The 576,716-nt window shown below is 42.1% G+C and overlaps 1 protein-coding gene and 1 pseudogene across 1 annotated transcript; both read right to left on the bottom strand.

The window, feature by feature from the left end:
• Positions 1-20,572: 20,572 nt before the first annotated feature.
• luzp2 (leucine zipper protein 2) lies at positions 20,573-409,533 on the bottom strand. The gene is made up of 12 exons (XM_072592734.1): positions 409,262-409,533; positions 240,200-240,317; positions 223,770-223,840; positions 208,489-208,570; positions 208,267-208,329; positions 170,743-170,805; positions 170,568-170,630; positions 135,529-135,603; positions 116,775-116,939; positions 58,626-58,736; positions 37,705-37,786; positions 20,573-29,965 (listed from the first exon to the last, which is right to left on the bottom strand). Exons 1-11 carry the CDS (start codon positions 409,321-409,323, stop codon positions 37,736-37,738), a joined length of 924 nt encoding a protein of 307 aa, XP_072448835.1. The 5' UTR covers positions 409,324-409,533; the 3' UTR covers positions 20,573-29,965; positions 37,705-37,735.
• A 127,518-nt stretch (positions 409,534-537,051) lies between these two features.
• Positions 537,052-537,170, bottom strand: LOC140493892 (5S ribosomal RNA; annotated as a pseudogene).
• Between the last annotated feature and the right edge of the window lie 39,546 nt (positions 537,171-576,716).

The raw sequence follows: 576,716 nt of genomic DNA on the forward strand, positions 1-576,716 counted from the left end.
AGCGATTCTCCAGGCAGCCTGCAGATGTCATTGGTGTGGCAGTTCTCATCCCAACTGTTCAACTTTCCCCTGTCTTATACCCCCAAAGTATTGGATTGTGTCATTGGCTTTTAAGACTGTCAATATATTAAATTCAAACTGGATTGGAGTTTTATATTTTTTGGGAGTATCATTTAGACTGATTGGCCAAATTCGAATCTGTTTTGTCATTTCCAGGCAACCCAGCTAATTTAGCCTCTGACCAAATGTTACATTGATACCTTATTCAGAATACTTGGCGCTGTCAGGTAGTTCTACTAGCTTTTAACTCTCTTAAAGATACAGTACACCCACATCTTTATAACACATGGACCTAACTGTGGAGTCAACTTCTTTGGCTGAATAGAGAGTTGAGTTTGAGAAAGTGAGGACTGCAGATCAGAGTCAAAAGTGTAGTGCTGGAAAAGCACAGCAGGTCAGGCAGCATCTGTGGAGCAGGTGAATCAATGTTTTGGGCATAAGCCCTTCATCAGAAATCAGAATTGAGTTTTCAACTTGCTTCCCATCAACAATTTTAATAGCAGGAAGCCACATTTGAGTGAAGTGGACCAGTGATTTAATTAATGCTGTGTAAAAATCAGCATTTTTCTTCATCTGGTTCTGACATTCAGCCTCCCCAATTAACTATCAACATCTCAGTCAGCTGGTTACTAATTCTGTCGAATTTCAATGCTGCTTTAAAATCTTTCCCATGTCAATTCTTAATTGTTCAATACAGGAAAGGTGTTTTATTTTCCTCATTTTGAAAGCTTTTAAATTGTAGAAAGCAATTCAAAATCTCTGTCCTGCTTCCTGGGGGTTTTCCTGCATTTTCTCAACCAAAGTTGAGGTCTTTCCATTTCTGTTGGGAGAAGGTGCGGACTGCAGATGCTGGAGATCAGAGTCGAGAGTGCAGTGCTGGAAAAGCACAGCAGGTCAGGCAGCATCCGAGGAGCAGGAGAATCGATGTTTTGGGCATAAGTCCTTCATCAGGCTTGTGCCCAAAACCGTGACTCTCCTGCTCCTTGGATGCTGCCTGACCTGCTGTGCTTTTCCAGCACCACAGTCTCGACTCTCCATTTCTGCAGTCAAACCAGATGATTCCCAGGTTTCTTTTTGTGAACACGCGGGCAATTTTCCACTTTTCCCAGCTTAATAAACAATGACTGCCCTTTTCTATGACTTTCCTGAATAAAGACTGTTGCTTGTGACCTATGTATAATCTTTGTCCTTTGACTACAGTTTAAGTTCTGGATTACCTGCTCTTATGACTGTCACATAGATGATCTATGGGAGGGTGAGTGGTGAGGAGGATGTGATTGTGCTCCAGTGCGATTTGGAAAAGTTGAGTGAATGGGCAAATTCATGACAGATTAAGTATAATGTGGATAAGTGTGAGGTTGGCCACTTTGCTTGCTTAAATGAGGAAGGCAGATCATTATCTGGATGGTGATAGATTGGGGAAGGGGTGTTGTAATGAGACCTGAGTGTCCATGTATACCAGTCAATGGAAGTAAGCATCGTAGGTGCAGCAAGTGGTGAAGGCGACAATGGTAGGTTGACCTTCATAGCGAGAGGATTCGAGTACAGGACCAGGCCTTGGTAAGACTCAGCTTAAAAGACACAAGCCCAACAAGTCCACACTGACCCTCCGAAGAGCAACCCACCCAGACCCATTCCCCTATATTTACCCCTACACCTAACACTACGGGCAATTTAGCATTGCCAATTCACCTAACCTGCACATCTTTGGATTGTGGGCCCAGTGGAGACCTCGAGGTGGTGGTGAGTAGGCCCAGTGAGTAGGCACCTACTTTCCTTTCTGGGGTGAGTACAGGGAATGTCGGTGAGGCAGGACCAGTGGAGAGAGATGGTCACCATTGGTTAGGCCCAGTACTGGTGGAGGCAAAGAGGTGGTGGAAGGGCAGCATGGTGACATTGACGAGGTCGGCCCAACTGCAAGAGTTGGAACTCGGACATTGTTTGGGTCCGATAGAAATGGTGGTGAAGTAGTGGCGGAGGACAATCGACCCAATGGTGAAAGATGGCACCTGAAGAGTGGCATCTTCAAAGTTGGTTGGGTCTGGTGTTAATGATGGCAAGGCGCTGGAGAAGGGATGGGAGCATAGGCATCATTGATGATGAGTTGGTAAGCTACATTTTTGTATTTATTTTCTTATTCTTAAACTATTCAAAACGTATTGTTTCTCTCACTGTAAAATATACATGACAACAAATCATTCATTCAAATATCATTGGGGCAGTATTGTAACTGTTCTGGAACAGCTTGGCTAGGGTGTAGCAATTTTAGGAATACACATCTTCAGTGCTTTTACCAGAATGTGGTCAGGCCCCATTGCCTTCGCAGTATCAACAGCCTTCAATATTTTCTTGGTATCACATACTTTGAATTGATTTGGCTGAAGACTGGCATGTGGGATGCTGGGGATCTCTGGACGATGCCGAGATGAATCATCCACTCTGTACCTCTGGCTGAAGATCGTTGCGGATGCTCCAGCTGTATCTTTTGCCCTGATATGTGGATATGAGAAAATCTGTGGAGCCTCCTCTTCTGGTGAGTTGTTTAATTGTCCACCACCATTCATGACTAGATCTGGCAGCACTGTAGAGCTTAGCTTTGATCTGTTGTTTGTGAGATTGTTTGGCTCTGTCTATCACTTGCTGCTGAGGTTGATTGACATGTTTGTAGTCCATTCCTGATGAAGGGCTTGGGCCCAAACATCGATTCTCCCTGACCTCCTTTGCTTTTCCGGTGCCACACTTTTCTACTCTGATCTCCATTATCTGTAGTCCTCATTTTCTTATGCTTGTAGTCCAGTTTGGTAACTTCTTCAGGCCGACACCTCATCTTCAGGTATGCCTGTTGCAGCTCCTTGCATGCCTCCTGCACTCTCAATTGATCCAGGGTTGATCCCCTGGCTTGTTAGTCATGGTGAAATGAAGTATATGCTGGGCCATGAAGTTACAGCTTGTGTTTGAGTACAATTAAGCTACTGCTAATGGCTCATAGCCCCTAATGGATGCCCATTCTTCGGTTGCTTGATCTACTTGAAATCTATTGTATTTAGCACAACAATAGTGCCACACAACACAATAGAGGGTAATCTCAATGGGAAGACATGACTTCATCTCCCCAAGGATTGTGCGGTGGTCATTGGGGCAGCACTGTGGCTCAGTGGTTCACACTGCTACCTCACAGTGCCAAGGACCCAGGTTTGATTCCACCCTCGGGTTACTGTGTTGAGTTTGCACATTCTGTCCGTGTCTGCGTGGATTTCCTCCAGGTGCTCCGGTTTCCTCACGTAATCCAAAAATGTGCAGATTAGGTGGATTGGCCATGCTAAATTACCCATAGTGTTCAGGGATGTGCATTCATCAGAGGTAAATATAAGATAAAAGGGGAGGGGAATGGGTCTGGGTGTGTTACTCTTTGGAGTGTCGGTATGGACTTGTTGGGTCGAAGAGCCTGTTTCCACACTGTAGGGATTCTATGATCAGTCTTACAGACATTGCCATGAACAGATACATCAGCAGCAGCTAAGTTCGTAAGGATAAGGTCAAGGATGTTTTCCCTCACTACCTACCACAGACCTAGTCTAGGATCGATGTCCTTTAGGACATGGTGAGTTTAGTCAGTCATGATGCTGCTAGGCTACCCTTGATGTGGACCTTGAAGTCTCCTACCTTCTGCACTATTCCCACCCTCAAAGCTTCCTTCCACATCTTTTCTACCTGGAGGAAAACTGATTCATGCTGGCGAAAGATTTCTTCTGTCAGAGGCATTAGTGAGCCAGATGGGTTGTGACAACAATGCTTCTAGACATTACCCCACTTTGAAATTTAGGATTTTATAGAATTTTAATTCTATCATCTGGCCCAGTGGGATTTGAACCCAGACCCCAGAACTTTATCAAGCCTCGAGACTACTAGCACAGTGACCCTCTCTTTACACCACTGCCTCATCAAGGGGCTGGCATGCTTATTCTGAAAGTTTTTACTGTTTTCTGGTATTGGATAAACCCCTGTAGCATAATCCACCAAAGGAATCATTGGCTATGTATCATTTACATAGAATATTGTCTGCTGTGTGTGATCTATTCCTTTCCTATATGTTGTTCAAATGTCACTCCTACATAATCCTTCCCCAGTGTTATCAGAAGTTCATGCTAATCAACTCTTCCAGATTGTTCCTCTCCTTTGAAACCAGCGTCACACACAACTCAGTGTGCAGCGAGGAAAGTACATAATAACCTGCTAGAATTTGCTGGGTATTCCTGTAAATAACATAAAATCTCTACTGTTATTTTTAACTTTCCTAAATATCTTTCTTTTGCATCATTGTGCAGTTAAACATAGAGAAAGTGAGGACTGCAGATGCTGGAGATCAGAGCTGAAAAATGTGTTGCTGGAAAAGCGCAGCAGGTCAGGCAGCATCCAAGGAGCAGGAGAATCGACGCTTCGGGCATAAGCCCTTCTTCCTGAAGAAGGGCTTATGCCTGAAATGTCAATTCTCCTGCTCCTTGGATGCTGCCTGACCTGCTGCGCTTTTCTAGCATTTAAACATAGATCCTATTTGTAACCCTTTCGAAATCTGACTTACTTTTAAATCTAGAATTCTACCTCTTTCTATGGGAAAAAATGGTCAGAAACCTTTAAACCATAACAACTAAATGTTAAAGAAGTCAAAAATAATTAGTCGCAATGCAGATCATATTCTTGGGCAGAAAGATTTATCAACATTACACTGCTGCCTCACAGCGCCAAGTGTCCTGGGTTCAATTCTACCTCAGGTGACTGTCTGTTTGGAGTTTGCACATTCTCCCAGTGTCTGGGGTGGATTTCCTCTGGGTGCTCCAGTTTCCTCCCACAATCCAAAGATGTGCAGGTTCAGTAGATTGGCTATGCTCAGTTACCCATAGAGTCTGGGGTGTGTAGGCTAGGTGGGTTAGTCATGGTAAGTGCAGGGATACAGGGAAAGGTTTGGGGAGTGGGTTTGGGTGGGATGGTCTTCAGAGGGCTGGTGCAGAGTTGGTGGGTCTCTATCTGCACTGGAGGGATTCTATGATTACTCTAGTCACACAGGAGTTGATTTTGAATGAAAATTTGAAGTTGTTTTTGTGCTGTTCTTGTTTTACAGGCTGAAGAATTTGTACAATCATTAGCAACATTAAACCTATACTAGTGGATTTTTCAAAACTTTTGGCACTCTAAATTGCTACCAGTCTACTAGCTCTAGTTAAGATGGTAAGAAATTGTTTAGAATTTCATGACAACATGGAGCTATATCATCATTCCTCCAATATCACTGGATCTAATTCCTGAAAATCCCTTCCCTGTAGCACTGTGGCTGTATCTACACCAAACAGACTGCAGTAATTCATGAGGTTGGCTCAGTAAATCTCGCAGTAAGTTTACCTACCTCAAAACATAGAAGAAAATTGAACGATTGAACGTGACAACCACGATTTTCTCAAAGACAACTAGATATGGACAACAAATGCTCCATAGGCTCACAATGCCCACATCCTAATGACGAAAATAATTAATATGAGACTAAAATCTTCTTTCAAAATACTGACCCAACTAGTTAAATTGTAATCATGTACTTTTTTAAAAATGTGTGATCCAAAAAAACAAAAGAAAAGAACATTTACATTCAGGGATTAATTCAAACTGTAATCTTCTACCCACCTTCCCAATAGAGTTTAAATATATTCACAAACAATAACCCAAAACCAAAGTTTATGGAGAGGTTTTTATCTCTAAGAACATTTTACCACTGCTTTTCCTATCAGCTGATGCCCAGACATTCCTCCTAGCTGAAGCAATGATTTCCTCGCATTTTTTTTCAATGTAGGCTACTGTGTTCTCTTGTGGTTTCCTGTACCCCGGGGATATTAAACCATTGCAGATCACTTTGATGATCCATAGCTGATCAGTCCACAAGTGAATCCCCAAGCTTCTAGTTACTCATCACCTTGTTCTCATTTCTGTCCCCGACCAGCTGTGTTACTTAGTGGAGTGCAACTGTTTGAGAAACAATATCTCAGTTTCCTATCACATATTTGCTAACCCATTTGGATCCAAAATTGAGATCAACAGTGAGTTAACCCTGTTCCAATTCTGATTCATTGACATGTGCTGGTTTGCATTTATTTCTCATACTTTCAATTTTGGATGTAACTGTTCGTTATTCTGCCATTCACACACAATCTGGGCCATTGCTTCGTCACTTCACTAGGACATGACTGCTCCTATTGCCTTTTGCCCATGATCTTTGTGTGATTTAATCTTTCCTGCCCTCTACCATATCCCAGACCTCCTGTATAGATCTTCCTCCTCTCCATCCTTTAACATCATAGAATCCTTCTTCATTGGATGAGAAACATTAACTCTGATTTCTCTTCATAGATGCTGCCAGACTTGCTGAGCTTTTCCAGCAATTTCAGCTTTTGTTCCCGACTTTCAGCATCCACAGTTCCTTCCGTTTTTATTTCCATTACATTGCAACGTTCTTTCAGTTCTACATGAATCACAACCCACTCAAAATGTTAACCCTATTTCTCTCTTTATAGTCAAGATAGTGAGGACTGCAAATGTTGGAGAGTCACAGTGGATAAACTGTGGAGCTGGAAAAAGCACAGCAGTTCAGGCAGCATCCGAGGAGCAGCGAAATCGACATTTCGGGCAAAAGCCCTTCATCAGGAATAAAGGCAGTGAGCCTGAAGCATGGAGAGATAAGCAAGAGGAGGGTGGGGGTGGGGAGAAAGTAGCATAGAGTACAATGGGTGAGTGGGGGAGGGGATGAAGGTGATAGGTCAGGGAGGAGAGGGTGGAGTGGATAGGTGGAAAAGGAGATAGGCAGGTAGGACAAGTCCGGACAAGTCATGGGGACAGTGCTGAGCTGGAAGTTTAGAACTAGGGTGAGGTGGGGGAAGGAAAATGAGGAAACTGTTTAAGCCCACATGGATGCCCTGGGGTTGTAGTGTTCCGAGGCGGTGGTAAGGGAGCGGCGGTAAAGGAGGCCCAGGACCTCCATGTCCTCAGCAGAGTGGGAGGGGGAGTTGAAATGTTGGGCCACAGGGCGGTGTGGTTGAGTGGTGTGGGTGTCCCGGAGATGTTCCCTAAAGCGCTCTGCTAGGAGGCATCCAGTCTCCCCAATGTAGAGGAGACTGCATCGGGAGCAACGGATACAATAAATGATATTAGGGGATGTGCAAGTAAAACTTTGATGGATGTGGAAGGCTCCTTGAGGGCCTTGGATAGAGGTGAGGGAGGAGGTGTGGGCACAGGTTTTACAGTTCCTGCGGTGGAAAGGGAAAGTGCCAGGATGGGAGGGTGGGTCGTAGGGGAGTGTGGACCTGACCAGGTAGTCACAGAGGGAACGGTCTTTGCGGAAGGCGGAAAGGGGCGGGGAGGGAAATATATCCCTGGTGGTGGGGTCTGTTTGGAGGTGGCGGAAATGTCGGCGGATGATTTGGTTTATGCGAAGGTTGGTAGGGTGGAAGGTGAGCACCAGGGGTGTTCTGTCCTTGTTATGGTTGGAGGGGTGGGGTCTGAGGGCGGAGGTGTGGGATGTAGACGAGATGCGTTGGAGGGCATCTTTAACCATGTGGGAAGGGAAATTGTGGTCTCTAAAGAAGGAGGCCATCTGGTGTGTTCTGTGGTGGAACTGGTCCTCATGGGAGCAGATCCGGCGGAGGTGGAGGAATTGGGAAAACGGGATGGCATTTTTGCAAGAGGTAGGGTGGGAAGAGGTGTAATCCAGGTAGCTGTGGGAGTCGGTGGGTTTGTAAAAAATGTCAGTGTCAAGTCAGTCATCATTAATGGAGATGAAGAGGTCCAGGAAGGGGAGGGAGGTGTTAGAGATGGTCCAGGTAAATTTAAAGTCAGGGTGGAATGTGTTGGTGAAGTTGATGAATTGCTCAACCTCCTCGCGGGAGCATGAGGTGGCGCCAATGCAGTCATCAATGTAGCTGAGGAAGAGGTGGGGATTGGTGCCGGTGTAATTACGGAAGATCAACTGCTCTACATAGCCAACAAAGAGACAGGCATAGCTGGGGCCCATACGTGTGCCCATGGCTACCCCTTTGGTCTGGAGGAAATGGGAGGATTCAAAGGAGGAATTGTTAAGGGTGAGGACCAGTTTGGCCAAACGAATGAGAGTGTCGGTGGAAGGGTACTGTTGGGGATGTCTGGAGAGGAAAAAACGGAGGGCTTGGAGGCCCTGGTCATGGCGGATGGAGGTGTAGAGGGATTGGATATCCATGGTGAAGATGAGGCGTTGGGGGCTGGGGAAACGGAAGTGGTCTGGGAGATGATGGTTTGGTGATGGGGGGTGGGGTCATGGTCGAAGGGGCAGTAGGAAGAGGTGTCCTCGAGTTGACGTTTGGCTTCAGCGGTGTAGAGGTCAGTGTGCCAGACTACCACTGCGCCCCCTTTCTCCGCTGGCTTGATGGTGAGGTTGGGATTGGAGCAGAGGGATTGGAGGGCTGCGTGTTGTGAGTGTGAGAGGTTGGAGTGGGGGAGGGAGGTAGACAGGTTGAGGCGGTTAATGTCCCGGCGGCAGTTGGAAATGAAGAGGTCGAGGGCGGGTAATAGGCCAACACAGGGTGTCCAGGTGGATGCAGTGTGTTGGAGGTGGGCGAAGGGGTCCTCGGAAGGTGGGCGGGAGTCCTGATTGTGAAAATAAGCTTGGAGGCGGAGGCGACGGAAGAATTGTTCGACGTCACAGCGTGTATTAAATTCATTGATGCGTGGACGGAGGGGGATGAAGGTGAGTCCTTTGCTGAGGACTGATCGTTCGTCCTCAGTGAGGGGGAGATCTGACAGGTTGAGTAATATCTTGCAAACCCTAGCCAAACATCACACTCATGACAGGCAGTAAGAGAGGGAAAGATTCCTAGTCAGCCCATGGGATGGAAGTTGAAAATCACACAACACCAGGTTATGGTCCAACAGGTGTATTTGGAAGCACTAGCTTTCGGAGCGTTGCTCCTTTATCAGATGATTGACAACCACCTGATGAAGAAGCAGTGCTCTGAAAGCGAGTGCTTCCAAATAAACCTGTTGGACCATAACCTGGTGTTGTGTGATTTTTTAACTTCGTACACCCCAGTCCAACACCAGCACGTCCAATTCATATGATGGAAAGGAGGTTGGAATCTCTGTCATCGCATCACATCCATCGCTCCAGATATGTGCTTGATCATCTGGGCCAGCATTTATTGCCTGTGCCTAGTTACTCTTGAGAAGGTGGTGTTAAGATGACCTCTTAAACCTCTGCAGCCCATCAGCTGTGGATAGGCCTACAATGGCCTTAGGAAGGGAATTCCAGGATTTTGACCCAGAAACAGTGAAGGAACAGTGATATATTTCCAAGTCAGGGTGATGAGTGGGCTTGCAGGGGAACTTGGGGTTGGTGGTATTCCCACATAACTGCTGGCATTGTCATTCTCGAAGAAAATGGTTTTTGGTTTGGAAGGTGCTGTCTGAGGATCTTTGGTGATTTCTTGCAGTGCATCCTGTAAATAATATTAACTGCTGCTATTGAGCATTAGTGGTGGAGGGAGGAGATGCTTATGGATGTGGTGACAATGAAGTGGGCTGCCTTGTCTTGAATAATGTCAAACTTCTTGAGTGTTGTTGGAGCTGCACCCAACCAGGCAAGTGGAGAGTATTCCATCACACTCCTGACTTGTGCCTTGTAGAAGGTGTGCATTCTTGGGGAGTCAGGAGGTGAGTTATTCACCACAGTATTCCTAGCCTCTGACCTGCTGTTTTAGGAACTATGGTGAGTCCAGTTGAGTTTCTGGTCAATAATAATTTCCAGGATGTTAATAATGGGGAATCAGTGATGTTAACACCATTGAGTGCCAAGGGGCAGTGGTTAGATTGTCTCTTATTGGTGATGGTCATAGCCTGGCATTTATGTGGCATGAATGTTACTTGCCACTTGTCACGCCATGCCGAAATATTGTCAGGAATTGTTACATATGAACACGGACTACTTCAGTATGTGAGGAGACACAGATGATGCTGAATATTGTGCAAACATTGGCAAACATCTCTACTCTTGACGTTATGATGGAGGGAACATTGTTGATGACGCAGCTGAAGATGGTTGTAACAGCTACAAGATGAAAATAAAACTGCCATGGCACCACATCATGCTGGGATCCTTGAGAGGTCTCAGATATTTAGGCTTAATTGTTTGGGTCTTTGATGTAGATCAGATTCATGCCATCAGTATGGGGTTTGTTCCGGCTGGCCCCTGCCTCCTTGCCCTATCCACAATGGAGATTGGGCCAGTGCAGATTTGAGGAGCCTTTGTGTTCACGAAATTTCCATCCAAGCTGAAGGAACTTTAGGAAGCAATATGACATTGAGCTGGAAGGAAAAGATGAATTAACCATCTCAAATTAGATCGAAATCCTTGAGAATAGAAAGAACATTAGTTATTGTAATAAAAACACTCTTTGAGAAACTGTTTGTAAATCTAGCTGCAAACAGCTTAAGATGATCGCTGCCTGTGATGGTATCAAAGTTATGACTCAGCATTCATCTTCGAGTCATAGAGATGTATAGCACAGACACAGACCCCTCAGTCCAACTTGTCCATGCTGACCAGATATCTTAAACTAATCTCATTCCACTTCCCAGCACTTGACCCATATCCCTCTAAATTCTTCCTATTCATATATCCATCCAGATGCCTTTTAAATGTTGCAAATATACTAGCGAGCACAACTTCATCTGGCAGCATATTCCATACACGGACCACCCTCTGTGTGAAAAGGTTGCCTCTTAGGTCCCTTTAAAATCTTTTTCCTCTCACTTTACACCTATGCCCTCTAGTTCTGGACTCCCCCACCCCAGCAAAAAGACCTTGTCTATTTACCCTATTCATGCCCCTCAAGATTTTATAAACCTCTATAAGGTCAACCCTCAGCCTCTGACACTCCAGGGAATATAACCCCAGCCTATTCGGTGTGGACTCAATTAAATAAATCAATTGAATTATTTTGTTTTCTTTATTAGATTCTTCTTTCATAGTTTTGCACTAACAAGGCAATTTCCTCACAATCTGCATTGACACACATTCTGAGCATCATGATGTGCTTAACAACTGGGTTGTTTATGTCTGTTTATTATATTCCATCCTGCAGTTATAGCAATGACAGCCTTTGTTTGAATGGAAAGCTTCCTTTCAGGAGGAACCACGTCATGTGTTATCTTTCCAAAGACTAAAGAGATTTGATTTGGTTTTCGGAAAAATTCAGAATGCTATACCAAGCTGTACAGTTTTGCATAACTTATTACTTTGGTTAGACCCTTGGTATGCAATCCCTATATCATGTCATTCCAGCTATTTGACAGAACCTTATTTTTATTTTTGTCCAATTATCGCTCTGCCTTGATTAGTTGGTTCATAGATCATCCCTTCACTTGCTTTTCAGCTGTTGACAGCTTACACACACCGTCTGACACTTTTAATCACCTGCAAAGACTTGTTACTGTCAACACTCCACTCACATCATTTGTGCTATCTTTTGATCTCTTCGCCTAAGAGTTCTGTACCTGTGTGCTTCCCTCCATTTCAACTGATAAAGGGGTGGCATGGGGTTTGTTCTGCCTGGCACCTGCCTCCTTGCTCTATCCACAATGGAGAAGCTTGTGATTTCAAATAAACCTTTTGGAATGTAACCTGGTGTCATGTGACTTCTGATAATGTGAGCTGGTAAACTGAGGTGCTTTCATTGTAGGAATTGTCAGTTACGTATTGCCACCTTTTGTCTCCTTGAGATGGCTGTGTAATCTCTTAAAGTAGTTGAAAACCGATTATCCAGATTATGAAATGTGTTCAATGCTCCACGTCTTTATTGGTCAGTGTCACTCTGGTTCTTCATTGGTTTCTCTGTTACTTCCAGCGAATGCAGCAGCCAGGGTTAGTAAAATTAAAAGATAAAACATGAATTTCCCTTCCACTCTGAATTGCCCAGTAGTTACTTTCATTGCAACTGTCGGATAACCTAGCTGTGATATTTCAAGAGAAGCACATAGCTCTGCTGTGCATACACAGATACGAGAATAATTTTGTTTTGGTTGTTTTTAATCAAATCAAGATGAATTCCACAACCAGAACTCTTTCAATTGTGTAGAGATCATTGTCATAGAGTCACAGAGATGTACAAAGCACAGAAACAGACCCTTCAGTCCAACACGTCCATGCCGACCAGATATCCTAAATTAATCTAGTCCCATTTGCCAGCACTTGGCCCACATCCCTCTAAACCCTTCCTATTCACATACCCATCCAGATGCCTTTTAAATGCTGTAATGTACCAGCTCATTTCAAACACGCACCACCTTCTGTGTGAAAAGGTTGCCCCTTAGGTCCCTTTGAAATCCTTCCCCTCTCACCTTCAACCTCTACCCTCTAGTTTGGACTCTCCTACCCTGGGGGAAAAACAACCTTGGCTATTCACTCTGGTTATGATTTTATGAACCTCTATAAGGTCACCCCTCAGCCTCTGATGTTCCAGGGAAAACAGCGTCAGCCTATTCAGCCTCTCCCTGTAGCTCAAGCCTTCCAACCCTGGCAGCATCCTTGTAAATCCTTTTTGAATGTTTGGGTGAGTCTGACATAAAAAGTTTTTACTCAATACCATTAAATGGAAAATGTGCTGTGTGAAAACATTCTGCATGACTGGGCTTCCCCCTTTTTAATGCTTGACAGAGGATAAATTTTTATCTTCTATTTCCTGAGAAAAAATGTACTTTTAAAAATAGGTTTCATGATAAATGGCCAACTTTACTGTGCTTCCTCCAAAAATCTTTTTTTTTCATTTCATAAGTACACGTGTGGTGATTAAATATGTACACAGGTATTATTTAAATTCAGCTCCATCAGTCCAGAGACACTATCAGCACAAATGCAGTTTGGTTCTGACATTTATTTGTCTGCCAGGACAATCATTGGGAAAGTCATCCGAAGGTATAGATTAATAGGAACAGTATTTTATCTGATTGTGATTGAAACTTTGGATTGTACAGTCAGGTTGATCAGCTCTGTGATGCAGAGATATCTGGGTGTCCAGGAGCATGAATTGCAGAAGATTAGACCATAAGACTATCAGAGCAGAAAATAGGCCCAACGAGTCTGCTCCACCATTCGATCATGTCTGATAGGTTTTTAACCCCCATTTTCATGCTTTCTCCCTATAATTTTTGATCCCCTTGGCAATCAAGAACTTAGTTTGCAGGTACAACAAGTATTCTGTAAAGCTGACACAATGTGATAGTTTATTGCGAGAGTTAGGAGTAAATGCTTCAGGTCTACAGGGCATTGGCAAGACTGCATTCTTTAGTACTCAAAGTTTGTGGGAAGATTTGTAGCTCGGGCGCTCGTTGTTGTGGTTCTGTTCGTCGAGCTGGGAATTTGTGTTGCAGACGTTTTGTCCCCTGTCTAGGTGACATCTTCAGTGCTTGGGAGCCTCCTGTGAAGCGCCTCTGTGATGTTTCCTCCAGCATTTATAATGGTTTGTCTCTGCCACTTCTGGTTGTCAGTTCCAGCTGTCTGTTGCAGTGGTCGATATATTGGGTCCAGGTCGATGTGCTTATTGATTGAATCTGTGGATGAGTGCCATGCCTCTAGGAATTCCCTGGCTGTTCTCTATTTGGCTTGTCCTATAATAGTAGTGTTGTCCCAGTTGAATTCATGTTACTCGTCATCTGCGTGTGTGGCTAACAGAGAAACAGAGAACAGCCAGGGAATTCCTAGAGGCATGGCACTCATCCACAGATTCAATCAATAAGCACATCGACCTGGACCCAATATACCGACCACTGCAACGGACAGCTGGAACTGACAACCGGAAGCGGCAAATTCAAACCACTATAAATGCTGGAGGAAACATCACAGAAGCGCTTCACAGGAGGCTCCCAAGCACTGAGGATGTCACCTAGACAGGGGACGAAACGTCTGCAACACAAATTCCCAGCTCGGCGAACAGAACCACAACATTCTTTAGTACTGGTTACCATACATCCAGAAGAATGTTAGTGCATTGGAAATAGTTCAGAGGTTTACTAGAGTAATATCTCAACTGAGCAGATAAGGAATGGCTAGACAGACTGGATTTGAAGTTTAGAAGTGTAAATTAAGAAACTTAAGAGACCTGAGTGGTTGGATGTTGAATACTTCCATTTTGTGGGGAAATCCAGAATTAGGGGTGATAGTTTAAAAATTTGGTTACCCTTGTAAGACAGAGATGAGGAAACATTTTATTTTGTCTCAGAAAATTGAGAGTCTTTGGAATTCCTTCCACAAATGAGACTGGATGCAGACCTTTAATTATTTTTAAGGCAACCATAAATAGGTACTTCGTTGACAAAGGGATGAAAGAGAATCGGGGAGACACAGAAGTGTAGAGTTAAAATCTGATCGACTAGGATCTCATTAAATGGTGGAGCAGGCTCGAATGCCTGAGTGGCCTACTCTTCCTCCTCATTTGTATGTTCATATGTTCGATTCTGATCTGAAGTAGTTGTACCCACACTTTGACGCCAATGGTTGTCTTGCCCGTTTTCCTCCCCAGTCCTCACCCATTCTCAAAGAGGCCCTCGACCAGGTTGGATGGGCTGCTTGCTGGAAAATGGCAGTGAGCCAATTATTGGCAAATTGATTCAATCAAGGAGCATGTCAAGTCTTGATCTGCACTCCTGGGATTTCCACTCAGCTATGCAGGATACCCAACCAAATATGGTGGGCTGAGAGAAAAATTAATTAGACTCAGTTTACTCAGTTACAAAGAGGACAGTTCAGTTCTGAACTGAAACCAACATGGTCAGTCTAAAAGATGAGAAACTTAACAGACAATCCAGGTCTTTTTCAATGTATAATTTCAGTTACATCACACTGTAAACTTTTGCCATAAATTCTGTGTCTTATAATCTTATACTCCACAACCACCTGATGAAGGAGCAGCGCTCCGAAAGCTAGTGCTTCCAAATAAACCTGTTGGACTATAACCTGGTGTTGTGTAATTTTTAACTTTAACCTCATGCCCCATTTGCTCTTGATCCTTTTGTGAGTGATCACATCTTTGTCCCTACCTACTCTACCCAGCTCTGTCAAGATTGTCAAAACTTGAATCAGAATTCATTTGTTCTTCAAGCAGAAAAATTCCAACCTCTCCAATTTATTCTCCCATCCTGGAACCGTTCTAGTAAATCTCAATGTCCAGTAGATATGACATAGCACTGCTAGGATGGGGATGAGGATAATAAGTAAGGGCTACAGGGTGTAACAAACATAATAACTGGCCTAATGACACAGTGAATGACACAGCCTCTCTAATCTGCTGTCCTGGTCATCTCTTCATCTCTCCATCTCTGAGATTGCCAGGGATCTGGTTCCAAAATGTTGACTCTTCCTCCAGCGTATGCCCGCTTCACTTGTGTGAAAGCAGGGCAAGTGTAGCCCTGAAGGGTGAGACTGGACTGTGGATTTGGGAAAAATCCGAAGCTTCCTAACACCATCTCCTTGACGTGAATCCAGCCCAAACTTCCCTTCATCTATTTCACATTTGCTTGAGTTTATTCAAAGTTGACAGCTGAATTCTATGTGGTAGTCTGGAAAATCACCTCAGTCACATATTGTCGTTAGCATGGTGAGTCCAAAAACTCAAACACTTTTTCAAATTGTAGGCTTAAAGTATGTAAAATCCAAATGCTACAGAATACATTTTTTTGCCATTGATTTACGCTCAGATTTATTAAAAGCCAGAATACCATTGTATTTTTCTATTTTGTCATGAATTAGATTTACATTTAGCATGCATGATGAAAATTTGGCCGTATATTGCTTTTCATAATCAAAATGTCTGAGTAGTTGGCATTTCATGTATGGCCAGTGTATAGTAATTGTTACAGAGTCACAGGATTATTACAGCACTGAAGAAGGCCATTCTCTCCATTGTCTGTACTAGCTCTTCAAGTAATTATCTCATCGAATGTCATCTTCCTGCCTTCTCAATACAACCTTCCCCATTCTTCCTTATAATTCCCTATGGAATGCCTCAATTAAATCAGCCGACAGCACACACTCAGTCTATACTTGGATAACTAATTATAACAACTTTGCATCTTTGAAATTTCCTCACAAATTTGTTTTTCCATATTCTTTCCACTATGCAGAGCGTGGAGGCTGTTAAAATGATAACATTTAAAAGGCATCTGAATGAGCATATGAATAAGAAGGGTTAAGAGGGATATGGGCCAAATGCTGGCAAATTGGACTAGATCAGTTTAGGGTATCTGGTATGGATGAGTTGGATGAAAGGGTCTATTTCCATGCTGCAGACCTCTGTGACTTGGTGGTCTATAGGCAACACCACGGAATAGCACTGTATCTTTTTATTCCTTAGCTCTAACAAAACTGATTCAGTTTTCTGGGACATCCTCTTAACGCCAACCTGTCTCCTCCTTCCTGACTTTTCTTGAACATTTTCCATTCAGGAATAATTAACACCTAATTAGAGGCCTTCCTTTAGTCATGTCTCTGTTATGGTCACAGTATGTTATTGTGAGATAGTAATCTATGCCTGTAATTTATCAATCTTATGCACCACACTTCATCTGCTCATGCGCATATGCAGTGACCCTGATTTAGGCTTTATTACCTCCTTCCTTACTTTTTTCATTACTTTAGATAGTTTAAGTGAGTGGGCACAGGTCTGTTCGATGGAGTACAATGTTAATAAATATGAAGTCATCCATTATGGTAGGACCAACAGTAAAAAAGACTATTACTTGAAGGGTAAGACATTGCAGCACACTACTGTGCAGAGGGACCTGGGTATTCTTGTGCATGAATCACAGAAGGTTGGTCTGCAGGTACAACAGGTAATTGAGAAGACAAATGGAAGTTTGTCTTTCATTGCTAAAGAGATTGAGTTTAAAAGCAGGGAGGTTATGTTGCAGCTGTACAGGTTACTGGTGAGGCCACACCTGGAATATTGTGTACAGTTTGGGTCTCCTTACTTGAAAAAGGATGTACTGGCAGTGGAGGGGATGCAGAGGAGGTTCACTGGGTTGATTCCTTGGCTTATGAGGAGAGACTGAGTAGACTAGGATTATATTCATTGGAATTTACAAGAATGAGGGAGAATCTTGTAGAAACGTTTAAAATTATGAATAGAATAGATAAGGTAAATGTAGAGAGGATGTTTCCACTGGTGGGTGAAACTAGGACAAGAGGGCAAAATTAGGCAGACCAGACTTCTGACTGAATTGAGAAGGAACTTCTTCACCCAGAGGGTTGTGAATCTGTGAAATTCCCTGCCTAGTGAAGTGTTTGAGGCTTCCTCAGTAAATAATTTTAAAGCTAAGATAGATAATTCTTTGAACAGTAAAGGAATTAAGGGTTACGGTGAGAGGGCAGGTGCGTGGAGTTGAGGCCACAAAAAGATCAGCCATGATCTTGCTGAATGGCGGTGAAGACCTCAAAGGGTCAGATGGTCTACTCCTGATCCTAGTTCTCATGTTCTTCCTTAGTTTGACCCCACCCATCCTTGGATACTGCCTGACCTGCTGTGCTTTTCCAATACCACACTCTCGACTCTGATCTCCAGCATCTGCGGCTCTCCCTTTCTCCCTGCTACTACCTACTATTCTCTACTGTCGTGCTATCAATCTCTCATAGAATTTGTGTGCTTCAGTATTCTTCGTTAATATAATCTCCTTATTCCCAGTCCTAACACCCAAGTTAATAGCATCAGAAATAGCAAGGATTCCATCCCAGATCTGTTCAGGTCCAGATCATACAGTCTATACAAAAGTCCCATCTCCCCAGGAGCTAATCTCAATGTCACAAGACTTGAAAACCATCCCTCCTCCAGCAACTTTCCAACCACATATTCATCCGTCTTATCCCCCTATTCCTATGTTCACTTGTACGTGGATAATTATTCGTACTGTGACACATTTAATTATTTCTGGATGACAGTTTTGATTGTTATAAAGTTGCTCCACTTGTGGTAACTGTCTTTTTGGATCAGACATATTCCAAAAAAAAAAGGAAAAATAACGGTCCAAATTGTTACAGCATTCATGTGAAACTGGTAAATGCTTCAAGACACAATGATCGTTTCCGTTTCTCACATTTCAAATTAATTGCCTAAAGCGAGATTTGAACATGACACTATTCATTAACTAATAGACCAGAGTCATTCTATCAATTGAAATGAATTCAGTTCCATCCATCTCCTTGGCAACAGTGTGAGAATAAGCTCGCCTGTTTACAACTTTAATGTCACATTTGGTCCTGAGGGGAGTTTCTGCCCTTATGTTTGTTCCAAGACATCTATTTAGATCTGTTATATTTCTAGGCAACACCTCTAGCTTGGGTCTTCTGCTACTAGAATGTTCTGCCTTTGTAACCTCTAGCCTTTTAACTATTCCAAAGCATGCACAGCTGGCCTCCTATGCTCTATCCACAGTAAACCTGAGGTTATCAAAAACAGTGCTACACATGTCTTAAAAAGCAATTTGTTTCCCATATCACCTTTGCATTTGCTGAACTCTTGACATTAGCTTCTGGGCGAGAAATGTCTTAACTTTAACATTTGCATCATTATTTTCAAACCTATCCATAACCCTACCTATGAGATCTCATCAATCCCCATAATGTGTCAAGATATCTGCATTCCTCCAATTCCATAGACATTTACAAAATTATGAGGGGCATGGATAGGGTAAATAGGCAAAGTCTTTTACCTGGGGTTGAGGAATCCAGAACTAGAGGGCATAGGCTTAGGGTGAGAGGGGAAAGATATAAAAGAGACCTAAGGGGCAATGTTTTCACACAGAGGGTGATACATGTATGCAATGAGCTGCCAGTGGAAGTGGTGGAGGCTGATACAGTTGCAACATTTAAGATGCATTTTGATGGGTATATGAATAGGAAGAATTTGGAGGGATATGGGCCAGGTGCTGGCAAGTGGGGCTAGATTGGGTTGGGATATCTGGTCAGCATGGACAGGTTGGATCGAAGTGTCTGTTTCCATGTTGTACATCTCTACGACTCTGTGACTACAATTCTTGTTCATTCCCAATTTTAATTGCTCCATGATTGATTTCAAGACACAAAATGCTAGTATTCTCATCTCATACCTCACCACTACTTTATTCTTTCACAGGATGGGGGTATTGCTGGATGGGCTGGCATCAAATGTCCATCCTTAACTGCCCTTGAGAAGGTGGAGCTGAGCTGCCTTCTCAAAATATCTGCAGTCCATGTGGAACAAATCTAGAGTTTTCTGGAGAAACTCAGCAGATCTGGCAGCATGAGTGGAAAGAAAGCAGAGTTAATGTTTCGAGTTCAGTACGACCTTGCTTCAGAACTGTGCCAGTGTTTGTTTGGTAAACCCACACAAATGGAGCTCCAGCAATTTGAACTTGAAATTCCAGCGATCACTGACAGGGAAAGAACAGTGATGTAGCTACAAGTCAGCTTAGAGGGGAACTTGTGCCCTTAGCCTTCTAGATTGTATAGGACATGCATTGGAAAGATTCTGTTGAAGGATTTAGATAGGTCACTACAGTGCATCATATACATAGCATGGATGGCTGCTACTATCACCACTCAGTGGCAAAGAAAATGAATGTTGGATATTGAATGTGAATGGGATCCCAATTAAGGACGTTGCTTTGTAAATGATGGCAAACCTCTTGAAAGCAAACATTTCAAATCTTATTAAAGGGGCTTTCTTCTTTCAAAGTTAAAAATCACAACACCAGGTTATAGTCCAACAGATTTATTTGGAAGCACTAGCTTTCAGAGCGCTGCTCCTTCATCAGGTGGTTCCGAAAGCTAGTGCTTCCAAATAAACCTGTCAAATTATAACCTGGTGTTGTGTGATTTTTAATTTTGTCCAACCCAGTCCAACACCGGCATCTCCAAATCATTCTTCTTCCAAGACATTTCTTAAAGCTTATCGCTAATGAAGCATTTGGCTATCTAACCTAATACCACCTTATCGATAACAATAAAAACAGAAGTTGCTGGAAAAGCTCTGTGGGTCAGGCACCATCTATGAAGAGAAATCACATTTCTGGTTTGGTAACCTTTCTCAGAACTGTGATTTCTCTTCACAGATGCTGCCAGACCTACTGAGCTTTTCCAGCAACTTCTGTTTTTGTTCCCAATTTACAGCATCTGCAGTTCTTTTGGTTTTCATATAATATCACTTTGTGTAGATTGGTATCGTACTTGGGTTTACAACATTATTGTGAAATGCCTTGTGACATTTCCTTAAAGGTGCTACACAAATATAACTTATTGTTGTTACTAAAATATTGTGAAAAAATAACTACTTTTATCAAAACATTGTTTATGCTGTAGCTGTTAGATATTTGCCAGATAACGAAAGTGCCTGAGGCACGAAAGGTATAACATCTGTTTTTATTGAAGGCACAGTTAGGATCTGACGGTTAAATAAAAGGAACAATGAATAACATTGCAAAGTGCTTTCTTAAATAATTAATTTAATAGTATAATAAATGCTTATTTGCTAGACACCTCTAAACTATGCTTTGATACACAGAAGAAACGGTTTATAATACAACAAACATACATTCCAGCTGAAGATCTTCTCATACAACTGAAGTTAATATTATACAGTGACAAATTAATACAAAAGGAAGTTTTGTCAGAAAAGTAACCAAAAATAAACATAACTAGACATATCTACATACAAATTAATTATGTGATGTTAACTTTTATTTGTGCTATTTATTTCCTATTTACCACAAGAAATGGAAAGTTCAGATTTAAACACTGAACTGAATAAAACCATACAGTATGTATGTGTAGCAACGCACTTGCCATGAAACCTCACTCAGTGTGTCAATGTTTGCAGTTTCAGGCATTTGCAATTTTTTGCAAGTTTTCTTTTTGTCATAAAACCCTAACAGCTCACTAACCCATTTGCAGTTTTAGAAAGAAGAGGCCACTGATGTCACAAATGTTAAGCAAGAGAGGTCTAGTCCTTAATAATTGAGTCTGAAGTCACATGACACCAGGTTATAGCCCAACAGGTTTGTTCAAAGTCACAGGCTCTCAGAGCGCTGCTCCTTCATCAGGTTCACAGTAGCGCTCCAAAAGCTTGTGATTTTGAATAAACCTGTTAGACTATAACCAGGTGTCGTATGACTTTTGACTTTTTTCACCCCAGTCCAAAACTGGCACCTCCACATCTGAATAAATGACCCTGAGTTCCTGGGGTTGTAACTGAATTAAACGTGACAAACACCATACCAGTCTGATGTACTCCTTGAAGGGAATAAAAACCTTCTATGTAAATTACTGGAATGTTTATCAGGAGAATTCATTTCATTTGTTTATTATGTTCAGTTCATTGGCTTCTAATGAATGTGATGTATAATTGAGTATACCTAAACTTAACTATGAAATAAGCAAATACTTTGGAAATTTGTGTCATAATTGGTCTTGACCCATAGTCTAGGCAGTATTAAGAAACAATCAAGGGAATACAAGGATGAAAAGAAAGAACGAGGAATTTATATTTATTTAAGTAGCTGCTGTGTAAGTGTTCAATATAATCAATGCCCATTCTAACCATTTCCTTGTACTTCTTTCCAATTTCCACTTGAAATTCATCAGCTTATTATTGACAACATACATAAATACAAGAACCCTGATTGCCATTCTTTAAACTTTGTGTACTTTGTTGGGATAATGGAAAAAAAACTCTGTTCTTGCACGTCATAAAAAAGTTGCTTTGTTTAAAATCGCATTCATTCACAGCACGGGTCTCCTCCACAAACACAAGCCAGTCACTCAATCTGGAATCATGCCTTCTGTTGAAACTTTGCTAAATCAAAGGCAGTGTCTGTGATTTTGGAGGTACTATTACGTGTTTAGTATTTGCAATAATTCCAATTCTGAGGCTTCCCTTCAATATCCAAAGCGTTTGACCCCATTTTAAATGTCTGCGTTACTTGAAGCTTGCCAGAAATAAGTAAATGGACGTACTATAGAGATTTCTAAAATCACTCTGATACCATGTTTTTGAGCAAAAATACAATCCAGGTATTACACTGGCCTTGATTAAGAGAGCATTAAATGAATCAATGATTGGTCAGTAACTCTCCCCTGATATCATCAATCACACAGTTGAGTCTGCAAGCAGTTGATGATCCAAGATTGCAAATCTGGCAACCATTCTTCTTATTTTCTTGACAAAACATGTCCTGTATACAATAAGATTTCCTGTCTATCTGTTTTGCCACTTGCTCCCTATTTCAGATGTATATGCCTTTGTGTTCGCATGTACGTGTGTTCTTGTATGTTGTAAAACAGCATTACTGTTTCCTCTCCAAAAAGATTTTACTTGCTGTTGTCTGCAACAAGGCACCTTATCCTTGTTCTTTTTTTAATGAATCCAGCTCTGCCTTTAGCTCTTGCCTCATTACCAACACCCACCCCAGCAGGACTCGTGTGTTCTCTGTGTCTCCATCTCGCTGTCTCTATATCTCCCCCTCATACCCAGCCAGGACTCTAATTTATTCTTGTCCCCCCACCAAAACATCTGCCTTACTCTTACCCTCACTTTTTACTTCCCAATTCTCCTGTGTATGTTACATTACTGTTCAAACAATCAGGAGTTTGTTTTCATTTTCTGGGAATTATAGTCTGGAATTTTATAGCAGACAAACATCATAACCGTTCTTCATCTTTCTCATTATAAGTCCCACATTAAAATTTATTACAGGGAGACAACATATTACATTTCAGACATAAATGAAAATCTTGCCTGACACCACGTCTGTTGCATTATGCAGTTGCACAAACAATTCATTTCACAAACTTATGGTGAAATAAATAGGACTGATCTCAGTGAACAATCTTGACATTGCCATAGTCTCCTTGATGACAAATAAGTATGAATTAGCCGACGCACCAGTATATACACACACACACAGACACACACACACACGTCCAGTATGCAGCAATTAGATGAAATAAGCTTGAAGGAGATTGGGTGCATTGGTGAAGGTGGTGGGAATCATAAACTACTGTCAATTACTTTAACCAGGTTCTGCATGGTAGATTGGTTAGCAAGGTTAGATCACGCAGAATACAGAGGGAGGTAGCCCATTGGATACAAAATTGGCTTGAAGGTGGGAGACAGCGGGAGGTGCTGGAGGATTGTTTTTCAAACTGGAGGCTTGTGACCAGTGGTGTGCCGCAAGGATCAGTACTGGGTCCACTGCTTTTTGCTTTTATATAAATGATTTGGATGTGGATATGGGATGTATGGTTAGTAAGTTTTGACACCAAAATTAGTGGTGAGGCCACTTTTGGAATACTGCATTCAATTCTGGTCTCCCTGCTATAGAAAAGATGTTGTTAAAATTGAAAGGGTGCAGAAATGATTTACATGATGTTGCCAGGGTTGGAGGGTTGGAGTTATAGGGATAAGCTGAATAGGATGGGGCCTTTTTCCCTGAAGCATTGTAGGCTGAGGGGTGACCTTCTTGAGGTTTATAAAATCATGAAGGGCACAGCTAGGGTGACTTGCCAAGGTATTTCTCCAAGGGTAGTGGAGTCCAAGGGCAGTAGAGGGCATAGGTTTACGATGAGAGGGGAAAGATTTCAAAAGACCTGAAGGGCAATGTTTTCATGCACAGGGTGGCGCGTGTATGGAACAAGCTGTCAATGGAAGTGGTGGAGGCTTGTACAATCACAACATTTAAAAGGCATCTGGATGGGTATATGAATAAGAAGGGTTTAGAGAGTTTTGAACCAAGTGCTGGCAAATGGGACTAGATTAATTTAAGATATCTGGTCAGCATGGATGGGTCAGACCGAAGGGTCTGTTTCCTTACTGTATAACTCTTTGACTACCACCTTGAGATAAGGTGCAAATTATTAAACCCATGAAATATTAATTGGAAGCAGAAATGGAGGATTCAGGCATGTGCCTTATTGTCTCCTAATTAACGTTATCAGGAAATAGCCATATCTTTGAATAAAAGAACTTGCATTGTTGTTTCACTAACCTTTGTGTGTGATTAGTTACGTTTGCACCTGAGAGAAGAATGCATAGTGATGGCATCTTGACGTGTGTGAGGATATTTGATTTTTAAGTACACTATCCATTCTTGCAACATGATTCTGAAGATCTAACTGAACAGAATGCAAGCTGCATCTCTTCACACCCTGTAAAGGGCTGGCGTGAAAGTAAAGCATACATCGAGACTGTCTGTGTGTAGTGAAAGAGACACCACACACTGCATTTTCATTCTGGGATTATACCTCTTTGCAGCTGACAGCGGAGCCCAGTAAGAATGTACATGTACAAATTTCAGAGATCTTATGAAGTAAAACTCTGATTATGGATTTTTTTTTAAAAACAGGGACAGAAATTAAATTGCAGGTTCTGGAATAACTTAAGCAAAACTGTACAGACAAGATAATTTCTGATTGCTAAAGCTGAATAATGCAAACAGACCTGAGGAGAAAAATCAATGCAGTAATTAGATTAGATTCCCTACAGTGTGGAAACAGGCCCTTTGGACTGTGGGAGGAAACGGGAGCTCCCAGAGGAAACCCACACAGACACAGGGAGAATGTGCGGACTCCACACTGACAATCGCCCAAGGCTGGAATTGAACCTGGGACCGTGAAGCAGCAGTGCTAACCACTGTGCCACCATGCAACTCGCGATAGCTTGTAACATCTGTAAGAAGCCAGTAAATTTTCTTGTTTCAATGTTTGCTTTCCTTTTTGTAGTCTGCAGTCCTTTTTTCTTCAAAAGTTCAATTTCATAGGATGAGTTTACAGCTAAACTAAAAAAAAGGCAAGAAAGAGCTCAACAGCACCACCATTGCGGTTAAGCAAGAACCTATGTCCACCTATAGCAGTGGCCACCAACAACATTGCAATGCAGAACTCAGTGAACAGCAAGTCGCTTGAATAGATGTTAAAAGGTCCAAATCGCATTAAAAATTGCGCAAACATTAGCCCAGAGTTTCCACTATCCAATTGGCAGGCAATAGTTCACCCATTGGAATTTACTTTGTTCTGACAAAACATCAAGCTGTGTTTTATGATGCACAATTATTCTAAACCAGGTACAGAAGCCACTAAAATTTAAAATGCTTGAGGCAACTAAGGCCTCCACAGGCTAAAGACATCAGGTCTGGTCAACAATCGAAGATCAGTTATAAGTAGTACTCAACTTCAGAAGACACCATCCAGAATTCATGTCCTTTAAACAGCAAACGGAAGAGAACATTGACCAATTTGTAGGTAGCTTCAGATGGAAAGGGTGTGATTGCAAATTTGTGGCAGCAAAACTAATTGACAAAATAGTATTTATCCCAGTGGAAGTGTTCAAAAAGACATCCTGGACCAACTCAAACGTCACACTGTGAGAATGCTACCACAAAGCTGATACAAGTACAAAGCCGATACAAGTACAAAGCCATATTAATCAGTAGACAGAGTCCATATGTAATGATTAATCTGTTCACTGCGATTTTTGAGAAGATTTGTAGCTCAGGTTGAGGTTCAGGTCATAGGTTTGCTCGCTGAGATGGCAGGTCTGTTTTCAGACGCTTCGTCACCATGATAGATATCATCATCAGGGAGCCTCCGGCAAAGTTTCACCAGAGGCTCATTGATGTGACCAAGCATGGTGATGAAACATCTGAAAATAAACCTGCCAGCTCACCGAGCAAACTTAAAACCTGAATTTGTTCAGTATTGGCATGATAGCCAGTGCAGGCAAGCCGAGTAAGCAATGCAGGTGTTACGGTTTCATCACCAGAAAAGACCCAGCTTCTACAATGTAGGCAGGGCAGCTGGCAACAGAAGACATTGAAGGCTGCTGTGCAGTAAACAAACACAAAAGGTTCAACACCATGGGGAGGCACATTCAAGACTCAGGGAGAAACAGCCATTCCAGAGCACGCATCAAACAGTGGGAAGACAAGATTCACAAAATGTTCCACCAAGCTACAGAATTAGATCAAAAGAATGAACATGATCACTGAGGCACAAAGTGAACTGCAATTCAGCTGGAGGAGGTGGGACTCTAGTGTTAATGTCACTGGTCTTGTGATGCAGAGTTCCATACTTATGTTCGAGGGAAAGTGTTTGAATCCCACTATGGCAATTAGAATTCAATTTAAAAAAAACTAATTAAAAGCTAACCTCATGACAACTATGCAACCACTATTGACTGCTGGAAAATTCCAACTGGTTCATTCATGCCCTTTAGGGAAGGAAAGTGCCATCCTTACCCAGTCTTGCCTACATGAGACTCCAGACCCACAGCAATGCGGTTGACTCTTACCTGCCCTCTGGGCAATTAACAATGGGCAATAAATGTTGGCACACTTGTCAAGAATGAAAATAAAACAACATTTTGGCATAATGGTCCCAGCAGAAGCTTTTGCTATTGTTCTAGAGTCAAAGAATTACACAGTACCTGGTTACATGCCCATTGTTGTGCAAGTTGGCACAATCTGTCGACATATTGAAAACTTGTACACGCAACACTGTCCACTTTGCACACCGACATGTATGCATCCACACAATTGGCAAGAAATCATTTGACAAGCTGACAGCAAACCCACTGACTGCTATGACTTAAGGCTTCTATTCCTGGGATTCATTAAACTTGAGTGCCTCTGAATAAACTCACCACAATCACCCCAAAGTGTGGACACCAGGGGTCCAATGATCATTTGTGTGCCAGCATGCAGGGCTCTGTCCTTTGACACCAATCATGGGCGTATTGCCAAGACAGTGATGAGGACCACAGACCCACAGGGACCACTATTGGTAATGCAATGCTTACAGTGGTGAAAAGATCACCTTGCTCTACTGGTCAATGGGCTACAGGACACAATGTGACATGAATCGGTATAACTGCACATCCTCATCTCACTGTGGACAAAATATCTCTACCTGGCATTTCAAAAATGTATCACAGCCTCCAGCAACCACCATAACTGAGATTAAATAGTTCAGAGAAATGCTGGTGGTAACTTTCAGAGGCATGTACATTTATTGCTTGTTGTTAAAGTACATTCAGTAACAAAGAAATATAAACAGTCTGATTCAGTATGGGTAAACCTGGAGTTAGCAAAATGGAGAATGTTGTAATATGATGATATATACTTTTAAGGGGGTACACCTTAACCTATTGTCAATTACTAAAGCCTGAAGACAGGATGTGGCATATTAGTCCCTTGGCTTTGAGTCAGTGGAAATAGCAGAGGTCAAGGTCAGACATGTGTTTCGCAGCCTCCCAAGACAGGATTATTTGTTTATAGTCTAATCTTCAAATAAGAAAGCCACAGTTATTTATGTACTAATTCTTGTGTGTTATTGTTACATCTACATCTAAGAGAATAACATAACACTATCCATCCTGGAAGATCGGATTTGTAACTCAATCTTTTCAGAAGCTGTCCCTGTGTTCTACATAAAGTGGTGATCACTACATAAATTAAGTGCTGCATCACATGGTGTTCCTTGTTGACTGCTTTTCAGTGGACCCTGATCCCCGAGACAGCAAATACTCTACAACTGGCCTGTTGTAACCCCAGCTTCCCTTCAGCTGTACAGGACAGTCAGGGTAAGATAGTGCATGCATCTGGGAGTCAAAATCAATTGATTGTATGCCTTACTTAAAAGCAAAACACTGCAAATTATGGAGATCTGAAATAAACAGAAACTCAGCAGGTCTGGCAGCATCTGTGGAGAGAGAAACAGAGATAACTTGTCAAGTCTGATAAGCCTCAACAGCAGAATTTCTGCTTTAATCTTTCAGCAAGTTCTGAAGACTGGAGTCAAAATGTTAACCTTATTTCTCTTACTGCAGGTGCTGCTTGACTCCAGCACTTTCTTTGAAAGTGTGTGATGATGAGCAGCCCATTTTCCAGAATTGTTGAATGTCCCACACTTCCTTTGCTAAGTGCAGGAACATCAGAACATAAATGAAAGTGTAACAACTTTGCCAGGCAACAGCAGATCCATTGAGGTGGTACAAATGAAGGAGTGTGTGAAGTATAAAAGAAAGTAAACTGGAGCAAGGGAGGAAAAAGGCAAAAGGGAAACAAGGAGAGGAGAATGAACAGGGACTCTGGAAAGGAGCAAAGGAACAAACTTCGAAGGAATGATTTAAAAATATTAATCTGAGCTAAATGCAAGGGAACAGCTCATTCTTTTTACCTGACTTCCATTTATTGGGATGAAAGCAAAACACTACAAATGTAGCAAATCTGAAAAAAACAGAAATTGCTGAGTAAAGCTCAGCAGGTCAACTTAGCTTCTGGAGAGAGAAAGAGAGTTCATCTTTTGCATCTGATATGACTCTTGTTAAGAGCATATTGGACCTTGCGTCAGTGTGAGGGGTTATCTTCTGCTTTACTTACCTTTTAGGTCAGTGAGCACTTTATGAGGAGATCTATAGTGTGCAGATACTTAAGTAGTTTTCTTTGTATGTGTAGCAATAGAAGATACTCTGTTGTAGAAAAGGGAAAGTTTATAGTGATAGCACAGCAATTGGTGTGATAGCTTCAGATCGGAAGAAAATAAACTTTTACTGATATTTTGTGTCTTTCATGACTACAGCACAACTTAATTGAAGTAACTGAAATGGATTCATTATTGTACTGTTGGAAACATGACAACCAATTTGCACACAACAATCTCCCACAGGCAGCAATGTGATCATGTCCTGATGCCTGATCTTCATTGAGGGAGGCTATTTTGCTAGAACAGCAGCGGTGATTTCTGTGGACTTCTTGGAGAAAGTGCCTTGAGTTCTTAAGTCTACCAGCAAGGACAGGCAGGACCTGATTTAATATCAAAACTGAAAGCCATCACCCCCAGCGGAGCGAGCACTTCTCCCATTGAAGTGTTAACCTCGAAGTTCATGCGCAAGTCCAGGAGTGGAACTTGAACTCATTCTTGCTCTGACCCACAACATGACTATTACACACTGAGACATGGCTACAAGGCAAACTGGCTGTCATATGAAGAATCACATATACTCATAACATAGAGGAAATAACTTTTCTTTAAACTAACACGATTGTTTCTTTATTCAGTTTTCTAAAAAAAAAACCTTTCATTATTGCTTTTTTTTAAAATAAAAAATCTGCTCGGGAAAGATCACTTTGGCAACAGAAGTATCTTTTTGGCGAACAGTTAATTAGGAGGAGGCTATTATTTCTTGTAATGATTTCAATCAGCTCCTTGAATGATCATGTACTCTCTTACTAATGACATAATGTTTCATGGTTGAATTTCTGCTCCTAATTTTAAACTGGTTATCAAACTATAGCAAGATTCCTGCTTGTTGACTTCAGTGACTAATCAGCTTTTCCACTATTTCCTGTGAACTAGAGATCACAAAAATCACAACAGCATCAGTATAGAGCATACACTAAGTACTTCATTGTCAAATCGATTATGTTAGTACAAATCAGTCTCTTAAGAAAAATGGTTTATTGCAGTCTTCTTCCACTATTGCCATTAATTCTAATGAAAAACAAGCTCTAATTAGCCTCCTATGCACTTCTAATCACTTTAGTTTTAGTCTAGTTATCTAAAAAAAGATTAATGTGTTTGTAGTAAAACGCATCATGCTTCAGCTTAGAATACACCACCTGTACTGTCTTTGAACAAAAATTGCTGAAGTGATTGCAAAGGGAATCATTTTTAAACGCAATACTGTTCTACTGTCGTATATGTTGCACTTCTGCAACAGACAACTTTGCATTTTTATGACTAGTAACCACAGTCTCTAATTTTTTTTTCGTTTTGTTCTGGTTTTTGTGATCTGCTTCTCCACCTTGAAGATTCGTAGGCTTTCTCCTGCAAAATAAAGATAGTGAAGAATTTAGATATTGTCCTTTTTGAAAAGGCATCATCTTCACAAAAGACGTGTCAGAACATTTTCTATCCCTGCTTTGTACGCTGAAATGAAGCCGAGATTACAGTAAAAAGAGAACTGGTGTTCAGATGATGCCTTTAACCTCACAAAACATCTCAGGTTGTTTCAAACAAAGCATAATCAGACAAAATTTAAAGCTGAGCTATATAAAGAGATTCCAAGGTTGTTTAATAGAAGCTTGGATAAAGATGCAAGTTTGAAAGAATGACTTAAAGGAGAATAGAAATCAGAGCAGCAGGCACTTGGAGAGTTTCAGGGCCGACTTGAAACATAGCTGCAATTCAAATTGCAATTCAAGGCAATTCAAATCAGTACTGCACTAAGAGGTCAGAATTAGAGAGATCTGAATATTTTAAAGCCTTGGGCTGGAGGATTCTACAAAGACAGGAAAGGAGGGGTGACATGAATGTATTTTAAAAACAGAATGAAAATTTTGAATTTGCTGTATTGCCAGATCAGAAGTCAACGTAAGTCAGTGAGGCCATCACAACATTGCAACATGCACTGAACAGAAACAATCCATTGCTTATGTATGAGCAAGGCAAATGTCTCCGAGCTATTCCACCGCTTTTATTTCTTCACGACTGAAACATTCCTCAAAAGGGTTATTTTCACGTCCCTTTGGTCTTTCTGTTTTCTTTTCAAGATTGTACAGAATACATAAACCAAGTGGGTTTTTGGTTACCCTACACAATAGAGAATGCTTTTTTTTATTCAAATGGAATGCAGCACGATCTATCCCCTTAATGATCAGCCCTGCCTCTCTGTTTTGAAGGTGCTAGTCAACGCTGGAGCACAGGCATCAGCAGCCGGCTTCACCATAACACCAGAGACGTGATTCTGAGAGGGAGCTGGTCATTTCCAGATACAGACTCAGTCCTCAATCTGCATGCACAGACTCTACAGTGCGAGTTGTTGCATGCTGACGCTTAATAGAACCATAGTGTATTTTACTCTTGTCCTCAGCTGAATAATACAAAACACAAGTTTGGTATGTCTCGCTCCTGTGGCTGAGTTCAGGTAATCTGGAAACTTCGGTCCTGTAATGTACAGCATCATTATCTAGTAAGTCAATGGGGGAGCATTTTGAAATGATTTTATAACTAGTACAAGATGGCAGGACGATGGAGGGAAGTAGGGGTCACCTCAGTAGCCTAGATGACCAGAGTAGTACAGGATAAAGCCAGGAGTGCTCATTCCCTAGACCAGCCTGTTATAGATCATGGAAGCTACATCACCTCACCTACCTCTTGCTTGTGCAGTGGTATCTCTCATGTTGCACAGAACTAATTGCCTTTTACCTATGAATAAAAATGCCTTTGGTTCTTTGACACTTTAGGTTTCACAATTACATCCATGTTTCAAAGAAATTTCTCACCTAATCTCCTTTGGTATTGATCCCTTACTATTGAGAATAACCTTGGCAAGTGCAAGTTGCACTTCTTAACAATGTTTACTTATGGAATATCCTTTCCGTAAATAGATTTCACTACAAGCAATACCACACTGAGTAACATTGGTTAAAATGCCAAGAGTGTTCGGAGTTGTAATATGAAATAAGCTGCAGGGACAGAAACACTGTTAGGAGTGTACCTGTTACATATCTGAAACCAGATGGTTTGAGCTCCCTAACAAATTAGGTACTAATGTTGATAGAAAAATTATGTACTTGCTATTTTAGTATACTGTTAAAAACAGATTTAAAGTGTTGCTTGTTCTGTGCATATGTTATCTTATGATTTAATCTCACTTTTTAGAATTATTTTCATTTGATATTTACAGTTGTTACTATTTAGTGCTTGAGCATTATTTAATTTTATAATTAGCGTCAGTGTTGCTCATAATCCACTAACCAGGGCAGGAGGATAAATAGTCAGCCCTTGCACTTGTATTATTTCTGGGCCTCTTATAGCTCAGGGGAGTGGGCGAGGATTATGGCACTTATCACATGGGGCCCGTGTTCTCATGGCAGCCCAGACTCAGCCAGCAACAACCCTCTCTCAAGTGGCAACTGATCAATGCAATTTCACCCCCGCAAGTGAGGAAGTCCGAATCAGTGTGGAGAAGCTCCTTGTACCCCAGGCTGCCTCTCCCCATTGTTACCACATTGGAAAGAGCCAAAAACACTGGAATCCAAGGTAGACAAACAGACGGCTGGAAGAACACAGCAAGCCAGGCAGCATTAGGAAGTGGAGAAATCAACCAAGAGGTTACAACCGAAACGTTGACTTCTCCACTTCCTGATGCTGCCTGGCTTGCTGTGTTCTTCCAGCCTCCTGTCTGTCTACCTTGGAAAGAGACAGCAACTGATTTGGAAGGTAGGAAGGTAAAGGTCTAAACCCCAGTCGGTCTGCGGAGACAGAGTTAATGTTTCAAGTCCATTACAAGCCTTCAGCAGAGCTTATTTATGGCAAATAATTAGAAAATCATAGAATTGTAGAATCCCTATAATGTGGAAACAGGCCATTCAGCCCAACAACTCCAAAGAGCAACCCACTCAGACTCACCCCCCACTCCCCACCTTATCCCTACAACCCTACTTTTCCCATGGCTAACCCACCTAGCCTGCACATCTCAAAACACTACGGCAATTTAGCATGGCCAATCCATCCTAACCTGCACATCCTTGGACTGTGGGAAGAAACCAGAGCACCCAGAGAAAACCCACGCAGACATGGGGAGCATGTGCAAACTCCACACAGATAGTCACCCACAGCTGGAATTAAATCTGGGTCTCTGGCGCTGTGAGGCAGCACTGCTGTTGTGTATTATCAGGAGAATTGAATACAAAAGTAGTGAGGTTATGTTTCGGTTAAACAGGCACTAGTTTAATGATATCTGGAGTTCTATGTACTGTATAGGTCACCTTATTTATGGAACTATGTTAATGCATTGGAAACAATTTACAGGATATTTGCCAGAGTTGTTGGAAGTTTGAAGAGCAACAGGCAACTTGGACTAAAACATTTAACATCCTGAGGGTCTTGAGTGTGGAGAGGACGGCCCCTTTTATGGGAGGATCTTGAACGGGGGCTCAATGTGTCTAAGTCAGCAGTCACCCATCGAAAGCCGGGATGTGAAAATGTTTTTCTCCTGAAGGCCCATGAATATTTGGAACTCTTCCTGAAAATATGGAAGCAGAGCCCTTGAATATTTTTTCAAGATGGAGGTTGATGGCTTGTTGTGAAGCAAGTGGCTGAAATATTCACGGGGGTAGGTGGGATGGCAGATACACCAGTGATTGCACTGAATAGTTGAGCAGACCTGAGGGGCTGAATGGCCAACGTTTGCCCCACCAACCCTCCCCCCACCCCCCCCATTCTTAAGTCTGTAAATAATAAATGCTTTCATTGGCTGAAGGATTGCTAATCACACAGTCTGACTTAACTTCAGTTACAACGGGTTGGCAGTAAAACCTGAGGCAACACGGGAAAGGAAAATATGGACACAAAGAGTGGTTAGGATCCTACATTGTGGTGAATACTGAAAAACAACAGTGTTCAAAAGAAAGTTGGATAAATACTTGGAGAAAAGAAAGGGGAAAAAATGATGCGGAGTGGGGATGATAAGACAGAGTGAATTCCTCGTCAAAGGAGCTGGTTTAGACTAGATGGGCAGAGCATTACAAAGGCACTCAACAGAGTGCTCAATGTGGGATTCTCTGTCAATGCACACAGCTCTCAGAAAAAATGTTCACAAGGTCAGATGAGATGCATCAGGGTCCACATTCTAATGCTGTGTCACATTGTATCATGAGAAACTTCAGTGCTAGTCATCTTCGATTGATTTTTAGGACTCGTCCCCTCAAGGACCTGAGCCACTTTTCTTGGCTTATTGCTGATGTAATAAAAAGACAAATTATGTTGTTTGGCACGCTGACTACACCACCAGACCTATCTCTACATCAAAACTGTGTGGTGGCCAGGCATGTAAGCCTGTTAATGGCCATAATTGGTGAAGCAAATGCTTTCTGTGTACAAAGGCTGTCTACATCCTGTGCATTTAAATGCTGCTTTCTGATCTATGGGACAAGTATGAGCAACATAAAAGGAAAATTATTTGGCACTGACAATTTCCTGCAAATGATGCTATAGGGAGGCAAGCAAACTAAGTGGAGCAGTGGACTCACTCCATAAGAAAAGATTACAGATTGGGCTCAGCAACAATTGTCAGAGTTTTACAAAGGGATAACAGGGATAGACCAATGGGAATGTCAGACAGCAGAGAAATACCTTTGTTTCTATGTTAATATGCAGCAGTGCCCATTTGTCCAGGATTAATAGTTTAACACATCACAGAATTTTCAATGTCAAAATATTCAATAATAGCTAATGTTACTTCAAACTATTTAAAATGAGGTGGTCTCTACATACTCAGGGTTAAAGGTGCATCACCAGCCCAAATTTCTTGAATAGATGTTCCAATTGTTTCAGAATTTTGACAAGATAAGCTGCCAACATTTTTAAGAAGTGGTTAAATCAGACTAATTACATTAGCATATGTAAGATATTGACTCCATTTCTTACAGTGATCATGTCAATGAAAGCAGGGCTATTAGCATCCTTTGAATATACTTTTAAGTAATTCTGAAAACCCTTTAATGTCTTTTCGATGGATGCTTCCTGTTTAATTTGCCCACAATTGAGCTTAACTAAATCTAATTTGGATGATTTGTTAGTAAATGGACAGAAGTGAAATTTTCAGATTTCCCATCGGGCAGAGGTAAGGGAGTAGCCAAGGGGAAATGATGGACAAAAACCTACTCCCCCTACTCCCCTGCCAACGTGGCCTTGGCTGTGTTTCCCTTGAGCTCCCAATAGACGGCATTCAGTGCAGCCCTGTGAGTAGTAGGGTCAGATTAAACCAGCGTCCTATCACATGGATGTTGGAACACTAAGTCTCTGGGCACCAGCCACATCCTGTTTAATGTCAGAGGGCAGGTCCAGCCAGAATGGAAGCCAAAAGCTGACCACTTTTGTGGGGCAGGGCGGATTGAGAGTACTTCCAAAAACCCAGACTGCGCCAATGTGGCTTCAGTTCCCTTCCTTCTCCCACAGACCAGAGCTTTCATCATTGCTTCCATCTGGAATGGGAGTCAGACTCAGTCTCCTGTTTTGATGGAACATCAGATTTCATTCTGGAGGGAGAGATAGCGTTCTGCATTCAATCCTCATTCTTTTTTAATCACATGCTGGGTTTGCCCCTCTGAATCTCCTCTATCCTCCTCCAAGATCTCTGCATTCAATTAATTCTGACCTTCAGTACAATTCCTATCTTAATCATTTCACTGTTGTTAGCAGTGCCTTCAATTGTGCCTAGACCTATGATTAAGTTCTGCTGATTAGAATTCCTTCCTTCAACCTGCCGGCCTCCTCATCCTCACCCTTCCTCCAGTAGGAATCTCCATAGAATTTCCCTATTTGATAATACTTTTGATCTTGGTGTAGTGTAGTGGCAATGTCACTGGACTGGTAACCAGAGAGCTCAGCTCGTACTCTGGGAATATGGGTTCAAATCCTACCATAGTAATTGGTGGAATTTAAATCCAGTCAATAAACCTGGAATAAATATAAAGATAGTCTCAACAAGAAATTACCACTGAGTGTTTTGAGGACCCATTTGGTTCATTGCCGTCTTTCAGGGAGGGAAGTCTGCCCAGTCCAGCCTACACATGACTCCAGACACCCCAGTAATGTGGTTGGCTCTCTCTGAAATCAGTTAAAGGGGTTGGCCTTGCTAGTGCTGCCCAGATCCCTTGAAGGAATTTTAAAAAGTGGGTTGGTTTTTAACATTGCTGGATAACAAACCCCACTTTGATGTGTTTTATTGTATTATAATACTATATAACAACGTTCTTACTCCCAATCAACCACAAGCCATTCTGTGTGCACGATTAGCTTACACCACATTCACCAGCACGTGCATGAGCTCCCCCACTGCTGATTTCAAGGAAGTTGTTGTTGTGGTGGTGGTCTGAAATTCACCCTTCAGTAACTGGTTTCTAAGTGATTGCAACCGAATGTCGTAACTGTCCTGTTTATAAAGAAAGCTCATTTTAAGTGGAACCTCATTGGAAATTAAAACCAGGCAGGCAGAAAAATGAACAGTTCGATAATTTCCTGCTGGATATGTTGGGTAAACTTGCCCCAGTGGTCTGACATTGCTCATGAGTCATGTTCCTCCCCTACATATTGCTGACTGATCTGTATATTATTCTATTTTGTCTGTCATATTAACTCATCAGTTCTCAACACTACACTGTCCTCCTATTGTGAATTTGGGAAAATAAATAGTAATGAATTGAAAGAGTCCACATTACAGAAGAGAAGGCAATGAGGATCGTAAAACGTATAAAGGAAAACTGAAAGCTAAGAGATTTTCTGAAAGGAGTGAGCACATTCTTCTGTTACCTTTTTCTTTCAGTGTTTTGCTTTTTCACAGTTGGAACATTCCAGTGAGCCTGGAAACAACAATCAGCTACTGCCCACCAGGGCCACTATTAATTCAGACCTAACATCAGTATCGGTTGGTATTTTGTGTGGAATTTTAGGACGTTATGATGTGTGACCCCTTTAGCCATTTAAGCAGAGACAAGAATCTGTGCTGAGCTTACATGAGCTAAACATATCACATTTAACACTTTCTCTCAGTACCTTGTAATTCATGACCTTATTAAAGATCTAACTTTTTTGCTTCCCTTTAGCAAAATTGAATAATTATAAAAATAAGCTCTCGGATTGTTCAACAAATTCTTTATCAAAATCTGGACAAAACATCAGAGAGAAGAGAAGAGATGTCTTTTACGGTGATTCATGGATTCATAAAGCACAGAAAAGGTCCTTCAGCCCATCAAGGCCTGCACTGCCATAACTACCACTAAAGGTGCACTAATCCCAATTCCCTGCACTTATTCCATATTGTTGAATGATGTCTGACAGGTTGCAGGTTATTCCTGATTTAAAGTGATGGTGTGAAATGATGTTTTTACACTTTATGTGACCAGTCAAAAACTTTGGTAACAAGGTCACATATCTCACAAAATCAATTGTTGTGAATGCACATATTCCCTGACTCTTGAGGGTCATTAAACCAAACTTCTGTCCACATGCCTATTGATCCTGTGTTTACTGCACCGTATGACGTAGGTTTGTTTTGTGCAACTGTGCCTGCCTTCCAAATCATATTGTCGTTGTGCCCCCCCCCCCCACTCAATAATTTGCAAAGTCACAGTACGTTTCAATAACTTAATTGACATCCTCAGAGAAGAGACAGCAATCTCCACATCCCATGTGAGTTTTGTGGATTTCAGAATGTCAGTATCACTACTTAACTGGCCACAAAACAGCAGATGATCATGGCAGATTGTGACCTTTCATTTGACAGTCATAGCCGGCTTAGTGGTTTTGTGAGACATGCATTGAAGAAAAGCAAAATTCTCCAAATGATAGAGTACTGAAATTTTAGTTAAACATCAACATGCAAAACAAGATCTGTAAAGTGCTGCTACTTAAAAAAAAACAGATAGATATTTTTCATTCCCAATGTCAATTACCACCTCTTGAACAACTCTCAGCAGTCAGCAAAGTGGGTAAGCCATCATTCAATGTCAGCCTTGTTTTTCTAGATGTTTGTTTTCTGCATGAGGTGTGACAAATTATACCTGCAGAGATGAACTTGCATCAGTTGAATTCCTACTTAGGGGGAGGATTCTCGTCTTGACTTGTAGAACAATTCTTGTTGGCCTGCAGATGTATATGTAGATATGGAAATAATGATTAACACACCTAGCAACATCATACAAAGAAATTTTTTTGCATATGTTGTATATGGAGTACAGGAAAATATAAATAAATCTGTCATGTATATCAAAGGAGAGATGTAACAATCTCTATGAGAAATTATATCAGCTGCCGGATATTTTGTCTCTTAAATATCTATCACCATCCAATTAGACTGTGCTTGATTGTTTCCCTCAAGTCCACATTGATTGACAATTAAACATTTCTTCTTTCCTTTTAACCATCAGCTTCTCTTTTCTTTTGTAGTCAACATTCAATTTATTCAGTTTACATCATCAGGCATTTGCTGTTAAACCATACACACTCAAAATGATCAGATGATTGCCACTCATTGATGTATTAAGCTAGAACATCTGATTTTATTAATGGCAATAACTCCATCATATTTGGACAATGATTCTGTCTCCTTGTCTTCATTCTCTTCAAACTGATATCAAGTCTTCACAGATTCCATATGGCTTTGTTCTCGAAATGAAGTCACTTATTCTGCACTTTCATGACCCTGGTGGGAATACTGCACTGAAAATCCAGTCCCACTATCTCGTTAGCTGTCACAAGTATGAAGTATGACCAACTTAAACTATAGGATGGTTAATGGCTGACAGTGACCATTATATAAGACATATACAACAGGTCTCATCAATAAAAAAGAAAGTGAAAAAATAATTTTTATCACAAATCTATCTTCTAAAATGTGACAAAAGCAGATTATTACTTACAACTGCAAACTTAAACAATACCCCCTTTTAAATCTAAGCACACCCATTCCTTCATGCAGAGGATGGACAGGTGGATGAGGCAGACAATCTTTGCAAGAATATCATGTGTGGAAAATATAAGTTAAGCAAATCATAAAGACTGATGATCACAGTCCAATTCAAAGTAGGAAATGATGTGACTTTCTCACAATATTTTTGGCTATTGGCAATGATATCACACTATCATCAACTGCAGCGATATTCACGTTGATAGCCAATCAGTTGGACCTAGGTCTTGGCTCAACTTAGACATCCTCTTTCTTTTTACAAAGCCTTTGAATGTTATTTATTTTCCAATTAAAGAGTGAGAGAGAGAAGGATATCAGTTGGCTTTTGAAAGTTTGTCTCCACCTGTTCTTCAGGTCTGGGATCAACTATACGTAACCCAATCTAAACCCTGTTGCTGAGCAGTTTCTTTTAAAAACAAATGAAATCTGAAATCACACAACACCAGGTTATAGTCCAACAGGTTTATCTGACATCGCCTGACAAAGGGGCTGCACTCCAAAAACTTGTGATTTCAAATAAATCTGTTGGACTGTAACCTGGTATCATTGTGACTTCTGACTTTATCCAACACTGGCACCTCCACATCAAAAAATAAAATGAGGCAGGAGACCCGAAAACAGAAGGTTTTGAAAGTATCAAAAGTATCGAATCTATTTTACTGTACAGTTTCATTTTCCTTCGATTTACATAGAAAAATCAATAATCCAACTTTCCCTTTACTGGTTCGTATTTCTAATAAAATAAAATCAATCCTTACAATAATCATTATTCCAGCAATTTAAGGTAGTGTCCAACAAGCCAAACTGCGTTAGATCTCATCTGACTGTATCAGCTACAGTCTTCAATTGCTCCTTTCAGATTTGCACGGATGTTTAATCTTTCCCAAATCCCTGTTGAATCCTTCCTGCACTTTCTCCAACAATTCTGGGCAAACCAGAATTGTGCACCATTCTCTAAAATGCATCCTGCATAGGATCATGTGCACATTTTGAACTAAATTTGGCATGCATGTTTGATCAAAGTATTTGTTACTTTTGAATTATGAAATAAAATCTCAATGCACTGTAAGCATCTCAACTGTGATGCTGCTTATAATAATTTGTTATATGTCCATGTCTGTCCCTCAAACAGGAGGGATACTCAGTATCAGACGTTTGTACCACATGTCTTCATGTGACTGGATAGACTCTCTCTCTCAACACACAGGTCTTTGGTTACACAGTGCAGAACACCCCATGAAGTGGTGGATCTTGATTACAGGATATTAATATAAGAGCAAGGATCAGGAGTAGACCATCTAACACTATGAACCTGCTCCACCATTCAATAAGGCCATGGCTGATCGTTTTGTGGACTCATATCCACATACCCTTGCTCTCACTGTATCCCTTAATTTCTTTACTGTTCAAAAAAAACTTTCTTAGCTTTAAAAATATTTACTAAAGTAGCGTCAACTACTTCATTGGGCAGGAAATTCCATAGATTCACAACCCTCTGGGTGAAGAGGCTCCTTCTCAATTCAGTCCTAAATCTGCTGTCCTAGTTTCACCCACCAATGGAAATATCCTCTCTGTGTCTATCTTATCTATTCCCTTCAAAATTTTATGTTTCTGTAAGATCACGCCTCCTTCTTCTAACTTCCTATGAATATAACCCCAGTTTACTTATTATCTCCTCATAAGCCAATTCCAGAATCAACCTGGTGAACCTCCGCTGCACCGCCTCTAGTGCCAGTACATAGAACATAGAACATACAAAAATACAGTGCAGTACAGGCCCTTCGGCCCTCGATGTTGCGCTGACTGAAGCCTACCTAACCTACACTAGCCCAATAACCTCCATATGCTTGTCCAATGCCCGCTTAAATGACCATAAAGAGGGAGAGTCCACCACTGCTACTGGCAGGGCATTCCATGAACTGACAACCTGCTGAGTAAAAAATCTACCCCTAACATCTGTCCTATACCTACCACCCCTTAATTTAAAGCTGTGTCCCCTAGTAACAGCTGACTTCATTAGCGGAAAAAGGTTCTCACTGTCAACCCTATCTAAACCCCTAATCATCTTGTACACCTCTATCAAATCTCCCCTAAACCTTCTTTTCTCCAATGAGAAAAGCCCCAAGTGCGTCAGCCTTTCCTCATACGATCTTCCTACCATGCCAGGCAACATCCTGGTAAACCTCCTCTGCACTCGTTCCAATGCCTCCACACCCTTCCTATTGTATGGCGACCAAAACTGCACACAATACTCCAGATGAGGCCGCACCAGAGTCTTATACAACTGCAACATGACCTCAGGACTCCGGAACTCAATTCCTCTACCAATAAAGCCCAGTACACCATATGCCTTCTTCACAGCACTATTTACCTGGGTGGCAACTTTCAAAGATTATTCTTTCTCAAGTAAGGAGACCATATCTGCATGCAATCCTCCAGATGTGGCCTCACTAGCACCTTGTACAGCTGCAACATTACCTCTCTGCTTTAAAACTCAATCCATTTAGCAATGAAGGACAAAATTCCATTAGCCTTCTCAATTACCTGCTTTACCTGCAGACCAACCTTCTGTGAGTCATGCACAAGGACACCCAGGTCCCTCTGCACAGCACCATGCTGCAGCTTTTTACCGTTCAAGGAATTGTCCGTATTATTATTACTCCTAGCAAAATGGATGCCTTCTTCCCTTTCCTTCCTTCTCTGCCACTGCTTGGCCTCAACAGGAAGGCATGTTTACACTGGTTCTGGTTCTTTTTGTTTTATCCCATTTTTAAAATTTCTGTGCTTTTCATAGTTTTCTACAAAACTGCTTCATCTTACACTAATCATTGTTAATGTTCATTTGTCACTTAACTGTCCAGTCAGCAAGTTTTCATAAAATCTCAACGGTGCAGAAAAGGCCATTTGGCCCATCGAGTCTTCACACAACATCCCCCACCCTATTCCCACAACCCTGCATGTCCCATGACTAATCCACTCAACCTACACATCCCTGGACACGACAAAGCAATTGAGCATGGCCAATCCAACTAACCTGCACATCTTTAGAGGAATCCAGGGCTTCCAGCAGAAACCCACACAGACAGGGAGAATGTGCAAACTCCACTCAGTCAGCCACCTAAGACTAGAATCAAACCTGGGTCCCTGGTGATGTAGAGTTTCCAAGCGGAAAATGAGGTGCGGTTCTTCCAGCATGTGCTAAGCTTTGCTGGAGCACTGCAGCAAGCCTGAGACAGAGATGTTGGCAAGGGAACAGGGTGGGGTATTAAAGTGGCAGGCCAATGGAAACTCAGGGTATTTTTTTATGGTCAGAACATAGATATCCTATGAAGTGGTCACCCAGTCTACGCTACATTTCCCTGATGTAGAGGAGACCACACTGTGAGCAGTGAATGCAGTAGACTAGACTAATTGAAGTGTAGATAAACCCTTGGATACTGAGGATGGAGGAGACAATGGATGGGTGTTAAACTTTCTGTAATTGCAGGGGAAGGTGACATGGGGTGTTCAGAGTGAAGGAGGAGTGGATCAAGGTGTCCTGGAGGGAACAGTCCCTGCGGGAGGTGGACAAGAGAAGAGAGCGGAATATGTGTCTGGTGTTGACATATTTCTGGAGGTGGCGGAAATGGTGGTTAACGCTCCCCTGGATGTGAATGCTAGAGGGACTGCAGGTGAGGACAAAAAGGATCCTATTGCTGCTGTGAGAGTGAAGAGAAGGCGTGAGGGCTAAAGTGGGGGAGATGAGTCGGACCCGGCTGAGGACCCTTCAACTATGGTGCTTGGAAGTCCTTGGTGAGGAAGAAGATGGACATTTTGGATGCTCCCTTGTCGAAGCTGACACCATCACAATGGAGACGGAGGAACTGGGAGGATGGAAGAGTCTTTGCAGGATGCATAGTCACTGTAACTGTGAGAGATGGTCGCCATGACTTGGAGGAGCCAGTGTTGGGCTAGGATGGACAAAGTTAAAAATCACACAACACCAGGTTATAAGTCCAACAAGTTTATGTGGAAGCACTAGCTTTCGGAGCACTGCTCCAATGGTGGTTGTGTAGTGGATATCAGAGGCCAGCCTACCCTCAGAAATAAAAACAGAGACATTGAGGATGGGAAGGGAGGAGTCAGAGATGGACCAGGTTGAGATAAGAGCAGGATGTAAATTAAAAGCAAAATTGTAAACATGTCTAATTGTGGACGAGAGAGAGAAGGATGAAATACCGGAGAAAAAGAGTTATGGGTGGGGGCCGGAATAGGATTGTAACAAGGAATGTTCCATGCACCCTGCAAGGAGACTGGCATAATTGGAGTCCATGTGGATATCTGTGGCAAATCCTTCTGACCTGAATGTATGTACAACATCGCTCTGGAGATGCAGTGTACTGGTGCGTTGCTTTTCCCCACATGTTTTCTCCCAGACACAGGCATCTTTGTCTCTGGAGCTGGAGTAATTGGAAATTGAACAGAATAATCAGCCAGGAGCTGTAGACCTAAGCTGGAAGACTGCAAAGGCTCATGCTTGAGTCTCTGTGCGTAAGTTCTGAGGTGGGTAGGGTGAGTTTGAGGATTACCTGGAATGGTGGTGTAAGGATCCCAGGTAATTTTATACCTTGGAGAACACAGCATCACTAAGGAGAATTAACGTGAATCCTGAGAACCATCGTCTTTCTTTTGCTGCTGGGGGAGTGCACTGACCAGCCAGAGCATTGAAAATACAGGGGAATTCTTGAGTGTAATTAATACACAGAATGGGAAGCAGTCTGTTCAGATTTTTGGGCTTAAAAACACAAGGATTTATGGAAAATTGTGTAAAATTAACAAAGGGTGCTTTGTTTAATTCTGGCACAGTCAAAGATTTTGCTTGAAACATAAAAACCATCTGGCATAATTTATTTCAGTTAATAATGGGGAATTCAAATTTCTTTTTAAATGCTAATGGTCTCTCTGGAGATCATCACAGCGGAGAAAGCATTTAAAATGAGACGTGATAATTGATAATTGTGGAAATATTTCAGGAACACTGTCAACATTGCCAAGACATTGCTTTGTTTTAAAAATTCATTCACGGGATGAGGGAATTGCTAGTTGACATTTAACGCCCATCTTAGAGGGCAGTTCAGAGTCCATGATGCTGTGGGTCAGGAGTCACATGTACGCCAGACCAGGTAAGGGTGGTAGTTTCCTTCCCGAAAGGACTGATTCAGGATAGTCAACATGGCTTTGTGTGTGGGAAATCATGTCTCACTAACTTGATTGAGTTTTTTGAAGTAACAAAGAAGATTGATGAGGAAAGAGCAGTAGATGTGATCTATAAGGACTTCAGTAAGGTGTTCGACAAGGTTCCCCATAGGAGACTGATTAGCAAGGTTAGATCTCTTGGAATACAGGGAGAACTAGCCACTTGGATACAGAACTGGCTCAAAGGTAGAAGGCAGAGGGTGGTGGTGGAGGGTTGCTTTTCAGACTGGAGGCCTGTGACCAGTGGAGTGCCACAGGGATCGGTGCTGGGCCCTCTACTTTTTGTCATTTACATAAATGATTTGGATGTGAGCATAAGAGGTACAGTTAGTAAGTTTGCAGATGACACCAAAATTGGAGGTGTAGTGGACAGCGAAGAGGGTTACCTCAGATTACAACAGGAACTGGACCAGATGGGCCAATGGACTGAGAAGTGGCAGATGGAGTTTAATTCAGATAAATGCATGGTGCTGTATTTTGGGAAAGCAAATCTTAGCAGGACTTATACACTTAATGGTAAGGTCCTAGGGAGTGTTGCTGAACAAAGAGACCTTGGAGTGCAGGTTCATAGCTCCTTGAAAGTGGAGTTGGAGGTACATAGGATAATGAAGAAGGCATTTGGTATGCTTTCCTTTATTGGTCAGAGTATTGAGTACAGGAGTTGGGAGGTCATGTTGCAGCTGTACAGGACATTGGTTAGGCCACTGTTGGAATGTTGCGTGCAATTCTGGTCTCCTTCCTATCGGAAAGACGTTGTGAAACTTGAAAGGGTTGAGAAAAGATTTACAAGGATGTTGCCAGGGTTGGAGGATCTGAGCTACAGGGAGAGGCTGAACAGGCTGGGGCTGTTTTCCCTGAAGCGTCAGAAGCTGATGGGTGACCTTATAGAGGTTTACAAAATTATGAGGGGCATGGATAGGGTAAATAGACAAAGTCTTTTCTCCGGTATTGGGGAGTCCAGAATAGATGACATAGGTTTAGGGTGAGAGGGGAAAGATATAAAAGAGACCTAAAGGGCAACTTGTTCATGCAGAGTGTGGTACGTGTATGGAATGAGCTGTCAGAGGATGTGGTGGAGGCTGGTACAATTGCAACATTTAAGAGGCATTTGGATGGGTATATGAATAGGAAGGATTTGGAGGGATATGGGCCGGGTGCTGTCAGGTGGGACTAGATTGGGTTGGGATATCTGGTCAGCATGGACAGGTTGGACCGAATGGTCTGTTTCCATGCTGTACATCTCTATGACTCTAACATTCGTGAACCTTTCTTTCTTGGTTATGTGCCAAGTACTGGAAAACGGAATTAGAATAGTTAGGTGTTTGTTTATTACCAGCAATGGGCCGAAGGGCTTTTTTCCCTCTGCTATAGATCTCTAGGACTTGATGCCTCGATAATGACTCCTCAAAGGTGATTGTAATGTCAGAAAATAATTAAATCTTTCAGTCCAGATTCATGTCTCACATTGCGAGAGGCAAATGCCTCTATGACACTAACATCTTGAAAACAGGTTTTTACTTTTTTCGTTTATCCTTTTATGAAGGCCTCTGACAAGACAAGTGATTCTTGTCTATCCCTAATTGCCCTTCAGAAGATGGTGCCAAGGTGCCCTCTGGAACTACTGCTGTACGTGTGATGCTCGTAAGGAGCAATATTGTTACCAAGAGGGGCCAAATATCTTGGCCAAGTGACATTTATGTGACAGCAATACAGTTCTCAGTAAGAATGGTGAATGGGTCAGAGAGGAACATGCTTGTGGTGGCATTCTTATGCACCTGCTATTTTTGCCTTTCGAGGTGGCAGAGGCTGTAGGCGGAAGATAATGAAGTGGCTATCAACATCAATTGAATTTAATCCATCTTTCTTTGTAATGCTAACTGGAATTGTTGGATGCGTTTAAGATATAGTAGAGTAGACATCCATTGAGTGTAAATTGCTGGAGAAACTCAGCAGATCTGGCAGCATCTGTGGAGAGAAAACAGAGTCAAATCCAACTCTGAAGAAGAGTCAAAGTGTTCACTGTCCACTGATGCTGCCAGACCTGTTGAGATGCACCAGCAATTTCTTCTAAACCTTCAGAATCTACAGATCTGTGTTTAATTTTAGATACCCATTGAACCCAGCTGTCAAACTAGAGTGTCAGGTCAGGGTTTTGTAAAATGCTGGGGACAAGTTGAATATTTACCAGCCTGCTTAGCACTTAGAAATTGGGCTAAATTATATCATCTTGAGCAAATCTTATAGCTGCAGCTTATCTTTACCAGAACTGAAACAAATGCTGGAGATCACAGCGGGTCAGACAGCAGCCACAGAGAGAGAGGAAGCTAACATTTCCAGTCTAGATGATTCTTCATCAGAGCTGCTGTGAAGTGTGGAGGGAGGGGGGTTGGACGTGGGGTGCGGGTGGGGAGTGGATGCTGAGGGAGAAAGGGTGTTGATAGTTCAGAGTAAGCGAATCACAGGCAAACTGGAGGAACAACATCTCATCTCCACATGAGGCACTTTACAAACGTTTGGATTTAGTACTGAGTTCAACACCTTCAGATTGTGAACCTAACCCCATTCCTTCCCTCTCTTTTAGCTTCACCTGTTACATTCCCTATCACCATGTCCTCTCTCCTCTCCCTCCACCCCAGTGGGACTGTCTGTTCTTTCCAGTCAATGGGTGGACATACCATTGTTCTGCCACTCTCACATTCTGACCAGTTAATCTGAACTATCAAACCCTTTCTCCCCCAGCACACCAAACCCTTCCCCGCTTACCCCTCATTACATAAATGCTTCTCCCCTACACTTCACGTCAGCTTTGATGAAAAGACATCCAGACTCTAAATGTTAGCTTGCTCTCTCTCCATGGATACTGAGTGACCCACTGTGATCTCCAGCATCTTTTTGTTTTCAGTACAGATTCCTACATTATCTGTCGACCACATCTGCATTCACTCTTTGAATGTTATTTCATGAAACGTTTCGTTTTGAAGGAAAGCAGCATCGTTATAAACAATGCGCTCCAGCAGTCAAGCGGCTGCAAACCCGATAGCCTCGATTTTAGTCTTAACGCTGGGGGAAAATTTCTTCTGCTCATCCCAAGTGGCTAACATTATGATCGCAGCCAAAGGATTTTCGATGGGCATTAGATTCAACAACATAACTCTTTTCTTATTTTATCCGAACTAGTGACCATGTAAAGATCTTGTCAAAATGTTGACAAGTGACCTGATAAGATTGCTGCCTCTCAGGAGTGATGGTCAGACCTCTCGGTGCTCACTGAATGAGTTTTGTCAATCCAGACTCAGAACACTGACTGTAGTGCTGCATGTCATGTCCAAAACATAAAAGCCAGATCTTACTGAAATGTCTTGGTTACTTAGTTCATCACCTCTCCTCTTTTGTATTTTGTAGGTAAGTGGTGATATAAACACAAAGTGATAACGTCATAGAGCCATAGAGCACAGAAACAGACCCTTTGGTCTATCCAGTCTGTACCCAACATAATCCCAAACTAAACTTGCCCCACCTCCAGGCGCTTGGACCATATCCCTCCAAACATTTCCGATTCATGTACTTACCCAAAATATCTTTTAAATGTTGTAATTGTGCCCAACTTCCTCAGGAAGTTCATTCCATGCTTGAACCACCCTCTGTGTAAGAAAGTTACCCATCGTGACTTTTTAAAATCTCTCTCATCTCACCTTAAAAATGTGCCATGAGCCTTGAAATCCCCCATCCTAAGGAAAAGATACCTTATTAATTATAAGATACCCCTTATAATTTTATAAACTCCTTTAAGGTACACAATATTATTTTCCTGGACTAATTAGTTAAAATGGCCTTCATTTTTTAAAAAAAGTACTATTCCTTGTTGTACTTTGATACAAGATGCACTGTAGAGATTCACCGAAGGTTCTTAGATGCATCTTTTCAAATCCACAGCCCACTATCATCGAGATGGGCAAGGGCAGCACAGACATGGGAACATCACCAGCTGCAAGTCCCTGTCTAAGCCACTTTCCATCCTGACTTGGAAATATATCGCCAGCCATTCACTATCGCTGGGTCAAAGTTCAGGAATTCCCTCCCTAACAGCATTGTGGGTGTACGTACATTCAATGGACTGCAGCGATCCAAGAAGTCAGCTCACCACACCTTCTCAAGGGCAACTGGGGATGGGCAATAAATGCTGGCACATGATGATGCCCACATCCCCTGAATGAATTAAAAAATAGTATATTGATCTGTAACCAGATTGATTAGTTGGCAGGATTTAAGTAATTCTGACAGTGATGCTTATATATATATATATATATGACAGAATATTCAGGAAATGATACTTGTTAAAGCTGCTCCCTTCAAGTAGATGGCTATGAGTTCAAGCCTTACTTCTGCCACATACACTACAATGCAATATTGAGAGAGTGTTGCACTGTTGGGGATACTGACTAACAAGTGCAATGTTAAAACTATGATGAAGGGGATCATAAAATATTTCACAGCATAATTTGGAGAGGAGCAGCAGAGTTTACCTGGTCAACATTTATTTCTCAATTAGCATCTACTCTATCTGGTCACTCATTCACAGTATTGGTCTTGGGATCTTGTTGTGCACAAGATTGCCTACCGTGCTTTCCATGTTACAACAATGACTACAATCCAAAAAAAAATCCCTGCCTGTGAAATACTTTGAAACAAACTCATGATGCAGAAAGTGAGAAAACTGTACATTTTTATTGTCCGAATTATTTTTACACTCTCTTTGCTCTTGAAATCTGGTTTAAATTATTGATAGCATTTCCTTTCTCCTGACTCACTCCAGTTCAGAATACAGAGTTGAAAGATCAGTGCAACAATGTAAACACAATGGTTAGTTCATTATAAATCAATCTCTTCTGTTCAGTGAGAGAGTCAGGCCATCGCCTTCACTAAAAATAATATGCAGATTGGGATGAGTTGATTTTGTGTTCTATCTAATTTCATAAAATATCTGTCCTTTAAATGTCCCTTTTCAATCCGTACTCTGCTTGCGATATGTTAATTTACATTAAACCAAACACTGAAAACAGAACAGAAATGAGAACAACGTCATCAGTGGCCCAGACAATTAAAAATCAGTTATTTTTAGTTGGGTTAATCCTACTGACAGTACTGAGACAGTGTAAAGTGCTCAGGAAAGCCAAGTAGGCAATAAGCAACAAGACATCACCAAAACAGCAAGTTTAAAATGTTAGTATTCGTTACTTATTTAAACATGGAACCAGGAGATGCAAGACTGCTCTTTCTGACTTCACTGTGACCCCACGCTCAGTCACAGATACCTGGTATCTCTTTTCTAATCATCATCTTCATGAATGCCCTCCCTCTCAATTTCTCACTCTCTATTGGCCTACCCTCATGATTGCCCTCTTAGAATCACAGAATTCATACAGTGAGGAAAGAGGCCATTCAGCCCATTAAGTCTGCACCCTCCAAAAAGTCTACATTTCCCTACACGTCATGGATAATGTAAGCATGACCAATCCACCTAACCTGCATATCTTTGGACTGTGGGAGCACCAAGCAGAAACCCACACAGACACGGGCTGAACATACAAATTCTACAGACAAGGCTGGAATCGAACCAGAATCCCTGGCACTGTGAGGCAGCAGTGCTAACCACTGAGACATTGTGCTGCCCAGTTAGCCCTCATTGAATATTACCTTATCTTGATGTCCTTCCATTCTAATTGTCCCACTCTTGATCACCATCCTTTTTGGTTGTATTTTGCTTAATCAAACTCCCCTTCCCTCTTAGCTCCCTCCGAATCCTTTATAGGCTCATCTCTGCGGGATCACTGTCAGGCACACAAGAGGCTAACATTTCAAGCTTCCTCAGTGAGAGAGAGAGAGAGAGAGAGGTTACACAAAATATTCTTCTATTGTTGCAATCTGCAGCTACCAACCTCAATGAAACTCAGTAAAATTTACAGAACACTGAGAGCCCGGATAAAGTGGATGTGGAGAAGATGTTCCCGTCAGTAGGAAAGACTAGGACCTGAGGGCACAGCCTCAGAGTGGAGGAAGGATCCTTTAGAACTGAGATGAGGAGGAATTTCTCCAGTCAGAGGGTGGTGAATTGGTGGAATCATTGCCACAGAAAGGCTGTGGAGGTCAAGTCATTGAGTGTCTTTGAGGCAGAGATAGATCGGGTCTGGATTAGCAAGACGATCAAGGGTTGCAGAGAGAATGCAGAAAGATGGGGATGAGAAACATATCAGCCATGATCGAATGGTGCAGTAGAGTCAATGGGCTGAATGGCCTAATGCTTCCCCTGTATTGTATGGAAAGAAGCTTATCATATCAGCACACTCAGGACCACACTTCCCATTATCCATTATTATTGAATTACCAGTCAAATGGTCCTTATCTTTATATGAGAACACTTGTAACAAAGTCCTTAACTCTTTTCGTAGCTTACTCAATGCAGAGGCTTTGTCTCTTTGTCATTTTTTGAGATCATAAAGACAAAAGCAATAATTTTATTTATTCTTTTAGATTTTGTATTGCAGCTATCTGACTGTGCTTTCAATCTATTTTTACTTGTTCTTTGTGCTTTCGGAGTTGGCATTAAATTCTTGAGTCATACATAATGACCTTACTGTTGTGGTTCTGTAAATTAGGTATGAAGTTTATAACCACATTATACTCATGCTGTTATTTCCTCACGGTGGGTAACGCTGCGAGCTTTAACCTGGGCCTCAGCTGCAATTTCCTCCCTATATCCATTCTGACTTTTCTCCATTTTAAATTATCACCTTTGCCTCTCCTCTACTGCTGCCAAAAAATCTAATCCAAGGAGCTTTGTTGATTGTTCTTTCATGCTCCCCGAGATGAAATGCTTCCTCAGAGCTTCAATTGAACCGTGTTTCATTCTCAAAAGCTACATGATACTTCAAGAAAGTTCTATAAGCATTTTACATACTTTTGATTCAAGCAGTTTTATTGTGAAATAGTAAGATGAGCTTTTGCATGCCTGTAATTTTCCCTGGAGAATGACAAAGACTAGGGAGATTTACCTTGTTAGCTCAAAGTCTACATCAAAGCTCTTCCATACGAGAGGTTCTACAAAACATACTTCTGTAAGACAGCTATTCTTCCAACCTAGATTATTCATTTTACGATCAAGCTGTTCACTAATCTTATTCACTAATCCTAAGATTTTCTCCAAATTGATGTTCAGTACTTGATTAGGCAAATGTACTCAACTGAGTTTTGAAGAAAATAGGAGTTTCCATTAACCTATTTCACTTGACCAGCTGGAATCAAGCTACAATTGTAAAACTACTCAGGCGGCACGGTGGCTCAGTGGTTAGCACTGCTGCCTCAGAGCACCAGGGTCCTGGGTTCAATTCTAGCCTCGGGCGACTGTCTGTGTGGAATTTGCACGTTCTCCCAGTGTCTGCATGGGTTTGCTCCGGTTTCCTCCCACAATCACAAAGATGTGCAGGCCAGGCGAATTGGCCATGCTAAATATCTCATAGTGTTAAGGTGCTTTAGTCAGAGTGAAATGGGTCTGGGTGGGTTACTCTTCGGAGGGTCGATGTGGACTTGTTGGGCTGAAAGGCCTGTTTCCGCACTGTAAGGAATCGAATCTACTCACCCAATGAAGTTCTGAACAACATTGAAATGTGGATAGAGGCTCCTGAAACAGCACCTTCCAAACCCATCCCCAGGTGTTCAAAAGACAAGGGCAGCAGATACATGTGAACACTTTCAAGTGCCCCTGCAAATCACTCACCATCCCAACTTGGAGATGTATCACCGTTCCTCAGTGTTGCTGGGTCAAAATCCTGAAATTTCTTCCTTAATGGTATTATACTTCCATCAACACCAAGTAGACCATAGCAGTTCAAGAGGCAAGTTCTTAAGATACCTATGGACATTAAAAGCTGCCCCAGCCAATAACGCTCACACCCTATGAATGACTTGAAAATAAAAATTCTTGTGTTTTCTGATAAGATGTACCAGTGCTTAATGTATTAAACCAGGATGGTGAGGTAATTGCCTAGTGGTATTGGTGCTAGACTATTTATCCTGGTAATATTCTCGAGACCTGAGTTCCAATCCAGCCATAGCAGATGGTGGAATTTGAATTCAATTACAATCTGGAAGTAATGGTGTCCACTGGTGACCAAGAAAACCCATCAAGTTCATTAATGGGAAACTGATGCACTTACCTGGTCTGGCCTACATGTGACTTCAGACCTAGTTGACTCTTAACTTTCCTCTGGGCAATTAGGGATTGGCAATCAATGCTGGCCTGGCCAGTGATGCCAACATCCTGTACGTAAATATTAAAAATGTGGTTCTTCAATGTCAAACCCACTCAATGGATAAGTCTCAATGAGAACCAAGTAACAAGGCCAAACTGTATCTGCAGAGTACCTTTCAGACTTATGAGAGTCACAGGGTGGGGAAAAGGAAGAACAGACAGAAAGTTGTTTGGAGGTGGCGTCAAAAATACAGAGAAGGATATATGGGGAGGCAAGGCCTAGTGGTATTATTGCTGGACTGCTAATCCAGAAACACCGGGAATGTTCTGGAGACCTAGTTTTGAATGCTGCCGCGGCTGATGGTGGAATATGAATTTTAAAAAAAACTGGAATTGAAGAGTCTAATTTTGACAATGAATCCATTGTTGATTGTTGGAAAAACCCATCTGGTTCACTAATGTCCTTTAGGGAAGGAAACTGCCATCCGTACCTGGTCTGGCCTACATGTGACTTCAGACCCATGACAATGTGGTTGACCCATAACTGCCCTCTGGGCAATTAGGGATGTGCAATCAATGCAACACCTTCATCACAAGAACGAATAAATAAAAATAAATTCCTGTAAACCTTCTAAAAGCAGGAAATGAGAAGGGCAGAGGAAACTCAAAGGGGAGTTGCAAAACATAGGGTCAGGGCCTCTGCAATAGCAGTTGCTAATGGTGCAAAAAAAAGAGGATAATGAGTGAACAGTGGACGTATCACAGAGGACTAAAGGGTACGAGGCTTAAGGGGGCTGAAGCAACATAGACCAAATGCTTGACTAGAGGAAGACAAGACTGATCACATATTGAATTAGTTGCAACTCGATTGAGGTTCAAAGTAGGAATGTTAGCTCAGGGAGTGCAGTGATTGGAACAAGGGCCAGGTGGATCTCAGTGGCTATGAGATCCACAGTTGGGTTTGTTCACCTGGGCTCATCAGGAAGCTCTGGCTGATGGAATTGAACAGGAGAATCAGAGAATCTCCTTTGTCTCGGGACTGGCTCTGAGCTGGTCGGAGAGAGCCCATGTACTGTGCACATGTAGAAAAAGGTGACTTGTTAATGGGATACTGACACTCTGTGCAGTTATTTCATGGAGTATAAGGAAAATAAGTGTAAAGCGGTTAGGATTAAATTCTTGGTAACAGTACAGGAGAGGCAAATTTAAGATAATTTAAAGCAGAGAACAACCACAATGGATGTTGGGGGGAAATTGCAACTTAGACCCGTGTTGAAACTTAGCACACTGCACACAGTTAGGGGACTAACAGAGTGAATGTAATGTGGTTATGAACTTCATGCCTAATTTACAGAGCCATACTGCAAAGTCTTTACACATGACTCACAAATTAAATGCCAGTACTGAGTGCACAATGAATAAACGTGAATACATTGAAAGTACCATCAGGTATCTGTAAAACAAAATCTACTAAAAGCATGAAGAAAATTATTGCTTTCTTCTTTATGTTCAAGACAAGTGCTGGGGAGTGCAATAATTACATTTTTTAAGATGTTGGAAGTCATACAGAAATATGACAGCCAGGATGAACATTTTTTTTGGGAAAGAAAGACAATTTGATGCAAGAATCTATTTGAAACCACTTATAATTATTGCCAACTATAGTAAAACTGAGAAGCTTTTATGTGCATGTCAGTACTTACCACAAAGCATGCAGATAAATGATGCTTGTAGAACAGCCTACATATTATTCCCGTTCTTAATAAATGCTTGCAGATCAAATTGTAATTCTTTTACTACTGTGTACATTTGTAAATATTGTGCTAGGGTTCATTACATAGACTGCATTTATTTGTAATTGTTCAATCTATTTTATTCCTTATGCCCACAATTAAATATGTTGTCAAGAGCTTTTCTGAAAATGTAGCTTGCATGTACATTGCTAAACAACTGCACAAAGGTCAGTTCTTTTTATTTATGAAGAGATAATTTCATAGCATTCTTCATTTTAAAGGTGATAAAATCCCATCTTTAATGGTGTGATCCCTCTGGATGCTGTTCAATGACACAAAGAAAGATATGTTTCTGGAAAACTCACTCAGAAAGTGGTTTCATTTCCCACAATTGTGACTATTCTGTTCTGGCATGGATTCAATTGTTCTGATACTACAGCTCTAGAACTCTGATCATATTTGGCAGTGTAAATATGGCTAATTTGATTGGCAGGTAGGAAGATTGGCAGCTAAATTATTTGAAGGGGCAGAGGTATTAATAGTTCTGAATAGAAGCACGTACTTATTACAGTCCAAATCCCACTGGAAAACACTGATTTATTTTTAAAAACTGACTTGGCATTGCACCCCTGCACAGGATAGATGCATAGAGGTTGTTTCTCTTTATTGGATAGTCTGAGGCTAGAGGGTATTATTTTACAATAAGGTGTCTCCCAGTTGAGGAGGAATTTATTCTCTCAGATATCAGTCAATCTGTAGACTTCTTTACCACAGCGGGCTGTACAGGATGCATAGTCAGGATTTAGATAGGAAGTGAAGGTGCTGGTATTGGACTGGGGTGGACAAGGTCAGAATTCAGAGAACACCAGGTTAGACTTTGACAGATTTACTTAAAATCACAAGCTTGCGGAGCACTGCTCCTTCATCGAGTAACGTTCACCTGCCAAAAGGTTGTGATTTCAAATAAACCTGCCGGACTCTAACCTGGTGTCACCTGAATTCTGCCCAAGGTTTAGATAGACAGATATTTAATCATGAAGGGAATCAAGGGTGGAGGGGAAAGGCAGGATAATGGAATTGAAGTTTAACAGATCAGCTACAATCTCATTAAATTTGTTTTTTAATTGAATTGAGTTGGCTAGCATTTTTTTGAACATAGAAACATCTAAACAAGGAACAAGAGGAGGTCACTTGGCCCTTCCAGTCTACTCTGTCATACAATAAGGTCACGGCTGATCTGATTTTAGCTTCAGCTCGAAACCTGCATGTTGCGATAATCTTTCATCCCTTTGGTAATCAAGAATCTATCTCTGCCTAAAAAATACTTAAAGATTCAGCATCTACTGCCTTTTGAGAAATTCCAAAGATTCGAGAGAAAAAACATGTTTCCTCATTTCTATTTTAAAGGGCAGTCCCTTATTTTTAAACTGTGACCCCTCATGTAGTTTCCCCCACAAGAGGCCACATCCTTTCAGCCTTCAACTAATTAAGTCCTCTCAAGATTCTGTACATTTTAATAAGTCTCCTCTAACTCTTCTAAACTCCAGAGGATACAGGCCTAATCTTTCTTCATAAGGCAATCTGTTCATTCCAGTACTTCTGATGCATTAACATCTTTCTGTAAGTACGGTGACACAGCACCCCAGTTACAATCTCACAAAAGCTCTCTATAACTAAAACATAACCTCCCTGCTCTTGCATTCAACTCCCCTCACAATAAACTATATCTTACTATTAGCTTTCCTGATTACTTGCTGTGCATGTATACTAACCTGTTCACTAACTTGTAAAAGTTACAATAACAGAGGGGTTGGATATAAAGTGAGTTGCAAAAAAACCAAGTGCAGTAAGAAGAAAAAAAAAGATATTCACACAATAAATACAATATAGAACAGTACAGCACAGGAACAGGCCCTTCAGCCTACTGTGTCTGTGCTAACCATGATGCTATTCGAAACTAATCCCATCTGCCTACACATGGTATTAATATCTCTATTCTCTGCCTTTTCATGTGTCTATCAAAATGCTTCTTAAATTATGTTTTCATATCTATTTCTACCACTTCCCTAGCAGTGTGTTCCTGGCTGAGAGTGTGGTGCTGGAAAAGCACAGCAGGTCAGGCAGCATCCAAGGAGCAGGAGAATCAACATTTCAGGCATAAGCTCTTAATCAGGCATACCTGAAGGGCCTATGCCCAAAACATCGATTTTCCAGCTCCTCGGATACTGCCTGACCTGCTGTGCTTTTCCAGCACACACTCTCGACTCTGACCTCCAGCATCTGCAGTCCTCACTTTCCCCAAGCATGTTCCTGACACCTGCCACCCTCTGTGTAAAAAACATATCTCACAAAGCTCCTTTAAACTTTCCCACTTTCATCTTAAACTATGGCCTTTCATATTTGACATTTCCACATTGGGAAAATAACCTGACTATCCAGCCTATGCATACATCTCAAAATTTTATATATTTCTATCAGGTCCCCCATCAACCTCTGACACTCAAGCGAAAACTCAGCAAATCCAAGTTTGTCCAACCACTCCTTAAGTTAAAACACTTCAATGCAGACAACATTTTGGTAAACCTCTTTTGCTTCCTCTCTAAAGCCTCCAGCTCCTTCCTATAGTTTGACAATGAGAACTGCACATAATAGTCTAAATGTGGCCTAACTGAAGTCTTACATAACTACTACATAAGTAGTTGCCAACTACTTATCGACTTGCCCTTGCCAACTTTTATCCTCAATGACCCAACCAATGAAGGCAAGCATGCCATACGCCTTCTTTACCACCCTGTCCATTTGTGTTGGCACTTTCATCCTGCCCCTGGTTGCCCTTGAAACATTGGTGGGGAGCTGACCTCTTGAACTGTTGCGATTCATGCACTAAATTCAAATTCCATTAGGCACCATGACAGGTTCGAAACCAGATCTTCACAGCATATTATAGAATCTCTGGATTGATAGCATGATAATACCACTGGGTCATCACCTCCCAAAAGAGGAGGGGGAAGCTTGATGGGCTAAATGGCCTACTTTTGCTCCTACATCTTACAGTCCTGCAGCCTTCACTTACGCGTTGATTTGTCACGACGTTATTATGCACAATTATACCTAAGCATCTTATTTTGTTTCATTTTATGCTAATTATAGGTGAGGAGAGATGAACAAGATGCCTACAAGTGAGATTTCAGTCGATGATTCCATCATTGACAGATGAGTATTTTATGCTAATTGCTTTGAGGCAAATGACATGTCTTTGGTTGACATTTACAAATGTAAAGTAATGGCCTACAGATCATGCAGTGGAAGGAAGACAATGTGTCAATTTCCTATTTGCGTCTGTAGCTCCTGACTTTGTATAATGTGTGTTAATCAGTCTGTAGGCACTCCACTGTTCATGCCTTGAACAGTCAGCAGAAAATGATCACAGCTCCCACAACATGGACAAAGCAATCAAATCTATTACACAACTGAGGCAGCTTGTGAGAACCAAAGTGGCTTATGTTGCAGCAGGTTTTTTTGCAAAGTATTTCTTATTATGTCTCAAAGAGAGCTTACATTGCAAGAAACCTGCAACACCTCACCCGCACCCCCCACTTTTTGTTTATTGAGAATATAAACAATGGGAGAGCTGATGACAGGTCGTTTGACCTATCAGACCTCCTGTCTGGAGAACATTAATTCACCTACCATAGTGTCCAGTTGTATATTCTTTATCCAAGCTTGCTGGCTCATCAGCTTGTTAGAGTTTTTCTCTTAAGAGAGCCTGGCAATAACTGGACTCAGAATGTGAGAGAAAGGTTTGGTTCTGTGTTAGAATTGGGATAATGTTTTAAATTAGGAGAAAGTGGGGACTGCAGATGCTGGAGAGTCAGAGTCGAAAAGTGTGGTGCGAGACAAGCACAGAAGGTCAGGCAGCATCCGTGGAGCAGGAGAGTTGACATTTCAGGCATAAGGGATGTGAACTGTCTGAAAGAGTGGAGGATGAGGATGGGATAGTGTATGGGGATGAGCTTAGAATAGTTCACAGGTTGGTGTAACATTGAGGGCCGAAGGGCCTGTTCTGCGCTGTATTGTTCTATGTTCTAAACAGGCTCAATTGAGGTAGTCAAGGGGGAATTAGATGTTAATTGGGAAAAGAAGAATGTGTGGGATACTGGGGAGAAGGTAAATGATTAGCACTGGGTGCAATGCTTACTCGGGGAGCCAGAGTAGACGTGATGGTCTGAATGGCTTTATTCTATACTTAGACATTCTGCCTTTCTGTGATCGTTACTTGGTCAAACCTGAAATCGAGTCAAGTTTAGAATGGTGCTGGAAAAGCACAGCCAGTCAGGCAGCATCCGTGGAGCAGGAAAATCGACGTTTCAGGATTCCTGATGAAGGGCTCCTGCCTGAAACATCGATTTTCCTGCTCCTTGGATGCTGCCTGACCTGCTGTGCATTTCCAGCAACACTCTAATCTTGACCCTGATCTCCAGCATCTGCAGGCCTCACTTTCACCAAACCTGAAGTCAGCTCACCTTTTGTGTACAATCTAGAGTTGTCATTTGAAGATCATTTACTGGTCTTTGAAAGCAGATCCATAGACTTGATACAGATTCACTTTCTCCCCAGTCCACAGTTCTGTCTGCACAGAATAAGCACTTGAATAGGTAATATAATGTTGAGATGGATAGAAATAATTTCACATTGCTGATGCCTTATTTGCCTACTCAGTGAGCAACTTAAAAAAAAAGTCATCTGTTAAATTATGTTTCCAATCACAAATTGACATTGGATCCCATGTTGTGTTGATCTTACATTGTGAGAGCTGCAGTCCATTAAGTCTTGATCATCGCTCTTCATGGCCACATTGGGAAACACCCCTTTGCTTGGTGAGCTGGTATTTTCAATCTGGGAGATATCTGGGAGCTAGAAGAGATGGTGAGAAGAAAAAGGAAACAAATTCAATGATGGTCTTTTCTTCATCATTTGAATGTTTCTGGGGAGACAGAAAATTAAAATAAGCTGCACAGTGGGCAGGAGGTCATTTTATTTATTATTCTTAGACATTAGTGCATTTTTCACTATGCCAACAAATATAACCATCTATTTTACATCTAAGATATCAGTAAGGAAACACTTCCTTTGGATCAGTAAATTAAACAAAAACAACGAGAACAGTAACTTATCAGGGTTGATTTATTCCATTGATAGTCATGGAGATGGAACTCACATTTAATGAGAGATCTAGAGAAAATGTTTACAACCTTGTAGCCAATGCATTTTCAACCCCTGAAATATTAATTTGAAAATCATGAACTCTGACCAGATTATATTATTGGTGGTTGCCACACAATTTTCCTGAATAGGTCACTTTTTAATAAAATACTTGACAGGTTTCAAAATATGATACTGGGAGTGTGGTAATTTTTTTTTCGGTTAAAGGGCGACAGTCTTCCTTTCTACTGACCTGACTAATGTAAAGGGAAACACAATCAAATAATCAAAGACACAAGACAGATTATTCCTATTAAAGCCCAATATTTGAGCTCGACAACACATTATGCCTATCTACCCTCAGACATCTCTCGAGATAAAATAACCAAAAGCAGTCAATGCTTCTTTTGCGCGTAAACGTTGACAGGAACACAGAAACTAATATCCATTAATATAATAGAGCATTGTGAGGGGTTTGCACATACGATTATGTGGAGTTGATTAAAAGTAGATTTAATTAATTTCAGCATAATGTGCTCATCTTGATGTACTTGGTTTACTCACACTGTCTGCATGATTTGCATGTTTAAATGAAATATTGCTGGCTGTGGTTCAAGTGACTTGGGATGGATGTTATCTTTGGATGAAGTTGGTTGCTATTATTGCTATTTAAAGTGTTGGAGATAAGGTGATGTTTCTCTAACCAATACTTATATGCTAACCTAACTTTATATGAAATACAGTTGGAAGGGTACGTAAGGGAGAAATCCATGGACATACTGCTGCATTAATGGCATTACATGGATACGTTAATTCCCAGGGAAAATAGTACTGCATACTACTACCTGCCTGCTAATCTTGTTGTTCAATGCTATCAATACCAAATTTCAACCTGCCCTGGAAATCATTATAACAGCATGAAAATCATGAATTTCACAAATGTTGCTGGTTTACTTGCTATTTAATTAACCACAACTGGTGGCATATATAGAATCATAATATCCAGCGTGGAAGCCGGCCATTCGGCCCATCAAACCGGCAAAAGATTGAAAGCTTCTGAGTCAGAAGGATTGCATTGGAGGGGGAAGAAATGAAGGAAGAAATTAATGATCTTCTTCTGGATATGAATAAGTAGTTTCCAGACATACTGGAACAGTTGTTTGAGAACTGTAAAAAAAAACTCTGATTCCAATGTTGCTAACTCTATCTCCTACCTTGTAAAGAACTAAAAGAATAATAGGGTGATTGCAGGTTTTATTGAATTGAGTTGTAAAGATAGAGAATGGCAATTCAACTTATTTTTGCAGGGAAAAGATAGATTGAGACAAAACTCATTTCACTAAACTTAAGGCTATAACTGAAATGTTGCACGACACTTTTGCTATAAATTCTGTGTCTTACTGTCCTGCTGCCTGATGAAGGATCAGCGCTCCGAAAGCTAGTGCTTCCAAATAAACCTGTTGGACTATAACCTGGGGTTGTGTGATTAGAAAATTTGTCCACCCCAGTCCAACCCCTCCACATCATCGATGACTGTTGACCAAGCAGCTTGGAAGTCATTGAAATGTTAATAGATCTAGTTTCACATGTGAGTTAGTAAGAGGATGAAGAGATTATTGCTTGGCTGGAACAATCCATAATTGATGTGGTTATGCATGGAGTGTGAAGAGAATAGGTTTGATAAGTGAAATAGCTTAATTTGTTCACTTCCTTATGTGAGTTCACACAGCATTTTATAAACTCACCCATATTTTCACTTTCAGTAAATCTATAAATCTTGCTTTAGTTCTAAACTTTTCCTTCCTGGTTATTCAGAAATGTTGCCAACTCTATGATATAATGTCATTCTTGACATTTGAATTCCATATACAGTTCTGGCGATCAGATGAAAATAAAATTATTGATTAAATGTTAAGAAGACTTCTCCCATATTCTCTTCTCTATAAATTGAATTCTTCTACATGTCCATGCCTTAACTCACACTGAGTCCCATTCACCAATCGTCCCTCTCTTTGCTGATTTATTGGCTCCTGGTGAAGCTAATTTTAAATTTTCACAATATCTGTGCCCTGTTAACTCAGAACTCCTTAGTACCCTGAACTTAACTGATCCACCAGTATTTTCAGCTGGACATTTTAAAGTATTTAAAAAAAATACACCCAGTTTTAATGTATATTTTTGGTAGTGTGTGGAGTTTCTGTTTTTTGACTAAGTGTAGGAAATCTACCATCCTTGTCTGGTCTGGCCTACTTATAACTCCAGACACACGGGAATGTGGTTGACTCTTAACTGCCCTCTGGACAATTTGGGATGGGCAATAAATGCTGCCCTCAGCCGGAGATGCCCACGTTGCATGAAAAAAAAATTTTAAAATGATGGAGTAGAGATCTTAATAAAAGGCAGGGGCCATTATATTCATAACAGAGGATTGTAGACTCAAAGAACAAGGTGTAGAATCTGTTTGGGTGAAGCTAATTATTCAAGGAACTAATGAGAATGAGGAATTGATGGAAATAAGCATAAAAATTGCATGGAAGAGCTCAGCAGGTCTGGCAGCATCTGTAGAGAGAAATCAAAGTTAATGTTTCAGGTCAAGTGACTCTTCATCAGAATGATATAAAAGTGATATTGGATGAATTGAGACTAAAAGTCAATGAATCCATGGGACCTGATGAGCTTTGTAAGAGGCAGTGACAGAGATAGTGGATCAACTTCCAAAATTTCACAGATTATGGAATGGTGCTTGCAGATTGGAAGATGACCAACCTAACAGATATGTTTAAGATAGAAGGGAGAGAGAAAATGGAGCACTGTTAGCCTGATATCAGCATTAGGGAAAATATTAGAATCTATTTTAAACAATATGATAACAACACATAGGAAATAATGATCTGATTGGGTAGATGAATGGAAAATTATGTTTCACAAACTATTAATTTTTTTCCAGGATGTTACTGGCAGAGTAAATAAAGGGAAGAAGGGAATGTGATGTACTTGGATTTTTGGAATATTTTGATGAAGTCCCACACAAATGGCTAGTTGGAAAAACACGTGGAGCACGTTTCTAAGTTTTAGGGTGGTGAGATATGAGGCTATAAGGGCTGCAATGGAGTTCTCATCGAGTAGACAACTACAAGACAGCTTTAGAGCTTCACATTTTGCTCCAAAGTGTGGACTGACCTAATCAGATTAACCTAATGGCCTGACTCCTCTAACAGTAAAAATGGTGGGGTTATACATACATTTCAAAAGTAATGAAGTCTTCTCATCATCTCTCTCTCTCTCTCTCATCTCTGATCTGGAAGAGGGCATTGTGGGTCTGATCAGTAAGTTTGCAGAAGACACGAAGATTGGTGGAGTAGCAGAAAGCATAGAGGACTGTCAAAGAATATAGAAGAATATAGATAGACTGGAGAGTTGGGCGGAGAAGTGGCAGATAGAGTTCAATCCAGGCAAATGTGAGGTTATGCATTTTGGAAAGTCTAATTCTAGAGTGAACTATACTGTAAAAGGAAGACGCTTGGGAAAAGTTGATGAGCAGAGAGATCTGAGAGTTCAGGTCTATTGTACCCTGAAAGTGAATGCACAGGTGGATAGAGTGGTCAAGAAGGCATATGGTATGCTTGTCTTCATTGGACGTGGTATTCAGTATAAGAGCTGGCAGGTCTTATAAAATTATGTCAAAATTGTACAAGACTTTGGTTCACCACATTTAGAATACTGTGTACAGTTCTAGTCACCACATTACCAAAAGGATGTGGACACTTTGGAGAAGGTGCAGAGAAGGTTTATGCAGATGTTGCCTGATATGGAAGGTGCCAGTTATGAAGAGAGGTTGAGTAGGTTAGGATTGTTTTCATTAAAGGAGATTGAGGGGGCACCTGATTGAGGTCTACAAAATCATGAAAGGTATAGACAGGGTAGATAGAGATAAGCTTTTTCCCAGGGTGAGGGTTTCAATAACAAGATGTCATGCGTTCAAGGTGAGAGGTAAAAAGGTTAAGGGGGATACACACCGAAAATACTTTACACAGAGGGTAGTAGGTGCCTGAAGCACATTGCAGCCGAGGTAGTAGAGATAGGCACGGTAGATTCATTTAAGGAGTGTCAGGACAAATGCATGAGCAAGGGGGGGGTGCGGAGGGATACAGATACTTAGGAATTGGGTGATAGGTTTAGACAGTAGATTTGGATCAGCTCAGCCTTGGAGGACCGAAAGGCCTGTTCGTGGGTTGTAAATTTTTTTTGTTCTTTGTTCTCTTCCTTTTTCAGGTCAGTAACTTTCACCAATCATATATAACAAGAGTCAGTACTTGGGATTCAGCTCTTCACAATCTATGTCAATGATTTGGATGTGGAGGTAAATTGCAGCATTTCCGGATTTGCAGATGATACAAAACTGGGTGGGAATGTGAACTGTGGGGATGATGCAAAAAGGCTTCTAGGAGACTTAGGAAGGCTTAGTGGAAGATGGAAGATGGGATATAATGTGGATGAGGGCAATCCAGTTTGGTTGATGGAACAGAGGTACAGAGTATTTCTAAAATAATGAGAGATTGGTAAATGTTCATGTCCAAAAGGTTTTAGGAGTTCGCATTTGCTGAAAACTTAAGGAACTTTTATTATAAAACAACTTGAGCACAGAGTTGAAGATGGCTTGCTTCTTATGTTGAACTTTGGGGAGATTACACCTGAAAATCTTTGTGCAGTTTTGGTCTATTAAAGAGGATATACTTTCCAGCAAGGGACTGTAACAATTCGAGGGACTGATTCCTAAGATGGCACTGGATTGGAGTGGTGCTGGAAAAGCACAGCAGGTCAGGCAGCATCCGAGGAACAGGAAAATCGACATTTCAGGCAAAAGCCCTTCATCAGGAAAGGCTTTTCTTGCTCTTTGGATGCTGCCTGACCTGCTGTGCTTTTCCAGTACCAACTCTGCTCTAGACTCTGATCTCCAGCATCTGCACTCATCATTTTTTACCTCAGGTGGCACGACTGTCTTATGAAGGGAGAGTGAGGATACTAGCCCTGGATTCCCTAGAGTAATAGAGTCATAGATTGCATAGCATGGAAAGAGACCCTTCAGTTCAAATTGTCCATGTATACAAAATAAATCTAGTCACATTTGCTAGCATCTGGCCCATATCCCTCTAAACCCTTCCAAATCATATCCCCATCCAGATGCCATTTAAACGTGTAATTATCAAGCATAGAAAGAATTAGAGATAATCCCATCAAAACAAAACACAGTAAATGCAGAAAGGATGTTCCCATTGTTAAAATTGCTGAAAGCCAAGTGTCACAGTCTCAGAAATAAAGTACAATGACAGCTAGGGATGTATCCTCTTGTAAGAATGCCTGCCTTGAAGAAGTTTTCCTCCTCTCTCTACAAGAATCTCAGAGAGTCCCTCTCCCACTGCAACTCCCAGGTCATTTCCTCTGCCCTGAAGCTCTTCAACCATGTTGTGAAACAAACTCGCTACCACAGCCACATTCGCTTACTCTATGCTGCTTTCTCCCCACCCCCACCCTCCTCTAGCTTATCTCTCCACACTTCAGGCTTACTACCTTTATTCCTGATGAAGGGCTTTTGCCCGAAACGTCGATTTCGAAGCTACTTGGATGCTGCCTGAACTGCTGTGCTCTTCCAGCACCACTAATCCAGAAGCTAGGGATGTAAGGACAATGCAGGAAAATGGTATTGGGATAGGATTGAACAGATATATGTTTGCAGAAATTACTATGAACTTAGATTAATTACCTATGCATTTCATTGTAATGCGATTAAGAATCAGCGAAAAAAAATGAAGCCATCTTTTCAATATGATGGTTTACTGTTTTTCTTAAGCAGGGAGGTATTATGAAGTTAAAGGCGTGTACTGTATCTTTAAGAGAGAGTGAACGCTGTTCTGCACTGAGAGCTTACAAGACCAGTCTCAGAGTGTACTGGAAAATTGAAAATATGTAACATTTGGTTGTGAAATAGATCCCTGAGTTGGTTGCTGTTTTGACAATGATTTGAATTTAACCAATTATTTCAAATTATGCCCCAGGATAGTAAAACCCAATTGAGTTTGAATTTATTGTTTTGTTAACATCAAACCAATGAGACAATCTGATATTGGGGATATAAACAAGGCAGGCATTTTCAAAATTAGACAAAGTAAGTGCCATCAAGAGAGACTCAAGACATTGAAGCACGCTCTTTCAAAGATACCTTTTCATGTGAAACATATTCACAGTTAAAGAAAGAAGATGACCCAGGAAGAAGAAAGACACTGACGACAACAGCTGCTGTATGGTTTTGAAATGAAGTCAATGTAATTTTAATTAGTCTTTCATTGGAACAGTGTATTGTTATAGAGTTAGAGGCAGGTAATAAGCAGTTAAGAGAAAGGAGGGCTTAGAGTTGTGAATAGTTGTTGTTTAATGTTCACTTCTAGAGTTAACGAATAAACTGATATTATTGCCTTTAAATCAATCATTATCTAGAATAATGGAACAGAGAAAAGACTTTGTCTATTTATCCTATCCATGCCCTTCAATTTTGTAAACCTCTATAAGGTCACCCCTCAGCCTCCGACGCTCCAGGGAAAACAGCCCCAGCCTGTTCAGCCTCTCCCTATAGCTCAAATCCTCCAACCCTGGCAACATCCTTGTAAATCTTTTCTCAACCCTTTCAAGTTTCACAACATCTTTCCGATAGGAAGGATATCAGAATTGCATACAATATTCCAACAGTGGCCTAAACAATGTCCTGTACAGCCGCAACATGACCTCCCAACTCCTGTACTCAATACTCTGACCAATAAAGGAAAGCATACCAAACGCCTTCTTCACTATCCTATCTACCTGCAACTCCACTTTCAAGGAGCTATGAACCTGCACTCTTTGTTCAGCAACACTCCCTAACTAACCTTCTTTGATTCATACACTTTAACACCCAAGTTCCATCTACCATGGAATTCTACCCCATGTCCTCAGAATATTAGAAACAAAAACAGAGATTGCTGGAAAAAGTCAGGAGGTCTGGCACCAGCAGTGGAGAGAAAGCAAAGTTAATGTTTTCAGTCCAGTTATCCTTCTGAGGTTTCTCCTGAAATTTCTGTTTGTTTTCTGATTTCCAGCATCTGCAACTCCTTATTTCTTTTTTTCCTCAGAATATTAGCCTTGAGTTCCAGATTAACAGCTCAGTGAAGTTGTCATTACACTGCTATCTCCTCAACTGAACTACATGTCCACAACATTGAACTCAATTCATCGAGACTAGATAAGGATGAACTAACCCTATAAACCTTTCCTTTAACTTGTATGGATTACAAAAAATCAATACATCTATCCTCTTATCCTACAGTCTGCGCGGGAGTGACTGATTGACTGAAAGTGAGTCTGTGCAGGGTTCCTAGACAATCACATGTGACTGTCTAAATGATGTTGCATTTAGATTAGATTCGATTTCCTACAGTGTGGAAGCAGGCCCTTCAACCCAACAAGTCCACATCGACCCTCCGAAGAGCAACCCACCCAGACCCACTCCCCTGTACCTAACACTATGGACAATTTAGCATGGCCAATTCACCGAACCTGCACATCTTTGGACTGTGGGAGGAAACCGGAGCACCCGGAGGAAACCCACGCAGACACGGGGAGAATGTGCAAACTCCACACAGACAGTTGCCTGTGGCGGGAATTGAACCCGGGTCTCTGGTGCTGTGAGACAGCAGTGCTAACCACTGAGCCACTATGCCAATAGTCCAGAAAACACAGTTTCAACAATTTTTTTTTTGTTTAACCTAAGGGAACCAGTTGGTGTAAATTCTTCATGGCCTTCAAAGTGTTATTTGTGGGACACTAACAGAATTGCCAATATCCTCTCTGCATTGTAAAGTAAAAACCTGTTATGGTTTAACAAACAGTGGAAGAATTAGGAGGGGGGTATACTTTACCCTTCACCTGGTTGTAACACAAAAAAAAAGAAAAATAATGATAGTGAGACCAATAAACTGGGACAAGTAGCATGGCCAATAAGCTCAACCTCGTTAATAGCCCTATTTAGATGGAATAAATGATTTGGCAAGATACTTTGCAACACCCCATTTACCTTACAATGATCATTAGTATTAACGAGGTAGTACACATGTTTTCAGAGGCATGTACACAGTACAACTCTGTGTGATATTGATCCTTACTCAGGCAGAGTGCTGATGAAAAGGGTGAATGCTCACTTCTGGCAGCACATGTCGCTATTAGGGATAATCAAAAACAGAAGTTGCTGGAAAAGCTCAGTAGGTCTGGCAGCATCGGTGAAGAGAAATCAGAATTAACGTTTTGGACCTGGTTTTGATCCTGATTTACACAGCATTCATAGTTCTTTTGATTTTTTATTTAGCTGTTAGGACTTCTTTTGAGATTGCAAACCTGCTGGATTTTCAGCTCAAGTATCAGGTGTACCCTAGAACTCTGTGGGAAGTTGGAAAAGTGAATGCTGGGCCTCTTGCTGAGATATTTGTATCATCAACATCCACAGGAGAGGTGCCAGAAGACTGGAGGATGGCAAACGTGGTGCCACTGTTTAAGAAAGGTGGTAAGGACAAGCCAGGGAACTTATGGTGGTGGGCAAATTATTCGAGGAAATCCTGAAGGACAGGATGTATATGATTTGGAAAGGCAAGGACTGATTAGGGATAGGCAACATGGCTTTGTGTGTGGCAAATCATGTCTCACAAACTTGATTGAGTTTTTTGAAGAAGAAACAAAGAGGGTTGATGAGAACAGAGCAGTAGACATGATCTATATGGACTTTAGTAAGGCTTCAACAAGGTTCCCCATGGGAGACTCATCAGCAAGGTTAGATCTCATGGATTACAGGGAGAACTAGCCATTTGGATACAGAACTGTCTCAAAGGTAGAAGACAGAGGGTGGTGGTGGAGAGTTGTTTTTCAGACTGGAGGCCTGTGACCAGTGGAGTGCCACAAGGATCAGTGATGGGTTCACTACTTTTCATCATTTATATAAATGACTTGGATGTGAGCATAAGAGGTATAGTTATTAAGCTTGCAGATGACACCAAAATTGGAGGTGTAGTGGATAGCGAAGGAGGTTACCTCAGATTACAGCTGGATCTTAATCAGGTGGACACATGGGCTGAGGAGTGGCAGATGGAGTTTAGAACAAAGAAGATTTACAGCCCTCAAAGCCTGAGCTGATCCAATCTACTGTCTAAACCTCTCACCCAATTCCTAAGCATCTGTATCCCTCTGCTCCCCACCGACTCATACATCTGTCCAGACGCATCTTAAATGAATCAACCATGCCTGCCTCTACCACCTCTGCTGGCAACACTTTCCAGTTGCCTACCACCCTCTTTGTGAAGTACTTGCCGCGTGCATCCCCCTTAAACTTTCCACCTTTCACCTTGAAAGCGTGACCTCTCGTTATTGAATCCTTCACCCTGGGAAAAAGCTTGTCTCTATCCACCCTGTCTATACCCTTCATGATTTTGTAAACCTCAGTGAGGATCCCCCCTCAAACTCCTTTTTTCTAATGAAAATAAACCTAACCTACTCAACCTCTCTTCATTACTAGCACCTTCCATACCAGGCAACATCCTCATAAACCTTCTCTGCACCTTCTCCAAAGTGTCCACATCCTTTTGGTAATGTGGCGACCAGAACTGTACACAGTATTCTAAATGCGGCCGAACCAATGTCTTGCACAATTTTAATATGACTTGCCTGCTCTTATACTCAATGCCCCATCCAATGAAGGCAAGCATACTATGTGCCTTCTTGACCACTCTATCCATCTATGCAGCAACCTTCAGGGTACAATGGACCTGCACTCCTAGATCTCTCTGGCCATCAACTTTTCCCAAGGCTCTTCCATTCATTGTATAATTTGCTCTAGAATTAGTCTTGCCTAAATGCATCACCTCACATTTGTCTGGACTGAAATCCATCTGCCACTTTTCTGCCCAACTCTCCAGACTATCTATGTCCTCATGTATTCTCTGACAGTCCCTTATGCTTTCTGTTACTCCACCAATCTTCATGTCATCTGCAAACTTACTGATCATACCAACAGTGCCCTCTTCCAGATCATTTATGTATATCACAAACCAACCGTGGCCCCAACACTGACCCCTGTGGAGCACGACTGGTCACCTTTCTCCATTTTGAGAAACTCCCTTCAACTACTCTCTATCTCCTGATGCTTAACCAGTTCTTTATCCACCTAGCTAGAACACCCTGTGCACCATGTGACTTCACTTTCTCCATTGGTCTACCATGGGGAACCATATCAAATGCCTTACTAAAGTCCATGTATATGACATCAACAACCCTTCCTTCATCTATAAACTTGGTCACTTCCTTGAAGAACTCTATTATGTTGGTAAGGCACGATGTCCCCCACACAAAATCATGTTGTCTATCACTGATACACCAAAATATAAATATAAATATAAATAGATCCTAATAGATAGATAGATCCTACATAGGTAGATTCTAAATATAAATAGATCCTATCCCTCAGTACCTTCTCCAGCAACCTTCCCACTACCGACGTCAGGCTCACTGGTCTGTAGTTACCCAGAATATCCCTACTACCCATTTTGTACAGGGGGACAACATGAGCAACCTTCCAGTCCTCCGGCACCTTACCTGTATTTAAGGATGCCACAAAGATATCTGTCAAGGCCCCAGCTATTTCCTCTCTCACCTCCCTCAGCAACCTGGGATAGATCCCATCCAGTCCTGGATATTTGTCCACCTTAATAACCTCTAATATTTCCAACATATCTTCTCTACTTAAGTCAACGTGATCCAGACTAATCAAACTTCTTTCTCTCATCTCAACATTTATCATGTTCCTCTCCTCCGTGAACACTGATGCTAAGTAATCATTCAGAATCTCACCCATTCTCTCAGGTTCGACACATAGCTTCCTTCAGTATCCTTTAGTGGACCAATCCTTTCTCTAATTACCTGCTTGCTTCTTTTAAGAATAAAATGCTTTGGGATTCTCCTTAATTCTTCTTGCTAAAGCTACTTCATGACCCCTTTTTGCCCGCTTGATTCCTCTTTTTAGACTTGTCCTACTCTTCTGATACTCCTCCAGGGCCTTTTCTGTTCTTAGTTGTCTAGACCTTCTGTATACTTCCCTTTTCCTCTTGTCTAGTCATATAATTTCTCCAGTCATCCACGGTTCGTGAATCTTGCCATTCCTATCCTTTGCCTTCAATGGGACATGCTTATCCTGCACTATTTTTAACCTATCTTTGAAAGCCGCCCACATCCCAAATGTGGACATCCCTTCAAATAGCTGTGTCTAATCCACATTTCTGAGCTCCTGCCTAATTTTGATATAATTGGCCTTGGCCCAGTTTAGTACCCTTCCCTTAGGACCACTCTCTTCTTTATCTAAGAGTATTCTAAAACTTACAGAATTGAGATCACTGTTCCCAAAGAAATCCCCCACCGCAACTTCTACCACCTTGTCCTGGCTCGTTCCCCCAGTACCAGGTCCAATATGGCCCCTCCCCTCGTCAGACTATTGACATACTGCTCTAGAAAACTCTCCTGGACGCTTCTTACAAATTCTACCCCATCCAGCCCTCTGAAGCTAAGTGTACCCCAGTCAACGTTGGGAAAATTAAAACCTCCCATCACCTCTACATCTTTCCATAATCTGTTTATCTATTTGTTCTTCTACCTCATGCTCACTGTTGGGAGGCCTGTAATAAAGCCCCAACAAATGCACCCTTCTTATTTCTCAGCTCCACTCAAAACCTCCATAGTGCGCTCCTTTAGCACAGCTGTGATATCGTCCCTGACCAGCAATGTAACTTCACCCCCCTCTTTTACTTCCCTCCCTGTCCTGTCTGAAGGGTCTATATCCTGGAACATTTAGTTGCCAATCATCATGCTCTTCCTTCAACCAAGTCTCTGTGATGGCAATAATGTCATACTCCCAGGCACTAATCCAAGCTCTAAGTTCATCTGCCTTACACACTATACTCCTTGCATTAATGTTGATACATTTCAGGCCACCAGTTTTTTTGCGCTCACCTGCTCTCTGCCTACTCTTCCCTTTATTAATGTTATCTTCATAATCCTTACAGTCTCCAGTCTCCACCTCGCTGCCTACCTGTTTTCTCTTCTGGTTCCCAGCCCCCTGCCACATTAGTTTAAAACCTCCCCAACAGCAGTTGCAAAAACTCCACCAAGGACATTGGTTCCAGTCTGGTTCAGATGTAGACCGTTCATTTTGTAATACTCCCACCTTCCCCAGAACTGGTCCCAATGTCCAACAAATCTGAACCCTCCCTCCTACACCATCTCTCAAGCCACCTTTCTGCCTATTTTTTTCAATTTCTACGCTGGTTAGCACATGGCACTGGTAGTAATCCCAAGATCACAACCTTTGAGGTCCTCCTCTTTAACATCTCTCCTAGCTCCCTGAATTCTTCTTTCAGGACCTCATCTCGTTTTCTACTTATATCGTTGGTGCCTATATGCACCAAGACAACTTGCTCTTTTAAATAAATGTAAGGTGCTGCATTTTGGGAAAGCAAAATCTTAGCAGGACTTATACACTTAATGGTAAGGTCCTAGGGAGTGTTGCTGAACAAAGAGACATTGGAGTGCAGGTTCATAGCACTTTGAAAGTAGAGTTGCAGGTAGATAGGATAGTGAAGGCATCATTTGGTATGCTTTTCGTTATTGGTCAGAGTACTGAGTAGGGAGGTCATGTTGCGGCTGTACGCGATATTGGTTAGGCCACTGTTGGAACATTGCGTCCAATTTTGGTCTCCTTCCTATCGGAAGGATGCTGTGAAACTTGAAAGGACTCAGAAAAGATTTACAAGGATGTTGCCAGGGTTGGAGGATTTGAGCTAGAGGGAGAGGTTGAATAGGCTGGGGCTGTTTTCCCTGGAGCATCGGAGGCTGAGGGATGACCTTATAGAGGTTTATAAAATCATGAGGACATGAATAGGGTAAATAGAAAAGGTCTTTTCCCTGGGGTGGGGAAGTCCAGAAGTAGAGGACATAGGCTTAGGGTGAAAGGGGAAAGATATAAAGGAGACCTAAGGGGCAACATTTTCACACAGAGGGTGGTATGGGATGGGCTGCAAGAGGAAGTGATAGAGGCTGGTACAATTGCAACATTTAAAAGGCATCTGGATGGATAGATGAATAGGAAGGGTTTGCAAGGCCATGGGCCAGGTGCTGGCAAATGGGACTAGATTAGGTTGGGATATCTGGTCAGCATGGACAAGTTGAACCGAAAGGTCTGTTTCCCTGCTGTACATCTCTATGACTCCCAGTCTTATAGAATCCAGCAGTGGCACTGTGGAATGGCTGTAGCATAAAAGATAACTGCCCAACCCACTGTGTCCTTTTTGCTTCCCTGCAAGACCAACCTAGGACCATTACCCTGCAATTGGCCCAATGACTTACAAATGTATTTCTTTCAGAGAATTTTGGAAAGGCAGGTCTTATACACTGAATGATAAAGTCCTGGGGAGTATTGGTGAATAAAGAGCTCTCGGAAAGTGGCGAGTCTTTGGAATTCCCTGTAACAGAAAGCAGTTGAGGCCAAAACACAACTTTAAGAAGTTAAGTATCTTTCTTAGGATTAAAGGGGTCAAAGAGTACGTTGAGAAAGCAGGAATTGGATACTGTGTTGGATGATCAACCATGAAAATATTGAGCAGTGGAGCAGGCATAATGGACTGACTATCTGAATCCTGTTCCTGGTTTTCTATGTTTCTGTATGCGTGCGGGATTTTTGATGCGTACAAATTACCAACAAGATTTGACTACATTACAATCAATGTTGACCAAAATTAAACAACATTTAACTGAGTTTTGCAACAATCTGTAGCTGTGAAAAGCTCAAGATAAGTGCAAGTTTCTTCCATTTATTTTCTCAAGGGTAATATGCAGAGTACAAGACACGCGTGACAATTTGTAAACTGCAGTCAAGCAGTGTTCTGAAAGATTGGAAGCTGTTTTTTGGTTGATAAAATAAAAACTGTTCAAATACACAGATTACTGAAATTTGTGAACTGTATTGGAACTGTATTCCATGCCTGAACCATACCCAAGATTCACACGAGTTTAAGTTTTGCCTGTCTTTTGCGTTTGTTTCATGAAGATATGTTCAAACAACTTCTTGGAATTTTTTTTAAGTGCAGTTCTGAAGCAATTCTTTCAACTTGGACCATACATTTCCAGTATCTTTGATGTAATGAGATATTGCTCCATGCTCACAATAGTGTTTTGAATCAAAATTAAGCACTGAAACATGTAAGGAGAAATGAGTCTTTTTACTGATTATCATACATTGTCAATGTGGAGTCCTAACGAGATCTCAGTTTTTGACAATTTATGTCAAAGACTTAATTAAAAGTGTGTCAGGTGACACAAAGATAGATAGGAATGTGTGATGTGACAATGATAAAAGGAGAATGCAGATGAATTTGGATAGTTTATGTGCGTGGGTATAAATCTGGCAGATGGAATATAATGTGACGAAATGTGAAGTTGTTCAATTTTGCAAAAAATATTGATTAAACAGAGAATGGCTTCAGAATTCTGAGGTCAAAGCAATCTAGGTGCTCTAATGCATCAGGCACAACATGTTTGCACAGCAAACGTTATATTAACCAGCAGCTTTAGCACCAGGAGTGTGCTAATTGATCAAAGGATTCAGATAATGAAAAGATCCTCATAATCAATGTAAAAATACGAGGTAATGGAAACATAATGTGGGTGGTATACACATCCCTGTAATACTTTACTTACAACATAAAACACTTAAAGAATAATGCAACTTTGATATAAACATAATTTACCAACTCTCAGCCTTCTCACTTGCACCCTCAACTGACTACTCAGACATCATGGAGATTGCGGTATTTGAGGAGAAATTGACTCACATAGAATCAACTGTTCATATTTTGTGTGACCATTTGGTTTGACAAGTATATTTACATGGAGGCAAATAATTTAAAAAATATATAATAATTGGTTAGAATAATCCAGTAAACTTCACAGTATTTGACATATATAATGTTTGCCTGTTTATCAAGAGTGCTGGTTCATAACGTACCAGCCAATTCAACGCTTGCTGCTGTGATCATTCTGTGATTTTAAGAGGTATACTTTTATGCTGGTTTTTATTTTGAGACAAAGGTGTTGAGTTTGTGTCTTCCAAGCCAATAAAATAAACAGCATGTGAGGCCCTACATTTTGTTTTAACTTAGAACAATAAAAGCAGCATGAATGGGTGGAGTCAGGCTCCCACAGAACCAGGGTTTTAGCTTAATTATCAGTAGTTGGGATTTTGAACTTGGCTGTGGAAACTGGACAATCTCTCTTCCAGAATTTTCTCTTGGCGTTCTTTCCTTCTAGACTGGAGACACATCAAATGTGAGACAATCTATTTTACTATGTTTGCCTTTGACAAAGGTGTGTTCATGGGATGTTATTATATCAGAACAGTTGCTGTTTAGTAATTAAGTAATCGATTATTCTGTTAAGTTTTCCAACAGAGTCAAGTTATACCAATTCTTCTTTCTTTTGTTTGTATTTTAACTGTAATCTCAGATAAAGTGTGGTTTACTTAAAGTAGTGTGACCAACTGAATCACATCTGGAAAACAGCACTTTACACTTGTCTTTTAATAAGATAAAAGTTAGGGTCTAGGCTACCTCCTTGATATATTTTGAAGATTTGGTGCAGCCTATAACACTGTATATAGGTACAACATGTAATTATGAATGTTAATGGAATGTATCTGGAAGATAAGACGACTTTGGGTGGTTCATACAGAAATTTCTAAAATTCTAATAGAGCTACATAGGGTAAACACAGGAAAGATGTTACCAGTGCCTGGGGTGGCAGAATTGAACATAAATGGATGATATGCATTTGTAATACAGGGCATTGGTGAGACCACATGTTGTATCTTAATTTGATTACCATATTTAAGGAAGGTGTTAGAGAAAGTGCAGAGGGTACGTAGAGGAAATGGACGATCTTATAAAGAAAGTTTGAACAGGCTGGGCTTGTTCCTTAGGAGTTTAGAAGAGTGGCAGGTGACCTGACTGAAGTAAATAAGACGTTGAAGGCTCCAGACAGAGTGGACTTGGAATAGATGCAATTTTTTTTAATGTGGGCCACTTCAAGTCTACTGGACATTGTTCAAAATTAGAGGCCACCTTATGAGGACAGAAATGAGGAGAAATGTTTTCTATTAGAGGGTTGAGAGACTTTGGAATGCTCTACCTCAGAAGGTGGTGGAGGAAGGTTATTTTATATTATTAGGGCAGAGGTAGATAGATTCTTATTAGGCAGTGGAATCAAGGGTCACTATTAGTAGGTCAGAATGTGGAACTCAAAACACAAACAGATCAGTCACAATCCTATTTAATGAAACAGCATACTCAAAGGGACCAAACGGTTTATTTCTGCTCCTAATATATTTGTATATGAGTTAAAAGTTGGTCAAAGTGATAGATTTTAAACATCTTCTTAAAAAACTTAAAAAGGCAAAACCTTTCAAAGAGAGGACTCCACATCTTCAGTTTCAGGCAGCTGAATAAATATAGGCCAATAGTGTACTGTTTAAAATAATGTAAGGCCCAGAGAGCAACATTGAAAGAATGTAGAAATCTATAAGAGTTAAAGAGCTGGAGGAGGTCAGAGACAATGAGGCCACGGAGGAATGTGAAAATGAGAATAATCCTTTTTTAAATGACCCAGGAACCAATGTAGAGAAATGATGGCGGGATCAGAGTTGGTGCAGGTGAGGAAATGAGCAGCATGGTTTTTGATGAATTCAAGATGAGTCTCAGATGAGCAACTGACCACAGTAGGAAGATGATTCCCCTATTCCAGAGATGAGACAGCATGGATGAGTAAGCTGAGGTAAGGACAGAGTTCGACAATGTTACAGAGGTAGAAATAAGCTGTCCCTGTGACAGACAGGATTAAGAATTAGAAATCAAGTGCAGGAGAGAAGAGTTCTAAGATGAGAGGAGAAATATGTAAAGGGGAACAGAGGGATGATTTTTCACACAGAGGGTGGTGCATGTATGGAATGTGCTGTCAGAGTGGTTGAGGCTGGTACAGCATTTGGAGGGGTATATGAATAGGAAGGGTTTAGAGGGTTATGGGCCAAATTCTGGTAAATGGGACTAAATTAATTTGGGACATCTGGTCGGCATGGTTGGACTGAATGGTCAGTTTCTGTGCTGCATGACTCTATGACTCCAATGTTTCAACTAGTCTTTTTCAGCTTGACAGGGCAGGTAAGGACAGGGATAAAACTGGCAACAAATGTACAGAGTTAAGGAAGGATTTGAAGAGTATGGACTTGATATTTCCACTTCTTATTTATTTGTAGGGAATTTGGGCTCACCCAGGATAGGACATCAGCCAAATATTGTGGAGCATAAAAAATAGGAAACAATGACATATAACTAGGATTATTAGCGCAAATGTCAAACCTGATATCATAGATTGGATTGCCCCTTCCCAGTTGCTGTGCAAAACCCCCAGTGTGGGGTCCAAACTACAGACACGCAGAGTCACTATTTTATATTTAACATCATTTTTCTAACTTATGCTATTTTCTCTCGGGTGGGAGATGAGACAGATCCTAATCTGACACTCAGTGACATCAGGATTATATTTCCAATAACTGCTCTCAATTCCTTCTCCTTGACATTGACATTTTCATTGAGGTGTTGAGTCCCTGACAGCTGTGTGCATGAAAGTTTGTGAATTTTGGAGAAAGTTTGCTGTGGATATAACAGATTTCTAACAGAAGTCCCTAAATTAGAATCATAGAATCCTAGAATTATACAATCCCTACAGTGTTGAAACAAGTCCACACCGACCCTCCAAAGAGTTACCCACCCAGACCCATTCCCCTATATTTACCCCTGACTAATGCACCTAACCTACACATTCCTGAACAATATAGACAATTTAGCATGGCCAATTCACCTAACTTACACATTTTTGGACTGTGGGAGGAAACTGGAGCACCTGGAGGAAACCCACGCACTCACAGGGAGAACGTGCAAATTCCACTCAGACAGTCACCGGAGGCTGGAATCGAACCTGTTCCCAGGTGCTGTGAGGCAGCAGTGCTAACAACTGAGCCACCATGCCATACCTTGATCCTGCTATTTTAGATGTCATAACTATATGATGTTGAAAGAGGATTTTTATGCTTAAATCCAGTGATTGTACACAAGTTCTGTTACTACAAGGTATTATCAGAATTATATGAGCATTCACATTCATTAGAGTACTTCATCCAGTTGAGAAAGTTCTTGCACTTTCAGCAGCATTGAGGTTCTGAATTAATTGAGTCACCTGGACATTATGCTTTGACATTTTTTCTTGAATTAAAAGCCAGACAATCACAGATTCCTACAACACAGAAATAGACCCTTCAGTCCAACCAGTCTATGCTGAAATTAACCCCAACCTAAACTAGCCCCATCTGCCTGACCCTGGCCCATATCCATTCAAACCTTTCCTATTCATGTACTTATCTAAACCTTTTAAACATTGTAACTGTGGCTGCATCCACCACTTCCTCAGGAAGCTTTTTTCACATGCGAATGACCCTCTGTTTAAAAGATATAGCCCTCACATAATTATTGAAAAATGAATGAGTAGAAGGGCAATACTTAGGCATATTTGAGAGAGAATGGATCAGTGCAGCTGAAAACAAGGGAACACTGATGAAGTTTCTGCTGCCAACAGTTTAGTAAGTATAGGATTGATGGAGACAGAGTGTGACTCACTGACACGTTGAACTTGCTGAGGGATTTAAAAAGCAAGGAAAGAAATGGAGTGCATTGCAAATCAAAATATGCTTTATCTCTTGCATTTTTGCATTTTATTATTTTTGCATAAACTATATCCACAAATCAGGGTAGCTTACGTTTCAGGGAGATGCAGCAACTGCAGCTGCGAATTTTCAAAATTTCAATTCAACACAGCATCATAGAGATGTGCAACACGGAAACACACCCATTGGTCAAACTCACCCATGCCGACCAGATATCCGAAATTAATCTAGTCCCATTTGCCAGCATTTAGCCCATATCCCTCTAAACCCTTTCTATTCTTAAGCCCATTTAGATGCCTTTTAAATGTTGCAATTGTACCAGCCTCGACCACTTCCTCTGGCAGCTCATTCTATACATGCACTACACTCTGCGTGAAAAAGTTGTCCCTTAAATCTTTCCCCTCTTACCTTGAACCTATGCCCTCTGGTTCTGGATTCCCCCAGCTCAGGGAAAAGACCTTGACCATTTACCCCATCAACATGTTTTATTTAATATTCATTACAGAACAGGTTCAATTACAACTTCTAATAATATTTCAAGTTTTCATTAAGCCAAAGTTTTTTTTAAATAAAAGTGTACTTCTTCTTAAGAAGCTTAATAATCTTTTTTTATTTGGCCAGAAGTGTGTTTCACCTGTGATAATCTCTCGGTGCACTCTCCCAATGACATGTGACTTGTGTCTGTCAGATATCTGTTTTCATCAATGTGTTTAAATTGTGATACATATGGAGAGGAATGTGGAAAAAATGCCACATAAATATATCCTAAATATTTCCCTGTCTGTTTTTGACATAGGCTTGATTCACTTCAAGAGTTCTCTGTATCTTTGTCTTCAGCTGTCAGTCCTCTGATTTATAGAGAAAAAAAAATTACTTTGCAATATCAGAGCCAGGCACAGTGCCGTGGGATACAATATATGAAATAATCACGGTCATAGCATTAATCTACTCTGTGCTTTGTTTCCTGTGTCATGTGGACTTCAGCCAAAATGAATATGAAGTTCATTATTAAGTCTCATTAATGAGCTTTTTGAAAGTACATGAATCTAATTCCTTTGTTTGGTTCAACCCCAACTGAATCTGTCCCACGACGAAAGAGCAGAGCCAAGGGCTCATCAGTTAGGAAATCAAAGGCCTGAATCTTCACCCTATAATCTATTGAGCGACATTCTTCTGTAAGTGTGGTTATGTTTTTGTGCATGGGTACAATTTTGACAGGCAATTATAATCTCTGATGAAGAGTCCTACCAGGCTTGAAACAGTCAAGAAAAACAAAGGACTGCAGATGCTCAAGATTAGAGACAAAAAGAGAAACTGCTGGAGAAACTCAGCAGGTCTGGTGTCTCCTATGGGAAGGAAGCAGAGTTGATGTTGAGTCCCATAACTCTTACACAGACCTGCTAGCAGCTAAGAAAACATGGTATTTGTGCTGAAGCTGGGATGTTTGAAGGGTGGAGGCACAGGTTAGGAGCGGTGAAGATGGAGCCCAGAGAGAGAGATACGAGGCGGGGGTGGGGGGGGCGGGGGGGGGGGGGGGGGGGTGATGGTGGTGGGGGGAAAGGGAAACACGGAGATTATGGATAGCAGGCCAGTACAGAAGAAAAGCTGAATAAGCAATGATAACAGCTCAGAGTAGGAGAAAATGAGTAAGATGTACGGAATATGTTAATGGACCTTCGCATACGTGGGATTAAGTGACTGCGCTCAAAGCAACCCATGTCATACAGAACCAAGTGTGGGGGCTGGGAAAAAACATGGAAGCATGGAATCAGGCTGAAAAGTTACTGAACTCAATGTTGAGTCCAAGAGGCTGCCACAAGTGGAAAATGAGGTGTTGTTCTGTGCTGAGTTGTGCTGAGTTTCACTGGAACACTGCAGCAAGCCTGAGACACACATGTTGGCCAGGAAACAGGGTGGTGTGTTGAAGTGGCAGGCAACTGGAAACTCAGTGTCATTTTTGCAGACAGAACATAAATCCTCAGTTGAGGGAAAAGGTAAATATTTCTGAGGTACTCCTACTTCGGAAGTCAGCACTGTCAGAAAAGATGTGATGGATGAAACATTAACTGTGCTTCTCTCTCTCGACAGATGCTTCCAGACCTGGGTCTGGGTGGGATGCTCTTCAGAGAGTTGGGGTGGGCTTAGTGGACCAAACGCTCAACTCCCACAGCATAATGATTCTGTGTTGGGAAGAACTTCTACACACAGAAGGGTGGTAGAGGTCTGGAACTCTCCTTTACCAAAGGCAGTTGATGCTAGTTAATTTTAAATTGCTCAGTTTAAATCTGAATGGTCAGATTTTCGTTAAGCAAAGGTATTAAGGGATATGATCCAAAGGTAGATATATGAAATTGGCCACAGATCAGCCATGATCTCATTCGATGGCGGAACAGGCTCGATGGGCTGAATGACCTACTCCTGTGCCTATGTTGCTAAATCCGAGTGGTTTTAAGCTCTGGACTCTTATACAATGGTAATACTGACTCAACTAAAACTGCTGCAATTTATTTCCACTTATGGTTCTTCATAGATGGCATTGTGGAGAGTCTCAGCTAATTAACTGTAATTTTGGCACCAGCAATGTTTAATTGTGTGGAGACAGTTCACACAGCTTGAGAGATGGAAAAATAAATGAATGATGGTGCCCCTGTGTCTGAGGGAATGACTAATTTGCAGTCTAGTAACATCTTAGGTCCCTTCACAGCTAACAATTCTATTTATTCGAATATTTATAAGAAATTTCTTAATGGATTGGTATGATTTTGACATCTTTCCTGACATTTAAATACGCCGGTCTAAAATTGAAGTTAAAATTAAAATACTGATGCGAGTGAAAACTCGGTAAACTGTACATTTACTCTTTCAGTGGGATTCTTTAGAGATAGGATGCAGAGGAAATTTAGCAGGATGTTACCCGGGCTGGAGAGTGTTAATTATGAAGAGAGATTAGACAAACTGGGGTTAATTTCCTTGGGGAGTGATGGGGGACATGTTTGAGATGTATAAACTTATGAGGGGCACAGACAGAGTAGACAGGGAGGAAACTTTCCCATGGTTGAGGGATTGATTTAAAAGATAAGGGAGCAGGAGATTTGTGGGGGGGGGGGGGAATGTGAGGGAAAGGTTTTTCATCCAGAGGATGGTGGGAATCTGGAACTCACTGCCTGTAAAAGTGGGAGAGGCAGAAACCCTCATGACATTCAAGAAATATTGTGATACCAAAGCATACGAGGCTACGGCCCAATTGCTGGAGAGTGGGGTGAGAATAGGTAGCTAATTTTTTTCCACAGTGTGGACACAATGAGCCGAAGGGACTATTTCTGAGCGATAGATCTCTGTTTTCCAAATGTTATGATTAGACATTGTTCAACTCTTTTGTGTAATAGCCTTGGGTTTAATTGGATAAGATATCATACAACATGGCAGATAGTACATCCATATATTATGAGCTGGAGCTGCACCAACCATCATATTAATAAAGGCTTCTATGTGGACATTGAGTGACCGTGGCAATGCAGGTGTTAGTCACTTTGCATGTGACACAAGGAAGTCTAATGTCTGTTTCAGGCATATATTCATGTTTGTAGCAATGAGCTGGATGTAATGTTTATGTAGGCAAAAGTGAGGACTGCAGATGGAGACTAGAGTCGAGAGTGTGGTGCTGGAAAAGCACAGCAGATCAGGCAGCATCCGAGGAGCAGGAGTGTCAACGTTTCGAACAAAAGCCCTTCATCAGGAATGAGGCTGTGAGCCGAGAGGGTGGTGAGATAAACGGGAGGGGGGTGGGACTGGGAGAAGGAAAGGTAGCTGAGAATGGATAGGTAGATGGAGATGGGGGCAATGGCGATAGGTCGGAGAGGAGGGTGGAGTGTATAGGTGGGAAGGAAGATGGACAGGTAGGAATGTTACTGAGTTGGAAAAATAGATCTGCAATAAGGTGAGGGACAGGCAGAAACCCTCATAACATTCAAGGAATATTGCGATGCCAAAGCATACAAGGCTAGGACCCGTTGCTAGGAAGTAGGATGAGAATAGTTAGCTAGTTGTTTTTTTTTACCAGTGCAGACACAATGGGCCGAAGGGACTTTTTCTGAGTGATAGATTTCTACTTTCCAGGTATTATGATTACACATTGTTCAACTTTTTTGTGTAATACCCTTGTGGTTAATTGGATAAAATGTCAAACAACATGGCAGATAGTACATCTATACATTATGTGCTAGAGCTACATCTTATCTCAATTCCTAGCCTTGTATGCTCTGGCATCGCAATATTTCTTGAATGTTATGAGGGTTTCTGCCTGTCCCTCGCCTTATTGCAGATCTATTTTTCCAACTCAGCAACATTCCTACCTGTCCATCTTCCTTCATACCTATCCACTCTACCCTCCTTTCTGACCTATCACTATTACCCCCACCTCCATCCACCTATCACATTCCCAGCTACCTTACCCCCAGTCCCAACACCCTCCTGTTTACCTCACCACCCCCTCGGCTCTCAGCCTCATTGCTGATGAAGGGCTTTTGCCTGAAACAACGACTCTCCTGCTGCTTGGATGCTGACTGACCTGTATGTTTATGTACTCTAGTAATCAAGTCAGAGGGACACCTGTTACAAAGCAGTGAAAACCTTTCTTTACGTATACACTTTGGATGTTAATGTTATCACTGAGGCTTGATTACTGGTTCCCTGCTTGTCCAATCCAACAGAAGGCTTGTGTACACCAAAAGCAGCATAGCAAGGCAAGACTGACAAAAAATAGAAATCAACCTGCTGAGATATGTCACGACACACCTCTTGAACCCAGGCTTCCTGGCTCAGGGAAAAGGGCACTACCACTGCACCACCAGAAGCTTGTCTTTAATTTGATAACTTAGGAAGGAAGCATTAGAAGGATGTTTCTGATTGCATTCCTTCCTGGTTATTTCTTTATTGAGAAACAAAATAATTGGTTGTGAAGATTTTAAAACTTGAATTAAAATTTGGTAATTGTGGTTTCTAAGATTTATTTGTTTATTCAAACTATATTGTTCTAATTAAATCAAGTTAACAAATTTCTCTTAAATAGCATAAGGTATTCAAGGTCAAGCATTATCACGAAAACAAGAAGGTTTTTGAGGTAATTAGAAGGCCCAGGAAAATTTTCAAGCATTGATGGATGTTTAAGAATGTAACATTGGAAGGTCAAGTTGTTTTGGAGAAAAGTAGTAACAAATAATACAATGCATCTTCCAAATGTTAATAGTTAAGCTATTTAAGTGGAATAAGAGAGTACATATAATAGGCAATTAGCAAAATATAACAGCTGTAATGTCAATGAAAGTTCAGTAGAGAGCGACGAGAGATGACGACGACTATGGATTAGGATTAATGTGAAACATATCCCAGAGGTATAACAAGTTTCACTAATGAAGATAAAGCTGCCTAATGCTGCAGCCAGCACATAACTTAGCAGATGCGATTTTATGCTCACATTACCAGAGGGATAGCCTTTGAAAAACTGAAATTCTCTCAGTGAGCTGATGAAGGTAGCCTATGAACTTAACCTTGTAGTTTCAGATATGTAGTCAAATAAGTGAGTGCTTGATACCGATGGGATTGATTCAATCCCTGATTTTTCAAGCAAGTAAGCACAGGCTAGCTCTTCCAACATTACTATCCTGTCGTCATGCTGTTATCAAACTTATTGTCCAGAAATTTATGGGGATACATTCTACTGGGACAAATGCAATTTGCCAAAAGGCTATGTTAACGTCTATGATTAGTATCTATGGTGAGGGTAATTCAGCAGTACCCAAGATGCTGGCTGGAAGGTGGCCAAATTTGTATTTGATATGCTGATAAGCCTTCCTGGATGCAAAAGCATCCGGAAGATTCTTTATTCCCCCACAGCATAAGGTAATGAGTCTGAGATGAGATTGTTTATTTTAGCTGATAAGGAGTTGGAGCTTCATGAAAGACTGCATTCGGGCTCAGCCAGTATGAACGGCCTCGGGATGGGCTGAGAGCATGGCGCTATTTTCCCAGATGACTGTTACTAAATGGATGCTCCCTGCCTCATTCCTGATGAAGGGCTTTTGCGTGAAACATCGATTTTCCAGCTCCTCAGATACTGCCTGACCTGCTGTGTTTTTCCAGCATCACTCTAATCTTGACTCTGATCTCCAGCACCTGCAGTCCTCACTCTTGCCTTGTGGTATTTGCCTCATCTACCTGTTGGCAATACAGGGTAGGGGTGAGACCATAAGACCATAAGACCATAAGACCATAAGACATAGGAGTGGAAGTAAGGCCATTTGGCCCATCGAGTCCACTCCGCCATTCAATCATGGCTGATGGGCATTTCAACTCCACTTACCCGCATTCTCCCCATAGCCCTTAATTTCTTGTGACATCAAGAATTTATCAATCTCTGCCTTGAAGACATTTAGCGTCCCAGCCTCCACTGCACTCTGCGGCAATGAATTCCACAGGCCCACCACTCTCTGGCTGAAGAAATGTCTCCACATTTCTGTTCTGAATTTACCCCCTCTAATTCTAAGGCTGTGTCCACGGGTCCTAATCTCCTCACCTTAATGGAAACAATTTCCTAGTGTCCACCCTTTCCAAGCCATGTATTATCTTGTAAGATTCTATTAGATCTCCCCTTAATTTTCTAAACTCCAATAAATACAATCCCAGGATCCTCAGCCGTTCCTCGCATGTTAGACCTACCATTCCAGGGATCATCCGTGTGAATCTCCGCTGGACACGCTCCAGTGCCAGTATGTCCTTCCTGAGATGTGGGGACCAAAACTGGACACAGTACTCCAAATGGGGCCTAACCAGAGCTTTATAAAGTCTCAGTAGCACAACGGTGCTTTTATATTCCAACCCTCTTGAGATAAATGACAACATTGCATTCGCTTTCTTAATCACAGACTCAACCTACATGTTTACCTTTAGAGAATCCTCAGCTCGCACTCCCAGATCCCTTTGTACTTTGGCTTTACGAATTTTCTCACCGTTTAGAAAGTAGTCCATGCTTGTATTCTTTTTTCCAAAGTGCAAGACCTCGCATTTGCTCACATTGAATTCCATCAGCCATTTCCTGGACCACTCTCCCAAACTGTCTAGATCCTTCTGCAGCCTCCCCATTTCCTCAGTACTACCAGCCTGTCCACCTAACTTTGCATCATCGACAAACTTCGCTAGAAAGCCCCCAATCCCTTCATCCAGATCATTAATATATAATGTGAACAGCTGCGGCCCCAACATTGAACCCTACGGGACACCGCTTGTCACCGGCTGCCATTCAGAAAAAGAACCTTTTATCCCAACTCTCTGCCTTCTGTCAGACAGCCAATCCTCAATCCATACCAGTAGCTCACCTCGAACACCATGGGCCCTCACCTTTCTCAGCAGCCTCCCGTGTGGCACCTTATCAAAGGCCTTTTGGAAGTCTAGGTAGACCACATCCACTGGGTTTCCCTGGTCTAACCTACTTGTCACCTCTTCAAAGATTTCCAACAGGTTTGTCAGGCATGACCTCCCCTTACTAAATCCATGTTGACTTGTTCTAATCCAACCCTGCACTTCCAAGAATTTAGAAACCTCATCCTTAATGATGGATTCTAGAATTTTACCAACAACCGAGCTTAGGCTAATTGGCCTATAATTTTCCATCTTTTGTCTTGATCCTTTCTTGAACAAGGGGGTTACAACAGCAATCTTTCAATCATCCGAGACTTTCCCTGACTCCAGTGACTTTTGAAAGATCTCAACCAACGCCTCTGCTATTTCCTCAGCCACCTCCCTCAGAACTCTAGGATGTAGCCCATCGGGGCCAGGAGATTTATCAATTTTAAGATCTTTTAGCTTTTCTAGCACTTTCTCTTTTGTAATGGCAACCATACTCAACTCAGCCCCCTGACTCCCTTTAATTACTCATGTCTTCCACTGTGAAGTCTGATACAAAGTACTTATTAAGTTCTCCTGCTATTTCCTTATCGCCCATCACTCGGCTTCCAGCATCAGTTTGAAGTGGCCCAATGTCTACTTTTGCCTGTCATTTGTTTCTTATGTATTGAAAGAAACTTTTACTATCATTTCTAATATTACAGGCTAGCCTCCCTTCATATTTGATCCTCTCCTTCCTTATTTCTCTCTTTGTTATCCTCTGTTTGTTTTTGTAGCCTTCCCAATCTTCTGATTTCCCAGTGCTCTTGGCCACTTTATAGGATCTCTCTTTTCCTTTAATACATTTCCTGACTTCCTTTGTCAGCCATGGCTGTCTAATCCCTTCCCGGATAATCTTTCTTTTCTTGGGGATGAACCTCTGTACAGTGTCCTCAATTATACCCACATACTCCTGCCATTTTTGCTCTACTGTCTTCCCCGCTAGGCTCTGCTTCCAGTCTATTGTCGTCAGTTCCTCTCTCATGCCCTCATAATTACCTTTATTTAACTGTAACACCATTACATCCAATTTTGCCTTCGCTCTTTCAAACTGCAGACTGAACTCTACCACATTAGGATCAATGCTTCCTAAGTGTTCCCTTACTTTAAAATCTTTTATAAAGTCTGGTTCATTACATAGCACTAGGTCCAGAATAGCCTGCTCCCTTGTGGGCTCCATCACAAGCTGTTCCAAAAAGCCATCCTGTAAGCATTCCATGAATTCCCTTTCTTTGGATCCACTGGCAACATTATTTACCCAGTCCACCTGCATATTGAAGTCTCCCATGATCACCATGACCTTGCCTTTCTGACATGCCTTCTCTATTTCCCGGTAGATGTTGTGCCCCTGGTCCTGACCACTGTTAGAAGGTCTGTACATAAGTCCCACTATGGTTTTTTTTGCCTTTGTGGTTCCTCAATTCCACCCACACAGACTCCACATCATCCGACGCTATGTCATTCAGTGCCATAGATTTAATTTTGTTCTTAACTAACAAGGCAACCCCACCCCCTCTGCCCACCTCCCTGTCTTTTCGATAATTTGAAAATCCTTGGATGTTTAACTGCCAGTCCTGACTCCCCTGTAACCACGTCTCTGTGATGCCTACCACATCATAATCATTCACAATGATCTGTCCCATTAGTTCGTCTGCTTTGTTACGAATGCTACGAGCATTCAGGCAAAGTACCTTAATGCTAACTGTCTTATCATTAGGGATATTGGAAGTCATAAGATGTCCTAAGTTATCCTTCCTTTTTGCTGCATTCCCAATCTGTCTCAAGTTTAAATCTGCCTGCACATATGCTATCCTGCTGCTTATCTTTCCATTTAACTCCATACTCCCTGTAGCTTTCACTTTCCCTTCCCCCCAACTCAGAAGTTTAAAGTCCTACTGACCACCCTATTTATCCTCTTCGCTAGAACATTGGTACCTGATCGGTTCAGGTGGAGACCGTCCCAACGGTACAGATTCCCCCGGTTCCAAAACTTATGCCATTGCCCCATGAAGTGGAATCCCTCTTTCCCACACCAATCCCTTAGCTACGTGTTTACTTCCCTAATTTTCTTATCCCTATGCCAATTGGCATGTGGCTCGGGCAGTAATCCGGAGATTATGACCCTTGAGGACCTGTACTTCAATTTCCTTCCTAGTGCTCGATAATCCCCAAACAGGTCCTCCACCCTAGCTTTGCCTATGTTGTTAGTCCCAACATGGACCACAACAACTGGATCCTCCCCCTCCCCCTCCAATATCCTTTCAAGCCGGTCGGAGATGTCCCGCACCCTGGCACCGGGCAGGCAACACACCATGCGAGACTCCCGATCCGGCTTGCAAAGGATACTATCTGTCCCCCTAATTATAGAATCCCCTATAACAACTACTTGTCTTTTTGCTCCCCCCTCTTGAGTGGCCTTCTGCACCATGGTGCCATGGTCAGCTGGCTCATCCTGTCCAGAGCCCTTTTCCTCATCCGAACAGGGAGCAAGAATCTCATACCTATGGACAAGGTCATTTAAGATAGCTCCTGTCACCTATGTCTTTGCTTTATCTTAAGCCTATCGTGGGAGGCAATGGCCTCGTGGGTTTATCACTGGACAATTAATCTAGAGATCATGGTAATGTTCTAAAAACCTGGGTTTGAATTTCACCATAGTGGAATTTGAATAAAATCAAATCTGGAATAAAGCATCCAATGATGGCGACCATTGTTGATGGTTGGAAAAGAACATCTGCTTCACGAATGTCTTTGGGGGGGGGAAGGATACTGCTATCCTGACCAAGACTGGTCTCGACCTGACTCCAGACCCACAGCAGTGTGGTTGACCCTTAACGTCCCTCTGGATCTTTCAGAATGGGCAATAAACTGACTGAGAAGAGTATTTGAAGACCGGGTTCTCACACCAAGACACAGATAATATTTTAATGGGTGATACATTGCTCCTATACGTTTTGAAGACTTGGACAACCCACAGAATAACATTAAAGTATTACAGGATGATCACCAGCACTGCCTTTGCATGATCATCAAATTCTCGTCGCAAGGAAGATGGTCCAGCTTCGATATCCATTCCCCAAGTCAAGTTAAACAATTAAACATTCAAACTCAGTTGTGTTGGACAGGCTTGGTCATTTGTATGCCTGATATCAAACCTCCAAAGCTCTAACTGAAACTTGCTCAGGGCAGGAGCCTCCCAGGAGAACAGCAGAAATCCTTTAGATATGTCCTCACAGGCCCACTAAAGTCAAGCATTCTGCTGGCATCTCATAGTAGTCCCTGATATGTGACTGAGCAAAATGTGGAAGGTCATTTAGGAAAGTATCAAACTCATTGAGAGAAATTAATGACAGTCCACAGTGCTCTGTCTCTAATACATTGAGGTATTAGAGACAGAGCACCAAGCACCATACATTTCACACATCTTACCCAAGTCGGTAGTAACCACAACATTTTCCCTGGGTGCAGGGGTCAATTATTAGGGGACACAAAATTCAAGGTGCGTGGAGTGGGAAGCTTAAAAGAGCTGTGTGAGGCAAACTTTTCACCAAAGGAAGTGGTGGAAGCAGACACTATAACATCATTCAAGAAACACCTGGTTGAATACATGAATAGGAAGGGAATTGAGGGATACGGATCTTGCAAGTGAAGAGAGCTTTAATACAGAAGGACAAAATGTGTCGATGCAGGTTTGGAGGGCCGAAGAACCTGTTCCTGTGCTGTACTGTTCTTTGTTTGCTTGTTCTTTATAAATTTACTGGGTTAGCAAAATGAGAAAAATAAAACATATGAAGCCTATTCTATTGAAAGGTTAATTTGCTGCAAGGTGAATGTGGTTTCTGACAGGATGCGTGTGTTTATAACTCAGTATGAGATGGACTGCACTGATGACACTGTGTGTCGGCTGAAGTGCTAATTTAAAACAGAAGCAGTGCACTCGATGTGATGCACCATTTCATTAAAACTGGGTGTAGCTGAAAAGAGTTATGCTGTGTAAATATCACACGGTGAATTGGACAACAAAAAGCTGCATAAGCCATGGCCTCGGGGCGTGGCCTGAGCAAGCTGGCCTAGGGTCAAGGTTTGTTAAAACAGAGGAACAAGTCTCTTCCCAGAGAAAACAAGCAGTTTCTTTAAAGAGTGACAGGTCAAACTGACCGTAATCAATGACACATTGGTGATGCTTGCCATTGGGCAAACTGATCAATCGCTGAAGACTAGACAGCGTCAGGGTTTGATCTCTCAATGTGTGTGTACAGATCTCACAGGCTGTGACCACAGACAGAAGTATAAGAAAACATGCCTCAAAGCAATAGTTAGCTGGCTCAAAAACAGGAGTCATCTGATCAGCAAGTGGAGGTTGGGATGGAGCAGGCTGGTCACCTGTTTTGATCTGATCCTCGGACATGTCCATTTAAACCATTTGCGATTATGAGTATTGTACAGGTGAGCTTGTGATGTCTCACTATTATTGCATTTCTTTACCTTGTACCTTGCTTCAATAAGGAACAATTGGTTACATCCCGTTGCTGGGACTACCTTGGGTTATCAATATCCACAATAAAGTTAATGGACCAGGGAAAGTAGGAGTTAAAGTCCAAACCCTTCAAGTAAAGGGCTACCCTGGATGCGGCAGAGTCTGCAGGTTGATGTCTTACACATCAGGCATCTCAGAACCCATTGAACTGTGTGGAAGGAACAGCCTTTGATACTGTATAAGGAGTACATTAAAATCCATCACAGGTGCTCTTGACACATGCCACCACTGTCACGGATTGCAAGGAGGTAGAGAGAATAACCAATTTCACAGATTGAGGCACCAATTGAAATAAGTAAAAGGGACCATGGCATTTATTAAGATTCCATTTCACAGTATTGAAGAATTACTGGTTACATTGCAAATGAAGATATGAGACTTGATCAAAGAACTCAACAGTGAGTTCTGCTGAGTTCCGTAACTAGATTCATTCTTGATGTGCACAGTTTTATGAGACATGTAAAACCATTTTGTACTGTGGGAAAGATCACTGCTGAAAATTGGAGTCAATTTGACCTGTATTAACCTTATCTCATAAAACCAGGGTCTAGACTGAGACAGTAAAATTGTCAACAGGACAGATGAAATATTGGTTAGCCTTCAGCCTTTTCATGACTTGTGGGTTTGCTTTCATGAAGCACTGGAGAAAACTGGTTCCTTGCAAGAATTCCCAGCCAAGGTGCTTAAAGTTTAGGTGTTTCATGCACCACACACTGGCTGAACTTCTTCATCTAAGACTTCCCTCATTGCACAGGGAGCTCTCTTCACTGAGTTTCTATCATCAGGATATGTTTATGGATTGAATAATGAATTGTTTCTTTTTGTAATTTAAAAAATACACATGGATGACTGATAAAGGAGATTAAAATACAAGCTCAGAATGTGTAAATTCCAATGATATATCAAAATTGAACACTTGCTGCTGCCTCAAGTTTGTTTTAGAAACTAATTGCCCTGTTGCAGAAAGGTTATGATTAATATTAGAATGAAATTAATGCAAAGCGTACACCGTAATAATTTATAAGGGTGGGATGGCGTTGGGAGAATGGTGGGTAAATGGTGATACAGCAGTAATGTCAACCAGACTAGGAATCCTGAGGCCTAAACTAATGCTCCAGGGATATAGGATCATGATTCACTCTGGTGACTGATAAACTTAAATTCACGACATAACACCTGGAACTGAAAGTCAATCTCAGTTACTGTTACCATGACCATTATCTTCGATTGTTGTAAACAAAATTCAACTGGTTCACTCGTGCCCTTTAGAAACATAGAACTATAGAAGATAGGAGCAGGAGGAGGCCATTCGGCCCTCTGAGCCTGCTCTGCCATTCATCACGATCATGGCTGATCATCCAAATCGAAAGCCTAATTCTGCTTTCCCCCCATAACCTTTGATCCCATTCACCCCAAGTGTTATATCTAGCTGTCTCTTGAATACATTCATTGTTTTGGCATCAACTACTTCCTGTGGTGATGAATTCCACAGGCTCACCATGCTTTGGGTGAAGAAATGTCTCTTCATCTTTGTTCTAAGTGGTCTTCAGACTGTGACCTCTGGTTCTGGATGCACCCACCATCGGGAACATCCATCTCTAGAATTTTATAAATCTCTCTGAGATCCCCCCCCCACCTCCCCCATTCATCTGAACTCCAGCACAAACAACCTAACCGAGTCACGCTTACCTCGTACATCAGTCCCACCATCCCCAGAACCAAGATGATCAGAGGAATAGATAGAGTAGACAGTCAGAAACTTTTTCCCCGGGTACAACAGAGTGTTACAAGGGGACATAAATTTAAGGTGAAGGGTGGAAGGTATAGGGGAGATGTCAGGGGTGGGTTCTTCACCCAGAGAGTGGTGGGGGCATGGAATGCGCTGCCCGTGGGAGTGGTAGAGTCAGATTCATTGGCGACCTTTAAGCGGCATTTGGATAGGTACATGGATGGGTGCTTAATCTAGGATAGAAGTTCGGCACAACATCGTGGGCCGAAGGGCCTGTTCTGTGCTGTATTGTTCTATGTTCTATGTTCTATGTAACCTGGTAAACCTTCGCTGCACTCCCTCAAGAGCATCTTTCCTTAGAAAAGGAGACCAAAACTGCATACAGTATTAGGGAAGGAAATCTGCCATCTTTAGCTGGTCTGGCCTACATGTAACTCGAGACTCACAACAATATGGTCGATTCTTAACTGCCCTCCAAAGTGAATTAAAGGCCCAATCTGTTCAAGGGCAATTATGGATGAACAACACATGCTGACTGTCTGTGATGCCCACACTAAGAGAAGGTAAGTGTGCAAGGTAAGTGAGGGGTAGTTTGGGAGGGGGGTGCGAGGAGGGGGATAGGGTGCCAGGTGGTGAGATAGTAGGTAGCAGGTGGTTGAGAAGCACTGGTGCTGGGTGAGTGGTTGAGGGCTAGTTGATTGATTCAGGTGCTTGGTGAACCATAGGGTGGTAGGTAAGTGGGTGGCTACATCATGAGGGCATATGATTGTCGTATATATGGTCTGCTCCTTATCAGATTGGGTTGGGTGAAGGGGTGAGTCCGTTGAAGGCTAGGTTTGCTGGAGGCTGGTGTCTGGGGATGTAGGGGAGAAATTGAGGACCTGGGTGACACTGAGGAATCAATGAATGGGGCAGAGATTGGTCTGAAATTTGAGGGATTATGGGGGTTGTGGTTTGCTCTGGGGGATGGTTTGGGGAGGCATGAGTTTGGGAGAGGGGAACAGCAAGTCTGGAGGGTATGGAGAGTGTTGGGGACAGGATGGTTGGGGAAGGGGCCATTGGGTCCGTTTGAAGTTAAAGCTGGTCGGGTCTGGAGCAGGAATGGTGGATGGAGGGGTAGGGAGTTGGGGGAGGTGGGGTCAATGGTGAGTCAGGTAGATGTGTCAGTTTTATAGTCCAGTTAAAATAATCAGTTTTATAGTCAGCCAGGAGTTATGAATAACTCTGACTTGTCCAAGTTGATTATAAAGGTAAGAAAGTTGGAACCATCCAAAGTTTCTGACGCCAACTCAAGTTTGGGAACATATTTGGAGCATTCCTGAGATGGGTGATCAAAATTCCTGCATGTTAACTGCATCAGGCCATTCACAAAGTTCCAAAGTGTAACTCCGATCTGGTCTGTGACAAAGGTCGGTTTCCTATTAGAGGATCTGAGCCACTTACCTCTCGATACATCATGATAACAAAGTTTACCCCATACTGTTCCACCTGAAAAAAACTTAGAGCTATTTAATGGACAAAAGATACTTGAAAGTTCCTGATTGTTGGTGTGTCTTTTGGTTGTCAAGCCCATTTTTACACTTGGAATATCAAAAAGCAGCTACATAAATACATTCCAATTGAGTTAAGTCTGTCAATTCCCTCAAGACCCGGCCAAAATAATGTACACGCAAACGTTCAGTAGTCTACCGCAGAGGAAAGATAAATCCTATTGGTTAGTTAATCCCATTATGTATTACCATGTGGCACATCACTGAAAATAACAATGTTTCAGAGACAGTGCTTTATAGGTGACAAGGTAAAATGCAAAGCCAGGAAGGTACCAATCCATTGAGACTAAAAGAGCTGGGGGAGGATATTAACTCTCTTCAACACATAACTGTGAAGATGGGATTCAACCTGTGAACCTCCTGTACATGCCCTGTGTGCTGGCACAGTTTCCTCACCTTCAGGTAATGACCTCCAGAATCCTGCCAGCGTGTGTAAAAACCCAGTGCAAACAGATCCCATTAAAACTGCATCTCCATTTTGCCAAACAACCCTCAACTCAATTATCACCGCTCTCGCGCCATGGGGTCAGGATCCTTCTGGATCCTGAGTACACAGCCAGCAAGTGCTCGGAGCCAGAGAATTAATCTACAAACTCATAAGGGCAAAAAAAACAAAACGACAAAGAAAATGAACATTGGCCAATCGATACTGATCCCATTTCCCAGTACAATATTGTGCAGCACCTTTCCCAATTGTCAGCATTTCTAATTCACAGAGAAGGCCAAAGAGCAAAGCAAAACCATCTCCGTCAAATTCCAGAACGTCTCCTTCGGGAGACTCAATACAGAATAAAGCTTTTGTCGGGAAACCAGGGTTACTGGGTGCAATAAACCGAGCTCTGCACATCAGCCTTTTGAGATATTGATCTGTATGGATATTAAAGCAGAAAAGGCTGGAAAAAGTGAGGAAATACGAGGGGTGTTTTGGTTGGGGGGGTGGGGGGGAATGTCAAGAGAATCAGGATTCTTGATTTATCTGCATCTATTTGTATAAAAGCAGTCAGCATGCAAACGTTATGCTGCCTGTTCATTTAAAACGATGGTACCATTAATTGTGCTGTTGAGTGACTGCAATGCTCAGCAGGAAGCCAAAATTTATGCAAGGCTTGCACCACTTATAACTAGCCTGCACAACTTAAAGACAGCCTGCACCTCTTAAAGGGAAGTGGATTTCAGCTGGAGCTGACATTTGGAAAGAGCAATGTCACAATTTGTGAATTCTGTCCTGAAACATAAGAGCAGGGACTATGCAAGTCAGGTCCTCAAGCCTGGTCTGCCATTTAATATGATTAGGACTGATTTCATCTCAGCCTCAAGTCCATTCTCCTGCTCACTCCCTGTAACCCTTGAGCCCATTCGACACATTTTTAATTAGTATCTCCTCCTTAAATCTTTCCAGTGTCTCAGTTAGGGTTTTATCAAAATGCGAAGCAGCGCAGGGAAATTTGGTACATCATGTTTCTCAGATTATCATTAAAGTGGTTTAATTGAAGGTGTATCGTGGAGCATTTACAATTAAGGGGCCTGGCATTCAGACTTCACCGCACTCTGGGCTGGTGAATTCCATGGAAGAATGACACTTTGAGAGAAGTAATTCCTCCTCATCTCAGTTTTAAACCTGCTGCCTTTTGTCCTAAAACTATGACCTCTCATTGCTCCACAAGGGGAAACAGTCTCTCTATGTCTACTTTGTCAATTCCTTTTACCATCTTATATACCTCAATCAGATCTTAGATTTTTCTAAACTTGAGTGAGCATGAGCCTAAACTGCTGAATCTCTTTTCATAAGGTGAGGCTTTCATCTCTGGAAATGATTACATGAAAATCACATGATTAATCACATGAAAAGTACAATCTCAGAGTTTTGTTGTCATACCCATAAATTTATCTTGCTTTCCCTCAAGTGCATTATTTTATTTGTCATGTGGTGAGCAGAAATGTCTACAGCCTTCTAGATGTTTTCTCTGCATCATTTGGTACTTATTTAGGTTTACTTCTCTATTTTTCAAACCTCTTCCTCTAAAATTAAACTTGTACTTGGTTTGTCAGAGCAAATTACTGGAATCTGTACTGAAAAAAAACAAACGCTGAATATCACAAAGCCATTTCTGAAAGTTTATAAATGCCTCCATGAAATTCAATCCTTCCTCAATTTGAGCACACTCTAATGCACTACCCTAATGCAATCCCTCACCCCACATCTCCCAATCTGATCTAAACGTAGATCATGTTGTTTATTTATTTATTTCAAAGTCTAAATCATTAGAACATTGATCTAATCTTTTTCTAGGAAACATTAGCTTGTTCTCTCTCTGTGGATACAGTCTGATCTGTTGTGGTCTTTAGTACTTAGTTTGCTTGTGTTCTGCATCATGTTGCAACATTTAGCGTTTTATCTATTTATACTCTCAGGTCCCAGTGATTCCCTGCCTGATTCTCATTCTTATTTTCTAAATAATTAGCAATGTTTCCTCATTTTCTACTGACTATCTCTAACACCATCGAACAACTTTTGAACTCCAATGCAACTATACGTGTTAAAATTGGCTCTTAACAGGGTAGTGCCAGTTCCTCAACACTCTGACCAACGCTGCATAACAATAACGTTCAGTTCTGCAAAAAAGGTCACCCTGGACCTGAAATGTTAACTCTGCTTTCTCTCCACAGACACTGCCAGACCTGCTGAGTTTCCCCAGCAATTTCCATCTTTGTTTTTGATTTCCCACATTTATAGTTCTTTCGTTTATTTTTTTCTGTTCATTATTGAACCTGCTGAACTGGGATCTCTGAGGAACTCTCAAATGTCCAACTGATAAATGACCCCCCTCATAACTTTTCACTTTTCAAATATTTATGAACATTTAAGGAAGAGAATGGAATGCTTCAGACTTTTCTATGCTGAATTTGCAAAATGGCCAATACAAAGCCATTTCTGAACATTTAAATAATTCCTCCTTGTATTTCAGTTCTTTCTCAATTTGAGTATACTATCTGCACTACCCCAGTGCAATCCCTCATCCCACATTCCCCAATCTGATCTATATGTGGAAACGTTGTTTAGTTATTTCAAAGTCTAAATCATTAGAACATTGATCTAACTATTTTCTAAATCAGGATTCATTCTAAATGTCAGCTTTACTCTCAGTGACATTTCAAGAAGGTGTTTTCCAAAGAGATGGGCAAAAATAGAACTCAAAAGGGTCAAAGTCACTAGAAGCTGGAGTCCCACTGAGTTACGGCAAGGCCTTTGATCTAATCTGACCATCTACATAGCAATACTGAGGAGTAATGGATATTTGGGTGGATAGGAGGGAAATTTGTTAAGAGTGCATCACATGTAACTGGGAAAGCAGCAGCAAGCAATGGATCCACTGGGGTGAATGAATGATATCCTAATCAGGCAGGTGATGCCATGATAAGCTTCACTCACCCGAATTTTCTATGAATTCAGGCAGGATATCTAATATACATTTTACTTCCATCTTTTTCAGAGGCTTTTTGAATGTCAAAAGGGCCTTTCAATGGTTCAGGTTAGAAAATCTATCCACCTTGTGCTTGAATGTGTCTTTAACTCCTGTGGGAGACAACCAGAGAATTGTTCCAAATGGAACAATACTCTGCCATGGAAGAAATTCAGTAATAACATTCCATAGCATTTAGCCCTGGAGAATGGTTTGCGATGTTCCAGCCAAAACATATTGTGGTTGATGTGAAAGAAGCTACCAGAATGTTAGTAGGATGAAACTCAAGAGCTCCATGCTTTGATAAAATAAAACTATGATCTCAGAATGGATTTTTACATTGAAATATATAAAACATACTGCACAGAAACATCGTTCAGCCTAACCAGTCCATCCTGGGATTTATGATTCATTTACTGCCTCCTTCCATTCCCTTGTCTGTCTCTTCACCCACTCTCATTTCTGATGGTTGAACCATAGACTCTCACTAGATTTGTACACACATGTAGGCAAAGTAATACAGTAGTTTACCATTGCTTCTGCAGAATGGAGACTCTCCAGTACTTACTCTCTCTGTCTTCAGGGATATTGGAAGAGTTAGTAGATGTCTGAATGGACATCTCAAATTTCAAATTTAATCTTGGCTCACTCTTTACGCACCGTAACATTGTATTCCTTGCTCTGTTCTATTACCCTAATGCACTTTCTCTGATAAGATCTGCCCGTACTGCACGCAAAGCAAATCTTTTCATTGCACCTAGGTACTTGACAATAACAAATCAAATCAAAGTTAACAAGCTGACAATGGACTTGTTTGGCCTTGGTGCAAATGTACCTTCCATGGTCAATAAATCCCGGCATTGGAATTAGACCCTGGCCTCCTGGTTCAGAGGCATGGGCATGACCATTATGCCATGAGACCTCGTCATTTGTCCATTAATTGAATCAAACTGAATCTTGCTCATACGCTTACTTAGCTTCTCCTTAAATATATAAAGGAAATAAACTACTTAACTCAACTACTTCTCACAGTAGTGAGTTCAAAATTTTCAGAGCAAGGATGCTTCTGCTAAACTTTCTCTCTGATTTCTTGAATAATATTCTTTATGGGAGGTGTCTAGTTTTGCTTTTCTCCACAAGTTATAGGATAGTATCAAAATATTTCATTCTTTTGAGCACGTTTCCAAAGTTACCTATTAATCATTCACTTCTTTTCCCTGACAGCTATTCGATAATAGTTAGGTCATTACCGCTATGCCTATCTCTGGGCCATGATACTTCGCTTGAACTTCTATCTGCTGCAGAGGTGTGTCATAACATATCTGAACAGGTTGATATAAAAAATATCTTTAATCTCACAGTTGTAATATCATCCTTATAAATCTCTTTTTTATTATAGAACATAGAGAAGTACAGCACAGCACAGGCCCTTCAACCCAGGATTGTGCCGAGGATTAGTCCTAATCGAAAATAAAATAACCTAACCTATGCTCCCCTCAACTTACTGCTGTCTATGTGCATGTCCAGAGACGCTTAAATGTCCCTAATTAGATTAGATTATTTACAGTGTGGAAACAGGCCCTTCGGGCCACCAAGTCCACACCGCCCCGCCGAAGCGCAACCCACCCATACCCCTACATCTACCCCTTACCTAACACTATGGGCAATTCAGCATGGCCAATCCACCTGACCTGCACATCTTTGGACTGTGGGAGGAAACCCACGCAGACACGGGGAGAACGTGCAAACTCCACACAGTCAGTCGCCTGAGGCGGGAATTGAACCCGGGTCTCTGGCGCTGTGAGGCAGCAGTGCTAACCACTGTGCCACCGTGCCGCCCACAATGACTCTGCTTCCACCAGCACCACTGGCAATGCATTCCAAGCATTCTCAACTCTCTCTGTGTAAGAACCTACCTCTGACATCATCTCCATAACTTCCCCCTAACACCTTGAAACCATGATGCCTCATGTCAGTCAATCCTGCCCTGGGGAAAGGTTTCTGGCCATCAACTCTATCCATGCCTCTCATTAACTTATACACCTCGATCATGTCACCTCTCTTTCTCCTTCCCTCCAGAGAAAAAAGTCCGATATCAGTCAACTTCTACTCTTAAGACAAGCCCTCCAGTTCAGGCCACACCCTGGTAAACCTTATTTGCTCTGTCTATAAAGCCTCCATATCTTTCCTATAATAGGGCGACCAGAACTGGACACAATATTCCAAGTGTGGTCTCACCAGGGACTTGTAAAGCTGCAGCAAACCCTCGCTGCTCTTAAACTCGATGGCCCTGTTAATGAAAGCCAAAACACCATATACTTTTTTAACAATCCTATCAACTTGGGTAGCAACTCTGAGGAATCTTTGCACTTGATCAAGATCCTGCTGTTCCTCCACACTGCCAAGAATCCTGTCTTTAATCCTATATTCAGTATTCAAGTTTGACCTTCCAAAATGCATCACTTTGCATTTATTCAGGTTGAACTCCATCTGCCATTTCTCAGCCCAGCCCTGCACACTGTCAATGTCATGTTGCAACCTGCAATAGCCCTTAATACTATCAATGGCACCTCCAACCTTTGCGTCATTGGCAAAACTTACTAACCCACTCCTCAACCTCCTCATCCAAGTCATTTATAAAAACTATAAAGTGCAGAGGCCCAAGTACAGAGCCCTGTCGGATGCAACTCCCCACTGACCTCTAGGCAGAATACTTTCCATCTATAACCACTCTGCCTTCTGTCAGTCAACCAATTCTGAATCCAGACAGATCCCTGAATCCCATACCTTCTGACTTTATGAATGAGCCTATCATGGGGAACCTGATCATATGCCTTGCTGAAGTCCATGTACACCACATTCACTGCTCAACCTTCATCAACCTGTCTTGTCACCTCCCCAAAGAACTCAGTAAGATTTGTGAGGCATGATCTGCCCATCACAAAGCCATGCTGACTACCTTTAATCATGCTATGTGTTTCTGAATAGTCATAAATCCTACCCCTCAGGATTCTTCCCAAAACCTTGCTGACCACAGACGTAAGGATATGAAAGATACAGACTGTAGGGAAATAGATGGTCACATCTTGCAAAATGTCCAGATTACAGAGGAAGGAAGGGCTGGATGCCCTGAAACAGTTAAAAGTGGATAAATCCCCAGGACCTGATCAGGTGTACCCGAGAACTCTGTGGGAAGCTAGAGAAGTGATTGCTGCGCCTCTTGCTGAGATATTTGTATCATCGATAGTCACAGGTGAGGTGCCAGAAGACTGGAGGTTGGCAAATGTGGTGCCACTGTTTAAGAAGGGTGGTAAGTACAAGCCAGGGAACTATAGACCGGTGAGCCTGACCTCGGTGGTGGGCAAGTTGTTGGAGGGAATCCTGAGGGACAGGATGTACATGTATTTGGAAAGGCAAGGACTGACTCAGGATAGTCAAGATGGCTTTGTGTGTGGGAAATCATGCCTCACAAACTTGATTGAGTTTTTTGAAGAAGTAACAAAGAAGATTGATGAGGGCAGAGCAGTGGATGTGATCTATATGGGCTTCAGTAAGGCATTTGACAAGGCTCCCCATAGGAGACTGATAAGCAAGATTAGATCTCTTGGAATACAGGGAGAGCTAGCCATTTGGATACAGAACTGGCTCAAAGGTAGAAGACAGAGGGTGGTGGTGGATTGTATTTCAGACTGGAGGCCTGTGACCAGTGGAGTGCCACTAGGATCGGTGCTGGGCCCTCTACTTTTTGTCATTTACATAAATAATTTGGATGCAAGTATAAGAGGTACAGTTAGTAAGTTTGCAGATGACACCAAAATTGGAGGTGTCATGGACAGCGAAGAGAGTTACTTCAGATTACAACAGGATCTGGACCAGATGGGCCAATGGACTGAGAAATGGCAGATGGAGTTTAATTCAGATAAATGCGAGGTGCTGTATTTTGGGAAAGCAAATCTTAGCAGGACTTATACACTTGATGGTAAGGTCCTAGGGAGTGATGCTGAAGAAAGAAATCTTGGAGTGCAGGTCCATAGCTCCTTGAAAGTGGAGTCACAGGTAGATAGGATCGTAAAGGTATGCTTTCCTTTATTGGTCAGAGTATTGAGTACAGAAGGTCATGTTGCAGCTGTACAGGACATTGGTTAGGCAACTGTTGAAATATTGTGTGCAATTCTGGTCTCCTTCCTATCGGAAAGATGTTGTGAAACTTGAAAGGGTTCAGAAAAGATTTACAAGGATTTTGCCAGGGTTGGATGATCTGAGCGACTGGGAGAGGCTGAACAGGCTGAGGCTGTTTTCCCTGGAGCGTTGAAGGCTGAGGGGTGACCTTATAAAGGTTTACAGAATTATGAGGGGCATGGATAGGATAAATAGACAAAGTCTTTTCCCTGGGGTCGGGGAGTCCAGAACTAGAAGGCATAGGCTTAGGGTAAGAGGGGAAGGATATAAAAGAGACCTAAGGGGCAATTTTTTCACGCAGAGGGTGGTATGTGTGTGGAATGAGCTGCCAGAGGGTGTGATGGAGGCTGGTACAATTGCAATGTTTAAGAGGCATTTGGACGGGTATATGAATAGGAAGGGTTTGGAGGGATATGGGCCCGGTACTGGCAGGTGGGACTAGATTGGGTTGGGATATCTGGTCAGCATGGACGGGTTGGACTGAAGGGTCTGGTTCCACGCTGTACATCTCTATGACTCTATGACGGACAGGTCTGTAATTGCCAAGGATTTTCCTATTTCTCTTCTTGAAAAGAGGAACAACATTCACCTCCCTCTAATCCTCTGATACGATTCCCATGGAGAGTGAAGAAACAAAGATCTTAGCCAACAGCATATCAAACCTCCTTTCTCACTTCCCAGAGCAACCTAGGATAAATCTGGTCTGGCTCTGGGGACTTATCAATCTTATGTTTGCCAAAGTTTCCTGCACATCAACTTCCTCAATCTTGATCTGTTCCAGCCGGTCTCCCAGCTCCTCAAAGTTCTCATTCACGTCGAGGTCCCTTCCCTTAGTGAAAACAAAAGCAAAAAAAAATTTAGGGCTTCCCCTATCTGCTCAGACTCTATGCATAAGTTCCTTATGCTATCCCTGGCCGGCCCTACCTTCTCCTGATCATTCTCTTATTCCTCACATATGAGTAAAATGCTTTTGGGTTCTCCCTAATCCTTCTTGCCAAACCTTTCTCGTGCCCTCTCCTGGCTCTTCTCAGTCCATTTCTGAGCTCCTTTCTAGCAAGCCTGTAATCCTCTAAAGTTGTGCTAGATCCTTGCTTCCTCCACCTTACATAAGCTGCCTTCTTCCATTTGATGAGAAGCTCCTCTGTTCTTGTCACCCAAGGCTCCTTAATCTTACCCCTTCTTGCCTGTCTCAGAGGAACAAGTTTGTGCATCACTCGCAACAACTCCTTAACCAGTCTCCACATGGCTGCTGTACCCTTTCTGTGGAACAATTGCTCCCAATTTATACTTCCCAATTCCTGTTTGACACTGTCATAGTTTCGTTTTCCCCAATTAAATATTTTCCCATGGCAACTGCTCCTTTCTCTCTCCATGGCTATGGTAGATGTGAGGCAGTTGTGGTCACTGTCACCAAAGTGTTCTCCCACCGCGAGACCTGGCACCTGTCCTGGCTCATTGCTGAGCACCAAGTCCAAAATGGCCTCTCCCCTTGTCGGCCTGTTTACATACTGAGTAAGGAAACCCTCCTGAACACACCTGACAAAAACGGCTCCATCTAAACCATCTGCACTAATCAATATTTGGAAAGAAGAAGCTACCTGTAACAACCACCCTGCTACGTCTGCACTTTTCCAAAATCTGCCGGGCTATGAGTTCTTTGATCTTCCTACTGGTATTAGGGGGTCTGCAGAAAACCTCCAGTGAGGTGGCTGCTCCCTTGCTGTTCCTAACTTCCACCCATACTGACTCAGTAGATAAACCTTCCTCGACAACCTTCATTTCCAAAGCTGTGATGCACTCCCTGATTAGCAATGCTACACCCCCTCCTCTTCTTTCCCCCCCACCCTGATCATTTTAAATACTCTAAACCCTGGAACATCTAGCAACTATTCCTTTTCCCGGGAAACCCACATCTCCAACATCATAGTCCTAAGTACTGATCCATGCTTTAAGTTCATCACTCTTATTTCTGATACTCCCTGCATTAAAGCAGACACTTTAACTGATTCCTTTGTTCTATCACATAAAATACCTTCTCGATAGATTTGTTACATCCTGTCACTGCCTCATCTACAACTAGCTTAACCCCCCCCCACCTCCCCCAAGATATGTAACTCTGGTTTGCAACCTCCTGCCAAACGAGTTTCAACCCTCCTGAACCAGGGCGGCACAGTGGTTTAGTGGTTAGCACTACTGCCTCGGGTTTGATCCCTGCCTCGAGCGACTGTGTGGAGTTGGCACATTCTCCTTGTCTGCGTGGGTTTCCTCTGGATGCTCCAGTCTCCTCCCACAATCCAAAGATGTGCAGGTCAGGTGAATTAGCCATGCTAAATTGCCCATACTAAATTGCCCATAATGTTAGGTGCATTAGTCAGGGGTAAATACGGGGAATGGGTCTGGGTGGGTTACTCTGTGGAGGGTCCGTGTGGACTTGTTGGGCCGAAGGGTCTGTTTCCATATTGTAGGGAATCTAATCTAAAAAAAACACTCGAGTGGTTAGCACTGCTGCCTCACAGCGCCAGAGACCCGGGTTCAATTCCCGCCTCAGGCAACTGTCTGTGTGGAGTTTGCACGTTCTCCCAGTGTCTGCGTGGGTTTCCTCCGGGTGCTCCGGTTTCCTCCCACAGTCCAAAGATGTGCAGGTCAGGTGAATTGGCCATGTTAAATTGCCCGTAGTGTTAGGTAAGGGGTAGATGTAGGGGTATGGGTGGGTTGCGCTTCGGCGGGTCGGTGTGGACTTGTTGGGCCGAAGGGCCTGTTTCCACACTGTAAGTAATCTAATCTAATCTAATCTAAAAATCTCCCACCCAGGACATTCAGGTGCAACCCGTCCTTCATACACAAATCTGATCATCCCCATCTTCATATGGCAAGCAGAACTGCACATAATAGTACAGGTGTACTCTAGTCAAACCAAAATGTAATAGTGAATTAACTCCTCTTCGTTTCAGTTCTATCATTCCAGAAAAGTTACAAAGAGCTCTGATACATGAATGGGTTTGTTTCGGTCTTATTGAGATTCGTCACAACTTGCAGCAACTTGTGGAGTTTTATGTTCAGTTCCCTTTGTACCTCTGGTCTATTTCGATTCTTGTTTTCCAGGTAGTATGTGACCTCATTTTATTTAACACAACGTAATCGCTAACATTTATCTTTATTGACATTTTGATTCCCCACATCGGATCTAGTCAGACATTATATTATACAGTGTAAAGAGTCATTTTGTAAATTGATCCAAAATTGATATAAAGATTTACATTATGTTGAGATGTCAAATTATTAACATGAAACCAAATAGGAAGCATAGTAGAGGAAGACTTGTGAAAAAGCTACTTGGCTCATGTTACTCGGTGGAATATATACAATTTGCTCAGAAATATAATCTATTCAAGTAATAACCACAGATGGATCTGCTTAGAAAATAAAAACATTTTGAAGGTTCCTTGATTTCAGAAGTTAATTAAATACACCAGGAGACCAATCTAGCATAATAATTTACAGGATGCAGCCTGAGAAATGTGAGAAGGGAAATATTTCCTCAGGATTTCACCTGATGCTCTAGTGTTATCTTGGTAAGACTCTAATTGGCTGGGGAAACTCTAGGTGGGAGCTTTTATTGTCTCAGTAGGACAGGATTCAGAGTATTCGGCACATCTGTAAATATAATTTACATTTTAACCAACCATGTTGCTGTGGGTTGAGAGTCATACATAAGTCAGAGCAGGTGAGGATGGCAGTTTTTATTCCTTAACAAGGTTGTTACTTTTTGGTCAATTGGCAATGGTTATGTGGGCATTTATTAATTCCAGATTTTTATGGAATTCAAATGTTGGTACATATCCTGGTGGAGTTTGAACCTATTCGCCAGAACATTAGTCTGGAGCTCTGGATTAGAACAGTATCATTCCCACAATTACCACATTACTTATCTCTAACGAGAGTCTGTGGTAATGATATGTTGCAATTACATCACAAAATCAAAGGGATGAATGGCCTATTCCTCATCCTTTGGTAATAAGTTATTGAAACATTAAAGCTGAGCCGAACTTTGATCCTACCACCATCGAAGCAAATGATCTTTCACTCTGGGGATACTGAACTGTGATCTTTCACCATTTATTAGTCAAACTTCTCCCTAGACCAGAAGAACAAAGGCCAATTGTGGCACTAGAGTCATAGATTCATAGAGATGTACAGCAGGGAAACAGACCCTTTGGTCCAACTCGTCCATACCGACCAGATATCCCAACCCAATCTAATCCCACCTGCCGTCACCCAGCCCATATCCCTCCAAATCCTTCCCTATTCATATACCCACCCAGATGCTTTTTAAATGTTGCAATTGTACTAGCCTCCACCACTTCCTCTGGCAGCTCATTCCATACAGATGCCACCCTCTGCATGCAAAAGATACCCTTCAGGTCTCTTTTATATCTTTCCCCCCTCACTCTAAGCCCATGCCCTCTAGTTCTGGACTCCCCCACTCCAGGAAAAATACCTTATCTATACACCATCTCCCTGCCTCTCATGATTTTATAAATCTCAGCCTCCGATGCTCCTGGGAAAACAACCCCAGCCTATTCAGCCTCTCCTACAGCTCAAATCCTCCAACCTTGGCAACATCCTTGTAAATCTTTTCTGAACCTTTTCAAGTTTCACAACATCTTTCCGATAGGAAGGACACCAGAATTGCACGCAATATTCCAAAAGTGGCCTAACTAATGGCTTGTACAGCCACAATATGATCTCCCAACTCGTGTACTCAATACTCTGACCAATAAAGGAAAGCATACTAAACACCACCTTCACTATCCTATCTACCTGCGACTTAACTTTCAAGGACCTTGCACTCCAAGGTCTCTTTGTTCAGCAACACTCCCCAGGATCTTACCATTAAACATATAAGTCCTGCTAAGATTTGCTTTCCCAAAATACAGCATCTCGCATTTATCTAAATTAAACTCCATCTGCCACTCCTCAGCCCTTTGGCCATTTCTAATCAAGATCCTGTTGTAATCCGAGGTAACCTTCTTCGCTGTCCATTTCAGCTGAAAGCAACTGAACTGTGATATTCTACTGATCTGTATATCTTTAGTGAACCCCCAAAGCATTAGAGAGCTAACTGCAGATGAAAACAACTTCTGGTTTGCATTGTCATTATTAATCTTCTGATGCATTTGAAATCAATACATTCTTTCAATATCCATTCTTCTCCTTCCGGAGTTGTCCGCTGAAAAGCCGATCCAACTCACAGCAGGATGGTCTCTACCATGAATAGGACTAGTTCCTGAATCCACCCTAGCCAGAACATTGATCAATCCCATGAGATTAGCGCTAATCCGTCTCACATTGGCCATGTGGCCAACTTGATGAACCAATCTTTGCCCCAAAGGGGTTGTACATGCATGTTGTAGCTGAGGCATATGGAGTATGCTGGAAGAGGCACCACATGGCTAACCAGGAATATCTCCCCCTCTTAACCACCTGCTATTGCCACATGTTGGAAGAGTTTGCAAATTGACAGTCAACTGGTGTGGCTGCGCTATGAGCACGTCTTCCTTGGCCATCAAATCCTGGAGTGGGATGGTCAGAGCTTCTAGCTCAGATGCAGGGATATAAAACCATAGAAAATAGGAACAGGAGCCATTCAGCCCCTTGAACAATGCTAACCAAAAAATCCTCTTTCAGCAAGTACTATGCTAATCAAAATATACACAGTGGTATGGAATACTCTATACCTTAGAGGTTTGAGGCCTAGATTGTTGTTATCTTAAGAGTATAAACATTGTACGCAATGGGATTGATAGTCAAGACACTCATTTCTGAAAATAATGTTTCCTAAATTTTATTCATTGTGGTCACAGTCTTGGTATTCTTCCTATTTTTGCTGACATTAATCTGAATTTTATTTCTTAACAAGTTAATCATAAATAATAAAAGGAGTAACCCCTCAAGTTTTTTCTAGAATTCAATAGATGCTTTGCTTCTACTTAGAATCCCCACAGTGCTGAAAGTGGCCATTCAGCCCATCAAGTTTGCACTGACCCTTGGAAGGACATCCCAACCTCACCCACCACATCCTCCTAGTCCCCCAGATGTTTTTTACCATGGCTAACGCACCTACCCACTGTGGGGCAATTTTGTTTAGTATAGCCAATCCGCCTCACCTGTATACCTTTGGACCATGGAAGAAAACCAAAGCACCTGGGAGGAAACTCACACAGACACAGGGCGAATGTGCAAACTCCACACAGACAGTCACCCGAGGCTGGAATTGAACCCAGGTCCCTGGCGCCATGAGGCAGTAGTACTAACCACTCAGCCACCATGCCATCCAAACCTTTCACCATTTCTTTAGATTCCTAAATGTACAAAACCCTATCTGGTTCAGTCTTGAATACGCTCACTGACTGGCTGTCTTCAGCTCTCTCGCTTTGGAATTTCAAAAGATATACAAATCCCTGAATAGAGAAATGTTTCTTCACCTCACTTACAACTAATCAATTCTTACCCTGAGTCTATGGCACCTAATTGTGGACAATAAGGAAAATCCCTCTGAAAACCTTATGTATTTCGATGAGACGAACTCCAATTCTAGCCTCCCTATTTTCTTAATTTCTCCTCATAGGGCAAACATCTCTTTCCAGAAATCAATCGAAAATCACACCTTGAAGCAAGGCTATCCTACAGGTGAGAAGTCCAAAAACATGCATAGCACTGAGAAAATTAAACGCAGGGAGGGGAACAAGTTCTGCCTGCTGTGCAATGGAAGTGTAACCCACTGAGCACAAGAAACTACACATGGTGTGAAAAATTGTCATCAGTCATAAAGATTAGTCACTTTGCTGTGAAGCAATTTTAAGAGAGTGCCAGGCCATCTGTTTACATTCCGGAATTAACTGCCAGATTTCTGAAAGTAATACATATCCATCTTGCAAGACTTCTTATATAATGCTAACTCTTTGTATTTGGGAGTTTAACCATATGGTCTTCAGCTATCCAATGGCCGATCTATTTAAGCTCTCAAAAATAATTGCATTGAACTCTGTATAATTAGCGCCAATCATATTGAACATTCCTAATGACTGATCCAGATTGATGCTAAAACCTGTTCCTTCCCAGCAATATAGTGTCATTTTAAGCAACATTACATGTACGAATAAGGGAAGTGTCCTGATGAAGGTTACTGAATTTTTTTGTCTCAAATTGTCTTCCCTAAAGATGTTTTTACTCAATGGCCACTGCTACGTTTATCCGGACCCAAATTCAGCTCATCACAAATGCTCTCATTCAGATCATCAAGAGGCAGTAAGAGATTATGCAATTTTAATCGATCCAAACCATTGGGAAACCATCAGAAACAAAAGCAGAGGTTGCTGGAAAGGGTCAATCTTGTAGCATCTGTGCAGAGAAATCAGAGTTAATGTTTTGTGTTCAGTGACCCTTCCTTGGAATTAGGTAGCTAGGAAATGATTGTTTTTTTATGCAGGGGATGGATTGAGGAATGGGGGGAGGAGTAAACAATAGTGGGGATAGGGCCCAAAGAGAGCAATTTCTTTTTTTTTGTTTTCAATTTACAGCATCCGCAGTTCTTTCTGGAAACCATTAGAATTGGGTCATACCCAATTTTCTCCTTCAGTGAATTCAAAGAAGGATATTATACAGTGGTAAAGTTAATATTTCACTGAAATGCAGCAAGTTAGATCATCTAGTGAGATAATACATTGTACAGAAACTTACTGTGTCTCAAAGCAATATATTTTTGTTTTCAGATGAATGAGGAAGTTTAACAAAAATTTCCATCGAACTGACAGTCTACAGAAAAGTAACGTGGAGAAAGTCAGGACTGCCAATGCTAGAGATTAGAGTCGAAGAGTGTGGTGCTGGAAAAGCACAGCAGGTCAGGCAGCAACTGAGGAGCAGGAAAATCGACGTTTTGGTCATAAGCCCTTCATCAGGAATTATGTGCCTTATTACAGAAAACACAACAATGCAGTGCAAACAGAAAAAACAATTAGAGCATAGTTTCAGTCAGAAGATCGAAAAAGGTCTTTTTGCACTGATTGGCAAAGGTTATACAGCAGCCGATTTGGCACTCCACATTAAATTTTTGTTCTGAAGATGAAGGAGCTCTGTTTTCATTCTCTTGTATCTGAGTATAAATGCTTTGATCTTTTAGATGAGAGACGGAGTGTAATGGCGATTTCCCACTCAATGCTTTGTTCTAGGCTTGCCATGTTTAATCCTGTGATCAAGTTTCAGAGATAAAGAGTACAGGGATCCAGATCAATTCAACATTCATACTACATCGTACGGGGAAACACAAAACATTCAAACACTCTCAGTGGACATTGGTAAACAATGGCAAAATATTATGTAGTTGTTTATTGGTTGCCCTTTGGAGGGAAACCAGAAGAGGTTTACAAGAATGATTCCAAGGATGGAGGGCTGGTCATAAGAGGAGCAAGTGAGGACTCTGGGTCTGTATTCAATGGAGTTCAGAATGACGAGGGGGGGATCTGATTGGAACTTACAGCACACGGTAAGACCTCAATAGAGAGAACGTGGAGAAAATGTGTCAACTAGTAGGAGACACGACAACCCGAGGGCACAACCTTAGTATGAAGGGATGATCCATTAGAACTCAGATGAGGAAGAACCTTTTCAGACAGAGGGTGGCTAACCTATGGAACACATTTCTGCAGAGGGCTGTGGAGGCCAAGAATGTCTTTACGACAACGATAGATAGGCTCTTGCTTCCTAAGGGGATCAAGGGTTCTGGAGAGAAGACAGGAGAATGGGGTTGAAAAACATGTCAGCCAAAATCAAATGACAGAGCAGACCTGATGGGCCAAATGGCCTAATTCTGCTCCTATGTCTGATGGTGTATCACCTTATAATTGTAAGTCTCTTTTCTCTCTGAAGATGTGCACAACTGAGTGTCAAATCTGAAAAATCCGGCCCAACATAGTCCAGTGAATTCTTTCAAAATAGCTGGCTGGAGGTGAGAGTAGAAAGGGTAGTGAGTTGGCCTGGGGACAGAGGCTGGATTACAAACTGCGATACTGTCAGGTACAGAGCTGGACTTGCCTGTAGGACCAACTTGGGACCCTGGCATTATGTCTGACATTTAAGAAAAGAAAAGAAATGATGAAAGACCCTTTCATACCTTATTGTTCATCCACCGCTCATTTCAAACACTCCCCATGTCCGTTTCATGTCACTTCATGCCCTCTATTCATACCCCTCCCTGCCCCTCAAACCCTCATGCCAAGCTATGCCCCATTCCATAACTCCCATATCCCTTAACGTCAACTTCATGCCAAATCATCTCAAACAAGCCTCCATCCATTACTCTCTATCCTTACCCGGCAAATTCATTTTGTATCTACCACAGACAGACCTCAGGACTCGTGCAGAGAGAAAATAAAGATCATACTATACTGAGAAAAACATTCCTTGTCAGAAGATTTCATTTATTGCACTTGTATTCCCTGAACAACAAAACTTCTTAGACAACAAACACTGAATGCTGAAACAGAAATTGCTGGTGAAACTAAGCAGGCCAGGCAGCAAAGTCTGTGGGAAGCAACAGAGTTAACATTTTACATTCAGTGACCCTCCATTCGAACATTTAATGCAATTGCAACAAACTTTGAAATTCATTGCTCCACATCAAAGTGTCAAAAACCCATTTGGTTGCCATTCAAACTCAAAAGTGGAAACAACACTTACTGTGGTGTTGGACTGTTGTACAGAGGGAAGCAGTTAATAAAAACCTCTTGGCTTAAGTCAACAGACAGAGTAAAATAGCTAGCAATTTTTTTTTAAACACTCCATTCATTCTTTTCAAAGATCTAAAGGGAAGCATTTGCAAATGCCTGGTCAGTTTTGCCAGTTCTCTTTTCCAGGTCTCTAAGTGCCTGTGAACATTATCTTTAATAACTTTAATAGCTCTCTCTGACAGGTTTGGCAGTTGGTTTTGTCAAGCCTGTTGACTGTTCCAATCAGTTTGACATTATTGAGTTCATGAACTTTTTGCACATAATTATACCCACTTTTAGCAATCCAAAAGATTACCCAAACTCTCCCAAGGAGCAGGTTACGTCCACAAATGGCATCTAATCTGGCCCAAAGGTGTCTTGGGGGAATCATACCTGCAAGGGCACCTTCCCCCTTCAAAGGGATACCTTGATTTTTCAAGTGAATTCATAGAGTTCACACCTGCTCTGAGCAGACCAAATCTGCACACACTGAGTTTCACACTAAAGTGATGCCAAAATGCAATGGGAGGCAGCTACTGATGTAAGTGGACAGCTGCCTTTGCAAACTGCCATGCTTGTGTCTTGGCCTGTCTCCAAAGACACCCTCGTGAAACATGTTTGGGAGCGACGCAGGAGGGGTAATTTTGAGCTACCACCATTCATTTCAGCCGTTTTTACTGCTCCAACCGGGGACCCCAATTAAAAATTTCATCACACATACAGTTGACAAACACAACATGGAGTCATAGAATTGCTAACAGTACAGAAGGCAGCCATTTGGCCCCATTGTGTCTTTCCTGTTTTTAAATCAACAGCTACTCACCTGCTGACCACTCTCCATAACCCTGTAAAACTTTCCTGTGAGATGACTCAGAAATCACCATTTTTCCATTCTTAAAACTCTGGGCTGATTTTGCTGTTTATTTATTTCATCAGTCCTGCCTGCCAACACATATAATTATCGACCTGGAATTTGCTTACATAGCAGACCGGCGTGGGATGTAGGACATACTTAACCTCAATTAACTTGCTAAAGAAAATGGTTTTTTCTTCAATAAGTTTCCACTCAAAGATGCTTTTGGGTGAGGTGTACAGAATTGATCACAAAAGGTTGAGACAATTCAATGCCACAATGACAAAGTTCCAATTTCTATCATGCCTACAGACTGACTCTAGTTATTATTATTTTTTTAAAAGACTTCTGAATTATTCCAGCAATCCATTAAGTTTTAATCAGTCACTCATTTCTGCGGATGCTTCACATTATTATTACTGAACTCGATCTTGAGTCCTGAAGGCTGCAGGGACCTTCAGTGGAAAAGGAGTTGCTGTCTTCCAGCTTGCACTGTACCTCATTGGAGCACTGCAGCAAGCCCAAGGCAGTGATGCTGACCAGGGAACATTGGCATATGTCGAAGTAGCAGGCAGCAGGACCTTTCATACTCAATATCGAGTTCAATAATTTTAAGGCCCGAGCACCTTCTCCTGTGTCTTTACTCCAACCCCCACACACCAGGCCCTGTCATCACATATCATCATTCCTGATGAAGAGCTCCTGCCCGAAACGTTGATTTTCCTTCTCATCGGATGCTGCCTGACCTGCTGTGTGTTTCCTGCACCACTGCAGTCCTCACCTTTGCCTGCCATCACATGGGCTGCTACCACAAGCAACCCATTGCCAGCCACTAATGGTCACCATTAGCAGCTATTCATAGCCCCAGGTCGACCTCCCCCCAACCAGATGTCCATCCAACTGTTGAGCCCTCTCTGGTTTCCGTCTCCACCTATCATTTACTCTACCTCTTGTCCACCTGCTATTCAGCATATGAGTTGCTGTTCTTCCAACTTGCACTAAGCCTCACTGGAGCACTGCAGCAAGCCCAAGACAGAGATGTTCACATGGCAAGCCCAACACACTCTGTGCCTTCCAGTCTTATAGAGTTAGATAAGCTCTCTATGGTCAAAGAGATCAAAGGTTATGGGGAGAAAACGGGAGAATGGGGTTGAAAGTCTTATCAGCCATGATTGAATTATGATGCAGACTTGAGGGGCCAAATGGCCTCATGTCTGTTCCTATGTCTTATGGTCTTATATATTTACAACCTTCTACTAGCTATAATCAAATCTGAAGAAGGGTCACATCACCCTAAACATTAACTTTGTTTTCTCTCCACAAACGCTACCAGACCTGTTAAGTTTTTCCAGCAACTTCTGTTATTGTTCCTGATTTCCAGCATCCACCATCCATGTTTTTCTTTTGTTTTGCAGGTTTGGAGCTCATGTTTGGATGCATAGTTGTGGTGAATTTAGCAAGTAACCTGTTGGCCTTCTTTAAGATTTACAAGACAACTTCTCTAGAGCAACCTGTGTCTTCCAAGATTCCAGAGACATCTGCCTATCTTGGTGACATTTGCTATGACATGCCAGAGTGCTAGATTGGTAGCCATTTGTACATAGGCATGCCATTTTTCTGTCTAAAGCCAAGATTTATTGGCCAAAGCTGTTCTTTTCTTTTCCCAAAGCGAATCAATACAGAGAGAATTAATTTTTCTTTTCCTCTACTTGGTATGTGTGGTTTCAGATTATGGGGCGGGATAAACAGTCATGTTTTTGCATTACAAACCAAGTGCGTTAACTGGTCTCCCATCTTTATTCAATGAGTTTTGTTTCTCAATCAATCAATAGTTTAGTGTTTATTAAAGAATCCTGATTGATGGATCTATATTTTTTAACTCTCATATGAGAAAAGTGAACAGTTAGCCTTATCAGATCTGGGTATATAACAATTGAATTCATGTTGCGACTCATGGGGTAATGGGTCTGGAGAGAAACAGTTCACTCTTCCTATCTTGGCCATAACATGAAAGATCGACATACAAAGAAAGAGCAAGTCAAATATAGCACAATTTACCGTATAAATTTTCATCTGCAATTTTGGAAATCTGAATTCAATTCTAATCTCCCTGTTATTGGAAAGACGTTGTGAAAGTTGAAAGGGTTCGGAAAAGATTCAAAGATAATGCCAGAGTTGGAGGGTCTGAGCTACAGGGAGAGACTGAATAGGTTGGGGCTATTTTCCCTGGAGCTTTGGAGGCTGAGGTGTGACTTTATAGAGGTTTATAAAATCATGAGGGTCATGGATAGGGTGAATAGGCAAAGCCTTTTCCCTGGGGTGGGGAAGCCAAATCGAGATGAGTGCTGTTTCATTGCAAACATACAAGTGAATTCTGACAAGGTCAAACTACAAAGAAGGGCTTATGCCCGAAGCGTCGATTCTCCTGCTCCTTTGATGCTGCCTGACCTGCTACGCTTTTCCAGCAACATATTTTTCAGCTCTGATCTCCAGCATCTGCTGTCCTCACTTTCTCCTACAAAGAGTATTCCCTGAGTGTTCATCCCCATCTCTGTAATTTCCACCAGACTCACAACATAGTGAGTTCCTCTAATTCTGTCACCCACTCCCCCTCCCAATCCTTTATTTTAACTGATCCATTCCTGATGCTTTTGCTTGCCTAGATTCTAGACTTTGATCAAATAACTTTTATGGCTCACTACATTCACATTTCTCTTTTGGAACATTCCTTAGCACTTATCGCTTAGGAACATAGGAGCAAGAATAGGCCATTCAGCTCATCAAGACTAACCCGCCATTTAATATGTTTCATAGCTGGTCCATCAGTGCAATGCCTTTTACCCATTCCATCCCCATAACCCTGTATATTACTGGTAAACGTGAATCCATCAATCTCGATCTCGACCTAAAAGAATGAGCTTCTAACAGCCTTCTGTGCAGAGAATTGCAAAGGTTCACCACCCTCTGAGTAAAAAAACATTATTGGATCTAAATGTCATTCCCATATTTTTAAACAGTTTCTACTTGTTCTAGATTCTCCAACTAGGAGAAATATCTTACCTGCGTCTACCAAATCTAACTCCTCCAATATTTGTAAGTTTCAATGAGATCCTAACCCATCCTTTGAATCTTAAGAGTTGCAAAGCTAGCAAGGACGGACAAAGCACAGAGAGTCCTGAACAAAGTAAAAACATGACACTTGGTCAAAACAAATAGCTGCAGATGAGTTGCCATGAAACAAAAAACAAATTCAAATTTGGCCAGTTTAAATTGTGCCCCAAGATATCAGAATCTAATCAAATTTAAATTTAGTATTTTGACAACATCAAAACCAATGAAATGATCCAATGTTTTTGAATCATTTTGAATAGTTAGGAGAAGAACTGCCAAGGACATCCACAAATATAGACTGCTAACTGAAGAGCTCTCTGAAAGGTACCTGTCTGTAAGAAGTGTGCGCAGCAGAACATCGAAACCAACCTAGAGAAAATCTACAGAAGAAAATCTATAAAGGAGAATTGAAAAGCTGATTGGGTTTTGAAACATGATTTTTTTTGTAACTCTTAATCGGGATTTTTCATAGGACCAGCATTATGGAGTGGGAGGTAAAAGATAGGTTCAAGAGAAAGGAGTTGTAAATAGTTGTTGGTTTTAATATTCTCTGTTGAACTGAAAGAACAAAGTTGTTAATGCTTACTTTAAATAATGACCTCTGGCATAATTCTTTGCCATTCAACTTTTAACAGATTACAGCGCGAGGTGAATTGAAGTTTGTTTTTGTTTCATGGCAACTTACCTGCAGCTATTTGTTTTGACCAAGTGTTATGTTTTTACTTTGTTCAGAACTCTGTGCTTTGTCGGTCCTCTGCCAGCTTTTCAACTCTCTTAAATATACATTGTCAGGTTTAAATTAGCAGAGGGGTTTAACATGTCATAACAATGACACACTGTGAAATATTGAATTTTTTTTAATGCACCCATCCTGGGGTAACTTATTACATGACAGGCACAATATCAATTCAAGTTGAGACTGACATAACACTGTACCAATTCCTTGCAAGGAGAGAGAACACACTGTTCATAATCCAAATTAGCAAGAACGATCATTTTGACTACTCTCAAAAGAATGGAACATATTACAGCTGTTCAAAACTTTAGTTAGGCCACATATGGAATATTGAGTGCCACGATAGTTCTAGTCACCACACTACTGGAAGGATGCTTCAGAGGGAGTGCAGAGATGGTTTACCAGGATGTCGCCTGGTCTGGAGGGTTTTATTTAGGAGGAAAGTTTGGGTAAACTAGGATTGCTCTCACCAGAAAGACAGAGGTGGAGATGCAACTGGATAGAGGTCTACAAAATGAGGAGAGGACTAGATGAATTAGACAGCCAGAAGCTTTTTCCCTGGGTGGGAAGGTCAACTACAAGAGAGCACAGATTCAAGGTGAGACGGGCTAAGTTCAGGGGAGAAGTACGGGAAAAATGTTTCACAAAGATGGTGGTGCGTGCCGAGAATGCACTGCCAGTGGAGCTGGTGAAAACAGTTACGATAGGAAGGTTTAAGGCATATTAGACAGACACATGGACAGGAGGCAAACAGAGGGATAGAAACAGTGCATGGGCAATATATTGTGGGTCTAAATAAGGATTAGAATTGGTGCAGGCTCATCAGGCTGGAGGGTCTGTTCCTGTGCTGTATCGAACTGAACTGTGTTGTATTGAATTATATTGAACTGTGTTGAATTGCATATTGAATTGCATATTGAATTGCATTGAGTGATCAGCCATTTTTGTTTAAGGCCTAAAAAGCTGTTTTATTGCAAACCTTCCTCACAAATCCATTTTAGGGTGGAACAGTGGCTCAGTGGTTAACACTGCTGCCTCACAGTGCCAGGGACTGGGTTTGATTCCAGCTTTGAATGACTCCGTGACTCCAAACTCCGTGTGGAGTTTGCACATTCTCCCAGTGTCTGCCTGGGTTTCTTCCTGGTGCTCCGGTTTCCTCCCACAGTCCAAAGATGTTAAGGTTAGGTGGGTTGGCCATATTAAAATGCCCCATAGTTGTCAAGGATGTATAGGTTAGGTGCATTAGTCAGGGGTAAATGTAGAGTATTAGGGTAGGGGAATGGGTCTGGGTGGCTTACTCTTCAGAGGGTCAGTGTGGACTTGTTAAGCCGAAGGGCCTGTTTCCACATTGTAGTGATTCTATTCTATTCTATAAGTAACCTGATTCATTATATAGAGCTAACGTGGTGCAGCCTTCAATTAACACTACAGTGGGATAAAATGATTGCTTCACACAGATCAATTGAGTCAAACTCTGCCAATTGCTTCAGTCACAAGCACACTTTGAAGTTACCTTCCTGTTGGCCTGGTGAAACGGATGTCGGGAGCTGTTTTTACTTGATAGCATTCCATTCTCTGTAGTTCTGGGAGGATTCATGCCAATAAACGGAGGCTGGTTCTTTAGAACTCCAGATACACAGAGCTGTGCCACCTCCTTCAAAGCCTTCAGCTGCGATTCCTGAGACAACAAAGATCACAAACTAATTAAATCCCATCAAACCATTAACTCGTGACTGTTTTTAGCTTTTTGCTATTGATTACAGGAAAAACCAAATGCTGCAGACCCACGGCCAGGACCGACTTCACGCTTGTGGATTATTTGTCAATTGGTTTGCTTCTCCTTGATCAGAAGATAATGTGCGCATTTGCTTTTGATTCAGGCTGCTCGATAATTTAACCTCAACTTCCAATAAAAATAACTGATTAACAGATGCGCATGATAGAATCTTTGGGAAGCACACTTTGGCGTTGTGGGTTCTGAGAGGATTTGGGGGTTTTGGATCAGCCTTTGACCTTTTCTCCACTTCCAAAAGGCCTTTGATAAGGTGCCACACGGGAGGCTGCTGAGCAAGGTGAGGGGCCCATGGTGTTAGAGGTGAGCTACTGGTACGGATTGAGGATTGGCTGTCTGACAGAAGGCAGAGAGTTGGGATAAAAGGTTCTTTTTCTGAATGGCAGCCGGTGACAAGCAGTGTCCCGCAGGGTTCAGTGTTGGGGCCGCAGCTGTTCACGTTATATATTAATGATCTTGATGAAGGGACTGGGGGCATTCTAGCGATGTGTGCCGATGATGCAAAGTTAGGGGGACAGGCAGGTAGTACTGAGAAAGTGGGGAGGCTGCAGAAGGATCTAGACAGTTTGGGAGAGTGGTCCAGGAAATGGCTGATGGAATTCAATGTGAGCAAATGCGAGGTCTTGCACTTTGGAAAAAAGAATACAAGCATGGACTACTTTCTAAACGGTGAGAAAATTTGTAAAGCCAAAGTACAAAGGGATCTGGGAGTGCTAGTCGAGGATTCTCTAAAGGTAAACATGCAGGTTGAGTCCGTGATTAAGAAAGCAAATGCAATGTTGTCATTTATCTCAAGAGGATTGGAATATAAAAGCACCGTTGTGCTACTGAGACTTTATAAAGCTCTGGTTAGGCCCCATTTGGAGTACCGTGTCCAGTTTTGGTCCCAACACCTCAGGAAGGACATACTGGCACTGGAGCATGTCCAGCGGAGATTCACACGGATGATCCCTAGAATGGTAGGTCTAACATACGAGGAACAGCTGAGGATCCTGGGATTGTATTCATTGGAATTTAGAAGATTAAGGGGAGATCTAATAGAAACTTACAAGATAATACATGGCTTGGAAAGGGTGGACACTAGGAAATTGTTTCCTTTAGGCGAGGAGACTAGGACCCGTGGACACAGACTTAGAATTAGAGGGGGTAAATTCAGAACAGAAATGTGGAGACATTTCTTCAGCCAGAGAGTAGTGGGCCTGTGGAATTCATTGCCGCAGAGTGCGGTGAAGGCCGGGATGCTAAATGTCTTCAAGGCAGAGATTGATAAGTTCTTGATGTCACAAGGAATTAAGGGCTATGGGTAGAATGCGGGTAAGTGGAGTTGAAATGCCCATCAGCCATGATTTAATGGCGGAGTGGACTTGATGGGCCGAATGGCCTTACTTCCACTCCTTTGTCTTATGGTCTAATGGCCTTTTCCCAATATCAATAACAATATCCTACATGGGGCTTGAGAAACTTCCTTTACTCATCACCAGCTCAGCAAGTGGAGTTAAGAGGTCATGTTGCAGCTGTAAAGGACATTAATGAGACCCTTCATGAATGCTGCATTCAATTCTGCTCTCTCTACCATAGGAAAGATATTGTTAAATCCGAAAGAGTGCAGAAAAGATTGACAAGGATGTTGCCAACTTTGGAGGGTTTGAGCTATGGGAGAGGTTGAATAGGCTGGAGCTGTTTGCCCTGGAGCTTCAGACGCTGAGGTATGGCATTATAGAGGTTTTTTAAAATCATGAGGGGCATAGATAGGATAAAAAGCCAAGGTTTGTTTGCCAGGGTAGGGGAATCCAAAAATAGAGGGAAGATGTTTCAGGTGAAAGGGGAAATATTTAAAAGGGGCAACATTTTCACACCCATTATGGAATAAGTTGCCATAGGAGGTGGTGAAGGCTGGTACAATTATAACGTTTAAAAGGCATCTGGATGGGTATATAAATAGGAAGGGTGTGGAGGGATATGGGCCAAGTGCTGGCAAACAGGACGAGATTAATTTCGGATATCTAGTCAGAATCGACGAGTTGGACTGAAGGGTCTGTTTCCATGCTGTACATCTCTTTGACTTTAACTAGATCTGCTGTGAGACATTGCCAGAAACCTTGCAGTTCCACCTTTAACCTGAGCAGTAATGAGATTCATAGGGAGCAAGCAGTGGCCTGAGGAGCTCGATATAGAATTAGAAGCATGAAATTGCTAGACAATATGCAGTAAGATGAGGCCAACATGAAGGTAACAGTTCGGATAAATTTGCACTCAAAATACCTGAAAGGAAAATTAAATTATCTCATCAGCAAGCAGCAGCAGAAACACTTAAACTATGATAAAAGTAACATGCACAATGCATGGTTCCTAAGTTTTGTTGCAAGATGGTAGTTAACCATAGAAATAATGAAAAAGAAAAATCTCGAATGTGGTAGCTAATAGTGTGGGATTTTCTCCTTCTGGGGTATACTCATTTTGACCACTGCATGTCACACACTGTCTCACTAAGGCTCTTGGAACCAGAAATGTGATGAGTTGCACATGCTTTTTGGTTCCCCATTTCTTCAGCCGGAGGGTCAGTTAGTTCTGTTGGCTGAATGGTTGGTTTGCACAATGATGCCAACAGCGTGGGCCCAATTCCTGTACCAGCTGGGCTTACCCTGAAAGTTGTGTTTTCTCAACCTTGCCCCTCGTGAGGTGCGGTGACCCTCTGGCTAAACTCACCACTTTTCATCTTCCCTCTCAGAAGAGAGCAGTCCTACCCCTCCTCTGGTGACTTTACCTTCACTAATCTAATGAAGCAGGTAGATACATGCAATATTAGGGGGAAGTGACTGCCACACTCTGCCTTGTGCTAGCCCCTTTGGAAAAGCTGGATGCTGGGGCTGATTTGGGTTTTCAGCTCTCAACAATTGTGGGGTGAGGGAGTGGGACTGTGACGTCAGTTGGAGAGAGGCCTGTGCTAGTTCTTTTAGGAGTGTGACTTTATATGGGCCTTAGAGCATCCTGCAGAAATCAAGAGGCAGCTTCCTGTGCCCTTCTCCTGCTGCAGGCACTGAACCAGACCACAATCATCAATCAACAGCATCTCATTGGTACTTAGGTCACATACCAAAAGTTTCTGAATCAAAAGCCAGGAAGGTGTGGTGACTGGTTGCTGCCACTGGTCACCCTTGGTTACATGCCTCCCTGGTGTAGAAGAAGCAAGTGGAAGGAACTCTCCATTTTAATTTTTGTTTCCTCATTTTGCAGGAAAATGCACAGCCTTTCAGCTTTGACCTTTTTCCAAGAATGTGGGAGATCAGCAGGTGGACGCTTGAAGGCAGCAGGGAATCAGATTATCCTGAGGGGATGTATTATGGTAATGTCACTGGTCGAGTGATGCAGAGCCCCAGGCTAAAGTTCTGGGGACACAAATTTGTATCTCATGACAGCAGATGGTGAAGTTTGAATCCAGTAAGATCGCGCATTTAAAGCGATTTGATGCCAGCCACGTAACTACTACAGATTGTTGTAAGAAGCCACCTGGTTTCTCTGGAGGGAAATCTTCCCTTTTGTCAGGAAGTAAACCTGGTCGACATGCCGATGCCAGACTCACTGTAATGTAGCTGACTCTTAAACGCCCTCTGAAATGGACCGGAATGCCACTCAGTTCCAAGGTAATTAGGGATGGCCAATAAATGCCAGCAATGCCAAGAACACCATAAGACATAGGAGCAGAGATTAGGCCATTCAGCCCATTAAGTCTGCTCTGCCCTTCAATCGTGGCTGGTAGGTTTTTCAACACCATTTTCTCACTTTCTCCCCATAGTCTTTGATCCCCTTGACAATCAAGAACTTATCTACCTCCCATGAATGAATGAATCTCCCAATGCAGCAACAGTTAATATGCTGAATTTGCAGAATAAGTTAACACTGCACAAATCATAAGACCATCATGGAGCTCAAATTCTTTTGGTTGTCGACTAGAAGCATTTTACGTTCTTCAGGAATTGCCTCTTACCCCAAAGTATTTATTATAATAATTCAGCAAACAACGTCTCAGGCGACTGACTGTGTGGAGTTTGCACATTCTCCCAGTGTTTGCGTGGGTTTCCTCTGCGTGCTCCGGTTTCCTCCCACAGTCCAAAGATGTGCAGGTTAGGTGAATTGGCCATGCTAAATTGCCCATTGTGTGAGGTGAAGGGGTAAATGTAGGGGAATGGGTCTGGGTGGGTTGTGGATCGGCGTGGACTTGTTGGGCCGAAGGGCCTGTTTCCACACTGTAAGTAATCTAATCTAATCTAATCTAAATTATCTCATATCACAAGCAAACTGTGAAGAGTTGATCTATAATAGAGTCCATCAATGTTGTACATTTGTTGTTCGTATATTGTAAGGATGTTGTTGCAACAGGCAACACAGTCATGGGAAACTGATTGAAGAACACTCCTTTCACATATTTTCACAGCGTCAGGAAACTAGCAAAAAATCCAGGGGAGGAACGTATTGGATTCAATATGAAAAATGTAAGCACATAACATAAGAACATAAGTACTAGGAGCAGGAGTAGGCCATCTGACCCTTTGAGCTGCTCCGCCATTGAATAAGATTATAGCTGATCTTTATGTGGTTCAGCTCCACTTACCCGCTCTGTCACCATAACCATTAATTCTTCTATTGTTCAAAAAAAAAATCAGTCTTAGCTTTAACAACATTCATTGAAGTAGCGTCAACTATTTTAATGGGCAGGGAGTCCACAGATTCACAACCCTTTGGGTGAAGAGGTTCCTCCTCAATTTGGTCGTAACTCTGCTCCCCCTAATTTTGAAGCTATACCCTCTTGTCTAGTTTCACCTGGCAGTGGAAACATCCTCTCGACAGCTACCTTATCTATTCCCTTCATTATTTATATTTTTTTATAAGATCCCGCCTCATTCTTCTAAATCCCAATGAATATAACCCTAGTTTACTTAGTATCTCCCCATAAGCCAACCCCCTCAACCCCAGAATCAACCAAGTGAACCTCCTCTGCATCCCCTCTAGTGCCTGTACATCCTTTCTCAAGTGAGGAGAGTCAAAGCTGCACACAGTACTCCAGGTGTGGCCTCACCAGCACCCTGTACAGATGCAGCATTATCTCTATGCTTTTAAACTCAATCCCTTCAGTAATGAAGGACAAACTTCCATTCGCCAAAACAGTAATGGTAAAATTAATAGGAGTTAAAATAATGAGACTAAAATGAGTTGCAGGACTTTAATGAGGATATTGTAGAAGAATTTCTCATAAATAAGATTGCTTTATTTCATTCAAAGATCTCCTTATTTGGGAAATATATTGTTCGACTGGAGATTTATTCATGCCGCTATCAGTTCAGAAGGACAGAGGAGAGAATCCGGAGCAGAATCTTGTTGAGGGGTGAACTGCTGACCAGAGAGCTGGCTAGAGACACTCACTAGATGAAAGGAAGGACTGCAGATTATAGTCGAGAGAGTGGTGTTGGGAAAGCACAGCCAATAAGGCAGCATCTGACAAGCAGGAAAATCAATATTTCAGACAAAAGCCCGTCATCAGAGACACTCTCTGCCTATTTTCTAGAAGGCCACTTGGAAAATACACCAGTCAGCACTGCTACAGAGGTGAGTATTTCTGAAGGAAGAACATTGTGCGTTGTTTTTTATTCAATGGATATGGATATCACTGGCTTTTGCTCTTCTCGAGCTTCACTGAATAAGGTCGTGGTGAGCTGCCTTCTTGAAGTGCTATTATGTGTGGGTTGTAGGTCAACCATAGTGCTGTTTCAGAAGGGAGTTCCATGATGCTGAACCATCCACAGAGTAGGAATGGTGATCTATCTCCAACTCAGTTTGGTGGGCCATTTAGATGGGAACTTTCAGGAATTGGTGCTTCCACATATCTGCTGCCCTTGTCTTTTTAGATGGAAGAGGTTGTGGCTTAGGAAGGAGCTGTTGAAGGAGCTCTGAATGAACTGTTGCAGTTGGTCTTATAGATGAATCATACTGGTTCTATTTTGCATTGGTTGTGGAGGGAGTGCATGTTGAAAATGATGGTTGGAGTGCCAGTCAAGCCGATTTCTTTGTCCTGATGACAAACAGTGTCTTCCAGTGTTATTGAAGCTACACTCATCCATGTAAGTGGAAAGTATTCCATTGTATTCCTGACTTGTGTCTTTCGATGATGGATTTGTGGAATGAGCACTTGTGTTACCTGCCACAGAAACCCCAATCTCTGACTTTTTCTTCAGAATAATGGAGCAAGACTAAGTAATTCAGCCAATCAACCCTGCCTTGTCATTCATTTTGATCATGGCTGATCAAACACTTCAATATTCTTCACCCAAACCATTCATATAACCCTATATGCCATGGTAATCAGAAATCTAAATATCTTTACTTTAAACATACTCAGAGACTGAAGTGTCACAGCCTAAAGATTCACAACCCTCTCTGAGTAAACAAAATCCTAATCTTGGATCTAAGTGGCAATACCCTTATTTTCAAATTATGGCCCATTGTTCTAGACTACTTAACCAGGAGAAACATCTTACCTACGTCTACCCTACCTATCCCTTTAAGAATTTTGAAATCTTCAATGAGATCACTTCTCATTCTTTGAAACTCTGGAGAACACTGGTCAGGTTTGCACAATTTCTCTTTATAAAACCAATCCACCATACTCAAAATAAGACTAGTATTCTTCATTTCACTCCCTTCAATGGCAATTGACATTTGTGCATCTCTACGTCCAACCTCACACCACTTAAGAACCATTCTGCAGTTCTCCTACCAAGTGGGTAACCTCACATCTTTCCATATTATATCCCATCTGCAATGTGCTTGCCCATTTATTAAAGCTGCCCAAATCCTCCTGAATCCACTCTACATCTTCCTCACAACACAACTTCCTATGTAGCTTTGTATCACCTACAAATCTGAAAATATTACAATACCTCCAAATCAATGATATATGTTGTGAATAGCTGGACACGAAATACTGATCCTTATGGTTACCATCTAGTCATAACCTGCCAATATAAGAATTACTCATTTAGTCCTATTGTCTGTTTTGTATCTTGTAGCAACAGTGTTTATGTGGCTGGTCTACTTCAGTTTCTGATCAATGGATATTGGTATTTGGAGATTCAGTGATGGCAATGTCAAGGGATAATGGTTGGACTGTCTTTTGTGAGAGAGGATCAGTTTCTAGGACTTTTGTTGTGAGAATTTTATTTTCTAATTTTTAGCCCAAGCATGGATATTGGGACAGGGACTGCTTCAGTACCTGAGGAGTTATAAATGCACAATTTTCAAAACCAACTGGCGAACATCCCTATTTCTGACCTTATGATGGAGGGAAGATCATCAATAAAGCAGCTGAAATTGGTTGGGCCTAGGATTCTACCCTGAGGAACTCCTCCAGTGATCACTAGTGGCTGAGAAATGATTGATCTTCAACAATTCCAACCATCTTTCTGTTTCCCAAGCGGGGCTCCAACAAGCAGAGAGCTCTCCCACTGACTCCTGTTTTGATGAACCATCTTGATAGCACATCTAATCAAATATTATCTTGATATCGATAGAATTACTTTCACCTCCACTTGACAGCCAGGCTTTCAGGTAAGTAACAATGGGACAAGGGTACTTCACTGGGTGGGAGAACAAGGGAAAAAGCAGGTTAAACAGGTCAGAAATAAGGCCTGTGGGCTTTGTCTGACTCGATATCTAGTCCCTTGCTACTCCATTCCTCCCCACAACTTAAGATGAAGGAAAGAAGATAGTAGAATAATTAGATGCCCTTTTTGCATCAAAGTTTGCCATCAGCAAGAGCAGAAGATTAACTACAGGCCATTCAGTTTAACATTGGGTGTAGGTTAGCTCCTGGAATTCGTACTGAGTGAGAAACCATTTCTTCTGGTGGGAGTATCAAGAACCAAGGGATATAACTTAACATCATCATAGAGTTAATATAATTTAGCATCGACATTCAGAGGGTTCTGGGCATACGGGTCCACAGATCCCTGGAGGAAGCAATGCTGGAGGATAAGGTGGTCAAAAAGGCATACAGCACACTTGCCTTCACCACCCAGGGCATTGAATATAAAAATTGGCAATTTGTGTTACAGTTTTATAAAATTTTGCTTGGCCACTTATGAAATATTATGTGTAGTTCACATTGCTACATTACCAGAAAGGCCGGATGCTTTGGAAAGGGTGCAAAGAAGGATGTTAAAAAGGTAAAAACAATGACTGCAGATGCTGGAAACCAGATTCTGGATTAGTGGTGATGGAAGAGCACAGCAGTTCAGGCAGCTACTTGGATGCTGCCTGAACTGCTGTGCTCTTCCAGCACCACTAATCCACAAAGAAGGATGTTGCCTGGTCTGGAGGGTTTTAGTTACAAGGAGAGGTTGCATAAGCTTAGATTGATTTCTTTGGAAAGGTAGAGGCTGAGCGGGCAACTTGATAGAGGTCTATAAACTTAGGAAAGGTACAGATAGAGTAAATAGTCAGACACTTTTTCCCAGGTGGAAAGGACAACTACAAGGCACCGGTTCAAGGTGAGAAAGGGAGTGTTTAGGGAGCAACATTTAAGGTTTATCTTGATAGACACGTGAACGGGATGAAGGAGCAGGGGTGGGGGTGGGGGTGGGGGGGCAGGGACAAACAGAGGGATAGAAACCATGCATGAGCAATAAGCAGCAGCTCTAAATAAGGACTAGAATCGGTGCAGGCTTTGTGGGCCGTAGGGCCCGTTCTTGTGTTGTATTGAATTGCATTGCATAATATTACAATCACCTTGCCAGTCTGGAGAGATATTGGGATGCTCTTTCCCATACAAGAATGAACAAAGTTTTCACTGTTGTTCTGCAAAAAAAACTTTTAAGTGCCAGCATAATTGAAGCTGCCAAATGTAAGATTGATCAACGCAACACCAAAGCATGTGGTGTAAAGACAGGCAAATGAACTTGAGGTGTAGATTTGCCAAGACATGATTACATTGAAGAGCAGGCAGATTACATTGGGTATACCTGTCTTATTCCTGCTTCTTAAATTCCAATGTTCCAAATTGTGCTTTCATTGACATTATGAAACTGCAGTGGGCAATTTCATTTTAAACATGGTTGTGTTCAGTGCCATGTTTGTGCGTTTCCATTTCACAGCCCAGTGGCAGGCACCATTAATTACAAGAGAGTTGGGTTGGTCATTAGATTATCAAAAAGACAGGAATGAATTATCTGCCAAAACATCGCTGGCTCAGAGGGGCTGTGGAAATGTTTTACGTCTGCAGGCCATATCTTGGTTGACGTGTCATTGTGTTTTATCTTGCTTTGTTTGGCTTAATGTTGTTTTCCTACTCTTAAACAAAACCTGAAACGAGGCGATGTCAGTCTTGTGCTTGAAGTAAGCAATAGAACAGAAGTATTCGCCTCCAGATAACATTAGCATTGTAGTTCATTGCCAGGCTGAACAAATGCTTTCCAATGTAGCAGATAGTTTAGAGAATTGTTAAGCTCACAACAATAGGAAAACTAATTGCCAAAGTACTTAGTATTGTCTGACACTTGAGAGCGATGTCATGCAGTTTATCACTTCAGGACCATAAGACACGGAGAGTCAGGTTGATTCTCGATTTATACAATAAAGAACACAGAAAAAAAATCTACTGAATTCAGAAATTTTTCAAATATGGTTTACGAATGTGCAAGACATTTAGAAAATGTAGGAAATGATTATTTGGGTAAAAGGCAAATTTAACTGGGAGGTGAAGGTCTAGTGATATTATCACTAGATTATGAATCCAGAGACGCAGGTAGTGTTCTTGGGACCTGGGTTCAAATGCTAGGTTCCAGCGCATGCTGGAGTTTGAATGCAATGAAAACCTGGAATTAAGATTCGAATAGTGATCATGAATCTACTGCCAATTGTTGGGGAAAAAAAACCTATCAGGTTCACTAATGTCCTTTAGGTAAGGAAACTGCTGCCTTACATGGTCTGGCCTACATGTGACTCCAGACCCAAGGTAGTGTGAGTGACTTCTAATGACCCTCTGGAATGGGCAATAAATGTTGACCTAGAGGTACCAGTGATGCCCTCATCCAGTGAATGAATGAAAAAAAAACCTCAGTCATATTTTATGATTGGCAAGAATGACAGGAAGATTAGGATTTTGTTTACTTTTGGATTGGATTGAGGGAGGTATATCTTTTACTTGGTCCTAGGTCAAAAGGATCTGCTTTGGGAGCTTCTCTACTTGCTGAACAAGTGGCTATTGAATGGCCTTAGCAAAACCAATATCAGTCAAAACATTCCACTTTATCCTAAAGATTTCTAACCTTCAGAGAAATTAAGGTACCAGCCATTGATGTTGAGTGGTAACCATGTAGTGTAGCTCACATCGTGTAAAGGGTTAACATCAAATATCGACTGCATCATCAGTAATGTAAATGATCACATAACAACAGTGCGATGGTTCTGTGTTAAGCTTCATGTTACCCTGATGTACAAGAGTGTTTTACTAGTGGCAAATTTGCAAACAGTATAGTGTCAACAATTTCTATTGATACTGATCAAGAAGTTAACCTCCCCAAAGTTGCAGTGTGATGATAACAGCATTGGCAAGACTTACAAAGAATTTTTCAAAATAATTGTTCACCCCATTTAGACCACTGAAGAATTCCAATTTACCTAACAATGTCAGATTGACTTGGGCTGGGTACGAACTGCTGATGTAATCTTTCACACACAAGAACATAAAGAACTTTGGAGCAGGAGGAAGTCATTCAGCCCCTCAAGAGCACTACTGTTCAATGAATCACAAAGATCTGCATCTGAACTCCAAATATTCATCTTTGTCTCATATTATTTTCATATTTTTGGCATCAAACTTAGAATTACAGAATCAAGCATCATTTGTGAAAGTGTGTTTCGAATTTCCAGTACCCATTGAGTGTTGAAACACTTCAGACCTGAATTCCTGAAAATCCTGAATTGAACTTTTTGACTAATTAGTCAAAGATTTGAGCTGAATTTCAACTCCACAATCAAAACAAAGAACTGCTTCTCATCTACTCTATCAGCTTCCCTTATAATCTCATAAATGTTGATCTCTGCATTCCAGAGAGTACAACATTAGTGTGTGTTATTCTCCTTGACAATTGACTCTTGGATTATTCTGGCAAGTCTTTGCTACACTCCCTTCCAGGCCAGAAAATCCTCCCTAAAAGTTCCCAGAGCTGCTCAGAACACCAAAGGTATAATCAAAACAAAGAGTTGAGTGGCTGTTGCAAGCTTCCACCTCTTGTATTCTAGCACTCCAGATCTCAAACCAACATTCCAACTGCATTTTTGAATATCTTTTTACACCAGTCCATTTTAATGATATATGTTCACAAACCCCTAAAAGTGTCTTTGACTGTTAGTCTTCTGTTTCTTTCCTATTTAAAAGGTACTGTCTTAGATTGAAAGCACATGAATTCAAACTTGCCATAGTGAAATCCACTTACCATATTTTCTCATTCAATTGACAGAGTCAGAGAGTTGTACAGCACAGAAACAGACCCTTTAGTCCAACTCATCCATGCCGATCAGATATTCAAAACTAAGCTAGTCCCATTTGCTAGAATTTGGCCCATTACCCTCTAAACCCTTGCTATTCTATACTCATCCAGATGCCTTTTAAATGTTGTAATTATAGCAGCCTCCACCACTTCCTCTGGCAACTCATTCCATGCACACTCCCACCCTCTGAAAAGATTGCCCGTTAGGTCCCTTTCATAGCTTTCCCCTCTCAACTTAAACCTATAGCCTCTAGCCTTGGAGTCCCCTAACCTGTGAAAAAGACCCTGGCTATTCACCCTATCCATGTCCCTCATGTTTTCATTAACCTCGTCAAGGTCAGCATTCAGCCTCTGATGATCCAGGGAAAATAGCTCCAGCATAGTCAGCCTCTCCCTATTGCACAAGCCCTCCAAAAACAGCAACATCCTTGTAAATCTTTTCTGAACCCTTTCAAGTTTAACAACATCTTTCCTATAGTAGTGAGACCAGAACTGGAGGCATTACTCTAATGTCCTGTGCAGCCACAGAATGATCTCCCAACGCCTATACTCAATGCACTGACAAATAAAGGTAAGTGTACCCAACACCTCCTTCACTATCTTGTCTACTTGGCACTTCACCTTCAAGGAACTGTGAGCCTGCACTCTACCATCTCTTTGTTCAGGAATATTCCGCAGGAACCTTCCATCTAGTGTACAAGAGACAAAAGCAGAAATTGCTGGAAAAGCTCAGCAGGTTAAACAGCATCTGTGGAGAGAAATCAGAGCTAATGTTTCGAGTCCAGTGGCCCTTCCTCAGAACTCAATAAACTGTTCAGAGGATGGGTCACTCGACCCAAAACATTAACTCTGATTTCTCTCCATAGATGCTGCCAGACTTGCTGAGCTTTTCCAGCAATTTCTGCTTTTGTTTCTCATTTACAGCATCAACAATTCCTTTGACCATAAGACCATAAGACCATAAGACATAGGAGTGGAAGTAAGGCCATTCGGCCCATCGAGTCCACTCCGCCATTCAATCATGGCTGATGCGCATTTCAGCTCCACTTGCCAGCGTTCTCCCCGTAGCCCTTAATTCCTCTAGACAACAAGAACCTATCAATCTCGGCCTTGAAGACATTTAGCGTCCCGGCTTCCACTGCACTCCGTGGCAATGAATTCCACAGGCCCACCACTCTCTGGCTGAAGAAATGTCTCCGCATTTCCGTTCTGAAATGACCCCCTCTAATTCTAAGGCTGTGTCCACGGGTCCTAGTCTCCTCGCCTAACAGAAACAATTTTCTAGCATCCACCTTTTCAAAGCCATGTATTATTTTGTACGTCTCTATTAGATCTCCCCTTAATCTTCTAAACTCCAACGAATACAATCCCAGTATCCTCAGCCGTTCCTCATATGCTAGACCTGTCATTCCAGGGATCATCCGTGTGAATCTCCGCTGGACACGTTCCAGTGCCAGTATGTCCTTCCTGAGGTGTGGGGACCAAAACTGGACACAGTACTCCAAATGGGGCCTAACCAGAGCTTTATAAAGTCTTAGTAGTACATCTCTGCTTTTATATTCCAACCCTCTTGAGATAAGAGACAACATTGCATTCGCTTTCTTAATCACAGACTCAACCTGCATGTTTACCTTTAGAGAATCCTCGACTAGCACTCCCAGATCCCTTTGTGCTTTGGCTTTATTAAGTTTCTCACCATTTAGAAAGTAGTCCATTCCTATATTCTTTTTGCCAAAGTGCAAGACCTCGCACTTGCTCACGTTAAATTCCATCAGCCATTTCCTGGACCACTCTCCCAACCTGTCTAGATCCTTCTGTAGCCTCCCCACTTCCTCAGTACTACCTGCCTGTCTACCTAACTTTGTATCATCGGCAAACTTCGCTAGAATGCCCCCGGTTCCCTCATCCAAATCATTAATATATAATGCGAACAGCTGTGGCCCCAGCACCGAACCCTGCGGGACACCGCTCGTCACCGGCTGCCATTCTGAAAAAGAACCTTTTATCCCAACTCTCTGCCTTCTGTTAGATAGCCAATCCTCAATCCATCCCAGCAGCTCACCTCGAACACCATGGGCCCTCACCTTGCTCAGCAGTCTCCCGTGTGGCACCTTATCAAAGGCCTTTTGAAAGTCCAGATAGACCACATCCACTGGGTTCCCCTGGTCTAACCTACTTGTTACCTCTTCAAAAAATTCCAACAGGTTTGTCAGGCATGACCTCCCTTTACTAAATCCATGTTGACTTGTTCTAATCAGACTCTGCTCTTCCAAGAATTTAGAAACCTCATCCTTAATGATGGATTCTAGAATTTTACCAACAACCGAGGTTAAGCTGATTGGCCTATAATTTTCCATCTTTTGCCTTGATCCTTTCTTGAACAAGGGGGTTACTACAGCCATCTTCCAATCATCCGGGACCTTTCCTGACTCCAGTGACTCTTGAAAGATCTCAACCAATGCCTCTGCTATTTCCTCAGCAACCTCTCTCAGAACTCTAGGGTGTATCCCATTGGGGCCAGGAGATTTATCAATTTTAAGACTTTTTAACTTTTCTAGCACTATCTCTTTCGTAATGGCAACCATACTCAACTCAGCCCCGTGACACCCTTTAATTTTTGGGATATTACTCATGTCTTCCACTGTGAAAACTGACGCAAAGTACTTGTTAAGTTCTCCTGCTATTTCCTTATCTCCCATCACTAGGCTCCCTGCATCAGTTTGAAGTGGCCCAATGTCTACTTTTGCCTGTCGTTTGTTTCTTATGTACTGAAAGAAACTTTTACTATTATTTCTATGGTTTTTATTAAGCTTATAATTCCTCTCCTGATTTGCCTTATCAAATGTTAACATGGAAGCATTCTGCAACCATCCACAGTGACCTTTTGAAAGGTCATTCATAAATATGATGAATACTTCCAGCCTTTCCGGACTTGACTGGTGGCATTCTACCGATTAGAGTGCCCTCTTTATTACTTCAACTGCCACACAGCTAGACTTCTAACCAGACCAACAAGTTGCCTTCAATTTCATTTGCCTCAGATTTGGCTAATAACATCACCTGTCACCTGTAGCTTTGTCAAATTCTTTCATCAGTCCAGAAAAACAACACCAATGAGCTTTTCCATCTCCACTAGTTTTAGTTCCTTCTCAATCAGATTTGCCAAGCATGTCTACTGTGTACAAATCCCAACCAGAACACTCGCTGACCAGTTGAAAATGTTTAAGCTCACAAAATAAGTCACAATCAATGATTTGGCTTATTTTATGCACACCAAGTAGTACTTGAGTGGGTATGCCTCTTATTTTAAATAGTTGATGTGATAGTCTTTGTAACAACTGAAATGTCATTCGGGAGCAGCCATCTGTTGTCCTCCAACAAATTATAGACAATTACCCGCAGCGGATGATCTTGTTTTATTCCATACGAGTATGGTTTTCAGCAGCTCATCTTCTGCCTTGGGAGCTGACCACCTTATGACCTTAACATACAATTCACCAGCTTCCAAATCTCCCCACCCCCGCCCCCAGCCTCATCCCAGGTCCAGCCTTCCCTCTCCATCCCATCTCTTTGACCTCATCGCATACGTCCATCTTCCTTCCCACCCATCCACTCCAGACTTCCCACTGACCACTCACAATCACCTCCTACCTGCATCCACCTATTGCCATCCCATCTGCCTTTCCCCCAGCCCCAATCTCCTCCTCCTTATTTATTTCTCAGCCCACTTCCCCCTCCCCAGTCCTGATGAAAGGTCCCAACTTAAAAGGTTGACTCTCCTGCTCCTCTGATGCTGCTTAACTTGTTGTGCTTTTCCCAGCTCCACATTTTATCGAATCTTATTCCATTTTAATTACTTTGTAATGCATTTCTATCACATTTGAAAAGGTTCTGGCTGATTAATGGGCTTGACATCTGAAACAATATTGAGAATGTTGGTACTTGGGAGGAGTTGATGAGCGTAGTTTCAACAATGTTCAAGAAACGTGACGTCATCCAACTCAAAACTTGATTGGCACCCAATCTGTCATCTTCAACATTCACTCCCTCACCACGGATGGCACAGTGTGTGACATTTACAAGCTGCACAGCAGAAATTCATAAAGAATCCACCAGCACCTTCCAATTCCACACACCCATCAGTAGACAGAAGGTCAGGGACAGCTCATATGTGGGAGCACCAGCATTTGCAAGTTCCCCTCTAGGGGACACACCACTCTGATTTCCAAACATCCCTTTAGTGTCACTGGGTGGGAATCCTGGGACTCCCTTTCTAACAGCACCTGCAGATGCTTCTGCTACCTAAGAAATGTTGCTATTCAAGGAGGAAGTTCATCACCACCTTGTGCAGAGCAATAAGGAATGGGAAATAAATGTTGGCCCAGCCAGTGGTGCACATATTTCACGGATAATAACAAAACCAACTGAAAGAAAAACTGAAAGAACTGTGGATGCTGTAAGTCAGAAACAAAAACAGAAGTTGCTGGAAAAGTTCAGCAGATCTGGCAGCATCTGTGGAGAGAAATCAAAGTTAACATTTCAGGTCCAGTTATTCTTTGTCAAAACAGAGGAAGGGTCACCAGACCTGAAACATTAACTTTGATTTCTCTCCACAGATGCTGCCAGACTTGCTAAGCTTTTCCAGCAACTTCTGTTTTTGTAACAAAAAAAGCAGAACGGCTGCTTTCTGTCTCTATTTGAGCATTGAGTCCAATATTTAATTTATACTTGCGCATGGGTTGCAGACAAAAATTTCATGAGTATCAACCTACTATTGTGACTGATCAAAACCCATTCACAATGTATTATTTTGTCAAAATAAGAACTGGTGATGTTTTCTTTCAATGCAATTACTGTCAGAGAAGATTGAAAGCAATAAAGTTTGTGCTGGGACGTGAAATATTTTGGCTTGGCAGTAGTACTCTTTGGGCCATATCGAGTTTCCGTCAGTAACATCAACAAGCAATTGTGCCTTGGCACATTTCCGAACAATTAGAGTTGAAGTCTAAAAGTGTTGTGACAGACCGTTCTGACAGTAACCAATAATTGCAAGGAAGAGGGCATCAAGTCAGATAAAGCAGTAAGAGTGATCCAATTGTTATTGAACCTATGATGGATGATTTTCTGCTCTGTACTAGTCTATTTATGTCTGATACAGAAGAATGCGTAAAATGAAATTTAAAAAATAGCGGGGAGGAGACTAAAGTAGTTTTAGAGCAGCCTTCGTAATTCTATGGTATGAGTAAGAGAGCTGGTGAACCACTGATAGTTATGTTTATAAGACGGGTTCAGTTAGTTCAGTTGGGTGGATGATGTGGAGTTTGAGATGTGGAGTGATGCTAACCATTCAATTCTCTCACTGGCTGAGGTTACCATGATGACCCTGCCTTCACAAACTTACCCCTCACCCGAGATCCAGCGAAAGCCAGATTCAACTCAGTTGCCTCTCTCTAATGAGAGAGTAGCCCTACAATCCTCTGGAACTAGGGTGACTTTACCTATACCAGTAATGTTCGGTACCTGGACAGTATAGGGAAACGATGTGGTAGGGAGGTGATCAGGAAGAAAAGGATAACATCCATTTTCAAACAACTACAGAGTTATTGCTCATAACTAGCTAACAATATCTCAGAAATTTTTTTTTACACCATCAAGTACTTTGTTTTTAGCTGCCATTGCATTACAGACAATGTAGAGTCATAAAGATGTACAGCATGGAAACAGTCCTTCAGTCCAACCCGTCTATGTTGACCAGATATCCCAACCCAAACTAGTCCCACCTGCCAGCACCCGGCCCATATCCCTCCAAACCCATCCTATTCATATACCCATCCAAATGCCTTTTAAATGTTGCAATTGTACCAGCCTCCACCACTTCCTCTGGCAGCTCATTCCATACACGTACCACCCTCTCCATGAAAAAGTTGCCTCTTAGGTCTCTTTTATATTTTGCCTCTCTTACCCTAACCTATGCCCTCTAGTTCTGGACTCCCCGACCCCAGGGAAAAGACTTTGTCTATTTATCCTATCCATGCCCCTCATAATTTTGTAAACCTCATAAGGTCACCCCTCAGCCTCCGACGCTCCAGGGAAAACAGCCCTAGCCTGTTCAGCCTCTCTCTGTAGCTCAGATCATCCAACTCTGTCAACATCCTTGTAAATCTTTTCTGAACCCTTTCAAGTTTCACAACATCTTTCCAATAGGAAGGAGACCAGAATTGCACGCAATATTCCAACGGTGGCCTAACCAATGTCCTGTACAGCCACAACATGACCTCCCAACTCATGTACTCAATACTCTGACCAATAAAGGAAAGCATACCAAACGCCTTCTTCACTATGCTATCTACCTGCGACTCCACTTTCAAGGAGCTATGAACCTGCACTCCAAGGTCTCTTTGTTCAGCAGCACTCCCTAGGACCTTACCATTAAGTGTATAAGTCCTACTAAGATTTGCTTTCTTAAAATGCAGCACCTCGATAGGAAATAGGTGCACTAGTAGGCCATTCGGCCCTTCAATCGTGCTCTGCCATTGAGGATCATGCAACTCAAAACACTGTTCCCATTTTCTCCCCATATCCTTTGACCCCTTTTGCTCTTAAGAATCATATCTGATATGGGAACTGACTTCACAACCTACTCTTGACAGAGACAAGAGCTCTGCAAGGCAGGAACAGACCTCAGTCCTTTTCCCGGTGCACAGCATCGAAAAACTGAGACTTTACCACAACAGCTTGGTAGCAACCTTCCTCTCTTCTCCAGCCTGTCCTGAGTGTTGGCGTTTTCGTAATTGCAAGGAAACCAGGCTCAAACAATTTCATATTTGCAATTACATCTCAAAGGGAGCAGAAATGTTGCAGAGAAATAATAACGTACACAGTGGCCCGATATTGAAACGAGAATCCAATGCCCTGATTTATAAAATTCTTGTCACCTTATCACCTGCTGTCTTTTCCAATTCCTGTTTAGCTGCTAATAGTTTGCGTTCCAGATCAGTCAGCTGTTGTGCCTAAGGAGAGAAGGATACAAGAAATTGTAACATGCAATAGCAGATAAACATAATTGTGCTTTTAAAATCTGTCTCAGTACAACGTAGGATAAGACCAAGACCATAATGCCACAAGAACAGCAACAGGAGTAAGCCATTCAGCCAGTTGAAGCTGCTCCACCATTCAATAGGATCATGGCTGATCTGACACTCCTCATGTCCAGTTTTCTGCCTTTTCCCGGTAACCCTTGATTCCTGGAGCTTAGAACATCGAACAGAAGAACTTGGAGCAGGAGAAGGCCGTCTGGCCCTTTGAGCCTCTTCCACCATTCAATATGATCATGGCTGATCTTTAACTTACACATCCGAGAGGTGTTGCATTTTGGCAAGACAAACAAGGGGCAGGACTTACATAGCTAATTATGGGGCCTTGGGTAGTGTTGTCGAACAGAGAGACCTCGAGATTCTAGTAGCTAAGTCCTTGAAAGTTGCAAAGGCATAATATGGAGGTGCCAGTGTTGGTCTGGAGTGTACAAAGTTAAAACTCACACAACACTAGGTTATAGTCCAACAGGTTTAATTGGAAGCTCTAGCTTCATCAGGAGTAGCGCTCCGAAAGCTAGTGCTTCCAATTAAACCTGTGTTGGTGTTGCATCACAGGCAGACAGTGTGGTTAAGACGATATTTGGCATGCTTGCCTTCATAGCTCAGGCCATTGAGTAAAGGAGTCGGGAGGCCATGTTGTGGCTGTACAGGCTGTTGGTGAGGCCAGTTTTGGAATACTGCATACAGTTCTGGTCACTCTGCCAAAGGAAGGATATTATTAAATTGGAGAGGGCGCAAAAAGATTTACAAGGATGTTACTGGGACTGGAAGTTTTGAGTTTTAGAATTTATAGAGATGTACAGCATGGAAACAGACCCTTCGGTCCAACTCGTCCATGCTGACCAGATATCCCAACCCAATCTAGTCCCACCTGCCCTCACCTGGCCCATATCCCTCCAAACCCTTCCTATTCATATACCCATCCAAATGCCTCTTAAATGTTGCAATTGTACCAGCCTCCACCACTTCCTCTGGCAGCTCATTCCACACACATACCATCCTCTGTGTGAAAAAGTTGCTCCTTAGGTCTCTTTTATGTCTTTGCCTTCTCACCCTAAAACTATGCCCTCGAGGCTAGGAATCTTTTCACTGGAGCATAGGTGGTTGAGGGGTGACCTTGTAGAGGTTTATAAAGTCATGAGGGACATAGATAAGGTAAATAGCAAAGGTCCTTTCCCTGGGGTAGGCAAGGTCAAAGCTAGAGGGCATAATTTTAAAGGGAGAGGGGAAAGACTTAAAAGGGGCAAGAGGGTGGTGCACGTTTGGAATGAACTTCCACTGGAAGTGGCAGACGCAGGTACAACTACAAAATTTATAAGACATTTTGGACAGGTACATGAATAGAAAAGGTTTAAAAGGGATATGGACCAAATGCAGGCAAATGGAACTAGTTTAGTTTAGCTAGCGTGGATGAGTTGGACCAAAAGGTCTGTTTCCATGCCGGATGACTCAATGACCTCTTTGACTCTATGACTCTATTGATCAAGAACCTACCTTTCCCAGCCAGACATATTCACAAGGACTCTGCCCTCATAGCTCTCTGTGGCAAGGAGTCCCAAAAATCCACAACCCTTAGAGGAGAAAGTCCTCCTTATCTCAGTCTTCATTCTGAGAGCATTGCTTCTGATCCTTCACCATCCCACAAGGGGAGACATCCTCTCAGCACCTACCCTATCAAACTCCTTAAGAATTCTCCGCATTTCAATGAGATCACTGCTCATTTTTTTGTATATCCAATGAGTTTAATGTCTGCTCCTAACACAATCCCTGCACGCTGGGAGTCATTCTAGTGAATCTTCGTCAACTGCCTCCAATGAAATAATGCTTTTTCTTAAAATAAGGGATACAAAATTGTTCATAATGCTCCAAATGTGGTGTCATCAGCACCTTCACTTGTAGTAAGCTTCCCTACTCTTATACAATAGCATTATTTCACCAAATTATTAAAAAGCCACAGTGAGATTAGTAAACATTGCTAACTAGACAGATACAAGTCTGCTCTTGTGGTACCATGGTAGCGGCCTTACTTTTGGGCCAGGTTCAAGTTCCATCTGTTTCCTGGAGGCGTGAGAGTCATAACATGTGTGAATCAGATTGATTAAAAATAATATTTGTAAAAAATGGGCTATTCTGACACAGTGGTAGTGCCCTAACCTCTGGGTCAGATAGTCCAGGTTTAAATTTCACTAAGTTTAGAGGTCTTTTATGGGGTTAGGGTCCAAACAGCATTATTTAAATAAAACAAATATTCAACTGACTATATGTATTTGACTGAATACAGGTCTAACTTTAGAAGATGTCATGATTGGCTCTGAGCAAAGCCAACTGGACATATTAAGTTCACAAATCTTGAAATCTACTTACATCTTACCATTGGTCCCTTAGCTTAAGAGAACAATGTACGACCTTCACAATGGACACTAGCATCTAGAATGAGAAAACTCTGAGGTTTACACCAGTGGGTGACTTCCCTTGTGCTGAGGGAAGTGTATAGTAACATTACGCAGCTACATGAAGAGCATGTTGCATAGCCCTGATCAGAACTAGATACTCCAGGATCAAATCCCAACTCAGAAATTAATGACCAAAGAAAGGGTGCTCATAACACATCCTGTGTATCATCCTGGAAATTCCTTCTCAATGACATAGATGGCACAAAGTAAAAGCAAGAGAGATTCATGGTCAGTCATGTGATAGAAAGGAAGTTAGAGGCTTCAACATTATGATCCATAGGTCCAGATTACAACATAATAGTTTAAAAAAAACACATATTGCCACTGTACACAGAATTTTAACTCATTAGTGAATTTTAACTCACGAACATCGCCAATTTGACCAAATAGGAAATTTTTCATCTTAATTACTTTGCAATTTAGCCTTCAGTCTGAAAACCATTTTCTTGGATTAACACCATTGTACTTAAAATTCCATTATAGTTTGTACTTGGAATTGTCACATCTATTTGCAAAATTACCAAGCGAAAAATGACTATTTGGTGTTTCCGTTCCACCTATTTTGGTTAATTACATCTCACACTCCACCTCCCCCACTTCCAACTTCACTATACTCACTACTTCAGAGAGTACAATAATTTTTAAACAATAATTTCTTTTTGACCAAAATTTATAAGAAAAAAAATGTATAAATTGAGTTAAGGTTTCATGATTTGTAATTTGGTTGTAATCACATTAATTAAAATTAATCAATCGAGAAGGCTTGCTAATTATCCTAATATGGGGCTATTAAACCATAAACGTAATCACATTTTGTTAATGATGCATCTTCTAAACTGGTGAACAAATACAGCAATAATACTGGTTTGGTTGGACCTTTTCGAATAAGCTGTTGAAGATTCTTTATTTTTAAGATTAGATTCCCTACAGTGCAGAAACAGGCCCTACGGCCCAACAAGTCCACACCGACCCTCCGAACAGTAACCCACCCAGACCCATTTCCCTCTGACTAATGCACCTAGCACTATAGGCAATTTACCACGGCCAATTCACCTGACCTGCACATCTTTGGACTGTGGGAGGAAACTGGAGCACCTGGAGGAAACCCACGCAGACACGGGGAGAATGTGAAAACTCCACACAGAGAGTCACCCAAGGCTGAGAATCGAACCTGGGACCCTGGTGCTGTGAGGCAGCAGTGCTAACCACTGAGCCACCATGCCACCCCAAACTTGCTTAACATTCTATTTGTTTTCTGGTTTGACAATTAAATCAGGAGTAAGTGCATTTAAAAGTCAATAATTTGAATACAAGAAACTAAAAAGAAGTTGTGCAGCACAACTGCCCTTCTTCAGAATATCTCCGTCTGAGTCCAGCTGAGATTACTGGCATCGAACCCTAGCTTTTTTGCTGATTACAACTGTTTTACATGGATTCATTTGGCATCATCCTTGAATGATTTTTAGGAATTAATCCATGAAGCAAAACTAAATTTAATGTTGTGTTAATTGGACCTCAGTTGCCAATGATCAGGGTTTGGAATTCAAAATAGAATTGAGGAAGTATCTTCCCTCACCCAATTTAATTAAAATGCGGTTAATCGATTAGGTGGTGCAATCACCAAGCTTTTGCAAAGGATGTAAATTTGATCCTTGTGCGTTTTATATTTGTAAAATAAAGCGATGTGGTCTTTCTTCCATCAAATCTATATGACATATGCTCATCTTGGGACTGATACCTGCTGCAAAGGTATTGCATTCTGCCAGCACAGCTGCTTCAACTTAATGAAGACAGACATTTATCTCAGATATATTTGCACTCACTGCAGTCCTTTGCTATATTAGACAAACTAAAGGCCTGAGGGTATTGCTCAGAAATAGAATCCTCGGTAGCAGCATATCAAGTCGTAGAGTTATACAGCACAGAAACAGACCTTTCAGTCTAACCAGTCCATGCTGAACGTAATCCCAAACTAAACAAGTTTCCACCTGCCTGCGCTTGGCCTATATCCCTCCAAAGCTTTCCTATTCATGTACTTATCCAAATGTCTTTTAAACATTGAAACTGTACCCGAATCCACCACTTCCTCTGGAAGTTCATTCCATACACAAACCACTATGTAAAAAAAATTGCCCCTCATGTCTTTTGAAGTCCTCCTCTCACCTTAAAAATATGTCACCGAGTCTTGAGATCTTGGGTGAAAAGACACCCGCCATTCACCTTATCTGTGCCCTTCATGATTTTATAAACCTTTATAAGGTCACCCTCAACCTCCTACACTTCAGTGAAAAACAGACCATCTTATATCTTCGTTATATCTCAAACTCTCCAATCCTTTTAAGGAAAGTTGATGGCTCAATGGTATTATCATGAGATTATTAATCCAAAGACCCAGGTAATATTCTGGGAACCCAGGTTTGAGTCCCACCATGGAAGATGGTGAAATTTGATTCAGTGAAAAAAAAATCTGGAATTAAGTATCTACTGATGACCACAAAATCATTGTCAATTGTTGGAAAAACCCATCTGATTCACTAATGTCTTCCATCCTCACCTGGCCTCACCTACATGTGACTCTACCCCATTGCAATTTGGTTAACTCTCAGTTGCCCTCTGAAATGGTCTCGCAAGCCATTCAATTGTACTAAATGCTACAAAGTCTCAAAGAAATGAAACCAGACTTATCTTCTGGCATCGACCTAGGCACCGGAAAACACAATGCAGAAACAGCTCTGTTGGCCCTGTAAAGTCCTCCTCACTAACATCTGGGGGCTCGTGCCAAAATTGGGAGAGCTCTCTCATGGACTAGTCAAGCAACAGCCTGACACTGTCTGAAAGGTATGATTCCACGTGTATGACAATGTCCCAAACACCACCATTACCATCCCTGGATATGAGCTGAAAATGTGTTGCTGGAAAAGCACAGCAGGTCAGGCAGCATCCAAGGAACAGGAGAATCGACGTTTCGGGCATCAGCCCTTCCCGTCGATTCTCCTGTTCCTTGGATGCTGCCTGACCTGCTGCGCTTTTCCAGCAACACATTTTCAGCTTTGATCTCCAGCATCTGCAGTCCTCACTTTCTCCATCCCTGGATATGCTCTGTCTCACCAGCAGAGGTGACGGCACAGTGAGATACAGTCAGGAGGGAGTTGCCCTGGGAGTCCTCAACATTCTCATGGCTTCAGGTTGAACATGGGCAAGGAAACCTCCTGCGGATTACCATGCACCGTCCTCCCTCAGCTGATGAGGTACTCCTTCATGTTGAACATTACTTAAAGGAAGCACTAAGGATGACAAGAGCACAAAACGTACTCTGGGTGGGGGATTTCAAGAGTGGCTCAGCAGCAGTACTACTGATCGAGCTGATCGGGTTCTTAAGGACATTGCTGCTAAGCTGGGTCTGCATCGGGTGGTGAGAGAACCAACAAGAGGGAAAAACATACCTGACCTTATCCTGACTATTTCTGGCTGCAGATGCATCTGTCCATGACAGTATTGGTAAGAGCGACCACCGCACAGTCCATGTGGAGACAAAGTTCCACCTTCACATTGAGTATACCCTCCATTGTGTTGTGTGGCACTATCACTTTGCTAAATGGAACAGACTGCAAACAGATCTAGCAAACCAAGACTGGGCATCCATGAGGTGCTGTGAGTCATCGACAGCAGAACTGTACTCCAGGATATCCCTGGTTCAGTGGTGAGTGGAGGAAGGCATGCCAGGAGCACCACCAGTCATACCTGAAGATGAGGTGTCAACCTGGTGAAGCCTCCAAACAGGATTACTTGCATGCCAAACAGCATAAACAGCAAGTGATAAGCAGAGTTAAGCAATTCCACATCCATCAGATCAGATCTAAGCTCTGCAGTCCTGCCACATCCAGTGGAGGACAATTAAACAATTCACTGGAGGGGGTGGCTCCACAAATAACCCCATCCTCAATGATGGAAGAGCCCAGCACATCAGTGCAAAAGATAAGGCTGAAGCTTTCACAGCAATCTTCACCCAGGAGTGACAAGTGAATGATCAATCTCTACCTTCTCCAATGGTCCCCAGCATTACAGACACCAGTCTTCAGGCAATTCGATTCACTCCACGTGATATTAAGATATGGTTGGAGGCACTAGATACTGCAAAGGCAATGGGCCTTGATAACATTCTGGTAAAAGTACAGAAGAAGTGTGCTCCAGAACTTGTTGCTCCCCTAGCCAAGCTATTCCAGTACAGTTACAACACTGGCATCTACCTAACAATGTGGAAAATTGCCCAGACGTGTCTTGTACATAAAGAGTAGGACAAATCCAACCCGACCAATTACTGCTCCAATGTTCCAGTCTTGATCATCAGTAAAGTGACAGAAGATGTCATCAATAGTGCTATCAAGAAGCACCTGATCAGCAAAAACCTGCTCAGTGATACCCAGATAGGGTTCCACCAGCTCCTGACCTCATTATAGTCTTGGTTCAAACAAAAGAGCTAAATTCCAGAGGGTAGGTGAGAGTGACAGCATTTGACATCATGGCTATACTCAACTGATTGCGGCATCAAGGAGCCCTAGCAAAACTGGAATCAATGGGTATCAGGGGTCAAACTCTCCAGTTTGTAGAGCCATACCTGGCACAAAGGAAGATGGTTGTGGCTGTTGGAAGTCAGCCATCTCAGCTTCAGGACACCTCTGCAGGAACTGTCCAGGGCAATGTCTTCGGCCTAACCATCGTCAGCTGCTTCATTAATGACTTTCCCTCCATCATAAGGTCAGAAGTGGGGATGTTCGCCATTGGTTGCACCATTCAGAACTCCTCAGATACAGAAGCAGTCCATGTTCAAATGCAACAAGATCTGGGCAATATCCAGGCTTGGAGAAAGTGAGGTCTGCAGATGCTGGAGATCAGAGTCAAAAGGTGTGCAGCTGGAAAAGCACAGCAGGTCAGGCAGCATCCGAGGAGCAGGAGATTTGAAGTTTCAGGCATAAGCCCTTCATTCCTGATTCACAATTCTCCTGCTCCTTGGATGCTGCCTGACCAGCTGTGATTTTCCAATATCCAGGCTTGGGCTGATAAATGGCAAGTAACATTCACGCCACACAAATGTCAGGCTATGGCCATCACCAGTAAGAGACAATCTGACCACCACCTCTTGACATTGAATGGTGTTAGCGTCACTGAGTACCCCACTATAAACATCCTTGGAGAGACTATTGATCAGAAACTTAACTGAACTCATCACATAATAGCAGTGGCTGCAAGAACAGGTCAGAGGCTAGGAATACTGAAGCGAGTAACTTACCTCCTGACTTCGACTATCTACAAGGCACGAGTCAGGAATGTGATGGAACACTACTCACTTGCCTGATGGGTGCAGCCCCAATAACACTCAAGAAACTTGACACCATCCAGGACAAAGCAGCCCGCTTGATTGGCACCACATCCACAAACATTCATTCCCTCCACCGCCAACACTCAGGAGCAGCAGTGTGTACTATCTACAAGATGTCCTGCAGAATTCACCAAAGATCCTCGGACAGCATCTTCTGAATCCTTGAACACCTCCATCTAGAAGGACAAGAGCAGCAGACACATGGGAACACCACCACCTTCAGGTTCCCCTCCAAGCCACTCACCATCCTGACTTGGAAAAAGATCATCATTTCTTCGCTGTCGCTGAGTCAAAATCCTGCAAGTCTCTCCCTAAGGACATTGTGGGTCAACTCACAGCAGGTGGACTGCAGCGGTTAAAGAAGGCAGCTCACCACCACCTTCTCAGGAAAACTACGGACAGGCAAGAAATGCTGGGCCCAGCCAGGGACCACCACACCCCAAATGACTTTTTAAAAACTGGTGAATTGTTTCTGAACCCTCTCCAGCTTAATAATATTCTTCCTATAACTGGGCATACAGTACTGGACACGGTAGTCCAGAAGCGACCTCACTAATATCCTGAACAACTTTAACATGCCACTACTCCTATACTCAAAGATCTGAGCAATGAAGGCAAGCATGCTAAAGGCTCTTTTAACTACCCTGCCTCCACGTGAAGCAAATTTCAAAGAATTATGTACCTGTAACCCGTAGGTCTCTCTATTCTACAACACTACCCCAGACTCTACTTTTAATTGTTATAGTCCTGCCCTTGTTTGTTTTACCAAAATGCAATATCTTGCCTTTCTCCAAATTAAATACCATCTGCTACGCTTCAGCCCATTGACCCAACTTTCAAGATCTCTTTGTAATCTTAGATAACCTTCTTCACTGTTCACTATACCACCAAGTTTGATGTTATCTGCAAATTTACTAATTGCAACATGTGAAGTTCCTTCAGTTTCTTTGCCAAATACACAAGTTAAATGGAATTCAGATGTAATAGATTAAACCTGGGAGTAGACGATTGTGCTCTAAGACGATGTGAGAAGAGTGATGAGCATGAGAAATTAATTGACTGAGATCCTGAAAATCAGATTCTCGGCCTCAGAATAAAGTGGAGACAAATGCAGACACAAGGGGCTGAATGGCCTCGCTCTGGGCTGTAATAGTTCTGCAATTCTCCGCTTTTGTGATCTAAGCCCTCCCTCCTCAGAACATGAGATGATCTTCTGGCATCAGTGGTCGAGAGTCTCATAACACAGGAACTGGCATCTCATTAACTACGTAATTCACTGGAATTAACTTTTAACACTTTAGATTCCCAATCAATGCAGCAATCATGCATCTAGTGTCCCATGATCCACCTCTTAACCCTTTCCAAAACTTTCATGATGATTCAGAGTTGGTTGATGGGCCGGGTTGGATTTATCCATCTTTTGGTGTACCTCAGGAGATTCCTCAGCAATTTTCCAAATTGTGGCATTAATGCCTTTGTTGCCTGCATACTTAAGAGAATGTATGCAAGTTCTGGAACACAGGTTCTCAGTACTCTTTCCAGAGCATTTTCGGGGTACTAAGCTGTTATAGTATCCAGTATGTCCAGACATGTTTTTTAGAAATCACATGGTGTAAATTGAATTGGCTAAAAGACAGCTCCAAGAGGTGGCTGAGTTGGATCTCCCAGACAAAACTTCTGGCTGAAGATTATGACAAATGCTTCAGCCTTATCTTTTGCCCTCAGTATGCCCACTGGGGATATATGTGAATCTGCTACTTCTAGCAGGTTATTCATCGGGACTAGATGTGGCAGGATTAGAGCCAGGGTCACAACGATTGGTTGTGGGATCACTGGGCTCGGCCTGTCACTTGCTGCTTATGCTGTTTGGCACGCAAGTATTCCTGAGTTGTGGCTTCACCAAGTTGACACCTCATTTTCAGGTATGGCTGGTGCTGCTCCTGGTATGTCCTCCTGCACTCTCCATTGAACCAAGGTTGATCCCCCGGCTTAGTGGCAATGGTAGAGTGGGGATAAGCCTGGCCATGAGTTTGCAAATTATGTTGGGAGTACAATTCAGCTGCAGCTAATAGCCTATAGGCCCTCACGGATTCCTAATTTTGGAGTTACTTGATCTGTTTGATGACGACTCCCACTAAACACAATGGCAGTGTCACAGAACACCATGTCAGGTATTCTCAGTGTGAAGACAGAATATCATCTCTTCCACACGGTGCGTTGTTCACTCCAAGTGATACTGCATGGAGCATTTGGAGACAGAGAGACAGAGAGACAGAGAGAGAGAGAGACAGAGAGACAGAGAGAGAGAGAGACAGACAGACAGAGAGAGAGACAGAGAGAGAGAGAGGAAAAGAGGTGAAACAAAAAGTGACGGACAGAGACAGCGCGAGCGAGGGACAGAGACAGCGAGGGACAGAGCGAGCGAGATGGGTTTTTATGACAGTGCAGAGTTGAAAAATGTGATGCTGGAAAAACACAGCAGGCCAAGCAGCATCCGAGGAGCAGGAGAATCGATGCTTCGGGCATGAGCCCTTCTTCAGGAAGAAGGGCTTCCTGAAGAAGAGCTTATGCCCGAAGCGTCGATTCTCCTGCTCCTCGGATGCTGCCTGGCCTGCTGTGTTTTTCCAGCATCACATTTTTCAACTCTGGTCTCCAGCATCTGCAGTCCTCACTTTCTCCTTTTATGACAGTGCATTCAAGGTCATTGTTAGACTTGATTTTGTTTCTCAGATCTTTTCATTAACATCAAATTCCATCATCTGCCATGGTAGGATTTGAACCTGGTCCCCCAGAGCATTATCTAGATCCTGGGATTACTAAACATTGCCTCCCATCAATCTTTACCTCCTGGAGTATGTAGCTACAGGACACACTTTAACATTGCTCCCCTTCAGGGGAAATTGCAGGGCACAGCAATTCCAGATCCCAGGTGTTTGTCCCTCCCCAAATATGATCAATAACATCTGTGCTCCCAAGAGTAATCTGTAGTGTCTTGACTTCAGTCCCAATCTACTTGGCAACCCCCTCTCTTGGCCAGCAGTACCTTCCAAATAGGCTGGAAAATAAAAGAAATCAGAAGAGCCTAACAGTGATAATCTTTTGAAATCTTAATCTACACATAGAATGGAAAAATCAGTTGGTCAAGGCAGCCTGGATTAGGAGATCAACGAATGTTTTTAGGATTACTTCATAATACAGCATGTTTGGGAGCCAACCAAAGAGCAGATTATATTAGACCCGGTATTATGCAATGAGGTAGGATTAATGACCGCAGAGTGGAGGTGTCTGTGTGGAGCACTCAATTTAGTATGGTTTAGTTTTACATTGACTTTGAGAGAGAGAAAAATGGGTTCAAGACTAGCAGTTTAAACTGAAATAAGGGTAATTATGAGGACATGAACATGGAGCTTGTTGATGTGAATTTGAAAATGAGGTTAAGGTTTGGGTTAACAGAGATGCAGTGGCAGTCATTTCAGGGGATATTTCAAAATACCAAAACAGTTCAAGGGGAAACAAAAATTCCAAGGGGAGGATTTGCCGTGCGACCCGAGTTCACAAATGAAGAATGTTAATTTGGGTGAGATAATGGAAGGCTGTTAAACTCAGAATAAGGTTAAAATCTTCAAGGTGATAATGATTGGTGATGAATAGATACTTCATATGAAGTTGCGCCGCAATGATTTAAAAAAAAATTCTGTGTGGGATCTGAGCGTTGCTGTCTATGTCAGCATTTATTGCCTGCACCTATCTGTCCTTGAGATGGGGCAATGAGATATTTTCTTAAATTACTGCAGTTCACAGGCTGTAGGTTGACCACAATGCCCTTAGAAAGGGAACTACAAGATTTTGATCCAGTGACACTGAAGGAATGGTGATATATTTCCTGTTCCCACTAGGGAAGAAATTCCAGGAATGTGATCCAAAAGTACAGAATGAAGCCCTGACTTGATTCAAGCCTGTGCTTATGATCAGTATGAGATCTTTGATACTTTATTTTGGTGAGGTTGAGTTGAAGACTATGCAGTTTTTTTAAAATGAAATGAAAAGACTTATTAGGCCACGCAGTATCCAATATATTATTGCGAAGGCTAGCATTAACCAGAATACATGAAATTGAATTTTGATTAAATGCTGTAGCTGCATATTTATTTAAAATTTGCAGACGGAATTGTCTAATGCTGTACATATTTTAATTAAAAATGAAATTAGTAATGCTGATTAATATATCATTTTGCATTTTCATATGGTATATACAAGTGGTTCAACAGATTGATTAATTAGAGGCAGTCAGTTGCAGTCAGAGTTTGTCAATTATGTGGATGTTGGCATTATTTATGTACTGAAAGGACTTGTTGGAATAGCAGCATTCAATTAAACATTTATCTATCCACGAACATTATATTTCGCTTTCATTTTAAAAGGAGACTAAAGCAAACTAATAAATTAATTTGAAAGTCAGATTCAGGAGAATTTGAACATTTGTTATGGATTAAGTTGCTGTTGAAAATGGCAGCACTCATTATATTTACGAATGGATAGCGGTAAAAAACTAAAATACCCTCATTGCGGCTTGCAGGATATCTTTAAGTATGGTGGATAGGGAAGGAACCAAAAGCTCTGGGCTCAAATCACACCCAGGGATTGATGATCAAAGAAAGCAATGATAGGTATTAGTGACAATTGTGTGATTGAATTTTGCATTCAGCTTGAGGGAGAGAAGACTAAGTCCAGGATGAGCACTTTAAATTGAAATAAGGACCATTATGAGGTTGCTACAGTCATAATGTAACTAAACAAGTTGTGGACCAAAGGATTAACTGAACCATTATTCTGAAAACAGTTACTGAGCATGTGAGGGTTAAGTATATTTAAGAAATGCTGGGGGTCAAGCAGGGAGACCTCTTGCACTTGTGGGGGGAGGTGAGAGGGTGCAGTGGCCCCATGAAAGCAGCAGAGACTTGGACGCCATGTTCATAGGCAGCGGTGTCCATGAGCCACAGAGTGTCCATAAAGTGACACCTCTCTCCATTTACTCAAAAATGATCCTTCCCTACGGCGGGTCACTCTCCAATAGTGGACAAAATGCCCACAGAGTCAGGAAGTCACCCGTAATTGTCTAATCTGCCAGCTGGCAAAATTACATTTTGCAAGGAATACGTTTCGCAACTCCCAAGATCTTTCTCCTGCCTTTCTGCCAAAGAGACTGGTTAATTTCATCATGTTACTATATATTAATATGCCTTCTGAAGGTGTTAAAGGTGGTTGGACTGAGGTAAGCAACATTCCAAGCACCAAACATCTTTGAAAATATGATTTTCCCTGTGGACACTTACCTCCACAACAATCTTTGCTAACCTTCAATTGCTATCACTAAAATACATTATCTGATCATTGCTATAGTGAAGCATAGTGGAATTTGCTTCATGAAGTTTCAAAGCTGCACTTCCTACACTACAATTAAGAGCATACTTCAAAAGTACTCTCATTGATGGTAATATGGTTTGGGAAGCCCTGAGATCACATATAAAGCACTGGAGAGCCCACAATTTGGAGTACCGCACATAGATCTGGTCACCGCATGATAGGAAGGATGTGATTTCACTAGAATAGGTGTAAAGGAGATTCACCAGGTTGCTGCTGGGCTGGAGGCTCAGAGCTCCAAGGAAAGATCAGATAAAATCATGGAAACATAGAAAGTAGGTGCAGGAGTAGGCCATCCGGCCTTTGAGCCTACACCACCATTCAATATGACCATGGCTCATCATGCAATCTCAGGCTCTCATTCCTGCTTTCTCTCCATACACCCTGATCCCTTTAGCCGCAAGGGCTACATCCAGCTCCTTCTTGAATATATCTAACAAGTGGGAGAGAATTCCACAGGTTCACAACTCTGAGTGAAGAAATTCTTCCTCCTCTCATCCCGGATGCCTTACCCCTTATTCTTAGAGTATAGCCCCCTAGTTCTGGGCTTTTTCCACCAGAGAGAACATTCTTCCTACATCTAGTTTGTCCAGTCCCATATGGACAGCCTCACACAGGGCACCTCACACCTTCAATGCATTATCTGAGCTGACATGGCACTTATTGTTAAAGTGCACTTCAGAATGTAACTTTAAACAAAGGTTCTGGGATTTTCATATGAAGGAACTGAAACCAACATGGTCATTCTAAAAGATAAAAGACTTAACAAACAATCCTTGTCTTTTTCAATATATAATTTCAGTTGCATCACACTGTAAACTTTTGCTATAAATTTGGTCTTACGATCTTATATTTCACAACCGCCTGAAGGTGCAGCGCTCCGAAAGCTAGTGTTGGACTATAACCTGGTATTGTGTGATTTTTAACCTTGTCTACCCCAGTCCAACACCAGCATCTCCAAATCAGTCCCATCAGGGTTTTATTTATTTCCATTAGATTCCACCCCCCCCCCCTCCCCCCCACACCCCTCATTCTTCTAAAATCCAGCGAGTCCAAGCCCAGACGATCCAGGCTTTCCTAGTGTGTCAGATAGGCTGGGTTATTTTCCTTGGGGCAGTCAAGGTTGAGAGAAGATCTGACAGACATGCATCGGACTATGAAAGACATAGACACATATAATAAGGCACATTTCCCAGCAGTTAAGGGTCAAGAAACAAGGCCCATAGATCTCAGGGAAGCTGTAGAAGGCTAAGGGGAAAATTGAAGAGAAATTGTTTCACCCAAAGGGTAATAAAGATCTGGAACACATTCGCTGAAAGGATGGTTGAGCCAAAAACTCTTACAACATTTAAGCATTCACCTGCATTGCCATAGCCTCCAAAGCTATGGGCCAGGAGGTAGAAAATGGGATTCATGCAGTTAGAACTTTGTTAGTGGGTGTGGTTAGGATGAGCTGAATGACTTCCTTCCGTGCTGATGTTTATGAGGCCAGGGGAGTGGTAGATAATTGATTTCAGTGATGCTTTTCAAAAGCATATCAGGGAGCATAGACCAGTCAGTTTCTATAATAGGAAAAAATGGATTCCTTACTAACAGAGAGAACAGAAAAAAACTTTTAGAAATAAGCATAGTATCAGAGAGCATGGCTTTCTTGAACTGGCTTGGGTAATTTTTGAGGAGCCAGCAGTGAGAGTGGACAATGGTAAAGCAGTAGATATAACTTATTTAAATTTTCCAAATTTTTGGATCAGGTTCCTCTTATTAGTTTAATGAATAAGGGCAGAAAATGTGCAATCAGGGGACCGCATCCACCAGCGCCCACTCACTCCACCTCCAACACAGAGTACACACTGCTGTAACTATCTACAAGATGCACTGCAGATATTCACCAAAGGTCCTCAGACAGCACCTTCCAAATGCACGCCACTTCCATCTAGTAGGGCAAGGACAGCAGATACATGAGAACACCACTCCCTGCAAATTCCCCTCCAAGCCACTTACCATCCTGATTTGGAAGTATATCACCATTCCTTCACTGTCACTGGGTCAAAATCCTGGAATTCCTCCCCTAAGGGCATTGTGGGTCAACCCATGGCAGGTGGTTCAAGAAGGCAGCTCACGACCACCTTCTCAAGGGCAACTAGGGATGGCTAACAAATACTGGCCCAGCCAGTGACACCCAGATCCCAGAAATGCTTTTAATTTTTTATTAAAAGAAGTGACAGAATGGATTGCTAGTTGACTTCAAGGTACAAAGCAGAGAGAGGGATTAGTGACAGGAGGTGGGAAGTGGATTAGCACTAGGACCACCACTGGTCACAATTGACATGAATCATTCGAACTAAAAACACAACTTCTAAATTCATAGGATGATATAAATGGGGAGGACTGACAAGACAAAGAGGAGGAAGTGAGGACTGCAGATACTGGCAAGTCAGAATCGAAAACAAAGAGGACTCCAACAATATAAGACCATAAGGCCACTAGACCAGAAGGAAATAGGAACAGGGGACCATTTGGCCCCTCGAGCCTGCTTCACCATTGATAGGATCGTGGCTAATCCCAAATTCCTCATATCCCTTTCCTGCATTTTCCCCATAACCCTTGACTCTTGGACTGATCAAGAATCTCTGTCTACTCCTACACTACAAACCATTTGAAATAAAGGAGCCAATATTCCATTTTCAAGAGCACATTAATAAACTTGCAGAATGAGCAAATAATTGACAAATTAAGTTTAATGCAGATAAATGTGAAGGTGTGGATTTAATTTAGAAAGAATAGGCAGGTAATTTATTATTTGGAAAGTGCAAGTCTTAGTGGATAGAGGAGCGAGGGAATCTCAGCACAAATACATCAATCATTAAAAATGAAATTGCAGATGCGCAATGTAGTTTAAATAAAACAAGCAGACTTTATTTCAAGGGTAGTTGTAGAAACTTGGAAGGTTATGCTGAACATGCTTGATCGACATTGCTGGTGTCTTTGTTGTCACCCTCACTGCACTCATTCTCGTGCCTCGTTATCCTTTTAAATTAGGACAACCAGAATCACACTCAGTAGCCAAAATGAAATCAGAAGTCATATGATGCTAGGTTCTAGTCCAACAGGTTTATTTGAAATCACAACCTTTCGGAGTGCTGTCCTCTCATCAGGACTTCATCTGATGAAGAGGCAGCGCTTTGAGAGCTTGTGATTTCAAATAAACCTGCTGGACTATAGCCTGGTGCCGCGTGACTTCTGATTCTGCTCACCCCAGTCCAACACTGGCACCTCCACATCATGGCTACTTTCAATGATGACACATCACGGCATTCCATGTTGCTTAAACGCAGTAGCTGAGGAAGGCAGTTCACCACCACCTTGTCCTGGGCAAGTAACTGTAGGCAATAAATGTGGCCCAGCCAGCAACATCACATGAATGCTTTATTTTTAAAAACATAATTGACTTCAGAGAGTTTATTCCCTCCTTCTAGGCTCATTTCAAAAAAGTAGTATTGGACTAACCTACTTTACTATCTAGAGTATCCAGTGTTTGAAAAATCAAAAAATAGAAAGATAATTAATTATTTTCCAGTTGAAGGTGTTACTTACCTGGAGATTAATGAGGTGAAGTAACATGCAGCACACAAAACTGTTCCATTGTAGCTGGGATAACATTAGCTTTCAAGGTATCTCTGAATTCCTGCTCAGAGTTGCTTTCCTTATGCAAAGTTTTGTCATTTACACTAATTTTAAAACCAACTGCTTTGCCATTAGATCAATGAACCAATTGAATTTTAAGACACAATTACAGATTTTGAAGCTTTTGTTATTTCAGGCTCAAACAACAGCCTCAATGCTGGGGGCTTTGCGGTTGCTGGCTTCAGCAAATATTCACTGACTGCTGGGGAGGTAGCTCCTTTCTTGAAAATAAAATGTTACTTTGTCATCTGTATGTTCAAACGTGAAACCAAAGAGCTTCAAAAGCCTTCAGGGTGAGTGATCACAGCAGCTGCTGATGCGAGAGATTTATGCAGCAAATGAGAGAGGAGGAAAATATTGAGCATTTTGTGGCAACATTGTGAAAGTGCTCACATCAGTTGTAAGGAAATAAAAATTTCGGTGGTACAAGTTTTCATTCATGGGTTGTGATGTTGCTGGCTGGGCCACATTTATTGCCTACAGTTACTTGCCCAGGACAAGGTGGTGGTGAACTGCCTTCCTCAGCCACTGCATTTAAGCAACATTGAATGCCGTGATGTGTCATCATTGAAAGTAGCCATGATGTGGAGGTGCCAGTGTTGGACTGGGGTGAGCAGAATCAGAAGTCACATGGCACCAGGCTATAGTCCAGCAGGTTTATTTGAAATCACAAGCTCTCAAAGCGCTGCCTCTTCGTCAGATGAAGTCCTGATGAGCTAAAATAACTGCACAGAGGCCGGTATCCCATCACCAAATCACCCTTTACTCCCACGTGCACAGTACACTGGCTGTGGCCAGCCAGCTCAGATTCAGTCCCCAAATTGAGGAGAGTCTAAATCTCCTGTTTTTTTTATTCATAGTTATACAAAATACAATACAACAGTAACAATACACAAAAGAAGTAGGGACGCAATCAGAAGGTCCTGAAATCTTACAAAACAACAACACTAACAAAACATTGAGTTTTCAGCAAGTTTTGAGAAGAATTGTAGCTCAGGTTGAGGTTCCGTTTATAAAAGTTTGCTTGCTGAGCTGGAAGCTCTACACAACACTACATTGGATAAACAGACAGAAAACTAGCCACCAGGATACATGAACACCAACTAGCCACAAAACGACATGACCCTCTCTCACTAGTATCCTTACATACAGATAAGGAAGGATACCACTTTGACTGAGACAACACATCCATCCTCGGACAAGCCAAATAAAGACATGCACGAGAATTCCTAGAAGCATGGCATTCCAACCGGAACGCTATCAATAAACACAGCGAGTTAGACCCCATCTACCACCCCCTGAGAAAAAGAACAGAAAGTGACTTCACCACAGGAAATTACATCACCAACCCAAAGAAACCCAACATATAAATAGAAAGCAGGAAATATCAGCAGTAGCCTGAGGCTCACTGAAGGTGTTACCTAGTATGGTGACGAAACGTCGGGAAATGAACCTTCCAACTTAGCGAGCAAACCTACAGCAATATTCAGTTTTCACACAGCTTACTGTTCTTTTAATGACAGAATTCCATAAGAGAGCCCGTTTCAGCCCCAAAGGGCAACGTTTATAGCAGGAAAAAGCCAAATCTCCTGGTTATATATTCAAAAAATTTTATTAAACAGTATAGCTTACAAACAATTAACATTAACAGCTGTGTACAGAGAAACAGCAAGGGGAGGGGAGGGGCAAAGCTAATCCCCAAATCCCACTGTTCAACCAGTTTTCAAGGAAAGGAGGACAAACCTCAAAACCCTCTCCTGGTTATACCTGTCAGCCAGGGCTCCCTGATTGGCCCAGGTTAACAACCCCTATCAAGTATTTCATAGTCAACAAGATCTACTTGGGTCCAATCACAACATCCGTGTTGATCTTTATCTAATAGATGATGCAAATAACTATCTTACATTCAGTTAGTTAAAGGTGACAGCTGGCGATTTGGGCTACATGAGAGGTAGCCCACTTTATAGTCTTCCCTTTAATCAAAGTCTTCTCACGTTAAATTATTTGGTATTTGTTAATTCTAGGAATCGGGAGAATAAACCGTAATTGGCCTTTAAAAACCATTCAAAGCCTAACCTTCTGATTTTTCACCCCACTTGATTAGAATTTTTCAGGGCAGACCACAACTGGAATACTGTGAACGGTTTTGTGACCCAATGAAAGGGGCATTGAAGGCAGTCCAGAGAAGGTTGACTAGGCTGTTACCAAGTATAGGGGGACTACCTTAGAGATTTCCTAATCAACATGTTTCAAAAGATGTTATTGCACACCTGTGGAGCAGATGAGACTTGAACCAGGTCTACTGGCTCAGAGACACGGACATCAACACTGTGGGAGGGACTATCTTATGAGGAGAGATTGAATATGTCATGCATTAATTTATTTGAATATGGAAGAATGAGAAGCAACCTTATTGAAACACATAAGATTCGAAGGAGACTTGACAGGGTAGAGTCCAGGACCAGGGGCATAATCTCAGAATAAGGGATTGCACATTTGATACGTAGATGAGGAGGAGTGTTTTCCCTCAGGAGGTTGTGAATCCATGGAACTCTTTACTGCAGAGGTCTATTGAGGTTGGGTTATTAAGAGTAACAAAGGCTGAGACTGACAGATTTTTAATCAGTAAAGGATTCAGGGCTCTGCATAAAGTGAATGCTAGAAAAAAAATTCAACAGGTTTGGCAGTGTCTATGGAGAGAGACAAAGCTTCGAGTCTGGTCTTACTCTTCTGCAAAATGTATCCTACCTTTACTTGAGGAATCAAAGAATATGGACAACGGGCAGGAAAGTCAGGTTGAGGATTATCAGACCAGCCCTTGCTTTCACTGAATGGGGGAAGAAGTGGGCTCGATGGACTGAATGAGTCAAAAAGTGTGACGCTGGAAAAGCACAGCAGGTCAGGCAGCAGCCAAGGAATATAAGCCCTTCATCAGGAATTCTCCTGCTCCTCAGACGCTACCTGACCTGTTGTGCTTTTCCAGCACCACATGTTCAACTTGCACTTCCATGTTTCAGTCAACAAAAATCCCATGTGAAATATATTTTGAAGTTATTTTTCTTCTGAAACTTCAGCTGAGCTGAAAGATGTCAACACTGAGGAATCTTGGCTGTTCCTATTTTCAGTACCTCGTGTTAGTACAAAGCTTTCTTTGCTCAAAGTTTGGATGGTTCCCATATCTTCCATATGTATCAAACCATGAGGAATTTACTTAGTATGGGGCAAAATTAAGCCTTGCTCAGCAATATTAGTCATCCCTCATTTGGCAGGTCCTCTTTCGGGCTCCAGGTGGATGTTTTTAATCAGACAGCTTCCAAGTTGAAGCAGGGTCTGTTCCCAGTAAGAACCGTGACTGTAAATCTAGAGGGAAGGAGAGTAGCAATGGGCCAGGCTGGACTTCTATAGCATGGATGGACAGTGAAGAGGAAGTTGTCGTGGTAACCTACTCAGATTGGGCTGCACACAGCCCACACCTTCTACCCAACTTAGAAATGCTGTAGAACCCCAGTCACCATTCTAAATGAGATGACCTCCTGACTCAGGGCAATTCCAGCAATACAGTCAAGAGTGTGTTGCTGGGAAAACACAGCAGGTCAGGCAGCATCCAAGGAGCAGGAGAATTGACGCTTTGGGCATAAGCCCTTCATCAGGGCCAGTCCAGCAAATGGCCTAGGGAAACCTTGGTACGGAGTATATTATTATTACTATGTTACTATATTTTGTATATCATTTAAATGGAGAGATATCACAGAGACTAGAGGTACAGAGGGATCTGCATGTCCTAGTACTTTAATCACAAAACATATGCATGTATGGCACGTTCGATCAGGAAGGCAAATAGATTATTTATTAAAAGGCTAATGAAATAGAAATGGGGGTTTTTGGTCAAATTGAAACAGGCTTAAGTGGCCTGTGTTTCCATAACCCTGACACTGGCAATGGACCAATCGATAATTGTCCAAAAATTCAAGGGGGAGGCTAGTATGTTATTTCAATTGGCTGTTGGGAATGGGATATGGTGGGATGGATTGAGAAAAGACCATAAATTTACCCTATACTTTATGACTGTTGTTTGAATTGATTGGTAACGAACAAAGTCAATGACCTTTATCAATATTAGAAAGAGAGATAGACTGTTATATAGTTTGAGAACCAGCTCTCCACATTAATCATATGATGTAAGGCAAGATCCCTGTGCTGTACTGTTCAACTTGCACTTCCATGTTTCAGTCAACAAATAGATCCCATGTGAGAGGATCGGTCTCATTGGGTCACTGTGCACCACACTCCGCCAAATGAGCTGACTGAATCTCCAAAACAATTTAATTAAAATGCTTTACCTTTGACAACATGTCTTACATTTTCAAAACGATTGTGTCAATATGACTAGATTCGGTCTGATCCATGCATCCTTCTGTGGGTGAAATGCATTGGAGGTTCAAGATGGATGAGAGAGAGTTCGCTTCAGGAACTGATGGTCTGTAGATAAAAGACTGCCACATCCCCTCTCTGCCAGAGAGGTTAATTAGTGGAAGGAGGGCACAGGGAAGGTTTCTGTTTTGGGACTCTGACACTGTTCTGTTCTACTGACAAGCAAGAAGTTCTCATTCAAGTTGGTATTGTTGTCCGTTAGTTTTGCCAACTTCTTTTGAATATCAACGAGGCTAACATTCACTACCACAGAAGACTGAAACAGCCAGGGGTCACTGAATGTATTTAAGACAGAGATCGACATGTTCTTGATTATAAAGGGGATCAAGGGTGACTGGGAGAAAGCGGGAGAATGGGGTTAAGAAACTTATCAGCCACGATTGAGTGGTGGTAGACAGGCAAGAAGCTGGAAGAATGCAGCAAGCCAGGCAGCAATAGATGGTTGAGAAGTCAACGTTTCAGGTATAACCCTTCTTCAGCACTTGTAACCCATTCTGAAGAAATGTTACACCTGAAACGATGACTTCTTCACCTTCAGATGCTGCCTGGCTTGCTGTGTTCTTCCAGCCTCCTACTTGTCTACCTTGGAATCCAACATCTTCAGTTCGTGTCTCTCTCTAACTATGTTTGAATGGCGGAGCAGTTTTTTTTTAAAAGATTAGATTCCCTACAGTGTGGAAACAGGCCCTTCAGCCCAACAAGTCCACACCAACCCTCCAAACAGTAACCCACCTAGACCCATTCCCTTACCCTATACTTATCCTGACTAATGCACCTAATACTATGGGCAATTTAGCATGGCCAATTCACCAGAGCAGCACATCTTTGGACTGTGGGATGAAACTGGAGCATCCGGAGGAAGCCCACGCTAACATGGGGAGAATGTCTGTGTGCAGTTTGCACAGTCACCTGAGGCGGGAATCAAACCCGGGTCCCTGGCACTGTGAGGCAGCAGTTCTAACCACTGAGATGGGCTGAATAGACTAATTTCTGCTCCTATGATCTTATGGTCAATTGAACATAGTCAATAAATATTCCTGATGATTCCACTAAACTATGATGTACCACAGAGCTGGTCGCTTCTTATTTTTTGCAACTTCACAGGAAGAAAAGTGCAAGCAATTATGCCTGAGACAAATAGTTGAATTGCCCCAGCTCTCTCTAATGTTTCTTTCTGGTGAACAACTTCTGTCTAGTGTGAACAGCAATAGTAAAAGGTCATGGTTATGTGTACAAATCTTCCCCTGGCTGCTCCCACTGCAGGGAATGCTTCATTTGTAGAATCATACGCTACAACCTTGCACTCCCCTGAGTGTTGACATGGCATGGGCCAGGGTAGGATCGATGAGGGCTGGCAGTGTGCAAACTTGGTGCAGGGACATTGATGCTCTGTATCTACTTACTCCCCCTATCCCCAAAGTGGGAAGGGCATTAGGTGGTCAGCTTGCCCATGGGCTAATTGAGGCCATTAATTAGCCACTTCATCACCTCCTCCCATGCCAGTCTTGTGACTGTACTAGCAGCAGTGGAGGCCAATGTCCAAGCCACCCAATGAAAGCCAGCGATCCCTTAGTAGTAGGCATGGTAGTATGGGTGGTGAAGTCCCACTCCAAAGTGGTTTTCCCCTCTCATGCATCTCGTCAAAACTAAGGAACATAGAAATTAAAAGCAGGAGTAGGCCATATGGCCCTTCAAACCTGCTTTGCCATTCATTATGATCATAGCTGATCATCCAGCTCAATAGTCTGTTCCCACTCTGCCCCATGACTTTTGATCCCAACTCCTTCTTGAAATCACAATGTTTCGGCCTCAACTGCTTTCCATGGTGGTGAATTCCACAGGCTCGTTACTCTCTGGCTGAAGACATTTCTCCCCATCGCACCATGTTGTTGACCTGAAACCCATTTGTCAGGGCCTAACTGCTTTCCTCTTCTTCAGGGTTCTTCTTGTAGTCCCAGCAGTGCCCACTACTCCCAGTGACGCTGCTGGGACGAAGGAGCTGTTGGCCATTTGATGGGGTTGCCAAACCTCAAATGGTGGAACTGTCTCTCTATTGGGAGTGGAAAGGTTTGCTTCAAAAAACAAATCAATGGCATGATGACAGTTGGTAGATAATCACAGACGATGGCTGTGATGTGAGCTAGCCAAATGTAATGGGCTGTCCCTTGGCTTTTATCACCAAAGTAGGGAGGGGAAAGGGGATAGGGGTGGGGATAATCACATCCCTTGTTAAATTCAGCCCATGGAATTATACTCACAGAAGGTGGCTATTGTCTCACTGATGGAACTTTCAAGCAGCTATTGAATATTTTTGATTATTTTGAGCATCTACTTTAAACCCTTCCTTCTGCTTTCTGAAGACCAACCCCGGTTTGTCTGATCTCTCCGCAGAATTGAAATCTCTGATACTGTTCCACAGAAGCACCTCAGGCCCTTATCCAACAATAACTTCCCATTTCTATTCTCGTCCCCTTGCCTCAGTCTCCATGTAAAAGAGTGCTTCACATTTCAAAAAAAAAAGTGCACACAGACACAGAGTTAAAACAATCGGTGTCTGTTGTCTTTTACAATTCGCTGAACCATAAAAAGTAAGAGAAACTATCATTCCTGAGCCATCAACTCGAATGAATCCAAGCAGCTAAATTGTTCATTTGAAACCAACATATATCAACAAAGCAAATCTAGTGCATTATTTAAACTTTTGCTTGAACTGTTTTTGCCTGCTATTTTTCTTACTTATTCAGGCTAATGTATAGAGTGGAAGCAACATTGATATCATTACCAGCAGAAAGAAAATCATACAATTCTACACATGCCAATAAAATCATTTATTAAGAAATCATTTCATGCCACAAATACTTGTATTGATGATTCCCCGACAGCAAAAAGGAAATAGCAACAAAAGTTAATAAATCCAAAGTAGAGAGATAGTGGTGCAATGATAAAGTCACTGGACTAGCAATCCAGAGTTTAGGCTAGTTTGGAGTCTGCTGGTCGAATCTGAACTCAATTCATAAATCTACTCATTAAACTTGTCTCAGTAATGGGGACCATGAGACTGTAATCAAATTGTCATTTGAGAAAAAAGACTAACGCACTGTTGGGAAGGGAATCTGCTGGTCTGACCTGCATCAGCCTGCATGTGGCTCCACATCCACAGCAATATGATCAACACTTAACTGCCCTCTGGAACAGCTTAGCAAGGGCAATTAGGGATGCTGGCCTTGTCAGAGAGAACCACAACCCATGAAAGGAGGAAACAAAAACAATTCCTGGAACTTTGCACTTCACTGATGTTAAATCACTTTTATTGCAGTAAGTGTGGACTATTACAAAATCAAATATTTTTGCAATGATATAGTGCCATTAATTTTGTAAAAAAAAAATCAAAAGATGCTCTATTGCCATAATGCCTAATTTGAAGTGGTTCAAGGTGGGACTTGATGGAAAAAGGGAGCAGCTACAGATTAGATCTGACACACTTACAAAATGGGAACTGAAAGGGACTAATCACAGAAAAATCTCAGATGCTGAATTTTCTAACATGCTTTTTACAACTTGCCTTATGTCATACGATCACATGGTAAATATGAATCATTTGTCCCATCTTAGCTTATTTGTGCCTAAAATTCAGTATTCCTTGCTACTACCTAATGTTTACAGGCATGAATCACTCTTAACGTCAGTAAGAAATTCTTGACATTGGTTGTGGATTTGCTTTTTCTCAGTTTTAACTTATGTCCTTTTGTCCGGTGTTCATTACTAACCTTGAACATGTGATTAGGATTCCTATGCTATAAACCATCTTATGAATGTCAGCAGGACTCTCCCCTCAGTCACTTCATTTCAAGGTTAAAGCTTCACAATGACTCCTCCTAAATAATCATCTGACAGTATTTTGAAATATCTCAGAATCACTTCCAATGCTTCATAAGTTCATAAGATATAGGAGCAGAATTAGGCCATTCGCCCCATCGAGTCTGCTCCGCCATTCGACCATGGCTGATATGCCCCACACCCCCATTTTCCTGCCTTCTCTCCATATTTCTTCAACCATTACCAATTAAAAATCTGCCTTTCCCCTCCTTAAATTTACTCACTGTCCCATCATCCACCGCACTTTGGAGTAGCAAATTTCACAGATTCACAACCCTGTGGGAGAAGTAATTTCTCCTCAACTCTGTTTTAAATTTGCTACCCATTATCCTTAGACTGTGACCTCGTCCTCGAATGCCCCACAAAAGGAAGCATCCGCTGCACATCTATTTTATCCACACCTTTGATCACCTTGAATACGTCAATTTGATTTCCCCTCATTCTTTCCTTTATGCCTGTCTGATGAATAACTGAATGCAGTGCTGCACTCTTTAAGCTGAGGAATGACAGAAATCCTGTGTAGTTTTGTTATGATATCGGATAGTTTCCAGTATATTGACCCTATTGATTCCCACTGAGCAGCATTCATCCTTTGATTCCATTACTTTCTCAATGAATGTGAATATTTTCTGAGACGTTAGGGTAGGTCAAGTGCTTCAGCAGGACGGGCGCTCTTTGAAGGAGACGTGAACAGGAAGATTGGCACTGCATTAATGTGGCCCAACTTCTGCCCTTCAGTCCCTTCAACAACATCTGGCAAGTTTGGAGGGACAAATTTACAGTATAATCGCTGGATTATAAAATTGTCATTACGTTTCTGCTTTTATTTCAGATCTCCATCATCTGAAATGTTTTGCTGTTAGGTGATTTGCAATTACATTGACAATAACTACAACTACAACATGCAGCGTAGAACAGTACAGAACAGGTACGGGGCTTTCAGCCCACAATGTTGTGCCAAACATGACGCCAAATTAAACCAATCCCTCTGCCTGCCCTTGGTCCATATCCCTCCATTCCTTGCACATTCACGTGTTTACCCAAAGATCCCTTAAATGCTCCTATCATACCTGCCTCCCCTGGCAATGCATTCCAGACTCCTACAACACACTGTGGAAAAACGTATCCCTCACATCTCCTTTGAACTTTCCCCCTCTCACCTTAAATGCATACCCCCCTAGTATTAGATATTTCGACTCTGGGGAAAAAAGGTTCTGACTGTCAACTCTATCTATGCATCTCAATTTTATAGACTTCTATCAAGTCTCCCTTTAGCCTCTGCCAATCTAGATAAAATAACTCGAGATTTTCTAGCAGCTCTTTGTAGCTCATACCCTCTAATCAGGCAGCATCCTGGCAAACCTCTTCTGCACCGTCTTCAAAGATTCCTGTAAAATGATAACCAGAACTGAACACAAATCTTTAAGTGTGACCCAGTCAAAGTTTTATAAAGCTGCAACATGACATCCTGACTCTTGTACTCAATAAAGGCAAGCATGCCATATATCTTCTTTACCACCCTGTGTGGCCACTTTCAAGGAGCTATGGTCTTCAACTCCAAGATCCCCTATTAATACTAACACAGCCTTGTGATTATTGAACATGTGATTTTTTTTTTTAGTTCTCATCGATGTAATGATAACGTATTTTTATTTTTATGCCTTGTTAAAAAACAGGGACTGAAATAAGAAAGAATTGTCTTATACCAGGGATTTACAAGCTCAGCTACATATTTTAGCAAGTAGACAATTTGATATATATTGTGAACACAGTGTAGCTGTGGGTTCCAGTAACTCAGACTCATAAAGTTGCAGATTCATAGACTCAAACAGCACATAAACAGACCCTTCGGCCCAACTCATCCATGCTGACCAGGTTTCCTAAACTGAACTATCCCATTTGCCTGCATTTGGCCCATTTACTAAGAAATCATTTCATGCTGCAAATAGTTGTACTGTCCTAATAATTCCCCTACAAGAAAAGGACAATATCAAAAAAAAATAACAAACTAAACCTTTTCTACTCACTGGAGCGAAGGGGTTATTTACAAGTGAAGCTGATTAATTTGTGAACTGGGGATCAATTATCAATCATAAGGGTCTACTGCCCACCAACAGTACAGTGGTTGACCATCTTGGGCGGAGATTAGCTAGTCAGACCAGAAGATAAACCAGATTTGCAGCAGCTCTTTCAGTTGTCTGCAATACAGGTCATTCTGCTATAATGCTGGTGAGTGGAAAAGGTTATGTTTATTAGTTTATATTGGTATTGCCCTTCATGTATTTTGAGAAGATTTGTAGCTCAGATTGAGGTTCTGGGTGTAGGTTTGCTCGCTGAGCTGGAAGGTTCATTTTCAGATGTTCGTCACCATACTAGGTAACATAATCTGTGACCCACCGGACGAAGTACTGCTAAAGATTCCTGCTTTCTATTTATATGTTGGAGTTTCTTTGGGTTGGTGAGACATGACATCAAGATGAGGTGATGTCATTTCCTATGGTTATGTCATTTCCTTTTACTCAGGGTGTGGTAAATGGGTTCCAACTCAATGTGTTTGTTGAGTGTTCCGGTTGGACTGTCATGCTTCTAGGAATTCTCATGTGTGTCTCTGTTTGGCTTGGCCTCAGGTGGATGTGTTGTCCCAGTCAAAATGGTGTCCTTCCTTATCTGTATGTAAGGATACCAGTGAGAGAGGGTCATGCTATTTTGTGGCTAGTTGATGTTCATGTTGGCTAGTTTTCTGCCTGTTTGTCCAATGTAGTGTTTGTTACCGTTCTTGCATGGTATTTTGTAAATGACGTTAGTTTTGCTTGTTGTCTGTATAGGATCTTTCTAGTTCATGACCTGCTGTTTTAGTGTGTTGGTGGGTTTGTGGGCTACCAAGATGCCAAAGAGTCTGAGTAGTCTGGCAGTCATTTCTGAGATGTCTTTGATGTAGGGGAGAGTGGCTAGGGTTTCTGGATGTGTTTTTTTCTGCTTGTTTGTACAGCGAACAGCCAATGGGGAACTTCAAACCAGCATCTACAGGAAAACAACACATACAGACCAAATATTGAACTACAGAAACAATCATCCCAACATCCACAAAAAAAGCTTCAACAGGACATTATTTCAATGAGCCAACACACTCTGCAGCATGGAGGAACTACACAGAACAGAGGAAAATTACCAATACCTTGTATTCAAAAAGACTGGGTACCCAATGAACACAGTCTGCCGATTTCTCAGCAACAGACCCAAACAAGCAGACAAAACACGTGCAGAAACCCTAGCCATTCCCTCCATATCAAAGACATCTCCGAAACGACTGCCAGGCTACTCAGACCCCTTGGCACCATGGTAGCCCACAAACCTACCAACACTCTAAAACAACAGCTAATTAACTTGAAAGACCCTATACAGACAACAAGCAAAACTAATGTCATTTACAAAATACTGTACAAGAACTGTAACAAACACTACATTGGACAAACAGGCAGAAAACAAGCAACCAGGATCCATGAACATCCACTAGCCACAAAACAGCATGACCCTCTCTCACTAGTATCCTTACATACAGATAAGGAAGGACACCACTTCGACTGTGACAACACATTCATCCCAGGATAAGCCAAACAGAGACATGCACGAGAATTCTGAGAAGAATGGCATTCCAACTGGAACTCTATCAACAAACACATCGAGTTGGACCCCATTTACCACCCCCGAGAAAAAGAATGGAAAATGACATAACCATAGGAAATGACATCACCTTACCTTGATGTCATGTCTCACCAACCCAAAGAAACTCCAACGTAGAAGTAGAAAGCAGGAATCATTAGCAGTGGTTCAAACAGAGGATCACTGAAGATGTTACCTAGTAAGGTGGCAAAATATCTGAAAATGTACCTTCCAGCTCAGCGAGCAAACCTACATCCTGATATTGCCCTTATCTGTAGGGAATCATGAGTACAGTACAACCAATTGTGGCATGAAATTGCACGATGGAATACCACAATGGAAAAGAGTGATGTAGAAGATTGCTATAGAAATCACTGTTTCCGTTCAGCAGAAAGTTTGCATTATCTGAACAGCATCCACAATTCATCAGTTCATTATAGCCAATTTGCGTTGATGAAACACGCATTACACCAGAACTTTAAGTCACTTTAAACAAGAAGAAAATCAACTGTTCTATGCTTTAGCAGATGCTGCAAACAGATTCTTGCAAGCTGCAAGAATTGAATAAATCAGACACTGTTCATAAATGGAACAGGCATCCTGTGCTTTTTGCAAACCAATGGGAACATTTGGAAAAACAACTACAAAGGAGAAGCCTTCAGATCAGCAAGGTCCAATAGAATATATTTTCTGAACACAGACAATAGAACTATTCTCTCTGTTTTCCCTCCGCCCATGTGTGTCATTCATGATTATCTATCTGTGCGTAAGGGAAGTTTATAACAGGTTAGGAGTTTATTTGTAGAGTTTATTTAATTGAGTTTGTTTGCCTATGGCTAGAATATAATGATCTGTAATAAATAGTGATTCTTGTTAAATACAGTTCCATCGACTTGGGGCTGTTTAGGAATTCTGTGCATTTATTTTAAAGCTTTGAAAATTTGTGATGAATCCAGAAATAATGAGGTTTATCCAGTCAGACATGACATCAAGGTGAGGGATGTCAGTGCCACTTCCTTACTTCAAACGCTCAATGTCAGTATCAAATCCCCTCAGACCAGGGTGTAACACAAGCTATAAGCAATGTAAAGCACCCAAATATTTCACCCCAAGATGTATCACATGCACGAGAAGAATATCCATTATAACCATTTCCCAGATCGACTACAGTAGAGCCATCTCAGTGACATTTCACTCGAGTGAACTTTAAGGCACTTTTGTAGCCATTGTCCAGAAGTCACTAAGTCAGAAGTCGCCAAATGCCAGGTTATGGTCCAACAGGCTTATTTAAAATCACAAGCTCCTTCGTCAGGTGAATGAACTTAGACTTCATCTGATGAAGGAGCCGTGCTCTGTAAGTTTGTGACCTCAAATAAACCTTTTGGACTATAACCTGGTGTAATGCGACTTCTGACTTTGTCCACCCCAGTCCAACACCTGCACCTCCACATTAGAAGTAACTAGACAGAGATAGATTAGAGCTACTTATCGCAGAGAAAATAATAATCTATCATTCTGGGTTGAATTTGTAGTGTTAAAAAAGACCCAGAGTCTACCCTGTTCAATTCTCCTCTAAAATGATTACTGCTGTCATCCTTTAAACTAACATTCAAAAGTTTTCACATATTAAAATCATAGTTAAAAATCTTGTGAATGCTGAAAATCTGAAACAAACACAGAATTCTGGAGAAACTCAGCAAGTCGCTTAGCACTTTTGGAGACAAATGCAGTTTTTTTTTGAGTCTGGTATGAATTCTTCAGAACACTGGACTTTCAGTTAACCACTCATTGCACTTTTGATCATTGAGGTACAATGAACCAAACCTGCAGCCCTTAAATAAAAGTCATTTAACTTCACTTTTCTTAGAAATATTAATTATTTCTGTGCCACATTTTGTCATGTACCTGAAGGATTCAGATGTGCGTCCCATCTGGTTTAAATATCCCACTAATGGTTATTTCCTTAAGGTTTTAATAACACCTGCTTTATTGACCTCCATCTTTGTTAGATATTCTTGTGCAAACTTGATTGTGCTTAAAACTGTTACTTTGCAAAAACTGTGAAATCAAGGTCAAAAAGCTCTTCACACAATCTTCATTTCCTGATTTTCGGTGCATTTCTAAGGTAGAACAATTAATACGTCTCATTCCGTATTTCAGGTTTTGAACTTTCCTATGCTTTATTAGAAAATAGAAACAGCATTTTATTGAAACAGAAGCAAAATACTGCAAATGATGAAATTCTAAAATAAAACCAGCAAGTGCTGACAATACTTAACAGGTCAGGAAGTAATATTTTGTCAAAAAGTCCCTGGCTTATTGTTGCTACGACTAATCTTACCACGATGAACATTTAGACTCCAAAAGAATTACACTCATATAGAATATGCTTTGTTAGTCATGGTGGGCTTTGTAATGTTTGAGCAGTAACTAGATTATTAAAATATCACAAAAAGGTGCAGAAGCTAATGGAACAGTGGCCTTCATATCTCTGGACTGGAGCACAAAGATGGAGAAACTGTGCAACAGTTGTACAAAATCCTGGTTCGACCCCACTAGGACTACTGACAGCAGATCTGGGCACCACACCTTAAGAAGGATATATTGACCTTGGAGGGAGTACAATGCAGGTTTACAAGAATGAAACCTAGACTTCAACGGCTAAGGTATGAGCTGCAATAATATATAATGGCCTGTTTTCTCTAGAATTTAATGTGATCTGGTCAAAGTCTTCAAGATATTAACAGGAAAGGACAGGGTAGATAAAGATAAACTGTTTCTGGAGCTAGGGGCATAGTCTGAGAATTAGGGCCATAGCATTCAGGAGAGATGTTAGGAAGCACTTCCACACACAGAGGGTGGGAGATGTTTGGATGGCAGTGGATGATGGATCAGTTGTTAATTTTAAATCTGGGATAGTTGTTTTTCGTTATTCAAAGATATTAAGAGATTTGGGCCAAATACAGGTATATGGCATTTGGCTATAGATCAGCCATAATCTCATTGAATGATTGAGCTTCCCCAAAGGCTGAATGGCGTACTCCTGTTCCTATGTTCCAATGATTACTTATAAATAACCACATGCAGCTAAACAAAGGGATGACCAACTCATTTTTAAGCCATATGCATCTGTCTTTTTCTCTTTAAGTCACACTCTTTTACATTAATTCCAAATTTTAATACTTTGAAACCCTTAAAACACAAGATGTACATTTGGATACAGCACCTTAGTAGATTATTAGAGTCATACAGCATGAAAACAGGCCTTTTGGCCTAACTTGTCCATGCAGACCAGGTCTTCTGGACAGAGGAAATCCCATTTCCTTGCCTTTGGCACATATCCCTCTAAATGTTTCCTATCCATGTATCTGTCCAAATGTCTTTTAAAATGTTGTGATTGTACCCGCTTCTATCACTTCCTCTGGCAGCCTGTTCCATTCATGCACCACCCTCTGTGGGGAAAAAGCTGCCCCTCAGGTCCCTTTTAAATCTTTCCCCTCTCACCCTAATCCTATTCCCCCTTGTTTTGGACTCCCCTCACCTGGGGAAAAGCCAATAGACAATAGACAATAGACAATAGATGCAGGAGTAGGCCATTCTGCCCTTCGAGCCTGCACCGCCATTCAATATGATCATGGCTGATCATTCCTAATTAGTATCCTGTTCCAGCCTTATCTCCATACCCCTTGACTCCACTATCTTTAAGAGCTCTATCCAATTCTTTCTTAAATGAATCCAGAGACTGGGCCTCCACTGCCCTCTGGGGCAGAGCATTCCACACAGCCACCACTCTCTGGGTGAAGTAGTTTCTCCTCATCTCTGTCCTAAATGGTCTACCCCATATTTTTAAGTTGTGTCCTCTGGTTTGGCATTCCCCCATCAACGGAAATATGTTCCCTCCTGCCAGAGTGTCCAGTCCTTTCATAATCCTATACGTTTCAATCAGATCCCCTCTCAGTCTTCCAGACTCAAGGGTATACAAGCCCAGTCGCTTCAGTCTTTCCATGTAAGGCAATCCTGCCATTCCAGGAATTGACCTCGTGAACCTATGCTGCACTCCCTCAATAGCCAGAATGTCTTTCCTCAAATTTGGAGACCAGAACTGTACACAGTACTCCAGGTGTGGTCTCACCAGGGCCCTGTACAGCTGCAGAAGCACGTCTTTGCTTCTATACTCAATCCCTCTTGTTATGAAGGCCAGCATGCTATTAGCCTTCTTCACGACCTGCTGTACCTGCATGCTTGCCTTCATTGACTGGTGGACAAGAACACCCAGATCTCTCTGAACAGCCCCTTTACCTAATTTGATACCATTGAGGTAGTAATCTGCCTTCCTGTTCTTGCCACCAAAGTGGATAACCAGACATTTATCCACATTAAACTGCATCTGCCATGCATCTGCCCACTCACCTAACTTGTCCAGGTCACCCTGTAATCCCCTAACATCCTCATCACATTTCACCCTACCACCTAGCTTTGTGTCATCAGCAAATTTGCTAATGTTATTGCTGATACCATCTTCTATATCATTTACATATATTGTAAAAAGCTGCGGTCCCAGCACGGATCCCTGCGGTACCCACTGGTCACTGCCTGCCATTCCGAAATGGAGCCGTTAATCACTACCCTTTGTTTCCTATTAGCCAACCAATTCTCTATCCAATCTAGTACTTTGCCCCCAATACCGTGCGCCCTAATTTTACTCACTAACCTCTTGTGTGGGACTTTATCAAAAGCTTTCTGAAAGTCCAGGTACACTACATCCACTGGATCTCCCTCGTCCATCTTCCGAGTTACATCCTCAAAAAATTCAAGAAGATTAGTCAAGCATGATTTCCCCTTCATAAATCCATGCTGACTCTGTCCTATCCTGTTACTATTATCCAGATGTGCCGTAATTTCTGCCATGGCTATTAAGCCCTTGGCTATTCACCATTTCTATGGCCCTTGTGATTTTATGGACCTGTGGAAAGGTCACCCCTCAGCCTATCGAGCCTCTGCTTATAACTCAAACCTTCCAGATGCAGTAACATCCTTGTAAATCTTTTCTGCACTCTGTCCGATTTAATAATGTCCTTCCTGTAGCAAGGCAACCAGAATTGTACACAATGCTCCAGGAGTCGCCTCTTCAAATGTTTTGTACAGCTGTAAAAGACATCCACACTCCCACACACAGTAATCTGACTGATGAAGGCAACCATGCCAAGTGCTTACACATAAAAAATTACATTCTGAAATATGCCATCGTGCACAGTCATACACAGTGTAATGTTTGAACTTTCAGCTTTATTTCTTATTTTATGCTTAAAACTAAGAAAGTCTGCAATGTATAACTTTTAGTCTTATTTGCTAGGTTTACTACAATGTTTAACTTCTAACTTTGTTCTTTCGTTCTACCTTGTTCCTCAGAATCTGTACCTATTTACTTGCACCTAAGATGGTTGCCTTGTGTGGCAATATTATACACTTTTTGCTGTACGCCAATGTTTTTGTAGTTGCATAAACGTGACAATAAAATTAAAAATTAAAAAAAATCAAAGCAGTCTTTCCATTGGCATCACCAAATATTTGTTTTCCATCACATTATAATTGCACCTCCCCGGTGTGTTGTCTATTTCAACAATTCTTCAACCAGTACTGAAAATAAATCAGACTTTACAAAATTTACAAATTTTTAACTTTGAGTGCATGCATGCACAGAGAGTCTTTTCTAAAGAAATTTCAATTTCAAATAGTCGGTTGCTCAGATGTTAACAACCCAACAAACCTTCTCTGGAGAAAATGACTGTTTCCTTATGATCAGCTCTGATTTTGCTAATCTCACATAGAGGTTTTCACTTACTTTGTACCTTGCTCAGAACCTTAGAATCCTGCAACTTCAGTACCTTCTCTGAAGTCAGCACAGGAGCATAAGTCCTTATCAAAATGTTGCACATTACGTATGCAAATCACGCAGTCTCAAATAATCATTGCCTCACCTTAAAAATCAAATCCTTCTTCCCATAGCGTAGCTCCTTAAGCTGTGACTGGATTCTTTTGGACTGCAGAAGCAAGATAAGAAGGGATGGAAAATATCAGCCATAATTTAAGTGCTGAAAAAATGCTTTCAGCTTATTCAAATGTGCTCGCCATATCGTTGTGAATTGAACATACCTGTTCTGCATGAATGCCACACTGCTTGCTTCCAGACAGAAGTTTGTTTTTCAGACTTTTATTCTGCGTAAGAGAATTACTTTATTAGTTAAAATTTCTTAAATTATTAAGCCATGCAAGTAGGATAAATATTTCATCACCCCTTTGTCGGTCTTATTCTATGTGTCCTGTGCTTTACAAATAAGGCAGGAAATTATAGTTGTTTCATTAATATGTCCTTCGAAGTTTCAAAAAATAAATAAGGTTAACTGCACGCTTCCCCCCCCGCCCCCCCCAATTTCAGTTCAAGGAATAATGTTTTCTCTATCTCTTTGATCGACCTGAAGATATCTTTTCTGTCTGATTAGAGTCAATACTCATCATTTATAAAAATATGCCTGAATCTATATATGTTCTCACCATACTAAATAGATGAACATTCACCTTTGAATGATTTTTAAATAGAACTATCATTGAGAAATTCTTAGCTTCCCAATTGTATGGATTTTAACACTATGATCAATTCAAACTGACGATGAGTAAGAATCATTCGTTTTGATTTGCCGGAGCAGAGGATGGATCATTAAGGAATCCCTATGGTAGAAAGAGAGGTCTACAATGAATTAATTGAATTCAAAGCTAAAACTTCATCCTGTTGTTCTCTCTGCTGCTAGTGTACACTTAGTCACATTTTTCAATTGCTGACTTAAGCCTGACACAGAGTCCAATCTGAATTCTGTGAAGACACCTTGATTGTGCGGTGATGACACTTGACATCTCCTGCTCTGATACTCTTCAAAATGTCTCTTCTCGTACATAATCATATTGCTGTTTCGCACATGTGCTTACGATAATATTACTATGGTAACAAAAATGCATTATTCCAGGAGAGGTATCTAGTTGATTCTTAATTTGCTCCAGCAGTGAATGTACCCTTGGGGTGATGTTCCTTCATGACTAGATGACTTTGAAGAGCAAACTCATGTAATTAAAACAATGCAAGAAAAACCTTTTTTTACTTCAATTTTGCCATCAAACATATGTATTGTGAATAAGAAAACCACAAATTAGCAATACAGATGAGAGTGGTCATATCAAATAATGAACTTTGAACTTCTGTTCAATTAACTGCTGTTAATTAGTTGATTGGTCCAAATTGTAAACGCAAGGGAAAACCATTTATTAATGAGATTGTCTGGATTTCACTGAATTATCTTACACTGCTGTGTATAGATTAAACAGGAGTATATGACAAACCCACTTTCAAGGTGCCAAAGATCATGTTCCTACTTATACTCGCATACAAGTCAATCCCTCTACCTTTCAGATATAAAATGTTTTATCAATGTGTAGTCATCGGCAATTTTTCACTCTACAGAAGCATCTTTTACTTACCTTAATCCGTCAGTTGATGCATTTGATTTGATTCACATGTACCTAAGTACAATGAAAAGTTTTGTTTTGCGAGTACAGGCAAAACATAACATACAAGGACATTCAGATCACAGGGTGTTTAGACAGAGCGAGGTATACAGGGTTACAGCTGCACAGGGGGTGAACAAAGCAAGGCCAACATTAGCAAGATCAACATATTTGAAATTTGAGAAGTCCATTCAGCAGTCTAACAATAGCAGGGAAGAAGCAGTTCTCTAACCTGTTGGCGTGTATGTTCAAGTTACTGTATCTTCTGCCTGATGGAAGAGGTTGTAGAGGAGTCATGCCAGAATGGAGGGGTCTTATATGGGATCATGCAGGAATAAGGACTGTGTTGCAAACAACATGAGCAATTGTTTAAGACACACCCACACTGGTGCACATGCAGACTATACATAACGTGTTGGGTAAAAACAAGCAGGAAGATTTCCAGAAATAAATGCAATTTGAAGCTGCTTTCAAGCGAAAAGTCATAATGTTAGTTAACTCAAACAGCTGTGCTGCAGTGAGGTTAAAAAAAACAATGCATAGAATGGAAAGAGGGAGAGCTTTCTCTGAAGAGACTGCCTCAGGGTAAATGGACCTTCGGAACAGAGTCACCTGGGCTCTTCAAAGCTGGACCAGCTGCATCCATTTCCAAATATGAATCTATCTCGAATGATAATCAAATGCTTTAGATATGCCTAATACTAAAAGAATGTACTGCATTGTGAAGTAGAAATAGCAACAAACAAATGCATTTTGAAGCAAAGTGTGAATTCTTTGGGATAATATCCTGAATATGTGCTTCCAACTTGGAGTTTTGCTCATTGAGAATATACATCAAGAATTTGAGAACATTCCTGGTACTAGTTATTTTCATTTAAAGCAGAGATTACAGTGATTTGTGATAAATTCACCAAGATTCTCCTGGTGAGAGTTTGTCTTTTTCTCAATGGATGAGAGACTTCCCTTTTCTGATTCCAATTGTGCTGCACAATCTCTTGTGAGCACTTACACCGGTGGGCGAGATCTCTATGTAATGTATAATCATCAGGCTGTCATTTCCAATCAAACAGCACTCCCTCACCGATGCACATGATAGTCAACCTAGATCATACAGCTGGCTTGTTTCAACCTTATTACATGCCATTAAACAGAATCCCCTGGAAAAGCGATGATCAGACTACTGAGTGCTGTATTAAACTGTTCCTGATCATTTTTGAATCCTGAACTGAAAAGGTCCTTGCAGTTAAGGGAATGTGAGCTAACAATGCTCCTTCTGGCAGGTGGACTAAGGCTAATGCTATCAGAAGGACTGTCATCTTTTGTTTTAAAAATGACTGCATCCGATTGTAATGTTAGGTGCACTTTGTTTTCGGTTTTCCAGTCTGTGATAGGATGCACAGAGTCTTCCAGTCTCTTATGCATGGTTCTGGAATTTTCATTGTTTTCCCAAGCACAAAAAGATCAAAATCCTTCTACAGTGAACCAGAACACTGAAGAATCCAGCCAGAATCTGGGTAGCAAGAGGCATGGTGCTGCTCAGGGTCACACCTCTGACCAGCTCAAACGTATCCCCAAGTATTGGAGCAGGCAAGACAGATGGGGGCAATCTCAGTTACTCGTTTAGGATCCAAGTTTGACTCGGATGTGAATTGTTGAAGAACTCTGGCATATGTTAGGGTTGCAGACAAAAACCATCTGGCTATATAAAAACTGAAAGAACTGCTGTAAATCAAAAAAGAGAACAAGAATTGCTGGAAAAGCTCAGCAGATCTGGTAGCATTTGCAAAGAGAAATCAACGTTAACATTTCAGGTCCGGTGACCCTTCCTCTCAGAACATTTTGAGGAAGGGTCGTCAGACCCAAAACGTTAACGCTGATTTCTCTTTGCAAATGCTGCCAGATCTGCTGAGCTTTTCCAGCAATTCCTGTTCTTGTTTCTAAAAAACTAATCTGGCTATAAATGTACAAGCAAGACCACAAATGACACTCCAGTATTGGCTGGTAAAAATCACAAGAGACATTTACATCACATGTGCGCCCAGCAATGACTACCTTCAGTCCGAAGAATCTAACCATCTCCCTGTGACATTCAACAACATCACCAGCACAGTCTCCCTCATTATCAACATTCTGGGGACCTTAGTATGCCCAGTAACCAACTGTACCATCTGTACAAACATTGTGACCACAAGACCAATCAGAGATGGAAATTCTAAACTAAATAATTCACCTCCTGCCTCCCCAAAGCCTATCATCTACAAAGCACACTCCACTTGCCCACAGCTCCAATAACACTCAAAATGATTCAAGCTCCATACTTCACATGCACCTGCTTAAACAATGATTGCCTCCATTTAGAAGCACAGTGACAGCATACAAGATGCATCATAGCACCTCTAAGGTTCCTTTGACAGCATCTTCCAAGCCCACAACATTAGCCACCTGGCAGGATAATGGCAGAAGATACATTGGAACACTGCCATGGGAACAATCCCTTCTAAATCACCCACAAGCCGGGCTTGGAACTACAATGATTGGTCTTTCACCATTACGGTGTCAAAATCCTGGAATACCCTCAACAGCACTGTCCCTACACCACACAGAGTAGAACAGTTCAAGAGGGCAACTCACTTCCATCGTTTCAAGATCATTTGGAAATGGGCAATAATCTACATGGAACAGGAAGAGATAGAAAATATGTCAAGGTAGTCAACAACAAGGGCTTTCAATCAGCATATCCCACTATTTATTTTGGGTCCTGTTTTGTTAAGTGACAGGATTTTTTAAAGCAGCTTGACTGTGATTACTGTGAGATGTAATTCTGATTAATTAGTTCCATTCAGGTGGCTGAAAGCCATCTGGCTCAGGACAGCCTTAGTAATAAAGAGGTGCTCAAAGTGTTGATTTGAAGAATAGTCAGAGCGTATTTGATTAGATTACCCATCTGGATCTGATCATTTATTTAATGCATCAGTAAAGAATGGGCACAGGGAGAAACACCTTAACGTTTTGCCAAAAAAAAATGCCCTACAGCTCCAATAAATATCCTGCAATTTTCATGCAACGTAACAATTATTTAGTGCTTAGATACAATTGCCAACAAGAATATTACTTCACATCCTAGTCACTTTCCAGAATTTTATTTTGAAGTTTTAACATTTAACCTTTCTTAAATGGGTCATTAACATCAAGTATAAGCAATTAATGTAAAAATATCGAAATCTGAATTCTGAAATTACAGATTATTACGAGCATTGGTTTATACAGTACTGTGATAGATAAGTGCAAGTCTAAAATGATAGGCCTTCCCTAAAGGTGAATGCTTTCTAATTAATTTTAAGCACATAAGTATATTGAAAGTTGGTGAGAGAAAAGGTAGTGAGGTTTAGCGACGTGTGTTTAATAGATAACTGATAAGTGCATCAAACGACTGAGTTGATGAAATGCATGGCAATGATCACTGGGTAAATGGAAAATTAATCAGGAATGAAACGGATTCAAGGAAAGTAGTACCAGTCTAGCAATCCAGACAATTTGACAAACGAGTGGAAGACAGGACAAAATTCACTCATGACCACCTGGGGAATTTCAATTCATATAAACCCTTACAGTGTGGAAGCAGGCCATTCAGTCTATCGAATCCACACTGACTCTCTGAAAAGCATCCCACTTGGACTCATCCAATAACACAGGCTTCCCAAAGTGGAGCTTCCCTAGTGGTGACATGAGCTGAAATCTCAGGATCCTGAGCTCAAAGGCACAATGGCTACCTTGGACTTCCAACCAAATGATAACTAAGCAAGCTTCCTACACACTAACTGGTCCACTATCAGACTACCATCTTTTTATAATTCTCACATGGAATGTGATCTGGGCCAACGTTTATTACTAATCCCAGTTGTCGTCAGATACATCTGAGTGGTTTGCGAAGCCATGTCAGGGGAGCAGTGAGGTGTCCAACCATATTGCCGAAAGTCTGGAGTCAGATGAAGATGGCAGATTTCCTTCACAGAAGGATATTAGTGAACCAGATGAGTTTCTGCTCAACTCTGAAAGTTCTCACTGAGGGATTACAACAGTTTTTATTCTTGAGATGGGGTTACAATGGGAAAGGTCTTGGTGGGTGCAGATTAACATAGAACATAAAACAGTACAGCACAGTAGAGGCCTTTAGGCCCTCAATGTTGTGCTGGCCTTTTATCCTACTAAATTCAGACTAGCCTACATACCTTTCATTGGACTATCTTCCATGTGCCTATCCAAGAGTCGCTTAAATGTCCCTAATGTATCTGATTCTACTACCACCGTTAGCAGTGCATTCCACACACCCACCACTCTCTGTGTAAAGAACCTACCTCTGACATCTCCCCTATACCTTCCACCAATCGCCTTAAAATTATGCCAGCTTGTGATAACCATTTCTGTCATGGGAAATGTCTCTGGCTATCCACTCTATCTATGCCTCTCAGCATCTTGTGCACCTCTTTCAAGTCACCTCTCATCCTTCTTCACTCCAATGAGAAAATCCCTAGCTCCCTCAACCTTTCTTCATACCACATGCCCACGGTTCAGGTAGCATCCTGGTAAATCTCCTCTGCACCCTCTCTAAAGCTTCCACATCATTCCTATAATGAGACGAGTTCCAAATGTGGCAAAAGTGAGGACTGCAGATGCTGGAAACCAGAGTTTAGAGTGGTGCTGGAAAAGCACAGCAGGTCAGGCAGCATCCGAGGAGCAGGAAAATCTATGTTTCGGGCAAAAGTCCTTCATCAGGAATAGAGGGAGCTTCCAGGGTGGAGAGATAAATTTGGTGGGGGGGGGGGGAGGGGGGGGGGGGGTAGAATGCTGGGGAGAAAGTAGCAAAGAATACAATAGGTGAATGGGGGTGGGGTTGGAGGTGATAGCTCAGAGGGAAGGGTGGAGCAGATAAGCAGGAAGGGAAATTGGCAGGTAGGACAGGTCATGGGGACAGTGCTGAGCTGGAAGGTTGGAACTGGGGTAAGGTGGGGGGAGGGGAAATGAGGAAACTGGTGAAGTCCACATTGATGCCCTGGGGTTGAAGAGTTCCAAATCTGGTCTAACCAGGACTCTTATAGAGCTGCAGCATACCTCATGTCTCTTAATCTCAATCCTCCTGCTAATAAAAGTCAACACCATACGCCTTCTTAACAACCCTGTCAACCTCGTTGGCAACTCTAAGGGATCTACGAACATGGACTTCAAGATCCCTCTGTTCCTCCACACTGCCAAGAATGCTGCCTTTAACCCTATATTCCGCATCGAAATTAGACCTTCCAAAGTGAATCACTTCACACTTTTCAAGGTTGAATTCCATCTGCAACTTATCAGCCCAGTTCTGCATCCTGTCAAGTCCCGTGCAACCTACAACAGTCCTCCATACTATCCACAACTCCACCTACCTTCATGTCATCAGCAAACTTACTAATGTACCTTTCCAGTTCCTCACCAAGTCATTTATAAAAATCACAGTAGCGGTCCCAGAACACCATTGGTCTCCAAGCTCCAGGCTGAATACTTTCCATCTACGTCCACCCTGTCTTCTATGGGCCTGTCAATTCTGCATCCAGACAGCCAGATTTCCCTGTATCCCATGCCTTCTTACTTTCTCAAAGAGCCTACCATGGGGAAACCTTGTCAAATGCTTTGCTAAAATCCATGTATACCACATTTACTGCTCTATGTTCATCAATGTGTTGTGTCACATTTTTTAAAAGATTGGATTCTCTACAGTATGTAAACAGGCCCTTCAGCCCAACAAGTCCACAACGACCCTCTGAAGAGTAACCCACCCAGACCCAGTCCCCTACATTTACCTCTGAATAATGCACCTAACACTATGGGCAATTTAGCATGGCCAATTCACCTAACCTGCACATTTTTGGATTGCAGGAGGAAACCGGAGCATCCGGAGGAAACCCACGCAGACACGGGGAGAATGTGCAAACTCCACACAGACAGTTGCCCCAGGAGGGAATTGAACCAGGTCTCTGGTGATGTGAGGCATCAGTGCTAACCACTGATCCACCGTGCTGCCCCTCCTCAAAGAATTCAATAAGGTTTGAGAGGCATTACCTGCCCCTCACAAAGCCATGCTAACTATCTCTAATCAAACTATGCTTTTCCAAGTAATCATATATCCTCTCTCTCAGAATGCACTCCAATACGTTGCCCACCAGTGACGCAAGACTGACTAGTCTGTAATTCCCAGGATTATCCCTATTCCCCTTCTTGTACAAGGGAATAACATTTGCCACCCTCCAATCATCTGGCACTACTTCAGTGGACATTGAGGACACAAAGATTAGCGCCAAAGGTGCAGCAATCTCTTCCTTCATTTCGTGTAGTTATCTTGGGTATATCCCATCTGACCCAGGGGACTTACCTATCCTTAAGTTTTCCAAAATTTTCAGCACATCCTCCTTCCTAACATCAACCTGTTCGAGCATATCAGTCTGTTTCATGCTGTCCTCACAAACATCAAGGTGCCTCTCAGTAGTGAATACTGAAGCAATGTATTCATTAGGGACCTCCCCTATCTCCTCCGACTCCTGGCGCAAGTTGCCTCTACTATCCCCGATCGGCCCTACCCTCACTCTGGCCATTACCTTGTTCCTCAACACAAGTGTAGAATGCCTTAGGGTTTTCCTTAATCCTACCTGCTAAAGCTTTTTAATGTCCCCTTCTAACTCTCCTAAGTCCATTCTTCAGTTCCTTCCTGGCTACTGTGTAATCCTCTAAAGCCCTGTCTGATCCTTGCCTCCTCAACCTTAAGTAAGCTTCCTTCTTCCTCTTGACTAGATGTTCCACATTACTTGACATCCAAGGTTCCTTCATCCTACCATCCCCTCCTTGCCTCAGTGGGACAACCCTGTTCAGCACTATCAGCAAGTGCTTCCCAAACAACCTCCACATTTCTGTTGTGCATTTTCTTGAGAACATCTGCTCCCAATTTAGGCATCCCAGTTCCTGCCTAATACCATTGTAATTACCTCTCCCCGAGCTAAATACTTTGCCATACCGTTTGCTCCTTTTCCTCTCCATGAGGATAGTAAAGGTCAGGGAATTGTGATCACTATCACCGAAATACTCTCCCACCGAGAGATCTGACACCTGACCTGGTTCGTTGTCAAGCACGAGATCCAATATGGCCTCCACCCAGTCGACCTATTTATATATTGAGTCAGGAAACTTTCCTTGACAAAAACTGCGCCGTCCAAACTATTTGAACTAAGGAGGTTCCAATCAATATGAGGGAAGTTGAAGTCGCCCATGACAACAACCCTGTTACTCCTGCACCTTTCTAAAATCTGCCTCCCAATCTGCTCCTCCATGCCTCTGCTGCTATTGGGGGCTGGGATCTGTAGAAAATTCCCAATAAAGTGACAGTTCCTTTCCTCTTTCTGACTTCTACCCAGACTGAATCTGTAGACAAACCTTCCTCGACAATTTCTCTTTCTGCAACTGTGATACTATCCCTGGTTAGCAATGAAATAGCAAAAGCCTGGAACATCCAACAACCATTCCTGCCACTGTGATATTCAACTCTCTGTAATGGCCATATTATCATCATCATAGTTTCAAGTATTGATCCATGCTCGGAGTTTGTCACCCTTATTCCTGATATTTGTTGCATTAAAATAGACACACTTCAATCCATCACACTGAGTACACCTTTGCCTTACCAAATGCCTATCCCTCCTCACAGACTCTCTGCATACTGTTCCTGGCTGTTCACTACCTACGCCATCATCTGATCCATAGCTCAGGTTCCCACCCCTTGCCAATCTAGTTTAAACCCTTCTGAAGAGCTCTAGCAAACCTCCCACCCAGGATATTGGTGCCCCTCCAGTTCAAATGCAACCCGTCCTTCTTGTACATGTCCCACCTTCCCCAATGATCCACATATCTGAAGCCCTCCCTCCTCCACTAGCCCTGTAGCCACGTGCTCATCTGCACTTACTCTCTATTCCTAGCCTCACCAGCACGTGGCACCAGTAGCAATTGAAAGAGTACTACTCTGTTTGTTCTGCCTTCTAGCTTCCAAACGAACTCCCTATATTCTCTTTTCATCCCTTCCCCTACCTATGCCATTGGTACTGATGTGTATCATGACTTCTGCCACAAAAAAACCATATTCACTTATGCATTTCAGAAAGACTGTCACTCCTATATATTCCAATTTATAATTGACTTCAGACTAATGTGGTTTATTCTCTATCTTCCAAAATGGCCCAGCAAGCAACCCAGTTCAAGATAATTAGGGGTGGGGAGTAAGTGTTGATCATGCCAACAATGTCTGCCAGATCCTTCATGCACACTCGATCTCTGTGCGCCACCGCACACTGCCCTTGAAGTGGCTGCACTGGTGAAGAGACAGTCACACATCACCTTCTGCAACGCGCCTTAGGAAAGGAGATCTGGAGAGAGATGCACTGGTTTTGGTCAAGATCCATCCGGAGCAGCTCCGTAATGCAGGACTAAGTGCTCTATGGGCTGTTCGCCAGGACATACACTGAGACAAATATCGACTGTGCCTGGAGGACCGCCAACCCACTGAAAGGTACTCTTTGGTTTGCCTGAAACTTGGTCTGCCAGTACAAAAAGTTGACATTTTGCTGCAGGCTGGAATGTTCCAAGGACCAGGACTACGTGCTGAAGAATGCACTAAAGCTTGGGGCAGCTGCTGCCAAGGCGCACTGTGGAAAATCCACCATTTAAGGTCTTTCTGCCAAAATTTAATGACGACCTGTTCAGCTATCAGACAGTCTCATTGCCCCAGTGTATGTAAATACTCTCTTACATGAGGAAGAAATGCCTTTGGTTTTTGCAACTGCAAGGAATTTCAAATTCCAGTGTTTCTTTTTCTTGAACATGGAAAGAATGTACAGAGCTGCTTTAGTACCTATAAATGTAGGTAAAGACTTTTTTATGAATAAAGTATGGTTGAATGAATAAAGTATAAGAAAAAAGACTCACCAGCGATGTCCACATGAAAGAAATAAAGCATCCCTGACCACTTGTAAACGACACACATGACTCAGATATAAATGTTCATGGGGACGTGCTGGCCTTGAGTATTATTGCTACACCTTTAATCCAAAGACCCACTTAATGTTCTGGGTAGTAGATTCAAATAAAACAATGGCAGATGGAAATGTTTGAATTCAATAAAAATCTGGAATTAAGAGTCTAATCATGAAAACAAAGCCATTGCTGATAGCCTGAAAAAAAAAGTTCATGAATGTCCATTTTGGAAGGTAACTGTTCTTCTTACCTGGTCTGGCCTACATGTGACTCCAGACCCACAGCAGCGGGGTTGACTCTAAACTGCCCGCTGGGTAATTAGGGATGGGCAATAAATGGCACCTACCCTCCATGAACAAGTTTTCATCCACATTAATTGAAATGTATCAACTATCGCAGGCAGAGAGTATAAGAAATATAGAAACATATAGTAGGAAAGAGGCCATTCAATCCATCAAGTCTGTCCCCCAAAAATAACTCTAAACTTTCCCACTTTCCCACACTGGACATATTGCCTTGAATGTTATGATTGTTCAGGTGCTCATCCAAGTAGCTTTTAAAAAAAAATTGTGAGGTTTCCCACCTCAACTACCCACCCAGACAGTGCATTCCAAACACCCACCACCCAATGGGTGAAAAAGGTTTCCTCAAATCCTCTCCATAATCTCCTACTGACCCTTCAACCAAGGAGAACAGCTGCTGTCTATTCACCCTGTCCACACCCCTCAATTTTAAACCCCTCTATCAGCCATTATGTGGCTTAGTGGTAGTGTCCCTACCCCTGGACTGAGGGGTGTAGGTTCAGGTACCCCAATTCCAGAGGTGCGTGGTAACATCTCTGAACAGGTTGATTAGACCAATAGGTAAACACCTCTATCAGACACCCCTTTAACCTTCTCTGCTTCAAAGAAAACAGCATTAACCTTTCTAGCCTCCTTTAGATTAGATTAGCTTACTTACAGTGTGGAAACAGGTGCTTTGGCCCAACAAGTCCACACCGCCCCACTAAAGCATAACCCACCCATACCCCTACATCTACCCCTTACCTAACACTACAGCTAATTTTAGCATGGCCAATTCACCTGACCTGCACATCTTTGGACTGTGGGAGGAAACCGGAGCACCCGGAGGAAACCCACGCAGACACGGGGAGAACTCCACACAGTCAGTCGCCTGAGGCGGGAAATGAACCCGGGTCTCTGGTGCTGTGAGGCAGCAGTGCTAACCACTGTGCCACCGTGCCGCCCACGATCCCAGTGCATCCTACTCTGTAGCCCCTCCAGTGCAATCACAATCCTTCCTATACTATGGAGACCAGAACTGCACACGATACTCCAACTGTGACCTGACCAAAATCTTGTACCGCTCCAACACCACCTCCCGCTCTGATGATCTTTATCTTGGCAGATAAAGGCCTGAGTGCTTTGGCTACATAAATACAGACACATTTATATTCAAAAGGACTAACTTAAAGTGTGTTAATCCTGGACTCAGTGTTACCAGTGTGTTTGAAAGGATGTGAAACCAATAAAACTTGATTGAATGGAGTAAGTACCACCTACTGTGAAGATGTCATGAGAACTTGGGGACATTCAAGAAGGAACTGGTGGGTTACAGACCTGAGACTATTGTGCTTCTAACAGTCTTGGTGGTAATGGAATTTATATTCAATTAAATTCCTATTGTTTGCTCAACAGGACTCTTATAATTCAACCAGAAAGGTGGCTTTCCTCATCTATTTTGGATTTAAAGGGTGCCCCAGACACAACATTGGGCACATAAAGATAAGTAAAATCCTGTGATCACTGCACATCCAAAGCAAAAACAGGAAACCTTGGAAAAAAGTAATTAAAGCAATTAAAGAAATTTTTAAAAAGATGTCATCAAATGATGACCATGTAATTAATGTTTATTGGTGTAAAAACAAATTAAGTTGGTTTACTAATGTCCTTAAGGGAAGGAAATTTGTGGTCCTTTCCTGGTTTGATGTACATAGGACTCCTGATCTATGGCATTTTAAATACCCCCTTGGCAATAAGGGATGAGCAATAAATTCTGGTCCAGCCATTCCTTCCCGTGAATGAATATTAAAAACATCAAACAATTGTAAAGTTATAGCAGTGAAGGAGACAAAAGCCCTTATTGCAACCACATGCTGTAAAGTTTAAGTATAGGTTGCTGTGGTTACAGTGTTCCTCATTTGTAATTATGTGTGTGATCATTGCCATTCATCCAACATCAGTTCTGTAAAATCTAATTCAAACTTATCATGATTCAAGAGGTACCCATCCCACTAAATATCTCCCTCTTTCCCCAGCCTAGTGACAGTCCCCCACTCATTTGAAACAATTTCTGCCGCACCAATCTTTGAGCCATGTGTTTGCCTCTTTATGCTTGTTGTTCCTGTGCGAATTAGCTTGTTGCTTAGATAGTAATCTGCAGGTCATTACTTTTTTGTTTCTGCTTTTAATTTAGCCCCGAGCTCCTCATACTCCCTCAGCAGAACTCTTTCTCTTTACATTATTGGTACCTATGTGGACCACAACAACTTTCTAGATTAGAGTGATGCTGGAAAAGCAAAGCAGGTCAGGCAGCATTCGAGGAGCAGGAAAATCACCGTTTCAAGCAAAAGCCCTTCATTCGGTCCTGATGAAGGGTATTTGCCCGAAACGTCGATTTTTCCAGCACCACTCTAATCTCGACTCTGATTTCCAGCATCTGCAGTCCTCACTTTTGCCACAACTGCAGTTCCTCTGCAGCCCAGATGAGATATCTCGAACCCAGCACCAGGCAGGTAACACAGTCTTTGGGACTTTTGATCCTGGCTACAAAGAACAGTGTCCATTCCCTGACTATACCATCCCGATTACAACTACAGTTCTCTTTTTGCCCCCGCCTGGAATGGCTCCCTGTACCACGCTGCTATGGTTAGTTTGCTCATCCTCCCTACAGCCCCCACGATCACCCACACAGGGAAAAAGAAATCTCAAACCTGTTAGAAATGTTCAAGGGATGATGCTCCTTCAGCACTACCTCCTGGATCCCTGTATTTGCCTCAGTCATTGTCACTGACCACTGACTGAATTCGTGGTAGTTAATCAAAGGGGTGTAAACTGCCTCCTGAAACACAGCATCCAGGTAATTCTTATCCCCCTCCCTAATGTGTCGCACTGATAGAAACTCAGACTCCAGCTCATTCGCTCTTAGCCAGAGCTCTCAAGCGATCAGCACTGGCTACAGATGTAGTCACTATGAACCGCAAAGGGGTCCACCAATCCCACATCATGCAGGTACCATGCCCTGATATTATCTCCTGCACCTCTATTAGATTTACTTACTACTTAATTTGCTTAAAAAGATTTCTACTTGTCTTTTCATTTGTATCTCTAAATATTCACCTGAAAGTAGCCTATGATGGTCAAATTAGCAGCTATTAAAAATCAGTGAATTTATGGTTTTCTGTGATGTCACTCTTTTGTGCTGGGCCTCCAACTCTGGTCATTAATTTATCCTTTTACAAAGTCTTTCCAAAACTACCTCTCCCTCTTTGTACCAAATTCCCTAAAATAGATACTGATTCGGGCTGTCTCTCTTCCAGATGTGACCTCTCCGTCCTGGCCAGGCAAAACTTCACGAGTATATTTGGAGCTGACATAGAAAGGGAGACAAAGGGATAGCGCGTGAGTGAGAGGTAACAGACAGCGAGTGAGAAGTGACAGAGAGCAAGATCAACAGAGAGCGAGAGAGAGCACGAGAGAGAGTGATGGGTTTGTACAGAGAGTGACAAAGGAAGAGAGAGAGAGAGAGAGAGAGAGAGTGTGTGTGTGTGTGTGTGTGTGTGTGTGTGTGTGTGAGGGGTGAGGAGAGGGAGAGAGAAGGAGGGAGTAAGAGAGAGAGGATCAAGAGAGTGAGCAAGACTGAGAATGAGGGAGAGATGGCCACTATAAAAGGTTCTTTCCCTCCAAAAGAGCCTTCAATGAACTTAACATTGACTTACGATACATTTTACTTTCCTGCCAAGTAGCCATCATTGCCAATGCTTAAGCTAGAGGTATCTGGTAACTTGCACTCCTGTGCTTTAAAGGAAATGGTGTAGTCAAGATTCAGGATTCCAGATTTCCTAATGGAGAGAAGGGGTAGGAGAAACAATTCTAAATGCTCTGAGCAGCAGGGATCCATTCAGTAGCTTGCCTCCCTATTTACAGTTCTCTTTTTCTGCCACTGTTGTCTTTTACTTAAACTGTGATCCTTTGAGTGATGTAAAAAGTCACCAATAGCTGTGGTCATGTTTGCAAGGTTAAGCTTCATCATAGTTTAGTAAAATTAGTTTGACTGGTGATAAATGTGTGAAATGATGAAACTTTCCTAAACTGTGCTCACAATATGCAGTCTCATTAACACTTCCAGCTGGTGTCAATAGTATGTGTCAGCGATTAACTGGGGAATAAAGTACGCTAATAAGAGATTAGCTGTTCTGGCACAGTCTGACACAAGTTGCACCTTACATTAAGCCTACTGTTGGAAATAGATAGTTCTTTAAAATAACAATGTGAAGAGTATTGGAAGAGATGAAAGTATCTGGACAATTTCTGGATTGAAGAGGGTTTTCTATGTGACCTCAAAAGAAATTAAAACCCAAAGTCAGTATGCTGCAATTTACCTACTGGTTGTATAAAGTCATGTGACTTAATAGACAGCAGGCAAGCAAAGCTTTTAAGAGAAAAAAAGATGAGATTTTATGACTTTTATTTTTGGACAAACTGTTTTGAGACAGATTCATTGCTGAGGGTCATCTAGCAACAGCCTCTGGGTTGAAGTCATTTTCTCTAGACCTGTGTATGTCAGTTGAAGTTGACTTAATCTGGGAAGCAAGACTCCGCCTCTCCTAAAAATAAGGGGAAAAGCCAAAAGCAGAATCAGTTGCAAGGATCCCTCTCCCTTTCTTGGCTGAGTTATTGTTTGAACCTGATAAAGTCAAACATCAGGATGGCTCAGTGAACCTTGTCTGAATTCACATCTTATTTGGAGATTCTGTCAGATTCTGCAATTCAATCTCGTCAATTGGAAATTAACCGGACTGTGAGAGGTATTCCCATTCTATCTGAAAAGAATATGGACTCTTGGCCCTCTGAAATCTAGGTGTTTAAATTTCACTTAAAGGGTATATTCAATAATCCTGTGTTCCCAGCCTTGAACTGGCCTCAGAACAGGGACAAGTTGAAACACTAATACCCCAGAATAGAAGCATGCTGGAGATGCATAATCCACTGCACAGCATTGTAGCACTAGTGATAATTTATAAGGAGAACAAACTCAAGCAGCTGAATAGCTGACTCACGGTCCTTGAGTGTGCAAGACATGGAACTTGCCCTTTATTTAAAGCAAATAATTACTGTATTGCTTCTGCATCTAGGACAATGCTTAATTGTGCGATGTAAACTCAGAAGGCATGAATACATTTAATGTTGTTAATCACTTAGGCAAATGGCTTTCCTCTGCACTGCAACACTGCTGTGATCTTATTTAGTTCTGAGTTTTTCATCGACAATAAAAGATAATTCAGCCTCAACATTATACTGAAGCATTTCCATTTTTATAACTCGATGGTATCAGAAAATTACCATGCAGACTTTGAACATTAATTCAAAGGTATTATTCATAATGTATTTAGCAGATGGCAAAATGCTGCTTCTTAGCATTCAGAAGATATATTTTCCAAGATGTCCTTTGAATTTTTTTAATGCTGTGCAGAGTATAAGAAACAGTTGAGTCACCCCCTAATAACAAAGTCAGCTATTAGCAAACATCCTAAATATTACATTTCTAGACATCTTCTTTGCTATTATTGCAGGCAAGTTGAAAGCTTGAATCTGAATGGTAATTATATTCAAATCCAGTCAAGATAGAGATTGCCCCACTCCCTCCAATAACATTTAAAGGATCTTGAGTGAAAATACTTTAGATAATCAAAATTCTCCCAGTTCTCAACAGAGACACCAGTAAGTCCCAAACCGCCTGTAATTCAACACTGATTGAATGATTCCATTTGGAATGATCTTGAAGACAGGCTCCAGAGAAAATTTATAAGTGACATTAAGCTGCCTGGATTTTTCCAGTTGGTAAGTTTTGTTCAATAGCTTCAGTGTCTTCTGCTCTCTGCCTAAACACATGTCCATGATGATTATTCACTAAGCCATGGTTAACTGGGATTTTAAAAAAGTTATAAGTAAGACTATAAGAAATAGGGGCAGGAGTAGGGTGGCATGGTGGCTCAGTGGTTAGCACTGCTACTTCACAACATCAGGGTTTGATTCCACACTCGGGCGACTGTTTGTATGGAGTTTGTACATTCTCCCTGTGACTGTACGGGTTTCCTCCAGGTGCTCCAGTTTCCTCTCTCAATCCAAAAGTGCGCAGGTTAGGTGAAATGGTAATGCTAAATTGCCCATAGTGTCCAGGGGTGTGTAGGTTAGGTGCTTAAGTCAGAGGTAAATGTAGAGTAATAGGATAGGGGAATGAGTCGGGTAGGATACCTTCAGGGAGTCATTGTGGACTTGTAGGGCTGAAGGGCCAGTTTCCACACTGTATGGATTCTACGAGTCGGCCATTCGGTCCCTGTAGCCTCCATCATTCATTGGTTTAAGGCTGATCTGACATGTGACATCCACTTACCTTTCCCCACAATCCTGGATTCCCTGACTGATCAAGAACCCATCTGTCCCAGCCTTAAATATGCACAAATCTGTCCCCACTGCTCTTTGTCGCAAAGTGTTCCAAAAGCTCACAACTCTCAGAGAAGAAATTTCTTCTTATTTGAGTCTTAGATTGGTGCCCTTAAACTCTTCTTCTCGGCTCTACCATGAGGGGAAACATCCTCTCAGTATTTACCCTGTTAAGCTCCTTAACCATCCTATGCATTTCAATGAGGATTTTCAATCTTATAAATTCCAATGAGTAAAGTCCCATCTTGGCTTATAAAGACAACCGCTCCATACTGGGGATCACCTTAGCGTACCTTCTTTAAACTACCAGCATGTTGCCAGGTATGGAGGATTTGAGTTATAAAGAAAGGCCGGATAGGCTGGGACATTTTTCACTGGAGCGTTAAGGTTATAAGGCAACCTAATAGAAGTATATAAAATTATGAGGGGTACAGTCAGAGTTAATGATAGTTGCCTTTTCCCTAGGATGGGGGTTTTCAAGACTATTTCAAGGCATATTTTTAAGGTGAAAGGAGGGAGAGACTTAAAAAAAGACAGGAGGGCAATTTTCTTTACATAGAGTGGTTCACGGAAGGAGTGAACCTCCAGAGGAAGTGATGGATACAGGTACAGTTACAACGTTTAAAAGACATTTGGATAAGTACATGAATAGGGAAGGTTTGGAAGGATATGGGCCAGAAGCAGGTAGGGGGAGCTAGTTCAGTTTGGGATTATAGTCAGCATGGATTGGCTGGACTGAAAGGTCTGTTTCCATGCTGTATAACTCTACAACTTTCTATGCTGCTACCAAGAATTTTATTTCTGAGCAATATGAAATGAGGGAAAGGAGGAAACTGGTGAAGTCCACATTGATGCCCTGGGGTTGAATGAGGCATTCTTCCTCCAGGCGTCGGGTGGTGGGGGAGCAGCGGTGGAGGAGGCCCAGGACTTGCATGCCCTCGGTAGAGTGGGAGGGGGAGTTGAAATGTCAGGCCACGGGGTGGTGTGGTTGATTGGTACAGGTGTACCGGAGATGTTCCCTAAAGCACTCTGCTAGGATGCGTCCAGTCTCCCCAATGTAGAGGAGACCACATCGGGAGCAACAGATAAAGTAAGTGACATTGGTCAAGGTGCAGGTGAAACTTTGATGGATGTGGAAGGCTCCTTTGGGGCCTTGGATAGAGGTGAGGGAGGGGGTGTGCGTGCAGGTTTTACAATTCCTGCGGTGGCACAGGACAGTGCCAGGAGGGAAGGGTGGGTTGTTGGGGGTGGGGTGGGGGTGGTGTGTGTGGACCTGACCAGGTAGTCATGGAGGGAGCTGTCTTTGCAGAAAGAAACACCTCACAGTTTACTGGTCATTGTGTATCAGCGAGGATACTGAGGCTTGCTTTTTAAAGCTTCCTCGTGGACTGGGATGCCTGTATGCACACCACATTGCATGTGTCACATGTAAAGCTCAATGTAGCAATAGTTCAGGTGAATAGAGACATGCAAGCGCAAATGAAATACACGCATGAGAGCAAGAAACAGAAGGGTCACTTGACCCAAATATGTAACTCTGCTTTCTCTCCACAGATTATGCCAGACCTGTTGAGTTGCTTTAGTAATTTTTGATTTTGTTTGAAGATTGAGCATCTGTAGTTCTTCATTTTATATAAGAAATGGAATTGTTTATTGTTCAGTTGAGAGGAAGTAAGTTGGGAAAGATCTCAACATCCAACAGCTGCATAAGGATGGAGCTACTTGCAACTCATAACTACGTGCACGTTTTCTCAAAATAAAGCTCTAGTACATTAGTCAAACATGACTTTCCTTTGTCAAAAACTGTGTTGACGCTGCCTGATTGCAACAAGACTTTATAAATGCCCCAATTTCTCTTCACTAAAAAATTATTGCAGCATTTTCCAGATTTCAAGAACAGGAGCAATTGTGGTGCCTACATTCTGCAGCCAGCCACAATGTCAAAACTGCAGCAAACTAAACAAAGGGTGACAATTTGACTGATGATTACGATGCACAAGCTACACATACAGCGAAAGCCAGGCTGTTACGTGATGTGGGATATAGCAGGCAGTCCTACTGCATTATTTACTCTCAGGCACCCTGCTTGGTAGAGCGTGGGGACAAGGTTTGTTCTGATTGCTGGCTTGGTGCACAAGCTCTCTGTCTTAAGGGAACAGAACTTTTCACCTGCAACAGAAAGAAAACAATAGGCAGAGGAATGGAGGAGGAAACTTTTCGTTGTTTCAATCCCAGTGCTGGCTATCGAATCAACAAAATCCTTCACAACGATGGCCTGTATCATTCTCACTATTGGGTGTTCACGTATGTTCTTGTCATCCCATAATGCGCTCCTACAATCTCTTACAACAAAAGAGGGAAGTGTATCAGTGGGTGCTGTGCAATTTGTTAGGATCATATAGAACATAGAACATAGAAAAATACAGTGCAGTACAGGCCCTTTGGCCCTCGATGTTGCGCCGATCCAAGCCCACCTAACCTACACTAGCCCACTATCCTCCATATGCCTATCCAATGCCTGTTTAAATGCCCATAAAGAGGGAGAGTCCACCACTGCTACTGGCAGGGCATTCCATGAACTCACGACTCGCTGAGTAAAGAATCTACCCCTAACATCTGTCCTATACCTACCACCCCTTAATTTAAAGCTATGCCCCCTCGTAATAGCTGACTCCATACGTGGAAAAAGGTTCTCGTGGTCAACCCTATCTAAACCCCTAATCATCTTGTACACCTCTATCAAGTCACCCCTAAACCTTCTTTTCTCCAATGAAAACAGCCCCAAGTGCCTCAGCCTTTCCTCATAGAATCTTCCTACCATACCAGGCAACATCCTGGTAAACCTCCTCTGCACCCGTTCCAGTGCCTCCACATCCTTCCTATAGTATGGCAACCAAAAACTGCACACAATACTCCAGATGCAGCCGCACCAGAGTCTTATACAACTGCAACATGACCTCAGGACTCCGGAACTCAATTCCTCTACCAAGAAAAGCCAGTACGCCATATGCCTTCTTCACAGCACTATTTACCTTTCAGAGATCTGTGTACAAGGACACCAAGATCCCTCTGCTCATCCACACTACCAAGTATCCAACCATTAGCCCAGTACCCCATCTTCTTGTTACTCTTACCAAAGTGAATCACTTCACACTTACCTACATTGAACTCCATTTGCCACCTTTCTGCCCAGCTCTGCAGCTTATCTATATCCCCCTGTAATCTGCCACATCCTTCCTCATGGTCAACAACTCCACCGACTTTCGTATCATCTGCAAACTTGCTCACCCAACCTTCTAGCCCCTCCTCCAGGTCATTTGTAAAAATGACAAACAGTAATGGTCCCAAAACAGATCCTTGCGGAACACCGCTGGCACAGTTGAATAGCTGACTGTGGGCTGTGTTAAGTGTGTGAGGGTGGTTGTGAATGCGGGACTGGAGTTTGCATTGATTTAAATATATTTGGAGGGCGATGAGTCAAAGGTGCAGAGAGCGTTGAGCAGGAGCTGAACTGAGCCATATATTTTAATCTCTTTTCTCATTAGTGGGGATGCTGAGAGTTTCATGAACAAGGCCATTCCCAATTTCCATTGAATAAATATTGCAGAGGCTGGAGATCTAAAACAAACACAGAGTGAGCGCAGCAGATCTGTCTCAAAGTCATACCAAACTCAAAAACATCAATGCTCTTTCGCTCTCTTTACAGACGTTGCCAGACCTGCTTAGTTTCTCCAGCATTCTCTGTGCTTGTTCCTAATTACTATAGAGCTGAGTGGCTTGTTCAGTCATTTCCAAGGACAGTTAAGAGTCAACCACGTTGCTGTTGACCTGGAGTCATGTGTAGGCCAGACCATGGAAAAGTGGCAGATTTCCATCCCTTTTTGCAAATATCGGATCCGCGGTCACCATTATGGAGACTTAAAAAAGACAGATTTATTATTCAAATTTTCATTCATCCATGGGATGTGAGCATCATTTATCGCCCATCCCAGATGGCAGTTAAGACATAACCACATTGTTGGAGTCACATGTAGTCCAGACCAGGTAAGGATGGTAGATTTCCTTCCCTGAAGCACATTAGTGAACCAGATGGATTTTTCATCATAATCATCAACGGTTTCATGATCATCATTAAACTCATATTTCCAGATTATTACTGAATTCAAATTCCACTGTCTACCATGACAGGACTCAAACCCAGGTCCCCAGACCATTACCTTGGTCTCTGGATTAACAATCTAGTGATGATACCACTAGGCTATTGACTATTCTCATTTAAAATTACTGAAATACCACACAGTGCAAGCTGAATACAAGTACCAGAGCATTAGTCTGGGTTTCTGGATTACTAATCCAATGATATAACCATATGGTCACCCACCCCCCCCCCCCCCCCCCCCCTCCTATTCATTGACATGAATAGTCTCATGAAATCACTGACAGCACTGCACCTAGTTTCTCAAGGGATGCACTTCTGGCACACAAGTGATGTTGTGCAAATTGCTCCCACTGCCTTGCGAACACCGATTTGGAGATCCTCCTGGTATGGACCTCTCTCCACATTTTCAACTGCTCAACCAAAACCTCCAGGGCGGCGCCTGAGTATCCTAGAACCTGTCCATTTCCACGTTGGGCCTTTCTTGTCTGATTCCGAGGTCCAATACACTTCTCACAGTCAGTACTGGTATCTGCTCTGGCCACTGTTCCCCTGTCTGGAGGTGCAGGCTGAACTCTCGGTTGATGGCAGCTCAAAGAAACCCGTGAGTGAAGCCTGGTGTTTTGGGGGAGAGAGGAGATGTGGTGACTTTGATGGAGAGACTAGTTGGAAAGGAACCTCTATGAGGAGCAGACCTTGGCAGAGCAGAAGTGGAGGGTGAGTACAGTTCTTCTGCTGTTCTACTCCTTGTGACCTCTGTGTTTTTTGGAGAGATACTGAGGCACAACATAAGGTGTAAGGCCCAAATCTACATCAGCCATGTCCATAATCGAACACCACATTCTTCTCATAAATGGGGCCGATAAGGGGGGAGCCACCTGCCCCACCACCTCTACCCCCAAGCACAGCAACTTGCCAGGCTTCTCATACCTGGAAACTGAATCCGGGCATTAAGCGACCCTTAAACAGACAATAATTGGATCACTCTGGGTCCTTATATAATGGTGGACAGGCTAGGCATGAAGCCATGGGGAGAAACTCACACTGGGAAGTCAGTGGGTCACCTCTCCCTGACCTTCCAACCTGCAAAGGAACATAAAATTCTTTCCTTGAGATTTTAGGTTATGTTTACCCAAACACCATCTCCGTTTAATGTCTGACACACAGCAGAGCACTGAAGTTAACCTAAATATTTGTGATCACTGTTTTGCAGTGCAATTTGCACCCATAAACCAGCAACTCAGAGATGAGTTACCAACCAGACCACCATCTCCAACATAGACACTCAGTACACACTGATGCTACTATCTACATGATGCATTGCAAGAATTCACCAAAAGATCCTCAGACAGCACCTTCCAAACCCACGACCACTTCCATCTTGAAGGACAAGGGCAGCAGGTACTTGGGAACACCACCACCTTCAAGTTCCCCTCCAAGCTACTCACCATCCTTACTTAGAAACATATCACCATTCCTTCACTGTCTCTAGGCCAAAATCCTGGAATTCGCTCCCGAAGGGAATTGTGGATCAACCCACAGCAGGTGGACTGCAATAATTCAAGGCGGCAGCTCATAACCACCTTCTCAAGGGGCATCTATGGATGGGTAATAAATGCTGGCCCAGCCAACGACGCCCACATCCCACACATTAAGAATAAACTTCAAAAGGTCAGGCCAACTGAGAGTCCCAGATCAGTGAAATATTACAAACTAGGGATATTGTGGCAAGTAACTCACCTTCTGACACCCCAAAGTCTATCCACCATCCACAATGCACAAGTCAGGAGTGCGATAGAATACTCCCCACTTGCCTGAACGGGTGCAACTCCAACAACACAAGAAGCTTGACAACCAGCCAGACAAAGCAACACCCTTGGATTGTTTGTAGATGTGGTGCCAATCAATCCCTCCAACACCAGCGCTCAGTAGCAGCAATGTGTACGATCTACAAGATGCACTGCACAAATTCACCAAAGATCCTCAGACATCACCTTCCAAACCCATGACCACTTCCATCTAAAAGGACATGGGAAGAAGTTCCTTGGGAACACCACCCCCTACAAGTTCCCCTCCAAGCCACTCATCACCCTGCCTTGGAAACATACCGCCATTCCTTCATAGTCATTGGGTCAAAATCCTGGAAATCCCTCCCTACCAGCAAGTGGATTGCAGTGATTCAAGAAGACAGCTCACCATCACCTTCTCAAGGGCAAATAGCCCATCCCTGGCCAACCAGTGATGTCCAAGTCCCACAGATGAAGAAAAATAAGTAGTCATTTGGCCTATTGTGCCTGCACCAGCTCTACTATTATTTGGCATCAATCTCCTACCTTTTCCCCATATCCCTGCACATCATTTTTATATCCAAAGGAACTATCCGATGATAACCTGAATGTTCGATTGAGTCTGCCTCCACATTTCCAGATGATGCATTGCAGACTCAACCACTCTTTTTCTGAAAAAGTGTTTTGTTCTCACATCACCCCTGCTTCATTGGCACATCGCAGAAGAGACAGAAATTATATTGGTTTTCTTGAGCAGAATACGTTTATTTCCCCTCTGTCAGCAACATTTCATCATCAACACCTGATGATTCTTACAACACCCCCACTATTTCAAAAGGTAGAATAATGGAGATAGATGGGGAACCTTCAAAGAGAGAGTGGGAAAGGGTTTGAATTAACCATCTCTGGACCCCCCTGAAGCACCTTTGAGTCAATGAGACAATCTTGGGACGTGGCTGCTTTTGCAATGTAGGAAAAGGGTGAAATGCCAGGGTTCAGATGTCGAGATCCATAGAAGTGAAAAGGTAATTGGACAAGCTGTGAAATAGAGCAGAATTGATGCTGGGTTTTACAAATTCAGGCATTAGATTTCTTTTAAATGCAGCTGCTCAGCCTTGCCATTACTTTCTCAGCTCCATCAGTTGGTCACTGCAGGATTTATAGTGAACAACATGCATTGGAAAGGTAGCATGGAGTACCAATCCTATTTAATTTTCACACAAACTTTGCGCAACCTGTAAGTAATAAGGAAAATTAATTCCCTCCTGTCTCAGAAATAAAGTTTTTTTTTAAGAACGAGGTATAATTTTTCTTTGGGGAAGGGGGATCGTTGACTGGAATTAGCTCTTCCCTTTTTAACCTTCTATTGCCCACATTAAGGGTTTCCTTTTAGCACACAGCTATTAAGCTTGGAATGCGCTGCCCGAGGGAGTGGTAGAGTCAGATTCATTGGCGACCTTTAAGCGGCATTTGGATAGGTACATGGATGGGTGCTTAATCTAGGATAGAAGTTCGGCACAACATCGTGGGCTGAAGGGCCTGTTCTGTGCTGTATTGTTCTATGTTCTATGTTCTATGTTAAGCTTCAATTAAAACTTCTTGTTTGGAAAACGAAGGCACTAACGATGATAGTATTCATGTTAGAGTCATGGAGATACACGTCCTGCAGCCCATCACATCCACACCAAAATATTCTAACCTCATTGTCAGCACTCAGTCCATAACCTTTGCAAGTACACAACTAAATCTTTCTTCAATGTTTGATGGTTTCTGACTCTGCTACCCTTGGAGGCAGGGAGTTCTAGATTCCCACCACCCTGTGGGTGACTAAACGGAAGACAATTAATACTTACTGAAATGAAAAGAACAAGCACGGACACACACATGATGCCTTCCACAGGGAGTGTGCGCTGTACAAATTGGCAAATAAATGGTACACTTTTTTTTTCACATCCTTAGTCTGGAGATGTTGGATTCTTGAAAAAACTGCACAAAGTATCCCATCACCCTTTACTTACATGTGCACTGATCAACCAGCTCAGAGCCAATTCTTTTGAATCTCCTATTTGCTTTTGTTTGGAGATACCACCAGTGAATTCCGCCCCCCACCAGAGTCTTAGTCAGACAAAGGTCAAACCTAAACCGCATACAGACCACCTCGTCAAAGGAGCTAACTGACCCTTGGTGTTCTGATGGACATTAATGATAATCAACATTAGTTTAAGAATTTGCTGGTGAAAGCATTTTGCAAGGATTTATTTTGAGAGAGAGGAGGAGAACATAATAGGAACAGGAGTCGGCAAATCACCACTCTGAGTCTGATCCACTGATCACAAAGATTGGAGTTGATCTTTCAAGCCTCCTGTGCTATTCTCATATGCCCCATTTCCCACAGTGTACAAAGAATTGTCAAATTGTCTGAATATATTCAGCAGCTGAACATACTCAGTTCTCTGGGGTTGGGAATTCTAAAAGGTTTACAATTTTTTGAGTGAATACAACTTTCTTCATTCGGAGATTGGGACCATGAGCCACACTTACCCAGTTCTAGACCAATATGTTGTATGCTTTATTGGGATCACCTCTGAATTATATCTTCTCTAGGATATATAGGTCTGGGCTAAGTAATCTCTCCTCTGAGAAGAGCTGCACCCAGCCCTTCCCCAACACCAAATCTAGGAAACAGTCGAATGAACCTTTTTGCTTTCTGTCCAAAGCAAGTATACCTTTCTTGAAGTAAGGAAACTACTCAGTACTCATGAGGACTCTATGTAATTACAGTGAGACGTTGTTACTATTATACAGTATGAGGAGCTAGATGCCAAATTGAACAGTAGAACCTTAAGAGAAACAAGCTTTCAATTATTACCTGAGCCAGATACTATATGACAGAGGGAACTAAAGATTAAAGAAATGAAGGCATGACATAAAATCCAGTGTTGGAGAAGTGAGTTCCAATTTGTGGAGTGCTTCCATCAGTACTGGGGGGAAGGTGGGGGAGGGGTTGTACTATTGGCACAGTCTGGACCGAGGACCAGTACTCCAAGAAATTGTACAAAGAGAGAGGACCGGAAACTAAACAATGGGGGTGAAGGATCAAATTTGGTGAGATGTCACAGTCCTGCCCAAAATATTGACTCTTCCTCCTTGGATGTTGCCTGAGCTGCTGCGTATTTTCCAGTGTCACTGTGGCACAGTGGTTAGCACCGCTGCCTCAGCACCAGAGACCCGCCTCAGGCGACTGACTGTTTGCACATTCTCTCCATATCTGTGTGGGTTTCCTCCGGGTGCTCCGGTTTCCTTTCACAGTCCAAAAATGTGCAGGTTAGGTCAATTGGCCATGCTAAATTGCCCGTTTTGTTAGGGGCAGGGGTAAATGTAGGGGAATGGGTCCGTGTGGGTTGCACTTCGGCCGGTCGGTGTGGACTTGTTGGGCCGAAGAGCCAGTTTCCACACTGCAAGTAATCTAATCTAATCAACTCTCACTCTCCAGTATCTGCTCATCTCCCTACCTCCTGAGATGTAGCAAATCAAATCAAGGCAGGAAAGAAAACCATGATGTGAAAATGGAGGGGAGGAAACAGCAGGAAGGGACACAGGGAATAAACCAGAGAGCAAACTAACATTACATAACAATAAACAAAACTAAAGACTCTCTGTCTGAACACTCACAACTTAAGTAAATAAAACTGATTCAATGGAGATTCAGGATGAAGATTTGGCTGAGATGGAGATAGTAGGAGAAAGAAGTTACTATTGGGAGTGGTCTTAAGGTTCCCAAACTTTAACCAAGTATAGAACGAAGTATACAGAAATATAAGGTGCTTATGATAAAGGGACAGTGATAACCAAGATGTTTTAATCTACACATGCACTGGAAAATCAGAGGCCCGATGGCAGACAGGATGAGTAATTCATACAGATTGTGCTGCTTTACGAAACTTTCTGGAGTCAACCAGACAGCAGGTTATATTAGATACTGGATTAGTGGTGCTGGAAAAGCACAGCAGTTCAGGCAGCATCCAACGAGCAGCGAAATCAACGTTTCGGGCAAAAGCCCTTCCTGATGAAGGGCTTTTGCCCGAAACGTTGATTTCGCTGCTCGTTGGATGCTGCCTGAACTGCTGTGCTCTTCCAGCACCACTAATCCAGTATTTGATTTTCAGCATCTGCAGTCATTGTTTTTACCTAGCAGGTTATATTAGACTTGGTATTGTGTAATGTTACAGGGGTAACTATTTATCTCAAAGTAAAGGCATCCCTAGGTAGCAGCAATCACAATACAATTGAATTCCATGTTTAACAGACCAATATCCATTTGTTAAATTAGGCTGCAAAAGACTTTGATTTGATTTGATTTATTATTGTCATACCTCTCAAGATACAGTGAAAAATACTGTTTTGCGTGCTATCCATACAAATCATACCTTACAGACCTATATCAGGGTAAGAGAACAGAATGCAGAATGTGGTATTACAGCTACAGAGAAGGCGCTGAGAAAGGTCAGGTCTAATAGATGTAAGGTCCACTCCCAAGTCAAACAACAGTGGGGAAGAAGCTGTTCTTGAATCTGTTGGTTCATGTCTTCAAGCATTCGTATTCATCTGCCCAATGGTCTGGTGAAAGAGAGTATAACCGGGTTGGGAGGTGTCTTTGATTATTTAGGCTGCTTTTCTGAGACAATGGGAAGTATAGACAGAGTCAATGGCTGGAAGGCTGGTTTGCATGATGGAACGGGCTGCGTTCACAACTTTCTGTAATTACTTGTGGCAGAGCAGTTGCCCTCCCAAGCTTTGATGTATCTGGATAGGATGCTTCCTGTGGTGCACCCATTTCTTGTAAATCTACAGAAGGCAAGACCTCCCTGGGAAAGCACCCAGCTCTGAAATACAAAGTTGAATGAACAAGATGTGCTCTCAGTCAACTCTGGAGACATTTTAGTTGATTTTTGGAGGAACCTATATTTCATTCCGCAATCTTACATTTAATTGAAAAGGGAGGAATAGGGTCAAGCATTTTAAACTTAAATAAGGGCAAATATGTTGGCCAGTAAGCTAGAATACTAGCTTGGAGGATAGACCAATAAACAGGCAAAGGCAGGTATTTAAGAGAATATATCAAAACACCAAGAATACTCCAAAAAAAAACTGAAGAGAAGACCAATGAGTTAACGAAAGAAGTTAGGGAAAGCATCAATGTTAAGGAAAAAGCATATCATTCCACGAAGATGAACAGCAGTTCAGATGATTGAACAGAAGATAAAGAATGGCAGAGATTAATTTTAATATTCAGGAGAAAGAATATTATAAGAAGCTAGGTAGAAATGTTTAAAGAATGGATTTCAAGAGATTCTAGAGGTATTTAAAATGGAAATGAGTAAGTAAAGTGTGCATTGTTCCTCTGGACAGAGTGAATGAGGAGTTAATGGCAGATAAGGAGGAGATCATGGAAGGAATTAACAAATATTTTTCTTCTGTCTTCACTTCGGAAGGTACAAAAATTTATCCAGTATCAGCTGTAAATTAAGAGGTGGCAGGGAACTTAGTGAAATTACATCACCCGTGAAACAGTGCACAGCAACTCGATTGAGCCCTCAGACTTACAAGCTCCTGGATCCTGATATCTTTAATAAAAGGTAGTAAAAGCATTGCTGTTAGCTTTTCAAAATCTGTTAGATTCTGAAAAGGTTCCATCAGAATGGAAAGTGACAAATACCACCCCTTTATTCAAGGATAAGGGAGGCGGGAAACAAGAAACTCTAGGCCTGGTAGTTTAGCGTCTGTCATGGGAAAGATCATGAATTAATCATGAAGGAGGTTACAGTAGGGCAAATTGGTAAATCACATGCTAATTTGGAAGAGTCAGCATGGTCTTGTCAAAGGGAAATCATGTTTAACCAATTTATGGCAGTTATTTGAAGGAATAACACTCCCTGTGCTTAATGGGGAGTTGTAGGCTTAGACTTGGATTTCCAGAACCATTTGATAAGGTGCAACACAAAAAGGTCATTTCAGAAGATAAAAGCACGTGACATAGGCAGTGACATATTAGTATGGATATAAATTGACTGACTGGCAGAAAACAGATGGTATACACAATAGGTCTGTGTCTGATTGTCAGAATATGACAAGTGAGCTCTGCAGGGGTGTGTACTCAGACCTACTCTTTTCATAATTTACATCAATGACTTAGACAAGAGAAGGGAAGGCACAGTAACTAAACCACTGACAAGACAGGTAGTAAAGTACACTGTGAGGAAGACATAGGGAGTTTTCAGATGGATACAGCTGAGTAACAGGTTTGGCAGATGGAAAACAATATGGGAAAATGTGACATTGTTCATTTTAGCAGGAAGAATAACAAACCAGGTTATTTAACTGGAGAATGACATCAGAGTTCCAAGGGTTTAGGGATTGTAGGCATTTTGGTGTATGAGTTAACAAAGAGGTACAGCATGTAATTAAGGTGGTTAATGGGATTCTTCCCTTAATTATCAAAATTACTGAATACAAAAGGAAGGATGTCATGCTTCAGTTAGACAGAACTGAAAATGTGTTGCTGGAAAAGCGCAGCAGGTCAGGCAGCATCCGGGGAGCAGGAGAATCGGCGTTTTGGGCATGAGCCCCACAGCAAGACATCGAACCCCCTCACGCCAAACCCCGCCCCCATTCCCAGCTCCAGCCCCACACCAGGTCCTAGTTCCCAGCCCTGCCGTGTTTTCACCATCCCTCCAGAACTACCCCTCTCCGAGGATGAAAGATCAGTCCTCGGCAGAGGCCTCACCTTTGTTCCCCTACGCTCTCGGATTAATGAGTTCAACACGCGGCGAGACATCGAACATGTCGATTCTCCTGCTCCCTGGATGCTGCCTGACCTGCTGCGCTTTTCCAGCAACACATTTTCAGTTCTGATCTCCAGCATCTGCAGTCCTCACTTTCAGTTAGACAGATCCATTTTGAGAGCACATCTTGAATAGCATGTAGAGTTTTAGTTTCCTCATTTGAGGAAGGATATCCAAGATCTTGAGGTTTGGCAAATAAGGTTGTTGAAGGATGAATGCTTTCGCTTGTGGATCGGTCCAGAACTAGGAAACATTTTTAAAACTTGATGTTGCCCAATCAAAATTTGATGTTTCCAAATCTAAATGTAGAGAACTCCTCTCTCAGTGGGCTGTGAAATTTTGCAAGCTTCCACCTGAGAAGATGGAGGAAGTAGCAGATTTAAGGAGGGAGGGGACAGTGAATATCGGTAAGACAAAGGTGGATAGATTCTTGATTGGTGGGGAAATCAGCAGTCGATGACAATGTGAATTTGAAACACAAAAGGGATCAGGCATTATCTTAGTGAAAGATGGAGCAGGGTCAAGAGGCTGAATGGCCTGCTGCTCCTATCTTGTATGGTTGTGTATGTGTTCAACCTTGGACCTTGGGGAGCATAACATTACTTTCTCAATGGCAGAACCTCAGGCGATCTTATCATTCAATAGCACCTTCCTCTCCTGTGGTATACATTGTTGTGGGTATTTGAAATTTGGCATTTGTCCTGAAAATCTTTAACATCTCATATAACTTTTCAACAATATTAACATTCTGTCTGACCAAGCAACTGTATACTTTCTATTGTTAAAGATCTAAAACAACTGAGCCTCTGTTTTGGCACGAAGTAATCTCCTTTCATCTTTCAAACTTCTTCCCAAGGCTTTTAACTACCTTAGAAAAGGATTTGGCTGAACGTGTCTGACCTTAAATGATCATAATCACAGAGAACTTCATTTTAACTTGGCAATCCAGGTTATTAATTCATTTAAGTGAATCATCTTTGCCAAACTCCAAGCATCGAAAACTGTAATCATCAGATTTCAAAGGAAAACTCACATCAAATAATTTTGTCCTTATTTGGTGTAGGTTCCAGTATTAGGATTTATAAAGGTGTAGTCTGAAACTGTGCAGAGCTTGCATCCCACTACAATGCTGCATGTGAACAGATGACACAGAGATGGAGGGGGAGGAAGATCATGATTTTAGCACTGTAAGACTTAGTCATGCCGAGCTGCATGTAGTTTCTTACTAAATCAGAAACCGATTGCTGATGAATATGCTAATGACTCAGTAATTGGTCTGAAGTGAGACTAATCAATATACAATATTACTACAGAGCCTTTATATAATCAGTTGGGTGCATCAATTTTGCTTTGTTGTTTTTACTTTCAATATTACCTTATCACATTCTTATGGAAGTGAGGGGACACTCAATATGGACAAATCAGAATTTTTACCTGCAGGCCATTTGCTTTAATGCGCGTTTCGTCAATGCAAATTCACCATTGTGCAATTTATAAATTGGGAACGCTGCTTCTAAAGTGCAAACTTATAAAACAGGTGTTGGCTGTAATGCAATTATATTGATACCACTGTTTCTAAAGTGGGATCTTTCAACAACAAGAACGCAACTATCGTGCTATAGAAGAACTGACTGTTTATCAAAAAAAATCACTTGGTTACATGAACATCAAAGAGTGCTCTCTCGCAGCCCGGGAAAGGTCAGAGGTGTGGTTATGGAAGTCCATGGTCAATTCAGTGGACATCAGTAAAGCCATCCTTACCAATGTATTCTCACCGTAGTAAAAGGGAGTAATTTTCACTTCTTGCAGCGAGTTCAGCTGACAGTCACAGGTCAACACTCTGCTGTACACCTTACCCAATTCTTAATTGAGGAATGTACAAACAGCGTGTACAATGAACAGCCAATTTGTATCTGATAGATTCTGGTCTAAGGGAAAATTACTCATCCTCCTGAGTATTCTAACTGGGGAGGTTATGTCCTCTACTTCACAACAGGCTCAACCTGCAGCCAGAAAACCTGTGCTCAGAAACAGACTGGCTTTTGGCAGCATTGGGTTGGATCCACTGCAGATACATGGTCAGCTTCTGCCTCCAGTGCTGACTTGTTGGTGTACAGACAACAGCTTTACTTGTGAACATAACCTGCTTGAATTTCACTCAGCAACTATGGTAGTAGCAGGGGCTGGTCCTTTCTTCCCCACTAATATTCTACTTTTGAACTATCCTCATCCTTTTAGTTTTGCCTACTCTTCCTAAGATTCTGCCATTTCAGTATCTACTGAGTTTTTTTTATATGCATACATGGGGTACGGGCATCACTGACTAGGCCAGCATTTATTGTCCATTCCTAATTGCTCAGAGAGCAGTTAACAGTTAATCGTTAACAGTTAACAGTTAATATTGGTTGACTTTGATGATACTACCATTGGATCTGGAGTCACACTAAGGCCAGTAAGGATGTCAAATCCCCTTCCCTAAAGAAGGCAAGTAACTCAGATGGGATTTTCCTGAAAATTGACAATGATTTCATTGTCATAATGAGGCTCTCAATTCCAGACTTTTAATGATTTGAAATTCCACTATCTGCCATGGAAGGATTTAAACTTGGGTCCCCAAAACATTACATCAGCTTCAAGGTTAATGGTCTAGAAATAATGACAACGAAGCCAAACAGAGAACAGCCAGGGAATTCCTAGAGGCATAGCACTCATCCACAGATTCTATTAATAAACACATCGACCTGGACCCAATATACCGGCCACTGTAGTGGACAGCTGGAACTGACAACCGGAAGCGGCAGAGACAAGCCACTATAAATACCGGAGGAAACAACACCGAAGCTCTTCACGGGTGGGTCCCAAGCACTGAGGATGTCACCCAGACAGGGGATGAAATGTTTGCAACACAAATTCCCAGCTCGGCAAACAGAACCACAACAACGAGCACCCGAGCTACAAATCTTCTCACAAACTTTGATCATCACCTCCACCATTTACCTCATGTCTCGTCTACAGAAACTGAATATAAGATCTATGCACAGGGAATGCTTCAGGAGCTCAGCAAGGTCTGGCAACATCTGTGGAGAGAAATCTAGAGTCTACATTTTGAGTTCTTTCTGACTCTTCTTCAGATTCAGACTCTTCAGGGGTGGCAAGGTGACTCACAGCGCCAGGGACCCAGGTTCAATTCCAACCTCGGGCGACTGTCTGTGTGGAGTTTGCACATTCTCACTGCGTCTGCGTGGGTCTCCTCTGGGTGCTCCGGTTTCCTCCCACAGTGTTAGGTCCACTGGTCAGAGGGAAATGAGTCTGGGTGGGTTACTCTTCTGAGGGTTGATGTGGTCTTATTGGGCCGGAGGGCCTATTTCCACACTGTAGGGGAATCTAGTCTAATGTTCTGAAGAAATGTCAGATTGGAGTCAAAACATTAACTCCATTTCTGTTTGCACATATACTCCAGACCTGCTGAGTTTCTCCAACATTCTCTGTCATTGTTCCAGATTTCCAGCACCTGCAGCACTTTGCTTTTACTTGAATGTAAGATCAGCTGAAATTAAATTAATTAAATATTGGGAAGGTCAAAACCATTGTTTTCAATCCCCACCATGATCTTGGTTTCCTTGTAATTGACTTTTGCCCTTTTCCTCACTGCTGCTGAAGTTTAATCCAGATTGGTCCAGGCAGTGCCCTATTTCATCAGAGATGTGCTTCTGACCCTTACCCTCTGACCCTTACCCTCTGAGGTATTAAAAGCACATGTTACTGCCTCAGAAAAATCACTCGAACTGGTCACCTTTGTACTTCTGATTACAGCCTCCTACATCTTTGGCGGCTATATTATTAAGCAACTCTGAAATCTCCTTGCTGTATATTTTTGCCTCTCTATTAACTGCATGCTAAATCCAAGCAGCAGCAAGAGGAAGCCTAACTGAACAGCTATATAGCCATTCCTCCCAGGATGGTGGCAGAGTAGAATTCCTGAGCTGGAGCTCGTCTGCTCAATCCAATCCTTTTGCTTTTTTCCCTTTTTATCTCCCACCCTCAGGCAGCATTGGCAACGTCCAGGGTGAAAGGCAATGCAGACTCCCGGCCTCAGTGTGGACATAGCCTCAAGGTGAAACCCAGTGCGGTCTGGGTTGGAAGGACTGTCATTCTGAACTCTTCCTTTTCTTATTTTTGTTTTTGCTGGACTTGGAATTTCTGTTCCTCTTAAGAATTGGTACTTAAGAATATGTACCTAGGTACCTAACAAAGCGATGGCTTGTAAGACTTTTCACTCGAGTCATGAGTACATGTGACAACAAAGCTAATTCTAATTCTCTCTCCCCTCCCTGAAGACATTTGTCAAAATATCGCCTTTTGCTCCAACATCAAGTTTTGTAGCTCAATATCAAAATCCATTTTGAAAGAACTCCTGAAGCACTTTGAGATGTTTTATTATCCTAAAGTAGCTGTGTGAATAGGAGTTATTACATTTAGCAAAGGGTTCTCCAAAAGCTGTGTTTTTGCTAGTACTCACACATTCAGATCACAGTTGTAATTTATATAAATGATTTGGGTGAAAATATGGATTGTCCAATTAGTACATTTACAGGCCATTTGAAAAATAGTGGAGTAGTGGATAGTAAGGAAGGTTGTCAAAGGATACAGCAGAGTATAGATCTGTTGAAAAACTGGGTGGAGAAATGGCAGGTGAAGTTTAATCTGGACAAGTGTGAAATGATGCATTTTGGGAAGCCAAATGCAAAGGATGTAGACAGTCAAGGACAGGACCTTTAGGAGCATTCACATACTGAGGGACGTTGGGATGCAAGAGCATAGCTCCCTGAAAGTTGCAACACAAGTGGGGTATAGTTTTAAAGGTGGCATACAGTATGCTTGTCCTCTAAGGGCACTGAGTATAAAAGTTGTCAAGTCATGTCAAGCATATAAAACTTTAGTGAGGCCACATTTAGAGTACTGTGTACAGTACTGATCACCACACTCTAAGCAGCTTATGGAGACTTTGAAGATAGTGCAAAGAGGTTTACCAGGATGGTGCCGGGACTGGAGTCTTTTTTAGCGCTAAGGAGAAGTTGAACAATCATAGGTTATTTTCATTAGAGCATCAGAGGCTGATGGAGTGGGCGACCTGCTAGAAATATATACAATTATTAGAGGCATGGATAGAATGAAGTATTTTTCTCAGAGTGGAAAGGTCAAATACTTGGAGGCATAGGTTCAATGTGAGAGGGGGAAAAGTTAAAGTAGATGGCAAGGCAAGTTTTCTTTTATTTTTACACAGAGGGTGGTAGATGCCTGGAACACATTGCTGGGTAGGTGGTCAAAGCAACTGTGGTAGCAAAGTTTAAGAGGCAGTTAGACAGACACACAGACAGGCAAGGAATATGGGGATGTAGACCATGTGTAGGCAGATGGGATTGGTTTAGAATGGCAACATGATCAGCACAGCCATGGTGGGCTGAAGGGCTTGTTCCTGTGCTGTACTAGTCTATGCTTATTCAAATGTTTTTATTCTTCCACAGGTTTCTCTTGAGATCAATTGCAACAGAACCTGTTGCTGTGAATAATTATGTAAATAAATTTACTCCAGAGAACTGTGCACTGTTACTACTTGACTTTTCAAGCACGTTTCATATCAATTACAGGAAAATAACGGAATAGAAATGAAGAAGTAGTTTAGACATTTATGCGCTGCTGAAACCTTGGAGTGCCTGGCGTGCTCTATTTCTAGGAGTCTTTTAAAGTCATCCCTAAGTGTTTCCACTATTTCAGCAATACCAAAACCAGCAAAAGGACCAAATTAAGCTTTTAAACCACAGTGCTTTGAGGGATACCAGTATAACATAGCAAGGGAGCACCAGAAGCAGTGCCCCACACTTTAGTAATATTAAACATTAGCCTGATCCCACTTCAACTTTCAGAACATTTTAATTCAGTTATGCCTGAGTTACAAGGGTCTGGGTTCAAGTCCGACTTAGCTCTGTGCAAAACTGAGGCCATGTGTTCAATCCAGTGCAGAGGAATTGCTGTGTTTCAGGAAACACAACCTTAGAAGCATAGCATGGCCAATCCATCGAACCTCCACATCTCTGTGGGAGGAAATCAGAGCAAGACACGGGGAGAATGGATAAACTCCACACAGTCAGGCACCCAATGCTGGAATCAGACCTGGGTCCCTGGCGTTGTGGGGCAGCAGTGCTAACCAGTGAGTTACCATGTCAGATTGAATAGGGACCTGGTTTACCTGTTGGTTGGATGTAAAAGATCCCATGACACTACTTTGAAGAACAACATGGGACTTTATTCCTAGTGTCTTGGATCATATTGGTTGGACGTCAAAATCCAAAGAAAGCTTGCCGTGTCATTATTGCATGGCAGTTTGTGGGAGCTTGCTGTGCATAAATTAGCTGCCATGTTTCCTAAATGACATGGTGACGAAATATCAAAAAAGTATTTCATTGGGTCGAAAACATTTCAAGGTGGGAAAAGTTCTAGATTAATGCAAGTCCCTTTCTTTGCACTCCACCTAAGATCTGCATTCTGACTGGAGCGATTTTTCTGCAATTTTCTCGCAGCCTGACTCTCCTCCTGCTTACCCAGCTCCATTCAGTCCAGTGACAGCAGGCTTGGCTACCGGCTAAGAACGTTGCCGGCTGAAACTTGCCAAATAAACAGTTTCCATCTTTGGACTCTGGCCAAATAAGAGCATGGCTCAACCACAATACTTGAATTACATTGACAATAATGGCACTTTGCAATGTGCATTGAATGAAGGTTATAATTTGACATGCTTAAACTTTGATTGCTTCTGACATTTTACTACTGAAACAAGCAATAACACTGCCAACAGCTAGTACAGCAACATGAACCTGTTAAGCCTAAAGCATATCAGAACCTTCGTGCTCAGTTTGGGACAAAGCAGAATCCAAGCAGTAAACAATCATTTGCCATATTGCTGGCTGCTATCACATATAGAATAATATTCTTAACTTCTTATCCAAACAAATAGAGCAAGATTTCTTCTTGTTATTTTACTGTATAAGCTGTAGGGCCTGAAATTGAGCATTGGCGTCTCCAAGCATGAAAATTACTCAAGCCCAAACTTCATACTAATGTGAAACAAATGAGAGAAACATGAAGCGTGAAATTAAATTCTTCCAGAACTAAATATTTCCCTGTATGTTTTGTCTATAAACAAATCAGAATCCATTAAAAAAGGTAATATTGACACCCATCAACCTGTCAGTTATATTGACAAATTAATTGGAATATAGATCTTCATCAAACCAAAAATTAAAGTGACCCTTTTACGATAATAGTGACTCGTATTTTTTTTTAATTGAGCAGAGTATCAAAAATGTATTTATGGGTTAATGTTGTTCAGTAGGTTGCACATTTTTAACAGTTAAGCCAAGGCCACACAGAGCAATGGAATTACTGTATTGCTAACCAGTGGGATGGAAATTCAGTATTCATTCATGACATTGCAAAGATCATTCTGGCAAGTTGTTTTCCTTCTCCTTAAGCTTGTACCCCAGGAAGCCACACATGGATAAACAGATGCTTACCTCTTGCTGTAAGTCTCTAATCAGTTTGCTCTTCCTTTCCACTTCAGCCTTTAAGAAGTTAATCTGTAACGGCAGCAGGTCTGTAATATTAAGTCACAGAGCACCAGAAACTACAACACTGCACAGAACAAATTTCTTTCATACAGTATGCAGCATTGTCACATATTTTTTAGTGCAAGAACCAGAAAACAAACAGGAAGTGTTCGGTCTAAGACAGCTTACCCCAGCCTGCTGCTTTTCTGCTTTCACTGCAGCCTCAGTGATCTGCTTTTGAAGTGTTTCCTGAAGGGATTTCATTTCATCGCTAATTAAAAAGAAAGAAGTGATGTTTTTAAATACTGTTGGCACTGAAAAATCTTAGGAGTCACTTTTTGGGTACGGAGCAGTTTTTTTTAACTTCAAGCTATAGTTTCAAAAAAATTGGCAACAGGTTTTTTAAAAATTCTTTCATGGGATGAGGACACCACTATCTAGGCAGCATTTATTATCCATCCAGAATTACCCAAAGGGCAGTTAAGAGTCAACTACATTGCTCTGTGTCTAGAGTCACATGTAGGCCAGACCAGGTAAGGTTGGCAATTTCCTTCCTTAAAGGACATTAGTGAGCCCAATGGGATTTTTTTTTCCCAACAATCAACAATGGATTCATGAACATCATTAAACTCTTAATTCCAGATTTTTATTGAATTCAAATTCCACCAACTGCCTTGGTTGGATTTGAACATGTATGCCTTAGTAATAATAGCACTAGGCCATTGTCTTCCCTATGTCACTCTCTCATTATTCAGTATGTTTTGCACTCTTGCTGAATGTTCTCAGCTTTTCTTGAAGGTTTTGGGACACTGCATTTGCAATAGGAGGAAATGATTGCTCAGCACAGGTTATGCAATCTGCTATCCAATGCAGTAGTATGATGCCACTGATAAGTAAAGAGAGGATTTTACACAAGCAACTCAACATTGAGAGACTGAAGGACATGGACTGAATGCAGAATGTAAAGATAAGTTGGAGATGTTGTGAAAATAAGAACAAGTCATCATTTCTGCACTTGAAATGGGTTTTAACCAGAACGCTTTAAAATTTCAGTTCCATGCTTACAGCTCTGGTAACTTCTACAGTTCATTCATTTCTCTGCCATCACTCCCTCATCCAGTCCCAGCTAATCAATCAATTACAGTGAGCATCAATAATAAACAGATTCACAGAGACACTGTGAATGAGACACTGAAAGCTTTCATTCTTTGCTGTAAATGTATACAAACGGTAAACAAAAACAGACAGCATTTTAGAAGACAATGTAATTGTTTTAATGTAGGAGATAATTCAAGATTTTGCTTGATACCTGCTGAATTATAATAGGCTGTTTGAATATATTAAATATTGAAACATGGGGTGGTGACACGGTGGGTCAATGGTTAGCACTGCTGTTTCACAGCAGCAGGGACCCAGATTTGATTCCAGCCTTGGGCGGCTGTGCAAACTCCACCTAGACAGTCTCCCAGTGTCTGTGTGGGTTTCCTCCAGGTGCTCCCACAGTCCAAAGATGTGCAGGTTAGGTGGATTGGCCATGCTAAATGCAGGGTTATAGGGATTGGGTGGGTCTGGGTCGAATGCTCTTCAGAGGGTCGGTGTGGACTCAATGGGCTGAATAACCGACTGTACGGACTCTATCTGAAAGGTTCTTACCATGGCAGCAAAAGATCCAATTTTCCCATTTTCATTTTATCCAAGTGATCTAGTGCACCTTGGCACAGATCAAGAAAATAAATCTTTCTTTGGGATATTCTATGTGCAAATTTGACATTCAGTAGTTTTGGACTGAATGGATATAGCAACTTCATGTTCTGTCAATTTATTGTACAAATATTGCAGTAGTAAAATAGTATAACTTTTCATTTGGTCCATTTGAATATTGTGAAGCTGGTTTGGTCAGTTGCAACAGTAACAGCAGATATAGATGGAGATAAATACAAGATTCAGACAGTTCAATATTTGACAAGTTTTGGCCAAATACTATTTGCTATCAAGAACATGTTAACAACTTATATTGAATTTAGTGCACTGATGCTAAACTAAGCAATTTTTATGCTTCAATGCAAAACATTTGAAGGAAATAATGAACTTATTTTCCAAGAGTTTCGGCATTGGCAAAGTAATGATCAGCAGTCAGCAACAATGCAGGGATCAGGCCAAAGTCTTGTGAGCGACAGTGAAGCGTGGTGTGCCCAGGCGGGTCTGAGCCCAATGTTTTGGAGGAGAGCGAGCCCTCTTGGGGAAGCTCAGCTTGGGACATCTTTAGGCCCATGGCTCAAGAAAGGACTGTAATGTTTGACATTTGAACTTTAGTTTTCTATTTTAATGCTAAGAGGACTGTGCTGAACTTTTTAATTTACAGTGGGTTCTACCACAAAACACACGTTTCTTCAACGCAAATTGGCTGTAACGCAATTGAAGAATTTAGATCATTATTTGTAGAACGTGAACTTTCCTTACCCATATTGTCTATAACGGGATGCTGGTCCCATTAGTTTAAATGGTGCTGCAATTACACAATTTTCTCACTATCAAGGATTGCAATGGAACTACCGAGTTAAATCAGCACAGACTGTATTTCTTTATTTTTCTATGTAACAAAAATTTTGTACCTAGCTATTTTGTACCGAAGATGGCACCATGCTTGGCAACATTGTCCAGTTCTCACTGTGCTCCTGTACACCGTACTTGAGCACGCGAGACAATAAAACCGAAATCTAAATCGTAAATCTCGAAAAAGTTTACTTCATAAATGACTTTGATGCCAAACACAATAAGTGACAAAGCTTGAACTTGCTGCAAGTAGGATTTAAGAACAAAGAAATGAGAGCAGGAAAAGCCAATAAAATCATTAAACTTTCCAACTCGATTCAACTTCCCTCCCAGTTTTTATAATGGAGCAGAGAATAGATCAGGGAATAACCTCAGAACCTGAACATTCACAGAAACAGTGAAGATTGCACTGGGGTTTGGGCCACTTGATACCAAACAGGCAGGGGTTCAAAATCATTTTTTGAGTAGAGTGATATCATGAAGAAATCAATATGCCTTTGTACTACTCGAGTCAGGCCTATCAAAAGTCCTGTACGTGATATGTTATCAAAAGACAGGCACCAATCCAAATACAGCTCTTCAAAAGCTTTAACCATGCAATTGTGCAAGAAGTCTTCCTTCGCTGCTGGAAATGACTTGATCAGGCTCTTCTATATTTTATGTCTGGGAGAGATCACTCTGGCAAGGAGTTTGGGCCACACACTTCTGCAACTTTCCTTGCGTTTCTGCACCAACTGGAAGTCTGATTTGCCGAAAGGTGGGAGAAAATGAATACGATGATTTTGGATAAATCCCAAACCAGAGAAAAAAACCAGTAAAAGAAAAATAATGGTAGTACTTGGAGCTAAACGTCCCGTAGCACTGCTCTGAGATACACAGGACAGGTCAGAGTGTCACACGCAAGGCTAGAATCAGAGCTTGTTTTTACCAAGTTGATTTTAACCCTACTGCAAATTCTCTTGCAAGGATGCCTGCCTTGAAGTAGTTTTCCTCCTCTCTCTTCAAGAATCTCAGAGTCTCTCTCTCACTGCAACCCCCAGGTCATCATCTCTGCCCTGAAGCTCTTTAACCATGTCCTGAAACAGACTCTACTCTTTGCTACCTTCCCCCACCCTCCTCTCTGACCTATCACCTCCATCCCCACCCCCATTCATCTATTGTACTCTATGCTACTTTCTCCCCACCCCCACCTTCCTCTCATTTATCTCTCCACTCTGCAGACACCCTGCCTCTGTTCCTGATGAAGGGCTTTTGCCCAAAACATCGGTTTTCCTGCTCCTCGGATGCTGCTGTGCTTTTCTAGCTCCATTCTGATCTAGAATCAGAGGGGGGTCAGGGTGTAAATTCTCTCAACCTCCTAACTTCATATTCGGGAAAAACAAAATATATCCTGAAGAGCTGCTTTTTAGAGGGATGGTGTCAGGCAATTCACCAATAACCAACCTCCAGATTAAATAGTGCACGGGCAGTTGTTTGAAAAGACACTACAGTTCTGAACATTTGAGTGTCTGGCACCTTACAAGCTTCTACAAGGGACATCAATCACAGCTGACAAACAGCAATCCATGCAGAGTATAAAGCAGGTAACTGACTTGTTCACTGCAGCAAACACTCATTCTCCCTGTGGACATCCAGATACAAGAGAAGGCACTGGGCATTGTGATAGTTGTAAGATTTCCTGCTGTTCAACACATTACAGCATGCACATATGTGGCCCTGGGCAAAATGGTAACCCCAGGACATCTACTCCCCATGTTGGTCACCATCCACAGAATAAACAGTTAAGTTGCCATAGTCCCAGAGGACCTGAGGGTTGCCCTTTCATGAGGGATGTCAGACTTCAGCTGTGGTGATGCGCTCAGCCTGAAATCTGTCCTCCTCGCAGCAATGGGAGTGGCGATGGGGTTGTGGGGCCAGTGTGCGACACTGGAGGGTGATGGAAGTGGTGATGGGGTGGTAGAACCGCCTCACTGTACTGCCTCACAGCACCAGGGACCCAGGTCCGATTCCAGCATCGTGCGACTGTCTATGTGGAGTTTGCACATTCTCCCAGTGTCTGTGTGGATTTCCTCCAGGTTTTCTAGTTTCCTCCCACAGACCAAAGATGTGCAGGTTAGGTGAACTGGCCATGCTAAATTTACCATAGTGTTCAATGGTGTGCTGGCTAGGCAGGATGGCCATGGAAAATGAAGGGTTACAGATGTAGGTTGGTATGGACTAGATAGGCTGAATGGTCTGCTTCCAAAATGTAGGGATTCTATGTGAGCGATGTGGGGCCTTTGTTGGTCCAGAGCCCATTACAGTGAGAGCCTGAAGACCATTGTGGAGACCCCACTGTAGCCAATATCCAGTGAAGCACAAGGAGGGAGGAAAGAGAATTCCGTCTTTAGTAATATCTTAATGCCTTCTGTAATTCAAAATGTTGCTGAAGGCGACATATTACACTTTTCACTACTTACTTATTAAATACAAGTGACCATAAATTATTCAATTCATGAGGGTTACTACACCTCAGGCAAGGGGCAAGGTTGAGAAAGTGTGACCTTCATGTTGACCTCAGCTGATGTGGGAACGGAACCCAAATGGTTGGTGTCATTGAGCATCACAAACCAGCTGTCCAGACAACTGAGCTAATCTACACCCTCCATAACGGAGTTTAACGTTGGTAAATGCCCATTTTCCTCCCCTCTGCATTCTTCTGCCACTTCCCCATCATCCATTTGCCCCAGGCAAGCCCAAACAATTGCTGCTGCACATCTCAGGTCCTCTTCAGGTTTGCCAACTGGGCACTACCACCCTGACTGAGACAACCCTGTCAGAAGTTGCAGTGCTGTCCACCCCAACCCCAACTCTTTCAAACCCTTCTCTAATGAGGCTCCTGTCAGGATTAACCATGCAAGCAAGGGTCAGAAGTAGGCCATACAGCCCCTGACACCTGCTCCACCATTCAATAAGTTCATGAGTTCTTTATTCCACATTTGGGATGTGCAGGTCATTGACTAATCTAGCATTAATTGACTGCCTCTAGTTTACCCTTGAGAAAGGGGTGGTGAGCTGCCTTCTTGACCCCTTGCAATCCATTTGGTGCAGGTAGAAGCACAATGCCATGAGGGAAGGAATTCCTTCACTATTGCTGTGACAGTGAAGGAACAGTGATATAGTTCCAAGTCAGGACGGTGAATGCCTTGGAGGGGAACTTGCAGGTTGCTTTGTTCCCTTGTATCTGCTGCCCTTGTCCTTCGAGATAGCATTGATCATAGTTTTGAAGATGTTGTCTAAGAAACCTTGGTGAATTTCTGCAATGTTTCTCATAGTTATCGTGTTACACACTGCAGCCACAGAGTGTCGATGCTGGAAGGAGTGGATGTTTATGGGTGTGGTATCAACAAGCGGGCTGCTTTGTCCTGGATGATATTAAGCTTCTTGAGTGTTGTTCGGGCTGCACCCATCCAGGCAAGTGGAGAGGATTCCATCACACTTTAGGGAGTCCCTCAGCGCAAGGTTCTGACCCTCTGACTTGATATCATTACCACAGCATTTATATTACTTGTCCAGTTCAGTTTCTGGTCAACAGTAACTCCAGTTGATAGAGCAATTCAAGTTATTGTGATCTTATTGAATATCAAGGTGTCAATGGATAGAGTCTGTCTTGCTGAAAGTGGTGATCACCTGGCATTTGTGTGGTACACGTTATTTGCCTGGACATTGTTAAGGTCATGTTTCTTTTGGGTATGATCTGTTTCAGTATCTGACGAGTTGCAATAGTGCTTAACACAGAGATCATTGTGCTGATCTGATTGCAACCTCAAATCCACATTCCTTCCTAACCCTGCTGATCTTTCACCCTGATTTTGCAAAATTCTCTCTATCTCTGCCTTACAAATATCCAAGGTGGCTGCTTCGACCATTTATTTCAGGAATAGAGTCCCACAGACTCTCAACTCAACAAAGTAACACCAACTCCATGTCAATAACAGCTCAGCTCCTTCCATTCCCATTGTTTCTATATGCAGCACCAGGATCAACTGCCATTCCCACAATTTAAAGTCTTTAAATCATTGGTTAAGAGGCAGTCGTAGATGCAGATACAGTTACAACATTTAAAAGACATTTGGGCAGATACATGACTAGGAAAGGTTCAGAGGGATATGGGTCAAAAGCAGGCTGGCAGGACTAGTTTAGTTTGGGTAACTTGGTCAACATAGATGAGTTGGGCAGAAGGATCTACTTCAATGTGATTACTCTAATTGCTTAACAGACACATCGGGTTAAAAAAAGTATAAGTTCTTAACCCTCCAAATAACCCCAGTAGACACCAGGAAAAGAAAAAAAATGGATTTCTTTGCAGACATTAATTTTCTGAAAACAAATCTTTTGTCGATGAATTATTGTGAAGTTGAACCAATATTTGATGGTAACCTTTGCTCGGGACAATCACCCTTCTCCTAGGATTATCCTAGGATTATGTGGGAAGCAAGAGAGGAAATTGCAGTACCGTTGGCAATGATCTTCTCGTCTTCACTGGCAACGGGGGTGGTACCGGGGGACTGGAGAGTAGCGAATGTTGTGCCCTTGTTCAAAAAAGGGAATAGGGATAACCCCGGGAATTACAGGCCAGTTAGTCTTACTTCTGTGGTAGGCAAAGTAATGGAAAGGGTACTGAGGGATAGGATTTACGAGTATCTGGAAAGACACTGCTTGATTAGGGACAGCCAGCACGGATTTGTGAAGGGTAGGTCTTGCCTTACAAGTCTTATTGAATTCTTCGAGGAGGTGACCAAGCATGTGGATGAGGGTAGAGCAGTGGATGTAGTGTACATGGATTTTAGTCAGGCATTTGATAAGGTTCCCCATGGTAGGCTTATGCGGAAAGTCAGGAGGCATGGGATAGAGGGAAATTTGGCCAATTGGATAGAAAACTGGCTAACCGGTCGAAGGCAGAGAGTGGTGGTAGATGGTAAATATTCAGCCTGGAGCCCAGTTACAAGTGGAGTTCTGCAGGGTTCAGTTCTGGGTCCTCTGCTGTTTGTAATTTTTATTAATGACTTAGATGAGGGAGTCGAAGGGTGGGTCAGTAAATTTGCAGATGATACGAAGATAGGTGGAGTTGTGGACAGTGAGGAGGGCTGTTGTCGGCTGCAGAGGGACTTAGATATGATGCAGAGCTGGGCTGAGGAGTGGCAGATGGAGTTCAACCCTGCCAAGTGTGAGGTTGTCCATTTTGGAAGAACAAATAAGAATGCGGAATACAGGGTTAATGGTAGGGCTCTTAGTCAGGTGGAGGAACAGAGGGATCTTGGGGATTTTGTACATAGATCTTTGAAGGTTGCCACTCAGGTGGATAGAGTTTGTAAGAAGGCCTATGGAGTATTATCATTCATTAGCAGAGGGATTGAATTCAAGAGTCGTGAAGTGATGTTGCAGCTGTACAGGACTTTGGTTAGGCCACAGTTGGAGTACTGTGTGCAGTTCTGGTCGCCTCACTTTAGGAAAGATGTGGAAGCTTTGGAGAGGGTGCAGAGAAGATTTACCAGGATGTTGCCTGGAATGGAGAGTAGGCCGTACGAGGATAGGTTGAGAGTTCTCGGCCTTTTCTCGTTGGAACGGCGAAGGATGAGGGGTGACTTGATAGAGGTTTATAAGATGATCAGAGGAATAGATAGAGTAGACAGTCAGAAACTTTTTCCCCGGGTACAACAGAGTGTTACAAGGAGACATAAATTTAAGGTGAAGGGTGGAAGGTATAGGGGAGATGTCAGGGGTGGGTTCTTTACCCAGAGAGTGGTGGGGGCATGGAATGCGCTGCCCGTGGGAGTGGTAGAGTCAGAATCATTGGCGACCTTTAAGCGGCATTTGGATAGGTACATGGATGGGTGCTTAATCTAGGTTAGAAGTTCGGCACAACATCGTGGGCCGAAGGGCCTGTTCTGTGCTGTATTGTTCTATGTTCTATGTTCTATGTTCTCCCCATAATATGCCGTCCTCTATTGTAAGCTGGTCTCTCCAGGTCCAAAATGGTTTCAATTGTAGTTGTGACATCCCTTTGGTTTCCCCCATCAATATCAGGGGTTGCAGTTTGGAAATGATTGAACCGGTATGTCCAAAATCTGATATCATTACCTGCAACTGGGACAGTGTCCACAAAATTGAATATCATTACAAACTCTTCCAATGGGGATACCACCAGTGGCGGGTCTGCCAATGGGAGGCAGTTCAATGCACCTGCATTTGCTACTTGGCCTCTTGGTCGTTGGTCTCGCTTACAATTATAACTAGAAATATTAGAACACACTGCTGATTGTGTGCTATTGGTGGTACTGACTTGTCCTCTTTCAGCATGCCAAGTAGAGGTTTGTGATCTTTGATTTTCACGAATTTTCACCCATAAAGATAGAAGTGGAATTCCCCCAACTTCAAATATGATCACCAATTCTTCTTTCTCCAACTGGGCGTACTTACGCTTTGTGTTAGCCAAAGTCCTGGACACATAAGCTATTGTGTGTTCCTCTTCATTTGGTCACCTATGAGCTAATACCACCCTGTGCTGAGTGGTGTGACAATGCACGTCCTGACCAGATCTTTCTTGAGATCATGGTGTGCCAACACCTCAGAGGGTGGTAGTTGTTCAGTTACTTCATTGAAAGCTGGGTTTGTCTATGAGACCATTTCCAACACCAGCAACAACTTCAACGGCTTGCCAGCTAGGATCCTGAAGAAAATTTCTAATTGCTTAGTCAAGACTTGGCTTGGTTTTGGGGTTTTGCTATGGGCTGACTAGAGTTTCTCTGACCACGATATGTCCTGAGTGAAGCTATGCAATTGTCTTAAGTGGTGTTCTCCAAGCTCAGTCAGACTGGAGAGCATGACCACTTCCGTTGGAACACCCTGCAACTCATCTGCCCCACTTGCTGCATTCTGTAATGATTAAACAGGTGGTACAACTGACTAAGTCCAGCGGAGCTTCAGCTAGCAGGCATTTTTGAATAGTCAAATCATTGCACTCACATACCAGACATTCTATAAGCATCTTATTAAAGACTAAACCAAATTCATAGACTACTGCCAGTTGTCCTTGACCTGGTCCAAAAACCTCAATGCATAAACAAACAGAGAGGTGGCTCAGTGGTTAGCACTGCTGCCTCACAGCACTAGGGACCCAGGTTCAATCCCAGCCTTGAGTGACTGAATGTGTGGAGTTTGCACATTCTCCCTGGGTCTGTGTGGGTTTCCTCCCACAGTCCAAAGATGTGCAGGTCAGGTGATTTGGCCATTCTAAGTTGCCCATAGTGTTAGGTGCTTTCGTCAGAGGAAAATGTGTTTGGGTGGGTATCTCTTCGGAGGGTTGGTGTGGACTTCTTGGGCTGAAGGGCCTGTTTCCACACTGTAGAGAATCTAATTTAATATTCCCCTGGCTCCCGAATTGCCAAGTGAAAGGAAGAGAATGTTTGGAGTTGCAATGTTCCTTACTCTGTCAGTCAATCCTTGAAAAGTTCTTATTATGTGGTGCCTCAGGGAGAGTCATGCTCCTAATGACAGTAAAAACAACAATTCCACAAGAAAATTATTCATTTTTCCTCTGCCACCATGTTGTTTGCCTGGAAAAGGTAATGCACATTTTCCACGTACTGGGCATTATCCTCAACAGCAAGGTCAACCAAGTCAAACTTCACAAACAAAGGCATAGTGCAGGAAAATGTTTATTCCAACTCAAAGATTAATGTTGTGAACAGGTTTATTCAGCATGATGCTTTACTCTTGTTCTCACTGAAATAACTCTACAAAGGCTAGTACCCAGGCAACAAGTCATCCTTTATTTATACACGAACAGTCCTTGACTATAATACTGCCTCAGAGTCAGGCACCAGAGTCAGTATCTCTGATATTCATCCTTTTGTTTTAATCAGCCAGGGCTCCCTGATTGGGATTGTTAATCTGGTCCCATCAGGGAACTCTTATTCAATGACACCCCAGTGACCAACCTTGTTACAATCACTACAAACTCCTGATTAGTTTTAAGAGTGAAATATTTGGAGTTTATATCTAGAATCTTAATCTCAAACAGGAGGAAAGTTATTTACAGTTGATCAGGCAACTGGATTGAAAGGTTTAGCAGTGAATAGATAATGGGAAGAAGTTAAAGAAATTATTTCAAATTTTCACTGAAAATATGTTTTTATTAAAAAGTCAAACCTCCGTAAGAAACTTCATCTGTGGCTTACTAGGGAAGTTATGAATAGTATTAGATTAAAAGACACTTATCATAAAATGAAAAATGAACAATTGGCCCATAGCCCTGAGGATAGGGAGAATTGTAGGTATCAGCAAACGCGATCAGAAAGTTGATAAAATGGAAAAAAAATAGAATATTAAAAAAAACTAACCAGGAATATAAAAACAGACTATCAGAGCTTTTACAAACATATTAAAAAAAGAGAATCGAAAGAACTTACCACCTTCTCATTTCCCATGAAAAAAAAACAAAACAAATATGTTGTATCCCTCTTCACGATAAAAAAAACAAATTATATCTCAGAAATAAAGGGTAACTAAGCTGCTAATATATTTGTGGAAATTATGACAATTCACTGACACAGAAAATTGGAACAGGCGTAGATCTTTCAGTCCATTGAGTTTGCTCTGCCATTCATGATAATCATCCAAATCAATGTCATGCTCTCATTCTCTCTCCATACCCCTCGATACTTTTAGCCTTGGAAATCTATTTATTTCTGAAAGTATATCGAGAGACTTGGCTTCCACAGCCTTTGATTGTACAGAATTCCACAGGTTCACCAGACTGAGTGAAGAAATGTCTCCTTATCTCAGTGCAAAATGGCCTACACATGTATTCTAAGACCATGACCCCTTGTTTTGAAACCTCATCATCATCCCTGCACCACTCTGTCCAGCCCTGTCACAGCTTTGTGCATTTCAATGAGATCCCTTCTCATTCTTCCAGTGAGCACAACGAATAGAAACCACCGCCTTCTCAAGGGCAAATGGGGAAAGCAATAAATACTGGCCAGCCAGAGATGAATATCTCCCATGGACGAATAAAGGACAATATCCATGACGTGTGCAGTGGTAATGTTAGAATAAGCGTCAAGTGGAAGAGCAAAAGGGCATGATGGCACTTACTGAGGTGGAGTGTAAAAGATCTTTGAATTTTCCTGCATTTGGTGCCCATTCCATCTGACCCTGGTGACAACATTGACCTGGGTCACTAACAGTGTCCCAGGCAAGCTACTCCTTGGCCTCCTCTGCTGGTTCACCAGGTAGAGAATGGCCCTCCCTACTACCATCCCATTCACCAGTACCTCCATTTCAGTTTCCAAAGAGGATAGCGTGCGATTGTGTTCCTGTGTTGTCGCAGTAGTGTCCAGCTCAACAATGGGAGCAATGGCTATGATCTTCCAAAATTCCCTATATTCTAGAATGATCCCAAAGGACTGAAAATTACAAAGTGTAAAATGTTTATTCAAGGAAGGAGGGAGAGAGGTAAAACAGAGGAACTGCAGGAGGTTTAGCTTTGAGGACAGTCATCAAAACAAAGATGGAATCTATGACTCAGAAAACTTGAACAATTGATTTTGAAAATCAATCATTGTCTGATCAGAAGAGTCAATTTGGTTTTGTAGAATGATAGAAAGGTTTATTACATGCAGAGATCATTTGGAACACTATGTTTTTCTGGTATGAAAGAGAAATCCAGTTTCACTAACTTCTTGCAGTTTTTCTTTGAGGATGTAACGATTAGAGTAGATGAAGGGAAACCAATACATGTAATGCACTGAGATTTCCAAAAGGTATTTGATAAAATCTCACTTGCAAATGTTATGAAGTTGAAGGCATATACTGTACCTTTAAGAGAGAGAATGATGTTCTGAACAGAGATTATAAACACATCTGCACATGATTAGAAAATAGTCCCAGAGTGTACTAGAAAATTGAAAACATGCAACTTTGGCTGTGAAATGAATATCAGTTTTGGTTGCTGTTTTGACCACAAATTGAATTTAACCATTTTAAATTATGCCCCATGATACTAAAATCCAAATTAAATTTGAATTTATTGCTTTGCCAACATTTAAACAATGATTTGATCTGATGTTGGGGGTGTATAAGAATGCGGACATTTTGAAAATTGGTCAGAGAGCAATGGCCATGGAGAGAGAAACTGCTGGTGCGCTAATTGCCCATCTAACAGTTTACTCTTAAAGAAATTAGAAAACACTATCAAAAGTACCTTTTCATGTGAGACATACTTATAGTAAAAAGAAGGACGATGACCCAGGGAGATTAGCAGCTGGATTATGCGAATGTAATTTTTTTTTAAGTGTCTTATGGAACAACATATTGTGATACAGCTTGAGTCAGAGAGTAAGCAGTTAAGAGAAAGGGGACTTAGGTTTGTGAATAGTAATTTTTTGTTTAATGTCCACTTTTAGACTAAGAAAATAAATTGATGTTATTTTCTTAAAGTAGTGGAACTTAAGTGTTCCTTGTCACTCGTATTTTAACAGATTATGAGGCGAGCTTTTCTGGGTGGTTGGTTTCATTAACAGAAAAGGTTCGCCTCTATGTCATAAGACAAGACAAGGATAATTTACTTGCACAAATGGAGGATTGGTTAAGGGACAGAAAGCAGAGTTGGGATAACACCACAGGATGTTTTTAAGTTAGCGTGCTACAATTGGTAATATTATGCATCTTCAGTGCTGGAACCTCAGCTATTTATGATCTATATTAGTAATATAGATGAGACAGAGCAATGCATCCAAGCTTGCTGATGATACAAAGCTTGGTGAAAACGCAGGTCGGAAGGTGATACAAAAAGTCTATAAAGAAATATAGACAAGTTAAGTGAGTGGACAACAAGGTGACAGATGAACATGATGTGAGTATGTGCGACAGTAAGAATGAAAGATCAAATGTTTTTTTAAAAGACAGAAACTTGTAGAATTTAATGCTCAAAAGGGCCTGGATGTTGTAAAATAGAAGTTCAAAAAGTGAACATGCAGAAACAGCAAGCAATTCTGAAGGAAAATAGTACACCAATCGTTATTGCAAAAAGACAACAGCAAGGACATTTTGCTATAATTGAAATGGAATTTGGTTAGAGCATCAAAATACTTTAGATAGTTTTGGTCAGCATCTCTAATGAAGGAAACATCTGCCATGGGAGATGTTATTGAAATTCAACTAGTTTGGTTCTTGAGAGGAGAGGTTTATATTTTAATGAGAGGTGGAGTAAATGGATCTTGTAATTCCAGGAATTTAGCAGAGATTGAGTGGACGGGGTGGGGGGTGGGGGGGGGGGGGGGGGGAAACACTGTCAAAGCATACGAGATTCAGAAGGAGCCCTGTGAGGTACATAGAGGTTTTACTCCCCTCACTCTCACTGCCTGCACTAAGGCTGAGAAAGAGAGAAATTGCTTCATTAAAAGCCTTGTGAACCTTTGAAAATCTATACTCTACCTTCACCATTAGTTATAGGAGGGCGGACATAGGCAGATTTGTGATCTTATGGGGAAATTAATATTCATGGGGAGCAGGTGGAATGTGCCATAGAGACAGATTATCAACCGTTAGTATCTTGACTGGCTTGTACAGTCACATAGTTTATTCCATTTCCTCCTATGTTTGTAAGGATGGAGCCAAAACAGTGTGCTGCATCTCTTAATATTATATTCACTTGGTCCAGAAGAATAAAATGTTATTGACACATCTGTTTTGGCTTCTCCAGCCTTATGTGTTAAATGCTGTCTAAACATCAAGATATAACATTTAGAAGGGTGCAATGGTAATGTCCCTACTTCTGGGCGAGAACACCCCAGATTCAAGCCCTGTATGCTCCAGATAGGAGTCATAGCATGTCTAAACAACTCGCTTTAAAATGTCTAAGCGCCAGCTGCATTGAAATAATTCAGGGGCACTTGAGGCATGGTGGTATTGTCCCTACTCTGGGCCAGAAGTTTCAGGTTCGAGTCCCATTTGCTTCAGAGGCATGACATAACATCTCTGAGCAGGTTGAAGAAGAGACATCTACAACATTTAAACCATTAATGAAGAAAGGTTGCAAGGTAGAAATTCTTGTGGGCCCTTGACAGAGACCCAACATATACACAAACAAATATTGCAACTGAAATTATTGCAATATGATGTTAGAAATCCAAAGGAAAGGTCCAGAATGGAGTGTTCAGTGTCCTAACGTTGCATCAATTCCTGTTAGATTGATTCATTTACAGATTCTGCATAATGAGATAAATGTACGTACAATATCAAACATCACATTTTCATGCTGCTCCCAGTTATATACAAAGAGGTTTATTTATTCATCAGTTTATGTAACTAGGGGCCTGAGGCCAAAAAGGAAATGGCTTAACAATAAAGTGGCATAAAGACACATTTGTTAAGTTCAGTTGAGACATGGAAGCTGAATTCAATTTAGTTATAATGTTTTCAGTGTTACGACAAAATATTCTTAAGTATTTTGGAAATAAGAGATCAATCCAATTGGATAAAATGTCCTTTTTGTTCTGGTGATTGTATTAATGGGCTGTGCCAAAAAGTAAAAGGAAACAGAATTAATCAGAATTCAGTCTGAGAATGTCTACACATAAAACTGAATATAGTTTCAAAACCTTTCAAAGAAAAGGATTGGCAAGTCTACCAGGGCAAATGATCACGGCGACAGACTCAAAAGATTACTTTATGGCTAGTCAAGACTCATACTGAAATCTTCCATGGCTAATGCACTTCCAACATAGGTTTGCTCAGTGGTCTTTGAGCATACATCCAATCACACCAAAAATACCGCGATAAGTTAAAAAAAGTGTGCCAATACATTTAACTGCATTAGTTACAAAATGAATTGTTAAATAACATAGTCGTAAAAGACAAAAAAAAATGCTCACGTTTGTTTCTGGCTGATCTCCAAAAGTTTCTGCACATCATTTTTAGCAAATGTCTCATCAGTTTTCAAGTTCTGGTAGAGATTTGTGGAAGTAAAAATAGCACAATGAGAAAGGACTTTAGCAATGAAAAATCACAACTGAGTTATTTCAGCATTAAGAATGGTTAACATCTGTACAATGAGGATTAACAAATAGATTATTGTGTCATGGTGACAGCTGGTTTGCAACAGAGTGATGCCAACTAGTGCCAGTTTAATCCATGTACCAGTTGAGTTCGCCATGAAATTCCCACCTTCTCAACTTTACCCCTTTGTCAGAGGCACCATGACCCTTAGGTTAGACTCATCTCTGTCTTCAGGGACTTTCACTTCATTTCAATGTTTTAAAACAAAACATTTGTCATCAAACAATGGCTCCATGTTTAAAGGAAAGAGCTTTACTTTTAAAAGCACAATTCACTTGTGAATATAACATGAATCGAAAGATCATTTGAAAGTAGAATAAAGTAGAATAAAGGCTCAGAATATGGGCAGTTTATGGGCGGCACGGTGGCACAGTGGTTAGCACTGCTGCCTCACAGCGCCAGAGACCCGGGTTCAATTCCCGCCTCAGGCGACTCTCTGTGTGGAGTTTGCACGTTCTCCCCGTGTCTGCGTGGGTTTCCTCCGGGTGCTCCGGTTTCCTCCCACACTCCAAAGATGTGCAGGTCAGGTGAATTGGCCATGCTAAATTGCCCGTAGTGTTAGGTAAGGGGTAGATGTAGATGTAGGGGTATGGGTGGGTTACGCTTTGGCGGGGCGGTGTGGACTTGTTGGGCCGAAGGGCCTGTTTCCACACTGTAAGTAATCTAATATACTCTGTGAATAGCACAATCAAATAAAAAATACTGTCATTAGAGTGTTATGGTTTGATTAAAAGGCTTCTGCAGTATTCTTTATGAATATAAGATGATTTGAACCCTGTTACCGCACAGAAGGCCGATTGAGTTTATGCTGCATCATCAAAGAAGCGATTCAAATCGGGATAACTTCCAGTCTTATCCAATAATTTGATCCATTGTTTACTTTCAGATAATAAACAAATTTTTCGATTGAATCTGCCCCCATCACAGCCTCAAGCAGTGGAGTCCAGTTTCTTCTCATGCTGCTATTGCCTCTTTGCCAATCACATTAAATCCATGCCCGATGATGTTTGACCCTTACACCAATGGGAACAGTTTGGCTCATCGATTCTGTCCTGACCTCTCATGATTGTGACCTTTCCATCGCCAAGGGGAACTGTCGTTATTTCTCTCATCTACTAATATAACTGAAGCGCCTCATCCCTAAAAGCATTCTGTGAATCTTTTCAACATCCTGTATGTCATTTCAACATCTTGTGTAATGCCTTCACATCCATCCTGAAGTGAACTGCACAGTACTGGATGTAATACTCCAGTGGAAGACAAATCACTGTTCTTATAAAGGTTAAACACTTGTACAAGAGGCCCCTATTGACAAAGCTGAGGACATTGTATGCTTTATTACCCATGCTCTCAACCTCTCCTACAGTGATTATGTCCTCTTGCTCACATGTTTTCTGCACCTGCACCCTCTTTAGAAATTGCCCTTTACAGCATATTGTCTTTTCATGTATATCTCATTTACTTTAATGAATTTATTTTCTGTATCATTTGCTGTTCTTTTGACAAAGCATTGACTAAGTTGGGATACTTGATTTTCCACATTGCACTCTTTTCTTTTTCCCCCACAGATTGGACAAATGCTATTGTAGGTATCAAATCCCCGCAGTCCAAAGGCTCCCGACTTGTCACCATAGAACCTATTGCTAAGAAAAAGACACATTCTGTACAAGCTTTTTGTCTTGATGCTTCACTTAGGTCAGGATATTTCACAAAAATGCAATTTTGAGGTGGACGTCAACATAAATACTGCACAACAGCAGTGTGTTGCATGGATGGCAAGTAGACCAATCAGCCAATTCTGAAGAAGATGTTGCCACCTTGCTGAGTTTCTCCAGCAATTTCTGTTTCTGTTTCTTACAAGTCTCCAGTACCGACAGGTTTTTTTTTTGCTTTATTAACTTATATTCAGTGTTCAGATTAGAAAGGCATGTATCCCATTTACCAATATTTTGTTTCCAATCCAGCCACTGTTAGGAATCTGCATACAGACTCCAAAGTTTCAATGTCTCCCTGGTTTTTCTATAGTTCATACCATCTTGCCATTCTTTTTTTTAATGTAACTCAGTGTTGTGTTTGCCATTCTCAAAATTAATTAGGATACACTCCTCAGGACTGAGCTCCACTTTTAATGAATCTGCCCAGTCCATTACTATCTTCCAGCAGTGTTTGAGAATGGGACATCTGTGTCCTTCTACACTTCCAGCTGCTTTGTTTGGATTGTCTGGTGATCACCCATTCCCTCTGTCTGCTCGTCCATAACTTGCAGTGAGAATAACCTTCTGAATGTGCCATGCATATAGTTCTCTGCCTCACAGATACATCTCAGTGATCTTTAACACTACTCACTAGTGTGGATAGCCAGAGACTTTTTTTTCCCAGGGCGGAAATGTCTATTAAAGGGGGCATAATTTTAAGGTGATTGGAGGAAGGTTTAGGGGAGATGTCAGAGGTGGGTTCTTTATTCAATGGTGGGTGCATGGAATGCACTGCCAGCTGTGGTATTAGAGTTGAAGACATTAGGAACATTTAAGTAAGTCTTGGATAGTACAATGAAGGGTATTACAGGTTAGTCTGATCTTAGAGTAGATTAAAAGGCTGGCACAACAGAAAGGGCTGAAGGGCCAGTTCCATTCTATGTTCTACATTCTATGTTTAAGATCTGATATCCAGAGCTCAAAGTTTTGGAACTAGCAACATTTCATGCATATGGGCTAGATCAGGGCAGTGTCCATGTCTCCCCATATGCCACAAGACAGGAATTCAACTTGGCTGACTTTCCTGCTAAACCTTAACCTTGTGCACTTAAGTCACTTTAATGAGCTTAACTATTTTTTTCTTACTTTAATCTTACTCTTGCACTATTAATTATAAACTGAAAAAATTGAACAAAATAGAAACTCCTCACCATTTACAAATCAGCTCCCTCTCCTGTGCTGATAAATTGTTAAGTTTTCCTGTGCTGGTTTAGAAATTGATGCTTTTTCAAAATTACTGGAGTTGAAATACCAACTGCTCAAAAGAAAATCTCAATTTTCCTCTAACTTCACACTTAGGTGGTTTCCTTTTTGTTTTCCACATTTTTATCTGGCGTCACTCTTCGGTAATGATGAAATCCACACTGACACCAGCGTCAGGTAGGAACAGCTCTCCAAAAGCTTGTACTATCTAATAAAGCTGTTGGACTATAACCTAGCGTCGTGTGATTTTCAACTTTGCCCACCCTTGTCCAACACTGGCACCTCCACATCATTTCAGCAATGATGTGTTTGTGCCTCAAATCAGTGAGAGTATTGAGCCCTCAGACTCTCACTGGAAGTAACCTTCCTGCCATCGAAATAAAAAGGTAATACATTATAGTTTGTTTCTTGCCTTGGAGTCAATTATGGATCCAACTTTGGATTCAATGGATTTTTAATTTGATGAGCAATTTGCTTTGTGGGATCTTATCAAAAGCAAAACTAAAATCCAAATAGATGGCGTCAAATACATAGGACATTAGAAAGTGAAACAAAAACAAATTGCTAGAAAAGCTCAGCAGGTCTGGCAGCATCTGTGAAGAGAAATCAGAGTTAATGTTTCAGGTCCAGTGATCCTTCCTCAGAACATAGGATATTGACCTGGTTTACCCCCTCCAATTGCCAAATCTGCATGCCTCCCACTGGAGTGTGTAAAATGCAGCTAATTGAGTACTGAGTTCTATTTGCAATTTATTTTTGATAAATGCATTATTTAAAACTCATGGCTGACTGATATGTGCAAATAAACACTTAAATGCCAAAATTGATAAACATGTCAACTCCTTTAGTAACTGTTGAAAATAGCGTTTGGCAAGTAGTGCAATAAAAAGTAATCATTATCACTTTGCTGATGAAATAGAAGCATTACATAAAAGAAATCTCTTTGCAAAAGTAATACTCAAGTCCCTCCAGACTGCTTACACACCCAAGCAACAATAGCTACGCTTAGGAGAGTCAGAAAGAACCAAGACATTTAATAATAAATTATTCATACATTGCATCTCTCATAATGATTGAAATCCCTTTACAGAGAGTATTCCAAAGTGTACTGACTGACATGAGACCACTTTGATATTACCAGCTAAATGGCTTACCGCTACGCTTTCAATGCTGAAACAAATAAAAGGCAAAATTGCATTCAGTTTTCAGTATTTTACTTGTGTTGAAAATTAAAATCAAGTTACAATGATTCTGCTTCATGTTTTCCTTGAGAGTTTGTTCCTTTTGACTGTCGCTAGCTTAAGCTGTTGGTTTTTTTCTAAAGTAAGTCTGTGCATCTAATGATGTAATTCTAGTTACCGGTCAGAAATACAACTCCCAAGGTAACACCCATTCCGTTTGCAAGACAAAGTCATAGATTTTACTACAGTATGTCCTATTGATACATATTTCTTTTTGCCTACGTAGTTTCTGTAATTGTGAACTGGTAATGAGTCAGTGAGGGCAACAGGATATCTGGATCTCCAGTGAACAGTAGAACAAGCCACAAGTCTGTCCTTCAAGGTGCTGAATAGATCAGAAATTAAGCTGAGGATGGACTGATGATAAAGGCGCACAAGGGAGCAGTGGACTCAATCAGATTTACAAAAGAATAAACAAAGAAAGGTTACAATAAGAGAAAGGGTAAAGTTACATTTTTGTCAAAGTAACACTTTTAACATATCCAAAAGCAATTCATAACCCAACAAAATAAGACTCCAACTAAATTTTGTTTCTTTTCTGGGCAAGAGGTGCTACTTGGCCCACATTCTTAATTATCACATCGATAAAAAATGTCCTTACATTATTACTTGCTGGACTTATCTATCTGCTTTGTGTTTATTGAGCAAATATTGTGACATGCTGCAATTTCATAAAAATCTATAAACTGACTGAGGAGTGAAGCACATCAACTGGGAACTTGCAGTGATTCACAACTCACAGGATAGCACTTTCTCATCATGAGTTGCTCACCGATAGGTGCATAATTTAAATTATTTTGGATTTTCAGCAAAATCTGGACTATAATAGTCTGAAAAGGACATTGACATATCTTCCTATTGTTATAATAATGCAGAGTGCGATAGTAATGTTTATGTAGAATAGCATTCCGTTACAATAAAACTTAATTCAGAACTTGATCCCCATAGCCCACTGTGGGAAGGAGACTTTGTGTATATTTAAGGCGGAGATAAATAGGTTCTTGATCAGTCAAGGAATCTAGGGTTATGGGGAAAAGGGCAGGAATGTGGACGGTCGAACATACTTGAGGGGATTAACAACCTATTTCTTATGGTCAGAATTAAGTTTAATCCATTATACACAACTGTCAGAAAACGATGTTGGAAAATTTGGAAAGACAATGGAGCTAAGGTTAAAGGAGCAGGTGTAGCAAACAGCTTTAATGGCACTCTTTTTCAGAATATGTCCAAAGGGTTATATGGAAACCATCACATCACTGGAGGAAGTAATAAATGAGACAAACTGGTTGTTTCAGTTTTCATTTCACAGCCCAGATTTTATCACAAATTCAGTTTTTTGTAATATTGGTTCAAACAAAACTGAAAAAAGATTAGTTTGATGGCCAATATACAATCGGCTTGCCTCAATCCACTGGCAACCAACACGACAAAATAGTTTCATTTCAGGCTTTTGGATTTTACTATGTTATTCATTTTGGAAGAATGCTCAGATTGAATTTGGTCATGTTTTCTGAAGCTTCAATTTAAGTTACATTCTTTGTACCAGTTTGTTCACCATTTCTGCTTCTCTCTGCTAAGCTTCTCTACTTGCTTGTAGCTAAGTCTCTGAAGCATTCTCACAGTGAGGAACATAAGCAGCAATATCTTTGACTGAACTGGGGAGATGTTGGCTGACTAGCATTACACAAAGAACAACAAAGAACAATACAGCACAGGAAGAGGCCCTTCGGCCCTCCAAGACTGTGCTGACACATTCCGCCCTCCCATACTAAAGCTGTCTTCACTTACAAGATCTGTATCCCTCTATTCCCTTCTTATTCGTGGACTTATCCAGATGTTTCTTGAAATCTGCTATTGTGTCTGCTTCTGCCATCTCCTCTGGCAGCTTTCTCATCATGAGTTGCTCCCTGATAGGTGTATAATATAAATTCTATTGGATTTTCAGTAAAATCAGGACTATAGTAGTCTTTATGTGAAAAACGTGCCTCACATATATCTCTTCTAAACTCCACCATCACCATCACCACCACCTCCACCATCCTACCACCACCCCCAACCTCCACACCTTGAACCTTTGTAATTGAACAAGGGAAGTCAAGAAAGACAACTGTATCAATGAAACAGAAAACTCAAAAAGGGATCATGCTGTAAGGTTGAGTTAAATAGAAATTGATGGGAAAGGTGAGGGCAGTAACAAATTAAAAATACTATATATGAATGCACGAAGCATTAGAAATAAGATGGATGAGCTAGAGGCTCTTTTGGAAACTGGCAGATACGATATTGTGGGGACAACTGAGACATGGCTTCAAGTGGACAGGGCCTGGGAAATGAATAGCCAAGGCTACACGTACTATCGTAAGGACAGACTGACGGGCAGAGGGAGTGGGGTGGCCATGTTGGTAAGGGGTGATATTCAGTCCCTTGTGTGGGGGGACCTAGAATTAGGGGATGTGGAGTCAGTGTGGATAGAGCTGAGAAATACTAAGGATAAAAAGACCTCTTGGGAGTCATCTACAGGCCCCCAAACAGTAGTCTGGATGTCGGATGGAAGTTGAATCAGGAGCTGAAATTGGCCTGTCGCAAAGATGTTACTACAGTTGTTATGGGGGATTTCAACATGCAGGTGGACTGGGAGAATCAGGATGGTATTGGACCTCAAGAAAGAGACTTTGTGGAGTACCTCCGAGATGGATTCTTAGAACAGCTGGTGCTGGAGCTGACCAGGGAGAAAGCAATTCTGGATCTGGTGTTGTGCAACGAACTAGAATTGATCAGGGACCTCAAAGTGAAGGAGCCATTAGGAAGTAGTGATCATAATACAATAAGCTTCAATCTGCAATTTGAGGGGGAGAGGGTACAATCGGAAGTGACAATATTTCAGTTGAATAAAAGGGAACTATGGAGCTGTGAGGGAGGAGCTGGCCAAAGTTCAATGGTGCAATACCTTAGCAGGGATGACAGTGGAGGAACAATAGCAGATATTTCTGTGTATAATGCAGAACATGCAGGATCAGTTCATTCCAAAAAGTAAGAAAGATCCTAGGAAGAGGCATGGGCTGCCATGGCTGACGAGGGAATAAACATATAAAGTTAAAAGAGAAAAAGTATAACATAGCAAAGATAAGTTGGAAAACAGAGTAGTGGGAAGCTTTTAAAGAACAATAGAGGATTACTAAGAAGGAAATACGCAGAGAAAAAATTAGGTACGAAGGTAAACTGGCCAAAAATATAAAGGAGGATAGTAAAAGCTTTTTTTAGGTATGTGAAAGGCAAAAAAATGGTTAAGACTAAAATTGCGCCCTTGAAGACAGAAACAGGGAAATATATTACGGGGAACAAAGAAATGGCAGAAGCATTGAATTGGTACTTCAGATCTGTGTTCACTGGGGAAGACACAAGCAATCTCCCTGAAGTAACAGTGGCTGAAGGACGTGAACTGAAGGGAATTTATATTTGCCAGGAATTGGTGTTGGAGAGACTGTTAGGTCTGAAGGTTGATAAGTCCCTGGGGCCTGATGGTCTACATCCCAGGGTACTGAAGGAGGTGGCTCGAGAAATCGTGGATGTGTTGGTGATTATTTTCCAGAGTTCGATAGATTCGGGATCAGTTCCTGCGGATTGGAGGGTGGCTAATGTTGTACCACATTTTAAGAAAGGTGGGAGAGAGAAAGCAGGAAATTATGGACCAGTTAGTCTGACCTCAGTGGTGGGAAAGATGCTGGAGTCTATTATAAAGGATGAAATTACGACACATCTGGATAGTAGTAACAGGATAGGTCAGAGTCAGCATGGATTTATGAAGGGGAAATCATGCTTGACTAATCTTCTGGAATATTTGAGGATGTAACTCTGAAGATGGATGAGGGAGATCCAGTAGATGTAGTGTGCCTGGACTTTCAGAAAGCTTTTGATAAAGTCCCACATAGGAGGTTAGTGAGCAAAATTAGGGCGCATGATATTGGGAGCAAAGTACTAACTTGGATTGAAAGTTGGTTGGCTGACAGGAAACAAAGAGTAGTTATAACTGGCTCCATTTCGGAATGGCAGGCAGTGACCAGTGGGGTACTGCAGGGATCAGTGCTGGGACTGCAGCTTTTTACAATATATATTAATGATATAGAAGATGGTATTAGTAATAACATTAGCAAATTTGCTTATGATGCTAAGCTGGGTGGCAGGGTGAAAGGTGAGGAGGATGTTAGCAGATTACAGGGTGACCTGGACAGGTTAGGTGAGTGGTCAGATGCATGGCAGATGCAGTTTAATGTGGACAAATGTGTGGTTATCCACTTTGGTGGCAAGAACAGAAAAGCAGATTACTACCTAAATGGAATCAATTTAGGGAAAGGGGCAGTACAAAGACATCTGGGTATTCTTGTACACCAGTTAATGAAGGTAAGCATGCAGGTACAGCAGGTAGTGAAGAAGGCTAATAGCATGCTGGCCTTCATAACAAGAGGGATTGGAGTATAGAAGCAAAGAAGTTCTCCTGTAGCTGTACAGGGCCCTGGTGAGACCACACCTGGAGTATTGTGTGCAGTTCTGGTCTCCAAATTTGAGGAAATACATTCTGGCTATTGAGGGAGTGCAGCGTAGGTTCACGAGGTCAATTCCTGGAATGGCAGGACTACCTTACGCTGAAAGACTGGAGCGTTTAGGCTTGTATACCCTTGAGTTTAGAAGACTGAGAGGGGATCTGATTGAGACATTTAAGATTATTAAAGGATTGGACACTCTGGAGGCAGGAAACATGTTTCCGCTGATGGGTGAGTGCCGAACAAGAGGACACAGCTTAAAAATATAGGGTAGACCATTTAGGATAGAGATGAGGAGAAACTTCTTCACCCAGAGAGTGGTGGCTGTGTGGAATGCTCTGCCCCAGAGGGCAGTGGAGGCCCAGTCTCTGGATGCTTTTTAAAAAAAAGAGTTGGATAGAGCTCTCAAGGATATTGGAATCAAGGGTTATGGAGATAAGGCAGGAACAGGATACTGATTAAGGATGATCAGCCATGATCATATTGAATGGTGGTGCAGGCTCGAAGGGTAGAATGGCCTACTCCTGCACCTATTGTCTATTGTCAATTGACCCCTCTACCCTCGGAAAAAACCTCATGCTTTCCACTCTGTCCGTGCCATTCACAATCTTATAAATTTCTATCAGGTCACCCCTCAACCTCTCGCTTTCCAGTAAAAACAGAACCAGTCTATCAAACCTTTCTTCATAGTTAAAATCCCCCATATCAGAGATCATCCCTGGTAAACCTTTTCTATCCCCACTCCAAAGCATCTACATCCTTCTAGTAGTGTGGTGACCAGAACTGTACACAATATTCCATGTGTGGCCTAACTAAAGTTCTATAAAGCTGCAGCATAACTTGTCTATCCTTCTACTCAATGCCCCTTCCAATGAAGGCAAACATGGCATAGGCCTTTTTTAACTATCTTATCTACCTGCACTGCCACCTTCAATGACCTATGGACCAGCACACCCAGATCCCTCTACATATCAATACTCCCAATGGCTCTGCCATTCACTGTATAATTTCCACCTGTTCTTGACCTTCCAAAATGCATCGCCGCACATTTGTCTGAATTAAACTCAATCTGCCATTTTTCTGCCCATGCCATCAACTGATCTATATTCTGCTATATCCTCTGACAGTCCCCCTCACTATCCACAACTCCACCAACCTCTGCATCATTCGCAAACTTACTAATTCAACCAGCCACATTTTCCTCCAAATAATTTATGTAGATCTGTAGTGGACAACTAGTCTGGAGGCAATGGCCAAGCAGTACCATCATTGGACGATTAATGTAGAGATTTAGGTAGCATTCTGGGGATCTGGGTTCGAATTCCACTTTGGAACATTAAACCTCTTCTACCAGAAGCTATTCCGGTTCATTATTCACTACTTTATCCAAGTATGTCTCAAAGTCAAGAATTACGAGAAGTGTTATTGGCAGGAAATCACCTAAGAAGAATCCTCCAAACAGAAATAGGTACAGGCAGCAAGTATCTCTTACAATGCGCTGGCAAACATTGAAGGCATAGCTATCACTTACAACACAGAATTTCTTGTGAAGCACATAATGTATTATATATGTTACAGAGACACAGAATGTGCCACATTTTCCACTGAGTGGCAATCACGTGGAGATTGATACTTTGCCCCTTTTTTTTTTAAAATGCAGTGAAAGAACTCTGCATTGCTGACAGGACATTCTGATCGGAGGTCCTTCAGAAATGCTGAGATTCCATTCTCACAGGTCCTTCATAATGTAGAACACTCAGGAGAAGACTATTCATGGAGATGGTGGGGAGGCTGGTACAATTACAACATTTAAGAGGTATATGAATAGGAAGGGTTTAAGAGGGGTATGGGTCAAATATTGGCAAATGGGACTAGATTAATTCAGGATATTTGGTTGGCATGGACAAGTTGGATCAAAGGATCTGTATCTGTGCTGTACAGCTCTGACTCTATGCCCTCTTTCTTACGGTAATCAGCTGCCAAATTCTGTGAATTAAAGATTCAGCATCAAACAGAACTCTTGTGGAAGAGTAAGTATGTAAATTAAATGTGACGCAAGGGTGCCAAGAGGGTAGGATCCCAGGGGACTGGTTTGTCAGGTGGGTCAGGGGCAGAGTACCAAATTGGTGGGAGAAAGATGCCAGGCAAGTGGGCTGCTCAGGTGGGCAGGTGTCAGATGAGTACGAGGTAGCATGTCAGCACATATGATACCAAATGGAGAGGCTGCCAAGTGGATAGTGGTTAGAGTAAAAGGTGGGTCAGATGTTTGGTAATGGCACGAGGTAGCAAGGTGATCTGGTAAGCATAGGAGTATTTGGGACAGGTCAGTCCATGCAGGAGATATCTGGTTGAGCAGAGGGAAGGTTTGGAAGTCTCAGGTTTGTGGAGCAGGGGTTAGACTAAGTATTTTTCTATCTTCAATTTCCATTACAATGTGCATGCTGCAGGGTCCCCATGCCCAACTCCGATCGATATAATTGTCCAGATATAGGAAAGCCGAGAAATATAATTTAAATTTTACCCTTTGGCCACTGATGGGATCCTAATTGAAGTGAACTTGGACATTTTTGTGAATCCTAAATCAATTGAGCTCAGAGTACCTAATTACACAGACATTGTAGAGCTCATCAGTCAATATAATTCAGCGGTGTACAGGCATGGGGAAGGAATAATGTTCTGAGTTTGAGATTAATGGATTTAAATGGACACAATAACAATGTTGTAAAGTACATCCAGACTACATTTGGACTGTGCTGTTGCTCAAAAAGAACAAGTTTAAAAGAAGTAGCTAAGAAACTCAGCAAGTCTGGAAGCACCTGTAGACAAAGAAATTGAATTAATGATTTGAGTCTGGTGGTGTGTCTTCTTCAGACCTTTCTGCCTTTGCCTGCACAGCAATAGGACTCACAACTTGGCCTCATCAAAACGTGGTGAAACCACTCAAGCGATCTTGTGAACACTACTAGCCTTTATATCTTTAACACAACATGTTGAAACTGGAAAAGGGTCAACTTATTCCAATTCACAAGGTAAAGGTACAATACCAGAGGACCACAGGACTGCTCTCTCATTAGAAAGAGATAATTGGTGGTGACTTAACCTGACGGTCACCACCCCTTTGGCAAGGGGCAAGTTTGAGAAGGTGGGTTTTCCATGGTAACTTCAAGTGGTACAGGTATTGTCAATGCCAGTTACTCAGAATTAGAATCGGAGTAAACACACTCTGTTGACTCAGAATTTGCAACATGACCAGTGTTGAGTTGAGGATTTACAACAATGTAATCATCCTCATCTTCGTCATTGTGGTAGGCATCAACCTGTCCACAGATGGTAGGCTGTTCTGGAAGGTTAGATCAGGGGAGGTGGCAAATTGGATACAAAATTGGCTTGATGGTAGGAAGCAGAGGGTAATAGTGGAAGGATGCTTGTTGGACAGGAGGTCTGCGACTTGTGGAGTGCCTCAGGGATCAGTGCTGGGCCCACTGCTGTTTGTTATCTATAGCAATGATTTGGGTGAGAATGTACATGGCATGATCAGTAAGTTTGCAGATGACACTAAAATAGGTGGCATTGTGGACAGTGAGGAAAGTTATCAGAAATTGATCAGCTTGGGGACGTGGGCTGAAGAAATGGCAAATGAAGTTTAATGTAGACAAGTGGGAGGTCTTGCGTTTTGGAAAATCAAATCAAGGTAGGAGTTTCATGGTGAATGGTAGGGCCTTAAGGAGTGTAGTGGAATAGAGAGACCTTGGAGTTCAGGTTCACAGTTCTTTGAACATGGAGTCACAGGTAGACAGGGCAGTGAAGGCGGCTTTTGGCACACTGGCCTTCCTCAGTCAGGGCACGGAGTACAAAAGTTGGGAAGTTATGTTGCAGTTGTACAGGACGTTAGTGACACCACACTTGGAGTATGGTGTTCAGTTTTGGTCACCTTACTATAGGAAGGATGTTATTAAACTGGAACAAGTGTGAAATGTACAAGGAAGTTGCCTGGATTCAAGGTCCGAGTTATAGGGGGAGGTTGGATAAGTTTCTTTAGAGCATAGGAGACTGAGTGGACATCTTACAGAAGTGTGTAAGATCATGAGAGGTATGAACAGGGTGAATGCACTCAGTCTTTTTTCCCAGGGTTGGAGAATCGAGAACTGGAGAGCATCAGTTTAAGGTTAGAGGGGAAAGAATAAAAGGGAACCTGAGGGGCAACTTTATTTACACAGAGGATGGTATGCATATGGAATGAACTGCCAGCAGAAGTGGTTGAGATGGGTACATTAAAAACATTTAAAAGGCATTTGGACAAATACATGGATAGGAAAGTTTTAGAATGAAATGGGCCAAGTACAGGGAAGTGGGGTTAATATGGACAGACATTTTGGTTGGCATGGACCAGTTTGGGTCAAAGAGCCTGTCTCCATGCTGTAGGACTCTATGACAATGAAATGTTATTACATACCTCTGGAGCAGGTGGGACCTGAACCAGGCCTCCTGGCTCAGAGGTAGGGACAGAGAAAAAAAAGAACAGTACAGCACAGGAACAGGCCCTTCAGCCCACCAACATGACGCCTTTCTGAACTAAAAGCCTTTTGCCTCCACACAGTCGATATCCCTCTATTCCCAGCTGATTTGTGTACCTTAAGCTAACTCTTAAACATTGCTATTGTTCCACCGCCACACCCCTTCTGGCAGCACATTCCAGGCACTTACCACCCGCTTTGTAAAAAAGAACTTGCCTCTCATGTCCTTTAAACTCTCCCCCTTTTACCTTAAACCTTTGATCACTAGTTTCTGATATTTCTACCCTGAGATAAAACTTGGACTATCCATTCTATCCATACCTCCCAATTTTGTAAATTTATAACAGGTCACTCTTCACCTTTCAATGTTAAAGTTAAATCAGACCAAGTTTGTCCAATCTTTTCCCTCAGATAAATCACTCCAAATCAGGCAACATCCTGGTAAAACATTTTTGTATCCTCTCTAAAGCCTTCATATCCTTCCGGTAGTGTGGCAACCAGAACTGTACACAATATTCTAAATGTGGCCTAACTAACATTCAATGCAACTGCAACATGATTGACCAATTTCAATACTCTATGCTCCAACAAATGAAGAACAATGTGCCATACGCCTTCATAACCACATTATTCACTTGTGCTGCCATTTTCAAGGAACTGTGGACCTGTATGCCTAGATCCCTCTGTATGTTGATGCTATTAAGGGTTCTGACATTTATTGTATACTTTCTCCTGCATTAGATCTCCCAAAATGCATCACCTCACATTTGTCTGGATTAAACTCCATCTGCCATTTATTGGTCCAAGGTTCCAGCCGATCTATAACTTGTTGTATTCTCTGACAATCCTCCTCACTGTCCGCAGCTCCCCCATATCTTTGTGCCACCTGTTAACTGACTAATCAGACCGCCTATATTTTCATCCAAATCACTGACCTTTGTAATATAGGTTAGCGGCCCCAGCACTGATCACTGTGGAACATCACTGGTTTTCCAGTTAGAAAAACACCCTTCTACCGCCACTCTCTATCTTCTATGATTAAGATGGTAGCCATAATGTGGAGGTGCCGGTTTTGGACTAGGGTGGACAAAGTTAAAAATCACACAACACCAGGTTATAGTTCAACAGGTTTGTTTGGAAGTGCTAGCTTTTGGAGCACTACTCCTTCATCAAGTAACAGTTACTTGACAAAGGAGCAGTGCTCTGAAAGCTTGTACTTCCAAACAAACCTGTTGGACTATAACCTGGTGTTGTGTGATTTGGGACTTGGACATTGATAGCCCTCCCCTATTTGCCCTTGAGAAGGTGATGGTGAGCTGCCTTCTTGAATCACTGCAGTCCACCTGCTATGGGTTGACCACAATGCCGGTAGGGAGGGAATTCCAGAATTTTGACCCAACGACTGTGAAGGAATGGCAGTACATTTCCAAGTCAGGGTGATGAGTGGCCTGGAGGGGAACCTGCAGGTGGTGGCATTCCGAAGTATCTGCTGCCCTTGTTCTACCTCCATCTTACCAGCTAACTGTGGATCTCTTGTATCAGTCTGCCATGAGAGATCTTGTCGAACACCTTGCTGTAGTCCTGTTCGACTACATTTATCACCCTGCCCTCAAACATCTTTGTCACTTCCTCAAAAAGACTCAATTATGTTGGTGAGACATAATCACTCCCACACAAAGTCACATTGTCTATTGCCAGTAAGTCCTTTTTATTCCAAATCTGAGTAAATCCTAGGAATCTTCTCCAATAATATCCCTACGACTGGTGTAAGGCTGGTGTAATTGCCTAGATTGTTCCTTTGTTTAAGAAGGGCAACAGGGATAATATTGGTTATGCTCCAGTCCTCTGGGACCTCTCCTGTGACGAAAGAGAATGCAAAGCTTTTGAACAAAGGCCTAAGAAATTTCCTCTCCTGCCTCCCTTAACATTCTGGGATAGATCCCATCAGGTCCTGGGGACTTGTCTACCTTAAAGCTTTTTAAAACACCCAACACCACCAGCTTCTTTTAAAAAAAAAACTTGACATGCCCTAGAATTTCAACATACCCCTCCCGAGAGTCGTCATGCACCACAATCTTCTACTTTATGAATAGTAATGCATTTCGTCTGGTACAATTGACATAAATTCTTTGTCCTTGAGTGCACCTACCTCCTCCTTAGCTGTCCTCTCTCTCCTTACATGTTTATGAAATGCTTTGGGATTTTCCTTCATCCTGTTTGCCAAAGATTTTGCAAGGTCCCTCCTAATTCCTTGTGTGGGTTCTTCCCCTGTCTGCCTTCCATTTCCTAAACCTTACCCTGCCCTTACACCACCTTTCTCTTTATGATTAAACTCTCAATTTCTCTCATCATGTGCAATTCCCAAAACTTGTCATCCATACCCTTCATTTTCACAGGAGCCATGCTGGTCCTGAACTCTGACCCTCTCTGATCCTTTAAATGATTCCCAGTTGCCAGATGTGCATTTACCCACAAACTATGACCCTCAATCTACATTCCCAAGTTCCTGCCTAATATTGATTACTACGTCACAAGAGGCCTCTCATAGTTGCCTGATCCAAATGCGTGTATCAGTAGGCAGGAAGAAGTCTAGTGGTAAAGTCCCTGCCTCGGGGCCAGGAGGCCTAGGTTCAAGTCCCATTTGCCCCAGAGATGTGTAACAGCATCGCTGATTGAGTTGATGAGAAAATATTTATCACTGAGTGGAAGTCCATTACTTCCACACAGTTGTGCTTATTGCTTCAAATTTCACAGAAGCTCAAAGTGTCTAGGTTCAACAATTTCCTAAAATTCTCATCTATAATTGGAATGAGTGTAACTAACACAAGTTTCCATGCTTTGATAATTCTGTTTATCAATGCCTGCTCTGCTGTATTGATTTTCATCAGTTTGGTCCTCATAATTATTTCTGCAGTGTGAAAGCCTACTTCTGGCCCAGAGATACGCCTGAATGAATTGAAAATCTTGGAGGTGGTGGCCGAGGGAAATTGTCTAACCTGAAGGTTTCCTTTCATTCCGTGCAACTCTGTGCCTGACTTTGAGAGCTGCTGAAGAAGGCTACTTTTCTCTGAGGAAATCTGTTTCAGCTTTCTTTCCAGTTCTTCATAACTCTGTCTGAAACAGAAAACATTAAAGAGATTAATCACCAACAAATTCCCAACTGGACTTAATCAATTAAAATCAAGAGCATTGATTGAAAAAAAAAGCAAACACTTATCGAGCTAACAACACAAGGTCATTGTTTATTACCTTTTTAAAATTTGTTAGAACCCTGAACTGATCTTCCATTATGTTTTTTTAAATCATTTTTGGTTTGGAGCTGGGAGCTGAGAGCTAAGAGCCGTAGGTGACCTTTGGACTGTAAGTAGCAACTTGTTTATGAAAGAAGCAGCTAAAGGAAGTGTTATTTGTTTATGAGAACAGACATAGAAGTTATTTGCAGGTTGTTTATTGTTTAAAACGCTTGCTGTAGCTGTTTCACACCAAAGACATCCTATACTCAAACAGTTGATGAATTTTGAATGTTACCTCATGGAGAGAGTACCAGGTTAAGAAAAGAAACCAAAACTTGAAATGGTTTTTGAACTGTGTTTAAAATCAGGAGAATTGTGTCTGTGAAAACTACAGAGCGAAGGTTTGATTACTCTCAAGTTATCTTCCCATTATTAATTTATTGAGAGTTCACGGAATAGAATCAGAGTTACCAATATTAAGTAAATATTCTTCAAAGTCTACTGGAAGCTGCTTCCATGCATTAATATCTTCAGGAAACCAAGCAAGATACAATTCCATGCGGCGTTATGGATCATGGAGTCTGCTTAAGTCAACTGGTCAATTATATCTCATTGTCTTTTCCCTTTTGACTTATCCCTTAACCATGTCTGTTTATCTCTCTGTCTTTGTGACAGGGGGTGGGTAGAATTAAATAAGTTACAAATCTGATGTCTGGTTTGATTATTCAAAAAGTCTCATTAGGAACCATTCCAGTCAATTTTGAGAGTTTGAGTATTTGAATTTTATTGCACTGTGAATACAGGGAAATGGAAGGCTGATTTGATCTAGCTGTCTGTTCCCGTGTGGTAACAGATTTCATTGTAAAATCGGTAGATGAGCATTTAAAGATTATCAATGCTCATTCATTCTGAACTGTAGCTCAGTTAGCATTAGGATTGCTGAGATTACAGATTCAAAGCACAGTCCAATAAATCTGACCACAAAAGTCTAGGTTGAAATGATGGCACAGCCTGGGAGGAGGAGTGGGTGTGAAAAATCAGGTAGGACAGTGGGGGGGTACGTTGTTTGTCTGCGTCCTCAGAACATCCTGTGCTGCCACCACGTCCACCACTGCTCCATCACCAAGAAACATCCCGGATGGACCTCCCATCAAAAGGTGACATTACAAGTTTTTCACTGCACTCACAAATGCATGTAACAATAAAGACTATCCTCTTCTATTTTCTCAAGGGCAACTAGAGACTGGCAATAAATGCTGGCCCAGCCAACAATGCTCAGGTCCCATGAATACATTTTTAAATAAATCTTGCTAGAACCTCCTTGTAAGATGATGGATATGGAGCTCACTGAACAGGGATTCCAGTCGCCATCCCAATGGAAATACTTTTATCCCTGGAAACCAAATCCCACTGGTGACAATGAGGAGCTGCTGGTCTCTGATGGGCCAGCAGCTGACCGTGGGCATGACAATCACTCCTGGGGACCCAGTACATTGGAGGCCTCAACAGCGGCTACTTAAGTGCCTGCTTGTTCAATGACTCTTCACCATCCTCCACCAAAAATCACAGAACTCTCCTGTAAGTAGGGGAGATTCCTCACCGGCCTGACAGAATCCCAGTTATTGTCAGTGTTCAGATTTTACCTCAGGTCATGAGGACCAGGCACCTCTGAGTGATTACTGGCTGATGTGAGAGCTTGCACAATTGGACTGTACACAGCTTGCTAGGCGTATTGGAAGGATTGGAGTGAGCGGGGAGAGTGATGGTCTCCGTAGAGTACAAAATCGGTCTGTTTCTCTCAGAGTGACAGTCACCAGCACTGCTGCCACATATTCATGGCCTTGGCTGATGTCTTTCAGCCAACCAGCTCAGACTACTGCCACTGTGCCCAGGTGGCGCTACAGAGCCCACTTTCACAGCCAAAATACACTGCTGTTCTGGTTGGAGTGTGTCCTAATGATATACTCAGTAAACATTTAATCATCTCAGATAGACAATAACATTGTCACTCTGCTTAAAAGCACCAGCTAGCCAAAAACAGTGTGTTTCAAACTGGGGACATTTGAAAACAAAATCACACATTTCGAATCTGGCTGATGAACCACTGCACTTACAGATTATGGACATTTAAATCAATGCACTACAGACAAAATGTCATCAGTATAGTTGCTGGCAGTGTATTGCCATGATCACTTTGATCTGTAGCAGTGATTTCAATGTTCACAACTAATCAGATTAAATATATTGTATCAGGATTTCCTAAAGGCTATTGATAAAATGCCACATGATAGACAGATGTATAAGGTCCGAGCATGTAGCTTCAGGGATAAGTAACAGAATAGACAGCTAGCCACTGTAAGACAAAATGTAAGTATGAGAGATAACTATTCAGAATGGCAAAGGTGGGAGCCCATAGGATGAGTGTGGCAGCCATTATTCTTCAGATGTACATAGTTATAAAACCACATCTTACATCTCTCTGGCAGAGAAAACACTGATCCAGGTTTTAAATTAGTGAAACTGCACCTTGGTGAATTGAAGCTGCAATTTCTAAAATGGTTAAACATTTGCCTGACTCTACCTGACACATTTCATTAAATGGAGTCAACTGCTTCCACAATCCCAAGACAATTATCTTCGGGAAAGTCTGAATGGGATCGCCTCCTCACTCATTCACAAAGCATCCTCACCATTATCCAATGTAAGCAAGGACCATACATTCAATGCAATCAAATCAGACAATAAACTCTGGTTGAGGAAATAACTTACCCAGCCAATGCTACAGGGGAAGAGGCAAGTAATTCAGATGCTTTTAAAGGCACATGGAATATAAAGTTGCACTGATTACGTTAGAAGAGAAAGATGAGGCAGTTCAACTGGAGCATTAACATTAGAGTCAATTATTTGGACAGAATGGCCTGTTTCTGTACAGGATGGTCCACACAATTCTATTTGATGTAAAAGCTCAATAGTCACATTTATTTCATTCCATTCTGTGCTGTGTGCAGTTATTCCAATGTTAATTGGAGGAGGATAATATGAAATATAAGATACATACAGTATAAAAGAATACAGACTCCAAGGCAGTGTGCATTAAAAAAGTACACCAAAACACCTCATTCTTGAAAGGGGACTTTAGAAGCAAGCTGTAGGAAGGTATTGCAGATCACAGCAGTACTACTGGTCCTGCAAGAAATAACTTATAATCGCAGGTCTGATTCTTTGTGTAAGAGTGTTAGATTTCCCTGGTTACAGTTATTCCTTGATCAGTTTTGAAAGGCTTTTTTTCTCATTGAGAGTCACATCAGTGTGCCAAACCCTCTAGATTTTATGTGGAACTTCAGGAATAACCTATTCAGTGTGGTGGTGGCTCTTTTCGAGAGGAATTAATGTGCTCCCTGTCTTGTTTTTTGATTATGTCTATGCGAAAAACCAACACTGAAAAGATGACAGGCTTTTTGTAGTACCTTCAGAACTGGAGAACACTCTTGGAGCACTTAAGGAAATGTTGAGGACAGTTCTTCCAGTCTCTCTCTCTCTTTCTCCTTCTTGCATAACCCACACTCCACCCCTAAACATGGGCAAGTCTTCAGCAGGTTACAACTGGTCTCATCCATCAGCAGCCAGAACCATTTTCTGTGCTTCATTACAAGTTCTGGTATAATGACACTAACAGGTGTCCTGATAGAGGACAACCTCAGTTTGTTCAAGCCAGTCCTGGTGAACAGAGTCGCAATGTCAACACTTCCTGCTGAATAGGAATTCAAAGTAATACAAACCAAGAGAACTGCAGATGTTACAAATCAATAACAAAAATGTTAACTCTGCTTTCTCTCCACAGATACTGCCAGACCCTGCTTAGCTTTTCCAGCAACTTCTCTTTTTGATTTAAAACAAAAATCTGGTCTTCACTTTGAAAAAGGTGGGAATGTTACTGGATTAACAAAACAAAAAGGGAGAAGAGTTCAAAACCCATCATACCAGATGGTGCAATTACAATTCAGTAAAAATGTGGAATAGGAAAAGCTAGTCTTAATGGTGACAGTGTAACTGCTGTTAGTTGTCATTAAAAAAAAACCTGGCTCACTAATGCTTTTCAGGGAAGGAGACTTTATATCAGAACTGGGAAAAGTTTAATGCAAGGGCTGATTGGAACAAGGCCAAAACAGTGGTCTGTGCTAGGATGAAGGACAGAAATATTATTGCTTTCCAGAAACAAAGAACTGATGATGTGACAACAGCAGGCGTGCTCCTGAGTGAAAGGAGGGAAATATAAAACAAGAAAAGGAAACAAAATGGACACAGACTATAGCCTAAACTTATTGAGTCCAGCAGCTTATAAAAGTATCTCATCAAGGTGGAACATTTACTGGAACAATGTCACCCAGGACAGCAACGCTAGAATGAGAGCTCAGCTCCAAATTAAAACAATCAAGATTCCCAGTTCCTCTGTCTCTATTATATTTATTCTGATGATTCAATCTATCACAACAACATAATGAGTATTGTCACATTTCTGTAATCCCTCATATTCATTACCAGGGCCCCCAACTGTGTTCACCAAATTTCTCATATTTCCACTCTAATTCCAATCTACTGTCTCCCAGAGCCACAAGAATATTCAGTTAGCCCTCCCCTTCCATGCCACCCAACTCCATCTTCAATGGGTCATTTTCCTCTATTTCCATCACACTTCCTCTTTCAGCATTCCAAGGTGTGGACTGAGGACATACATTCCACAAAGCAGTTGCCCAATTGACATTTGATCTCTCCAAGGTGATGATAGCACATGCAGAAAATACAATCAACTAAATTATAGAGTCATACAACATGAAAACAGACCCTTTTTGTTCCCATGTCTGCTCCTCCCTCCAAACCTCTCCTATTCATGTACTTATCTAAGTGCCTCTTAAATATTGTCACTGTGCCCACATCCACCACTTCCTTAGGAAGTTCATTCCACACATAAACCACCCTGTGTAAAAGAATTGCCCCTCGCGTCTTTTTTAAAATCTCTGGCCTCTCACCTTAAAAATGTGCCCCCCTAGTCTTGAAATTTCACACCCTAGGGAAAAGATACCTACCATTCACCCGATCTATACCTCTCATGATTTTAATCATCCCTATCCTGATCCCTGTCTAAATGTTTCACCTGGCACCGGTAGACCAGTATTGAGGGAGAGCAGAGGTTTGGATGGGAGCCGATGGAATGGACTCTTCCACTGTTTGCCTAGGCTGAGAGTGAGTGAGAGCAAAGCAATCGCCCTCTGGGCAATAAATGTTGGCCAAGCCCAAGAATGAATTTTAAGAAAATGGTGGTAGGGATGGATGCCCTCAAACCCCAGCCCAAGAGATCAAACCACCTGGGTTCTAGTGAAAAGTCCATCTGAGTGTATTCCCCTTTCTCCCCCCCCCCCCCCCACCAAAAAAAAGGGTGGTTGGAACCTTGAAAGGTGGCAAGAGGGGTCATGACTGATTTCCTGATTCTACAGAAAGTGGAAGGAGTGTTGAGGGTAACTTAAGAATGGACCACGGTGTCATAGAGGAAGTGGTTCTTTTGGAATGCTGAAAGAGGAAGTGTGATGGAAATAGAGGAAAACGACCCATTGAAGATGGAGCTGGGTGGCATGGAAGGGAAGGGGAGGGCTAACTGAATATTCTTGTGGCTCTGGGAGACAGTAGATTGGAATTAGAGTGGAAGTATGAGAAATTTGGTGAACACAGTTGGGGGCCCTGGTAATGAATATGAGGGATTACAGAAATGTGACAATACTCATTATGTTGTTGTGATAGATTGAATCATCAGAATAAATATAATAGAGACAGAGGAACTGGGAGAATGGAATGGAGTCTCATAGTAATAGGTAGGGTGTGGGGAAGTGTAGCAAGATTGTTTTGGAGGTCAGTGAGATTAGAATAAATGTGCATTAAAGGACTTTTACCATGAATGAAGACATGGAAGTCAAGGAAAGGATTCAATAGAGATGCACCATATGCAAGTCAGAGAAAGATTAAAACTGGAAGCAATGCTGAAGCTTTAAAAGTGATTATGCTACCTACTGAGCCATAACTTATAGACTAAGCCAGACTTTTATGGACTCCAAAACATTCTTAAGTAGGCAGCCCAGACCATAACTCTGCAATTTGTTTTGTTAAGTGTACAGTGAAAATTACCCAGAGTAAGTTAGCAAGGTTGACTACCAGGTTTTAAAAACAGAAACAATTTATTCACAAAATTATAGAAACACCAAAAATAGAATAAAGAATACCTACTGACCTCAATCTATCCAAACTAGACTCAATTATGCTGTTTCAAATATGCACAACAGTCCCAACAAACAAACCGGTTAAACACAGAAGTGAAACAAAGGCTTATAGGTTGAAGTGAGAAGGGCAGAAGGAGAAAGAGTTTAGCAGCCTGTTTCCGCACATCCCACTGCTGAACTGACTAACTGATTCCTGAGGAAGAGCTTTTGCCCAAAACATCGATTTTCCTGCTCCTCAGATGCTGCCAGACCTGCTGTGCTTCTCCAGCACCACTCTGATATTAACTCTAACTTAACTCCAGGTTTCAGGACTGACCACTCCTTTTTCATCTCTGTACAAAAACAGTTGTTTCAGAGCCCGGAATGTTTTATAACCCCTCTGGAAAAAACGGTATCCTTGAGAAAAGGAACAACTTTTAGAAAAAGGACCACCTTTGTGACAACTGATCCAAAGCACATTTTATCTTATAAGCAAGCATCATATTGCCCAGTTTACTGCTGTGACTTGTGCATTTAATAACAATAGTGCATTTACAAGTTGCCTCATACCTGGTAGAGCTTTCAATATACAAATGCATCTATCAGCTGTGTACAGTAACCTTCACATCAAATCAATGGTAACCAAAGCATGGCAATGTTTATCAATGACTGGAGATAACTCAAATAACATGACCACCAGTGAACTGGCAATATTTAACAGAAATTCTGGAAAGGCATTAACTTTACAATGTTGGTAGTAATTAAAATATTCTGTCATACTTTAACAAAAATTTTATCAGTCAATGAGCAATTATTTTCAATACCATCCAGAAAATTAAGATGCATAACTTTTTGCAATAATGGAGGTTTCTACATAAGAAAGATTCTTGTGCCCAGTGTTCCAGGTAAAGCAAAAGCTCTGTATTTTTTAATAAGTTGCAAAGTGTGTCCTGCATACACAAGCATTTTGGGGTCTTAATTGGAAAGTAAAAACAAATCTATTTATACTGCGGGAAGCAAATAGGATGCTGGTGTGGCAAATGGGCAGATCGGTAAAAGTAGTCTGAGCACTGTGTCTCTGTGTTAAAGTGAAGATATCGTTTATCTGCATTACATCAGGTTCTGGTAATCCATATCCTCACAATGTTAAAAGAGAGCCTTCCTGAAACACCAATATCCCAACAATATATTGGGTGTGATTCTGAAGCGGGTTCTCTCAAGCACTGGTTCCACCAATGGATTTCCAGGTGGTGTCTCATGTGCATTTGGGTGGTGGAAGTCTGTCATTTTGGAAAACTTTCTGGCACCCAGATTGCTCGGAAATAACTTCTGTTGCCGTTTTTAGCGGATGACAACCACCAACACCATCCCCCCCAGCCCCCAAACTCCCAGGACCATCCAACTAACAGTCCTATTGCTCCCATGTTCAGGAAATAAACAGATTTTTTTGTATAGATCCTTTTACTTGGGTCCTCAGGCCATTTCCTGACCAGAGGTCAATGCCATCTCCACCTGGAGTTCACAATTCGGTCAGTGTGTGCTGGCTCTTTATATTATTCCAGAGATCATTCTGAAATGGGAATTAGCCATTCCTAATGTAGAAAAGGTCCCAGCCTCTATCTCTATCCATTTGGCATCACTGGCCTTGGAAAGACCGAGCAGAGTCCCTTCCCATATAAGGAAGCAGGGTGGAGGTGTTAAAGGAGTTTGCTTTTTTTGAAGAGGTAACAGAAAGGCTCTATGAGGGTTACATTATTGATGTGGTGTACAGGCAATTCTTCTATAACGTGACGGTTGTGTTCTTGTGCAAACCCACGTTATAGAAAAATTGTGCTTTAGAAGCAGCACCTAGTGTTGGCGCTATAATCGTGTTACAGCCAACATGTTTTAAAAATTCATGCTTTAGAAAGGTATCCCCAATTCATCAGTCCCCTTACAGCAAATTTACATTAACAAAATGAGCATTATAGCAGAACGACATGTACATGGATTTCCAGAAGTCATTTAGTCCAAAACTTGGTCTGCTTCATCTACTTAAGAAACTGTGTACATGAGAAACCTCTCATTGCAATTCTAGTTCTCAGAATGTTGACTTACTCACACCTTGATCCTCCCTACTAATAATTTCTGGCAGTAAAGCCATTCTGTTTAATGAAGCTGATGCTGATTTGATTAGCACATGCACTTACAGAACAATTACCCACAGTGTTCTGCCCATATCATTGAAATGAAGATCACAGCTCTGTAAATCAAGTACCCAGCATGGCAAAATACATCCCAATCATTCAGATGATCTGTCTTCCCCTTAACATCATTCAAATGACTAAATGCACTATTACCCAAATAAACAGCTGAGGTAACTTAAGAAAGCCAAGCAAAAAAAAAAGTGTATAAATTCACAGATTGTATTCGGCTTTAGTTTTTGAAGACAATAAAACTATGGTCAGCATTCACCTTTCCTTACACCAATGACAGTAATGGTGGGAGCCCACATGTGTGTGGAGTAACAGGCAAACCCAGAAGCTGCTGTTGGTGGTACTATCCTCCTCCAGAAAGCATCCAAAGTCATCCCAAGATTACAATAAAGGGAAAACCACTTACATTTTCCTTCCACCATCTGTCCCACTGGACAAAGTTTAAATGCACAGTCATACATCATTCAGTGTTGTTATAGAGTCCTAGAGATGTACAGCATGGAAACAGACCCTTCGGTCCAACCCGTCCATGCCGACCAGATCTCCCAACCCAATCTAGTCCCACCTGCCAACACCTGGCCCATATCCCTCCAAACCCTTCCTATTCATATACCCATCCAGATGCCTTTTAAATGTTGCAATTGTACCAGCCTCCACCACTTCCTCTGGCAGCTCATTCCACACACATATCACCCTGTGTGTGAAAAAGTTGCCCCTTACTTCTCTTTTATATCTTGCCCCTCTCACTCTTCTCCTATGCCCTCTAGTTTTGGACTCCCCAACCCCAATAGACTTTGTCTATTTACCCTATCCGTGCCCCTCAATTTTGTAAACCTCTATCAGGTCAACCCTCAACCTCTGACGCTCCAGGGAAAACAGCCCCAGCCTGAACAGCTTCTCCCTATAGCTCAAATCCTCCAACCCACGCAACATCCTTGTAAATCTTTTCTGAATCCTTTCAAGTTTCACAACATCTTTCCAATAGGAAGGAGACCAGAATTGCACACAATATTCCAATAGTGGCCTAACTAGTGTCCTGTACAGCCGCAACATGACCTCCCAACTCCTGTACTCAATACTCTGACCACTAAAGGAAAGCATACCAAACACCTTCTTCACTATCCTATCTACCTGCGACTCCACTTTCAAGGAGCTATGAACCTGTACTCCAAGGTCTCTTTGTTCAGCAACACTCCCTCAGACCTTACCATTAAGTGTATAAGTCCTGCTAAGATTTGCTTTCCCAAAATGTTCTATGAGTGTTTATTACTAAACATCCTGATTTTATACTGGGTAAACATCACGGAATCCCTGCAGTGTGGAAGCTGGCCATTCAGCCCAACAAGTCCACACCAACTTTCCAAACAACATCCCACTCAGACACCACCACCCCCCACTGCATTTCCCATAGATAACCCACCTCACCTGCGCATCCCGGGACACTACGAGTAGTTTTGCATGGCCAATTCACCGAAGTTGTACATCATTGACTATGGGAAGCAGGAGTACCTGAAGAAAACCCACGTGGACAGAAGGGAGAATGTGCAAACTACATATAGACAGTCACCCAAGGCTTGTCATGCTAAGAAATTCCCCATACTGTTTCATCTTTATTTTAGCTGTCATCTGAATTCATTCCTTATCTGCAAGTATAAAATCTAAAAGTGTATATTCAAATTGAAATATATTAAAAGCAGTTTGCTTCCTGTGTTGTTGTATGTGAATACTTCAGTGTAATTGGCCAATTACTGTATACTGACATCAGTTCTGTACAATACCAGGATACACTCTGAGCTCGGCACCGGATTTTAACTGCATCAGGAAAGGGATAACAAAGCTTCAGAGATCACGAGACCTTTTGCAAAAAAAAAACCTCTTTTTGTCTCAAGGTTGACGGTGACTCCTGTTGTTATGGCACTATTTGCAAAGCCCTGATCATTGCCTGTGCTTGCAAAGATTGTAATAATACTCTCTTTAGAGTAGAGAAAGCCAAGAAGGGATTTAATGGAATCATTCAAAATCATGAGGGGTTGAGCGAATAGACAGAGAGAAACTAATCCTGACAGCTTGACTATTGATATCTAGTGAACAGAAATCCTCTGTTCTGAACTCTCAAAAAGCCAACATTCCAGAGAGTGGCAAAGGAATAAGTCAAACACGCTCAGAATCTTTCCTTGGAGTACACCAGGACTGACATTAATTAGATTCTCTACAGTGTGGAAACAGACCCCTTGGCCCAATCAATCCATAATGACCCTCTGAAGAGTAACCCACCCAGACCCATTTCCTCCTGACTAACCGCACCTAACATTATGGGCAATTTACCCAACTTGCACATTTTTGGACTGTGGGAGGAAACCGGAGCACCCGGAGGAAACCCACGCAGACACAGGGAGAATGTGCAAATTCCACACAGAGTCAACTGAGGCTGAAATCGAACCTGGGACCCTGGTGCCGAGGGGCAACAATGCTAACCACTGAGCCATCATGTCGCCCCATTAACTTGCAACCAACTGTTCAACATGCCATCCAGCTGCATTACACTTTGAGCCTTAATGATGAGTCAAAGTAGCAACATAAGAAACAAGGAAAAAGAAACAAATCCTGCTCTTTAATCCTAAAACTCCTTGAGGTATCCTGTCCCATTTGCCCAAAGGTATACATGGTGAGAACCAACCCATCCCATCACATGATCGGCCACTGTAGGCACTCATGATCCTGAGTAGACATCATTCTTAAACTGAGGAACATCAAGCACCTACAAAAAGGGATCATAATTTAAAATCATTGCTAAAAGTGCAAGAGGGAAAGGAGGAGGATTGCATTTTATAAACATCATGTTCTGAGATGCAGGAAACAGATTCAATAAATGACTTTTGAAAGAATATGAATAATAAAACAGGAAACGTCTGCTGGGCTATGAGGAAGGTCCAGGTGAATAGGAGTATTTGAGAACTTGTTCATAAACTTGCATTTACATGATGGCCTGAATGGCCTTCTTTGGTGCTGCCTAATTCTATGCCTCATTATTCACTGCATGATAAAGACAATCTCTATTTTGTATGGAATGCGTATCCTTGACCTTAAGTTAAGGTCAACATACTAAGCACCCAATGTAAAGAATTCACCTGCACAGCCTATTATTTTGAGGAAATTTGATTGACGACCATCAAATGCTTTCTTCTTCATTTGGTATTAAAATGACTTGTGAAAGATGGAACTAAATTAAACTTTAATGAATGAACATGAATTGCCATGGAAGAAATTAATTTGTTTCCATGTGCTGATTTGACAAGCTCCACAATAACTGTGAAAGGAAAACAATAAATTGACACTCCAGTTTGACTTTAAGAGATAACAAGAAATGTGACAGTAATTGTAACATGGCCATTTCTCCATGAAAAATACAGCAATTCCAATTCTTTTCATTGCAGGGAAATTAATATGACTGATTTTAATACAGAAAACTGTCATTCTGACTGTAACATTCAAATCATTTCCTCAGTGAATTAATATAAATGTAGGTGAAATGCAGTAACATTTGGCATCTCTTCAATTTATGGAGGTCATTTTCTATATGAATCATGTAATTGCTTAGTTCCTATGCATGCTTTACAAAATAAAAGTCAATTTAGTGTCATACTTTACAACATTCAGGGTATTTTGCAATTAGGCTCCGCATTTTCATTAATCAACAGTCAATAGAGATATGCCACATCCCATCAACTTGGAAACACTCAGATTTGACAGTGAACTATCACAGAGGACAGTGGAATTAATAGCACTTTGACCTTTGTTGTTTATCTAACTCTGAGTTTGGATAATGTTCAAACTTCATCCCAATGGCAAAAAAGACGACCAATTCCTATTTTTAGCTGATTTAATAAGTTCAACCTGGTGTTTTAATCAATCCTTAAAATGTAAGTGCCAGATGTAAGTAAAGGTCAAGTGAAATTGAATCAATACAATCCAAAGAAACTTGCAATGTCTCCATTGCATCACTTATGTTGCTATGCAATATCTTCTATTAACTGGAACATGGACATCAATGTAGCAATCCCTTTTTAAAAACTGAAATTTAAAACATTGATGTCCAATGTTAATAACAATTCAAGAATAAGAATCACTTATACGACATACAGACAGCACATATCTGACAACCAACAAGGCTACTCAATCACTTTTCTTGAATTTTATTACTTTTTTTCCAAAGCTAATCTCTGAAACGTCCAATTCATCTTGACTACAAAGGAGTAGAGCTTCTAAAAGCATTGGAAAATGTAGATATTCACATTAAATCCTTTTATATTCATAGTTGTGCATTTTGATTATTCTCAGTACTTATGACATGCCACATACTTAGCTGCTTAAAGGCCCCGCCTGGTAGGAAATTATCCAGGCATGGATCCAACAAAAGTGAGGGATGAGGATTCTGTTCAAGCTGAGGTAGCAAGGTTCTGCTGGATAACATGTAAAACGTAAGGAGGTGTATTTGCTTATTGTGTTTCACCATCTCAGAATGTCCCCAACTTCCAAACAACCAGTGAGATACTAACCTGCTCATCACTTGCTATGAGATCAATACGCAACCTTTAGCCTCTATGCTTCTGGTCAACAGAGAAAAGGAAGAAGTTAGCCTAAGCTCCTCATCACTATACAGTGATAATTTGAATAAAAACGTTCACATGTGAAGCTTTGGTCAGCAGATTCAAAAGTGATCTCAAAAAGGTGCACAACTGGCTTTGAGATCATCCAAGTCTGCTATCATTCAAATAAGTGACATGATTCCAGACACCACCACTGCTCACCCTTTGAGATCACCAACATCTGGCTAGGTGCTATGCCAAGAAACTTGCAGAAAGGGAGGTCTGCAGATGCTGGAGATCAGAGTTGAGAATATGGTGCTGGAAAAGCACAGCAGGTCAGGTAGCATCGAAGGAGCAGGCGAATCCACCTTTTGGGTAGAAGACCCTCATGAGGAATGAGTAACGCAACTTATACACATGATCCATCTTCTGCCAAATTCAAATAATCTGCCACAATGGAAATTGCTGACACCTTTGATCATAAGTATTAACTCAATCATAATTACCCTGCGTTTCTACTGTCTTTATGATGCTCACTATTGAAATAACTGCACAGAGGCTGGTAACACGTCACCCTTTATTCACATGTGCACTGTACACTGGCTGTGGCCAGCCAACACAGAGTCAGAGTCAATCACCTGAACGGAGGAGATTCTAAATCCCCTGGTTATATTTGTCAGCCAGGGCTTCCTGATTAGGGTTGTTAACTTGGGCCAATCAAGGACCTCAGTCAATGAGGTCTACCTGGCTCCAATCACAACTATATTTAACTAATTTGTATTTCTGCTCTCAGAGTTATGTATGAGGCAAAGACACTAAAAGGCATTTGGATGGGTATATGAATAGGAGAAATTTAGAGGGATACGGGCCAAGTGCTGGCAAATGGGACTAGATTAGGTTAGGATATCTGGTCAGCATGGATGAGTTGGACTGAAGGGTCTGTTTCCATGCTGTACATCTCTATGACTCTTTGACCTAGTTCAGCACAAAAGGGTCGTCAAAACTCCTAGTTTCCATCTCAAGAAGTTAGAAAGATTAAAAAATTTGGAAAGAAAAAGTTAAAAGTAAAAGTATTCCTGTCCCTTACAGCTTTTGTCTACCACATTCACAAGGAAAAAAAGGGTCGCCAGATAACATTTGTAACTTATTTTATGCTGCTAAAGGACTACTCAATTTTCTAATGAGCCTGCAAATGAGTGGCAACCATATTCTGTCTGAAATGAGCGGAGATCAACTTGATTATAGAAGCCTATCATATGCTTGAAGCTTAGAACTAGTGTTTTGATGGACATGTGGTTTAATGGAAGAAATAGAATGATATTCACCTTGAAGACAGTGGCAGGAGCACGACTGCTTACAGTGGTTGCATTGCTAGTCTCTAATATCCCAGGAATATGTTGAGAAAGGCAGCTTATAAATAGTGCTACCTTAAAATTTCCAATCACTTCCAAGATAGAATATTTATTCTTTATGCCCCCACAGTAATAAACACTTCTATTGGATACAAGGCTGACATTATTAATGTTACTATGGAGATGGACACTATTGAAGTAGCTGCACAGTTATTTCAACAGTTTGGATGGGTTTCTAAGTTCTATCCACAAACAGAGAGAGAGAGAGAGAGAGAGACCAACCCAATTTTATAAACCTCTACAAGGTCATTCTTCAGCCTCTGACACTCCAGGGAAAAAAGTCCCAGCCTATATATATAGATATATATGGAGATATATAGATATAGATGGAGAGATGGAGAGGTAGAGATATGGGGAGGTGGGGAGAGGTGGAGAGAGCGAAAGAGATAAAGAGCGGGAGAGAGAGAAAGGGAGGGGAGAGCGGGGGAAAGGGAGGGGGAGGAAAGATTGAGGATGAATATGGGTGAGACTTGATGCTTAGATTAATTGGATTATGGATTATGTTGTGTTAAAGTCTGTACACCAAGTTTTATAAACATGCTGAAGTTGCTTTCATGTGATGGCAAGCATCAGAACTCTGATGGCTTACAATTACAATGCTGAGAGTGAGGAAAAGAAGGGCAATAGGTAGGCAGGATTTTGAATGCGCTGTTCACAAAGGGTAGTCAGGAGAGAGGAAAACAGCATTGATGACCAATATGCATGTCTCTTGCAACTGACAGGGACTGACCTCCACATTCCTTCTATCCAGCCAGTGAACTCTTCACTTGTATTTCCTTGAGAAATCCAAAGATGACAAGCGGCAAAGCTAAACTGTATGTACAACCCAACCATAACCATCAAGACCTTAGCCAGTCAATCTTTCAAGAGATCACCAGATTATACATGCTGAATGATTAGCTCATGTCCCGGAATGGAATCTTGGACAGAGAGAGTGGAGTATGGTGGAGGCTTGGCCTCCTTTCCAAAGAAATGAGATACTGCTACAGAGGGAGTGCAGCCAATGTTCACCAGACTGAGTCCTGGGTTAGCAGGTTTGTTGTATGTGGTTGACTGAGCCTATACTCACTAGAATTCACAGTCAGAGACAGAGATGAACAAAAGCACCCAATCTTCTACCTTTGAGCCAGTTCTGTATCCAAATGGCTAGTTCTCCCTGTATTCCACATGATCTAACCTTGCTAACCAGTCTACCATGAACAACCTTGTCAAACACCTTGCTGAAGCACATATAGATCACATCCACTGCTCTTCCCTCATCAATCCTCTTCGTTAGTTCTTCAAAAAAAACGTAATCAAATTTATGAGACATGATTTCCTATGCACAAAGCCATGTTGACTATCCCTAATCAGTCCTTGCCTTTTTAAAGTCCTCCACCACTGAATTCAGACTCACCGGTCCATAGTTTCTGGCTTATTCTTACCACCTTTCTTAAACAGTGGAACCACGTTAGCCAACCTCCAAGTCTTCTGGCACCTCATCTGTGACCATCGATGATATAAATATCTCAGCATGGGGTTCAGCAATGACTTCCCTAGCTTCCCAGAGTTCTAGGGTACACCTGATCAGGTCCTGGGGATTTATCCACTTTTAGGTGTTTTAAGACATCAAGCATCTCCACCTCTATAATATGAATATTTTTCAAGATGTTGCTATTTGTCTTCCCACATTATCTATCTTCCATATCCTTCTCTATAGTAAACACGGATACAAAGTACTAGTTTAATATCTCTCCCATCTCTTGTGATTCCACACATAGCCGGCCTTGCCAGTCTTTAAGGAGCCACATTCTCTCCATAGTTGCCCTTTTGTCCTCAAAAGTGAAATTTATAAATTTTTGGTCAGCATGGCCCTGCCTTCCTGCACCTTGCCAGTCCCCCCATACCAGGCTGACAACACTCTCTTGCTATGCTCTGCAGGCTAACTCCAGGTGTGCAACACATTTTTGAAGATGGTATTGACACCAGGGATGCTACTCCTTCGGCACATTCTGACAATTACAAAATTGTTCCGGGTTGGGTGTGCAGTAGAAATGGAGCTAATGTTGGTCAAAAGGGGAAGCCATTAAATGAGGCAGTTTGACAAACTGAGATGAAAAGGTCCAGTTGGCCTTATGTTCAGAATCCCTCCATCAAACTTGATAATTTTTTTTGAGCAAGTATCAGTTTTAAGATTCTACATTATAGTTTTACAGTGTAGCTATGAAAGTTGAAAAGCTATCCAGAGGCTGCCTTTTTAGAATGGAAACCTCGCTGGCCAACTCTTAATGAGTACTTTGTAGGAACTGCCATGAAAACTGCTTGGAGCCACACATTCCCAATGACACAGCTGATGGCATTGATCAAGGGCAGTGAACCATGGGCAACAGCAGCACTCTAAAATTACAAAGCTCTGTCATGCTGCCAACAGTGATCCACGAGCAAATGGGTAAGATGACTGGCCCTAACAATAATACATCTGTGAAATGCTTTAAGTATCAGTACGCAGCTGATTAGCTATGCAAGTGAATCCCAGTGCTAGCCTGGGAAGAGCTCATTACATAAACGTTCAGGGTGGTTCTGCTCATTAGACTATGCACTAGCCGCGCTTGTAATGTGGATATGGGTTTTAGTTTACTTTGTACCAGATGTCATGATTGATTTGGAGCTCTCAAACATTCCAGCATACAAATCCGAATCAGGACCAGTCCATTCGGCCCTTGATCGGACCTGAAACGTCAGCTCTGATTTCTCTTCACAGATGCTGACAGACCTACTGAACTTTTCTGTTTTTGTTTCCAATCAGCCCTTGAGCCTATCCTGCGTCTTTGCTCTACTTCCAGGGATACTGGAGGTAACACTCTCTCTGGCCATATGGAAACAAAAAGTTGATGACAGTTCATCTGCCAGATGGGGAACAGTGATCCTATCCTACCTTCCAGATCCTGGTCTGTTGCCCTATCGGTTATAGTGCTTCAATACTATCCTTTAATATGAGATGAGGTTGCTGCTTCCAGGACCTATTCAGACAAGGTCCAGATCAGCCCCTACCCTCTGGGTGAAATCATTTCTACTGAACTCCTCTGTCAGCCACTTTAAATTGGCTGCCTATTCGGAGGATGGATGTTCTGACTATGGAGGGAATGCAACAAAGGTTTTGACAGACTGATTCCTGTGTTGGCACAACTGATGTATGAAAAGATATTGGATTGGTTAGGACCATACTTACCGGAGTTTAGAAGAATGAAAGGGGATCTCACAGAAACCTTTTTACACAGAGGGTGGTACACATATGGAATGTGCTGCCAGCAGAAGTGGTTGAGGCAGGTACATTAACACCATTTAAAAGGCATTTGAACAAATACATGGATAGGGAAGTTTTAGAAGGATCTAGGCCAAGTACAGGGAAATGGGGTTTGTGTGGATGGGCATTTTGGTTGACATGAACCAGTTTGGGCCAAAGGGACTATTTCCATGCTGTAGGACTCGATGACTCTCCATAACTGTATATCTTTGGAGCAGATGAGACTTGACCCTGGGCCTCCTGACTCAGAGATAGTGGCACTACCATGATGCCATAAGAATCCTGAATTCCTGTTCCTATAATGTTCTTTATCAGATGGCATATAGAATAAAGATGAATAAGGCTTTCTCAACCACAGTTAAACACACACTCCAAAGACCCCTTGTTTGGTTTCACTCCCTAGTAGGCCATCATTTATTAACTATTGCATTGTATGCTCGCCTCCCTCAAACACATTGCCTTAAAATTCTTTGAGTTAAATCCCATTTGCCAGGCAACCATCCACATTACTAGTCCACCACCTCTTCTTGCAGTCTCCAGCTTTTTTCTACCAAAGGGTCACATTTTGTATCATCTGGAAACTTTTAACCCTGCCCCTGACATTAAAGTCTGATTCATTGATAGGAGCCATGAAAAGGGAAGTTCGTGGAAAACAGATGGGCAATCATAAAAATAGCTGTTAAGCATAATCATTTGTCAGATCCTGCCAATCAGTTAATTTTTGGGTCGAACTTACCACTTTCCCTTGGCTTTCACTGCATTTATCTGCCAAGATTACCATGTAGACCCTTGCCAAGACATTTAGTCAAATCCACATCAACTGCATTAAATGTACAACCTTTCCTGATCTTCCCTGTCACCTCCTCAAGAAATCCATTCAAGTTCATCAAACACAACCTTTCCTTAACAATTCTATATTGATTGTTCTTGATTAGGGTTGAAGTGAAGATTTTATCCAGTCCCTCAGAATGCCAACTACTGACTTTCCCACCGCACAGAGACTAGGTTGACTCCTAGTTAATCCAACCTTCCTCACTTTTTGATCTCAGGTAGTACATGAGCAGTCCTCCAGAACTACACCTGGAGCCAGAGAGGACTATGAGTCAAAGCCTTCGCTATTTTTCCCTTTCTTCACTGAACAGACTGGGATGTATTTATCTGGTTTAGCAATTCATTCACTGACAAAGAATGCTGAAGCCCTGCCATCATTATTTTTATACCATCCAAAATTTCAGATTCCTCTGCCATAACGTCAACATCTGTTCACCCTGCAAAGATGCAAAGACCATATCGTCCACTACAAACCGGTGCGTACTTAGGTCTCTAACCTTTGAGGCTACCCATTTTCATATGTTGATAAGGTGCATTTGGATGTTCTTCATATGTTAGGAAGAGGGGCAAGGATGGAAATTGCTGTACCCCCAGAAAACACCAATAGCAATGTAAAATGACTCCTAACTGGGTTTTTATTTACAGAAACTAGTTGCCTGCCTCAAAGAGAGGGGACAGGGTCAGAGAAAATGCAACTCAGCTCCCTACCACTTGTAGCATGTCCCACCTCCTGGGGGCAGTAAATTTTAGATCATAATTCAATGCAGTAACATTGGCTTTTTCCCCATACAAACTCCTGGTTTATCTTTGTCGATTTCCATTACAATACTGAATCTAATTGTGGTTATAATTACAATCACCAACATTCTTCCCCATTGATGGCCTTTCCACTGCTCACCAACCTTTCTTACAGGGTGATCAGGAATTTCCCCATCTCTTGTTGAGTTTGCGACATACTAATGAAAGGAATAGGCTGAATGGATTTTAAAGTTGCTGCTTATAACCTTTGCATTGATTCATCCAAAATAATATTTGGAAATTTTAACTTTCCTCATATCACTGACACATTGTTTCTGAACTTTCTATCAATTTGCTTCTATATTTACTCTTCCTGCTCACTAATCATTCAAGGGTCCAGAGTATACGCCAAGTGGATGTGGGTACCTATTTTTGCCCATGGGTTTCTCACATCTGGGCGGCACGGTGGCACAGTGGTTAGCACTGCTGCCTCACAGTGCCAGAGACCCGGGTTCAATTCCCGCCTCAGGCGACTGTCCGTGTGGAGTTTGCACATTCTCCCCGTGTCTGCGTGGGTTTCCTCCGGGTTCTCTGGTTTTCTCCCACAGTCCAAAGATGTGCAGGTCAGGTGAATTGGCCATGCTAAATTGCCCGTAGTGTTAGATGTAGGGGTAAATGTAGGGGAAGGGGTATGGGTGGGTGCGCTTCGGCGGGTCGGTGTGGATTTGTTGGGCCGAAGGGCCTGTTTCCACACTGTAAGTAATCTAATCTATATGTCTTCATTAAATGAACTCTTTTACCATAATATCTATCCTTACAGCTATAACTATTCTTCCTTTTCCCTGTCCCTGAATCTCCTCTCCTGCCTGACAATGCAGTAAGCAATACCATGGAGTTTTATTCCCATCCTTCCTGAAACCAGGTTACACTAAAGTTTACTTTATTTTTTTTCCTTCACAGGATGGAGGCATCACTGGTCAGAACTCATTGTCCATTTCCCTTCAATCTTGAGATGGTGGTGGTGAGCTTTCTTGCTATTAAGCAGGGAATTCCAGAATTTTGATGTAAAGGATACTGAAGGGGCAATGATATAGTTCCGCATCAGGTTGGTGAGTGGCTTGGAGAGGAATTTGCAGGTGGTGGTGTTTCCCTAATTCTACGGACCTTATGCTTTTCTGTAGTGGAGGAGTTGAATTTCAAACTCTGTTTAAAGGTGTCATGGTGAGTTGTTGCAGACACATGCCGTCGATGGTATATATTGTCACTGATCACCATTGGCAGTGAGAGAATGCTAAAAACGGTGATGGGTTGTCAATCAAGCGGCCTGCTTTGTCTTGGATAGTATCAGTCCTTGGGTGCTGTTGGAGCTGCACCTATCCAGGCAAGTGGGGAGCATTCCATCACACTCCTGACTTGTGCCTTGTAGATCATATACAATCCTATGGCGGTCAAGAGGTGATTTACTCACCGTAGAATTTGCCGATCTCTGACCTGCTTATTCATATAGCTATTTGACTTAGTTTCCGGTCAATAGTAAACTTCAGGATTTTAACACTTTGGGAGGGGGGGGGGGGGGTGGAGAATAGAAATTCAGCATTATATCACACTTCAGTTTGTCCATCTGTACTGAACAGCCACCAAAACGAAAGAGTTTCATCTAACCACGGGGAGATGCATTTGAATTTAAAGATATGAAGATTGGATGAAATTAAACCACAGCCCCATTCTGAAATGTAATTACTGTGTAATACAAACACCTGTGGTACTTCAGTTAATTATAAATCCTTTCTGTGTTCAAGCCCTGATGTTATTAACTCACCTCTAAAAGCAAGCCTGCATTAGGTATAAGGGGTTTTGATTTACTGAATCACTGATTTCACTTATAGTTCACTAATTAATGCCCTTTCCATCTGACAATCCAGCCAATAATGGATCGACTGCAGTGGTAGCTTAGTTATGCGCGCATCCCAGATTCACTATCCCTTTTTACACATCAATTGAGGCAAGAATCAAACCATATCACATCGAGACAAAGGGAAAGTGCATTAGCTTCCCAGAGCATCCAGGGGTCAAAAAAGCGCTCTTATTTATTGTAATTCCCAGCCCTGCTTCATACACCATGTTCACTGCTTTGATTTGAGAAATATTGAAAAGGACAGCATGAAATGCTCCGGTCCACAATATGATTATTTATCTTCGTAAACTCTCAGTTTTGTTTATTAGAGTGAAGTTCCACATTCAGAGTAGTGGGAATAGGAATGAAATTAAAGTATAGATGGAAATGGAACAGTGTTGCTATTTCCACTTGCTCATCACTTGTATCTTTTCTGTAATACCCTAAACAGGCTTCATTCCTTAATGTGCATCTTGACAAGCCTCAGGAACCATAAAGCCATCGACACAATAAAAAGGTCCTTCGGCTCAACGAGTCTGTGACAGTCAAAAATAACCACCCAAGTATTCCAATCCCATTTTCCAGCACTTGGTCTGCTTTGGCATCGCAAGTGCACATCTAAGAACTTCTTAAATCTTATGAGGGTTTCTGCTTCCTCCACCCCATCAGGCGGTGAGCTCCAGATTTCCACCATCCTCGAGGTGAAAAGACATATTGTTTGTTTCAGTAGCTAGCTCTGCCTGGAACAGGATGCCAGGGACTATAATTGAAGGGTCATCAGGTAAGGCTGATCAAGATCTTCACGTGCTCCCCTTAACTTCCTCAGGAAGGATTAGCTAGTTGATGAGTCCAACTCAAACCCAATCTCCTGGAAATCAGAATAGTGTTCACAAAGGTCCCAAAGGTCCCAAAGGTCCAATACAAAAGGGTGAGGTTATTCTGCACATTTTAACATCTTAAAGATACTCAATCCCTTCCATTAGCAAATAAAAAATGACTTATTATGTCATCCAACTAAAAGACTAGTAATCACTGCAAGGTAGTTCTGTGGGCAGTGTTGGGTGAATGAGAGTCACCACCTTCCACTTGTTCACGCTCCATCTCCCCTGTCCATATCATCAGTGCGATGCCCAACTCGCAACTATTATTTCATTTTCACATTTGAGTGTGTTCATAGAATCAGCGAATCCTTACAGCGTGGAAACAGGCCCTTCGGCCCAACAAGTCCACACTGACTGTCCGAAGAGTAAACCACCCAGACCCATTTCCTCTATTCTCTTCCTGTACATTTACTCCTGACTCATGCACCTAACCTACACATCCCTAACACTATGGGCAATTTAGCATGGTCAATTCACCCTAACCTGCACATCTTTGGATTGTGGGGGGAAACCACAGCACCCGGAGGAAGCCCATGCAGACACGGGGAGAACGTGCAAACTCAATACAGACAGTCACCCGAGGAATCATACACAGGGCCCTGGCACTGTGAGGCAGCAGCGTTAACCACTGAGCCACCATGCTGCCTTGTTGTGTGGATAAGAAAAGGTTAATACTTTATTGAATACCATAAGCTTCACCGGATGTCAAAAAGGACCTGGGGAGAGTAAAGAAGGAACTATTAGGGAAATGACCTGAGGCTAACGTGCTCCTAACAGTCTATGGGGTAACCTAGATCATATTTATTTAATTTGTAAATAGACATAATATTGCAATAAACTTGCTGTTACTTACTGAACAAGACTCTTGTAGTTAGACCAAAAAGATAAATATTCTCACCCATGTGAGGTCTCCTCAGCTTGAAGAAGCCCACACACAACCTGAGGAAATGTAGTTACAACATTGATTGTCTAGTTGTTACTTTGTAAGGTAGGTCGAGATGCAGTCTATCTAAAGTATGTTTCTATCTCTGGCAGATAAATAAGCAAGAAAGCTTACTTATCACTGAGGTACACTAGCAGGTTTAATGCATTATACCTTCATCTATATGCAATAGGTTTGATTCCAGTCTAGACTGATGTGAGATAAAGGATGGAGATGGCAAAATCAGATTATATGCATAACTTTAAACTATCACAGCAGTCGATCTATTACTGGCTTAATTATCAAATGCAAAATAGTATTTACTAATGAACTATAAGTGAAATGAGTAATTCAGTAAATCTGGAACCTCTCAAGCCTAATGCAAGCACACTGCTAGAGGTGAGTTAATAACATTCGAACACTTATAGGATGCCTGTAGAATCAGAATGACACATATTAGCATCTCTGAAACGGTGGAAGGATGCACTGCATCCAGAAGGAGGTAGCAACTGATGTGACTGGTTGAAACACAACACCCAGGACATTAATACACAGTGAGGTAAGTCAGCAGCTGGACCAAGACAGCAAAAAGTTGAGAACCATGTCTCGCTGTCTTATTTAAGCATGTGATCTGGATTTAGCTCCTCTTAGAGCATGCTACACACTTCCATCCTCTACTCAGGTTTTCCCCAAAGGGATACTGCACCAAGTCCTCCTCCTCAATCAATTCCACTGCAGTGCAAATAGCATTCTACTCTGACCCAAAAGCAATTCACTCCTCTACCGTTTTCTTATTCCACAGCAGAATCACTTACTTGTTCCTAACCATCTTCCAAAGTGCTCAGAACTTACTGCTCTTGCCATTCACATTGACTAGAGAATAATACTTGATAATATAATAATAGAGTCATAGAGATGTACAGCATGGAAACAGACCCTTTGTTCCAACCCGTCCATGCCGACCAGATATCCCAACCCAATCTAGTCCCACCTGCCAGCACCAGGCCCATATCCCTCCAAACCCTTCCTATTTATATACCCATCCAAATGCCTCTTAAATGTTGCAATTGTACCAGCCTCCACCACTTCCTCTGGCAGCTCATTCCATACACGTACCTCCCTCTGTGTGAAAAGGTTGCCCCGTAGGTCTCTTTTATATCTTTTCCCCCTCACCCTAAACCTATGCCTTCTAGTTCTGGACTCCCCGACCTCAGGGAAAAGACTTTGAAGCTTTGAACTCGGAAGCAGGAGGATGTTCAGCCCTTCCAGTCTATTCCATGATCAACAAGATCATGGCTGATCCAGTTGTGGTCTCAACTGCACTTTCCTGTCTGCCTCTCATAACTGTGGATTCCCTTGTCTCTCAAATTTTTTTGAACTCAGCCTTGAATAAGTTTCAAACACCCAATCTTTCACTTCCTAACAACCCTTAGAGAGAGAAAAAAAAATCCTCATTCTTGTCTTAAAAGGGAAACTTCTTACCCTTCAACATATCACCTTAATCTGGACTCCACTGGCTCAGTGATCTTTCTGAACAGTACCTGCTTATCTGTGGACTTATGTTTGGAAGAGATAACGTGAGCATTGTCACATGTGACAGAGTGTACAAAACAAAACAACTGAACAGGGTTTGTTCATCCTTCTCCAGGACAATCTCATGTGACAAGGATTTAGTCGAAATAGTATCCAATGTGCCTTTTCTTTGTATTTGTTAATGGAATGTGGATATCATTGGCAAGGCCGGCATTTATAGACAGTCCTCAATTAGATTCCCTACAGTGGGGAAACAGGCCCTTCGGCCCAACCAGTCCACATTGACCCTCTGAAGAGTAAACCCACCCAGACACATTTTCCTCTGACTGATGTACCTAACACTATGGCAATTTAGCATGACCAACTCACCTAACCTGCATATCTTTGGACTGTGGGAGGAAACGCATGCAGACACATGGAGAATGTGCAAACTTCACACAGATAGTCGCCAGAGGCTGGAATCAAACCTGGGACCCTGGTGCTGTGAGTCAGCAGCGCTAACCATTGAGTCACTGTGCTGCCCTGATATCCAGAAGGTAGCAGTCAGCTGCCTTAATTAGCCATCATAGCCCTGGGGATATAAATATGTCCTCAGAGCTGTAAGGGAGGGTCCTTCAGGATTTTGATGCAGTGACAAAGAAGGAATGGTGATACAGTTCCAAGTCAGGATGCTGTGTGGCTTGGAGGGAAAGTTGCAGATAGAGGCATTCCCCTGCATCTGTAGGCTAGCTTATCCTTCTTGGTCATAGATGTCACATGATTGAAAAGGTGCTGTCTAAGGAGCCTTGGTGAATTATTGAAGAGCATCTGGCTGTACAAACTACAGCCACAATGTGCATTGTTGGTGAATGAAGAGCATATTCAAGTTGTGGGTATGGTGCAAGTCAAGACAGTTGCTGTGTCCTGGATCATGTCAAGCTTCTTGACTGTTGTCAGAGCTGCACTCATCCACACAAGTAGGGAATATTCTATCACTTGACCAGTGTGTCCTATCGATAGCACACAGTTCACCTTCTGTTGTCCCATTGCCAATCACATAATTCCTGGTCTCTGGCCTGCTCCTGTAGCCACAGTATTTTGTTACTGTTCTCATTTAGCTTCTGGTCAATGATAACTCCTGGGATGTGATTAATGGAGGATTTAGTGATAATCATTTCCATTTCATATTCAATATAAATTATCAAGTTCTCTCCAGTGAGGGATATTGCCTGGTATTTATGTAACACACATTATTTTCTACTGGTTGGCCCAAGCCTGGATATTGTTCAAAACTTGAATTTGTTTGTGGACTGCTCAATATTTGAGGAGTCATGAACGGTGTTGAACATTTTGCAAAATCTTCAGCAAATATCCCTACTTTTGACATTATAAGTGAAGGTCATTGACTAAACAGTTGAAGATGATTGGGTCTAGGACAGTATCCTGAGAAACTCCTGCAGAGATGTCTCGAGCTCAAATGACTGACGTCCAACAATCTCAAAAATCCTTCTTTGTGCTCAGTATGACACCAGTGAAAATGTTTCTCCCCGATGTCAATTTTGCCAGGAATCTACGATGCCATAATTAGTCAAATGTTACTTCAATGGAAAAGGCAGTTTCTCTGACACAATGACCTTTTATTTTCTGCAATAACCTTTGTGGCACCTTATCATACAACTTCTGGAAACCCAAGTACAGTACATCCATTTGTTCCCCTTTATCAACAGCACACACTATGTCCTCACAGAACTCCAATAAATTGAATAAATATATTCTCCTTTTTCCATGACAATGTTGACTCTGCATGGTGGCATTAAAATTCGATAAGTGCAATGATATAAAAACTTCAAGTGATCACATCTGACATCACTCTTATGGCAATTTTAAGCTAACTGGTCTATAATTCGGTGTTGCCTGTCTCACCCCTTTTTTTATTATAGGAGGTACATTTACTATTTTCCAATCTAAATGGAACCTTCCCAAATCAAGGGAATTTTAGAAGGTTGAAACCAATATATCAATTATTTCACTAGCTAGCTCTTAAAACCACATGAAGTCGTCCATCCATCAGAACCTGGGGACTTGTCAGTCTATGGTTTTATCAATTTGCTCAGTATGGCCTACTTTTTTCCCTATTTTCTATAGGTTCATCACTTCAGAGTAATTATAGTTTTACTGAATTCCTTCCACTCTTCGATTTTCTGATTTTGTATAATGTTACTTGTATCCTCAGTCATGAAGATTGACACAAAATACCCATTGAATTAATCTGCCATCTCCTTACTTTCCCTTATTACCTTACGGACACCACTATCACCATCCCTGGTTAGGTCTTGTTCTGCTGTCAAGACAGATCGCACCTCAGGTAATGGAATAGTAGTGAACAATTGAGAGACATTTGTCCTATAAGTCGTCAGCATTGACTCCGGACACCACAAAGTCTCAAAGCATGAAGTCAAACATGAAACCTCCTCTTCATTTCTAACTACTGTCCCTCAAATCTATCTTGCTTAATGTATTTATATTCATCTATGTTGAACAGCACAAAGGGTGGCAAGAGCCCAGATTGTACCTTAGGTTGGGAATCAATGGCCACCAAGAGTGGTTTGGTAACAGCACTACTAACTAAGTTCGAAAGGATATACCTGACAGACTGCGGCAGATGGCGAAAGAATTAACAAGAGGAACAAACATACTTCACACACTCCTCAACAATCTGTCACACATGTATCAAAGAGTGCTGTTAAGGTGTAAACTCCACACTATTGCTGTATAGATGAACTCCATAGGGGTGGCACAGTGGCTCAGTGGTTAGCACTGCCGCCTCACAGCACCAAGGACCTGGGTTCGATTCTACCCTCTAACAACTGTGTGGAGTTAACACATTCTGTGTCTGTGGGGGGTTTCCTCCCACAGTCCAAAGATGTGCAGGTCAGGTGGATCGGCCATGCTAAATTGCCTGTAGCATCCAGGGATATGCTCCATTGTCCTGCATTGCCATACCACTGTGCTAAATGAGATAGATTTCAAGCAAATAAGTAACTCAAAACAAACATTCCTCGTGCATTTTGGGTCATCAGCAACAGCAGAATTGTATTCAATCAAAAACTATAAACTCATGGTCCACCTATGCCCTACCCTGTCCTTATGTTGAGGGAAAGTTCCTTGTTTAAATGAAGAGTGCAGAAGGACTTAGTCTTAGGAATCATGGCAACAGCAGCAGTAATCGAGTTCAGGTGGTGGGAGCGGAGAGCGGAAGAAGCAGAGCCTGTTGGGAAGGTAAGTGATTTTTTTTTAAGTGGGTGCAACTTAAACCCGGAGACCCGAGACCATAGGGCCTCCCTCCCACCCACTTCCTCTAACCTGGAGAGTCTGTAGACTCTGTAAATTTTTCAGGCGTTCTCCTTTTTCTTTCCTCATCCTTGTTTTGTCCTGTCTGGGCTTTCAGATTAGTGGGGTATGGCAGATAAGGCAGCAGCATGTTCCTCCTGCAGAACGTGGCAGGTGAGAGAGACAACACATGCTTCCCCCGACCACATCTGCGGGAAGTGCACCCAACTCCAGCTCCTCGAAAACCGAGTTAAGGAACTGGAGCTGGAGGTGGAGCTGGATGAACTGCGGATCATCCGGGAGGCTGAGGGGGAAATTGAGAGGATATACAGGGAGGTGGTCACTCCTCAGACACAGGATAAGGACAGCTGGGTTACTGTCAGGGGGAGGAAAGGGAACCAACAGATTGAGCAGGGATCCCCTGTGGCCATTCCCTCAGCAATAAGTATACCGTTTTGGATACTGCTGGTGGGGTCAGCCTACCAGGGAAAGCCATAGTTGTCAGGTCTCTGGCACTGAGGCTCGGAAAGGGAGGGGAGACTGGAAAAGCACTAGTGGTCGGGGACTCAATAGTTAGACCGATCGACAGGAGATTTTGTGGTCAGGAACAGGACTCTCCGAAGGTATGTTGCCTCCCTGGTGCCAGGGTCCGGGATGTTGCCGATCGGGTTTACAGGATTCTGAAGGGTTAGGGCGAGCAGCCAGAAATCGTGATACATATTGGCACCAATGACATAGCCAGGAAAGGGATTAAGGATCTGAAAAGTGACGACAGAGAGTTAGGTTGGAAGGTGAAGAGCAGGATGAGTAGAGTCGTGATCTCAGGTTTGCTACCGGTGCTACGAGACAGTGAGATGAGGAACATTCAGCGAATGCAGCTTAACACGTGGCTGCGAGGCTGGTGCAGGAGGGAGGGCTTCAGATACTTAGACCATTGGGATACCATCTGGGGAAGGTGGGACCTGTACATGAAGGACGGGTTGCACCTGAACTGGAGGGGTACAAATGTCCTGGGTGGGAGATTTGCTTGTGTGGTTCAGAAGGGTTTAAACTCATTTGGCAGGGGTTGGGAACTAGAGCTACATATCTGGAGGGGGGGGGGGGGGGCGATAGTTGTAGATAAGACAGTGACAGGATGTACTGAATCTATATCGGGGAAGTTTTTAATATGATAGAACAAAGGGATCAGTTAAAGTGTGCAAGAGTGTCAGAAATAAGAGTAATGAGCTTAGAGCATGGATCAGTATTTGGGAGAATGATGTTGTGGCCATAACAGAGATGTGGGTTTTACAGGGGCAGGAATGGTTGCTAGATGTTCTAGGGTTTAGAATACTTAAAAAGAAGAGGGAGTGGGGAAATAAAGAAGAAAGGTGTAGCACTGCTAATTAGAGAAAGCATCACAGCCACAGAAATGAAAGTCAGCAAGGAAGGTTTGCCTACTGAGTCAGTATGGGTGAGAGTTAGGAACAGCAAGGGAACAGTCGCTTCATTATAAGAAAACCCCCTAATAGCAGTAGGGAGATTGAAGATCTCATAGGCTGGCAGATTTTGGAAAATGCAGATGTAGCAGGGTTGTTGTTATGGGTGACTTCATCTTTCCCAATATTGACTGGAACCTCCTTAGTGCAGATGGTTTGGATGGAGCCATTTTTGTCAGGTGTGTTCAGGAGGGTTTCCTTACTCAGTATGTAGACAGGCTAATGAGGGGAGAGGCCATTTTGAATTTGGTGCTCGACAATGAGCCAGGACAGCTATCAGATCTCACAGTGGGAGAACACTTTGGTGACAATAACCACAATTGCCTCACATTTACCATAGCCATGGAGAGGGAAAGGAGCAGTTACCGAGGGAAGATATTTAATTAGGGAAAACGAAATTATGACGCTATCAGACAGGAGTTGGGAACTACAAATTGGGACCAATTGTTCCACAGAAAGGGCACAACAGATATGTGGAGACTGTATCAGGAGCAGTTATTGTGAGTGATGTAGAAATTTGTTCCTCTGAGACAGGCAAGGGGTAAGATTAAAGAACCTTGGATGACGAGAACAGAGGAGCTTCTCATCAAAAGGAAGAAGGCAGCTTATGTAAGGTGGAGGAAGCAAGGATCTAGCATAGCTTTAGAGGATTACAGGCTTGCTCGGAAGCAGCTCAGAAATGGACTGAGGAGAGCCAGGAATGGGCATGAGAAAGCTTTGGCAGCAAGGATTAGGGAGAACCCAAAGGCATTTTATTCATACTTGAGGAATAAGAGAATGATCAGGGAGAAGGTAGGGCCGGTCAGGGATAGCGGAGGGAACTTGTGCGTGGAGTCTGAGCAGATAGGGAAAGCTCTAAATGAGTTTTTTGCTTCAGTTTTCACTGAGGAAAGGGACCTTGTTGTGAATGAGAACTTTGAAGAGCAGGGAAACCAGCTTGATCAGATCGAGATTGAGGAAGTTGATGTGCAGGACATTTGGGCAAACATGAAGATTGATAAGTCCCCAAGGCCAGACCAGAGTTATCCTAGGTTGCTCTGGGAAGTGAGAAAGGAGGTTGCTAAGCCACTGGCGAAGATCTTTGCTTCCTCACTCTCTACTGGAGTCGTACCAGAGGATTGGAGGGAGACGAAAGTTGTTCCACTTTTCAAGAACGATAATAGGGAAATCCCTGGCAATTACAGACCAGTCTTATGTCTGTGGTCAGCAAGGTTTTGGAAAGAATTCTGAGGGATAGGATTTATGACTATTTGGAAAAGCATAGCGTGATTAACAGCAGTCAGCATGGCTTTGTGAGGGGCAGGTCATGCCTCACAAATCTTATTAAGTTCTTTGAGGAGGTGACAAGACAGGTCGATGAAGGTTGAGCAGTGGATGTGGTGTATGTGGACTTCAGCAAGGCGTTTGATAAGATTCCCCACGGTAGTTTCATTTACAAAGTCAGGAGGTATGGGATACAGGGAGGTTTGGCTATCTGGATTCAGAATTGGTTGGCTGGCAGAAGGCAGAGAGTGTTGTAGATGGAAAGTATTCTGCCTGGAGGTCAGTGTTGAGTGAGGTTCCACAGGGCTCTGTCCTCGGGCCTCTGCTCTTTGTAGTTGTTATAAATGACTTGGATGAGGAGGTTGAGGAGTGGGTTAGTAAGTTTGCCAATGACGCAAAGGTTGGAGGTGCCATTGATAGTATCGAGGGCTATTGCAGGCTGCAGCACGACATTGACAGTGTGCAGAGTTGGGCTGAGAAATGGCAGATGGAGTTCAACCTGGATAAATGCAAAGTGATGCATTTTGGAAGGTCGAACTTGAATGCTGAACATAGGATTAAAGACAGGATTCTTGGCAGTGTGGAGGAACAGTGGAATCTTGGTGTTCAAGTTCATAGATCCCTCAAAGTTGCCATCCAAGTGGATAGGGTTGTTAAGAAAGTAGATGGTGTTTTGGCTTTCATTAACAGTGGGATCGACTTTAAGAGCTACAAGATTTTGCTGCAGTTTCTTTACTCAGCGTAAGAGGGTTGTGGAACGAAATGCCTGCAACAGTCGTAGACTCGCCAACCTTAATAGCATTTAAATGGTCATTGTTGCCCGGACCTATGGAAACATCGAGGGCCAAAGGGCCCGTATTGTGCTGTAATGTTCTATGCTTTGTGACTGCAACTCCAATGTCACTCAAGAAGCTTGACACTATGCAAGGCAGAGGAGCCCACTTGATTAGCAAGCCATCCGTCTCCTTCAATATGCATTTCCTGCACACCAATGCACAGTGGCTGCCATGGTGTACCATCTATAATGGTACACGATTCTGATTTTGCATTATAATTATTGTTTATTCACTGTCACAAACTCAAAATCCTGGAAATCCCTTCCTAGCACCTCTGTGGATGCTCCTCCCACAAGAAATGCAACTTATCATTTTCTAAAGGGCACTGGTCTCCCTGCTATCGGAAAGATAATGTTAAACTTGAAAGGATCCAGAAAGGATTTACAAGGATGTTTCCAGGGTTGGAGCGTTTGAGCTACAGAGAGAGGCTGAAGAAGCTGGGGCTGTTTACTCTGGAGAGTCAGAGACTGAGGGGTGACTTTACAGAGGTTTATAAAGTCATGAAGGCCATGGTTAGGGTGAACAGTCAAGGTCTTTTCCACAGGGTAGGGGACTCCAATACTAGGGGGCATGGATTTAAAGGTGAGTGGAAAGATTTAAAAGGTATCTTAGGGCAAACGCTTCACAGAGGGTGGTGAATGTATAGAAGGAGCCAGAGGAAAATGGGGAGGCTGGTACAATTCCTGCTTTTTTCATTTATCTAGTATTTGCTATTATAGTTGTACTAAATCAAGCTTAAGATAAAAAATGGCAGGAGATCTCAGACCCATGTTATACTCCACTTGCTCAATGTGGGAGCTCAGGGACATGTGCAGGTGGTGTGTCTAGTGCAGCTCTTGTTAAACCACAAGACTACTTTGGAGCTGCAGATGGACCCACTTTGCGGCATCAGTGATGCTGAGGAGACAGTGGATAGCACGTTCATCGAATTGGTCACTGCAGATTAGGATTGCTGAGGGAGAAAGGGAATAGCTGACCAAAAGGGAGAGAAAGATCAGGAAGGCCGTGCAGGTGTCCTTTGCGGTCATCGCCCTCCAAAATAGATATACCGCTTTGGAAACTGCTGGGGGAGATGGCTCATCAGGGGAAGACACCAGTAGGGAGGCTCATGGCACTTTGGCTGTTCAGAAGGGCAGGATAAAGAGTGGAAGGGCTATAGCTGTAGGGGATTCAATTGTAAGGGAAGTAGTTAGGTGGTTCTGTGGTCGAAACTGAGGTGCAGAGGTCAGGGATGTCTCAGATTGGCTGCAGGATATCCTCAAGGGGGTGGGTGAACAGCCAGCTGTAGTGATGCATATAGGCACCAATGATATAGGTAAAAATTGGGATGAGGTCTGACAAGCAGAACTTAGGGAGTTGGGAGCTAAGTTAAAAAGTGGGACTTCAGAGGTAGTAATCTCAGGATTGCTAACAGTGTCACGTACTAGTCAGAGTAGAAATTAAAGAATGATGCAGGATAAATGTGTGGATGGAAAGATGGTGCAAGAGGGCGGGGTTCAGATTTTTGGTACATTAGGACCTGTTCTGGGGGAGGTGGGGCTATTACAAAGTGGATGGTCTCCACCTGGGCCAATGTCCTTGGGGGTGCTTTTGCTAACACTGTTGAGGAGGGTTTAAATTAATGTGGCAGGGGGATAGGAACCAAATGAGGAGGTTAATGGGCAGTAAGGAGCTAGTAACTAAAGCCTGTAATGAACTAGATAATGAAGTCAGTGTGACTAAGGGGAAGAATAGGCAGGGAGCAGATGATGAATGCAAAGGGACAAGTGGTCCAAGGGGCATTTGTTTTAATGCAAGAAATGTAGTAGGTAAGGCTGATGGACTTAGGGCTTGGATTAGTACCTGGGAGTATGATGTTATTGTTAATACTGAGACCTGGTTGAGGGAAGGGCATGATTGACAACTAAATATCCCAGGATACAGATGCTTCAGGTGGGACAGAGAAGGAGATAAAAGGGGTGGAGGAACTGCATTACAGGTCAGAGAGGATATCACAGCTGTGCTGAAGGAGGGCACTGTGGAGGACTTGAACAGTGAGGCAATATGGGCAGAACTCAGAAATAGGAATGGTACAGTAACAATGTTTGGGTTTTACTACAGGTCTTTCTACAGAGATAGCGTGAGGTAGGAGGTACAAATAGATTAGGAGCAACAGGGTGGTGGTTATAGGAGATTTTAATTTTTCCCAACATTGACTGGGATTCACTTAGTGTTTGAAGTTTAGACGGAGCAGAATTTGTAAGGAGCATCCAGGAAGATCTTATAGAACAGTATGTAAATAGTCCAACTCAGGAAGGGGACATGGATCTGGTGTTGGGGAATGAGCCCCGCCACCTGGTTGAAGTTTCAGTCAGGGATCACTTTGGGAATAGTAATCACAATTCCATAAGTCTTAGAATACTCATGGACAAAGTGGTCCTAAAAGAAGAGTGCTAAACTGGGGGAAGGCCAACTATATCCCTGAAAGTTGCCACCCAGATTGACAGGGTTGTTAAGAAGGCATACAGTGTTTTGGCCTTTATTAATAGAGGGATTGAGTTCCGGAACCAGGAGGTTATGCTGCAGCTGTACAAAGCTCTGGTATGGCCACACTTGAAGTATTGTGTACAGTTCTGGTCACCGCATTATAAGAAGGATGTGGAAGCTTTGGAAAGGGTGCAGAGGAGATTTACTAGGATGTTGCCTGGTATGGAAGGAATGTCTTACGAGGAAAGGCTGAAGGCCTTGAGGCTGTTCTCGTGAGAGAGAAGGTGGTTGAGAGGTGACTTAATAGAGACATACAAGATAATTAGAGGGTTAGATAGGGTGGACAGGAAGAGCCTTTTTCCAAGTATGGAGACGGCAAACATGAGGGGACATGACTTTAAAGTGAGGGGAGATAGGTGTAAGACAGATATCAGAGGTAGTTTCTTTAGTCAAAGAGTAGTAAGGGTATGGAATGCTTTGCCTGCAACGGTAGTAGAATCGCCAAGTTTAAGTGCATTTAAGTCGTCATTGGATAGGCAAATGGACGTACATGGAATAGTGTAAGTGGGATGGGCTTCAGATTGGTATGACAGGGCAGCGCAACATCAAGGGCCAAAGGGCCTGTACTGCACTGTAATGTTCCATGTTCTATAGCAAAATTTGGCAGGAGCTGGGGAATGTGAATTGGAAGCAGCTGTTTGAAGGTAATTCCACATTTGATATTAAGGGAGGCTTTTATAGAGAGGTTGATTAGAGTGCAGGACAGACATGCCCCTGTGAAAATGAGGGATAGAAATGGCAAGATTAGAGATGACAGGTGAAACTGAGACACCATCTAAGAGGAAAAATGAAGTATACATAAAGTTTAGGCAACGATAAACAGACGAAGCTTTGGAAGAATACCGGGAATGTCGGATCAATCTGAAATGAGGAATTAAGAGGGCTGAGAGTAGTCATGAAATATCTTTAGCAAACAGGGTTAAGGAAAATCCCAAAGCCCTTTATTCACATATATGCAGGAAGAGGGTAATTAGAGAAAGGGTTGGCCCACTCAAGGATATAGGAGGAAAATTGTGTGTGGAATCAGAGAAAATATGAGAGATTCTTAATGATTACTTTGCATCAGTATTCATCGAGGAAAGGGACAGGATAGATGTTGGATTACACTAGGTCAACTCAGCGTAAGGAGGGAGTAAGCATTGGGTATTCTAAAAGGCATTAAGATGGACAAGCCCCCATGTCCAGGTGGGATCTATCCCAGGTTACTGAGAGAAGCGAGAGTGGAAATAGCTGGAATCTTTGCAGCATCCTTGAACATGGGTGAGATTCCATAGGAATGGAGAAGTGCTAGTGTTTTCCCATTATTGAAGGAGGGTAGCTGGGATAATGCAGGTAATTATAGACCAGTGAGCCTGACGTCAGTGGTAGGGAAGTTACAGGAGAAGATACTGAGGAAAATTGCCTTATTAGTGAGAGGCAATGTGATTTTGTGCAGGGAAGGTCATGTCTTACCAACTTAATAGAATTCTTTGAGGAAGTGACAAAATTGATTGAGAGAGGGCTGTAGATGTCATATACATGAACTTCAGTAAGGTGTTTGATATGGTTCCCCATGGTAAATGATTGGAGAAGGTGAAGTTGCAAGGGGTCCAGGGTGTTCTAGCTAGATGGATAGAGAACTGGCTGGGCAGCAGGAGACACAGAGTAGTAGTGGAAGGGAGTTTCTCAAAATGGAGAACTGTGACCAGTGGTGTTCCACAGGGATCTGTATTGGGACCACTGTTGTTTGTGATAAACATAAATGATCTGGAGGAAAATATATGTGGTCTGATTAGCAAGTTTGCAGATGACACAGACTGGTGGAGTAGCAGATAGTGAAGGGGACTGCCAGAGAATACAGCAGAATATAGATAGATTGGAGAGCTGGGCAGAGAAATGGCAGATGGAGTTCAGTCCAAGCAATTGCGAAGTGATGCATTTTGGAAGATCCAATTCAAGAGTGAACTTTACGGTAAATGGAAAAGCTCTAGGGAAAAATTGATGTACAGAGATCAAGTCCATTCTACCCTGAAGGTGTCAACGCAGGTCAGTAGAATGGTCAAGGCAGCATACGGCATGCTTTCCTTCATCCGACAGGATATTGAGTACAAGAGTTGGCAGGTCATGTTGCAGTTATAAGACTTTGGTTTGGCCACATTTGGAATACTACGTACAGTTCTGGTTGCCACATTACCAACAGGATGTGGATGCTTTGGAGAGGGTGCAGAGGAGGTTCACCAGGATGTTGCCTATTATGGAGGGCGCTAGCTATGAGGAGAGGTCGAGTAGATTAGGATTATTTTCATTACAAAGATGGCGATTGAGGTCTACAAAATCATGAGATATAGACAGGATAGATAGCAAGAAGCTTTTTCGCCCAGAGTGGGGGACTCAATCACTAGGGGTCATGAGTTCAGGGTGAGAGGGGAAAAGTTTCAGGGAGATATGTGTGGAAAGTTCTTTATGCAGAAGGTGGTGGAAGCCTGGAATGCATTGCCAGTGGAGGTGGTACAGGTGGGCACGATAGCGTTATTTAAGGCAAATCTAGACAGACACATGAATGGGCAACGACCAGAGGAATACAGATCTTTAGAAAATAAGTGACAGATTTAGGTAGAGGATCTGAATCAGCACAGGCTTGAAGGGCCAGGGGGGCTATTCCTGTGCTGGAATTTTATTTGTACAACATTTAAAAAGATATTGGAATGGGTGTATGAATAGGAAGAGTTTAGGGGGATATGGGCCAAATTCTGGCAAATGGAATGTAATTAATTCAGGCTATCTAGTCGACATAGACAAGTTGGACCGAAGGGTTTTTGTCTGTGCTGTGTATCTCTTGGACTCTAATCACTGATGGGCAAATCAATGCCAGCCTAGCAGTGATATCCACATTGTGACTATTTTATTGAGGAAATAAAATCACAGCTTTCTCTTACTCTCTAGTTCATTGTTCCCTTCCTTTGTGCACTGGTAGTCTTTCACTGAAGATTGGGAACAGAGCACGGAAGTTATCCAGATGTAAGTGAACCAATGGTCTGTACAAACTTAATTTTACCCTTGGAGAGACACAGAGAATCTACACATGTGGTTATTCATTTTAAGATTCTGCTGAATTCTGTTCTAAAACTATTGACAAGGGAGTTTGTACTCAGATGATGCATTCATTCCCAGGAAAAGGAAATCTTATGTGTCCGGGAAATCACACTCTTGTATGTCATTTCAAAATGATACAACGTAAGGTAATATAAGTTACACAGTTCATTAGCTTTAACAAACAGAGCAATTAGTAGCGCCCCAGACAACAGGAATTGCCCTGAAGAAATTAGGGAAAACAAATGATTCTCTCCTATAATCTCTAGCTCATTGCAGTAATCACAGGGGCTTCATGTAGTGTTCTAAAGACAAGTTACATAAGGAAATAACATCTTTATGGATAAACAAACTAGAATATTACAAGCTTCCATGAAATTATATTTTACTCATTAACTGTTTAATTTGAAAAGAATATCAATCAAATTAGTTTTACATTTGCACATTATCATCCTTCTTGTTGAAAGTGCATATGTTGAAGTGAAGTGATTTGTCTTGCATTCATCAGGACAATGCACAAGAATACCAATTCCAGGGTAAAACTAACATTTATATGGAAAGGGAAGAAATCCCTGATTGATTGTCACTTGGACTTTGGTTGATTGAGGGATGGCTATGGAGAACACACCAATAAAATAATGATTGACAGTTAACTACCATGAGGAGAAAGTGAGGACTGCAGACGCTAGAGATCAGAGTCAAAAAGTGTGGCACTTTTTGTAAAGCATAGCGAGTCAGACAGCTTCTGAAGAGCGGGAGAATCAATGTTTCCACCATACTTTGTTTCAATTATAACCAGACACATTTACTGTAACTGGTCATGGCACTGCCCTAAAAAGTGAACCAGTGATAGGCTTTCATCTATTTTACTAAGTTGCACCAAGTACAGTGCATGTACCTGTTATTTCTGTCTGCAAAAGACAGGACCCTGTATTAAGATACGTAGCTTCCCTTACACACAAGTGCACCAACTGTCAATCCTAATTTGCTTGTCAATATAATCTCTTACAAACTGCAGATTATCCAGCAAATGCTGTCCAATTGCAGAATCACGTGTAAATATTGGACACTGACATCTGCCTGCTTTCCTTTCCCAACACAACTATAAAAGAGAGAATATCTCTAGAACCCAAGGGCCAATCTATCCCTCTTGTAAGTGGATGCTGAGAAATAGAACAGAAATTAACCCTTTCTTGACACAAGTTAAAAAATAGGGATACAGATTTCTCCATTTCAGCTTGGCATACTCAAATACCTCCACAAGCTATGCTGTGGGAGCTATTTTGGAAGTGGGTCCCATTTCAGATTCCAGAGCACACGTCTGAACTGGGATGTTGTACAGGAGTGGTTATGTCAACTGAAGCAAAATTTTGGTTCAAATGGGCCAGGTTTCAGTTAAAATTGTTCCAGACAACATTACCAGTTCTTTAAATGGTCTGCTGGTGGTTGCTCAGAAATGGCATTGAGAGAGGAAGGAGTGTGGTTCAAATGCAAGATGCTGCCTTTGTTTCAGGCTCTCTCCTGTGCTTTTATTCCCTTCCTAGATTGCGCTCAATGACAGAGTCATGGTGGAATTGTACACTCCTGAACATTTTCACAATGTCTGAAATTCCAGAGATTTACAGTCAAGTGAAACCCTGAGCCAAATTTAGCTTGAGCTGAGCAGATAAGATTGTGTGCACACTTAATTACCCCATCCATTTTGCCCCATTGAATTTCTCCCCTTAAGAATGCTCACATAAAACAATTCTAGCCTTGCATTCAATGCTTTTCACTTCAAGAAAAAAAAACAATACCTGTCATGTTGATCCTTAGCTTACCAGCAGAGTAGAATGCAATCACTCTCCCCAGAGAAACCAGCAATAACTGAGCTTCACTCTGCTTATTATCCATTTGAGCCAATGCCATAACAAATACATGATTCAAACCCTGCAACCTCCTTCAATCCACAGGGAGAGAACTGTAGGACACAGATCAAAAGTCAGCCCCGAAACATGATAGCTTGATTGCACGAGCAGAGACCGTATAATCGGCATGCCAGAAATCACGCACAGAAACTGAAGTTTTAGATAGTTGATAGCTTTGGTGGGGAATTGTGGCAGAATCAATGGCTGCAAATCCAAGATCATGACGCATACCAGCTAGCCTTTTTGTTTTCTGGAAATGAGCCTGGTCAGCCAAACTGCAATGCTTCGGTCTCAAGGTAATATGACCAATTGTACTGTCAAAGGAATGAAGAGGTCTGGCATCCATCAATTACAGACCTGGAAATTCTCTGCTATTCTGGTTTTTACAGTGATCTGCATGGCTTAAAACTCAACAGGAATGTGTGAGATAATTGGTTTTATCCAGAGTTACTAGTCCTATAATTTCATATTAAAAAGGAAGGATAGCCTCAGAGCTAAATGTTATGCAGCTCAGAGGTTCACTTAATGCTCGGTGTATATAAATTCAATTGCTTTGCTATAAAAATGGTTTGAATCTAGGTTTTAATTCAGCACATTCCCACCTCACCAGAATGGTATTGGAGAATAATAGCTGGACAGACATAACATTCTCATCAACTCACACCACTTTAACTGCTGGGATCATGACAGAATTGGGGCAATAGGCAGGAAGGGGTTTCATGGGAATGTGACATCTGACCAACAACAGGACTGTACACGCTTTTAAACTCAATTTATGAGCAACCATGACTATGCGAGAGTCAGTGTGTCAGACAACACCACAGTAATTTATACAATCATAGATTCCTGGTAGTGCAGATAGAGACCACTCAGTCCATTTTTGATGATTGCTCATACTTCAAAAGGATCATTTCTGCCCCTCAAGAACACACAAGGAACTCTAGGGCCTCCTCAATGCTGACAATACAGAACTGCATTTGGCATCTTAGAGTCAGAGATGTACAGCACGGAAACAGACCCTTCAGCCCATGCCAATCAGATATCCCAACCCAATCGAGTCCCACCTGCCAGCACCCGGCCCATATTGCTCCAAACCCTTCCTATTCATATACCTATCCAGATGCCTTTTAAATGTTGCAATTGTACCAGCCTCGATCACTTCCTCTGGCAGCTCATTCATACACGCACAACCCTCTGCATGAAAAATGTTGCCCCTTAAGTCTCTTTTATATCTTTCCCCTCACCCTAAACCAATACCCTCTATTTCTGGAATCCTCCACCCTAGGGAAGACACTTTGTCTATTTATCCTATTGATGCCCCTCAAATTTTATAAATCTTTGTAAGGTCACCCCTCAGCCTCCGATGCTCCCGTGAAAACAGCCTCAGCCTGTTCAGCCTCTCCCTATAGATCAAATCCTCCAACCCTGGCAACATCCTTGTAAATCTTTCTGAACCCTTTCAAGTTTCACAACTTCCTTCCGATAGGAAGGAGACCAGAATTACACGCAATATTCCAAAAGTGGCCTAACCATTTCACTGGAGTTTTAGAGGTTGAGGAGTGAGCTTATAGAGGCTTATAAAAGAGGTGAATAGCAAAGGTATTTTTCTTAGGGTGGGGTGTTCCAAACTAAGGAGTATATGTTAAAAGTGAAAGAAGGAAGATTTAAAATTATATGAGGGGCAATTTTTGTTTTTTTCAGCACTGAGTGGTTCGTGATGAATATGGGGACAGACATTTGGATAAATTTATGAATTGGAAAAGTTTGGAGGGATACATGGCAAATGCAGGCAGGTAGGACTGGTTTAGCTTTGAATCATGGTTGGCATGAACAAGTTGGACCGAAGGATCTGTTTCCATGCTGTATGCTGTAAATTGAAGGGATTTGAATTTTGTGAAATATTGCAATTATCAGAATAAAAACATTTTTATAGTTGCAAAATGCTTTCATGAATTTACAGCTTATTTTAATAATTGCCAATAACAAAAAAAAGGGACTTATAGATACTTTAATCAACCAGACATGTAACACCACAGTCAAGAGTGTGGTGCTGGAAAAGCACAGTAGGTCAGGCAGCATCCAAGGAGCAGGAGAGTTGATGTTTTGGCAAGAGCCCTTCATCATGAATGTGGCTTGTGAACTGAGGGGGCTGAGAGATAAATGGGAAGTGTGAGAAATGGTGATAGTTCAGAGAGGATGGTGGAGCAGATACATGGGAAGGAAAATGGGCAGGTAGGACAGGTCTGCTTCAGGACGTGGCTGAAGAGTTTCATGGGGAGAGGAGATGACCTGGAGGGTGCAGTGCCAGAGAGACTCACTGAGATCTTTGCAGAGAGAGGAGGAAAACTTCTTCAAGGTAGACAGCTTTGGAAAAGGCTTTGCAGTAAGGTTACAACCAACTGGCAGAAAGTGAGGAGATCAGAGTCAAGAGCGTGGTGCTGGAAAAGCACAGCAGGTCTGGCAGGTCTGGGCCAGGTGGGACTAGAAACTTTAACAAAACACACTTCCTGCCTTTATTTCATCATCAGCCCAATTTGTTACCTGGCAGGACAATTTTTCATTAACCTATCTGAAACATTTAATTGAAATTTGAAAGCAAGTAAAATGAACTGCAGAATGAAACAATACTGCAAGGTATTATATTTTCCTTTATCACAATGTGAAGTAATTTAACTGCAGAGTGTCAATATAGCTATTTCTATTTTCTTTAACCGATAACAACATACATAAAGGATAAATCCCAAGGTGTTTCACAGAGATGAGATGGGAGCTGAGGAACAAAGAAGGAACAATTGAGAGGCGTGACTGATCACGTCAAGTAAATATATAGTGAACTTCAAACCAATATCATGACAATTCGCCTGGACTGTTTCAGTTAAAAACCTTGATAGACCATAAGAAATAGGAGCAAGGTAAGCCATTTGGTTGCTCAAGTCTGCTCTGTCATTCAATAGGATTACAGCTGATCAGACCCTCCTCATACCCACTTTCCTGCCCTTTCCCATAACCACTGACTCTCTGACTGATGAACAATCTGTCTCAGCCTTAAATTGACACAATGAGTTGACCCCTTCAACTCTCTGAGGCAAGGAGTTCCAAAAATGCAAAACTCTCAGAAGAAATTCCTCCTCATCTCGGTCTTAAATTGGTGCCCCTTCATTCTGAGACTATGCCCTCTGGTTCTAGACTCTCCAATGAGGGAAACATCATCTCAGCATTTATCCTGTGAAGCCCCTTAAGAATCCCCTATGTTTCAATGAGATCAGCCCTCATTCTTCTAAAGATCAGTGAGTAGACTCCTAAAGTGATTCATAAGACAACCCCTCCATACCAGAGATCTTCCCAGTGAACATTCTCTGAACTGCCTCCAATAAAATCATATTTTTCCTGCAATATGGGGACTAAAACTGCTGTCTGTGCTCCAGATGTGATCTCCCCAGTACAGTGTCCACCTGAAATAAGATTTCCCTACTCCTATACTCCAATGCCCTTGAAATAAGGGCCAACATTCCATTTGCCTTCCTGCTGCACTTATACACTTGCTTTCTGGGTTTTGTTCTCAAGTTGAGGATCAGATAAGGTAGACAGTGAAAGTCTTTTTCCTAGGATGATATTGTCAGCTTGTACAAGGGGATATAACTACAAATTAAGGGGTGATAGATTTAAGACAGATGTTAGAGAGTGGTAAGGGCATGGAATGCCCTACCTGCCAATGTAGCTAACTCAGCCACATTAGGGAGATATAAACAATCCTTGGATAAGCACATGGATGATGATGGAATAGTGTAGGGGGATGAGCTGAGAATAGTTCACAGGTTGGCCTAATATTGAGGGCTGAAGGGCCTGTTCTGCGCTGTGTTGTTCTATGTTCGACCCTCCCAAATCCCTTTGTTTTGTAGCTTCCGCAGTTTCTCTCCATTTAATATTATTCCATTCTTTTGTTCTCCCTTCCAAAATGAACGTCACATTTTTCCACATTTTACAGTATTTGCCATCTTTTTTATCCACTGACTTAACTGATCAATATCTCTGCAATGTCTTGCATTGCTCTCACAACTTGCCTTTTCCACCTATTTTTGTATCTTATGCGAGTTTGGCTACACTCATTCACTTCTTTCCTCCAACTCATTGCTTTATATAATAAACAGCTGCGGTCTCAATCCTGATCCCTGTGGAACCCTACTGGTCACGGTATGCTAACCTGATAAAGAACTCCTTATCCCCAATCACTCTTTTCTACCCATTAGTCGATTCTCTATCCACGCCAACATACTACCTCCACCACCATGGGCTGTTATGACTTCACATTTTATAAAAGGTATGGTGGTGAATGCCTTGTGAAACTCCAAATACAACACATCTTCTAGTTCTTCTCTGGACCTGGAAATTCCTGAGGCCCTGCTCTAGCCACGTGGTCCAACCAGTTCAGAAGGAATCAGATGTTCCCAATCCCCTCCAACCCTCTCCTTATTTGACAAGAGGGGATTTTTTGTTTGAAAACGATCTTTTCCAATTCGATGAGCATTTAACTATTTGTGACGTGATGATAAAAAGGACCAATAGGGCAAATGTTCTTGAATTTACCAAAGAAGGGGGTGAATTTTATTATATTTACAAATTAGATCAGCTTACTTGAAATAATAGAACCCAATAGCTTTCTCACATTTACTCAGATTCCACAAACACAAATCAAAAAATGAAGAAGATTGGGCAAATTAGAGATGGTAAAAGAAATGGAAACAAAAACGATGAAGTCTGCAAGGTGATGACTCAGTTGGTTTCAGCGTGAGTTTGCTTGTTCAGTCCTGCACAGAAAGAAAGTGCTTAAAACAAAGGTGTGGGTTTGTAATACAACTGTTCTCTCCAGTTGCCAAAAATTCAAATTTGATCCTATATTTCAATTGTGACTAACAGTGTCTCTAAAAATAAGTTAATCGGTGTTATCCAAGTAATTAGCCTTTAATGTACTATTTCCAACAGTTGACTACCTCAGCTGGTTGACATAAGAAATCATCTTCAGATGTGACAACTGCACTTAACAGCTAAGTGCCGTGTTCCCAGATTATTTCTGTAGCCAGCCTGTTGGTTACCATTAACAACACAAACTGAAAATGGAGAAACGCAGCGGTAGGACAGCGCCTATGGAGAGAGAAACCAAGGGCAGAATTTTATCAGGTCTGAGCAACAAGGGCTAAGATGAGATACATCAAAAAAAAGATCAGATGAGCATCCTTCAAGATTGGAACATTGTAAACACCTTACTCCATCTTCTATGCTTTCTATTCATTAGAACATAAAACATAACAATACAGCGTAAAATAGGCCCTTCGGTCCTCGATATTGCACCGACCTGTGCAATTCTCAGCTCGTCCCCCAACACTATCTCAAAATCATCCATGTGCTTATCCAAGGATTGTTTAAATCTCCCTAACGTGGCTGAGTTGACTACATTAGCAGGTAAGGCATTCCACACCCTTACCATTCTCTGCGTAAATAACCTGCCTCTGACATCTGTCTTAAATCTATCACCCCTCAATTTGTAATTATGCCCTCTCGTACACACTGACGTCATCACCCCAGGAAAAAGCCTTTCACTGTCTACCCTATCTAATCCTCTGATCATCTTGTACATCTCTATCAAATCCCCTCTTAGCCTTCTTCTTGCCAATGAGAACAGGTTCAAGTCTCTCAGCCTTTCTTCATAAGACCTTCCTTGCAGACCAAGCAACATCCTGGTAAATCTCCTCTGCATCTTTTCCAATGCTTCCACATCCTTCCCGAAGTATGGGGATGAGAACTGTACTCAATATTCTAAGTGTGGCCGCATCAGCATTTTGTATAGTTGCAGCGTGATATTGCAGCTCCTGAACTCAATCCCTCTACGAATGAAACCTAACACACTGTATGCCTTCTTAACAGCACTATCCACCTGGGTGGCAACTTTCAGGGATCTATGCAAATGGACTCCAAGATCCCTCTGCACATCCACACTACCAAGAATCTTTCCATTGACCGATACTCTGCCTTCCTGTTATTCTTCCCAAAGTGCATCACCTCACATTTAGATGCACTGAACTTCATTTGCCACCTCTCAGCCCAATTCTGCAGTTTATCCAAGTCCATTGGATGAAGACCAGCATTTATTGCTCAGAGGCCAGTTAGGAGTCAACCATATGGGTCTGGAATCACATGCAGACCAGACTAGGTAAAGACAGCAATTTCCTAAAAGGACATTAGTGAACCAGATGGGTTTTTCCCAAAAAAAACAATTCATGGTCATCCACTGGCAGAGTGGAGGTCACTGACCTTCTTCCTCCAATGCTGGATGTTTCTGTGGATGGCAGAGACTGCTTTAACCTGGCTGGCAGTCTGGGATCAGGTCAGACATGGGTTTGTGCTGTGGCCTCCAGCACTCATCCTGGCCTGGGTGGGGTGTGAGGGAGGTAATCCTCCATTGCATCATTCCATCCAATAGGACCTCCAGGCTCTGCCTGCACAGTGACTTGCTGGTATCCCACCTCTGCCACCACTGGAACAAATTTCAGGAATCGTGCAGAGTAGGTCTGCAGTCACTGTGCTTGCTCGGATACAGAATGGCGAAATCAAGGATGCCCGCTGAGAAGGGGTTTGTTCTGGGAAAAGTGTGTGTTAAAATGGAGCTAGAATTGGATGCGATGGATGCCATAGTTGATGCGGCATGTTTGGCAACATATGGTGACAAAAACTTACCAGGCCTTATGGTGGAAGTCTCTCCAGGAAACTCAATGCAACTCAGCCTTAGCCAAATAAATGCAAGATTCAGCCCAGACTTACCATCACAAGTCCATTATGACTCTCCTTCAGGCCTGAAGATGTCTTTTCCAGCACTCTCAATTCTGAAGTCATATCCCACACAAAACATTAACTCTGTTTCTCTCTCCACAGTTGGTTGCCAGACCTGCTGAGTTCCTTCAGCAATTGTAGTCTTCATCTTTTACTATAGATTGTCATTACTCTCACCTCTAAAGGCAGATGATTATGGTTTCAAGTTCCATTCCAGGGACTTGAGCATAACAGGTGAATGATACTCTTGTGCATTGCTGAGTGCATGCTAACTAAAGCACCATCTTTCAGGGATATTAACTGAGGCCATGTAGAAAGATTCCATGTTAATTTTTGGTGAAGAGTTCTGTGGTTTGTCCCAAATCCTGGCTAATTTTTATGCCACTCCTGATAAAGAGCTTATGCTCAAAATATTGACTGTCCTGCTCCTCAGATGCTGCCTGACCTGCTATGCTTTTCCAGCACCACACTTTTTGACTGATCTCCAGTATCTGCAGTCCTCACTTTCTCCCTGTTATCCCACTGCCAATAATTTGTTATCATCAGCTAGCTGCTTCTTACATTTAAACAGTGACTATGCTTCCAAAAAGACTTTAACTGGATATAAAGGATGCCTTAAAATGCTAAAGCAATGCAATGTGCATTAAAGTGCATGCCCTCGGTTTCCACATAGAGCCAACTCCTAGGGAAATGTAAACTAGTTTCTCTAAGCCACTTCAGTTATTCTGGAAACACTAAAGGTCAGGATTGAAAAAAAAATTCAAAGGGGAGTCCGTTCCTTCTCAGTCTAACTTAGTTATGTGATGACTTTCTTCTAAGTGTTGATCAAAAAGACAAATGGGTTAAGGGTTCATTGAAAATTTTTGACCACATCATGAATTTCGCTCAAGTTATGGACTTTGCCAAAAGCAAAACAAAGAAGAGATTAAATTCACAGGGAAAAAGAAATAACTGTACAATTGCAATCAGACGACTGAGATTCAGATGGATTTTTGTCAGTCCACATCACATTTTGTTAGAAACGGAAAACTGTTCTGCTGTCGTTGATCAATTATGCACCACATTTCCATTTCTGGGGCCGTCAATCATTTAAAAAATACGTTGGCATCTGCTTTGCAATCTGTTAGCATTTTATTTTAGTCAATGCTCCAGGCAAACTGCACTATCAGAATAACTCATGTGTACTAATTGAACTGTTCAAATGAACTGTGACACCGCTTTGTGAAATACTATGGGTCAGTTGAAGGATATCAAGCACAAAATAACAATTACAGATATACCTAGAGAAAGAGAAGTCATTCTGTTTACATTACATCTGTTTAATTTGCATGAAGGAATGCAATTGTGTGTAAAAAGACAATTGTACATTAAATGCCTTGAGAAATGCTAGAATGGGAATTATTAGTATCAATGTTGACACATGGGTTAGCCATGGGTTATTTTGATATTATTGGGAATATTGACAGGGAGGAAGTATCTCTCCAGTGATGTGAAGGAACTGAATTAACAGCAGCAGAGATATATGTCATTAACCACTAGCACATCCTGACCTTTCATTTGTTGTTACCCTTTCCAGTTCAATACCTTCAAGCTGGTTCAAACAGCAATGCTCACCAGGACTCACGTTATTCATTGAGTGAAAAATCACAATTCCAGATTGTAGTGCAACAGGTTTATTTGGAAGTATAAGCTTTCGGAGTGCTGCTCCTTCCTCAGGTAGCTAGTGGGAGTTAGCAGCCCCCACCTGACAAAGGAGCAGCGCTCCAAAAGATTATAATCAAACAAGCGTATTTGAAAGTACAATCTGGTGTTGAGTTTTAACTATCCATCGCAGTCCAACACCAGAATCGCCAAATCATGGTTATCCATTAAAATATTCAAAATATAGGAAGGATATTATTAAGCTGGACAGGGTTCAGAAGAGATTTACCAGGACTTTGCCAGAAATGGAGGGTTTCAGACAGCGAGGATGGATAGGCTGGGACTTTTCTCACTGGAACATCGGCAGTTGACGGGTGTCATTGGATGTTTATATATTCATGAGGAGCAGAGAGAAAGTGAATGGCAAGTGTCTTTGTCCTCATATGGGGGGTTTTCAAGCAAGGGGCAAGCTTTTAAAGTGAGAAGAGAAAGATTTTAAAAAGACGAGAGGCAGTTTTACTTTACACAGAGTGTTTCTTGTGTAGAATGAACTTTCAGACAAAGTGGCGGTTGCAGATACAGTTACAAATGTTTAAAAGATGTTAGTATACGTACATGAATAAGATATGTTTGGAGGGATATGAGCCAAGAGCAGGCTTGTGGGACTTAGCATAGTTTGGCATCATGGTCAGCATGGACTGGTTGGACCAAAGAGTCTGTTTCTGTGCTGTATGAATCTGTGAGCAAATGAGTTGAAAGGGGAGGGTGGGGGGAATAAATTGGAGATTAAAGTTGGTTGAAATCTTCATCTGAGTATTTTCTTTCCAAATGACTGTTACAAGTGATGGTTAGCTATCAATTATAGGCAAAAGCTCAGACCGCACTTTGCAAGAAATGGGACACATAAATGGCTGAGTTTTATTTTGCTGCAAAATTACTAGTGACTTAGCTTTCTGAAATACAGCACATTTAACAAAAGGGTCGAAAAAAACCCTATATTTTTATACCCCTCATTTGCCCAAAGATATTTTTTAGAAACCAAGAGAATGTACCTTTTGGGTATAACTAGTGATAATATGAGCAGATAAATTCTTAACACTTGTTCTGAAGAAAGGTCATGGATTTGAAATATTAACTCTGCTTTCTCACTGCAGATGTTGTCAGGCATGCTGTGTTTCTCCAGCAGGTTCTGCAGATCTTCAGCAACCACAGCTGTTGCATTTTAATGTTAAACACTGTTGCGTAACTCTGCTTTTCTCCAGGGTTTTTTTTCCCTCTGTCTGATAAAGACTAGAGAGCATTCTGTTTTTATTCTGTCAAGTTGCCTTTTGACATCACTAGAGATGGAACAGGAATTGTCGTCCATCAGCAGGATGCAAAATGGGGGAAATCACAGATGGTGTTTGTATGGAGAAGCATCAAATAAACTTAGAAACCAATTAAGTTAGAATTGCTTTAATGCAAGAGTTTATCTAAATTGTTAATATGTGCAGATTGACAGTAATGTTGATGAGTTTATCCATTTTGATTACTGAGTCATTCATTAACACTTCAGCAGGCATGAAGCCTGTTAAACTTGTGGTTGGTTTGTTTACACAGAAAAAAGTGATAATGTGTGCGTGATGTAGATCAATATTTTAAATTATATCATTGCAATCAGCCCAAAACAAAATACTGTCAGCGTCAAACACCCAAAGTAAAAGCAGACCACAAAAATTCACACTAAGCTCAAGGACCATTGCTTCACCTTTCATTTGAGCATTTAAGAGCCTTCTGCACTCAACACAGAGTTCAGTAACTTCATCTTATAACCTCTGCTCTCATATTTTGTGGGTGATTTTAGAAGGCAGCTGTTGTTCATTCTTCTGCAGAAGAACTTCCTCTAGACACTAGGGGTGGAACTTAATGTCCTGCCCTGTGGTAAATTTGGTGATGGAGGCCACTTTTTCATCCGGGATGGTAATGGGTGAGGATCTGACCACCTATATCTCCACATTGATTAAGTCTATAGCAGGGGGAGCCCATAGATGCTCCTGCCCCTCTGCCAACTGAGGACTTTAAGTGGTCAATTAATGCCCACTTAAGGGCATTGTCCCACTTCCTCTGCTCACCCAGTGTGGCCTGCCTTGCAGGGACCAGGAAGAGCACTTGGGGAGTTTGCTTGTTGGCTTTGCCATCCAGTGCCATATCGAGAGTGCCAACAATGGGTGGTTCAGAACTAATGCCTATACATGCTGCACCCTTACTCTCACTCTCTCCCCACCCCCATGTCCATAACCACGTTCCTGCCATCCCTCACCTCTGCCCTGGCATGCAGCAATGTCATCTTCAGTCTGGGCACATGGTGGTACTGCCATTTACAGATCTGGTGTCTTGATTAATCAGGTGTTCATGAATGGAGCATCCAACCCACTATTGATCCTGAATCAGAGGAAACATCCATCTATTTCGGTCAAAAGTCCATCTCACACTTCAGACAGCAGCTGGGATTGCCATCACCTCCTACTGAATGCCACCACTGTTTCAGTCCTTGCCAGATTACCAAGCCTTTTTCCACTTCATACAACCCCAACCATAGATGCTTCTGTTTTATCCTGTATTCCCCATGTCACTAACTTTTCACCAGTCTGAAGAAAGATCATTGACTTGAAACATTATGTTGGTTTCTCCCCCCCCCCCCCCACTCCATGGTGTTATGAAACCAGTGGAGTACCCCCATCATTTGATGTTTGCACGCCATTACCTTTTGGGGCAGCTTAATTGTTTAGATGAAATCAACCTTGAAATTACTCTGCTGCTGCTGGAAAGAGACATTGGACTCCCTCACTGGCATACTGCATTGGAAATCAAACCCCAGCCACCAAAGCTAAAGATTTTTAGAAGTGCAAGTTTCCCTAATGCATCAGTCTTCTAGAGCCAGCCAGACAAAAAATATGGACCAGGTTTCAGGACTGAACAAAATTACATTTTAAGATATGCAAGTAGACTATAGCTGTAGATAAATAGTTCTGAAACAATGGCATACCACGTGACTATCGAAAATGCGAACCCCCTTACACACACACACACACTCGGGGAAAAAAAATCATGGATTTTGGATAGACAGACAGAAATACTAGGAAAGCAGTTCAGTGGTTCTTGTTCACAGGATTTGCAGAGATGATTCTTATGCTGGTCAAAATGTTGCTTCTCAGTCTTCCTTCTCTGAATGCTTCCATGGATTTGCAAGAGTATTGCTGGTTCACTTATAAATTGTCTATGGCTTATTAGTTAAAGTCACAGTTTACAGCAACTGTTGGAAGGTAAGTATACTGGCTTGCTTTTGGCTTAAAATGGCTTACTGCAGAGAGCAGTGAGAAAGCTCAAACTTGTGTTGTTCCAAAGGATTCCCCTCTGTCTTATGCACAGCCTCAAACTATTCAATCACAAAACAGTTGGCAGGCGGAAGAGATTTGTCAGTGGTGACCAGTTACTAGTCCAGAAACTAACCCACTACTTGTTGCCAAGCAAGGCAACATCAATACACAACCCATTGGGCACTGCTTCACCATACAGTAGTGTTTGCAGATAAGCTGGAATCAGTATTCACAAAAATATCAAATTCCATGCTTTCAAGGCATGCAGCAATCCTTGCAAACCCTAGTTTTAAAACCTCTCTTTTCTCATTTCAGCTCAAAATTCTAACAAATCATAAAAATAAATAGAATGATCTTTATAACAGCTGTAAAACCTTTAAGATCAACCAGCTTACATTATTACCCAGGACACATTCAACTTCCATTTTTTCTACACTTGCATCAACTGATGACTCACCATTAGTCAGCATTGTTGCATCTAACCGATAACTGGCATCGTTGTTAAGATAGAAGCCAGGTGGAGACACCAAGGAGATAGGATTGGAGGCAGCATGAAAAACCAGCAGAAGCTTGTCGAATGCTCAGAGTCCAAGGTGGAAGGTACTTCGATGACCTTAGCAGCAATATTTTCTTTATAACCCAAAATAATTACCTCCATTCCTTCACTGTTATCAGAAGCCTACACGTGACAGTACTCATTCCTAGCTTTGTTTTTCTAACTTCCTGCAGGGTAATCCTGTGCCCAGTAAAAGAGGTTTAAAATGTCACAGTTACTGCGTCAGCTCCTCAAGTCAAACTAAGGCTGCAGCATCAGAGGTAAGCAGAGCAGATGTCGGACTTATGCAGGCTAGGCATCAGCTTAGATTCTTGTATTTTGATAGTGGCACTTTGAGAAAGATAGTTGGATTTTAGGTGGTTAACCTTTCCTTCACAAGTCAGCATGCACAAATTGGTGGGAGGGGGATGGGAAGTCAGGAGAAACAGTGCAGAGTCTGTGTGAGGTGGGTGGTCAACTGCACTCAGCAGGGTACGTGTGTGGGGTACCTTGAATTGATCAATATACAGGATGTTTACTGAGTTGCAAGCAGCATCCAACTTGCAAGGCACTGATAGGAATTCCAAGCACATAATGCATGCTTGCAGAGATTGGACTTTGCTACAAGCCCTGGTGGAAAACCACTGCAGGCTATCGAGATGATGCTTCCTTCTGTAGGTTGCATGACAAACTCTACGGAGAATCAAATGCTAAATAATCAAACAGCTGCTGCAGGCCCTCAACATAGACTACTGCCTACCTCCAGTAAATGAATCTCACCACAAGCACTGGCTTTTTCGCACCTCAGCTAATCTGCAACATTTACCAACACAGTGGGCTGCTAGAAGGCCACAGCAGCCTTGCTTTGCATGGACCATTCTCCAGTTTCTGATGGGGTGTTACACATCATATTTCAAATGGGAATCACTCAGGTACGAGCAGCTAATCAGCATCGCCGCTTCCGGGAGTTGGCACACAGATGGCTAAGACACAACAGCATAGAAACATGGAAAATAGGTGCAGGAGTAGGCCATTCGGCCTGTCCCACCATTCAACATGATCATGGCAGATCATGCAATCTCATTATCCCACTCCCACTTTCTCCCCAAACCCCTCGATCCCTTTAGTCAAAAGGGCCACATCCAGCTTTCTCTTTCATATATCTCATGAATTGGCCCCAACATCTTCCTGTGGGAGAGCATTCCACAGATTCATCACTTTCCAAGTAACTAAATTCTACCTCATCTCAGTCCTGAATGGCTTACCCCTTACTCTTAGAGTGTGACCCCTTGTTCTGGACTTCCCCAATACTGGTAACATTCTTCCAGGCATCTAGACTGTCCACTCCCATCAGGACTTTGTGTGTTTCTGAGACTTCCCCTGTCACAAAGCTGTTCCTTTTCTCAAAGATACTGTGTCATGTTCTTTTCCAGAGGGGTCATAAACCAGCTCCCGGCTCAGAGGTGACTAGTTTGGTACAAAGATGAAAAAAGGATTTTGAGAATTCTTTATTTGATATGTAAACAGATGAGACTTCAAGCCAAGTGGTCATGTTTTAGAAATGACCTGTATAATAAAAGCAGAGTGGTGAGTTCTGAAAGCGAAATGTAAGTTTGGGACAGTTTGGCAGTAGACTGTGTGAAGAAAGGCTGCTAAACTCGCTCTCCTTCTGCCCTTCTAACTTTGACCTGTATGTCTCTGTTTTAGTTTTACTCTGTGTTTAAGGGGTTTGAGCTAGATTGGTTTGGGCTATCTGGTCGGCATGGACGGGTTGGACCGATGGGTCTGTCTCCATGCTGTACATCTCTATGACTGTTGCGTACATTTGGAACAGCATAATTAGGTCTAGTTTGGATAGACTGGGTTCTTTAGATATTACTTGTTCTGTTCTTCGTATTTCATTCTGTAATTTTGTGAATAAATCTTTGTCTGTTTTAAAACCTGGTAGTCAACCTAGCTAACTTACTCCAGGTAATTTTCACTGTATAATTAGTGAAACAAATTGCAGAGTTATGGTCTGGGCTGCCTTAAGAATGCTTTGAGTGGTCTGGCCTAGTCTATAAGATCCCCTCATTCTTTGAAATTCCAGCAAATCCAAGCCCAGTTTCTGGTAAATGTCCCAGTAAGCTTGCATCAGGATCTTTTCGTGGTTGAACACGGACCAGAGCACATGTAGTTCACAAACATTCTCAGCTGATGTACAGACGTCTTAAGTGACACATCTATGTACTGACATTTACTTATGGGAAAATAACTCAAGCTTTAAATCCCATACTGAATGGAGTCATTGCAGGCAAAATTTACATGAGTGGTGGTCCAGAAAAAAAAATGCAATTCATTTTTTCCTTCGTTGCTATTGGAGCAGTTTGCTGTGCACACACATCCTACACTAGGACAGTGACTACACTTCAAGAAGTATGGTCTTGTTGTAAGGTACTTTTTGGTCATGAAAGGGGTGACAAACAAGATGCTTGTTGTGGTACTTCGCCTTGACATGGCTTCAATTCTCTCAATTACAGCTTTGTGTTCATCTTGCACTTACTAGCAGGTTTTGGGATGCATGAACCCAGAATTTGATGTTAAACCCTATATCGATACTGTCCAAGTTAAGCAAACAACAAACACCAAGAGGCAACCAGCTTAGCCCACAGCAAACAATGGGGTAGCACAATGGCTCAGTGGTTGGCACTGCTACCTCACAGTGCCAGGGACCCAGGTTCAATTCCAGCCTCGGGTGACTATGCAAACCCCACACAGACATTCTCCACATGGCTGCATGGGTTGCCTCCCACAGTCAAAAAGGTGCACAGGTTTTGTAGATTGGCTGGGGCAATGCAGGGGTACAGGGATAGGGTAGGGGGCGAGTTTGGTCAGTAATGCTTTTTGGAGGCTTGGTGTGGACTGAATGGCTGTTTCCACACTATGGTGATTTGATGATGCTGAGTAATGGCCAAGTAAAAAGTGATGCATATGAACTTGGGTGTCTTGTGGTATCCTGATAGCATCCCTACCTTTGAACCGGGAAACCTGGATTCAAGTCCCACCTAGTCCAGACATACACAGTAACATTCCTGAACAGGTTGATTAGAAAATATCTACAACCAAACACAATAAAATGGTGTTGAATGAAGCTCGAATGTTGGGAGGTGGACTCCTGGCGTAATGCCAGATTTTCCTGTTTTATCCTCTATTCATTCCTAAGTCTATGCATTCCTGCTCATGAAAATCCAACCTAAAGTTTACGATTAAAACATTCTTTGGAGATTCACCACTCTTTACACTAGTCTAAAATTCCCTTTAAAAGGTGAGCCAGTACTGTATGACTTGGCTCCAAATTTCATCTAGAGGGTGGCAGGTGTCTAAAATTCAGCCTCCAATTTGGGCAGTGAGTGCAGAACCCGCAACCCTTTTTCAGATGAACCCGGATCTGCACCAGGTATTGCTGTAACATGCGAAGCTACATACCAACTGCTGGGATCAAGTGGATGGCTACTTTATATAACCAGTGCAGCCCAATTCAGCTGAATAGTCTCTTTCTGTGCCCTGTCCATGGTTCTCAAGATGCTAATATCTAATTTAGAAGATATTGGACACTTTGAACAGGGAATAAATCTTGATAATAAAATTTAAATTGCTAACACAGTGGCTCAGTGTGAGCAGTGCCAGGGACCTCGTTTCAATTCCAGCCTCAGGCCACGGTCTGTGTGGAGTTTGCACATTCTCCCTATGTCTGCATGGGTTTCTGCTCACAAACCACAGATGTGCAAGGAGGTGGATTAGCCATTCCAACTTGCCTGTAGTCCAGGGATGTGTAGGTTAGGTGCATTAGCCACGGGAAAGGCAGTGTTATAGGGATAGACGGATGGGTCTGGGTGGGATGATCTTCAGAGAGTGTGTCAATGTGAATTTGTTGGGCCACTTGGCCTGTTACTTTACTGTAGGGATTCTATGATAAGAATTAACAGTATGTTCTTTTTTTGTTTTTTCTAAGAACAATTGGCTCCCAACTCCTTTTGGTGTTCTGACTAACTTCCATGGTGGCACTGGAAGAATCTGGAGATAACCAGTGACAGGGTATTCTAGAACTCCAACTTCAGCGGAATCCCAGCATCGTTCAGACACTGAGAGTGGCCATTCAGCCCATCATGCCTGCACCAACTCCTGAAATAAGCATCACTACATACTGTCAATTTCCCCATGCACTTGCACACAATTTCTATCCAAATAGCCATCCAACGACCTTGAATGTCTCAACTAAACCTGTTTATATTTTCAGGCAATGCACTCCATATCCTAACTGCACCATGTGAAAACGAGTTTTTTTTTAAAATCTCATCACACTTGCTTCTTTTTCATGCCCCTCTAAATCTTTTATTTTTGCTCCTTTCATGAGCAAGGCCAATTTCTCCTTACCTACTCCACTATTTAGCCCTCTCATCATTATCAAAACCTCTAAGAAATCTTTTCTCGCACTTCTCTCCAAAAACTGTCTCAACCTCAATCTATCCTCCGAACTGAAGTTTCTCATTCCTGGGAGTTCCTCATTCTTGTAAATCCGTTCAGCATTCCCTCCACAGCATTCACATCCTTCCTATAATCGGACGTCCACAGTTGTGCACAGTTCTCCAGTTGGGGTCTAACAACTGTCTTGTTCAAGTTCAACATCACCTTCTTGCTCTTGTACTCTATGCTCCTATTAATAAAACAGAGAACACTGCATACTTTGTTAACTGCACTCTCCATCTATCCAGCTACCATTGACGACCTACGCACGTGTATCGGAGAAAGTGAAGAAAGATCCAGATGAAGGGCTTATGCCCGAAACATTGATTTTCCTGCTCCTCAGATGCTGCCTAACCTGCTGTGCTTTTCCAGCACCACACTCCTGACTACGCACATGTTTAATCAGGTCATGCTGAACCTTCACCTGTTTTAAAATTGTACCCCCTATTTCAAATGCTCTTATGACTAAAAATTGTGTTACAATACACCTCGACATCAGCAGCTTTTCTGCCTCTTCATCAACTTGTTTATGTCCTTTTGGATTTCCACACTTGTACTCCACACAGTTAACATTTCTTCCAAGTATTGAGTCATCTGCAACTTGGAAGTTTCTTCGGCACACCAAGATGTACGTATATAAAAGAAACAAGAATCCCATTACTGAGCCCTGGGGTACTCCAATACAAACCTTCCTCCAGCCTGAGAAATATCCATTGAATATTTCTCTCTGTTCCCTATTTGTATCCAAATCATTCCTGCTCCTTTTATTCCATGTCTTGTAACTTTCCTCAAGTCTGTTGTGTGGTTTTGGACTAAATGATTCCTGGAAATCCATGTACAAGTCATTCTGCTATAACACACGTTTCGTTAACGTAATTTCACTGTAATGTGACTGATAAATTGGGGACACTTTCTAAAAGCCTGAACTTTTAAAACATGCTGGCTGTAACGCATGTTACAGCCAACACTAAGCACTGTTTCGAAAGCAAAATTTTTCTATAATATGGGTTTGCACAAGCATACAACCAGCATGTTATAGAAGAATTACCTGTATACCATATGAATAACATGACCCTCAGAGCCTGTTACCTCTTCAAAGAAAACTCTTAACACCTCCATCATCACGCCCTTACTTCCTTATATAGGAAGAGACTCAGTTCAGTCTTTACAAGGCCAAGCCCAATGATGCCAAGTGGATAGAGATAGAGGCTGGAACCTGTTCTACATTAGGAATGGCTAATTCCCACTTCAGAATGATCTCTGGAATAATATAAAGAGCCAACACACACTGACCGAACTGTGGACTCCTGGGGGAGATGACATTTACCTCTGGCCAGGAAATGGCCTGAGGACCCAAGTAGAAGGATCGACACAAAAACATCGGGGGTGGGGTTTGGTGTCGGTGGTTGCCATCTGCTAAAATTGCTATGGATGTTATTTCTGAGCAATCTGGATGCCAGAAGGTTTTCCAAAATGACAGACTTCCACCACCCAAATGCACATGAGACACCACCTGGAAATCCATTGGTGGAACCAGTGCTTGAGAGAACCCGCTTCAGAATCACACCCAATATATTGTTGGGATATTGGTGTTTCAGGGAGGCTCTCTTTCAACATTGTGAGGATATGGATTACCAGAACCTGATGTAATGCAGATAAACAATATCTTCACTTTAACACAGAGACACAATGCTCAGACTACTTTTACTGATCTGCCCATTTGCCACACCAGCATCCTATTTGCTTCCCGCAGTATAAATAGATTTGTTTTTACTTTCCAATTAAGACCCCAAAATGCTTGTGTATGCAAGACACACTTTGCAACTTATTAAATACAGAGCTTTTGCTTTACCTGGAACACTGGGCACAAGAATCTTTCTTATGCAGAAACCTCCATTATTGCAAACATTTATGCATCTTAATTTTCTGGATGGTATTGAAAATAATTGCTCATGAACTGATGAAATCTTTGTTAAAGTATGATGGAATATTTAATTAATACCAACATTATAAAGATATGCAATTAATGCCTTTCCAGAATTTCTGTTAAATATTGCCAGTTCACTGGCGGACACATTATTTGAGTTATCTCCAGTCATTGATAAACATTGCCATGTTTTGGTGACCATTGATTTGATGTGAAGGTTTTGAACACAGCTGATAGATGCATTTGTATATTGAAAACTCTACCAGGTATGAGGCAACTTGTAAATGCACTGTTATTAAATGTACAAATCACAGCAGTAAACTGGGCAATATGATGCTTGCTTTAAGATAAAATGTGCTTTGGATCAGTTTTCACAAAGGTGGTCCTTTTTCTAAACGTTGTTCCTTTTCTCAAGGATACTGTGTCCTTGGGTTTTTTCCAGAGGGGTTATAAAACATTCCGGGCTCTGAAACAACTGGTTTTGTACAGAGATGAAAAAGGAGTGGTCAGTCCTGAAACCTGGAGTTAAGTTAGAGTTAAGTTAGAAAAGCACAGCAGGTCTGGCAGCATCTGAAGAGCAGAGAGAAAAAAAATTGAAAAAAAACAAAAAAAAATGTTTTGGCCAAAGGCCCTTCTTTAGGAATCAGTTAAGAGTCAGTTCAGCAGTGGACTGTGCAAAAACAGGCTGCTAAACTCTCTCCTTCTGCCCTTCTCACTTCAACCTGTAAGCCTTTGTTTCATTTCTACTGTGTTTAACGGGGTTGTTTATTGGGACTGTTGTGCATATTTCGAACAGCATAATTAAGTCTAGTTTGGATAGACTGAGTTCTACAGGTATTCTTTAGTCTGTTCTTTGTATTTTATTCTGTAATTTTGTGAATAAATTTTTGTCTGGTTTAAAACGTGGTAGTCAACAAGCCAACTTACTCCGGGTAATTTTCACTTTACACTTAGCAAAACAAATCACAGTTATGGTCTGGGCTGCCTGCTTAAGAATGTTTGGAGTGGTCTGGCTTAGTCCATACAGAGTTATGGCTCAGTTGGTAGTATAATCAGCTGGATGTTAGAAAGGTTGTAGGGATCAGTTTTAGGTTAATATCCCAGTGCAGTACTAAAAGATTTTCTGCTGTATTATGGATGAGATCTTAGATCAAAGTCCTGACAACTCTCTCAGAGTCAGAAATGTACAGCACGGAAACAGACCCTTCGGTCCAACTTGTCCATGCCGACCAGATACCTCAACCCAATTGAGTCCCAACTGTGAGCACCCGGCCCATATCCCTCCAAACCCTTCCTATTCATAAACCCATCCAGATGCCTCTTAAATGTTGCAATAGTACTAGCCTGCACCACTTCCTCTGGCAGCTCATTCCAAACATTTACCAGCTTCTGTGTGAAAAAGTTGCCCTTTATGTCTCTTTTATATCTTGCCCCTCTCACCCTAAACCTATGCCCTTTAGTTCTGGACTGCCCCACCCCAGGGAAAAGACTTTGTCTATTTTTCTTATCCATGCTCTTCATGATTTTATAGACCACTATAAGGTCACCCCTCAGCCTCCAGAGAGAACTAACCTAGCCTATTCAGCCTCTCTCTATAGCTCAAATCCTCCAATCCTGGCAACATCCTTGTAAAGTTTTTCTGAACCCTTTCAAGTTTCACAACATGCTTCTGATAGGAAGGAGACCAGATTTGCATGCAATATTCCAAAAATGGCTTAACCAATGTTTTGTACAGTGACAACATGACCTCCTAACTCCTGTACTCAATACTCTGAGCAATAAAGGAAAGCATACCAAATGCCTTCTTCACTATCCTATCTACCTGTGATTCCACTTTCAACGACCTATGAACCTGCACTCCCAGGTCTCTTTGTTCAGCAACACTCCCTAGGATCTTACCATGAAGTGTATAAGACCTGCTAAGATTTGCTTTCCCAAAATGCAGCACCTCGCATTTATCTAAATTAAACTCTATCTGCCACTTCTCAGCCCATTGGCCCATCTGATCAAGATCCTGTTGTAATCTGAGGTAACCCTCTTCACTGTCCACTACACCTCCAATTTTGGTGTCATCTGCAAACTTACTAACTATACCACTTAAACTCACATCCAAATCATTTATATAAATGACTCCTAATACCGTCAAAATTAGCCTTCCTCCAATTTAGAACTTCAACTTCTAGATCTGGTCTATCTTTTACCATCACAATTTTAAAACTAATAGAATTATGGTTGCTGGCCCCAAAGTGCTCCCCACTGACACCTCAGTCACCTGCCCTGCCTTATATCCAGAGAGTAGGTCAAGTTTTGCAACTTCTATAGTAGGTACATCCACATATTGAATCAGAAAATTTTCTTATACACACTTAATACTATGGCAGTCCCAGTCTTTGGTTGGAAAATTAAAATCCCCTCCATAACTCCCTATTTATTCTTACAGATAAAGAAGAAAAAGACCCTGTTACACTGTTTTAAGGAGCAGCAGGGTGGTTATCCATGGCCCGTATTTCTTTTCAATCAACATCATTAATACACAAGTCTGGACATTGTTGCTTGCTCTGAACAAATTAGCTGCCACATTTGCAACATTACTTCATAAGTACTTCAGAAGTAAGCGTTTTGGGATTTTGTGGTTCACAAAAAAAGTACTATTTAAGTACAAGTCTTTATTTCATATTGCAACAATTGATAAGATTGTTATCAATTGCCCGCCAAACATTTTCGATTGTGGCAAATACCCCTGACAGTCGGAAGCTGGTGTTTTGTACTTGACAGACAATTTTCTGTTGCTGTCATTCCCTTCCTCCAAGTGACGGGAATAGATAAAGTGTCTCATGAGCATTATTGGCCAGAATGGAGTCCTGTCAGCTAATGGGGCACCATAACCGGAGCGCTAAATTTGCTCACTATAACTAAAATTGGCTCTAACAGAATAGAGTGATTCGGCCTTGACATGGGAGGTTTCTGGAGGGATTTGACAAAGTTCCAAATGATCAGCAAAGTGTGAGCACAGGCACAGAGGAACTGTAATAACTGGATCGTTAAGCACATATGATAAAAATTCACAGGATCAGATTTATGGTGTTTGAAGTTAAACAGGACCTAATGAGATCAATATATAAATTAACTGTTAAGTATGCCCAGTTGACTAACCTGACAAGCCTCAAATTTTGCAGTCTGACAAATGTAACGCTAAAGTACAAATTTAAAAAAAGTTGGACTTATTAATAGGGGAGTGTTTCATATTTGCATGTCTAAACAGGCCAGCAAAAGCCAAGGGGAAAAGGAACCAGCACAAATGAGCTGGAACTTGTATGACAGTGCATAAATTATCTGATGGATTGATTCTGATGAGTTGAGGAAATTACAAGGGCCAGCTCTTCTAAGCTAAATCATCACTCATTAATTCTACAAGGAATGTAAACTGTTTACAGTATTAATTGGGTAATTAGCAGACATTTGGGAAAAAGTACCAACAGAGATCAATATGGGGTCGTTTCTGTCTACGGTGCTTAAATTTGGATCAAATAAACCATTCCATGACTGTAAATTGGATTTTTGGTTACAATGCTACCTTCCTTATGCAGGACTCTGAAAAACTACTATTCGATTTAAGGCATGGACGGTTGGAGAGAAATCCAATGTGTGTTGTGAAGAACAACTCAGCTAATTCCATGTGGAATATTGAGTCATCACTTTAACAGGAGTTAAATTTTTGAAAACACTTCAAGTATACTTACTGAAGAACAACAAACACTTAAAAATGGGAAGTGGTGTTCAAGCATTATGTTGGCTTTGAAGCTTCCCAAACCCCAAGTAGGAAGAACATAGACTTAATTGCCAAGATTCTGAGCCACAGTAAGAGATAGGAAAGAAAGAACTTATTTTTGCATCAGCATTCATGATTTTTGGATGACCCAAAAGGCCTTCACAGCAATTTTGAAATTTTGCCACTTATAATTAAATTGTATATGGAAGTGAATTTGCAACAGAGCAAGGTTTTGCAAACCAGGACATGCTAAAATCTCAACGGTTGGAGTGATAATAGAGATAAACACTTACAAGGACCCAGTGGAAATACTCAAGGCAGTTTATTGAAAACAAGACATGAAATCCTTCACATCCAATGGAGGTGTGGAGACAAAGTCAGAAGTCACACAACACCAAGTTTAGTCCACAGGTTTATTTGAAATCACAAGCTTTTGGGTGCGCTGCTCCTTCATCAGGTTATGTGCTCTCGGTCACTGGGTTTCAGTTCTTGACCAACAGCGGGTATTTCAGTACTGGGTGAGAATGCCAACATTGAACTGACTTAAGGTGGTACTGTACTCGAATCAAAGCCCTCTCATAATACACAGGCACAAGTATATTCCACAGGACTGTGATTGATATCTCAAGCACACCTCCCATTTTCTTCAGGTGTTACTGCTTAAGTAGATATCAAACAGCAGGAGAGAATAGTGGTGGAAATGAACGTGTGAGTGACCATCTACAGAAAGCCACTTGGCTCCTCCAGCAACACTGGATGGCCAGATCAGATCAAAATAGAAGAAAAATGTTTTAAAATTTTCTCAGTAAGTTCATTTTGTCATTGTTTTTAAAAAAGGGCAGAAAATATTCCATAGCTATCTGCAGAGCTACTGGATATGACCACTTTTGAAATTTGTATCAATAGTCAGGATTTGCAGATGCCGGTGTTGGACTGGGGTGTACAAAGTTGCAAATCACACAACACCAGGTTATAGTCCAAGAGGTTGAATTGGAAACACTAGCTTTCGGAGTGCCGCTCCTTCATCACAATCACATGATGACGGAGCGGCGCTCCGAAAGCTAGTGCTTCCAATTAAACCTGTTGGACTATAACCTGGTGCTGTGTGATTTTCAACTTTGTATCAACAACAGTACTGAAAAGGTTTAGGAAGACTTAAGATATTTGTTGTTGCACTTGACAATCCAATACTTCAGAAATAAGGCACACTGTGTTGGGACTTAGGGTTTAAAGAGAATTCTCCAATATTATGTTTGGGGTGGGGATAGGGTCTAGGGCTGGGGTAACTAACACAGAATTGGGGACTTCAAATTTCCTGCTTGAACGTCTTTCCAAGTAACTTAGGGACAGGGAAACACCTGCTGAGCAGTATCAGCATAACAGGCACATTTCAGGATAAAAAAGTCTCCTAAATTACAACTGTTATTAATTGGCTCAGTAAAATTCTTTTCATAAACTCAGTGCTGAAGTAGTAATTTATTTCCTAAATCATTCAATAACCATTCCCAGAAACATGGAAACCTCTTTTATTTTCCTCAAAAGTCAAAGGACATGGTCAGTTTGACCCTTGAACTGCTTTCAATGCACTGCAGAAATGTGGGCAACATTTTGTTGGGAACAGAGGCAACAGCCTTGCAATGTTATCACTAGATTTCTGATTCAGAAACTCAGCTGGGGACCTGGGTTTGAATCCTGCTCCACTGAATTTGAATTCAATAAACAGAATCTGGAATTAAGGATCTAATGATGACCAATGTTGATGGTAGGAAAAACCCACCTGGTTCACTAATGTACTTTTGGGAAAGAAATCTGTGGTCTGGACCTGGTCTGGCCTACATGTGACTCGAGACACACAGCAATGTGGTTAACTGTTCTCTGGAAAATTAAGGATGGGCAATAAATGCTGGTCTAGCCAGAGATACCTACATTCCACGAGTGAATAAAAAATCTTTTGGAGTTTAGAAAATGTTTGCACCAGAATTTCTAATATGCCCACTCAGTGAGCAAGAATCCATCTCCATCATTATCACTTATTGCTTCTGGTTCACATTCCAAGTGGTAACAAGGCATCAAATTGATAAATGCTTAACAATTTCATACAATATTTCAATGTCTGCTTATGTAATGCAGCAATTGGTCAGTTTATCCAAAATGGTTCGATGATTTTTCTAAATTAGCAGACTATAGGATGTTGCAGAAACAGGTTAATGCAATATTGCTTGTTAATTTTGCAAAGTGTGGTGAACTACACATTTCAATTTTGATTTTGAAAGTGCCGTTTGGTGTTCGTAAAGTAGATAGACAGGTAGAAACAATTTGGTGGACTATTTTGCACATTCAGATACAGTCACTCATGGCATTTATGAATTATGCATAATGAATTCAGTTGCATGTTCAATATAATGACCTTCTTTTATCATTGAAGCAACTAAACTTCCACTTTACCAACTTGGCATTCCAATATACAACATGACAGTGCAGTAAATCACAAGGACCTTCTCCTCTACTCATTGCTCTGTTAGCTGAACGATTTTAAACTCCAACTGAGCTTATATAATGAGCTTTGTGAAACCACTGTTGGTGTAAGTCTGAGTAGATTTGGATTCCTGTTTAACACATGTATTTACTTTTTAATTATATCATATCACTCCACAGGTAAGATTGATATTTGTTACATTTGACAAGTGCAGCTCTTCAATTTTATACACAGTTTTTGTACCAAGCAACCAATTTCAGGTACAGGACAAATTTCACAGTGGTATATGCAATAAATCACTCTCTTATCTAGTAGACCTGCATTCCAATTGAAGTAAACCATTCCCACTTTCTACACTTAAAAGATTCCTAAGAGTGAAACTACCACAAACTTAGCAGAAAGTATTTCTTACTCTTCGTACAACATTGAAGCAGCTGCCTATTTTAAATCCAACAGGTTTTATCCATGATCATTTCAATTTCATATAGCTCCGTTATATCACCTTCCCTTCATTGTCGCTGGGTTAAAATTTTGGAACTCCTTTTTGAACAGCATTCTATATCTACTTGCACCACAAAATCACCACCATCTCCTCAAAGAAGTAATTGAGATGGACAATAACTGCTGGCCTACACATTGATTTATTATCTCAGGGGATGTTTTCCCTGGAGTCTCAGAGGCTGAGGGGTGACCTTATAGAAGTTTGTAAAATCATGAGGGGCATGGATAGGATAAATATGCAAAGTCTTTTCCCGGAGATTAGGGAGTCCAAAACAAGAGAGCATAGGCTTAGGGTGAGAGGGGAAAAAATATAAAAAAGACCTAAGGGGCACCTTTTTCACGCAGAGGGTGATGCATGTATGGAATGGGCTGTCAAAGGAAGTGGTGGAGGCTGGTACAATAGCAACATTTAAAAGGCATCTTGATGGGTAGATGAATAGGAAGGGTTTGGAGGGATATGGGCCGGGTGCTGGCAGGTAGGACTAGAATGGGTTGGCATGGAAGAGGTGGACAAAAGGATCAGTTTCCGTACTACACATCTCTATGACTGAGTCTAAGTGGGCAATGAAATGTCAGCGCATCAGTTACCTGCCAAATTAACTTGAAAAAAGTACAATCCCCATTAACTTCTTAATGCAAGTGAAACCCTAGACTGCTCTCTCAGCAGTAATATTGTCGTGTGTCTAAAAATCCTCTTGGCTTTAATAGAATCACATCTCCCTATTTCACCAGGATACTTTTTTTTAAAAACAAGCCTTTTGAAGAAAATCCCTTTACTCAATTTTCTGATTATAATTGCCAAGATGTCCAGGAATAAAACACCCTTCCAGATGACACCTTCGTCTTGAATTCTCCACAAGTACAGTTTCTTCAAATCTGTCCTCACCACCATTCTGCTTGGTAGTTAACAAGATGGCAACAGCATAACAATGGGTTCCGCAGCTCAGGGCCTGGAACACTTCTAATCTGTCCACTTTTTACTGGTTTTCCCTTTCTCTGTATTTTCTTAAATGTCAACCAGGATCTTGTACAAACCCAGCTGAAACTCATGGTGATGAGTTTCCCCAGTTAGTTCAGAGAGGAGGAAGATTTTTCTCAGTGATTAGTCAAATCTGTGGAATTCTTTACTGCAGTGGGCTGTTGAGGCTGGGTCATTAAGTATATTCAAAGTTGAGATGGACAAAGTTTTAATCAGTAAGGGAAGCAAGACTTATTAGGAAAGAAATGGCAAAAAAATGGAGTTAGAGTTCTCAGTTTCGCCATGAATGGCAGTGCAGACTTGAAGAACTGAATGGCCTACTTTGATGATTAAGGGATAGTGTATCCCTGCTCCTAATGCAGAAATTTGTTTATTTGTTCACCATTAAGCTCTAAGTAGATGGCTCACAAAGATTTATTGTGTGGAGGTGCTGGTGTTGGACTGGGTGGACAAAGTCAGAAGTCACACGGTTATTGTCAGAGGTTTATTTGAAATCACAAGCTTTTGGAGTGCTGCCCCTTCATCAGGTAAAATCACAGTCAAATAAACCTGTTGAAACATAACCTGGTGTTGTGCGACTTCTGACTTCATGAAAGATTTGATGAGTTTTTGAGCATTCATTTCCCCCATCCCACTGTGGCTTTGAAGTTCGCAGCATTAACAAGAGAGCTGTTGAATTTGGGAGTGTGAGCTCGTCAAACAGCTGGAGTAATCAGACTGAACAATCCTTACAAACATGGGGCATGGATAGGGAAGATTTAGAGTGATGAAGACTAAATGCAGGAAAATGGGACTAGTTCAGTTGAGGAAATCTGGTTGGCATGGACGAGCTGGGCTGAAGGGTCTGTTTCTGTGCTGTATGACTATAACATACAACAAAACAATATAGTGCAGAACAGGCTCTTCAGCCCTCGATGTGGTGCCGACCCGTGAACTAATCTAAGCCCATCTCCCTACACTATCCGATCATCATCATCCATGAGCTTATCGAAGGATTGTTTGAATCTCCCTAATGTGGCTGAGTTGACTACACTGGCAGGCAGGGCATTCCATGCCCTTACCACTCTGAGTAAAGCACCTGCCTCGGACATCTGTCTTAAATCTATCACCCCTCAATTTATAGTTATGCCCCCTCATACAAGCTGACATCATCCGAAGAAAAAGCCTTTCACTGTCTACCTTATCTAATCCTCTGAGCATCTTGTATGTCTCTATCAAATCCCCTCTTAGCCTTCTTCCTTCCAACGAGAACAGACCCAATTGTCTCAGCCTTTCCTCATAAGACCTTCCCTCCAGACCAGGTAACATCCTGGTAAATCTCCTCTGCACCTTTTCCAATGCTTCCACATCCTTCCTGTAATGGGGCTACCAGAACTGTACATAATGTTTCAAGTGTGGCTGCACTAGCGTTTTGTATAGTTGCAGCATGATATTGCGGCTCCAGAATTCAATCCCTCTACCAATGAAACCTAACACACCGTGTGCCTTGTAAACAGCACGGTCAACCTGGGTGGCAACTTTCAGGGATCTATGTACATGGATTCCAAGATCCCTCTGCACATCCATACTAGCAAGAATCTTTCCATTGACCCAATACTCTGCCTTCCTGTTAGTCTTCCCAAAGTGAATCACCTCACATTTAGCTGCATTGAACTCCATTTGCTACCTCTCAGCCCAATTCTGCAGTTTACCCAAGTCCCCCGCAACATTCTTCCATACTGCCTACTACCCCACCAACTTTAGTGTCATCTGCAAACTTACTAACCCATCCACCTATGCCTGCGTCCAAGTCATTTATAAAAATGACAAACAGCAGTGGTCCCAAAACAGATCCTTGTGGCACACCACTAGTAACTGGACTCCAGGCTGAATATTTTCCATCAACCACCACTCACTGCCTTCTTACAGAAAGCCAGTTCTTAATCCAAGTGGCTAATAACAAAGCAGTAAGTGAAAAGCATAGTTTACAATTAATTTTTAAATACATTTTACAGAAAGTAAAAGAAAAGGACTTGATGTACACATTTGGAATATGATAAACACACTTTGAAAAAAATAAGTCTGCTTAGGTTTCATTTTTTTCAGAGTCAGAAAAGTTGTTTAATGTTATTTATGGCTTAGAATGGCACTTAAAAACATTTCAAGCTGGTCCAAAAAACGTGAATATTTTGAAAGGTTTTAAAACTAAGACAGTAATGTGAAAAGTTAAAGACCATGATCAATTGATTGCATCTACACAAAATGCAATTTTAACCTGATGGAGAAAAATATGACAGCGATCAAATTTCAGAATTTCACTTGTAACTGCACAAGTAGTTTCAGTTTTACATAGTAAAAACAATTAACTAACAGTTTCACTATCAATTCTATTTCAAATTCCAATTTCCCTTTGTACCACTGATTTTGGGCTGGGTTTTGTGCAATTTGAAGTTTTTTCAAATTATTCAATAATCAGAAAAACACATTTCAAAATGAAAGGTTGATTGTGAATTTTTAACATTGCAACACTAACATCTGCAAGTTGACTCAAACAAGAGGATTGAGATTTAGTGCGAAACATTGATCCATCAATACTATTTTTTTCTTTCATCGGCTATGGACGCTATTGGCTAGACCAGCATTTGTAGTCCATCACAAGCAGCCATTCAGAAAATGCTGAGGAGCTGCTTTCAAAAACTGCTGCATTCCAGTTAGTTATACCCACTGTAATATTAGGAAGGAGTTCCAGGTTTTTGAGCCAATGGCTGAAAGAAAAGCATAACAGTTCCATAATGGGATAGTGTGTAGCTTTTTGGGGAACTTGGAACTGACATTCTCCGAGACCTGCTCTCCCACCCTGGTTACATGTACTTTTCCATCCTGTTTTGTCTGGCAAATATAAAAGCTTGAACACGTATGAATTGATTTAACAACAACTTCTTCCCCGCTGTTATCAGACTTTTGAACAGACCTCACAAATGTTTATTCTGATATCTCTCTCTGCACCTTCTCTACGACTGTAACTCTGTATTCGGCACTCTGTTCTACTGCTCTAATATCGTTTGTGGGGCAGGATCTGCCTGTATTACATGCAAAAACATACTGTCCACTATCTCAGTACATGCAACAATAATGAATCAAGTCAAACAATCCTAGTTCTAGTGGGTGAAAGAGGTCTTAAAATATAATCTTATAGGTCAGTCATAGTGACTGAAATCTAGACAAATTCTAAACCAATTAAATTCAATGGAAATGACTTGAATACACCAGACATAAACATATGGTTAAACAAGACTAGACAATACATTCATTTTGAAATCTGGATTTACATATTCCAACGATTAAGCAGATGGATTAGACTGCATTTCACTTTCTTCTTCAAAATTAACATTGCTGTTCTTTGCTTACTGGTACTTTGATCCTTGCTACTGCTTTTAGTCAGGCAGTTATTGAAACATCAAATAATTTTGATTTCATTGAGCTTTACGTTACATTCTCACTATTTCCCACTGAGAGTTTGTAAATTTAAATTCAGTTTTCATAGACTTGTGATTTAAAAAACACTGTACATCAAGTTATCAGACAGTTTGAAAATTCATTCATTTCTCAAATGTTCTGCAGGGAAGGACCTGGTCTGGTCTGGTCTAGTCTAGTCTATATATGACTCCATTCTCACACTTATCTGGCATATAAAGGATTCTTTTTTTTTCAGAAATTCATTCACTGAGTGGTCAACTAAGCCAGATTGCTTAACCCTAATTACCCAGAGGGTAGTTAAGAATCAATCACATTGCTGTGGATCTGGAGTCACAAGGAGGTCAACAACAATTGACAATGGTTACATGGTCACCATCAGCAAAGCACTTATTCCAGACATTTTTTTAAAAATTGAATTAAAGTTCATCATCTGCCATGGTGAGATTTGAACCCATGTCCTCAGAACATTAGTCTGGGTCTCCGAATTACCAGTTTTGCGACATTACCACAACACCACTGCCTTCCCCAATGTCTCTCAACATTGACCCCAGACAGCATGAACAGCCTTAACATTACTTCAAACATGGCCAAGGAAACCTGCTGATTATAACATACCATCCTCCTTCAGCTGATGACTGTACTCCTCCATGTCGAGCAACACTCAGAGAAAGGACGGAGGGTGGCAAGGGTGCAGAAAGTACTCTGGTTGGGGGAATTTCAATCTTCACCACCAAAATAGTTGGCAGTAAGACTACTGATCAAGCTGTTGAGGTCCTGTATAACATTGCTTGGTCATAACACTCCTGATTTTCTTTTTTTAAACTCATTCACAGGATGAGGGCATCACTGGCTGGGCCAGCATTTGTTACTCATCCCCAACTGTCCAGAGGGAGTTAAGATTTAACCACATTGTTGTGGGTCTGGAGTCACACATAGGCCAGACCAGGTAAGGATGGCAGTTTCCTCTCCTGAAGGACAATGGCTTTTCTGACAATGGATTCATAGTCATCATTAGAGTCTTAATTCCGGATTTTTATTGAATTCAAATTCCACCATCTGCCTTGATGGGATTCAATCCCAAGTCCCTGGAAAAACAGTCCAGCAAAAATACCACCAGGCCATTGCCTTCCCTTATTGAGCAGGTCAGGTTCTATGGGACATAACTGCTGGGTCTGTAGCAGGTGGTAGGGTAATTAACAAGTATACCTGACCTCATCCTTATTCATCTGCCTCCTGCAGACAAAATCCTACCTTCACACTAATACCACCTTACATCTTGTTGTGTGGCACTTATGCTCGGATCAGTTTAGGCAGACAGTAAGGTAAAAACAATGACTGCAGATGCTGGACAGCAAATACTGGATTAGTGGTGCTGGAAGAGCACAGCAGTTCAGGCAGCATCCAACGAGCAGCAAAATCGACGTTTCCGGCAAAAGCCCTTCTGATGAAGGGCTTTTGCCCGAAACGTCGATTTCGCTGCTCGTTGGATGCTGCCTGAACTGCTGTGCTCTTCCAGCACCACTAATCCAGTATTAGGCAGACAGTAGTCTTGCACACAGTCTCCTGATGCACCTTTCACTACCTTTTGCTAGTTAGAATGCAAAAATGCAATTTGGAACATAAAAGGCCTCTTTTGCTGAGACGGATTCATGTTCCATCTTTCACCACAGATGACTGCCCAGCCCATTTCTCACTCAAAGGGTGGGGAGTGCCTGGAACATGCTGCCAGAGCTGGTGGTGGAAGCAGACAATAACAGTGTTCAAGAAGCACCTGGACAAATACATGAATAGGAAGGGAATTGAAGGGTACAGATCTTGCAAGTGAGTACTGATTTAGTACGGAGTGGCAAAATGTCCCGATGCAGGCTTGGAGGTCCAAAGGGCCTACTCCTATGGTGTGATATTCTAGATGCACATATGAAGGAGGAAAACTGGAAACAGCACATTGGACAATGATGGCCTTCTCATCGCAATTACAACAGCAGGTGAGTACTTTAATCACAAGGACAGACTCTAGACAATGTGGCAGATGTAATTCAGTCTGAAAAAGATGACAACATGTTCTGCATCACTGATTCTGGAAAATGGAAAGTTAATTGAATCTAAAATTAGCAAGAAATCTATAAAAGTACATCAAGGAAATAGTATGTGCAGAATCAATGCAAATTCTGCCTGAATTCATCCTCAGAAGTTAGTGTCAGCCTAGTATCGATCTGTTCACATTAACCAAAATAGATAATGCATCAGCAAGCATGACCAAAACCTTCTCCAGACTCTACCTTCCAAGAATAAAATGTCACCACATGCAGGATCAGAATATCAGCAGCACAACTTACTAGCACCATCACATAGGATTTGCTAACAAACAGCAGCAGAATTGATATTTTCTCCCCATGTCTACCAGCTGTTGTACAAATGAATTGATGAGCCATCGCATTCAGGTAGTGCTCTCCCTCTTTGTCCCATGCACGCAGAAGCCACTCAATGTTCCTAATGCCAACAGACATGAGATAATGCAGCAGAGAGCATGCATCAAACCTAGACACCCATCAGCCTCCTGAGCTTCTGGGATAGGCAAGAACATCACCTTAGGAAACTGCAAAATTCAACTCTTCTTTCCTGCAAAGCAACTTGAATGGAAAAATGGCAAACCTAGATAGTTATCTAATGAAGAAAAGCTTGTACTTCCAAATAAACCTGTTAGACTATAACTTGGTGTCGTGTGATTTTTAAATTTCTCAAAAGCAGTATTGCCCTTTAGCTTCAACTGCCCTACCTCCCAGCACTCAGTATAAGGTGCACCCACTATTTTTTCGAAGATCTGCTTGACATTGGGAGAAAACGCACAGAAATCCTGGCATTTACATCTTCAAATGTTTACCATTTCTCACTAGCTTACAGCATTTTCTTTGGAACTCCATTCATCGTTTCATTGAATGCCTGAGCTTGTGGAAACTACACATTCCCATCCTGCCACTCCCATCCTAATCTCATACTCTTCTCAGCATTGGGAGTGTTACAACTGCAATATTGTTGACGATGAAGACTTTCTCCTTACAAGGGAGTGGTCCCATATGAAAAATATACAAGAGAGGCAATGGCCTAGTGGTATTAGACTGGACTATTAATCCAGAAACTAAGAGAAAGTGAGGACTACAGATGTTGGAGAGTCAGCATTGAAAAGTGTGGCGCTGGAAAAGCACAGCACATCAGGCAGCATCCGAATTGCACGAGAATCGACGTTTCGAGTGTGAAACGGACTGTTAAGCTAGAAGAGATACTTGTTAGGAAGGAAGATGTGTTGGACATTTTGAACAACTTGAGGATAGACAAGTCCCCCGGGCCTGACAGGATATATCCTAGGATTATGTGGGAAGCAAGAGAGGAAATTGCAGTACCGTTGGCAATGATCTTCTTGTCTTCACTGGCAACGGGGGTGGTACCAGGGGACTGGAGAGTAGCGAATGTTGTGCCCCTGTTCAAAAAAGGGAATAGGGATAACCCCGGGAATTACAGGCCAGTTAGTCTTACTTCTGTGGTAGGCAAAGTAATGGAAAGGGTACTGAGGGATAGGATTTATGAGTATCTGGAAAGACACTGCTTGATTAGGGACAGCCAGCACGGATTTGTGAAGGATAGGTCTTGCCTTACAAGTCTTATTGAATTCTTCGAGGAGGTGACCAAGCATGTGGATGAGGGTAGAGCAGTGGATGTAGTGTACATGGATTTTAGTAAGGCATTTGATAAGGTTCCCCATGGTAGGCTTATGCGGAAAGTCAGGAGGCATGGGATAGAGGGAAATTTGGCCAATTGGATAGAAAACTGGCTAACCGGTCGAAGGCAGAGAGTGGTGGTAGATGGTAAATATTCAGCCTGGAGCCCAGTTACAAGTGGAGTTCCGCAGGGATCAGTTCTGGGTCCTCTGCTGTTTGTAATTTTTATTAATGACTTAGATGAGGGAGTCGAAGGGTGGGTCAGTAAATCTGCAGATGATACGAAGATAGGTGGAGTTGTGGACAGTGAGGAGGGCATTTGTCGTTTGCAAAGGGACTTAGATATGATGCAGAGCTGGGTTAAGGAGTGGCAGATGGAGTTCAACCCTGCCAAGTGTGAGGTTGCCATTTTGGAAGAACAAATAAGAATGCGGAATACAGGGTTAATGGTAGGGCTCTTAGTCAGGTGGAGGAACAGAGGGATCTTGGGGTCTATGTACATAGATCTTTGAAAGTTGCCACTCAGGTGGATAGAGTTTGTAAGAAGGCCTATGGAGTATTATCCTTCATTAGCAGAGGGATTGAATTCAAGAGTCGTGAAGTGATGTTGCAGCTGTACAGGACTTTGGTTAGGCCACAGTTGGAGTACTGTGTGCAGTTCTGGTCGCCTCATTTTAGGAAAGATGTGGAAGCTTTGGAGAGGGTGCAGAGAAGATTTACCAGGATGTTGCCTGGAATGGAGAATAGGTCGTACGTGGATAGGTTGAGAGTTCACGGCCTTTTCTCGTTGGAACGGCGAAGGATGAGGGGTGACTTGATAGAGGTTTATAAGATGATCAGAGGAATAGATAGGGTAGACAGTCAGAAACTTTTTCCCCGGGTACAACAGAGTGTTACAAGGGGACATAAATTTAAGGTGAAGGGTGGAAGGTATAGGGGAGATGTCAGGGGTGGGTTCTTTACCCAGAGAGTGGTGGGGGCATGGAATGCGCTGCCCGTGGGAGTGGTAGAGTCAGAATCATTGGCGACCTTTAAGCGGCATTTGGATAGGTACATGGATGGGTGCTTAATCTAGGTTAGAAGTTCGGCACAACATCGTGGGCCGAAGAGCCTGTTCTGTGCTGTATTGTTCTATGTTCTATGTTCTATGTTCTAAGCCAGTCATCAGGAATGGGGTGGGGGAAGGGAGCTGAGAGGTAAATAGAAAAGCGGGGCTGGGGGGGGGAGGGGGCAAGATAGCTGGAAAGGGGCAATAATTGGATCCAGGTAGGGGTAATTGTGGGAGGTCGATGTGCAGGGTGGAGAAGCCTCTTGACCTGTCCATCTTCCTTCCCACCAACTTGCTCCACCCTCCCCACCGACCTACCACAAATTAACCTCACCTGTATCGACTTATCACCTTCCCAACTCCCTCCCCCCCCCCCCAGCTCTACATTTCTCTCTCAGCCCCTTTCCCCCTCCACATTTCTAATGAAGGGCTTTTGCCCGAAACATCGACTCTCCTGCTCCTCGGTTGCAGTCTGACCTGCTGTGCTTTTCCAGCGGTGTACGTTTTAACTATTAATCCAGAAATTCAGATAACATTTGAGGGGATTCAGGTTTGAATCCTATCACAGCAGATATTGAATTCAAATTGCACTAATAACCTGCAACTAAGAATCTACTGATGACCATGACACCATTGTCGATTATCAGAAAGAGAGAACCCATCTGGTTGACTAATGTCCTTCATAGGGCAGCACGGTGGCACAGTGGCACAGTGGTTAGCACTGCTACCTCACAGCGCCAGAGACCTGGGTTCAATTCCCGCCTCAGGCAACTGTCTGTGTGGAGTTTGCACATTCTCCCAGTGTCTGCGTGGGTTTCCTCCGGGTGCTCCGGTTTCCTCCCACAGTCCAAACATGTGCAGGTCAGGTGAATTGGCCATGCTAAATTGCCCGTAGTGTTAGGTAAGGGGTAGATGTAGGGGTATGGGTGGGTTGCGCTTCGGCGGGGCGGTGTGGACTTGTTGGGCCGAAGGTCCTGTTTCCACACTGTAAGTAATCTAATAAGGAAATCTTACTTGGGCTGGCCTAGATTTGACTCCAAACCCAGAGCAATGTGGCTGACTCTCAATTGCCCTCTGAACTGGTCTAGCAAGCTACTCCGTTCGAAGGCAGCTAGGAACCGGCAATAAACGCTGGCCAGCCAGCAACACGCATGTCCCATGCATGAATAAAAACGTTATGATAATTGGCACGAGCGTATAAAAGTTACAAAAAACTTGCAATGGTACACAAGACAATTTAAAAGAACTTAGGCTTATAATGGGAAATACATTGCAAACTGAGCAAGAGAGGATATAGAGCTATGGGACAATCATTTCATAAAATTCGTAGAATGTGGAAACAGGCCCTTTGGCCCAACAAGTCCATACCAACCCTCTGAAGAGTAACCTACCCAGACCCATTTCCCTAACCTATTATCCTACAGTTACCCTTTCCTAATGCACCCAATCCACACATCTCTGAACACTATGGGCAATTTAGCATGGCCAATTCACCTAGCCTGCACATCTTTTTGCTGTGGACTTCTTTGGACGGTGGGTGGAAACCCACACAGAAACAGGGAGGATGTGCAAACTGCACAGTTGCCCAAGATTGAAATTGAACCCGGGTCCCTGGTGCTGTGAGGCAGCAGTGCTAACCACTGAGCCACCATGCCACCCAAATTTCAAAGAAAGAATATCATAATCACTTATCACAAGCTAATTATTCATTTTTCTCAAATCAATAAAAGGTGATCAAGAACATGTCTTGATTCAGTAGGTGGATGTTCCTAGCAGTGAAGGTGCAAAACGTGACCTACTCTTGGGAAATAAGACAGAGCAGGTGACCAAGTTATCAATTAGAGACATTTTGGGGCCACTGACCATGATTCTATCAGTTTTAAAGTAGTGATGGAAAAGGATAGACCGGATCTAAAAGTTGAAGTTCTAAATTGGAGCAAGGCCAATTTTGACAGTTTTAGTCAAGCCCTAGAACTCTGTGGGAAGCTAGGGAAATGATTGCTGGGGCTCTTGCCGAATATTTGTATCATCAATAGTCAGAGGTATAGTGCTGGAAGACTGGAGATTGGCTAACGTGATGCCACTATTTAAGAAAGTGGTAAGGACAAGCCATGGAACTATAGACCAGCGAGCCTGACTTTGCTGGTGGCCAAGTTGTTGGAGAGAAGCCGGAGGGACAGGATGTACATATATTTGGAGAGATTGATTAGGGTTAGTCAGTATAGCTTTGTGCATGGGAAATCAAAAAACTCAATCAAGTTTGTAAGACATGAGAAGTAACAAAGAGGATTGATGAGGGCAGAGCAGTAGACGAGATCTATGTGGACTTCAGTAAGGTGTTTGACAAGGTTCCTCATGGGGGACTAGTTAGCAAGGTTAGATCTCATGGAATACAGGGAGAACTAGCCATTTGGATACAGAACTGGCTCAAAGGTAGAAGACAGAGGGTGGTGGTGGAGGGTTGTTTTTCAGACTGGAGGCCTGTGACCAGTGGAGTGCCACAAGGATCAATGCTGGGTCACTACTTTTTGTCATTTATATAAATGATTTGGATGTGAGCATAAGAGATATAGTTAGTAAGTTTGCAGATGATACCAAAATTGGAGGTGTAGTGGACAGCAAAGAAGGTTACCTTGGATTACAACGGGATCTCGATCAGATGGACTAAATGGGCTGAGAAGTGGCAAATGGAGTTTAATTTAGATAAATGTGAGGTATTGCATTTCGGGTAAACAAATGTTAGCAGGACTTATGCACTTAATGGAAAAGTCCTCGGGAGTGTTGCTGAACAAAGATACCTTGGAATGCTCCTTGTAAGTAGAGTTGCAGGTAGATAGGATATTGAAGGCAGCGTTTGGTATGCTTTCCTTTATTGGTCAGACTCTTGAGTACAGAAGGTGGGAGGTCATGTTGTGGCTACTGTTGGAATATTGCATGCAATTCTGGTCTCCGTCCTATCAGAAAGATGTTGTGAAACTTGAAAGCGTTCAAAAAAGATTTACAAGGATGTTGCCAGGGTTGGAGGATTTGAGCTACAGGGAGTGGCTTAATAGGCTGGGGCTGCTTTCCCTGGAGCATTCTAGGCTGAGGGATGACCTTATAGAGGTTTATAAGATCATGAAGGGGATGGATAGGATAAATAGACAAGGTGTTTTCCCTAGAGTGGGAGAGTCCAGAACTAGAGGGCATTGGTTTAGAGTGAGAGGGGAAAATTACAAGAGAGACCTAAGGAGCAACTTTTTCACACAGAGGATGGTGCACATATAGAATGAGCTGCCAAAGGAAGTGGTGGAGGCTGATACAGTTGCAGCATTTAAGAGGCAACTAGATGGGTATATGAATAGAAAGGGTTTGGAGGGATTTGGGCCAAACGCTGACAAGTGGAACTAGATTAATTCAGGATATCTGGTTGGCATGGACAAGTTGAACCCAAGAGTCTGTTTCCATACTGCACATCTCTATGACTCTATGATTCTCATTAAAAAAAAAGATTGCAGATGGTATCTTAGAGTTGAGAGTCTGCCTTTCTCGTGAAGAGCCAAGCAGAAATCATTTCCCATTTAACTTATTTAACCTGCAACAGCTTCAAATTGCTAATGTGTTTTTTATATGGCTGTGTCATTTGCTGTTGCGATAGTGGGCATCAGATGAAGGGAACCTGGTTTGTGTGGAGAATGACAAACTCAATTTTAATTCCCACAATTTGAGATAGTGGTCTCACAAATCAAAAGTATTGTCAACACTGTCAGTTTTTTTCTTATCAAACTACTGTTTTATGTACCGCACTTGAGATATAAAGTCCATTTCAATCACACAAGGAAACATTAATGTCAACAGCTGAAATGCCGTTCCAGCCTTCCAACAAATCGAGGGGAAAGATTTTACAAGGGAAAAGACCAGTAGTGAAATAGCAAAATACTTCTTTACATCTCTTTACCAACTTCTTTTGAGCAGAGTACTCGGATTTCAACTTATTCAGTTTAAGTGCGGTAGGATTTTTAAAGCCCTGTTAAAAATAAAAGAGAATAAGCTGGGGAAACTTGGCAGGTCTGACAGAACGTCCAATGATTCATCAGAATTCTGTTTCTCTCTCTACAGAGACCTACTGAGTTTTTGCTTTATTTTATTTCAGATCTCCAGCATGCACAGTACTTTGAAGAGAGCACAGTGGCTCAGTGGTTAACACTGCAGCCTTACAGCACCAGGGTCCCGGGTTCAATTCCAGCCTCGGGCGACTGTCAGTGTGGAGTTTGCACATTCTCACTGTGTTTGCGTGGGTTTCCTCCAGGTGCTCTGGTTTCCTCTCAGTCCAAAGATGTGCAGGTCAGGTGAATTGGCCATGGCTAAATTGCCCGTAGTGTTAGGTGCATTAGTCAGAGGGAAATGGGTCTGGGTGGGTTAGTCGGCGGGGGGGGGGGGGGTGGCGTCAGTGTGGACTGGTTGGGCTGAAGGGTCTGTTTCCGCACTGTAGGGAATCTAAAAAAAAAGCTCTGATGTACTTGGTCGATAAGCATTAACGTTAAGAAGAAACTTGAACCTCCGTAAGAGGATTTTGTAGCATGGCGATAATGTCACCATAGCCCAGAACCTCAGGCTAATGTTCTCAGAACACCAGCTTAAACCCCACAGAGCAGATCGGGAGATTTAAATTCAATAATTATCTGCAACAAGAAGAAAGTCAAATGGTGGCCACTGTCAATTATCATAAAAACCTATTTGGTTCACAACTGGTCTTTCAGGAAGGAATACTGTTGTCCTTATCTAGGTGTGTCTCTAGACACACATTAGTGTGTTTAATTCTGAACTGTCCCTCTGGACAATCAATCAGAGATGGACAATAATGAAGATGGCCGACACAATTATGTCTTTTTATTAGCAAATGAATTAAGTTAATAAAGCAGAAATTTGAAGACTATTTTGAGCCTGCTCCATCGCCCTTTTTTACTGGAGCCCTCTACTCTGGTCCAGCCTCACCTGTGCTGGCTTACTGCTCTTTGACTCAAACGGTTGAGCATCACTTCAGAAGGTTTAAATGCATTTAAGTGCAACTCATGTATTTCACCCACAGTAAAACTCAGTTGGCAGTTTGTGACACACAGTCCCAGTTTTTATTTCTCATGATGTGGGGAGAAAAGTTACTGACATTCTTCAATTTCAAACCAAGTAAAACAATTGTGACGACAGAAAATAAATTTCCCAACAAAAATATGAATGGTCGTTGTGTGATATGCAGGAGCAACTACTTGTTCGCATTGGGTAATGGGGATGCAATTGTCCCAGACCTAGTCCAAAATGACATTTGGGGTGCATTCTTTATACTCCAAATCATTCTATTCATAGTTGGAGGCACTGCATACAGAAAATGCTCTGGGTCCTGACAACATTCCGATAACAGTAGTCAAGATTTATTCTCCAGAACTTGCCACTCCCCCACCCAAATTCTTCCAGTACAGTTACAACATTGGCATCTACTTGGCAATGTGGAAAATTGGATTAGTGGTGCTGGAAGAGCACAGCAGTTCAGGCAGCATGCAACGAGCAGCGAAATCAACGTTTCGGGCAAAAGCCCTTCGTCAGGAATAAAGGCAGTGAGCCTGAAGCATGGAGAGATAAGCTAGAGGAGGGTGGGGGTGGGGAGAGAGTAGCATAGAGTACAATGGGTGAGTGGGGGAGGAGATGAAGGTGATAGGTCAAGGAGGAGAGGGTGGAGTGGATAGGTGGAAAAGAAGATAGGCAGGTCGGACAAGTCACGGAGACAGTAACTGAGCTGGAAGTTTGAAACTAGGATGAGGTGGGGGAAGGGGAAATGAGGAAGCTGTTGAAGTCCACATTGATGCCCTGGGGTTGAAGTGTTCCGAGGCGGAAGATGAGGCGTTCTTCCTCCAGGCGTCGGGTGGTGAGGGAGCGGCGGTGAAGGAGGCCCAGGACCTACAATGTGGAAAATTGCCCAGGTAGGTCTTGTATACAAAAAGCACAAAAAATCCAGTTTAGGCAATTACCATCCAGTCAGTCTAGTCTTGGTCAGTACAGTGACGGAAGGACTCCAGCACCTGCTCAGCAATAACCTGCTCAGATTGGGTTCTGTTAGGAGGTCAGGAATTGAATCGTCCTAAGAGCTATAGTTCAAACCTCGACACAACAGCTGAATCCCAGAGGGGAGGGGAGTGTGACAGCCCATGAGATCAAGGTGGTATTTGACTGAATGTGGTATTAAGGATCCCCGAGAAATACTGGAATCAATGGGTTTTGGGGGCAAACTCACTACTCATTAGAGCCATATCTGACACAAATGAAGATGGCCAGAGTTATTGGAGGTTAGTCATCTCAGTTCCAGGACATCTCTACACGAGTTCCTCAGGGTAGCATCCTAGTCCTAACCATCTTCAGCTGCTTCATCAATGACCTTCCCTCCATCATAAAGTCAGAAGTGGGGATATTTGCCAATGATTGAACAATGTCCAGCACCATTCATGACTCCTCAGACACTGAAGCAGTCCAGGATCAAAAACAATGAGATCTGGACAATACTCACGCTTGGGCTGACAAGTGGCAAGTGGAGAAGTCGACTCTTCAGTTGTAACCCTTCTTCAGGGCTGGGAGTGGACGTAAAGGGAGCGGCAGATAAAAGGAATTGGCGGGGACAAGATGGGGAAGTGGGGATAGGTGAAGGCAGGGAGTACAACCTGGTTGGTCAATGGGAGGAATGAATCTGGTTGGAGGCAGGGAGGAGTGGAATGGTTGTGGTGGGGCTGGGAAGGGAGGCTATTTGAATCTGGAGAACTCAATGTTGAGTCCTTCGGTGTGTAAGCTATGCTCAGGCGGAATAGGAGACGCTGTTCCTCCAATTTGTGGTTTGGTTAGTTGTGGCAATGGAGGTGGTCAAGGATGGTCATGTCAGAAAGGGAGTGGGAAGGAGAATTGAAAACGGTGGTGACTGGGAGGTCCGGTTGGCCCCTGCGGGCCTGGCTGAGATGCTTGATGAACAATTCCCTAAGTTTATGTTGGGTCTCCCCGATGTAGGGAAGACCACACTGGGAGCATCTGATACAGTAAACTAGGTTGGAGGAGAGGCAGGTGAATCTCTGTCTCACCTGGAAGGACCGTTTGGGGCCCCAGATAGAGGTGAGGGACGTGTGCATTTATTCCAGTTGCAGGGGAAGGTACCTGGGGTTGGTGGGGAAGAGTTGCGCAAACCAAGGATTGTCAAAGGGAATGGTTCTTGCAGAAGGCAGAGAGGGGTGGGGAGGGGAAGATGTTCTTGGTGGTGGGGCCTAGTTGGAGTTAGCAGAAGTGTTTAAAAGGATGATGTGTTGGATGCGGAGACTGGTGGAATGGTCGGTGAGGACAAGGGGGACTCTGTTCACCTGCCTCTCCTCCAACCTAGTTTCCTGCATCTGGTGCTCCCAATGTGGTCTTCTCTACATCGAGGAGACCAAACGTAAACTTAGGGAACAGTTCACCAAGCATCTTCGTCGGGTCTGCAGGGGCTGACCAGACTTCCCAGTCACCGCCCATTTTAATTCCCCTTCCCCCTCCCTTTCAGACATGACCATTCTTGGCCTCCTCCATTGCCACAATGAACCAAATCACAAATTGGAGGAACAACACCTCATCTTCTGCCTGGGCAGTCCCCAGCCCAGCGAACTCCCCACCGAGTTCTTCAATTTCAAATAACCTCCCTTCTCATCCCTCGACTCCCTTCCCAGCTTCTCCCCAGCCACCAACCGGATTCATTTCTCTTATTCAACAACCAGACCATGCCCTCTGTCTGTCTTCACCAATCCCCACTTCACCATCCTGCCCCCACCATCCCCTCGATCTGCTGATCCCCCCCACACCCACCTCCAGTCCTGAAGGGTTACACCCGAAATGTTGACTTCTCTACCTCCTGATGCTGCCTGGCTTGCTGTAGTCTTCCAGCCTCTTGCCTGTCTACCTTGGATTCCAGCATCTGCAATTTGTTTTGATCTCAAAACAAGTGGCAGGCAGCATTCATGCCGCGTAAATGCCTGGCAATGACCACCACCCATAAGAAACAATCCAACCACCACTCCTTAACATAAATCATGGTACATCACTAACTCCACCCACTATCAACACCCTGGGGGTTACCATTGACTAGAAACTCAACTGGACTTGCCATATAGATACAATGGCTACAAGAGCAGGTCAGAGTCCAGGAATACTGCAGTGCGTAACTCACCTCCTGACTTCCCAATGCCTGTCCACCATCTCTAAGGAACAAGTCAGGAATGTGATGGAATGTTGCTCACTTGGTGGGAGGGATGCAGTTCCGACAACACAAGGAACTGGACACCATCCGGGTCAAAGCTGCCCACTTGATTGGCACCACATCTATAAGATTCACTCCCTCAGCCACTGATAGTCAGTACACACCACCACTACTAGTACCAATCTACAAGATGCACTGCAGAAATTCATCAAAAGATCCTCAAACAGCACCTTACAAACCTATGACCACTTCCAGCTAGAAGGTCAAGGGCAGCAGTTACATGGGAATACCACCACTTGCAAGTTCCCCTCCAAATAACTTACCTTTCTGATTTGGAAATACAATGCTGTTCCTTCGCTGTCACTGGCTCAAAATCCTTGAATTCCCTCCCTAAGGGCATTGCGGGTCCACCTACAGCACATGGACTACAATGGTTTAAGCAGCAGCTCACCACCACCTTCTGAAGGACAATGAGGGATGGGCAATGAATGTTGGGCCCATCCAGTGAATTATAAAATGTTGAACTAAAGTCCTGTTTTCCCTTTTGAACGGGTATTATTTGAAGAACAGTGAAGTTAGATTTGGTATTCTAGAAAACATCAACAGTTCCTCCTTGGTCAATTATCTCACTTCTGCTTCATCTCTCTCTGCACAATTTGGCTAAGGAAACAAATTATTTTGTGAAGGTTGCAAGCATTTGGAATTTCCTCCCAAGTCTTGCAGAATCTTTAAGTATTTTTTAAGGCAGAGTTGGACCGATTCTTTATTAAATCGAGGAAATGAGAGATTATCAGTGACATATAAAAATGTAGAGTTGAGGCTAAAATCACAACCATTATAACATTATTGAGCCTGTTTTGCCAGTCAATAAGCCACATGGCCTATGTTCCTCGTTCGCTTGTTCTTCTTTTTTCAGGGGAGTGATTTTTTTTGTGCAAGATTCCTTAAAAAGGTCAAAGTGGGAAGAAGAGTACTTTGAAAGATGGTGGTGTTTCTAATCAACACATTATAATATTCCAAAATGTCAACAAGTTACCATGACGATGGACAGCTGAGAAGTAAAAGAGAAACAGAAAGCTAATTGCAGTAAGCCTGGGACAGCCTGTGTTTTAGAATGTTGAATTAGTGCTAAGAGGAAACAAGAATCCTCACTGACTGAAACTTTTTCTAGAGTTTGTTAATCTTCTTTCAGATCATAGTGTTCAAGCAAATCTTTGAGAATGGAGCAGAGACTGTGTAAGTGGATGTGGCATCCAGTGGGTAGAATGTAGGAAGGATGAGATTGTTGAGGATTGGATGTGACATGTTGCTGCTGCTTCAGTGTTAACATTCTATTTTATGTGGTTGGAGAAAGAAGTCTCTGGTAATTCAGTAGCAGCAGTGTATACTATCTACAAGATGCACTGCAGAAAGATCCATAGCCAGTATCTTCCAGACTCGTGACGACTTCCATCTAGAAAGGCAAGGGCAGTAACTACATGGGAACATTATCACACACAAGTTCCCATCAACCTTCACCATACTGACTTGGAAATATATCACGGTTCCTTCACGGTCACTGGGTTAAAGTCCTGGATTTCCCTCCCTAAGGGTATTGTGGGTCTACCTACAGCACAGACACTGGAGCAGTTCAAAGAGGCAGCTCCTCACCACATTGAGAGGCAACTAGAGACTGGCAATAAATGCAGGCACAGCCAGTGACAACTACATCCCATGAGTGATAAAAAATAAAATTCTGAGCAATCAGGACCCGTATGAGAGATGGTTTGTAAAAGAAAACAAATTCCTCCTCACCTTTCATCTGCTTCTCTTGCCTAACACCTAAAACCAGTCTTCGCCAGCCCTTATCTAAATCAACTAATGGGAACTGCTTCTGTTCAGCTTATCCAAGCCTGTCTTAATCTTGGCATCACTCTCAGTCACCTCTCAAATTTCCTTTACTCCAAGGAGAACTATCCAGTTTTCCTATTCTAACCTGGTAGGTAAAATCCCACAATTTTGGAATCATTCAGGGAAATTACCTCTGCACCTTCGCCAGTGATGATCAAACTGGACTCAATACTCAAGTCGTGGACAAATCAGACTCTGTATATAATTTTTTTTTAAAAAGGCTGGTTATTTATGATGTTGAAAAGTGTGGTGCTGGAAAAGCGCAGCAGGTCAGGCAGCATCCAAGGAGCAGGAGAATCGACGTTTCGGCCATAAGCCCTTCTTCAGGAATGAGGCCAGTGTGCCAAGCGGGATGAGATAAAAAAGTGGGGGCGCGCTGGGAATACGATAGGTGGAAAGAGGTGAGGGTGAGGGTGATAGGCCAGAGAGGGGGTGGAGGTGGAGAGGTTGGGAAGAAGAGGTTGGGTCAAGAGGGCGGTGCTGAATCCGGGGGGTTGGGACTGAGATAGGTGGGGGTGGGGGTGGGGAAAGGGGAAATGAAGAAGCTGGAGAAATCTGCATTCATCCCGTGTGGTTGGAGGGTTCCTAGGCGGATGATGAGGCGCTTTTCCTCCAGGCGTCATGTTGCCAGAGTCTGGCAATGGAGAAGGCCAAGGACCTGCATGTCCTTGGCGGAGTGGGAGGGGGAGTTGAAGTGTTGAGCTACGGGGTGGTTGGGTTGGTTGGTGCGGGTGCCCCAGAGGTGTTCTCTGAAACGTTCTGCAAGTAGGTGGCCTATCTCCCCAATGTAGAGGAGAACACATCGGGTGCAGTGGATACAGTAAATGATGTGTGTGGAGGTGCAGGTGAATTTGCGACGGATATGGAAGGATCCATTGGGGCCAGGTGTGGGCACAAGTTTTGCACTTCTTGCGGTTGCAGGGGAAGGTGCCGGGAGTGGAGGTTGGGTTGGTGGGGGGTGTGGACCTGATAAGGGAGTCGTGGAGGGAGTGGTCTCTCCGGAACGCTGATAGGGGTGGGGAGGGAAATATATCCCTAGTGGTAGGGTCTGTTTGGAGGTAGCGGAAATGACAAAGGATGATACGATGTATTCGGAGCTTGGTGGGGTGGAAGGTGAGGACCAGTGGAGTTCTGTCCTGGTGGCGATTGGAGGGGCGGGGTTCAAGGGCAAAGGTGCAGGAAGTGGAGGAGATGCAGTGGAGAGCATCGTCGACCATGTCGGAGGGGAAATTGCGGTCTTTAAAGATGGAGGCCATTTGAGCTGTTCGGTAGTGGAATTGGTCCTCCTGGGAGCAGATGCAGCGGAGGCGAAGGAATTGGGAATACGGGATGGCGTTTTTACAGGGGGCAGGGTGGGAGGTGGTATAATCTAGGTAGCTGTGGGAGTCGGTCAGTTTGTAGTAAATGTCTGGTTATTTATGATGCTCTTGTTCAGAATCTCTGCTGTTTAGCGTTTTGTATTACTGTGGTGGTGTGTCACATTATAACTAATCTCACTAATTAATAGAACAGACGTGAGATTAATGGGCCTGTAGTCACTTCTTTTTGTTCTATCTTTTTTTTAAAATCTGGACACAATGTTAAACTATTTCCAATCTACAGCACCTCCCTTACTATACTTGACAAACAATGATTGCCAATCCCTCACGAATCTCCTGCTGGAGATTATTCAACACACTGGAATAATTATCATCTGGTCTTGGTGAATTGCTTTCTCTTGAAACTGTTTTATCATTTCTTGAAAATGTACTTCATTTGCACCAGTGTCATTGATCTTCCATTTCTTTGTTGGTCGTTGGAAGGTGGGCAAGTTGCTCGTTGTGAAAAGATGGAGTAAAAAAAATCATTCAAAGCATCAAGTATCTGTGCCTCAAGCTCACCTTTCATTCTGTTTGCATCGTTTAGATTTCTCTTTTCTCCAAATGCCACCTTCTCCTTGAGCATTAAACAGAGCTTTTGCTGTTAACATTTAGCTGTTGATGTTCTTAGTTTTGCTAGCACCCTTTTCATCCACTTGATCACCTTTCAACACATCTCTGCTCTGTATTATGTGTGGGAGAGTGTGAGTGGCAAAGAGAGAGCAAGAGCGAGCGAGAGAGGGATGGATGAGAAAGAGTGGAAAAAAACAAACTGGAAAAAAGATCGAAGGTGGAAGAGGAGAAATGGGGTGGGGAGTCAAGGAGAGGAGGACAAGTGGGGTGGGGGGGGGGATGCTGAAGACAAGAGAAGGTGAAAGGAGAGACAGGGGAACAAAAAAAAAACAGGCAAAAGTGCTGGTGATAACATTATTTCCCACCTTGGATAGGATCTTGTGAGTGCCACTTATTTAACCCTCCAGTCAAACAAACAATGAGAGAGCAGCCCCTATGGTCTGATAAGATTATGATGACAACAACAAAACTTATTGCAGCTTGTTTCATTTGTCCCCAAACTGTGCCTCAGCGCCATGTGTGGCTGTTGCCTGTCACTATGCAAGCAGCTTTTAGCTTACTCCTCCACTCTGCTCACGGTGTCATCCCTGATTAATCTCATCTCCGATTAATTTAATCTCCTTCCATCTGGTGATGTTGGCTGTGGCTGCAGCTTCCCATCATCCTCCTGTTTCCCTGCTGCTTCCTCCTTCACTATGAGATACAAGATATATGATGGAGGTACACAATATGAGATGTAGGATATGATAAGATGATATCATATATGCTATAGGAGATAAGATATAATGAGGGACGAAGATGTGACCCAGGCAGTGGGGAATAGTTGCACTGCTCAGAGGAATATGGAATAGGGGTAATCTCGTTACAACTGGAATTTACTGAAATATCAACAGAAGAGGCAAGCCCAGTGAAGAGGTTCAAAGGTAAAACTGACATCCTTTTGCTTTTTTTTCCAAATGCATTTACACAAGTTGAGTGTGTGGTGAAGTGTTGAGCTACGGGGTGGTTGGATTGGTTGGTGCGGGTGTCCCAGAGGTGTTCCCTGAAACGTTCCACAAGTAGATGGCCTATCTCCCCAATGTAGAGGAGACCACATCGGGTGCAGTGGATACAGTAAATGGAAAAACACAGGAGGTCAGACAGCATCTGAGGAGCAGGAGAATTGACGTTTCGGGCAGAAGTCCTTCATCAGGAAAACCACCAGCATGTGCAGTCCTCACTTTCTCCTGCGATTACACAGAGCAGAATTTCATGGTCACAACTTGGATCCGGTCCAGGATCATATACCAATGCCCCAACAGAAGGCAATGCCAATCAGGCTTCTGTTGCCTTTAGAGAGGGGGAATCCTGTCTGAAAGTGCAGCCCAGAGTGCTGGCAACACTGATGGCTAGTGCCACTACAGCATCTAGTCAGAAGTAACATCCACTGAGTAAACCTTGAAGCTCACTGATAATAATGGAAGGTGATGTCTGGGTCCCAGCCTTGGGAGGCATGTGATTGGGATAGAGTGCTGACACCAATCTTCCTTCCTATGCCAGTCTAAAGGGTGGTTCAATGATATAAATCACAAGGGGTATCTCAAATTCTGGGAGGAGTAAGTTAGTTCAGTTGGCTGGATGGCTGGTGCAGAGTGATCCCTCCAACCCCGGAACACAGTGCAGGTTCAAATTCTTGTACTAGCTAAGCTCACTACGAAGGGTCCTGCCTTCTCAACCTCACCCGAGGCATGATGACCCTCAGATTAAACCATCACCAAACATCTCTCTCTGAACAAGAGAGACACCCTATGCACCTGTGGGATTACTACTCCCAACATTGAAGGTCCTTTATCGTGTATCAATGACAAAGCTAAACACTGAATGCAACTTTGACTCCATGTCATTACCTTTTATTAATACCTACATAGTAGACCCACATCACCAGTTCTTCAGTGAGTTGCAATATACAGACAGTTCATTACCAAGAGGTCACTCTGCCAATGAATCTTCCTGAACCTGCTTAACCAGATCATGCTTCTGGCTGCAGTCCCACTGTCCTCGAAGACTGCATTGAGACACCTCCTTAACACATGCCCATTACTGTAAAAAGGCAATGCCACAAATTGGGCCATTTGAATGGGTTATTGCACCTACATGCTGGAGACAGTCCCTGCCCTCAACAGGGGGCTATTGCCCCATAGATGCCAAAATAAGTTGGACCCACTTGGCCCTTGGGTAGAATAAATACCGAGACGGAAGGTGAGGCGTTCTTCCTCCAGGCACCTCATCTTCCGCCTCGGAACACTTCAACCCCAGGGCATCAATGTGGATTTCACCAGTTTCCTCATTTCCCCTTCCCCCAGCTCACCCCAGTTCCAAACTTCCAGCTCAGCACTGTCCCCATGACTTGTCATACCTGTCTATCTTCCTTTCCACCTATCCACTCCGCCCTCCTCCCTGACCTATCACCTCCATCCCCACTCCCATTCACCTATTGTACTCTATGCTACTTTCTCCCCACCCCCACCCTCCTCTCATTTATCTCTCCACACTGCAGGCACTCTGCCTCTATTCCTGATGGAGGGCTTTTGCCCAAAACATCAATTTTTCTGCTCTTCGGATGCTGCCTGAATTGCTGTGCTTTTCCAACATCTCTCCCCTCTGGGCTGTAGGCTGCCCAGGTGGAAGAGGAGGTGTTGATCCTCCAATTTGCGCCATGGCTCGTTTTGGTGATGAAGGAGGACAAGGATGGTCATGTTGTAAAGGGAGTGGTTGGGGAATTGAAATGGGTGGTGACTGGAAGCTCCGGTCAGCTCCTGCAGACCTGGCTGCAATGCTCAGTTAACTGTTCCCTAAGTTTATGTTCGGTCTCCCTGATGTAGAGAGGACAAGTTAGTTCTCAAAATGTACAAAAAAAGGCCAAAAAATTTAAAAGTTCTGTTGATTTAAACTAATGTCTATAAACCCCTAAAATCATACTAGAAGCCATACTCCATAGTACACATGACTGACATTTCAGTTTCTCACACTAGTTATCTCAGTTGTCTTCCTGGTTATGGAACTCGGGAGAAATATAACAGAGGCAGCCTAAGCTCATTTAACTGGAGATATTTGTGTCTGTCAGAGAGAAGATGCTCCAAATGGATCTGATTCAAACTTGATTCAGGAGGTGAAGAGAACTAGTCTGATCCAATGTGTTGTGCGATGTCTCGAAGCGAGCAGACGTTCCAACAAAAATTGGTACAGAGTCAAACCAGCCACTTCAAGGACACTTGAGTTGTATATTAAGAAAGCAATGTTTGAATTTTAACCACCCCTGCAAACAATCACTCACACTCCTCATCTCCTTACTTTAGGGTTACATGTGCTTTCTGCAAGCCAAACTTTGAAGTAACACAAGTGTACAACTGTCAAATCTGCTCACTGGACAAACAGTTTGCAAAAATGAAACTCCCATGCACTCAGAACTTTAGTGGCTTCCTCAATGAATGAGTGGTTAATTTTTCCTTGAATTATTCTTTTAATTTTTAGTTTTCAAAACCATCCATCATACCTACCTGGTACATATAGTACTTTCAGATGAAAATGTAATGTTATAAATTAACCCTCCCTAAAAATGCAAAAATAAGTCTTATTTAATTAACATTTGATTAAACATTTGCCTCAGGAAACAGGTATCTGAGATCAGAGCATATGTTTACCAGCGTGAATAATTCACTTAAAAAGCATTTTAAATTTAGCAACATAAAGTGATGCATTTTAAAGTGCTGATTCTTCACAGATTTTATTTGAAATCCAGTAGATGAAGGAGTCTGGTAGTTTTGATAGAAGAATTGGCATTGACTTTCAGGGGGACTGATTTGAAGATAAAGGAACCAAGGTGATGAGTAGTTTTGTTCATCCTAAATCACAGGCATAGTTAGGATACAGAGGAGAAAATTAAACTGCTTCTGTAAACTAAGCAATCAGCAGAATATTTGTATCATGGAAGGAAATGTAGTGTATTGGTGAAAATTTAAAAAAAAATTCTTGAAGATTTTTATCCTACACTCGACGGGGCTATAGCAAGAACACCAGCACAAAAAGGGTACAATGTTTTATACTTCATAAGAAGAGATTGCTAATTGGTTAGCTCTGGGCATGGACAGGTAGAGACACCAGCATGGAAAGTGCACCAGATTACCAACTTAATTGCCAAGTTTTGTTTAAATTTAAACCAGGCAAGTTGAGCTCTATGGCTCGATGACTATGACTCTGACTGATTTCTCAAGGTAATTCTTTGCTCAGTGAATGAGGAAATGGTTGCCTTCTGTTTTGTTATGTTGAAATAGGTGGACAAGGTGTATGTACATGTGCTTTCCATCTGCACAGAATAGGGACCAGTACATTAATGCACATAGCTTTGAGTAAATGCATGTACAAGCCAGGCTGACATTCTTCAATGGATTGCAAGTATAATTATGAAGCATTTAGGATTATCGAGCTCTCCAGATGTGGAATCACATTTCACGTTCAACACTGAATTTTGCAAGCAGGGAATTGATTGGATTGTACTGGGATGTGCTTTTTGTTAAAATCAGACTTTGGAGATGTATAGCTGATATTCAGGCATCACACTGGAACTAAATTCATATACCATTGTACCAGTCACTGACACAACAGCAATAAGGTCCCCCGCACTTATTGCCGTACCAATATTCACTTTCAAAAGACAGAAGTAATAGTCTAAAGTTATTATCACCAGACTGTTAATCTAAAGACCCACAATGTTCTAAGGACCCAGGTTGAATTCCATCACAGCAGATGTTGGAATTTAAATTCAGTTTTTAAAAAAATCTGGAATTAAGATGATGACCATGAAACCATTATCATAGAGATGTACAGCATGGAAACAGACTCTTCGGTCCAAACCGTCCATGCCGACCAGATAATCCCAACCCAATGTAGTCCCACCTGCCAGCATTCAGCCCATATCCCTCCAAATTCTTCCTATTCATATATCCATCCAAATGCCTTTTAAAATGTTGCAATTGTACCAGCCTCCAGCACTTCCTCTGGCAGCTCATTCCATACATGTACCACCCTGTGTGGGGAAAAAGTTGCCCTGTAAGTCTCTTTTATATCTTTTCCCTCTCACCTAAACCTATGCCCTCTAGTTCTGGACTCCGGCACCCTAGGGAAAAGACTTTGTCTATTTACACTATCCATGCCCCACATGATTTTATCAACCTCTATAAGGTCACCCCTCAGCCTCCTATGCTCCAGGGAAAACAGCCCCAGCTGATTCAATCTCTCCCTATCACTCAAATCCTCCAACCCAGGCAACATCCCAGTAAATCTTTTCTGAACCCTTTCAAGTTTCACAACATCCTTCCAATAGAAAGGGGACTAGAATTGCACGCAATTTTCCAAAAGTGGCCTAACCAATCTCCTGTACAGCCGCAACATAACTTTCCAACCCCTGTACTCAATACTCTGACCAATAAAGGAAAGCATACCAAACGCCTTTTTACTAACCTATCAATCTGCGACTCCACTTTCAAGAAACAATGAACCTGCACTCCACGGTCTCTTTGTTCAGCAACACTCCCTAGGACCTTACCATTAGGGGTAGAAGTCCTGCTAAAATTTGCTTTCCCAAAATGCAACACCTTGCATTTATCTAAACGATACTCCACTTCTCAGCCCATTGGCCTATCTGATCAAGATCTTGATGTAATCCAAGGTAACCTTTTTCGCTGTCCATGACACCTCCAATTTTGGTGTCATATGCAAACTTACTAACTATTACCTCTTATGCTCACATCCAAATCATTTCCATAAATGAAGAAAAGTAGGATCCAGCACCGATCCTTGTGGCACTCCACTGGTCACAGGCCTCCAGTCTGAAAAACAACCCTGTTGTTTTCTACCTTTGAGCCAGTTCTGTATCCAAATGGCTAGTTCTCCCTGTACTCCACGAGACCTAACCTTGCTAACCAGTCTCCCATGGGGAACCTAGTCGAACGCCTTACTGAAATCCATATAGATCACATCTACGGCTCTGCGCTCATCAATCCTCTTTGTTACTTCTTCAAAAACTTGATCAAGTTTGTGAGACATGATTTCCCACGCTCAAAGCCATGTTGACTATCCTGGGTCAGTCCTTACCTTTCCAAATACATGTACATCCCTGTCCCTCAGGATTCCCTTCAACAACTTGCCCACCAACAACGTCAGGCTCACTGGTCTATAGTTCCCTGGGTCGTCCTTACCACCCTTCTTAAACAGTGACATCACATTTGCCAACTTCCAGTCTTCCAGCACCTCACCTGTGACTATCATTAATACAAATATCTCAGCAAAGGGTCCAGCAATCACTTCCCTCGCTTCCTACAGAGTTCTAGGGTACACCTGGTCAGGTCCTGGGGATTTATACACTTTTATACATTGAGACATCCAGCACTTCCTCCTCTGTAATATGGACATTTTTCAAGATGCCACCATCTATTTCCCTACATTCCATATCTTCCATGTCTTTCTCCACAGTAAATACTGATGCAAAAATACTCATTTAGTATCTCCCACATCTCCTGCGGCTCCACACAAAGGTCGCCCTGCTGGTCTTTGAGGGGTTAAAATGTGTTGCTGGAAAAGCGCAGCAGGTCAGGCAGCATGCAAGGAACAGGAGAATCAATGTTTCGGGCATCAGCCCTTCTTCAGGATCTTTGAGGGGCCCTATTCTCTCCCTCATTACCTTTTTGTCCTTAATGTATTTGTGAACACCCTTTGGATTCACCTTGACCCTATTTGCCAAAGGGTTTAAACGAGCTCAGCAGGGGATTGGAACCTGAAGTATTGTTCCAGTGTACAGGAGGACAAGAGTAGGGAGGCCAAGGCCAGGATTTCGTGAAGTATGCTGGCAGACAGCATGAAGTATCCAAAATAAATTAGGTGAGCTTGCAGCATGGATAGGTACCTGTGACTTTGATGTTGTGACCATTTCAGAGACACGGATAGAGCAGGGCCAGGAATGGATGTTGCAGGTTCCAGGGTTTCGATCTTTCAGTAAGAACAGGGAAGGCAGTAAAACAGGAGGAGATGTGGCCTTACTAGTCAAGGACAGTATAACGATGGCTGAAAGAACTTTTGATGAGGACTCGTCTACGGAGGTAGTATGGGCTGAGGTTAGAAACAAGAGAGAGGAGGGGTCACACTGTTGGGAGTTTTTTTTTAAATAGGCCTCCGCAGAGTTCCAGGAATATGGAGGAGAGGATCAGCAAAACGATTCTGGGTAGGAGTGAAAGGAATAGGGTAGTGATTATGGGGGACTTTAACTTCCACAACATTGACTGGAAATGCTAGAACTCTAAGTCAATGGATCATATTTTGTCCAATTTGTGCAGGACACAGTATGTGAAGGGCTGACAAGACAGGAGGCCACACTGGATCTGGTGCTTGGTAATGAACCAGGCCAGGTGTTTGATTTAGTGCTAGATGAGCACTTTGGAGAAAGTGACCATAATCTGGCCATGTTTAGTTTAGTGATGGCAAGGGATAGGTATATGCCACAGAGCAAGAGTTACTTATCGATGGGGGAAGGGCAATTATAATGCGATTAGGCAAGACTTAGGATGCATAGAATGGTCTCACCAAATGCAGAGGATGGGGATAACCGAAATATGAAGCTGGTTTAAGGAACAGATATTGCTTGTCCTTGATTGGTATGTCCCTGTCAGGCTGGAAGGAAGCGATAAGGTCAAGGAACTGTGGTTCACTACAGAAACTGCATCTCTTGTTAAGCGGAAGGAGGTGGCTTATGTGATGATGAGCCGAGATGGTTCAGATGAGGTGATGAAGAGTCACATATTAGCTAGGAAGGATTTAAAAGAGAGTTAAAGAAGAGCAAAGAGAGAACATGAACAGTCTTTAGCAGGTAGAATAAAGGAGAACCCAAAAGTTTTCTATAGGTATGTGACGAATAAAAGGATGATGAGGGTAGGAATTGGGCCAGTCAAAGACAGAAGTGGAAAATTGCGTGTGGACCCTGTGGAGATTGGAGAGGTGCTAAACAAATATTTCTCATCGGTTTTCACTCAGGAAAAGGAGAATATTGCAGAGAAGAAAAATGAGATATTAGACTAGAAAGGATTGATGTTAGTTAGAAGAGGAAGTAGACAAGTCCCTTAAGATGGGATTTATCCTAGGATTCTCTGGGAAACTAGGGAGGAGATAGCAGAGCCTTTGGCTTTGATATTTGAGTTGTTATTATCTACAGGTTAGTACCAGAGGACTGGAGGATTGCAAATGTTCAAGAAGAGCAGTAGAGATGACCCAGGTAATTATAGGCCAGTGAGCCTTACGTCTGTTGTAGGAAAAGTTTTGGAAACAATTATAAGAGATAAGATTTATAATCAACTAGCAAGTAATGATTCGATTGCAGATAGTCAACATGGTTTCATCAAGGGCAGGTCGTGTCACACAAACCTCAGTTTTCTGAGAAGGTGACCAAGCAAGTAGATGAGGGTAGAGCAGTTGACGTGGTATACTTGGACTTCAGTAAAGCCTTTGATAAGGTTTCACATGGTAGGCTGTTGGAGAAAATGTAGAGGCATGGGTTTGAGGGCAATTTAGCAGTTTGAATTAGAAACTGGCTTTCTGTAAAAAGGCAGCAAGTGGTGGTTGACGGAAAATATCCAGCCTGGAATCTGGTTACCACAAGGTGTGCCACAGGATCTGTTTTGGAACCACTGCTGTTTGTCAGTTTTATAGATGACTTAGACACAGGCATAGGTGGATGGGTTAGTAAATTTGCAGATGACACTAAAGTCGGTGGAGTAGTGGTCAGTGTGGAAGAATGTTACAGGTTGGAGGGGGACTTGGATAAACTGCAGAATTGGGCTGAGAGGTGGCAAATGGAGTTCAATGCAGCTAAATGTGAGGTGATACACGTTGGGAAGACGAACAGGAAGGCAGAGCAGTGGGTCAATGGAAAGATTCTTGGTAGTGTGGATGTGCAGAGGGATCTTGAAGTTCATGTACATAGATCCCTGAAAGTTGCCACCCAGGTTGATCGTGCTGTTAAGGCGGCATGCGGAGTGTTAGGTTTCATTGAAGAGGGATTGAGTTCCGAAGCCGTACTGTCATGCTGCAACTATACAAAACGCTAGTGTGGCCTTGAAATATTGTGCATAGGTCTGGGTCCCCCATTACAGGAAGGATGTGGAGGCTTTGGAAGAGGTGCAGAGGAGATTTACCAGGATGTTGACTGGTCTGGAGGGAAGGTCTTATGAGGAAAGGCTGAGAGACTTGGGTCTGTTCTCATTGGACAGAAGGAGGCTAAGAGGGTATTTGATAGAGAGAGACATACAAGATGATCAAAGGATTAGATAGGGTAGACAGTGAAAGGCTTTTTCCTAGGATGATGATGCCAGCCTGTACGAGGGGGCATAGCTACAAATTGAGGGGTGATAGATTGAAGACAGGTGTCAGAGGCAGGTTCTTTACTCAGAGTGGTAAAAGCATGGAATGCCCTGCCTGCCAATGTAATTAGCTCAGCCACATTCGGGAGATTTAAACAATCCTTGGATAAACATATAGATGATGGGATAGTGTAGGGGATGGGCTAAGATTAGTTCACAGGTGGGCACAGCATCGAGGGCCTAAGGGCCTGTTCTGCACTGTATTGTTCTATGTTCTAAAGCTCTCTCACGTCCCTTTTTTGCCCTCCTGATTTCCGTGTTTCGTATACTCTTTCTGCCTTTATACTCTGAGGATTCACACAATCTATCCTGTCTATACCTGACATATGCTTCCTTCTTTTTCTTAACCAGGCCCTCAATTTCTCTAGTCATCCAGCATTCCCTTCACCTACCAGGAAGGTATTGTCTCTGAACTCTTGTTACCTCATTTCTGAAGACTTCCCATTTCCAGCCATCCCTTTATCTGGGAATATCTGCCCCAAATCAGCATTTACGCCCAACTAATGTATTTACCTGCACATCCCTGAATACTATGGGCAGTTTAGGTGGATTGGCCATGCTAAACTGCCATCTTTGGATTGTGGGAGGAAACCAGAGCACCCAGAGGAAACCCATGCAGATAGGGAGGATTGTATAAACTCCACAGTTGCCCAAGGCTGGTATCGAACCTGGGTTCCTGGTGCTGTGCTAACCACTGAGCCACTGTACCACACCATGTACTTCCTCCCTCCTCACTATCCAAGGCACCGGATACAGCTTCCAGCAGTTTACCTGTACTACACTCAGTCTAGCCTCCTGTATTGGCTGCTCACAATGCGGTCCCTTCTCCACTGAGGGGATGAAATGGAGATTGGGCAACTGCTTTGCAGGAGACCTACATTCTGTCCGCAAAAAATGACCCTGAACTTCTTATTGCTGACCCCAACTGCCCAGAGGGCAGTTAAGAGTCAACTACATTGGCTGTGGGTCTGGAGTCACATGTAGGCCAGACCAGGTAAGGATGGCAGTTTCCTTCCCTAAAAGGACACTTGTGAAACGGATAGAGTTTTCCATCAATCAACAATGGATTCACGGTCACAATTAGACTCTTAATTCCAGATTTTTTTTAAAAACTGAATTTAAATCCCCCACTTCCTGTTGCAGGATTCGAACGTGGGTCTCCAGAACATTATGTGGGTCTCTGGATTAACAGTCCAGCAATAAGACCACTAGACTATTGCCTCCCTCTTTTGCTCCAGCAAAACTGGGTGCAAGCTGAAGAACACTTTCTGCCTGGGGACCCTGCAGCCTTCAGGGCTCGATATCAAGTTCAATAAACATAAGACCTAGCACCTTCTCCCGTGCCCTCATCCCAATCCCCAGACGGGCTGCTACCACAAACAATCCATTGTCAGCCACTAATGGTCCCCCATTAGCAGCTATTGATCCTCCCAGGTTGATTTTTGTCTGTCAAACTATTGTTCTCTCTCTGGGCTCCTCCTCTTCTTTGATTTACTCCTCCCTCTCACCCCACCCCAGCTTTAGCATATATATCAACCTTTTCCTCGCTACGCCAGATTCCAAAGAGGATCACTGGATTGGAAGCATTAACACCGCTTTGTGCGCGCAGATGATGGCAGACCAGCTGAGTTTTTTTAAAGCAATTTCTCCTTTTGTTAGTCACAGACATAGAGATGTACAGCATGGAAACAGACCCTTCGGTCCAACCTGTCCATGCCAGTGAGATCTCTCAACCAATCTAGTCCCACCTGCCAGCACCTGGTCCAAATTGCTCCAAACCCTTCCTACTCATACACCCAATCAGATGTCTTTTAATTGTTGCAATTGTATCAGCCTCCATCACTTCCTCTGGCAGTTCTTTCCATACACGTACTACCCTCTGAAAAAGTGGCCCCTTAGGTCTCTTTTATATCTTTACCCCTCTCATCTGAAACCTATGCTCTCTAGTTCTGGACTACCCCACCCAGGGAAAAAGACTGTCTATTTATCCTATACATGCTTCTCATGATTTTATAAACCTCTATAAGGTCACTCCTCAGCCTCCGAAACTCCAGAGAACACAGCCCCAGCCTGTTCAGCCTCTCCCTATAGCTCAAATCCTCCAACCCTGGCAACATCCTTGTAAATCTTTTCTGAACCCTTTCAAGTTTCACAACACCTTTCCGATAGGAAGGAGACCAGAATTGCATGCAATATTCCAACAGTGGCTTAACCAATGTCCTACAGAGCCACAACATGACCTCCCAACTCCTGTACTCAATGCTCTGACCAATAAAGGAAAGCAGACAAAGCACCTTCTTCATTATCCTAATCGACTTTCAAGGAGTTATCATCCTGCACTCCAAGGTCTCTTTGTTCAGCAACACTCCCTAGGACCTTACCATTAAGTATATAAGTCCTGCTAAGATTTGCTTTCCCAAAATGCAGCACCTCGCATTTATCTAAATTAAACTCCATCTGCCACTTCTCAGCCCATTGGCCCATCTGATCAAGATCCTGTTGTAATCTGAGGGTAACCCTCTTCGTTGTCCACTACACCTCCAATTTTGGTGTCATCTGCAAACTTACTAACTATAACTCTTATATAAATTATTTGGATGTGAGCATAAATGATGAAAAGTAATTGACCCAGCACCGATCCTTGTGGCACTCCACTGGTCACAGGTCTCCAGTGTGAAAAACAACCCTCCACCACCACCCTCTGTCTTCTACCTTTGAGCCAGTTCTGTATCCGAATGGCTAGTTCTCCCTGTATTCTGTGACACCTAACCTTGCTAACCAGTTTCCATGGGGAAACTTGTTGAACACCTTACTGAAGTCCATATAGATCACATCTACTGCTCTGCCCTCATCAATCCTCTTTGTTACTTCTTCAAAAAACTCAATCAAGTTTGTGAGGCATGATTTCCCACACACAAAGCCATCATGACTATCCTTAATCAGTCTTTGCCTTTCCAAATACATGTATATCCTGTCCCTCAGGATTCCCTCCAACAACTTGCCCACCAGCGATGTCAGGCTCACTGGTCTATAGTTCCCTGTCTTGTCCTAACCACCTTTCTCAAACAGTGACACCATGTTAGCCAACATACAGTCTTCCGGCACCTCACCTGTGTGACTATTAATTATACAAAAATCTCAGTAAGAGGCCCAGCAATCACTTCCCTAGCTTCCCACAGAGCTCTAGGGTATATCTGATCAGGGAGAGGGAGAGGGAGAGGGAGAGGGAGAGGGAGAGGGAGAGGGAGAGGGAGAGGGAGAGGGAGAGGGAGAGGGAGAGGGTCACGCACAACAAAGACAGAGCAAGAGGACAACTGGTGGTGGTGTGACTGGTGGTTCACCACATCTCAGGCGAGGGGAAAGGTTGAAAAGAGGGGTCCTTCACGGAAGCCTCAGTGAGAATGACAATTAAACCCATGCTGTTGATGTCACTCATCGGTTGTCCAGTCACCTGAGTCACTCACGCTCTGTATTTTCCTCCGAATAGAAAAATGCTGCACTGGTCTATCCATTTCTACTGTTATCAATTGAAATCAAACCATGTGTGGCACTGTCGAAGGCAAGAAGCCCACAACCTCATGGAGGTAAAAGCGAAAGCTTAGCCGGAAAACAAAGTAACAAATAAAAAACCCACACTCTGTAAAGCTGTCCCATTTGCATCGCTGTAGATCTGAAGAAAAGCTTCTTTCAAAAATATAGAAGCTGATGCTATCATTTTGCACCAAAATCAATAAACAAACATCACTGTTTGACATCTGCATAGACCTATTATGATCTAGCATTAAAAAAAAGATCTTCCTGGTGTGTTCAAATGAAGCCTCGAGGATGAATAATTAAGCACGAGTTGTAATGAGGGTCTTGCCAAGTCTCATTTGCAGCAGAATTCTTAATTGTTTCCCTCTTGGCATCAGGCGAGAATAAATTAAAGCTTCATATGGCCAGAAGTTTTAGGTGAAGGACAAGATCACCAGGAGGGTAATGAGATACTCTTGGATGCACATCCAGTTAATCACCAGTCAGCACCCAAAGCAAGAAAATAAATAACAATCAGTCATTACTCCAATTATCTGATCACACTTTAACGATAGTATTGAACTCCCTTTGACTTTAAGTATAATCTAAATTCCACAACCCAATACTATAAGCAATTACAATGTTCAGAGATAGTGAGGAATAAACATTCACACGGAAGATGTGCAAGGCTTTATAAATTAAGGTTCTCAAATTTCAATTACCTTATTTAGCAGAACATTCATAACCTCTGCAAACAATGTCCAGATTAATGTGCAATGAAAATGTGTTTTTTTCCCACAAAAAGAAAAGCAGGAAACATTGTTTGGATTCCTTCTCATTTTAGAGGCATTTTTAAAAGACTACAAACACACCTCTTGTACAAATAATATTTCTATCGCAAAGAGTATCAAGTTATATGAGCTCTCCCTGAATGAAAGTATTTCAATATTGTGGAATAGAATGATTGCGTTTCTCATGAACTCTGTACTGCAAATTCATTAAACTTCACAGTATCAATCACGCTGCATTTGGAGATGAATTTTTTTCTAAAAAAAATTGAAAAATCCTGTTCATGGTCTTCAATCAGCAGGATCCATTTGCATTTACCTGTAGATTTTTTTAAAATGCTTTCATTGGGATGTGGGCATCACTGATCACTGGGCATTTATTGCCCAGATTCAACATTGCTGGGGTTTTGGAATTACATTTAGGCCAGACAGGACAAAGATGGCAGATTTCCTCCTAAAAAGACATTGTGTGTTTCAGGCTTACTTTTTATTACAGTTTGTTTTTTAATTCAAATTTCATTAAACTCAAGTCTCCAGGACGTTAGCCTGGGCTTCAGGATTACTAAATCATAAAACCATAAGATATGGGAGCAGAAGGCAGCTATTCAGCCCATAAAATCCAAATACATGAATACTACATCAGCATCTTTATAGAAATGTAGAAAATAGGTGCACGAGTAGGCCATTCAGCCCTTTGAGCCTGCACCATATTCAATAAGAGTATGGCTGATCACACAATCTCAGTATCCAATTCCCGCTTTCTCCCCATACCCCTTGATCACTTCAGCTGCAAGGGCCACATTCAGCTCCCTCTTGAATATCTCACAAACTAGCCCCAACAGCTTCTTGTGGGAGAGAATTCCACATAGTTTCACAACTCAGTGAAGAAATTCTTCCATATCAGTCCAGAATGGCATCCCCCTTATTCTTAGACTATGAGCCCTCACTCTGGACTTGCCCAACATTGGGAACATCCTTCCCACATCTTACCTATCCAGTTGTATCAGGGTTTTATATGTTTCTATGAGATCCCCCTCTCATTCTTAAATATTCCAGTGAGTACAAGCCAGTCAATCCAGTCTTACGTCATATGACAGTCCTGTCATCCCAGGAATCAATCAGTCTGGTGAACCTTCACTGGACTCCCTCAATAGCAACAATATCCTTCCTCTAACTAAGAGCCCAAAACTGCACTCAATACTCAAGGTGTGGCCTCACCAAGGCCCTGTGTAACTGCAGCAAGACATCCTTACTCCAATACTAAAATCTTCTCGCTATGAAGGCCAGCATGCCATTAGCTTTCCTCACTGCCTTGTGCAGCTGCATGCCAACCTTCAGCGACTATTCCACCAAGACACCCAGGTCTCGTTGTACCTCACCTTTTCCTAAAACTGCCACCATTCAGATAATCTGCCTTCCTGTTTTTGTCACCAAAGTGGATAACCTCACATTTATCCACATTATATTGCATTTCCAAAGTATGCACCCATTCAGCCATACTGTCCAAGTCACCCTGCAGCCTCCTCACAGCGAACACTGCCACCCAGCTCAGGGTCATCTGCAAATGTGGAGATATTACATTCAGTTCCTTCATCCAGATTGTTAAACGGATATTGTGAACAACTTGGGATCCCAGGGCTGAACCCTGCTTACTGCTTGACATTCTGAAAGGAACCAGTTTATTCCAACTCTACTTCTGGTCTGTCAACTAGTTCTCTATCCAGGTCAATATATTATCTCCACTACCACAAGCTTTAATTTTCATTATTCAATCTCGTGCAGACCCTTGTCAAAAGCCTTTTGAAAGTCCCGATATACAACAACATCCTTGTCCACTCCACTGATTACATCCTCAAAAAATTCCAAAAGATTTGGCAGGCGTGATTTCCTTTTAGTGAATCCATGCTGACTTGGACTGATTCTGTCACTGCTTTCCAAATGCTCAATTATTACATCCTTAATAAGTGACTCCAATTAATGTCAGGCTAACCGGATTATAACTCTCCATTTTCTCTCTCCTTCCTTTTTTAAAGAGTGGGGTTACATTAGCTAATGAAGAAGGGCTTTTGCCAGAAATATCAAATTTCCCTGCTCCTCGGATGCTGCCTGACCTGCTGTGCTTTTCCAGCACCACTCTAATCTTGCCTGACATTAGCTAACCACCACTCCATTGGAACTCTTCTAGAGTCTACAGAATGATGGAAAACAATGATCAATGCATCCGTTATTTCTAGGGCCTTGATTGGAATCATTAGAAAATTCAGCTGATCTCAATGCCATGGAAGCAGGACCATTTCCAACAACCTTCAGGATGGCCAAACGAGTCTGGCTCCAACTTTAATAATGCTACGGGAGATGCTGATGTGTAGGAAATAAAACTGCAATGGAAGTATGGTTTTGAAATTGGCTGAGTCACTGGAGAAAGGTACACAGTGTGGCTCCCCTGGGTTTGGTACCTAGACATCTGCTGTTCTTAAAATAGTTAGTGACCTTGTCTTGGATTTGGGGATGCAATTGCAAGATTTGTAGATGATAAAACCTGAAAAGTACTGTGAACTGAGAAGGATAGCGATGGACTTCAGGGGAACATAGTGACAGATGTCAAATGTCAGATTAGTAGTATTATAGAATTGCTACAGTGTAGAAGGTGACCCTTTGACCTATTGTATTTATGTTAGCTTGTCCCCAAGACCAAAGGATATAGGAGCAGAATTAGACCATTCCATCCTTCCAGGTTGCTCCTTCATTCAATCATTATGGATATGTTTCTCAATCTCCTCTTCCTACGTTCTCCCAGAAACCCTTGCTCCCCAAACAAATTCAAACCTGACCTCTCTTGATCTTAAATGGCTTGGCCTCCATTATGAGATCAGGGCCTCCAAGCCTTCAGTTTCTTCCTCTCCAGACGTCCTCGACAGTACCCTTCCACCGACACTCTCATTCGTTTGGCCGAACTGGTCCTCATCCTTAACAATTTCTCCTTCGAATCCTCCCACTTCCTCCAGACCAAAGGGGTAGCCATGGGCACCTGTATGGGCCCCAGCTATGCCTGTCTCTTTGTCGGCTACGTAGAACAGTTGATCTTCCGTAGTTACACCGGCATCACTCCCCAAATCTTCCTCCGCTACACTGATGACGCATTGGCGCCACCTCGTGTCCCCGCGAGGAGGTTGAGCAATTCATCAACTTCACCAAAACATTCCACCCCAACCTTTAATTTACCTGGACCATTTCTGACACCTCCCTCCCCTTCCTGGACCTCTCCATCTCTATTAATGATGACCAACTTGACACCAACATATTTTTACAAACCCACCGACTCCCACAGCTACCTGGATTACACCTCTTCCCACCCTAACTCCTGCAAAAATGCCATCCCGTATTACCAATTCCTCCGCCTCTGCTGTATCTACTCCCAGGAGGACCAGTTCCACCACAGAACACACCAGATGGCCTCCTTCTTTAGAGACCGCAATTTCCCTTCCCACGTGGTTAAAGATGCCCTCCAACTCATCTCGTCCACACCCTGCACCTCCGCCCTCAAACCCCACCCCTCCAACCGTAACAAGGACAGAACGCCCCTGGTGCTCACCTTCCACCTTACCAACCTTCGCATAAACCAAATCATCCACCGACATTTCCGCCAACTCCAAACGGACCCCACCACCAGGGATATTTCCCTCCCCACCCTTTTCCACTTTTCGCAAAGACAATTCCCTCTGTGACTACCTGGTCAGGTCCACGCCCTCCAACAACTCACCTTCCCATCCTGGCACCTTCCCCTGCCACCGCAGGAATTTCAAAACCTGCGCCCACACCTCCTCCCTCACCTCCATCCAAGGCCCTAAAGGAGCCTTCCACATCCAAAGTTTTACCTGCACATCCACCAATATCATTTATTGCATCCATTGCTCCTGATGCAGTCTCCTCTACATTGGGGAGACTAGACGCCTCCTAGCGGAGCGTTTTAGGAACATCTCTGGGACACCCACACCAATCAACCACACCGCCCTGTGGCCCAACATTTCAACTCCCCCTCCCACTCAGCCGAGGACATGGAGGTCCTGGGCCTCCTTCACCATTGCTCCCTCACCACCCGACGGCTGGAGGAAGAATGCCTCATCTTCCGCCTCAGAACACTTTAACCCCAGGGCTTCAACAGTTTCCTCATTTCCCCTTCCCCCACCTCATCCCAGTTCCAAACTTCCAGCTCAGCACTGTCCCCATGACCTGTCCTAGCTGCCTATCTTCATTTCACCCTCCTCTCTGACCTATCACCTTCATCCCACCCCCATCCACCCATTGTACTCTTTGCTACCTTCCCCCACCCTCTTCCCTGACCTATCACCTCCATCCCCACCCCCACTCACCTATTGTACTCTATGCTACTTTCTCCCCACCCCCACCCCCACCCTCCTCTCATTTATCTCTCCACCCTTCAGGCACTCTCCCTGTATTCCTGATGAAGGGCTTTTGCCCGAAATGTTGATTTCGCTGCTCCTCGGATGCTGCCTGAACTGCTGTGCTTTTCCAGCACCACTAATCCAGAATCTGGTTTCCAGCATCTGTCGTCATTGTTTTACCTAATGAGATTCATCAGCTTCTCACTGAAGAAATTCCTCCCCATCTCACATTTAACATGCTGTCCTTTCACTAAGGACAGACCAGGACCTGAGAAATAGTGGAAACACCTTCTCCATGTCCACTCTATCCAGACCTCTCAGTATTCTGTAAGTTTCAATGAAACCTCTCTCCTCCTTCTCACTCCATTGATAACAGATCCAGAGTTCTCAATCACTTGTTATGAGGCGCCTTTCATTCCTGAGATTATTCCAATGAATGTTCTCTGGACGATCTCCATAGCCGGCACATAGATATGGTGCCCAAAACTGCTCACAATATTCCAAATGCAGTCTGACCAAAGCTTCAGCAATAAATCCTTCCTCTTGAAATAAGTGCTAATATTACTTTTGGCTTCCAAACTGCTAACTGCAGTGCATGCTAACCTTAAGAGAATCCTGAACTAAGGACTACCATGTCCCCTTGTGCTTCAGATTTCTGAAGCATTTCCACATTTAGAAAATAGTCTACACCTTTATTCTTCCTAATAAATTGCATAACTTCCCACTTTCCCATGTTGTAACTCATCTGTCACCTCTTTGCCCACTCCCCTAGCCTGTCCAAGTCTTTCTGCAGCCTACACACTTCCTCAACACTACCTGCCCATCTTTGTCTCATCTGTCAACTGAGCAATGGTGTCCTTAGTTTTGTCATCCAGATCACGAATGTACAATGTGAATAGTTGCAATTCCTGCAGAACTCCACGTCACCAGCTGCCACCCTGAAAAAAGACCCTCTTATCTCCACTTTCTGCGTTATGCCACTTAGCCAATCCTCTCTCCATCCCAGTACCTGGTCCCTATTACCATGGGCTCTTACCTTACTTAGCAACATCCAGTGAGGCACTTTGTCCAAAACCTTCTGGAAATCCAACTATATCACATCCACTGGCTCTCCTTAGTCTAACTTGCTTGTTACTTAGCGTCAGAGAGGTAGAGAGATGTGCAGCACGGAGTCAGACCCTTCAGCCCAACTCGTCCATGCCAACCAGATATCCTAACCTGATCTAGTCCCATTTGCCAGCATTTGGCCCATTTCCCTTTAAACCCTTCCTAATCATATACCCATCCAGGTGCCTTTTAAATGTTGTAATTGTCCCAGCCTCCACACTTCCTCTGGCAGCTCATATCATACACGCACCACCCTCTGCGTGAAAAAGTTGCTTTTTAGGTTCCTTTTATACCTTCCCCTTAGAACATAAACCTATGCCCTTTAGTTCTGGACTCCCACATCCCAGGGAAAAAACCTGGTCTATTCACCCTATCCATTCCCCTCATGATTTCATAAACTCTATAACGGTCACCCCTCAGCCTCTGACACTCCAGGAAAAACAGCCCAAGCCTATTCAACTGCTCCCTATAGCTCAAACCTTTCAACTTCCTCAAAGTCTTCTAACAGATTTGTCAGGCAGGAGTTATCCTTGATAAAACCATGCTGACTCAGCCCTATTTTACCGTGCACTTCCAAACACTTCACAACATTTGAATAACGAACCATAAAATGTCATCAATGATCGAGGTCATGCTAGCCGGCCTTCAGTTTCCCATCTTTACCTCCCTCTTTTCTTTGATAGGGGTCTTACATTAGACATTTTCCAATCCTTTGGGACCCTCCCTGACTCCAGCGATTCCTAAAAGTTCACCATTAACACTTTCACAACCTCCTCAGCTGTCTCCTTCAGAATCCTGAGGTGTAGCCCATCTGGTCCAGGTGATTTATCCACTTTCAAGCCTTTCAACGTCTCTAGCCCCTTCTCATTAGTGATGGCCATGACATTCATCTCTGCCCTCTGACTCGAAGTTCTGGTATGCTATTGGCATCGTCCACCAGGAAGTCTGATGCAAAGTATTTATTCAGTTCCTCTATCATTTCTTTGTTTCCCATTACTACTTCTCCAGTCTCATTTTCCAATGGTCCAATTTTGACTTTTGTTGGTCTCTTACCTCTTTTATATCTGAAAAAGCTAATGAGTACCATGATTTAGTGCTTTGCCCCATAACCCAATTGGATGATTATTTAAATAGAACCAGTGTGCTCTTGAATATCTGGATTTAACCTGGTTTAAACCACCCTTCAAGACAATGCATTTCAGAACCTACCTACACTGTGGAAAAATGTTTTTCCTTACCTCAGGTTTGCTTCTTGAAATCCTTGCCTTCTCATTCACACAGTCCTTTCAAAAAAAAGGGCAGCAGGTAGAATTTACTGCAGCAAAATGATAAATGATGGCAGCAAAGACAAGGACAGTGAATATAAACTAGAAGGCCTACAATTCTCCAAGAATACTGCAATGGAAAACCTATTTTTTAGAATACTTTATTCCCAGTGAGTACAGGAATTGTAATGCACTTGAATAATGAATTAGACAGAAAGATACCTTTATCACTCTATTCCTGAAAAATTAGGATAATAAGGGAACATGATGTGGTGTTATCAACAAACTATTAGTCCAGGGATCTAGGTAATTTTCTGGCAGATAGTGGAATTCAATAACATGTCTGCAATTGAAAGTTTAATGATGGTCATGTAGCAGCCAATTGACAGAAAAAACCCCGTCTGGTTCACAAATTTTGGGAAGGAAATTGCAATGTGGTTGACTCTGAACTGCCCTCTGGGCAATTAGGGATGGGCAATAAATGCTGCCGAGCCAGCAACCTCCACATACCGTAAATGATTTTTTAAAAATCAGACAGGTGCTTTCTAACTTATGTCATCTGAATATGGGCCATCATTGCTGCCTGGATAAGCGAGAATCTGCTATTTTGAGGACACAATCCAGTCCAATATCTAATTCAAAACCTCATACATAGAACATGGAACAGTATAGTACAGGAAAGGGCTCTTTGGCCCACAATGTTGTGCTGAACTTATGCCAAATTAAACTAATCCCTTCTGCCTGCCCTTGGCCCATACCCCTCCATTCCTTGAATATTCAAGTGCTTATCTAGAAGTCCTTTAAATGCCCCTGTAGTATCTGCCACCACAACCAGCCCTGACAACACGTTCCCGACTCCTACCGCTGTGTAAAAAACAAACTTGCCCCCATGTCTCCTTTGACTTTTCCCTCCTCACCTTAAATGCATTCCCCCTTAGCATTAGGCAGTTCAACTCGGATTCTGACTGTCAACCCTGTCTATGCATCTCAATGTTACAGACTGTGGGCAAGTATCCCTTCATCAACCACCACTCCAGAGAAAACTAGCCAAATGTTTCTAGCCTCTCCTCATAGCTATTGCCCTCTAATCCAGGTAGCATCCTCGTAAATCTTTTCTGCACCCTCTCCAAAGCCTCCACATCCTTCCTTCCTCCTCTTCATTATAAGCAATGTATGGAGGAAAAGGAGACAAATGCAAGACCACCAGAGACAGGAGATGGCGTCCTTCTGGACACTAAATGTCAACTTTAGAACATAGAACAGTACAGCGCAGAAAAGGCCCTTCAGCCCTCAATATTGTGCCGACCTGTAAACTATTCTCAGCTTGTCCACCTACACTATCCCATCATCATCCATGTGCTTGTCCAAGGATTGACTTTGAAAACGTCTTCCCGAAAAAAGGCGCTGGAAGTCAAGTCTTTGTACGTTTTTAAGGCAGAGCTGGATCAACCTTTGGCAATCAAGGGGGTGACAGTTTCTCAGACGTAAAGCAGATTTGAGGTTACAATCAGAGAAGCCATTGTTCTTTTAAATGGAGGAGCAGACTCAAAGGACTAAATGGCCTACTCCTGCTATTTGCTTGTATGTTTGTAATAATTTGACAATCCTGTAAAACCAACAATGCTCAACACTTGCAGTTGAATTAATCACAAACAGCAAAAGTCTATCCACCTCTTTAAATGGACATGTATTCATTTACGATTATCTGGTTGAGTTTCATTCCAAGTTGTTTATTCTCAATGTATGCTTTAATTGCCCGAATATACCAAACTTCAGTTTGGCATTGTTACACATTTTATATGCAAGCTCAGTCAGGAAGCTGAAGGGACTGTGTTCCATTCCTGCAAGATAACACTCTGAATACAAATGGGCAACTGTTGTCTTTAAACAGGCTTCAGATGTCAGAGAACATCTTGACAGTTAGGTAAGGAAATTCTTCTTTCTATCCGTCATCTGCATTCTGTGGCTTAGAAAAAGATTTGAGCAACTGCAACAAGGGCAAGATGCAAGTCATCTTCATAATCCAGAAATCGAGTTTTGGACAACATGGGGGAAAAATGTTAATTGTAAATAGCTTAAATTTAGTCCGGAAGTAAAAAATTTGAACCCAGCTGCCCATCTGATAAGAATGTCAGTGCGCATGCAGAGGAAGTCACTCTGTAATTGTGTGGTATACTCTCTGCATATGAGATCACCTTGCTTGTGGAAAGTGGATTTGTATCCAAACAACTTTCACAAACTCAGGTCATTTCAGCCAATGGAGGTACTTCCTTGATGTGTCGTTAAAACACAGGAAACAGGAGAGACAATGAGTTCACAGCAATGTCCAAAAAGAGCAAGGAGATAAGTGAGCAGGTCATTTTGTTTTTGGGTTGAGGGATCAATGTCCTGAAGAAGGCAAATCATAGACTCACAGTAAAGAGGCCCTTTGGCCCATTAATTCTGTACCACAGTATATTGACCACTTCCTACATTTGTCCCACTTTCCTGAAACAGGCCCATAGTCTTGAATGTTACATCATTCCAAATGTTCATCCATGTACTTTTTAAAAAGGTTGTGAGGTTTCCCACCTCAACTACCCTCCCAGGGAGTGTATTCCACACCCCACCATCCTCTGGGTCAAAACGGTATTCCTCAAATCCCCTCTAAACCATTTGCCTTTCATTTGAAAATTATGCTACTTTGTTATTGACCATTAAATTAAGGGGAACAGCTGTGTTTTGTTCATTCTGCCTACTCTCATCATAATATTATACAACTTAATCAGCTACCCAGATTTGATCCGAATTATTCTCGTCACATGTACCAAGGTACAATGAACCGTATGCAATGAACTATAGACAGGGACCTGTATCCCTGTTATAAAGGAAACAATCCAAGCTTATCCAGCCTCCACTCATATCTTAAGTGCTCCAGTCCGGACACCATCCCTCAGTAAATCTCCTTTGCATTGCCTCCAAAGCAATCTCATCTTTCCTAAAATGTGTAGTTAGAGATCAGACTGCACATATTAGTCCAGATGTATCCTAACCAATGTTCTGCACAGCTCCATCATGACCTTCCTGCTCTTATAATCTACGTCACAACAAAGTTTAATATCCTGTATGCCTTCTTAACTACCCTATTGACCTATCCTACCATCAGGGATCTGGTCCCCAAGATGCCCTGTTCCTCAGCTTCCTCATCTCCTGCCATTGAGTACTCATGGAAGACATATGGAATTCTGTGGAGTATAACTTGAATCCTGACTCCCTAAAATCCAAATCAGGAGAGCAACGGGATATACCCCATTTGCCTGAATGGGTGCAGTTCCAACAATACTCAATAGGCTCAATACCTTCAAGCAGCCCACTTGATTGGCAACCCATTCCCCAATTTCAACATTCATGTTTTCCATCGCTGATGTATAATAGTAATACTGTGTACCATTAAAAAAAAACGCACTACAGCAAGTCACCCTTTCAAATCCACATAAAAAGACAAGGGCAGAAGATACATGTGCACATCACCCACCTAAAAAAGGTTCCTCTCCAAGCCTCTCACCATCCTGATTTTGAAGGAATGGCAATATATTTAATTGTTCCAGACCCAGCTATAATCTCCCTAACAGCACTGTAAGTGGCCCTATACCTCAATAATTGCAGCAGTTAAATAAAGCAGTTCATCAGCATCTTTTCTCAGGAATTAGGGATGAGCAATATGTGCTGATCTAGCCAATGATGCTCACTTCCCATGGACAATTAAGAATAAAAGTGAAAGGCTCCCAGTTTCTGTGGGAATTACCTGTTTGTGGTATCATGAGAGAAAATTATCTGGAAAAAGTGAAACTCAACAGAAAATTCTTCAACTTTCTCTGTCACAGCTGTATCTAATGTCATTTGTTGAATCAGCTCACTTTGAAAATCAGCAGGCAACAGGCTGTGTGCTAATCTAAGATCTTATATTCTGTGGTATCTTGTATGAAGGCATCTGTTTCTACTGTGATCCAGATGGGATGTGTTGAGGTGGACTCTAGATTCAGGAGATGACAAAACGTAGGAGATGGTCAATTACTTACTAACTCAGGCAACCTGGTGGATCTACATCTGTGTTTTCCATTTGTCAGGCAGTCTGGGAATGGCACTGCCAAGAGTTCTACAGCTGACCCTTTGAACCTCTCCTGAGGAGCTGAAGCAGTGTTTTGTTTTAGTTTTGGGACAGGAAGCAGGAACAGCAGAATCTGACCATCTGGTGTCCAAACTGATCCAACTTCTCAGACCTACTGATAATACTCTTGTTAGAATACTTGCCAAAAGGCCCCCCTGTAGTGGCTCATGTTTATAAACTGCTTTATTGATTGACTGATTTATTACTGTCACCAGAATAAATCACCAACTTAAGACCCATAATATAAGCAATACATTTGTTAGTAACCTGCACTATCTTGTACGGTTGGAGAGAAATCAGTTACAGTTGGAGTTATTGATATGCAATATTAAATTTATTTTTGCCTTAGATGAGGAAACAGCTCCAAGTCACACCTTCAGGACTGGATAATGCAAATTTTCACAAAAGAAAAATAAGCAATAAATCAAAGCTGCTTCAAAGTCATGTCTATTACAAACATTTTATGGGAATGCCTCATTTTCTTTCTACTGTCTGTGCAATTATACTTTTATGAAAAGATATTCAAAGTTTGGAGCTTGATGCATTGTGCAAATCTAATGAAAAGCTGCTCTCACAATCTTTCCAACATTGTTGCCATTTTAGCCTCAGGAAATTTCTCTTTTCTGTTGCTTCGTTAAAATGCTTGGAGACCATTTTATTGCGCGTTCATTTTGCATCTAAATACTTTTAGCTTCCTTTCTTAGATTTCACCAAACATTACATCTCGGTAAGAAATGTTCTCAAAAATCTCCATCAAGTGGTTGAATAATTCTAGATGGTAGATGTTAGATTGTTAGATGGTAATGTATTGTTACCACTAAGCTCAATACTCACTTCTGACGGATTCCAAAAAAAGAATAATCTGCTTGAAATGCAATTGCTCTACCATCGTTTAATTATATGACAGGAGTTGCTTAGGTGCTGTTACATTTAAGTAGTGCCTTTTGGAGCAGTCCATAGTGCAGAAATACATGATGTCCATATTGCAACATGGACAAGGCAAAGCGACAAGCCCATGCAACTCAAAGCATGGCACCGGGCTAGCAACTGAAACATTGCCTATGGTTTAGTTTCCTTGGGTGAACTTGCTCATTTTTTTTCCGCTAAAACTGTACAGACCTTCCCAGGCAATTGGGAAAAGTCTGCCTCCTAGTAATCGTGATTGAAATTATAGCATTGGACAAAATAAAAAGGGACAGATGTACATACATGTCATGCAACATTTCATGACTTTGGGTCTGCCAAAAGTATTTAACAATTAGATATTTCTTTAAAAGGTTAGTTACTGTCATAAAATAGCAATTGTGACAGCTAATGTGTGCAAAGAGTGTGCGCCCACGAGCAGTAATGATGTAAATGACCAAACTGTCAGTTCAATTGCTGGCTAACTGAAAGATTTTGGCCGAGAAACCAAACAAACTCCTCCATTCTTTGAACAGATCTATTCAATTTTTACTGTCCACCAAAAATAGAAGAGAGACCTGATTTATCAACCCATTCAAAAAAGGTAACACTAGCAACAGTGTAGCTCTCTCCTAGTAAAACACACAAGTGACAGCCTTTACAGTGATGTCACTGGAATAAGGCATGATTCATGACCATCTACACCAAGTGGGAGCTTAACACTGAGCCAACACCAGGCTAAAATGACAACAGAGCTCCTTTTACTGTAACTGCATTAAGTGGCACACTCAAATACTAGCATTTCTTACACCCAGCCCCTAGTCAGAGTATGGTTTTCTAGCCCTAGTCCAGACAGTCCCCATGTGTCAAGATGGAAGTTTTAATCTGTGAATGTTAATTGACACTTCGAGTGATACGGAGAATGAGTAGGTGAGATATAGACTCCTACTTACAATGATACAATCTCTTTTGGCCATTCCTGAACAGCTTATACTCAAAACTTCGACTCTCTTGCTCCTCAGATGCTGCCTGACTAGCTGTGCTTTTCAAGCACCACACTTTTTGACTCTGATCTCCAGCATCTGCAGTTCTCACTCTCCTTCTTGGCCAAACTAATGACTGGTTTCTGAAACTGTTCAAATTTAGGGCCCTATCTTGATATCTGTATGGGTGTTTTGTGGCTTGATGCATATTAGGATAGTTTCTTCTACCTGCTTTAGCCTGAATCTGGTAGATTTCTATGAAACTCCTTCTATTCATACTAGGATTCATATCATATTGTGACGTAGAGCATTCTCAATAAAAGAGGTCACATTCACGCCTTTTCACACCTTAACATGCACCAGTTTTGACATTCTGTTTCATCACCATTATCAATCTCTTTCGTTTGGACTGGGCCTCAAAACCATCTGTTCCCTTCACCTCTCCTATGCTTCTATATTAAAAAAAACATTTTCCAACCCTTCTCAATTCTGAAAAGGAGTCAGGCTCAACTCAATGTTAACTCTGGCACCATCTGTAGAAGCGAAACAGAATCTTCAGTGTTTGTCTTAGATTTCTAGCATTTGCAGTATTTTACCGTTATTTCTGATTCTCTCTCTCTTTACAGACTCGAGTACATGTCACAATTACATCATCACATACATTTCTCTCTCATTACACTGCAACCTTCACATGTAAAAAAATGTTGATTTTATTACTGAAATAACCAGAGCATTATCTACTGGATTCCAAAGTTGGGGAAGAAGTGGATTCTTAATTCAGGAGCCACTAGGCATGGGAAAAGGTACAAGGAGATTATAATGCTCAGAGCCCTTAAGGCAGCAATTCCTCACAGCTGCTCCTGTTCCATCCTGCTATTTCAAAAAGACAACCTATATTTCCCTCCAACCACTAGCTGGTCAAGTAAGTGTTACAGCAAAATTTTCAACTGGTTAAAACATAGATCCAAGTTGGCAGGAACTGCAGTACAGCTCTTGCCTAATTGGGCTTTTTGAAGCTTGTAGCATTTGGAGAATCACATTTCAAATATAAGTAACATGAAGAATTGTGCTAATTATTAAAGTCTTAAAACCGTTGGGGATAAAATTAGGTTTTACCTGGGCTGTTCCTTCTGTCAGTTTCAGCTGTAGTTAACCATGGCATTTGCATTTTAGTATACATAATTTCTGTGCTCTGCCATTTTGACTGATGTTTTAGTTTACACCAATATATTCACATGCACACCCTGTGTTTTAATTGGACGAACAAACCATCAGTTCAATTGCTGGCTAAGGGATAGATTTTGGCCAAGACACCAAACAAACTCCTCCATTCTTCGAACAGATCTATTCAATTTTTACTGTCCACCAAAAATAGAAGAGAGACCTGCTTTATCAACCCATTCGAAAAGATAACACTAGCAACAGTGCTGCTCTCCAAGTAAAACACATAAGTGGCACCCTTTACAGTGATGTCACTGGAATCGGGCATGGTTCATGACCATCTAACTCAGAAGTGGTAGCCTAACACTGAACCAAGACCAAGCTAAAATGACAATTTCACTGTAACTGCATCAAGCACCACATTCAAATACTAACATTTCTTACACCCATTCCTTAGTCAGAGAGTATAGTTTTGTAGCCCTAGCCTACGCAATCCCCATGTGTGAAGATGTCCCCATGTTTTAATCTGTGAACACTATTTGACACCCTGAGTGATACTTAGAGTAGGTGAGATATAGACCCCTACTTGCAATTATACAGTCTCTCTTCACCATTCCCGAAGAGCTTATGCTCGAAATGTCGACTCTTCTGCTCCGCAGATGCTGCCTGACTGGCTGTGCTTTTCCAGCATCACACTCTTGACTCTAATCTCCAGATCTGCAACCCTCATTTTTAACCTTTTAATTAGATGAGCCTTCGATTTCCTTAATGTGGGATGCTGGATGTTAACAAGATTCAGCATGCAACGTGATTACATGCACCAGTTACACACGTAGTTGTCAGTGCAGTACTTTGCCTGGGAAATTCAGAGGTGGTTTCTGCTCTCCGTCAGTGTTGTTTCCCAGTGATTCCACTGAAATTCAACAAATTTAAATTCAAGAAATTCTCTAATTTCTGGGGACAGGGAGAAGCAGAGAGATGGGATCTTCCAGAGAGTGTATAAACTACCTAGAAGGAACACGCATACACAGACATTTACAAGCCCTGTTCTGTTAATGAACTTTTACTTTCCATTTCTAAGACTTAAATCCAAACATGCAAATATTTAGCATGTAGGGCAATATTGCTTTCTACTTAAACTGCTCTTTTCATGGGGTGGTGTGTGGCCATTTAGAATAAGGTAGCAGCATCCAAGTTCTTTCCTAAATCTCTGCTTATTGCTAAATGGAAGAATGTATTTTCAATAAAGAAATTATTTGGAATAACAATCAAGAAATCTTATGATCGCACAGGTTTTGGAACTTGTACAGAGGGTTGTCACAAAAATATAACTGATGTATGGTAACAGTTGAGAGTGTGGTGCTGGAAAAGCACAGCAGGTCAGGCAGCATCAGCTGAACAGGAGAATCAATGTTTCGGCATAAGTTAATTCCTAGCTGAAGGTGTTTTCTGTTTGTTTTGGTTGCACAGTGGGTTTAATGCTGGTATGCACACAGCCATTCAATCTACAACTATTCATTTATACGTTGACCTCCAGGAGTAAACAAGGCATTGGGCAATTAATTTTCTATTGAGTAATAGTTATGAAGCACTGCTGAAGGTTTAAAATGTGTTACAAGAATTGGGATTTGAATGCATCGATCAACATTAATTTCAATTTATTGGCACCCTAGAAATAGCTTATTCACATTAAAATTAGATTTATACATTGTGTGTGTACTCAAGTACAGAAGTTCAGGAGTACAATGAAAAGAAATTATAGATCTAGTTCAACCAATTTCAATCAGTTACATTTTTCCAATATATTATGAAATTATCAATATTTATGATGTGAGATTTAAAATAATCCAAATAAGAATTTACCATTACACTCAAGGAATTGGAGAGAAGAGTCAGCCCTGGGCCTTTGGCCCCAAATCCTCAATCAGCTGATATCATTTGCTAGACATAGGAACATAGTTGGTAGGAATAGTGTTGCAAATCTTTTCACTGTGGTGCTTCTCATTTTAGCATCAGTAATACCAATACACAGCTTAGGATAGCTGCTCCTGATAACTTCAGCACCACGGCCAGCAGTCTATCCCCTACTATAGATTACAGATTCTTGAAAGTCTCACTTGCGTAAAAGTCAGACCGATGCCTTTTGGCTAAAATCCCGGTCTCAGGAGCTCTAGTTTTACTACAACCTCTTCGATCAGGCAGAGGGTACAAAAGCTTGAACACATGCACTAAAAGATTCAGGAACAGCTTTTTCCCCGGCCATTATTATTGATGAATGGACTCTCTAATTTCAAAAATTGCACATCTTGTTAATGTTGACCCTGCCTAGCACATGCCCTGCGCAACATAACCTGAATGTTTTTGTCAAAGTCCTTTGTTCCCCTTATGATCTATATGTCTTTGCTTACTATGATCTGCCTGTCATGATCATAAACAAAGCTTTTCACTGTATTTAGGTACACATGACAATAAATAAAAATCAAATCAAATTGTTTGCAGTGCACATTCTAAAAACTCATTTCCTTTTAAATATTGTCCAAATAGATAGTCAATTCATTTTGGATAATATCTTGCTTATGGTGTGCAATGGAGAACTGCACGCATTGATGTGTGTCAATAACACTGTGTGCACAATATTTACACAGTTTATTCGTACAGAAATGATTTTGTGTCAAGTTCTAAATAGTTTTAGCAGCTAGTTATATTGCAAATCATGGAGAATGAGAAACCAGGACAGTTTGTGATTGAGGCGGCTTTGAAACGAGACACATAAATGAGAGCCAAGGGACATGAATTTCGCATAACAAATGCATTGGATCATCTACATCATAACTTTGCAGAGACTAACTGGAATAACGTTGCTGAAGAATTACATAACTAATGTACTGGCACCTCCAGAACTCTTCTTGATCAGCATATTCCGACATTAATTCAAATATAATGCAAGTGGACATTGACAAAGCAAATTTTCACAATGCAATTGGACTCGTATAATGTACTAAATGAGGACACATTGAAAAGGTCACATTATTAGTTTAGTTTGCATCAAAGTTCATCAAGCAGAAATTAATGGGCATCTCAATTTCCAATAGATAGACAACACTTCAGTGAAAACAGTGGGCAATTTGTTATAACTGATGAGGTGTTTTGAAAAGAAAGGCAGGGCTAGGTTTTGTAATCCTGAACAACTCCTGTCATAGTTGTGTACAGCAAGACTTTGTGGAGCTTTATATAGTCTGGCTAATCAAGTCTTACAGCTTGCAAATACAGGTATTAAAATACCAGTGAATGTCACATGATTAAATATCATTTATTTAAATGTAATTACTGCATTTTTAAAATGCCTTATTCACCATTCCTAATTACCCTCAAGGTGAAGATGATGAGCTCCTCTTGAACTCCAGGAGATTCCAGGATCTCAATGTGACCATGTTGAATTAATTAATCACAATCTATTCCTATTGCTCATAGTGCATGTCTTGGGAGGAGAGGTTGCCCATGGTGATGTTCTCATGCATGTGCTATCCTTGCTCTTGTGGATAGTAGAGTTCACAGGATTGGAAGGGCCTGATGTATCCTGGGGGTGTAGACAGTAGTCAGTTCTATTACTGCGCACTGGTGATGAAGAATGAGTTCCTATTAAACAGACAGTTTTGCTCTGGATTGTGCTGAGCTCAGTGTTACACAAAAAGGTTGGATCACCTTTGCTGGAATAGGTTTTCTTCCACTTCTTTTTCAAACTACACGCAAGAAATGATACAGATGTCCATTTTCATAACTCAAAGTAATGAACACTGCAGGGTGGCACAGTGGATCAGTGGTTAGCGCTGCTTTCTCACAGTGACAGGGACCCAGATTCAACTCCAGCCTTGGGTGACTGCCTGTGTGGAGTTTGCACATTCTCCCAGTGCCTGCGCGTGTTTACTCCGGGTGCTCCGGTTTCCTCCCACATTCCAAAAAATGTGCAGGCCAGGTGAAATGGCCATGCTAAATTGCCCATAGTGTTAAGTGCATTAGAAGGAAATAGGTCTGGGGGGGTTGGTTACTCTTCAGGAGGTTGGGGTGGGGGTGGGGGGGGGGCCGTGTGGACTTGTTGGGCAAAGGGGCTTGCTTCCGCACCGTAGGGAATCCATTCTAAATTGTTACTCAACTGCACTGCCTGCTGTATCTTATTTCACAGACAGGAAACTAAGAAAGGGTGCAAAAATGGCTCTGTTCATGAAAAAAAAAGTGATATTGTCACAATAGAGAGGGATGACCTAAATTCAAGAAACCAGAAACAGTCTGGGTGGAGAATGAAAAAGGCAAGTGTTCACTTGTAGGAGCCTTGAGCTTTGAGACTTGTACAGGCACCCTAACAGATAGCAAGATAGGGTAACAAGGACGAAATAGTGGAGATTTTCAGAAGCATATTGCAAGTAAGAAATGAAGTAGGGTCAGAAAATGTAGAGTCTGTAGAACTGAGGAACTGCAAAAAAAGGTGAAAAAAAAACTGCAGATGGAATTTTGTACAGGCTTCCAAACAGTCGTCAGGTGCTGGGGTGCAAAATACACCAGGAGATAGAAAAGATGTGTAGGAAAGGCAAAGTTAGTGATCACAGGGATTTCAATATGCAGGTGGACTTGGAAAATCAGGTTGGAGAGAGACTGCAAGGAAAGGATTTTGCAGAATGTCTACAAGATGGCTATTTAGAGCAGCTTGTGGTGTAGCCTACTAGGGAACAGACAATACTGGATTTAGTGCTGTGCAATGAGGTAGAGTTGATAAGGGAAAATAAAGGTGAAGGAACCCTTAGGAAGCAGTGATCATAATATGATTTGAATTTACTCTGCAGTTTGAGAGGGAGAAGATAGAATCAGAGGTAATGGTTTTATAGCTGAATAAAAGCAACTACAGAAGCATTAGGCAGGAGCTGAGTAGAATTGACTGGAGAGTGGCCGAGCAGGAAAGACAGTGGAACAAAAATAGCAAGAGTTTCTGGGCATAATTCAGGAGACACAGCAGAGATTCATCCTGAGAAAAAAGCAGCATGGTACAGGAAAGATGAGGCAACCATGGCTGACTAGGGAGGTCAGGGATAGCACAAAAGCAAAAGAGAAAACATATAATGTGGTGAAGGGCAGCAGGAAATCAGAGGATTGGAAATCTTATAAAAGACCAGAGGGCATCAAAAAAGGAGGAAGAAGACTAAGTACGAGGGTAAGCTTGCCAGTAATATAAAGGATGACTGTAAGAGCTTCTTTAAGTATATAAAGGCCAGAAGAGAGACAAAATGGATATTTGGCCATTGGAAAATTATCCTGGAGAAATAGTAGTGGGGAACAAGGAAATGGCGGAGGAACTGGATAATTATTTCCCAGTTTTCACAGTGGAATATATAGGAGTAATATCCAAAAAATTCAAGAGAATGAGGGGCAGAGCTGAGTATGGTGCCCATCACCAAGGAGAAGGTGCTAGAAAAATTGAATGGCCTGAAGGTGGATAAATCACCTGGACCAGATGGACTGCACCCCAAAGCTCTAAGGGAGATACTTGAAGAGATATTGGAGATGTTAGTGGTGATCGTTCAGGAATCACTAGAATCAGGGAGGCTTCAAGAGGACTGGAAAATCATTAACATGACACCCCTGTTTAAAAAAGGGAGTAAGGTAAAAGACAGAAAATTGCCAACTGATTAGCCTAACCTTGGTCATGGAATCCAGTGTGAAGGATGAGATTTCTGAATACTTGGAAGTGTATGGCAAAATAGGGCAAAGTCAGCATGGTTTCATCAAGAGGAGGTCATGCCTGACAAATCTGCTAGAATTCTTGGAGGAAGTAATGAGCAGAGTAGACCAAGGAGAGCCAATGGATGTTATCTACCTGGACTTCAAAGTGGTTTTGGACAAGGTGCCGCACTGGAGGCTGCTGAGTAAGATAAGAGCCCATGATGCTAGAGGCAAAGTGCTAGCATGGGCAGAAACTTGGCTGTCTGGCCAAAAGCACAGAGTGGGGATTAAAAGAGTCCTTCTCAGGATAGCAGCCGGTGACAAGAGATGTTCCATAAGGCTGAGTGTTGGGGCCACAGCTTCTTTCTTTATACATTAATGATCTAAAAGAAGGAATGGATGATGTTATGGCTATGATTGCAGACGATGCAAATATAGCTAAAAGGACAGATAGCATTGAGGCAGGAGGCTGCAGAACGATTTGGACAGGTTTAGAGAGTGGGCAAAGAAATGGTAGATAGAGTCCAATGTGAAAAAGTGTGAAGTCATGCACTTTGGTAGGAAGAATAGAGGTGTGGACTATTATCTAAATGGGGAGAAAATTCAGAATCTGAAGTTCAAAAAGAGACTAAGGAGTTCTAGTTCAGGATTGTCTCAAGGCGAACTTTCAGTCTGTAGTTAGGAAGGCAAATGCCATGATAGCATTTATTTTGAGAGACTTGAACATAAAAACATATGTACTCCTGAGGCTAAGACTCAGGTCAGACCACATTTGGAGTATTATGTGCTGTTTTGGGTAGGATACCGGCCCTGGAGTGCGTTCAGAGGAGGTTCACGAGAATCGCCCCAGGAATGAAAAGCTTAACATATGAGGAACATTTGAGGACTCTGGATCTAATATTCGATGGAGTTCAGAAGGATGAGGGGGAGGTCCAGTTGAAACTTACAGAATATTGAATAGCCTGTACAGAGTGGACGTTGGGAAGATATTTCATTGATAGGAAAGAGTAGGACTCAAGGGAATAGCCTTAGAGTACCGGGAAGACTTTTCATAATGGAGATAAAGGAGAAATCTTTTCATCCAGAGTAATAAATCTTTGGAATTCATTGCCACAGAAGGTTGTGGAGGCCAGGACATTGAGCATATTTAAGACTATAAATGGATAGGTTCTGAGTATCAAGGGAATCAAGAGTTATGGGGAGAAAGCGGGCAAATGGGGTTGAGAAACTGGTAGAGAAAACTCGATGGGCTGAATGACCAAACTTCTGCTCCTATGGTCTTATAATCGGAGATTCATTTATATTTACATGTTTATATCTATTTATATGGAGCGGGAAAAAAAACAGATGTAGTGAAAGTAGTCCAGATGAGGAGTTTATTGAATGTTTTTCGGACCATTTCTTTGGACCAGTATGTTACAGCACCAAAGAATAAACTATACTAGACCAGCTTTGACAAATGAGATAGGATTGATTATTGACCTTCACAGTGAAAACACCTCAGAATAGCAGCAACCATAATATGACAGATTTTTACAAACAGTTTAGGGAAGAGAAGCATGAGTCAAAGATTATTATTTTGTATTTAAACAAGGACAGATATGGAGGGCATGAAACAGTGATAGCTATAGATTAGATTAGATTACTTACTAGATTAGATTACTTACAGTGTGGAAACAGGCCCTTCGGCCCAACAAGTCCACACCGCCCCGCCGAAGCGCAACCCAACCATACCCCTACAACCATACCTAACACTACGGGCAATTTAGCATGGCCAATTCACCTGACCCTGCACATCTTTGGACTGTGGGAGGAAACCGGAGCACCCGGAGGAAACCCACGCAGACACGGGGAGAACGTGCAAACTCCACACAGTCAGTCGCCTGAGTCGGGAATTGAACCCAGGTCTCTGGTGTTGTGAGGCAGCAGTGCTAACCACTGTGCCACCGTGCCGCCCAAGAGTGAACTATTAATTTAGATTAAGAGATAGGTGGTAGTGGCAAACATTTCAGAGGATATTTCAGAAAGCAAAGACTGGATACATCCCGATAAAAGTTTTAAAGTGGCTGACCCACCAACTCTGGTTGACTAGAAAAGTCAAAGATAGAATCAAACTCAAAAGTAAAGACATATAATTGCGCAAAGATACATAGCAGGTCAGAGATTCAGACACTTTTTAAACAAAAATCAACAACGAATTACTAAAAAAGGTTGATAAGGAGGGAACAAATAGAATACAATCGAAATTTATTCACTGAGTTCACAGAATCCAGAGAGTGTGGAAATAGACCATTCAGCCCAATATGTTCCCACTAACTCTGCAAAAAGCATCCCACCTCGACACAAATGTATCCACAAATATAAAAATAAATAGAACAAATAAAGTTCCATCAGCTACATAAACAAGAGCTATTGTTGGACCTATAGAACATGACATTGGAGAATTAATAAATGGAGGATTCATAAAAAAAGATAGCAGATGAATTGAACATATTACTTTCTTTTTCATACATTTAACAGAGCTGTGAATCAGGAACAGAAGATGAGGGAGGAACTCAAGGAAATTTATCATTATCAGGGAAGTAGCACGGAGTTAAAAGTGTTATGGAACAGTGAGTTGTCAAGTCTGGCAGGGTATGGTGGATTTCATTCTAGGGTTTGAAAGAAAATTAATCTTCTGACTCCCCAAAGCCTGACTTCCATCTATAAGGCACAAGTCAGGAGTGAGATGGAATACTCCCCACTTGACTGGATGGGTGCAGCTTCAAAAAAAAACATGTCACCATTCAGGACAAAAGCAGCCCACTGGATTAGCACCATAAGCAGCGACTCCCTCCACCACCAATGCTTAGTAGCAGCAGTGTGCTCTGCAGAAATTTACCGAAGATCCTCAGATAGCACCTTCCAAACCCATGACCACCAGCAAGCTCTGCTCAAAGCCACTCACTATCCTGACTTGCAAAGGTATAACCATTCCTTCACTGTTGCTGAGTCAAAATCCCGGAATTCCCTCCTTAAATGGCAATGTAGGCCAGCCCACAGTAGGGGGACTGCAGCAGTTCAAGAATCAGCTTACCACCACCTTCTCAAGGGGCAACAAGAGACGGGCAATAAATGCTGGCCCAGCCAGCAACACCCACACTCCACAATTGAATTATCATTAAGATATTATGAAAGGTTCTCTCTAGTTAGCTGATTCCCAATGTAATTCCATTATTTGAGGAAGGGACAAAGGCAGAAGTCACATGACACCAGGTTATAGTCCAGCAGGTTTATTTGGAATCACAAGCTTTCGGAGCGCTGCTCCTTCGTCACGTGAAGTGACTCACTCCAACTGATGAAAGGGCAGCGCTCGGAAACTTTGAGTTCAAATAAACCTGCTGGCCTATAACCTGGCATCATGTGATCTCTGCCTATGGAAAAAGTGAGGACTGCAGATGCTGGAGATCCGAGCTTAAAAATTGCCGCATTTTTCCAGCAACACATTTTAAGCTCTGATTTCTGCCTATGTCCACTCTGGTCTAACACTGACACATCCACATTTAAAGAAAAGTCAGGGAAACAAAACAGGAACCTACTGGCCAGTTAACGTAACATCTGTCAATCAGGAAAATGCCAAAAGCTATTCAGGATGTTATAACAGGATATTTCGGTAAGTTCATGATAATCAGGCTGAGCTAACATGGTTTTGTCAAAGGAAAATCACATTTACCGAATTTAACTGGAGTTCTTTGAAATAGTAACTAGTGATATGGAGACAGGGATGCATTGTACTTCAATTTCTAGAAGATATTTCATCAAACATTTGCTACAGGAAATGAAAGCCCATGTTACTGAGGGTAACACATTCGTATGGAGAGAAGATTGGCTGACTAATGGGAAGCAGAGAGTTGAAATAAATAGATCTTTTCTAGGCTGGCACGTTGTGATGAGTCGTGTGCCTCAGGAGCTAGCTGTGGGGACTTCAACTCTTTACAGTTTATATAAAATGATTTGGATGAAGCAGCCAAAATGTATGATAGTTAAATTTGCTGATGACACAAAGATAGGTAGGAAAGTGAAGTGAATTGTAAAAAGGACTTAAGGAGCCTACAAAAGGGATATAATGAATAGGCAAAGATCTGGCAAATGGAGTAAAATAGGTAGGAAAAAAAAAGTGTGCAAAATTGTTCATTTTGGCAGCGAAAAAAGATGCATATCATCTAAAATGGTGAAAGGTTGCAAAGCTGAGATGGAGAGAGATCTGGATGGATGTCTTAGTGCACAGACCACATGAAAGATTACTGTGCAAGTATAGAGGGAGATTGGGAAACTAATATAAAGTGTTTGTTTTATCATGAGGAGAAATGAATGCAAGAGAAGGGAGGCCATGCTTCAGTTCTCCAGGGTATTAGGTATAGTGTATTAAGTGATGCTCACATGACTTACAGAAGGATCTTAATGAGTTAGAAGCAATTCAGAGAAGGTTTACGAGACTAAAACTTGGGATGAGCAGGTTGCCTCATGAGAGAAGTCTAGAGAGGCTAAGTCTGTATTCTCTGGAGTTTGGAAAAGCCAGATGATGGAGGGTTAAACATGCAATAATCAAAGATGCCTTCCACCCAATTATGCTCTCTGTCACCCTCTTCCGTCGGGCTGAAGATATGAAAAAAGGTTGAATACATATACGAATAGATTCAAGAACAGTTTCTTTGCTGCTGTTATTAGACTCACGAACGGACCTCTCAAGTCTTAATTCTGATCTCTCTCTGCACCTTCTCTGCAGCTGAAACACTGTATTCTTAACTCTGTTCTACCTTGATACACTTTGGATGGTACATCTGCCTGCACAACACCACTTTCCACTGTACCTCTGAGGATGTGACAACAATAAATCAAACCAATCCTGAGGGAACTTAGAATCATGGGATCACAGAGTCATACAGCATGAAAACAGATCCTTGGGCCTAACTCTTCCTTGACTGATGCAGTAGAATCTAGAACTAGGGGTCATAGTTTAACAACAATTAAGGGGTCACGCATTTAAGACAGATGAGAAAAATACATTTCTGAGAGTGACTTTGGAATTCCTTTCCTCAAAAAGGCAATGGATGTAGAATCTGTAAATATTTTTAAGTGGATAGATTTTTGATTTCCCGAGGAAAGAAAGATGAACAGGAATAAGAAAGAATATAGAGTTGAGGTTAAAAATCAAATTAGCCATGATCTTATTGCATAACACAGCAGGCTTATAAAAGGGCCGAGCGGTTGATTCTTATTTTTATTTTTTACGTTTGGCCAGTTACAAGCCCCCATTCACAGAATCTTCCTAGTCAATTTGGTCACTATTCTGACACATTCATGTTTTCTGACAGATCTTCGAGGGCATTCCCGAGCCCAGAGGCAATGAGCAGCAGTTAATCTGCAATTGCAATAACCATCTTTTCAGTTAATCTTTTTATGACAGCAGAAGACATGCTTCCATATTCCCCATGGAGGAACAGCCAACTCTGCAGGTACCCAGAGGCAACTTGTTGGCATCCAATTTGGTGCATGGGTGGAGCGGGAGCAGGGGATAAGAGAGGGGTCTATGAAGCCTCTTCTTTCTTTCTTCCCCCCCCCCACCCCCGCATGGGATGTGAGTGCCACTGGCTGGCCAGCATTTATCGCCCATCCCTAGTTGCATTGGAGGTGGTGGTGGTGAGCTGCCTTCTTGAACTGTTCTAATCCACATGCTGTTGGTTGACACACAATATGGGCAGCACGGTGGCACAGTGGTTAGCACCGTTGCCTCACAGCGCCGGAGACCCGGGTTCAATTCCTGCCTCAGGCGACTCTCTGTGTGGAGTTTGCACGTTCTCCCCGTGTCTGCATGGGTTTCCTCCGGGTGCTCCGGTTTCCTCCCACGGTCCAAAAATGTGCAGGTCAGGTGAATTGGCCATGCTAAATTGCCCGTAGTGTTAGGTAAGGGGTAGATGTAGATGTAGGGGTATGGGTGGGTTACGCTTCGGCGGGGCGGTGTGGACTTGTTGGGCCGAAGGGCCTGTTTCCACACTGTAAGTAATCTAATCTAATCTAAAAAAAAACCCTGAGGGAGGGAATTTGTTAGCTGCACTTTCACTGCCAGAGCTGCCACCATTACTGGGAGTCAGTTGGCACCCTTTGTCTACACAGGTAACCAAGAAGCCATCTAGGTGAGTGAATCCAACACCTGTTTAGAGGGCGCCTTAAGATGGTCATACACTAGCAGTTCCCCTCTGACATGGTGGCAGCGGTGTGGGGGTGGGGGGGGGGCGCGCAGTGGAGACCTGGCCTGGGGATGTTCTCCTATGGTGTTGTAGCTGCTACCTTTCTAGGCCAGTGGGCCCTCTATCTAGATACTGGACCTAACAACAGCCTCTTATTTGGTTGCTGTAGGATGCTCTCACAGGCATTAAAGTATAACCTAGTGGAAGGGTTTCAATGGGGCACAGAGACCTGCACTCACCTGGGTTATAAAAAGAGAGTCATGTGTTCAGCAGGATACACAGACACAGTTATACAGTCTGAAGGGGTTCAATGGAACATACTAACACTCGTTGTGTGGTTTACACAATGTGAAGATAGTCAATGGGACTGACAGACACTTACTCTCTGGATTATTAGAGTATGAAGTGGTTCAATGATAGAGAAACAGCCACAAAAAAATACTGGTGGAAATTTCAACTCTCAAATGCATAATAGAAACTGGTCATGTTTTGACATTTTAAAATACAGAAGTAACCACTGAGCATCACTTATATGCTCCAGAAATGCCCACAGTTAAGCAGTACATGGCAATTACGGAGGAGTGGGAAACAAGACCAGTCAATGCAATTTAACAACGGAGGAAGCAGATGACAAATAGACACTTGCAACACAATCATGCATTCATTCAAAGCACACTAGGGTGGTTGTGTTTGAAACAATCACCAAGTGATTTGGAACTAATCTTTCTGTAACCAGGGACCACATTAATTATTGTTAATCTGTGACCAACTTTAAAAATGCTACAGCATTGAGCAGCATCTGTCTCAGCATTTAATAAATTACTGGCTTTATCCCATTGAGTAGGTTTAATCAGTGAGTAAACATAGGGCCTACACCAGCCCTCATGATCTGAATCAAGTTTGTCTCTGCATGTGTGTGCACTACTTTACAAAAACTTCACTTCCTTGTTCACAGATAGTATCATCATTATTGATTAAAAAAATTATTTCTTTAGGGGTTGGGAATGTCGCTGACAAGGCCAGCATTATTTCCCATCTGTAATTATCCTTGAGAAGTTGACAGTCAATACTGCTGCATTGTTAGATCTTCTCCTATAGCCAGTGTTGACATGGCTGCTCCAGCTCAGTTTCTGATCAATGGTAACTCCCAGGACATTGATAGTGAGGAAGTCAGTGAAGATAATGCTATTGAGTGTCGAGGGGCGATGTTTAGATCCTCTCTTGTTGGAGCTGATCACATGTCTGGCAAGATCATTACTTGCCAGTAATCAACTCCAACTTGAATATGGTGCATTTACTGCTTCGTCTGGGCAGAAAATGCATCATTATCCGAAGAGTTGTGCGTGGTCCTGAGCATTGTGCAGTCAGTCATCGGCAAACATTCCAACTCTTGATCTTACGATGAACGGAAGGTTACTGATTAAGTAACTGAAGAATGTTGAGGTGAGGACACGATCCTGAGGAACTCCTGCATCGATTTCCAAAGATTTCAGAAATCACTATCATCATCCTTTGTGCTCGGTATTATTACTACTCATGGACTTTTCCTTCACCCCTAATTTACAGCCTGTGTTCCATTAAGAGCTGGCATAGGCAAAGCCATCCTATAAATGTTGTTGTGTAAGACTATTTGAAAATGTCAATTCTGCTCAGGTGGTGATCTTTCGATTCCTTATCCGCAACTCTTTCCCACTTTTGTCATTAGTTCATGGGTACTAAGAAGTACTAGTTGAAACATTATTACTATAAGTATCAGAAATAAAAATTCAATCTTTTTAACCCAAAAGCCTTACAGACAGATATTTAAACTTCAAGTGTTACCCTGTTTTCACAAAGTCCCCTGTTCAAAAGGAAACAATGCACTTTGTTTTTCTTTTCCAGCAACATTCTTGCATTAACTCAACAGGACAGCCCTGAATAAATAGTTCTTCATGAAACCTTTTAAAAACTGCTAACAAAGCTCACTGATGCCTTAACTTGTATTCCTCAAAACACTTGCATTCAACAGCCTTGCACGGTGTCTTCCTCTCTCATACCTTAAACCTTCTGTTTCCTGGAGCTTTTCTCCAACTTCTAAACCACCCAGAAAGTTATTTTCTGTTTTTGTTTTCGACAAGAATCTGGCACAAGCTGTAGACAAGGGATTGATTTAGCATACCGATTAATCACATTTGTCCACCTCCTTGGCTACTCAGGGCTGTGACAAATTACCTGCCTCTTCCTAGGCATTAAAAAACAATTCAAACCATGAATTCTGACACTGTACAAGCAAGCAGAAAGTGCCAAGAAATGAAGAGCAAAAAGTTGAATTCTGTGCAGATATAAGAGATGAATGTGCATCTCCATGCAGAATGTGACCTGGCAGAAACATGCAAGCCATTTCCTGAGCTCCAAAATGAAATTCTGAATGGTTTAAGTAGTCTAACAGACTTGGAGCGCATGTAGGATGACGTGAGGCGCTGGAAGGGATGTCGCATGTAGGGATGTCTAGATGAAGGCAGAATTGGATGAACACACAGAAATGAACAGTGAACTGTTGCTCCAAGGTACCCGGTTTGACTTCCTTCAGAGGGAATTAGTTCTACCTAGTTTCTAACAAAAAGACATAAATGATAGCTACATAAAAATGAGAGGTTAAGTTAATAGTAGGATTCAAACGCGCAGAAATAAAATAGCTGCTCAGAAATTCTGAACTCACTATTTCAATCTCAAGTTGAAATTCAGAAGCAATTTTGTACCAATGTTTCTTCATTCTTGTCATAATTTCCCTCAACTTTCTTACCATTACCCATGCCACTCAAGGGAGTGAAAAAAATTCTATCCAGTGTCCTTAACATGCAATATTGAAGTCCAAATGAAATGTAAACCTTCACATCATTTTTATCCATTTAGAATCTACGTTTTCATCTAAAAATGATGACGACAACCACCACCATAATTCTAACACAAAACACAACCTGGACTATGACCACAATGTACCCATTACTTAGGATCATCATAGAATCCTTAAAGCATACAAGCAGGCCATTCAGTCCATTGAATCCACAACGGTCCTCCACAGTGAGCTTCCCACCCAGACCGCAACCCTCCTCCACCACCGCCCCCCCCCCACCCCACCCCACCCCAATCTATCCCAATAACCTTGTATTTCTCATGACAAACCCACCGAGCCTACACATCCTTGGACACTCACGATGAGCAATTTGGCATGGCCAATCCACCAAAACTGCATAGCTTTGGACTGTGGGAGGAAACCCCATACGGACATAGGGAGAATGTACAAACTCCACACAGACAACAGTTGACAGAGGGTGGAATCGAACCTGACTTCCTGGTGCTGTGAGGCAGCCATGCTAGCCACTGAATGATAGAAGGGTAGCACAATTTGATTTCTCGCTTCGACATTCTTGTTCATTCTGGTCAAAACTCATCAGGTTTGCCAGAAGACCCGAAATTGCGCACTTGTTGCATATCCTTGGAACTCACAGGAACTCAATTACTTTCCCCTCATGTGGAACATTCTCTTCAGTTAGTTTTAAATTCTTTCATAGAATGTCATTGTCAGTGCCATGATTAACATGCATTTCCCATTTCTAATTGTGGGAGAAGCTGGTAGCGAACCTCTGTAGCCCACATCTTCCAAAACATGGCTCCAACATTGAAAAAACAGACACAATTTCTTTAAAGCAATGCTATAAAAGACAAAGTAAACAGAATAGATTTTAAATGCAGGGGCAATTGAGTATCTCATTGAGAAGCATTGATTAAAGAAAAAGGACTTTTTTTCTAAATCTTTTCGGGATAGTTAGCCCCCTGGAATAATTATTTCAATTGTTATTTTAACAGCTTGTTAATATACAGAAGTTGATGGACTACTGCAATTTTCTTCTCTCTGCTTTAATACACTATGCAGGATCATGTCCTAATATTTTTTTTACACAACAAAAGCTATCACACTGATTGATGAGATAGCCAATTATAATTGAACAAACTCCAAGATTACTCCCTTTATAACTATATTTATAAGCTACAATGTAAAGTCTAATGCTCCACCCAGGACCAATAAACCTTAAACAATCTGCACAGTCATCAAACATTTTAACCTGATTCAGTCAACCGAGTGAGCTCTCCTGCTTTGAGAAACTGACGATTAACTGAATTATACATTTTCTCTGGAAATTTTAATTGTGTTATTTTATTCTCCTGAAACTTTACAGCACAATATTTGTTAATATGCTCCATGGAAGATTGTCCAACTGAGGATTACCTCACTTCAAAACAGATAATCTTTATGAAATGATTGATTATGGATGGAACTCTGTGGTCAATGTCGTAAATTGTTGCAGAACAGCTACAACAATCAAACCCTGAACAGCAGTGGCCCCACAGTCTAGGAAAATTGCTTAACTCGATTCCTACCCTTTATTCACTGCCTGGGATCTCATTTAATGCATAATGAATGCTGTACAATGGCATTGAACTACACAAGAACTTCAGCGAGCAAAATATGCTGAAATTTAAAATCATTTGTGTAAAGACTCCTCTGAAATGCAAGACAATCACACAAGATGAAGAAAACTCACATTTGTTTGTATGAAACCTAGCTCAACCAAATGTAATATTTGAATTTTTTCATGAAATTGAACAATTTTCAAATGTTCCATTATCTCGACTTATGTCTTCTATTCAATAAATCCTTTAAAAGTCAATCCTGGTGGCAAAATGAAACACCTTCTTGGATATAGCAGGAAAAAAAACCTGCAAGTTTTTAGCTGTGATTTTTTTAAAATCATACCGTTCTGATTTGCACATCTAGAGTTTTACAAGCCTTCTGTCAGGTTAGATTGGTACAATAGAAGTGCCTTTCTATTTCCATCTGACAGAACTGCTTCCCTTTCAGTTTGCTTGTCATGTTCACTAGGGTGAAAAGTGTAGTTACATTTGCAATTGCTTCTCTTTTTAATCTTTATTATTCTCCCTTTGTCTCGAGACCAGTCCCAATGTGTAGACAAATCATTTTTCTTTGCCGTACTACTCTTCAAGTGTAACAAATCTGCACTGCTAGCCAAACGTTCCAGAATTAGAAAGGTTGAAGAACTACCAGTAAAGACAGTGAATGTTTTCCTGTAGAGCACGCAGAAACATGAAAAAAAAGTTTCAGCTTGAATAGTCGGTCACCGTTATCCAATGGAAGAGGGTAAGAGGGGCCTAAATTTGGATGAAGAACAGGTACTGTTGGCTGCATATGTATCACATAAAAGCAGGGATTACAGAAACCTTCCTCACTGTAAAAATGTCATGAAATGCTTAACTTAAACAGCAACACAAAGTTTCGCTCAACCATTTTAGCAGCAATGTAATGGCGTGATCTGTGATGTTCATTATATTATGGCGATATAGTATTGTTATTGATTAAGTTATTCCACATTTACCAAGAATTCTTATTTATTGATCATGTGCAGTTCATTTTGTCTCCGCCAGCATATTTTTATTGATCTGAAATATTTTGTTGCTTTGCTTCCATAACTTCTATTTCGTTTCAATTTAATTTTACTGCATCCTTGTGGATAGTCAGCATAATATTTTAATATATTCTCCTTCTTACTTACAGCCTAGTTCACTACTGCACCACTAACAAATTGATTTATTTGAGATTGCTTCTTCTTTCCCCTACTCACAATCCTGCTGCCTAGGAGTTGTTGCTAATGATTCAATTTAAAGGTGCAATGGCGTCAGAAATTCTTATTGTAGATAGCAGAAATTTTCTGCCTGTAAGCACAGAACTAATTTAACAGCTATCCAAACTAGCAAGGGCAATAATGTCTGGCTTACATCGCACATTTAAAATTTTCAACGATTCTGAGGAATTGACCAACTTCAAAATATTTGATATAAAACCAATGTTATTGAAAGCATTACAAATAAAATTCATCATTGCCAATTATTTTTAAACATCCTTAAACTGGCTCCAGGATTCAGTGCTGCAGTTTATTATCATTCAAAAAAGGATTTTTAGCAGTAAGTGTTTCTGATTTTCTTGTTAAAAACCATATTGCCATCGATTCGATTTACATTAGTATCTTTTCACAGTTTCTCCTCTAGCCTGCTCAGAATGAATACATCAAATGTTTGTGGTCACACTAATCATTACCCTATTTCCAGTTATGACTGCAATTAAATGAGAAATTGGAATGTTTTTGTAAGATACTCACCAAATTTAATTCATTTGCTATTTATAGTTAGTTTTTAATTATTCTGCTTACTTAAAAAGCTAATTTGTCCAGTGACATTGCAATTTTTGATTTAATAGAGCAGCTAGTCATTTAACTTAAATGTCTGTTGTTCCCTTTGGAACTTCACCAATAATTCTGCAATTCAATATGGAGTCATATTTTAATGCAACACTAATTCAATTTTTGATCATTTTCACTACAGTTTCAAATTTATAACATCATGTAGTTTATTTAGATGTTCAACTTTTGGATTATTTTAGCAGTAATATTTTGGCTTTAGAATGGTGTGATCAGAGATAAATTGTGAAAGATTTGTTATGAATATGCCTGCAACAGAACATGTTCTCATCAACAAAGGCAGATATAATGTTTATAATTAGAGGTTTAAAATTGTTATAATTTAGTCTTAATTCTCACACAATAGCTGCAACACAGGTTAATCACATGGTGACCGGATGTTGTGGTTTCTTATTGTACACCACGAGAGATTCATATTCACGTCAGAAAATAAAAGGTTATTCTGGAGGAGGTATTAGGATTCAAAGAAGGTATTAAAAACTAGCATAGGGCCACTTTACCCAAATGCTCTCAGCATTCAAAACAAGGTAAATGATTTGATGACACAAATTATCGCGAATAAGGGCAGCTCAGTGGTCAGCACTGCTGCCTCACAGCACCAGGGACCCGGGTTCGATTCCAACTTCCAACGACTGTCTGTGTGGAGCATGCACATTCTCCCAATGTGTGTGTGTGGGTTTCATCCAGGGTCCTCCAGTTACCTCCCACAGGTTAGGTGAATTGACCATGCTAAACTGCCCATAGTGTTCAGGGGTGCGTAGGCTAGGTGCATTAGTCAGCGGTAAACGTAGGGTAATAGGGGAGGAGAATGGGTCTGGGTGGCTTACGCTGCAGAGGATCAGACTGGACTTGTTGGGTCTAAAGACCTGATTCCACACTGTAGGGATTCTATGATTAAGATTTAGTGGCTATTAGAGACACAGGTGGAGGGTGGTCACAACAGAGTTAAATAGCAGGTTCTCAGACTACTTAGGAGGACCCTACAACCACACAGAATCAATGTGGATTTCACCAGTTTCCTCAATTCCCCACCCCCAACATTATCCCAGTCCCAAGCCTCCAACTCGGCACCATCCTCTTAACCTGTCCACCACCTTTCCCATCTATCCGCTCCACCCTATCACCTTCGCTATTACCTTCATTTACCTTCCCCCAAGCCCCAGCATCTTCCCCCCCCCCCCCCCCCAACCCATTTATCTCTCAGGCCCACCGGTCCACAAGCCTCATTCCTGATGAAGAGCTTATGCCTGAAATGTCGATTCCCCTGCTCCTCGGATGCTGCCTGACCTTGCTGCGCTTTTCCAGCACCACACTCACGACTCTGATCTCCAGCAGCTGCAGTCCTCACTTCCCTCTGTTTGGAAGGACGGAAAGGGAGATGGTGTAGCTCCGATATTTAAGGATGACATCGGGGCGGTTGAGAAAGATCATATGGGTTCGATGGAGAAAAAGATTGAATCAATGTGGGTGGAAGTTAGAAATAGTAAGAGAAACTGAAAATCACTGATAGTGTAGTCCATAGGTCAAATAATAACATTGTTTATTGCAATGAAATAATTGATGCATGTAGAAATGGTGTGGTAATTATCAGTCATGGGGAATCTTAATCTACATTTTGATAGCTCAAACCAAGTCAGTCAAGGCAGTTGTTCATAGAACATACTTGTGATAGTTTCCTCTTACAGTACGTAAATGAAACCCATGATGGAGCAAGCTATCATAAATCTGGTCCTTCAGAACAAGACAGGAATGATGATGATCTCAGAATGAGGGATCCTCTCGGAAGGAGTGATGACAGTATGGTTGAAATTAGAAGAATACAGAAAGAGGGTGAAAAGGTAACATCCAATGCCTGTGTGTTTTGTGCTTAATCAAAGGAGACTACAATGAGATGGAGAGAAATTGGCTAAGGTAGACTGGGAGCAAAGACGATATGGTGGGACAAGTGAGGAACAGTGGAGGACTTTCAAAGTGATTTTTCACAGCGCTCAGTAAAAAGTATATAACCAGTGAAAAGGAAGGCAAGTGCACTTGTGGTAGTTTACCAAAATTCACTGAACTCTGGAGCAGTTCCAGCAGATTGGAAAACTGCAATTGTGATGCCACTGTTTAAGAAAGCAAGTGGACAAAAGATGGAGAATTATAGGCTCATTAGCTGAACTTCTGTAGTGGGGAAAATGCTTGAATCGATAATCCAGGAAGAAATAGCGAGACACCTTGGCAGAACGTGTCCCGCTCAGCAGACGCAGCTTAGGTTCATGAAAGGCAGGTCATGTTTAAACTAATTTATTGGAATTCTTTGAGGACATTATAAGCACAGCGGACAATGGGGAATGGGTGGATGTGGTCTATCTAGAGTTTCAGAAGGCATTCGACAAGGTGCCACCTAAAAGGCTGCTACGTAAAGTAAAGGTGCACGGCATTAGAGGTCACGTATGAACCTGGATAGAAGATTGGTCAACTAACAAAACACAACAAGAGGGAGGATAAATGGGTGTTTTCTGGTTGGCAATCCAGCTATTGGTGCATCTCAGAGATCAGTGTTGGGACTGCAATTGCTTATTATTTACATAGATGATTTGGAGTTGGGGACCACGTTTAGTGTGTCAAAGTTTGCAGATGACACTTAGATGAGCGGTACAGCAAAGTGTGTAGAGGACACAAAGTCTGCAGAGGGATATAGATAAGTAAATGAGTGGGCAAAGGTCTGGCAGATGGAGTACAATGTTGGCAAATGTGAGGTCATCCACTTTGGTCGGAATAACAGTAAAATGAACTATTGTTTAAATGGTAAAAAAAAACAGCATGCAGCTGTGCAGAGAAACATTGGTGTTCTTGTGCAGGAATCACAAAATGTTAGTTTGCAAGTGCAGCAGATAATTAAGGAAAATGGAATATTGTCCTTCATTGCAAGTGGGATGGAATTTAAAAACTGGGAGGTTATGCTACAGCTGAGGCCACACCTGAAGTACTATGTATAGTTTTGGTCTCCTAGTTGTGAAAAGATATACTGGCATTGAAGGGGATGCAGAAGTAGTTTATTCAGTTGATTCTGATGTTGACAAGATTGGTGTATGAGGAGGGATTGAGTAGAGTGGGACTATACTCATTGAAATTTAGAAACATAAGGGAAGGTCTTGTAGAAACATAAAATTCAGAAGGGAATGGATAAGATAGATTTTTAAACAGAAAAAGGAATAGAGGGTCATGGTGGTGGTGTTGGGGTTGGGGGGGCGGTGGGGGAGTAGAGCTTAGTCCACAGGAAGATCAGCCATGATCTTAATGAATGGCAGTGCATGCTCGATGGGCCAGATGGCCTACTCCAGTTTTGTATGGTTTTATGTATATCTCTGAATTCTAAAAGGGAACAAATGGAACATTGATGAGAGTTGATATAATTTAAGTAATACTGTGTCAGTGCATGGATTGCAATATCCTCGAGGGACTATTATTTTCATCTTCACATATAACACTTAAAGGCAACCTCAAAGTAGTTTTCACCCCACAATATTCTTCAGATACCATCCCGGAGGGGAGAAACTGTTTATTTTCTTTAAACCAGTCAGTCATAATTTGAAATGGATGTAGTGGCATAGTGGAGCTTTATTTTGATGTATAAAATAACCATTTGGGTCAGTGTATCTCATTTTCAAGATTTATTGCCTTTCTTCATCTGCGTTGTCTTACAATATCAGCAATTACATCTCTCCAATTTTCAGTCCGTGACAGGAAACAAAATCTTAGTGGTGTTGCTCAACTTAAAAACTTCTGCTTCTTACAAGTGGCAGGGTACCTGCTCTTTCATCTTCCTCTAATTCCTAAACTTTTAAAATCGGTCGCTCCAAGATGTTTCAGTTACTGTCTCCAAAGTGCATACCCTGATATTGCAGTCATCTCTTGCTAATCATTCACAGAGTTTCTCCTGGACCAAACCTTCCTTAAAACCTCATTAATAAGACCATGAGACATAGGAGCAGAAATTGACCATTCAGCCCAACAAATCTCTTTACCATTTATTTCCGTTGATGGGGGAGTGCCGAACCAGAGGACACAACTTAAAAATACGGGGTAGACCATTTAGGACAGAGATGAGGAGAAACTACTTCACCCAGAGAGTGGTGGCTGTGTGGAATGCTCTGCCCCAGAGGGCAGTGGAGGCCCAGTCTCTGGATTCTTTTAAGAAAGAATTGGATAGAGCTCTTAAAGATAGTGGAGTCAAGGGGTATGGAGATAAGGCTGGAACAGGATACTAATTAGGAATGATCAGCCATGATCATATTGAATGGCGGTGCAGGCTCGAAGGGCAGAATGGCCTACTCCTGCATCTATTGTCTATTGTCTATTGTCTATTGAGACCATGGCTGATAATCCTCAATTTAAATTTTCCTGCCTTTTGCCCTTAACCCATGATTCCCTGCCTAATTAAAAATCACAAAGTGTGGTGTTGGAAAAGCACAGCCAGACATCGAGCGTAAACCCAAGGGCTTATCTCAAAACATCAATTCTCCTGCTCCTCGGATGCTGCCTGACTGTCTATGCTTTTCTAGCACCGCATTCTCTACTCGGATTTCCAACATCTGCAGTCCTCACTCTCTCCTGGTTAAACAACTGTCCATCTCAGCCCACAATGTATTTAATCATTCAGCCTGAAAAGGACCTCTATGGGAAAACATTCCACAGATTCACTCTCTCAAAGAAATTCCTCTTAGTCATTGTCTTAAATGTGGGACCCCTTGTTCTGAGGCCTCTGGAGATAATCTTCCCACAATGAAGTAAACTCTCTATCCACTCGGTCATGACCCTTAAGAATCTTGTAAGTTTCACAAAAGGTCACTCCTCTGAGTTCCAACGAGTACAGGGCAGGGTTGTGGATATTACCTAAATAGAGTCATAGAGATGTACAGCATGGAAACAGACCCTTCGGTCCAGCCCGTCCGTGCCAACCAGATATCCCAACCCAATCTAGTCCCACCTGCCAGCATCCAGCCCATATCCCTCCAAACCCGTCCTATTCATATACCCATTCAACTGTCTCTTAAATGTTGCAATTGTACCAGCCTCCACCATATCCTCTGGCAGATTATTCCATTCACGTACCATCCTCTGTGTGAAAAAGTTGCCCCTTAGGTCTCTTTTATATCTTTCCCCTCTCACCCTAAACCTATACCCTCTAGTTCTGGACTCCCCAACCCCAGGGAAAAGACTTTGCCTATTTATTCTATTCATGCCCGTTAATTTTCTAAACCTCTAATAAGGTCACCCCTCAGCCTCTGACGTACCAGTGAAAACAGCCCCAGCCTGTTCAGCCTCTCCCTGTAGCTTAGATCCTCCTACCCCGGGAACATCCTTGTAAATCTTTTCTGAACCCTTTCAAGTTTCACAACATATTTCCGATTAGAAGGAGACCAGAATTGCATGCAATATTCCAACAGTGGCCTAACCAATGTCCTGTACAGCCGCAACATGACCTCCCAACTCCTGTACTCAATACTCTGACCAATAAAGGAAAGCATACCAAACGCCTTCTTCACTATCCTATCTACCTCCGACTCCACTTTCAAGGAGCTATAAACCTGCACTCCAAGGTCTTTGTTCAGCAACACTCCCTAGGACCTTACCATTAAGTGTAGAAATCCTGCTAAGATTTGCTTTCCCAAAATGCAGCACCTTGTATTTATCGAAATTAAACTCCATTTGCCACTTTTCAGCCCATAGGCCCATCTGGTCCAGATCCTGTTGTAATCGGAGGTAACCCTCTTTGCTGTCCACTACACCTCCACTTTTGGTGCCATCTGCAAACTTACTAACTGTACCTCTTATGCTCACATCCAAATCATTTATGTAAATGACAAAAAGTAGAGGGCCCAGCACCGATCCTTGTGGCACTCCACTGGTCACAGGCCTCCAGTCTGAAATAACCTCCACCACCACCCTCTGTCTTCTACCTTTGAGCCAGTTCTGTATCCAAATGGCTAGTTCTCCCTGTATTCCATAAGATCTAACCTTGCTAATCAGTCTCCCATGGGGAACCTTGTCGAACGCCTTACTGAAGTCCATACAGATCACATCTACTGCTCTGCCCTCAATCTTCTTTGTTACTTCATCAAAAAACTCAATCAAGTTTGTGAGGCATGATTTCCCACACACAAAGCCATGTTGACTATCCCTAATCAGTCCTTACCTTTCCAAATACATGTACATCCTGTCCCTCAGGATTCCCTCCAACAACTTGCCCACCACCGAGGTCAGGCTCACCGGTCTATAGTTCCCTGGCTTGTCTTTACCGCCCTTCTTAAACAGTGACACCACGTTAGCCAACCTCCAGTCTTCCGGCACCTCACCTGTGACTATCGATGATACAAATATTTCAGCAAGAGGCCCAGCAATCACTTCTCTAGCTTCCCACAGAGTTCTCAGGTACACCTGATCAGGTCCTGGGGATTTATCCATTTTTAACCGTTTCAAGACATCCAGCACTTCCTCCTCTGTAATCTGGACATTTTGCAAGATGTCACCATCTATTTCCCTCTAGTCTATATCTTCATCAATAATCATCATCCATCACAAAACTACATCTGTGATTGCTTTAAAATGACCTGTGCCTTGCTTATATTCCAGCTTCTGCATCCACACAGAATCAGTGAGCAGATGTAGCATTTAGTAATCTAATTCTATTTCTAGTAGAGATATTCTTGTTCCTGTGGATATTTTGCGCTATCTGCACCTCAGGAGAAAAAAAGGTGTTTGATGCCAACATTAGATCGGACACCAAAATCATAGTATACAGAACTATGGTGGTTCCTATCTTTCTATATGACTCTGAGACATGAACGGTCTACAGTAGACATCTCAGTCCCATCAATGCTGGTTGCGTAAGATCCTGTGAATCTGCTGGGAAGACAGATGCGCCAACACCAGCATCCTCGACCAGGCCAAAATACCCAGAGGCACTGAATCCCCTTGATTGGCTGTGATGAGCTAGGCACATCATCCACATGACCAACCAGAGACTCCCCAAGCAGATACTGTACTCCCAGCTCCAAAATGCCAGGTGAGCCCCAGGTGGACAGTGGAAGTGCCTTAGGGATACCCTCAAGGTCTCACTGGGGAGGTGCAGCATTTCCACAGACACCTGGGAATCACTGGCCCAAGACCGTCCAAAATGGAGGAGCAGCATCCAGGAGGGTGTCAAGATTGCCACAAGGATAAAGTGGAAGTCAGGGTGAAAACAGTAAAAGGAATGCGCTGCCACATTAAATGCCCCCACGCCCGCCCAACCCCTTCCTATGACCACCTTCTGCCCCAAGAGTAACAGAGCCTGTAGTAGCCACATTGGTCTGGACAGCCACCTACAGATTCACCTCAAGAGTGGAAGAGAATCATCCTCATCTGTGAGGGACCGCCAATGATAATATCTTGATCTATCATTTTAAGGCTGATAAATGATTAATTATTCATGAAAATTCTCTCATCCCATATTTGACCTGGAACTGAGAAAAAGGCTAATCCTGTTCCCCTTTGCCTCAAAGCAAGGTGGTTACAAAAATCTCATGGATCAAAGTTTGAGTGCAGCAGTGCTTTGGTCACGACAACTCTCAGCCATGGCTTCCACACCAGGGGTGGATGGGTTTAGATTCATTTGTTACTTCATTGTGCCACCTATTTGTATCTTCACAGCCTGGTCAATAAATTCTACTTTCCAAAATTAAAAGAATTATCATTGATCTTTTGCCATAGCATGGTGAATTTACCCAGTTAAAGTGATAAATTGTTAAGTCACATATGATCGGTTGCATTCCTATTCTTGAGCTGCACAAAACTTTACCCACAGCAGAATAGAACACTTGTGAAACATAACAAACAAAAGAAAGATTGTTTCAAAAAGGACTCACAAAGTAATGGATGTTACATGACCCCACCAGATGTGTTTCTGATAAGAGAGGGTGAACATAAAATAGGGAGCATGTCCAACCACCAACTGAGCTGAACCCCATAATATGGAGGGTAAGCGGGTGCTAAAATCAAATGCCCTCCAACCAAGTGTAAACAAATGATCGCAGATTGATGGAGATTGTTAAAAGCACAGTTTGGAGGTGATGGCGCATGGCTTGCAGGTGGTGGTGTTCCCATATATCTGCTGCCCTTATCCTTCTGGATGGAAGTGGTCATGAATTTGGAAGGTGCTGTCTAGGGATCTTTGATGAATACCTGCAGTGCATCTTGTAGATGGTACACACTGCTGCTACTGAACGCTGATGGTAGAAGGAGTGGATGTTCATGGACGTGGTGCCAATCAAGTGCTCTTTTTTGTCTTGGATGGTGTCAAGCTTCTTGAGCGTTGTTGGAGTTGCACTCATCCAGGCAAATGGAGATTATTCCATCACACTCCTGACTTGTGCCTTGTAGATGGTGGGTAGACTTTGAGGAGTCAGGCAGTGAGTTACTTGCCACAATATTCCAAGCTTCTGACCTTCTCTTGTAGCCACTGTATTTATGTGGTGAGTTCAGTTGACTTTCTGATTAATGGTAACCCAGGGATGTTGCTAGTGGGGGACTCTGATGGTAATACCATTAAATATATCACAGGGCGGTGATTAGATTGTCTCTTATTGGAGATGGATTAGTGGTGCTGGAAGAGCACAGCAGTTCAGGCAGCATCCAACGAGCAGCGAAATCGACGTTTCGGGCAAAAGCCCTTCATCAGGAATAAAGGCAGTGAGCCTGAAGCATGGAGAGATAAGCTAAGGGAGGGTGGGGCTGGGGAGAGATTAGCATAGAGTACAATGGGTGAGTGGGGGAGGAGATGAAGGTGATAGGTCAAGGAGGAGAGGGTGGAGTGGATAGGTGGAAAAGAAGATAGGCAGGTCGGACAAGTCAAGGAGACAGTAACTGAGCTGGAAGTTTGAAACTAGGATGAGGTGGGGGAAGGGGAAATGACCTCATCCTAGTTTCAAACTTCCAGCTCAGTTACTGTCTCCTTGACTTGTCCGACCTGCCTATCCTCTTTCCACCTATCCACTCCACCCTCTCCTCCTTGACCTATCACCTTCATCTCCTCCCCCACTCACCCATTGTACTCTATGCTACTCTCTCCCCACCCCCACCCTCCTCTAGCTTATCTCTCCATGCTTCAGGCTCACTGCCTTTATTCCTGATGAAGGGCTTTTGCCTGAAACGTTGATTTCGCTGCTCGTTGGATGCTGCCTGAACTGCTGTGCTCTTCCAGCACCACTAATCCAGTATTTGGTTTTCAGCATCTGCAGTCATTGTTTTTACCTTTTTTATCTTATTGGAGATGGTCATAGCCTGGTACAGAGGAACCTCACTTATCCGAAAGTCAAATATTGAAAAGGTCCCGATATTTGGCTAAACGGTGTGATCTGGCATTTGATTATCCAAACAAAATATTCCCCACCCATGTTGTTTGGATAATTGAGGTTCCTCTGTATTTATGTGGCGCCGATGTTACTACACATGTATCACCCAAGCCTAGATATTGTCCTGACCTTGTCTTATTTGAAGATGGACTGCTTCAGTATGTGTGGAGTCCTGAATGGTTCTGAACACTGCGCACTCAGCAGCGAATATATCACTACTTACATTTTGATGGAGGAAAGTCATTGATTAAGCAGCTGCACGTGGTTAGGCCAAGGACATGACCCCAAGGAACTGGGCTCTTTTGGTGTGACAGTAGTGTTCCTACCTCTGAATCAGGAACCTTGGGTTCAAGTCTCACCTACTCCAGGTGTGTCATACCATCTCTGGACACGTTGATTATGAAATAACTGCCCTGAGGAACTCTGACAGATGATGTCCTTGAGCTGAGTTGACTGCCCTCTAACAGCTAAATTCCTCTTTCTATGGGTCAAGTATGACTCCAACCAGCAGAGAGTTGGCCCTCTTATACTCACTGATTCCAGTTTTACTCAGAGCATTTTCTTTATAGCCTGTCAGCATACATTCACATCCTGAATTCACAAACTACATTTGTTTCCTCATCATTTAGGACACCATATTTCTCAGTTCTATCCTCTTACCTCTGTCTAGAGATGTAGAGAGAGACTAGGTTAATAGAACTGCTGCTGAAAACACAAAAGGTGTTCTACATGTTTTCTACAAGCACGTTTACGTTTGGAAAAAGCGTTCTCACAGGCAATGAAGAACCCAGAATGACACAGAATATAGTGAAGCATGTCACGTTTGTTTCTGGTTGAGATTTTGAACAAATATTCAAGAGAGAGAGTGTGAGAGACAGACACAGGCAGCCAGACACCAACAGACAGATGTAGAGGCTTTGAAAAAGAGACAGAGAGCGCCTAAAGTTTGAAATTTTCACCTTGGCGTTTATGTTAATCATAAAAAAAGCTTTCATTTTGAAAAACAAAACCTTTGTCTAGTTCTGACTACCAACTTCACTTTTTTTTTAAATAGATTTCAACCAGCAAATCACATTTGTCCCAAAGAGCATCCCGTGAGGAAGTTTAAAGAGATGCCAATAATAATTCAGAGAAGTACATTACTATTTGATTTTCTTTAATGACTAATATTTATCTATGCTGCTTCTCCACTAGATAAGCTCCAAGAAGGAAATTATTAGAAGCACTTCACAATAGTCTGCAGAAGAAACCAAGTGACATACATAAAAAAGGTTCAGTAATTGTATTGCCCGAGCAACCTGCACTCACCTACATAACCCAAGTGATGTAGTGTCCTGTCAACAAATCTATTATTGTTAATCTAAGCTCCTGGGGAAAAAAAAATCTTTGGAAGCAAATTGCGTGATTGCATTTATTTCAAACTTCACTTCAATGCTGAAGATTTAGTAATTAAAAAAACTAATATTTGTCTAATTAAATTTGGATCTATTATTAAAATCAAGTGAAACATATTAAAAGAATGGTACAATTTTTTATTGATGTCTGCTCTATTGTTCTACTCAATTTCTGGCTGATTGATTCTAACTTCTGTTCTTGAACGTGCACTTTGAAACTGTTAATGATGGAGCTGATCTTTTTAAAACAAAATTAGGGAATCAATGTTTCTGAAAAAGAGTTTACACCTGAATCACAAAACAACATGCAAGATAAACCCACTTCATAGACTCTTAACTCTTAAAGATAGACTTAAATCATGCAAACAACTTCCTAAATGTATTTGACTTGCAAGTAATTTTGTTAAGCCCCTTTAAGAAACCCTGGCGTTAATTTGTTATAAATACACAAGTGTCAAGCAGATTACTGAGCAACAGCTAAATTCTTTGATCTAAGTGATTTTGAGAAGTGGGGGCTGGCTTTTGATAACACTCAAGGGCATGACACTTTAATTACCCAAATGATGCACAAGAGAGGAGTAGCTTAATTAAAACATATTATTAATATTTATAAGATTCAGACGTAATATTTGAGTGGGTAGGCATATTATAGAACTGACAATATTATACTTGAGTGCATAAGGATATTCTAGAACAGAAATGGCTTGGCCAAAGTGTATTCTGCTGAAACACAAACGCTAAGTAGTTAGATTTGCTCAATAGTCGAGTAAATATTGCACAGGTATTGTTCTTCAACAATCACAGACCCTCTATAACATGGGGGTAATCCATAAGTCCGCACCAACCCTCCAAAAAGCATCCCACCCAAACCCACTCCATCAATTCCACAGTAACCTTCTGAAGACCATCCCACCCCTGCATTTCCACTGGCTTACCCACGTAACCTGCCCATCCCTGAACACTATAGGGTACTTAGCATGGTCAATCCACCTAAAATGCACATCTTTGGAATGTGGGAGGAAACCCACACAGACAAGTGGAGAATGTGCAAACTCTACAGTCACCAGAGATTGGAATGGAATCCAGGTCCCTGGTGCTGTGCTGCAGTGGTGGTAGCCACTGTGCAGCCCATCCATCTCATGTTAAAATCAAAAACATGCCTCTAGTAACGATGTTTTTAGTGGAAAAGCAGGTAAAATGAACATAGTTGTAATATGTCTTTTCACAGTTTCTTCACCACCAGATGCCTGGAGGAAGAACGCCTCATCTTCCGCCTCAGAACACTTCAACCCCAGGGCATCAATGTGGACTTCAACAGTTTCCTCATTTCCCCTTCCCCCACCTCACCCTAGTTCTAAATTTCCAGCTCAGTAACTGTCCCCATGACTTGTCCGGACTTGTCCTGCCTGCCTATCTCCTTTTCCACCTATCCACTCCACCCTCTCCTCCTTGACCTATCACCTTCATCCCCTCCCCCACTCACCCATTGTACTCTATGCTACTCTCTCCCCACCCCCACCCTCCTCTAGCTTATCTCTCCATGCTTCAGGCTCACTGCCTTTATTCCTGATGAAGGGCTTTTGCCCGAAACGTCGATTTCGAAGCTACCTGAATGCTGCCTGAACTGCTGTGCTCTTCCAGCACCACTAATCCAGAATCCAGCTTCTGTCCAATAGTTTGCCCATATTATTTCATATTATGTATTGGTCAGCATAGAATTAACAAAACCTCACTATCTAATGAACATTATTAATCCTTCAAGAATATTATTTCTACTTTTATATATTTAGGTCTTGGAATATCCAGACTTAAGGGACTGAAACTGAACAGAAATCAGCTGTGTGTCATTTTTAAGGGAATTTCATGATGGGCTTCACCCAGTGCAAGAAAACTGACTGGAGTTCAGTCTTCTCAAACTCACCTCATTACACACCATATCCCCATGGCTCCCTTTTTAGCCTATTCTTATACTCACCACAAATAGAATTGCTGGTCACTGCTGAGATCTCCTGCGATTCCTGGCACCATCTTTAAAGCTCAGCTGTGCACCCATTCATAGAGTCATAGAGATATACAGCATGGAAACAGACCCTTCGATCCAACCCGCCTATGCTGATCAGATATCCCAACCCAACCTAGGCCCACCTGCTAGCCCCTGGCACATATCCCTCCAAACCCTTCCTATTCATATACCCATCCAGATGCCTTTTAAAAGCTGAAATTGCACCAGTCTCCACCACTACCTCTGGCTGCTCATCCCATATAGTCAAGTACTGGCAGTCCATCTTATATGCTCTGGACATGTTGGGTAGATGGGCAATTGGTTAGGAGAAAGTGAGGACTGCAGATGCTGGAGATCAGAGCTGAAAATGTGTTGCTGGAAAAGCGCAGCAGGTCAGGCAGCACCCAAGGAGCAGGAGAATCGATGTTTCAGGCATGAGCCCTTCATCAGGAATCAGTAGTATGAAAAGACATATGTGTTAAGACATATTATATTCCTGAAGAAGGGCTCATGCCCGAAACATCGATCCTCCTGCTCCTTGAGTGCTGCCTGACCTGCTGCGCTTTTCCAGCAACACATTTTCAGATGGGTAATTGGTGTCTTGATTTGCTGATGGATACCTGGTGGCTGTGGGGAATTAGGGTTGCGGGGGGGGGTTGGAAAAAGAGGGTGGTTAAGGGGTGGTGTTGTTGCTGCCCATTGGAACATGCCTGGAGTTGGGCCTCTGTCTCAGTGAGTGGACAGTCTCCTCTTGCCATTCAAAAAACTTGGTTGGCAAAAAAATGGGACCTTTTGCTTTCAACAATGGGGAGCTCCTCACTGCCAATTTCACGTTATTCTCCCAAATGTCCTCACCAATGCCCACGTCATTCAAGGGATTTCACCCAATGTGAGGTAAAGTCAAACTCTCATTTTCAAGCCTTTTCCCCCCCTTAAGATAACCAGATTCCAGGAGAAATATCATACTACCAGTTCAGTATATGTCTAATCTTTATTTCTGGCAAAAAATTTAAAAAAAAACAGGATGTTGTAACATGTTGACCTCTACTGCCCATCAATAATTGGTCAGGAGGGCAGTTAAATGCCAGTCTAACTAACGAAGCCCTCATTTCAGGGAATGAATAAAAATGTTCCCCCATGACAACTTCTGAAGCAAAGCACTATCCCTCCAGTCTGTTATCATTCCCTATGGTTATTCATGTTTTTTAGTGACTCAAACGTGAATTTCTTGTGGCCTTTCCAGTCAGTTCAACCAAATCACCATAATGCCGATCCTCCCGGCCTGGTCTGTACATTCCATCTTTGTTCATTTCACTCCTGGCCTGAATAGATCTTATCTCCAGCTTTATAGAATAGCACTGCACAAATCAAAAAGGAGGCCATTTAGCCCACACAATGAGTCACCACCAGCTGTTTTGAACAGCAGTCTGATGAGATCCACTCCCTCTTTTTTTCCCCCAGAATTGCTACAATTCTCTTTCTCCTTTCTATCTTCATCCAATTCTCTTTGGAAGGTTACGGTGGAATCAGTCACCAATCGCCCCAGCTGGCATTCCAGAAACACTGGTAGCATTCAAAACATTTTCAATGTTCTAAATCAAAGCTCCGTGTTGTCATATCATGAATCCTTCAACAATGAAGGAATGGTTTCCTCATTTACTCGACCAAATCATGACTTTAAACAGTCCTGTCAAATCATCTCTGCTCAGATGAAGAGCAGCTCCAGTTCCTCCAGTCTGCATGTGGTAATCCTTCATGCAGATAGCACAGCTGCCTTACAGCACCCGGGACCCAGGTTCGATTATAGCTTCGGGTGACTGTGTGGAGTTTGCACGTTCTCCCTGTGTCTGTGTGGGTTTCCTCCAGATGCTCCAGTTTCCTCCCAAGGTGCAAAAATGTGTAGGTTAGGGAGATTAGCCATACTAAATTACCCATAGTGCCCAGGGGTGTGCAGGCTAGGTGGATTAGACATGAGAGATACAGGGTTGAGTGGAGGGGAGATGGGAGGGGAGAGTTGGAATACTCTTCGAGGATCAGTGCGGACTGAATGGCCTGCTTCCACACTGTAGGGACTCTATGATTCATTCAGAGAATCCAGTTTTAGATTTCTGCTTCCTTGCCACAGCCGGAATACATTAGGGGTCAGCCAGATATAGATTGAACTGGTGTCTTATGTAGGATGCCACTAACATGTTGGTTTGCCGAATTTATGCCTCCATTTAAGCTTGTTAGTTGCCTCAATATTCCTCCTGCTATCAAAGCATAAAACAGCTTCAGGTATCTCTCTTCTAGCATCTCCTTTACTGAATCGCATCATTCATTAAGTTGTTTTCATTTTTCATTCAATTTGCATGAGTGTATGAGTGCGTGAACAAGTGAATAATATTGCGATGCTGCTGCTAGCCATATCTTTCCAGTGCTTCATAGCAACACTTATAACATTGCCTAAATGTTTGAAGTAAGGGATCATTGCTGTCCAGTTAGTAAGTGGGAAGGGTGTAGTGGTGGGAAAGGGTGCTGATGGAAGGTCATGAATTTCAGAGGTGTTGGTGGGTAATGGTTAAACATCAGACACTTGGGTGAAAGGTCAAGGAACACGGTGACTGTCAGGAACTCTGGTTGAAATGGCAGGATTTTGTGGAGGCATGGGAAGCAAGAACAAGGAGGAGAAGTGAAAATTCTTATCAAGTAATTTAAAAAGTGGGATTAATTATGGTTGTATGTAAAAACAAGTCACTGAAGATGGCAGAGAAGATTGAGAAGTCATTCATAATGCTTCCAGGACATTTGGCTTGATTAAAAAAGGGAGGAAGAGAGTGCAGAGAAGGAAGAAGCTGTACTAAACCATCAAAAACACTGATTAGGCTTCAGCTGAGGTACACTGACCTGTTTTTATTCTGGTTCTAAATCAGCCCAAGGCATGAACTGCTATATGTAGAGCGTGGAGGGATGAGTGATGGAGTCATTGGGAGGTTTGACTTTGATGCCTTAACCCACCTCTAAGCATTCGGGACAAGATCTCTCAACGTATCTGCTGCCAACCTGCGTGAGCCGTATTCATTTTGATCCATCACATGCCAGGGATTCTAAAGTCAGTGAGGGGGCATGTTTACCTTGAGAGTTGGTTTAAGAACAAACTCAGTGCCCTCTGAAGAGTTTCCTGCTATGACTGGTTTCCAGGTGGAATCGTTGTTAGGAGTGTCTCAGGGTCAAGCATATGAAGGACACCTCCTGGTTTTCAGTGATTTGTGCCTCAAGATTTGTTAAGTCATCTTGAGAGAGAAGATGTTCCCGTTGGACTACTTTTCTTTTATTACAGGATCAGGGGGTCTTGTGAACCTGCCGTTGGCAGTATCTTTTCAGTGCTTTGTAGCAACGGTTATAAAATTGCCTAAGTCTCTGAAGCAAGGGATCACTGCTGTCCAGCAAAACTGACATTAGCTTAGTTGCTGAAGGTTGAGCGGACACATGAAATGATAAGTGAAATTTATTGCTTATTTCTGCTCTACTTGAGAGGAGGTACTGAGCTACAGAAAATGATCCACATCTTCCATTTTCTCACTGCTGATCCTAATTGACTCATGAAGAGAGGTTATGCTAGGGGATGCTTACTTCCAAAGAACTTCAGTCTTCTGGGCGGTTGGAATGGGTAGAGCAGGAATCTACTGGAATGTTATCCATGACAATTAAAACCTCAGTGGAGAGACAAGGGAACTTTATGTTGTGTAAGGCAAAGAGTCCCAAGTTTTTTCAATCAAATTACATTGTTTGAACATTCCACTGTTTAAACGTTCTCCTGGTGAGGCTTCATTCTGCAACAGTCAAATTTGAGCTCAGCTAAAAAAACTCTATTGTCTCAACCATAGCTCAGTGCAAGTCCTATTGATTGTATTCTTCACCGCCTCACACTGGCCTCAGGCACAGCTATGTCTTACTATTTTCAAGCTTGTGTTGAAACATGCTCCCTCCTTTCCCATTTGAACTGTAGTGTGTACACTGAGAGTACTGACCTGTGAATGTACTGCAGACAAATTTGCTCCCTGAAAGTATTCAGCATTTATGCTGTGAGGTTTGGAGCTGCCTAATAATTGACTGCATTAAATTACACACAGCAAAGAGCTGTGCAACTGAGCCCAACTAGGTATTCCGGACAACTGGTGCCCTCTTAGGAGGGCAAGCAGACCCAATCAGCAATCTAATCCAATTCCAAACAATTTAGGACTTGAAATCCATCTGCTAATTTTCCTTCTATCCCAAGGTTTTCAATTTTACTTACAAGCCTAATATGTAGCACTTTATCAAACATCATTTGAAAGAACATTTCCTCAAATGGGTGAAAGGCAGGTTCAATATTATAGCGAAAATAACATAACCCAAATATTATGGATGGCAAGTAAATCATAATGCACTTAAACAGAAATCTTTTGATAAGTGACGGGAAAAGCAAATGTCAGTCACATAAATTTATTCAGCAGTGTAATGAATAAAATTACATTGACCACAAAGGCTGTGGTATTATTTCTAATTACATTTATTTTCCATCATTTTAATGATTTGCAACAAAAGTATGATTTAGAAGCAAAGTTGTTTGCGGAATAAACCAAATAAATCACAGTTGACATTGTTATTATTGTTATTGATAGCTTTTGCATGTGAAGTTGGTCTGTAACAAGGGAAAGCAGCAGATGAGCAGGATCACTCCTCTCAGGGTTATTCCCAATCCCAAACCTCAACTTCTGTGCTGGTTCACTATGTCACCGCACAGTACTAGAAGGGGTTTATTAATTGTGAGCAAGATCACCAAGATTATAGACATTGGCTGTGCTGACAATTAGCAATCCCAAATTGTCCTTAAAACAGATTGCCCCCAAAAATTCCATAAAATGTGAGACACATCGCATATGGAGTTACATGCACATCAAAGCAGTCAAGGACAGAAGGATTTCTTTCCCTCAACACCATTTGTGAAGCAGATAGGCATTGGGAACTATATATGATAGTTTCATGGTCACCACCACTGAGAATAGTTTTAATTTCCAGATTAATTGAATTTAGATTCTACTCGTCGCTATGTTGAGATTGAGCCATGCCTCCAGAGCATTGGGCTGTGTACCTGTATTACAATTCAGTGACATAACCACCATACCATTGTCTCAACATGGGTGTTATGCTGTAAATCCAACCATTCTGTAGCTACATAGGGAACAAAATCACAAAGACTATGGAGAATAAATCAATGCAAAAATACCAACTGTCATGAAATGAGAGAAACCATATTTTTGAAGCTCATGATTTTATTAGGGTCAGAGTCTTACAGCATAGAGACAGACCTTCGGGCCCAAACTGGACCACACCAAACAAAATGTCCATTAATGATAACTCCATTTCCTTGCACTTGGCCCATATTCTTCTAAACCTTTCCTATCCATGTATTTGTCCAAATGCCTTTTCCTTCATGAGATCTGAAAATGTTGACCTTGCCAACAATATCCAATTGTCCTTGATCCTTGATCCAACTGATCCAATGGTCCTTGAGAAGGACAGGGTAAAACAACTTGAATAGCTGCCATCTTGGTCTTGCAGGTAGAACTGGTGCTGTCGAAGAGGGAGTTCCAGGATTTTGACCCTGTGACTGCAGAAACTCCCCAGAGTCTCATTGTTTCAAGCTCAAACAGTGTGTTTCATTTTTTTTGGGGTGGGGGGGAAAGAGGTTTAGAATGATCTTTTGGGATGATAGACCCATGTACCCATTGTCCTTTATATTTCTGGCAAATTTCTGATCAAATATGTTAATCCCTCAATTTGTTGATGTCAGAGGAGTCATTAACAGTGAAAATTAAATGAGAAACCAGAGGATTGGGATGCCTCTAAAAATCAGAGGATAACAAACAAAGGGAGAAGATGATGAAATACATGACAACAATCTAGCTAGTTAAAAAAAAGATGTTTTCTGGATGGATAAATAAAGATGAGAAAATCACAGAATCCATACAGTGTATAAAGAGGCCATTGAGCCCATCAAATCCACACCGTCCTTCCAAAGATCATCCCACCACTTATCCCCATAACCTTGCATTTTCCCATGGCCAACCCATCTTTGTTTGCGTGGAGTTTGCATATTCTCCCAGGATTCCTCCCATAGTCCAGAGCGTCACCCAAGGCTGGAATCGAATCCAGTCCCTGGCACTGTAGGCAGCGATGTTAACCAAAAGCAGTGTCACCCGAGAGACAACAGGGGACATCAGTGCTGGAAAATGAGGCTGAAGTAATAGCAGGAGGGAATGAAGAACTAAATAGGTACTTTGTATCAGCCTTCATTGTGGAAGACACCAGCAGCATACTAGAACTTCAGGACAGAAGTGAGTGCAGTGGCCATCACTAAAGAGAAGGTACTCGGGAAGCTTACACATCTGAAAGTTGATAAATTATCTGATCCAGATGGACTACACGGCAGGGCTCTAAAGGAGATAGCTGAGGAGATTGTGGAGGCATTGGTGGTGATCTTTCAAGAATCACTGGAGTCAGAGAATGTGCCAGAGACTGAAAAATGGCTGATGTAACGCCCCTGTTTAAAGAAAGGAGGGAGGCGGAAGACAGAAAACTATAGGCCAGTTAGCCTGACCTTGATCATTGATGCGACTGTAGAGTCCATTACTAAGGATTAGATTCCAGGTTATTTGGAAGTGTATGCTATAATAAGGGTGAGTCAGCACAGCTTCATCAATAGGAGGTCATGCCTGAGAAATCTATTATAATGATTTGAGGTAATGAGCAAGTTAGACAAAGGAGAGTCAGTTGATGTTTTTTTTCAAAAATTTCCAGAAGGTTTTTGACAAGGCGCTACTCTGGAGAAATAAAACAACAACCCATGGTGTTAGAGACAAAAGGTACTGGCATGGATAGAGGATTGGCTGACTGGCAGAAATCAGAGACGGATATGAAGGAATCGTTTTCAGGACGGGAGTGGGTGACTAGTGGGGTTCCGCAGGGGTCAGTGTTGGAACAGTGCTGGATATTAAGTCTGGAAATGGGACTTCAACCCAAAATCATGTAACTCAAAGACAGCAGCGTTGTCAGATGAACTCTGCTTGAAATACAGTCCTCACCTTCTATTGAAGTACTAACCTCTGGAACTGGTCCCATCTCTTCCCATTTTCTGTGTAAAATCATTTTATATTGTGCATATCAATGCTCTCCCATAGAATTACATGTTACACTGGGGGCAGCAGAACTGAACAACAGTACTCTCAAACTATTATTTCAATTTATCACTGATGATACCACTGATTAAATTTGAATGCCTTTTCCCATGTTTTAATTAAAAATATGACCTCGTCACTCAGGAACTTTTCCTGTATTGGTTACATGATAAAAAGTTTCTCATCTGTCTAAATCTTTTCCATCACTGTAAGTGACGTAAGTGAACATACAACCTATGTGGCAGCTACCTTTTTTCTTGAAAATGACCATAAATTCCCCTCAATAGTCCAGAAAAATAGGTCCAAACAAACAGGAATCAGTAGTCCAAACCTGTAACGTCCTGGATTCTCTTTACGGTGTGACCTACCAGCTGTCACATTTGTCAGGGATAGTTTACAGATGATGGATGCTAACCCAAAGGCCTTACAAGCGCATTCACCAGTAGCCAGATGCAGAGGACGTGAACAAACTGCTTACAGTCTCCTGCCATGGTTCTCTTCACTGCACAGACCAGGAGTCAGAGTTACCCAAGCAGCAAGGCAGAAGTAATTATCAAATTTTGAGGCTGCAATTATAACTCTTCAGGTCAGAGTTACATTGCCCTCTCAACATTTAGCACTGCAGCAACAAGCGATTCTCTCATTTCCCTAAATTCATCCTGATTCTACAAGCCTTATGAGCTTGTGTGTGCGCAAATGCAAATATATACACACATACAACACACAGAATATTATACTTTGTTACCTTTCGTCACAATTCACTTCTAACAAACAACCTTAAGCAACATTTCTTACCATTGACTAAAGATGAACAATAAAAAAGGTATGATTCGGAGATGCCGGTGATGGACTGGGGTGTACAAAGTTAAAAATCACACAACACCAGGTTATAGTCCAACAGGTTTAAATTGGAAGCCACCTGATGAAGGAGCGACGCTCCGAAAGCTAGTGGCTTCCAATTAAACCTGTTGGACTATAACCTGGTGTTGTGTGATTTTTAACAAAAAGGTAAACACACATTGAATCAGTTGTAGTGTTCGGCACATATTACCAAACGCAAATCCAATCAAATAGAATGCAGATCACAATAGTTTGCAATGGCTACAACGCATTTTAATTAACCTAACCAGTAAATCAGATTGGAATCAGCCAGTTTACAAAAATGTTCAAAGTTTTAAATGCAACAGTGAGCAAATGAGGGACTTTTTCTGTTAATTAAAAAAGGCTAAATCTTTCAACTGTGCAGTTGTTTCGATCCTTATGTTGTTATCAGGAACTGGTACAAGTTAACTGTACTGATAAACCATTTTCCAAAATAATTGTGTGAATATTTAGCCTGCTACATTGGATTGGATTAACATGAAGTAATAATGAAATTAAGTGGGGATGATGCATGCTGACATAAATTCAAGTGTGCAATGAAGTGAATGTATTGTATTGTACACATTTCATATCCAACAGCCATAAATATAATTGACTATGGATTTGGCAATGCACTAGTGAAGGAGGACAAGCACTGCCATTAAATGCCATCACCAGATATGACAGTTCATCTTTAAAGAACCCACCCCTTAACTGAATTAAGCATTTAAAAAATAAATACTTTTTGTTTACCTTTTCATCTCCTTTGATATTATAGCCCAGCTCTCAAGAGGACAGCATTGGAATGTAATCCAAAGGCAATTCTTCAGTAAACTTTCAGCACTATAAGGTCCTATCATTTGCGTCTATGTTAAAGTAGTATTTGCAATTTGGTTAACACTCATCCAAAAGAGAAGGTACATTGCTTTCACTAATGAAACAATCCGAAAACACATTAAGTTTAATCCTGCAGTCCCCAACTCCAATGTGAAATTCCTGAGATTTTATTTCAGATTGGAATTGATCCCACTATTTACTACAAAATACTAAACTCAGTGGCACCTCAGGGATAATTCCGAAATTAAAAATGTTGCACGATTGTTACTCTAGAGGTTACAACATTGACAGTTCTGCAATGGAGAATGGGTTTCCACAGCCAAAAGGGAACAGGATTCTGTCACACTGTCACAAACTACATTTCCTTGTGAGAACCATTTTCTTGCTGGGATCAAAAGACAACTGATAATACTTTAGTAAATGTAATTGCTAGGTTGCAATAACTTTATGTATCTCCTATGACACTATTCCATGTCAGTCTGTCTATCTTGCATTTAAATTAATTCTCTCTCCCCTTCCATCACTTATTTTCCTGTCTTTTTCATTCATCTCTTCATGCACACAGTGGCAAGTTTTTTTGAACTTCACTATGTATTAAAAAATGGTATAACAGGGTGCTAATTCTGGACTGCTCCAGACCAATGCTTAAGTTCTACATGATCTTACATCATAGCATCATTCACATATGCTCATGGTATAGAGTAAAAAGGCATCACACTCTTTAATCTACACCTCCCAAGCTTTTCTCCTATATGCTCCAATATCCAATTTGAAGCAAAACCCTAAGCCCCACCCCAGTCATATTGCTGCACAAACAAATAAACAAAGGCAACTCCATTATTATAAGGAAAGGATATGACTTCACTTCAGCTGGCCTGCAGTGGGAGGTTGCTGGTGCGTGGACAATGAGCTCTCAGGGACTTGAGGAAGAACAGTAGTGCCATTATTGACAATGGAATAAACTTGCTGGGCCAAAGTCCATAGGAAATTCGTATGGAACACTCTGACTCGCAGACATGTTTGCAAGGTAAACTTTATTCTGCAGATGATTGACATTACTTGCAGGAGCTTGTGTTTCTGTAATAATCCTTGATGAACATGAACAGGCCAGAGAATGAAGTCCATCAGGAACTGGAAGCACGCCAACAATTTACAATTAGCTTCAACAATTTACTTTGGACCACTTCTCTGGTAATTGTGGTTTTCCTGAGCTCTTCCCTCCACTTTCATTATCTGATTCATCCCTGCTTCGGGGATGTTACTTGCATCCTCTGTCATTTACAATAATGTAAAATACTTGTTCAAGTCTTTGCCACACCTTCTTTTCCATCCTTCAGTCTGACTTCCTAAAGAAATAACCCAACACTCTGTCAACTAACTACTCATTTTACTACTTTGTGATTTATGAAAACTTTTGCTTTTTTTGTTGCATTTCATTCTCTAATTCTTTTTCCTTATTAATCTTTTGGTGATTCATTGATTTTTTTCTCCCATATTCTGCCTAATCCTTCCATCCACCATCTGACTTTGCACAATTAATATTTCTAAGTTTGATGCTATCTTTAATATTTATGGTTAGCCACAGACAGTAAGCACATCCTTTGAAATTTTTCTTGCCCACTAGAACGTATATATTCTGTACAATTCTGAAATATCCCCTGAAAACATCTGCTATTTTATTGACCCAGCCTTTGATCTAACTTGCCAATTCTCTTTTGTCAGCTTGGTTTCTATGTTCTCATAACTTAAAAAAAAGGTTAAATGCTCATATTCACTCCTCTCTCTTTCAAGCTGAAAAGTAAAACTCATTAATTAACGGCTCCAGCAACATCCAGGCACCTTTATGAGATCAGTAATTATTTCTACACCATTACACAATACCAAGTCTTGTACAGCCAGCTGTCTGATCAGCTCCAGAACATGCTGTTCAAAAGAATCTATCCCAAAAATATTATATATACATACTTGTTATCTGGACAATGTCTGCTGCAGACCTTTCCAGTCAATAAGTTGATGTTTTTTTGAAAAAATATCTATTTCTTCATTTATGCTCCACCCTACAATGTGGGAACTCTTCAAGTGTACTACTGCTATAATCAACTCCTGACCTTTAATCACTCCTCTCCAAACTTTGCACTTAGATTATGACACACTGATGATGATTGATTACAACTCCAAAGTTTTTATTGACTTGTAAGAAAAAAAGCTTTGAATTCCAAAACGTGTTGCATTTTAAAGGAAGATTGTTAAACAAAAAAGGCATATTTAAATTCAGTGACTGTCAGGTAAAGTCCTGGGTAAAGCTAATGGAATGTCAAATGTATATTGTTTGGAAAACCTCAAGCAGGAACAGACTATACAAGGAGAGATAAAAAGGGGAGCTAGTACGCCCATTATGGCAGAAAGCCACTTATTGCAGACATGGCTGTTTTACCAAAAGTTGTTACAAAGCCAGTTTCAGCTGTACTGTGGGCTGGTGGGATTGAATTATTCTCATCTACAATCAGCCTGAGTTCATATACTAATCTATTGTGAAGGACACAGTCAAAAAAGAAAAAAATCCCTCGTCAGCCCTGTGTTGCAGGTAACAAGTCTTTTACACTCCAAGTGTTGCAAATCAATTTAAAAATAACTCAGGACAGAAGAACTTCAAATTGGTTTACAAACAAAAAACTTCAAATCCCAACATAAATTCCATCAGTAAGCTGCATCACAACAAGCATGTTCCACTACCTGCACTTCATAAACAATTCAGAGACCAAGCCATTTTCTCATTGCTTCAGACTCAACTCATTTATACTCTGTGTGCATGTGTTGTTCTCATGTTTACTAATTAGCAAACTTGCTCATTTGTTACTTCAAGAAAGCCTGGTTAAATTGGCTCCTGTCTAAACACAAATTGACTTGGGTGTGGGAGAAAAGTAAATGGAAGGGACTCTTAACCTGGTTGCAAGCAACCAGGGGAATAAACGAACAAATGTGAAACCAGCTCCTCCCTCCTCACCCGGGATATTAACAATTTGGGCGTGTCCTATCTGAATTGCAAAATCTCATTGGGTTTTCACATCCTCACACCCTGCTCTCATCCATCGTTCTATACATCTCCACATCTTGTTCTTCACTTGCTTATCTCAATCTCTTTGACCTATTGTTTCCAATGTTCGCAACTGTGTGAATACAAAAAGGGGGAGATGGGCTACTGTCAGAATGGAGAGCAGAAGGGGACGGAACAAGAACAGCGTGTCAAGTCAACACCGCAAATAAGGGGCAAAAATTAGAATGTTAGTCAGAATATTTTTTTTAAATTGGAAAGCTATAAATCAGGCCAATGACTTCAGGCATTTGCAATTGGTCACATTTGCAGAAATGATTTAGTTACTTGTTGCCAAACCAATCACACTCTGCACATATTCTGGTGCTGTGCCAACTTATTCCATCTCCCCTTCAGCTTGCAAAGCAATGCAAACACAACTCAATGAGCTCCAGTAACTTGTATCCAAGACTGCAGCAATTCTTTCCCTAATCCTCGATTTTCTTTAAAATAAAAGTCCTGTTTCATCTTAGCACATAATTAAAACAAAACAAAAGGTTGTTTGGTTACTGTATACAAATATCACTCATGCTCCCATCGCTAACCCAATTGGGATCGGTTCCCAGTTTCAGACCTTATGGTGGGTCTTCCTTGCCATGAATAACACCTCCTTGGAGTTTGGTAACTTCATCATGGCTCATTCTATTTGCTTTTTTCTTAAAGTGTTGCTCAGATTCATAAAACATGGGAACGGACCCTTTGGTCCAATTTGTCTGTGCAGACCACGTTTCCCAAGCCTAACCAGTCCCATTTACCAGCATTTGACCCATAGCTCTCTGAACCTTTCCTATGCATATACTCATCTAGATGCCTCTTAAATGTTTGACTATACATGCCTCCAACACTTCCTCTTAAAAACAAAATCAAATCACAACACAGAATGTAAAGGCAGAGAATTGAAAAGAAAGTGCCCAATTTTACATTCTCTCATTAAGTGCGACATTATGTGCCAGACCACCAGGCCTGTAAACCAAGTCTCCTTTACCATGTTACCACCACTGGAACTAAAGTAGTCACTCTTTGGCACAATCTTGCCTCCACTAACACCTTTGTCATTATGAGTCTTCACTGGATATTGCCAGTGCAGCATCATGGGCCCAAACACACCTCTGCCATTCCCTCCTTGAACCTGCACTGGCACTGCATTGTCAGAGCTGAGTTTGGGTTCCTGGCAAAGCTGCCACAAGCCTGTGCTATTAGGCCTACTCACACTACTGACAAGAGGCAGGTACAATGAAATAAAATAGAAAAAGAAAATGAGAAAAAGAAAAACAAAAAGAAAAAGAGAGTGTGTGAACGGACCAGACGAGCGCCTGAATTAAAAGCACCATCTTATCCATACTCCCCATGACTTTGCAAATATCTATAAGTCACCTTTCAGTCTCTGATCTTCCAGTAGAAAATGTCCCAGCCTCTCCTTATAACTCACATCTCCAGACTCAGCAACATCCATTCCTGCACCCTTTCCACTTTAAAAATATCCTTCCTATAAGCAGGTCAACCCAGCATTGTATGCAGCATTGCAAACTCAGCCTTGCCAATGTCTTGTACAGCTACATGGTGTCCCAACACCTATACTCTCAATGCTCTGTCCAATTAAGGAAAAAATTACTCAAGTCAGCCTTAAACATCAAATCACCAAGAAACCAGTGGTTAAGATCATGGTGACCCTTACTTGTGGATTATTGATAGTGTTTCTTTGACTTTTTGATTTTCTTGTCTGGCAATAATTTTATGTGCAGTTATAAAACTTTCTACCCAACTGCAGGTTTAAAAACAATCAACACTGTTCACTGCACAGTCATTTGCTAATTCATGTATAATATTTGATCTGATGAGCTGCAAATGCGATGTGACAGAATGTAAATCTGCCCCTTGAAGACCAACATATTTTCCGACAAACTATGGGCACCTTATTCAGGAGGAGGTTGGTTTGAACTCCCAATACAGATGACAGTGGCATTTAATGATAATGGTTTATAAATATCTCACTCATCAGATTTATTTGAAACAATAAAACAAGTTATTAAACGACATGGGCAGCACATTGCCTCACAGAGCCAGGGATCCAGGTTCACTTCCAGCCTTGGGTGACTGACTCTGCGGAGTTTGCACATTCTCCATGTTTCCTCCCACAATTCATAGATGTGCAGGTTAGGTGAATTGGCCACGCAGAACTTTCCATTGTGTTCAGTGATGTATAAGTTAGGTGCATTAGTCAGGGGAAATGTCCAGTAATAGGGTAGGGGAATGGGTCTGGATGGGATACTCGTCAGAGGGTCGGTGTGGAATTGTTGGGCCTAATGGCCTGTTTCCACACTGTAGGGATTCTATGATTAAAGAAAACCAACTGGTTTATGTGCAGCTTGCAAACCTGGAGCATGGTCACAACATTTTATACAGCACACGGAGCCCTTTGAAGAGATTAACTCTTTTAAAGACAATGTTGATATACACCACAGTACAGGCCGTTCTGCTATTATGCACATTTCATCAACGCAAATTGGCTATACCTTGATTGTCCGAACAATGTAAACAATTAGTCAATGTGAACATTTTACTGAACAGGAACAGTGCCTTCCTATTAGTGATCATCAATAGTGCAAGGTTGCATACTAAGACAACTGTTGCGTTAAAGCAGAACGAGCTGCAATGCGAAATACAGGCTTGGCAGATAGCAGCATTAAACAAATGCAAACTGTTAGCAGGAGGTGGAGTGGAATGAAAATTTGGTGAATGGATGGTCAGGAGGCATCACTCAGTCCAGGAAGGATGGTATCCCAAGGGACCTGCCACTGAAGAATTGGGATGAAGATTGGGGACACAGCGTCTGGCGCAGAACAGGGAGACATTTTCTCAGCGATACCTGGAACAGCAGCTCAGAATATCATAGATTAGAATTATAGAATCCCGACGGTGTGGAAGCCAGCCATTTGGCCTATCAAGTCTACAGAAACCCGCTGAACAGCAGCTCACCCAGAGCCACCCTTCTACCCTAACCCTGCATTTCCCATGGCTAACCCACCTAGCCTGCACATCCCTGGACACTGTGGGCAATTTAGCACAGCCAGTCTACTCTAACCTGCACATCTTTGGACTATGGGAGGAAACCTGTACACCCTGAGGAAACCCACACAGACACGGGGAGAATGTGTAAACTCACGGACAGTTGCCCAAGGCTGGAATCGAACCTGGGTCCCTGGCACTGTGAGGCAGTAGTGCTCACCAATGAGTCATCATGCAGCCCCAAAGCTGAAGTTGAGAGCAAAAGAGTGGCTTCCTCATAGGTTCTTTGTTTAGATTCCATGTGTGTCTCATGTCTGTAATGCATTGACTAAAGAGGCTCCAGGAGGAGTCCAACCAAAGTTTCATCCACCAGCTTTCTGACCGTCCTGGAAATGGAGCCACTCTGTTTCAACTAATTCATCCCTCCCCCAATGACTCCACTGATAAAGCATGTTTAAAATCACTGACATTTTATTGACTTAGTCAATGAATATTTTTTGCCGTATGATGTGCCTCTATTAGTAATCCTCTGGAAGTACACCAAAATCATCATTAGCCGTCAGGTTTGCCTAGGTCATTACAAAGATTCTTTCAAGGCATCTGACTGAAAGAGCTTCAGCTTGATATTCTGAGAAAGATAATGGCCCATTGGCATGCCAAGTAATGGCACGTCACATTCATAAATTTAAGTAGGAAGTTTGTTCAATGTAGACCTTTCTGTAACAGCCTTTTCTTATTAAATAAAGATATTCAGAAGTTGCCATGGGTCAGGTGACTTTTGAGATTTCTGCTTGGACTCAGAGGTATCAGAAGTTTCTGGACATTTCTTAATTAAACTGTCACTTGTAGAAAGTGTTTCCCCTTGAGTGGGGAAATACCAAGACAAAAGACTATTTGCTGGTTGATATATTAAAATATTTGATAAACCCTTAAAACTAATGTCTCCAAGTTTAAAGTTCAGAAAAGTACGAACTACAGAGAAACGAGTCAGATTGAGTGGGTGTGAATGTCCATTATCCAGCGTGTGTTGTGTATCAATGGCTCCAAAATGTAGATCTTACAGAACAAGTACAGTGTCTTCCTATTAGTGATCGTCAATAGCACAGGGTTGCATACCAAGACAACTGTCAAGTTAAAGCAGAACGACCTGCAATGCGAAATACAGGCTTGGCAGATAGTTTGCATTTGTTTAATGCTGCTGTCAGTACGTGGTGGAGTGGAATGAAAATTTGGTGAATGGATGGTCAGGAGGCATCAGGAGAATGCTGACTCAGTGCAGGAGGGATGGTATTCCAAGGGACCTGTCAGTGAAGAATTGGGATAAAGATTGGGGTCACAGCGTCTGGCGTAGAACAGGGAGAGATTTTTTTAGCGACACCTAGAACAGCAGGTATTGAATCAGTCACCTGATTAAAACAGCCTTCAGACAATCAGTTTTAATTACTCAAAGACCAGGAAACAACTGGTCAGCATGCGTGAAACAACTGCAGAACATGAGCAGAAAAGGGCAGCAATACCTACACCTTAAAAACAGCAACATACTAAAGTCCCAAGCCTGTACCTTTTCCAATCCATCAGTTCAAAAAGCTGACTGCCTGGTTAAAGAAAGGCTACAATGGACTATATTCATGACCTCCTGAAAATCTCTAAATTCAGGGAACTGTTACAGTCATCATATTATATGGCACCAGCTTTTAAATCTTCAGGATTACCCTCCAGGGAGTCAAAACGCAAGGATTGCAACAAATGTTTTTCCCGAGACAAGCCGAAAATGTGGTCTATGAAACATCTGTTTGTTTGTGGCTTGGAAATGTACACTCTCTTCCAACTGTGCATTTCCCATGTGCGTAGGCATGCTCGGAATAAGAGACAAAGATCAAAAGAACAAAGAAAATTCCAGCACAGGGATAGGTGCTTCGGCCCTGCTAGCCTGCACCGATCCAGATCCTCTATCTAAACCGGTCACCTATTTTCTAAGGATCTGTATCCCTTTGCTCAATCCCAGTCATGTATCTGTCTAGATACAGCTTAAATGACACTATTGTGCCCGCCTCTACCACCTCTGCTGGCAACTCATTTCAGGTACCCACCACCCTCTGCATTAAGAACCTTCCATGCATACCTCCCTTAAACTTTCCCCCTCTGCCCTTGAACTCATGACCCCCCGTAATTGAGTCCCCACCTTTGGGACGAGTGAGTGAATAAACAATCCTATTTAAACGCTTACATCAGGTTCATTAATTCAAGACACACTCTGGCATTAAAAAACATCTACATCTCACTTTTGAAAAAAACTGATTTGAAAAATGTATGATTAAGAACTAGGGTTTCAGTTCACTTTCATTCCTTTCTGTAGCATCACGCACAGCCAGAGTTAATTTACCCTGGTTAAGTGTGTCGGTGTCAGAGAGCTCAGTTGGCTTGATGGCTTGTTTTCAATACAGAGTAATGCCAACAGCACAGACTGTATTCCCGAACTGGCCGAGCTTACCGTGAAGGACTCTCCTTCTCAATCTCTCTCACCTGAGGCATGGTGACAGGTTAAACCTCAACCAGTCGCCTGTCTATAACAGGTGAGCAGTCCTATGGTGACTTTTATAATTATCGTACAGCTCATGTATGCATGAATGCCCTGGAAATCAAACTATTCTATGAGCCTACAAAAGTGCAAAAGATTTAATTCAAATCACCAAAACTATTTAACGAAGCATAGTCGCAGAATTTTTCACAAGCTCAAACACAACTATTTTATTACAGGCAAATGTCTTCTTCAAACAGATGACAAATAGGTCATCAACTAAGCTGCTTTGCAAGTTAACCTGTATCCCCACTTAATCCTAAGCATGCACACATTCCTGCAGAATTCTGCCAAACTAACTTCTGTCAGTTTAAAGCATTTTGTCAAATTTAAAAGAAAGTTTCATTTAAGGACAGTTTACTTTGAAAGGGTTGTTCAAACACGTTCAACAAAGTTTATCTTCAGTAATTAACAACGTTGCATTCTATGACTGGGTAGTGGTGAAGTAGGATCAGAATTATCCTCAAAAGTGTTGCATAAGGCTGACTGTATTTTGATTTAAAATTAGTCACTGTGCTTGTAACAATCATTGCCAAATAAAAGTTTGATTATCTTCCTTGCTGCTTAGGTGAAGAATGGATTACATTAGCAGTGAGAAAAGTCACTGGAGTTGAAAGCCGGCATTCGGTCTTCCAGAGTTCATGATAGAAAATTATCGAGTTCCATTTCCCCACTTTGTACTTGGCAGCTGCAAACACTTAAAATCCTGTCCAATGCGTGCTCACTTGACACACAACAACCAAGTAGGTAAAAACAATGACTGCAGATGCTGAAAACCAAATACTGGATTAGTGGTGCTGGAAGAGCACAGCAGTTCAGGCAGCATCCAACGAGCAGCGTGACTAGGGGCTCTTGTGGTGGCAAGGCAGTGTCCTTCCCTCTAAGCTCAGAGGCCTGTTTTCAGGTCTCACCAGCTCCAGAGTGTGTAATAGCCCCTCTGGACAGGTTGATTTAAAGATAGCGATAATGAAAAATTTTAATGACTGGATGAAAAATGTATTAAAAACTGACAAAGATAAACGTTCAGCACTCATTTTTGCATCCACCAGCTCAGTTCTGTTCTTTTGTAATATCTGGACTAAGACAGGTTGCAGTTTAAGCCCAAGGCTTCTGCAGCTCAAGAAACAAACATTGAAATTAACACTGTACAAAGTTCAATTACTTTGTCCTGCATGCCACAAGTGAATTTTGCATACTCCTTGCCTTCACTGGTGTGAGAGGTGTTTGCGAAGGTTGTTGTTTCTGCAAAAACCACAAGGATGAGTCATGGGGGGCGGGGGGGCTGGAAAGAGGTGTATGTTAGGCTAGATATGCTTGCATAAACAGTTACAAGCAACTGTATCTTGCTCCTGCAGAAATCGCAAGGCAGAATCATGAGACTATATACCAAGAAATAACTAACCGAAAAAGGGAGGTGGTCGACTGGTAGAACACAGATGTATTAACATGACAGTTGCAACTGTCACACACATAGGGAGTTAGTATGAACAAGATAACCAAATAAGACCCAGTGTTGCATCAGCAAAAGTAATAAGACCCAGCTATCAAGTCGGGGGTGGGGGGGAGGTGGAGCACAGACAGATGTGGTAAGCAGATTAGATTATCAACTGCACAAAGCAATACAACTATCAGATATGAAGTAAAACGGGGAGTACCGAGAGACTCAACTGAACTGTATAAATTGTAATATAACTTCCTGATCAGTGTGCCTACTTTATGGTCACCCGGCTTGCAAGACCATATGAATAAAGACTGTTTCAGAATTTGACTCTGACCGAAATTATTGAACAGAGGTTCGTTTATCACAACTGGTACACTAGAAGGTGGGGCACATAAACTAAAGGATGTCACCAGCTAGAATATTCCTGCCTACCTGCCCAGTCCCCTATATTTTGAGGTGGGATGGAGGAGCACAAAGAAGATGGCCTGCCTGCCCTCAATTCTATTGATTGCTCTAAGTAGATTGTTAACAGTCATTGAACAGCCCCTGCTAACATCTTCTGCGGATGGAGGCAAGGTTGTGATGAATAGCTTGGTATTTTCCACTGCATGGGATGTTATAGGGCATAACTAGGGAGTGAAAGATGACAGGGTTGTACCTGCTCTGGGTATATTTCCTTTCCACTTGTACAGGTCTCTCTAACTCAGCTCTGGTCTCCCAGCCATGTCAACTCAATTTCCTACAAGTTCGGAAATTGATCTTCAAAGACACAGAATCATTCAACACGGAAACAGACCCTTCGGTCTCACCAGTCCCTGTCAAACATAATCCCAAACTAATCTAATCTCATCTGCCAGCTCCAGACCCATATGCCTCCAAATCCACAGACATTTGGGTCAGTATGTTAAAGATTGTACCTACACCCATCACTTCCTCAGGAAGTTCATTCTACACGCAAATCACCCTCAGTGTAAAGCATTTGCCCTTTTTTTATAAAAAAAACTCTCTCCTCTGACCTTAAAAATGTGCCCCCAACTCTTGAAATCCCCCATTCTAGGGAAAAGACAAGTACCATTAACTCTGTCTATACCCCTCATTATTTCATAGACTTCTCTCAGGTTAATTGGCCAGCAGCTCTCTCCAATGGCATATCCTGTGACGGGACAAAAAGACTCCATATGATCCAATTAAAGCTGCTCCCAGTGTATCATCACTTTGGAATAGCAAGAAGCACAAACAGCTTTCTTCCAGCATTGAAAAACTTGCTCCAATCTGTTCCCCTGTAAAATCACCCAGAATGTCAATCACTACAGCCTTCTACATTAGCTTTAAGCCATCAATTCATCCCAAGATATCAATATGACTGAAGCCTCATGTATTTGTAGATAAGAGCCACATATTTACATTGAAGGAGTGTTGATACTGTAACAAAATGTAATTAGTTACAAGCTGAGGTCCCACATTGATATGAACAGCCAGGCTTTCTGATAAATCAAGGACACTGCGACATTTGTGCCTCCCAGCAACCAACTCCCTTACAAAACTGAACCTGGAATTGCATTTGTAACAGAGGTTGTCAACAAGATTACACCTGAACCATCCCAACCGAAGGTCAATGTGTGTGCATCAAATGAGGAAATAAGTTGGTACGATATTTTTAAAAAAAAGCCAATCCTCATGTAAATACTTAAGAATTCTGTGGTGAAAATTTCTTCCGTTGGGGGTGGGGGGTTGGGGGGCGCAGTGTGAGTGCTTGTGAGATTCAGTGTTAGCAATGAATGATTCTTATTACGCAGCAACAGCAGAGGGGGAAAAAAATCAATACTGTTAGGTTACTTTACATAGAAGAGAATTAATCAAACAGTAATTGTTAGCTAGCAAGTTTGCTGATTGTAACAGTGACGAAGCACCTCAGTTGATTGCTAGAGTTCATCTAACTTTTGTTGGAGTTGTGTATTTTAAGAGTCATGAGAAAATTTATAATCACAATTATTGTAGCCACTTAAATTGTTTTGGACTGTAAGAAACCAGTGTCCTTTGTATACACACACACACGTAATTGTTTATTGGCCTGACTGTCAGTAAGATCTTCTAAAGTCAGATCTGGATGTTAACTGCTAAAGAAAGGAAAGTAATAAGTGGGTGAATTTAAAATATACTTACAAGCAAGTTTATTTTTGAGAAAATGGATTTTGCAACAGCAATATATAATTATCAGCAAAATACTGGTGCCAAAGATTCAGTTTATTTGCTGCAATGGACAAATATTTCAGTTCCTTTGTCTTCTTAGGAAAAATAAAACAAAAACTCATTTTTTTAAAAAAATGAGTGAAATACAATACTGTATGTGGCACAGCAGATTTGACTTTGTTCCTCACCACCACTTAATTTGGTGCAAAATTTCACCACGGGGTCCACTTCCTTGAAATACTAGTGGGTTTATGAGGGAGGGCCACATAGCTCTAGCAACTAGACACGGTGAGACATTTGTTGATTATATTTCATTTGTTCCACAAATATAATGGCAAGGAATAAGATTTGAAGGACATGAAATCTACTTCTGCCAGTGGTAGTCAATAGATGCCACTTTTTATTATGTTATTGTGGTCACATTATCATTGTTGGTAACTAGACATTGACAAATTAATAACCTTAAAAATGTTAATCAATTAATCCTAAAATATGTACAACATTGAACAGGCTTTTGATGATTTTATAAAGTATTGGGTTCAATTCTTAGATTTTTTTGCCCATTTCTTGGGCTGTTTTCCTTATAGGTGCAATGCATATTACTGAACATTGAGCACAATAATTATCCAAGGAATTTTGCTGCTGGTTCTAAGAATCCATGATGGGAGCCATCAGTGTAATTGTTGATTTATGATAGCCTGTTGATTCAGATAGCAGAAATTCTAACCCCCTCTGGTTTACTGAAAACCAATGAAATGAAGTTAGAGATTTTGGTTTTAACAATTACAATGGAAAGTAATGGTGACTGACAAAACTATGGATTGCATCCCTTTATTGTTTGAATGGTGTATGGAGTTGATATTACACAATATTTAAAGTCCTTTCGTCCAATTCATGAATTCTATCCATACCCTGGAAAGAAGTGAAAAGATTTATTTTTACTTAATTCTAAGGTGTGAAATATTAAGTCAAATGGGAGTCTAGTTATATAATAAAGCATGATCTGACTAAAAGGCAAATTAGACTTAAGGGTCAAAATTGCCTACTCCAATCCTATGTTCTTAACACATCTGAAATTTACAAAAGGTTAAGCATGTGAAGCCTCAAAGTGTGTTTCTCATGAACAAACTCTACTCAAATGAATCAAACAGGCATGAATGGAAATCTAAGGCACTGTCACCAAGTTACATCCAATACTTCAGTACAGCAACATTTAAGAAAGGTTTCCATTTGCATAATGAATTAACCTTTAATCTTAATGAAGAAAGTAGAAATAAGGAACATTTTTCCACTGCATTAAATATTCACATCTTGAATCATTGTGACACTGAAGGGAAAAAACCAACATGATAGATAATGTGAACCTGTCTCATCGGCATAAATGTATGTTGATGATCAGATGATATGCTTCTTGGTTAACATCAAATTTTACGTCTGCCTCTATATTTCATCCAATTAACCTTTCTAATTATTGTGCCTGATTAAGGCCACATCTAATTAGACTCAGTATATGCAAAGTAAAGTGCCTCCAGTGTACAGTGACAGTATCCAATCTCTAAGCCAGGAGGCCTGGGTTCAAGTCATATCTGTTCCAGAGGTGTGTGTATTTTATGAAGTCTCTGTGCAGTTTGCTTAGAAAACATCCATGCAAAGCAATCACCATTTGGTTGGAGACAGCTATGTGGAAAACATCAGAGATCCCAAGAAATGTGCAAAAATCACGAAACCACACAGTAAAGAAGAACATACATACTAGAGCATATTAGCATTTCAACTCCTAGAATTCAAACCACATTTGTGATGGGGGGGGGGGGGGAGGAACAATTTTTAAGTGTAACTTGGTTTCTTCCTGAAAGAAATGGTCTGTTACCACAGTGATTACTGTTTTCAATCAACGATCCAAACCCGGAAGTTCAGTTTGGTCAAGGAGGAGAATAGCGATAGGTTAAATCTTTAGATTCTGGGCTATGGTTGACACCTGTAATATCAAACAGCGGAATCACATTTTAAGAAGTAGCTACCTCCCTACTTCTCGAATGTATCATTTAAAAATCCGGTGGAAAACTAAACAAATGCAAGAGCAGGCATATAGGAAGAGAAAGAACCGTGCACCTCCTTAATGAAGGCTTGTCAGGCATATCGTGCAACTCGATTCTCCATTATTCTTACAAAATACTCATTGTCCTGGGATCATGCTTGCTTCTCAGAGCTTACAGCTCTCCTTAAAATACTACATCCAGAAACTCTGTTTCTGGAACCACAATTCGAAGTTAAGATGAGACCTCCCGAGTACAAAATAACAAAAGCGACACCTTCAGTTTCATTCATAATGCATTCAGTACCTCATGGGCGCCTAGTCTGAACGAAAGCAATTATTTGGGACAGGGAAGCGGCCGTAGCCTCGCGACGATGGGATTGATGATCGATGATGCATTTGTATTGATTTGTTTAGATCTTCTGCGTGGAGACAATGTAACTTTAATAAATCTCCGTGTTATGGCGAGGGAGGGAGGGGGGTACCACGAGAAGTCTGCCCGTCCTCATGTCTACAACATACAGACTGCAGCTCCACACACTCTCCAGCCGAGCTAACTGAACCAATTCATCGAAAAAAAACCCCGCTACGTCCAATGATGATAAAAATCAGCTAATTGACTGTACGGAATCACACGTCCAGTACTCACTTATTTACCGATAATTGCTAATTAATTTCAACAGTGAGTATGCATTAAACGGAACTATGTTCGAATCATGACAGTTTGACAACAGTATTAAAAACGGAAACGTTTCAAGTTGAGGAACTTAAAGCCACTTGCATCTGCCAATTTATTTGACCGAAGCGCTTATGAACAATGTTATAATTCGTATTGCTGACAATATCGTCAGAGTACACACATTTATCCCAAGTACATCGTCAGGAATAAAAAAAAAGGGAACCTCTGCAGGGATCTTAAAGAACAGTTAAGGCAAGTTTGTGATTAATATGAAAGCACTTAAGCATTAAAATATTGAAGTCCCACCAGCTAAAGCCAACTACTACAAATCACTGATGCAACTTTAATATTGTATCATGAATTAGACCAACATCTAGCTCGGAGCTCTGCTCTGAGAGTCGGCATGATTGAGTGCAATGAGGAATTCAAAGTAGTCAGTCATTAATGACTTGCAGTAATAAAGGCAAAAAAAAAATGATATTTCACCCACCTCGTACCGAGAGCAATAGCAGGGAAGAGGAGCAAAAAGTGACAGGCACAGGGAAGCTTCATTGCTGCCCTTGCCTCTGCACGCACAGGCTTCTGAATAACTACCGGCTTGCTGCTTTAACCAGCCGAAATCTGCAGAGACAGACAGACAGACTGACAGAGTGGAGTGCGATTTGTTCACAGTGTTTTGATATATGATGTCATAAGTAATCGGGCCGTATTGCGAGCACAATGCAGCGTCTCTCTTGATGTCCGGGAGGGTTTTGTTATTACAGCAGTTTTAAATCGTGGGTGTACGTGGGGAATGGGTGCTGTCAGCGTCATTCAGACCATCCGCACGGCATTCCAACAAACTGTGAGAAACATTCTGTCTAATGAGCATCTAGAAATTATTGTTATTTAATCAAAGCATGTCTGAACTAATGAAGCCCACGTTGCCTTGGCATTTGCCAGGCAAATTCGAAATAAACTGTGTCTTCCAATGACCAACTAACAGTTCATTTCCCCCTTTAGTCACAAATAAACGCAGCAAATCGTTATCCCGACCAGACCGGCATGTTTCTCCCATTGAACTTTGAGTGCAAAGCCACTATTTTATGGTAAATAAAATCACCAACACATTCCTGCTGCGTGTCATTTAAATATAAATCTTCACATAAGGATATACTTATGAAGTCACTTGTGGGTATGTGAGCAATGCAACTAGAATATTAATATGTAGACTTAATTGTATGTAATAATTTTAAAGATCTGTCACTGTACAAATTATGGTTTATAATCTTAATTTTACACTTAATGAATTTGGAAATATGTGCTGCAGAAAGTTAACAGTGATAGCCAAGGGACAGAAAATGATAATTAATAACTATTAGAAATGAATACACCATCTCATTACCATTTTTAACTTTGCTAGTGGTACTTGTATCCAGAATGGTGGATACTCAGTTTCTGAAATTATAGAGTCATGCAGCATAGAGACAGATCCTTCCACCCAACACGTCCATGCCGACCAGATATCCTTAAATAATCTAGTCCCATTTGCCAGCACTTGGCCCGTATCGCTCTAAACTCTTCCTATTCATATACCCAACTAGATGGCTTTTAAATGTTGTAACTGTACCAGCATCCACCACTTCCTCTGGCAGATCATTCCATACACACAGCACCTCTGTGCGAATAAGTCACCCCTTTATGAAATCTTTCCCCTCTCGTCTTAAACCTATTACCTCTACTTTTGGACTCCACTACCCTGGAAAAAAAGACCTCAGCTGTTCACCCTATCCATGCCCCTCATGATTTTATAAACCTCTATAAGGTCACCCCTCAGCCTCGAACGTTTCAAGGAAAATCGCCCCAGCCTATTCAGCCTCTCCCTATAGCTCAAACCCTCCAACCCCAGCAACATCTTTGTAAATCTTTTCTACACCCTTTTGAGTTGAACACATCTTTCTTGTAGCAGGCGGAGCAAAAATGAACACAGTATTCCAAAAGCAGGCTCACCAATGTCCTGTACTACTGCAACATGATATCCCAACTCCTATACTCAACCTACTAACTAATAAAGTTTAGATCAGAGTGGTGCTGGAAAAGCACAGCAGGTCAGGCAGCATCCAAGGAGCAAGAAAATTGACGTTTCGGGCAAAAGCCATTCATCCGGAATAGCGCTAACTAAAAATGGCAAGCGTACCAAATGCCTTCTTCACTATCCTGTTTACCTGGAACTCCACCTTCAAGGAACAAGAGATATACAATGTTCATAGGCAATCTTTATGGAGCAGTTTGACCAAAGTTGGAACATAATTTGATCATGCTTAAAAATGCGTCAGATAGCCCTGCTGAATTATTCAACGGGATTGCATTAAAGTATTGTGACATTGGCTGTATGCATGTTAAATGTGACATTGACAAATAATTTCTATAAAAAAGTACAATGCCCCTATCTTTTGTTAGCTGTGAATCATATTGCCTGATTTATTGGCTTGTGCTTTATTGAAAGCTGTACCCAGATAAAGTACCATCTATCTGTAAATGTCTGTTTTATTAATGCCATCTTAGCTGCGATCTGTAGGATGTTAATTTGGCAGGATGCACCTGACTCCTTAAAATAAAAATATTTTATAGCAACTTAAATGTTTTACAATGGACAGGATGACATTTGCACTGTAAAATATTTAATACACATGATCTGACAAAACACAATAGACTGGAAATGTGGGAAAATTGAACTGGCATTTTCTGTTTGGATGGGGGGAGGGAACCAATGTAACTTTGGATCCTGGTATATCTCCAATTTCAAATGCTCTAGCATTAGTGATTGAGGCATCTGTTACCTAGGTATTAAACTTTGGTGTTCTCTTCATTTAAGAGATTCCTTGAACACACATCTTGGATTTAGCTTTTGTTCATCTTTCATAGTGTCTCCTGGTGTGGCTCAGGATCTATCTAGTGCATTTCTCATGGCAACACCTTGACCAATAACAGTGGAATTGCCTGGTTTGAATTTAAATGTAAGTTTGGAGGTTACCTATTCCCAGGTAGCTTCTCCACAGCAATGCTTCAAAGAAACATAGAAAATGGATGCAGGAGTAGGCCATTCAGCCCTTTGAGCTTCCTCTGCCATTCAATATGATCATGGCTGGTCATCCAACTCTGTGAGAAAGTGAGGACTGCAGATGCTGGAGATCAGAGCTGAAACTGTGTTGCTGGAAAAGCGCAGCAAGTCAGGCAGTATCCAAGGAGCAGGAGAATCGACGTTTCGGGCATGAGCCCTTCTTCAGGAAACTCTGTACCATGTTCCTGCTTTCTTAATGGACCCCTTTGCCCTAAGAAATATATATAACTCATTCTTGAAAATATTCAATGTTTTGGCCTCAACTGCTTCTTGTGGCAGAGAATTCCACAGGCTCACCACTGTCTGGATGGGAAATACATCTCCTCATCTCATTCCTAAATGACCCACTCTATACCCTTACATGATAACCCCTAGTTCAGGACTTGCAGTCATTAAGAGCAGCTTTTCAGCTTTTACTCGATCTAATCCTATTAGTCATGATTTGAAGATGCTGGTGTTGGACTGGGGTGTACAAAGTTAAAAATAACACAACACCAGGTTATAGTCCAACAGGTTTAATTAGAAGCACACTAGCTTCGCTCCTTCATCAGGTGGTAGTCACTATAACCTGGTGTTGTGTGATTTTTAACTTAGTCCTATTAGAATTTTGTAGTTTTTATGACCTCCTCCTCAATCTTTTAAATCCAAGTGAACATACTATACTATCCTGTCTGAACTGATCCACTCTATCTTTGTATGTCAGTTATCCCAGGAAAGGTCTAGTAAACCTTTGTTCCACTCCATCCATGGACTGAACATTCTTCTTCAGGTAAGGAGACTAAAATTGCACGCAGTGCTCTAAATGAGGTCTCACCCAGGCCCTAGAAATTGCTGCAAGACATCTCTGCTCATGCATTTGAATCCTTTCACTTTGCAGGCCAACATACCATTTGCTTTCTTCACTGCCCACTGAACCTGCATGTTCAATTTCCGTGACCAGTGTACAAGTACATTCATATCTTGATGTACCTTCCCATTTCCCAATATGTCACCATTTATATAAAAATCTGCCTCCCTATTTTAGCTACTAAACTTCACATTTATCCACATTACACATAATCTGCCATGAATTTGCCATCTCACTCAACTTGTCCAAATCACACTGACACATTTCTGCACCTTCCTCACAGTTCCAACCAGCTTTGTGTCACCTGCAGACTTGGAGATATTATATTTAGTTCCCTCATCTAAGTTATTAATGTATGTTCTGAATAGCTGGGATCCAAACACTGATCCCTGCGGTACCCCATTAGTCACTGGCTGCCAATTAGAAAAAGACCCATTTGTTCTTACTCATTGTTTCCTGTCTGCCAACCAGTTCTCTATCCAAGTCAATACACTCCCTTGCCCCACTGCTTTGCACTTTAATTTTCCATGCTGATTGCTTACACAGTGCTTGTCAAAAGACTTCTGAGAGTCCAAGTAAACCACATCCACTTTCCCCCTTATCAACTCTAGTAGTTACATCCTCAAAATAATCCATAGGTTTGTCAAGCATTATTTCCCTTTCATAAGTCCAGACTGTCAGATGTTGTCTATAATTTAGAGTTCCCTTTGAGATTTGGCATTCTTGCAATTCTGTCCTGATGGGAGCAGAGTGAAAAACAGGAATAAGTCTCTTTTTTCAGAAATCTTAAACTTTATTTCATAAAACTTTTGCAAAGCACCTTGGGATGTTTTATCATGTTAAAGGATGTTATACGAATTCACGTAGTTTTTATTAATTGATTACATTAATGCAGTTTTTCTGGTCTAGCAAGCAAGTAATCGATTGACACACAATCCATTATATTTCCTTGAGAGAAGAGTTACAACATAAAATCCCTCTCTGATTGCCAATAGCAGCTACTATACACTGGGTATGAATGGATGTTCCTAACACCCTCTGTTGCTATGGGGTTAATGATGCGAAATAGATCATAGCTATCTTCCCATTATTAACATGTCATTTGAACGTGTTTATGCATATCAATAGAATATATTCAATATACGATATTCTAATAATTTCTAGTGGACCATCCTGAGCAGGATGATGGACTGTGGGGAGCAGCAGAATAGTTCCCAGCCTTTTCTTCCTTGCCTGCCATTTCAGTTTATCCCAGTTCCCTAGCAAATGTGGAGATCCAAAGGAACATGTGAGTTTGACTCTCTGGCCACAATATTAACCTATAGCTTTTATTTACAGACTACAAGATTAATTTTACAGTTCTTAAATATATCAATGTTTTCATTACTTGTGATATTTATTTCTTTCCATGTACAGACTAACAGTCTCAAAAAGTGTGGCTGGAAAAGCACAGCCACAGGCAACATCCAAGGGGCAGGAGAATCGATGTTTCGAGTATAAGCTCTTCATCAGGAATATTTCAACAAAATTTAAGTTTTCTGATAAAAAGAGAGTTGTTCACATTTTTCACTTTGCTGTCATCAGGACAGAATTACAAGAATGCCAAACCTCAGAGAGAACTATAAATTATAGACAGGATCAGACAGCTTAGTTTTATGAAAGGGAAATAATGCTTGACAAACCTATTGTTCATCAGGAATTTTCATCAGATTTCCAGTCTGTTGGCTTTTTTTTAAAGTTTCTACCTCATTAAACAGAGAACAATCTGTAGGTATTGCCATTCTCCGAGGTTCTGAACAGGAACTCAGTTTTGCACCTGGTTTCTGAGATCTGTTGTTGGGTAAATGTGTCCCAGGCTCCCTTTTTTTTTTGCCTCCTAATAAAAAGCTTCTAATATGCAAGAAACACTTCACTTTGAAAGGTAAGTAACTCACAGCATTGGTGCACAATGTGTTACTGCAAACTATGTTGGTACATTGTTGACAGTGTGTTGCTGGAAAAGCACAGCAGGTCATGCTGTGGAGCAGGAAAATCGACATTTTGGGCCAGAGCCCTTCATTACTGATGAAGGGCTCTGGCCCGAAATGTTGATTCTCCTGCTCCTTGAATGCTGTATGACCTGCTGTGCTTTTCCAGCAACACACTCTCAACTCTGATCTCCAGCATCTGCAGACCCCACTGTCTCCAATGTTGGTACATTGGTGGACTGTGTCACTCCACTACTTGGCTGCAAAGTTAACTAATGCTTCTTCTGTTCTATATTTGCCATTTCTGTAATTCAACTTGTAACAGCATTATGTCCTTGAAGGAAATTGCATGGAATAAAAATTGATTTGAGTTGCACTTGTTTAATGGATGCAAAGCATGTGTCAAGTTAACAATGGGTTACACTGACCCTATTCTACAAAAGGGATGGCTTCACTTTTAAATTCATTATGGACGTATTTCCAAGGCATCCTGAGTAACTATCTAGCAATTATAATTGTGTACTTCAGTTTGTACACTCAAAGTTAAAAGAATCTTTTGCAAAATTAGTCATTTACAAGTGGGCTACCTGATCAGGTTTGGTTAGTCATTCCTTGTTGATACAATGAAAGGTAAATTGGAATTATTGCATTTTTTTAAAAAAATGCACCTTCCCCAGGCAATCTGGAACAGTCAGGGTCCATGGATGTCACATCTAGTTGCTTGACTACTAACACTCTCTGAGCCTTTTTACATCCAAACTCCTTCCCAACACCCAAAGTCACTTTATGGTATAGTTACTGTTGTAACAAGGAAAAGATGAGAGTCATAGTTGTAGACCTCAACTCCCTCAAACAGCAGAGTGATAGTGATTAGATAATTAGTTGTTCTGTGGTTTTGATTGAGCTATAACTTCTGACTGTCTGGCAAGCATACGTCATTGGCTACAAGAACTGTAATTCATGATAAATTGAAAGGTGTAATATATTTCCTGATCTTCCTTAATTTTTGACTTGACTTTGTTCTTGTAGTTTGTATGAAGTTTTATTTCCTGTCCAAAAAATTCAGGAGCACTTGTTCTGGTTTGGTTAGTAAGGAATTATAAGCCAAATATCACTCACTGAGCATTTTGTGTGACATTCGGTCTTCAGGCTATTGTAATAGAAACAATCTATGCTTTACCTTAGTTCGTGCCTACATTGAATAGGAACATCATATGATGTAAATACACTATCCTTTTCTGAAGTGCTGAAGAAGTGTCACCAGACCCAATCTATTAATTCTCATTTCTCTCCACAGTTGCTGCCAGATCTGATGAGCTCTTCCAGCATTTCTGCTTTTGTTCCTGTCTTACAGTATCTGCAGTTCTTTCAGTTTTTACCTTTTTCTCTTTCTTATTGTTCCTTGATGTTGATCAATATGTCTAATATTTCAGATACTTTCTCTTTTAAACTTTACAACTGTTTTGAATACCCATCTCTTATTATCAGTAATTTTGAGCTTCATATATTTAGCTTTTTAAAAAACACAGATAATGTTTAGAATGCCAACAAGCACTCAGCGACAGAAGCAATAGTGAGCTAGATTATCTTGTAAATATGGAACATCTAACTAGTTTGGCTTATTATAAATAACTGTTGCAAGAGAGTTCAGGACATAAATTAACCTGGCTGCTGAAGAGAGATTCCTATTGAAAGGAATCACTGCAAACTTATAATTAAGTTTTTAAAGCTATAGATTAATATCTAAAATAGCTATAATCCATGTAGATTAAATTATTGACATGATTACAACTAATTAGATAAATTATTACATGTAAATGGGCATAAAATCAACTAGATATTATCATAAAATGTTATGACACTGAAACAAGCAGATCAGTCTATCAGGTCTGCACTAGTAATTTTCTCTCTATGATCCATTTAACCTAGTCTCACTATTCTGCTCACTCCACATCCTCCTTTAATATTGAATTTTCTCAAGTAACTAATTCCTTTTTGAAATAAATTATGGCCCCTTCTTCAACAATGGTTTATGGCTGGGAATTCCACATTCTAGTCACCCGCCGCATGAGACATGCTTTCTAACCTCTTGAATTATTTTTATGATTGTCTTAAATTCATGCCATTTCATTACCTCAACTGATCAGTGACGCTTTAATGTATCACTATTAACCACATCAAAACTCCTTGTTACCCCGAAGAGCTTTGTCAGGTCACCCCTTCACCTTTTCATCACTTGTGGAAAAATTAATATTTCTGAAATAATACTGTACTCTCTCAGTACTGGCAACATCCTCTTCTTGCTAATGTAACCTTCCTAAATGAGATACCCAAGTCTGCATGGATACTGCAACTTCATGTAGGTCTTATTTAAGTTTAGCAGTGAATCCATGCTTTCATATTGATGTGCATAATGATATAAATTAGACATTCAATGTATCGTGACCCATCTTCCTATGTGCCACTGATTATTATGTGGATCTGTGTATCAAGATCTTTCTGTTCCCCCTGCTCCATTTAAAGTCTCACCTTTTAAGATATCATTTCATTGTGGAATTGATGCAAAATTATACATTTCAGCAAAGATTTTCATCTTGCATTCTGGTTCCCTTCTCAGGGCAATGCCATAGCCAATCAGAGCTCAAACAAAGTGATTTAAAATTTAAACAAAGATTGGCTGTTATTTGTTGGTCATAATTAACTAGGGCATTTTTCATGGCAAGGCCTCGACCAATTGGAGCCTGCTTGCTATTAACTGCCATTCTATGCATGCAAGTCCAGTACTATATTTAAATAATGCAGACTTCACATCTAAGCTTCAAGATTGTCTAACTGGTGTGCAAGGGGCATACACACACAAAGGAGGATAGTTCATAGTAAACATCCTCCTTGCTCTATTTCTTGGTTTACCTAAAGATGAGCTAGAAAGTGAGATTGCAAAGCCAGATTTATTTCTTTTTCTGGCAGGAAGAATGGTCTGATCAACCACTGATCAATGTGACAATAAGCCTAATTCTAATTCTAACTTTAACCATGATCTAGGGACACAGAGCAGGCTTAAGTTTTTGTATGGATTATGTTTGCTCCTATGCTTACCAGTCAAATATTACACCTTTGTATTGTGACAAGCAGTAGGAATTAACTTAAGAATTAAGATGTCTAGAAAAATTGATCTTTTTGAGTGGATTACAACTCATTGCCAAATGTAAAGTAGGAACCCATAAGCCATTTTAAATGATGTGAAAGAGCTATATCAAATGTTAATGAAGACAAAGTAGAAAGTAATCCAATTTGGAGTTTTTGTGGTACATGGTAGTGGCCCTACTTCTTGACCAGAAGCTCTGGGTTCAAGTCTCACCTGCCACAGAGGTATGTAATAACATGTGAAAATAACTAAAATGATCAACCTTATCCAATATGCATCAAGTGCATTTTGATTGCTCAACTTTGATTACTTAGTAAACTCCTGCTTTTGCAGTTGTTAAGTCGAGTGAGAGGGTCAGTAACCACAGTTAAAAAATGCAGATGGAATTTAATGTGATCATGTTAACCATTAAACAAATTAAACCCCTACTGTTAATTACAGAATTCATTTTCTCAATTTGTTCACCAAACATATTGAATTGTTTTAGTTAAAATAATTAAAAGTAAAATTACAGCAAGTGTATGCTGTTTATTCATGGTAATGAGACCACTGGCTGTGTTTATTGTAACTGATATATATTCGATGAGGTTATTAGCAAATACCAAATTTATTACTTTAAAAAGTCCATGGTGAGAATAGTAAGTTGAAACAATTAGATTGAAAATGCCGGAGAATGGTTAGCGTTGTTGATGATGAAGGATAATGCTTTGGAAATAAATATGGTAGTCAAGAACTTTGACCATGTACATCCCATTTTTTTATTTAGAAACTGCATCTATTAAGGCAGATTCTCACAGGAAAATTGCAAAAATCCCCCCAAAAATCTAAATTTGTGCAAGAATCAATCATTTTGCATGCTGCAGTTGTATAAGACTCTGGTGCGGCCGCATCTGGAATATTGTGTGCAGTTTTGGTCGCCATACTATAGGAAGGATGTGGAGGCACTGGAACGGGTGCAGAGGAAGTTTACCAGGATGTTGCCTGGTATGGTAGGAAGATCCTATGAGGAAAGGCTGAGGCACTTGGGGTTGTTTTCGTTGGAGAAAAGAAGGTTTAGGGGTGACTTGATAGAGGTGTACAAGATGATTAGGGGGTTAGATAGGGTTGACAGTGAGAACCTTTTTCCACGTATGGAGTCAGCTATTACAAGGGGGCATAGCTTTAAATTAAGGGGGGGTAGATATCGGACTGATGTTAGGGGTAGGTTCTTCACTCAGCGAGTCGTAAGTTCATGGAATGCCCTGCCAGTAGCAGTGGTGGACTCTCCCTCTTTATGGGTATTTAAGCGGGCATTGGATAGGTATATGGAGGATAGTGGGTTAGTGTAGGTTAGGTGGGCTTTGATCGGCGCAACATTGAGGGCCGAAGGGCCTGTACTGCGCTGTATTCTTCTATGTTCTATGTTCTATTTTACTATTTCTCAAAATATATTTTACTGTTGGCTGAAAATTTTCAGTGATGCATTCCAAAAATCAGGAATCTATCAATCTTTGCCTTTAAACAAAAATCTCCAAATGCTTTTATAGTAAGGAATACCAAACCCTCTGAATAAAATAAAATCACCTATTGGCAACCATCCTCCCCCTTATTTTTAAATGTTGGTCCCTGCTTTTATTCTTCTCAACCCACACCCCCTGAATTAATTTTTAATAAACTCTTGTTGTAAATTCTTGGCAATGGCAATATTGCCTCCCTTCAACTATTTTTGTTCAAAATATATGTCAGCTGAATGTTTAAGAGATGGTTGCTTGTTTTCATTAATAGAGAAAGGGTCCACATTACCTAATTATCAGTGTTTTCTAACCTCTGAGTGGTTTCAAGAATGATCAATTATTCAATTTGACCAGTAGATGCTATTTTCTGAGTCTGTTTGTTCATTCTGCTAATTTCACCTTCCAGCATTTGCTATTATTGAGCCAAGTTCAAACCATGAGTACAGCAGCTTTGCATTCTTCAGACCAGTTTCTGCTCTGAAGCATCATAGCCCCAGGTTTCTAACTAGAATAATCAATATATTATTCTAATGATTTGACTGTATCTTCCTCGATGTTAAACATTGTTCTTAATAAATAAAAAACAACTTTCTTTCATCCAGTATCTTTTGGCCAATACAACACTATGTAAATCATGTAAGATGTCAAATTGAGACATGATGGGGAAAGAATATCTCTTACACAGCATGATGTCATTGCATTGCGTTATAAAAATCCTCAAAAATACTAAATTATAGAATCATTTGCAACTGAATGGAGAGAGCTTGCTCTCCAGTCAGTGTCTGGGTCCAGGGATTTGTTGTTTTGATCCAAATGTCTGACTTGGAATACTAAGTGCTATGACTGAGTCATGCTGTCAATTTTCATGCAATGCATATAATCACACTTGATAAGTTGTTCCTACTCACAGGCACTGTAAAGCTGAGAAAAGCAGCAAGAGGACAACAGATATAGACCTACTGTCCAAAAAAATTAACTATGTTGTTACACTTTTTTATCCCTCGTTAGCAGAGACAAAGACAAACATTAATGCTGGCTGGAGGACCATCAACTTGATGAGAATTGTTCTTTGTTCTGCCCAAAACCTGGTTTTCTTGTAGAACAGAGAGTTGTCCTTGACTGAGTGTTGCAGACTGGCACATTTAACAGTCTAGGATTACGTATTGAGGAACACACTAAAGCTATGAACAACTGGTGCAAATGCATCGTAGGGAAAGGTCATCGTCTAAAGGTACTCAACCGTAGTAAACTGATGGACTGGGGATAGACATCATCAGCCTGGTCTCCCAGTCACTTTCCATTTTAATTCCCCTTCTCACTCCCTTTCCGAAATGACCATCCTTGGCCTCCTCCATTGCCACAACAAAATCAGACTGCAAATTGGAGGAACAACATCTGATCTTCCACCTGGGTAGCCTGCAGCCCATGGGACTCAACATTGAGTTCTCCAGTTTCAAATAGACTCCCTTTCCATCCCCCCCGACTCCCTTCCCTGTCCCTCCCCCTCCCATTCATTTCTCTGATCGACCCTTCCTTCCAGCTACTAACCGGATTCATTCCTCCCATCAACCAACCAGGTCGTACCCTCTACTATGTTCATCACTACCTCACCCCTCTGCCCCTCTTCCCACCGAAAACCCTTCCCCAACCCCCTTTATCTGCAGCTCCCCTTAAACCCACTCCCAGTCCTGAAGAAGGTTACACCCAAAACGTTGACTTCTCCACCTCCTGATGCTGCCTGGTTTGCTGTGTTCTTCTAGCCTCCTGTTTGTCTACCTTGGATTCCACCATCTGCAATTTTTTTGTCTCTGACCTGCTCTTATTGTCATAGTAGTTATATGGGTAATCCAGTTTGTTTCTGGTTAATGACAGCCTCAATATTGATTGTGGGGTATTCAGTGACAGTAATGTTCCTGAATGTCAAGGGGCAATGCTTAGATTGTCTCTTATTGGAGATGGTCATATCCTGGCATTTGTGTGGTGCGAACGTTAATTGCCACTAGTCAGCCCTAGCTTTGATATTGTCCAGGCTTTGTGACATTTGGAGGAGTATTTGATGAGTCACAAATGGTGCTGAACAGTGTGCACTAACTGGCAAATATTGCATATGAAATGTATTGCCCTCAGGCTGTGTCCTTGACATTAAATGAATATTCAATGGATGACACGATGGCTCAGTGGTTAGCACTGTTGCTTCATGGTGTCAGTCACTTGGATTTGATTCCACTCTCGGGCGACTGTCTGTATGGAGTTTGCACGTTCTCCCTGTGTCTGTGTGGGTTTCCTCTGGGTGCTCCAGTTTCCTCCCAGAGTTCAAAAATGTGCAGATTAGGTGGATTGGCCATGCTAAGTTGCCCATGGTATCCAGGGATGTGCAGGCTAGGTGAATTAGCCAGGGGAAATGCAGGGTTACAGAGATATGGTGGGTCTGGGTGGGATGCTCTTTGGAGGGTCAGTGTGGACACGATGGGCCAAATGGCCTGCTTTCACTCTGTAAGGATTGTATGATTCTACTCTATGTATTAATACTATTATAATTGTATTTACACACCTAAGACTTGAGCATGCTGTAAGGAGAGAAGTTGAATTGTATTGCAAGTTCTGTAACTTTCAAGTGTAAATAGTAAATAATTCACAGATATAAATTTTATGAATAAATTATATTTTTGGAGAAGAAGTTAGGAGGGTTGGACTGATCACTGCAGAGTAATATCTTAAAAATTAAATGCTCAAAAAGAAAATACTTACTCATGGGTTGTTCAAATACGGGCCTGCAGCTGGTCATCTTCCACATAGTTATTGTAACTGGGCTTCCCTCCTTTATCAGCTATGGCTTGTTGAATTCTCTTTCTCTGGAGACAATCATTTGGATTCAGATTCCCACTGTAAGCACCTTCCACTTCCAGCGATGAGGTCTTCCAGTGGATTATCAACTGAAGTTTGAAAGGAGCTTTGGAGAAATAGAGAGGACAAAGACTGTTTCCTCTTTGACAAGTTCGAACTGATATTTCTGAAAATGCAGTGCAGTTGCAAGTTTGTTTCAAAGACATTGTGGCATACATAAATCAGTACAGTTACTATTGCAAATGTAATTTACAACATATATTCCAAGTGAGTATGACACTGTCTCTTGTCTTTCAGTATGCTATAGCAGGCAGACCATTCCTTTTAAATAAAGGATTTTATTTAAATAAAGACATTTTCATTTACACCCATAAAATTCCTCCCTGAAAGTGTTGCAGACTTGCTGTCTCCATTCTTTGCGAATGCCACAGTATTGCTTTGGGTAGATAGTGACCTTTGCTATGATAAGTTCCTTTCTAAAACATGCAAGAGACTTGATACGTATTAAATATGTCCAGTCAATGCTATTAAAAACTTAACATTTTTCGTAACACAAGCAATGTGTATTTTGAACTTTTAATTGGCCCGAAATTTGTAATCTTTCAAAGTAAATCAGCAGCTGTGACCCAGAGTTGCATTCCAAAGTCCAAAATTACATTCTGATGGAAGCACTAGATCTTGGCATAGCTTGTGTAACAACAAATGGTCTGCCTGCTATATATATGGAAAGACAAGAAACAGTGTCATACTCACTTGGAATATATGTTGTAAATTACATATACAATTGCAACTGTACTGATTTATGTATGCCACAGTGTCCTTGAAACAAACTTTGAACTGTACTGCATTTTCTGAAATATCAGTTTGATCTGGTATGGAATGCAATTTCATAATGTTTTATAAATATTTTTACATGTCCAGTGGTTTTATAAGGTGGTCACTGTTTCAATCAGTGGAGCTTTATGTTGATAGTTCATACTTTTGTTAATCTGTGCCTCAAACGTATTTAATTGTAACTAACAGCTCTTGTTAAGTGCAGGAACCTAGTCAGTGTTTTCTGTTAACCTGACACTATCAGATGGGTAAATTGGGGACTTTGCATATGTTGATTCAATCATCAACTTTTGCATAGTGAGGAATAGTGAGATATGAGCATCAATGCACAAAGCCATATAGATTGTAACAATCACATGGTCTGCTTAGCTGGATTCATTGTCTACCAGGGCAGGGATGGGCAGGAGGGAGTGATGTCAATTCAGCTCATCTTTCAGTTTAATGGAACTTGGATAACTTTTGTAGGTCAGGTGACGCCCTTTGGCTATTTTAAATCAGTGTTCATGGTCCTGTTCAAAAACGATTATATTCCATGAAAGTACCAGCTACTAAATGGGATAATGGAATTCAAAGTCATTGTGCTTATGTTATGTCATCATGACATCAGGAAAGACTCCAAGCAGCCCTTAGTCAATGAAGTCTGGAGCACACAGGATTTGAATATTCTGATGTACAGGGAGTGCTTGTTTCCAATGGGGTAGATGGCAGTATTGAAAGGATAGATGGTTCTCTTCAACCTTGGTCGCAGCCCACTTCATTGAAGGTAAGCAAAAATAATAAAAATTGTGAGTACTAAATCAGGAAGCCAGTTCACTACTCTGGTCTAGTAAGTGGCTCAAGCATCTCATTTTCGAGTTACAAAGGCATACAGCACGGAGACAGACCTTTCGGTCCAATTCATCCATGTTGATTAAGTTTCCCAAATTAAATTAATCCCTCTAAACCTTTCCTATTCATGTACCTCTCCAAATGTGTTTTAAATGTTATAATGGGGACCTAAAACTACCATTTCCTTTAGCGGTTAATTTTATATATTAGCTTTCCGCTGTCTGAAAACGTTGCCCCTCAGCTCTCTTTTAAATCCTACTTCTCTCACCTTAAAATTATGCCCTCTAATTTGAACTCTCTTATCCTAGGGAAAAGATCTTCATTATTCACCGGATCTATGCCCGTCATGATTTTATAAACCTCTGTATGGTCGACCCTCAAGCCCCTACACTCCAGTGAAAAATGTTCCAGCCTAACCAGCGTTTTTTTTATAACCCAAATCCTCCAGTCCTGGTAACATCCTTGTAAATCATTTCTTCACCTTCTATAATTTAATAATATCCTTCCTAAAGCAGGGTGGCCAGACCTGTAAACAGTACTTCAAAAGTGGCCTCGTCAGTGTACAACAGCAACATGGCATCCCAACTCTTATACTAAAAACAATGAAGGCAAGCATACCAAATGTTGCTTTTATGACCCTGTCTACCTGTGACTCAATTTTCAAACTTGAACCCCGAGGTCTCCCTTCTTGACAATACTCCACAGGGGCACCATTAATTGTGCCCATGTTTGACTTACCAAAGTACAATACCTCGCATTTATCCAAATTAAACTCAATCCACCGCTGTTTGACCCATCGGCCCAATTGGTTAAAATCTCTTTGTAATCTTAGATCACCTTCTTCACTCTCCCCTACACCACCAATTTTCATGTCATCTGCAAACTTACTAACCGTGCCTCCTGAATTCTCAACCAAGCTGTTTGTATAAATGACAAACAACAGTGGACCCAGTACCAATCCCTGCAGCACACCACAGGTCACAGGCCTCTGGTCTGAAAAATAATCCTCTGCCACCACCCTAAAGTTACTAAATATTTGTTTAGTAACCTAAGTTATGATATATGTGAAGGCAGGAGACAATTGACAGACTAATCAATTCTTTATTTCAAAGTGTTGAAAGGCAGTAGAAACAGATTTTTTTTAGTTTAGCCTCTCCACTGCAAAAACCTGGACACTGATGTCAGCATCTCTATTGCTTACTGGTATTGGATGTTTACTTGCTTCTTTACGAGATGCAGTACAATCAATGGACAAGTGTCTAAGTCTGGAAAACTGAAGTTTTTGCAGAGGATCACACTGGTTTTAGTCACATTAATGAATTGAATTAGAATTTCTTGACTCTCCAAGCAGATGTTGACTTTGGGGGTTGTAATTTTATGAAGGCTAATTCAGCTTCACCATTTTGAAAGATTTCCAGCTGAGTTTAGTCAATGCGAGAGGGGAGTGGTGGGAGAGGTAAGGGGAGGAGGGGAGATGGTGATACCAGAGAAACACACAAAATCCCCGCTGCTGCAGATTTTCAAGGTCACAGCATCTCAACTACTCTGCCCAGAGCAAAGTCTACAGCGTCTGCAGCATCTTCCAAATTACTGACAGGAGGCCATGAACCTAAAACCTTGCAGTTAATGCCCAATTGCTAGGGTTTGGTGACAGAGAGCCCATAACATAACTATAACATGACCCAGCTTAACTCTTTACTCAGCTCTTTTGTATTGAGTGAGTGGCTTCAATATCTAGGCAATGGGACTAGAAGATTATCATAAGAACATAAGAACTAGAAGCGGGAGTAGACAATTCAGCACCCAACCCTGCTCTGCCATTTGATATGATAATGGCTGATCTCATCGAGGCCTCAATTCCATTTTCGTGCCTGCTCTCCATAAGTCTCCAACCCATTATGAATTAAAACTCTATATCCTCCTTAAATTTACTCACTATCCTAGCATCCAACACACACAGTAGTAGCGAATTCTACAGATTCATGCCCTTTCGAGAGAAGTACTTCTTAATCTCTGTTTTAAATCTGCCACCCCTTAGCCTAAAACTATGACCTCTCGTTCTCGGTTGTCCCATGGGGAAACACCCACTCCACATACCCTTTGTCAGTTCTCTTTAGTGTCTTTTATACCTCAACTAGATCTCTCATTCTTCTAAACTCTCGTAAACATAAGTGAAAACTGCTCAATCTCACTTCGTAAGACAGGCCTCTCATCTCCAGAATCAATCTAGTGAGCCTCCTTTGAGCTGCCTCCAATACCTCTACATCACTCCTTAAGTAAGGGTACAAGAATTGTACACAATACTCCAGGTGCAGTCTCACTAATGCCTGGTACAGTTTCCTACAGCCCTCTGAGATGCTGTGGCCTTGAGAATTTGCAGCAGCAGGGACTTTGTGTACTTCACTGGTATTATTTAGCAAAAGATCATTGATCTAGAGATAGACAAGAGTCTGATGAGAATATTCTCCCTATAAGTTCAAATTCAAATTCAATATTGCGTGCAATTCTGGTTTCCTTCCTATCGGAGAGATGTTGTGAAACTTGAAAGGGTTCAGAAAAGATTTACAAGGATGTTGCCAGGGATGGAGGATTTGAGCTATAGGGAGAAGCTGAACAGGCTGAGGCTGTTTTCCCTGGAATGTCGGAGGCTGAGGGGTGACCTTATAGAGGCTTACAAAATTATGAGGGGCATGGATAGGATAAATAGACAAAGTCTTTTCCCTGGGGTCAGGGATTCCAGAACTAGAGGGCATAGGTTTACGGTGAGAGGGGAAAGATATAAAAGAGACCTAAGGGGCAACTTTTTCATGCAGAGGGTGGTACGTGTATGAAATGAGCTGCCAGAGGAAGTGCTGGAGGCTGGTACAATTGCAACATTTAAGAGGCATTTGGATGGGTATATGAATAGGAAGGGTTTGGAGGGATATGGGCCGGGTGCTGGCAGGTGGGACTAGATTGGGTTGGGATATCTGATCAGTATGGATGGGTTGGACTAAAGGGTATGTTTCCATGCTGTACATCTCTATAACTCTATAACTCTAAGTCTCTTGATCTAGTATGGAGTTCATGTCAATTAAAATCTGTGCATTGTAGTTCAGTGAGAGAGAGCAGATCATTTGTTTGCTGTAATAGATGAAATTGCATCCCAGTGTAATATAGTATAATAGAGGGTAAGCATTAGGGACAGCTAATTGAAATTCTTCTGAGTGGTAGCAATAATCCTAAGAACAAGGAAGCATTTTCTTTCTTTTGCCTACACTCCTATAATACTTTCATGAACAAGTCATCCATCTGGTTTAACACACTGTTTGTGTGTTAATGCACCAAGCTATTATTAATAATCCATGACTTTTTTTTACAAATTGTTAAGGACTACTGTAAACACATATATTTGTTCCCCTTCAAACTGGTATTGCATTAATGGTTCCCATTTATGAAGTCAGCACAATGATTTTAAAGAAAGTTGGCAGAGATCCGAAACGGAGCAATGTAAGAAGGTTTTGTTTTTAAGGAGTATCTCAGTTTGTTCTTTTCACATCCTTCTGTGTTTGCAGGCAAGGTTGCAGCAGGGAAAGGGATGGTGGAAAATAATCACCAAGACCTATTATAGGACAAGAGGTGAATCAAATTTCCTTCATCATAGAGTCCTATATGAATAGGCTGAGGATCTTCATGGCAGTTGCATGTGTATCATAACCTGCAGCATAGAATCGTAGAGTCATAAGCGCTGAACAGCATGGAAACAGACCCTTCAGTCCAACTCGTCCATGCTGACCAGATATCCTAAATTAATCTAGTCCCACTTGCCAGTATTTGGCCCATATCCCTCTCAGCCCTTCATATTCATGTTGTAGACATTTTGAAGTCAAATCAAATAAATTAAACCAAACTAACCAAATTAAAAAGTGGCATCTCCTTAAAAGAGCATTATAACAAAAATCAAATCCTCAAATGAAGCAACATTATAAATTAGCATGTCATAGTTGGGCCATTCCAGCCACTCCAGTCTTCGGGTATTTGAGTCACAGAGCCATAGAGGACAGAAACAGACCCTTCAGCCCAACTTGGCCGTGCCGAGTAGATATCCTAATTAATCTAGTCCCAATTGCCAGCATTTAGCCCATATCCCTCTATAAACCCTTTCTATTCATATACCCATCCAGATGCTGTAATTGTACCATCCACTACTGCTTCTGCTGGCAGCTCAATCCATACACACACCACTTGCTGGTTGAGCCGCTCTTCAGAGACATCTGTTTGTGGCTACAACTGTAGAGAAGAGATAGATAGTCAGGTCCACGAACCACTTCTTCAACCCATTTCCTAGATCTGTCCATGCTGGCCAGTCCCAAGAGAGGATCAATGAGACGGACCTTCAAAGTCAAGGAGCTATATTAATACAGTAATGTTAATGAATGCAACAGTGATGATGGAACTCTGGTACTTCTGCTTCAGAATGTAGTGCAGGCAGTGGCAAAAGACTTGAGGAGGAGATACCTATCCCTGTTTAAAGATGTCCAATCTTACCACATTGCTGACAATGTTAAGTTAATAGCAAGCTAGGATGAAAATGTTCGCCAAATAATGTAACAGTGTGTCAGAACAGGAAACCATAAACATGCTTGCACGACCATTCAAGGATCTCTGCAATATCTTATTGTTGACAAGTGAAATGGCACCATAAGTGATGTCCATTTCCATAGACAGATTTTTTTCTGGAAGAAAAACTTTCATTTCTACAGTGGCTTTCATGACCTCAGGATTTCAAAAAGCACTTTGCTGCCAACAAAATACTTTCAAACATTAATTCAGTGGATGAACATGAAGCAAGGGGTTTGCAATCATTGAAGTTTAGAATAATGAGATGTGACCGAATTGAAACATGTAAGATTCTTGGGGGCTCTTCACAGAGTAGATATGAAGAGTTTATTTTCCCTTGTAGAAGAGGGAATAATCCCAGAATGAGGAATTGCAGAGTTAAGACTGACATTTGGAGAATTTCTTCTTTCAGATGGTTGAGAAAATCAGTTGCATTCTTTACTTTAGAGAGCTGTTGAGGCTGGCTTGTTACATATATTCAAGGCTGAGATGGACAGATTTTAAATCAGTGAAGGAAGCAACGATTATGGTGAACAGGCAAAAAAGTGGAGTTGAGGATTATCAGATGAGCCACAATGGCAGATCAGACCTGAGGAGCAGAGTGGCTTGCTTTGTTCCAAAGTTTAAACATCTTATTGGTGTCACAAAAGAGAGAAACTTGGAGAGCGGAGAGAGCATGAGAACAAATCTGTATTGTTGAGCTATCAACGGTGCCATCTTTTTAATGAGGGACTTAACCAAAACTTTATTTGCATCAAAAGTGAGCTTAAAAGACACCATGGCACAGATCAGAAGAAAAATCCTTCTTGTTCTGTCCAATAATTATCAATCACTCAACATCTAAAAGGAACACCTGAGCATCTATCTAAGAACTAGGAGCAGGAGTAGGCCATTCAGCCCCTCAAGCCTGCTCTGCCATTCAATACCATTACGGCTGATCTTATCTCTCCACTTTCCTGCCTTATCCTCATAAACCCTTAAACCTATTACTAATTAAAAATCTATCTATCTCATCTTTAAACTTACTCTGTATCCCAGCATCCACTGTGATCTGGGATAGTGAATTGACAGATCCATGACTGTTTCAGTGAAGTCATATCTTCTCACTTCTGTTTTCAATTTGCCACCTTTTATCCTAAAACTACGACCTCTAATTTAGATTGTCCCACAAGGGGAAACAAGTGCTCCAAGTCTACTTTGTCAATCCCCTTAAGCATCTTATATACCTCAAAATGATCTCCTTTTGTCCTTCTGAACTAAATGTATTTCAGTGTTATCATGAATCGGTGCTGCATGTGGATTGGCTACCGTGTTCCTTTATCACATTAAGTGAATAGAACTCGAGAGTGTTTCACTGGGTGCAAACAAAGTTTGTTCATCCTTACTTCATCCATACCAGGTCATGATGCCTCCAGCAATTGTTTCTTCTCTCCACTTCTCCTTGGTCCAGTTTTCTGAAGATCCATCTTTCCCCACTTCCTCTCGACCTCTCCTGCACGTTGCTGTGTAACAGAGGGTGAACTTTGACATGATGCCAGTGACACACGGCTCTCCCTCCCTCTATGCTGTCAAACATCCTAGCTGGCAGTAAATTATGGACTGGGAACATCAGAGATAACAATGTCTTTGCTTTCTGATGTTTGCACTCTTGCCACCAACCTGACATAGCTTGAACCAAACTGGATACAACTGTGCCACTCAGTGTGTCTCAGCCACAGACCGCATAATCTGCATCCTGTGGGGCATTGTGACCTCCACTTGTGTTCACTTCCCCACCCATTCCCACTGAAAGAGTCAGTCCGTAGCCCACCCAGTTGAGAAATAGATCCCCCTCACTGTAATTTTTCAACTGCAAGTGGCATTTACATTCCTGAGGGACAGGAATTCCCAATAAAATAGCCAGCCCTTTGTGCTCCCTGTAGTGCCCTTCACTTTTCTCCATCGTTGTGGGGAACGGCATGAAATCCACAATGGAGATTATCGTGAATGCCAAACATTAAAGGTAAGAAGGGTTGGGAATTTTGCTGGGGACAAGGAGGCTTTGACAAGAGAGTGGGGGGAGAGGGACAAAGAGAGTTTGGGGATTTGGGTTTGAAATGATGAGGCAGGAGATGATGCAGCTAATTAAATGGGAGAAAAAAATTATCTCAGGATTGTGGCAAAGCACAATGGACACAGAAGAGCCATGAAGGAAGTTGGTATGGAGACAAGATTTTGCAATTTCCCTCCCACCATCAAACATGTAGAGGTACCAGTGTTTGGACTGGGTTGAACAAAGTCAGAAGTTATTCAACACCAGGTTATAGTCCAACAGGTTCATTTGAAACCATAAGCTTTTGGAACACGACTCCTCCATCACATGAAAGAGCAGTGCTCCAAAAGCTTGTGATTCCAATTAAACCTGTTGGACTATAAACTGGTGTCTTGTGACTTCAGACTTTGCCTATCAAACATGACAGTGATAGAGTTTTTAAAAATTCAGTCATATGCCTCACCCATGTCAGAATTATTTTCTTCCATCTCTGCAATATTTACTGCCTCTGCCCCATCTCTTCCTGACCATCAGTGAAACAACAAAATCTTTCTTGGTCTGCACTTAATTTTTCTGGGAAGATGACGCTGCAGTGATAATGTCACTAGACCAGCCCATGCTCTAGGACGTGGTTTCAAATCCAATCACAGCAGTTGGTGGAATTCACAAGATCTGGAATTGAAAACTAATCTTCGCAACAGGAACCATCAATTGTTGTAAAAACCTGTCTAGTTTATTAGTGCTCTTTAGGGAAGGAAATTTGTCATCCTAGCCTAGCCTGACATTCTTGTGACTCTTCGAGGAGAAAGTGAGGACTGCAGATGCTGGAGATCAGAGCTGAAAATGTGTGGCTGGAAAAGCGCAGCAGGTCAAGCAGCATCCAAGGAACAGACAAATCGATGTTTCGGGCATAAGCCCTTCTTCAGGAATGAGGAAAGTGTGTCCAGCATGCTAAGATAAAAGGTAGGGAGGAGGGACTTGGGGGAGGGGCGTTGGAAATGCGATTGGTGGAAGGAGGTCAAGGTGTGGGTGATAGGCCGGAGTGGGGTTGGGGCGGAGAGGTCAGGAAGAAGATTGTACGTTAGGAAGGCGGTGATTTGACTGAGACAAGGTGGGCAGAGGGGAAATGAGGAAACTGGAGAAATCTGAGTTCATCCCTTGTGGTTGGAGGGTTCCTAGGCGGAAGATGAGGCGCTCTCCCTCCAACTGTCGTGTTGCTATGGTCTGGCGATGGAGGAGTCCAAGGACCTGCATGTCCTTGGTGGAGTGGGAGGGGGAGTTGAAGTGTTGAGCTACGGGATGGTTGGGTTGGTTGGTCCGGGTGTCCCAGAGGTGTTGTCTGAAACGTTCCGCAAGTAGGCGGCCTGTCTCCCCAATATAGAGGAGGCCACACTGGGTGCAGCAGATGCAATATATATCCGCCACAAATTCACCTGCACCTCCACACACATCATCTATTGCATCTGCTGCACCCAATGTGGCCTCCTCTATGTTGGGGAGACAGGCCGCCTACTTGTGGAACGTTTCAGAGAACACCTCTGGGACACCCGGACCAACCAACCCAACCACCCCGTAGCTCAACACTTCAACTTCCCCTCCCACTGCACCAAGGACATGCAGGTCCTTGGACTCCTCCATCGCCAGACCATAGCAATACAACGGTTGGAGGAAGAGCGCCTCATCTTCCGCCTAGGAACTCTCCAACCACAAGGGATGAACTCAGATTTCTCCAGTTTCCTCATTTCCCCTCCACCCACCGTGTCTCAGTTAAATCCCTCGAACTCAGCACCATCTTCCTAACCTGCAATCTTCTTCCTGACCTCTCCGCCCACACCCCACTCCAGCCTATCACCCTCACCTTGACCTCCTTCCACCTATCGCATTTCCAACACCCCTCCCCCAAGTCCCTCCACCCTACTTTTTATCTTAGCCTGCTGGACACACTTTCCTCATTCCTGAAGAAGGGCTTATGCCTGAAACGTCGATTCTCCTGTTCCTTGGATGCTGCCTGACCTGCTGCGCTTTTCCAGCAACACATTTCCAATTCTTGTGTCTCTGTTTACATGATCGTGTGGTTGACTCTTAATTACTCTCTAGTAAGCCTAGCAAGCCACTCAGTTCAAGGGTATATTATGGATGGGTAACAAATGCTGGTCTTGCCAGCGATTCCTGGATTCCATGAAAAATACAAACAACAAAAGATTGTTTTCTAATGTCCTCCATATGAACCAGACAACTCCCATCAGTGACAAATTTCAAAGCATTCCAAAACTCTGGTGTTTTGTAGAACCATTAACATCTTTGAAGATGTCTCAGCATTGAGATACCCCTCGCTCCTGCTGCAATTTCACCAGTGCTGAGTTGAGGTGGTTCAGGAGTTTGGGTCTCTGGAATGGGAATGGGCTGTGAACCTCTAACTCAGAACCCCATCACATAACCAGGGGGAGCATCCCTGTTTCATTGCATCAGAAGAATTCGACAAACTATTTGGATTTTACCATTTCGATGTGATGCACCAATATCTATCTGTCTCTCTGTCTTCCTCTCACTCTTCTCTCTCTCTGTCTTTCCATCTCTCTCATCAACTACCAGATCCTTTGAGGGCATTGGCAACCACAAATGTCCATTGGGTTGGTTTGTGATTAGGTTTGGCAAAGACACACACCAGTTTTATGTTACTTTCTGCATTGTAGCTGACCAGGAGAACTTCCCTCTCCTAACACCCATCAGGAAGCATTGGAAGGATTAACAGGTTGATAATCCATTGATCTGGCCACCTTCCACAGCCATTGGGTCTGGAACTGCTGGCCCACTACACCACAAGACTTTCATCTTCAATTGTACATTTTTAAGAAATAGCTTTCACAGGATGTAGTAGGGCCAGCATTTCTTGCCTGTCTCTATTTGCCCTTGTGAAGGTGGGGGTGAGTTGCCTTCTCACTATTTGCCTACCTGAGATATCTTAAGAAATACTATGTGGTATTTCTATGCATCTAACAAAGTCTGTAGAGCAGTCAATACTCCCCATATTCTATCAACTTCATTTTATATGTTCACTAATGACACACTAATGTCTAGGTCATTCTGTAGTTGACCCACTGAGATCTGAGTCACAGAGTTAATCACTTTGACACTCTGTCTCTAGAGTCACAGTGGTACTCCTTCCACACCAATGTGAAATGACTCACTCTATGCTGTTTTCTCGCAATCAATAAAGCCCTCAGGGAAGGCTGAGCTGGTTCATACACTGTTGTTGCTGACTGTTGTGAGGAGGCTCATTACTGACAGACTACATCTTGCCTTCACACTTCGAACATTGCCGTGTCAGCTCTCTCAAATAAACTATTACCTTCACCTCTCAGCCAGGATGATCTGGATTCAAATCCCACGTCAGCTCAGGCTGGGTGTTCCTAGCATCAATCCATTAGGCTGGACAAAGACTGATTTTAAAAAGATATGGTTACAAAGTCACACTGCTATTTCTGCACTCTCTGTTCTTCTTGTGGGCAGTGAACATGTATTCACCCCCAATTCTCATGACAATTCCAATAAATCGGACTTATTGAAAGCCTATCTCTTGAAACTTTTCAATTTTTCCCAGAAAGAGCCAGTCTTTAGCCCTCATCCTTCTAAACCACAGTGACTATAGACCAAAGCTGAACAATCTCTCCTCATAAGATGTGCCTTTCATCACTGGAATTCCTACCACCTGGACAATATCGATCCTTCAATTTGGGCAGTATGTTGGTTGAGTGGTTAGCACTGCTGTCACACAGCACCAGGGACCCAGGTTATTGGACTAAATTACCAGCTTTTCCAAAAAGAAGTTGTATGTAATGCTATGTATATAATCCTATGTAAAACACTCTGTGTAACTTGTACTATTTAGGTGGCTGTTTCACTAATCAAATTTTAGCCATTATGCTGTTCATTAGGTTAGCATTCTCCATACTCCTGAGTTTCTGGAACATACGTAACAATGCTTTACATTATTCTGAATATGCCATAATAATAATGTGCAATTTACCTACCATTAACATATGTCTGCCTACCACACTGAACCAAAACTTCTCGATTGCTTTCAGTGAAATTGATGCTCACCAGCCAACTTTCATTTGCCATTGGTTGGGAAATAGCTGGTGTCCACTCTGTGCTTCCTCTGGTCATGCTAAGTCAGAGACTTGGAAATTGCAGGCAGAGCATTACAAATATCAATGACAAAACAAGCTACCACCCCGTTTGTCTTATTTAGTAACTTCTGTCCCTCTGAGGAAGATAAATTCAAGCCAACTGCAAATTTCAGTTCCGGGAAGGCATTTCAGCATTTGGCTTCTTACTGATCTTCTGTTTGTGAAACCTTACTGTGTGCAAATTAAGTCAGTGTTCATCACAATAACAACAGACACTTCTCTTCAAAAATTAATCTATTGGTTAAGAAAGTGATTTGGGATGTCTAGCAGATATGAAGGAAACAAAAACATTCCGTACTTTCACTCTGTATTTCCATAATTCCTCAGTTTTATTCAAATGGTGAAGCTTCATTTATGTCGCGCCTTACAAGTTCTTATAACATCGAAAAGTGTTTCACAACCTTTTGAAGTACTACCATTCTGGTAATGCTGAAAATGCCATAGCCATTCTGCAGACAGCAAGTTCCTCCAAAAATATAATGTGTTTATTAGTGATTTTTCTGAGGAATAAGTATTGGTCAGGATACAAGGGATAATTCTTCCGTTTTTCATGCTGCGGAATCTGAACACCTGCACACGGCAGAGATGATAGAGCCATGATTTACCATCCCATATGAAAAACAGCACCTCTGGCAATACAGCACCTCTTTGGCATTGCACTGGAGTGCAAGTCTTTGTGCTCAAGACCTTGGAATGGGGTCTAACCCATAATCATCTGACTCCAAAGCAAGAGTGATACCAATGGACAGGTTTGGGGTGAGCTATATATGAGTTTGGAAAACTCTTAAAGTTTCTTAGGAATTCTCTCACCGGATTGTGAGATACATTTTGTTTTTTCCACAATAACTCAATGTGATCTAGCGTACGACATGAGATGTTACTTTGAGCATGGAAATGTATGCAAATAAGAATAAAGCATTTCGTGTGGGACTGAGCTGAAAGCTCTGCTAAAGTGAATGTAAAAGTAAGGTCTGTATGTGCTCTTAGAACATAAGGAAAAGGGAGGGTCACTGCTTGCATCTGGCTATCGATTGTGTAAAGTAAAAGTGCTTTGCTTAAAGTTATTCAGGGTGGCTCTTTGTAAGTCGCGAGAACTGCATGATGATTGTGCACTTTGTTCAGCTCTGAATTATTAATGATACGCCTTTTCGTCCTTCAAATTTTCAGTGTTATGATTCGTTCTGCACTTTCTGGCATTAGAAATCAGTTTCAACTCCAACTTGGGACAAACTCAACAGCAGTGAGAACTGCTGATGCACAATGGTGACACTGAACTGGTCCTCCTGTATGAGCAGGATAGCACCAGCATATTGGGGTCTGTCGTCAGGCATTGAGATGTGGTGGGCTATGGTACAATCCCCAGACCAGATCACCAAATTAATGTTACAATGCCAAACGAGATCACCAAATTATCATACATCTGGTGAGGGACCAATAAACCTTATTTATAAAGGAGACAAATGGTGAGATCCAGGGTACTTTCACCAGGAGATTAAAGCCACATGATCCTATGATTTTGAGAAAACAACACTAATTTATCATACAAGTTAGAACAGTAATATGTGATAAAGGTATATAACATATCTTTACTTTTTTTGTATTTCAAAATGTAGGCAGATAGATTTGGGTCAGCTCGATGAAGACTTCTTTAAAAGATCAGAAAGTCAATTTGGAACAATGACCTAAATGCATCAGTTTTAAAAAATGTATGCTTGCAGTAGAGTGCCTGGAAGAATATTTGTGTTGGTAATGGATAATTTGTAAATAGTCCTCGTATTATGAGATATGAGATAAGCATATTAAGCTTATTAGATTAGTTTTGACATCTAAAGAAAAGTTTCAAAGTGTGAGAGAGTCTGGAGTTCAGTTCAAAGTAAAAATGTTTCACCATCAGGGGAACCAATCACCTCACCAGAAGTGGTTTCTAGTCTGTGAAACCTGCAAAGTTAGGATTGACATTTTTAAGTTGTTAGAATAAACAAAAATAGGGCTGTAGAATTTGCAAGAATCATTCCAGCAGATTCAGAATGGAATTTTTAAGCATGTCACAACTATTGTATGGCACTAATTGACATAGGGTCAGATGATGTGGGGTCTGTGTGGGTGGAGTTGAGGAACCATAAAGGCAAAAAAAAACATAATGGGAGTTATGTACAGACTTCCTAACAGTGGTCAAGACCAGGGTGCAAGATGCACCAGGAAATACATAGGGCATATCAGAAAGGCAAGGTCACGGTGATCATTGGGGCTTCAATATGCAGGTGGACTGGATAAATAATGTTGCCAGTGGATCCAAAGAAAGGGAATTCATGGAATGCTTTCAGGATGGTTTTTTGGAACAGCTTGTGATGGAGCCCACAAGGGAACAGGCTATTCTGGACCGAGGCTATGCAATGAGCCAGACTTGGTAAAAGATCTTAAATTAAGGGAACACTTCGGAAGCAGCAATCATAATATGGTAGAGTTCAGTTTGCAGTTTGAAAGAGAGAAGGCAAAATCGGATGTAATGGTGTTACAGTTAAATAAAGGTAATTACAGGGGCATGAGTGAGGAACTGACGAAAATTGACTGGAAGCAGAGCCTAGCAGAGAAGACAGTACAGCAACAATGACAGAGTTTCTGGGTGTAATTGAGAACACAGTACAGAGGTTCATCCCAAAGAAAAGAAAGATTATCTGGGGAGGGGTTAGACAGCCATGACTTACAAAGGAAGTCAGGAAATATATCAAAGAAAAAGAGAAAGCGCATAAAATGGCCAAGAGCACTGGGAAATCAGAAGATTGGGAAGGCTACAAAAACAAACAGAGAATAACAAAGAGAGAAATAAGGAAGAAGAGGATCAAATCTGAAGATAAGCTAACCAGTAATATTGGAAATGATAGTAAAAGTTTCTTTCAATACACAATAAACAAACAAGAGGCCAAAGTAGAAATTGGGCCGCTCCAAATTGATGTTGGAAGGCTAGTGATGGGAAATAAGAAAACAAGGAAGAATTTAATAAGTACTTTGTGTCAGTCTTCACAGCGGAAGTCTTGAGTAATATCCCAACAGTTAAGGAGAGTCAGGAGGCAGAGATGAGTATGGTAGCCATAACAAAAGAGAAAGTGCTAGGAAATCTAAAAGGTCTAAAACTTGATAAATCTTCTGGCTCCAATGGGCTACATCCTACAGTTCTGGGGGAGGTGGCTGAGGAAAAGGCAGAGGCGTTGGTTGTAATCTTTCAAAAGTCACTGGAGTCAAGGAAAATTGGAAAATCACTGTTGTAACCCCCTTGTTCAAGAAAGGATCAAGACAAAAGATGGAAAATTATAGGCTGATTAGCCTAACCTCAGTTGTTGGTAAAATGCTAGAATCCATCATTAAGGATGAGATTTCTAAATTCTTGGAAGTGCAGGGTCAGAGTAGAACAAGTCAGCATGGATTTAGTAAGGGGAGGTCGTGCCTGACAAACCTGTTAGAATTCTTTGAAGAGGTAACAAGTAGGTTAGACCAGGGAAACCCAGTGGATGTTATCTATCTAGACTTCCAAAGCACCTTTGATAAGGTACCTCATGGGAGGCTGCTGAGTAAGATAAGGGCCCATGGTGTTCGAGATGAGGTACTGGCATGGATTGAGGAGTGGCTGTCTGAAAAAAGGTTCTTTTTCAGAATGGCCAGTGCATCAGTTAAGTCACTTTTGCTGATCTGGTCTTGATGCTGTCTCTCAAGAGCCAGTGACAAGTAGTGTCTCACAGGGTTCGGTGTTGGGGTCGCAGTTGTTCACATTATATATTAATGATCTGTATGAAGGGACTGGGGGCATTCTGGCAAAGTTTGCTGATGATACGAAGTTAGGTGGACAGACAGGTAGTACTGAGGAGGTGGTGGTGGGGGGTGGGTGGGGCTGTTGGCGGTGGGGGGGGTGCTGCAGAAAGATTTAGACTATTTAGGAGAGTGGTCTGGGAAATGGCTGATGAAATTCAACATTAGCAAATGCAAGGTCTTGCATTTTGGAAAAAAGAATACTGGCTTGGACTATTTTCTAAAATAAATTCATAAAGCCAAAATACAAAGAGATCTGGGAGTGCTAGTCCAGGATTCTCTCGAGGTTAACTTGCAGGTTGAGCCTGTGAATTAGAAAGTAAATATAACATTGTCATTTATCTCAAGAGGGTTAGAATATAAAAGCAGCAATATGCTTCAGAGACTTTATAAAGCTCTAGTTAGGCCCCATTTTAAGTATTGTGTACAATTTTGGGCCCCACGCTCAGGAAGGCCATACTGGCACTGGAGCGTGTCAAGTGGAGAATCACATGGATGATCCCTGGAATGGTGGGCCTGACATATGATGAATGGCTGAGGATCCTGGGATTGTATTCATTAGAGTTTAGAAGGTTGAGGGGAGATCTAATAGAAACTTACAAGGTAATGCATGGCTTAGAAAAGGTGGATGATGGGAAGTTGTTTCCGTTAGCTGGGGAGACTAGGACCCGTGGGCACAGCCTTATATTTGGAGAGGGTCAATTTAGAATCGAAATGAGGAGACATTTCTTCAGCCAGAGAGTGGTGGACCTGTGGAATTAATTGCCATGGAGCGCAGTGGAGGCTGGAACGTTAAATGTCTTCAAGGCAGAGATTGATAAATTCTTAATCTCGCAAGGAATTAAGGGCCACGGGGAGACTGCGGTTAAATGGAGTTGAAATGCCAAATCAGCCATGATTAAATGGCAGAGTAGACTGATGGGACAAATGGCCTTACTTCCATTCCTAGTCTTATGGGCTTATGGCCTTATCCAAAGCAAAGGAACTGGAAAGCATCAGTTAAGTCACTTTTGCTGATCTGGTCTTGATACTATCTCTCAAGAGCCATTTTGTCATGGACTGCCTCAACAATCGCTCCTATCATCATTGATTACATGTTTTCCTGGATGCACACTCTGTTGAACTTTGAAAACACCAGTTCAAAGCTGATTAGTTGACTTTTCACTGACAGCTCTTACATCGAGCAAGTCTGTCGTCTTCTCTGCGATTCAGTCTTACACAATTACATCAAGCAGATGGTCCATGTGAGCTTTTCTACATGACCCTGTCTGCGGTACTGGAATATTAATTCTCATGGGCTTGATCCAAGCCTCTCACAACTTCCTCCACCATGGAGCCAGTGACCTTCCCACGTCACAGCTTCCTAAGTCTTCTTCTGTTTCGTGACTCTAGCTCTTAGGTGCTGACGAATTGCTCGGACCCCTCCCTGAGTTCATGCTAATAGCACTGAGCCATCCAATTGCTCTCTTTATTTTATTCATACATAGGATGTGGGTGTCACTGGTTGAGCCAGCATTTATTGCCCAACCCAAGACAACTTGACTAATTTCTGGCAGTACAGCCATCAGCAACTTAACTAAAAGTGGACGTTTCAACTTTCTCTATCTCTCCTTCTCTAACAATCTTTGTTTTTCAGTGATCCTCACACTCTCCTGAATGAGCAGTTAAAAATCTTACAATAAGTCCTACCCCTATCGCTGGGCCAAATTGGGCCAAAGGTTTTATTCCTCCCCTATCTACTGAAACCACTGAAACAGCAAAAGATCTGTTTCCAACTTTGTTCACCTGAAGACTTCCAGGATCTTAAAGTGTCCTTCTGCTGGAGTGGGTCATTTATTTGAACTAAATTTGCCAACTGTCCTTTCTGTGTCATAACAGTTCCACATATTAAAACCTCTACAAAGGTCATGTCCAGGCAATTTATTAGTCACTAAACTTCAGTCACATGCTTCCTTCAAAGGTCAGTTTTTACTTCACTGATCCTAATGATTTTCTGACTTTTTCTTTAAAAAATAGTCAGACTTTTACAACACTAAAAATCAAAAGTATTTAACTTTACTTTTGAATTCAGGTTCTCAAATAAAAATAAATTACGACATTTTGCCATTGAAATTTTTAAAAATAATATTATAAATAGTTCATAAATAGCATGTTACAGACTCAGTGTATAACCCAAGTATTAACATGCTTGCAAATAACTGATTTACGAGACTGTATAAACTTAAATTAAACCAAAGCAAAGCAGAGAAGCTCAAAAATTATTTTGTATCTGTTTTCCCTCAGGAAGAAACAAGAACTCACATAGAACAGGTTGCGAGGGAGAATGAGGAGTTAAAAGGAGTTAGTATTTGTAAGAAGACTGTACTGAAGAAATCAATCTGGCTGAAGGTTGATAAGTCCCTGGGATCTGATATTCTACATTCTAGAAGTTAGAAGGAGGTGACCAAAGGGATAGTCTATCATTGGTGATAATCTTCTGAAATTCGATAGATTCTTGTAACTTAGAAGCTTTGTTCGGTCGTTGTTTAAGGGAAATAAAACTAGGAATGACTGACCTCTTATCTTTATATTTGTAGTAGGGACTAGGGAAATGTTAAGTCTGTTGTAAAGGACATGATAAATGTACATTTGGATAATAATGATCACAACCTTGGTGTAAAGGCATAAATTCAATATTTGTGATAACTTGAAACTATTGTAAAATGTAAGGAAAATTGTGAAGTACATAGACAAGTTGGTGAAATGCAGAAATAAATGGCAGATGCAGTTAATTGTGGAAAAGTATCGGTTGATACATTTCGGCAGGAAGGACCAAGAGATGCAATGTAAAATAAAGGGTTGATGTGGTGTACATATGGCTAAGTCATTAAATGTGGCAGGGCAGGTCAAGAGAGTAGTTAATAAAGAATGGAGTGTCCTAGGCTTTTCTCGTAGGGACGTAGAGCACAAGAGCAAGAAAGTATGTTGAAAGAAGCAGGGTTCTGTTCTAAAGAAGGGTCATTGGATCTGAATGTTAAATCTAGTTTCTCTTCATAGATGCAGCCAGATCTGTGGAATTTTCTTTTTTGTGTTTGTGAAGGTCATGTTGAACTTGTGTAAGACAGTGTTTCAGCCTCAGTGGAATATTGTATCCAATTCTAGGAACCACATTCTATGAAGAACGTGAAGACATTGGATACATCAAAGAGAGGTCTCCCAGAGTAAATCCCAGGGATGAAGCATTTCAGTGATGATGATTGAAAAAGTTGGGATTGTCTTCCTCAGAAAAACTTGAGTGAAGATTTGAAGGAACTGTTCAAAATTATGAAGTCTCTGAATAGATTAGGTTGGGAGAAAACATCCTCATTAAAGGATGGAGATTTAAAGTAATTATAAATGAAGCAAAAGTGAAATGAAGAAATATTTTATCACACAGCAAATTTGGAATGCACTGACTAAGAATGTGATAGAGATAGGTTCAATTTAGGCATGCAACTGGGAATCAGTTAATTATTTGAAAGTGGCGAATAGCAGGGTTTCAAGGAAAAGGCAGAAGAATGACACTGACTGTGATTCTTAGTTGGAGAGTTAACAGAGACATGATAGGTCAAATCATAGAATGCCTATAGTGTGGAAACAGACCCTTTAGCCTAACAATTCCACACTGACCTCCGAAGAGCATCCTACCAGACCCATTGCCCTATTACTATACATTTACCCCTGACTAATGCACCTAACCTACACCATCCCTGAACACTATGGGCAATTTAGCATGGTCAGTTCACATGACCTGCGCAGCTTTGGATTGTAGGAGGAAACCGGAGCACCCGGAGGAAACCCATGCAGACACAGCGAGAATGTGCAAACTCCATACAGACAGTCGCCTGAGGTTGGAATTGAACCAGGGTCCCTGGTGCTGTAAGGCAGCAGTGCTAATCACTGTGCAGCCCTTCTGGCCTCTTTCTGCACTATAACAATTCTGTGATTCAGAGGTAAAATTCTGCCTACTGTGTCCTGGCTCCTTTTCACATTGTCTGTGGTTATGTTTCCATCCTGCATCACTATACCAACTGAGGTCTTGGTTTCTGGCTCTGTTAGGAGCCTGCACAAGGTGGTATCCTAGTTGAAAGGACAAAATGGCATTTGAATGATGTCAATCTGCATTTTATCACCAGTGCCGTGATGGTTTGGCTGGCTTCTGTGTGTGCTGTACATTTCTATAATATTAATTCAAAACCTCACTCTGCAAAAAAGGGGGAATTCTTGACTGAGGGCTTCTGAATCAGTATGAGGAAGGGATTGTTAACTCCCCCTCACTGTGGTCTTCTACTGTCAGGACTTCCACGAGGGTTTCACATATCAGGGCGTCAACAAATTTGCTGTCATGAACTCTTTCCATTATCTATGATGAGAACTAATTTTGCTTCCTCCTTTTCAATCGAACAAGAGCTGGAAGTAAAGGGTTAGCAGTCACCCCATCAAACTTCACCACCAGCAGCAAAACATGGGTCTTTGGATGTTGTGTTCTTCTTTTCAGCATTAATGTATCAATCATACACTGAGGATTAGAGTCATAGAGTCATAGAGATGTACAGCATGGAAACAGATCCTTCGGTCCAACCTGTCCATGCCGACCAGATATCCCAACGCAATCTAGTCCCACCTGCCAGCACCCGGCCCATATCCCTCCAAACCCTTCCTATTCATATACCCTTTCAAATGCCTCTTAAATGTTGCAATTGTACCAACCTCCATCACTTCCTCTGGCAGCTCATTTCATACACGTACCACTCTCTGCATGAAAAAGTTGCCCCTTAGGTCTCTTTTATATCTTTCCCCTCTCACCGTAAACCTATGCCCTCTAGTTCTGGAATCCCTGACCCCAGGGAAAAGACTTTGTCTATTTCTCCTATCCATGCCCATCATAATTTTGTAAATCTTATAAGATCACCCCTCAGCCTCCAGGGAAAACAGACCCAGCCTGTTCAGCCTCTCCCTATAGCTCAAATCCTCCAACTCTGGCAACATCCTTGTAAATCTTTTCTGAACCCTTTCAAGTTTCGCAACCTCTTTCCGATAGGAAGAAGGCCAGAAATGCACGCCGTATTCCAACTGTGGCCTAACCAATGTCCAGTACAGCCGCAACATGACCTCCCAACTCCTGTACTCAACACTCTGACCAATAAAGGAAAGCGTACCAAACACCTTCTTCACTATCCTATCTACCTGCAACTCCACTTTCAAGGAGCTATGAACCTGCACTTGATAGAACATAACGCAGCATCTTCAAAGGGGAGGAGAAAGGGGTTTTCTGATAATTGCAAGTGCTTCCTTCGAGTTAGAAGATGCAAATGTTAGGATATGATTGGATAGTACAGTATATGCATGAGCTTGAATATGATTGGATAATACAGTAATGTGTACTAACCTGGAACGTACACAATGTGAACACTGTTGAATAGCGATATGGATTAGTAAATATTTTGATTGGAAAATTGTTATCTGTGAAATAGTATAAAATAAGTGTTTTTGTAATGAAGTTTGAGTTGTGAGCCATCTTTGATGTGTACATCTCCCTTGTGCTCATGAATAAATGTTTAGACAATAAAACCAAGAGTCTCATCTGATCGAAAGGGGAATAAAGGGTTAAAATCATTCCTTCACTTCTCCATTTAGATAGAAGACCATACTTTTAAAGTTCTCTGTGGGATGTGGGTGTTGCTGGCAAGGCCAGAATTTGTTGCCCAAGACCTGATTGGTAATCTCAGCCATTTAAGGGGCCATGTAAGAATCAACCCCATTGCTGTTCTTCTGGAGTCATGTGGAAGTCAAAGCAGATAAGGACAGTAAACTTCCTTTCCAAAAGGACATTAATGTACAATAGCTACCTGGTCACCATGATATTTTTAATTCCAGGTTTATTTTTCATTGAATGCAAATTTCTCAGTACATCATTTAGGGATTTGAACTCACATCTCCAAAATAGTAGCCGCAAACACTGAATTGGAGTCTAGCAACACTACCTCTTTACCATTACACTGCAACCTCCTCTTTTTCATATACTGGTAATTCAGAGGTTGTGTAAAAGTATCTGGCCTGTAGGAATACAATTCTGCAAAGTACACGATATTGTTCATTGTGTACTCTGTTGGACAGCGATATAAGATACTTCCCCCTGAAATCAGAAGGGAAGCAGTGAGGAGGACTGTGCTCAGAACCCAATACAGAGACCAAGAACTACATTCGCAGACTTACCCGAGAAAATAGTCCGGACACACACACACACACACACACACACACCTCTCATTCAGTCATTTCTTAGTCTGCGACCCAGAGCTGCATTTCATATGCTGAAGATGTGTGCCCTGCCTTGGCTAATTTACAGAGTGAACTGAATCACTGGTACGGCAAAATCTAGCTGACCCCATCAAAGTTCTTAATATAGAAACTACACTGTGACTGCTTTCTTTCCCTGTCTGCTAACACCATTGTTTTTGACAGAAAAATTGCTCCCAATGGGAATATATTATCCAACTTTCAGTCCAAAAATATGGCTTTAATCAAGCAGTCTGAATGATTTGTCCTACCTGGATCCCTTTTTACTAGGCTCTCAGTCTGCAGTAGAGATGGCAGACACATCGAAGCAAGGCAACAGCCTTCTCTTTGTTGCAAACTATGTGACTAGATGCTGAGCAGCACAGCAATGCACTGTTCAAAAGTTAAGCAAAAGGATTTTGATTCTAAATAAAACTTAGGGTCAAAGAATTATTTAGTTCAATTAGAAAATGAGTTGCACTTTATTAGGTGAGAGTACTGACAGTCAGGAACATTACAGTGATGCTGCCAATCAAATTGAAATGTCAATGTATTTATCAAGCTAAAAGTGCAGGTTCAGATTGAAAAACCATACACCCAGTCCAATAGCATCCCATGGGATAAATACCTTGTCTGTATTTTTTCAAGATTTGTGGAAATTGGACAGAAAATCTATCATCAAACAATCGCTAATCTGTAAGTGAGTTCAGATTCGAGGCAGGAAAATGGCACAAAGGCAATATAAATGACTGCAATAAAATTTTACAGTAGTTACACCATAGACATTCTGGGGTCACAAACTGCTGCAGTTCTAATGTGAAACTGGGAATGAGGTGGGTTCAGGTATAGCTGAGAAACTCATTCATTGTTACCATAGTTTACACAAATGGCAAGGCAGTAAAGAAAGCAAACATGGATGTTGTCCTTCATAGCAAGAGGATTTAACAATAGGGCCAAGGATGCCTTGCTGTGATCGTTCAGGGCATTGGTGAGGCTGTATCTGGAATACTGTGTACAGTTCTAGTCTCCTAATCCGAGGCAGGGTGTTCTTGCTGTAGAGGGAGTGTTATGAAGATTCACCAAACTGATTTCTGGGATGGCAGGACTGACATAAGAGGGGAGATTGAGTTGGTTAGGATTGTATTCAAGGTAAAAACAATGACTGCAGATGATGAAAACCAAATACTGGATTAGTGGTGCTGGAAGAGCACAGCAGTTCAGGCAGCATCCAACGAGCAGCGAAATCAACGCTGATGAAGGGCTTTTGCCCGAAACGTTGATTTCGCTGCTCGTTGGATGCTGCCTGAACTGCTGTGCTCTTCCAGCACCACTAATCTAGGATTGTATTCAGCAGAGTTTAGAGGAATGAGGGGGAAATTTAGAGAAAACTGCAGAATTCTAACAGGACTAGGCAGGTTAGGTGCAGGAAGGATGTTCCCAAAAGTGGAAAAGTTCAGAAAAGTTCAAGAATAGGGAGTAAACCTGTTAGGACTGAGATGAAGATAAATTTCTTCACCCAGGGAGCAGTGAGCCTGTTGACCTCACTACCCTAGAAAGCGGTTAAGGTGAAAACATTACATGTTTTTGAGAAGGAGATAGATATAACTTTGTGGCTAAATGGATCAAAGGATATGGGGAAAGGTTGGATTGAGTTGGATGACCAGACATGATCATATTGAATGGTAGAGCAGGCTTGAAGGGGAGAATGGCCTGCTTCTGCTCCCATCTTCTATATTGATGTGTTTCTATTCCACACAATGAGAGCCCAGGAAAATGTACTTTTGGTCTGATCTGCATACATGTTGCAAATATGAAACATTGCATGTGTACCCTTCTGTTTTAGTCTCTCCTATCATGGCCCAAAATATTTTTGACCTTGACCTCAGCTTTTACACAGTCCTTAATCACAAATCAATAACTGTGAATGATCATGTCACCACCTGGCAGAATTATATCAAAATTAATCTGAGCAGCTCAGAGGATAAAAAGAAACAAACTATGTCCATTACTGTGTAAATGTGCATTAATGCTCCTGTCCTATCCCACCTCACCATCACCTGAATATTCCAGGTAAGCTGCTGAATGTTATTACCCTTCCACAGGTAGATACATCACCAATGTCATGATTAGACAATTCCATGGTTCATACTTTTACCTGAGGATCCAGGTTTACAAGATTCAGAACAATAAGTATTTCAGGTCTGTCAATAACATGTAAAATGTCTACTGGACTGTTTGTCATCTTGATGAATGTACCGCAAGATTTGATGCACATAGTTGTAAATTATCTTTGGAGACTGCATGAGTTAGACAACAATTTTCAAAATAGTTTTGAAATCCTATTGCTGAGATCAAGAAACAATTTCCTCATGTCGAAACCTGTGTGAGGCTTCTGCAGTAGCACACTGTACATCACCACGTCTTCTCTCTCTGATTGTCCTCATTATAACTTCCCGGACTGAATTCTCCTCCTGTTCACAGATGGAGACAGAATGTCATCTGCCATTGATCAAGTACAAGTTTCACTGCCTTATTCCTCATGCTGGGTACTTTGAACAAATACCAATGCCTGTATGCTTCATGCAGCTACAGCTGCATCCATGGACAGCACTGTTTCTGTTGAATTAAGCTGGCATTCTGTACCTACATGGATTTTGTCAACCATGCAGTCTGGCTGTTGCGTGGCACTCATAGGACTGTTCTGTGTCTTACTAGACCTGCCTGCCCTGAGGCTACTGCATCTCGATCTCACCCTTAACTTAGATTGACTCTCCCTCACTCTCAACAAAACGTATAAACTCATTATTTACATTCTAATATACAGAAGGTCATATATACTGTTGGTATTCTGTTAAGAACAAAGAAAATTTACAGGCCAGGAACAGGCCCTTCCGCCCTCCAAGCCTGAGCCGATTCAAAGCCACTGTCTAAACTTATTGCCAAGTAGTTTGACCAGTTGCATCCCATCACTACACATCTATCTTTAAAATAAGAAAAAGTTAAGGTCTAGGCTACTTTCTACAAATATTTTGAGGGGGTCTGGTCCGGTCCATTACAAATTGTGAGATGTTTATTTATGTGGAACATTTGGAGAAGCTGGATTTGATTACTGTCATGAGACAAGATGCCATCACCTGTCTCTGACTGAAGACCCGCCTGGCAAATGTCATTGTGTTTTTAAGTAATAGTAAATCACAGGCCTGAGAAGCAGATGCATTCTGACCTCCAAGAAGCTTTCAAACAGAAAATGGTTCTCCCTTTCCCACCTTATGCCTGTGGGAAGCAAATACTCAAAGACCCTCAAAGGCTCCCAAAAGAAGAATTTCTAACTCAAGCAAAGACTGACATCAAACCAACTGGCTATCAAATTGATAATAAAAAAACATCGAATTAATAATCTTCTATCATGCTGAGGTTGAGGATATCATAATACCTAACTAAAAATCATCTTCAGCTGCTTCATCAATCATCTTCATCATCTTCATCAATCAATCATCATAAAGTCAAAAGTAAAGATGTTCACAGATGATTGCACAATGTTCAGCATCATCCGTGGGTCCTCAGATACTGAAGCAGCCCATGCTCAAATGCAACAAGATCTAGACAATATCCAGGCTTGGGTTGACAAGTGGCAAGTAATATTTGCGCCACACAAATGCCAGGCAATGATCACCTTCAATACAAAACAATCTAACCAATGCCCCTTGAAACTCAAAGGTGCTACCATCACTGAACCTCCAACATTCTGGAGATTACCATTCACCAGAAACTCAATTTCAGGAAAATGTTCTTCTGGAGCTGAGATATACAATTAATACCTTCAACTAATGTTCTGAAAGGTAAAGTCACCATAGTTTTACCAAACCATTAGAGAGAGGGAGAGAAGACTGGCAAAGATTTAACCTGAGGGTCATCACACCTCAAGTGAGGGGAGATGGTAAGAAGGATGGTCCTTCCTGGTTACCTCAGTTAGTTCAGGAATTGAACTCATGCTGTTGGTATCACATTGCAAGTTGGCCATCTAGCTAACTCACCCCCTAATGTATTAAAACGTGCTGCAAAGCATTTAAACATAACAGTTATGTCGCATTATGAATGTTATTGTCCTAGCTTATGATAAAGCCTGAAAAGCATAAAACATCATTAACTGTGATAGGAAAGCTGATTTTTTAAAATTTTAATTACCTCCACTCTATTACAGTTTAAGTGTATATTTGTGGCTATCCTGACAGTGGAAGTGTGTTGTTGTTTTTCAGAATGAAAGGCTGATATACATTGAAAAAGAAAACTGCAATCAGCACTTAACTGTCAACAGATGGATGTCAAAATGTGAATTCATTTAAAGCGAGGTTCTTAATTAGAAAAAATTATTCTACCTTTGGAAAAACATTTGCTTCTCAGCATCTAGCAAAATATATTGAATTACACTCCATGCTTGATACAGCCCTGGTCAAAAGGCATTCACTGAACTAACATTGCAATGTGATCCTCTCACAGTAATGCGATATGAATGGCACTTCTAGTGAAAATAGCTTTTCTGTCCCAAAACCCTGAGTTGATAAATACAAGCCTGGCACAATGACAAAATTCTTACACAGTGGCCCAAAATGCTGGAGAAACTCAATAGGTCAGGTAGTATCTGTGGAGAGAGAATCAGAGTTATTGATTCAGATGTTCCCTTACAAGATGATTAACTTGTAACTTGAACACTTTTTTCTCTCTCCGTGGATGCTGGAAAAACAGGTCTGTTGATTTACTGGAGTAAATATCCAGTAATGTTTACTGTCAGAAATCAATAGGGTAGCGTGTTAGAAGTCCAGCTCAGTGATTCCTGGAGTTAAATTTTTAAGGGCAATATGCAAAATCCTTAAACTATCTGATTTTCACACCAAAGCTGATAAACAGCATGGACCAGGTTTCAGTACTAAACAAGAATCACTAACTATTACAGGTAATTCAATTCTAGTTACATGTAAATAATAAAATCAAATGAAGTAGACCGTACAGATTAACGTTCTAAACCCTTTCTAAACTCCCTCTCAAACACAGGCAAACATAAACGGGGTGAAAAAGTCACAGGGAAAACTCGAAAAACATTTCTGTATTTTTCCTTCATGAGGTCTGTTGGATTGGTTCTTGTTGATCAGGAAGTTTCTCCTCAGCCTTTTTTTTGATTGCTTCCACTGGTTTGCAAGATATGCAGGGTGACTCATTCACTTCTGAAATATCTCTGACTTATCCAATTCAAAGTCACACCTTGTATGAAGTGATGAAGGAAAATATGCTAATGTTCTTCTGATTTATCGGGCTTACTGCAGAGGACTGTGAGAGAGAACTTTAGGCTACTGTAGCCCTGCTGGTTTCTCTTCTGGCATGAATAGCTTCTCTCTGTTACATTGACAGTCTAAGCTATTCTGAGACCTGACAACCAATCAGATGGTTGTTGGCAGGCCGAAGGCCTTTGTCATTGGTATATAACCATTGGTTCGCACCAATCTGACTAATTTGCTTCACTTGGTTAAAAAAAGCCTTCGACTCGAGTTCATCTGCACATTATTGGAACCCATAACTACACAAACAGAATTCACAAAAGTACTTTTTTTTTACTTTCAAAACATAACAGCCAGCCTTCTAAATCCCTTTGTTTTCAAAACAGTTATTTCTCATTCCAGGTTAGCACAAAAACAAAAGGAAGGATTTTGATACAGCATATCAATGCATCCTCAGGATATCGCAAAGTACTGGAAATCCAATAAATCATTTTTTTGAGGCATAGTGACTATAATTTTCTGTGGGCAAATGCAGCTGGAAATTTATACAGAGTTAAGATACTGAAACAAAAGTACCATGATTAACTGATTAATTCATTTGTCTCATGTTGATTTAGAGGTAATATTGCCATGAACACTAATTCTGAATAGTCTTCCTGACCTTCCTTGAAAACAAGTAAATGATATGTGGGTTCAATGTCTGATCTGAAAACTAGCAGATCAAAGATGCAGTACATACTAGCACAGTACTGAATTCCCATGTTATATTATGCATGTTTCTTTTGATTTATTCAAAAATACATGCATCACTGGCAGTATCAGTATTTTATTGTCTATTCCCAACTGCCCAAAGTGCAGTCAACAGCCCAAACACTAACATCAATAGCCCAATTGCTATTGATCTTGAATCCCATGTCAGCTAGACCAGGTAACAACAACAGATTTCTTTCCTTAAAGAATACTAGAAAAAAGGTGGACACATAAATTGCTGGAAAATCCAGCAGGTCTGGCAGCATCTGTGGAGAGAAATAATTTCTGCCAGACTTGCTGAGATTTTCAGCAATTTCTGATTTTGTTTCAGATTTCAAGCATTCACAGTTTTTTTTTTGGTTTTTTTTTGGCTAAAAAACTGGGCAGATTCTTATAACAATTGACAATGGTTATATTGTCACCATGAGGCTAACACTTTGTTTTAAATTCCAGATTTTTATTGAATTCGAATTTCACCATCTACCACAGTGGGGGATCCAAGCCCATGTCCCCAGAACAATATTCTGAGGTTCTGTATTATTAAGCTAGCAACATTACCAGTATATCACCACGTTCCCCATGTGACCAAACAAGTGCATCTTCAGCCTATTACTTCCAGCTCAATAGCAAAAATATCCATATCTCATTCATAATTTTTTATTCATAGCAATCTGGAGGGAAAGTCTTCCATGTGAACAAGAATCCTTTAAACTACTTTAATTTTATTTGAAGAAAAGATTGAGAAGCTATTCACTATCAACTGCTTGCAGAGTTGAAAGTCATGAGTATAACATAAAATGTTCAGTGATGCCGGATATTCAAAGATTTTTTTTTCTACCGCAAGATAAATGTAGCTCCATCTAAAACCAGCCCAGACCATCACGGAACCCAACCTCCCATCCATAGACTCCATTTACACGTCTTGTTGTCATGGAAAGACTGCCAACATTATCAAAGACCCCACCCACACTCTCTTCCAATCTCTTCCAATAGGCAGAAGATACAGAAGCTTGAACACATACAGCAACACATTTTTCCCTGCTGTTATGAGACTGCTGAATGGACCTCTCCAATGTCAAATCTAATGTTGACCTTGCTTTTGTGCATCTCCTGTGTTGCTGTAACCTTGTATGCATCACTCTGTCTAAGCACCCAATGATTTGTAAATCCTTGTTTGTTACGATCTGACCATACTGCTCACCAATAAAAGTTTCACTCTGCTTGGGTACATGTGACAGCAATAAATCACATCAAAGATGCAAATGTATGGTTAAAAATCAGAGAGATTGTCAATAGAACAATAACAAGTTTCCATGAGAAAATTATATCAATAGTTCAGTTTTTTTTCTACAATTTGGAAACTGATCGATTTATTTTTAGAGCCAGCTTTACTTTGAAGGCTTTGAGATGATTTGTAAGATGCAGAAGATGCTTGTGAAAATTATGTGTAAGATGCAGGGCTTTAGTTATGAAAGGATGCAAAAGAAACTATGATACCTTTTTTTCTTTTGGAACAAAAATTACGAAGATGAGTTGTGGTTTGGAATTAGCAATTATGAAATATTATGGTACAATATTAAGGAAAGATTAATATTCAGCAATATACAGCATGAATATAAAATTATCACCAAAGTAATGAGTAAGAGAGGCAGGTAATTTATTATCCAAAGGATCTAGTATGCAGTAACAGAAACAGTGAGCTGCATTTTCTCATTATCTGAACATCATGGGCAATGATGAGTTAATTGAGAAAATATATCAAGATTAGAAAAATGAGATTCTTGACAGAGAGAAAAAGACTTGATTTTAACTTTAGGCTTGGATAATGAGATGGGAATCTCAGTAATGAGTGGCAAGATGCCCATTTGCTTGCACTTGCACGCACAATGCAAGGTGTGTGATTTATATATATATATTATATCATTTGTTTTAGAGCTTGGATTTTGAATGAATGGCATGTGGGTTTTGGTGTGCACGCATGAGGAGCTTTAAGTAATTAACTTGTCAGTCTTTCTGGAGCCTTTTCTTCAAACAGTCTGAAGGAGATAAAGCTCCCGGAGTGATAATGGGAATTTATTTGCAAAGTGAAAGCTTTATGATTGCACAGAGTAAACATTGAAAAACATGAGTTGCTTTTGGTTTAGAAGAATGAGGAATTGAATTTTTTACATTATGGAAAATTTATAGTTAGGATTGTTTTTTGTTTAAAGTTTGCAGATCCTTTGTTTGGAATTAGATGTAAATGCACAGTTCTGCTTGAAGAAAGTTGATATTCAAATCACTTAATTCCAAATAGATTGCCTCAGTGTAAGGATTTCAGTTTGAAAGTTCCAGACCAGAAGTGTTTGGTTAGACAACTAACTGGGTTGTTTGAATATGAGGAAGTCAAAAATCAGTTCCATCAATACTCAAGGGAAGAGGTTAGCCAACTCTCAAGATTAAGAATTGAAAGAATCAGTTAAGTCAAGGACTTGACACCAAAAAAGAATTCATCCTGATGGTTTGAATACTGTAATAGCATTGTTTTTGTGATAGATGGGATTATATTTTTCTACGGTACGTTTCAAAATCTCACAGATTGTGTTGTATAGAAATAGTTGAGTTAATCCTTATTGTTGATTCACTCATAGAATTTGGGATTGACTGGCTGGCCATCATTTATTGCCCATCATTAAAATTCTATTTTAGAACATTGAACAGTACAGCACAGTACAGACCCTTCTGCCCTCAATGTTGTGTCGACCTTTTATCCTACACTAAGATCAAACTAACCAACATACCCTAGATTTTACTATCATCCATGTGCCTATCCAAGAGTCACTTCTGTGTCCCTAATGTATCTGACTCAACTACCACCGCTGGCAGTGCATTCCATGCACGATCACTCCCTGTGTAATAAACCTATCTTTGACATCTCCCCTAAACCTTCCTCCAATCATCTTAAAATTATGACCCCCATGAAAGCCATTTACACTCTGGGAAAAAGTCTCTGGCTATCCACTCTATCTATGCCTCTCAACATTCTGTACACTTCTATCAAGTCATCTCTCATCCTTCTTTGCTCCAATTAGAAAAGCCCTACCTCCCTCAACCCTTCTTCATAAAACAAGCTCTCCAGTCCAGGCAGCATCCTGGTAAACCATCTCTGCTTCCACATCCTTCCTATAAAGATGTGATCAGAACTGAACACAATATTTTTACCAGTGTGGTCTAACCTGGTTCAGTTTTATAGACTGCAGGGCTTTATAGACCTGCAGCATAATGTTGTGGTTCTTAATCTCAATTTCTCTGCTAATGAAAGATAACACACCACATACCTTCTTAACAACATTATCAACTTGGGTAGCAACTTTGAGGGATCTGTGGAAGTGGACCTCAGGATCCCTCTGTTCCTCCACATTGTGAAGAATCCTGCCTTTAATCCTGTATTCTGCATCTAATTTAGATTTACCAAAATGAATCACTTCACACTTTTCCAGGTTGAATTCCATCTGCCTTAACATCTCATCAATATCTTGTTGCAACCTACAACAGGCCTCCACATTATCCACAATTCCACCAACCTTTGTGTCATCAGCAAACATACTAACCCACCCTTCTACTTCTTAATTAAAGTCATTTTTAAAAATCACAAAGAGCAGAGGTCCCTTGGGATGACACAGTGGTTCAGTGGTTAGCACAGAGACAGGGACCTGAGTTCGATTCCAGCCTTGGGTGATTGTCAGTGTGGAGTTTACACATTCACCCCGTGTCTGCGTGGGTTTCTTCTGGGAGCTCTGGTTTCCTCCCACAATCCAAATATGTGCAGCTTAGGTGAACTGGCCATGTTAAAATTGCATAGTGTTCAGGGATGGTAGGTTAGTTGTATTAATCAGGGAATGGGTCTGGGTGGATTACTCTTTGGAGGGTTGGTGTGGACTTGTTGGTCTTAAGGGCCTGTTTCCACACTGTAGGGATTCTATGATTCTATGAACTGATCCCTATGGAACACTGCTGGTCACTGAGCTCCAGGCTGAATACTTTCCATCTACTACCACTCTCTGTCTTCTTTGGGCCAGCCAATTCTGTATCTAGACAGCCAGGTTTCCCTGTATCCCATACTTCCTTACTTTCTGAATCAGCTTCCTATGGGAAACCTTATCAAACACCTTGCAAAAATTTTTCTACACCATGTCGACTGCTCTACCTTCATCAATGTGTTTTGTCACATCCTCAAAGAATTCAGGAAGGTTTGTGAGGCATGACCTGACCCTTGCAAAGCCATGCTGACTATCTCTAATCAATCTATGCTTTTCCAAATAATCATAAGTCCTATCTGTCTGAATCCTCTTCAATAATTTGCACAACGCCGACATAAGACTGACTCATCTGTAATTCCATGGTTATCCCTATTCCCTTTCTTGAACAAGAGAATAACATTTTCCACCCTGTAATAATCTAGTATTACTCCAGTGTACAGTGGGGATGCAAAGGTGCACCAACTTCTTCCCTCACTTCCCGTAGCACCCTTGGGTATATCCCGTTTGGCTAAGGAGATTTTTCTATCCTCATGTTTTTCAAAATTTCCAGCACATCCTCCTTCTTAACATCAATCTGTTCAAGCATATCAGCCTGATTCAAGCTTTCTTCACTAATGACAAGGTTCCTCTCACTTGTGAATACTGAAGCAAAGTAATCATTAAGGAACTCCCCTACTTCCTCCAATTCCAGTGAAATGTTATCTCCACTAGGCCTGAATGGCCCCACCCTTACTCTAGCCATCCTCTTGTTCCCCACATAAGTGTGGAATGCCTTGGGATTTTCCTTAATCCTACCCACTATGGCTTTTTCATGCCCCCTTCTAGCTCTCTGAAGTCCATTCTTCAGTTCCTTCCTGGCTACCTTGTAACCCTCTAGAGCTCTGTCTGATCCTTGTTTGCTCAGCCCTAAATAAGCTTCCTTCTTCCTCTTGACTAGATGTTCCACATCCCTTATCATCCAAAGTTCCTTCACCCTCCCATCCTTTCCTTCTCTCAGTGGGACAAACCTATTCAACACTCACAGAAGTGCCCCTTCAACAACATCCACAGTTCTGTCATGCATTTCCCTGAGAATATCTGTTCAAAATTTAAACTCCCCAGTTTCTGCCTAATAGCATTGAAATATTTGCACTAAGGAAGTTCCAATCAATATTAGGGAAGCTAAAGTCACCATGACAACAACCCTGTTACTTCTGCACCTTTCCAAAATCTGCCTCCCAACCTGCACCTTCATGTCTCTGTTGTTATTGGTGTGGGGGGCTGTAGAAAACTCCCAATAAAGTGACTGCTCCTTTCCTGTTTCTGACTTCCACCCATACTGACTCTGTGGGTGAGTTTTGAGAAGATTTGTAGCTCAGGTTGAGGTTCTGGATGTAGGTTTGCTCACTGAGCTGGAAGCTCAGCTGTTTCAGATGTTTCGTCACCATACTAGGTAACATCTTCAGTGACCCTCCGAATGAAGCATTGCTAATGATTCCTGCTTTCTATTTATATGTTTGGATTTCTTTTGGTTGGTGCTGTCATTTCCTATGGTGATGTCATTTCCTGTTTTTTTTCTCAGGGGATGGTAAATGAGGTCTGAGTCAATGTGTTTGCTGATAGAGTTGCAGTTGGAATGCCATGCTTCTAGGAATTCTTGTGCATGTCTCTGTTTGGCTTGTCCTCAGATGGGTATGTTATCCCAGTCAAAGTGGTGGCCTTCCTCATCTGTACATAAGGATACTAGTGACAGAGGGTCATGTTGTTTTGTGGCTAGTTGATATTCATGTATCCTGGTGACTAGTTTTCTGCCTGTTTGTCCAATGACTCTATGGACAAGCCCTCCTTGACAACCTATGATACTATCCCTGATTAGCAATGCCACTCCTCCACGCCTTTTACCTCCCCCTCCCCCATTCCTTTTGAAACATTTAAGCCCCGGAACATGCAACAACCATGATATCCAAGTCTCCGTCATGACCACAACATCATAGCTCCAAGTACTGATCCATGCTTTAAGTTCATTAGCCTTATTCCTGACACTTAGGTATTTCTTAGAGTGACACTTAGAGTATCTCTGATACTCACTCTTTTTATCTGTCAGTTAGAGCTCCCTAATTACACCAGATTAACAGCCCCAATCAGCAAACTTGTACTCTATGAGGACCAGCTGGCTAACCTCATTGCAATCACTGCAACCACCTTGTTAAATAAAGACAAAAGAAAATCTATCAAGCCAGATAACAGTCTCGGATCTGACTTGTCTAGTGGTAACATCAATTGGGATCATAACAATGTCATAGTCTAATCTTGCCTTATTCATGTGTAGTTTTCTGTTCTCCCAAATGCAGGAGAGGAACTAGACAATGTCACATCCTGACTTGAAAGCCAGAATGGGCATCTGATACCTCCAGCTCACTGCTTGGTCCTTTAGGCTGCCGTCTTGTACAGCAGTCCCAAACTGCTCAATGCCAGCTCCATGTATCCCTGCAATGTATCCCTGCTATGTACCCCTGCCATGTACTGCTGCTATGTACCCCTGCCATGTACCCCTGCCTGTACCCCTGCCATGTACCCCTGCCATGTACCCCTGCCATGTACCCCTGCCTGTACCCCTGACTGTACCCCTGCCATGTACCCCTGCCTGTACTCCTGCCATGTACCCCTGCCATGTACCCTGCCTGTACCCCTGTCTGTACCCCTGCCATGTACGCCTGCCTATACCCCTATCTGTACCCCTGCCATGTACGCCTGCCTATACCCCTGTCTGTACCCCTGCCATGAACCCCTGCCTATACCCTGCCATATACCACTGCTATATGCCACTGCCATGTACCCCTGCCTGTACCCCTGCCATGTACCTCTGCCATATGCCACTGTCATGTACCCCTGCTTGTAACCCTGCCCGTACCCCTGCCATATACCCCTGCCATGTACCCCTGCCATATACTGCTGCTATGTATCCCTGCCTGTACCCCTGCCTGTACCTTTAATCCACAGAATTTGGCATCAGACACGCACCATCTCATCACATCCTCTCTGTTTCATCCAGAATCCAGTCTCTACTTTGATACTGCACATTGGAGTGCTCTAAACAAAATAAAATAAAAGAAAACAAGTCTGATCCATGACCATACTATAGCATTATGAGGTCTTCGCAAGTTTTGAGAAAATTCATAGCTCAGGTTGAGGCTTTGGATGCAGGTTTGCTCGCTGAGCTGGAAGGTTCATTTCTAGACGTTATGTCACCCTACCAGGTAACATTTTCAGTGGGCCTCCGGGCGAAGCCTATTTCGTCCTTTTTGTTTGAAGAGAGGCTTTGAGCCAAAGGTACAGATTGGCTCTTCCAACGCAACAAAATAAATAGCTTGTGATGCCTGTTTTTTTTCCAAGTTAGAACAATAGAAACAGCGTGAATTAGGTGGATTCAGGTTCCCACAGAACCAGGGTTTTGGCTTAGCTTTCAAAATTTGTTGGGGTTTCAAAGTTGGCCGTGAAAGTTGTTTCATTTCTCCCTGTTACAGTAAAAAGCTGCAGTTCTCTCTCTCTCGTGCCACATTGTATTTGAGACAGTCTGTTTTACTGAATTTACTTTTGCCAAGGGTGTGTTTATGGAGCGTTACTAATTTGGAACTGTCGCTGTTTAGTAATTAAATAATCTATTAGTCTATTAAAGTTTCCAATAGAGTTAAAGTTATACAATTTCTTCTTTCTTTTGTTTGTATTTTAATTGGGTGTAAGAATAAAGTGTGATTTGCTTAAAGCCGAATAGCATGACCAATCATATTAGATTTGGAACACAGCACCTTGCACTTGTTTTTAAATATGATCACAGTAAGAGTCTAGGCAATCTCCTTGATATATTTGAAGGATCAAGCAATATAGACTTCCATCTGGCATCTGAATTGTCCAGTAGTAACAGAAGCTGGGATCATAACAGCAGGCTTGACATGCTGAATTGTCCAGTCCAGCTGCTTTGTTCATCAGTTTAAGTCTTGTAAGGATTGAATGACCTAGAGCTTATAGAACTATGGCAAAATGAATGCAGAATTGGTCAAGCTACTGAAAGCAGCAATGAATAATGAACCATTTCTTTTCAGACATGAGGAAAGTATTAAATTGTATCTCTGGGAATTTTAATTTGGAGCACTTTATCTTCCATATATTTAAAGGACCAGTACAGGCAATTATGTCAAAGTTTCAGCTGATGCAAAACTTGGAAATAAACTTAACAATGGAGAGAGTTGTAACAGGTTTTAGGAGGATATAGATAGACTAATGGAATAAGTTGAGAAATGGCAAATTTAACCAAAGAGAAGTGTGAAGGAATTCAATTCAGTACAAAGAATGGAACCTTGGAACATTGGAATATAAGTAGCCCATTTGGCCCCTCAAGCCTATTCTGCCTAAGTCCAAGCAGCTGCCTTTGGTCCATATCTCTTAATACCTTTGCTGACTAAATATTCATCTTTCCCAGAGTTAAAATTAACAACTGATCCATCATCCACTGCCATTTGAGAAACAGAGTTCCAAACCCAGACCATCCTGTGTGTAGCAGTGACTCCTAATATCTCTCTTCAAAAGTCTGACCTTACTATTTAAACTATGCCCCAGTTCTAGAATCCCAACCATTGGAAACAGCTCACCTTTATTTACTTATCTTTCCCTGTCAATATCTTGAAGACTTCAATCAGATCAAACCTTAACCTTCTAAATTCTGGAGAAAACAGGCCTAATTTGTACAACATCACCTCAAGACTTAACTCCAGAAGACCAGCTATCATTTTTGTAACCCTACATTGTACTCTCTCCGAGGTCAATGTATCTTTCCCAAGGTATGGTGCCCAAACCTGCTCACAGTGCTCCAAATGAAGTCTAACCAAGGTTTTATATAACTTCTGCATTCTTATAGTCGAGTTCTCTACTATATAAAGGCCAATATTCCATTCGCTTTCTTGACTGTTTTCTGTGCCCTATCATGGCAAATTAGTGATCTATACACCTGAACTCCCAAGACTCTTTGGACAGCAATTGCATTTAACTTCATATCGTAGAGAAAGTACCTGATCTATCCTTTTCCACTCCAATATGGATAACCTCTATCCACCATAATGAAGGCCTCCAAGCCCTTTGGTTGTTCCTCGCCCAGCAATTCCCCCAGTACCCTTCCACTGACACTCTTACCCATTTGGTTGAACTGGTCATCACCCTCAATTTCTCCTTCGAATCCTTCCACTTCATCCAGACTATGGGCACCTGCATGGACCCCAGCTATGCCTGTCTCTTCTTCAGGTATATGGAACAGTCCATCTACTGCAGCTACATTGGCACCATTTTCCACTTTTTCCTCTGCTACTTTGATGACTGTATCAGCACCTCCACCTCGTGCTCGTATGAGGAGGTTGAACAGTGCACCAATTTCAGGAACACATTCCAACGCAACCTTAAGTTCACCTGGACCATCTCGGACGCATCCCTCCCCTAATTTACATAAATAAGAGGTGCTGTATTTTGGGAAAGCAAATCTTAGCAGGTCCCTGAAAGTGGAGTTGCAGGTAGATAGGATAGTGCAGAAGGCGTTTAGTGTGCTTTCCTTTATTGGTCAGAGTATTCTGTACTGTATGTCTCTATGACACCATGACTTCTCCATGTCCATCAATTGTGACCAACTCAACACAGATGTCTTCTACAAACTCATTGACTCCCACTGCTACCTGGATTACATCTTCTCCCACCTTGCCTCCTGTAAAAACGCTATACCTTATTCCTGATTCCTCCGTCTCCACTGCATCTGCTCCCAGGAGGACCAGTTTCACCACAGAACACATCAGATGGCCTCCTTCTTTAAAGACCACAATTTCCCCTCCCACGTGGTTAATGATGCCATACAGTGCATCTCCTCCATTTCCCACACCTCCGCCCTCGAACCCTACCCCTCAAACTGCAACAAAGACAGAAACCCCTGGTCCTCACCTTCCACCCCACCAACCTCTGGATACATCACATCACCCTCTGCCATTTCCGCCACCCACAAACGGACCACACCACCAGAGATATACTTCCCTCCCCACACTTATGTGCATTCCATAAAGAACATTCCCTCCGTGCCTCTCTACCGCCCCTTGCAGTCACCTTCCCGTGCCAGCACAAGAATTACAAAATCTGCACCCACACCTCCCCCCTCACCTCCATTTATGGCCCCAAAGGAGCCTTCCACATCTGACAGAGATTTACCTGCACTTCTACATACATCATCGACTGGATCCGTTTCTCCCAATGCGGTCTCCTCTACATTGGGGAGACAGGATGCAGAACACTTCAGAGAACATCTCCGAGACACATGCACAAAGGAACCCACCACCCCCCCATGGCCAAACACTTTAACCCCCCCTCTCACTCTGCCAAGGACATGCAGTTGCTGAGCCTCCCCCTTCACCACACCCTAACCACCTAACGCCTGGAGGAAGAAAGCTTCATCTTCTGCCTTGGGACCCTCCAACCACATGGTGTCAATGTCAATGTCGCGAGTTTCCTTATCTTCCCTCCCCCCCCCCACCTCATTCCAGATCCAAACCTCCAACTCAGCATTGCCATCTGGAACTGTCCCACCTATCCATCTTCCTTCCCACCTATCTGCTCCATCCTCGACTCTGACCTATCACCATCACCCTTCACCTGCATCTACCTATCACCTTCCCACCTACCTCCACCCCAGCCTCACCCCCACCCTCCTATTTATCTCTCAGGCCCCCTTACCCCTCCTACACATTCCCCCCCCCCACCCCACATTCCTGATCAAGGGCTTATGCCCAAAAAGTTGATTCTCCTGCTCCTCAGATGTTGCCTGACCTGCTCTGCCTTTCCAGCACCAACCTCTTGATTATAGCTTCACATTTGCTTATATTGAACTCCATCTGCCACAGTTTTTCCCATTCACAATTTGACCATTGAGAAGAGGCGATATAAACTAAATGGTCTATATTGAAGGAGGTGTTGAAGCATAGGGACCTGCTTCTCTGTGGGACAGATACACATTCTTGATGGTGGCAGAGAAAGCTGCAAAGGTGATTACAGAGCATTCAGGATAAAATGTGGGCCTGGGTTTAACTCTTTCTCAGTGAATAAGTTTTGAAGGAGTTCCAATTCTCCTCCAAAAAGTTCTAAAGCAACATAATGATGTTAGAATTTTATAAAATATGTCAGAAGGAACAGACATATTGTTCCAAATCAGGGAGGGGAACTTGTAAGTGATTGTATTCCCATGCAACTGTCACCCTTGTCTTTCTACATGGTATATGTTTGGACGGTGATGGTGGAGATGACATGGTGAACTCCTGCAATGTATCTTGTCGACAGCATTCATTGCTGCCACTGTGCTTCAGTTGCCAAGGGACTGAATATTGAATGAGGTGCCAGTCAGTAGGTTTCTTTATCACAGCTGGTGGTGAGCTTCTTCTTTACTTTTGAAGTTGCACTCATTCAAATTGGTGGAGAATCTTGCATAACATGGCTGACATGTGCCTTCTGGATAGTGAAAGGGCTTTGAGGTGTCAAGAGCTGAGGTACTTACTACTCAAAATATCTTGTGCTTTGATCTGCTCTCATCACCACAGTATTTATATGGCTGGTCCAGTCCAGATTCTGGTCAATGGTGGCCCTTAGGATGTTGATAGCTCTGTGATGTGCATGCCAATTAATAAGATGGTCAGGTTCTCTCTTGTTGGGGGATAGTCATTGTTTGACACTTCAATAGGATACAACGTCACTAAAGAGCCCATGCCTAGATTTGTACCAGTCTTTCTGCATTTGGATACAGACTCCTTCAGTATCTGAAGATTTGGGAGTGGTGTTGAACCTTGTACAATCACAACAAACATCCCCACTTCTGATCTTATGGTGGAGGGAAGGTCATTGACGAAACAGCTGAAGGCCTTAGAGGGGTTAAGGTCACTACCCTAAGCAACTTCTGCAACAACATCCTGGGGTTGAGATCATTGACATGCAGCACCACAATTATCTTTTGCAGTACAAGGTATCACCATAATTATTGGAAAGTTTTCCCTTGATTCCCTTGATGCCATTCTTAACCAAATGCCAGCTCGATATCAGTGGCTATCCTTATCATGCCAGTCTTCAGCTCTTTTGTACACATTTGGACCAAGGCTGTATTGATGTCAGGAACTAAATGTCTCTGGCATACCTCAAACTGAGGGTCAATAAGCTCGTTATTACTGAGTAAGTGCCACTTGATAGCACTGTCAATGACACTGTCTATCACTTTGCTGATGGCTGAGAGTAAAATGAAGAGGTGATAATTGGCAGGATTGAACTTTCCTCACTTCACAGGACATATCCAGGTAACTTTCCATATTGCTGTGTAGATACCAGGATTGCAGCTGAAGTGGAACAAATTTCCGAGAGGTACAACTAATTCTGGAGCACATTTCTTTAGTAAGAATGTTACTGTTCCAGTACTATTGCAATGCTGTTAGAACTAGCAATAATATTGTGACAGTTCTCGTTAAACAGTGAAGATGAAGTGAAGGTTTGATAGAGGTGCCCAATATCATTAAGGAAACTGTTTTCAATGATTCTTATTTATAATTAATCATTAAGATAGTAAGAATTTAGAATCAAAATGATCGATACATTGCAGTCAGAATACATTAAGGCATGTTGCACACAAAAAAAATTGATTTTTTAAAAAAGTTGACTCATTGGATAGATATAAGGAATACATTAGATGGAGGGCATATGGAATATCAAAAGGCTATAATGCCATTTAATTTCTCAATCACTTATTTTGACCCCTCCACTGCCCTTATACTATCAGACTGCTTGGTGATCATTCTGTCTTGAATGAGATCTATTTTTTTATCAGTAAATAATTTGAGGAATAAGCCATTGTCATCAACCCAACCATGAAGCAGCCTTGCTACCAAGTCCATACCCTTCTCTGGCTATTATTTCAAATGGTTATGATTCTGCACGGTAGCTCAGTGGTTAGCACTGCTGCCTCAAGGCTCCAGGGACCCAAGTTCTATTCCAGCCTTGGGCAAATGTCTGTGAGGAGTTTGCTCATTCTCCCTGTGTCTGTGTAGGCTTCCTCTGTGTGCTCCAGTTTCCTCCCACAATCCAAAGATGTGCAGGTCAGATGGATTGGCCAGGCTAAATTGCCCATAGTGTTAGGTGCATTAATCAGAGGGAAATGGGTCTGGATGGGTTACTCTTCGAAGGGGTGGTGTGGACTTGTTGGGCCGAAGGGCCTGTTGCCACACTGTAGGGAATCTAATCTAATCTGTGACTCACTGTGATGATGTGTTCAAAATCAAGTCCCATGATTCCTGGAGTCATTAGCAGTGTTAAAGATTTTTAAAAGTGTGCAAAATTCCAAATTCACCTGAGTTTCAGATTTAGGTTGGTGTACTTAACATGATTTGCTGTTTAATACATCGAACATAGGAATTGGAAGAGGCCATTCTGCCCTTTGAACCTGATCTACCATTCAATATGATCTTGCCTGATCATCCAACTCTGTACACTGTAAGTGTTGGAACTATATCTAACCTTTTCTTGAAAACACCCAGTGATTTGGCTCAAACGCTTTCTGTGGCAGAGAATTCATAGAGTCATGCCGCATGAAAACAGACCCTTTAATCCAATTCATCCATGCCAACTAAATAGTCCAAACTAAACTCGTCCCATTTGCTTGCTTTTGGCCCATCTCTCTGTCAACCTTTCCTATCCATGCACCTGTCCAAATGTCTTTTAAATGTTGTAACTGTACCTGCATCTACCACTTCCTTTGGCAGTTCATTCTACATCCTACCTACCTCTGTGTAGAAACGTTGCCCCTCAGGTCCCTCTTAAACCTTCTTCCTCTCACCTTAAAAATATGCCCCCTTGTTTTGAACTCCCCTACCCTAGGGAAAAGACCTTTGCTATTCACCTTAACCATGGCCCTCATGATTTTATAAAACTCTATAAGGTCACCCCTCAACCACTCACGCTTTGGTGAGAAAAAGCCCAGCCTATCCTTATAACTCAAGCCTCCAGTCCCAATAACATCCTTGTAAATCTTTTTGCACCCTCTGTAGTGATTGTAACAAGGTCAGCCAGGTGGATCTCATAGAATATGACTTCCTTGACTGGGGATGTTATTCTATCCAATCAAAAAGCCTTGGCTGACAGATGAGAACAGGAGTGTCAGACATTCTGTTAATTCTGAGAGCTGGCTCTGAGGAAACTGGACCATTGTCAAGGACTCTCCACCTGTAACCAAAGGCTAACTTGGGCATGGGATAAAAATCTCTGTGGAGCTATTTCACAGGCAACGAGGATGGATTGCAGACAAAGCTGCATTGGTGGGGCAGTGCCCAGAATGCCAACAACGACAAAAATTACGGCGAGCATCTCCACAACATTCTTGGGAATGGCTGGGTAAACCCTGGATTTGGTTACATGTCAACTATGCAGGTCCTTTCATAGGCTCAATGTTCTTAGTCAGTGTGAACCTCCACTCAAAATGGCTGGACGTGCCTAGAGTTCATTCATCTAACACAGGGACGATGATAGAAAAACTACATACATCTTTTGCAAAACATGGACTGCCGGAAGTGTTGGTCACAGATAATGTATCACCGTTTACCAGCAGGGAATTGAGTATTTCTGGAAGTTGAATGGTACTCGACATATGAGGACCACCCATCATCCAATGATCTGGCAGAAAGAGCAGTCCAAACTTTGAAGGCAGTCTGAAAGAAAGAGTCTACAGCTTCAATAGATACCAAACTGTCCCAGTTCCTATTCGATTATAGGATCATTCCTCATATAACCACAGGGACACCTTCAGCAGAAACGTGAGTGGGGAGAAGACTCTGCACCATGTTGAATCTGATTTTTCTGGATCTGGGGGTGAGGGTGAAATGCCAACAGGAATTCCAATGCTGGACACAAGACTCCACTAAGCAAAAGCGACGGCTTACTTGAGGGGACAAAGTTTGGGGTCAGAACCCTGCATGGTTAAAAGGCATGGTTGACATTAAGTCAGGTCCAGTGATGTATAAAGTTTGATCAGTGTGACAGTCCTGATCAAGCGCATGGATCATATGAAAATTGCAAACATACAAACATGAGCAAAACATGCCCAGCTCCTTGACAGCAATGTCGAGCAATGAAGATACCACAGAATCTGAGGTGGACATAGCGGATGTCACCATCTGTACAAAACTCTGGTGCGGCTGCACTTGGAGTATTGTGTACAGTTCTGATCACCGCATTATAAGAAGGATGTGGAAGCTTTGGAAAGGGTGCAGAGGAGATTTACTCAGATGTTGCCTGGTATGGAGGGAAGGTCTTATGAGGAAAGGCTGAGGGACTTGAGGCTGTTTTCGTTAGAGAGAAGAAGGTTGAGAGGTGACTTAATAGAGACATATAAGATAATCAGAGAGTTAGATAGGGTGGACAGGGAGAGCCTTTTTCCAAGAATGGTGATGGCGAGCACGAGGGGACATAGCTTTAAATTGAGGGGTGATAGATATAGGACAGATGTCAGAGGTAGTTTCTTTACTCAGAGAGTAGTAAGGGTATGGAATGCTTTGCCTGCAACGGTAGTAGATTCACCAACTTTAAGTACATTTAAGTCGTCATTGGACAAGCATATGGACATACATGGAATAGTGTAGGTTAGATGGGCTTCAGATTGGTATGACAGGTCGGTGCAACATTGAGGGCAGAAGGGCCTGTACTGCGCTGTAATGTTCTATGTTCTATGTTCTATCTCAATGCCTTTGCTGCCTGAAGAAGAGAATAAGTTCCTTCCGAGATACTCAGGGCATAGAGGTGAGCTACTGTGCCTTTCACCTCAACGGCAGAGTTGGAGGAACCTGACCCCAGGAGGAGATACATAAAAACTGGACTGGCCTGTGTCCTCAGACTCAGGGGGATAGTGTGTGTGTGTGTGTGTGTGTGTGTGTGTTTGTGTAGTCATTGTAACGGGTTCAGCCAGATAGACCTCATGAGTTCCTTGACTGGGGCTATTGATCTGGTTCAATCAGAGAGCCCTGGCTGACAGATAAGAATAGGATTGTCAGAGAACTGGCTCTGCAGGAGCTGGATCAGTGTCAACGACTTCCTATGTGTAAATAAAGGGTGACTTGGCGATGGTGTACCGGCGTCTGTGCAGTTATTTCACACTCTCCAATTTAATGATATCCTTCCTATAGCAAAGCCATCACAACTGTACATAGTCGTCCAAAAGTGGCAAATCTGGCCTCTCTGGGTGAAGAAATTTCTCCTCACTCAGTCCTAAATAACCTACTCCATGTCCTTTGAATGTGACCCTGGTTCTGGACTCCCCTGTCGAAGGGAACACCATTCTTACAAAGTTACAAAGCCCACAACACCAGTTTATAGTCCAATAGGTTTATTTGGAAGCACTAGTTTCGGAGCGTTGTTCCTTCATCAGGTGGTTATGGAACATGACCGTACGACACAGAATTTATAGCAGAAGGGTTACAGTGACACTTTAACTCTTTTGCTATAAATTCTGTGTCATATAGTCATATTCCCCAACCACCCGATGAAGAGGCAGCACCTCGAAAGCTAGTGCTTCTAAATAAATCTATTGCACTATAACCTGGTGTTGTGGGATTTGTAACTTTGTCCACCCAATCCAACACTAGCACCTCCAAATCATCATTCCTACATTCACCCTATCTAGGTCTGTTAGAAATTTATAGGCTTCCATGCAAACCCCCATTCATTTCAATGAGTATAGTCCTAACTGATCCAATCTCTTTTCACACATTAGTTTTGGCAACCCAGGAATCAGGCTGGTAAACCTTCATCACACTCCCCCAAAGAACATCCTTCCACAGATAAGGAGAAAGCTACAGTTACAAGTATTTAAGCTTAGTTACAGGTAAGCAGTTATAAACCGTCAGCCTATAACAGTACACATTAAAACTCTAATCCCCTTTAAGTTCCCCCTTACATATACATACAAACAGGCACAGACCAAAAAAATAAAATACATATGGAAAGAAACTGGGAAAGCAGTTCAGTTATCATTTTTCTCAAAATCCATTGTGTTAGTTTCTACTGATCAAAAGGTTTATTCCTCAACTTTCCTTTCTAAATGCTTCCACTGGTTTGCGAAAAGCATGGGGTGACAGGTTCATTGATAAAAGACCCTCCAAGTTATCAATTAAAGTCATGATTATAACAACTACAGAAGGAAAGATAATCTTGTTTTCTTCAAGTTTCAAGCGTGTTTTGGCTGTAGAGGACAGAGAGACAACTCCTGAGCTGGTGGAGATTTGATCACTTCTCTGCATCTTGTTCCTAGCTCCAAGCTGTCCAGTTACCTTGGACTGATTGCACAGTTGTTGGAAGGCAAAAGGAGTTTTTCATCGATAACTGGCCATCAGTCCATAGACCAATCAACCTCTCCTTGCCAACGAGATTGCTGAATAGTCAAGGTAGGAGAGTCCAAAACTAGATGGCATAGGTTTAAGGTGAGATGGGAAAAATTTAAGAGGGACCTAAGGGACAACCTTTTCACGCAGAGGGTGTGCATGTGTGTATGGAATGAACTGTCAGAGGAAGTGGTGGAGGCTGGTACATTTACAACATTTAAAAGGCATCTGGATGGATATGTGAATAGGAAGGGTTTAGAGGGATATGGGCCAAATAATGGCAAATGAGACTATATTAATTTAGGATATCTGGTCTGCATGGATGAGTTAGACGGAAGGGTCTGTTTCCGTGCTGTACAGCTCTATGACTCTATGACTCTACAGCTCCTGTTGCCATCTAACTTTCAATTTCTGCTTATTTCAGCTGCTGTTTAAATAATACTTGCCATCGGTGTCAGGTTACTTAGTTTTTAAAACTTGCGTCAATCCTTTAAAATACTGGTTTTAAAACAATTCTTTCTCATTTCAGTTCACAATGTTAAAAAAAACACAAATGTGAAAAGGCAAAGATTATACATTGTTCACTGCCCTCACTAGTAGCAATGTGTACCATCTATAAGACGTATGGCAACATGTCACCAAAACAGCTTCCACAGCACCTTCCAATCCCGTGACCTCTCCAATTGAGAAGGGCAAAGGTGATGCATGGGAGCAGCACCTACTGCAAATTCCTCTCCATGGAGACACCGTGAGTTGGAACTATCACCATTTCTTCACTGTTGTTTGATCAAAGTCCTGAACTCCCTTCCCAACATCACCATGGTTGCCCCTATACCTCAAAGACAGTGGCAATGCAAGAGTTAGCTTATTATCACCTTTTTCAGTGCAACTAGGGACAGGAATTAAACACTGGCTTTGTCAACAGCATTTACATTCATAGTCAAAGATAAACACACTTGGAATTCTGCTTGACACCAAGCTAAGTTACCAACTCCCTATTCCGTAGATGAGAAGACTGCCTGTTTCTACCTCTGTAAAACTTTCAATCCTTATCCACTGCTCAGTCCAGTACTCATTGAAATCCTCAGTCAACTGCAGATTTAATTTCTCGAATGGCTGGACTCACATTCTCTACCTTTTCGGAATGTCTGCTGACCAAATATCCTGCAGTCAGTAGCCTACCCTGAACAAAAGCCCAACTTAACCTTTTTCTTCTGTGATCTCAATGGTTTTACATTATTGTTCTCGCAATCCTTGGAACCCTCTGACTCTGATCTTTTCAGCTTTCTTTCTGCTCACCATTGCTAATTTCAGCTGCCATTCTCTGATACTCTTTCTGGAAGTCCTCTTCATCTTCCTAATTTGCATTAAACTTTCCTTAAATCCCAGCTCTTCGATTTAATTTGATTTATTATTGTCGTGTGTGCCGAGATACAGTGAAAAATATTGCTTTGCATGCTATCCAGACAAATCATACTTTACGTAAGTACAACAGGCTCATAGAACAGAATGCAGAATGTAGTGTTACAGCTGCAGAGAAGGTGCACAGAAAAACCTACTCTAGTATTTGACAGGTCCATTCATAAGTCCGATAACAGTGGGGAAGAAGCTGTTCTTAAATCTGTTGGTATGTGTTTTCAAATGTTTGTATTTCTGTCCAATGGAAGACGGTGGAAGAGAGTATAACCAGGGTGGGAGGAGTCTTTGATTATGTTGGGTGCTTTCCCATGGCAGTGGGAAGTGTAGATGAATGTCAAGTCAAGTGAAGTCAATGAATGGAAGGCTAGTTTGTGTGATGGACTGGGTTTGATTCACAACTCTCTGTAACTTCCTGTGGTCTTGGATAGAGCAGTTGCTGTACCATGCTACAATGCATCTAGATAGGATGTCTTCTATAAAAATTGATGAGAGTCATTGTGGAAATGTCGATTTTCCTTCACTTTTTGAGGAAGTAGAGGTGTTGGTGTGCTTTTTTGACATAGCGTCAAAGTGGATGGATCAGAACAGATTGTTGATGATATTTATTGATAGGACCGTGAAGCTCTGCACCTCAGCACCATTGATACAAACAGGGGCATGTCCTCCACTCTGCTTCCTGAAGTTGAATTTGCTGACATTGAGGAAGTCATTGTTGTCATTACACCATGCCACTAAGGTGTCTATCTCTATCTCTTCCCTGTATTTTACAAATTCTGTTGAACATTATTCAATCATCAATGAACATCCCCACTTCTGACCTTAAGATAGAGGGAATGTCATTGATGAAACAGCCGACAGTTGGGCTGAGAACACTACCCTGAATAAATCTTGCAGAGATGACCTGGAGCTGAAATGACTGACCTCCAACAACCACAATCATCTTCCTATGTGCCAGGTATGACTGTAACCAATGGAAGGTTTGCTCCCAAAAACTACTGATTTCAGTTTTGCGAGGGCTCCTTGCAACACTCAGTCGAATGCAGCCTTGATGTCAAGGACTGTCACTCTCATCTTGTCTCTGGAATTCAGCTCTTTTGTCCATGTTTAAACTGAGGTTGTAATGAAGTCAGGAGCTGAATAGCCCTGATGAAACTGAAACTAAGCCTCAGTGAGCAGGTGCTGCTGTTAGCACTGTTGTTGACACCTTCCATCACTTTACTGATGGTCGAGAGTAGATTGAGGGGGTGGTATTTGGATGGGTTAGATTTGTTCTACTTTTTATGTACAGGACATACCTGGTCAATTTTTCACATTGTCAGGGTAGATACAGTACAGGTGTAACTATATTGGAAGAGCTTAGCAAGGGAAGTGGCAAGGGAAGTTTCTGGAGCGTTTCTAGAGGAGTTTCTGGAGCAGAAGTCTTGAGTACTATTGCTGGAATGGACACAATGGTGGGCAGTCTCAATGTGAAGATGGAACTTTGTCATCACAAGGTCTGTGCAGTTGTCACTTACCAACACCATCATGGTCAGATGTATCCACAACTGACAGATTGCTAAGGATGAGGTTGAGTATGTTTTTCCCTGTTGTTGGTTCCCTCACATCTGCTGCAGACCCAGTCTAGCAGCTAAGACCTTTAGGACCTAACAAACTCAATCAGTAGTGCTACTGCTGAGCCACTCTTGGTGGTGGACATTGAAATCCCTCACCCAGAGTACATTTTGTGCCCTTATCACTGTCAGTGCTTCCTTCAAGTGTTGTTCAACATGGAGGAGTACCGAATCATCAGCTGAGGGAGGATGGTATGTGGCAATGTGCAGGAGGCTTCCTTGCCCAGGTTCAACCTTAAGTCATGAAACTTCATGGAGTCCAGAGTCAATGTTGAGGACTCCCAGGTCAACTCACTCCACACTCTATGCCACTGCGCCATCACCTCTGCTGGGTCTGTTCTGCCAGTGGGACAGGACATATCCAGGAATGGTGATGGTGGTATTTGGGGCATAGTCTGTAAGGTATAATTCCATGAGTATAATTGCGTCAGGCTGTTACTTGAGACAGCTCTCCCAGTTTTGCCACTAACCCCCAGATGTTAGTGAGGAGGACTCTGCAGCATCATCTGGGCTGTTTGAGCTGTTGTCTTATCCAGTGCCTGGGTCAATGCCAAGTGATGTTTTGGTTTCATTTCTTTGCTGAAACTCTGGACCGATTGCTACAACTGAATTGGCCATTTCAGAGAACAGTTGAGAATCAAACACATTGCTGTGAGCCTGAGTTCACATGTAGGCCTGACCCAGTGAAGTTGGCAGATTTCCTTCTCTGAAGGACATTGGTGAGCTATTATCATGAACATTTGTGTTCAATAACACACACGCTGTTGTAGTAGTGTCTGTGGAAGGTGAAATTTCTGAACATAAGTTATTAACAACATTTTTGCATGCAAACTGGGTGGAAACTGATGAATGGAATTAGGCAAATGGAGGAAACCATCAATAAAAGTGTATTAATTTATTACGATGATGGGTGTGGTATTTTTATATGCATTACCACAGTAATAATAATCACCATGGTGAGGAGAACAAGGCATGATTGTTCTCAGGACCATGTCGTCTCATTAAGTGCAGAAAGGCGTGTTTGGAATTTTATTACCAGCTGTTCTGGTTATACAGGCTATGTAGCAGGAGTTGAAAATATACTGTCCGTGCAATCAATTGGTCATTTTATCTGCTCCGCACTGTTGATTTTTTTGGCAGGACACTAAGAAGGTGCTATGGTTTATGGCAGCAGTGGACTTGCAGAGTCAGCCAGTATATCTTGTATAACAAATGCTGGGTGACAATCTTGAAATAATATTCTCGCATTTTGTTCTTTATATCTTCAAACACATCATAAATATACAGAGCAGTTGCAAAGTTAAAGTATGATCATGGATACATTTTTGTTATTCTTTAGGTCAACGAGATCTGCCACCTTTTTTCCAATCTACGAGCTGGACTTCCGAAGCAGGATCAGGAATGGGAGGTGGGTGGGTGGGCTGGCAATCACATCATAACATGCCACTAGCTGCAATGCCAAACCGTTGGCATGGAGCTGGGACTTTGCCATATCCGGAAGGGCCAGGTCAGGATCGATTTATGGCTCAACCTTCAATGGTGGGTTTTTAACTGAGAACAAATATCTTGTGTTTTATTCTGACAGTATCACAGAATTATCATGGTGTAGACAAGGCCACTTGGCCCATCATATTTGCTTCGGTTCTATTACCTTATGCCAATCTCCTGCCCTTTCCCTCTGTACCTGCACACCATTTATGTCCAAATAATTCTCCAATGCCCCTCTCCAATCAAATGAACCTAGTTCCACTACATTTCGGGGCAGTCCAATCCAAACCTTAGTTACTCGCTATGTAAAAACATGTTAACCCTACTTAGAGTCATAGAATCATAGAGATGTACAACATGGAAACAGACCCTTCAGCCCAATGCATCCATGCTGAACAGATATCTTAAATCTATCTAGTGCCATTTTGCCAGCACTTGGCCCACATCCCTCTGAACCCTTCCTATTCATATATCCATTCACATGCCTTTTAACTGCTTTAATTGTACCAGCCTCCACCACTTCCTCTGGCAGCTTATTCCATAAACGTACCACACTCTGCGTAAAAAAGTTGCTTCTTAAGTCCCTTTTATAGCTTTCCCTTCTCAGCATAAACCTATGCCCTCTTGTTCTAGACTCCCCCACCCCAGGGAAAAGACTTTGTCTATTTATCCTACTCATGCTCCTCTTGATTTTATAAACCTCTATAAGGTCACCCCTCAGCCTTTGACACTCCAGGGAAAAAATTCCTAGAGCCTATTTAGCCTCTCCCTGGAGCTCAAACCCTCCAATCCCAGCAACCTCCTTGAAAATCTTTTCTGAACCCTTTCAGTTTCACGACATTCTTCCCATAGCAAGGAGACCAGAATTGTACACTGTATTTTAAATCTATGCCCTGTCATCAGTTTTACTTTTACAAGTGGGAACAGCTTCTCCCTTTCTACTCTATCCAGCCCGCTCCTGAGTTTGAAAATTTATAACAGATCTCCTCGCAACTTCTTCTCTCCAAGGAGAACAATCCCAACTTCTTCCATTTATCCTTATCACTGATGTTGCTCATTCTTGGAATCACTCTTGTACACTGCTTCTGCACATTCTCTCCAACATGTCCACTTCCTTTTTATAATGTGGTGCCCTCAATCATTTCTCTGTTCAGTATTTCCAGTCAGCAATATGGGAAAGAAAACCTCAGCCTCAACCACAAAGGAAATAGCAGCTGTAATAGGCCATTCAACCCTTCCAGCCTGTTCGTCCATTATGGAGGGGATAGTGAGGACTGCAGATGTTGGAGATCAGAGTCAAGATTAGAGTGGTGCTGGAAAAAGCACAGCAGGTCAGGCAGCATCAATATAGGATTCAATAATGAGAGGTCACGCTTTTAAGGTGAGAGGTGGAAAGTTTAAAAGGGATTGGGCGGCACGGTGGCACAGTGGTTAGCACTGCTGCCTCGCAGCGCCGGAGACCCGGGTTCAATTCCCGCCTCAGGCGACTGACTGTGTGGAGTTTGCACGTTCTCCCTGTGTCTGCGTGGGTTTCCTCCGGGTGCTCCGGTTTCCTCCCACAGTCCAAAGATGTGCAGGTCAGGTGAATTGGCCATGTTAAATTGCCCGTAGTGTTAGGTAAGTAGATGTGTAGGGGTATGGGTGGGTTACGCTTCGGCGGGGCAGTGTGGACTTGTTGGGCCGAAGGGCCTGTTTCCACACTGTAAGTAATCTAAAAAAAAAGATACACTCGGCAAGTACTTTACACAGAGGGTGGTGGGTGTCTGGAACACGTTGCCAGCAGAGGTGGTAGAGGCAGGCATGGTAGATTCATTTAAGATGTGTCTGGACAGATGCATGAGCAGGTGGGGAGCAGAGGGATACAGATGCTTAGGAATTGGGCAACAGGCTTAGACAGTAGATTTGGATTTGTTCAGGCTTGGAGGGCCGAAGCGCCTGTTCCTGGGCTGTAAATTTACTTTGTTCTTCTTAGTTCCTGTTCTAGCAGGAAAATCTACGTCTCGGGCAAAAGCCCTTCATCAGGAATGAGCATTCCTGATGAAGGGCTTTTGCCCAAAACGTCGATTTTCCTGCTCCTCGGATGCTGCCTGACCTGCTGTGCTTTTCCAGCACCACTCTAATCTTGACATTCCACCATTCCAGCCTGTTTGTCCATTATGGAGGAGGAAGCAAGGACTGCAGATGCTAGAGATCAGAGTTGGGATGCTGGAAAAGCATAACGGATCAGACAGCATCCAAGAAGCATTTCTGATGAAGGGCTTATGCCCAAAACGTTGATTCTCCTGCTTCTCAGATGCTGCCTGACCTGCTGTGCTTTATCAGCACCACTGTCTCAATTTTGTTTGTCCATTATCCAAATCCCTCTACCTGTTTTCTCCCCATACTCTTAGCTCCCTTTCATTCACGTCTGAAATGGTTGGGGAGGGAGGTTGGGGAGGTTCGGGGAGAGGGTCAGGAGTGGGTGCGGGCAGAGTTGAGGGACACTCCCTGTCCAACTGCCTACTGTGCTGGCTGTGGGTGCCACAGCTGAAGCCTCTGACTGTTTTGCGGAGGCTGTGGTCCCTCCATGATCAGAGCTTGCAGATGTAACTGCTTTAAATTGCAAAAAGTAGCGACCACTTCCTTGGGAGTATCTCCGCCTCGGTCCTGTTGCAACCCCAAGATCAGCGGGATGGCAAGCTTAAACAAGAATCCACGGCAGATGTGTGACATGCAGATGGACAGGATATATTTACACCCTCAGCACAGGTAGCAAATGGGAAATTAATCATCAAAATCCAATCTTTTCCAATCGTTCCTTGAACTGAACTCTTTTAGTATCTCAGAAACGGACGGCAGCAGACATCAGATATATGAAGCGACATCGAAAAGCAAAGAAAATACTGTCTTTTAAGTTAAATGGATATCAGTAGGTTTCATGATCAGCTATCTTTCCGCATCTGTTCCAGTACCATCTTGCTGTGCTGTGAATCCTTAAATCCTTAGCTGAGTTCTGTTGCTAAGCAACCAGGAGCAAAGTTTCTGCCAATAATGGTTTATAGCACAACACACAGCTCTGTTTTATTTGGAGATAAAAAGTGAAATTTAGTGCCACTGGATGAAAATTTTCAAAGTTCAATTATCTTTGTGCACTGTGGAGGTGTAAAATCGGGCACTTTAGTGGCTGATGTTCCAGTGCTTGCTAATCAGGAGAGAAAAGTAGATGTCAGTTGTCAGTGTTCGAAAAGCAGATCCCTTTAAGTATGCAACAAAGCAGCTCCAGCATTGTTTGAGAGAAAATGCTGTGCATGGGACTTTTCACTTCAGAGCCAGTCAACTTTAGAGAGGAACAGGAACAGACATTGCTGAAGGAACTCAGCAGGTCCATAGAGAGACAGCAGATTTGGCATGTTGAGTCTGGTCAAGAGTGTGGTGCTGGAAAAGTACAGAAGGTCAGGCAGCATCTGACGAGCAGGAGAATCGATGTTTCGGGCATAAGCTCTCCATCAGGAAGGGCTTATGCTCGAAACGTTGATTCTCCTGCTCCCCGGACGCTGCCTGACCTGCTGTGCTTTTCCAGCACCACACATACGACTGTGATCTCCAGCATCTGCCGTCCTCACTTTCTCCATGTTGAGTCTGATGATTCAGCTCAACTTTGGAAAGAGGTCATGCACTGATGTTTGATGGTTTGTTAAAGTAGTAGTGAGTTCTTTCTTTTAAGTAAAAGAACCAGCCGGATGCTGAGCCATAAAGTGGAAAATGCTGTATGCAGCAATCCTGTATAATCGTAGATTACGGTGCTCCGTGAATTTCCAAGCAAACTGTTTTGCAGTGAGATACCATCTCGATTGGCCTTTTTGCAATGTAGACAGTGTGAGTTCAGTTCCTATCCCAACTGAGGTTACCATGAAGGACTCTCCTCTACGTTTCCCCTCACCTGAGGCATGGTTAAACTCAGCACCAGTCATCTCCATTTCCCTGTAATAAGAAAGTACCCTTACGATGTCTTCATCTTCTTTACCTAGAGTCTGTTCAGCATATTTATACTGGTTGTGGGAGGTTGCACCCCTTTCTCTTTTTAGAAAAACAACATTTTATTGTCTTTTTGTTGGCATTTCAAACTCATACTGCTAATCTCTGGGGACCCAGCATGAAGAGGATTCGACAAGTCACAAAACCTTCCTCATGGAAACCAAAAGAACTGCCGATGCTGTAAATCAGAAACAAAAACAGAAATTGCTGGAAAAGCTCAGCAGGTCTGGCTGCATCTGTGGGGAGGAATCAGAGCTAACGTTTTGGTTCTAGTGAAACCGGTCACTGGACCTGAAGCATTAACTCTGATTTCTCTCCGCAGATGCTGCCAGACCTGTTGAGCTTTTCCAGCAATTTCTATTTTTGTAACATTCCTCACTGGCCTGTTCCTGGGCCTGGCTATAGTAACCTTCAAGAGGTCTATGGCAGTAGGCCATGGAGGGAGGTATCAATCTCCTGACTGCCTCTCTTCCTCTGCCAAATCTGCAGCAGGGTATACTTGGGGAGGGAGCAGACAGTATCTCGCAATACTCTCAAAACTTGCCAAGGGTGCAGGGAGCACAAGGGTGCATCATCTCCTCCTTCAACACATTTTTGGTTTAGTGCCTTTTGATTTTCCCTCCATCTGATTTTTCTTGAACATTTGGTTATTGTCACACTGCCCTGGGGTGTAGTTGTTTGATTTTTTTGGCAATTTTGTTTATTTTGCAAATAAAAAAGCTAGTCAGTTTTAGATTTGCCCTTTTGATATTTGCTCTTTGGTTAATGTAACCATGTGCCCAATAAGTTGAAGTGTTTTTCTTGATTTGGATAAATGGTTCATATATTAAAAATAGACAATCATTCTTAACGCTCTGTTAGTCAGCCAGTCAACTATTGTATATGCAAAATGCCATGGTAATGTAAGAACCCCAGGTTGTATAAGTGAGTCTGAGATCTCATCTTAGAATGAATATGTTGGTTCATTGCACTCATTCCTTTCTTGTCTTCATCACCACCATTCTTCATTTGTCAGCTTCCCAGTGCTATGGACAATGTCTATAGGATAGACAGAAAACTTTTCAACTTCAACCAATTGAAATCCAAGAAGAAAACAATACCCACCTTGTTTGTGAAATTTCAGTGTATGAAGACAATCACATCTCTGCTCTCTCAGAAGAGGATCTCCAAGCTTTGCTTTATGCCTTCATGGAAATACACCGAAGGGTTAATCTCAGCCTCAACCTCAATCTCAGCCTCAAGAAGACTCAAATCCTTCACCAAGGCATCCCAGGTCAAGTTCCAGTTCAACCCTCCATCAAGCTGAACAATTCTCCCAAATGTGAAACATTTCTCCTATCTGAAAAGCTACCTTTCATCTAAGATTGACATTGATGTAAAGATTCAACATTGTATCCAATCTGTGAGCACTGTCTTAGAATGCCTATGGATGACACACTTCAATGACAGTGATATCCGTGATGATAACAAGATCTATATGTATGAGGCTGTCATCCTTCTGACTCTTCTATATGACTCCAAAACCTGGACTATGTATACATGCCATTTCAAGACCCTTAAGAATTACCATCAATGCTGTTTGTGGTGGGTTCCCCTCATTAGAGAACAGACATACTAACATCAGTGTCCTTGAAACAGCTAACAGTGCCAGCATCAAAATCATCATCACCCAAAACCAACACTGCTGGAAGGCTCACATGAGAAGTTTGAGTGAGGTAAAAACAATGACTGCAGATGCTGGAAACCAGATTCTGGATTAGTGGTGCTGGAAGAGCACAGCAGTTCAGGCAGCATCCGAGGAGCTTCGAAATCGACATTTCGGGCAAAAGCCCTTCATCAGGAATAAAGGCAGTGAGCCTGAAGCATGGAGAGATAAGGAGGGTGGGGGTGGGGAGAAAGTAGCATAGAGTACAATGGGTGAGTGGGGGAGGGGATGAAGGTGATAGGTCAGGGAGGAGAGGGTGGAGTGGATAGGTGGAAAAGAAGATAGGCAGGTAGGACAAGTCCGGACAAGTTATGGGGACAGTTACTGAGCTGGAAATTTAGAACTAGGGTGAGGTGGGGGAAGGGGAAATGAGGAAGCTGTTGAAGTCCACATTGATGCCCTGGGGTTGAAGTGTTCCGAGGCGGAAGATGAGGCGTTCTTCCTCCAGGCGTCTGGTGGTGAGGGAGCGGTGGTGAAGGAGGCCCAGGACCTCCATGTCCTTGTGGGAAGGGGAGTTGAAATGTTGGGCCACGGGGCGGTGTGGTTGATTGGTGCGGGTGTCCCGGAGATGTTCCCTAAAGTGCTCTGCTAGGAGGTGCCCAGTCTCCCCAATGTAGAGGAGACCGCATCGGGAGCAACGGATACAATAAATGATATTAGTGGATGTGCAAGTAAAACTTTGATGGATGTGGAAGGCTCCTTTAGGGCCTAGGATAGAGGTGACGGAGGAGGTGTGGGCGCAGGTTTTATAGTTCCTGTGGTGGCAGGGGAAAGTGCCAGGATTGGAGGGTGGGTTGTTTGGGACCAGGTAGTCACAGAGGGAACGGTCTTTGCGGAAGGCGGAAAGGGGTGGGGAGGGAAATATATCCTTGGTAGTGGGGTCTGTTTGGAGGTGGCAGAAATGTCGGCGGATGACTTGGTTTATGTGAAGGTTGGTAGGGTGGAAGGTGAGCACCAGGGGCGTTCTGTCCTTGTTACGGTTGGAAGGGTGGGGTCTGAGGGCGGAGGTGCAGGATGTAGACGAGATGCGTTGGAGGGCATCTTTAACCATGTGGGAAGGGAAATTGCAGTCTCTAAAGAAGGAGTCCATCTGGTGTGTTCTGTGGTGGAACTGGTCCTCCTGGGAGCAGATCCGGCGGAGGCGGAGGAATTGGGAATACGGGATGGCATTTTTGCAAGAGGTAGGGTGGGAAGAGGTGTAATCCAGGTAGCTGTGGGAGTCGGTGGGTTTGTAAAAAATGTCAGTGTCAAGTCGGTCTTCATTAATGGAGATGGAGAGGTCCAGGAAGGGGAGGGAGGTGTCAGAGATGGTCCAGGTAAATTTAAGATCAGGGTGGAATGTGTTGATGAAGTTGATGAATTGCTCAACCTCCTCGCGGGAGCACGAGGTGGCACCAAAGCAGTCATCAATGTAGCGGAGGAAGAGGTGGGGAGTGGTGCCGGTGTAATTACGGAAGATCAACTGCTCTACGTAGCCAACAAAAAGACAGGCATAGCAAGGGCCCATACGTGTGCCCATGGCTACCCCTTTGGTCTGGAGGAAGTGGGAGGATTCAAAGGAGAAATTGTTAAGGGTGAGGACCAGTTCGGCCAAACGAATGAGAGTGTCGGTGGAAGGGTACTGTTGGGGACGTCTGGAGAGGAAAAAAACGGAGGGCTTGGAGGCCCTGGTCATGGCGGATGGAGGTGTAGAGGGATTGGATATCCATGGTGAAGATGAGGCATTGGGGGCCAGGGAAACGGAAGTCTTGGAGGAGGTGGAGGGCGTGGGTGGTGTCTCGAACCTATGTGGGGAGTTCCTGGACTAGGGGGGATAGGAAAGTGTTGAGGTAGGTAGAGATGAGTTCAGTGGGGCAGGAGCATGCTGAGACAATGGGTCATCCAGGGTGGTCAGACTTGTGGATTTTGGGAAGGAGGTAGAACCGGGCAGTGCGGGGTTCCCGGACTATGAGGTTGGAAGCTGTGGGTGGGAGATCTCCTGAGGTGATGAGGTTGTGGATGGTCTGGGAGATGATGGTTTGGTGATGGGGGGTGGGGTCATGGTCGAGGGGACAGTAGGAAGAGGTGTCCTCAAGTTGACGTTTGGCTTCAGCGGTGTAGAGGTCAGTGCGCCAGACTACCACTGCGCCCCCTTTATCCGCTGGCTTGATGGTGAGGTTGGGATTGGAGCAGTCCAGTAATTGAGAAGTTTGAGTGCCAATGCAAATCACGTTTACCCTGCTCAAGGAAGGCACTCGAACAAGAGAAGGACAGAGGAAGCATAGAGTTATAGAGTCATAGAGATGTACAGACCCTTTGGTCCAATCTGTCCATACCGACCAGATATCCCAACCTAATCTAGTCCCACCTGCCAGCACCCAGCCCACATCCCTCCAAAGCCTTCCTATTCATATACCCATCTAAATGCCTCTTAAATGTTGCAATTGTACCAGCCTCCACCACTTCCTCTGGCAGCTCATTCCATACATGTACCACCCTCTGCGTGAAAAAGTTGCCCCGTAGGTCTCTTTTATATCTTGCCCCTCTCACCCTAACCTATACCCTCTAGTTCTGGACTTCCTGACCCCAGGGAAAAGACTTTGCCTATTTACCCTATCCATGCCCCTCATAATTTTGTAAACCTCGATGAGGTCACCCCTCAGCCTCTGACGATCCAGGGAAAACAGCCCCAGCCTGTTCAGCCTCTCCCTATAGCTCAAATCCTCCAACCCTGGCAACATCCTTGTAAATCTTTTCTGAACCCTTTCAAGTTTCACAACATCTTTCTGATAGGAAGGAGACCAGAATTACACGCAATACTCCAAGAGTGGCCTAACCAATGTCCTGTACAGCCGCAACATGACCTTCCAACTCCTGTACTCAATACTCGTACCAATAAAGGAAAGCATACCAAACGCCTTCTTCACTATCCTATCTACCTGCGACTCCACTTTCAAGGAGCTATAAACCTGCACTCCAAGGTCTCTTTGTTCAGCAATACTCCCAAGGGCCTTACCATTAAGTGTGTAAGTCTTGCTAAGATTTGCTTTCCCAAAATACAGCACCTCGCATTTATCTGAATTAAGCTCCATCTGCCACTTCTCAGTCCATTGGCCCAGCTGGTCAAGATCCTGTTGTAATCTGAGGTAACCCTCTTCGCTGTCCACTACACCTCCAATTTTGGTGTAATCTGCAAAGAAGGCCTGAAGGTTTACCTCAAAAAAAAACATATGTGCCACAGTGTGGGAGACCCTCGCACAGAAAGCTCTTAATTTATTTAACTAGCTTTAAACCTTGGGAAAAAGAGCAAAATCAACCCTGTTCCTCTTGTGCTCATCAAGAGAAATGCAAGAATATCAAACTTTATCCCAACAATTAATTTTGCAGAAGGAAAGAGTGCTGATTGAATGGTCAAACAACTCTGATTAGCCGAGAATTGCCATGGGGAAATTCATGGTGAACAATAGGTTCCCAGAGCTTCCTGTTTATAAAGAGGTTTAAACATATTCCTTTAGTTTGCAGAAAGTTTGTCAGTGAAGTTGAATATTATCCTTTATTTCTCACACAACACCAGGTTATAGTTCAGGTTATAATCTGGTGTTGTGTGATTTTTCATTTTGTCCATCCCAGTCCAACACCAACACCTTCTCATCCTCCTTTATTTCTTCATGAGATATGAGTATCAGTGGGAGGCCAGCATTTATTACCTATCACTAAATAAGATGAATGCTTTCCTGGGTCCTTCAAAGAGCAGTTAAGAGTTAACTACACTGCTGTGGGTTTAGAATCGCATGTAGGCCAGACCAGTTTAAGATGGTAGGTTTCCTACCTTAAAGGAGATGAGGGAATCAGATGTTTCTTAACAATAATTAACACTAGCTTCATGGCACTGGAGCTGAAACTGGTTTTTTTTATTCCACATTAATGAGTTGAATTGTTAAATTCCATCTGGTACCATGGTGGGGTTTGAACCAATATTGGATTAGTGGTGCTGGAAGAGCACAGCAGTTCAGACAGCACCCAACGAGCAGCGAAATCGACGTTTCGGGCAAAAGCCCTTCATCAGGAATGTCCAAAGCATCACCTTAGGTCTCTAGTCTACTCATCCAGTGACATTACAACTACATCGCCATAAGTTGCTTCTAGAAAGCCATGTTATGAGCTCAACTTTCTATCTTAAATATGTTGTTACTGCAAACATCAGTGTATTGAGGGTTGATCAACTAGTTCATCCCAATCACAGAATCACATCTAACTGTCGAAATTTTGTTTAAGGTTTGCAATTTTCTGCTGAAATTTGTGATTTGAAATTGTGTCTATAGATCATCAGTCCCAGATTTACTACCTTATTGACATTCCAATCACCAATAGACATAAGATATTGAACAACAATCGAAAGAACTGCGGATTCCGTCAATCAGAAACAAAAACAAAGGTTGCTGGATAAGCTCAGCAGCTCTGGCAGCATCTGTGAACAAAAAAATCAAAGTTAAAATTCCGGTGACCCTTCCTCAGAACAAGACATTGAACATGACTGATTGGTTGTTTCTCTAGTTCAATGCTCAGGAAGATACTTTGACAACTCAGAGCCAAGCTACCTGATTTACATTTAAACAAAGCTTGGCAATTAACTGTCAAGAGTATGGTGCTGGAAAAGTGCAGCAGGTCAGGCAGCATCCAAGGAGCAGGAGAATCCACATTTCAGGCATAAGCCCTTCATCAGGAAAACGAGCAAAATCAGATCTTTCAACGTGAGTTCATCAGAAGAAATGCAAGAATGACAAACTTTATTGCAACAATGAATTTTGCAGAAGGAAAGAGTGCTGATTGGATGGTCAGTCAACTCTGGTTGGCTGAGAAATTGCCATGGAGAAATTCATGGTGAACAATAGGTTCCCAGAGTTCCCCGTTTATAACGAAGTTTAAACATATTCCTTTAGTTTGCAGAAAATTGTTAACTGTTAGTCATCATTTAACATGTGCATTCTCTATGGTAGCATCTTGACAAATTAGTGTTCGCTTGCCAACCAATCAGCATTCTTTTGTTGTACAGTATAAAATGTCGTTCTCCCTTTACTTTTTTTTCTTTCAAATATTGTGAGGAGCATAGATGAAATGTTTTGAAAAAATGTATTTGTTTTAGCAAAATTCAAAATATAAATAACCTAAAGCTATTTATATTGAACAACGTTGCCAGAGATAATTGTGGAATCTTTACAAATGATGGAGAGATTGAGCTGGGAAAGTGCAATGGAACAATATTTATGTATAAAAATGCTTTTGGCAACACCCAAATGTAATAAAAATATTCTTTATTTATCATTGTGATAACTCAATCAATATTGGACCAACTCTGTTCCTCTACTCCACAGTCTGAAAAGAGAACTTCCTATCTCACCGGCAGGGCACATTTGTTTTAGACATAAAGTAAAATTAATTGTGTTTCTTTGTTGGTCATAGATTCTCACAGCTCATTATAGAAACGTCGCCAAGTGCCAGATAGAAGAATTTATTTAGCCAAATATTCTAAATAATATTGAAATCAATAGAAATCTGGGACTAGATGAGTTCAAACGAAAACCATTAAATCCTGCCACTATGTTGACATTTAATTACTGTCCAGATTGAAATTATAAACTAAGTGCAGCAACACAAAGACTACAATTGACATCAAATTTACTTGAAGGACATGCTGTGAATGAAAGCTCTCAAGTTGGGAAAAGCTCTAACTAATGCATAATCTCCGTGAGATAAAGTCAATGAAAATCCAAACTAAACTGCCGAAGATAATTGCAATCCATTTCTGAGTCTTTTAAAATAAGGACTTCCTGGATTTGGATGGCAAAGATATATGAACTAATGGATATTTTGCAGAAAACACCACATCTGGTTCAGTTAACACAAATAAGAAAAAAAGTGCACTATAGTTAATGAACTTGCTGGATAGATAAATGGTTTCTATTAACTTTCTCATTACATTGACCAATTTTATATATTTTTTAAAATTTAATGAAGCATTTATCTAGTTTCTAGTTCTCATTTTTCAACTTCTAATGTGTTGGCTCTTTGACAATATTCCCTTTAATTTTAGCTGTTCTTGGGTGAAATTCTGAGTTCAGTGCACGGTATGTATAAGCCAGAGCACAAATCCTAACGCGCTGGGATGTGCATAGTGTTTTGAGGTGACATTGCATATTGGAGCCTTTTCTTCTCCTTTACTTATTCTCAAAATCATCTCCGGTTTCTGCCACTGGTGTGTGATAATCAGTCAAATGTACATACGGTTGGAGACACTGGATAGAGCAAAGGCTATGGGCCCTGACAACATTCTGGCAATAGTATTGGAGACCTGTGCTCTAGAATGTACTGCTCTCTTAGCCAAATTCTTCCAGTATGGTTACAACACAGGCACTAACCCAACAATGTGGAAAATTTCTCAGGTGTGTCGGGTACACAAAAAGCAATCAAATCCAACCACGGCCAATTGCAACCTCATCAGTCTATTCTCGATCATCAGTAAAGATGGAAGGTGTGATCAACAGTGCTATCAAGCAGCTCCTGCTCAACAATAACCTATTCAGTCACAGCCAGTTTGTGTTCTGTCAGGGCCACTTAGCTCCTGACCTCATTACAGCCTTGATCCAAACATGGACAAAAGAGCTGAATTCCAAAGAGGAGGTGGCAGTGGCAGTCCTTGACATCAAGGCACCTGAGCAAAACTGGAATCAATGGAAATCAGGGGACAAACATTCTGTTGGTTGCAGTCATATCTGGAAAAAAGGAAGATGGCTGTGCTTATGGGAGGTCAGTCATCTCAGCTGCATGACATCACTGCAGGAGTTCTTCAGAGTCGTGGCCTTGGCCCAAATATCTTCTGCTGCTTCATCAATAACCTTCCCTCAATCATAAGGTCAGAAATGGGAGTTTCGTTGATGATTGCACATTATTCAGCACCATTTGTGATTGCTTAGATACTGAAGCAGTTCATCTTCATATGCAAGAAGAGCTGGACAATATCCAAACTTGAGCTGACAGATGGCAGGTAATATTTGTGCCACGCAATGACAATTGCCAAGAAGAGACAATCTAAACACTGCTCCTTGGCATTCAATGGTGTTACCATTACTGAATGACTCACTATCAACATTCCTGGGTTTACCAGTGACCAGAATTTCAACTGAACTCACAACATACACATATTGGCTACAAGTTCAGGTCAGAGGGTAGGAATATTGCAATGAGTTACCCAACTCCTAACTCCCAAAGAATGTCCACTATCTACAAGGCTTGCCTGGGAGGGGGCAGTTCCAATAACATTCAAACAGCCTTACACTATCCAAGACAAAGCAGCTACTTGATTAGCACAAAATCCACAAGAATCCACCCTGTCTGCCACCCAGGGTTAATAACAGCAGTATGTACTATCTACAAGATGCACTGTAGAATTTCACCAAAGATCCTTAAACAACACCTTCCAAATGCACGACCACTTCCATCTAGAATGACAAGAACAGCAGATACATGGTAATACCACCACCTGTAAGTTCCCCTCGAAGCAACTTATTATTCTGACTTGGAAATATGTCGCCATTCCTTCACCTTTGCTGATTCAAATTCCTAGACTTCCCTCCCTAAGGGTATTGTGTGTCTACCTATGGGGTATGTACAGTGGTGGTTCAAGAAGGCAATTCAGCATCCCCTTCTCAAGGGCAACTAGGAAAGGACAATAAATGTTAGTCCAGCCAACAGTGCCTTTGTTCCACAAGTGAATGAAAAACAAAAACACAAGACCCAAATTAAGTTGCCTGATGAGTACCATGGGATTTCACTGACAAGACTGAAGTTACTATGCACTTAAATATATCCAGCTCCTATGACATCAGAATAGTAACAAGCTTCAATAAATATTTTTCTCCTGTTTTAACCAAACACTGATTGAACGTGCAAATCACATTAGAACGTACCATGTGACAAAAATGCCATTGAATTGTTCACAAAGATCTGTCACTGTAAAAGGATATCAGCCAGCCTATTGTACTGATCAACATCAGGTTTTTTTTTACCAAATCCCTTTTATCTACTTTGTCATTTATACTTATCCCCTTCAATTGCCAATGGAATTGCCTCACAAAAGAAAACTTCAGCTACAACCATGATAATTCATCCATATCCTTATAAATCTTTGGAAGACACCCAGTCACCACTGTTATACTTTAACTGAAATACGTTATTGATTGGTGCTGAACCATTGACGATTGGAAATTACCTTTCACTATTACTCTTTAAACTTTTTGAACATGACTTATTCAATTCTGCATTAGGTTTCTCTGTGTTATGTGAATACAATCCAATTTTCGAAGCCAATTCTCATGATTATCCTGACATCCAACAAAATCTGTGCTGTGTCATTTCCATGGTTCCATGACCAGTTTTCCAGTTTTGCAAGGGATTCATCCATCTGCCTTTTCTCCTATTCTCATTTCCGAAGATGGACTTTGGAAGGGCTTCCAATGGAGTGGCCCATGCTTTTGATCAAAGAATTGCAGTGGTTTGCCACATTGCAGGATGTAGACCAGGAGACTCACTGCTATTCTCCACCTGCCATTGTATTGGAAGGGTCTGTAGGCCAACAATTGATCTGTTTGGCCACATTACGAATGCACCTTCCATGACCAACAAGGCCTAAGTTGGAATCAAACTAGTCCAGGGGTAGGGATGCTACTATTGTACACAAGACATCCTGATTCTATAAAGGAGCAATAGAAGGGAATTTAGATTCTTTAGTTTAATAATCTTAACTGTTATTCCCATTTACTCTCCAACAGATGATGCTGATATTGAGGGATTCGAACACCAAGAGAGAAAATGGTTGGATTCCCAATGATTCTGAGAATTGAATGTTCTGTTGGGCTTTAATTCCCTTCCTCATGCCATGTTCTTGTGCCATAGGAGTTTCCTCCATTTAGCCAGATTTACTATATTTCCTCCCCCTCTGCTACTCTGCGTTTGCTTTCCCCATTTACACATCCTCTTTGCTTCTTTATTTTCCCCACTAACACCTCCTTTCAATCAGTCCTGCACCTCCGGGTGAGCACAAACCATTATTCATTCCTTCCCCCACTGCTCGCCCACTTCCTCCGGTGCTGCACATCTTCTCACATGCCGATGTTCTCCAGCTTCTTCTTCTTATAATTGCCAAAGTTGATTTGGTTCCTCTCTCCGCAGCCAGTGTCCCACCTGACGATGATTTCTGGCTTTTTCCTCCTTCATTTTGAATTGTCAACATCTGCCAGATTCAGATTTCATACCAATTCTACCTTCAGCAGTTCAAGAAGTCAACTCACCACCATCCTGTCAAAGTCAACATGGAATGGGCAATAAATGCTGGCCAGCAAGCAATGCCCATGTCCTGTAAGCGAATAAAAAATGCCATAAAGACATACAGCATGGAAACAGACCCTTCTATTCAGATGCAGTACTGACTCAAAGGTTGAAGACAGTGGGTGGTGGTGTAGGGATGCCTATCAGACTGGAGGCCTGTGACCAATGATGTGCCACAAGGATCAGTGCTGGGTCCATTGCTTTTTGTCATTTATATAAATGATTTGGATGTGAACATTGGAGGTATAGAACTTAGAATTTAGAACATCACAGTGCAGTACAGGTCCTTCGGCCCTCGATGTTGCACCAACATGTGGAACCAATCTGAAGCCCATCTAACCAGCACTATTCCATTCTTGTTCATATGCCTATCCAATGACCATTTAAATGCCCTTAAAATTGGCAAGTCTGGCAGTTAGTAAGTTTGTAGAAGACACCAAAATTGGAAGCATTGTGGATAGTGAAGGAGGTTACCTCAGACTAAAACAGGATCTTGACCAGATTGGCCAATGGGCTGAGGCGTAGCAGATAGAACCTAATTTAGATAAATGCTGCATTTTGGAAAGGCAAATCAAGGCAGGACTTATACACTTAATGGGAAGGTCTGAGGGAGTGTTGCTGAAGAAGAAAACCTTGGAGTGCAGGTTCATAGTTCCTTGAAAGTAGAGTCGCAGGTTGACAGGATAGTGAAAAAGGCTTTTGGTATGCTTTCCTTTATTGGTCAGTGCATTGAGTGTAGGAGTTGGGAGGTCATGTTGCAGCTGTACAGGACATTGGATAGGCCACTGTTAGAATATTGCATACAATTCTGGTCTGCTTCCTATCGGAAGGATATGGAGAAACTTGAAAAAGTTCAGAAAAGATTCACAAGAATGTTGCCAGGGTTGGAGAGTTTGAGCTAAAAGGAGAAGCTGAATATGCTGGGGCTATTTTCCGTGGAGCTTTGGATGCTGAGGGGTGGCTTTATAGAGGTTTATAAAATCATGAGGAGAATGGATAGGGTGAATAGACAAGGTCTGTTCCCTGGCGGGGGGGAGGGGGGTGAAACGTTAGAACTAGAGGGCAAAGGCTTAAAGTGAGAGGGAAAAGATATAAAAGTGACTTAAAGGGCAACCTTTTCATGCAAAGGGTGTTGTGTGGGGAATGATCTGCCAGAGAGAGTGGCAGAGGCTGGTACGATTACAACATGTAAAAGTCACCTGAATGGGTGCATGAATAGGAAGGGTTTAGAGGGATATGGACCAAATGCTGACAAATGGGGCTAGATTAATTTGGGTTATCTGGTCAGCATGGATGGGTTGGACCAAAGGGTCTGTTTCTGTGCTGTACATTTCTATGACTCTATCACAAGTCCATGCCAACCATGTTCCCAAACTAGACTAGTCCCACCTGCCTGCATTTGGCCCATATCCCTCCGAATCTTTCCCATTTACGTACTATTTAAATGTCTTTTAAACATTATAACTGTACCTGCCACCATCTCTTCCTCTGGCAGTTCATTCCACACATGAACTACCCTCTGTGTGAAAAACTTGCCCCTCATGTCTCTTTTAAATCTTTCTCCTCTCACCTTAAAAACATGCCCTCTAGTTTTTGAACTGCCCCTCCTTAGGAATAGTCTTTTGCTATTCACCTTATCTCTGCCCATCATGATTTTATAAACTTCTATAAGGTTACCGCTCAACCTCCTATGCTCCAGTGAAAAAAAATTCCCAGCCTATCCAATCTATTTTTATAACTCAAAACCTAAAGAGTTTGGCAACAAAATAAAAGAGATTCCATTCAGATGGATTAAACTGACTTCTGGTGGATAATCGGGCTGTTAGAAATATGGACATAGAGAAAATTGGATTGGTAGGCCACTTGGGCCTTTGGCCCTACTCTGTAGTTGAATAAGAGAATGATTGATCACTCAACTCAATCCCCTGCTCCTGCTTTCTCCCATACCCTTTGATTCCTTTAGCTGTAAGAACTATAATTAATTCCTCTTGGTCAGCTCTGGCTTGCCAGTCTCAGTTTGTTTTTTTTTTGTTTCATGTTAGGCTGTACCTGTCAAAATTATGCCTTTCATAAACCATAAGACTATACGATATAGGAGCAGGCTGTTCAGCCCATCAAGCTATGTCCAGCACTCAACTGTGGCTGATCACTTTCTCAATCCTGTTCTTCTGCCTACTCTCTATAACCCTGGATCTGCTTTTAATCAAGAATAAATCTATCTCTTTCTTAAATACATGCTGTGGAGGAGCCAGAGATGGATGGACAAAGTTATAATTCACAGAACACCAGGTTATAATCCTATAGGTTTATTTGGAGCATTAACTTTTAGAGTGCTTCAGGTGGTTGTGGAGTGTAAGATCATAAGACACAGAGTTTATAAATTCTTATACTCCACAACCACCTGATGAAGGAGCAGTGTTCCGAAAGCTAGTGCTTCCAAATAAACCTGTTGGATATAACTTGGGGTTGTGTGATTTGACCTCCACAGCCCTCTGCGGCAATGAGTTCCACAGATTCACCATCTTCTGCCAGAAGAAAATCCTGGATTAGTGGTGCTGGAAGAGCACAGCAGTTCAGGCAGCATCCAAGTAGCTTCGAAATCGACATTTCGGGCAAAAGCCCTTCTTATTCCTGATGAAGGGCTTTTGCCCGAAACGTCGATTTCGAAGCTACTTGGATGCTGCCTGAACTGCTGTGCTCTTCCAGCACCACTAATCCAGAATCTTGTTTCCAGCATCTGCAGTCATTGTTTTTACCCAGAAGAAAATCCTGCTCATCTCAGTTCAAAGAGGCTGCCCCAATACTCAGAGGCTGCATCCTCAGGAGCTAGTCTCTTCTTCTCGTGGAAACATCTCCACATCCATTCTATCCAGGCCTTTCAGTAGTCTGTAAGTTTCAATAATATTTCCAATCATCCTTTTCAACTCCATCAAGACCAGAACCAGAGCTCTTAACTTCTCCTCATATGACAAGGCCTTTATCCCTGGGATCATTCTTGTAAACCTTCTCTGAATCCTCTCAAGGCCATGACATTCTTCCCCAAATATGGAGCACAAAACTGTTCATAGTATTGAAACATGGTCTGACTAGAGCCTTAGACAGCCTCAGCAGTACATCTCTGCTCATATTTACTCGCCCTCTTGAAAAGAATGTCAATATTGCATTATCCTTTCTAACTCCCAAACCCCTTTGTACTTCAGATTTCCAAAGCATTTCCCCATTTAGAAAATAGTCTATATCTTCTTCCCACCAAAGTGTATAACTGCAAACTTTCCCACATTGCTTTCCATCTGCTATTTCTTTGCCAACTCACCTAACATATCCAAATCTTTCACAGCCTCCCCAGTTCACCATGCTCCCTGTCCCTCTATCTTTCTTGTGTCATCTGCAAACCTAACAACAATGTGCTCAGTTAGAATTAGAATCAGATATTCCTACAATGCAGAAACAGGCCCTGAGGCCCAGAAAGTCCACACTAACTTTCCGAAGAGTAACCAACCCAAACATATTCACCTGTCCTATATTTACCTGACTAATACACCTCACCTACACATCCCTGTGGGGAATTGAGCATGGCCAATTCACCTAACCTACACATCACTGTGGGGAATTGACCATGGCCAATGCACCTAACCTAAACATCCCTGTGGGGAATTGAGCATGGCCATGCACCTAACCTGCAGATCCCTGTGGGTAATTGAGCATGGCCAATGCAACCAACCTACACATCCCTGTGGGGAAGTTAGCATGGCCAGTGCACTTTAACCTACACATCCCTGCGGGGAATTGAGCATGGCCAATGCACCTAACCTACAAATCCCTGTCGGGGAATTTAGCATGGCCAATGCACCTTAACCAACACATCCCTGTGGGGAATTGAGCATGGCCAATGCACCCAACCTACACATCCCTGTGGGGAAGTTAGCATGGCCAATGCACCCAACCTACACATCCCTGTGGGGAATTTAGCATGGCCAATGCACCTTAACCTACACATCCCTCTGGGGAATTGAGCATGGACAATGCACCTAACCTACACATCACTGTGCAGAACTGACCATGAACAATGCAACTAACCTACACAAACCTGTTGGGAATTGAGCATGTCCAATGCAACTAACGTACACATCCCTGTGGGTAAATTAGCATGGTCAATGCACCTGAACCTGCACATCCCTGTGGGTAATTGATCATGGCCAATGTACCTAATTTACACATCTCTGTGTGGACTATAGCATGGCCAGTGCACCTCTACATACACAACCCTGTGGGGAATTAAGCATGGCCAATTCACCTTAACCTACACATCCCTGTGGGAATTTAGCATGGCCAATACACCTTAACCTACACATCCCTGTGGGTAATTTAGCATGGCCAATGCACCTAACCTACACATCCATCTGGGGAATTATGCATGGCCAATGCAACTAACCTACACATCCCTGTGGGGAGTTGATCGTGGCCGAAGCACCTAACTTACACATCCCTGTGGGTAATTTAGCATGGCCAATGCACCTAACCTACACATCCCTGTGGGGAATTGCGCATGGCAAATGCACCTAACCTACACATCCTTGTAGGGAATTGACCATGGCCAATTCACTTAACCTACACATCACTGTAGGGAATTTAGCATGGCCAATGCACATAAGCTACACATCCCTGTAGGTAATTGAGCATGAGCAATTCACCTAACCTACACTTATCTGTGGGGAACTGTGCATGGCCAATGCACCTAACCTATACATCCCTGTGGGGAATTGAGCATGGCCAATGCACCTTCACCAACACATCTCTGTGGGTAATTTAGCATGGCCAATGCACGTTAACCTGTACATTCCAGTGGGTAATTTGGCATGGCCAATGCACCTACCCTACACATACGTGTGGGTAATTGAGTGTGGCCATTGCAGCGAACCTGCAACTCCCTGTGGGGAATGTGCATAGCCAATGCACCTAACCTAAACATCCCTGTGGGGAATTGAGCATGGCCAATGCAACTAACCTACACATCCCTGTGGGGAATAGACCTTGGCCAATTCACCTTAACCGACACATCGCTGTAGGTAGTTTAGCCTGACAAATGCACCTTAACCTACACATCCCTGTGGGAAATTAAGCATGACCAATACACCTTAACCTACACACCCCTCTGGGGAATTGATCATGGCCAATGCACCTAACCTACACATCCCTGTGGGTAATTGAGCATGGACAATGAACCTAACCTACACATCCCTGTGGGGAATTGAGCATGGCCAATGCACCTACACATCCCTGTGGGTAATTGAGCATGGACAATGAGCCTAACCTACACATCCCTGTGGGGACTATAGCATGGCCAATGCACCTCTAACTACACATCCCTGTGGGAAATTGAGCATGGCCAACGCAACTAACCTACACATCCCTGTGGGGAATTTAGCATGGCCAATGCACCTAACCTACACATCCCTGTGGGGAATTGAGCATGGCAAATGCACCTAACCTACACATCCTTGTAGGGAATTGACCATGGCCAATTCACTTAACCTACACATCCCTGTGGGGAATTTAGCATGGCCAATGCACATAAGCTACACATCCCTGTAGGTAATTGAGCATGAGCAATTCACCTAACCTATACTTATCTGTGGGGAACTGTGCATGGCCAATGCACCTAACCGACACATCCCTGTGGGTAATTGAGCATGCCCAATTCACCTTAACCTATACATCCCTAAGGGGATTTGACCATGGCCAATGCACCTAACCTACACATCCCTGTGGGGAATTGAGCATGGCCAATTCACCTAACCTAAACATCCCTGTGGGGAATTTAGCATGGCCAATGCACCTAACCTACACATCCATGTGCAGAATTGAGCATAGCCAATGCAACTAATGTACACATTCCTGTGGGTAACTTAGCCTAGCCAATGCGCCTTGACCTGCACATCCCTGTGGGGAATTGAGCGTGGCCAAAGCACCTAACCTACACATCCCTGTGGCTAATTTAGCTTAGCCAGTGCACCTAACCTACACATCCCTGTGGGGAATTTAGCATGGCCAATGCACCTTAACCTACACATCCCAGTGGGTAATTTAGCATGGACAATGCATCTAACCTGCACATCCCTGTGGGTAATTGAGCATGGACAATGTACCTGACCTACACATCCCTGTGTGGACTATAGCATGGCCAGTGCACTTCGACATACACATCCCTGTGGGGAATTAAGCATGACCAATGCACCTTAACCTACACATCACTGTGGGGAATTTAGCATGGCCAATGCAACTAACGTACACATCCCTGTGGGGAACTTAGCTTGGCCAATGCAACTTGACCTACACATCCCTGTGGGTAATTGAGCATGGCCAATGCACCCAACCTACACAAACCTCTGGGGAATTGAGCATGGGCAATACACCTAACCTACACATTCCTGTGGGGAATTGAGCATGGCCAATGCAACTAACGTACACATCCCTGTGGGGAACTTAGCTTGGCCAATGCAACTTGACCTACACATCCCTGTGGGTAATTGAGCATGGCCAAAGCACCTAACCTACACATCCCTGTGGCTAATTTTCCCAGGCCAATGAACCTAACCTACACATCCTTGTGGGTAATTTAGCATGGCCAATGCACCTTAACCTACACTTCCCTGTGGCTAATTTTCCCAGTCCAATGCACCTAACCTACACATCCCTGTGGGGAAATTAACAGGGCCAATGCACATAAGCTACACATCCCTGTGGGGACTTGAGCATGAGCAATGCACCTAACATATACATCGCTGTGGGGAATTTTGCCTGGCCAATGCAGCTAACCTTCACATCCCTATGGGGAATTGACCATGGTCAATGCAACTAACCTACACATCCCTTTGTAACTTAGCCTGGCCAATGCACCTAATCTACACGAACCTGTGGGTACTGTAGCATGGCCAATGCACCTAACCTACACATCCCTGTGGGAAATTGGGCATGGCCAATGCACCTAACCTACACATCCATGTGGGGATTTGAGCATGGCCAATGCAACTAACGTACGCATCCCTGTGGGGAACTTAGCCTGGCCAAAGCACCTTGACCTGCAAATCCCTGTGGGGAATTGAGCATGGCCAAAGCACCTAATCTACACACCCCTGTTGGTAATTTAGCATGGCCAATGCACCTAACCTACACATCCCTGTGGGGACTTGAGCATGGCCAATGAACCTAACCTACACATCCCTGTGGCGAATTTAGCTGGTCGATGCACCTTAACCTGCACATCCCAGTGGGTAATTTAGCATGGCCAAAGCACCCAAGCTACACATCCCTGTGGGTAATTGAGTGTGGCCATTGCACATAGCCTGCACATCCCTGTGGGTGATGTCGTATGGCCAATGCACCAAACCTACACATCACTGTGGGTAATGTAGCATGGCCAATACACCTAACCTACACATCCCTGTGGGGAATTGAGCATGGACAATGCACCTTAACCTGCACATCCCTGTGGGTAATTGAGTGTGGCCATTGCACCTAACCTGCACATCCCAATGGGTAATTTAGCATGGACAATGCACCCAACCGACACATTCCTGTGGGGAATTGACCATGGCCAATGCACCTAACCTAAACATCCCTGTGGGTAATTGACCATGGCCAATGCACCTAACCTACACATCCCTGTGGGGAATGTTGCCTGGCCAATGCACCTAACCTACACATTCCTACAGGGACTAGAGCATGGCCAATGCGCCTAACCTACACATCCCTGTGGAGAATTTCGCCTGGCTGGAGCACCTTAACCTGCATATCCCAGTGGGTAATTTATCATGGCCAATGCAACTACCCGACACATCCCTGTGTGTAATTTAGCCTGGCCAATGTACCTAACCTACACAACCCTATGGGGAATTTAGCATGCTCAATGCACCTTAACTTACACATCCCTTTGGGTAATGTAGCATGGCCAATGCACCAAATCCACACATCCCTGTGGGTAATTGAGCGTGGCCAATGCACCTATCCTACACATCCCTGTGGGGAATTGACCATGACCAATGCACCTAACCTGCCCATCCCTGTGGGTTATTGACCGTGGCAAATGCACCTTAACCTACACATCTCTGTGGGGATTTGACCATGAACAATGCACCAAACCAACACATCACTGTGGGTAATTCACCATTGCCAATGCACCTAACCTACACAACCCTGTGGGGAACTTAGCCTGGCCAATGCACCTTGACCTGCACATCCCTGTGGGGAACTTAGAGTGGCCAAGGCACTAAACGTACACATCTCTGTGGCTAATTTTCCCAGGCCAATGCACCAAACCTACACATCCCTGTGGGTAACTTAGCATGTCCAATGCACCTAACCTACACCTCCCTGTGGGTAATTTAGCCTGGCCAATGCACCTAAACGACACATCCCTGTGGGGAAAATAGCCTGACCAATGCACATAAGCTACACATCCCTGTGAGTAATTGAGCATGACCAATGCACCAAACCTACACATCCCTGTGGGTAACTTAGCATGTCCAATGCACCTAACCTACACCTCCCTGTGGGTAATTTAGCCTGGCCAATGCACCTAACCTACACATCCCTGTGGGGAAAATAGCCTAACCAATGCACATAAGCTACACATCCCTGTGAGTAATTGAGCATGACCAATGCACCTAACCGACACATCCCTGTGGGGAATTAAGTCTGGCAAATGCACGTAAACTACACATCCCTGTGGGTAATTGAGCATGGCCAATGTACCTAACCTACACATCCCTGTGGGGAATTTAGCCTAGCCAATGAACCTAACCTACACATCCCTGTGGGTAATTGACCATGGCCAATGTACCTAACCTACACATCCCTGTGGGGAATTGAGCATGGCCAATGCACCTTAACCTTCACATCCCTGTGAGTAATTGAGCATGACCAATGCACCTAACCTATACATCCCTGTGGGGAATTTAGCATGGCCAATGCTCCTAACCAACTCGCCCCAGTGCGGAATTGACCACGGCAAATGCACCTTAACCTACACATCCCTGTGGGTAATTGAGCATGTCCAATGCACGTAAACTACACATACCTGTGGGAAATTGAGCATGCCAATGCAACTAACTAACACATCCCTGTGGGGAATTTCGTCTGCCAATGAACCTAACCTACACATCCCTGTGGCTAATTGACCATGGCCAATGTACCTAACCTACACATCCCTGTGGGGAATCTAGCATGGCCAATGCACATAAGCTACACATCCCTATGAGTAATTGAGCATGACCAATGCACCTAACTTACACACCCCTGTGGGGAATTTAGTCTAGCCAATGAACCTAACCTACACATCCCTGTGGGGAATTGACCATGGCCAATGTACCTAACCTACACATCCCCCTGGGGAATTTACCCGGGCCAATGGACCTAACCTTCACATCCCTGTGGGGAATTGACCATGGCGAATGCACCTAACCTACACATCGCTGTGGGGAATTAAGCCTGGCCAATGCGCCTTAAACTACACATCCCTGCGTGTAACTTAGCTTGGCCAATAAAAATAACCTACACTTCCCTGTGTGGAATTTAGCATGGCCAATGGATCTAACATACATATCCTTGTGGGGAATGCACCTTAACCTACATATCCTTGTAGGGAAGTGACCATGGCCAATGCACCTCACCTATACATTCCTGTGGGGAATTAAGCCTGCCCAATGCACGTAAACTACACATCCCTGTTGGTAATTGAGCATGCCAATGCACCTAACCAACACACCCCTGTGGGGAATTTCATCTAGCCAATGAACCTAACCTACACATCCCTGTGGGTGATTGACCATGGCCAATGCAACTAACCTACACATCCCTGTGGGGAATGTTGCCTGACCAATGCACCTAACCTACACATCCCTGTGGGGACTAGAGCATGACCAATGCAACTAACCTACACATCTCTGTGGCGAATTTAGCCTGGCCGATGCACCTTAACCTGCACATCTCAGTGGGTAATTTAGCATGGTCAATGCACCTAACCTACACATCCCTGTGGGTAATTGACCATGGCCAATGCACCTAACCTACACAGCCCACTGGGGAATTTAGCATAGCCAATGCTCCTAACCTACACATCCCTGTGGGGAATGTTGCCTGGCCAATGCACCTAACCTACACATTCCTGCAGGGACTAGAGCATGGCCAATACGCCTAACCTACACATCCCTGTGGAGAATTTAGCCTGGCTGGTGCACCTTAACCTGCATATCCCAGTGGGTAATTTATCATGGCCAATGCAACTACCCGACACATCCCTGTGTGTAATTTAGCCTGGCCGATGCACCTTAACCTGCACATCCCAGTGGGTAATTTAGCATGGCCAAAGCACCTAAGCTACACATCCCTGTGGGTAATTGAGTGTGGCCATTGCACGTAGCCTGCACATCCCTGTGGGTAATGTAGTATGGCCATTGCACCTTAACCTACGCATCTCTGTGGGTAATTTAGCATAGCCAATGCACCTAACCTGCCCATCCCTGTGGGTAATTAACCATGGCCAACGCACCTTAACCTACACATCCTTGTAGGGAATTGATCATGGCCAATGCACCTAACCTACACATCGCTGTGGGGAGATTAGCCTGGCCAATGCACATAAGCTACAGATCCCTGTGGGTAATTGAGCATGACCAATGCACCTAACCTACACATCCCTGTGGGGAATTTAGCATGGCCAATTCACCTAACCTACTCATCCCAGTGGGGAATTGACCATTACCAATGCACCTTAACCTACACATCCCTCTGGGTAATTGAGCATGTCCAATGCACCTCACCTACACATCCCTGTGGGGAATTAAGCCTGGCCAATGCACGTAAACTACACATCTCTGTGGGTAATTGACCATGGCCAATGTACCTAACCAACACACCCCTGTGGGGAATCTAGCATGGCCAATGCACATAAGCTACATATCCCTGTGAGTAATTGAGCATGACCAATGCACCTAACTTAAACATTCCTGTGGGGAATTTAGCGTGGCCAATGCACCTAACCAACACACCCCTGTGGGGAATTTCATCTAGCCAATGAACCTAACCTACACATCCCTGTGGGTGATTGACCATGGCCAATGCAACTAACCTACACATCCCTCTGGGGAATGTTGCCTGACCAATGCACCTAACCTACACATCCCTGTGGGGACTAGAGCATGGCCAATGCAACTAACCTACACATCTCTGTGGCGAATTTAGCCTTGCCGATGCACCTTAACCTGCACATCTCAGTGGGTAATTTAGCATGGTCAATGCACCTAACCTACACATCCCTGTGGGTAATTGACCATGGCCAATGCACCTAACCTGCACAGCCCTCTGGGGAATTTAGCATAGCCAATGCTCCTAACCTACACATCCCTGTGGGGAATGTTGCCTGGCCAATGCACCTAACCTACACATTCCTGCAGGGACTAGAGCATGGCCAATGCAACTACCCGACACATCCCTGTGTGTAATTTAGCCTGGCCGATGCACCTTAACCTGCACATCCCAGTGGGTAATTTAGCATGGCCAAAGCACCTAAGCTACACATCCCTGTGGGTAATTGAGTATGGCCATTGTACGTAGCCTGCACATCCCTGTGGGTAATGTAGTATGGCCATTGCACCTTAACCTACGCATCTCTGTGGGTAATTTAGCATAGCCAATGCACCTAACCGACCCATCCCTGGGGGAAATTGACTATGGCCAATGCACCTAACCTGCCCATCCCTGTGGGTAATTAACCATGGCCAACGCACCTTAACCTACACATCCTTGTAGGGAATTGATCATGGCCAATGCACCTAACCTACACATCGCTGTGTGGAAATTAGCCTGGCCAATGCACATAAGCTACAGATCCCTGTGGGTAATTGAGCATGACCAATGCACCTAACCTACACATCCCTGTGGGGAATTTAGCATGGCCAATTCACCTAACCTACTCATCCCAGTGGGGAATTGACCATTACCAATGCACCTTAACCTACACATCCCTCTGGGTAATTGAGCATGTCCAATGCACCTAACCTACACATCCCTATGGGGAATTGACCATGGCCAATGCACCTAACCTACACATCCCTGTGGGGAATTAAGCCTGGCCAATGCACGTAAACTACACCTCCCTGTGGGTAATTGACCATGGCCAATGTACCTAACTAACACACCCCTGTGGGGAATCTAGCATGGCCAATGCACATAAGCTACACATCCCTGTGAGTAATTGAGCATGACCAATGCACCTAACTTAAACATTCCTGTGGGGAATTTAGCGTGGCCAATGGACCGAACCTTCACATCCCTGTGGGTAATTGAGCATGCCAATGTACCTAACCAACACACCCCTGTGGGGAATTTAGTCTAGCCAATGAACCTAACCTACACATCCCTGTGGGGAATTGACCATGGCCAATGTACCTAACCTACACATCCCCCTGGGGAATTTAGCCTGGACAATGGACCTAACCTTCACATCCCTGTGGGGACTAGAGCATGGCCAATGCAACTAACCTACACATCTCTGTTGCGAATTTAGCCTGGCCGATGCACCTTAACCTGCACATCTCAGTGGGTAATTTAGCATGGTCAATGCACCTAACCTACATATCCCTCTGGGGAATTAAGCCTGGCCAATGCGCCTTAAACTACATATTCCTGTGTGTAACTTAGCTTGGCCAATGAAAATAACCTACACTTTCCTGTGTGGAATTTAGCATGGCCAATGCACCTAACCTACATATCCCTCTGGGGAACTTAGCCTGGTCAATGGACCTAACCTTCACATCCCTTTGGGGAATTGACCATGGCCAATGCCCCACATCCCTTTGGGGAATTAAGCCTGGCCAATGTGCCTTAAACTACATATTCCTGTGTGTAACTTAGCTTGGCCAATGAAAATAACCTACACTTCCCTGTGTGGAATTTAGCATGGCCAATGGATCTAACCTACACATCCCAGTGTGGAATTTGGCATGGCCTATGCACCCAACGGGCACATCCCTGTGGATAATGTAGCATGGCCAATGCTCCAAACCCACATATCCCTGTGGGGAATTTAGCATGGTCAATGCACCTAACCTACACATTCCTGGGGGATTTTAGCATGGGAAATGCACTTAACCTAAACATCACTGTGGTTAATTGACCATGGCCAATGAACCTCACCGACACAGAGCTGTGGAGAATTTAGCATGGTCAATGCACCTAACCTACACATCACTGTGGGGGATTTAGCATGGCCAATGCACCTAACCTACACATCACTGTGGGTAATTCACCATGGCCAATGCACCTAACCTACACATCACTGTGGGTAATTGACCATGGCCAATGCATCTAACCTACACATCCCTGTGGGGAATTTAGCCTGGCCAATGCACATAAGCTACACATCCCTGTGGGGAATTGACCATGGCCAATGTACCTAACCTACACATCCCCCTGGGGAATTTAGCCTGGACAATGGACCTAACCTTCACATCCCTGTGGGGACTAGAGCATGGCCATGCAACTAACCTACACATCTCTGTTGCGAATTTAGCCTGGCCGATGCACCTTAACCTGCACATCTCAGTGGGTAATTTAGCATGGCCAATGCACCTAACCTACATATCCCTCTGGGGAATTTAGCCTGGCCAATGCAACTTAACCTACACTTCCCTGTGTGGAATTTAGCATGGCCAATGGATCTAACCTACACATCCCAGTGTGGAATTTGGCATGGCCAATGCACCCAACGGACACATCCCTGTGGATAATGTAGCATGGCCAATGCTCCAAACCACATATCCCTGTGGGGAATTTAGCATGGTCAATCCCTGGGGTATTTTAGCATGGGAAATGCACTTAACCTAAAAATCACTGTGGGTAATTGACCATGGCCAATGAACCTCACCGACACAGCGCTGTGGAGAATTTAGCATGGCCAATGCACCTAACTTACACATCCCTGTGGGTAATTAGCATGGCCAATGCACCTAACCTACACATCCCTGTGGGGAATCTAGCCTTCCCAACGCACCTAACCTACACATCCCTGTGGGGAATTGAGCATGGCCAATGCATCTAACCTACACATCCCTGTGAGCAATTTAGTCTGGTCAATGCACATAAGCTACACATCCCTGTGGGGAATTTAGCATGGCTAATGCAGATAACCTAAACATCCCTGTGGGTAATTGAGCATGGCCGATGCACTTGACCTACACATCCCTGTGGGGAATTTAGCATGGTCAATGCACCTAACCTACACATTCCTGGGGGATTTTAGCATAGGAAATGCACTTAACCTACGCATTCCTGTGGGGGATTTAGCATGGCCAATGCACCTAACCTATAATGTAGCATGGCCAATGCACCTAACCTACACATCCCTGTGGGGAATTGAGCATGGCCAATGCACCTAACCTACACATCCCTGTGGGTATTGAGTATGCCCAATTCACCTTAACCTAAACATCCCTGTGGGGAATTGACCATGGTCAATGCACCTAACCGACACATCCCTTTGTGGAATTGAGCATGGCCAATGCACCTAAGCTACACATCCACGACGGTAATTGGCCATGGTCAATGCACCTAACTTACACATCCCTGTGGGTAATTAGCATGGCCAATGCACCTAACCTACACATCCCTGTGGGGAATGTTGCCTGACCAATGCACCTAACCTACACATCCCTATGGGGACTAGAGCCTGGCCAATGCACATAAGCTACACATCCCTGTGGGTAATTTAGCATGGCCAAAACACCTAACCTACACATCTCTGTGGGGAATTTAGCATGGTCAATGCACCAAACTTACACATCCCTGTGGGAGATATGGCATGGCCAATGCACCTAACCTACACATTCCTGAGGGGAATTTAGCATGGCCAATGCACCTAAACTACATTTCCCTATGGGTAATTGGGCATGGCAAATGCACCTCGCCTACACATCCCTGTGGGGAATTTAGGAAGGTCAATGCACCTAACCTACACATCCCTGGGGGATTTTAGCATGGGAAATGCACTTAACCTACACATCCCTGTGGGTAATTCACCATGGCCAATGCACCTCACCTACATTTCCCTGTGGGGAATTGAGTATGCTCAATTCACCTGAACCTACACATCCCTGTGGGGAATTTAGTCTGGCCAATGCACGTAAACTACACATCCCCGTGGGGAATTTATCCTGGCCAAAGCACCTCACCTACACATCGCTGTGGGTAATGTAGTCTGGCCAATGCACCTTAAGCAACACATCCCTGTTGGTAATTTAGCATGGCCAATGCACCTTCACCTGCACATCCCTGTGGGGAATTGAGCATGGCCAATGCACCTTAACCTACACATCCCTGTGGGGAATTGACCATGGCCAATGCTCCTTAACCTACATATCCCTGAGTCTAATTGACCATAGCCAATGCACCTAACCTACACATCCCTGTGGGGAATTGAGCATGGCCAATGCACCTTAATCTACACATCCCTGTGGGCAATTGAGCAAGGCAAATGCACCTAACCTACACATATGTGTAGGTTATTTAGCTTGGGCAATGCACCTTAACCTGCACATCTTTGGACTGTGGAGGAAATGGGTGCAGCCGGAGGAAACCCACACAGACACGCGGAGAATGTGAAAACTCCACAAAGACAGTCACCCAAGGCCAGAATCGAATCTGGGTCCCTGGCGCTGTGAGGCAGCAGTGCTAACCACTGAGCCGATGTGCCACCCTCGTTCCTTTGACCGTACCATTAAAGTATAACCTGAATAGCCATGATCCCAACACAGACTCCTAAGGAACTCCACCGATCACCAGCTGCCATCCTGAAAAACATCCTTTTATCCCCACTCTCTGCCTTTTTCCAGTCAGCCCGTCCTCTAGCCATAAAAACCAAAAGAACTGCCGATAATGTAAATCAGGAACAAAAACAGAAGTTGCTGGAAAAGTTCAGCAGGTCTGGCAGCAGCTGTGAAGAGAAATCAGAGTTAACGTTTCGGGTGCAGTGACCCTTCCTCAGAATCCTCTGTCCATGCTTGTACCTTTGCTCCTGCTCTTATCTTATTGAGCAGCCTCATGTGTGGCACCTTGTCAAAAGCCTTTCAGAAACAGGGGATTTCAGAAGTGAATGATTGTAAATTCAAAGGCCAGTCAGCGATAATAATGTCATCATAATTCATCACAATGCTGCAGTGCTTCCATGCAAAATGATTTTCTGAATGGTTTTGTTTCACTTAGAACCACAGAACCATTGAATGAGAAGATTTGATCCATTGTGACAGCTCTTCACTAAAGAAATCCACAAGTCAACCAACCATCAGCTCTCTCCCTATTGTGCTATGTCCTTCTTCACTGGAAGCATTTGTCTATTCTCTATTCAAAGATGCAATATCCCTGGTCTCAGTCACAGACTATGACATTGCTCTCCCTGTACTTCTTTTCATTCCTTTATGGAATCATAGTGAGGTCAGGACAGTACTTGTTGCACATATCTAAATATCCTTTAACTGAGCAGCTTACCAAACTATTTCAGAGGATGGTTACAATAGGCTGTGAACCTGGAGTCAAATTCAGATTATCTGGGTAAGGATGGATGCTTCCATTCCCCAAATGGCTTCTGGGAAACAAATGGCTTTCAACATCAATTGATGATAGCTTATTGTGACATATTCATTCCTGAGACTAGCTCTCAATGACAGATTTTATGAATTGAATTTAAATTCCTCAACACAGAGAATGCTGGAGAAATCTGAGCTGTTCTGGCAGCATCTTTGGGGCGAGAAGCAGAGTTAATATTTTGAGTTGAAAAGTGTGGTGCCCTTCTTCAGGAAGGGCATATGCCCGAAACTGCTCCTTGGATGTCAATTCTCCTGTTCCTCGGATGCTGCCTGACCTGCTGTGCCTTTCCAGCACCACACTCCTCAACTCTGGTCTCCAGCATCTGCAGTCCTCACTTTCTCCTAGTTAATACTTTGAGTGCCATGTGACTCTCCTTCAGAACTGAAAGGTTGGAAAATGTGTTAATGTTTTGAGTCTGCCATGCCACTTTTTCAGGAGGCAATAGCCTAATGGTTTTATCACTAACAAAGAAGATTGCTGAGGGCAGAGCAGTAGATGTGATCTATATGGACTTCAGTAAGGCATTCGACAAGGTTCCCCATGGGAGACTGATTAGCAAGGTTAGATCTCATGGAATACAGGGAGAATTAGCCATTTGGATACAAAACTGGCTTAAAGGTAAAAGAGGGTGGTGTTGGAGGGTTGTTTTCAGACTGGAGGCCTGTGACCAGTGGAGTGCCACAAGGATCGGTGCTGGGCCCTCTACTTTTTGTCATTTATGTAAATGATTTGGATGCAAGCATAAGAGGTACAGTTAGTAAGTTTGCAGATAACACCAAAATTGGAGGTGTAGTGGAGAGCGAAGAGGGTTACCTCAGATTACAATAGGATCTGGATGGGCCAATGGGCTGAGAAGTGGCAGATGGAGTTTAATTCAGATAAATGTGAGGTGCTGCGTTTTGGGAAAGGAAATCTTAGCAGGACTTATACACTTAATGGTAAGGTCCTAGGGAGTGTTGCTGAACACTCCAAGGTCTTGGAGTGCAGGTTCATAGCTCCTTGAAAGTGGAGTTGCAGGTAGATAGGATAGTGAAGAAGGTGTTTGATATGCTTTTCTTTAGTGGTCAGAGTACAGGAGTTGGGAGGTTATATTGCGGCTATACAGGACATTGGTTAGGCCACTGTTTGAATATTGCGTGAAATTCTGGTCGCCTTCCTATCTGAAAGATGTTGTGAAACTTGAAAGGGTTCAGAAAAGATTCACAAGGATGTTGCCAGGGTTGGAGGATCTGAGCTACAGGGAGAGGCTGAACAGCCTGGGGCTGTTTTCCCTGGAGCGTCGGAGGCTGAGGGATGACCTTATAGAGGTTTACAAAATTATGAGGGGCATGGATAGGATAAATAGACAAAGTCTTTTCCCTGGGGTCGGGGACTCCAGAACTAGAGGGCATAGGTTTACGGTGAGAGGGCAAAGATACAAAAGAGACCAAAGGGGCAACTTTTTCATGCAGTGGGTGGTACGTGTGTGGAATGAGCTGCCAGAGGATGGTGCAATTTCAACATTTAAGAGGCATTTGGATGGGTATATGAATAGGGTTGGTTTGGAGGGATATGGGCCGGGTGCTGGCAGGTGGGACTAGATTGGGTTGGGATATCTGGTCAGCATGGACAGGTTGGTCCAAAGGGTCTGTTTCCATGCTGTACATCTCTATGACTCTATGACTCTATTGATCCAAAATAATGTCATAGAGACATAGAGATGTATAGCATGGAAATAGAGCCTTCTGTTCAACTCGTCCATGCTGACCAGATATCCTAAACTGATCCAGTCTCATTTGCCAGCATTTGGTCCATATCCCTCTAAACCTTTTCTATTCATATACCCATCCAGAAGCCTTCTAAATGTTGCAATTGCACCTGTCTCCACCATCTCCTCTGGAAGCTTGTTCCAAACCTACACCACCTTCTGCCCAAAAATGTTTCCCCTCAAGTCCCTTTTAAATCTTACCCCTCTCATCTTCAACCCAGGCCCTCTAGTTTTGGACTCCCTACCCTTGGAAAAAGACCTTGGCTATTCACCCTATTCATGTCTCTCATATTTTGTAATTTGGAGACACCAGTGTTGGACTGGGTGTACAAAGTTAAAAAAGACACAACACCAGGTTATAGTCCAACAGGTTTATTTCGAAGCACTAGCTTTCGGAGCGCTGCTTCTTCATCAGGTGGTTGCGTCTCCACAACCACCTGATGAAGGGCCACCACTCCGAAAGCTAGTTCTTCCAAATAAACCTGGTGGACTATAACTTGGTGTTGTGTCATTTTTAACGATGATTTCATAAACCTCTGTAAGGTCACCCCTCAGCCTCCGACATACCATGGAAAATAGCCCCAGCCTATTCAGCTTCTCCCTTCAACTCAAACCCTCCAATCCCAGCAAATCCTTGTCAATCTTTATTGAACCTTTTCAAGTTTAACAGCATCTTTCCTATCGCAGGGAGACCAGGATTGTATGCAATATTCTAAAAGTAGCCTCATCTAATGTTTTGAAGACAACAACAAAATTGGAAATGGAAAAAAATCAGCAGATCTGTCAACGTCTGTGGAGACAAATCAGATTTAACATTTCAGGGGCAGTGACCCTTCTCCAGAACTGATCCTTCTTCTAAACTTCAGAACTAATGTTCTAGAGACCTGGTTTAAAATCCTGTCAAGGCAGATGATGGAATTTGAATTCAATAAAAATCTAGGAATAAGTGCCTAATGATGACTGTGAAACCATAGTCGATTGTCAAAAATAACATCTGCTTCATTAATATTTATTAGAGGAAGGAAATCTGCCATTCTTATCTCATCTGGCCTACATGCGACTGCAGGCCCACAGAATTATGGTTGATTGTTCATAGCCCTCTGGGAAGTTAGGGATGGGCAATACATGCTGGTCGAACCAGCAATGCCCACATCCTGTGAGTAAACTTTTAGAAATAGCTAATTTTGACAGGCGGAGGAGGAGGGAGGATGCAGATCATGTTGAACCCCAGTGCAAAAGACAACAGGATTATGAATGGCAATGAAAGATAAAAAGAGATGTAAAATAGATGTAAATTATGTTGTGAAAGGTCTCTGTGCAATGGACCTCTTGGTCCACTTCGTCCACTGTCAAAAGTATCATGAATCCATTTTCTAACACCTCTCTGTTCAGAAGAAGAGTCATGATGGACGCAAAATGCTAACTCTGTTTCTCTCTTTGCAGATATTGTCAGATCTGCTGAGCTTCTCCAACATTTTCTGTGTTTGCCTCAGTTTCCAATGTCTACAGCATTATACTTTATTCAAGTGTTACATCCCATAAGCTGCCATGATGGGACTTGAACTCATGACCCAATAACATTTGGCTCAACTCATGGATTACTGGACAATAGTGGCACTGCAGTAGCTACCAATTATGTACAATGAGCAGATTTTGCTAGTCTCTTCCAACACTCTTTGAATGACAGTGTTGGATTTTCATTTTTGCATTAGCACCCCATTGTCCTATCCTCACACCATCAAATATCCTTGCCGTGATTTTTGAATGAAAGTCTAATGCATTGCCCTAAGTTGCATTCAGTGGGAGGAAAGTGGAGAAGGTATATTTACATGAAACATATATTACATGGAATTCAATCAAAAAGGACAGCAAGTTGAAGGCAATGTCAAAGCAGAGGAAATGAATTTCGTGGAAGTTCTTCAGTTTTGCCAGACTTTGTCAGACTATTTAATGCTCAGGAAAGAAGTCAGATGACAAACCCTTTGGGGGAAAATGGGCCATGAAGACATTTATGAATCTGGCCAAAGATGTTTTGCAGCAATTGGATCATGGCTATTTCCATGGAACTCACAGTGAGTAGAAATACTGTTGCAGGTAATCCATTGACAGACAAAACTGGGGGATCTTGTGCTCTAGAGGCCAAGTTGGAAAAACTGTGAGCTTGCCAATGATGTACAAATCAGTGTGAAGCATGCTTGTGAAGAATCTCACGAAATCAGATTTAGTGAATATTTGACTCCATTTTTAACTTAGAGTTTGTACTGACTTTCATTTGGAGAAAGTAAGGACTATAATTTGCCCATTAGTTTAGATTTAATTTATATAAATTCTCATGTGTGTTAAAGTTTAAAAGTGTGGAATCTTATTGGTAGTTTCATTATTTGGGGTTCAGACACTACATCTGGTCGTTTTGGTTTATGGACTTCACTCAGGGACTGTAAAATTAGAACAAGCCATCACTCTAATGTTGAGAGAAGAACATTGCTTTGGCATATCTCTCAGCCTCTGCGAACAGTGCCAAATACTTTTATTAGAAAAATATAATCACAAGATCAAGTCTGCTTTTTACTATGGATCATTGTTAGCCAATTTTGGAAGCAAAATATAATCATATCAGCAATAGCTATACCGGGAAGTAGTTACCTGAGGTAATATATCTCTAGCAGCTGAAAACTACCATATTTTGGCAGTGTCATTTTTGCTGATCCTCATGAAGATTTTCTGTCTGCAAGGCCTGGCAAGTTTTCACACTCTATCACCCTAAGCACACTTCATTAACTACTTACCATGTCTCTGTGGCACACCCCTTGCTAGCCTGATTCTTGTACATAACATAGCTGTAAATTCTTGTCACTGCTGAAATATTTGGGGATATCTAGCACCACTACCATCTACAAAATGCCTCTGTGCATTCAGTCAAACTCTGGCAGTCCAAAATTTCCCGGCAAAGTTCATGACATTTGCCCCAAGCATGGGAGGTAAAGGAAAATTGGGGTCAAAATTTTAAGTCAGAGACTTGGAGGTCTTGCTTATGCAGATGAAGAATGTCCTTTTCTTACAGGATGGGCAGAGCAGGCCTTAACAACCAACCCTGCCACCCAGATCAGTGTGGGCTCAGCTGTCTGAATACGTCAACTCCCCCACCTCTCCCACTCCACCAAGGGACATGCAAGTCCTGGGCCTTCTCAACCGCCAAATTCAAGCCATCCGACACCTGGCGGAAGAACACCTCATCTTCCGCCTTGGGACCCTTCAATCACATGGGATCAATATCAATTTCACCAGTTTCCTTATCTCCCTCCCCCCCGCCTTATCACAGATCCAACCCTCCAACTTGGCACCACCCTCTTGAACTGTCCTACCGATCTATCTTCCTTCCCATCTCTCTGCTCCACCCTTCATTCCGACCTATCATCATCATCCCCTACCTTCATCTACCTATCACATTCCCAGCTACCTTCCCCATGGCTCCACCCCCTCCCATTTATTTCTCAGCCCCCTTGCCCCCCCTCCCCTCCCCCGACATTACTGATGAAGAACTAATGCCCGAAATATTGATTCTCCTGCTTCTCGGATGTTTTCTGAATTGTTGTGCTTTTCCAGCACCACACGTTTTGACTCTGATCTCCAGCATCTGCAGTCCTCACTTCCTCCCTGTCTGAAGGTATTCCCAGAAATTTAGGAGGAAGATCAATAGCCATCTCCATTTTGCAACAGTAAATGGCACTCCTGTCTGCCAATTCATGCTCACTTTATCTAAAACTCTTTCATGCCTCAACAAAAGCAAGAAAGATATTCCCAATGGGCAAGGAATCCAGAATCAGTGATCACAGTCCAAAGATATGGTTTGGGCCATTTAGATTAGATTCCCTACAGTGTGGAAACAGGCCCTTCGGCCTAACCAGTCCACACCGACCCCCCCAAAGAGTATCCCACCCAGGCCCATTTCCCTCTGATTATCACTATGGGAAATTTAGTACGGCCAATTCACCTGGCATGCACATCTTTGGACTGTGGGAGGAAACCAGAACACCCTGACAAAACCCACACAGACACAGGGAGAATGTGCAAACTCCACACAGACAGTCACCCAAGGCTGGAATTGAAGCTGGGACCCTGATGCTGTGAGGCAGCAGTGCTAACTGCTAAGCCATCATACTGAGCTGCAGAGGCATTTGTTCATCCAGAGACTGATGAGCCTGTGGAAGTTTCTGCCATAGAAAGTGGCTGAGGCCAAAACATTGAATGTCTTCAAGAAAGGGTTAGATGTAGTTCTTAGGACTAAAGGGATCAAAGGTTCTGAGGAGAAAGCAGGAGCAGGATTCTGGGTTGGATGATCAGCCATGATCTTACAGAATGATGGAACAGGTTTGATGGGCAGAATGGCTTATGCCCTCACCTATTTTCTATGTTTCCATCTCTGTGAGTGGGCTCATGTCCCACCAAGGCTCTAGAACTCTCACTATTTTGTGCAACGTCTTCCCGCATTATCTCTAACCTTGGTATCTGCCCATCCTTGCTCCCAGCTGGGACCTCCTTCAGGAAAAACTGACCCTGACTCCAGCCTGAACGTGACATCCTGGACAGAAAGGGACACGTGCATGTGGTTTCATTGGTAACTCAGCAAAAAGATAAATGTGACATTGGACTGAAACACCAGGGGTGCCGTGAAAATCTGGCCCACTTTACATTGTGAAGTAATGACAGTTTGAAGTCTTGAAAACAACTAGTTGGATTGACACAACAGGAAAAGAGACTACTTTGCAAAGGAAGGTTTGCAATATGAATTCAGGGGAAAAAAAATCAGATTAGTTCCACTTAAAAACCCATGGAAATAATCGAAAATGAATTCTAATGCCAGTGTGGCTAATTGAAGACATTCATAGAATCATACAAATTAGGAGCAGGAATAGGCCACTGTACCCCTCAAATAAAAACAAAATAATGAAGATCCCAAAGATCAGAATTAAAAACAGAAAGTGCTTGAGAAACTTAGCATGTCCACATCATCTGTGGAGAGAAAACAGAGCACACTCAGCCCTTCAAGTTTGTTCTGCCATTGATTACTCCACATTGTTCCTTACACCTGATCACTTTTCACCCCTTTGCTTTTCTTTTAATCTGTTGTGGAAGGGGGTTTGTGCTGTCTGGCCCAGCATTTATTGCTGTCCCCAGCTTCCCTTGTGAAGGTGATGGTGAGCTGTCTTTTTGAACGGCTGCAGTCCACATGCTGATGTACAATGCCAGGAGGGAGAGAATTCCAGGATTTTGACACTGAAGGAATGGTGATATGTTTCCAAGTTGTGATGGTGGGGAACTTGAGTGGGTGGTATTCCCTTGTATCTTCTGTCCTTGACCGTCCGGATAGTAGTGGCTATGGATTTGCTTATCAGGAATCTATTTAACTTTGCCTTGAAAATATCCAACGACTCTGTGCACGGAGTTTCAAGGAACAGAACTGCGAAGACTCACTTTCTGCCAGAAAGAAAATTCTTCTTGCATCTGTCTTCAATGTGCAAGATGAACTTCCTAATTAACTGTGTTTATTAAAGTAGTTGCATGAACTGAAAAACTCCAATTAAAATTACGCCTGGATGGCACTGATATGCAAGTATGAAGTCCGTGACCCAGGTGCCTCTGCTTTTCTTCCTCTGTGCTAATGAAGTCAGTGCAAGCAAGTCACCCAAAGAACTGATGAGTTTTTAAACCAAGTGATGGAGGCAGGAAGTGGTGACAGTTTGCATTTTCCAGCTAAGTAATGTGCTCTTCCTTTTGAAATTCTATGCATTCTTAATTGACAAATGTGTGACTTCCATTACCAAGTAATATCTCCAGAGACGTTGGTTTAAATCCAGCTCAGGGGAAGTTGAAAGGCCACATCTTACTTGTGACAGTTAAGGGTCAGAGGCAAAATGAATTCTGTCAACGACTGTCTGATTCCTGTTGAAGAGCCTGCAGCGTGCAGACCTGCAGAATATACACTGAAACCTGTGCAGAAAATGCTTGTTGCGGGATGCCTGGAATTCCACTCAGTGCATTTGAAGAAAACAAATGCTTCCACTTGAAAGACATATCTAACAAAAGACCACGAGAGCATAAGAATGTAAGAAAGAAGAGCAGGAATAGACCATTCAGCTCTTCAAGCCTGCCCTGCTATTCTGTGTGTTCATAGCTGATCAGCTCCAGGTCTCAACTCTTCTTTCATGTCAGCTCTTCATAGCCCTTAACTCCGCGATATTTTGAAAACAACCCACCTCCTCTTTAAATACTTCGATTGGTTTAGCTTCCAGAACTCTCTGGGGTAGAGAATTCTAGATAATCACTACCTCTGGAAGAAGAATGTAAAGAGTCATCAAGTCATACAGGATGAAAACAAACTCTTCGGCCTGATTCATCCAAGCCGACCAAGTTTCCTAAACTAAACTAGTCCCACTTGCCTGCATTTAATCAATATCCCTCCAACGTTTCCTATTCATGTACCTATCCCAATGTCTTTCATTCAAATGTATCTGCATCTACTAATTTCTGTGCCAATTCATTCCACAAATGAACCATCCTCTGTGTAAAAATGTTGCCCCTCAGGTCCTTTTTAAATCTTTCTCCACTCACCTTAAAATTATGCCCCCTAGTTTTGAACTACCCCACCCTTGGGAAAATATCTATGTCCCTTATGATTTTATAAACTTCCATAAGGTCACCCCTCATCCTACGAAGTTCCGGTGAAAAACATCCCAGCCTACCCAGCCTTTCCTAATAACTCAAACTGTCCAGTTTTGGTAACATCATTGTAAATCATTTCTGCACCTTCACCAATTTAAAAATATCCTTCCTATGCCAGAGTGACCAGACTGTATACAGTACTCCAAAAATGACCTCACTAATGTCCAAGACAACCTCATCATAGTGACCCAATTCCCATACTCAATAGTCTGAGCAATGAAGGCAATGGTGCTAAACGCCTTCTTAGGCAATCTGTTGACCTGCAACTTGCAAAGAACTATGTTCTTGAAGCGCTAGGTTTCTCTGTTCAACAACACATCCCAGGGCACTACCATTAATTGTATAAATCCTCCCTTGTTCATCTTAACAAAATGCAATACCTCACATTTATCCAAATTAAACTCCATCTGCCACTCCTCAGCCCATTGGCTCAATTGATCAAAACTTGAATCAGAAATAACCTTCCTCACTGTCCACTGTACCATGAATTTTGGTGTCTTACCAACCATGCCACCTAAACACTCATCCAGACAATTTATATAAGTGTCAAACATCAGTGGACCGAGCACAGATCCCTGTGGAACACTGTTAGTCACAGGCTTCCAGTCTGAAAAACAACTGTCCAACATCACTGTCTGTCTCCAGGTATTAAGCCATTTTTGTATCCAGTTGACTAACTCCTCCTAGATTCCATGTGCTCTAACCATACTAATCAGTCTATCATGAAGAATCTTGTCAAAAGCTTTATGAAAGTCCATGTAGATAACATCTACTGCTCTGCCTTCATCTATCGTTTTGGTTACATCCTCAAAAAACCCAATCAAGTTTGTGAGACATGATATCCCACGTACAACGTCATGCTGATTGTTCCAATCAGTTCTTGCCTCTCTAAGTACATGTAAATCCCATTTCTCAGAATCTCCTCCAACAACTGATGTCATGCTCAGTGGTCTGTAGTTCCCAGACTACCCCTTACAGCCTTTTAAAATAATTCTTTTGCATCTTTAATGCAAATAATTTGGATGGGAGCACAAAGAGGTATAGTTAGTCAGTTTGCTGATGACACCAAAATTGGAGGTGTAGTGGACAGCGAAGAAGGTTACTTCAGATTACAACAGGATCTTGACTAGATGGGCTAATGGGCTGAGAAGTGGCAGATGGAGTTTAATTTAGATAAATGTGAGGTGCTGCATTTTGGGAAAGCAAACTTTAGCAGGACTTATACACTTAATGGTAGGGACCTGGGGAGTGTTGTTGAACAAAGAGACCTTGGAGTACAGGTTCATAGCTCCTTGAAAGTGGAGTCACAGGTAGATAGGATAGTGAAGGAGGTGTTTGGTATACTTTCCTTTATTGGTCAGAGTATTGAGTACAGGAGTTGGGTCCAAACAGACCCCACCACTAAGGATGTATTTCCCTCCCTTCCCCTATCAGTGTTCCGGAAAGACCACTCCCTCCGCAACTCCCTCGTCAGGTCCACACCCCCCCCACCAACCCAACCTCCACTCCCGGCACCTTCCCCTGCAACCACAAGAAATGCAAAACGTGCGCCCACACCTCCCCCCTCACATCCCTCCAAGGCCCCAAGGGATCCTTCCATATCCATCACAAGTTCACCTGCACCTCCACACACATCATTTACTGCATCCACTGCACCCGATGTGGCCTCCTATACATTGGGGAGACAGGCCGCCTACTTGCGGAACATTTCAGGGAACACCTCTGAGACACCCGCACCAACCAATCCAATTGCCCCGTGGCTGAACACTTTAACTCCTCCTCCCACTCCGCCAAGGACATGCAGGTCCTTGGCCTCCTCCATCGCCAGACCATGGCAACACAACGCCTGGAGGAAGAGTGCTTCATCTTCCGCCTAGGAACCCTCCAACCACAAGGGATAAATGCAGATTTCTCCAGCTTTCTCATTTCCCCTCCCCCCACCTTATCTCAGTCCCAACCCTCGGACTCAGCACCGCCTTCTTGACCTGCAATCTTCTTCTCGACCTCTCCGCCCCCACCCCCTCTCCGGCCTATCACCCTCACCTTAACCTCCTTCCACCTATTGCATTCCCAACGCCCCTCCCTCGAGTCCCGAGTCCCTACCTTTTATCTTAGCCTGCTTGGCACACCCTCCTCATTCCTGAAGAAGGGCTTATGCCCGAAACGTCGATTTTCCTGCTCCTTTGATGCTGCCTGACCTGCTGCGCTTTTCCAGCAACACATTTTTAAGCTCTGATCTCCAGCATTTGCAATCCTCACTTTCTCCTACAGGAGTTAGGAGGTCATGTTGCAGTTGTACAGGGCATTGGTTAGGCCACTGTTGGAATATTGTGTACTATTCTGGTCTCCTTCCTATCGGAAAGATATTGTGAAACTTGAAAGGGTTTAGAAAAGATTTACAAGGATGTAGCCAGGTTTGGAGGATTTGAGCTATTGGGAGAGGCTGAACAGGTAGGACTGTTTTCCCTGGAGCATCAGAGGCTGAAGGGTGACCTTATAGAGGTTTATAAAATCATGAGGGGCATGGATAGGATAAATAGACAAAGTCTTTTCCCTGGGGTGGCGGAGTCTAGAATTAGAGGGCAGAGGTTTAGGGTGAGAGGGGAAAGATATAAAAGAGACCTAAGGGGCAACAATTTCACTCAGAGGGTGGTACGGGTATGGAATGAGCTGCCAGAGAAAGTGGTGGAGGCTGGTACAATTGCAACATTTAAGAGGCATTTGGATGGGTATATGAATAGGAAGAGTTTGGAGGGATATGGGCCAGGTGCTGGCAGGTGGGACTAGATTGGGTTGGGATATCTGGTCAGCATGGAAGGGTTGGACTGAAGGGTCTGTTTCCATGCTGTACATCTCTATGACTCTATCTCTATTTTCAATTCCTACCCCATTTCTCTATAAATATTGCCTGAGTTTAACATTCCCCACCAGTGGAAACACCTTCTCAACCTCCACCTGCCAAGCCCCCTGAGAAGTTTTATATGTTTCAATCAGGTCACCTCTCGGTTCTTCTAAACTCAAATGAAGAAAAGTGTAACTGGCTTACTCATATTTGATCACTCAACCATTTTTTCCCAAGATTCAGTCAAAAATCTCTTTCGAACTGCTTCAAATATCAAGGTATCCTTTTTTAAATATAACATGCACTGTATTGCAGGCATGACCTCACCAACACAACATATAGTTGTAACAAGACTTCATTACTTTTATACTCCAACCTCTTAGCAATAAAGGCCAAAGTTCCATTTGCTTCCTGAATTAGATGCTGCACTTGAATTTTTTTGTGTGTGTGTTTCACTTCTGCACTGCTCTTCTTTGGAGTCTGTCTCTCCATTCAAATAACACTTTGCCTTTGGAATCTTCCAACCAAAGTGCATGTCTTCACACTTTCCTGCATTTAAATCCATCTGCCAAGCTTTTGCCCACTTACTCAGTCCTGTGGATTTCACAAGCATCCACCACAGCGCACATTCTGACCTAATTTTGCATTATCAGTAAATTTAGATACATTAAACTCAGTCCCACCTCCAAGTCATTAATAACGTTAGTAAATAATTCATACCCAAGGACAGGTCTTTGTGGTACTCCACTATATCTTTGTAACTGAAAAGGACTAGTAATCCTAACTCCCTGTCTTATATGCAATAACTAATCTTCAATCCGTGCTAATACATTCTCCAAACACCTTGAGCTCCTAATTTGGCAATAACTTTTTAAGTGGTACCTTATCAAATGCCCTCTGGAAATCTATTCATGCTACATCTATTAGTTCTCCTTCATCAACTCTGCTTGTTATATCCTTAACAAGTTTGTCAAAGACAACTCTCTTTTCAGAAAACCATGTTGACTCTGATTGTGTTAAGATTTTCTGATGTTCCTATTATTTCATCCTCAGATATATATTAGGTTAATTGGCCCATAGGTGAAAGTGAGGACTGCAGATTCTGGAGATTAGAGTCAAGAGTGGGGTGCTGGAAAAGAACAACAGGTCAAGCAGCATCCAAGGAGCAGGAGAATCGATATTTGGGGCAAAAGCCCTTCATCAGGAATTGGCCTATTGCGTCCTGTTTCTGCATCCTACCCTTCTTGAAGAGGGCAATACACTGCAATCCTGCTGGGGCATCCTGTTGACATCACCCAGTGATTCTCAATGTTCCTAATATAGCTACAGCCTTTCCAACCCTTAGACATAGGGCCATCAGGCTTTTGTCACAGGTGAGGTGACGGAAGACTGGAGGTTGGATAACATGGTGCCACTGTTTAAGAAGGGTGATAAGGACAAGCCAGGGAACTATAGACTAGTGAGCCTGACCTCGGTGGTGGGCAAGTTGTTGGAGGGAATCCTGAGGGACAGGATGTACATGTATTTGAAAAGGCAAGGACTGATTAGAGATAGTCAATATGGCTTTGTGCATGGGAAATCATGTCTCACAAACATGATTGAGTTTCTGAAGAAGTAACAAAGAGGATTGATGAGGGAAGAGTGGTAGATGTGATCTAGATGGACTTCAGTAAGATGTTCAACAAGGTTCCCCATGGGAGACTGGTTAGCAAGGTTAGGTCTCATGGAATACAGGGAGAACTAGCCATTTAGATACAGAACTGGCTCAAAGGTAGAAGACAGAGGGTGGTGGTGGAGGGTTGTTTTTCAGACTGGAGGCCTGTGACCAGTGGAGTACCACAAGGATCGGTGCTGGGTCGTCTACTTTTTGTCATTTACATAAATGATATGGATGCGAGTATAATAGGTACAGTTAGTAAATTTGTAGATGACACCAAAATTGGAAGTATAGTGGACAGTGAAGAGGGTTACCTCAGATTACAACAGGATCTTGACCAGATGGGCCAATAGGCTGAGAAGTGGCAGATGGAGTTTAATTCAGATAAATGCGAGGTGCTGCATTTTTGGAAAGTAAATCTTAGCAGGACTTATACACTTAATGGTAAGGTCCTCGGGAGTGTTGCTGAACAAAGAGACTTTGGAGTGCAGATTCATAGCTCCTTGAAAGTGGAGTCGCAGGTATTTAGGATAGTGAAGAAGGCGTTTGGTATGGTTTCCTTTATTGGTCAGAGTATTGAGTACAGGAGTTGGGAAGTCATTTTGTGGCTGTACAGGACATTGGTTAGGCCACTCTTGGAATATTGCGTGCAATTCTGGTTTCCTTCCTATCAGAAAGATGTTGTGAAAGTTGAAAGGGTTCAGAAAAGATTTACAAGGATGTTGCCAGGGTTCAAGGATTTGAGCTATAGGGAGAGGCTAAACAGGCTGGGGCTGTTTTCCCTGGAGCGTCGGAGGCTGAGGGGTGACCTTATAGGAGGTTTACAAAATTATGAGGGGCTTAGATAAGCAAACTCTTTTCCCTGGGGTCGGGGAGTCCAGAACTAGAGGGCCTAGGTTTAGAGTGAGAGAGGAAAGATACAAAAGAGACCTATGGGGCAACTTTTTCACACACAGGGTGGTATGTGTATGGAATGAGCTGCCAGAGAATGTGGTGGAGGCTGGTACAATTGCCACATTAAAGAGGCATTTGGATGGGTATATGAATAGGAAGGGTTTGAAGGGATATGGGCGGGGTGCTGGCAGGTGGGACTAGATTGGGTTGGGATATCTGGTCGGCATGGACGGGTTGGACCAAAGGATCTGTTTCCATGCTGTACATCTCTTTGACTGTATTGTGACCCATCTGTTCTCAATCTCATGTGATTGTAAATGTGTCCCCTGCTACAAAGGCTGTCACAAAGTTTCCTTTCATTATCACCTCGCTTATCTGTTATATTTAAGATATATATATAGTGTCCTCCACCATGAAGACCAGGAGAAAATATTGGTTTAAGTTATTTGTCATTTTCCCTATTCCCCATTATTACTTCCCCAGTCACACCCTTTGAAGGTCTGCACTCACTTTAGCTCTCTTTCCTTTTAAATACTGTAGAATTACAGAGGGTGTTTGGAACGCGTTGCCAGCAGAGGTGGTTGAGGCAGGCACGTTAGATTCATTTAAATGCGTCTGGATAAATGCATGAGTAGGTGGGGAGTAGGGGGATACATTGCATAGGAATTGACCGACAGGTTGAGACAGTATATTTGGATCGGCTCAGGCTTGGTGGGCCGAAAGGCCTGTTCTTGGGCTGTAAATTTTCTTTGTTCTTTGTTCTTTGTTAAGCTCTTGCTGTGTATTTTTATATTTCTTGTCAATTTACTTTCATTATTTATTTTCTCACTTTTATTAGATTTTTAGTGATCTGCTCCTGATTTCTAAAAAAAATTCCACACCTCTGTCTACCTCCGCATTTTGCATTTTGAATATGACCTCATATATGACTCGATATTCTTTTCGATCACATTTTCAAACTAGAAGTAGTTCATCCTTCTCATTGAGTTCTTCTTTATGCCCGGAATAAAGTTTGGCTGAGCATTATGAAAGATCTGCATGAATGTCAGTCACTTCTTATCCACTGACCTTCCCTGAGTCTACTTTCCCAGAATGTTTCAGAAAAGTTGTTCTTCATATCTCTGTCATTTCCCTTATTAAAGCCAAGGATCTGGCTTGAAGCTAGAGTTGTTCTGCCTCAAACTGAATTTTGAAATTCTCCCAAATTGTGATAATTATTCCCAAAAGGATCCTTAACTATAAGACTTCTTATTAATCTGGACATCTGTATCACGTACATTTCTCTAAGAATAAACAAACACATCCTCACGATGAAGGTAGAGTTGCCATAGTCTTACCAGACAACATGACTACTGTCTCACTCATGACCTGAGGGTCACCATGCCTCAGGCAAGGAGAGAGGTTGAGAAGGAGAGTCCAACATGGTAACTTCAACTGGTGTGGGAATTGAACCCGCGCAGTTGGCATCACTTTGCCATCCAGCCAACTGAGCTACACGAACAACCATCCTTAATGCAAATACAAGAACATGAATGAGGAGCAGCAGGAAGCCACTTGGCCCTTCAAGCCTGGCCTGCCATTTCATAATGTCATAGCTGATCTAATCACACCACATTCCCATCTATTCCAGAGAACGTCTTACCACTTGCTTATCAAGATTCTTAAAGATGTATGGTTCTGCAAAGAAAGAGGTACAAGTGCAAAATTAAGAAAGGATTAATAATAGTTACAATAGGTGTTGGTTAAACCTAATTTGAACTGTAATATTTAACCATAGAATCCCTACAATGTAGAAGCAGGGCATCCAGCTCATCCAGTCCACACCAACCCCTCAAAACGCATCGCACCATCCCTGTATTTCCCCACAGCTAACTCATCTAGCCTGCACCTCCCTGGATACTATGGACAATTTAGCATGGACAATCCAGCCTAACCTGCACAGCTTTGGACTGCGGGAGAGTTAGAAATGGGGAAAAGTGTTGTTTTTGCAGATATAAGAAAAGCATACAGAAAAGGGGGTACAGCAAGAGAACTATTAACTCTGCAGGTATTAAGGGAAGAGTATCTCTACTTTTCAGTGTACAATTGTGGTTAATTAAATACTAACTTTGGTGTGTAATTATTATAGCAAATAAGTTCTTTTTAAAAATTATGTTTTCAGCAAAAAGCTGAGATAACCGAAATGCTTGGGCTATACAAAATGATACAAGTTAATGAAATGTCCGAGGATGGAATGTATCAGCAGAATTGATACAAAATGTTAAACCAGATCTTGATGTACTGTCGACAAAATAATGTGTGTGTCAGCACTTATAGAGAGGAAGGTTGCCAACCTGGGATAGGGGGCAATGGGTGTGGAGCATAGATGGGCAGAGGCAAAATACTAAGAGAGATTGGGTAATGCAGGAGTCGGGAGAGGTGACCTCACGCAGCTCAAAAGTATAACTGTAGTAGTTTGAATAATCATCACTTCAATTGCTCTCTGCAATTTGGGCCCTTTCTTGCAAGATCATAGAATAAATTGTCTTGTTTCCAGCTTTGGTGGTCTCGTATAATTTTATTGAGTTTGTTTCTTACAGATTTGGGGGCTCGTCCAGGATCCCAAGCTCCAGTCGCTCGACAATTTCGGCAAAAATCGGAGAAGGTGCACCCCGCTGATTTTGGCGGTCTCTACTTTCCCCTATTGCTGCGGCGGCTCGGGCGAGCAAGATCCGGACTAAGAGACCCTGGAAACAAGACGGGTAGACGCGACGCGGCGGGTTCAGTCGGGTAACTCTTGTGCACAAGACCCGGGTAAGTAAAAGGACTTCAATAAGTATTATCCAGGCGACCAGGGTAGGCAGCGGGTTTTGTTTTGTTGTCGGTCTTTGCCACAAGCGAGGCGCACTAAGGCACGGCGGGTTGGTCAGGTAACTCTTATGGACTTAAGACCTGCATTCCGGGGTGGCCGGGATTTGCAGTAGTATTTGCTGTTTTGCCGTGGTTCTGGGTGTGCTGAAACATGGTGGTTTGTTGGGTAACTCTAATGTACACAAGACCGCCCTAGATTTGCAGTGACATTTGTTGTTGGTCTTTGCCATGGACAAGGTGAACTAAGACGCGGCGGGTTGCCACGAGCGAGGCGCACTGAGACACGACGGGTTGGTCGGGTAACTCTTATGGACTTAAGACCCGCATTCGGGCGGCCGGGATTTGCAGCATTACTCGCTGTTTCGCCGCAGTGGGAAGGGCACTAAGACATGGTGGTTCGGTCAGGTTACTCTTGTGTACATAAGACCCGGTTAAAGGTAAACTTCGGGCGACCTAGATTGACAACAGTTTTAGCTGTCTGGTATTGCCGCGGGACGGGGCGCGCTGATGCAACCAGGTAACTCTTGTGCACAGACCAAGGTATGAAAATTGACCTTTAAGTAATACCTTGGTGGTCGGTTCCGTACAAGAAGTACGAGGGAATTGGCAACTTAAAAAATAGAGAATAAAGGTCTTTAATTGGCTAGATTAATCTAACGAGTAAGGTGTCTACCTGATTCGATCACCCAGCCTTAGACTGGTTGTTAAGAGGGGAAATCCCCCACGCAAAGGTCAGGACTCTGAAGTGGGTGCTGAAGAAGGTGACACCAAACCTCAGTAAGGTTAACTAAATTACATAAAGAAGCGGCCAAGTATTGAAATGGGAAATAATATTAGTGATTTAAGTGTATAAGGAGAAACTAAAGGGATGTCCGAGGACCGCATTCCAGTGGACAGCCCTTTAGGAAAAATGTTACGAGATTGGAAATACAATCCTCAGACCCGAGGAAAGGATAAAAAACAAATTATAAAATGTCAATAGGAAACAGCCTTACAGTCAGGAGGAATCAGATTATGCTTCATGTCAGAAGGGCTAGGAGCTGAAGGGCTACTGAGGGTACACTTCGTAACTAACTTATAGCCAGACATCCAGAAAAATATTCAAAACCTAGAGGAGTCATTGCAGGAAGCTCAAAGTGTCTGTGAATTACAGTGTCTCTGCGTGTGCGCGTATGTGTGAGAAAGAAGAGAGAGAGAGAGAAGAGCTGTACAGCTCGTAGAAAGTTTAACCTCTGGTGATTCAGTCTGAATGCACATTTGTTTGTTGGTGATTGAATGTTCCTTGGAGCTTGAGATCCAGGACTGTTTTGAATCTGATTTCGATTATGGAAATTTTAACATGATTTCCTTTATGGTTAAGGATTTTGCAAGATTATGAAATAAAATGTTAACTCCTGCTCTTTTTACAGGTCATGACTACCTTACTATTAGTTTCTAACTAATCTCTTTTATCCTCACATAAAAGCAATTTGTGGAGGACAGTTGAAGTCTTAGTTCAACATTAGATTGTAATAAATCAAAAAAAAAAGAAAATCCTATGGTTAAAATCGGTGACCTTGGATTCGGCCATTATTCATGCATTAGAAGTTTTTTTTAAAACGACCTATAGCATTGTAATTGAGCAATGACTGGTCAGGACTACTTAAGAAAACTAATTTTGGACCAAGGGACTAAAACCGGGTAATTATAGTGGATTTCAAAGTTGTGAACTGTATGCATTTTATATTTTAAATATTAAATGCTGAATAAATGAATTTATAATATATAAATATATGTTTTATATATATATATATATATATGTATACATACAAGTAAGATTCCTAAATGTATATTTAGGAACAGGCTTTAAAGTTAGACAAGCATAAATTGATAAATTATATTTGAGATTACAGGGAGCAAGAAATATTGCAATATTTCTTTAAAAATCAAGGTCTAAACAAAACATTGGGTAATAAAGAAAAGGATAAAACTAAAAGGAGAAGGAAACTGGAATGGTGGCGGGCAGCATGTTGAAAATAAACGGAGGAGAAGAGATTGGGGAGGAGATGTTAAGGGGTCTGGTAGACAGGAACATGAATCAAAGTGGAAATCCCCACAGGCGGGATGTTATTACTGTGGAAAGACAGGTCACTTTAAGAGAGAGTGTCCTGATCCAAAAAAGGAAATAAAGGCAGTGCCGCTTATGAACCTTGATGAAAAATAGGGGTGTCAGGAGTTCCTGCCCCCGGGGACCCACCAGGAACCCTTGATAAATTTAAAGGTGGGACCTAACAAAGAGGACGTAGTTTTCCTAGTCGATACTGGGGGTTGCGGGGGGGGGAGGGGGCAGCAAGGTCATCCTTAAATTTTAAGCCCAAGTGAGTGGGAACAAAAAAATTAATTGGATTATGGCAACAGTTTTGTGATGAGAGGCACGAAGAATCAGTTTTGCACTCTTGACAAGATATTGTCACCAAATTGGGGATCGAATTAACCACAAATGGTGCTATGGAATCTGTTGAGGTTCTTAAAAATGAATGTGCTTGAGCAAAACAATTACAGAAACAGAATAAGAAGTCACAAGTGACTGGTAAACAAACAGAACTGTGCGATTACAGTTTTTAAAATGTTTTAGTCACTTGTTGCGCTTCCACCCTGAATTATATAATATGTATATAATTAATAATTAATATTTATAATAAATTAATTGTGATAGCCTGAATCAATATTAATTGGCAGGATTCCTTCATACATTCTCAGTGACCTGTCATATTGATTCATGGTTAATTTAAAACATGAACTGCATTAATTCATTGTTAATTAAAGAATGGAAAGCTACATTACTGACCAGAGTGTGTGCCGGCAGTGGCAGCAACAGCCTTAGTGGCAAAGGAGAGTCGGACACTTAATTTTGGGGGAACCTTAATAGTCAGCACCCCACATCAGGTACGGACCATACTAAATCAGAGAGCAGGACAATGGCTCACAGACTCTAGGATCTTGAAATATGAGACAATCTTAATAGAGCAGAATGACCTTGTGTTAGTCACAGACAGTTGCTTGAATCCAGCTGCATTTCTGTGGCGGGGAGAGGGGAGAGGGGGTGGCCCTTGGCAATCCAGAACATGACTGCCTTGATATTAATGAATATCAGACTAAAGTGCGAATGAACTTAAGAGACATACTGTTGCATGCGGGAGCTCGGTTGTTTATCGACGGGTCCTCCCGGATGATTGAGGGTAAAAGGCATAATGGATATGCTGTAGTAGACGAGATAGAGGAAAGCATTATCAAGGCTGAAAGACTGCCTAATGGCTGGTCAGCTCAAACTCGTGAACTCTATGCCCTAGAAAGAGTTCACAGAACCTTAGAAAACAAAAAAGGCACAATATGTACAGACTCCAAATATGCGCTTGGAGTGCACATACCTTCGAAAAAAAATTTTGGCAAGAAAGGGGACTGATAAATAGCAGAGGAAAAGAACTAACACACGAGGAATTGATAAAACAAGTGCTGGAATCTCTGTTACTCCAGAGAGAAATAATGGTAGTTCATATAAATGGACATCAGAAGGGGAATGAAGCGGAAGTAAGAGGAAATAGACTGGTCGATGAGGTAGCTAAAGAAGCGACCCTGAATCCACAAGGAGCAGTGATATATTCCGTAATACCTACAATTTCAAATCTTCAGGGTGCTCAGTTGTTTACTTCAAACGGGGAAAAGGGACTAAAAGATTTAGGAGCTGCAAAGACAGCAGATGGAGCAGCCTTATAATAGTTAGTACCCCTCCCCCCCCCCCCCTCCTCATCAAGTCAGATCTGTGTTAAACCAAAAGGCAGGGAGATGGTTGACGAGGCCATCCTGATGGAAGAAGATGACCTGGTGTTAGCAACAGACACCTGTCTAAACCCAGCTACCTTCTTATGGAAAGGAGAACCCCTAGACAAACAAGAATTAGAACATGACTCTTTAGATATCATAGAGTATCAAACCAAAATTAGACAGGACCTGACTGATCTACCTTTACATGACGGGGATAGATTGTTTATAGATGGATCATCGAGAGTAGTGGAAGGAAAAAGACACAATGGATATGCAGTAGTGGACGGTAACAAAAACTAAACAGTGGAGGCAGACCGGCTGCCTAACACATGGTCAGCCCAGACCTGTGAATTGTACGCATTAAGTCAAGCTTTAAAACACTCAGAGAATCGGGATGGGACAATTTACACTGATTCTAAATATGTATAAAATAATAAGGGAAGGGCTCAAAGGAGGAAGGAACCCAGGAGTGAGACCCTTCCAAAGTATACAGGTGGATTACACCGAACTACCCCCCAGTGGGAAAACAGAAGTACCTGTTGGTCTTAGTGGACCACTTAACCGGGTGGGTGGAAGCTTTCCCAATGTCATTAGCCACCTCAAAAGGAGTGATGAAAACCCTCCTCGAACATATCACCCCACAATATGGAATAGTGGAAAGTATAGATTCAGGCCAAGGTAGCCATTTTACTTCCAAGATCTTACAAGAAGTGATGGCAAGAATTCCACACCCCTTTGGCACCCATCCTCCTCTGGGCGGGTGGAATGAATGAATCAAATCTTAAAGAAGCAATTGTCTAAGCTAGTCCTAGAGACTCGATTACCATGGACAAAGTGTTTAACCTATCATATTGCTACGCATTAGGACTATTCCTAGACATGATATAGGCCTCTTAAGATGATGTTTGGATTACGTTTTTTTGGGTGGAAGAGGGGAATTACCAACTGTAGAGTTCAATGATAAGTTTTTAAAGAACTATATTGTGGCACTTGGCTCTTGTTTGTCTGTTCTTAGGAAGAAGGGTCTGTTGACCCAGATACCTCCACTTGAGTTTGACAACCAGGTGATTGGGTCCTGATCAAGACCTGGAAAGATACCAAACTCCACCCGAGCTGGGAGGGACCATTCCTAACCCTCCTGACTACTGAGACAGCTATCTGGACTGCTGAGAAAGGGTGGAGTCATCACACTCAAGTCAAAGGTCCTGTGAACGCCCCATTGGTGGAGTGGCACGCTCATCCTACAGACAACCCTCTGAAAGTTAAGCTGAGAAAGAGGGAATGAACTAAGATAAAAGACTCTTTTAATGTTTGATGATATATATTGTATTGATTGTAAGGGTTGCATGGACTCACCTCTCCCTGGCACCTAAAAGATTAAGATAGGGTGATAGGTAGGGTTCAGAGATGGGTGGGTATAGTATTATGACGTTAGTAGTACTAACTTTTCAAGGAAGCAGGAAAAATCACTTCACTACACTATGCCAAAATTATGCCAAACAAGAGGGACTTGCCAACTGTTGGGTCTGTGCAGAGGTCCCACACCATGGCGAATCTGGGATCCCCACCTCGGTAAGACCGCTCACCAAAAGAGAAATGTATGATGTACAACAATTTGACTTGGGCTTAAATAATACAAAGTGGGAATCTGAAAGGAGCAAATATAACTTTGTGGGATGGTTCCCAAGACCAGCCCTGAAAACCCAGGGTGTTATCGATAGCCTTAGAATTTCCCCACCAAAAGGAGCAGTGAATACCACCTGTTTCTGTAATCGGAATGACGCCGCACCCTTCCAACTATGAAAATCATCTTGTGTCCATACCAACCAAGCCACTGCCATGAACACTCCCCAAGTATTGAACGGGACATATTGAGTATGTGATCTGAAGGCCTATTCATTTATTCCCGGGGAAAAATACATTCGTGTGACTGAATGTGTGGAAATAAATGCATGTAATGAAATTGATGAAGCATTGCCTTAAAACAAGAAAGGCTAGAGTGGTTGCCGTTACCTTGCTTATATAGTGCCTCACCTCCGAATAGAAAAACATGAGCCCAACCTAAGAAAGGAGAGGGGGCATAAGACGTAAGACCTGAGAGGTCCCTGAAGGAGACTGTCTGCTGTGGACACTACTCCCAAACTACAGCACTACAAGGGCAGGGGTGGAAATACAGAAACTGGCGGCTGCCTTTGAAAATGGGAGAAACTCAATCCCAGATATCAGCCATAACCACCGGAATGATAGCAACAAGACTAACAGCTTTACAGAATCGAATGGCTTTAGACTATCTCTTGGCTGAAAAAGGGGGAACTTGTGTGCTGATTGATAAGGAATGCTGCACCTTCATCCCAGACATCTCTTCCGTAGTGGAAGATAAGGCAGAAATAGTAAAGAAAAAGATAAGCAATATAAGAAAAATTGCGGATGAACTCTGAAAAGATGAAAGATGGGGTGACTGGAGACTGAGCAGTTGGGGAAAATGGTTAGCTAATTTAGGCCGACATGTATTACTACTAATTGTAGGTTTACTGATAGGATTTAATGTGTTAAAATGGATAATGACTAAGCTGGTAATGTCTTTGGGAGGACAACAATACAAGCGCAAGAAAGAGAGAGTAGCAGATTACTCCTGGTGTTTGAAAAAGACAGACTTAGTAGGACAGAAATGGCAAGATTGTGAACCTCTGCACCGTAGAGTGAAAAGAGGGCAGAAAATAAAATTGCAAAAACAACAAATGGTAAAAGAAAAGAAATGGGGGAGTTGTTAGACATGAGGAAAAGTGTTGTTTTTGCAGATATAAAAAAAGCATACAGAAAAGGGTTACAGCAAGAGAACTATTAACTCTGCAGGTATTAAGGGAAGAGTATCTCTACTTTTCAGTGTATAATTGTGGTTAATTAAATACTAACTTTGGTGTGTAATTATTATAGCAAATAAGTTATTAAAAATTATGTTTTCAGCAAAAAGCTGAGATAACCGAAATGCTTGGGCTATACAAAATGATACAAGTTAATGAAATGTCCGAGGATGGAATGTATCAGCAGAATTGATACAAAATGTTAAACCAGATCTTGATGTACTGTCGACAAAATAATGTGTGTGTCAGCACTTATAGAGAGGAAGGTTGCCAACCTGGGGAAGGGGGCAATGGGCGTGGAGCATAGATGGGCAGAGGCAAAATACTAAGAGAGATTGGGTAATGCAGGAGTCGGGAGAGGTGACCTCACGCAGCTCAAAAGTATAACTGTGTAGTAGTTTGAATAATCATCACTTCAATTGCTCTCTACAATTGGGGTCCTTTCTTGCAAAATCGTAGAATAAATTGTCTTGTTTCCAGCTTTGGTAGTCTCATATTGAGTTTGTTTCTTACAGGAGGAAACTGGAGCACTCCCACTCAAACTCAGGGAGAATGTAGACCCTGCATACAGTCACCCAAGGTTGGAATTGAACCTTGGTAAAAACAATGACTGCAGATGCTGAAAACCAAATACTGGATTAGTGGTGCTGGAAGAGCACAGCAGTTCCGGCAGCATCCAACGAGCAGCGAAATCAACGTTTCGGGCAAAAGCCCTTCATCAGGAATAAAGGCAGTGAGCCTAAAGCATGGAGAGATAAGCTAGAGGAGGGTGGGGGTGGGGAGAAAGTAGCATAGAGTACAATGGGTGAGTGGGGGAGGAGATGAAGGTGATAGGTCAAGGAGGAGAGGGTGGAGTGGATAGGTGGAAAAGGAGATAGGCAGGTCGGACAAGTCCGGACAAGTCAAGGAGACAGTTACTTCCTCCCCCACTCACCCATTGAACCTCAGTGCCTGGTACTGTGAGGTAACTGTGCTAACTACTGAGCCACCATGCTACAGACAAGCTGCAGGCACAAGTTTGCTGAGGCAAAAGTCCCATTCCTGCTTTGCTAATTGATACAGAAGTGTATGGAAAATGACATTCAGATTTACCAGCAGGCTTTAGCTGATGCCAGTTAACTACAATTAACATTTACTCCTATTATCTGAGTCCTTGAGGAAAATCAATGATGAAAGTAACCTGAAATGTACAGCTACCACAGAAGTGCTTAACGATTGCAGCACAGTATATGTCAAGGACAATAGAGAAGCTTTCAAGTCTGTATCTTGGTAATGGAAGATTGATTGTGTCACTTGCAGAGCTGATTTTGAAGACCTGCAGGTGGATTTTAACCTTTTGGTGACAGTCTGTCAGATTGTATTGTCTGTTTACCCAGGGACAAAACAACAAGGTCTTGGTCATTTTAAGGCTTTGATCTCATTCAACTAGAACCATCAATGCCATCATACCAAATACTTCTGAAATGGATCACTGGATACTGGATCCAGTCCAAAACACAACTGGGAAACCTATGGCAACAAACTGCGTCCAGGATGGAATCCTTATGAAAAGGGTAATGTACCTCACCAGCTAATTGCCTCAGCCCTGGATTCCACTAGAGCCACTCAGCTCCTGATCATAGTACAGCCTTGGTTCAAGCATGGGCAAAAGAACTGAATTCCAGCGGGGAGGGAAGATTGACTGCCCTTGACATCAAGGCTGCATTTGAACAAGTATGGTATCAAGGAGTCCTAGCAAAACTGAAATTAATAGGTATCGGGGGCAAATTCTCCACTGGTTGCAGTCATACCTGGTACATAGGAAGATGGTTGTGGTTGTTGGAGGTCAATCATCTCCAGGACATCTCTGCAGGAGTTCCGCAGCATAGTGTTCTAGGCTCAACCACCAACAATTGCTTCATCAATGACCTTCCCTCCATTGTACGGTCAGACGTGAAGATATTCACTGTTGATTGCACAATGTACAGTGCTATTGGTGACTCCTCAGATGCTGAAGTAGTCTATGTTCAATTCAACCAAGATCTGGACAACATCCAGGCCTGGGTTGACAAGTGACAAGTAACATTATGCCACAAAAATGCCAAGCAGTGACTATCACTAATAAGATACAATGTAACCACTGCCTCTTGACATACAATAGTGTTACCATCACTGAAGCTTCCACTATCAACATCTTTTGAGTTAACATTGATCAGAAACACAATTGTACTCACCACATAAACACAGTGGCAACAAAAACAGGCTGGAGACTAGGAATACTGCAGTGGGTAACTAACCTCCTGACATTCCAAAGCCTGTCCACCATCTACAAGGCACAAGTCAGGAGCATGATGGAATATGCCCCATTTGCCCTGGATGGGTGCAGCTCCAACAACACTCAAGAAGCTTGGCACCATCTGGGACAAAGATGCCTGAGTTTGATGGGCACTACATCCACAAGCATCCACTCCCTCCACTACAGACCACAGATGCTCAGTTAGAGCAGAGTGCACTATCAACGAGATGCACTGCAGAAATAAACCAAAGTTCCTTGGATAATATCTTCCAAACCCATGACCACTTCTATCTAGAAAGACAAGGGCAACATAGGAATGACACTACTAATGTGTTCCTCTCCAAGCCACTCACCATTCTGCCCTGGAAATACATTGCCATTCTTTCACTGTCACTGGGTTAAAATCCTGGAATGACCTCACTAAGGCATCATGGGTCAACCCACAGCAGGTGGACCCAAAGATTCAAAAAAGCAGCTCATACCATCTTCCCAAGGGCAACTAAGGACAGACAATAAATATTGGCCCAGCCAATGATGCTCACATTACACACAGTAATGAAAAGAAAGTTAACTGAGAGGAACATGGTATTATCTGCAAAGTTGAATATGCACAAAGGTTATCAAGTCCCCTATCCTGAGATTGTTTGCAAACTGTTAAAGTGATCAAGTTGAAATTATCTCAATGTTCTTCTCTGACAATGCACAGCTTTATGCCTATTCAATAAGAAACATTTAAACACATTTTGTGCTGCATCTTCTATTGAATAATCAACCACTTGAAAGTAAACATTCTACATTATTACGATAAGTTGGATCTTTAACACATATGACCTGAAAGTTACTGCTTAAACCCTGCACCTGAATTATCCCTGAAAACCAAATGGCCTTCCCTTTAAGTGGACATAGCTAATCTCTTCACCACAAAGTCTCAAACTTCTACAACCAGTCTTTTCTAAATCATGGACAAGGTGCTAATATCACAAAAAACTGCACTTGGCACCTTGATGCCCTGAAATCTTCCTCTGAACGTAATCTCCAGACTTTCTTGGAAGTAATGGAAAATATCCTACAACCTGATATTGTAGTGACTGTGATGAGGTCAGTGAGCTGGGCCTCATATAATATGAGTTCCCTGATTGGGGCTGTTAATCTGATCCAGTCAGGGGGAGCCCTGGTTGACAGATATAAAGGGGAGTGTCAGAGGTTCTGTTCACTCTGAGAGCTGGCTCTGAGGGAGCTGGATCAGTGAGTGAAGGACTCTCCCTGTGTAAATAAAAGATGACTCAATGATGGGATACCGATCTCTGTCAGGTTATTTCAGTTACAAAGATGAGAAAAGTCCTCTGCCCATCTGAAACTCATATGTGGATAGACTCTTCACATGATACTCCCTAATCTTTGCACTTTTGAAAATGGTGATCCTTAAGCTGCTCCTTCATCTGGGGGTGGGGTACAATACAATTCTTTATCACCCCTATAGGGTATAAATTAACTATCGCTCCAATTCACAACCTTGAGAATCTGATAGCCTTTCATACAAATGAACTTAAACTTTCCTAGCTTCAAATAACTGTTTCAGGCTTTTAACCAAACAATTCTAGCTTGGAACTTGACTAAACTCATGAAACTAAGTTAACCTATTTTAAATATTTCTAAATTAACTTCTCTCTTTCTTAGGAGCAAATGCTTTACACATTCAGCTTCAGCCAATAACCCTGCAAACCTGCCCACACTAAAACTAAAATAAAACAATTTTTCCAAACATATGGGTGTTGATCCAAACCAAAAAAAATCAATCTCTTCTCATTGAAACTGGATCTTAATGTTCAACTTTTGAATATGTTTGCTCATAAAATTCTCCCAATTCAAACAAAAACTTATTATTCTCCAGGAAGACCTTCACTCACACTGTCTCCTCAAAGAAATCATCAAGCCCAGATGTTTAGAATTTATCATGAAACCCCATCCAACACATAGAACACCCATATGCTATGAGTTCAAATTCAGAAATCCAGGTTCAACAATAAATGACACTAAGAGATACATAAACCACACGTCTTAGATCGCAATTTGAAGATAAATGGGAAAGAAGGTTGAGAAGAAGATACAAGGTGACGAAACTGATGTATTGATTAAGTGAGAGTGGGCAGAGATTAATCTAAGGGTGGGAGTGTAATCTCAGATGTATTCTGAGGAAGGGTCATTGGATCTGAACTGTTAACTCTGATTTCCCTCCACAGATATTACCATGCCTACTGAGCTTTTCTGTCAATTTATGGTTTGGTTCATAATGCAAAGCTTTGTGCTTTGATAAGAAAAACAGGCAATCTATCTGTATTTTAACTGAAGAAAGACTACAGGGTTCTCAGAGAGAATCTCGGGGGAGACAAAAATATCACACAACCAATAACCCAGAAATGTAGCGCTGGAAAAGCACTGGGCAGGCAGCATCCGAGGAGCAGAAGAGCATAGAACATAGAAGAAAGAACATAGAATATAGAACAGTACAACACAGTACAGGCCCTTCAGCCCTCTATATTATACAAACCTATTGAACCATCTGAAGGCCATCTGAACTAACCTAGATGATTTCCATCCATATGTTGATCCAATGACCACTTAAATGGCCTTAAAGTTCCACACTCCTAATACTCTCTCAGTAAAGAACCTACTTCTGACATCAGGCCTATATGTATCATCTTTCAATTTAAAACTATGTCTCCTCATGCTAACCATCACCACCCGAGGAGAAAGGCTCTCTCTGTCCACCTATCTAATCCTATGATTATCTTACATGTCTCAATTAAGTCACCTTGCAACTTTCTCCTCTCTAACGAAAGCAGTCTCAAGTTCCTTAGCCTTTCCTCATAACACCTTCCCTTCATACCAGGCAACGTCCATTTCCAGAGTTTCCACAGCCTTCCTATAATGCAATGAGCAGAGCTGTACGTAATACTCCAAGTGTGGCTGCACCAGAGTTTTGTACAGCTGCAGCATGACCTCGTGGCTCCAAAACACAGTCCCTCCACTAATAAAAGCAAACACACTGTATGCCTTCTTAACAACCATATCAACCTGGGTGGCAGCTTTCAGGAGCCTATGAACATGGACACTGAGATCTCTCTGCTAATCTACACTATCAAGAATCTTATCATTAGCCCAGTGCTCTTTGTTCCTATTACTCCTTCCAAAGTGAATCACTTCACACTTTTCTGCATTAAACTCCATTTGCCACTTCTCAGCCCAGCTCTGCAGCTTATCTATGACCCTCTGTAACCTGCAGCATCCTTCGGCACTATCAACAACTCCACCAACCTCAAATTTACTAACCCCTCCTTCTACGCACATATCCAGGTTATTTATAAAAATGACCTTTAAGTAGCTCCAAAACAAATCCTTGTGGTACACCACTAGTAACTGAACTCCAGGATAAGCATTTCCCATCAAACACCACCCTCTGTCTTCTCTCAGCTCGCCAATGTCTGATCCAAACCGCGGAATCATCCTCAATCCCATGCCTCTGTATTTTGTGCAATACCCTACCATGGGGACCCTTATCAAATGCCTTAGTGAAATCCACATACACCACATCAACCACTTTACCCTCATTCACCTGTTTGGTCACCTTCTCAAAGAACTCAATAAGGTTTGAGAGGTAGAATCTACCCTGCACAAAACCTTGTTGACTATCCTTAATCAACTTATTCCTTTCCAGTTGATTATAAATCCTATCTCTTATAACCTGTTCCAACACTTTCCCCACAACCAAAGTAAGGCTCACTGGTCTATAATTACCAGGGTCATCTCTCCCACCCTTCTTGATTAGCATTTCCTATCCTCTAGTCTTTTGGCACTATTTCTCTAGACAATGATGACATAAAGGTCAAAGCCAAAGACTCTGTACATGGACACCGAGATCTCTCTGATCATCTACACTACCAAGAATCTTACCAATAGCCCAGTACTCTTTGTTCCTGTTACTCCTTCCAAAGTCAATCACCTCATACTTTTCTGCATTAAACTCCATTTACCACCATGTACAAAGGCAAAAAGTCGATGTTTCAGGCATCAATCCTTCATCAGGAATGGGGGAGGGGGAGGGAGCTGATGGTGGAATTTGAGGTCAACTAAAAAGTTAGCAATTGAAAACTAGACTTTGTAATGGTGACTGTCATTAATTTTTGTAAAACAATTCTGGTCCTTTAAGGAAGATATCTGCCATCCTTATCAAGTCTGGCCTCCTTGTGGTTCCACACCCAACATGTGGTTTCAGCCCCAGTCTATTCAATCTCTCTCTAGCCCTGGCAATTCTTTGATAAATCTCCTCTGTACCCTCTCCAGTGCAATTGGGTCCTTCCTATAATGTGGATTCCAGAATTACGCATAATACTCCAACTGAGGCCTAACCTGTGTTTTCTACAGCTCCATCTCAGCCTCCCTGCTCTTAATTCTATGACTTATCAAAAATAGGCAAGTATCCCATGTTACAAACGTGTACAAAGAATACGAGGGTTAAATCTTGCAACTACAAAGCAGTCAGTTCAATAATGGCCAAGTAAAGAGGGATGAAACAGTTCCCCTTTCTCAATGCCGTCGATTTGCCACAACAAGGATTTACATTCTCTTCAGCGTGAGGTGATAGCTCTCTGTAATAAGGATGTATTAATTTGACTATTAGTTAAATGGAGATGAACTTTAAAAAAAATGCAGCAGAGAGAGAAATGGATATCCTTTTGCATGAAACACAAAAGGAATTAAGAAGGCAAATAGAATATTGGCCTTTATTGTAAGGAGGTTGGAGTTTAATAATGGTGAACACTTGTTACAACTATATAGGTTGTTGGTAAGGCTGGACCTGGAGTACAGTGTGCAAGTTAGGTCCTCTCTTTAAGAAGGATTTCAAGGAGTTGACTTATTAAAAATGGTTAAACAGATTTGACCTACATTCACTAAATTTAGACAAATGAGGGTTGATCTAACAAACACGATTCTGAGGGGCTTGACAGAACAATTGTTCCCCTCGTGGGGAATCCTGAACTGAGGGACGTAGATACAGAATAATTTAAAACTGAGGTGCTAAGGAGTTTCTTCTCTGAGAGGGTAGTGAATGTTTGGAATTCTCCACTCCAGAGATTGTGAAGGTTAGATCGCTGGAAGCATTTAAAGAAGTGATAGATGGATTTTTGAAATATCAATGTCTTGACAGCAATGTTGACCTGAAATGAAGAAAATATTGAGGTGTGAGGCAATTCAGCCATGATTTTAATAATGGTGGAGTGCTCCTGAGGTGTATTCCTGCTCCTATTTCTTTTGCTCTTATGAGACCGAACATTTTGGATCTGACACCAAATGGTTGCTTAATTCATTCATCCTCTGCAGCAGCAAATATTGCAGATCTCTTTAATTTTTTAGTGTCCAAATGTTTCTCTCCAATTGGTATAGTCTGGATGCATTGTCATTCAATAGGCACAGAGAGTGTGTGTGAGAGGATTTTCTCCAGTTATTCAATCACAAACCCATTTCTCCAGTCAGTTAAAAGCAGTCTTCTGAAATATAAGTTGCTTTGTCTATTTCATTGTCTGAATGCACTGTTTTTAAGTAAGATAATTGTTCATGATGATTTCTGTTTCCAATAGTTGAATCAAAACAGGAGATGAGAGATTTTTTTCTCACTGGACTCAGTGGACTAGTTTCAATGTGGAGGATCAGGTGTTGGACTGGGGAGGACAAAATTAAAAATCAGACAACACCATGTTATAGTCCAATGGGTTTATTTGGAAGGGTGCTTCCAAATAAACCTGTAGTACTATAACCTGGTGTTGTATGGTTTAACTGGAACTAGTTTCAGTACCTTTTGATAAAAAGAATGTTATTTTCAATTCAGACAATTTTGTTTATTTTCATGGTGGATTTGTGGTTAGAATATGTGGTCAGGTAGCCATTTAGCTGCATGGTCAATTGATTCCTTTGATTATTTTTGGTCAGTTTTTTTTATTGTTCAAAGCATTTCCGTCCATGAAAGTATCAGGAGTGAAAACTAGATGCTGGAATTTCATATTTTATCATGATTACCACAACAGCACAGAAACGTTTAATAATACAAAATAAAATTCATTGTTCTGTGGAAAAACATGAGCTTACAATTGAAAGTTAAAACAATTTTGTTCAAAGGATATTTTGTTGCCTAATGTAATTGAGCTTGTTGGTACGATAAAAGAGATATAATAAGTGTAATACAATTGATCTTACATAAACTGGCGAGTGAAAGGCGATTGACAAAGAATTACCTAATAGAAGCTATGACCAAGTATTTTTAAGAAGAGATTGAAAGATTTTCAATAAAAATGAGATAAAGGTTGAAAGGGATAACGTGGATGAAAAGCAATGAGTCTTGATCAAATTGAATGACAGAATAATATGTCATATGTACATTTGTATCATTTACTTTAGACTTTGGATTTTGAACTAGTGGCATGTGGGTTTTAGTCTATGTGTATGAGAGAATTTCATAATTAACTTGTCAGTCTTTAAACATGATGTTTAAATCGGTATGTGTGAGGCAGCAGCTCTTGGTGTGATAATGCATTAATATTGAAAGGCTTGCTTTTGGAATAGGAGAAACAAGCTTAAGGGAAAAGCCCATAGATTGAAAAACTATCGCCTGCAGTTCTCAGAAGACCTGCTTGAGATTAGACTGATTAGATTCCCTACAGTGTGGAAACAGACAATTCGGCCCCACCAGTCCACACCGACCCTCTGAAGAGCAACTCATCCAGATGATGCATTTCCCTCTAATGCACCTAACACTATGGGGCAATTTAGCTTGGCCAATCCACCTGACCTGCACGTCTTTGGATTGTGGAAGGAAACCCATGCAGACACGGGAGATTGTGCAAACTCCACACAGACAGTCGCCTGAGGCTGGAATCAAATGCAGGTCCCTGGTGCTGTGAGATCGCAGTGCTAACCACTGAGAAACTGAGCCACCCACAAACCTACTGCACCTGGTATTCCCAGACGGTCTCCCATCCAAGTACTAACCATGCCTGAGTCTGCTCAGTTTTTGAAATCAGACGAGATGAGATGTTTTCAGACTAGTATGGCTGGAGGTTAACCTGACCAACTCCATTGCCAACATCACACTGAAAGTGCAAAGGGGGCACAGGTATCTTTTTTCTACATTATTTATGAGTGCATCATCAATATTTGATGAGACTAGCTTAGTCAGAGAGCTAAACATGCTGGCATGTCTCATGATTGGCACATGTTGATGGGGAACCAGGGAGTTAGGGACATTTCCTTGTTGTGGAGGAATCAATGTCATATTCATTTGTTTATTCTTTACACAATATCTTTATGTTCATGCTGTAGGGCATGGCTGAGGTTGATGGATCTGCAGGCTCTCCCTTTGATGTACTGTAAAAGGCATTCCCCAAGAGCAATCTCCACAGGAGTAATTGAAATGGTGCAAGTGTAAGGAATCTGCCAGCCAACCCTACCCATTATGGACACACATGCAGACAGCACTGGGATCATCCTTTAGGTCCTTCATTTTCCAATTGACTGTGCCTGGCAACATCCCCTCATCACCCACAACTGCAACCCATACCACCATCACACCCACAGCTTCAGGTCCTTCCCATTTCACCCCTCCAAACACACTTCACACTCAATCTCATCACAGGCTCAGCCTTCCCAACCTGCTTGAGCTGCCATTTCATGTTCCCTTCCCTTGCGCTGCAGAGTTCAACAGAGAATACTTTTGATCACAGATGTAACCGTATGGAGCTGACGAGTGCGCGCTACTTTTCAGCAGACCTGAACCAACTGCCATAGGATTCTTGTGCACCACTGACCCAAAGTTGGATGTAATTTTAAAATTTCATGCTGTTGAGTTCTCATGGCATGAAAATCCAATGGCACCTGCTGGGCATGCCACAACCACACCACAGGTTCAATTTTCACATCTCAACTTGCCATTGGGGAATCAAAATATTGACTCATCATTTTCCCTTCTGTGGGAAAACAAATTCTAGGTGATCACCACATGGTGGGCAAGAAAGCTCAAGCTCATACCCCTCCACCCGAAACCTTATTTCTGCATTTTCCTTTTCACTCACAAAGTGAGTGCCCATTATTGTCCATTATAGTCTTATTGACTTATTGTACATTGAACCACATGTTTTCCTCGACCATTTCAGAGGAAGTTTGAGCATTTACCATATTGCTATCATTCTGCAATCATAGGTAGGTGAGACCAGGTAAGAATGACAGATTTCTTTCCCTAAAGGGCATCAATCAACCAGATCAGTCACTGGAGAAATTGGCTCCACATATATCCCCATCCTCAATGCTGGAAGAGTCCAACACATCAGTGCAAAAGGTAAGGCTGAAGCACTTGCAACAATCTTCAGGAAGAAGTTCCGAGTGGATGATCCATCTCAGCCTCCTCCGGTGGTTCCCAACATTGCAGATGCCAGTTTTCAGGTAATTTAATTCACTCTACGAGATGTCAAGAAACAGTTGGAAGCACATGACACTGCAAAGGCTATGCGCCCTGACAACATTGCAGTAATAATACTGAGGAATTGTGCTCCAGAACTGACTGAATACCTAGCTAAACTTTGGGTTCCATCAGGGCCACACAACTCCTGACCTCATTACAGCCTTAGTTTAAATATGGAAAAAAGAGCTGAATTCAAGAGATAAGGTGAGAGTGACAGCCTTTGACATTAACATCATTCTTGACTGAGTGTGGAATCAAAGAGCCCTAACAAAGCTGGAATCCATAAGTATCAGGAGGAAAATTCTCCACAAGTTGAAGACCTTGAAAAAGAAAATGGTCATGCTTGTTGATGGTCAGTCATCTCAGCTCCAGGACATCTCAACAGGAGTTCCTCAGGTTGGTGTCCTAGGCCCAATCATCTTCAGCTGCTTCATTAATGACCTTCCCTCCACCATAAGTTCAGAAGTGGGGATATTCGCTGATAATCGTGCAATGTTCAGAAGCATTCAAAACTCCTCAGATATTGGAGCAGTCCATGAACAATTGCAACAAGACCAGACGATATTTCATGCTTGAGCTTACGAGTTGCAAATAACATTGGTGCCACACAAAAGCCAGGCAATGATAATTTCCAATAACAGACAATCTAGCTATCACCCCTCATTATTCTATGGTTCACCATCACTGAATCTCCCACTACCAACATCCTGGGGGTGACCATTGACCAGAAACTCAACTCAACTTGCCATAGGGATACAAAGGCTACAAGAGCAGGTCAGAGGCTAGGAATACTGTGGCTCATCTCCAGACTTCCCATGGTATGTCCACAAGATGGAAGGCAGTTTCTCTTTGAGAAAGGAGTCAGTTCAGGATACTTAGCAAATAGGTTACCTCAGTGTAAGGGTTTGAAAATTCAACAGTTAACATGTTTGATTAGAATTTATGAACGGGACTCTCTTTGGCTATTGAGGATGTAAAGTAATGTTGGGAACAGGCGAAAGTGAAGACTGCAGATGCTGGAGATTAGAGTCATGATTAGAGTGGTGCTGGAAAACCACCATTCCTGATGAAGGACTCCTGCCTCAAACGTCGATTTTCCTGCTCCTTGGATGGTGCCTGACTTGCTGTGCATTTCCAGTGCCACTCTAATGTTGAGAACAGATGGGACTTTATTTCAGCATGCATTTTGAAAATCTTTAAAATTGTTTTACATGTAAATAGCTTGATTTGTCTTATTTTGTCTACTTGCTTATGTAATAATATTTTGCTTTTTTGTTGAACTCAAATCTTCAGCAATGCATTCTTGGGTTTCTACGAAAAACCAGGATATGAAATAACAACAGAGTAAAATATGATCTGTCAAGCTAGATTTCAGCCTGGGATCTGACCTTACCCAGAGTAACATCAGCTAGGATCATAACAAGTGGGTTTTTTTTCTTTGTCAAATTTGATTTATGAGACATCTGTGTCTTTCTCTTTAAAGTTACATGATGCTTCTGGACATAAAATAGCCACAGTGTGATGAAGTTTATTGCAGTAAAATTAAAAGTAGAAGTGAAAACTTTTCTTTCAGGTTTCAGAGACAAACTGACCAAAACAATAGACAATAGACAATAGACAATAGATGCAGGAGTAGGCCATTCAGCCCTTCGAGCCTGCACCGCCATTCAATATGATCATGGCTGATCATTCCCAATCAGTATCCTGTTCCAGCCTTATCTCCATAACCCTTGACTCCACTATCTTTAAGAGCTCTATCCAACTCTTTCCTAAATTAATCCAGAGACTGGGCCTCCACTGCCCTCTGGGGCAGAGCATTCCACACTGCCACCACTCTCTGGGTAAAGTAGTTTCTCCTCATCTCTGTCCTAAATGGTCTACCCCGTATTTTTAAGTTGTGTCCTCTGGTTCGGCACTCCCCCATCAGCGGAAATATGTTTCCTCCTGCCAGAGTGTCCAATCCTTTCATAATCCTATACGTTTCAATCAGATCCCCTCTCAGTCTTCTAAACTCAAGGGTATACAAGCCCAGTCGCTTCAGTCTCTCCGTGTAAAGCAATCCTGCCATTCCAGGAATTGACCTCGTGAACCTACGCTGCACTCCCTCAATAGCCAGAATGTCTTTCCTCAAATTTGGAGACCAGAACTGTACACAGTACTCCAGGTAACATGCAAGATGATCAAGAAACATTTGAAGGGTGAAAGGTTGAGTTTAACACTTTGCAGAGTCATAGAGTCATACAGCACAGAAACAGACCCTTCGGTCCAACCAGTCCATGATGAACATTTATTTCCTCTCAGACCATACTAGACCCAGGTTTCTTTGTTGAAACATTTATTCAAGCATGCATGGTAGGTGTACACTTCAAGAAAAATTATTTGCAGTTCAAATTTTATTGCAAAAAAAAAGTGTTTTACAATGTTTTTCCAGATAACAAGCCTCTATTCAATTATTCTTACAAATAATAATTTTCATCAAAAATGTTACATAATTACCTACCCTTTCTCTACCCAATCATGTTTGCATGGTTCACATTCCAAGTTAGTATACAGACTATATTTTTCAATCATTTTCAATCTAATTCTGATCACTATATCATCTAATGATTTTGTTATATGCTCACAGCCTCAACTGTGATTACTAGTAAATCTTCACTGTCTATTTTTCCCTTTCAGTCCTTCCTATTGCCCATACTGTCTATTTTATCTTGCAAAAGGTGCACAACAAGCAATGAAAACTAGGACAGATAAAAAGACAATGTTCATGATTTTGTTCAGGAAACAAGCTGCTAGTATTGTGCCTGTCTCTGGGGAACCATAAAAGGCAAATTTCACACGACCTTTTCAGATCAAGTGGAACTTTCATGTTGTAAATTATGCAGTGAGTATTCCAGACAGGCAAAAGATGTTATGTTAACATTTTAAAGAGATATAATGGCAGTTATGATAGTCAGGAGGAAAGTGTATTTACAGGAGTGAAAAAAACTGTGACATAACTTGTCTGAGTCGGATTCCTGACATATGGGTTTCCTATGTATCTGAAGTTAAGAAGTCATTTATATGTATTTCTGGAGCCATGGTGAATTATTTTAAGAAGAGTTTGTGAGAGCTACTTGGGCAGCAATTTCTTTTTAACCTTGTGATATTTTATGACTTTGTAAGGTGGACAATTGTACTTAGAGATTGATTAAAAATTCATAGACATAAGGTGTTTTTTAAACTTAGACCAAAGAGATATAATGCATTTTCTGATTCGAAATAGAACATAGAACAGTGCAGCACATACAGCCCCTTCAGCTTATGACATTGTGCTAAGCATTTAACCTAATCTAAGATTAACCTAACCTACACACCCCACAATTTACTGTTGTCCATGTGCTTGTCCAGCAGTCATTAAATGTCCCTAATGTCTCTTACATTACTACCACCAATGGCAGTGCATTCCACGCACCCAACACTCTCTGTGAAGAACCTACCTCTGATATCACCCCTACACCTTCCTCCAATCACCTTAAAATTATGAATCCTTGTGACAGCATTTCTGTACTGGGTAAAAGTCTCTGGCTATTGACTCTATCTCTGCCTCTCATTATTTAGCACATCTCTACCAAGTCACCTCTCTTCCTTCTTCTCTCCAGTGTGAAAAGCCTGAGCTCACTCAATCTCTCTTCAGAAGACAAGCCCTCCAATCCAGGCAGCATCCTGGTAAGCCCCCCTCTGCACCCTCTCTAAAGCATCTACATCCTTCCTATAATGAGGCGACCCCAGAACTGGACACAATATATCAACTGTGGTACAACCAGGGTTTTATAGGCCTGCAACAAAACCTCGCGACTGTTAAACTCAACTCCCCTGTTAATGAAAGCCAAACCACCATAAGCTTTCTTAACAACTCTATCAACTTGGGTGGCAACTTTGAGGGATTGATGTATGTGGACCCCAAGATCCCATTGTTCCTCCACACTGCCAAGAGACCTGTCTATTCAGCATTCAAATTTAACCTTCTAAAGGGAATCACTTCACATTTATCCAGGCTGAACTCCATCTGCCACTTCTCAGCCCAGTTCTGCATCCTGTCAATGTCTTGTTGTAGCCTGCAATAGCCCTCAACACTATCTACAACACCACTGACCTTTGAATCATTGGCAAATGTAAAAACCCACCCTTCCATTTCTTCATCCCAGTCATATGTAAAAACTACAAAGAGCAGAGGCCCAAGAATAGACACCTACAAGACTCCACTAGTCACTGACCTCCAGGCGGAATACTTTCCATCCACTCACACTCGCTGTCTTCTTTCAGCCAGCCAACTCTGTGTCCAGACAGCCAAATTTCCTTGTATCCCATCCCTCCTAACTTTCTGAATGAGCCTACCATGGGCAACCTTATCAAATGCCTTACTGAAATGCATATACACCACATCTATTGCTCAACTTTCATCAACTTGTCTCATCACATCCTCAAAGAACTCAATAAGACTTGTGAGAGGCATGACCCACCCATCAGAAAGCCATGTTGACTATCTTTAATCAAGCTATGTTTTTCCAAATAATCATAAATCCTATCTCTCAGAATCATTCCAAGGGCTTTGCATATCACAGATGTAAGACTGATTGGTCTGTAATTCCCAAGGACTTCCCTACTCCCCTTCTTGAACAGAGGAACAACATTCACCTCCCTTCAATCAACCAGTACTACTCCCATGGAGAGTGAGGATGCAAAGATCATCATCAGAGGTGCAGCAATCTCACTCCTTGCTTTCTGTCGCAACCTTGGATATATCTGGTCCAGCCCTGGGGACTTATCTATCTTGATGCTTCCCAGAATTTCCAGCACATCCACTTTCTTAACATCAGTCTTCTCAAGCCTATGAACCTGATCCACGGTGTTCTTACTATCAACAAGGTGCCTCTCTCTAGCCAATACTAAAGCATAAAAACTCATTTAGGGCCTCCTCTACCTCTTCAGACTCCAGGCACAAGTTCCCTCCACTATCCGTTTAGACCATACCCTGTCTCTGATCATTCTTTTATTCCTCACGTATGTTTAGAATGCCTTTGGATTTTCCCTAATCCTTCCTGCCAAGGCTTTCTCATGCCCCCTCCTAGTTCTTCTCAGTTGAGTTTTGAGTTCTTTCTTAGCTACCCTTATTCCTCTAAAGCTGTGCTAGATCCTTACTTCCTCAACCTTAAGTAAGCTTCCTTCTTCCTTTTGATGAGAAACTCCTCATCTCTTGTCATCCAAGGCTCCTTCACCTTACTATTCTTTGCCTGTCTCAGTGGGACAAAGTTATCCAACACTAGCAACAAGTGCTCGTTAAACAGCCTCCACATTTCTGTTGTGCATTTCCAGTGAACAATTGTTCCCAATTTATACTCCACAGTTCCTCCCCAATTAAATAACTCCCTATACTATCTGTTCCTATCCGTCTTCATGGCTATGGTAAAGGTGAGGCAGTTATGGTCACTGTTACCAAATGCTCTCCCACCAAGAGATCTGACACCTGGCCAGGCTCATTGTCTAGCACCAAATGCAATATGGCCTCCCCCCAAGATGGCCTATCCACGTATTGAGTCAGGAGTCCTTCCTGAACACACCTGACAAAAACAGCTCCATCCAGACCATCTGCACTAAGGAGAAGTTGGGGAGGTTGACATCACCCATAACAACAACCCTGTCACATCTGCATCTTTCCAAGATCTGCTGCCCAATCTGTTCTTGCACCTCTCTATTGCTATTGAGGGACCTATGGAAAATACCCAATAAAGTGACAGCTCCTTTCCTGTTACTGACTTCCACCCATACTGACTCAGTAGACAAAACCTTGTTGTTGTGGTTCTGTTCGCCGAGCTGGGAATTTGTCTTGCAAACGTTTCGTCCCCTGTCTAGGTGACATCCTCAGTGCTTGGGAGCCTCCTGTGAAGTGCTTCTGTGCTGTTTCCTCTGGCATTTATAGTGGTTTGTCTCTGCCGCTTCCAGTTGTCAGTTCGAGCTGTCCACTGTAGTGGCCGGTATATTGGGTCCAGGTCGATGTGTTTGTTGATAGAGTCTGTGGATGAGTGCCATGCCTCTAGGAATTCCCTGGCTGTTCTCTGTTTGGCTTGCCCTATAATGGTAGTGTTGTCCCATTCGAATTCATGTTGCTTGTCGTCTGTGTGTGTGGCTACTAAGGATAGCTGGTCGTGTCGTTTCATGGCTAGTTGGTGTTCGTGTATACGGATCGTTAGCTGTCTTCCTGTTTGTCCGATGTAGTGTTTTGTGCAGTCCTTGCATGGGATTTTGTTCACTACATTAGTTTTGCTCATGTTGGGTATCGGGTCCTTTGTTCTGGTGAGTTGTTGTCTGAGCGTGGCTGTTAGTTTTTTGTGTGCTGTTATGAGTCCTAGTGGTCACAGTAGTCTGGCTGTCAGTTCAGAAATGCTCCTGATGTATGGTAGTGTGGCTAGTCCTTTGGGTTGCGGCATGTCCTCGTTCCGTTGTCTCTCCCTTAGGCATCTGTTGATGAAATTGCGAGGGTATCCGTTTTTGGCGAATACTTTGTATAGGTGTTCCTCTTCCTCTTTTTGTAGTTCTGGTGTGCTGCAGTGTGTTGTGGCCCTTTTGAATAGTGTCCTGATGCAACTTCGTTTGTGTGTGTTGGGGTGGTTGCTTTCATAGTTTAGGACTTGGTCTGTGTGTGTGGCTTTCCTGTAAATCTTTGTGGTGAATTGACAAAACCTTCTCAACAAAGTCAAAAATCACATAACACCAGGTTATAGTCCAACAGGTTTAATTGGAAGCACTAGCTTTTGGACCACTGTTCCTTTATCGGGTGGAGCAGCACTCCGAAAGCTAGTGCTTCCAATTAAATCTGTTGAACTGTAACCTGGTGCTGTGATTTTTAACTTTGTACACCCCAGTCCAATACCGGCATCTCCAAATCATGACTACCTTCTTAACAACCTCTTTTTATGCGAGAATATATTCTCTCATTAAAAATACCCCTCCTCTTTTACCCCCTCCCTGTTCTTTTTTAAAAGAGCTAAACCCTGGAATATCCAGCAACCATTCCTGCCCCTGTGAAATCCATCTCTCTGTTTTGGTCATTGTTCCAAGTACTGATCCATGTTCAAAGTTCGTCAATCTTATTCCTGACACACCTTGCGGGTGCACTTTAACCTATTCCTTTGCCCTATTGACTATGTATCCTTGCTGACAGACTCTCTGCATTCTATTTCTGCCCTTTCAACAACTACCCTCTCCTCTGATCTGTACCTCTGGTTCCCATCCTCCTGCCAAACTAGTTTAAACCCTCCCAAAGTGCTCTAGCAAATCTCCCACCCAGGACATTGGTGCCCCTCTGGTTAAAGTGCAACCCATCCTTCATGTACAGATCCCACTTTCCCCAGAAGGTACCACAATGATAGATGTATCTGAAGCCCTCCCTCCTGTGCCAGCCCTGTAGCCATATGTTTAGCTGCACTTGCTCCTTGTTCCTCGCCATACTAATATGTGACACTGATAGTAACCCTGAGATTACTACAATGCCTGTCCTGCTCTTTAGCTTCCAACCTAACTCCCTGACATCACTTTTTAGATCCTCATCCCTTTTCCTGGCTGTGTCATTGGTGTCCACCTTTCCTCTTCAGAATCCTGTAGAGTCAGTCAGAGATATCCCAGATCCTGACACTTGGGAGGCAACATACCTTCCGGACGTTCCGTTTGCAAACACAGAATCTCCTGTCTATTCCTTTAACCGTTGAGTCTCCTACCAAGAGCACTTTTCTATTCTCCCCCCTTTCCTTCTGAGCCACAGAGCCAAGCTCAGTGCTGGAGACCTGGCCACTATGGCTTTCCCCTGGTAGGTCCTCGCCCCCAACTGTATCCAAAATGGTATACTTATTATTGAGGGGATCCCAACACTGTCTGCTTGTTCCCTTTCCATCCCCTGACTATACCCATCTACACTTTTCCTGTAGCTGAGGTGTGACTACCTCCCTGTAACTCCTCTCCATTACCCCCTCCACCGTCTGAATGATCCGAAGTTTATTCAGCTCCAGCTCCAGTTCCCTAATGCTGTTTTCGAGGAGCTGGAGTTGGGTGCTCTTCCTGCAGATGAAGTCCGTGGGGACACTGGTGGTGATCCTTACCTCCCACCTCCTACAGAAGGAGCATACAACTGCCCTAACATCCATTCCTACTGTTCTGAATTCCTAAATACACGATTGGAAACAAAACTAGTAACCTTACCGAATCGGCACACAAAACATTTTTTTTTGATGAGAGGAGGACAGATGGATAAATTACCCATGTAGTGTTTTGGGTAAAGCAACCATCCAAATATATTACCGCACTGACTCAGTAGTCCCATGACCACCCTGCTCACTGTGCACTCCACCTATTCACAAGATAAAAATCACACAACACCAGGTTATAGTCCAACAGATTTAATTGGAAGCACACTAGCTTCCAACTTTGTACACCCCAGTCCAACACCGGCATCTCCAAATCATATTCACAAGATAAGTTTTTAAAGGATTAATTTAACTTACTAGCAGCCCCTGGCCCTCACTTGCACTAGTCCCAAATAAATTTGATTTACTGATTGTCGTCATATGTATCTAAGTACAGTCAAAAATTTTGTTTTGCAAGCATTGTAGGCAGATCATAACAAACAAGATCATAACCTACAAATTGTAGGGTGTTTCAACGGGGTAAGGCTTACAAAGTTGTGACTGCAGGGGAAGTGTACAAGAGCAAGGTCAACATAAGGTTAAAAGTAGAATTATCCATTCAGCAATCTAATAACAGTGGGGAAGAAGCTGTTTTTGAACCCGTCAGTACTTGTGTTCAAACTTTTGTATCAAGTGCCTGACAGACGAGGTTGGATGAGAGTATTGGCCAGGGTTGGGAGGGATCTTTGATGATGTTGGCAGCCTTTCGGTGGCATTGAGAAGTGTAGATGGAGTCCATGGATGGGGAGTTGGCGTCTGTGGCCTGATCTGGGCTGTGTCCACAACTGTATGTAGTATCCTACAGTACTGGGCACAGCAGTTGCTGTCCAAGCCATAATGCATTCAGATAGAATGTTTTCTATGGTGCATCTGTAACAGTTGGTGACGGTCCTTATGGACATATCAATTTTCCTCAACATTCCGAGGAAGAAGAGGTTCAGTTGTTGGTCAATTCTGTGGAGCCCTTGGTTGGGGATGGCTGGATAGAACAGTGCTTCTGAGTAGAGGATAATATAGTAAAACTAGATTACCTTAAAGTAAGGAGTTAGTGATAGTCCCAAACAACAAATATCAGGATAAAACCCTGAAGGTGAGCTCATTTAAGATTATCTATATGATGAGCCAGGAAGAAGCTGTCAGTATTTCCAGTTTAAAGTTACATTCATAATAATCATAAACCTATTCAGATGTTAAGAAAAGTCTTATTCCTGATGTGAATGTTGTACAAGGAGTTCTTTTGGATACTGTACAGGAATGTCGTTTCTTGTTAAGATCTTATAAAAGGAGTAATTCAATTAGACTTTCACTGTATGTTTAAGTCGTTTCAAAGTTGTGTTATGAGTAAATAATTTGGCTCTCTACTTAACAACTTCATTTTGTTTAGTCGATAAACTTTTGTTTCATTTTTAAAACAAAATCTGCAATGTTGTATGCTTAAGCTTCAGTGAGAGAGCACCTTGAAGAAACCAAAATAACATGAACTTTCAATTCAACTTTCTTTTTTGTTCTTTTTTTGTAGAGTTTATTTTTCCCCACACCCATGTCATGTGTGTGAAGAACAACAAGTGTGTAAATCTTTATTTATATTCCACTATCAGGAAGAAAGTCAAACCTGCTTTCAATTGACTTGTCTAATAATACCATTGGCTGGGATTCTATCAGGGACAATTAGAGAATAAATCAAGAATTGAGAGTTGAAAAGTTGATGATCCAAATGTCTGATTGGATATTATCGAGATTCTGAAACAGCAAATCTATCAAAATGAATTATGAAGGCAATGACAGAATCATAAATCAATTTGTGAAAATAGGCCAGGGAAAAAATAAATATTTTTGGCATTGATGATGTTAATATTGGAGGGTAAGCTGCCTCTGAACTACTGCAGTCCCTGAGGGATAGAATTACTCTAGCTGTTCAAAAGGGAATTCCAGGATTTTGAAGGAGTGAGGCTGAAGGAACAATGGTATATTCCAAAATTAAGATGGCCTGAACTTTGAAAAGCACCTTGCAGGTGATGGTATTCCCGTATCCTTCTTGGTGAAAGAGGTTATGCGTTTGGAAGATGTTGCTGAAGAAGCCTCGAATTTCTGTAGTGTATTTTATAGTTAGTGAAGAGAGTTTAAGATAGTTTATGGGATGTGAATTAAATTAACAGCTTTGTCCTGGAACATGTCAAACGTCTTGGCTGCTGTTTCTGCAATGAGAAAGTGAGGATTGCAGACGCTGGAAATCAGAGTCAACAAGAATGGTACTGGAAAAGCACAGCTGGTCAGGCAGCATCCGAGGAGCAGGAGAATCAACATTTCTTTCATCCTGATGAAGGGCTGATGCTCAAAATATTGATTCTCCTCGGATGCTGTATGACCGGCTGTGCTTTTCCTGCAGCACACTCTTCGACTCTGTTGTTTGTGCTATACACATCCAGTGGGGGACATTCTATCACACTTCTGATTTGTGCTTCGTAGAATCTGCTCAGGCTTTGAAGAGACAGAAGGTGAGTTACTACCACAGAATTCCTTGCTTTCAACCTGCATTTCCAGCAATTGCATTGACATTGCCAGTCCAGTTCCGTTTCTCATTCCTGATGAAGGGCTCTTGCCCGAAATGTCAATTCTTCTGTTCCTTGGATGCTGCCTGACCTGCTGTGCTTTTCCAGCATCACACTCATGATTCAGTTCCGTTTCTGGTCAATTATATTGATAGTGGAGATGATGCCATTGAATGTTAAGGACAGATGGAACTCTTATTGGAGATGGTCATTTCCTGATACTGGGGTTATACAAATGTTACATGACTTTTGTAAGTGGAAGCCTGAATGCGCTGAGATCAGAACTCTTGCCTTCAAAGCAATAATGTGGAGGTGCCAGTGATGGACTGGGGTGGACAAGGCCAAAAGTCACACAACACCAGGTTATAGACTAACAGGTTTATTTGAAATCACAAGGTTTTGGAGCACTGCTCCTTCATCACTTAATGGAGATGAGGAGACCTTTCTTTACCTAAAGAATGGTGAGCCTGTGGAATTCATTATCACAGGAAGTAGTTGATGCCAAAGCATTGAGTGTATCCAACGGGCGGCTAGACATAGCACTTGGGGTGAATGGGATCAAAGGTTTTGGAGAAAAAGCAGGAATAAGCTATTGAGTTGGACGATCTGCCATGTGCGTGATGAATGGTGCAGCAGGTTCTACGGGCAGAATGGCCTCCTCATTTTCCTATCTTCTATGTTTGTAATTTCAACTAAACATGTTGGACTATAAGCTAGTGCAAAATGACTTCTGACTTGTTACGATAGAGCAGTTAATCCTTTTGCTAACTAAACCAAACACCCAGAGAAACTCACTCAGATAATTCCCAAATTCCACTATTTAAAGAAAAAAATGTCAATATCAATGTATTCTTTAATGCTAAAAGTGAACATTAAACAACAACTATTTGAAACTCTAAGCCTCCTTTCTCTTAAATGCTTGTTAGTTACCTCCCACTCTATAATAATATACTGTTCCCATAAAACCCATATGAAAATTACATCAAATTAATTTCGAAACCACACAGTGACTGTTGTTGTAGGTGTCTGTCTTCCTGTTTCTGTAGATCTCCCTGGGTCGTCTTCCATCTTTTGTTGCTCAGATGTTTCATCTGAAAAAGGTAGAGTGATAGAGTGTGTGTTATTGGAGTTACTCTGTTGATAGCAATTGGTCTCTCTCTGTCAAACTCTTAAAATGTCTGCTTCTTTATACTCTGAGAATCGGATGATCTCATTGGTTCAATGTTGACAAAACACTAAATTCAAAATCAATTGTTTTTTTAGTATCCTGGGGAATAATTTAAACTGATTGGTTTATTTCAGGTATTTGTTTCACAGGCAAATGTTACATATTTTCAATTTTCCAGTAAAATCTGAAACTGCTAGTCAGTCACAAGGCAGGTGCCTGCAAGCTCTCAGTGCAAAACAGCTTTCACTCTCTTTTAAAGGTATGGTACACACCTTCAACTTCATTACAGACTTCAAAGCAATAACTCAGAGCTCTGAAATATCAGTCCACTAATGTTAACAGTAAACTGCATTTTTATTCATTCATGGGATCTGGATGCTGCTGGCTCGTCTAGCATTTGTCAATCCCTACTTGCCCTGAAGAAGGCTGCCGTCCTTTGGGTGTATGAACACCCACTGCCAAACAAGATTACGAGGTCAGGTTACAAATGGCCTGGAGAAATCTAAAACTGCATCAGTGAACAGGTTATTCATTTACAAGGGCAGATTGACAGCATTGCTAATGTCCCTTTCCATCACTTTGTAGATGACTGAGAACATATTGACAGGGTGGTAATGGACTAGATTGGATTTGTCCTGATTTTTGTGCACAGGAAACACCAGAACAATTTACCTTTCCACATTATCCAGTAGATATCATGGTATAGCTGTACTGGAATAGTTCAGCTAAGGACACAGCAAATTCTGGACTACATGTCTGTAGTACTGTTGCCTGAAAGATGTCAGGGCACATAGTCTTTGTAGTATACAATGTCTTGCTATCACTGTCAATGAATCAAACTGGTTAAAGACTGGTATTTTTAATGCTGTGGACCTCAGCAGGAGATTGAGATGGATCATCCACTTGGTACGTCCGGCTGATGATGAATGATATTATTTCAGCGATGCTTTTTGCACTGATGTGCTGGTCCTCCCCAAAGATGAAGAATGGGAATATTTATGGAGCTCCAACTCCACCTATGCCCAACTGGATGAGTGAGATATTCCACCTAGAAGACATTCTGTGTCTTTGGTGTCCTTAATGGTGTCCAGCACTGACTGATTCATTCGCTGAGGGCGGTTTAGTGCTCTATGGTCATTAGACTATTTGACTATAATACCTTCAGAAATAGGGACAGGAAAAGGCTGTTTGGCTCTTAGCACCTTGAAGAAACCAAAATAACATGAACTTTCAATTCAACTTTCATTTTTGTTCTTTTTTGGTAGAGTTTATCTTTCCCCACACCCATGTCGTGTGTGTGTAGGTGTCAGACACAGTGAAGAATAACAAGTGTGTAAATCTTTATTTATATTCCACCATCAGGAAGAAAGTCAAACCTGCTTTCTTTTTTTTTGCAGGTGTAAAACACAGTGAAGGACACAAAGTGCACGAATCTTTATTCAATTTCCACCACCAGGAAGATAGGAAAAACACCCGAGTGGCCAGTGACAAGCACTGCCCTTCACATCAAAGGGCAATGTCAAACCTGCTTTCATTTTTTTTTCTTTTCTTTTTTTTTCTTTTTTATTTATTTTTTGTTTGTTTTTTATTCCCCACACTACCGCCTAACTGCGGTAGTGCTTATTTTTTCCCCAGCACCCATGGTGAGTGTGTGCAGGTGTAAAACACAGTGAAAGACACAAAGTGCACGAATCTTTATTCAAATTCCACCACCAGGAAGATAGGAAAACACCCAAGTGGCCAGTGGCAAGCACTGCCCTTCACATCAAAGGGCAATGTCAAACCTGCTTTCAATGGACTTGTGTAATAACACATTTGGCTGGGATCCTATCAGGGACAATTAGAGAATAAATCAAGAATTGAGAGTTGAAAAGTTGATGATCCAAACGTCTGATTGGATATTATCGAGATTCTGAAACAGCAAACCTATCAAAATGAATTATGAAGGCAATGACAGAATCATAAATCAATTTGTGAAAATAGGCCAGGGAAAAAATAAATATTTTTGGCATTGATGATGTTAATATTGGAGGGTAAGCTGCCTCTGAACTACTGCAGTCCCTGAGGGATAGAATTACTCTAGCTGTTCAAAAGGGAATTCCAGGATTTTGAAGGAGTGAGGCTGAAGGAACAATGGTATATTCCAAAATTAAGATGGCCTGAACTTTGAAAAGCACCTTGCAGGTGATGGTATTCCCGTATCCTTCTTGGTGAAAGAGGTTATGCGTTTGGAAGATGTTGCTGAAGAAGCCTCGAATTTCTGTAGTGTATTTTATAGTTAGTGAAGAGAGTTTAAGATAGTTTAGGGGATGTGAATTAAATTAACATCTTTGTCCTGGAACATGTCAAACGTCTTGGCTGCTGTTTCTGCAATGAGAAAGTGAGGATTGCAGACGCTGGAAATCAGAGTCAACAAGAATGGTACTGGAAAAGCACAGCTGGTCAGGCAGCATCCGAGGAGCAGGAGAATCAACATTTCTTTCATCCTGAGGAAGGACTGATGCTCGAAACATCGATTCTCCTCGGATGCTGAATGACCGGCTGTGCTTTTCCTGCAGCACACTCTTCAACTCTGTTGTTTGTGCTATACACATCCAGTGGGGGACATTCTATCACACTTCTGATTTGTGCTTCGTAGAATCTGCTCAGGCTTTGAAGAGACAGAAGGTGAGTTACTACCACAGAATTCCTTGCTTTCAACCTGCATTTCCAGCAATTGCATTGACATTGCCTGTCCAGTTCCGTTTCTCATTCCTGATGAAGGGCTCTTGCCCGAAATGTCAATTCTTCTGTTCCTTGGATGCTGCCTGACCTGCTGTGCTTTTCCAGCATCACACTCATGATTCAGTTCCGTTTCTGGTCAATTATATTGATAGTGGAGATGATGCCATTGAATGTTAAGGACAGATGGAACTCTTGTTGGAGATGGTCATTTCCTGATACTGGGGTTATACAAATGTTACATGACATTTGTAAGTGGAAACGTGATGGTGCTGAGATCAGAACTCTTGCCTTCAAAGCAATAATGTGGAGGTCCCAGTGATGGACTGGGGTGGACAAGGCCAAAAGTCACACAACACCAGGTTATAGACTAACAGGTTTATTTGAAATCACAAGGTTTTGGAGCACTGCTCCTTCATCACTTAATGGAGATGAGGAGACCTTTCTTTACCCAAAGAATGGTGAGCCTGTGGAATTCATTATCACAGGAAGTAGTTGATGCCAAAGCATTGAGTGTATCCAACGGGCGGCTAGACATAGCACTTGGGGTGAATGGGATCAAAGGTTTTGGAGAAAAAGCAGGAATAAGCTATTGAGTTGGACGATCTGACATGGGCGTGATGAATGGTGCAGCAGGTTCTATGGGCAGAGTGGCCTCCTCATGTTCCTATCTTCTATGTTTGTAATTTCAACTAAACATGTTGGACTATAAGCTAGTGCCAAATGACCTCTGACTTGTTACGATAGAACAGTTAATCCTTTTGCTAACTAAATCAAACACCCAGAGAAACTCACTCAGATAATTCCCATATTCCACTATTTAAAGAAAAAAATGTCAATATCAATGTATTCTTTAATGCTAAAAGTGAACATTAAACAACAACTATTTGAAACTCTAAGCCTCCTTTCTCTTAAATGCTTGTTAGTTACCTCCCACTCTATAATAATATACTGTTCCCATAAAACCCATATTAAAATTACATCAAATTAATTTCGAAACCACACAGTGACTGTTGTTGTAGGTGTCTGTCTTCCTGTTTCTGTAGATCTCCCTGGGTCATCTTCCATCTTTTGTTGCTCAGATGTTTCATCTGAAAAAGGTACCTTTGATAGAGTGTATGTTATTGGAGTTACTCTGTTGATAGCAATTGGTCTCTCTCTGTCTAACTCTTAAAATGTCTGCTTCTTTATACTCTGAGAATCGGATGATCTCATTGGTTCAATGTTGACAAAACACTAAATTCAAAATCAATTGTTTTTTTAGTATCCTGGGGAATAATTTAAACTGATTGGTTTATTTCAGGTATATGTTTCACAGGCAAATGTTACATATTTTCAATTTTCCAGTAAAATCTGAAACTGCTAGTCAGTCACAAGGCAGGTGCCTGCAAGCTCTCAGTGCAAAACAGCTTTCACTCTCTTTTAAAGGTATGGTACACACCTTCAACTTCATTACAGACTTCAAAGCAATAACTTAGAGCTCTGAAATATCAGTCCACTAATGTTAACAGTAAACTGCATTTTTATTCATTCATGGGATCTGGATGCTGCTGGCTCGTCTAGCATTTGTCAATCCCTACTTGCCCTGAAGAAGGCTGCCGTCCTTTGGGTGTATGAACACCCACTGCCAAACAAGATTACGAGGTCAGGTTACAAATGGCCTGGAGAAATCTAAAACTGCATCAGTGAACAGGTTATTCATTTACAAGGGCAGATTGACAGCATTGCTAATGTCCCTTTCCATCACTTTGTAGATGACTGAGAACATATTGACAGGGTGGTAATGGACTAGATTGGATTTGTCCTGATTTTTGTGCACAGGAAACACCAGAGCAATTTACCTTTCCACATTATCCAGTAGATATCATGTTATAGCTGTACTGGAATAGTTCAGCTAAGGACACAGCAAATTCTGGACTACATGTCTGTAGTACTGCTGCCAGAAAGATATCAGGGCACATAGTCTTTGCAGTATACAATGTCTTGCTATCACTGTCAATGAATCAAACTGGTTAAAGACTGGTATTTTTAATGCTGTGGACCTCAGCAGGAGATTGAGATGGATCATCCACTTGGTACGTCCGGCTGATGATGAATGATATTATTTTAGCGATGCTTTTTGCACTGATGTGCTGGTCCTCCCCAAAGATGAAGAATGGGAATATTTATGGAGCCTCCAACTCCTCCTATGTCCAACTGGATGAGTCAGATATTCCACCAAGAATACATTCTGTGTCTTTGGTGTCCTTAATGGTGTCCAGCACTGACTGATTCATTCGCTGAGGGCGGTTTAGTGCTCTATGGTCATTAGACTATTTGACTATAATACCTTCAGAAATAAGGACAGGAAAAGGCTGTTTGGCCCTTCCAGACTGTTCTGCCATTCATTGGCATCATGACTGATCTGACATTTCTCATGTCCATTCTCCTGCACTTTCCCAGAATCCTTGATTCTCCAAGTGATTGAAAATGTATCTATTTCAGCCTTAAATATATACAAGGACTCATGCCTCACAGCTCTCTAAGACAAAGAATTGGAAAGATTCACAAACTTCTGGGAGAAGAAATTACTCCTCATCTCAGCAGGCACCTTTTATTCTGAGACTATGCCTGATCCTCGACTCTCCCATGCTGAAGAAACATCCTGTCATCATTTACTCTGTCAAGTCCGTTAAGAACCCTATATGTTTCAATGAAATCACCCCTCATTTTTCTAAATTCATACGCGTTATCCTTTGTTCATAAGGCAATGCTCTCATACCAAATCATCGACAGGAGGTTACCTTCCCACATTTGACATGATGTCATGAGATTTCATGAGGTCCAACTTCAATGATCAGGGTCCCAGGGCAAATCCTTCCTAGTTCCTGCTATATCCACGATTAGTGACAGTAAAACTGGCTTAACTGTAACTCCTGTACACACAAGTACAATGTCTTATCATCATCAACATCAGCTTTGAAAATGGGAGATAGAAATCGAAAAATATCTGATGCAATATCAAAAATAAAAATAAAGCATATGAGGGCATTATAGTGTAATTGGATTGAACGGAGAGTTCTTTCAGAAAGGCAGAACTTTGTAATGGTCCAAACAACATCCTTATGTTCTGTAAGATTCTATGATGCTTTGAATGTGTGAGTGACTAGTTATTACACCTGCTGCTGTAGATCAGCAGCAAAGTGATTGAATCGTTTACCCAACATTATCAGCAATGTCCTCATCTATAAAATTCTCTTAACTATGTATTGTTGACATTATGGACATAAAAACCAATATATTACTTTTTTGAAAAAAACAAATATTATTCTTGATCATTGCTTTCTGGATGTTAGGCAGTTTTTCCTGTTTCTGTCCATAAGGGGAGGTTTGTAGAATCCTTGCCTGTGGGGATGTACCTAACCATCCACAAAATGTGGACAGGAGAATGCAGGCTGTATGCCTGGAATATGTTGATTTGCCAAACAAACCCATGTTGTGTCAACTTCCTTGGTCCAGCTGATGACTGGGAAATGATGCCTAATATCTGTTTGCAAAGACCTGAAATAGCATTTTTTAACAAAAGAAAATGATAACCCAAAAGAATTAATTTGTTCCAAGAACACATAGACTCTAAACCATCAATGTGAGCCAAATACACTGTTGGGATGAATTGGTGTAAAACTCTTTGTATGGGGACAGATTCTGCAGTGTTTTAAACATAATTCATCCTCCACCTCAAACATTTTAATCTGTCTTTCTCCAATTTTGATATGGCTAGTTTATTTTTCGAAGCCAATCACATGGATGCAACATTTAAATGGGTGGAGGCATTACACAATTTCATATCCATATGTTTTTTTTTGTGTTACAGACAAAAAGACTGTAGATGCTGGAATCCAAAGTTAGACAGGCAGGAAGCTGGAAGAACACAGCAGGCCAGGCAGCATCAGGACCTGGAGAGGTTAATGTTTCAGGTGTAACCTTCGTCCTGAAGAAGGGTTATTCCTGGAATGGTGACTTCTCCAGCTCCTGATGCTGCCTGGCCTGCTATGTTCTTCCAGCCTCCTGCCTGTCTACCCTTTTGTTTTTGTGCCTGAAATGAGAAAAGAACAGTTTTAAAACCAAAGCTTGGTTTGAATGGTTTGAATGCAAGTAACCTGATACTCATTGTGAGCAGTGTTTGCACAGCTAACCTGATACTCATTGTGAACAGTGTTTGTACAGTTGTGAGTTACAGCAGTGATGCAGATGAGCTGGAGCCAAAGGGACGTGTGAAATATTGGTTAGGTCACAACTAGGGGATTGTGTGCATTTCTGGAATTCACATTATAGGAGGGATATTATTGTACTGGAGAGGGTGCAGAGGAGATTTAGCAGGATGGTGCCTAGGCTGGAGAGAACTAATTATGCAGAGAGATTGGATAGACTGGGGTTGATAGAACAGAGGAATCTGAAGGAGAATATGATGGAGATATATCAAAATGATGAGGAGCATAAACAGGGTAAACAGGAAGGAATATTTTCCCTTGGTCGACAGATCAATGACTGGGGGGCATAGATTTAAATTAAGGGACAGGAGGTTCAGAGGGGCAGTGTGGAAAAATGCTTTCTGTTAGAGGGTGGTGGGAATCTGGAACCCATTGCCTGTAAGGGTGGTAGAGGCAGGAACATTCAAGTAAGATGTCAAGGCATCAAGATAATGGAGAAAGTGAGGACTGCAGATACTGGGGATCAGAGCTTAAAAATGTGTTGCTGGAAAAGTGCAGCAGATCAGGCAGCATCAAAGGAGCAGGAGAATTGACGTTTCGGGCATGAGCCCTTCTTCAGGAAACTCTGTACCATGTTCCTGCTTTCTTAATGGACCCCTTTGCCCTAAGCCTATGCCCGAAACGTCGATTCTCCTTCTCCTTTGATACTGCATGACCTGCTGCGCTTTTCCAGCAATACATTTTTAAGCATCAAGATAATGGGCCAAGTGAAAATAGGATTAGAATAGTTAGGTATTTATTTGACCAGCCCAGATTTGATGGGCCAAATGGCTCTTTTCTCAATTGTAGGCCTCTATGACGATGGAGATTTGGTTGTTAACAAGTATGGACTAGTCACCATTCACTAATGACAAAAGTCTTCTGTCTGTCAATAATTAAGCAACTGGTTCTCAAGTAACTGAACAGGTTAGTGGTATGAATATGACACAAAGAAACCTCTAGCAGCTTTTGGAGTGCTTTCTCTTAGTTCTCAGCAGTCAGTCACTTTAAGTCTGAAAAAAAAACAACTTATATTTCTTTTACCAACTGCTATGAGTTAGTATTTTTAATAAGTAAGCCAGAAACCATTTGTAAGTGACCCAGTCACCCTTTGATTCATGCAAATCGATGAAACATCCAGAGAAGGATGATTGACTAGTATAAGAATCAAAGAATCACCTCAGCAACTTTGTGAACAGGAGCCACTGAACTGTTTTCCTGGTTTTGTTCCCTTCATAATCCATGTTGTATTTTTCCCTATCCATGTTGGCTTCTCTGAGTGAAAAGGGGCAGTTAAAGGGTTTGGAGTCTTAACTAATAGAGTTTAGACAATCCATAATTGTTTACCCGAAGCTAAAGTCTAATTACTTGTCATACAAAGTAATTTTTTTGTTAAGTGCAAAAACCTGCTCCATGATTTCTGTCAACTTTGGTCTAAAAGCCAAGGAAATTGAAAAAGTCTGCATACTTCTTAAAGCTTTTGTAGTGGTTCTAGGAATGACATGTCTTGATTTCTGGTGCACCTCCCAGCGAGACATAGCAGTATTAATTCATTTCGTTAACGGGAAGGTTCACACCAATAGCTAAAAGATGAATGCTCAAGAGAGGTTCACCCTTGCTTAATTTTTAAACTATTATTGCCTCCTGAATATTGGAAATACAGATCCTACTGGGTCAATGGAAGTTGGCTAAAATTACAGTTTCTTTCTTCCACTTACAAAGCTGTGACTTGTCATTCTGGTGCAGCACGGTGAGTTACCACTACTAGCCCGAGACATCAATACAGGATCATCAGTCTTGTTATTCATGAACAAGTGCTGGAGTGGGACTTAACCTGGCACTTTGTGACCCAGGGCAGAGATTGCTACCAGTTTAGATGTACCAGTTATCAAATGCCATTGCACAGATTGTGACACTGACTACTCCTCTGTCAGAAGCACAGTGAAAGTGCAACCCTAAGAGTGTCACAGTTCCTAATACAAGATCCCTGGCATAAGGATTGATGGCAAAAACCAACAGTTGGCATTGTCACTCAAGGAACTGCAAGCTGCTTAGGCTGGCCAGAGAATGTCAATGTGGATATTGATGATGATGCTTGCAAGTCACTGAGTTCAATCGACTGTGATATGTCAGCAGCAACATTTGGCAAAGGCAGAACCTGCAACAAAAATTAATATGAAAGTTACCAAGCAGAAATGACATTCGCATTGAAGCCAAAAAATGCCTACCTGATGTATGGCTAAAACCCAATAGTTAAAACACTGCATAACTTCAAAGTAGCCAAGGCCATTGTGCAAAGTACAGGCAGATAGTGCAAAAATAAACATTAGATCAATTTATGTTAAAAAATGCAAACTGCCTGTAACAACAGAAATGTACTAGCTACATATGATAGTGGCAATAAGATACACTGTCCTATAATTGGACAAGAATGTTCAGAGATGTGATGACCGAGTGGTCTTGTCACTGAACTAATAATCCAGGTAATGTTCTAGTGATCCATGTCCAAGTCCTACTGTAAGCTTAAAATCTGGAGTTAAGAGACTAACAATGACTCTGAAACAATTGTTGATTGAAAAAAAAATCTGGTTCACTAAAGTCCTGGTCTCATTCACATGTGGTTGATTATTGTGCTAAACAAAATTCTGATACAAGTGGTTAGCACATTCTGTCCGCAGTGACAGACAATGCAACTTTTGATGTAAAGGTAAAGTTACCATAGTCTTACCAGACTATAGGGCTGCTCTCTTTCATTAGAGAGAAAAATTGGCACTGCCTTTACCATAAGGGTCACCATACCTCAGGCAAGGGGAGGGGTTGAGAAGATGAACCCTTTGTGGTAAGCTCAGACTGTGTTGGAATTGAACCTACAGCTGTTGGTACAACTACATTGCAAACCAGATGCCTGGAGGAAGAACGCCTCATCTTCCGCCTCGGAACACTTCAACCCCAGGACATCAATGTGGACTTCAACAGTTTCCTCATTTCCCCTTCTCCCACCTCACCCTAGTTCCAAATTTCCAGCTCAGCACTGTCCCCATGACTTGTCCGGACTTGTCCTACCTGCCTATCTCCTTTTCCACCTATCCACTCCACCCTCTCCTCCCTGACCTATCACCTTCATCCCCTTCCCCACTCACCCATTGTACTCTATGCTACTTTCTCCCCACCCCCCATCCTCCTCTAGCTTATCTCTCTACGCTTCAGGCTCACTGCCTTTATTCTGATGAAGGGCTTTTGACAAAGCTCCTTGGATGCTGCCTGAACTGCTGTGCTCTTCCAGCACCACTAATCCAGAACCCAGTCAATTGAGCTAACTGACACCTGTGATGTAGACTCCAATGACACATATAGGAAAGTTACCGTGACCTTTCATCAACTTGTGAAACCTGTGACAGAAAATTATAGCAGAGACCTGTGCTCTCAGCATCCTGTTAGGTGACTGTGAAACATGGACAATTTATAACTATCAATAAAATTATGTTCGACAGTGCTATTTTTTGATATCTGCAGCACATTCTCAGGATGTCATAGAAGAGAATAGAATCCCTACAGGGCATTCGGTCCATCAAGTCCACACCAACCCTCTGTGGAGCATCCCACCCAGACCTACCCCTTCCCTGTAACTCTGCATTTCCCATGGCTCACCCACCAAGCCTATACATCCTGGACACCATGATGCAATTTAGCATGGCCAATTCACCTAACCTGCACAACTTTGGACTGTGGGAGGAAACCAGAGCACCGAAGGAGATCCATGCATACATGGGAAGAACAGACGAACTCCACACTGACAGTTGCCTGCAGGTGTAATCGAGTCAGGGCCACTGGTGCTGTGAGGCAGCAGTGCTAACCACTGAGTCATCATGCCACTCTAAAGGGTGTAAGAAGGAGAAAATAATGACCATGACTGGCCCATCAACAGCAAGTCTGTCATTGAGACCAGTTTGCACCAAGCAGAGTTTCCTTCTCTCCCTCATGTCCACAGGATTGAAGATGGACACATTCCCAAGGATATTCTGTGTTGGAGTCAGAAGACCAGTAATGCATCCAACATTCTGCTTCAAGGTTGTTTGCAAGTGAGAAATAAGTGCCCTAATTATTGATCTCACTTAAGATTAGATTAGATTCCCTACAGCATGGAAATAGGCCCTTCGGCCCAACCAGTCCACACCAACCCTCCGAAGAGTAACTCACCCAGACCCATTTCCCTCTGACTAATGCACCTAACACTATGGGTAATTTAGCATCGCCAATTCACCTGACCTGCACATCTTTGGACTGTGGGAGGAAACCGGAGCACCCAGAGACACTAGCCAATAGCAATGCGAAATGGTGATACAGCCATGGCAATGGATACTGGCCCACAGGCAATCAGTGGCTGCGATGTTTTGACAACAGGTGTCAACACCAAAAACATCAACCCACCACAACACGTGATAACCACCTCAGCATCTTGTCAAGCCAAAAACGCAACTTTCCTATCTGGCATAAATTTCACTGGTAACAAGGTGTGGAGGTGTCAGTGTTGGACTGGGGTGGTTTGTCCACTGCCAGTATGATAATAGTTATCGATACATCAAAAAGACTGGTAGATTGCGTAAAACAGCATGTCCTTTACAGCTTGCAACAGGCACAGTATTAATTCTATCCAAGCAGCCCTGATATGAAAAATTCTTAGATATGATTTCATTGTTGGGCAGCATGTTTTGAATAATCTCACATGTGATAAGAATCATGCTGGCCATCAATTTAAGGTTGTCAGTCAGTTTCATGAAGATGGGCACTTGTACATTCTGGAAATGACATATGTTAATAAACCTTACATACATAAAAAATATGTTTACACATTGCGCCTGTTTCAACTCAAAATAGACACATACCATTCTCTGGTTCATTGCTCAAGGCATAAGTTTGACAAATCAGTTAAACAGCTTTGTTTAAATTTAAACAAAGCTTGACAATTAACTGACAGTCATTAGTTAATGGGTGCATTGTCCATGACATGACCTCTAACAATTAGAGTCCATTTGCCAACCAGTCACCTTTTATTCTCAAACAGTATAAAATATTGTTCTCCTTTAAAATGGTATTCTTGTGCATGTCCTGATGAGTGCCAAATGGAAATATTCAACAAAATGTGTTAAACAATGTCAAGCTTTATATTTCCAGTTGACTCTTTGTAGGTTGAGACCTTGGTATACAGAGTACAAATGATGTAAAGATCACAGACTTTGTGACTAATGAGGAGGATAACGTCCTTCAAAAGGACTTTTTAGATTAGATTACTTACAGTGTGGAAACAGGCCCTTCGGCCCAACAAGTCCACACTAACCCACGACCCTACATTTACCCCTTCACCTAACACTATGGGCAATTTAGCATGGCCAATTAACCTAACCTGCACATTTTTGGATTGTGGGAGGAAACCGGAGCAAACCCATGCAGACATGGGGAGAATGTGCAAACTCCACACGGAGAGTCACCTGAGGCAGGAATTGAACCTTTGTCTCTGGCACTGTGAGGCAGCAGTGCTAACCACTGTGCCACCGTGGCTTAGGCATGTTGTGCAAGTAAGAGATAGGTGGCAGATGAAGTTCAATGTGGAGAGATATGAAGTGATTCATTTTGGTCAGAAAAACAAGAGACAATATAAATTGAGGAATACAACTATAAGAGTGGTGCCAATGTAAAAAGACTGGTTTCTGTCTGTGTATCAGTCATTGAAGATGGTAGGACACTTTGGCAGTGCAGGTCATAAATCATACCAGTATTCTAGGTTATGTTAATTGGCTTGTGAAGTACAACAACAAGAGGGTTATATTAAACTGCGTAAGGCATGAGCCTCAGCTGGAGCACTGCATTCAGTACTTAACCCAGTTCTTCAGTAAGGACGGAAATCGTTCAAGATACAGTGAAGGAAAAAAATTACAAGTATTATTTCAGGTATGAGACATCCAAGTAATGCAGATAATTTGAAAATGTTCAGATTGCTTTTCATACAAAAGACAAGACTGGGAGAAAATTTGATCATGGTTCTCAAAATCCTAAGGGATTTGAGCGGAGTAGGCAGGGAGAAACTGTTCCAATTCAAAAAAGGTCGAAAGTGAGACAACACAGATTTAACTTAATTCACGAAAGAAGCAAAATTGAGATATGAAACAAAGGAATTCACTTAGGGAGCAATTAGTTTCTGGAATGCACTACCAAAGAAAGAGATGGAGGCATGTTCAATCAAGGTATTCCAAAAGGAATTAAATGCCTGTTTGGATAAGTACAAACGCTGGGTCATGAGGAGAAATCAGAGAATGACACAAAGTCAAGTGCTCAGTTGGAGAGCTGGCACCGAGATGATGGGCAGAATGGTGTCCTTTTGCACTGTGACAAATTTCATGATTCTGTGACATGCTAATCAATCACCCTGCACCCCTTTCCTCTGTAGTATAAATGGTGATCATTTGAAATTTGACACTCTAGTGTTGTTTCAATGCATGCAAGACAAAAAACATGGCACAATTCTCTTTACTGCAATGTGAAAGCTCTGTACTACCAAACAACGTTCATTTTTACTCACATTAGCACTGAAGGCAGATACTGATAGATTGCTCTCTCATGTTCACTTACTTCATAAGAACGCTGTGCATATATGCAGGAGACAGGTTTGAGAAACATCAAGAATGAGAAAACGCTTTTCAGGCTATTATCTTAGCCCTCTAGGATTGGAAATTATTTACCTCCACGTCCAATTGCTTCTCTAACTCAGAACAATCCTCACTACCTTACATAGCAGCCAAACATTTGTCATCCTTCAAACACAGATTTTTTCTCATCTTAGATCACTTTAATTTACACAAAAGAAAATTTATTTCTTCTTGTTCCACTTAGCTCATTGACCTTGAAATGATTGTCAGGATTCACCTTATTTGTACCAGTCAGCACTTAGAATTTCCAAAGGCTAAATAGTTAATGGGCTGAAAATCTAGTTCTTATCCACGGCCTCAAACTAAACGAGTATAAAACATACATCAGGAGTCACAAAATGGCTAGCAATGCGTGCCTGTCACAGAGATTCTCTAAATGCATAGTTCAAAGTCAATTAACTGTACAAAGTTTGCACATTGCAGCATGATAGCCTTAATTCCCAATATTCTGGATTAGTGGTGCTGGAAGAGCACAGCAGTTCAGGCAGCATCCAAGTAGCTTCGAAATCGATGTTTCAGGCGAAAGCCCTTCATCAGGAATGGTTTGAAGGGCTTTTGTCCGAAACGGCGATTTCGAAGCTACTTGGATGCTACCTGAACTGCTGTGCTCTTCCAGCACCACTAATCCAGAATCTGGTTTCCAGCATCTGCAGTCATTGATTTTACCTCATTAATTCCCAATACATTTGTTAAGACTGTCCATACAGATGGCAAAGTCGGTTTAATATACACACCCAATATCCTTAGCAGTATTCAAATTGCTTGAACACACTGCTGCTTCAAAACACTTTTAGTAATCTATACTGTATGGAATGTAACATTTTAAAAGCAATGAGAGATTCATCTGTCTTCTTCATCTTTGAAGTTCACATAAATCAACTGAGTCATCACATAAAGAAATGAAATTACAATGATACAAATGTTGATAGAATTGCAGGAAGAAGCTATAGAGGCTTCTGAATTTTTACTTTGTGATTACTCACATGGATGCGATCTCCAAGTCTATATTTTTTCCCATTCTTAATTTCTAACTTTTATGTTGCTCCGAAATTTCAGCACATTCTTTCCTGAGTTGGGATCAAAATAGATCAGAATTTGTAACTGGCACATTAATTTGATGCTGTAAAAGCATATTGCTTCTGAAGAATGGCAACTGGATTTGAAACATTAACTCTGCTTTCTCCCCACAGATGCTGAATTTCTCCGGCAATTTCTGTTTTCGATTCATTTAAGATAACAGTGTTGTAGAATCCCAAAAAGCAGGCCTTTCAGTCCACTGAGCCCACATCAACTCACCCAATCCCTGCATTTCCCATGGCTAATCCACCAAGCCTGCACATCCCAGGACACTATGGGCAATTCAGCATGGCCAATCCATCTAACCCATACAGCTTTGGACTGTGGGAGGAAACCAGAGGAAACCCACGCAGACACAAGGAGAATGCACAAGCTCCACACAGACAGACAGATACCCCAGGGTGAAATTGAACACAGGTCCCTGGTACTGAGAGGCAGCAGTGCTAACCACTGAGCTACCATGCTGCCCTATATTGCATTCACTTAATGTGACACCTCGTAATCAAAAAGCAATTTATTAATCAATTCACCCAACACCGGTATGAATCCTCTGCTGAAGCACTGGAACAGGATCCACACTTAGCACCAGATATTGAGTGCTTCGAACTCAAGTTACAATCAAACTCCTTCCAAGACTTTGCTTTGTTTACACCCTCACAAACACAGAACCAAAGAATAAATCATTTAGTGGCACACTGCATCAACCCAGCCATCAGAATGGCTCCATTATAGATAATGCTTTGGACCTGTTTTCTCATTTTTTCTAGAGTCCATGTTAAACATGAGGAACTTAAAGCAATTCAGAAACTACGTACTAATCATCCAGGATGTATAGTATTGGTTTTTGTTTGTTTTTCCTCTTTCATGAAAACTTCATAACACCTCGGCAAGGTTTTGAAAACAGTTTATTTTGCCATTTAATATGCAAATAAAACTGTGTTGTCAACTGTTTACCTCAAGAGCAAGTGTACATATCAGAGGTATATGAAAGAATAAAGTCAGATGCAATATAATAATCTAGTACTTTTATTAATGTGCTGTTTATTTTAAAGGAGAATCTGCAAGAATCGTGATCTCCACTGCAGTCTACGTGACCAGAAGATCAGATAAAAGTTTATACTATTTGGAACCCAGAAGTGGAAAACAGGACAGGGTGCAGTAAGCAGCTCAGGGTCACAAGTGAGTGCATATCCCCCAGTGTGCACAGTGTGCCTTCAGCTTTAAATCAAAACAGAGACTTTCAAGTGAATAAATACACAGATACTCGTGGGCACTTTAAAATAAATTACTGTATTTTGTCACAACTCACTGGGTAGTGCACTGAAATCAAGCTCCACTTTCCCAGAGTCATCACAAATGTGAAAATTTGATCAAACTACTCAAACTTACCTAACATCTGCAAGTCAATTCAGATTAAAAGATGATGCACACCAGGCTCTTCCATGAACAAGAAAATGACAATATATTGTAATCTATTTTTGTTTTAATCAATGGCAATGAATAGACGAGTTGAATTGTTGATCTAAAACTGTATCTTAAACTCTGTCTTTTTTAAAAATTCCCACACACATGCAAACAGACAGAGACAAGACACAAATATGATAGATGTGGAATGAAAAACAATATCAGAAGCACATTTCTGGCAATAGTCCCCAAGATAGACATCAATAAATTGTTTCCTTGCAGCTTTGTGTCAACTCCTTCTAATTCTTCACTAATGACAAGATACTTAGGATGCGTTAATTCTTAAATTCATTGGTCGAGAATCAGCTTTTAAAAGCTTCTGAAAGTGGGTTTCCCTTTTTCCTTTCAACAGGTGATTTACTGTAGTGATGGGAACCAGGTGGATCGCATTGACTACAAGATGATTGATTGGAATTGATAACCTGGGCCAATCAGGATGCACTGACTGACAAGTAGGGGCTCTTGAGGTGCAGAGATAGTGTCCCTACCCATGGACCAGGTGGCCTGGGTTAAAGTCCCATCTGCTCCAGAGATGTGAATAATATCTCTGAACAGGTTGATGGAGGAAGAATACCTCATCTTCCGCCTTGACAGCATTCAACCACAAGGCATCAACATCGACTTCCATTAGAACATAGAACATATAACATAGTGGATGTTGTGCCGACCTGTGGAACCAATCTGAAGCTCATCTATCCTACACTATTCCATTGTCATTCATATGTTTATCCAATGACCATTTAAATATCCTTAAATTTGGCGAGTCCACTACTGTTGCAGGCATGGTGTTCCACGCCCCTACTACTCTGAGTAAAGAACCTACCTCTGACATCTGTCCTATAATCTATCACTGCTCAACTTAAAGCTATATGCCCTTGTGCTAGTCATCACCATCCGAGGGAAAAGGCTCTCACTGTCTACCCTATCTAAACCTCTGATCATCTTGTATGTCTCTATTAAGTCACCTCTCAAACTTCTTCTCTCTAACAAAAACTGTCTCAAATCCCTCAGCCTTTCCTCATAAGATCTTCCCTTCATACCAGGCAACATCCTGGTAAATCGCCTCTGCACAGTTTCCAATGCTTCCACGTCCTTCCTATAATGCAGCAACCAGAACTGTATGCAATACTCCAATATGGCTGCACCAGAGTTTTGTACAGCTCCGAAACTCAATCCCTCTATCACTAAAAGCTAACACACCGTATGCCTTCTTAACAACTCTATCAACCTGGGTAGCAACTTTCAGGGATCTAAGTACACGGTCACTGAGTTCTCTCTGTTCATCTACACTACCAAGAATGATACCATTGTCCCAGTACTCTTTATTCCTATTACTCTTTCCAAAGTGAATCACCTCACACTTTCCCACATTAAACTTCATTTGCCAACTCTCAACCCACTACTGCAGCTTATCTATGTCCCTATGTTACCTGAAACATCCTTCAGCACTGTCGACAACTCCACAAACCTTAGAGTCATCCGCATATTTACTAACCCATCCTTCTACCCCCTCATCCAGGTCATGTATAAAAATGACAAACAGCAGTGGCCCCAAAACAGATCCTTGCAGTACACCACTAGTAACTGAACTCCAGGATGAACATTTCCCATCAACCACCACCCTCTATCTTCTTACAACTAGTCAATTTCAGATCCAAACCACTACATCACCCTCAATCCTATACCTCCATATTTTCTGCTATAGCCTACAATGGGGAACCTTATCAAATAATTTAATGAAATCTATATAAACCACATCAACCATTTTACTCTTATCCACCTGCCTGGTCACCTTCTCAAAGAACTCAATAAGGTTTGTGAGGCATGACCAACGCTTCAAAAAACTGTGTTGACTATCCCTAATCAAATTATTTCTCTCTCGGTGATTATAAATCCTCTCTCTTATAATCCTTTCCAACACTTTACCCACAACCAAAGTAAGGTTCACTGGACCTTAATTATTAGGGTTGTCTCTACCCACCTTCTTGCACAAGGGGACAACATTTACTATCCTCCAGTCTTCTGGCATTATTCCTGTAGACAATGACAACATAAAGATCAAAGCCAAAGGCTCTGCAATTTCCTCCCTGGTATCCCAGAGAATCATAGGATAAATCCCATCCAACTCAGAGGACTTAGTTATTTTCACACTTTCCAGAAATGTTGCATCTCCTCCTTATGAACCTCAATCCCATCTAGTTAAATAGCCTGTATCTCAGTATTCTCCACACCAACATTGTCTTTTTCCTGTGTGAATACTGATGAAAAATATTCATGTAGTGACTCTCCTATCTCCTCGGACTCCACGCACTACTTCCCACTAGGCTTCTTGATTGGCCTAAATCTTCTCTAGCAGTGACCAGTCTATCCCCGTAAGTAGAAAGCAAGATATCAAGAAAGGGAAGGGCGGAGTCAGAGATAGACCCAGTGAAGAGCCGGGTGGAAATCAGAAATAAAATTGGTAATTTTTTTCCAACTCCAGATGAGAGAGAGAAGCAGCATTGTTGATGTATCAATGTCCCGGAGAAAGAGTTATGAAGCGGGACCTGAGTAGATTGGAGCAAGGAATGTTCTACATACCCCACAAAGAGACAGGCATAACTGGGGCCCACACCATGGCCACCTTCTGAGTTAAAAGCGTTGATCATTTCAGAAGGTGGTCAGGAGTCAGCCACATTGCTGTGTGTCTGGAGTCACATGTCGGGCAGACTGGCTGATTTATTTCCCTAAAGGACATCAGTAACCAGATGAGTTTTCTTACAACAATCAGTGTTCGTTATTCTCATCACTCTTACTCGGATTAGTTTTCAATTTCATGAATGCACCAGCAGTTGTAGTACTTGACCTCAGGGCATTAGCCTAGGCCTCTGGATTACAGCCTACTGACACTACCACTGTACCACCATCTTTAAGAGGATGAAGTTGTGTTTACACAGCTGCTTTGCAAGAAGTGGAGTAAGACTAAAATAGATAGAGTGGCATCAGAGCAGATATACAAAGTGCAATTTAGCTAGCAACAAGGAACTGATTAGTTTGTGCAATTGTGACCAGTTGAGCACACCAAAAGTCATCTGATAATAACACTCGAACTGGCTCCTAAATAACTGAACAGCTATTTCAACACAGTTGTTTTCTCAATTCAGTGCACACCAAAAATAAAAAGTGACATAAAAAAGATGAAATCTTCACATTTGGCAGCCAATTGACTATAACCATCTATAGTCAGATCTGGCTGGATTACGTATAAAAGGACTCCCAGATCCTGCTCTTCATCATTAAAGCTGCTCAATGTTCAAAGATCATTTGGAATAAAACTTAACCATCAGCCTCTCTTTCCTACCACAACCCTTATTATTGTCCCAAAAACAAATGTAAGGAGCTCTTGGACTCCTTTGTCACAAAGATCAAAAGTCCCCTATCCTCCCCTAATATTTCCTGTTATTTAGACCTCAGTTCCCATCTTTCTCTTGACTCTCTTCCAGTTCCCGTTTTGCTATTTTTGATTTCATCTTGTCCATGAGACCCACCTCCTGCTCCTTCAATTCTATTTCTAACAAGATATCAACTGGCCAAATTCCTTCCTTGGCTCTACATTATCTAACATTGTGAATGGTCCTCACTTCTCAGGCATGTAACCTTAACTCTTTCCAATATGATGCCATCACCCCATTCTTGAAACAGCCTAGACTCCTCTGGCCTTATAAACTGTCATCCAGTTTCCAAACTCCCTTCCTGTCCAGAATTCTGAACAACTTCCTAAATCCATGCCTATCGTCCTGGAACACCACATTTGAATCCCTCCTGTCAGGCTTATAGACTTGTCATGCCAGCAAGTTAGTTCCCATCAAAGCCACAAATGAGTTGATTTCACCGAAAATAAACAACACCCCTCATTCTTCCTTTCCTCCCCGCAACCTTCAGCAACTCAGTTCTGAACAAGAGTCACGCTGGACTCAAAATGTTAACTCTCTTTCTCTCTCCATAGATGATGCCACACCTGCCAAGCTTCTCCAGCACTTTCTGATTTTATTTCGGATCTCCAGCCCAGGTACAGATAGCACCTCAGAAGCATTGGGATAGTATAGTCAGACTTCAATAGCACAGAGTTACATAACAGCAGCGTCTGTGCAGTGATATGGGTGGCATGGTGGCACAGTGGTTAACACTGCTACACCGGAGACCTGGGTTCAATTCCCGCCTCAGGCAACTGTCTATGTGGAGTTTGCACGTTCTTCCCGTGTCTGTGTGGGTTTCCTCCGGGTGCTCCGGTTTCCTCCCACAGTCCAAAAATGTGCAGGTTAGGTGAATTGGCCATGCTAAATTGCCTGTAGTGTTAGGTGAAGGGGTAAATGTAGGGTGGGTTGCTCTTCGGAGGGTCAGTGTGGACTTGTTGGGCCGAAGGGCCTGCTTCCACACTGTAAGTAATCTAATCTACCTGCAGCATCTTGCTTTTACTAAAATGTGAAAGGTGTCTTCAAATAGCATAAGAGAAGGAGAGTGACTAAGAGTAGTGTGGATCTATCAATAAAAAAAGGTGAGTGATAAAACAAATGGAAAAACTCAACTTTCTTTGGTATTCTTTTGTTGAAATAGGTCAATTTGGAACTTCCAGAACAAATTTACTTTCACGAGAGTTTCTTTGCTTCATTTCCATCTTGTAATTTCTCCTGTGTTACTTGCCATTTAGGATCGGAACAAAAGAACAAAGTGTATTGTCAGTAGAAATGCATCTCAAATAAGCAAAATAAAAAGAGTTGAAATCTACTCCCTTTATTCCTCAGCCTGCAATGTTGTCACATTTATTTTCTCCATCATAATGTCTCTTTTTGTTCCGAGTCCTATTATTTTCATGTCTATTTATTCTATTGGAAAGCTACTGACATCTGAAGTTGCAGTGTTGTGAATTCGGGGCTCGACGAGAACAGTTTTCATTACCACGCCAGAAGCAACATCCTCACATTGTTTGATGAGGTCAACCCAGTCAAGCCCAGGTACAGATAGCACCTCAGAAGCATTGGGATAGTATAGTCAGACTTCAATAGCACAGATTTACATAACAGCAGCGTCTGTGCAGTGATATGTGTTTCATCTCTCTGACTGCCATCAGCAAGGCGAACACTGCTCTGCCACTGAATATTTCTTTATTAAGTTTCCGGGTTTATGGGTTGCAGATTGATCATAATATATTATTAATCTTTGCAATTCACTACTGTAGAATTTTACAGTGCAGAAGGTGATAATTCAGCCAATCATGCCTATAGTCTTTCTTTCAAAGGAATTATGTACTGTAATTGGTCTCACAGCTCCACCCCTGTAGCCCTTGAGATTTTCCATTTGAAGTGTATACTCAGTTCCCTTTTCAAATGGACAATTTCACCTGCTTCCACCGCTCTCTTAGGAATTGCTTTCCAGATCCATAACACAATCTCTACAAAGAAATGTCCTCTGTTCCCTCCTATGATAACTAGACATATATTTCATAGCTTAGCAGTATAGGACAACACTCTAGGGAGGTCTTGTTATATCAGTTAGCTCCTTGTGTGGGTTTAGAGTCAACCTCACTGAGGTGCTTTTCCATGAGGTGATAAGAATTAAGAGCAGAATTAGGCTGTTCAGCCCCTTGAGCCTGTTCCAACATTCAACAGGATCCTGGCTGATCTGATGTTCTTCCCATCCACTTTCTGCTCTTTCTCATAACCCTCGATTCCCCTACTCCAGATTTATTTACTGAACATAAATTCCACCAGTTCCTATCGTGAGATTCACAGAATCACAGAATGTTTCAGTGCAAAACAAGACTATTCAGCCCACTATTCCTGCACTGAGTTTTCTTACCTAATGCCAATCCATGCTTTTCCCCATATCATCACTCTATTTTTGCTTAAATAATTATTTAATGTCCTTTTGAATGTCTCAACTGAAACTGCCTCCATCACATTTCCAGAGATTTGAACCAATATCCCTAAAACATGAGACTGATCCTCTGGTTTATGAAGTCAGAGACACTACCACAATCATGCAACAAGACCTGGACAATATTCTGGCTTGGGCTGATAAATGGCAAGTAACATTTGTGCCCCACAGATACCAGGCTATGACAATTTCCAATAAGAGATCGGCTAAACATGCCCCTTAATGTTCAATGGAGTTACCATCACTGAATTGCCTATTTTCAACATCTTTGGGGTTACCATTGTCCAGAAACTCAACAGAACTCTCCGTATAAACACAGTGGCTACTCGAGCAGATCAGAGGCTAGGAATACTACAGCAAATAACTCAACTCATGACTCCTCAAAGTCTAAACCCAATCTACAAGGCACAATTCAGGCATATGATGGAATACTTGGATGGGCGCCCTCCAACAACACTCAATAAGCTTGATACCATCTTAGATGAAGCAGCGCGCTTCATTGACACCACATCTGCAAGCATCCACTTCCTCCACTACTGATGCTCAGTAGCACAATGTGTACCATCTACAAAATGCACTGAAGAAATTCAGCAAAGATCCCCACCAGCACCTTTCAAACCCACAACCATCAGGAAGGCTAAGGGCAACAGATACATGGGAGCACCATTACCTGCAACTTCCCCTCCAAGCCACTCACCATCCCGACTTGGAAATATATCACCATTCCTTCACTGTTGCTGGGTCAAAATCCTGGAATTCCCTCCCTAAGGGCGTTATGGGTCAACCTACAGCAGATGGACATTAGCTGTTCAAGAAGGCAGCTCAAAAGGATAATTAGGGGTGGGCAATAAATGCTGGCCCAGCCCAAAGATGTCCAGTCCCATGGGTGAATAAAAAAAACAGCCATCCCCTCCAATGAGATGTGACAGAAGAGTTGCAGTGTTGTGCTACTAATACAGTATTCTCTGGATTCTGTTACTATCACAAGTGTTTGAGGGGAGAAAAAAATGGATAAACGTCTCTTTACTTGCATGATTTAAAATATAATTTGAGATACTGACAATGCTTTCACTGCATCTGATTCACCGTCTAATGTGATCACCATTGTGATGTTCCCCTATGCTTCTGTTCCAAAATCTGTCCTCACATTTTATTTTTCAGTGATTTCCATTTATTCCTGCCAGTATTATGCTGATGTGAATTGTGAGGTGTTACCTAAACAAAGCACCAAGGAAAGCATTTTTGAAGGAACACATTTTACAGTAAGCAGACATAAATGATGCTTGTTTCTAAATCTCCGACATCACTGTGGTGTTAAGTGTAAACCATGCAAGGTAAGAATTTTCCAGTTTGTAGATTTGAAAACAGTGCCTGTATAATCCAGGAGCAGCAAAGTTGGCAGCGTAAGACCATAAGACATAGGAGCAGAAATTAGGCCATTCAGCCCATCGATTCTGCTTCACTATTCAATCATGGCTGATAAGTTTCTCAACCCCATTCTCCTGCTTTCTCCCCATAACCCTTGATTCCCTTACAATCAAGAACCTATCTATCTCAGTCTTAAATATACTCAATGAGACAATGGTAGCATTGAGCATCATTGAGATCGGGCTGAGTGGTAGTTTGTGTACCACTGACCAGGAGGCCTGGGTTGCTCCAGGGGAGTGTAATTTCGCAGTCGAAGAAGTAGATTAGGAGAATAATGTACAACGAGTAGAGTGGCACAGCAAGAACACGCATGGCCCATAACCCAGGGGGTCAAAGAACGCTTGTCGTGCACAGGTAGTGTCCATACTTTTGGCTCAGGAGGCTTGGATTGAAGTCCCACCTATCCCTGATGTTTATTATAATAGGTTGATTTTTAAAATATCTTAGAACTTGAAATGAGACAGCATAAATTGAGCCATTTGTTCCATCTATTCTATGCCGACTCAAAGACCCACAGAGTCCCTTTCTAATCCCATCTTCCTGAGCACAGTCTAAAGCCCTGTAGCCTATTGCACTGAAGGTGCAGATCCAGGTACTTGTTCAAAGAGTTTACTGCCTCCACCACCAACTCAGGCAGTGAATTTCAGACACCCACCACCCTTGGCATGAGAAAGTGTTTCCCCACAACCCCCTACACCTTGTACCACTTAGCTTGAGTTTAATGTCCCTAGTTTTTGAACTTTCTGCCAAGGGAAACAGGTTCCTCCTGTCTATTGTATTCCTACCCTTCACAATTTTATATGCAGTAGTCTGGTGGTATTATTGCTGGACTATTGATTCGGACTGGCCCAACATTTCAACTCCCCCTCCCACTCTGCCGAGGACATGGAGGTCCTGGGCCTCCTTCACCGCCGCTCCCTCACCACCAGACGCCTGGAGGAAGAACGCCTCATCTTCCGCCTCGGAACACTTCAACCCCAGGGCATCAATGTGGACTTCAACAGCTTCCTCATTTCCCCTTCCCCCACCTCATCCTAGTTTCAAACTTCCAGCTCAGTTACTGTCTCCTTGACTTGTCCGACCTGCCTATCTTCTTTTCCACCTATCCACTCCACCCTCTCCTCCTTGACCTATCACCTTCAACCCCTCCCCCACTCACCCATTGTACTCTATGCTACTCTCTCCCCACCCCCACCCTCCTCTAGCTTATCTCTCCACACTTCAGGCTCACTGCCTTTATTCCTGATGAAGGGCTTTTGCCCGAAACGTTGATTTCGCTGCTCGTTGGATGCTGCCTGAACTGCTGTGCTCTTCTAGCACCACTAATCCAGTATTGATTCGGAGACCCAGGTAATGTTCCAGGAACCCGGGTCAAATCCTGCCATGGCAGATGGCTGGAATTTGAACTTACTAAAATATCTGCTGCATAATTGGGAGGATTTTGGTAATATCCTTACCTGTGAGCCAGGAAGTCCAGGTTTGACTCCCATCTGCGCCAGTGGTGTTTCATGACATCTCTGAATAGATTGAGCTCAAAGGTAGAAGACAGAGGGTGGTGGTAGAGGGTTGTTTTCAGATTGGAGGCCTGTGACCAGTGGTGTGCCACAAGAATCGGTGCTGGGTCCTCTACTTTTTGTCATTTACATAAATTATTTGGATGCGAGCATAAGAGGTATAGTTAGTAAGTTTGCAGATGACACCAAAGTTGGAGGTGTAGTGGACAGCGAAGAGGGTTACCTCAGATTACAACAGGATCTTGACCAGATGGGCCAATGGGCTGAGAAGTGGCAGATGGAGTTTAATTCAGATAAATGCGAGGTGCTGCATTTTGGGAAAGCAAATCTTAGCAGGACTTATACGCTTAATGGTAAGGTCCTAGGGAGTGTTGCTGAACAAAGACACCTTGGAGTACATAGCTCCTTGAAAGTGGAGTTGCAAGTAGATAGGATAGTGAAGGAGGCGTTAGTGGTCAGAGTATTGAGTACAGGAGTTGGGAGGTCATGTTGCAGCTGTATAGGACATTGGTTAGGCCACTGTTGGAACATTACGTGCAATTCTGGTCTCCTTCCTATCAGAAAGATGTTGTGAAACCTGAAAGGGTTCAGAAAAGATTTACAAGGATGTTGCCAGGGTTGGAGGATCTGAGCTACAAGGAGAGGCTGAACAGGCTGGGACTGTTTTCCCTGGAGCGTCAGAGGCTGAGGGGAGACCTTATAGAGGTTTACAAAATTATGAGGGGCATGGACAGGATAAATAGACAAAGTCTTTTCCCTGGAGTTGGGGAGTCCAGAACTAGAGAACATAGGTTTAGGATGAGAAGGGAAATATATAAAAGAGATGTAAGGGTCAACGTTTTCATGCGGAGGGTGGTACGTGTGTGGACTGAGCTGCCAGAGGATGTGGTGGAGGCTGGTACAATTGCAACATTTAAGAGGCATTTGGATGGGTATATGAATGGGAAGGGTTTGGAGGGATATGGACTGGGTGCTGGCAGGTGGGACTTGATTGGGTTGGGATATGTGGGTTGGACTGAAGGGTCTGTTTCCATGCTGTACATCTCTATGACTCTATAACTCTATGATTAGAAAAAAATAATTGACTATGTTTGAAGAGCTCTTGTGATGCAGTGGTAGTGTCCTGACTTGTGGACCAGAGGGCCAATTTCGCATCCCACCTGCTCCAGAGATG

The sequence above is a fragment of the Chiloscyllium punctatum genome, chromosome 22 (assembly GCF_047496795.1).
Source record: "Chiloscyllium punctatum isolate Juve2018m chromosome 22, sChiPun1.3, whole genome shotgun sequence".
NCBI lineage: Eukaryota > Metazoa > Chordata > Chondrichthyes > Orectolobiformes > Hemiscylliidae > Chiloscyllium > Chiloscyllium punctatum.

Bases quoted from the DNA above. Each gene is read 5' to 3' on its own strand.
- luzp2 (XM_072592734.1), bottom strand. From the start codon at position 409,323: ATGAAGCTTCCCTGTGCCTGTCACTTTTTGCTCCTCTTCCCTGCTATT. The intron at 208,571-223,769 runs GTGAGCATTTTT...CTTTTTAATTAG, and splicing joins GAGATCAGCCAGAAACAAAC to CGATGAAATGAAATCCCTTC. The intron at 208,330-208,488 runs GTAAGCTGTCTT...CTGCCGTTACAG, and splicing joins CAGAAAAGCAGCAGGCTGGG to ATTAACTTCTTAAAGGCTGA.